The 554157-nt window shown below is 38.2% G+C and overlaps 1 protein-coding gene and 1 pseudogene across 1 annotated transcript; one reads left to right on the top strand and one right to left on the bottom strand.

Annotated features, from left to right (window-relative positions):
- Nucleotides 1–131587: 131587 nt before the first annotated feature.
- On the top strand, nucleotides 131588–518769 carry KCNH5 (potassium voltage-gated channel subfamily H member 5). Its single transcript, XM_069596769.1, has 11 exons — nucleotides 131588–132438; nucleotides 163855–163978; nucleotides 176619–176725; nucleotides 181547–181675; nucleotides 193839–193954; nucleotides 202948–203340; nucleotides 225970–226396; nucleotides 362826–363025; nucleotides 413380–413632; nucleotides 435603–435799; nucleotides 516818–518769. The coding sequence occupies exons 1-11, from the start codon at nucleotides 132366–132368 to the stop codon at nucleotides 517763–517765; spliced, it is 2967 nt and encodes a 988-aa protein (XP_069452870.1). The 5' UTR covers nucleotides 131588–132365; the 3' UTR covers nucleotides 517766–518769.
- LOC138443166 (obg-like ATPase 1 pseudogene) lies at nucleotides 241988–243657 on the bottom strand (annotated as a pseudogene).
- Nucleotides 518770–554157: the final 35388 nt, after the last annotated feature.

Genomic DNA, 554157 nt, shown 5'->3' with positions numbered 1-554157 from the left:
GTGAAATAAGTCAAAGAAAGACAAATATTTTGTGTTCACATATAGGTGGAATCTTCAAAAAATCAAATGAATGTATGTGTAGAACAGAAACTTTAATAAGTTTGTTTTCTGTTTTGTATCTTTGTTTGCAATATCATATGATATTTGTGTGGCTTACTTCACCTAGTGTGATAATCTCTAGGTCCATCCACGTTGCTACAAATGGTATTATCTCATTCTTTTATGGCTGAATAATAGTCTATTATACATTGACTCTTAAAGCTTCACTCTGGAAGTGACACTTCTGTTCATTCATTGGTCAAAGCAAGTCACATTCCCATGCATGTGGTTAGAAGTATGATTCTACCATGTGCCAAGAAGGTGAGAACTAAATATTGATGAACAGCCTGAAAAGTTGAGATAGTTTAAACAACCAGAGATAGGTTAGTTGAGGTTAAGTAAGAAGTGTGAAAGTTGAATTGTTTCATGTTTAGCACCAATCTGAAATATTTGAAGGCACCTACAACTGCATGTGATTTGTAATTTTATTTTCATTTAGTTTGTGTGAAACATCTGGAATATGTAATAACATAAATTACAACTGTAATAATACATTTACAAAATAATACATTACAAAATACAGTTGTGATAATAAAATTACAATTGGCTCAAGTGTGAAGGCAGCAGCCAAACAAAATCTGTGCAGGTAAAGGAGTGATTGATAGTGTCAAGAACTCCACCCTGAAGACGAGTAAGGTCACTTTGAGCACCATGTGATGATATGTCTGGCAGAACTTTGAGAAGGTTCTGCCTTTGACCTTGAACCTAAGATCAGCAGGAAATGTGGCATGGAGTAAATACTCAATTCAGATGTGGAGTTCTCAAACGTGACTGCCCAGTCTGTGTTCCTCCATTACAAATAAGCCCTGGGAAAAGAATGGGAAATCAAATTGGGTGAAATTTTGCTATATCTGTGTATAAACCTAAACAGTATGCCAGCAGACGCAGATATTTAAGTCCAAGCTAATTTCCACGTGGACTACAGTTTAACAGACATTTAAGAGAGCTGAAGCAACCAATTATGGGTCTTTTACCTTTAACTCAAAATCCAACCTGACGGATTGGATTACATGCAAAGATGGATCATGTCAATGTTGTATTTCTCAAGTTAAACTTGTTTCATTGCTATTTACTGTGCCTCAACCACATCCCCTCCCTGGCCAAAGTGAATATTTATAGGGGAAAATGTTTATGACATCCTAGTAAAAATGGTCAAAAAAGTTAGAATTTTATTAACCTGCTGATTATATGGATCATTTTGTCCACATAAGAATAAATCTTTTCAAACATTAAAAACTGATCTGAATCAGAATATTCAGTTCAGTTCAGTCGCTCAGTCGTGTCCAACTCTTTGTGATCCCATGAATTGTAGCATGCCAGGCCTCCCTGTCCATTACCAAGTCCCGGAGTTCACTCAAACTCATGAACATTGAGTCAGTGATGCCATCCAGCTATCTCATCCTCTGTCGTCCCCTTCTCCTCCTGCCCCCAATCCCTCCCAGCATTAGAATCAGAATATTAGAATCTTAAAAAAATAAATTATAAGTAAATAAAAAAGTAATAAAAGTAAATAAAAACATAAATTCAGTGTTGCTCTTGTAGGTCCATGAGTCAATACAATTGTGACTACTTGTCTAGATTGAGTGGTCAAGAATATACTTTAATTTCAAAAGTTTATAGGTATGAGTTTAGAAGAAGTTTGAAGACCATTTGCTAAAATATTTTTTACCAGATGCCTGTACTTTAGGATCTTGGGCCATGTCAACAACTGAGTGGTGGTTTTGTAGCCATTAATTATCTGGTTTACCTCAAGCACCAAGTTACACAAACTTAACAGTACATGGTGAAATCTTGCTGGGCGATATTTCCTGCTTTTTCCAAGAGACCTTAATTCCCTGACTTCCTCTTGTCCTGTTAGCTTTGGCTTCAGATGAGTTTTCCCGAATGCCGATAGAGTATTTTTGCATAAAATTCTGATTTCTCTGATTGATTCCAGTTTTAGTCTGACTTTAATAAAAGAGCCCAGACTTTTTCCCTTGCCTTTTTTTTTTTTTTCCTTTTTGTGCTTGAAACTAGAAATTATTCAGGGAAATAATGCAATTGGGTCAGATACTCTGGTTCTGGCCTAGCCTCTACATAGGAGACTGTTAAGACTCCAGGCCTAGGAAAGTGGGATATGTATGGTTCCCATGATTCTGGCAAGCCCAGCCCAGCCATGAGTCATTCCCATTCCAGAGAGCACCTGTGTGTGCCTACGTGCTATGTTGCTTCAGTCACATCCAACTCTTTGTGACCCCATGGATTGTAGTGACCCTGTGAACTGTAGTTTGTCAGGCTCCTCTGTCCATGGGGATTCTCCAGGCAAGAATACTATAGTGGGTTGCATATCCTTCTTCAGGGGATCTTCCCCATCGAGGAATCGAACCCACATCTCTTATGTCTCCTGCACTGGCAGGAGGATTCCTTACCCCTGGCATCACCTGGGAAGCCCCAGAGAAAGCCCTCTGTGGGGCTAATATGGAAGTCAGGCCTCCAGAGGTGGAGGGTATGGTGTGAGGTAGGAAGGCTGCATAGTTTTAGGGGCTCTGACCCAAATCCCCGACTGGGACCAAACCTCGAGGTGAATTGGAGAACTACTAAAAGTTAACAGGCTGTCCTGGGATAAGTATGGACTGGAACTGCTCCTCCCCAAGTCCAGTGCCACCAGGGACCCTTCTGGACTTGTGTTTTTCAATCTCTCAGGCTACCTGGCCTCTGGCCAGTGTCCATGTCATATCATATCATATATCATATCATAATCATATATCAGCCATGTCTTCTTGGATATGCTCTTTTTATAGTTCCAGAAATGGCTTTCATTTTTCTTGCCTGAAGGAATTTTCTTTCTTTCCCAAATCTCTTAATTCTGATAGAAATAGATTACTTGCAGATCTAAGACCGATGGCAACTTCTTTCTGTCTTAGGAAAGAAGAGGCCAATTTGACCAATAATAGTTGAGGTGTGTGCGTGTGTGTGTGTATGTATCTTCTGTGTTTCACTATTGCATACCTTAATTCTGAAAACAATGCCTTGTTCCAGAAAGAGTCCAGTATATGATCTAATGTTTCAGTCTCCCTCCATAGAAACTAAGAGGTTAGGGAACTTTGAAGTTTCCCCCATCCAGAAAATCTGGAGACAGAGAACAGTTTAGAAAGAAATTTTGCATTGATTCCTGATCTTACAGACTGGAAAGATATATTTTGGAAGGTGGAGAAATTTGAGATTGAAGTGGTATTAGGTTGTTCATCCGTCAAGGTCATGGAGTAGGAAATAGTTGCTGGAAATAGCCATCTTAGAGTCCAACAAATTTCCTTGATGATTATTTCAACAGGTTAGTGATATGGGCCCGAGAAGCCCAAGGTCATTGGATTGGTCATAGTTTGAGTGAACTAGCATCAGTGTCACTGCCATAGATTTAACTTCTGTGGGCTCTGGGCCTTGTCCTTTCTGTTGCCTTCTTTGCATGTGGGGTCTGTTGGGAGAATGAGAAAGATTGGTGTAGATTTTTTGTCTCTGTTAGAAAACTTGAAATTTGACCTCTGCTTAGGATGCATTATTGTTATATAAAAAATTAATGTACATGGATTGAGGACTTGAAGTTCCTGTCAACAATAACAGGTGATACGGGATATATACAAGACATAATATATACAAGATATATTATGTATGAGGAGGCATTTTGGTTGGGACTGGATTCAACACAAAAATGTGTCCTCCTGAGAGCCTGCAGGTTACCAGCCAACCCCTTGTAGTGAAACACGAAATGCAGAGGAAATGCAACTCTACTCTGTAGACTTAATGCATCTGTTTGTCTTTCTTTGAACACCCATGTACTAATTGATTTGTGTCAATTAGTGTGTCAGAAAATAAGAGACAAAAAGACTATTAAGCATGAGATGTGATCACAGCCTAAGTCTCAGATTCAGAGCTTGTGCATGACAGCGACTGAGAGGCAAGATCTGAAAACCACCTCCCAGTGGGATAAGTGGAAAGAGAGTTAGGGGAAAGAAAACACCTTCAAACAAGTCTATAAAACTTTCCAGGAGAGAGGAAAGAAGAGAAAGTCTTCTATGATTATAATGCTAGCAACCCTGGGCACAGTATGGATGGAGTCATTATGTAGATGGACACATGGTTTTCAGGTTGACTGCCCTAGAAAACCAGTCCCTTGACAGTAAGAGTTGTTAAGATGGAGAATTCTTGTGAAGTGAGAATTCCAGACAATTTTATGCAATTTTCTTTTTTTGTTGTTTTTCTCTTCACTCTTTATTGTGCTGATTTAGTAAAAGTACTGCTGGTATTTTAAAAATGTTAAATAGTGGTTTCTAGTGTGCATCTATTGTTTTTGACTATATTATACTTGGTAATTATTTTGTACTTTACCTCACTTTTTGGAAAACTAAAAGAATTATAATGAATTTTGTGAGATGCATATCTCCTTTGTCTGCTCTGGAAGGCTAAAAGTAACTCCTTTTTACTTTAATTTTGTATGATAAAATCATATTATTTTTACTGACGATAATGGGAAAATTGACAATGTATTCAATACTTAAAGTGGTTTTTGTAAATTTCAGGTGTACTTTTTAATCTATCTTTATTTCACTTTTCCATATCAAAGAAAGATAATCCTTTAAAAATGCCCACACTGATGATACATTCTTATCTATTCCAACACATAGCAAACTCTAAGTACCAAAAGATTTATTTCTGTTGGACTTTTATTTTTATTGTGTTTCAAAATCTTTCCAAATCTCAATCTCATTGAATCTGGAAGGAAATTTTTGTATTTATTAAATTCAACTTTTAAACAATAAAGGGATTTTCTTTACAACATGGCTCACAGGCTGCACCCTTTTTGTGACTATTATTGTTCACTCTATAAAACAGCTACAGCTATTATTTACTATTTTAATAATTAAGGTATGGTTGGCTCTGTAGTAGACATTTGTTGTTTTTTCCTATCTAAGATATCTTTCCTCATTTGATGATAGCAATTTTCTTTCTGCTCTTTTTTATCCTCTGTCCAAGTTGCTCATGTGGGGCTAACCCCATGTTCTACTGCAGGAGTGGGCATATGATCCAAGAATGGTGAATGAGAATTATCTTCAGAGCTTCAGCTGATTCTCTCTGGAAAGAGGTGCTCTTTTCCCTAAAACTTCTCTAAGAATCACATAAACTTGTTGTTGGGGCCATTATTTGCCACCAGGTGTAAAGATCCTGCCTGATGCAGATAATAATAAGGGCGATAAAGTAGTTTTTATTTTATAACTGTTAATCCTTCCCTAAAACTTATGAGGTGAACATTATTATTATCTCCATTTCTATGATTAAAGAACTGAGGCTAAGTGAAATCAGGTGATTTGTTAGTTTCAGACAACTAAGAAGTTGTGGATCCAGGATTCATTGGCAGCTTTCTTCTAGAGTTAAGACTTTAAACCATTATATTGATACTACAGAGAAACACAGCTGAAACAGAGAGAGAAAAACAGATTCCAGGTCACCCAGTTTGAGCCCTTGGATCCAGCTATTCTTAACACAGCTCTGGATTTCCCTATTGAATATGCCAATGCATTCCCATTTTGGTTGAAAATAACTTGGTATGTATTTCTAATATTTGCACATGAAGGAGCCCTGGTTAGTGCCTGAAAGATGGATGGGGAAGTCTTAGGTAAACTATGCTTTGCCATGTGGTATTTAAGACGATGCATAAAGAGAGGACGTGCTTAATAAGTCTATGCCTGCTTAACAAAGGTATGAAATTTTGGAGGAGCATTCCAGACACGTGATTATAACGAGCTGATTTTCTGTTGAAACTTATGCTTTTGTTTTTACATGGTACTATAGACTGAATGTTTGTGTCCCCTCAAGATTTATATGTGGAAATCTTATTCCCAATGTGATGAGGTTTGAAAGTAGGGTCTTGCAAGGTGGTTAGATCATGAGGATGAAGCCCTCATGATCTAGTGTCCGTATTAGTGCTCTTTTATAAGAGGCTCCCTTGCCTCTCCTACCACGTGAGGACACAGCAAGGAGACAGCTGTCTATGGACCAGGAAGTGGGCTCCCACTAGACACCAAACCTATTGGAACCTTGATCTTGGACTGCCTAGCCTTCAGAACTATGAGAAATAAATTTCTATTGTTTACAACAGTCTACTATTATGTTATAGCAGCCCAAACAGACTAAGACACATGGTTAAGAACTAGATATAAGTCACTTTAAGCCCCTATTTGGGTAGACTATAAAAAAATCCTCAATAAATAATTAATTTTTGCCTTTTAAATAAAAATAAACTAATCACATCTCTAGGACATAGTTATAAATATATAAAAAGATCTAGGGAACATAGTTAGACTCCAGGTAACTTAAGCTAAAAGCCATTTATAGTTATATAAAACTTATATGCAGAATACATCATGAGAAACGCTGGACTGGAAGAAACACAAGCTGGAATCAAGATTGCCGGGAGAAATATCAGTCACCTCAGATACGCACATGACACCACCCTTATGGCAGAAAGTGAAGAGGAACTAAAAAGCGTCTTGATGAAAGTGAAAGAGGAGAGTGAAAAAGTTGGCTTAAAGCTAAACATTCAGAAAACAAAGATCATGGCATCAGGTCCCATCACTTCATGGGAAATAGATGGGGAAACAGTGGAAACAGTGTCAGACTTTACCTTTTTTTTTGGGCTCCAAAATCACTGCAGATGGTGACTGCAGCCATGAAATTAAAAGACGCTTACTCCTTGGAAGAAAAGTTATGACCAACCTAGATAGTATATTCAAAAGCAGAGACATTACATTGCCGACTAAGGTCTGTCTAGTCAAGGCTATAGTTTTTCCAGTGGTCATGTATGGATGTGAGAGTTGGACTGTGAAGAAGGCAGAGTGCTGAAGAATTGATGCTTTTAAACTGTGGTGTTGGAGGAGACTCTTGAGAGTCCCTTGGACTGCAAGGAGATCCAACCAGTCCATTCTGAAGGAGATCAGTCCTGGGATTTCTTTGGAAGGAATGATGCTGAAGCTGAAACTCCAGTACTTTGGCCGCCTCATGCAAAGAGTTGACTCATTGGAAAAGACTCTGATGCTGGGAAGGATTGGGGGCAGGAGGAGAAGGGGACAACAGAGGATAAGATGGCTGGATGGCATCACGGACTCGATGAACGTGAGTCTGAGTGAACTCTGGGAGATGGTGATGGACAGGGAGGCCTGGCGTGCTGTGATTCATGGGGTCCCAAAGAGTCGGACACAACTGAGTGACTGAACTGAACTGAACTGAACTGAGATTTACTTGGAGAAGGCAATGGCACCCCACTCCAGTACTCTTGCCTGGAAAATCCCATGGATGGAGGAGCCTGGTAGGCTGCAGTCCATGGGGTCGCTAAGAATTGGGCATGACTGAGAGACCTCACTTTCACTTTTCACTTTCATGCATTGGAAAAGGAAATGGCAACCCACTCCAGTGTTCTTGCCTGGAGAATCCCAGGGACGGGGGAGCTTTGTGGGCTGCCATCTATGGGGTTGCACAGAGTTGGACACAACTGAAGTGACTTAGCAGCAGCAGCAGCAGCAGCAGCAACTGAGATTTACTATTACTGGGTTTGACTAATCCAGGATTAATGTTATCAGGAGGATCCATTCTTGGCCTCCTACTTCTGGGTTAGTTCCATCCTCAAGCTGTTGATGTACATGAAAGAGGAGAGTGAAAAATCTGGCTTAAAACTCAACACTCAAAAAAAGAAGATCGTGGCATCTGGGCCCATCACTTCATGGCAGATAGATGGGGAAACAATGGAAACATTGAGAGGCTTTAGTTTCTTGGGCTCCAAAATCACTGCAGATGGTGACTAGCCACGAAATTAAAAGACACTTGCTCCTTGGAAGTGAAGCTATGACAAACCTAGACAGCATATTCAAAAGCAGAGACATTACTTTGACAACAAGGGTCTGTCTAGTCAAAGCTATGGTTTTTCCAAGTAGTCATGTGCAGACGTGAGAGCTGGACTATAAAGAAAGCTGAGTGCTGAAGAACTGATGCTTTTGAACTGCAGTGTTAGAGGACTCTTGAGAGTCCCTTGGTCTGGAAAGAGATCCAACCAGTCAATCCTAAAGGAAATCAACCCTGAATATTCACTGGAAGGACTGATGCTGAAACTCCAACACTTTGGCTACCTGATGTGAAGAGCTGACTCATTAGTAAAGACTGTTGCTGGGAAAGATTGAAGGCAGAAGGAGAAGGGGATGACAGAGGATGAGATGCTTGGATGGCATCACTGACTCGATGGACATGAGTTTGAGCAAGGTCCAGGAGATGGTGAAGGACAGGGAAGCCTGGCGTGCTGTAGTCCGTGGGGACGCAAAGAGTCAGACATGACTGAGCAACTGAACAACAACAACAGGCTCTACCAAATGGCCCCTGGCATCTCTCTGCCACTCCACGGACACAATGGAGGTAAGTTTCACTTCCTCAGTCACCCAGCCTGTTAGGGAGCAGACTGTATCTCTTCGTATTTCCTCACAAGTTCCTCTCCGACTTGGGTTAAGTGAGATATGCTGATGGATTTAAGCCAATCAAGCTGCACAACTTGTGCCCATGGAATCACAGGTCTGAAAATGGAAAAGGGAAATGAGGGAGGAAACTCTAGATATTGATGTTAGGAAAAGAAGTGGAAAAAAAAAGTAATAATAATAATGAGTACAACTGGTGGTAGTAGTAATAATGATGATGATAATCATATGACCGTGTGTGTTAGCATATATTAACATATCTAACCCTTACCACAACTCTATGCTAAGGGTACCAAAACTTCTCACCTTACAGATAGTATTGCTAAAACACAGAGATTAAGTTCACGTTCCTAGGAAGTAGCAGAGCCAGGATTCCCACAAGCGCTTTGGCTACAGGATGCTCTTGCTTGTGTTAAGAATGAATGATTGAGTCATAGTGAGTGCCCTACATTCAGTTCTACCCATCAGTTATAATCTTTGGCCTTTTAAGAGCCCATAACCTGCAGTAACATTTAGTGCTGTGCTCTACAATCCATGCCTCATTTGCTCTGTTTGCAGGGATTATATAAACCACATGGGATAACCTATCAGTTACTGAACTCTGGTACTTCAGATCATTTTCTATATATTTATTTTTATTCTTACTGAAGATGTTGATAAAGCACTATATTTCTTAGTATATGATCTCTGCAGCTAATTCCAAGGATGCATCTTAAATACTCTTCTCTCTTGTTTGTTTTCATGGCTATCTATTGCATAATAAAAAGAGGATTGGAATGGTAATCTGCAACATTATTGCTTAGATGTGTGACTATAGCCACAATTTCTTGATTTGATATAGAACAGAAGTCATTGAACCTTTTGTTTGGCTTAATTTTTTTTTTTCCAGTAGGTAATTTGGGCACATAATAGGGAGTGTCTATTTCCTCCTGCTTTGGGTACAAAAACTTATTGTCAGGTGTATTGACTACCTTTGATACCACTTAAAAAAAATAAACAAAAACTAAATACAATTTTCCCCACTGTATTCCTTTCTTTGAAATGTATTTTGGATACAATATATGTTCCGAAAATTAAGCCATCATGTTCTCTATGCCATGAAAACATGACAGACACTGTTACCAGACCAAATCAATTGGATGAATAACAACATTGCAGGGGAATAACTATATCCATTTCTAAAGTTCTTTTTTCTTCAGTTAACATCTGTCTCATATAGTTATTCCTAGTATTTCTTAAACCACTGGAATCAGTACAATGCTTAAATCTTAAATTATTCTGGACTGAAGATCTTTTTAAAAAAATGTTGAAATTCCCTTTATGTCATTAGGGAAAGCTCCCTTCAAGTAAATGTGAACTTTCAAAATCTGGTTGAGGGGATGGGATTTGTGAAGCCTGATTAGGTAAACTTTCTGCGATTTTAGATGCAGGCCTGAGTATACTGAAAGAAGCAGATTCCATAAAATGAATTGACAGTTCAATTGGTTTGATATAACTTTACAGAAATTTAGACTTCCCACTGTTTTTCTTTAAGCCTTTTCTTAACCTCAGACATAATTCTACAATTGACGCTGGAATGACATAGCTCCTCTCACAGTTATGCTGGAAAAATCAAATGAGGAATTGGAGAAGAAGAGGGCTATTCTATGGGGCACTTGTTCTTGTTCAGTTGCACAGTTGTGTCTGACTCTTTGCGACATCATGGACTGCAGCATACCAGGCTTTCCTGTCCTTTACCACCTCCCGGAATTTGCTCAAACTCATGTCCATCAGAGAAGGTAGTGGCAACCCACTCCAGTACTCTTGTCTGGAAAGTCCCATGGGCGGAGGAGCCTGGTAGGCTGCAGTCCATGGGGTCGTTAAGAGACAGACACGACTGAGTGACTTCACTTTCGCTTTTCACTTTCATGCATTGGAGAAGGAAATGGCAACCCACTCCAGTGTTCTTGCCTGGAGAATCTCAGGGATGGAGGAGCCTGGTGGGCTTCTGTCTAGGGGTTGCACAGTCGGACATGACTGAAGCGACTTAGCAGCAGCAGCATGTCCGTTGAGTCAGTGATGCCATCCAACCATCTCATCCTGTCATCCCCTTCTCCTCCTGCCTTCAATCTTACCCAGCATCAGAGTCTTTTCTAGTGAGTTAGCTCTTTGCATCAGGTGGCCAAAGTATTGGAGTTTCAGCTTCAGCATCAGTCCTTCCAATAAAGATTCAGGACTGATATCCTTTAGGATTGACTCGTTGGATCTCCTTACTGTCCAAGGGATGCTCCAGAGTCTTCTCCAGGACTACAATTCAAAAACATCAATTCTTCAGGGCTCAGCCTTCTTTATGGTCCAACTCTTACAGCTATACATGACTACTGGAAAAACCATAACTTTGACTATATGGACCATTGTCAGCAAAGTAATGTCTCTGCTTTTTCATATGCTGTCTAGGTTGGTCATAGCTTTGCTTCCAAGGAGCAAGCATCTTGCCTGGAGAATCCTAGGGATGGAGGAGCCTGGTGGGCTGCCGTCTCTTGGCTTGCACAGAGTCGGACACGACTGAAGCTACTTAGCAGCAGCAGCCGCATGCACTTATTGTACTTTCTCATTATAGTTTCTCAACAACTCTGTGAGGCAGATAATACATTTTCAGAGAGGAAATAAAGACAGTAATTCACTCTGAGTGTGATTTGTGGCAGAGCCAACACTGAAATCCAGGCTTCCATGATTTCAAAATCTTTCAACTAATGTGAATTGTTAGAAGAGTGTAGGTACTGAAGGAGAAAGAAAAGATTACTGGCTCATGAGAACCAGTCCAGCATTGCTAGTGAAGCAAAGTAGGCAGACTCTCAGCTTATTACTGAGTCAGAGAAATAGGAAAGTAAAGATTAATTAAAAATACATGTAACTTAGAGCTATGAATCTCACTGAAGTAGGATTTGTCTAAGCTTTAACACAATTATTCTTTTCAATTTACCTTTTGATTATGATGTTATAAAAAGTAACATGTTACTAGGGCGGAAAAAAAAATTGGAGAAGGCAATGGCACCCTACTCTTGCCTGGAAAATCCCATGGATGGAGGAGCCTGGTAGGCTGAAGTCCATGGGGTTGCGAAGAGTCGGACACGACTGAGCGACTTCACTTTGACTTTTCACTTTCATGCATTGGAGAAGGAAATGGAAACCCATTCCAGTATTCTTGCCTAGAGAATCCCAGGGATGAGGGAGCCTGGTGGGCTGCTGTCTATGGGGTCGCACAGTCGGACACGACTGAAGCGACTTAGCAGCAGTAGCAGCAGCATCTTTTAATTTCATGGCTGCAGTTAATATCCACAGTGATTTTGGAGCCTAAGACTATAAACTCTATCACTGTTTCCATTGTTTCCCATCCTTTTGCCATGAAGTGCTGGGACCAGATGCCATGATCTTTGTTTTTTGAATGTTGAGTTTTAAGTCAGCTTTTTCACTCTCCTCTTTCACCTTCATCACGAGGCTCTTTAGTTCCTCTTTGCTTTCTGCCATAAGGGTAGTGTCATCTGCTTATCTGTGGTTATTGATATTTCTCCCAGCAATCGTGATTCCAGCTTGTGCTTCATCCAGCCTGGCCTTTCATATGATGTACACTACATGTAAGTTAAGTAAGCAATGAGACAATATACAGCCTTGACGTACTCCTTTCCCAATTTTGTACCAGTCCATTGTTCCGTGTATGGTTCTAACTGATGCTTCTTGACCTGCATACAGGTTTCTCAGGAAGCAGGTAAGGTGGTCTGATATTCCCACTTCTTTCAGAATTTCTCACAGTTTGTTGTGATCCACACCATCAAAGGCTTTAGCATAGTCAATGAAGCAGGTGTTTTTCTGGAATTTTCTTGCTTTTTCTGTGATCCAATGGATGTTGGCATTTGGTTTCTGGTTCCTCTGCCTTTTCTAAATCCAGCTCGTACATCTGGAAGTTCTGCGTTCATGTACTGTTGAAGCCTAGCTTGAAGGGTTTTGTGCATTACCTTGCTAGCATGTGAAATGAGTGCAATTGTGTGGTAGTTTGAACATTCTTTGGCATTACCCTTCTTTGGGATTGGAATGAAAACTGACCTTTTCCAGTCCTGTGGTCACTGCTAAGTTTTCCCAATTTGCTGGCATATTTACTGTAGCACTTTCACAGCATCATCTTGTAGGATTTGAAATAGCTCAGCTGAAATTCCATCACCTCCACTAGTTTGTTCGTAGTGATATTTCCTAAGGCGCACTTGACTTCACACTCCAGGATCTGGCTCTAAGTGAGTGATCACACCATTGTAAGTTATCTGGGTCATTAAGATCTTTTTTGTTCTTCTGTATATTCTTGCCAGCTCTTCTTAATCTCTTCTGCTTCTATTAGGTCCTTACTGTTTCTGTCCTTTATTGTGCCCATCTTTGCATGCAATGTTCTCTTGGTATCTCCAATTTTCTTGAAGAAATGTCTAGTCTTTCCCACTCTACTGTTTTCCTCTATTTCTTTGCATTGTTCACTTAAGAAGTCTTTCTTATCTCTCCTTGCTATTCTCTGGAACTCTGCATTTGCTCTTACACATTTCTGTGGCTTCTAACTGGGCATATTTTAAAAGGATCACCCTAGCTTCTGTGAGGAACATAGACTGGAAGTTACTGCAGGATGAAAGCAAGAAGATCAGTAGCAATAATCCAGTTGAAATATGTTGGTGGCTTGGGCCAGAGAGAAAATGAGAGAAGAGGTTGTGTTCTGGGTACAATAGTGATCTGAAGGATGGTATGCAGGCTGTGAGAGAACAAAATGAATCAAAGATGAACCCTGATGATTCTGGCCTGAGAAACCAGAAAGATAACACTTCCATTAACTGGGACTGCGAGTGGAGATTTAAGAGTAACTAAGGTCAAGACTTCAGCTTTGGAAATGGTGTATCTATTGGACAGAGACATATATGGTCCTGGATTTTAAGGGAGAACTGAGGCTTAGGGTGTAGATTTGCCTCCCTGGAGAAAGGAGAACCCTCTTGAGTTTAGAAGCACAAAGGAGATTTGAGGGGAGCAAGGAGAGCCCCTCAAGGAGGAACCTAAGAGCACATGGTGTCCAGGAGACCAAGTGAGGAAGGTGTTTCCCGAGGATGTAGTAATCGACAGTGCCAAATGCTGCTAACATTCAAGTAAGAGGAGGACTGACAACTGACTATGGGATTTTGCAATGTCAGTGTCCCTGGTAATCTTGACAAGAGTGATTTTGGTGATGTTTATGGGAACCTAAAACTGACTGGAGAGGTTTAAAAGATAGATCAGAGAAATTAAAGTTTCTTATTCTTTTTTAAAAACATATTTTATTTTATGTTTTTATTTGGCCACTCCGTGAAGCATGCCGGATCTAAGTTTCCATAACCAGGGACTGAACCAGTGTCTCTTGTGGGGGAAGTATGAAGTCTTAACCGCTGAACTACTAGGGAGGTCCCAGTTCTTACTCTTTTAAATAAAGGAATAACAGCATAGTTTTTTATGCCAGTGATAATGACCTAATAAATAGGAAAATAAAGATTCAGAAGACAGAGAATTGTTGGTGAGAGGAAAGGTGTTCACAAGCTTTTGCAATGAGGAAAGAGATAAAAGTATTTCTTCTTGATGATCTGATAATGACAGCTTTATCACTGAAATCTATTTTCAAGTGGTGTATCTCAGTGATATCAGAATCTCAAACAGCCTGATCCATTATTTGAAAGCCAACATTTCAAGATTTTAAATGTAAAATGGCAGGATTCATTACAAAGATTGACCTATAGTGAAGAAGTCTCCACTGCTGAGAACCTGTTTTGTTTTGTTTTTTTTCCCCTCCAGCCCATGATGATGTTCTTCACTGGGCCCAGATAAAAATGATTATGTATTATTTGCAAACCATATCTAAATGCTATACTAGAACATGAATAGATGCTGTTAGAATTGGATGCTGTCAGATTTGAAATTGGTTCAAATTGCTAACCTTTCTGCTCTTGTGTCTGATGTACTCCTTTACTTAGCATCTGACAGAACTTTGAAAGTGATCTTGAGCAAAAAATTATCATATAATTTTTGGATTCTCTGCTTAATTCAGTTTTAAGTGCTCTGACAGGTCCATCCTTGATTGCCATTCCTAATATCTACAATTGTGATTCAATTGTGATTTAGGATTGTACAGCTTATTAGAGATAAAGTAGAAGAAAATAAGTCACCTATATTGGATGGAAACTGATGAAAGTTGGCATGGAGCTGGATGACTTAGTAAAAACTGCAAACAATATTCTACTTCTCACTTACATGTAATTGTTATTTTAAAATTATATTTTTATTCTTTAATATTGGGATCAGTTTTGTCTTTTTTTTAACCTGAAATTTGTAGCACTGTGCCAACTGACTGCCCATCGTGTGGTCTTCAGCTGTCAAAATTTGGAGAATCACTAGGCTCGGTCATGTAGGGACATGTAGCCTTTGGAAATGTGTTCAGATTATAATCAAGGGCAGTGGAAAGCCACTGAAACACATTAAGCAAGGAAATAACATACTTTTATCATTGTTTCAAATACAGATCCTCTAGTAGTATTGATCAGAGAGGTACAACTGTGGAATTAGAGGCTGACAGGTGATGATTATTTGGATCAGAGTGGTGGCAAAGGAGACGGTAGTATTCAGCATTTACTGAGTAGTTACTATAATAATCCTATGAAATAGGGCTGCCCTGTGGTTTAGTGGCTAAGAATCTGCCTGCCAATGCAGGGAACAAAGATTTGACCTCTGGTCTGGGAAGATTCCACATGCCAGGAAGCAACTAAGCCTGTGCACCACAGCTACCGAGCACACACTTTATTGCCTGTGAGCCGCAACTGCTGAACCTGAGAGCTGCAACTACTGAAGCCTGCATGCCCTAGAGGCTTTGCAACAAGAGAAGCCATTGCAACGAGAAGCCTACACAGAGCAACTAGAGAGTGGACCCTGCTTGCTGCAACTGGCAGAAGGCAACGGCACCCCACTCCAGTACTCTTGCCCGGAAAATCCCATGGATGGAGGAGCCTGGGAGGCTGCAGTCCATGGGGTCGCTAAGAGTCGGACACGACTGTGCGACTTCACTATCACTTTTCACTTTCATGCACTGGAGAAGGAAATGGCAACCCACTCCAGTGTTCTTGCTTGGAGAATCCCAGGGACGGGGGAGCCTGGTGGGCTGCCGTCTCTGGGGTCGCACAGAGTCGGACACCACTGAAGTGACTTAGCAGCAGCAGCAGCAGCAGCTGCAACTAGAGAAAGCCTGTGCAGCAACAAGGACCCAGTACAGTCAAAAATAAAATAAATTTAGAAAGAAATAGATACTATTACTGATACCAATTTTACAGATAAAGAAACTGAGGCACAATGAAGCAAAGTAACATGTCTAGGGACACACAGCTGAGAGATTGGAGCTTGGATTTCAGTCCGAGTAATCTGATTCCATACTTCATGATCTTAATCACTAAATTATTTGTCTTTCTTAGATGGAGATGAGAAAAGTAGGTGAAGATATATTTAGAGATAGGATCAAGAGGATTTGGTAATGGTTAGGCTGTCATGGTGATACCATGGAGGTTGGTGGAGGTGACTCCAATATTTCTCCCCAAATCAACTAGAAGGATTCCATATTTATTGAAAGAGAGAAAGACTGGCGGATACACAGATTTAGAGTGCAGTGTGGCAGGTGCAGGATAAGATGTCTGTCAGGCATCCAGTGAAGAGATAGAGTAGGCTGTGGCCCATGTGGAGTTGCAGCTCAGGAGAGTCTGGGCTGGAAGTGATCTATTTATGAACTGACAGCTTATTGGAAACTATGGTTGTGTTGTGAATCAGCCCACAAACAATGTGGCATCTGACATGCAATGGGGGCCCAATGATGCTGAATGACTTTGTAGAGGAGCCATGGATAGTACGCGGTCTAGGTTTGTCAAGTTTTCCTTCTAAGGATCAAGCCTTTAATTTCACGGCTGCAGTCTCCATCTGCAGTGATTTGGAGCCCAAGAAAATAAAGTCTGTCACTGTTTCCATCTTTTCCCCTTCTATTTTCCATGAAATGATGGAACCAGATACCATGATCTTAGTTTTTTTAATGTTGAGTTTTAAGCCAGCTTTTTCACTCTCCTCCATGACAAACTTAGTATATTAAAAAGCAAAGACATCACTTTGCCAACAAAGGTATAGTCAAAGGTATGGTTTTCTAGCAGTCATGTACAGATGTGAAGATTGAGTGCCAAAGAATTGATGCTTTCAAATTGTGGTGCTGGAGAAGACTTTGGAGAGTCCCTCAGACTCCAAGAAGATCAAACCACTCACTCCTAACGGAAATAAACTCTGAATATTCATTGGAAGGACTGATGCTGAAACTAAAACTCCAATACTTTGGCCACCTGAAGTTAAGAGCCGACTTACTGGAAAAGACCCTGATCCTGGGAAAGACTGAGGACAGAAGGAGAAGGGGTGACAAGATGAGGTGGTTAGACAGCATCACCAACTCAATGTGCATGAGTTGGGAACAAACTCTGGGAGATAGTGAAGGACAGGGAAGCCTAGGGTGTGCCGTGCATGGGGTCACAAAGAGTCAGACATGACTTAGTGACTGAACAACAACATGTGTAGTACAGACTCCTGCTTTTCAAAGTTTATCTTTCTGGATGTTAGGTGGTTAACAATATCCACTTGAAACAATCTCAATCCTCAGACATTTCCAATGAAACTACCAGGGAAGAACAACACTCTGGGGACTTCCCTGGTGGTCCACTCATTAAGATTCTGCCCTTCCACTGCAGGGTACTTGGTTTCAATCCTTGGTTGGGGAATTAAGATCCCACATGCCAAGTGACATGCCCATGAAAAATAAAAACAAATGGAAAAACACTCTGGAAAAGTGTCTATTTTGAACATGTCCATGAACACTTAAAACTGGATGTTCAATGAGTAGCTCTAATGATCTGTATTCTTAGTTTGCTAAGAGATAAACATCTTTTTGTTGTTGTTGTTCTCAGTCAGTTCAGTTCTCAGTCATGTCTGACTCTTTGCGACCCCAGGTAGTGTTAGGACTCCCTAATATTATTAACCCAGATAGAGTGTATTCAGTTCAGTTCAGTTCAGTTGCTCAGTCGTGTCTGACTCTTTGAGACCCCATGAATTGCAGCAACCCAGGCCTCCCTGTCCATCACCATCTTCCGGAGTTCATTCAGACTCACCTCCATTGAGTCAGTGATGCCATCCAACCATCTCATCCTCTGTCGTCCCCTTCTCCTCCTGCCCCAATCCCTCCCAGCATCAGAGTCTTTTTCCAATGAGTCAACTGTTTGCATGAGGTGGCCAAAGTATTGGAGTTTCAGCTTTAGCATCAGTCCTTCCAAAGAACACCCAGGACTGATCTCCTTCAGAATGGGCTGTTTGGATCTCCTTGAAATCCAAGGGACTCTCAAGAGTCTTTTCCAACACCACAGTTCAAAAGCATCAATTCTTCCGCGCTCAGCTTTCTTCATAGTCCAACTCTCACATCCATACATGACCACTGGAAAAACCATAGCCTTGACTAGACAGACCTTTGTTGACAAAGTAATGTCTCTGCTTTTGAATATGCTATCTAGGTTGGTCATAACTTTTCTTCCAAGGAGTAAGCGTCTTTTAATTTCATGGCTGCAATCACCATCTGCAGTGATTTTGGAGCCCCCCAAAATAAAGTCTGACACTGTTTCCACTGTTTCCCATGAAGTGATGGGACCAGATACCATGATCTTTGTTTTCTGAATGTTGAGCTTTAAGCCAACATTTTCACTCTCCTCTTTCACTTTCATCATGAGGCTTTTTAGTTCCTCTTCACTTTCTGCCATAAGGGTGGTGTCATCTGCATATCTGAGGTTATTGATATTTCTCCCAGCAATCTTGATTCCAGCTTGTGTTTCTTCCAGCCCAGCATTTCTCATGATGTACTCTGCATAGAAGTTAAATAAGCAGGGTGACAATATACAGCCTTGACGTACTCCTTTTCTTATTTGGAACCAGGCTGTTGTTCCATGTCCAGTTCTAACTCTTGCTTCCTGACCTGCATATAGGTTTCTCAAGAGGCAGGTCAGGTGGTCTGGTATTCCCATCTCTTTCAGAATTTTCCACAGTTTATTGTGATCCACACAGTCAAAGGCTTTGGCATAGTCAATAAAGCAGAAATAGGTGTTTTTGTGGAACTCTCTTGCTTTTTCAATGATCCAGTGGATGTTGGCAATTTGATCTCTGGTTTCTCTGCCTTTTCTAAAACCCTCTTGAACATCTGGAAGTTCACGGTTCACGTATTTTTGAAGCCTGGCTTGGAGAATTTTGAGCATTACTTTATTAGCATGTGAGATGAGTGTAATTGTGTGGTAGTTTGATCATTCTTTGGCATTGCCTTTCTTTGGGATAGGAATGAAAACTGACCTTTTCCAGTCCTGTGACCACTCCTGAGTTTTCCAAATTTGCTGGCATATTGAGTGCAGCACTTTCACAGCATCACCTTCCAGGATTTGAAATAGCTCAACTGAAATTCCATCACCTCCACTAGCTTTGTTTGTAGTGATGCTTTCTAAGGCCCTTTTGACTTCATGTTCCAGGATGTCTGGCTCTAGGTGAGTGATAACACTATCGTGATTATCTTGGTCATGGAGATCTTTTTTTTTGTACAGTTCTTCTGTGTATTCTTGCCACCTCTTCTTAATATCTTCTGCTTCTGTTAGGTCCATACCATTTCTGTCCTTTATCGAGCCCATCTTTGTATGAAATGTTCCCTTAGTATCTCTAATATTCTTGAAGAGATCTCTAGTCTTTCCCATTTCTGTTCTTTTCCTCTATTTCTTTGCATTGATTGCTGAGGAAGGCTTCCTTATCTCTTTTTGCTATTCTTTGGAACTCTGCATTCAGATGCTTATATCTTTCCTTTTCTCTTTTGCTTTGCGCTTCTCCTCTTTTCACAGCTACTTGTAAGGCCTCCTCAGACAGCCATTTTGCTTTTTTGCATTTCTTTTCAATGGGGATGGTCTTGATCCCTGTCTCCTGAACAATGTCACGAACCTCCGTCCATAGTTCATCAGGCATTCTATCTATCAGATCTAGGCCCTTAAATCTATTTCTCACTTCCACTGTAAGGAAATTTGATAAGGAATTTGATTTAAGTCATACCTGAATGGTCTGGTGGTTTTCCCTACTTTCCCTTTCTTCAATTTGAGTCTGAATTTGGTAATAAGGAGTTCATGATCTGAGCCACAGTCAGCTTCCAGTCTTGTTTTTGCTGACTGTATAGAGCTTTTCCACCTTTGGCTGCAAAGAATATAATCAATCTGATTTCAGTGTTGACCATCTGGTGATGTCCATGTGTAGAGTCTTCTCTTGTGTTGTTGGACGAGGGTGTTTGCTATGACCAGTGCATTCTCTTGGCACCACTCTAAAAACAATAACTTTTCATGTCTTTCATGTCTTAATAACCTTGTGTTTTAAAAATAGGGTTAAATACTTTACAATTTAGAATAACTTTAAAGAAAAATTGAAAGAATTTTAGAAAGAACTTCCATGCATTGGTAATTCAGATTTACCAATTATTAACATTTTGTGACATTTGCTTTATTGTGTCATCCCCCTCTATGTTTATTTGGTGTTTCTTGCATCTTTTGAGAATATATTGCAGATTTTATATTTCTTTACTCCTAAATACTTAAATATTGTATTTCCTAAGAATAAGCTCGTTCTCATGCATGGCTCTAGTGCAATGGTTACATTCAGAAAATAACAGCCTCTTTATAACACCATTTCATAATTTGCAGCCTATATTCAAGTTTCTTCATAGCAATCCTTCCCCTCCCTACAACCCTTCAGTAGAGAATTCAATCTAGGATCATGTATTTCATTTAGTCATCATATCTCTTTAAATCCTCTACTTTGGGCAGTTCTTTATTCTTTATTTGTATTTTAAGATATAAGTTTTGAAGAATATAGATTGATATTTATAAAATGCTCCTCACTTCAGGTTCACCTGATGTTTTCTTAGGATCAGGCTCAGGTTATGCATTTTTTGGTAGGAATACTATATAAGTTAGGGTTTGCATTTAAAAACGTTTTTGTTGGAGTATAGTTGATTTACAATGTTGTGTTAATTTCAGGGGTACAGGGTACAGCAAAGTGAATCAGTTATATATATAAGTATATCAACTCTTAAAAATTCTTTTGCTGTATAGTCATTACAGAGTACTGAGTAGAGTTCCTTGCCCTATATTGTAGTTCCTTTTAGGTATTCATTTGGTATAAGTAGTGTGTATATATCAACCCCAATCTTCCAATTTATCCCCCCTCCTTACTCCCTGTTAATTATAAGTTTGTTTTCTACTCCTATAAGTCTTTCTGTTTTATGGATAAGCTCGTTAACGCAGTTAGAATTGTATTATTCCCAGTGCACCATGTCAGGAGGCAAATGATCCAGTTAACTTGATTACTGGTGATGTTAACTTTGGTCACTTCATTAAACTACACTTGCTGGACTCCTCAGAATAAAGTTACACTTTGTCCCTTTATAATATGAAGTAATTGTAAAGAGTTAAGTAAATCTGAGAGAATTAAAATTTAAGGTAATGCTTTTCCCTTCAAAGCTACAACTCAAAGCCTGATTTTTTAATTGCCAGATTCTTCGGAGAAAGATAAACTAGGAATCTAGAAGCAAGTTAACTGAACCTGGCATGGAACCCATATTAATTTGTTCAGCGTCTAAGCTGCATTTGTCTAAATCTCTCAGTCACACCATGGGGTTAAGCTGGAAGAGTGGTGGCACCAGATCAAATTCCTGATGTGGTTCCAGCCCATTCTGGAAGACAGAAGATAACATCTGGTCTCTATACCACCCCTGCTTTCCCTAATAACCAAATAGAGGCTGTCCAAAGAAAGGCTGTCTGAGTATTATTCAATATACATTCACACTACTTTATATACATTATCATTGCCTTATTTTCCCCCTTCATAAGGATTTTAACATTCCTAACTTCCCTGTTGGCTCAGCTGGTAAGAATCTGCCTGCAATGCGGGAGACCTGGGTTCAATCCCTAGTTGGTAAGATCCCCTGTAAAAGAGAAAGGCTGCCCACTCCAGTGTTCTGGCCTGGAGAATTCCATCGACTGTATAGTCCACGGGGTCACAAACAGTCAGAGATGACTGAGCAACTTTCACTTTCATGAATATCCTGGATTAGGCTATTGGCTTTTATACCTCGTGTCACATTTCCAACACTTATCAATCTTAGAATGACAAACAGACCTTAAAACTTTAAGAATCTAGTCATATATCTGTGAATAAACGTACAACAATGCTTGTTTTCATTTTATTCTTGCATTAAAGTCTTATTCTCTTAGACTTGTTATCATCAATTTTAATACAAATTCTGTAACAGCCATAAAACATGAAAAATAACATAAGGCTTTTGCATATTTTTATTTTATAAACTTCTAATGTGTCATCCAGTACAAATTTTGGCAGACTCACATAAAGTAGTACAGTTTTGTGATTTTTTTCAGACTCTGATAAACATTGGGCCACATTTTGTCTTGTTCTATACCTGCTCAAAGATTATAACAAGTTTACCAAAATTCCTGCTGTATAAGGACTGCTCTAAATGACAGAGATTTCAGAGAGAATTCTTTTTAAGCATGAATATTCAAATAAGGTACTTGTGCTTAATCCCCTCCCATAAAAATTGGCCTCCTTGTCCTGTATTTCTATCTGCTTAACTCTCAAATGAGTTCTACCAGGTTAAAAATAACTATAGAAAATGTATTCCATTCAATCATATTGTCTTCATGATTGACCCTCAATCATGGGTCACCCACAAGGCAATGAAATGGATTACAAGATAGACAAGTATATCTTATGCTCTTTAGTAGTGTATCACATCTGGTAATCAATTGCCTTATATAGTACTAATAAATTAGAAAATGTTTACCATCCATCACCTCACCTCATCTGGTCAAGTACTGAGACTGGATATTTCAAAAATATACATTGCTGACAATAGCAACTAATCCTTGCCCAATAATAGATTGAATACTTTGAGTGCTCTTAGAGTATCTTTCAACTAAAAACTACAGAAAAAGATTTTGTGGCCTTGAATACATTGCATTTTATAATAAATTATAAGATGTTTCCTTGCACAACATGGTCTTAGACTCTCTTCTAGTGTTCAGTTACAGCAAGACACTTTTCCTGTGGGGGAATACTGAAAGACACTAATAATTTTTATAATGTTCCTGGTATTTTCCTTTCATGGAAGGAATGCCAACCAATTTCAAATTGCCCTCAAGCATTATTAAAAGCTAAGGCACAGAGATTATATTAGGTAAAGACTAAGATACTGTAACAAGGAAACTGAATACTACTTCAGTTTAAAGAGTCATTGCTGTTCAGTTGCTCAGTCATGTCCAACTCTTTGTGACCCCATGGACTACAGCATGACAGGCTTCCCTGTCCTTCACCATCTCCCGGAGTTTGCTCAAACTCATGTCCATTGAGTCGATGATGCCATCCAACCATCTCATCCTTTGTTGTCCCCTTCTGTTCCTGCCCTCAATCTTTCCCAGCATCAGGGTCTTTTCCAATGAGCTGGCTTTTTGTATCAGGTGGCCAAAGTATTGGAGCTTCAGTTTCAGCATCGGTTCTTCCAATGAATATTCAAAGTTGATTTCCTTTGGGATTGACTGGTTTCATCTCCTTGCAGTCCAATGATTCTCAAGAGTCTTCTCCAACACCACAGTTTGAAAACATCAGTTCTTCAGTCTTCAGCCTTCTTTATGGTCCAACTCTCACAAGGCAAAATCATATATTTGACTATACGGACCTTTGTCAGCAAAGTAATGTCTCTGCTTTTCAACACACTGTCTAGGTTTGTCATAGCTTTTCTTCCAAGGAACAAGCATTTTTAATTTCATGGCTGCAGTCATTGTCTTCAGTGATTTTGGAGCCCAAGAAAATAAAGTCTCTCACTGTTTCCATTTTTTCCCCATTTATTTGCCATGAAGTGATGGGACCAGATGTCATGATCTTCGTTTAAAGAATATAGAAGCCTATTTCCCTTGTGCTATAGTCTAGGTGGATATTTCTGTTCCATGTAGCCATTCAGGGAACCAGTTTCCTTTCACCTTGTTTCTGCACTGTCTTCTCGGAGATTGTCTTTGTTCTTGCATGGCTGAAGCCAGGTTATGGGCACAGCCATTGTCCAGTCCTGCAGAAAGGGAAGAGAGTATGAAGAAGTGCATGTCCAATGTCTTAAGGTCCAGGCCAAGAAATGGTAAATGTGTATTCTGCTCACTTTGGTTAGCTACATAGTGACTAAATGTAAGGGAGGCTTGAAAATGAGGTCTAGCTGAGTGGTTGTGTACCAAGGAAAATTATATTACTATGAAAAAAGAGGTCGACATTTAATTCCATAGAGAGGTTGGATAACTTGCCTAAGGCTAAAAAGCTAATAAGTGAAACAGTAAGTGGGAAACAAACCCAGACACTGTTGTTCCTTAAATAATGCCCTTAAATATTATTTCAGTTTTCACTGCTGTGTAACAACCATCCCAAAATGTACCTATTTTTTATGATTCCGTGGATTGGCCGGGCAGTTCTTCTGTTGTCTGGCGTCACTCATATGGCTACCTTCAGACATCAGACTGGCTCAAGTCCAGGTTCAGTTGAAGTTGCAATTGGGACACTATGATTCTTTATCTTGTGGCTTCGCCATGTAATTAACTTAGGCTTCCTTAAGGCGTGTGAGACAGGATTCCAATAGGGAGTGTTCCAGTATCATAGAATTAGAAGGTACAAGGTCTCTGAAAGCCTGGTATTAGAAGGCACACATCTTCACTTCTACTGCAGTCTTTAGGTAAAATCAAGTCAGAGGGTCAGTGCAGATCTCACGGGAGGCTCCATAGCTTCATGAGAGTAGTATAAAACTCTAATTGCAAAAGGTGTATGAGATGGGACATGTGTTTGAGTAGATTCTGGGAGTTGGTGATGGACAGGGAGGCCTGGCATACTGCAGTCCATAAGGTCACAAAGAGTCAGACATGACTGAGTGACTGAACTGAACTGGACTGAACTGATGAGATGGGAGCTACTGTTGTGTCCATCTCTCTGAACAGTTTACCACGAATACTAGGCAATTCTATTTCTCAAAATCTAGGATTGGAAAGCATCTAGGGAAATTATAGTCTGAGACATCCTCTGATCCAGGTCTGAAATTTACATAGGCACTACATGGGATCTGTGGTCTTCTTATTTTTATTCTACCCTAAGGGAAGATCAGGACAGGGAGCGTGCAGGATTAGACTAAAAGACTAAGGAAAAATGTCTGGTTCTGAGTGGGTGATACATACCATTAGCTTCCTATGGTATAATGTGTTACATTTTGGGGTGTGTTCAATGAACTAGGAGGCTTAATGAGTGAGCATATGTTAGTTGTATTTACTTGAGGGCACTTGAGGTTGGGAATGACTTCCTCTGGAGTATAACCAAGAGGATATGTTCCCTGAATAAAAAGATCTGGATCTTTGGGGTTAGGATGCCTCTGAATTCAGAAGGAGAGTCTGTGAGAAACAGTGAGCTCAAGCTTTCCAGCACAAGGTAGAGGGGCCAGTATTGTTTCAAATTGGAGTCAAGGGTGTGGAAAACAGTCAGCAGTGGGAAGTAAACTTTACTGGGGATGACAGGCAGTGGGATTGATTGGGACTGGGAGCATGGAAGGGGAGGGGACTGAGAGGAGCTGAAATTTCAGGTGGTAACCTGAGATAAGATCGTCCTGAAATCTTCAAGGGCAGTGAGTGCATCCCATTTACTCTCACACCCTTAGCGTTGCATTTATGTTAGATATGCAGTAGATGCTCATAGATGTTTCTTGAGATAGAGTCCTTTTATACTACAGAGGAAGTGAGAAAATTCCTAACCAATAAAGTTGAGTAGTAGTGGGTGCTATTATAACTAAAGAGGCACGAGGTTAGTTGGCAGAAGATGATCAGTCTCTTCCAGTTTTGTGGGAAGGGGTGCTTAAAAAAACCATGGCTTGCTCTGCTATGGTCTCTGATCTGATGGGAAATAAAGTCTGTATTTACTTACCCATGGGTACTCGTAGGACAAATTCAACTCTCAGTAAAGACCAAACTCATAAAACAGTGGGAGCATTTTAAGGAGGTTTTACTATAGTGTACAGCTAAATTTTCAAATTTTGAAGGTGGATGATCCCTGTTGTGCTAAATTATTGATTTTCAACAACTTCAGTTCAACATTTTTATGTCTTTTTCAATATGATATAAAAAGAAAGACCTTTTCTTAACATCATTTCTATAGTTGCTTTCTGTCCTTAGTTTTAATCATGCAATCAAATCTAATTCTTAAATTTCTCATGTTTTTGGTCACTGAGGATTATCATTCTAAGCAAAGTAAAATCCCTATGAGTTTTAGTGAGCAGCACTGCTAGCAGCTGTTAGTTCAGTTCAGTTTAGTCATTCAGCTATGTCTGACTCTTTGCGACCTCATGGACTGCAGCACCCCAGGCTTGCCTGTCCATCACCAACTCCTGGAGCTTGCTCAAAGTCATGTCCATCAAGGTGGTGATGCCATCCAACAATCTCTTCCTTTGTTGTCCCCTTCTCCTCCTGCCTTCAATCTTTCCCAGCATCAGCAGCTGTGAGTTGTCACTTAACTACACTAGTCTAGTGGTTAAAGTTTGTTGATTACATCTAAAAGTTGTTGTTGTTGAGCTGAATTTAAACACATATGTGCTGTGCTATGCTTAGTTGCTCAGTTGTGTCCAACTCTTTAGACCCCATGGACTGTAGCTTGCCAGGCTCCTCTGTCCATAGGGATTCTCCAGGCAAGAATACCAGAGGGAGTTACCATGCCCTCCTCCAAGGGATCTTCCCAACCCAGGGTTCGAACTCAGGTCTCCCACACTGCAGGTGGATTCTTTACCATCTGAACCACCAGGGAAGCCCAAGAAAATGAGTGGGTAACCTATCTTTTCTTCAAGGGATCTTCTCAACCCAGGAATCAAACTGGATTCTCCTGCATAGCAGGTGATACTTTACTAGCTGAACTACCAGGGAAGCCCTTAAATGTATATACCCAAGAACAATGATACAGATCCTGAATTTTTGTATAAAATACCTTTGGAGTTTTTATACATTACATTGCAAAGGTATATATCAGAATCAGGGTTGAAACTTCTGGTTGTGATATAGAAGAATAGGAAAGCTATTTACTCCCTGATATGGTATAACAACAGTTCCATTACTTCAAGGCAGATAGATGAGGAAAGAGTAGAAATAGTGAGAGACTTTATTTTCTTGGGCTCAAAAATCACTGCAGGTGGTGACTGCAGCCATGAAATTAAGAGACACTTGCTCTTTGCAGGAAAATCTATGACAAACCTAGATATCATATTAAAAAGCAAAGACGTTACTTTACTAACAAAGGTCCATATAGTCAAAACAATGGTTTTTCCAGTAATCAGGTATGGATATGAGAGTTGCACCATAAAGAAAACTGAGTGCCGAAGAATTGATGCTTTTGAACTGTGGTGTTGGAGAAGACTCTTGAGAGTCTCTTGGACTGCAAGGAGATCCAACCAGTCAATCCTAAAGAAAATCAGTCCTGAATATTCTTTGGAAAGACTGATGCTGAAGCTGAAGCTCCAATACTTTGGACACCTGATGTGAAGAACTGACTCATTGGAAAAGACCCTGATGCTGGGAAAGATTGAGGGCAGGAGGAGAAGGGACAGCAGAGGATGAGATGGTAGGATGGCATCACCAACTCGATGGACATGAGTTTGAGCAAGTTCCTGGAGTTGGTGATTGACAGGGAGGCCTGGTGTGCTACAGTTCATGGGGCCACAGAGTTGGACATGACTGAGTAATTGAACTGAACTGATGGTACAACAACTAAAAAGCCAGATAAAATAAAAATTATTTTTTTATATGGGGCTAGTAGAGAAGGGTGAATGCAGGAACCTATGAAGAACTTAAATCTTAGTTGAAAGAGAGAAAGAAATAAAGAAAAGGAGAAAAAGAGAGGAAGAGAGGAAGGAGTTCTTTTTGGATGATCAGATACGTATGGCAGCTTTTATACCTTGGATCAAGTCGTCAGTCTCTGTTTGGGCAGATGGTGTTGCAAACCTGACATAGATTGAGAAATCTTGTAGGGATGAGAAGAAATCACTCAAGCCTTAGATGATTACATGGGCAGGTGGAATGAACTGGAATCTGGAAGAGGATTAGAGACCAAAGCAAATTGCTTGATCCCCACTATCCTTGAAGATTGTTGAGTAAGCTGCAATGGATGAAGAGCTAAAAAACAGAGGAAATATTGCTTCACATATTCCTGTGGGAGTGAATTCCAGGGTTCTACCACAATTAAATATAAAGATGAATAAAATAATATCTTTAATTGCAGTCTCCAAACACTTTTTAGCTTAAATTCTGGTTATCAGACTGTGAAGGTCTGAGATTTTGCTGTTGTTGTTTTGTTCAGTTGCTAAGTCATGTCTGACTCTTTTTGACCCCGTGCACTGCAGCACGCCTGGCTTCCCTGTCCTTAACCATCTCCCAGAGTTTGCTCTGATTCATGCCCATGTATTTGCAAGCTAACAAGTGAGCCTGCCGCAATTTCATGGATGTTGGTATAAGTCCCAGAACTCATGGGTCAGAGATAAAGGGTAGTTTCTTACTTGTAACTAGAGCAAGGTAATTTCTGAACTAAAAAATAGCAGTGTATGGGTTCAAACTAGACAGGACATTGACTGTTGATCAGTACACTTAAAACCATTCCAATAAAAATTACCCAAATGAAAGTGAAGAGGTTAGAAAAAGTTTCAGAAGAAGAGTAACCTGTAGAATAATTTCAAGCAGTCTACAATCATGACACATGTGGAATACAAGAGGAGGAAGAAGAGAGAGAAAATGGGGCAAAGAATTTTTCAAATATGATGAAAGTCATTATCTCATAGATGCATGAGGCTTGACAAACTCTAAAGAAAACCTTGGACAATCCAAGTCAAATTGCTAAAAATCAGTTAAAACAAGAGATAATCTTTAAAGCAACCAGACACAACAGCCAAATAGAGAAAAGCAACAAAGCCCAAATTGAATCTTAAAGGATTAACAGGGTTGATGTACTCCTAGCAAAACTGATGAAGATGGAAAAAAAACCTTACAAATTATTATTAGCAGGAGTGGAAGTTAAGACGTAACTACAAATCTCAGACACTGAAAGTATATAAGAATATTATAAATAACTGTCAAGATATTCAATAACTTAGTTGAAAGACACAACTTATAAAACTTGTATAAGAAATAGAAATTACTAATAGTCCTTAAAAAAAAAAGGACAAAATTGGAGAAATTACATTACCCAATTCCAAGATTAACTATGAAGATACAGCAATCAAGCTAGCATGATATTAAACTAAGGATAGAAAAATAGATCTATGGAATACAGTAGTTTAGAAATAGATCCACTCTCTTTTAATGGTCAATTAGTTTTCAGCAAAGACACTATAGCAATTCTAGGTAAAATGATGGTTTTTCAGCAGATGGTACTGAAAGAACGAGATAAGTGTATGAGAAAGATGAGTACCAATTCCTACTATATACCATACATAATATTGATTCAAAATGGGACAGTATTTTTCTGACTTTGGGGCATACAAAGATTTCTTAGTGAAGTGAAGTCGCTCAGTCATGTCCGACTTTTTGCGACCCTGTGGACTGTAGCCCACCAGGCTCCTGTGTCCATGGGATTCTCCAGGCAAGAATACTGGAATGGGTTGCCATTTCCTTCTCCAGGGGATCATCCCAACCCAGGGATCAAACCCAGGTCTCCTGCATTGCAGGCAGACGCTTTAACCTCTGAGCCACCAGGGAGGCCCATGGGATACAAAAAGCATTAGCTATAGAATAAAAAGATAAACTGGACTTCAGTTGAAAGCCTCAGTTTATCTATAGGCATCATTAAGGAAATGAACAGGTAAGTCACAGACTAGGAGACAGTAGCTATAATCTATGCATCTGGCAAAGAACTTACAACCAGTATATAACAAACACCTGCTATAGCGAAAAATGAAAACCCACACCATCCACATGAGAAAATGGGCAAAATAGCTGAACAGGCAGGCATTTTATTCAGAAGGTATAAAAATGAACAACAAATGCATGAAAGGTACTCAACATGATTTGTCATGAGGAGAGTGCAATTTAGAACCACACGGGTATGTCATGTCATGCTTGCCAGAATGTTCCAAGTTAAAAAGACTGACAACACCAACTGTCAGTGAGAATGTGAAACAGCAGAGCTTCCATGCTTTGCTAGTGTTAATGTAAAACAGCACAGCTATTTTGGAGAAACAGTTTGACGGTTTTTTGTATAAACTATATAATTACTGTATAGCCCAGTAATCCTATTCCTGGTTATTTCGCCAAGAAAAATGAAAATGGATATTAACAAAAATACTTATACAAGGATGTTTTTACCAGCTTTATTTCTAATACCCCAAACTGGGACTAAGGCACATATCTGCAAATAAAAGAATAGAAAAATATTCATGCAATGTAATACTGCACAGTATTGAGAATGAATAAATTATTGCTAAATGCAACAATATGGGCAGATCTTAGAAGTATAATGAATGAAAGCATGTAGCCAAAAAAAGAACATAGTACTATATTATTTCTTTTATATGAAGCTCCAGAACAGGGAGTTCCAATCTATAGTGATAGAAATCAGAATAATTATTGCCTCTGTGGAGACGCCTAGAAGGGTTTGCAAAGTAAACTTGCTGGAGTGATTTAAAAGCTATATATATTGGTTGGGGTTAAGTGAGCTTATATAATTGTCAAAATTCATCAAATTGTACACTGAAGATCTGTGTATTTCACTCTATGTACATGATGATACTATTAAATAAAAAGGAAAGAACCTTCCAGAATCATGGTAAGGAATTGAGTGCTGCAAAGAAAAATAAAACTCTCCTGTAGCCCATGTTCTATAAGGCAATAGATACAGTTTTCTGGTAATTCTTTTATTTAACAAAAAATGTGTTGAGTACCTCCTGTGTATGAGGCATGTTCTAGGAATTAGTGAACAGAGCAAAAAATAGCCTTGTTTTCATGTGCTTTGCATTTTGGGGGAAGAAAAGGATGGGACTGGGGAGAAGATGCACACTGTAAACAAACAGACACCTTAAAGGGGAAAATCATTTCAGACAGGCGCCATGAAAGAACTGTCTGGGAGAAGGGCTGGGGGCAATACTTTAGTCGAGGTAGTGAGGAAAGACTTCTTTGAGGAGGAAGAGGTGCCATTTGAGTTGATTCTTAAATGATAAGAAAAAGCCAGCCATGTGAAGATCTGTGGGAAGAGTATTTCCAGCAGAGGGGACAGTCAGTGTACAGGTCCTCTGGTGACGATAGTGTGGCACATTTGAAAGAACGGTGGAAGTTCTGTGTGACAAGAGCATGGGGATCATGGGGAGAGGGATAGATGGCAAAAGCTATCTTGGGCCTGCTATTTATGGCCATGTGGATTCTCATCGATTGTTTAGGATATAAATATTCCTGGCTAGTGTCCAAATCATTTAGTGGGTATAAAATTTGCATAAGAATGTGCTTCACAAAATGAAAATAACTAAATGCATTCTGGTTATTATTGCTATTATTTTAATGATTAAATATCTGTGATTTCATCAGTAAACCCTACTTGAAAAGCTCTGCTTTTTTATGGCTTAGCAATCTAAGTTATAGTGGAACAATTAGAAAATTACAAATAAAGCCAAAAGAACTAAAAAAAAAGAGCGCCATGGTTATCTTAGTTATATAATTTTGAACATAATCATGTATATTAATTAACCATGCTACATGGTTCTGAAAATTGATATCACTACTCTATTTCCATGTCACTTAATATGTATCACAATATTATTTCAAAGGCTACAGAGTGAACCACTGCACAAACATAATAATTCAATCCTGCAATCTTTTTTTTTTTTTCCAATCCTGTAACCTTGAATAATTAGGTTGTTTTCACCTCTTCATTTTTAAATGATTGTACATCATTGTGCTTCATCTCTAATTTTTTGGGGGATAGATTTTTGGAGTCGAAGTTCCTTTTGATCCATTCTAATCAACCTTCCCAATGTCTCTACCAATATAACGAATTGTTTCAGTGTAACTTTTTCCTTTATAAAAGTTACCTGGAAAAAATGACAGTCTTTCTTTTGTTTTGTAGGCACATTCTGAATCAGGAAATGTGCTGTTTTGGCTTTTTTCAGAAAATCAAGTCCAAGACAAAAGCTTTGTTTGAAAAAAAAAAAAAAAAGGAGAAAGGCTATGCTGCAGTGGAAAAGTGTGGTTCAGAGGTTGCCCCATTATGCTTCCTTCTTCCTGTTTAGCTGGTGTGTTACTGGAATCATTACGTGGTTGTGTTATGAGGGGAAAGAATGAGAAGGAGACAGTGGTGATAGGATGAAGCTACTAGGCGCAGACGCAGCCTAGGAACAGGGTGAGGGACACAGCATGAGCCTGCTGTTGTCGCAGGATAACGACCCCCAGACACATCCACCTCCCAATCTCCTGAACCTGTGTTATTACACATGGCAAAGGGAACTTTGCAGATGGAATTAAGTGATGAATCTTGAGTTAGGGAGATTATCCTGAATTATCCAGATGGGCTCAATGTAAGGGGTTCCCATAAGTGAAAGAGGGGGTAGAAGAATCATAGAGAAGGGGAAGTGACAACAGAAGTGGCGGTCAGGGTTAAAACTGCTGGCTGGAATAGGAGAGCCTCTAAAAGCCAGGAAAGGCCAGGAAGTCAGTCCCCTCGAGAACCTCTAAAAGGAACGAGGTCCTGCCACACCTTGATTTTAGCAGTTTAGCCACCAGGGTGATCCATTTTGGACTACTTACCTTCAGAACTTTAAAATAATAAATTTGTTTTAAGCCACTTAGTTTGTGGTAATTAGGTATAACAGCAGTAGGAAAGTAATTCAGGTACTGAATTTAATGGGGATGTTAGAAAGCTTTCTGATTTGAAAAAAATGTGACTATTTGTAAAATGAGTTTGATGTTTAGGTGGAGAGACAATGATGAAGGAAGGTAATGTGTGTGTGAAATTGCAGGGAGTGTGTAGACCTGACTAAGGTTGACTCCAAGATGAGGCCACGAGCGCATGCTAGTTTTTCTCAGCACTTGTAATTTTCCTTCATAGCACTGCTACTGCTACTGCTGCTAAGTCACTTCAGTCTTGTCCGACTCTGTGTGACCCATAGACAGCAGCCCACCAGGCTCCGCTGTCCTTGGGATTCTCCAGGCAAGAACACTGGAGTGGGTTGCCATTTCCTTCTCCAATGCAGGAAAGTGAAAAGTGAAAAGTGAAAGGGAAGTCGCTCAGTCGTGTCCGACTCTTCACGACCCCATGGACTGCAGCCTACCAGGCTCCTCCATCCATGGGATTTTCCAGGCAAGAGTACTGGAGTGGGGTGCCATCACCTTCTCCACGTAGCACTACTTGAAGTTAAACATATTCATATAAATAATATTAATATATTATCACTATATTTATACTTCATATAATTATTTATTTAATCTTTATTTTTCTTTTTGCCTTGTAAAATCTAGGAGGGCAGAGACTGTCTTCTGACATAGCCTTCTGAGAAGTGCTATAATAACTAATAAAGAAAAATTAGGCATGATAAAAGATTAAGGTGAATGAATAAATCGGGAGAAGAAATCAATAATGGGTAAATAGAAAATAATAGAAAACTCAATAGAAAGGAAGCCTGACATATAGGCGACATCTTGCAGATTAAGACTCCTTACATTGGCTGTAGTGAGTTTCAGGCAGCAGGACGTACTGTTCTCTTTTGCAGTTCTGCTGGCCTAGTGATTCATTAAGAGCAGGTGGGGGCTTTGGAACTAGACTTTTCAGTTCAGATCCATATAGCTCTGCAAACTGTCCCTTGTGTAGGTCTCTAACATACTCAAGTGTGATGTGTGTCAGATAAGCTAAACTAAAGTATAGCAAAATGGTCCATCGACCCATCCAGTTCAGTGGTTAGGAGCTCAAGTAATGGAGCTCTGTCTCAGCTCTGTCAATTACTATCTGGCCTTGGGCAAGTTATTTAAAAATCATTTATAACATAGAGACACTAGTAGGGTTGTTATAAGGATTAAATGTAAAACAATTTGAATAATTCCTGGCACATAGTTACTGATAAATATTATCTATTATTATTACTAGTTGGATAGTACCAATTTGGGTTTAGTAGAAAGACACAGAAACCAGGGCTGTGGCTAACAAGTGTGTGACTATGGTCAGATTTTACCTCTCTGGGTAGGGGAGGAAATTGTTCTAAACCAATGATCCTTGATCTTTAATGCACAAATGAGCTCCCCAAAGGTCTTTGGAAAATGCAGGTTCTGATTCAGGAGGTCTGGGGTGGAGGAGGAGATTCTGCACTTCTAACATACTCCCAGATGATGTTGGTGGTTTGAGGACCACACTTTGAGTATCAAAGAACTAGACAAGCTCTAAGGTCCAGCTTCAGAATTTCTACTATTTGTATTGTCATCCTTCTAGTTTCCCAGTCTATATAAATCTTTCAGTTTACGTCAACTTTTTCTTCCTTCTCATTATCTAAATCCAATCTTTATTTTTATTTACTTATTTATTACTGATTCTGTTTCCTTTTTGAAAATGTTTCTCCAGTGACCTCTGAACCTAAATAATGTATATAAAAACATATATCATGTGTGAGTGAATCTAGGGCGATCCTCTCCTCATTCCATGTACTAGGAGAAAAAAAAAAAGATAGGAAGGAAATATCCTAAATGGGCTGAGTGGATGATAGAAATAGTGTTCTCTCTAGGTGTGTATTTTTTACTTTCTTTTTCTATGGTTTCGTCAGTGACTATGTATCATTTGGAAAATGAAAACATTGTTTTCAAAAAGTTATCAGACCGGAGTTCTTCCAATTCAAAGGTATTCCTGGAACCCTTGGGGACTGTTGGCCTCCTTTCTCTCATAAGCATCTTTATAGGTTCCTCTCTTCATTCTTCACCTTCAGGCATCACTGACAAGAAAGTCCCATGCTCCAAAAAGATTTTTCATTTCATCTCCCCTGTGAACAGAAACTCATTTTTTTCCCCCCAGCTCCTGCCTGACTGATGTGATTATGCTCTTTCCTAAACCTTCACATGGTACAGAATGCTGGTCGCTACACAACTGGGCCTCACTTTCAATGTCTACCGAGGGCATAGGGCCAGAGGGCTGACATCATCCAGAATCTTGCCCCAACTCCTTTGGGGTCTGCTTTATATAAAAGGATGGAGGAGGTTGTGGAAGGATGAAGTCAGATGTTGCCCAGCTGCAGCTTATGCCAGAAACAACTCGGGATGCAGTTCTACAGCTGCAAACAAACTGAGCAGCCAGCCACGTCCACAGCCGCTGCATCTCCAAGGGGAAAAGAGACATACAGCCAGATGTTGCTTCTAGAAAAAAAAAAAAACAAAAACCTGCTGTGAGGATCTTGGCCTTGGAATGCTGCATCTGTCCAACTTATCTTCCACTTGGTCATAGATAATAAAAACTTGTTAGGCAGGCCGGGAAAAAAACAAAGAAGGAACATAACTGGTCTATGAAAAGAAAGTCATGAAACGCATGTTTTTGCCAAAGCATTTATTTTGGAGTTTCTCAGATTACTTAGCTTGAATTCATATTGAAATGTTCTTTCTGAGAGGAAATAAGTCTTTTGATCAGCTGCTGATGCACGTTCCTCTTGATTCCACTTTTTATGTTTGATGGGGTACGTGGACGAGGCTTGGTTATACCTTAGAGGAGAGAAGGAAAATCCTTTCCTTGCCCCTGATTCTAGACTTTTCCAGAACAGGCTTTCTCCTGCTGTTAAGCCATTGTATGATACTTTCCAGGTCATCTGGGTATGGTTGGACAGGTTGTTGACTGCCCAAGGATGGCTGATTGAGGAATAAGAAGGTGGCTAGAATCTAGCTGTGTTCCAGATACCAGACTGTGACCTGCACAAGTCTGTGCCCAACTGGGATGGGCATCTTTTTATAAAGAACGTAAAGATGTTCACTTGCTGAGAGCTGTGCTAACAGGTTTACCTTTGTGTGCACAGGATGCCTTTTTCTTATTAGCATAAAGTGTTATATAGGCTTATGGCCCAATCTAACTCTCAGACCTCCAAACTGGGACCACCATTCTTTCAGTTGCTGGGCCAGCAACACCCAAGTCTTCATTCTGACAACACGCAGAGAGCCTGTAGTCCTCTGTCCAGGGGTCAGAACATGAGTCTGGCTCTGAACTGTGTTTCTGTTCTGATTAGGGAAGTTTATCCCAAGACTCTGGCTTCCCATTTATATGTAAGAGATAGATTCTTGTCTTATTCTTTGAGCCAAATTGGTATCTCGGAAGAATTGATGCTTTTGAACTGTGGTGTTGGAGTAGACTCTTGAGAGTCCCTTGGACTGCAAGGAGATCTAATCAGTCCATTCTAAAGGAAATCGGTCCTGAATATTCATTGTAAGGACTGATGCTGAAGCTGAAATTCCAATACTTTGGCCACCTGATGTGAAGAACTGACTCTTTTGAACAGACCCTGATGCTGGGAAAGATTGAAGGCAGGAGGAGAAGGGGACGACAGAAGATAAGGTGGTTGGATGGCATCACTGACTCAATGGACATGAGTTTGAGTAAACTGTGGGGGTTGGTGATGGACAGGGAGGCCTGGTGTGTTGCAGTCCATGGGGTTGCAAAGAGTCGGACACGGCTGAGCAACTGAACTGAACTGAACTGATATCTCAGATACATGCCTCGTATTTTGGTCCCTTTAGAGTCAGGGACCTCTGTTGGTCTGGTAATTCCTCCTGCCAAGAATTCAAGCACTGCTCCTGCTCAGCCTGGCTGCTAAGTTTCCCCATGGCTCTTTCCAGCTGGGGTCTCAGAGTGTGACCTGCTCCAGGGTGAATTTCCCCTTACTGTTCCGCTTTCCTGTTGGGACACTCCTTCCAGTTTCAGGACGTTCCTGAAGATGAAGCTTGACTGACCACTTCCTTTCTCTGTTGCTGTGAATCCTTTGGAAACTGTGTGTTCTGTTTCTCAGCCTGCACTTGTCCTTGAAGCCTGGCTGTCCTCATTGGGTGGGTTGGGTTTTCTGTTCTTCGCTAGGGTGCCTCATGCTGCCTCAGGGAAGCGGGCAGAAACCTGGCCATCCTCTGAGTTGTGCGTGGCTCCAAGAAGGGTCAATTTTGTGTAACCAAATAATGCTTAACTATTATAATGAATACTCCTACCAAAAACTCTCCCTACCAGGTACACAGTGTCTGAAATTCTACCAAGGGCATTGTTCCCTCCAGGAGTCCTTTGCAGGGTAAGGAAGAGTGACCAGTCAATCATATAGTTAGTAATATCATGATCTTTCCTAACTATAGGAATTCAGAGTAGTATGTGGGCATAAGAGGTCTGGGGAGAATAGAGCAGAACAGACTTATACATGGAGTGAATAGAGTGAGACACTGGGACAAATTAACCATTTTTCTGCCTTTACCTGGTCCCAGTTCTGGGTGAGCTCTTCATAGGTGGAGCTAGTGGTAAAGAACCTGCCTGCCAATACAGGAAACACAAGGGTTTGATCTCTGGGTTGGGAAGATCCCCTGGAGTAGGGCATGGCAACCCACTCTAGTATTCCTGCCTGGAAAATCCCATAGACAGAGGAACATAGTAGGCTACAGTCCATGGGGTCGCAAAGGGTCAGACATGACTGATCGATCACATGTGAGTGTGAGTCCTAGGTAAGTAGTTCACATAACTTTAGGCTTTGATGTGGTTTGGTGTATCATGGAGGCTGAGAGCATGCTGGACAAAACCATTGTCTTTTGGAGTTAACAGAGAAAGAAACAGAAACCGGATTTGGTTATTATTTGGAAGCAGGCAGAAAAGCTGAGGAATAAACCATAAATGCACTAATTCAATAGGTTATCATGTAAAACTGGGACCAAAAAATGGCTAGTGTGGGAAATGTGTTAGAGACAGAGGTCAGGGAAAGGGTCCAGGATTACAGGTAAGTCAACCGGCAGTTAGTCCTCACGTCTCCAACATTAAGCTCTGAATGTAATGTACACACTCGACTATTACACAGACTGTTCCTGGCATAGGCTGGAGTGTCTCACTTCCTCCTTGTTAACAAGAGTACTATGCGCTGAGGGGAAGAGCTTATTATGTGGTTAATTGCTCAGATGGTAAAGAATCTGCCTGCAGTACAGGAGACCCGGGTTTGGTCCCTGGGTCAGAAAGATCCCCTGGAGAAGGGGATGGTTACCCACTCCAATATTCTTGCCTGGAGAATTCTGTGGACAGAGGAGCCTGGTGGGCTACATTTCATGGGGTGGCAAAGAGTCAAACACGACCGAGTGACTAACACTTTAGTTTCAATAGGTCACTAGGTGGGGGTTGAAGACTTTCCATGGATTTTTCTGAACCAGTAGGGTTTTGTCATGGAAATTAACCCACCTTGAGAGGTGGTGATCCAGGGGGTAAGAATATGGCTTTAGTGTCAGCCAGGACTGGGTTCTCTCTCTGCTGCTGCTGCTAAGAACACTGGAGTGGGTTGCCATTTCCTTCTCTGGGTTTTCTCTCTAGTCCTGCCTCAATTATATACTAGTCGTCTATGCTAGAGCCCTTAACCTAAACCTCCTTTCCTCATCTATAAACTGGGTGCTATAATAGTACCTATGTCATGAAGATGACATACTGTTATTATGTGGTATAATATTACAAAACTCCAAATAGCACACCCAGCAGAGGATGAGTGTGCATAGTGAATGGTGCCTCCGTGTTGGAGGAATTCCCTATTTTCCTACAACACAATCTGGTATGCCTGTCAGCAGAGCTTCTCAGATATACAAAGAGTTCTGAGCATTTTCATTTTTGAACCTTTTGATATATGAAAAGGTGAAATGCAAAAGCAGATATGTAGTTTACGTAACTATATCTAACAAATCAATGTCAGTAGCACATGCACGTACACACAAAAAGTATCATGCAACACGATTGTACTATTCATGGGATCCTGGTGCCCCACAGGGTGGTCTGGAAGGGGTCCAAGTTTGAAGTTGTGTGGGAAATGTCTTTCAGTTCGGTGTATGTCTTTCTGTAACTGAATGTTAATCAAAGATAAAGTGAGATAGTGAAGTCTAAATTTCAGTCTTAGGCTCATGGCCCTCCAAGCCCTTCACGTGATAAACTCCAGCAGTTAGAGAAATCTGAGCTGTACAGATGATGCTGTTTGCTTCTGCTGGTGAAAGTCAGAGTGTCTGCTGTTGTCTTAGAGCAACAAACAGACAAAGTGCAGGCTGAACTCGGCTTTATTTCAGGAAAATTGTGATGTGGAATGAGCACTGGACTGGGATGAGGAGCACTGCCTCAAGATTTGAATCCTTCCACCAGCATTAGGAGGACTTCCCTGGTGGCTCAGACGGTAAAGCGTCTGCCTCCAATGTGGGAGACCTGGGTTCGATCCCTGGGTCAGGAAGATCCCCTGGAGAAGGAAATGGCAATCCATTCCAGTACTATTGCCTGGAAAATCCCATGGACAGAGGAGCCTGGTAGGCTACAGTCCATGGGGTCGCAAAGAGTCGGACACGACTGTGCGACTTCACTCACTCACTCACTCACCAGCATTAGGAGATGCAAGGGAAGGTGCTTTCCTTCCTCAGGATTCGATACCATGTCATTTAAATGACGGGGCTGAGATTAGCTCTTCCCAAGGTCTTCACTCCTGTGATCCTGTTTGTGTGTGGAGTAAGCGCCTATGCATGGGCCTTGCTTTCTTAAAGGCTGAAATATCTAACAGAATAAAAGACTTGAGCTCACAATTTTCAGGCCAACTAAGTTAGTTATAGAAGGTAATAACCTGGTAGTTAGTAAGTCACTAAGTTACTTATAGGGGTTTTTCCTTGAAATAAAGTTATCGCTTATCTTTAGTCTACTACCGTCTTTACAAGATCTAAAACATCAGGGAAAGCAGTGAATATGGAGATGGAGTGAGTAACAGATCAATTCTGCAAAGACTTACGGTTAGAAAGGGATGAGCCTGGGATAAAAATCAGCAACAAAGTCTTTAGATACAACCCCATGACCCTGTTAAATGTTTTTCCATTCAGTCTTTACTTCTTTCATTTTCTCACTGTTTCCTTTTTAGCTTTATAATCTTCTCTAACTAATTTTGTCCATCCACTATTCCACTTTTATCTATTCATTTTTAAAATAAGTTTAAAGTGTTAATCATAATGACATTTATTTTGAAATGATCACCTTAATAAGTTTAGTTAAGATCCATTATCTCATAGAGTTATAATTTTTTTTTCTTATAATAAGAACACTGAGGATCCACTCCTTACATTTTAAAATCTATGTAAGATTTAAATTGGCAGATGCTAGAATAGTCTTAGACAAGAAGAAAATCCTGTCTATGAAATAATTATGACTTTTTATTTTTCCTCTCTGCAAACAGTGATTAATTGCAAAGTGGAAAATATTTTCCAGTAAATAACTCACATATTTGGACATGTTTGGATCAGGGGTGAGAAAATAAACATATAACTTTACTTGGAGAGAAAGTTAAAAACATTTATTTAAAGTCTTTTGTAAAAGTGATTAATTCATTAAAATTAAGAGAGATGTATTAAAGAAAAACTTTAGAAAGGAAAAGGATGAAAATTATATTGTGATTTTAAAAGTTTGAAAGAAAGAACATAGCAAAAAGGAATTGAATAGTTAATTTTTAATAAAACTTACTTGAATAAAAATGTATTTTGACTAGAGGAACATATTTCTCTATAAAATACTATTTACATAAGCTATTCAAGATAACAGTAAATTTACTATGATTCAGGTCAAGACAGATTCTGGGTGAGTTATTGGTATGCCAGTCATGGTTCTCAAATTTCACCCTTGAGAGTTTTCTCACTTTCAGTTCTAAAGATCTTTTGTCCTTCTGAGATCCCCAGTAAAAATTCAAATATTTCTGAAGGGTATGGTTGTGTTTTTGAGGGGAAGGGTGGTATCTGAGTATGGTACAGGGCCTGGAAGATGATTCATGGGGTGTCCTCCCCTTTATTTCATTCATGGAGTAAGAACTATATTACCAGTGCTGTGTGGAAGGCTCAAGGCTGAGAGGCAGAACAATAACTCATTAATTCAAATTCTGAGGGTTATCTTGATGAGAAGGGCAGGGAACTCATTCTTGCAAAGTGAATGCACAGATTCCAGGGAAAAGAATGACCCCCAAGTGCATGGAATACTTGACATCATCATTCATAGAGATTTCCTTTGTTCGTAACTGAATCCATCCTATTATTTAGAGAAGTCACCAAGTGAATCTGGGGAACTAAAAATTCAGTTCATGCCTTTAGCTAGGGGGTCACTTGGTATCTTTCTCCACCTAGTGGCCAATGGCTTCCAACCACAAAACTAAAAGACGATTGGTTATTTCGGCAATGAAACCAGCAAGGTTTTTCTTGTTTTGAGATACTAAGCTATCAAATCCTAGAATGAAGAAGATATTTAAGCATATGTTTGGAAAAGCCAGTGGGCGTATTAATAATGAGGTTCGCTTGCATAGCTTCCATTGTTCAACTGACATGCTTTGCATTCTAGTGTGGAAAGAGCAATCGGGAATGCTTGCTAATAAGCAATGCACACAAATAGAGTTAAAGCTTGAGGCCAATTTCATGATATCAAATGTTCACCTTATAAAGCTCACTCTTCAAGGACAGAAAAAGATAGATTCTAAGAAACTTAAATTATTAGTTTTATTTATTTATTTATTTTTTTAGTTTTAAGTGATTTTTGGATACTCAGTTTCAGTTATGCTCTGGGCACACTGCAGGTGTGCAGTAAAAATCTTTTGTATTGAATTGAATTTGATAGATCTGCTGTGTCTCAGTCTTTAAATTGCCCTGTTGTTTCTATTTTTTCCCAACTAAAAAATACTCCTTTAAAAACAAATATATACTTTAAACTATGTATGTAATGAGCATGTTTTGATTGTTTTCATGTTGATCTCTGCAGTATTTGACCCTGTTGGATACTCCCTCCTTCTGGAAACTTTCCTCTTTTTCTCTGCTCTGGTTTCCATGACACCAGCCTCTCCTGCTTTCCTCCTACCTCCCTGGCAGAGTTATTTTGTGTTTGCTTTCCAGTGTTGCCCTCTTTTCATAGTCTCTTAAATGCTACTATGGCTTAAGGTTCTATTCTTAGCCCTCTTTTCTCCACTCAGCTTGTCTTTGTCTATGATCAAGTATTAATATTTGAACTCTAATGTAGATGCTGGTGGTTCCAAAGTCTCCATCTCCTGCTCTCCTAAGTTCCAGACCAAATTCCTGTCTGTTAGTTATCTTTACCAGAGTACCCTGTAGGCACCTAAAACCCTGTGAAGTCCTAACTGAGCTCATTATTTTTGTGCCCTTCTGCTAGTTGCACTCTTGCTGGCATTTCCTATCTGGGTCTGTGTCATTGTTATTCAGTATTCAGGATCCAAAGGATGAATAGGGTTTGTCTTTCTATAGCACAAAGTTGATTCTGATTAAACAAAATTAATATTAAGAACTGTGATTTATTCAGGAGTTGCTGCTGCTGCTGCGTCACTTCAGTCGTGTCCAACTCTGTGTGACCCCATAGATGGCAGCCCACCAGCTCCCCTGTCCCTGGGATTCTCCAGGCAAGAACACTGGAGTGGGTTGCCATTTCCTTCTCCAATGCATGAAAGTGAAAAGTGAAAGTGAAGTTGCTCAGTCATGTCTGACCATCAGCGACCCCATGGTCTGCAGCCTACCAGGCTCCTCCGTCCATGGGATTTTCCAGGCAAGAGTGCTGGAGTGGGGTGCCATTGCCTTACTATTTTCCAAATGCTGTGCTTGATGTTTCATATATTGTGCTAGAGAGTTTCTGAACCTATTGCCATTGGTGTTTAGTGCAGCCAAGATAAAAAGTTCTGTGCTTGCTGATATCATGTCACCTCAAGGACATGCCTCAGCTGTCCTGCCTCTGGGCTTCCTCTGAAGCTGAGGAAGTCTGCTCAGTCAGAGAACAAGCCAGCCAGCTTGTGAGGGGGACGTTAAGCTACTGGGAGTGAACCACTACAAATGAGTAGGCGTTAGCAGACTAATGCCTCCAGCTTCCTGTCCTTTAAAGGTATAACTTTGAGGGTCATTCTATTAATATAAAGCTCTTCAGAAGTCTCCCTGCAGGACTGAGCCAAGTGACTTGGAGCAGTAACTAGTCCTAGCATGAACGCCTCTGAATGGACTTGGAGTTTCTCCCTCTGTTGTCTTACAATCCCTGCTCCCTCGGAGCACCTCCCAGACAGGCTACCTGAACCCAAACCCATTTCATTCTCAATTTTGAGAGGACCCAGTTTGAGACACACAATTTAATCCTCACTACAGACCTTCCTGTGAGCTGATACTAGTCTTAGCTCCATTTGATAGAAGAGGAAACTGAGGCACAGAGAAGGTTACTAAACTTGCCCAATATTACTCAAACTTCTAGTTGAAGAACTAAAATTTGAGCATAGGCAGACTCCAGAATCTTCTGCCAAATCAATGATCTGAGGGGCAAGTGAGAAAATAGCTGGGAAGGATACCTGATTGGCTCTGATCACTGGCCCTTCATTGTCAAGAGATTTTTTTTTTTTTCTCGGCTTTTTCCAGTTCGATGATGAAAATTCTCAGTAGATTTTTGGTTTGATGAAAAAAGGAAAGATTGACAATTTTAAATGTTTGTACATCTAAAAGAAAAAAAAGTAGACTTGTTTTTTTTTTTTAACAAATATAAAGGATATTGATGTTTTATAAGGGAAAATATGAATGATTTCTGGAACTTTTTGGCACTTTGGGTCAGGAAGATCCCCTGGAGGAGGGCATAGCAACCCGTTCCAGTATCATTATCTGGAGAATCCCATGAACAGAGGAGCCTGGGGAACTACAGACCATGGGGTGGCCAAGAGTTGGACAGGACTGAAGTGACTTAGAACACACATATGTACTTGAGGTTAATGCTTAGATGTTCTTGTGAATCTCTGTGCTTTAAAAACAGGTCTCTAAATGTTTCTATAAAATGAGTACTCAGCTTCATTGTTAAAAAAAAGTGAAAGTGAAGTCGCTCAGTCATGTCTGACTCTTCGCAACCCCATGGACTGTAGTCTGTCAGGCTCCTCTGTCCATGGGATTTTCCAGGCAAGAGCACTGGAGTGGGTTGCCATTGCCTTCTCTGTAAAAAAGTATTTTAAAATGTAGATAAAACACTGATAAAAATTTATAAACATTAATGGTTCCTTGTACGATCATACTGAATCAGACAAAGGAGAAATCGAAGAGGGAAATTCACCTTAACTCAGAGTAGGAGAAGGATTTTGAAACGTTTTTGAAATTGGAAGCAGAATGAGGAAAAGGAACCATTCTTTGCTCTAGGCGTTTTAGTTACATGATCTTTCATTTCAAAGCAACTCTGCAAATATTCTTGTCATTTTTCTTGTCTTGCAAATGAGGACTTAATTTTAGAGAATTTGATGAATTCTCTTTAAGTCACACAGGTATTAAGTGGGAAGCTGGGATTTAAGCATGGTTTGAGTGGCTCTCTGAACCACACTCTCATTACACTGCCTGGGAAATAGAATAAATGAACAAGATGCAAAGATTTTGCAGATGCAAATGTATAATGAGAAATCACTGTATGTAAGTCTTTCCAAATTACATGATAGGCCGCCTGAAGACAGATGATGTGTTATAGGATATGCATAAGTATATTTTGTCGTACCTTAAATTAAAGTAGACAGTGACCTCCTGTGGGATAGCTACTTCCAATTTCCTCTGACAATGTTTATAGAAACAATCAAGAATTTTATATATAATATAATCTCAAAAGTATTCTAATTTAGAAAACTGCCAAACTTGGCTAAATTACTACACCAAAAGGAGTTAACCTGCATTGCTTTTATGAGAAAACTGTCCAATGTGAGCTGTTATCTTTTATTTACTTATATGTTTATTTTTTAATTAAAATATATTTGGTTTACAATGCTGAATTCATTTCACTTGTATAGGATAGTGACTAAATATTTTTTATAGGTTACACTTCATTTAAAGTTATAAAATGTTGACTGCTTTCCCTGTGCTGTACAATGTACCCTTGTATCTCATTTATTTTATACATAGTCATTTGTACCTCTTAATTTCCTACCCCTATTTTACCCCTCCCTCATCTCTCTTCCCACTAGGTAAGAGAGATGGTAACCACTAGGTTGTTCTAGTGCGTCTGTGATCTATTTCTGTTTTGTTATATTAATTTATTTTATTTTATTTTTTTTAGATTATACATGTAAGTAATAATGTATAGTGTTTGGTCTTTTTCTGAAGTTTCACTAAGCATAATACCCTCCATGTCTATCCATGTTGTTGAAAAATTTTATTCTTATTTTTTATGGCTGAGTAATATTCTATTGAATATATATACCATATCTTTATCCATTCATCTGTTGATGGCAACATGCATTGCTTCCATATCTTGGCTTTTGTAAATAATGCTGCTGTGGGCATTGGGAGTACATCTATCTTTTCAAATTAGTTTTCATTATTTTTCTGGATACATACCCAGGAATGGAATTGTTGGGTCATATGGTAGTCCTATTTTCAATTTTTTGAGGAACCTCCCTACTGTTTTCCATAGTGGCTGCCTTAATTTACATTCCCACCAACACTGTGCAAGTTTCCCTTATATCCACATCCTCTCCAACATTCGTTATTTGTAGGCTTTTTGATGAAAGATAGCCATTATGGCAGATGTGAGGTGATATCTTCTTGTTTTGCTTTGCATTTCTCTAATAATTAGGGATGTTGAACATCTTTTCATGTGCCTTTTGGGCATCTGTATGTCTTCATTGGAAAAATGTCTATTAACGTCTTTGGCGCAAGTGGTAAAGATTCTGCCTGTCAGTGCAGGAGATGTAAGAGATACATGTCCGATCCCTGAGTCTGAAAGATCCCCTGAAGGAGGACATAGCGATCCACTCCAGTATTCTTCCTGGAGAATCCCTTGGATAGAGACGCCTGGCTATGGTCCGTAAGATCACAAAGACTCGGACATGACTGAAGGGACTTAGCATGCACACCCACTTAAAAAATGTATGAGTTGTTTATATATTTTGGATATTAACCCCTTGTTGGTCATATAATTTAAAAATATTTTTTCCTATTTGTAGCTTGTCTTTTCATTTTGTCAGTGGTTTCCCTCACTGTGCAAAAGCTTTTAAGCTGAATTAGGTATCATTTGTTTATTTTTGTTTTTTTCTTTTGTCTTACTAGACAGATCCTAAAAGATATTGCTATGACTTATGTCAGAGTGTATTCTGCTTATATTCTCTTTTAGGAGTTTTATGGTTCAAGGTCTTAAATTTAGGTCTTTAATCCATTTTGAGTTTTGTATATGGTGTGAGGAAATATTCTAGTCTCATTTTTTTGCATATAGCTGTTCAGTTTTCCTAGCACCACTTATTAAAAATACTGTTTTGTTTCCTTTATGTATTCTTGCCTCCTTTGTTGTGGATTAATTGACCATAGGCATGTGGGTTTATTTCTGGGCTGTTCTGTCTCGTTGATCTGTGTTTGTTTTGGTGCCAGTACAATGCTGTTTTGATGACTATAGCTTTGCAGGATAGCCTGAAGTCAGGATGCCTGATTCCTCTAGCTTTGTTCATTTTTCTCAAGATTGCTTTGACAATTTGCAGTCTTTTGTGGTCCCATATGAATTTTAGGATTATTTGTTCTAGGACATGTTCTAGTCCTGTGGAAAATGTCATGGGTATTTTGATAGGGATTGCATTAAATCTGTAGATTGCTTTGGGTACTATGGCCATTTAAGCAATATTAGTTCTTCCAGTCCACAAACACTGAATATCTTTCTATTTATTTGTATATTCTTTGATTTGAGATGTTATCTTTTATACTAGGAGTTGGCACATTGACCAAATCTGGCCTGACACCTGCTTTTAGTACATTCTATGGGCTGTTTTCACATTATTAAATGGTTTCAAAAATAAAAAGAAGAATAATGCTTCATGGCCATTTAAAAATAATGTAAAATTCAAAATTTCACGTGCATAAGTAAGGTTTTATTGGAACACAGTCATTCTCATGCATATGCATATTGTTTATAGCTGTTTTTGCAATCTTAATTAAGTAGTTGTGGTACCAGAGATCATATGGTTTGCAAAGCCTAGAATATTTACTCTGTTCTATACTATTTGGTGGTTGAAAGCAAGACTTGGAGCATTGGTTTCCTATGGCTTAATTTCCTAAAAATCATTAAAATATTCAATGCAAATATACTCTATGCCAAAATACTAGTGTATATGTACATTTTGTTTATACATACTATATTTTCTTATCCAATTTCATGATAACACTACCTGAAACTATGTCTTTCACAGCCAGCTCCAATAATAAGGAACAACAGGGAGTGAGGACTAAATCCATATGGGGACTGGGTCATTCTTTGGAAAGGCGTTTACCTTGTAGGAATCATAACAAAGATTATAATGGTGACCTAACACTTTAGAGTTTAGAAATCACCTTTACTTACCAATTCACATTTAATCTTGATATTTAACTCTGTGAGATCATATTATGATTAATTCTCTTTTGTTTACAGACAAAGATACTGAGGCTTTGTAGCATTAACTGACTTGTCCAAGATCCCCAAATCAGTAAGCATCAGAGCCTAGACTCAAACAGTAGCTATTTAATTTTCTTTTGTAGGGAGAGATTTTATTGTTAAAAGGAAACATTTATGTTTTTATATCTCTAACCAATAATAATGTTTGGTTATCAACAAAGTGATGGAAATTTACTTAAAAGAACAGTTTTTAGAATTCTGATTTTATTTTTGGACTGCTTTACTATATATGGTGTTTTTCTGAACAACATCCTTTTGTCATCATACTTGCCAATATCTATTTCATGCCAGTTAAATTTCCAGCAATGAGGTAGATTTCACAAGTAGTGATAAATGTGAATGCACACTAAATTATTTTTATTTATATGAAAAAATGTTCATTTGATTATAGAAAAATTCCCTTTTTAGTATTTCTCTGAATGAAAGCCAAATTTCAAATGAATAAGATATAATTAAAAGAATCAATGTCGCAAGGCATAAGAAGGAATGAACAGGGTTCTAACAAATGGTTTATTTGGATTTGTAGTTTACTAAAGATATTAATACAGAATAGTTTCAAGCATTATGTGAGGTATTGGTGAAAGGGAGGAAGTCTTGTGTCTTTAAGTTCAGGGTTTGTGGAGAAATTAGCATGTGAAGCAAAAATTACAATATAGCTCAGGTTGATACGTGCTATCTTGGAAGTCTTGGTAAAAGTGCTGTGGTTACTAAGTAATTTTGATTGTAAAATGAGAATATTGTCAAAGAATGGGTTGAAGAATTGAGTGAATAAATAGTTTAAAGTAAAAAATATAGAATAAGGGAAGTTTGGGTGATGGAAAGTGAATGACTGGGTGAGTGAGGTCGGGGTGAGGAGAAGTTATTAAGTTTGGCTTGGACATGCTGAACCATAAACAGTCTAGTAGGGGCTAGCAGAGGAAAACGGATGGTTGCAATATTTTGTGAAAAGGGCTGTCTTCAATAGCATGATGTCCCAAAGGAGGACAGAAGACAGGTCATAACTTTGACCAAGAGGAGAAGTCCAGAAGAACTTCCTGAAGAAAGGGAACTTCTAGCAATGGCACCCCACTCCAGTACTCTCGTCTGGAAAATCCCATGGATGGAGGAGCCTGGTAGGCTGCAGCCCATGGGGTCGCTAAGAGTCAGACACGACTGAGCGAGTTCACTTTCACTTTTCACTTTTATGCATTGGAGAAGGAAATGGCAACCCACTCCAGTGTTCTTGCCTGGAGAATCCCAGGGACGGGGGAGCCTGGTGGGCTGCTGTCTATGGGGCCGCACAGAGTCGGACACAACTGGAGCGCCTTAGCAGCAGCAGCAAACAGAGACTTAAGGAAAGAGCAAGAACTGTATGGATAACACTGGTGGACCAGAGCTATCATGTATGACTGTGTAGAGCTATCACGTAGACACTACAAAGGTACAGAGGATGGTCCAGAGGATGGTCCAGAGATCTGGTCACATAGACTTAGATGTGAATGGAGTTCTCCTGGAGTTGCTCAGTGCACAGCCTGTACAACCATATGTGGTGGACCTGTATGGGAATTGGGTGTTCTGAGTAGAAAGTAATGAAAGAGGGAGAGAGTTTTCAGGCAGAGGAGTCCAGCAGAGAGGATAAGGGTTCTGAGGCAGGAGGAAGCATGGAATGGTCAAGGAACCAAAAATGGACTTCAGTTTCTGTTGTGGAGTCAAGAACGGAATGGAGAGGAAAAGTTGTTACTGACCCTTTCAAGTCCATCCTCAGCAAGGATTCTCCTGCTTGGTGTCACTAGAGCCAACAGAATAGACCAAGTCCAGGTCAGAAGTGAAGGAAAACTCTTTTCTTTTGATCAAAGAATGGAGAGGTGCGAGCTCACGCTCTAGAGCACAAACTCCCCTACAGGCAGGCTGTGGGTGGGGCTGCCTCCTAAGGCTCTTGTCAGAGTGGGGAGGGGAGCAGAGTTTTCACGGGGCAGCCGCCGGTGTGCTGCTCAGGCTCCAGGTAGTGGTGTTGGATGCAATGTCTCTGCACACAGCCCGCTACCGCCATTTTGAATGGCTTGCCCCGCGGAGGCGTGGGCACAGCAGGTTTGCACCAGGAACTCTGGTCTGAAGGGCCAGGTAAGGCCTCAGTGTGGGCTCCTACAAGCAAGTGAAACAAGACAAGGCACCAAGGGAAATTAAAAAAACAGGTTAGATGTTATTTCTCAGAGTCTGTCTTTACTTTCTGGGAATTATTAATGGTCTTTGCCGGTGATAAATCCCTTTGCTGTCTTTTGTCCTGATCCTTGTTCTTGAGGGCACTAAGGGGTGTGGGTCTGTCTTCCTGATGAGTTTGGGTGTTGTCAGAACCCCACGTGGAGGAAAAGAGTTTCTCCCCAAATGCCTTTAGATGTGTGTGATGGTCACAGACCTCAGTACAGACTCTATCCCTAGGGACCACCATTGGTTAACCTTTGGGAGACAAAGGACACCAGACAATTTCAGATGCTTGGCACATGTATTAGCAAGAGAATAATAGACACAAGTCAAATTTTTCCTGAAAATAAAGGCATCTAGGTCTTTTGTCTGAAGGCACAATCGTGCCCTGCTGCTGAGGCTCACTGCCCTGGCCTGAATATCCCTGTTCACATTTTTAGTGTTTTTCAGAAGAGAAGCTTCAGGTCAGAGAGAGGGTCACAGCAGTAGTGTTGGGGTTGTTCATTGTGTAGATGGGACATGTCTCAACTATCTGACGGACTGTACTGTTAATGCCAGGAGTTACCATGACCTCAACTAACCAGTTAGGTGGGAGGATTTACTGTGCCACAGGCTTTTATGGTAACCACTGGGTTATCTAAGAGCAGAGTCTGAACTTGAATCAAACTTCCAGGAGATAGCCATTCCATTTCCTTAGAACTCACTATAGCCTGAACTGATGTGAAGTCCATTTAATGACCAGCTGACCAAACCGCTTAACTTTTCAGCTTCCTTTAGGACTGTAGTAGCTGCTACTTCCTATGGGCAAGGAGGCAATCCTATAGTGGTTTGATCTAATTGTTTAGAGAAATAGCAACCAACAGAGTAAGGAGTCCCAATTTTTTAGCTAATACCCTGAAGGTGATTCCCCTATTCTCTTGAATGTAAAGGTCACAGGTTTTAGCTAAATCTGGGAGGGCCAAGTCAGGGGCCTGAAGTAATTGCTTTTTCAATTCTTGAAAGGTCCCTTTACATTCTGAATTCCATCCAAAAGGATCATCACCTTTTTCCTTCAATTTTTCATTTAAAGGCCTAGCTATTAGACCATATTTGGGTATCAGATGCATCAAAATCTGATTATCCCAGGGAACCCCCAAGCGGTCTTCTAGTTTTAGGAGAGGTGAGATTGCAAAAACGGCTTCTTTCCTTTCCTGGGCTAGGGTTCTCTGACCTACTGTGAGAATGAAGCCTAGGTAGGTCACCTTAGCTTGTGATATTTGAGACTCTTTCTTGGGCTCCTTATATCCTTTATTGGCTAGATGATTCAGAGTATTAACAGTATTTTTGTCAGAGGCCCCGTTAGCAGAACTGGTGGTCAGAGTATTGTCCACATACTGGCAGAGGGTCCCCTCGTCCAGATGTAGATCTTTTAGGTGTTTAGCTAAAGTTTCCTCAAAAATGGTGGGGGAATTTTGAACATTTGGGACAAGACTGTCCAGCAAGATTGTTGTTTTTGTTGCATGTTTAGGTCCTGCAACTCAGAAGCAAACGTTTCTTGTGACTCTGAGGCTAATGAATACAGAAGAAGGCGTCTTTTAAATCTAACACAGAATACCACATCCTGGTGGTAGCAGAGTAACCAACATGGTATAGAGATTAGACACTACTGGATGTATATCCTCAGGGGCTTCACTGACTGCCCTGAGGTCCTGTATCATCCAGTATTTGCCACTGGGTTTTTTAACAGAAAGAATGGGGGTGTCACAGGCTGGTTGACCATGGTCAGTTAAACCTTGTGTAACAGAGGCAAGGCCAACAAATTGTTCTGATGGAGAGGGTACTGTTCCTTTTGGGCCATGTATGTTACATTTTGGATGGACTAGCACGAGACTGGCTCCCATAGCTTGTCTTATTTGTTTCTGACCCCAGGGAGGTTGACTCATTCTGTCTGCAGAGGCCTGTCCTCAGCCATTAAACATCATTTGGTGCCCCTTGTCTAAGGGGACACCAGTCTCCAATTTGTCTCTCATCAGGTGAACGATAGCCCTCAAGGTATGTAAGATAGCTCTTCCCAGCAGGCGTATTTGGCATTCGGAGACATACAGGAAGAAATGGGTAAGCATGTGTTAAACCAGTTTACATTTTGATGGCTCTATGAGTGCCTATTCTTGGGCCTTCCCTGATACCTCCATAATTTTACAACTCTGTGACTGAGTTTACCTGATTTGGTATTCAGAACCAAATAAATGGCATTAGCATCAACTAAGAATTCAATAGGCTTACCACCCTCCTGGCCCAATCCAGTGTCAATTGGGTCTCCTTAAGGGTCAATTGGAGTGCCAGCTTAGGAGGCCCTGGCCTCATCTTTCTTCCTCTGTTTGGACCATCTCCCTTTAAGGGTGGAAGCTGGGATCTGCCATTTCCATTCCCCTTTGGGGGCGATGAGGGCATTCTCCCTTCCAGTGGTCCCTCTTGTTTACATATGTGCATGCACTGACTATTCCTTGTCTCCTTGGCTTGCTATCCTTTGGTGGGGGCTGGGGGTGGCTCACCAGACTTGAGGGTTCTGTGGGCAGTTAGTCCAGATTCCCTGTGCCAACCAGTTGAGGATGGAGGGCAACAGCAAGTAGGTGGGCTTACCTCTGGGCCTTTTAATGCTCTGACTTTTCCTCCTCTATATCTCAATTATTAAACACCTGGTAAATAACCTCAACCAGGAGAGAGGTAGGGGTATATGGTCCTATTTCTGGCTTCTGAAGTTTACACCTTCAGAATATATTGGGGGCACTTCAGGAAATGAAATATAACCTCAGGATTGCATTCCTTTCCAGCGACTTAGGGTCAGTGGTGGTATAGATTCAGAGGCATCCCCTGAGTGTTGTAGAAATGCTGCAGGGTTTTCTGTTGGCTCCTGATTGACTTTATCTCTTTCCAATAGATAGATTTCTTTCCTGCTGCCTGGACTCCCTTTCAGTTCAGTTCAGTCGCTCAGTCATGTCCGGCTCTTTCTGACCCCATGAATCGCAGCACGCCAGGTCTCCCTGTCCATCACCATCTCCCGGAGTTCACTCAGACTCATGTCCATCGAGTCGGTGATACCATCCAGCCATCTCATCCTCTGTCGTCCCCTTTTCTTCCTGCCCCCAATCCCTCCCAGCGTCAAAGTCTTTTCCAATGAGTCAACTCTTTGCATGAGGTGGCCAAAGTACTGGAGTTTCAGCTTTAGCATCATTCCTTCCAAAGAACACCCAGGGCTGATCTCCTTCAGAAAGGACTGGTTAGATCTCCTTGCAGTCCAAGGGACTCTCAAGAGTCTCCTCCAACACCACAGTTCAAAAGCATCAATTCTTTGGTCCTCAGCTTTCTTCACAGTCCAACTCTCACATCCATACATGACTACTGGAAAAACCATAGCCTTGACCAGACGGACCTTTGTTGGCAAAGTAATGTCTCTGCTTTTCAATATGCTATCTAGGTTGATCATAACTTTTCTTCCAAGGAGTAAGCGTCTTTTAATTTCATGGCTGCAGTCACCATCTGCAGTGATTTTGGAGCCCAAAAGAATAAAGTCTGCCACTGTTTCCACTGTTTCCTCATCTATTTCCCATGAAGTGATGGGACTAGATGCCATGATCTTCGTTTTCTGAATGTTGAGCTTTAAGCCAACTTTTTCACTCTCCTCTTTGACTTTCATCAAGAGGCTTTTTAGTTCCTCTTCACTTTCTGCCATAAGGGTAGTGTCATCTGCATATCTGAGGTGATTGATATTTCTCCCGGCAATCTTGGCTCCCTTTAGGAGCATGTTTTTATACTGGGTCAGCCTCTGTGTTCTACCATCTTCTCCATGGTCTCAATGGTCCAAGTTGGGTTTGGTACCTGGGGCAACTTGTTTCCTCCCTCTGATAACAGCGTGACCTGCATTGTTTCTGTTCTCTTTGTTTTTTGTTTCATCTAGACGGGCCTTTCCTCCCTGTTAAGAGTAACTTGAGGAAACTCTGGATGTCAACCAGGTGAAGTCATTGGTCTGAAAGACCCCCTAGTCAGATTCAGGAACCCCTCTGGATTTTCCCTCAATCCTCAATTTTCCTCAAACCAGTTATACAGATCAGAAGTTATAAATGGGATGTGTCCCTGGATAAGCCCTCCTTCTTCATCAGTACCTGCCCAAAGGGAATGCTTTTCCTGGTGAGCTGTTGGACCGTGGTTGGTGATTAGTTCTGCTTTGTGTCATATCTGAACTGGATTCTGGGAGTGGGGGCTAGTATGGAGGGGGTCCAAATTGGGATGTATGAAGAAGGAGAATAGGGAGGGAGTGAAGAGTTGACCCTACTGGAAACAATTTGAGAAGAGCTGTTTAGAGGGTAGCACATCCTAGACTGAAAAATGAATGGGAAGTAGATATAATGGAGAGAACCAAGGTACATGTTGATGGAAGTGAACTAGAGAAAAAAGTTTGGTCAGGAGGGAAAAATATCTCTTTTGGGCTGGTCTGAGGAACTATCTATTGTTTAGCAGAGCAGGTTTATACCCCTGCTCTAATTACAAAATGCATTTCAAGTTCTAGATTGTTACCATTTGGGGTAAGTTTCATTTGGATGTTGGAAATTCAGTGTTTGTTTTTTGTACATTGTTGGTGTATTAAATACTTTGAAATATGTTCTCTTTGTTAAGAAATCTTCTAATAATGTTTATCCTATCAATCACAGTTTTGATTATTTAGTAAAAATTTAAGCATCACTAACTCCAGGCCCTCAGTCTTCTTCTTTAAATCTGCTTTATTATGGCCTGCTCAACTGGGTAGCATTTATGCCACAAGTTTTCAGAGGTAATCAGAACTGGCCTACAATGTGCCAGGATAATCAGGGAGGTACTTTTCGGGGTGAACATTTCTTTTCATTTCAGATAACACTGTCCAGGCAGCCATCTACAAAGTCTTGTTACAAAGCCTTTGTAAATGGCTGACTGTTGTGCTCGATGTAAATGTTGTTGACAATTTTCTACTGTATACATGGGTAAGTCTTTTATCTGGATTGAGTATGTAGTGTACTATAGGAAAAAAACAGAACAAGTTCAGCATTTTAGCAATTAAGAAAGAGAGAGGGAAAAATATCTATTCATCTATCTGTCTATCTAGTGTGGTCACCAAGGTGATAACAGATCCAGAAGCTCTGGATCAGCAGTAGGTTACTTTTGATACCTGCTGTGTGTTAGTTTCTGGAAGAATCAGAGTGTCATCTTTGGATGCACCAGACAGAAATGAGGAGTTCTTCTGCTTTAATGTCTTTCAACCTGCCCACCTCAAGTGTGGCATGCTTGAGGGGGAAGATTGTGCCTAGAAAGCTATAGGAAGCCCCAGAATTTGCTCAGAGAGTTATTTCTTCCTTTTGTTACTGAAGATCTGCCTCACTTCAGTTCCTGCCTTGGTTTCCTTTTCATTTGGCTCCCCTTTCTCATTCTGTTCCATTCAGACTGTTTATACTGTGTAACCAACTTGGAAACTCTATAGAATACATTATTTCAGGCTACAGCCCATACTACCTGCATTGCAAAAGGTCCCCACGGCACTGCGGGTGAGGCTCATGGTTCTTCTCACAAAAGAAAGTGATGAGTCACTGAAGTCACTTCTATATAGGTGTGCTTAGAGACTGATGGGAAAAACCCTGTAGGGAGGAGATGCTTTGTCTTCTTGATTATTGAATTCATTTCCAGAGCCTTCTAAAATCCTTATATTTTTCTCTTTAAAAAATTATATTGTTGACTCATATCAGTGGGGAAAAAAGCATACACAGAAAATGTATGCCTTTCCTCAAACTCTCTGTTCAATCTCTGTCTCTCTTTTTCTCATTTATCGACCTTATGTTATGTTATTGAAAACTAGCAGCACTTTTCCCATAAATAGTAGCTGACATCTTGTTTTTAGAAAATTGTTTTTGTTCTGCAAATTTTAACTGTTGATGCTAGAAGAAGAGAGATTTGTAAAATTAGAGCCTGTGATTCTATTAGTCTAGAAAGGTTTGTGTTAAAGTTTTAAAAATTATCTCAATAGTGTTAGAGAAATATCATATGATATCCCTTACATGAAGAATCTAAAAAAATATGATACAAATGAACTTACTTACAAAACAGAAACAGACCCACAGATGTCGAGAATGAACTTATGGTTACTAGAGGGGAAGGGGAGGCGGGGAAGGAATAGTTAGGGAGCTGGGCTGAACAGGTACATGCTGCTATGTTCAAAGTGAATAACCAACAGGGTCCTACTCTATATAGCACAGGAAACTCTACTCAATGTCATGTGGGAGTCTGGATGGAAGAGGAGTTTGGGGAAGAATGGATACATATTTAGGCTTGGCTGAGTTGCTCTGCTGTATACCTGAAACTATCACAACATTGTTAGTCAGATATGCGCCAATATAAAATAAAAAGTTAAATTATTTTATGTAGTCTTCTACAGTGACAATCAAAAAGAGATTCCTTTTGTGACTATTAAAATGTTTAATTATTAATGATCAATATTAGATATTTATAAAATGTGTCTTTGAAGAGGAATTAGCAAAACTCCCTCAAGTTAGGACTTGTTTCTCTTCTCACCTATTCATTCATTCTGCTTTGCACCTTTCCCTGCCACCCTCATGACATAGTAAAATGGCTGTATATATTGTTTAGTCCCTAAGTCGTGTCTGACTCTTTGTGACCCCACGGACTGCAGCATGCCAGGGTTCCCTTTCCTTCACTGTCTCCTGGAGTTTGCTCAAGCTCATGTTCATTGAGTTGGTGATGCCATCCAACCATTTCATCCTCTGTTGCTGTTGTTTCAGATATTTGTTGTATTGAGTTTCTGTTTTAACTCATTTATTTCTGCTTTTGCTTGTGTTATTCAGTGATAGGAATTGGCCCATGATATTCTGCTGTTGAACTCACGCATCACAGATATCAAAATCAGACAAGGTCACAAGATAGTGTAAGACAAAAAGACCACCCTGTAATCATGTGTGAGCAAAGGCAAAAGTAAATGCATGCGTGCTCAGTCATGTTCAACTCTTTGCGACCCCATGAACTGTAGCCCGCCAGGTTCTTTTGTCCATGGGATTCTCCAGGCAAGAATGCTTGAGTGGGTAGCCATTCCCTTCTTCAGGGGATCTTCCTGACCCAGGATCAAAGCTGGATCTCTTATATTTCCTGCATTGACATGCAGGTTCTTTACCACTAGTGCCACCTGGGAAGAACAGAGATACATAGATCTATCTATAATCTTGTAGTCCTGACTTTTAAAATGTGGTCCTTTTTGCCTCTTTCTATTTCACTTTGTATTTTGTTTGATTTTCTTTTTCTATCCTCTCTATCCTTACTGATGGTGTCTGTTCTTCCTTGTATTTTTTATTTTATTTTATAATTTAGCCTTTATTTCTGAAATGACTTTGTCATTTTTTCCTTTTTCTTTTCTGAGCACTGTCAGTTCATCTTGCCTGTTCTCTTGTTATCAACTATAACCTCCTCTTGTCTGATCACCTCTTCTTTGAGTTTTGGTATTTCTCCTTTACAGTTTCAGTTGGTACATAAAGGTTGAAAATTCTCAGCTGAAATGTTAAGTTGTGCTTTTGAACCTGTTTTGTGTCAATATTTTTCTGGTGTTTTCACTATCTGTAAGAAAGTTATCATGCTCTTTTTCATCTTTTTATATTTCCTTGTTGCTGTTACTCATATTTTAATGAGATGAGATTTTTTTGTGGTTAGCAGGAAGTTCCTGTGGAGGTGTAAGGCTAGGGTAGATTTCTAGGCTTCACAGCTCTCAAGAGCGCCCTCTCCTGCTATCCTAGCAAACGACTTAAAGCATGGATACAATTTGTGATTTCTTGGCAGTTCTTTTGTCTTTTGTATGCATTCCCAGGGGGAGATACACTCAAATGTTGTGTTTTAGAGTCACTTGAAATAATTCTCTATATATTCATACTATCAATTCTATTTTACAGAGCACTTTAAAAAATCTATTTTAAAAATGATGTAAGAGCATTTACATGGCTCCAAAATATAAACAATAAACAAGGTACATTCAGAGATGTAGCTTTCATCCTTGTTGCCTGCACTCTATTCTCTTCCTGCCTTATATGGAGCAGTTTATTCACTTTTGGTTTATTCCTCAATTGTTACTTTTTGATAAATATACATATTGGTATCTCCCTGTCTCCATTCTTAGATAAAAGTGTCATGTTGTAAATATTGTTCTGAGTTTCAATTTTTTACTTGGCAACCCTGGAGATCACATCATCACGCCACAACAGTATGTAAAGTTCTCCCTCCCTCCCCTTCCCTCCCCTTCTCTTCCTTTCTCCCTTGCTCTTCTTTTCCCCTTCCTTCCTACTTTTAAAATTAAGACATACAACATAAATACAGTAAAATGTACAAATCCTAAGGGTTCATTTCAGTGAATTTTTTTACGTGTATATGCCTGTGTAACTGCTATCAGATCAAGATAAAGACATTTATCACCACTCAAAAAGACTTTCTTTTTCTCTTCCATCTGTATTCCTCAAACAAAATCATTATTTTGATGCCTGTTTTCATGAGCTAGTTTTACCTATTATAGACATTCATATAAATGGCATCACACTGGTATATAGTCTTTGATGTCTGGCTTCTAACATAATGTCTGTGAAATTTATCCATTTTCTTGAGTATTTAGGAATTTGTTCTTTTCTAGCACTGTGCAATATTCAACTGAATGAGTATACCACAATTTATCCATTCCTTTTCTGATGGATTCTTTCTTATTTCTCATTTCTTGAGAATATTTTATTTTCATACACATGCCCAATTGTTTAAATGGCTGTGTCTTCTGCACTGAATTTCCTTAACATCTTTGTCAAAAGTCCATTGGCCTTGTTTCCATGAGCCTATTTCTGGAGCCTTTACTCTGCTATGCTCATCTGTGTCTGTTCTTTCACTAGTACGTTACTGTCTTGGATACTAGAGTTTCATATTTTCTTGAAATTAGGTAACAGGAATTCTCCAGTTTTTCTCTTCTTTAAAAAATTGTATTGACTGCTTTAGCCCTTTGTCTTTGACATAAATGTTAGAAATAGTTTGTTGTTCTCTACTAAAAATACTAGGATTTTCACTGAGATTTTGCTTTGTTTTTAGTAGCTGAATCATGTCCAAACCTTTTGTGACCCCATGGACTGTAACCCGCCAGGCTCCTCTATCCATGGGATTTCCCAGGCAAGAATACTGGAGTGGGTTGTCATTTCCTTCTTTAGGGGATCTTCTCGACTCAGGGATAGAATCTGTGTCTCCTGCGTTGGCAAGGTGAATTGTTTACCACTGAGCTACCAGGGAAGCCCTTCACTGAGATGATGTTGCGTCTAAAGATCAATTTGGGAAAAATTGATGACAGTCTTCTGATCAATGAAAAGTGTGTGTCTCATTAGTTTCAGTTCAGTTCAGTCACTCAGTCATGTTCGACTCTTTGCGACCCCATGAATTGCAGCATGCCAGGTCTCCCTGTCCATCACCAACTCCCGGAGTTCACTCAGACTCACGTCCATTGAGTCGGTGATGGCATCCAGCCATCTCATCCTCTTTCGTCCCCTAGTTTAGTTCAGCTTTATCCTAAGTGTGATTCCTTTGATCACTGTTGATACTTATTTTGTTAGATTTGCTCCTGAAGTGCTATTGTAAATAGTATGTTTCTTTAATTTCAGTTTCTAATTGTCAATTGTTTGAGTATGTTCAAATACAATTGATTTTTGTATCTTATGGTCTTGCTAAGTCCACTTATTGGTTCTAAGGGCTTTTTAAAAAAAATATAGATTTAGTGGAATGTTCTAATAGATGATCACATTGTTTGAGATTGGATGACAAACTCAATGGCTTTTCTTTCTTTCTTGCCTTACTGAATGTGCTAGAAATTACCTCTATTATGCTCAAACTCTTCAGTGTGAAGTTCAGGTATTAGTTAGTGACTTGAGGGGGATTTCTATACAGATCATGAGGTTGCTTTCCTGAGATTAACTTCAAGTGCCAGCTGCGTTGGCCACCTAAACCCCAAACTCTTTCTCCATAGACCATTTAGACCACCATATTTCTGTTAAGGGTTTACCTCTGTTTACAAGAAACTAGAAAGCAACCTCAAGGAAACAGACAGATGAATATGATAAACCTGTTCCTTTCTTCTCACATGTGCCAAAACTCCATTCCCTCCAATACACAAAGTTATTTAAAACTATTGCAATTTATTCAGTGGGTGATTAGTTTGGTTACCAGCTATCCTATTATGGTTGCTATTGAAAGCTTTTAAATATACCTTTAAGTGAAAGAAATAACAAAAAAAGAAGCTAACATAAAGGATTTGGTTGTACAAGTAATTTTCAGAATTTTAAAATATGAGTCAGGCTCATGTGTAGGTATTTAAAACTGTTATGCAAAACCAACCAGATTGAGGAGGAATTGCCTTGAGATTAATCACAGAAGGTATGCAGCACTGATATTGTTTGCTACCATCATACAATGGTTGGAATTTCTCAACTGGTGGCTCAGATGGTAAAGAATCTGCTCGCAAGGTGAGCGACCCAGATTCGATCCCTGGGTCAGGAAGATCCCCTGGAGAAGAGAATGGCAACTCACTCCAGTATTCTTGCCTACAGAATTCCTTGGACAGAGGAGCCTGGTGGGCTACCATCCATGGGGTTGCAACGAGTCGGACATGACTGAGTGACTAACACACATGCCCACCATTGTACAATAGTTAGAGTTTCTAAAATGGAACCCTAAAATATGAATATGCACACATGATTCTCCAAGCATCCTAGGTTTTCCCAGAATCTCTTGATAACGTGAGTGCCTAGTGTCGCTACCCTTATCTTTCCTCTGAGATTCCAGTCCAGGTAGTTTGAGTATCCCTATACTTTGCTTTCCCCAAGCAGTACTCAAAAAGTATCAGAAAGAGTCTGCCAAAATGTTACTGATTCCTGTCTCCATCTGATATTTCTATTGCCCTTTCCAATGTTTATATCCAACCTTGAGGCCATTTCTACTATTCCATAAAATGTTTTCATTTGTTACGTCTTCCTTCTAAACAAGCTCCCCTGAGTATGTGCCATACACGTTTAGTCCTTTCTGGTTTCTGTCACACCTTCCTCTGATCGCCTCTTAGAATGTACATTCTCAATTTGATTTCAGATGAATTTATACCTTTCCTTACCAAATTACAGTGTTCTTGTCTATGCTCTGGGCACTATGTACAGTGTTAGTTTTTGAAGAAAAGGACTTTGTCATCTATATATTTTGTGCCTACCTCAGATCTTAATAAAATCTGTTGATTTACAGCTGTTCTCTAAATGTGCTCCCTAGCTAAATTACAGCATCATATCACGTTGCCTTTCAGTTGCTATTTGTGTAGTTTTCCAAGGTTATTTTTTTCAGGTGTTACTGGTATTCAACCTAAAATTAGCTCCTTTAGTAAACAATTTGAAGCACAAAAGCTGTCCCAAGAACACCACAAATACTGTTGATATCCACTGCCCATTTAGGGCTATAGAACAGAATTTACCAACATTTCTCCATGACCCTTAACTGTAGGAATTTATAATTGCAAAAGTGAAAAAGAATATAAATAAAATTTCAGGGACACATAATGCCAAGCTGTTTTGGAAGCAGAATTAGTGCCACATTTATGTGTTGGAATTTGTTGTGGAAGAACTGAACACTTAGGTCATGTAGTGCCATGACTGAGGTGATGATGGCAGTCATTCTGTCATGTACAGCAGCCCTTATTAGTGATCCATTAATCTTCTGAATTTGGTCTTCTTGTGAACAGATTAATTTCAGTAGAATAGTGTGGATATTTTATAATGAGGCTCAATTTATTCTGGAAATGAAGACTATCAATGAATGTTTTTCTTTTTGTATTTCCTGATAGGACTTCAAATTGAAAGACAAAAATAAATGTTCAGAATAGCTAGAAGTTGGTCCTAGAAACTGAAAATGATCATGAGTTCTTACATTTCTGTTAACATTGTGGTCTATTCCTTATTCTCCCCACACTGAGGCTTCCTTTTGTTTTGTCAGAGATTAATGTTCCTTTCTTATTCACACAAAAGATTAAAGAGAATATATAAATATGAAACATGTTCTTTTCATTAATCAAAGTTTTAATTCATCTTCTTGATAAACATCAAAAGACATAAATTGCTGTGTTAGAATTATATAATACAATGAATATGAAATATATAGCTTTATTTTAAACATGAGAAGTATTTAACATATTTATTTATCCTCATTTTAGGTGAGTTGTGTGGTGGGTGATTCTTTCCCAACAAGAATCACCCTGTTTATTTTTTATTTTTTTCCTACATCAGCCTAACCTTTTCTTCTCTTGATGGAAATGACAAGGTTATTTGCTTGGAAGCAGTAGCTGTGTAGAGGGGGAAAAACTGTGTCCAGGTAAAGGAAAATGGAGTTAATTTATTGTGATATACAGTTAGAATTGTAGTGCTGTAAAAGGCATTAGAGATGATCTATTCATGATTCTTACAGATGATGAAAACTGCTATCTGGAGTAGAAGTGGATTTGCATGAGATAACATCACCAGTTGGCTAAGGAGGAATATAGCTAGGAAAAATGCTCTTTATCATATCATAATGGTCATTCAGTACTCACACTGCTCTTCATTGGTGAAGAGCTCCCCCAGCTTCAAAGGCTCATGGGAGGAAATCCTGCTTGGGATGTTTTGTGACCCAGAGAAAACAGGGCATTCATACTTCAAAGATCTTTAAGGTAAGGTCAAATAAATACCTCTAAAGGAGGCTCATTCTCATTCAGGGTATCTGCCAGCTCCCCTCCAGCTAACTATTCTCACACCTGGTGAGCCAGATTGCATCTGCTAAACCAGAACCACAGTTCAGGTGAGATTTGTCCAGAGGGAGAAGTAGAGATAAATGCTACGGCAACTCTGACGTTGCTGACTTTTGTGATTAGTGCCAGGTGTTTTGGCATTGTAGATAAAGGCAAAATGGTTAAAAGTTGGAATGTCTGGTATGTTGGAAATCTGGGAAAATTGCAAAAGTGCTACTAAACCAAGCCAAAAAATGGCTGAAAAGTATTTAAATAATACCAAAGAAATTTCCGCTTATTCCATCCTCCCTTCTTTTTGCTTCATGGTCCCCACTGGATGAGAGTCCACTTCATTTTCTACCATTATACAAACAAAAAAGAACTAAGATTTCATCTTGTTTTTACAAAAACGAAGCTGTGTTCTGCATACTAGATTTTTACCCCCCAGAATCTTTTTTGGATTGCGTTTCATAGCAGTGCCCAGCTACATAATATTCCAAGGTATGCATTATAACATTCCTGTGCTGAAGGATATATGTCACTTCTGATTTTTTTTTTTTATTTACAAGTCATACTGGAATAAATCTTTTATGCCCGTCTATGTGACATGTGTGAGCATTTCCTTTTGCTAAATCTGTGGAGGCTGATTTTCTTGGTCAATGCATTTAGGTATTAAAAAAGTTTCTAGATATTGTCAGTTCATTTGAGAATATGTAAGTGAAAACCAAGAAAAATAATTAGATTATATAAAATTTATAAATTTCTTAATACCAAAAGTCAACAGGGACAAAAAAAGCTAAAATACTTGGCTTCTTGTCCTTGGTATTCACTCAAAGTGGCTCTGAATCAGGGTTCCTCAAGATAGTACTCAGACTTGATGATTTGCTAGAAGGACTTGCAAGGATTCAGAAAAGCTGTTACATTCAGTTATTGTTTATCACAGTGAAAGGATATAGATTAAAACCAGCAAGGGTTAAAGGTGAATTGGTGAAGGCTTGGAGACTGTCTCCCAGAAGCTGACCAAGAGCCAGGTCCTCTCAAATCAGACTTTTCTTTAGAATGTGCTGGGGCTGGAACAATCAGCCTGAGTTAACCCCTTTCTGTAGAGGCTGCTTGAACTTTCTTGGAATGATTCTGTCAAGATAGGTCTTGATCTATTAGCAAGAAGGAGATATTAGGGCTACTTGGAGGATGCTTGATCATTTCTTTATTTTAGAACTGAGCAATTTTTACTAATAATGTGGAGCCACACTACACGTGGTAGTGGTAGTGTCAGTGTCTGATCAGAGCTGACATGACTTGATTTGAGTCCTAGTCTGAGCAAGTCCTGAATTTGAATCTGCAGAGACTCATTTACTCCCATAAAGATCAGGATTTATACATAGGAGCAAAGTAAGACCTTTTTAAGGATGGAAGGGCAATCATGTGAGCTTGAAACAAGATATACTTTTAGGGTATTGGTCCTTGGCCTGGTAAGGAAGGAGTGACATTAATAAATGCTTACTATCCAACACCAATTGATATCTATTCAAAACACACAAACATTTGCTATAAACTTACTGTATGCAGATACCATAATATTCAAGTGGAGACAGGACAGACAATTTTTCAAGGGGGTATGTGTTTAGCATTATAAAACTTTGCAACCCAGTATCAGTGACTCAGTTCTAAGGAGAGTGAAGTCCAGGACAAGAATATATTTCTTGGTCATATTGAGATAGCAGGCAGAGAATTCAGAAATTGTAAATCCTACTCTTAAAGGGGAAAGTGAGGATCTAACCATGAGATACTGGACCAGAAATTAGGAACTTAGATAATGAATAATAATAAGAAAAGGTAAGTATTCAGTCACAGAGAGCCTGGATCACAAATCAGGAAATCAATTACTGACAAACTGAAGTTTTCTGTTAGCCTGGAACCAGAAGTATAGCTCGAGACCAGACTCTTACAATCACTGTGTATTAGTAAGATTGGGTTCAGAGCCTAAGAGGGACTCATTGGGTCCATTTGTAGATTAGAGATATTCAGGGACCAGTTATGAAGGGCTTTATACCACTCTTGTGCCTGTGTATGATAACTTTGGTTTTGCTTTATTAAGAAGGAATGTGCTTTATTTACTAAGTGACAAAAAATTCAATGAAATAGGAAAATATAGATCCAGTTGATTTATGAGAGGAGAGGAGATGCATAATGTGAATTAAGTAGTGATAAGGCAAAAAATATGAAGGAAAGCATTTCTTCATGTGACAGTTTTAAGTGACTTATTACAGAGGTATAAGCTTTTCTCATTGGATAGCAGGTGACATCCATTCTGTTCTGGTCCTTTCTCAGGAAGAGCCATCCCTCCTGTTACGCATTCAGTTGTGTCTCTCCCCAAACCCTGAAAAAAGAAAAAAAAGATATGCTGGAACCCTAGTGTCTCAGAATGTGAACTTTTGGGAAATAGAGTCTTTAAAAAGGTAATCAAGTTAAAATGAAGTCATTAGGGTGGGCCTTAATCCAGTATGACTGGTATCCTTATAAGAAGGGGAAATTTAGATACAGAGTCAGTAACGCACAGAAGGAAGACGATGCAAAAACACGTGGGGAGAAGATGGCCATCTACAAGCCAATAACAGAGGCCTGGGACAGATCCTTCCCTTATGGCCCTTGGAAGGAACCAACTCTGCTGACCCCTTGATCTCAGACTTCTGGCTTCCACAGCTGTGAGATAACATAGAAATGTTGTCTCATAGTGTTGTCTGTTGTTTAAGCTACCCAGCCTATGGCACAGTCCTTGCAGCAGTCCTAACAAACTAGAGTACTTTCCGTATGGTATTTCTCATTCTGCACTCTAATTACAAGGGCATGGATGGTCCTTTCTACCTTTGCTCCTTATATTTTCTTATTAACCAGTTCCCCTTTAACAAATTATTTGAGTCGAAACAATAGGTCAATAAGATGTAATATTAAGTAAGTAATTGGATAGGTGGTAGGTAGAATATAGGAGGGCATGGTAATGCACTCCAGTATTCTTACCTGGAGAATCCCATGGACAGAGGAGCCTGGTGGGTTACAGTCCATGAGGTGGCAAAGAGCCAGACACGACTGAAGCGACTTAGCAAGCATGCACAGTTAAGAGTATGGCCTGGGTGTAGTGAAGAAGAAAAGCAGAGAATACAGTAAGTAGAACAAAGACCACTGTGAAAAGACAGAACCATTCAAGGCTATTCCGTTTTCAAGTAGGTTGCTGATTAGGATAATAAAACGTAGGAGAGAGAACTAATTTTGAAGTCTTTGTCCTGGGGTGGTTTTTTCCCTCCACTGAATAAATAACTAGAACAATTCTCCAGTATACATATTTATATTACTGATACGTCTTGACAGGTAGTGATTTTATTTGTGTTATTGTCAATCTGAAATGATAGTTTTGATCAATTTTAAAAATTTATAATAGTTTTTGCTCTGCATAGTTGATGTAAACATTTATGGTGGTTTGTTCTTTTTGTCAACATAAATGCCTCTGCTGCTTAAATCTTTGTAATTGGTATGTGTCTCTCACTTTTTTGTTTCTTTTCCATCTGATAAATATATCTTCATCTTATTTTTGTTACAAAGGGCTTCCAATTTGCTTCCTAATGTCTGGAAGGCATTCATGTGGTGTGGTAACTGCATGGTTGAGGTAGGATCTTATTGTGATTCCACTGCTTCTGACTCTATGAATCACTGTGGCAGGTAAAAAATCATAATTCCTGGCATTGACTTGATCCAGGGCTTTTCCTTTCTCTACCTCCCTCCAATGTCCTACACTGAGGTTCTTCTACCTCATGCTCCTCCCCCCACCTGCCTACTTAGCTGGTTCCTTGAACTTGTAGCCTCCCAGTGTGTGTAAAGTCAAAACAGTGTAGTACTGTCTGAACAATCTGAGGAGTGGTATTTCTGAATAAATTCCCACCACAGGAGAGGGACTTGCTCAGTTTTTCATTAGTGCAAACTCAGAATTTCTATCCTGAGGAAAACAAAGAGTATAATGGACATTGTTTTTGTCCTCTTGTATGTATTCGTCCTTCTTTTGGTATAAAATTCAGTTTTTTTTGAGAGATTGCTCTTTTTCTATTCTCCAGAGCTGACATGAGATGGGAATAAGGAAGCAACTGTTCCACTCGAGCACATTTTCCCAAAGTGATTCTGTCTCAGAAAATTGAATCATTTGAGAAAGTGGCCAAGGTGTAGCTTTGTATGTCCTCACTGGCCCTGTAGGTAGAAACTGACAATAACTGATGTAATTCCACTCAGTTCTTGTTGTCGGCTTAAAAAATAGTCACAACTGGAAAGCTGAGAGTTGTTTTATTTGGTGGGAATTTTTAGGATTTCAAGCCTGGGGGACAGCCTATCAAGTAACCCTGAGAGAACTGCTCTGAAAAGGTGAGGGGAGGAGCCAGGTTTTATAGAAGTTTAGTAACAAAGGGTAGGTAGTGAAAACATCAAAAGATTACTGTTAATTAAAGAAAACCAGATATCTCAAGTTAAGGAATTTAGTGCACAGTGTCCCAAAGAGTCAGAAGGGTCTGAAGCGATTTAGCACATGTATGGGAAGATGCAAGAGCCTCTGCTCACTGAAACCATTCCTTTCATATGCATCTCAGCTATCCTGGGGCCAGTGTCCTGAGCTTTTCATATACTGAGCTTCCTTGAAGGACTGATGCTGAAGCTGAAACTCCATACTTTGGCCACCTGATGCGAAGAACTGACTCACTGGAAAATACCCTGATGCTGGGAAAGATTGAAGGCAGGAGAAGGGGAGGACAGAGGATGATGAGATGGTTGGATTGCATCACCAATTCGATAGACATGAATTTGAGCAAGCTCTCGGAGTTGGTGATGGACAGGGAAGTCTGGAGTGCTGCAGTCCATCAGGTCTCAAAGAGCCAGACACGACTGAGCAACTGAACTGAGCTTCCTTGGGGCTCACTGTAGGGAGTGGCTACAGCCTGATGGCTGGCCCCTCAGGTATTGTTCTCCTTCCTGAGTGCCCTTAGGGCTCACATCAGAGGGCTGCAATAGCTGATGACTTGTTTACTGATATGACAGAAAACACTCCATTTCTCAAGGTATTTTCAAAGGGACTCCTTTTCTGGTTCTAGGGAGGAGGCAGGTGGCTCTGGAGTGGGGAAATCAGAGCGTTGCATGTTTCCTTGGTCACAGTGATTCTTTCAAAGATAGGATATGACCCAGGCAGAGCCAATGAGAGATAACTTTCCCAGACTGAGAAAGAGATAAATATTCTTTTTCTTTGCATTTGAGCGCAGGAGAATATGATCTTGGAGCTGGTGCAGGCCACCTTGTGGAACCTGAAATCCATTCAATACAGTCAATGTGAAAAAGCACAGAGTCAAAACATGAAGAGGAGCTGAGTCTTGATAATGTAGTTCAAGCTCCTAGATTGATCTCTGCCTGAATTGTTATGCTAATTTGTGTTGAATTTCTATTATTTGAAAACAGGCGGAGGGCGGTCCTAAGATGGAGGAGGAATAGGATGGGGAGACCACTTTCTCCCCCACAAATTCATCAAAAGAACATTTGAAAGCTGAGTATATTCCACAAAACAATTTCTGAATGCCGTCAGAGGACATCAGGCACCTAAAACAGCCCATTGTCTTTGAAAGGAGGTAGGAAAAAATATAAAAGACAAAAAAAGAGACAAAAGAGGTAGGGATGGAACTCCGTCCCAGGAAGGGAGTCTTAAAAAAGAGAGAAGTTTCCAAACACCAGGAAACACTCTCACTGCTGAGTCTGGCGAGCCTTGAACCACAGAGGGCAACATAACTGGGAGGAAAAATAAATAAATAATTAAAACCCACAGATTACGTGCCCAACGGTAACTCCCTCAGCGGAGAAGCAGTGCAGATGCCTGCATCTGCCACTAGCAAGTGGGGGCTGGGCATGGAGGCGTGGGCTGCATTGCTTAGAGTAAGGGCTGGGCCTGAATGCCCCGAGGGCAATCTGAGGGAACTAACTTGGGCTAGAAAACCAGACTGTGCGATAGCTATCACGCGAAAAGCCCTAACCTAAGACACCGTCAGGCCTGCTCACAGAACAAAGGACTGAGCAGAGCTAGCCAGCTGCAGACCATCCCCCTGCGGTGACAGGCAGCCAGAGCTGGAAGGGGGCAGTTGTGGCCCCAGAGAGGCATTATCTACCAAACTGCAAGCAGGCTTCATTGCTAACTAAGAATTGTTGGGATTCAGGATGGTCAACATGTGCCTGAGAAGGTGCACTGGTTGTACACCCAGAAAACTGAGTGGCAGGGATGGGGGAGGCAATAAGTCGAAGTGACCATGCTTGCCAAATACCTGATCACCTGAGCTGCTCAGACCTGGGAAGGGCACAAAACTCAGGCCCAACCGAGTCTGCGCCTCTGAGGATTACCTGAGTGCCTGAACCTGAGCGGCTTAGACCTGAGAGGTGCATGTAGCCCAGGGCTGGCCTCGGACAGTTTCCGGCGGAGCAACCTAGAGCCTAAGCAGTGTAGACAGGGAAAGCACACACACTGTGAGCAGGGACAAACCCAGTGTGGCCGAGACACTGCGAGCACATGCCAGTATTATTTGTTTGCAGCGTTCCTCCCTCCCCACAGCACGACTGAACAAGTAAGCCTTAAAAAGTGTCCACCACTGCCCCCTTGTGTCAGGGTGGAAGGTAGACACTGAAGAGACCAGCAAACAGAAGCAGCTAAAACAGAAGGAACCTCCTTGGAAGTGACAGGTACAATAGATTAAAACCCTGTAGTTAGTACCGACTACATAGGAAGGGGCCTATAGATCTTGAGAAATATAAGTTGGATCAAGGGACTATCCGAAAATGAACTGACCCCACATTGCCCACAACAACACCAAAGTCCTAGATATATTTTTACTATCATTCTTTATTTTTTTAATTAAAAAAATTTTAAGTTCTCTATTACTCCTTTAATTTTCATTTTTATAACCTACTATTACTTTGCAAAAGAAAAAGAGAGACCCTATTTTTAAAAGCTAACTTATATATATATATATTTTTTTATAATTTTTGTTACTTTTTTCTTTTCTTTAATATTGTATTTTTGAAAATCCAACCTCTAGATTTTTAATCTTTGCTTTTTGGTATTTGTTATCAATTTTGTACCTTTAAGAACCCAATCTTCAGTACCCATTTTTACTTGGGAGCGAGATTACTGGCTTGATTGCTCTCTCCCCCTTTGGACTCTCCTTTTTCTCCTCCAGGTCGCCTCTAGCTCCTCCCTCCCCCTTCTCTTCTCTACCCAACTCTGTGAATCTTTTTGTGTGTTTCAGATAGTGGAGAACACTTAGGGACCTGATTACTGGCTGGATCTGTCTCTCTCCTTTTGATTCCCCCCTTTATCCTCCTGGCCACCTCTGTCTCCTTCCTCCCTCTTCTCTTCTCTGTGTGACTCTGTGAACATCTCTGAGGGACCCAGACTGTGGAGAGCACATAGGGAATTGATTACTGGCTAGCTTGCCCTCTCCCCTTTTGATTCCCCCTCTTCTCAAAATTCAACATCCATTCATGATAAAAACTCTCCAGAAAGCAGGAAGAGAAGGAACATACCTCAACATAATAAAAGCTGTATATGACAAACCCACAGCAAACATCATCCTCAATGGTGAAAAATTGAAAGCATTTCCCCTAAAGTCAGGAACAAGACAAGGGTGCCCACTTTCACCACTACTATTCAACATAGTTTTGGCCACAGAAATCAGAGCAGAAAAAGAAATAAAAGAAATCCAAATTGGAAAAGAAGAAGTAAAACTCTCACTGTTTGCAGATGACATGATCCTCTACATAGAAAACCCTAAGGACTCCACCAGAAAATTGCTAGAGCTAATCAATGAATATAAAGTTGCAGGATATAAAATCAACACACAGAAATCCCTTGCATTCCTATACACTAATAATGAGAAAACAGAAAGAGAAATTAAGGAAACAATTCCATTCACCATTGCAACGAAAGTAATAAAATACTTAGGAATATATCTACCAAAAGAAACTAAAGACCTATATATAGAAAACTATAAAACACTGGTGAAAGAAATCAAAGAGGACACTAATAAACGGAAAAATATAGCGTGTTCATGGATTGGAAGAATCAATATAGTGAAAATGAGTATACTACCCAGAGCAATCTATAGATTCAATGCAATCCCTATCAAACTACCAAGGGTATTTTTCACAGAGCTAGAAGAAATAATTTCACAATTTGTATGGAAATACAAAAAACCTTGAATAGCTAAAGTAATCTTGAGAAAGAAGAATGGAACTGGAGGAATCAACCTGCCTGATTTCAGGCTCTACTACAAAGCCACAGTCATCAAGATAGTTTGGTACTGGCACAAAGAGAGAAATATAGATCAATGGAACAAAATAGAAAGCCCAGAGATAAATCCACACACCTATGGACACCTTATCTTTGACAAAGGAGGCAAGAATATACAATGGAGAAAAGAAAATCTCTTTAACAAGTGGTGCTGGGAAAACTGGTCAACCACTTATAAAAGACTGAAACTAGAACACTTTCTAACACCATACACAAAAATAAACTCAAAATGGATTAAAGATCTAAATGTAAGACCAGAAACTATAAAATTCCTGGAGGAGAACATAGGCAAAACACTTTCTGACATAAATCACAGCAAGATCCTCTCTGACCCACCTCCCAGAATATTGGAAATAAAACAAAAAATAAACAAATGGGACCTAATTAAAATTAAAAGCTTCTGCACAACAAATAAAACTATAATCCAGGTGAAAAGACAGCCTTCAGAATGGGAGAAACTAATAGCAAATGAAACAACTGACAAAGAATTAATCTCAAAAATATACAAGCAACACCTGCAGCTCAATTCCAGAAAAATAAATGACCCAATCAAAAAATGGGCCAAAGAACTAAATAGACATTTCTCCAAAGAAGACATACAGGTGGCTAACAAACACATGAAAAGATGCTCAACATCACTCATTATCAGAGAAATGCAAATTAAAATCACAATGAGGTACCATTTCATGCCAGTCAGAATGGCTGCTATCCAAAAGTCTACAAGCAATAAATGCTGGAGAGGGTATGGAGAAAATGGAACCCTCTTACACTGTTGGTGAGAATGCAAACTAGTACAGCCACTATGGAGAACAGTGTGGAGATCCCTTAAAAAACTGGAAATAGACCTGCCACATGACCCAGCAATCCCACTGCTGGGCATATACACCGAGGAAACCAGAATTGAAAGAGACACGTGTACCCCAATGTTCATCGCAGCACTGTTTATAATAGCCTGGACATGGAAGCAACCTAGATGTCCATCAGCAGACGAATGGATAAGAAAGCTGTGGTACATATACACAATGGAGTATTACTCAGCCACTAAAAAGAATACATTTGAATCAGTCCTAATGAGGTGGATGAAACTGGAGCCTATCATACAGAGTGAAGTATTCAGAAAGAAAAACACCAATACAGTATACTAACACATATATATGGAATTTAGAAAGATGGTAATGATAACCCTGTATGCAAGACAGCAAAAGAGACACAGATGCATAGAACAGTGTTTTGGACTCCGTGGGAGAGGGCGAGGGTGGGATGATTTGGGAGAATGGCATTGAAACATGTATAATATCATATGTGAAATGAATCGCCAGTCCAGGTTCAATGCATGATATAGGATGCTTGGGGCTGGTGTACTGGGATGACCCAGATGGATGGTATGGGGAGGGAGGTGGGAGGAGGGGTTCAGGATGGGGAACACGTGTACACCCGTGGTGGATTCATGTTGATGTATGGCAAAACCAATACAATATTGTAAAGTAAAAAAAGAAAAGAAAAGAAAAGAAAATAAGCACTGGCTGATATAGTGGCAGAGGGACAAAGTGTCTATCTACCTTCTTGTTACGTATGCTTCTGGTAGCAAAGGATGACCCATAGGTCACCAATTATTTTTCATTCCAACTTTAATGGCCTCACAGTTAGTTGAAATTCCTTTCAAATTCTTAGGATACATTAACAGTCAGCCCTAGTTTTCCTTTATGGTCCTTCTGCATGTCTAGTGGGAGGTTGAGTGAGAATTAATGAAGGACTCTTTCAGATGCAGTTTAAGCTGGAATGGTGATGCTGATGGCTAAACTTTATCATATTCTTGTTTGACAACCTTTCCTGGTCTTCTCATGTTGATCCCTTATTAATTAGAGTTTTTAAGTTTGGCTGCATGGAGGATAAAAATCAAAGCGAAAGTAGCTTGGATATAATCTAGTTATGTTTTCTGTTTTTCCTCACATAATGAAAAGCTGGAGGTAGGCAGGGTAGGGATGGCAATGTGATCAAGGATGTCATCAGGGATCTGACTTTTCTCTTTCTGCCAAATATCTCAAGCATGTTTTCTCAGCCTTCAGGTCTCAGGGCCTTGACACAGAATTCCAGATGGGGGAGAAAAAGACTGAGGAACAAACATCATGTGACAGCGTGAATTCTTTAATAAAGTCTTCTTGGAAGCCATGACTTACATTTACTTTCATTGGCTCAAACTGCCGCATGGCTGCAAAGGAGGCTGTTGCTGCTGCTGCTGCTGCTGCTGCTGCTGCTGCTAAGTCACTTCAGTCGAAAGTATAATTTATTAATTGGGCTCAGGGTGCTCCCAAGAATAGCAGTGTCCTTTTAGCAAAAAGGGAAGGGAGAATGGATATTTGACAGGCAGCTGACAGACTAATCTATAGGGAAAATAGGTATTGGGTGGATAGGTAAAAGCCTAATCTGTGATACTTTTAATGTAACAACCCTTTCTAACATACTCAGTGCTTTGTATTATATCTACTCCTATATTTATTTGGTTGTTACAAATATTCTCTGTAATTTTTTTTTAGCCTTGTATCTCTTTGCTACAGTGCTCTGTTCTCTGAAGTCTCTGAAGCTCACACAAGCTCACATGTTGGAGGATACTAGCAGGTTGCATGTTACTCTGTTCAGAATTGTATTTTATATATACAGGCTATGGCTGGACCAGTTGCATGTTGGAGCATCTGCTCTACTGTCCCCTGAGAGCTGATTGTTAAATTTTTTGGAATTTTGCAAGCTGGATGTTAAGCACTGTCAACATTAAATTATGTAAACTTACAATGAAATGAGTTATATTAAAAACAAAGGAAAAACTTGTTATTTCTTAATTATTTCACACTGTAATTATCCCTATGCTCTTGAGGTTATTTGTATTTATCTGTGTGATGAAAATTAGTTAATATTAGGCTACTGTGTATCTCTTCCCAAGTCTGCATTCATTGGCATCCTGTTGGTAGCTGGAGGGGTCCATGGTGAGAAAACTTACACGATGGAAATCAGCAAACACTAAAAACTAAGGTTTGAGCTATTATTTTGTTAATTGTCTATCTAGACCTAAGAAAGTAATGGAGGAAAAGCTAATAATGAAGATTAAATTTAAATATGTGATGTTTTTAGCTGTTTCATTGTGAGTAGCACAAAAGAAGAAAAAAATATTCTTCCAGTGTTAGAAAATTATCATCTGGTTCAGCAAAGAATGTGTTCATATAATCGGCAAACTGGTAAAGTTTCAACTTAAATATTTTAAATTCATCTTTCTGCCTAACAAAAACCAAAACATCAACCAAAATTTAAGTGAGAATTAAACTTAGAGAGCCAGTTGTTAAGCAGTTAACTAGCATACCATGCCTGGAGCCTAAAGGGGAAAGAAGTTATGTTTTTGACTTCTACAGTTATTTTATGTTGGAAAGTAACAGAGAACTTGCTGTACTTGACTTCTAGACTAGAATTAGTTTTTGTTGGAAAAAAACATCAGAGAACTTGCTTCACTTGCAGGTGTCAACACAGCTTGACTAGACTCTGACTCTAGCTTCTGCCTGCTGCTTATGCTGGAATAGAACCTGCCTTATACAAGGTTTGCTGACTTACTTTGATAATATTCTTTACTTTGTGTGTGGTTTGTTAAAATTAAGTTATGCTTATTTGAACAAAGGGCTAGTTTGGAGTTTACCTGTATCATTCATGAAGAATAGAGATCACTAAATGAATAGTCAGATAGGAAGAAGGAAGCAATAATTTTCAATTTGTGAATGGTTTTATTTGCTGATATTGCTAATTAACTAACCATTAAGGCCAATCTTGTGGACCTCTGCTTGGCTGGGTTGTATCAATCACTAGGTGTGTTCAACTCACTGAAAAGTATAATTGTATATCCTTAAAAATCATATATGATTAAGACTTTTCACTAATTCAGATTTTTCTTCAAGTAGACTAAAACAGGTATAATGGTATGGAGTTAGGCATGGTTCTCAAATATTATACAGTAACTTGTATATAAGCTTATTGGAATGCATTTCTCACTGTTATCAAAATTTTAGCATTTTTCATCCCTTGAAAATCATCACCCTCTAGTATCTTTGTGTAGTTGTGTGTGTGTGTGTGTGTGTGTGTACAAGCTCAAGGAGAGAAGTCTTGGATCTTCTTGTCCTCCATTCACTGGATCACTGCTCTTCTGCGTCTCATCTTCCCACCTACCACTTTTCACTCTACTGCTGGACATGGCTGTTGTTGTTAAGAGTGAAATCTAACAACAAACTGTCCACAGTACCTTTAAGGCAGTGTTGTTCCTGTCTCAAGGCCACTGTGGAGAGGGCTGTGGAGGAGGTAGAGATATCGAACATTTGGCAGGGCTCACTTCTCTTCATGCTCTTCCTCATTTTGTTTAAGGACTTCAATGTGCTAAGTTGTCTGAACAACAAGGATTATATCAAAGGAAGACATTTAAAACTTTCTTCAAAGTGCTACCTATCTCATGACTCAATAGAAATGTATCCAAGAGGTTAAACCATCATCAGCCACTTTGTGGGCAGTTGTCATTCTGCTGTAACATTTCCTAACTTTTTATTTATTTTTAAATGTAAAGAGCAAAACTATAACTTTAATTTTTTATAATTAACTTTTTAAAATTGGAGGATGATTGCTTAACAATACTGTGTTTGTTCCTGCCATACATCAACATGATTTAGCCATAGGTATATGTATGTCCCTCCCTCTTAAACCTCCCTCCCACCTCCCATCTTATCCCGCTCCTCTAGGTTGTTACAGGGCACTAGATTTGAGCCCCTTGCATCATACAGTGAATTTCTTCCTGCTATCTAAATGTGCATATGGTAATATATATGTTTCAGTGCTACTCTCTCAATGTGTCCCACCCTCTTGTAAATTTGTTTTTGTGTCCCCAGGTTTACCTTCTCTCCTAACTTCCTCAGGGTGAATCTCTGCTCATCCTTTGGAACCTTTTCCATAGGGTCAAGTATGACTTCAGGATCTCTCCTTTTAACCCAGTATTATGTTTGTCAGAGTCAGAGTAGTGTAGTGTAGAGATATGCCTTAGGGGCTCTAGGAAGACAGTGCAGGATGGCTTTGGAATGGAGCCTTCAGTCTGGAGCCTAGTCCTTTCCCCTAAATCTCTCTATTAAGATGAGTACAGATTTTATATTCCTTATACTCCTTGTTGAGTGATAAATGGTTCCCTCTCAAGTACACACATATCACATTACAACACACACATACTCCCTAAGGACACATAAATTCTCAGAAATTAGTTTAATATAGTATAAACTCAAGAGATGAAGAAATATTCTCTACTACATTATAATTTGTGAGGTCACTTATCTCAAAATATAATATTTCACACTTTTATGTACAGCATAATTCACTCATCTTCATTCATTTCTCTCCATTCCTTCCTAATTGTGCTCTTTCAGTTTCACTGAAGATTAAAAACCAACAAGTGGTGTGGTATATACATCTTAAAGGAAGCATTTAGTGACAAAAGCTGCAGCTTGTGAGATCTTCATTCAGCTTTCATATGGGCTGTCAGCTATTTCTTTAGATTCCGTCTGAGCTGGAGAAAGTTTCTTTCTCCATTTGCACCACTCTTCCCCGTCATGCAGTCTTCTACACATTCTTTGTGACCAAATATTGGAAGCTTTTCTCACCACCATAAACAATTGGTCACTCACTTCTCTTTGCTCCTATTTTACTTTATATGTATCTCTTCAACAGTCTTGGTTGCCTGGTAATTATTTCTTTATATAATGGTTTATATTATGTTGTCCAATATGGTAGTCACTAGTCACATGTGGCTATTTAAATTACTTAGAATTAAATAACATTAAATATTCATTTCATCAGTGGCATGAGTTACATTCCAAGTGTTCCATAGCCACATCTGGCTAATTGTCACTATTTTGGCAAAAGAAACTATAGAACATTTACATAATCACAGAAAGTTCCGCTGATCATGTCGGTCTGTACTTTAGACTATAAACTCTTATATTACTATTCTTTGTGATCCCTGCTCTTTGTATGGTGCTTGTAATCAATGCTCAGTAAGTGCTTGTTGAATAAAGTGAATGATGAAGAATTCCTTTATGTCACTTCTGAAGTCTAAGATTAGTTTTCTACAAATGTCTAACCTTTTATTTTTTAAATTGGACTGAAGGATCAAGAGTTTGTTTCTGGAGTCTTAAGAGTCCAGAAGAAGTCACCAAGAATGAGTAGGAGACTGCCTGATAGGGAAGACTGGTATTGATAGAAAAACTGAACTTTCTCTAAACTGGAGCAAATGTTAAGAAGTAGTTGATAACGCATCTGAAAGCTTAAAGTCCTCACAAGCTAGGGCTCTTGAGTGACTTTTGAACAGTGAGGACTTTGCCTCACAAATAAAGTGAGGAAGAGGTCTGAGGAAGATGCACAGAGATAGAACAAAAAAAAATCAGTTTCAAAGAAACTTGGAATGGTTTGTCCATGAGATGGTAACTAGTGTTGGGCTAGGCACTGTTTCACATACTTTGCATATATTACCTCACTTAATTTTCAGGGAATATTATTTATAGATGGGAAAGCAGAGACATATAGAGGTTCAATTGCTTGTTCAAGTAATTAAGGAAGTGACAGAGCCAAGATTCAAACTCAGGGAATCAGGCTTCAGAGTCTGGGCTCTATCAGTAAGACCCCCTCTCCCCATGAGTAGGCAAGTCTTGGAAATTAGGCTGGAGACAAGTGAAAGTGAGACTGTTAGTCACTCTGTCCTGTCTAGCTCTTTGCTATCCCATGGACTGTGGCCTCTGTCCATCAGGTTCTCTAGGCAAGAATACTGGGGTGGGTAGCCATTCCCTTCTCCAGGGGATCTTCCCAGCCCAGGGATCGAACCTGGTCTCCTGCACTGCAGGGAAATTCTTTACCATCTGAGCCACCAGGGAAGTCCAGGCTAGAGACAAAGTGAGGACTAAATCATGGTGGGGCTTTCAGGGCCCGCTGAGGTGTCAAACTTTCCACAGCTGGGGGAAAAAATTGTAAGAAAGAAAATAACTTTGGATGTTTATTTTAGAAATATCATTGTGGTTGAAAGAGGGAGGATTAGGCTATCAGGGGAAGATGTATTACCATGGGATTTATTACAAAAACCTGGCCAAGAAACGATGAGGGTAGAGGAGAGGGGGTAGGGTGTAAAGGAGTTGGTTTAAGAGAGATCTGATGTTTTTTCATTAATAAAAGGAGCTGAATGGAGGAAAAACACTCCCATGGTTAGCTGGATGTTGTCATCTACCTGTGATATTTGAAATTCTCCAGTTTTCTCGTGACTATTAGGGGATGGGCCTGCTCCTGCATGCTGGGCATGCAGAGCAGAGAGAAGAAAAGAACCTGGAGGCTTTAGGATGTTATTCTGAAGCTAAAATAATTGGTCAAAGCTGAGTCAAAACTGCCCTTTCCTTAGTTTTCTAGTTGTGTGACATAATGAAATTCTTAATATTGAGACCTCTGTTCGTTGGCTCCTCCATTACTTATAGCTAAAAGGATCATAATAGACTGAATTATTCTTCTGCCATAAAGGTGATGGTCCTCAGAACTCATTAATTATTTTATACATTTAATAAACATTAATTGAACTAACTGAACATGTATGTGCCAAGCATGGCCTAGGTGCTGAGTATGGAGTAGAGGAGATCACAGGTGTGGAGCTGATGAACTTGTAAAGACAGAAAGAAACTTAGTGTGTCTGGAGCCAAGTGCGTAAGGGGAAAGAATGTTGTGGGACGCAGTTAGAAAGATGGGTAGGAAGCAAATTATGCATGGTACTATAAACCAGGGTGAGGATTTTAAAAAATTTTATTCGAAAAGGATTAGAAGGCATTGAAGAATGTAAAATGGAGGAGACGTAATTAGATTTGAAGTTTTAAAACAACACGCTGGCTTGTGTAGAAGCACTGAGGAAAGTCTAGAGTAGAGGCAGAAAGGATAACTATTCAGGCTAGTCCACTGAGAGATGAAACTGGATTGAACCAGGGTGGTCGCCACAGAAATGGACATAAATATATGACTTCAAGTAATAATTTAGCGGTTGAGGGAAATGGCAACCCACTCCAGTATTCTTGCCTGGAGAATCCCAGGGGCGGGGGAGCCTGGTGGGCTGCCGTCTCTGGGGTTGCACAGAGTCGGACATGACTGAAGTGATTTGGCAGCAGCAGCAGCAGCAGAATCATTAGGACATGGCGATCATTTAGATCTAAGCAGAAACAGAGATCATCATTAAAATTGACTCCCAAGTTTCTGGCACTAGGTGAAGAAATGCCCAACTTTTTAGGTAAGGGACACTAGAGAAAGAGCAGTTTGAGGTAGCATAAGATACAAGAGTTCAGTTTGGGATATGTTAAATAACTGAGAGACATTTAAGTAGAAATTTTGAGAAGGAAGGTGGAGATGTAAGTCTGGATCTCCAAAAAGGAGTCTGACAACTAAACTCATGTGATTGCAAGGCATCTGCTTACAGGGTGTTTAGCCAGGAGATCTTTAAGAATGAAGAGGAGCAAAGTTAACAGGAAAGTGAGCTTATGCTCTCAGCCTCATTGTGGTTAACTTCTAATAATGTGAAGTAATCTGCATCTATATGTCATAGACATTCCCACTGATACAGCTCTCAAAAATATATCCCAGACTACTTCTTTCACTCATCTTCACAGCTATCACTATAGTATTTCAACTGGATCAATGCCACAGACTCCTAATATCTCTTGGTAGAGATGAACAAGTCAATTATATGTATAGTTTTAGGAGTCAGGAGAGAATCTGGGAATAGAGATTTGAATTCCGAGTCATTGGAGGGAGGAGTTAGTAGACAAGGGGTCAGGGTAGGGAGTGTTCCAAGAAGGAGGATAATGGGGAAAGTACAGAAGCATAAGGTAATATTAGCTGGGGGAACTGAAATTTAAAAATGAAAATTAACATAGAGAACCAATTAGTCATTGAAATAAACACTTATGGGGAAGATAAGTAATATGCTTAAGACTTACACAATTTGTTCTTTTAAAATAATATGTACTTAGTTGCTCAGTCGTGTCTGACTGCGACTCCGTGGACTGTAGCCTGCCAGGCTACTCTGTCCATGGGGATTCTCCAGGCAAGAATACTGGAATGGGTTGCCATGCCATCTTCCAGGGGATCTTCCCAACCCAGGGACTGAACCCACATCTCCCACATCACAGGCGGATTCTTTACCATCTGAACCACAAGGGAAGCCCTAAAATAATATGGTACATTTTTATTTGAGGATTCCTGTTGGCTCAGTAGTAAAGAATTTGCCTGATATTGCAGGACTTGCAAGTTTAATCCCTGGGTTGGGAAGATCCTGGAGAAGGAAGTGGCAACCCACTCCAATAGTCTTGCCTGGAAATCCCATAGACAGAAGAGCTTGGTGGGCTACAGTCCATGAGGTCTCAAAAAGAGTAGGACATGACTTAGCGGCTAAGCAACAACTTTGTTATTTAATCAATATAGCTTAAATATATATATGAGTTGGCACATAGTTCTGGATGGATGGAAGAGATAGGGCTGAGAAAGGGACAAGTATATGGCCAGTCTTGTATGCTACACAAGGTATTTAGATTTTGTGTTGTAACTCAGTTTGCTTGAACTGGTGTCAGAGGAGGCTTGGATGAAGATGGAAGAAAAACATTGGTTCAAATTCAGCAAATAATTATTGAGAACCTATTTTGTAGGCTTTGGGTGATAAAAAACAAGGCCTGACTTGGTTCTGACCTTTGAAATGATCATCTGGTAGGGAAACGAGACATGGAAACTAACAACTACAAGAGGTGGAATGTGGGGACTAAGGACTTTAAAGTCAGGAAATAAGGGAAATAAAGATGCTCCAGCGAAGGTGGGTGAAGAACGATGGGCAGAGACAAAGCTTCCATGCACATGCAAGTGCATTTGTTGTTTGTGCAAAAGAAAAAAGGACTGGGATTGTCATAGAGCATGTGGTGCAATCAGAAAGGGATGAAGATGGAATTTGTGAGTAAATGAAATTCGTTCAATGAAACCCAACAAATAAAGATCCAGATTTAAAACAGATAAATAAGAGGAAGTTTAACTGTGTCACCAAGTGATACTTGGTTTTAGGAAAGAATTCACTGTAGAATAAATTATCAGTGTTCTCTGGAAAGACGAGAGAATTTTATTAAAAAAATTTTTTTATACAACTTTCCAGCTCTACCTCAATGCAAGATCTGTCAGTTTCACTCACAGGCCTCTAGCATTTGTTTTCTTTCAAGGCATGTGACTCTACTGCTACATCTCATTGCCTGAACCTGTAAACTGTGCGTGTGTGCACGTTAAGTTGTTTCAGCCATGTCTGACTTTATGCGACCCCACCAGGCTAAACTGTATCAACCCCAAAACAACTAGGGGCACAATAAAGTAGAATAAAAATGTGGGTAATGAAAATAGACAGCCTGAGCAGGTAGTTTGGGTGGCTGCTCTGGGGGAGGCTGATCACTTTGCTTTCCCAGATAAGGTCATTGTGTAATGTTGGTCAAAATCTGCCAAGGGGAAGCAAACTACTTTTATCTGCACTACTGCTGGTTGGGAAACCATTAGGCTGATTTTAGTGTGTGTTTGTTTACTAATTCTCCATTAAATCTGGATAATACTATAAGCATAAAGCAGCAAGCTTAAAATTAGGAAAAAAAAAGGATTTTACTCTGAAATCATGGTAATACATGGTAAAGGAGAAGGGAAAGCAAAACTGTCAAAGCTAGACATTTTGCAAGAAAAAATTGGGAGCTTCATAAGGTAAAACAAAAGTTTTATTTTTATAGTCTGAGATCCAGAGCAAACAGGAAGAGAAAAAGAAAGCCAAGTAATCTTAATATTTATTTAATAACTAGTTCAGTATCTATTTACAAAATTGCTGAATTAAGACTTGCGTGCTGAAGGGGTGTGCTTTTTCAGAATACAGACCTCTGCTTCCCTTTGGTCCCTGTTCACTGTGAGCTTCCCAGGTCAGAGGTACACTGTATTATGCAGTTGCATGCCTGTGTGTGTATTTAAAGCTTTTGCTAAATTGGATTTTTTCCATACCAATCTTACAGGAGGATTTGTGGAATCCTTTCCAGATATAATATTGCATTATTGTAAAAGCTTTACTCCTCTTATCTGTGTGGGCAAAGGGTCAGAAAGGACTGCATATGAGGATTAAAATCAGCCTGTCCTGGAGTCAAATAAACCGGGATGGATTACACAAAACATTTTAACAAATGCTGGAGGTCCTGGCTTGCCTTTATTTTTTTCCTCTGAGATTTCAGAACATGTTCCAAGAACATCGTTTGGAGGAAAAGAGAAGTCAGATAAAAAATTTCAGCAGCCATGAAGGCTAAACTTATGCAAAACATTGATCTTGGTTTTCAGGAACCACTTAACTCCTTTTAAAAAATAGTAGAAATAGTCTTAGCTGTTTCTGCACTGGGGAGATGGGGCACTCCAAAGCTCTGCCCTGTGCTCTGCTCTCCCCACTCTCTGTCAAGGGAGCTTGTTGCTCTTTCCTGGTTCCCGTTGTAACCTACCAGTGAGGGTCTGAGCAGTTTCCAGCTGCATTTCTGAGCTCTCCTCACATCTGGGGCCATCCCACTGCCTTGGAAGTTCTGGAACACCTCTCCTTCCATGTGGCTAAAACATAGACCAGTCTCTTTGTAACTAAATTGGTATTGCTAAAGATTTTGTAGGAAAATATTAACTAAAGAGCATTTTAATAGCATGCTCTGGGATTAAATACTTTTTCTCTAAAGTGTTATAGTCTAAGCACTGTACTGGTCTGCCAGTGACCTTAGAGAATTAGTAAGATCACCTCTCACTACCCCATTTGAAGAGACAGATGTTTTCTGTGTAACTAAATTATTAGTAAGTTATAAGTAACTTCTTAATTAATATTAGTAAGAGCACTTAAAAAAAAACCCTGACTACAATGAAAAGCATCTGACGTTCAAAGTAGGTAGAATAATTTACATAGGTGAGAAAAACGAACCCCTATCTGAGAGCTGATGGGAGAGGGGGAGAGAAAAGAGAGGAAAATGGGCTTTTGTCTTGTTCTTCTGGACACATAAATGAGGGAACTCGGAGAAGCTGGTCTGTTATTGAGCAAAGCACATGAATGAACCTTAGAAAAGACGTGATGCCCAAGCCAAGCCACAGTGGGCAGAGCACCGAAGTGTTCTGCAAAGAGGATTCCCGAGAGAGGAGAGCTTGAGGAGCAGAGAAGCATGGAGTCTTTGGGGAATATCTAGTGTTCAAATTTCATTTGCCTTGCCATACACGGTGCTCAACCTTCATGCCTTGTGTTTTGGGTAGGAATCAAATACGGGTTGTGTTCTTTCTGTGACACAGAACTCAGAGGACAGAGAAAGTATGACTGTCTCTGTGTGTGCTAAATTACTTCAGTCCTGTCCGATTCTTTGTGACCCCATGGACTGTAGCCTACCAAGCTCCTCTGTCCATAGGATTTTCCAGGTGAGATACTAGAGTGGTTTGCCATTTTCTTCTCCAAAAGTATGACTAGAAAAGACAAAAGCATCCTTTTTTTTTTTTTAAACCATTTTTCTTTCCATCCTGCCTCACTCAGGGAGAATCCCTGGTGAGGAGGATGGGCAAGGTAGCCTGTTTCCACTGCCTAGGTATCGAGAATCACCTTCCTAACCTATAAAGGCATCTGAGTTACACCTGGCTGTAGATGCCAGCTTGTTTGGTATTTTCAAAGGGAATTCTAGAAATGGTAGTGAAGATCATACTTAAATATGGTTTTTGGAGCCACCCTGATCTGGATTTGAATCTTGGATTTGAACATATATAAAATATGTATGACTGGATAGATTGTAAGACTTTTAAATTTTAAGACTTTCATCATCTCTGAATTAGGGGCAATGAGCCTTGCCCCAAGATGTTGTACTGAATTATATAATATTTGTCAAGCAAGTGGCCCTGAGCCTGGTATGTGATAGGCATGCACTCCACAGCATCTTATATTAATGTCAGCAGATTAGGTTTTTATAGTGAAATGTAAGGATGCACCAAAGCTGAAGCAGGAGGGATCAAAGAGATGACTCACCGATTTCTCTTCTCTCCTCTCCTTTTTAATCTTCATTATCATCTGTTCTCCCTGCTCTGAACTGGTGGTGAAATGCTGTAAGAATTGAAGTCAGGAGGTAGTTCCAGGTGAGGAAGAAATTGCTGCTGCTGCTGCTGCTGCTGCTGCTAAGTTGCTTCAGTTGTGTCCTACTCTGTGCGACCCCATAGACAGCAGCCCACCAGGCTCCCCCGTCCCTGGGATTCTCCAGGCAAGAACACTGGAGTGGGTTGCCATTTCCTTTTCCAATGCATGAAAGTGAAAAGTGAAAGTGAAGTCACTCAGTTGTGTCCGACTCTTCGCGACCCCATGGACTGCAGCCTTCCAGGCTCCTCCATCCATGGGATTTTCCAGGCAAGAGTATTGGAGTGGGGTGCCATTGCCTTCTCCGGAGGGAAAAATTGCTAGCAGAGAGCAAAGCAGAAAGGAAATACAAAGATGAGTGTTTAGCAGAAAAGAATTTCCTTGGTCTTCTAGCCAAGGCAACACTTCCTGTGCTCACCTGGTTGACCGAGAGGGAGGCTGGCCTCTGCCAGACCCTATCTCAGTCCATCCACTTCCCTTTGTGACTTTGTCTTGGGCACTTCACTTTCCTCACGGGTGCTTCTCACAGTTGTCGCTACTGGGCTCTAGGGAGGAACGACTGTCCTGTCCTGTAGTTATTGGCTCCCTCCTGCAGCTGACTGATCACAGGTTGGTGCAACTCATTTGTTACGCAGAGCATGTCGGGAGGTCAAACAGCTCCCCATAGCCTGCTTTCTGTCCGTGGTGCGGTTCCCGGCCATCTTCTGTTCTGAGCAGCCACTTCCTGCACCTCTGGGTCCTAAATTCTGTCTTCACAGTGGTTTAGGTCTTCTGAGTTCTGTTAACTTCTTCGTGGTGTCTGAGCATCTCCAAAGCTCAGTTCAAGGATGAGAAGGCTCAGTTCTATGTGTGTCATCTCTTCCCACAGCTCCCTTTGGAAATGTTTTCTTTTGCATCTCTGATTCTGCTCAGATGTTACTCAGTGTATTAGAAACGTTAATTTTATAATAGGTCTTTTGAATCTGAATGAGTTGACTCAGTATTGTGGAACCTTGGTTACACAGATTAAGTAGGAAGGGAGGGTGCTATTGATTTCATATAAGGAGGAAATCTATTAGGTGCTCATTCTGTGTTTTGGAAAAGTTGTTAAATGCATGTTTTAAAAAGTACTTGCAAATTGACCCAAAATATAATTTGAGAAAATGGCAGAGGGTCAAGCTTATCACGAGGGACATCATCAGACTCATCAAGGTCTTTTTGTTTTAAGATCACAATAAAGTATTCTAGATTCAAAATGGAATAAGAGATATTAAGAGCCTTCATTGCAACATGCAAATAAGCTGTCTCAAGAGGTGAAGAATGTTGGCAATTTGGCTGGTTTTGTTTCCTTTCCTGAGGGAGGATTTGATCATCTGAAGGCACTGGGTGAAGGAAAATATTGTAACTGCAAATCATGTCTTTATGAGAAACAGTGAAAAAGCTATTCAAATTGGCTTACTTGCTACATCAGCTTCTTTGTGCTATGGAACTTCAAAATGTAATTACTAGACCAAGCAAAGACAATGAATTAAAAAAAAAAGACCATACAATCAAGAAAAATCACACTCCCCACTGCTTCCACACAATAAACCATCCTTTGGGCTTTCTAAAGCTTTATTAATATTACAGTAAATCAAATATCCTCAGAAAGTTATTATTTTCTCTTAATGAATAATAATAATTGTTCTGTGCTAGCTTACCCAAGGCCACTTTTCTCCAAAGAATTGATGATCTTTGTACTTCTGTTACACTTTTGTGTTTATGTTTGTGATTTTATTTTTATCCTAGGATATTTTAAAATGAGGTCATTACATACGTTGTATCTGTACCATTCAAGTGAATTTGTGAGACTAGAGAAAACAACATTAAATGTTACCTGGACCATTTACTAGCTGTGGTGTCTTGGTCAGGTTAATTAATCTCTCTTACTTCCATTTTTTCATGGATGATATGACACAACATATGGTATTTTTTGAAGACTTAAAAGAGACTATGAATCTGAATGTAGTTGTTAAACACAGTAAGCAACACTGTAGGTGCTAAAGTCGCTTCAGTCATGTTTGACTCTGCGACCCCATGCACCATAGCCCTCCAGGCTCCTCTGTCCATGCGATTCTCCGGGCAAGAATACTGGAGTGGGTTTCCATTTCCTTCTCCAGGGGATCTTCCTGACCCAGGAATTGAACCAGTGTCTCTTATGTCTTCTGCATTGGCAGGCAGGTTCCTTACCACTAGCACCCCCTGGGAAGCAAAATACTGTTATTAGTTGTTTTAATTATTTATAATAGTAACAATGTTAATTATAATAAAAATTACTAATTATTGAAAACGTGAGAAACAGGTTCCTTTCATATACTGAGTATTCTGATTTTTGGAGCATTTCTGCCTCAATTTGATGAAATCTTTGGATCAAAAGACACAGTGATAAAAGTCCTTATTTTTAGTTTGAGCTTCATTCATTTATTTTTATTTGACAGGTCTTAGTTGCAGCATGTGGGATCTTTTGTTGTGTTGTGTGGACTTCTCACTAGTTGTGGCATGTGGGCTCAGTAGTTGTGGTGCCCAGGCTTAGTTGCCCTGCAGCATGTGGAATCTTAGTTCCCCGACCAGGGATGGAAGCTGTGTGCTCTGCATTGGAAAGTGCATTCTTAACCACTGAACCACCAGGGAAGTTCCACTAGTTTGAACTTCTGTAGTTAACTTCCTTTTTATCTCTCAGGAGTATATACCACCAATGAATGGTCTCAGGGAAGAGAAATGTTGACCCTACCCCATATACTGCAAGAAGATCCAACTAGTCCATCCTAAAGGAGACCAGTCCTGGGTGTTCATTGGAAGGACTGATGTTGAGGCTGAAACTCCAATACTTTGGCCACCTCATGAGAAGGGTTGTCTCATTGGAAAAGACCCTGATGTTGGGAGGGATTGGGGGCAGGAGGAGAAGGGGACGACAGAGGATGAGATGGTTGGATGGCATCACTGACTCGATACACATGAGTTTGGGTAAACTCTGGGAGTTAGTGATGGACAGGGAGGCCTGGCATGTTACGATTCATGGGGTTGCAAAGAGTTGGACATGACTGAGTGACTGAACTGAACCCCATATACTCTATGCCCTCTCTCTGGTGTTTCCATTCTTCAGTGTGTACATTATCTGTGAAAACATCTTTTAAAAATAAGTGACCTTTATGCTATCAATTTGTTGCCTTTTATGAAAATTATCCAATTTATTTGACTTGATCTATCATTAAGACTCCTGCTGGGCTTAAGCCATTATGTCCACTGATAGATTTACAAACCAACATTTTACCATTATCTTCTGGACTCTGCATTCATGGTTTGTATGATTCAAGTGGTTCCCCATGTAGCATATTTGCCCTTATCTATGATCACTGTATAAAGAAAGTGCACCAAAGACTTAAGTCACTCATCTGCCTAGAAGGTTAAATTTGGTTTACTCCTTAAGTAATTTGTTTGGAGGACAAATGGCCTTTAAAAGATGCCTGTACCAGTACCAGTTACTTTGTTTTATTCAATTGACCTCACCCATTTTAGATAGTTCTCAAAAGGTTTTTCTATGAATTTTATTGCTACGATTTGTCTGTGAACCTCTAGGGCTTATAACAAGGCTCTTTTGAAATGATGGAGGCCCATTTGTCTGACCAGGTTTAAGTCACTCCAGGCCCAAGTGCACTAAGATTCACAGAGGCCTGAAGACACTACCTGGCCTAATAATTATATGATCCCCTAAAATATCATACTTAGCTGGAAAATGAAACTTGTTATGCTGTTTCATAGTTATCTTTTGTTTAATGTCATGACTTTGTAGAACATCTTCTTTCTTTTATCTTTCTGTAAAAATTATTTTACAGATAAATTCCATGTGTTCCTATTTGGATTTAAGAGGTTTTTATACTACCAGTTTCAAGTTGATGAAATTTCAAGTCTTTAAACCAATGCCTTAAAGCAAAATGTCTCAGAGATAAATTCCTAAGAAAAATACACTTCAAACTGAAAGTTATAATTCATTTTCATAAGAAGACAGCTAGGGGTATTTTGATTTTAGACCATTTTACTCTGAATTTCTAAATATTTCATATTGTTTTCCAGGTACTTGTATGTTTTGCTCTCCATATAATTGTAAGTAATTTTTGAAATATGAATTGGTGGCCTACCTTTGTGACCTAATGGTGCCTTCTGTTCTTTTTAGACAGAGACTTTCATTGAGTATTAGTGTCCGGGTGCTGTCCTGGGTGAATTACCTGAATTATTTTATTTAATCCATAGAGTGTGATTATGAGGAAATGTGTAATTGTCCTTATCAGTTCAGTTCAGTCTACTCAGTCATGTCTGACTCTTTGCGACCCCATGGATTGCAGCATGCCAGGCCTCCCTGTCCATCAACAACTCCCAGAGTTTACTCAGACTCATGACCACTGAGTCGGTGATGCCATCCAACCATCTCATCCTCTGTCGTCCCCTTCTCTTCCTGCCTTCAATCTTCCCCAGCATCAGGATCTTTTCAAATGAGTCAGCTCTTTGCATCAGGTGGCCAAAGTATTGGAGTTTCAGCTTCAACATCAGTCATTCCAATGAACATTCAGGACTGTCCTTATAAAAATGAAAAAAAATGAGAAGAGAGGTTTAGTAACTTGTTCTAGCATAATAGCAAACAAACTAGTATATGGCAGAACTTAGATTAGAAGTCAGACTCTGAAGTTTATGATCTTTATACTTTACCAGGTAGTGGTAAGAATGTTTTAAAGAAGGCATCCAAGCATAGTAAATTATCACAGTGTGCATGGATTTGATAGGTAGATGTATGTGTGTGTGTGTGTGTGTGTGCACGTGTGCATATTTTGTAATAGTCTACCAACTTGCAAATCAAGATTTGAAGTAGGTTGGAATCCCAGTGGATCTAGAGACCACAATTGCAGAGCCTAAACGTGGACCTGGTCTAGCATTTGCCTGACCTGCTTAGCATGGACATCACACACACACACACACACACACACACACACACACACACACACACATCACTTTGGAAGCAGAGATCTTGCCTTTGGGTGTTTTTCCCTGATGACCTCTAGTGCAAGGGTATCACTGCTAATGAATTGCAATGAATTTAGAAAACTGAAACTTAGAAAACTCTAAATTATTATAAAATTCAGTGCAACCTGCTGGTGGGACTTTGAATCACTATGAGATTAAAATTAATTTAATGAGCACGAGATGAAGCCAGAGGTCTGGGAATAGAGTTTTAGAAATTAGCACTCAGGACATAGTACTGGCAGTGATTCACACTTTCATCTCTCTTGGAAGAAATAGGACTCATGAATGCTGAACAATTGGAAGATGAGATCTTTTCATGATGACTCAGATTTTATACAGAAGATTTTAATTCCCCAGATGAATGGAGACTTGGGAAAATGTAGGCTTCTCTTATGACTCTACATTAGTAAAGTGGCATATAGAAAAAATTACCTGGACCATATGTGGCTCTACAAAATTATTAAAAAAATCTACATTTGCTTGAATATGGAGGAACTGATCATGTAAAGTATAACAATTTCCTATGCAGGGGAAATTATCTATGCATATATATAGATAGAGGGATATATCCATTGATCTATCCATGCATGCATACATACCATAGGAAAAACTAACAGTAGATTATGAGATTTAAGTTTTCTTCTATGGCCAATGGAACAAGTTCAGTAGTAAAATGGAATCAGCAATACTAATATCTGGATAAAAAATCCTTAATACGTTCAATGACTCCAGTCAAGAATTATCCTGGCTTCGTGTTGGTATCTTTTCATCAGCAGAAACAATGATGTTTATGTCTTCTCAACTCTCAGAGTCAGGAATCAGAAGTTCTACTTTAAGACCTTTACATTTTCCCACATGTAAAACAAAAGGGTGAATTGGGTGATCTCTAAGATTGCTGTGAGCAGCTTAGGACAAAGGGAAGGAACTAATTTTTAAGTCTGACCTAATGTTTGAATTCTGACTTCATTCCTTTCCAGTTATATAACTCCTCTCTGCCTTGAATTTTGTCTGTAAAGTGAGAATGTAATATTATTTCATATGGTTGATGGGAATATTAAATTAGAATAACAAAAATGGTTTGTTGACTTTAGAGAAGCAAGGGATTATTTGTTCTCTTTCTTTGACTATCGGGACTAATGAAAATACTAAAATTTAACTATTATTCTGGCTCTTTATTTTAATGGTTCAGATGAAACTGGTAAAAAGTATAATATTACATGGGCCAATAGACAACAACTGTATTGCAATAAGCTGTGGTTAAGAGAAATATCTTACAGGGCTGTTGTGGAAATTAAATTGAACTTTTTAAAATGACTTGTGGTTTCTTTCATTCAAAATATGTTTACTGAAACAATCTGTGTGCTGGCACTATGCTGGGTATACATGGGTGTGCAGAACCAGATGAGGTTGCGGCTCTCAGGAAGCTGAGCGTCTAGAGTGTGGAGACTATCATTGTTTCAAAGAAGCACACTGAAGAACCACTCTGTAGACTCTTCTCTTTAGAGAATAAACTTACCTGGGTTCCAAAGAGATACTGATTATGGTAGGCTTACGGTTACTTGGCAGTAAGTGAGAAATAGTGCAGGTAAAGTACTTTTTAAAAAAATTGAAATAAAATTGCATCTCAATGTTGTGTTAGTTTCTGCTGTACAACAACGTGAGTCAGCCATATGTATACATATATCCTTCCCCTTTGGAGCCTCCCTCCCACCCCCTGATTCTACCCATCTAGGTCATCACAGAGCACCCAGCTGAGCTCCCTCTGCTATACAGCAGCTTCCCACTAGCTATGTATTTTACACATGATAGCGTATACACGTCAGGGCTACTCTCAATTCATCCCACCCTCTCCTTCCCCTACTGTGTCCATAAGCCTGTTATTTATGTCTCCATCTCTATTCCTGCCCTGCAAATAGGCTCATCAGTACCATGTTTCTAGATTCCATATATATGAGTTAATATACAGTATTTGCTTTTCTTTTTCTGGCTTCACTTTGTATGACAGGCTCTAGGTTCATCACGACACTGACTCAATTTTGTTCCTTTTTGTGGCTGAGTAATATTCCATTATATTTCTATATATACATGTCTTCTTTATCCATTCATCTGTCGATGGACATCTAGGTTGCTTCCATGTCCTGACTATTATAAATAGTGCTGCAATGAACACTGGAGTACGTGTCCTTTTGAGTTATGCCTTTTGCCTGGGTATGTGCCCAGTAGTGGGATTGCTGGGTCATATGGTAATTTTAGGTTTAGTTTTTTTTAAAGGAACTTCCAGACTGTTCTCCACAGTGGCTGTATCAATTTACATTCCTGCAAACAGTATAAGCGGGTTCCCTTTTCTCTACACCCTTTATAGAGTTTATTATTTGTAGATTTTTGATGATGGCCATCTTGGCCAGTGTGAGGTGCACCTCATTGTGGTTTTGATTTGCGTTTATCTAATAATTAGTGATGCTGAGTCCTTTCACATGCCTTTTGGCCATCTGTATACCTTCTTTGGAGGGATATCTCTTTAGATCTTCTGTCCATTTTTTGATTGTATTGCTTGTGTTTTTTATATTGAGCTCCTTGAGCTGTATATATATCTTGGAGATTAACCTTTTATCTGTTGCTTCATTCGCAAATGTTCTCTCTCATTCTGAGGGTTGTCTTTTCATCTTGTTTATAGTTTTCTTTGCTGTGGAAAAGCTTTTACGCTTAATTAGGTGACAGTTGTTTATTGTTGTTATTCTAGGAGGTGGGTCAAAAAAGATCTTGCTGTGGTTTGTGTCAGAGTGTTGTTATTGGTGAAGTGCTTTTGATACAAGAAACTCACAGTCTTGCTCAATCCCGCTTATCATGAGGGTGTCTGTGAGCTGATAAAGGAAAGCAGCCAAGAACTGAGATCATGTTACAGACCAGGGGAGACTGTCTCTTCGTGCGCTGCCGTAGTCTCTGTGCTCACGGTGTCTTGTTTCTCTCTGTGGTTTCTTTTCTGCCTCTTATCTTTGGTTCTCTGTGATCTACCAAGGCTCTCACAAGATTTCATGACTGCGCCGGTTTCTGCTGTTTTGCAGCCTCATTATCTTAATAATGTCTAATTAAAATTTCTAAGGGAGGCAACTCGGATCATATCACCTTTTTTCTCCAAGTCACACCAAGTCCCCGCCCAGAGCAGAATGCTGCTTCTGATTCAGATCCATACTCATTATCCTGTCAGCTGTGGCCAGGGTTGATAGATAACTCACAGGAGAAGAGGTGAGTAGGGAGGTCCTGGGTTGTTTCATGGGGGTCATCAGAAATCTACATAAAACCTGGATGAATATATCCTCAGGCCATTGGTTTCATATACTCATCAAAACGCCTTCTGTTAACTCACATTTCTTCTCAGGTACCTGACCTTGGGAACATGGGGCTGTGAATAAGTCATGAGTGCAGTGGTGGCAGAAATGTCATGGTCATGCCATTGAAAATAAGTACATGGATATTTGGTCTGTAGATCTCTGATTGGGGAGCGACCATGCAGCTGACCAGCCTTAGGTGTAATGACAAAACTGAATGTGCAAAGTGGAGAACTACGCACTAGGATGGCGACCTCTTCAAGAATCAGATTTGGTTTTGGAGTATTTAATCTCACAGCATTTGAACATGACCACAGTCGTTAATTTCAAATTTGAGAATTAATTTGTTGGTGTATAATATTTGAAATTACCTCTTTATATAAGGGAAACAGAACAAACAGATATACAAAATACAGATAATAAAAAAGCTTTAATCCTTCTACTGAACAGTAACTGCTATTTATATTTTTATGTCAATACATCCTTCCCCCAAAGGGGAAAGAATGTGTACAAGATAAACATACTACTACATTTATAAAAATGGGATTATACTGTTTATATTTTTGTGGTTTGTCCACCTCACGATATTTCTGGAATTTATTTCCACTTCTGTAAATGGTCTTTTAGTATATTGTTAATGGCTAACGGCATCCTGCAGTATGAACAAAACATATACCTCCTAAATTGTTAGGAAATTAAATGTAGTTCTTGTTATTACAAACAATAATAGAATGAATTATTTTCCTTAAATATCTTCCAACTTCCATGAGAACTCCTTTAGGGTGACTAGTAGAATGGATGTTGCTGTGCCCAGATCCCCTGTACTGGACAAGTGCCTCCATCTCTTAGGGGCTATGTTTTGACTGCTAATGACTCACGGCTACTGGCTTTCACCAGATAGATGTCAGCTCTCAGCTAATGGGAACCTGCTGCTAGAAGGTTACAACCTCAACTGCTGGTGGCAGCTGCAAGCCAAAGCCTGACTAATATGAGGACAAGTAAGACTAGCCCTCTTAATTCAAATCGGACTAATTCTACAGGGGCAGTTTAGGCTCCAGAACTAAACTTGACCCATGCCTGACTCTTTCCTCTTCTAGAACTGCAGTCCTCACTCTCTTGAAGGTTTTCCTCAAGAGCAGTCCCTCAATATACAATATACATTACGAATCCCAGACTCGCTCTGCTGCTAGGGAAGATGATCTAAGATAATATGAATTTTGAGAAACAGAGCATGCATATAGGACCATTGAATTTTAAAATTATATCTTTCCTGAGAATAAAATTCATTTTATTGGTCCTTTTAAAGAAATCAGATCAAGGGTTCTAGAATATTCGTGGATAGGTGTGGCCATCACCACAGTTTTAGAACATTTCATCATCTCAAAAAGAAACAGTTTAGCCATCATCCCTCTCCCCAACCATCCTCCCCAACTCTAAGCAAGCACTAATCTACTTTCAGTTTCTACAGATTTGCCTAATTTGGATACGTCATATAAGTGGAATAATATGATTTGGGGTCTTTTGTGGCTGGCTTCTTTCACTTAGCATAATGTTTTCAAGATTCATCCATGTTCATATTAAAATTTTATCAATTGCCCTTGTCTTGATCTTAGAGAGAAAGCATTCAATATTTCACAATTATGTATCATGTTAGGAGTTTTTGGATGCCTGTCTCTTATCAGGTTAAAAAAGTTTCCTTTTGTTTTTAACTTGCTAGGCCTTATTATATATGGCTATTGAGTTTTGTTAAATGCATATTTTGCACCTATTTAAATGATCATGTGGTTTTCTTCCTTTATTTTTTTTAACATGATGAATTATACCAGTTGGTTTTGGAATGTTAAACTAAAGTTACATTTCTAGGGTAAACTCCACTTGACTGTGTGGTAATTTTACTGGATTTCATTTCCTAGAATTTTCTTAAGGAATTTTGCAACTTTGTTTCTGAAAGATGTCAGCCTTGATAAAGCTAAAAGAGACAAAGTTGAGGCTGTATTTTTAATTATAATGCCTACAATTAATGACTTGAAAAGCAGTGTTGAAAATTTTGACAATTTGTATGGATTTATACATATACAAATCCTCTATCTCAAATTGTCAAATAGATTAAGTTCACAAAGAATAAAACTAGAATTTGAGGCTTTTTAGCTTTCTTCTGTGTAGCAAATAATAATAATCTGCATCCAGATAACAGAGATTTCTTTTATTAATAAATTGTTCTAACTCTGCGCTTGTTGAATACTCTTAAATTACTTTGCAAAAGGATTATTTTCTTAAAATTATTAATAGTTATGGTTACATATTTTTAAATGTTGCGTGTAACTGTTTGTCTTTGGGTATTTATGACTTATCTTCTGTTTTGTCACTTGGATTTTGTCACAAGTCACCTGGATTTTGCCATTCCCAAACTCAAATCCCAAATTTGTAACAATGAAATTATTAAGATTACCTTTATGTCTAAATTATATTTGGGTTTCCTGGAATAGCCACCAGGAAACTCAAAGATTTCCTCCTCCTTCATCCTTACAAAAGACAGTATATAGGAATAATTATGCTTGCTGGGTACTATGTTTTAATTAATTCACAACTATTGTGAGGGTTCTTTACCAAACACAAGATAAAAGAACAATACATGAAATCAGCAAATCAAAAGAGAATTTTGGTCTTCTTAGGGTATTGATGTATAAATAAAATGTGTTAATATGAATAGTCTCAATTGTATCTTTTATATTAAAATAAGCATTATCATGTTCATGTACAAAGGCTGAGGATATCTCCAGGAAGGTTTTGTTTCTTGGTTTTAACAGTCTTGTCTGTCAGGGACAATTATAATACAGTTTATAGGATAAGTTAAAGGCCTAGAGATATGTCAGTTCTCTCAGTTTTCATGATGAAATTTTCTCCTGGAATAATCAGTGACTAAATTTTTTAATAAAATTGATTATGTGTTATAGCTCAGTAGAAGGTTTTATTCTCCTTCATTCTGATATTACTAGGTGTTGCAATAAATTAAACAGAGCATTTAGTTTTATCATTCATAGGGGTTTTGCTTCTTTTTTTCATTCCCCTAAAGTCCTCTGATTGTAAGATTAGTATCTGGAATGTGTCTTCTGAAAGCAACATTAAAAGAATCTGAGTAAAGGACTGCAACAGTCTCTCTCTCTCTTTCCATCCCTCCCTCCCCTCCTCTTGGGATGCTCACTCATGGAAAATTGCCAGGAACCCAGGCCATACAAAAGTGTTCTGGCCAACATTGCCAGCTAAGGTCTCAGCCCACAGCCAGCATTAGATATCAGTCAAGTAAGTGAGCAAGCTTTCAGGTGATTCCAATTCTATCCTTCAAGTCATTCCAGCTGGTGCCCAGTAAAGCAGGGATGAGCTGTCTTAACCAAGCTCCGCTCAGATTACAGATCCATGAGCAAATTAAATGTTGTTCTGAGCCTCTAAATTTTGTAATAATTTGTTATGCAGTTATAGTAACTGGAATTGATTTTTGTTCTGAAATGCAGTAAGTGGAACAGATAGTATAAATGAAAATATTTGTAGTTATCATTGCCCACACCACCACCAACAGGTGACTGAGTCAGGATTTCCATAACTATCTGGATTCAGAAGCAGGAAACAATGTATCCTTCCCAGATCATGGCACCAGACTCCCACATTCTAAGAGCGACTCATTGCCGGGAGCTTCCTGGCAGAATTTTTAGTTTTTTTATGCTCTTTGTTGTTGTTACACCTTTATTTAAAAGTATTAGTAGGTAGCCCTGTTCTTTAGTCACAGTAGTCCCAAATGCTTTATCCTTGACAATTATGAGATATGTGGCTAATTCTTCAAATACTGCAAAGCTGAGCAACTTATACCCAAAGAAAAGGAAAAGCCAATTGGTTATCTAAAGAGGATTGAAGTAGATTATGGGTTATATGAGTCTGCTTCAAGCTTTAATAATAATCTTTGTTGCTGGAAGCAGATGTCTACAAAAGTGATTTTGATGTATTGGAAAATTATTACTCAGGGTAACTACTACCATTGGAATAAATTTTTTTTATAATCTAGAAATATCTTAGTCAATCTGATAAATAAAAACATATCAGTATTTTTTAAAAATTTAAGGATAGTTGATTTACAGTATTATTTTGGTTTCAGGTGGATAACACAGTGATTCAGTATTTTATAGATTATACACCATATCAAGTTATTTTAATATATTGACTATTTTTCCTATGCTATACATCCTGTGACATTAATTTTACAACTGGAGTTTGTACCTCTGAATCCCCTTCACCTGTTTTGTGCCTGCTCCTCCTTTCTGGCAAACACTAGTTTGTTCTCTGTATCTGTAGGTTTGTTTCTCTCCTGTTACGTTGGCTCATTTGTTTTTGTGATTTTTTGATTCCACATATAAGTAAAAACATACAGTATTTGCCTTTTTCTGTATGACTTATTTCACTTAGCATAATACCCTGTACACCCTTCTGTGTCACTGCAAATGGCAAGATTTCATTCCTTTTAATAACTGTTTAATATACCTTTGCAATGTAAATGACCTAGTTTGGGCAAAACGTGTTTTAATACATATAAAAATCTTTATTGCACATCAGTCTATTTTGAAATTACCAAATACAAATGTATCGAAGTTTAAAAAAGAGCCATCTGGTGATTTAAAATAAACATCTAATCCTATATATTATGGAGAAAATGATAAGCTTTAAAATGAGAGCTGCATATAGAACAAGTATGCTATCATTTATATTTAATGACAAAAAGAATGTCTTTATCATAGGATGAATCACAAATAATGACAAAATTGTAAATTACTCATGTACACATTTTGTATACAATATATTCCTGCGAGAAATTGATTTGTTAATCAAATCAATTATAGTAATTATAGTATTTGTAGCTCTGTATGTCTCAATGTTTACAAATAATTTCCAATCTTGAGACTGTGTTGACATAGAAATATTTATAGTTTCTCTCTGTAGTGCAATTTTCAAGTTTCCTAAATTGACTTTTGCCCCCTATTTGAACTGCTAAAATCCTGCCCAACCTTTAAGGTCCTAGTTATTTTGCATCCAGTGTCAGGGGTCCCCAGGACCATACTACAATTTAGTGGTTCACTAGAAGGAATCATAGAATTCAGAAAAGTTGTTATATTCATGGTTGCAATTTGTTATATGAAAGATAGAGACTGAAATCAACAAGGTAACCAGTTGCCTAGGGCAGAATCCAGGTGCGACTAGGTACAAACTTCCTGTTGTCCTCTTCCAATGGAGCTGACAGTGCTTATTTCTTCCAGCAATGATATGACAGTGTGTACAGAATATTGTCAACCAGGAAATCTTCCCTGAGCCTAGGTCTGCAGAGATCTAATTGTAGGTGAGTGGCAAAAATACACAAAACTGTACAAAAAGAGCTTCATGACCCAGATAATCACGATGGTGTGATCACTCACCTAGAGCCAGACATCCTGGATTGTGAAGTCCAATGGGCCTTAGAAAGCATCACTATGAACAAAGCTAGTGGAGGTGATGGAATTCCAGTGGAGCTATTTCAGATCCTGAAAGATGATGCTGTGAAAGTGCTGCACTCAATATGCCAGCAAATTTGGAAAACTCAGCAATGGCCACAGGACTGGAAAAGGTCAGTTTTCATTCCAATCCCAAAGAAAGGCAATGCCGAAGAATGCTCAAACTACTACACAGTTGCACTCATCTCATGCTAGTAAAGTAATGCTCAAAATTCTCCAAGCCAGGCTTCAGCAATACATAAACCGTGAACTTCTAGATGTTCAAGCTGGTTTTAGAAAAGGCAGAGGAACCAGAGATCAAATTGCCAACATCCGCTGGATCACGGAAAAAGCAAGAGAGTTCCAGAAAAACATCTATTTCTGCTTTATTAACTATGCCAAAGCCTTTGACTGTGTGGATCACAATCAACTGTGAAAAATTCTGAAAGAGATGGGAATACCAGACCACCTGACCTGCCTCTTGAGAAACCTATATTCAGGTCAGGAAGCAACAGTTAGAACTGGATATGGAACAACAGACTGGTTCCAAATAGGAAAAGGAGTATGTCAAGGCTGTATATTGTCACCCTGCTTATTTAACATCTATGCAGAGTACATCATGAGAAACACTGGGCTGGAAGAAGCACAAGCTGGAATCAAGATTGCTGGGAGAAATATCAATAACCTCAGATATGCAGATGACACCACCCTTATGGCAGAAAGTGAGGAGGAACTAAAAAGCCTCTTGATGAAAGTGAAAGAGGAGAGTGAAAAAGTTGGCTTAAAGCTCAACATTCAGAAAATGAAGATCATGGCATCTGGTCCCATCACTTCATGGGCAATAGATGGGGAAACAGTGGAAACAGTAGCAGATTTTATTTTTGGGGGGCTCCAAAATCACTGCAGATGGTGACTGAAGCCATGAAATTAAAAGACGCTTACTCCTGGGAAGGAAAGTTATGACCAACCTAGATAGCATATTGAAAAGCAGAGACATGCCTTTGCCAACAAAGCTCCATCTAGTCAAGGCTATGGTTTTTCCAGTGGTCATGTATGGATGTGAGAGTTGGACTATGAAGAAAGCTGAGCGCCGAAGAATTGATGCTTTTGACCTGTGGTGTTGGAGAAGACTCCTGAGAGTCCCTTGGATTGCAAGGAGATCCAACCAGTCCATTCTAAAGGAGATCAGCCCTGGGATTTCTTTGGAAGGAATGATGCTGAAGCTGAAACTCCAGTACTTTGGCCACCTCATGCAAAGAATTGACTCCTTGGAAAAGACTCTGATGCTGGGAGGGATTGGGGGCAGGAGGAGAAGGGGATGACCAAGGATGAGATGGCTGGATGGCATCACTGACTCGATGGATGTGAGTCTGGGTGAACTTCGGGAATTGGTGATGGACAGGGAGGCCTGGCGTGCTGCGATTCATGGGGTCACAAAGAGTCGGACACGACTGAGCCCCTGAACTGAACTGAACGGAACTGTGCTCATTTACTTGTTTTCCACAGAGTTTAAGGCCTTCCGTGGAATGTGATAATTATTTTTATGTGTCAGCTTGACTAGCCCAAGGAATGCTGGGGTAACCAGAAAAACTCATTTCTAGATGTGACTAAAAGGGTATTTCCAGAAGAGGTTAGTATTTGATTCAGTAGCCTGATGAAGAGCACCCCCTCACCAGTGTGGGCAGACATCATCCAGTCTGTGGAGGGCCTGACTAGAAGAAGAACAAAAATACATGGAAGGGCAAATTCTCCTTGAGCTGGGATGTGCATTTTTTCATGCCTTTGGACATCAGAGGTCCTGGCTCTGGGGCCTCTGGACTCCAGGGCTTATATCAGTGGACCCTAGTTCTCAGGCGTCAGCCTTGGGCTGAATTGTATCATTGGCTTCATGGTTCTTCAGCTTACAGATGGCAGATTATACAGAGTATTCCATACTCACACGAGCCAATTTCTATAATACATCTCTTTATAGGTATAGATATAGATATCTATATTTATAAGCTTCCCTGGTGGCTCAGTGGCAAAGAATGTGCCTGCCAGTGCAGGAGACTGGCTTTGATCTCTGGGTTGGGAAGATCCCCTCGAGAAAGAAATGACAACCCACTACAGTATTCTTGCCTGGAAATCACATGGACCGAGGAACCTAGTGCGCTACAGTCCACGGGGTCATGAAAGAGTTGGATATGACTGAGTGACTAAACAACAGCAACAAATAGATATAGATTGTTCAGCCGCTCAGTCGTGTCCGACTCTTTGCGACCCCATGTACTGGGGCATGCCAGGCTTCCCTGTCCTTCACTATCTCCGAGTTTGCTCAAACTCATGTGCATTGAGTCTGTGATACTGTTCAACCATTTTGTCCTCTGTTGCCCCCTTCTCCTCCTGCCCTCAATCTTCCCCAGCATCAGGGTCTTTTCCAATGAGTCGGCTCTTCACATCAGGTGGCTAAAGTATTGGAGCTTCACCTTCAGCATCCATACATAACTACTGGAGAAACCATAGCTTTGACTAGATGGACCTTTGTCAGCAAAGTAACATCTCTGCTTTTTAATATGATGTCTAGGTTGGTCATAACTTTTCTCCCGAGGAGCAAGCATCTTTTAATTTCATGGCTGCACTCACTATCTGCAGTGATTTTGGAGCCCAAGAAAATAAAGTCTGTCACTATTTCCATTGTTTCCGCATCTGCTTGCCATGAAGTGATGGGACTGGATGCCATGAGCTTAGTTTTTTGAATGTTGAGTTTTAAGCCAGCTGTTTCACTCTCTTCTTTCACTTTCATCAAGAGGCTCTTTAGTTCCTCTTTGCTTTCTGCCATAAGGATGGTGTCATCTACATATCTGAGGTTGTTGATATTTCTTCTGGCAATCTTGATACATATAGGTATAAATAATCTCCTATTGGTACTGGTTTCTTTGAAGAATCCCAACTAATACATGGAGTAAGGGGTTCAGTTCAGTTTAGTTTAGTCGCTCAGTCATGTCTGACTCTTTGCGACCCCATGAATTGCAGCACACCAGGCCTCCCTGTCCATCACCAACTCCTGGAGTTCACCCAAACTCACGTCCATCGAGTCAGTGATGCCATCCAGCCATCTCATCCTCTGTCGTCCCCTTCTCCTCCTGCCCCCAATACCTCCCAGCATCAGAGTCTTTTCCAATGAGTCAACTCTTTGCATGAGGTGGCCAAAGTACTGGAGTTTCAGCTTTAGCATCAGTCCTTCCAAAGAACACCCAGGACGAATCTCCTTTAGAATGGACTGGTTGGATCTCCTTGCAGTCCAACTAATACATGGAGTAAGGGATTAACACAAATATATATATATATATATATATATATAGAATGGTATATTCATGCAACAGTGGTTATTTATAAAAATGTTATTTAATCCTCAGAAAACCCTTTGTAGTAAGCACTATTACCATTTTCACTTTACAGATAAAGGCTAAATCTGTGGCCACTTAGCCAGCAAGCAACAGAACTGGGACTCAAGCCTCATGATCTGGCTCCAAGGTTCATACTCTTACTTGCCTCAGAGACTTCCTATTCTGACTGCAATGCTATCATGCTGCCAGTGACTTTTAAAAGCCTGCCTTACCTATCTGAAATATTAAATGTTAGTTTTGACTTATTTCCTAAGCTATAATTTTCTTGTCTAACTACTCTCCAGGACTATATTGTCTTAGTTTAAAAACATGCATCAGTGACATTTATTAGTCAAGTAACTTAATTTCACTATCTCTGAGATTTAACATCCCACTGAAGTAAACACTGTTAACTGTTGGTGACTGAAATTACCATGTTATCTTTCAACAGTGGAGGCAGCAATCAGAGCAGAATAATAATTTTATTTTCTGTAAACCCAGCATTGTCACTAGCTGTATTAGGAAACTGAAGCACAGACTTAATCATTCTCAAGAAAAAGGAATTTAATATAAAAGATAGTGCAGAACACAAGAAGGTTCTTTCTACTCAGCAGCTGTTACACTATTATAATTTTTTAAAGCTTAGCCTACATGGGTGGATTAACACCTGACGCTTTCTACTTCAATTAAATAAAATGAGTTATTATCTTTCTACCTCATGCATCAGGAGGTAGACACTTTTATGGTTGACAGAAATCCTTACATTTGAAAGTTTCCAGTAATTGTGGAATATTCTTTGAAACTTCCAACTTCAACAATATTTCACAAAAGTGTGCCATTGGCTTTCCAGGTTTTAAAGCAAATAACACATATAATGTGATTACCTACCCTCTCTTCTCCTTGGCGAACATAAGTACCTTCTCTCTTCACTGGCAGTATGCTAGATAGATAGACCGTAGGGTAGAGACCATAGGGTAGAGAGCCTAGTGGTTTCTATTGCACCACGGTTTCTACTTAAATCATGGTTTCTTGCTCCTATCTCACTTGTCATACTGATTTCTCTTAAGAAACAAAAGCAAAAATAATATTACCGTTAAAAGTCAAATTTTGGTTCACCCCAGGCCCCAGAACTATTTAAAAAGAGGCTGCTGCTACTACTGCTAAGTCACTTCAGTCGTGTCTGACTCTGTGCAATCCCAGAGATGGCAGCCCACCAGGCTCTCCCGTCCTTGGGATTCTCCAGGCAAGAACGCTGGAGTGGGTTGCCATTTCCCTCTCCAATGCATGAAAGTGAAAAGTGAAAGTGAAGTCGCTCAGTCGTGTCGACTGCTCGCAACCCCATGGACTGCAGCCTACCAGGCTCCTCTGTCCATGGGATTTTCCAGGCAAGAGTGCTGGAGTGGGGTGCCATTGCCTTCTCCTAAAAAGAGGCAGGATATATATTAATATCAATATCTTCCCCACTTCTCTCCATTACGTAGCAGACCTCTCCAGTTTCATTTCGTATTTCTCTATTTCTCTGACCATACCCTGCCCCTGAGTCTTTTGGTAGAGCCAGTCTTTGGTGTCTGGAACACTCCAGGCTCTATTTCGCTCCTTCCCTCTTTCCTTCTCGCCTTTTCTTCTTCTCTACTTCCTTCCTCCCTCCCCCAGCCCCACCTTTCTTTCTCTCTCTCTTTCTTTTCAGTGCTGTGGCTTTTGCTTTGACATTTCTTTTTTCTCTTCTTTACTTATTCATTCTTTGAGTCCCAGGATCAACCTGCTTTATGAAACTTTTCTTTTATTCATGCACTCTAACTTCTATCCTACTTTGTTTATTGCTCTGTGAAAGCAGGTTTTTTTAAAAAATATTTATTTGGCTGCATCAGGTCTTAGTGCCGCTTGTAGGATCTTTTGTTGTGGCAGGCAGGCTCTAGAAGGCACAGGCTTAGCTGCCCTGTGCTATGTGGGATCTTAGTTCCTTGACCAGAGATCAAATCCACGTTCTCTGCATTGGAAAGCAGATTCTTAACCATTGGACCGTCAGAGAAGTCCCTGTAAAAGCAGTTTTTATGTATTGTGGTAATTCAGCTGCATGTATGTATTTTCCTTGGTGAGACTGTGCATCACTTGAAGGGAGAACCTTGTAAAAATTCTCCTTTGCATTCCCATCATTGTATGTCACAGTGACATGCAAAAATTATTTTTGTTTAATGTATAACTCAGAAGTGCAGTTTTAATCTTTAGACCTGGGCTGGAATCTCAGTTCTATGACGTACTTGTATGTAAACTTGGGCATACTCCATATCCTCTCCTTTTTATTAATTAAAATGAGGCCATTATAATCTTTCCCACAGGGTTATTGTGCAATTTAATGAGATTATGTACGTAAAGTTCCTAACAGAATTTAGCATGTATTTTTCTTCTAATAGATAGATAAAGTAGTTTCATCCCCAACATTTCCAAAATATGTGCTCAATTATGTCAAAACAATAAAATATAGCAACTGATGATTAAATGTGAAGAAAAAAGTTATGTTGGAATTGAATATTTGCTACTGGGAATTTATAAATTGAATTGTCTCCGTTCAGTTCAGTCGCTCAGTCATGTCTGACTCTTTGCGATCCCATGGACTGCAGCACACCAGGCCTCCCTGTTCATCACCAACTCCTGGAATTTACTCAAACTCATATTCATCAAGTCAGTCATGCCATCCAGCCATCTCATCCTCTGTTGTCCCCTTCTCCTCCCACCTTCAATCTTTTCCAGCATCAGGGTCTTTTCAAATGAGTCATTTCTTTGCATCAGGTGGCCAAAGTATTGGAGTTTCAGCTTCAATATCAGTCCTTCCAATGAATATTCAGAACCTATTTCCTTTAGGATGGACTGGATGGATCCCCTTGCAATCCAAGGGACTCTTGAGAGTCTTCTCTAGCACCACAGTTCAAAAGCATCAATTCTTTGGCATTCAGCTTTCTTTACAGTCCAACTCTCACATCCATACATAACTACTGGAAAAACCATAGCCTTGACTAGATGGACTTTTGTTGGCAAAGTAATGTCTCTGCTTTTTAATATGCTGTCTAGGTAGGTCATAAGCCTGAATCATCTATATGTTGTTGAAAATTGACCATCTAAAGTAGAGGTGGGAATTAGGACTATTGGGTAGATTTATCTTAATTTTATCTTGTGGAGGAAATTGGGAGCAATTTTTCCCTTTGTCTTTGTATGACAGATTACAATCTTGTCCATAGTGCGTGCATATAGAATATGCCTATGGCAATCTTTCCCCTTGCTAGGGCTAGATGCCTGGCTTATCACTTCTTTCATTCATTTTTTTCCACACTTAAATTAGAGATCTTTTGGTTACAAGTGACAAAAACCATCATTCAAAGGAGCTTAAACAATTAAGGGAATTATATGTCACCCTGATGTAATAATCAGATCTAGATGCCAAGGATGCATGTGAGGGTGTCAGCTGGAAGCTCCATTTGTTGACCCATTATAGTCTCAGGCTGTTCCTTTTAGGTACCAAAAATCACTGCTTTAATTCTAGGCTTCATAATCTACTGATTAGGGGAGATAGAGAAAGCTTCTTCTTCCCAGGAGTGTTCAGTAAAGTCTTTTCACATCTCTTTGGTTCTGACTAAGTAATGTGCTCATTTTTAAAACAGTAATGGTAGATAGGAAATGCTGACTGACTTAAGCAATATAGACTTCTTTCCCAGAGTTGGTCGTGCAGTCTACACCATATGACTGAAATTGCTACCAAAGGTACCTTGGGTACAATTGAGAAGGAAGAGGGGGCAATAGGGGAATACATTTCACAGAAGGAGCAAAGAAACATCCCCTACACATGTACTGATAATCTACTCTATACCCAGCACTGTGGTGGTAAATGCTGCTATTGTTTTTGGCATCCCCGCTTCCTTCCTATTTCACGGGTAGAATCTTGCACAAAAGAGAATGCAGAGGAGGTAGGAATGGAATGGTCTTTTTTTCAAGTGTTCTCAGTTGCGTATGTTGATAGCATTAACCTGGATATTGCTGAGAAGGTGTGACCTTGCTTGAAATTTAGTTGTCTTTCATTTGATTATTGTTACCATGGGCAGCTATAATATGTTTGGTGTTTGCTCAATTAAATCTCTTGGGAAGCCCTCTTTCCTCCAATGAAGAAGTGCTTTCTTTTCCTTTCATTTGAAATTATTTAAGCCAAATTGTATTTTGAGGATTCGTGAACAAAGTGAGTTGATTTTTTGAACATGGCATTGCTGTTGTTCAGTTGCTAAGTCGTGTCAAACTTTTTGTGACCCCAGGAAATGCAGCAGGCTAGGCTTTCCTGCCCTTTACTATCTCCTGAACTTTGCTTAAACTCATGTCCATTGAGTCAGTGACACCATCCAACCATCTCATCCTCTGTCACCCCTTTCTCCTCCTGCCCTCAGTCTTTCCCAGCATCAGGATCTTTTCCGACGAGTTGGTTCTTTGAATCAGGTGACCAAAGTATTGGCTCTTCAGCTTCAGCATCAGTCCTTCCAACCAATATTCAGGGTTGGTTTCCTTTAGGATTGAGAGGTTTGATGAACATGACATAATAGAAAAATATTTTTTTAAAATCTTAGAGGTGGTTCTAGCTTTTAAATTTCTGATTTTATTTCAGTTTGATTCTCCTCATTGCATGTAAAACAAAGTGAATTGAAGAGTTATTAACAGTTTATAAAAATCTATTGCATTAATAGGCACAATCTCACTCACTGGAAATTTTATTCTGAATACTCATATTCTAGGTTTCATAGGTTCCAGAATGAAAGTTTCTTTGTCAAATTTCTTTTTTTTTCCCTCAAAGTCAACTGCAGATGTCAGTATATAGTCTGTAGTATTTATTTACAGTTATTGTCTTTTACAGTAAAATATACATATTACAAAGAAATGCACAAATCTTAAGTGTATATTTATTGTCTCAACAAATGAACACCTCTGTGTGATGCAAACACCCATCAAGATATAGAAAATTATCACCATATCACACCCTTTCCCAGGCAACTCCCACTTTTGTCAGCTTTCTTTGTCTCGCTACATTTTGGTAAATTTTACTATATCTTAAACCTAAAACATAAAGGTGAATGTGTCATATATTAATAGTATCTAATCATTTTATAGGGCTTCCCTGGTGGCTCAGATGGTAAAGAATCTGCCTGCAATGTAGGAGACCTGGGTTTGATCCCTGGGTCGGGAAGATCCCCTGGAGAAGGGAATGGCAACCCATTCCAGTGTTCTTGCCTGAATTCCATGGACAGAGGAGCATGGAGGGCTATAGTCCAAGGGGTCACAGAGAGTCAGACATGACTAAGTGACTTACACACTTTCAATTATTTTATGAGAAGATGGAATAATTTTCTCTATCTGATTATTATTATTTTGTAAGATATTTCTGAGTATCTGGTCCAGATTTCACAAAGAAAATTTAAAAGACATCAGAGTGAATCACAAAATAAATAGCATTCTTACAAACTTCAGTTGAAGTTTTAACTTTGTGGATTCTTGTTATGGGCTGAATTGAATCTCCCCAAGTGAAAGTAGCTCAGTCATGTCCGACTCTTTGCAACCTCATTGACTATACAGTCCATGGAATTCTCCATGCCAGAATACTGGAGTGGGTAGCTGTTCCCTTCTCCAGGGGATCTTCCCAACCCAGGAATTGAACTGGGGTCTCCTGCATTGCAGGTAGATTCTTTACCAACTCATATGTTAAAGCCATAACATCCAATACCTCAGAATATGACTGCATTTAGATATAGGGTCTTTAAAAGGTGATAAAGTTAAAATGAGGTCCTAAACATGGGCCCTAATACAGTCTGACTTATAAGAAGAGGAAATCTAAACACACAGATTACCAGCACAAAGGGAAAACTATGTGAGGGCAGAGAGAGAAAGCGACCGCCTACAAGCCAAGGAGAAAGGCCTCAGTAGAAACCCAACCTGCCAACTGACGCCTCACTCTTGGACTTTCAGTCTCCAGAACTAAGAGCTAGTAAATTCCTGTTGTTTAAGCCATATTGTCTGTGGCATTTTGTTACCCTAGCAAAATAATACAATCTTCCATAACTGTGTATCTAAAGCCAGGTTGTTTCCTTGTGAGTTTATTGAGGTCACAAAATATGGTGGATAGGTCTATGCTTACTCAACATCTAACCAGAGTCTGGCTCAGAATAGGTGCCTGGGAAGTGTCTGTTGAATAAACGCAAACCATGTTTTGATCACGGCAGTGGCAGAGCAGCTGGCTGCCAGCCTGTCTCTCTCCAGTTTCCACCTAAGTTTCCAGACTGTTGTTTGTTTCATTTTCCCTAAATAAAAATGACGGTTTTTGTTCTTTGACTATAAAGATATAAAGCATACACGTATAGAAATGTGTATTCATTGTAAAGTATAACCTGGTAATGTATCAAAGTATGAAGAAGAAAGTAGAATGCACTCAGCATTTCAACACCCAAAGTAACTATTTAAATTTTGGAACATATATTTCTCAAGGCTTTGGGGCAGTTATATCCATATGGTTATTAATTTATTTCTAACAAATACATGACATGACTTATATACTCTTGTTTTTATAATATGCCTTTTCCGTATAACACAATTTGCATATCTTCCATATTAGAAAATAAATATAGATTTATGATAGTAATTTCAAGTGGCTGAATTATATTTCATTTAAGGAATGTGCAATAATTTATTTAGCCTCGTGCCTACTGATGGTAATTAGGTTTTTCTATTGTTTTCCTAATATGACTAGTGCTGTGAGGATTTAGTCTTTTTGTTGTGATTCTTGTCTTATTATACCTCTTTCTACTTCCAATTTCTTTATTTACTAAGATATGAAAGGTATAAAACAACATACTTTGTAACATATGTGTGCAATCATGGAACTGGTAATGTAGACACAGAGGTAATGTAGATACCTTAAGAGGAAATCCTTGTAGAATTCCCTTCTGGGATAGTTCCATCTGTTCCCAGAACTTCTCTGGTGGCTCAGCGGTAATGAATCCACCTGACAATGAAGGAGACGTGGGTTTGATCACGGGTCAGGAAGATCCCCTGGAGAAGGAAATGGCAACCCACTTCAGTATTCTTGGCTGGGAAATCCCATGGACAGAGGAGCCTGGTGAGCTACAGTCCATGGGGCCACAAAAGAATCAGATGTGACTTAATGATTAAACAACATCATCTGCTCCCAGGAGTCAAAACTTTTCCTGTGAGCTCCACCCTCAACTATCAAGTGCCTTCCTTGACATTTCCATTTTGGATATATCAGATTCAAGGTGTCCAAAATACATCTTCTGATTTATCTTCTGAAACATGTCTTTCGCTAACAGAGCTTTCCCATCTCAGCCAACAGTGCCATTGTTCACCCAGCTGCTGATGGCAGGAATAAATTTATCTGCCGGGAGCCAGCGTGAGGAACTCCGCCCATGGCAAAGGTCATGAGGAAGGAGGCTCGGCATAGGCAAAGGCAGTATCGAGCCTCAGGAAACCCCCTGTTCCTGAGCATCTACCCGCCAAACCAGAGTCTGTTTTATGCTCTCATCTACACCTCTGACTTTATGGGGGGGCTGTCCCCCATCACCATTTTTCTCAGAGAAGGAGTTAACTTGCAGCTCCAGTTAATAAAAATTCCTGGGCGTGACAAGAGTGTTTCAACCTACAAACTCCTCTGAAGTTTCTCTAGCCTGCCTGAGCGGGTTCGTCCGGCCACATGTGATTGTTTACAGCCTCCCAGCCGTGAGAGGCACGGATGCTTTAAACTTTCTATATACACAGACTCTCTTGAGAAGTTAGAAAATTATTAGTATAGTATAGTGGGTTGATTAGAAATTATATTGGTGAAGGGTTTTTCATTTATTGTGCCAATAATTACTGCTAATTCCCTGCCCTGGGTGTGACAAGGGTGTCTCAGGTCAAACCTCTCTGCTGACAGACTAGCTTGTGTGACAACCTCTCAACCATAAACAGCACAGAGAGTTTGGAGTATTTTGAAAGTCTTAATTAGCATAGGGCTTTTCTCATTGTTGAGTCAATGATTGCTGCCAGGCCTCCATATCCTTAGGCACCTGGGAATATATTAATCAATGTATTTGGAATATAGAAAAGGAAATATAGTAGTTTTTGATGTTAGCAATACTAGACTTTTTGAGTTAATGAATTTTTTCTTTTGTTATAGATCACTGTACTTTGTTATAAATCTCTGTGTCCTTGCTATGCAAAAATGTAACTTTATCACTATCTTAAGACTAAATAGATTTTAAGGGGAACATTGGTGAAGGGTTTTCATTTGTTGAGCCAATATTTGCTGCTTAATCTCCATATTCTCTGCCCTTATAATGAATATAACTAGCATATAGGAAAAATAAGTATTAACCTTTAAGATTAATCATGTTAAACCTTAGGCTAAGTACGTTCCTTTCTTGATTGTAACCCGCTACACCCTCACTCTATAGGAATGCAACTTTATCTGCTACCTTCAGAGGGTGGTGCCTGGTTTAAGAAAAAACACCCTTGGAAAAAATAAGTTTTTTGGTTATCAGAAAGAAAGGATCATAACATGTCAGCAGGCCTCATGGCCCTAAGATGATGTAAAACCCATAAGACCTTTGTATAATTTCATATGAAGCACCTGATTGTGACAAGGGTCAGGTCTGCTGACCCCCGCGTGACTCTGTATTCATCCCTATGTATAACAAAAAGTATATAAGCAAAACTGAAAAATAAAGAAATGGGATCAGTTTCTAGAAAGACTGATTCCCCTGTGTCATTTCTTTCTTGCTCCCCATTTTTCTGGCTGAATTCCCATCTGGTACGTGGGTACTCACCAAGCCTACTAATTCTGCCTGGGCTTCTAAGGTCAGACTGGGGAGGCCTCAGTGCCTCCTCTCTTTCGGGAGAACGGAAAGATGCCTGTGGCCTACGTAGGTGGTGATTGGTATTCCACGTAAACCAAGTTATTCAGCCTCCTTTTCTCCACTAATTTTCCTACTACACTATCTGTTTCTAATCTCTCTCTATATCTGTAATTAAATAAGTTTTTTCCTAGAACGCCTACTCCGTCTCCCCTTCGAATTACCCTGGATCCACTGCAGCTGGATCCCAACATTTATCCCTGACTTTTCCCTTGTCCTTTCTTCCCACACCTGTTTCATCAATGAGTCCTTGTTGATTTTGTCTCCTAGTTGTCTCTGCACCCTGTCCTCTTCTTCCTGTCTTCACTGTTCATTTTGTGGCAGGACACTCACCTCTTGCCTAGATGATGGTAACAGCCTTCTCGTTGGTCCCACACTCTCCTCTCCTGTTTCTTCCTGCTGCAGAGTGATCATGCTACACCCCACCTATAAGTTCCTTGATGCCTTCTCTTTGTACTTTGCAGGGAAAAGTTCTAACTCCTTACCTTGGTCTGCAAACTGAATGATATTGCATTTGTTACATCCAGCATCACTTTTCATTCCTCTCCCCTGCATTACCCCACATGAGCCTCACTTTCTTGTGGCTTCTTTAACATCCCACACTTAGCTGAACTTGCAGCCTGGTACGAGCACTTTCCCCTCTGCCTGGTCTGCTCTTCCTTCTACTCCACTTGGGCTATGTTCTCTCCTTCCCCTTAGTTTGCAGCTTAAATATGACCTTCCCAGAGAGACTTCCTATAAACATTTAATCTAAAGAATGTCCCTTTTCCCTTTACGTCTCTCTTTGAGCTCCATCTTTTGCTTTTTCCTTTCTTAGAACTTTTATGGTGTTTACGAATGTTTCACTTCTTTTTCGGTCTTCTTACTCAATTTCTCTCTCCTCTGCTAGAAGCCATGCTTGGATACCAGTGCTGAAGACCTTCAGCCTGCAGGCTTGACTCCACTCAGAGGCTGAGGCCATCTCAGGACCTAAGGAGGTATGTCCCTGTTGGTGTGATTTTGCTGCCAAAGTCCAAGATACAGTGACTGGGGTGCTAGGAGCTTGTGGTGTATAGCTGTAACTTTCATCCCATTCTCTTCCCCCAGGCAGCTGTTCCATATGATGGGGCTTCTACCCACAGTTTGAGTTTGAATTTCAGTTGCCAGCTAGGATTGACAGTTCTTAGTTTCAGACCACTACAATAAGTTGAATCTCACAATAAAGCCAGTGACAGGAATTTTTTGAACTCCCAAGGTATATAAAAGTTATGTTTATACTATACTGTAGTCTATTAAGTATGAAAAAGAAGTATGTATAAAAAGTATATACCTTTGTTAAAAATACTTCATTTCTTAAAATCTGAGTAATCATCTAGGCCTTCAGGGATTGTAATCTTTTTGCTGGTGGAGGGTTTTGTCTCAGTGTTGATGGCTGCTGACTGATCAGATTGCTAAAGGTTGGGGTGGTGGTGGCAATGTCTTGACATATGACAGTAATAAAATTTGCCGCATTGACTGTTTCTTCCTTTCATGAATGGTTTCTCTATAGCAGGCAGTACTATTTGATAGCACTTCATCCACAGCAGAACTTCTTTCAAAATTAGAGTCTGTCCTCTTAAACCCTGACACTGCTTTATTGTCAAAGTTTATGTAGTATTCTAAATACTTTGTGTTCATTTAAAAACGCTTCAGAGCATCTTCACCAAGAGTAGATTCCATTTCAAGAAATCACTTCCTTTGCTTATCCATAAAAAGTAACTCTTCATCTATTAAAGTTTTATAGTAAGATTGCTGCAAGTCAGTCATATCTTCAGACTTCATTTCTAATTCTAGTTCTCTTGATATATCTACCACATTTTCAGTTTTTTTTTTTTAAACTGTTGAAGTAATGAACCCTTCAAAGTCATCTGTGAGGGTTAGAATTAACTTCTTCCAGACTCGTGTTAATGTTGATATTTTGACCTCTTCCTACGAATCACAAATATTCCCGATTCCATCTAGAATGGTGAGTCATTTCCAGAAGGATTTCAATGTACTTTGCCCAGATCCATCAGAGAAATCGCCATATGTGGCAGTTTAGCTCAGTTCAGTTCAGTCGCTCAGTTGTGTCCAGCTCTTTGCAACCCCATGGACTGCAGCACGCCAGGCCTCCCGGTCCATCAACAATTCCTGGAGTTTACTCAAACTCATGTCCATTGAGTCGGTGATGCCATCCAACCATCTCATCCTGTTGTCCCCTTCTTCTCTCACCTTCAATCTTTCCCAGCATCAGGGTCTTTTCCAATGAGTCAGCTCTTGGCATCAGGTGGCCAAAGTGTTGAAGTTTCAGCTTCAGTATCAGTCCTTCCAATGAACATTCAGGACTGATTTCCTTTAGGATGTACTGGTTGGATCTCCTTGCAGTCCAAGGGACTCTCAAGAGTCTTCTCTAATGCCATAGTTCAAAAGCATCAATTCTTCAGTGCTCAGCTTTCTTTATAGCTCAACTCTCACATCCATACATGACTACTGGAAAAACCATAGCCTTGAGTAGATGGACCTTTGTTGGCAAAGTAATATCTCTGCTTTTTAATATGTTATCTAGGTTGGTCATAACTTTTCTTCCAAGGAGTAAGTGTCTTTTAATTTCATGGATGCAGTCACCATCTGCAGTGATTTTGGAGCCCAGAAAAAGAAAGTTTGCCACTGTTTCTACTGTTTCTCCATCTATTTGCCAGGAAGTGATGGGACTGGATGCCATGATCTTAGTTTTCTGAATATTGAGCTTTAAGCCAACTTTTTCACTCTCTTCTTTCACTTTCATCAAGAGGCTCTTTAGTTCTTCTTCACTTTCTGCCATAAGGGTGGTGTCATCTGCATATCTGAGGTTATTGATATTTCTCCCGGCAGTCTTGATTCCAGCTTGTGCTTCCTCCAGCCCAGCGTTTCTCATCATGTACTCTGCATATAAGTTAAATAAGCAGGGTGACAATATACGGCCTTCATGTACTCCTTTTCCTATTTGGAACCAGTCTGTTGTTCCATGTCCAGTTCTAACTGTTGCTTCCTGACCTGCATACAGGTTTCTCAAGAGGCAGGTCAGGTGGTCTGGTATTCCCATCTCTTTCAGAATTTTCCACAGTTTTTTGTGATCCAAACAGTCAAACGCTTTGGCATAGTCAATAAAGCAGAAATAGATGTCTTTCTGGAACTCTCTTGCTTTTTCCATGATCCAGCGGATGTTGGCAATTTGATCTCTGGTTCCTCTGCCTTTTCTAAAACCAGCTTGAACATCTGGAAGTTCACGGTTCATGTATTGTTGAAGCCTGGCTTGGAGAGTTTGGCAGTTAAAGCCTTACAAACTGTACTTCTTAAATGAGAAGTCTTGTAGGTCAAAACTACTCCCAAACCGTAAACTGCAGGATGAATTTGTGTTAGCAGGCATGAAAATAGCATTAGTTTTATTGTACACCTCCATCAGAGTTCTTGGGTGATCAAGTGTATTATCAATATTTTGAAAGGAATATTTTTTTTCTGAGCAGTAAGTCTTATAATTGGGCTTCATATAATCAGTAAACCATGTTATAAACAGTGTATGTTCTGTTATGTAGACTTTGTTGTTCTCTTTTACAGGCACAGGCAGAGTTGATTTCCGAGAATTCTTGGGTGCTGGATTTTCAGAATAGCAAATGAACCCTGGTTTCAACTTCAAGTCCCCAGCTGTATTAGCCCCTAACAAGACAGTCAGCTGTCTTATGAAGATTTGAAGCCAGGCATTAAGTTCTCCTCTCTATCTGTGAAAGTCCTTGATGGCATCTTCTTCCAGTAGAATGCTCTTTCATCTACATTGGAAATCTCTTGTTTAGTGTAGTGACCTTCATTAATTATTTTAGCAAGATCTTCAGGATAACTTTCTGTGGTTTCTACATCAGCTGTTCTAGTATGTACATTTATGTTATGGAGATGACTGCTTTCCTTAAACCTTATTGAATCAACCTCTTCTAGCCTCAAACTTTTCTGCTACAGCTTCCTCACCACTCTCAGCTTTTACAGAATTGAAGAGAGTTGGGGCCTTGCTCTGGGTTAGGCTTTGACTTATGGAAATGTTGTGGCTGGTTTGAGCCTCTGTTCAGATCACAAGAACCTTCTCCGTATTAGCAATAAGGCTTTTTCACTCTTATCATTTGTGTCTAGTAGAGTAGCACTTCTCATTTCATTTAAGAACTTTTCTTTGTATTCACTTCTTGACTAACTGGGACAAGAGGCCTAGTTTTTGACATGGTTTCCTCACTAAACTTAATCATGTCTAGCTTTTGATTTAAAGTGAGAGATGTGCAACTCTTCATTTGAACCCTTAGAGGCCATTATAGGGTTATTAGTTGGCCTTATTTAAATATTGTTGTTTAAAGAGGGGATAGAGAGGCTCAAGGAGAGGGAGAGAGATAGGGTAGTGTCTGTCAGTGGAGCAATCAGAACACACACATTTATCAATTAAGTTCACTGTTTCATGTGGGCATAGTTTGTGGCTTTCCAAAACAATGACAACAGTAACATCAAAGATCACTGATCACAGATCACCACAACAAATAGAATAATAATGAAAAAGTCTGAAATATTGCACAGATTACCAGAATGTGGCACACAGACATGATGTGAGCAAATGCTGTTAGAAAAATGATACTAGTAGATTTGCTCAATGCAGGATTGTCACAAACCTTCAATTTGTTTTTTTTTTTTTAAAGCAATATCTGTGAAGCACAATAAGGTAAGCCTGTATAGCCATACCAGGCTCTCTCCCTGGACCTGGACTTGTTCCCAGGTCCATCCCTAGCCATTGGCTAAGATCCTGCGTCTAAGATCCTGAATCAGATAGAATATTCTCTTCTGCTTGTCCTCCTACTCTTCCTGCCTGTTTCATGACCTGACTGAAAATATTGCCACTGTCTAGAGCTTTCACTCCCAGGTATGGATGACAGCCTACACTGGAATCAAGCTCATCACTGTCCCTTTGGATATTAGGATTTGCATTTGCTTGCTGTCCAGTTTCATTGGAGCCAAACTAGGAAGAGCAGTTTGGAACCAAAGAGTTCTAAACAGGAATTCTCTTTCTGACACTTTTTAGTTGTGTGATCTGAGACACGTGATTGACTTCTTTGAGCCTTAGTTTCCCCATCTTTCGTTTAAGGATATATAATACCTATCTTGAAGAGAGGGTTACTGATTTCCTATGACAAGTAGCTAAAGCAGAGCCTTGCATATAGCTGGCACTCAAGCCTCCCACCCTGCCTGCTCTAGCTCCTCTGTCCTAGCTCCTTTCTCCCATTCCCTCAGCCCATGACACAGATTCTGTCCTATGTCTGCAGAGTTGCGTCAGCTGTTTCAGGCTGTTTTTTCTCTCTTGATTTCAGCTGAGTTGACCGCTTTAACTTCCTGAGCTTATGTTTTCTTTTTGGCCCATATCCTTTAAACAAAAACTCTTTTTTAACTGCCTCTAGTTTACACATCTGAGCCACTTTGATCTATTTCTTTCTAGCATAAGAGCCATTTGTTCTCTTTTGGAAGTAAGTAAGATGCATTTTCAAAGAACACTGTAGTCATCTTCAGAGAAGACATTGGCCTGATCGCCACAAATATGAGGTATAGGGTGGATGACATTCATTATGTTCACATGCAAATGATGTTCTTACAATAGGGGGACATTTCTTGCGCATTTTTAAGGCTGTAACAGTGCTTTGAACTGCAAATAGGATGTAATGTGATGGCCCTTTGTGATAAGAGTATTTTTGCAATGATTTCCAAGTGCACAATTTATTACTTTTTTCAAGGTTACAATTAGAATTACATGACCATATGACTTTTCTGGAAGGCATAAAGCTTTTCTCTAGAGCCCGGCCCCCTCAGACACCTTAGCAGGAATAATTTGAAGAATGGCTGGGATCCCATATGTTTCTTCATTCCTCCTAGACAGCGCTGACATTTGGGGATTTATTCTTAGAGTTTGCCTCTTTGAACATGTTTGGTTCAATTAAGTCTACTAAAGCTGAGGTGGCATAAACTGTTTTTTAAAGAAGTGGTACCATATTCAGAACAGGATGTTTGAGACACAACAGATGGGCTTGTGAGCAAGCTAAATTGCCATTTATCAAATTTAGAGTAAACTTAAGTAGTTCCAGAGTACCTAACCCAGTTCCTTAAAAAGTAGAAGCTCAAGAAATGCTGGTTAGAAGAAAGAATGAATCATAAACTACTGATGGCTGGAAAACCTATTGACAACTTATTTAAATATGTTGCAGATTATTTAATCTTAGAATGTCAGATGTACTACTGCATGAATAAACTGTCACTAATCTTCTTTCCTGAGATTAAAAGGTCAGAGCTGCTTTACATGATAGTGAGTTACTATTTAAGGAAGACCTACTATAATGGGCATCTGCTGATTTTGTTTGTCCAGTATCTCTGTTCCTTTTGGAGAACTGTACCTGTCTCTGTAGCCAGTGAGATTATCAAATATGGTATTGCCTGGCACTTGCCCCATGCTATGTCAGTTCCTGTACTATGTACACTCGGAGAAGGCAATGGCACCCCACTCCAGTACTCTTGCCTGGAAAATCCCATGGATGGAGGAGCCTGGCAGGCTGCAGTCCATGGGGTCTCTAAGAGTCAGATACGACTGAGCGTCTTCACTTTCACTTTTCACTTTCATGCATTGGAGAAGGAAATGGCACCCCACTCCAGTATTCTTGCCTGGAGAATCCCAAGGATGGGGGAGCCTGGTGGGCTGCTGTCTATGGGGTCACACAGAGTCGGACACGACTGAAGCAACTTAGCAGCAGCAGCAGCAGCAGCAGCAGCAGAAGCAGCAGCAGTACACTTCGCAACCATTCTTGGTGCAAGCACAGACATGTAGATGAGTGACACAGTGGACAGATGCTTGGATAGTGAAAAGAGAGGTTTCTCTTTAAACTGGGACTACTAAACTAAACTCAGAATTGGTGAGTCTGGACATTAGCATACAGGTAAACGTGTAATGGCTATCTCTGGCTGACTTCCAAGAAATGCATATATACGCATATATTTAAATTTATTATAAAGTCCACTGATATAAGAGGTGTATAGCACAAATTTTAAGCAACAGTAAAATATTCAGTACTGTTTATTGTGAATTTCATATAGCCCATTGATTCTCACAGGATACTTTCACTGAGTTTTGCTTGACTCTTAAGTCTGTTGTCAACCTATGGTTGTCCTTGAGGATAATGTAGTTCCAACACAATCATTAGTTGGTATTTTATCTTAGTGACAGAAATGAAATGATGAAGATATGTGCTAGAATTTATATTCATGTTAATGATGTGAGTGACTTCTTTACTGAACTGGCTAATAGTTTTTGAATATTGGAAGAATTTTTGCTTATTAGTATTCATAATGTAACAGCTATAGATACAAACACTTAAATTTAATCTTCGTTATTCATAATCTGCATTTCCCCCATCATTTTCTGAAGTCTAGATAGTCAACAAACAGTAAATCAAACCCTGATTTGTAGCATTAGCTGAGATCCATGGCTGACTTCAAGGTTCCAATATGACATCACTGAATATGGGGTTTGGAAATTAATGTGCTGTAGCATGCCAATATAGTGGATTTTCACTATACAGATTTATCAGAAATCAATAGCCTTAACAGCAGAGATAATAGTAAAATGTAGTTACGCAATTAGAAAGCAAGGAGTTTTGAGTATTGATTGCCTTCTTTTTAAATATGTCATTTAATTGCAAACTACTATAATTTACTTTTTGTTAGTGATTAACCACTGACTCACTAGATCCCTGAAAATTTAAAAGTGGGCTCTCACAAGCCAGTAGAAGCTAGTTTCAACATATCACTGAACAAAAGGCTGTTGTGGTGTGGACAATTCCTTCACTAGATAGAGAGGGTCTGTCTGCAGAATACAGGTTCCTCAAGGGAAGCACTGTGGAGAGACCTACAGAAGGGATTCTGCCCAGGGATTCCCTCCATTTCCTTTTGTTTTCTAGCTAGATGGACCTGAATTTTTGTTGCTACCAAATATTCCTGAAATGTTGAGAGCTCTGAACTTCATCACTTCCATTTAAAATGGTCTTCATTTTACAGGTGAAGTTTTTTGGTTATTAAATGCTGTCTCATTTAATCTTCAGAACAATCTATCAGATATCTTGCCTGTTTTTCTTTGTTCTCATTTTTCTGATACGCCATGAGAAGGGAAGTGACATGGGCTTGGGTGAGATTCAAGTCCAGTTCTGTCTGACTGCAAAACAACTTCCTCAGCCTGCCTTCTCAGCAAATGTAGGGTTACTAAACAGCAAATAGATCAGTGTCTGTAAGATTACGAAGCTTCTGACCTAAAGAAAATAAAACATCTGTTCACTGACTTCTTCCACCACTCAGCCCCCTCCCCAGTCTGCCTTTTTGGCCTTTCCCGTATATTTCCCCATGTAATCCTCTTGTTCTCTCAAGCCTAGAGATGTTAACAGCTTGTGGGGTGGGAAGTGGTTCCTATTCACCAAAAGAAGTCAGTCTAACTTCATTTCACAGATAAGAAAACTACATTACCAAAACCTGAGCTGAACCCCAAGAACTGCAGGCAGCACTGGAGCCAGAGTCCCCACCCCACTTTCCAACTGGGGAACATTCCTGCTGGCTGACTGTTGGTAAAAGAAGAATTGAAAAATACCCACTGTGCCTCCATCAACAAGTTCTGCAAATGCCAGAAGGAAATTATGTTTTCATCATTATTAATGCCCTTTGACTATAGTTATCAAACTTCAGCATACATGGAAATTATCTTTCTAGTCACATCCACAAAATGTACCTGAATTTCAAAGTAATTATCCTGAGTGAAAGAAGACAAACAAAAAACAGAACAGTACCTATGGCATCATTTCGTTTAATACCATTCTAGAAAATGGAAACTATAGTGAAAGAAAGCAGATTGGTGGTTGCCTGCGGACCACGAAAGAGTCATGGATTATCAAGGGGCATCAGGAAACTTTTCAGGTTTGTGGTGATGGTTTCACAAAAGCTGGCTTAAAGCTCAGCTTCCAAAAACTAAGATCATGGCATCCGATCTCATCACTTCATGGCAAATAGATGGGGAAATGATGGAAACAGTGATAGATTTTATTTTCTTGGGCTCCAAAATCACTGTGGACAATGACTGCAGCCATGAAATTAAAAGACACTTGCTCCTTGGAGGGCTTCCCTTGTGGCTCAGCTGGTAAAGAATCTGCCTGCAATGAGAGACCTGGGTTCAATCCCTGGGTTGGGAAGATCCCCTGGAGACGGGAAAGGCTATTCTGGCCTGAAGAATTCCATGTACTCAGTCAGACGTGACTAAGTGAGTGAATAAGAAAATGTCAAAAGCCAATAAATTTAACTTTTTAAATATGTGTAGTTTATTGTATGTCAGTTATACCTCAATATAGCTTTTTGTTTTTGGAAATAAGTTGCTTTATACTTATTCCCTAGACCTTTTATGTGTATGTGTATCATTTCTTTCAGGCAGGTTTTTGCTTTGGTTTTAAATGATCTATTAACAACTGACAGTGAACATTTAATAGAAACATCAAAATCAATAGTTCTGTTCAGTTGCTCAGTCGTGTCCGACTCTTTGTGATCCCGTGAACCGCAGCTCACCAGGCCTCCCTGTCCATCAACAACTCCTGGAGTTTACTCAAATTCATGTCCATTGAGTCAGTGACGCCATCCAACCATCTCATCCTCTGTCAGTCCCTTCTTCTCTCGCCTTCAATCTTTCCCAGCATCAGGGTCTTTTCCAATGAGTCAGCTCTTTGCATCAAGTGGCCAAAGTATTGGAGTTTCAGCTTCAACATCAGTCCTTCCAATGAACATTCAGGACTGATTTCCTTTAGGATGGACTGGTTGGATCTCCTTGCAGTTCAAGGGACTCTCAAGAGTTTTCTCCAAAACCACAGTTTAAAAGCATCAATTCTTCAGTGCTCAGCTTTCTTTATGGTCCAACTCTCACATCCATACATGACTACTGGAAAAACCATAGCCTTGACTAGACAGACCTTTGTTGGCAAAGTAATGTTTTTGCTCTTTAATATGCTGTCTAAGTTGGTCATAAATATTATTATATGAAAAGGAAAAACAAAACCCCAATCTTGTAAATCACCACTGAGTCAAAATCTATAGTCTTTTATCATGTTCCTGATTACAAGTCAAGATGTATATTGTAGAAATCAATGAATATGTAATGCTTCACATTACATATGTTTTCCCATTGGCCTATATTTTTAAAGATCTTTTCCATATTTCTACATAGTCCTTGAATGTGTCAATTTCAATGGAATTTTGCTTATAATTAAATTCACATACTGTGATTTGCTTATTGATTTATTCATATCTAAATATTTGGGTCATTTAAGTTTATTAGCAATAACACATAGTTTAGTTTTAGCAATTTTCATAAATATATTTTCTCATTTGAGTTATACCCTTGGCCTATATTATTGATATTTCAATGTGACATAGAGGAAAGGATATTGAACACAGTATCCAAAGAATTGGGCTGAGCTTTGACTTGCCACATACTGGCTGAGGATCTTCTAAAAGTCACTTAATATATTTGGGGCATTTAGAAAATGTGAGCAATAGAAATAATTATACTTGTTCTATTAATCTCAAAAGATGTGGTTGAGAATCATGCAAAAATTTACAGTTGTGGTTATTATCCATTAATTCATTGGGCTATTTGTTCATTGGAATCTTTTATATATAGATTTGTATTCATTCCAAGCAGATTTTGAAAAAAAAAAAAAAGTTTCCCTGTCAAATTAATCATGAATGATTTGTCATTCTTTCAGATTCCTCTTCATCTCCGTTATGCTTTTTGTGTGTGTGCAGGTGATATGGTTTGATGTAATCAAACCTGCTTACCTTGTTATTTATAATCTCCTATGTTTCAGAAAATTTAGGAAATACTTAGAAACCTACTTTTAACAGTTTTAAAGTATTTAACTCAGTAGTATATTTGGAATTTATAGTGGCATGTGGTGTGAATTGTGAGTGGAAATTAAAATCTTTAATTCTATACTAAAATTTTTTCTCAATAGCATTGAATAATTAAGAAGTCAATTTGTGTTCTGCATGTTATAGATACTTAATGAGAGCTAAATAAATATATATATTGGTGATAGCAAGAGAATAACTGTAAATATAGAAGTTGAAGGAAAACCTTTACGTTTCAAAGTAAGATCTCTTCATATGCCGGAGTCTCTTATTTTGTTTCTCTAATCCTGGTCTTCCCCTTCCCCAAAGCATTAAAAAAATTAAAGTATAACTCACATACAACATTATATTAATTTTGGTATACAACATAGTGGTTAGGTATTTGCCTATAGTGTAAAATGGTCACCATAACAAGTCTAGTTAACATCTGTCCAAATGCATAGTCACAAAAAAAATTTTTGTGATGAGTCTCCAAAGCATCTTATGTATCCATTACATATAGATTCCTTCTCCTGAAAAACCATGTTACTTTTTTACTCAAAACATATCTTTTGTTGCCTACAGAATAAGCCAAAGTCCCTAATAATGAGTCCTTATCTGTGTCTCCAGTTCTGTCTCCTGTTTGTCTTTGTTAAATCTGAATTATTCACTTTTGGTCACATATCATAAACTTTCCTATTATTGTGAATTTCCCTTTCCTATTTCTCTCATGCAGAAAGATTTCCTCCTTCTTGCCACTGAGGGCACCCATCAGAGGGATAAATAGAAATTGAAATCCAGATCACAATAATTTCACCAATTGATGTCCTTGCCTTGAGCCTATGACTGTCCAAAGAGGATTTCTTAATTATCATGAAGATGCCAGACTGGTTAGTGGCAGCTCTAGTGAGAAGATAATTAGGATCTCAACTGTATTTATAACCTTTTTTTATAACAGTGAGGCAAATGCTACAGTAGAAAAAGCATATGGTGGCATTGGAAGAAGACACAGGAAGGGCTCTTCATTAAGTCTTGGACAGTCAAAGAAGGCCTTTTGGAGGAAAAGTTATCTAATCTAGGTTCAGAAGGAATATGCCTGGTGATATAGGACACAGGTAAAGGAAGAAAGGGCCTTCCCTGGTAGCTCAGTGGTACAGAATCTGCTTGCCAATGCTGGAGACACGAGTTTGATCCCTGGGTTGGGAAGAGCCCCTGGAGAAGGAAATGACAATCCACTTCAGTATTTTCGGTTGGAAAACCCCATGGACGGGGAGGCTGGTGGGCTACAGTTCATGGGGTTGCAAAAGAGCCAGACACGACTTAGCAACTAAACAATAACAAAGGAAGAAAGAGAGCATGGAACAAAAAGGAGTGTGGGGAGCAAGGAAGTAGGAGGAAGTGGGTTGCAAAGGGGAATGGTGAGCACTGACTCTGGGGTAAGTAAGCAGGAGTCTGATAGGAAAAGATTTAAAAAAGGCTAATTTAGGGCATTGGACTTTTAGCTGAGGACAAAGAACAATTCAGGAGTGTGATGTAAATAGATTTATGCTCTAAGAACTTTAGGGTAAAGAATGAATTGGGTGGAACTTGGGGATGGAGGCAGAGAGCAGTACAGCAGGGAGATAAATTTACATCACTGTTGCGGTAATCCAAGTGGATGATGAGACCCTGAAGTGTTTATCCTGATGGATACAGATTATGAATATGCTCTAGGTACATGAAATTAAGGTAACAAGAATTCTCAATGTTGATTGCATAGGAGGAGGTCTGACCTCCAGCAGTGCCAACAGTGATAGTAAGTGGCAACTTTTAAGAGACCTCTAGATGGTAGAATAAACAAGATTGGCTGTCAGAGCTAGGGATAGAGAAGAATGAAGCTTGAAGCTATTGACTTGACAACTGGGTGGATGGAGGTGATATACACTGGAGGGAGAGAATGACTGGGCAGGCTGCAAAATGATGCATCTGTTTTGGATATGTTGATTTTGGGGTCTCCATGGAATTGCTACATAAAGAGGGTCAGTCAGCACATGGGTAGGCATGTCTAGAGTTACAGGAAGAGATCTGTATTTTGGAATTCAGAAATTTGTAGATTTCAATATATTTTTATCTCCTATAAAGATTAGTGACAAAATTTCCTGTTATCAAACACATCAGTATCTATGAAGCAAAACATGTATATTCACAGCAAGTGGGATAACAAAAGAGTACAAATAGCTTCATGACAGTTCAGGTCAGACTTTTCTGGCAAATGAGTTTGTAACAAATTTATGAAAAAGAAGTTTAGGAGTTCAGAGTTTTACATTAAAAAATGGGGATACAAGACTGCCCACCTGCATTATCTCATTTAATTCTGTTTTTTTCTTGTTTAATGATTTTTCTCAGCCCTTTTTTTTTTTTGGCTGAGAAATCAATATTTTTATTATTTTTTAAATTTAATTTTTATTTTATATTGGACTATAGCTGATTTACAATGCTATGCTAGTTTCAGGTGTATAGCATAGTGATCCAGTTATATATTTACATCAGTTCAGTTCAGTTCAGTTCAGTCGCTCAGTTGTGTCTGACTCTTTGAGACCCCATGAATCGCAGCATGCCAGGCCTCCCTGTCCATCACCAACTCCTGGAGTTCACTCAGACTCATGTCCATCGAGTCAGCAATGCCATCCAGCCATCTCATCCTCTGTTGTCCCCTTCTCATCCAGATTCTCTTTCCATATAGGTTATTACAAAATAGTAAGTAGATTTCCCTGTGCTATACAGTAGGCCCCTGTTGACTGTCTATTCCTTAAAAAAAAAATTTTTTTTTTGGAGTATAGTTGATTTACAATGTTTTGTTAGTTTCAGATGCACAGCAAAGTGAATCAGTTGTACATATATATATATCCACTCTTTTTTAGATTCTTTTCTCATATAGGCAATTACAGAGTATTGACTCTATATCTCATTTAATTCTTCAATCAATTATATGAGATAGGGACTGTTATTAATCTCTTTTTACTAATAAAGAAACTCAAACACACATAGGTTAATTAAAATACTGAGGTCACACAATAATATTTAAAACCAGGCAGTCTAAGGCAGGAGAACGTTTTGAGCAGAGAGGAGTTGGAACAGGGTCAACCATCATAGGCAGGCAAAGTGAAATTAAGAATGAAATTGCCTCACTGGATTTGGCAATTAAGAAATATGAACAGAACAGTGAGTAAAGAAAGCATTCTTAAAGCATATTAGATGTTGAAGAGAGAGGAATGAGGCTGCTGCTGCTAAGTTGCTTCAGTCGTGTCCGACTCTGTGCAACCCCATAGACGGCAGCCCACCAGGCTCCCCTGTCCCTGGGATTCTCCAGGCAAGAACACTGGAGTGGGTTGCCATTTCCTTCTCCAATGCATGAAAGTGAAAAGTGAAAGTGAAGTTGCTCAGGCGTGTCCAACTTGGTGTGACCCCATAGACTGCAGCCTACCAGGCTCCTCTGTCCATGGGATTTTCCAGGCAAGAGCACTGGAGTGGGTTGCCATTGCCTTCTCCTAAGAGGAATGAGAGGGGAGCTAGTAAAGTGAAGTTCTTCAGGAGGCATGAGTGAATAGGATCCAGAGTGCTAGTGGAGAGATGGTAAGGGGAATTGCTTTCTGCTCACTATGAAGAAAGAAGATAAAGAAGAGAGCCAAAGCAGGAAATCTAAGGGTTGACAACATAACCTGTTCTCTGTGGCTCATCTTCTGAGACGGAGAGGTAAGAGGGTACATCTGAGGTGTGAAAAGAGAGAAGCAGCTTTGGAAAGCTACTGTAGAGAATGGAAGGGTCAGTTGACTAGGGATGTGTAGAAGGCATGCCTAGATGCCTAATATATTCAATGGAGAGGCAAATTGATTATGGAGACCTTGAGTTTCTGGTGCCTCAATCTTGGAGCTTTTGTGATTCTCTCCTGAGAAGCTCAGCAGCTACGAGTATAGAGAAACTTATAGTTGGATATATTAGCGTGGAGTCTTTGCTGGGTGGTTGTACCATAGGTCTGATCCTTGAGAGTTGAGGCTGCTGCTGCTAAGTTGCTTCAGTCATGTCTGACTCTGTGCGATCCCATAGACCGCAGCCCACCAGGCTCCGGCATCCCTGGGATTCTCCAGGCAAGAACACTGGAGTGGGTTGCCATTTCCTTTTCCAATGCATGAAAGTGAAAAGTGAAAGGGAAGTCGCTCAGTCCTGTCCAGCTCTTAGCGACCCCATGGACTGTAGCCTACCAGGCTCCTCTGTCCATGGGATTTTCCAGGCAAGAGTACTGGAGTGGGTTGCCATTGGAGGATCTTGGCACAATGTCTAAATCCCAGAGAGTCCCATAGAGTGCAGCATTGCTCTAAGACAATGGTTCTTTTTTATATGCAAATACTATGCATTTTATTTTATTAAAAACTATTATTGGCATGTTGTTGCTTTACAGTGTGTTAGTTTCTGCTGCAAAGTGAATGAGTTACAGCTACACAGTTATCCCCTCTTTTTTGGATTTCCTTCCCACTTAGGTCACAGAACATTGAATAGAGTTCCGTTTGCTACATGGTAGATTCTCAGCAGTTATTTTACACATAGTAGACTTAGCAGCAGCAGCAACAGCAGCAGCAGCAGCAGTGTATATATCGGAGAAGGCAATGGCATCCCACTCCAGTACTCTGGCCTGAAAAATCCCATGGATGGAGGAGCCTGGAAGGCTGAAGTCTATGGGGTCGCTGAGGGTCGGACACGACTGAGCGACTTCACTTTCACTTTTCACTTTCATGCATTGGAGAAGGAAATGGCAACCCACTCCAGTGTTCTTGCCTGGAGAATCCCAGAGACAGGGGAGCCTGGTGGGCTGCCGTCTACGGGGTTGCACAGAGTCGGACACGACTGAAGTGACTTAGCAGCAGCAGTGTATATATATACATATATATACACACATATGTATATCAGTCCCAGTCTCCCAGTTTATCTCCTGCCCCTCTGGTGTCCATACGTTTGTTCTCAACATTTGTATCTCTATTTCTGCTTAGTAAATAGGTTCATCATACCATTTTTCTAGATTCTATGTATGTGTTCATATGCAATATTTATCTCTTTCTGACATTTCATCCTGTGTGACAGTCTCCAGGTCCATCCACATTTCTTCAGATTGCACAGTTTTGTTCCTTTTTATGGTTGAAACCATAGTTGATTGTGTATGTACCACATCTTTATCCATTCCTCTGTTGATGGACATTTAAGATGCTACCACGTAGGACAATGGCTCTTAACTTTGCTGCATGTTGAGATCACCTCGGGAACTTAAAAAGCTACTGATGTATGAGTCTCACACTCAGAAATTCTGATGTACTCGGTGTGGGGTCTCTGGCCAGGACATTGGGATTTTTATAAGCTCCCCAGGTGATTCTAGTGTACAGTCAGGGAATTATTGTTCCCCTAATTTGCTGTAGCTAAAGCAAGTTCACAATCCATATCAGTTAGGGTAGATCAGGGTATGGGACAGTAAGGAACAGTGCCAGAACCTCAGTGTTTTGACAGAAGCTTATTTCCTGTTTATATAATGTCTATCACTGGTCTAAGTAATCCTTCCTGTAGCTGTTCTTGTGTTGCTTGGCATTCCACAGCCACTGAAGCAGAGGAAGAGGAGCGTCAAACACTGGGTTCTGACTCTTATCTGCTTTCACCAGGAAGTAATAAACATTGCCTCTATTCACAGTTCATTGACCAGAACTATTAATAGTTTATGGCCATAATTAATTTCAAGGAAGTGGAGAAGGTGCTTGGTTATTGGTGAGCATAAGTAGTGACCACCACGTGGAGCTATTATTGTAGATGAAAATAGAAAGGGATGAAAAGGCTTATTGACAAACACTTATATGGTCCTTGTTACATGCCAGCTATTATTTTAATAGCTATCAAATAGGATCTCATTTCATCCTCGTAACAGCTCTCTTAAGTAGAATTTCAAATTTCCATTTTTACAGCAGGGTCAATTGAAGCTAAATATTCTGCTTTCTCTTAGATTCTGGGGTGGGAGGGAGAAGGAGGAAGATTATAAGTTTAAGTGTGGGACTTTGTGCAAGCAAGGGAATCAGATAATAATTTGGATATTTTATTGCTAGAGCAGAGGTGGGGCTCTGGAGGAGGTGGAGAGTGAGATTTGGAAAGTGGATTGGGAAACCGGAAATGGTTTGAACTGATACTGCAGCTAATGTCACCAATCCTGGAGGCCAGGATGGAGAGCAACTTCTGGCTTTTTGTTTTCTTCTTCCCTCCTATTTCTCCATCAGAACCACCCATTTAGCATCTACAGGTTGCATCTTATACCTCTGCTCAGAAACAGAGAGCAGGGATGGAGAGAAAACCATCCCCAGAGAAATTAGTGGGTGAGCCATTTTCAAATAAAAGATCAAACAGTGTTAGACTAGACCTATTTTTAATGCATTTCTGAGAGTTTACACATAATTATAGCTACTGTCAAATAAACTATATTTTAAATCCTCAAAGGAGAGATAAAAGAATTCTTCAGCAAATCTATAGTAATTACAAACCATCGCTTCCTAATATATCATTTTCTAACTCTTCACTCTTGTACTGGTTGCTGTTAAACTGGAAGTTGCTCAGTCATGTCCAACTCTTTGTGACCTCATGGACTGTAGCCTACCAGGCTCCTCTGCCTATGGGGTTTTCCAGGCAAGAGTTCTGGAGTGGTTGCCATTTCCTTCTCCAGGGGATCTTCCCATCCCAGGGACCGAACCCAGGTCTCCCATGTTGTAGGCAGACGTACACCTGCAGCTCAGCTAGCTTTCCCTTCGTTTCATAGCTGTGACTTAGGAGTTGGTGAACACCTCTGGGTATTGGAACTCTTGGCTCTCACAGACAACACCACTCTAATTGCAATACCCCAAGACAGAAGGAAAGGACAATGATTCTGCTTTAAAAATGTAATCTTTGCAGTGAAAATGCCCTTTGTGTGACATTGAAAGCTTGCTGATTCCTGTCTGTCTCACCTGTATATCCTGTGGCTTGGTTACAACATATGGACTCTGTCTGAAAACCACTTTTAAGATGCTGTATTGGCACCTGCTGCAATCTGCCAGCACATTCCTTCGAGCCAGTCAGTCCATACGGTGCCAGTTCTGCTCTGTTTTCCTTAATTCTATGTTGATTAGGAGGGGTTTCTCTTCTCTGCAGTTGTGCAAAACCAGCGATGGCCGTAGAGATCATCAGATGTTGCTGATCACTACCACGCTATACCAACATTAGGTTGTTTTCTATTATCTACAAGGAGCTCTCAGGTTTAGAAGGCTTGATTCTAGTCACAGTGTAGCCTCTAAAGCACTGTGGCATCTTGGATTAGACACCGTATCTCTCCAGGCCTTGCTTTCCTCTTCTGTATATTGCAAATTTAAACTAGAGGATTAAGAAAAGTGTTTAAACCAAGGATTTGACACTTTTTAACAATCAATTTTTTTTTGCAATAATCAAAATAATTTCAAAGTTATAATGCTATGATATTATGAAGGACAAAGAAAAAAGGATGTCATTTTAATTAAATCTGAAGCTGGAAATAAATGGGGAAATTCTACCAGTAATTGTGTGACTATGTCTTAATGGAGTCCAAAAGAGTTTCCTCTTTGGGAAGTGTGAGCTAATACACCCACAGAGGAGTGATTAGGAACAGAGATATTTATACTAGATGGGAAATGCTGGCAAGCTGAGATTTTATATCAATACCCAGAGGCAAGATGTGGGCAGCTGATGATGTGCAAAAGAACATATAGATTTGGGATATTTCCTGTAAATGGTAATGATAGATTTATCATATGTTAGAAGTCTAGGATCGCAATCTATGAAACATATTGATATCATGCATGTATTTTATAGATATTTATATATTTTCTATTATATATATGAAATTAGCCTGCTTGTTCATTATCTCAGTACTAAGTCTGTGAATGGCTGATTAGTTGTGGTCTGTACAGTAGCCTAGTAGCCATAAGCAGAGGTCACAGAAAAATATCAGAAGAGGGGCAAAATCCAACTGTGTGTCTAAGCTCAGGTTTCCAGTTCCTCTTCTGCTTATACAGACTTCCCTGATGGCTCAGACAGCACAGAATCTGCCTGCGATGCAGGATACATGGGTTCGACCTTGGGGTTGGGAAGATCCCTTGGAGAAGGCAATGGATACCGACTTCAGTATTCTTGTCTGGAGAATTCCATGGAGCCTGGAGGGCTACAATCTATGGGGTCCCAAACAGTTGGACACAACTGAGAGATTTTGACTTTCATTTTCCTCTTAAATCACATACAATAAACTTCAGAAAGACAGCTGTAACCTCAGCCACCTCTCTGACTCCTGTCCTGGCAGGCTAATCACCAGGATCCAATCTGAACCTGAGCTCCTTGTTATTTCACTAAAGACACCCCAATGCATTTCTACTAAAAAACATGACAGAGGATGAGATGGCTGGATGGTATCACCGACTAGATGACTGTGAGTCTGAGTGAACTCTGGGAGTTGGTGATGGACAGGGAGGCCTGGCGTGCTGCGATCCATGGGGTCGCAAAGAGTCGGACACAACTGAGTGACTGAACTGAACTGATATATTTATAAGACATTCTAGTTATTGGGAAATAAACTGGCACCACCAAGAGTGCTTGGGGTAGAAATCAAGGCTGCCTGCCAGTGTACTAAGTTGCTTCAGTCATGTCCGACTCTTTGAGATCCTACGGACTGTAGCCCGCCAGGCTCCTCTGTCCATGGGACTCTTAAGGCAAGAATACTGGAGTAGGTTGCCACGCCTTCTTCTAGGGGATCTTCCTGACCCAGGGATAGAACCTGCGTCTCCTGTGGTTCCTGCATTGCAGGCGGATTCTTTACCATTGAGCCACCGGAGGAAGCCCAGAAAGCAAGGCTAGGCTAGTGTTATTCCAAGTCTCTTGATTTTGTGTGGAAAGAATCCTAGCAGAGCAAACTGCTTCTTACAGTACATCAACCTTCCGGGTTTGATCAGTCGCCCAATCTCTGGAGGAACAGGTGGAAATTTCAGAGGAGAGGGAGAAAATGACCCTAAACTAAAGCCTGGATATTGGCTGTGTATTTATGTGTCTCTTGGCTACAGGCTAGCTTCCCTCCGGGATCAGAGAGTAAAGCATCCTCCTGCATTGTATTTAATCCCTGGGTCAGGAGGCTCCCCTGGAGAAGGAAATGGCAACCCACTCTGGAACTCTTGCCTGGAAAATCCCATGGATGGAGGAGCTGGGTAGGTCACAGTCCATGGGGTTGCAAAGAGTCGGACACGACTGAGCAACTTCATTTCACTTACTTTGGCTACAGGCTATGGCCCTTACACATACTGCTCTGGAGAGGGGGACAGTAACTTGAGACAAGTGACTGGTAATCTAGGGGTCTCCAAAGGAAGACACCACCCCCGCTTCCCTATCCCCCTGCCCAGAGTAGGGGTGGAGCAGAGATTATTTCCTCTGACCCCTTCCAGGGAGAATCCTACTGCTTCTGAGCAGCCCAGTTTGACCGTTTCTAGCAAGGGTTATCTAGCACAGGTGCCAGCAAAGGGGACGCCCCCATCCAACTCTCCTTTAGCCTTCCTACTTTATGCTTTGCCTCGACACCAACCTCTGACCCGGCCTGAGCGCACTTTCTGTCCTCACTCCTCAACACCGTTTATGCAGTTGTCCTTTCTAGACAGGCCCGGGCGAAGCCTCCGGAGCGAAAGCCTTAGATCAGTTCTTTTTAAACTTGAGCAAGAATATTTATCCGGAGGGCTTCTTAAAGCATTGTTAGCCCCAGCTCCCAGAGTTCCTGGTTTCCGAGCTCTGGGGTAGAGCCGAATAATTTGCATTTTAAACAAGTTCTTAGGAGGTGCTTCCAGTCCGGGACCCCTTAGAACCGCGGCCTTAGATTAAAGGAGGTATCCTTGCTGTCATGAGCGCCCTCATTTCTTTCCCTCTGTTTCCCCAGTCCCTTCGCACTTAGGCTATTTTCCCTTGTCCGTCACAGACTCTGGCTTGTGGGCTCTGTTTTTAAGGATTCCCCTCCTGTCGCCCGTTCCGAGCTTTGTTGTAAACGGTTCCCGCTCGCAGGCTCCGGTCCTGGGCAGCTCCGCGCCCACCGCCTTCACTGTTTTTCCACCGCAAACGCTGCTCGCTGCACTCCTTCTCTAGGAGGGTGAATTGGTCACCCTCTTCCCCTACTCGTTTCATTAAGCGCAACCTTTCCTGCAACTTAGCGGCGGTGGGGCTTGCCGCTCGCCTCTGCGCTCCGCAGCCCTGGGAAGGATCCCAGTGCAGTCGCAGCGCCCCACCGCGCGCCAGACCCAGCCTGGGGTGCAGGGGCCATTTCCGGCCCCCGCCCTGCCCAGCTTTGCGCTCGGACCTTATCTGGCTCTGGCTCCAAGGCGTGGGCTAGGGCGGGTGCAGAGAGCTCCCCTGTTAAGCTTCGGACGCCCAAGCCCAGAGGGGGGCAGTAGCAGCGTCAGGTGGCTGCTCTGCGTCCCCGCCCGCCGCCCAGTCAGTCCCCTTTCCGCTCGCAGCCTGGGCTGGAGCGGGAGATGATCAACACCTCCGCCCCGGCAGCCGCGTTCCCGGGAGCAGTCAGGACTCGGGATCTTGGCTGGAGAAACCGAGATGTGACCCCCTGTGACTGCCCATTGCTCTCTTTGGCATCCTGCCTGCCTCTCCCCACTTTCTCGCCCTCTCCAGGGCCCCATTGGACAGCGAGCATTAGCCTCGATCTCCAGGGAGAGAAGAGCGGCCGCCGGGCGCACGGCCGGGCAGAAGTTGGGCTCAGCGGGGCAGCCCCGAACGAGCTGTGCCAGAGGGGTGGATGAGGGAAGGGAGAGAGGAAGGGGCAGCGAAGGGTCTAGAAGAGAGGGCTTTGAGCGGGCTTTTCCTGCTCCCTCAGCCCCGGTGGTCGGGGCAGGGGGAGAAATGCTGAGCCCGCGCCTAGGTGACCGCCGCCGCGACAACAGCCTCAGCGGCAGCTTCAGCATCAACAGCGGCGGGACAGCGACAGCGGGGGCGGCGCAGGCGCACTGTGCCCCGCGGAGCCTGCAGTTCCCGAGCCCCGTGCGCGGCACCGCCACAGTCTGGGCAGCGGCGGCCGGGGCAGTGCTACTACCATGAACTGCCTGGTCCTTCTCCCCAGAGCTGCTCATCCGGGTCGGGCTGGAGACGCAGTCAGGGGACCCCGCCGCCGCCGCCGCGACCCCTCTTCTTTCGGCTCGATCTTCTCTTCCACCTTTTCCTCTTCTTGCTCCACCTTCTCTTCCTGCAACCCCCCCTCCCCCGCCGCGGATCCTGGCCGCTGCTCTTTAGACCCAGGATGCCGGGGGGCAAGAGAGGGCTGGTGGCACCGCAGAACACGTTTCTGGAAAACATCGTCAGGCGCTCCAGTGGTAAGAAGAGTTACAGTCAGAACACCCCTCCACCTGCATCCTGCCCACCCACGCCCCCCATCCACCTCATCTCATCCCTCTCCCAAGGGGGGAAGGGGATACGGACGGCCCTTCCCAGTGGCTTCAGTTACCAGCTGGACCTGATGTGAGGTGGGGGTGGGAACGAGGAGGCAGAAGGAAAGTTTGTTGCAGCCCCTCCCCAGGACGTACTCACCCCCCTCCCACCTGTCCAGAGCCGGGAGCCGAGGAAGTCGAAGGGGAGCGGCGGGTAGGGAGGAGGTACAGCTGGAGAACAGAGTTGAGTTTGTTGAGGGATGTCTTTCTTGCTCATCTTTCCACCACATTTTTCTTTTTTAAATCAAGTAGACTGCAGAGACTGATCAAATTTTTAATCTCGGTGGAAGGGCTTCCCTTAAGTTGGGAATGGCTGTGAAAGTGGCTCCTTAAGATTTAAGTCTCTGGAATGGCTTTCAGGCCCAATGGGTACCGTTGAAAGGAGCCTAGTGTTTGGGAGTGTGCTTGGAGTTGAACCTAAGAAAGAGTCGGTTCTGGAAAAAGGGAAAGGCGATTATTTTGGTCAAATTTGAAGTTTCTTTTTCCTGAGGCATTGGTCTTTGTTGATCTATATATTTGATTTGACTTAAACAGGAGAAATGTAGAGGGGAAGCAATAGCTACTGTGCTTTTAAAATAACTAAAGAAACAATTTAAAAAATGCCGTCCTACTTTGCTACTGAGGCTAGGATTTTCTTGCATTAGAGTGACTTTAAATTTCTGTCCATTTGTGCATTCATTTCCTCTAAGATATCTGAATGGGGGGATGGTTATATATTTCACCTTTTAGGACCTTGTAAACTTTGCATTTTACTGAAATATATATCTTCTACTTGTTTTCAAATCTTTTATATAACTTTTAATTTTACAAGCAAGATGTGTAAAATATGCTTTAAAGTTGTTCCTTTTTTCCTTCAGAAGCCAGTTATTTTACTTTGAGATCCTTTGCTTGGAGAATTATGAGAAAGACATTTCTGCATATTAATTACAGCAGATCTTGGACTAAAGCAGTGGAAATGCTCTGTGCAGTTCCATAATCATTGTTTAATCATTCATTCATTCAATTAAACAATATTTATTTGGATGCCTTATACAAGAGACACTCTGTGGGGTCCTTTGGATAAAAAATGATTAAGACACTTCTGCTTTCAGAAAAGCAGAAAAAGCTCCCTGCTTAGTGGGCAAGACAGAGAGAGGCACAATTGTGCTTTTCCTGAATTGGTAGATTAGGTTGTGTTAATTCTTAGGATATAATCTCTCCTGAAACCAGGTTTGCAAATATTTCCCTTGATTTTGGGACTGTAATGTAAGCGTCCCAAGGTACTTTTCATCAATCTCTGACATGGTATTAGGCTTTAATTTGTGACTTTTGACTTTATTTCTTCCTATTTTATCGATGTCTGTTTCAAGTCTTGAACTGACTTTTTGGGGTTGGAAAAAATGGCCTGGTCTAGTTTTAAAAAATAACTATAATATTTTTAGCCATTCCAGTGTGATTTCAAATGTGTGTTTGATTTTTATGATAATATAAAATATGAACTCATTATGGTAGATGATTTATGTGTTTATACATTATTTCCTATATTAATATTGTATAGAAATCTGGAGTACAAAGGGATATTACTGTTAAAACAACCAGTTTGGGAAATTTAAAGTTTATTGGAATTAGCTATTTAAGATATAGCTTTTAAGATAGAGCCCCTTTTTTTCAGCTTTCTCATCCTCTTGGGTTATTTCAACTCCATGCAATTTGGTCTGCAAGAGGACTTTTAAGAGAAGGCCTTAAAAAAATCTGGAGGGTTCTCTATCGCTCTGCATGGTAACTAGAAAGTAGATGAGAATTGACTGAAGTTTACTCTTATAGCATCTTTGGATGAAACTTCTTATACAGACTGAAACTATGAGCCAGTTTGCAGAATATCTTTTATTTCTGATATACCATGAAATTATGACTTACTTTATGTGGCTTAGAAAGAGCTGCTTCTGTTGCCTCCATATTAAATCCACTATCCAAATTAATGAATGTTTTATCTTTTTTACACTTCATGTTATAATTGCTTCACTGGCTTAATGTTTCTTTCCATGGATAGCATGAAGTACAAATGAAAATTCATCTGTTTTCGCATTTTAAATATCACCTCTAATTGCTTGTGGCTAACTTACAATGCAGCTACTCAAAACCTCTCAGCTTTGTTTGAAATGTGTTAGGTATTTGAGGTAAGTATATGTCCTTGTGTATGTAATCAGTACTGAAATGTCTCAGTGCCACTTACACAGGAAGTACCTCAGAAACTGAGAATTACAGTGTTCAGTTTTGTGGGAATATCCCATAGTTGTTGTCACTTCTGTATGATTTGGCAGAGAAATCAAACAATTCATTCTGAGAAATTGTTTAATTGAGATTAACAGAAAATACCCATCACGGTTCTCACAGATGGATTGAGTTTGTCACAGTAAAGATTTCATTATTCAATAACTTAACAACATTGAAAGTGATGTATTGGCAGAGCTTTAGTGAAAAAAAAGGGAAGCAGTACTCCCAGTATATTTAAGAAAAAGAAAGATGGTTTGGGATTGACTGTTTACCTGTACTCCAAGAAATTCTTCTCTTTCTGATACAACCTCATTTTCTTCTTATGAAAAGATCAGATCTTTTAGTGAGAATCAGATGGAGTAGAAACATAGGTAGAGATGAACACAGATGAAATACAGACAGGTATCCACTCTGACACAAAGATAGATGCAGAGGAAATACATTCTTTCACACACTCAATGGGAAAAAGAGAGATGTAAAAAGTAGCAGAATACAGAGAGGGAGGGAACAGGAAGTAGGGGAGAGAGAAAAGGAGGGATACAAGCTTTTATTTATTAGGCTATCACTAATGAGCTGAAATCTCAGTCAATTAGAAATCCATCAGAATACTTCTTGATGAAGAACAAAAGAGCAAGAAGTGTGATATATTTGGGTATAGTGTTTAAACATGAGGATTTCCTAATAGAGTTCCAAACTCCTCAGTTGCAATTTTCCAGAATAACGGTGCTGTATTCTTTGCCCTAGAGTGGCACTATAGCCTATTTGCTCTTATTTTACGCTTCTTGAGATTGGATTTTTATTTTCCTTATTTAGTTGACTCAGTCTGTTATGGGAAAGCATTTCAAATTGTTATTGGTGATTCAAAGTCTATAAAATAAAATAATGAGGGCCATTGAGTAGGATAGATACAAACATACTATATAGCCAAATACCCAAATGGTAGAAGTAGGAAATTCCTCTTGTTAGTTTTAAGATAAAAGATAAGATCATTTTTAGACAAATTAAAGGAATTACAATCATTACATGTGATTCTAATAGGTAGAGAGTGCACATTATTTAAGAAGTTGTAAAGGTCAAGAGCATAAATGCAACAGCAAAATTTAGATACATTTTTGGCTAGTAAAATCAAGATATGTAGTTAGGAAGATCAAGTTTAGGAACTATGTGGCAAGTTCATTACAGGCATGCAATGTCTCATAGAAGGCTTCCATCCAAAGTGCTTACTGACTGAATCTGTGTCTGAAACAATGTTAGGTTAGCTTTCCTTATTTAAATTTCAGTATTTTTGCAAGCTCTTCATCCATATGTTTTGGGCTGTAGGGAGCAGTACACTTATGGGTAGAGGGTAGGTACCTGAAAGAAAGTAGCAGTTTTTTAAAGACTTTTAGGTGGAACTTTAGATTTAAACAAAACAAAATCTTTCCAAGGGCTTCAATGTGATTACTGCTTTGGGCAGTGCGTGTTTGTGTATATGTTGTCTTTGATTCCTTAGCAAATAGGCAGACATTATTAGTTTGAGTGACAGTAAGCTAGTTGCCATTTTAAAATTTTTAACTATAAAAATAATTTCTTTTAAATTAGAATATAGCTATTGTTCTTTAATATTTTAGACATTAGGAAAAAATAGAAGTGTTTTCTTTTTAGAGGAAAAAAAGGGGCTCAGGAAAGAAGAAAACAGAAAAAGCACTATTTTATGAACTGCTTACCCTTCAAGAGAAGCAACTCAGTATACTCAGTTTTCCATTTTACTCGAAATACCTCCCCAAGTACTTTCTTTGCTCTTACCAATAGGAAAATCTAAAATAATTTTTGTGCTATAGTTAATATTTGTAAAAACTGAGATCTTCAATGAGACCCTATAGGAGAGGAAGTGGAAAACTAGTGATTAAAACGTAAAGAATGACTCATAACTATCATCCAATTTAAAAAAATGATGAAGGACAAATTTTTTTTTGGTATAGTGTACTTGATATTTTTTCTTGAAAGATCTAAAACATTCTTCAGGGGATATTGATAAAGCCACTTAGAATTTCTGAAGCTTTGGTTTATCCAAGTCTTATGATGTATCAGTTCTACTTTTAAAATATCATAGAGGTTGAAATTACACTGACCACTTCCTAAATTATATTTATAAGTAAGCCAGAGGATTGCCCCATGCTTCAGAGTCCACATTGCCTTATATAACAGATGCAGTACTTTGTTGACTAGGGAGCTGCTTATCCCAGGACATCCTTGTGTTCACTAGAAATTGCTCTGTTTGTCTATCTTTTGCTTGATTCCAGAAGTAGTCCAGTTCAGTTCAGTCGCTCAGTTGCGTCCACCCCTTTGCGACCCCATGGACTTCAGAGGTAGAGTGTATAAGAAATCCACACGCTTGGCTGTCTGTCAACTGCCCTACTAAAAGAAACCTATAGCGCAGTATTTTATAGAGTAGAAGGGAGTAGCTCTGATTGTTTTGACAGTGACTGAGTAAATTTCTGTAAAGGAGTCTTTTAGTTTAGTCAATATTTATCTTTTGCTTTCATTGTTAATAACAGCTGCTTGCTAGCATGGAGGAACAATGCTTCTACATTCTCCAGCCTTTAGTCTAGGAAAAGGTTGCGCTGTTCTCCAGAGTACTGTAGTTAAGATTCACCACAAGAGGGCACTATAGGTTCTGCCACAGGTAAACTAATTTATATCTGTTTCTCTTTTCTGTCCTTTTCCTCATTTGGGGGTTAAAAATCAATGAAGTTAGTTGTCACTCTTGGCAGAAAATATCTAAAATAGAAGATCTTTAAGAAAGTGAAATGAAGAAAGGAATTGAAATCTTATATTAGTTGATGATAACCAACATTTTCTGACTGAATGTGATATTAGTAAAAACAGTTTATGGAAACAAATTCAAATTTTAGATTCGTATGACATTCACTTTAGCAGATGAACAAAATGTTATTGTAACCATCTCAGTGTGGTGATAATATATATAAAATATGAAGTTTTGCAGAATAATTATGTATAAATAATGTTCACATTAGAAGGATGAATACATATTTTCTGTTTCAACAAAAAATTTCCTCATCAGATGTCTTAATATAATTTTGATTAAGTTTGATCAAGTAGAATCAGTTCATGATAGTGCTTTGATTTTATTAAAAGATAGTTTACAAATTTACAGATACTTACCTAGGATGTTACATGATTATAGTAGTTCAATGTTATACAAACTTTAAAAATAAAATACAGAGCTAAAATATTCTTCAAAGTTTTCCAAACTTATTAAACTCTCAAAAAATATGATTGGAGGTATAGTACTTCTTTAAGAGGTTTTATTTCTTGTCTGTCATCAAGTTTGAATTTTGGTTTTAGGGATTTTTTTTTTCTTTTTGGTACAGTTAGAAACCATATTTTGAGAGATGCTCTGAGATGTCCCAAACAAAATCAAGCTTTAGTGGGAGAAATTAAAATGTGTCATAGAGTACTTTTATGAATAACATAGATACAGTGTGAAAGCAAATAAACCTGAATAACAAGTCACACACCAGTGGTAATTATTGTGGAAATTGAGGTCAAAGAAAATAGCCTTTATGTGTTGTAAGAAATGGACATTTGTAAAATATTTTTCTTTACTAACAGAATTTTAAAAACTCCAGTCTCATATTCTTGCCACGTACACAATAAAGCAAAATAGTAGCTGTGTGAAATGATGGACATGTTGATCAGCTTGATTGTATATGATATCAAACCATCAAGTTATATACTTTAAATATATACAATTTTTGTCAGTTATACCTTAGCAAGCCCGAAAAAACATCCTTAGTGTATTTCACTAAATACGCTAGCTTAATAATGTAGGATATAACTCCTTTTCATCATTGAAGAATGACTAAAAAGAGTCATTTGAATATTCTCATTTTATATCATGTAGATGTTTTAATATTGGAAAGACTTGGTCTTGAAAGATAGTTGATCAAATGAACACTGACAATATTGTCACATATTTCAGAGTGCATTTTAGACATTATTTTAATATTTGGTTGTTCATGAATATTATTACTAATGCAAAGAAGTATTTGTATACATTCTAGATAATGGTTTTTTGATATATTAAGCTTTCACATGGGAAAAGATAAAATTAAATAAAAAATGAAATAATTTATAGAGGAAGAGTGGTTGAAAAGCAATTTGAAATCTTATTGAAACGGATTTCTTTCTTTATTGGGTCTGGTTTCATCAGGGAAATATAAGTACTAAGTCCTATTGATTTCACAAGATATATGATTTTAGACCTGAGCTTAGGTGCACAATCAGCAGTTTCTAGAGATAATGACAAATAACTGGGAAGTCAGGGAAATGTTGGTATATGGACTAAGCTGCTTGAGGATATGGGTTATACCTTACACATACCTTTATGTCCTCCACTGTGAAGAGCACATAACACTATGTACTAGTTGAATAAATGTTTTTTTAATTTTGTCTCCAAAATTAACCAAGTCTAGAATCGATGTTTTTCTAAAACACTGCTGATTAAATCTATTAGGTAAGCCTGTATCAGTAATTGCATAGTTTAAAATATTTAGATAACCAATGTGTAGATCTGAACATGGAAATCACATTGAATGGGGAAAATCAGATGGGACTCGAGAGCGTGAGAGGTGAATGTGTGAGTGATCTCACATTCATCTTTTATTGCAACTGGATATACAGCTGAAATATTTCCTATCATTTTTTGTTCTGATTTCCAAGGCTTAAAATGTAGACTATTTTATATAGGAAATAACTTTATAAATTTGTTGATTCTAATTAATTCTTTTTGTAAAACAGTTTTACATTAGGCGTTATTGATGGTAAATTTTATCCTTGGGAATTGGTCTATATCAATTTATGTATCTTCTGAGTGAGTTCCGCCTTGAGAAGCAGCTGGCAGTCCTGTGCAGTAATCAGAAGAGGCAGGATAGATTTTGGCTTGTTAGAGCCTGCAGGGTCAGCCTCAGGTCGCCAAGTTTAACTGGAAAACAACTCACTTAGATTAAGAAAGAGCAAAAGTTCATCTTTATCCTCATCTTTTCTGTAAGCCTTTTCATGTCTCCTGGCATATTTTTAATTTGGGACAAATTATAGCGCAATGAGTTTATTTTCATAGTGTTGAGAGAATAGAGAAAATTTTCAATGAGGATTAAACAGTCTGGGAATAAACTCACCTAAAATAATTCCCATCCTTTTGCTTGACCTTCATACTGTTTCTAGTTATTCACTAATTCAATAATTTGACATAAGTTTGTTGCGTGCCCACCATGTACTAGACTCTGATCTAAGCCCTGGGGCTGCACATTGAACACAATGATAAAACAAATGTTTCCTCCCCGCCCCCTTTTTCTTTCTGTGATGGGCAGTGTACAGACTGGTTAGGCACCATGGGTTCTGGAGGCTTGCATTAAAGTCCTGGCTCTGATGCTTACTAGCTCTGTGACAAACTTGACTGTCCCTAGTTTTCTGCTCTGCAAAATGCAAGTATTAATAGTGCCTAGCTTACGGTGCTGAAGCGAGGATTAAATGAGAAGATATGTGCAAAGTGCTGAGAACAGAGCCTGGCACTTAACAAGTTCCAGGTCAGTATTAGTGTGGCTAGTTATTGTTGTTATTTAGATGTTTAACACTTTGAATGCACCATTTGTAGTTGATGCCTTTAATTCTTGGTCACCACTTCCTTTTGAACCTCCTTTCAGTGGATTTCTGACTAAACTGAAATGTTGAGACTTCTAGAAGGTTACAAGTGAGCATTCTTGTGAATCCAGAAACCTTTCATGTGTCCATATTTTTCTAGTTTTGCAGGATTTAAGACTCTGCTCCCCTATCCTCTCCTCACTTTTTGGCTTTCATGACTTTGTACTTTCTCTTGCCCTTTTCCCTTTCGTTTTCTATTCTCTTTCCACTCCCCTTCCCTCCCATCCCCTCCTTTCTCCCCTTCCAAAGGGGAGGTTCAACTCAGGTTCAACTTTCAACTGTCTTTCTTACATTTATACCCTTCTTTTCAGAGCAAGTTTGTCCTCTGTCATAATTTAAACTTTATCCTTTCTGTTCTCCAGTTCCATGTAACCAGTTGCCTATAAAATTTCTCCTGTGCTCCCCACAAGTTATCTAAAACTCACTGTGGTCACAGCATTGAATTTATCATTGTTTGTGGTGTCAAGCAGACTTACTTCCTTTGGTATTTCCCCATTTCTGTCAAAGGTGTCTTTAATATTTTAATTATTTAGTCTAGAAATTTTAGGGTCATTTTTGGCTTCCCATGCATTATAATACTAGTCTTACTTCATAACCAGATTAGTAATCTCTAGGGGTAAGAATTTTGCCATATATTCCTGCTGTATTCTTTATAAGTGCTGGGTGCAGAGCGAGTGGATTCATGATAGTTCAGTGTACTGACTCATCTCAGGGCATCAGATGTGTCCATAACTGGCATCACGTATGGCCAATGTGTACAAGTATGATGGACTAAAGTAGGAGTTACAGGTTGAAAGAAGAGTTGCATCATTAACTGGGCCCAGAAACGAAAGATCTCTGAGAGTGAGGAATGAAAGGTGTGATATGTTCTTCTTGTTCATTCCTAAGCAGCCTCTTTTTCTACTAGAGCAACCATAGTCAAGGTAACCGGTCATCTTTCTGGAACTCTATAGGGCAGAAAACAGTGCTCTCAACACACAAAAGGCATTTCCATCTTGTCTCGACACAGACTTCCGTCCTGACTCTAGCCATCGCTCTAGGTGACATCTAGGACTCTACAGAATTACAGTATTAATGATTACCTTGCAGGGTTGCTGGACAGATTCAGCAAACTCACAAATGTGATGGCTCTGGCACTGTGCCTCATCAAGGGCTTAAAAAATATTCACCTGTTCCTATTTTTCTCTAAAGTAGGGGTGATTTTTTCTTTTTTCTTTTTTTTTTAACCTGAAGAAAGGAAATATTAAATAGCTGAGACTTTCTGAAGTTTTATCCTGGTGGATCTTAGGGGCATATGCATTTGGCTTCACTTTACCAAGGGCGTACTTATTTGGAGAAAAAAACAAAACAAACACTGTTCTTCCCTACAATGACAACAACAAAAAACTACTACTTACAGTCAAAGAAGTATCAGTTCTTTTTGCCTCAGTAATTGGTAATGCTTGGATAAGCTCAAGAAGAAGGCAGAAATTTAGCTTCTTTTTATAACCGGCTCAGTTCAATCTGGCCGAAGGAGAGAACTTTGAATATGTGATCTGTATCTTTCCCTTGAACAATTAGCTCCTATTGCATAGATAGTAGAAATTAAAAAAATATATATATAGGACAAAGCTTTAGCAATTAATTGGATTATAAATGTATTTAGAAAAGCCTCGCTTCTATTTTTCTACCAGGTGTGGAGCTAGTCTTTTAATTGAAATTCTTCATTAGTTATCTTGCCATTAGTGTTTGATAGCCTTAAAAGGTAAACTCTAAAGGAAAGAGAATCCCTTTATAAGAGCTGCAGTTCATTTACAAAAATAAGGTTTGTTTATTTTCAAGATTGAAAATGATGCTTAAACATTAAATATGTAATACTTTGCCCCACTGATAAACATAACTTGACTGATTTAGCTTCTATCCAAGATTATGTAACTAGTGAATGTTTTACATCCTTGTGTATTTTAAGAAATATCATTGTAATAAAATTCAGTAAAAATTTGTTTTTAGCTACATGGGTGAAGATTTTCTGTTGTACTATGAGACTACAAATCACATAGGCCATCATTGCAGTTATCTTTTATTTTTAATGATGCTGACGAGTGTACTTTTAAGGAACATATCTTTTATGAGGAAAACGCCAGTTATTAAAAGTAGAAACCTTGAATTGTTGGACATTCTTTTCTGTGTGTGTGTATAGAAATATTTTCTATAACAAAATTGCTATTTTCCTACCATTAGAATTTCAGGAATATATGTTAAAATAGCTTGTGAATCCTGAATCACTTTGGCTGGATGGGAAAATGAATTTAATGCCATCAAAGAAACACAGAAACTTAAAAATGTACCTTTGATCTTGAAGGAGATGAAAAGTGGAGGCATATTTTTATCTTTAATGACAGCCGAACAAGTTTGAATAAATTAACAGATTTTTTTTTTGCATATTTCAAACTCCCACAGTGATGGTCTGCTTAATGTTGCCAATATTATTATGTAATAATTAGTCTCATTGTGAAAGGTACAAAGCGTATGTGTCTACACACACACACATACGCGCACACACATTTCTTTGATACAGAGCTGTAGGATAAACGTATATTTGTGAGGACTGAGACATACCAGTCTTATATTCTGTTGTTGACATAGCAGAAGTGGGTAACACACCTACCAGAAATCAACATTGTGGATGTGGGCATGACAGATAAATTATTTATGCTTTTGTTTAGCCATCTGTGCCAGGATTTTATTTAACCCAAATAAAATGTGCTATATGTGCCTCAGGGATTGTTCTGCTGTTTCTGTTCTCTGAAACTTAAATATATCTATAGATACCACTCACCCAGAAGACAAGTTTAAAAAGTAATATGTGCTACATGATTTAAATTCACAAGTTTCCAGAGTTCAGGGAAATCTGTGTTGGAACACCTAGTCTTTTTTTTTTTTTTTAATAGAACTGTTCATTCTTTAAAAAAAAACAACTTAGCACAATCCTTATCTATATTCTTGACAATGTCTATCATTGCTCTAATAATTATTTATTGACTGTATGACTTTAGGAATAAGAATTTTTCTATTTGATTTGATCATTCAACAAACTTTTGTGTGTATACGGTGGTGAACCAACAGACATGGTCTCTGCCCTCATGGAACTTGTAGTCTGGTGTGGAAACAGGCATTTCACCAACCCAAACCAAATATAAATTATAAATTGTGGTAAGCATTTTGAAGGAACAGGGGAAGGTACTGTGGTTAAGTGTATTAGAGACTAATTTTGACTGGGAGATGGTGTCTGGGAAGACATTCCTAAGAAAGTAGTGTTGAATTCAGACCTAAGCTGCTGCTGCTACTGCTGCTAAGTCGCTTCAGTTGTCTCCGACTCTGTGCGACCCCATAGACGGCAGCCGACTAGGGTCCTCTGTCCCTGGGATTCTCCAGGCAAGAACACTGGAGTGGGTTGCCATTTCCTTCTCCAATGCAGGAAAGTGAAAAGTGAAAGTGAAGTTGCACAGTCTTGCCTGACTCTTCGTGACCCCATGGACTGGCACCTACCAGGCTCCTCTGTCCATGGGATTTTCCAGGCAAGAGTACTGGAGTGGGATGCCATTGCCTTCTCCGTCAGACCTAAAGTAAGAGGTAAATAGATGATGAATGGACAGAAGAATATTTCAGACAGAGAAAACTTGTAAACAGTCCTAAGAGGAAAGAGAAAATGAGTGGCTGGGTTTGTGAAGCTTAGAAGCCAGTGTAGTTGTTCTCAGTGGACAAAAAAAGAGAAATGTGGAAAACCAGGGTGGAGAGACAGAACCCTGACTGTTCAGGGAAAGGCTTTGCTTTGTACTCCGAGTGCAGTGGACAGATCTGGCTACAGGGGTCACTTGCTGTATAATGGCAAGTTGGGTTGGAGGAAAGGACAGTGCTAGTAGGGGACTAGCCAGCAGACTCTTGTGATAGTCTGGGCAAGAAATGGTGGAGTATTTTGCCTGGGATGGTACCTGTAGAGTTTAAGAGAAGTGGTTGCTTCTTCTGGTAAAATTATTGGGGTTTAGTGTTGAAGTTTGAACCAGTCCATTATGTCCAGTTCTAACTGATGCTTCTTGTTCTGCATATAGGTTTCTCAGGAGGCAGATAAGGTGGTCTGACAGTCCAGTCTCTTCAAGAATATTCCATAGTTTGTTGTGATCCACATAGTCAAAGGTTTTTGCATAGTCAATGAAGCAGAAGTAGATATTTTTCTGGAATTCCCTATGATCCAGCGATTGTTGGCAGTTTGATCTCTGGTTCTCCTGCCTTTTCTAAATCCAGCTTGTACATCTTGAAGTTCTCAGTTCATGTACTGCTGAAGCCTAGCTTGAAGAATTTTGAGTATTACCTTGCTAGTATGTGAAATGAGCAGAATTCTATGGTAATTTGAACATTCTTTGGCATTGCCTTTCTTTGGGATTGGAATGAAAACTGACTTATTCCAGTCCTGTGTCCACTGCTGAGTTTTCCAAATTTGCTGGCATATTGACTGTGGCACTTTCACAGCATCATTTTTTTAGGATTTGAAATAGCTCAGCTGGGATTCCATCACCTCCACTAGCTTTGTTTGTAGCAATGCTTGCTAAGGCCCACTCAGCTTCACACTCCAGGATATCTGGCTCTATGTGAGTGACCGACTACACCATTGTGATTATCTGGGTGATTAAGACCTTTTTTGTACAGTTCTGTGTATTCTTTCTGTGCTGCCTTTTCTTAATCTCTTCTGCTTCTATTAGGTCTTTGCCATTTCTGTCCTTTATTATGCCCATCTTTGCATGAAATGTTCCCTTGATATCTACAATTTTCTCAAAGATATCTCTAGTCTTTCCTATTCTATTGTTTTCCTCTGTTTTGTTGCATTGTTCACTTAAGAAGGCTCTCTTATCTTTCCTTGCTTTCCTCTGGAATTCTGCATCCAGTTGGGTATATCTTTCCCTTTCTCCTTTGCCTTTCACTTCTCTTCTTTCCTGAGCTATTTGTAAGCCCTCCTCAACCACTTTGCCTTCTTGTATTTCTTTTTCTTGGGAATGGTTTTGGTCACCACTTCCTGTGCAGTGTTATGAATCTCCGTCCATAGTTCTTCAGGCATTCTGTCTACCAGATCTAATCCCTTGAATCTGTTCGTCACCTCCACTGTGTAATCACAAGGGATTTGATTTAGGTCATACCCAAATGGCTTTATTCAGTTTGAGCCTGAATTTTGCAAAAGGATGAATTGCAATAAGTGATGAATTGGATGGCATGAATGAAGAGGTGTGAAGCAAGGGGTTTTGGCTCAAGCACCTGGGAATAGATGGAGGTAGGGATGGAGATGGGGAAAACTGAGATGGAGAAAATTGGAAGATTACTACGTATAGTGTGAAGCTCTAGATATCACCTGCATTATTACTTTGCCTTCTAGCTCCCTTTTCATTCCTTGGAAGAAAATAATGCAGCCAAAAAGAGCTTTGCTCAGTGTGATTGTGTGCAGAAGTGATTTCTGTATTTTTCTTTCAGAGGTTCAGAAAAGAGTATCACAGGTCAGGTAATTAACCTGATCGGTCTGGTTGTTTTGTGGATTAGAAACATGTAGCTTCAGATTTTAATAGGAGGCCGGCTCATATGAGAGACAAAATTCTGAGGGGTATGTATGTATGTTTCTTAAGTGGGTTTTTTAAATTGAAGTAAGTATAGTTGATTTATAATGCTATATTAATTTCAGAAGTATAACATAATGATTTAAAATTTTTATAGATTATACTACATTTAAAGTTATGATGAAATATTGGCTATACTCTCTGTGCTTATAACTTGTAGCTTATTTATTTTATACAGTATCAATAGTTTGTAGGTCAGTCTCCTATCCCTATCTCATCCCTACTCCCTTCTCTAACCAAAATTCTAAATCGAATGTAACTTTATAATGAATATTTGACAGTCAGTAGCTCAGCTGGTAAAAAATCTGCCTGCAATGCAGGAGACCCAGTTCAATTCCTGGGGCAGGAAGATCTGCTGGAGAAGGGATAGGCTACTGACTCCAGTATTCTTGGGCTTCCTGGGTGGCTCGGATGGTAAAGAATCCGCCTGCAGTGCAGGAGACCTTTCAATTTCACTTTTCAGTGTTGAAATACCCTTTCAGTCCCTCTTAGAAAACAGTGATTGGTTCATGAATTTCATTTTGTTGCTTTCAAGCTTCAAATTTCCCTTCTTGGCCACTGATTTTTGGAATCTGAATTCTTTTGCTCTTTGAATCGGAGGATTGTGGAGGGTGGGGTAATACTTGGAGCTGTGAGAGTCTACACCCCAGTCCTTCCCTTCCAGTGCTCACTTTGTGGGTTTCACCTCCGTTGGAGGAGCTCTATGCCAGGGTTTTAGGGCTTTCAGAATAAGTGTGATGACTTCTAGGTGATGTGCTTCTCCAAGGTTAGGACTAAATGAATATAATCAGAAGGAGAATCTGGTTGACTTCCCTCAGAAGCAGCTCTAGATCTTGGAAGAAATATAAATTTGTGAGCAAGTTTTATTCAGTGCTTCTGGCTTCTTTTTGTGAAGACCCTTCCTTTCCTACCTCCACTGCCTGTCTTCTCTCTTCCTCAGGACTCTATAGAATTCCTTTGTGTCTTGTAAAAGCAGAAGTTAGTCTCTCCATTGTGTCTGACTCTGCAGTCAGACAGGCTCATGGACTGGGACCCACCAGTCTAGGCAAGAATACTGGAGTGGGTGACCATCCCCTTCTCCAGGGGATCTTCCTGACCCAGGGATCAAACCCTGGTCTCCTGCATTAAGGTAGCACTTGTTAAAATATCCAAAAATTTCTCTGTGCTTGTATGGTGAAATACTTCTCTCTAGGGTAATTTGCATAAAAATGATGAAAGGAAGAGAGAGAGGTCTAACCCCTCAACAGGTGTTCCATACTTGTTATTGTTTATGAAATTTCTGGATCAGAAAAGGGTGTAGTTTTCATTAAAAACAAAATAAATGGAACAAAACCTCAATAAGTATCTAATCATGCCAGACACAGCTAATGTTGCATCATTAGAGGAAAGACATCATTTTCCTAGAATTGCCGGATATAGCTAATGTTGCAGTAGAGGAAAGGCATAATTTTCCTAGGAAGGGGAGCATCTAATATGCTTTTATATTGTTTTCATTGACTGAATATAACCTTTCTTCTTCCAGAAACTTCTGTCAGCAAAATTATTGACCTCATGGTTTGTACACCATCTCCCTTAGGAATGGGATTAATGTGTAGTGGTGTTAAATTGAATGTAGTTATTTTCTTTGTTGTCTGAAGAAATAGCCCTGTAAAGAGGAAGGGCTTCCTTTATATTACATGAAAACAAAAGTTTAAACAGCAGTTCAGAAATATAATGGAGGAAGAGAAAGTCTTAGACAGTGAGACCTAATTCTATCTTTCTCCCCCACTAAATTCCCTTTACCTGTGTTTGCCAAATTTTCTAGCATCCCTGGCTGGCTTTCCTATCCTTAAAAGTAAGGAAAGGATGCACAAGATGAGTGTATTCATGAGCTTGGGGAATCACTTGATGACCTCACGAGAAAGCAGATTCTGATTCATTCGCTCTGTGTGGGTCCCAGATTCTGCATTGCTCATAAACTCCCAGGTGATACTGGTCCACGCTTTGAGTAGCAAGGTATGAGAGCAAAGTTCTCCAGACCTGACAGCATGAGGCTGATCTTTGTGGCTGTATTTTTGTGTGGCTGCTGCTAAGTCGCTTCAGTCGTGTCCGACTCTGTGCGACCCCATAGACGGCAGCCCACTAGGCTCCGCCATCCCTGGGATTCTTCAGGCAAGAACGCTGGAGCGGGTTGCCATTTCCTTCTCCAATGTATGAAAGGGAAAAGTGAAAGTGAAGCCGCTCAGTTGTGTCTGACTCTTTGCGACCTCATGGACTGCAGCCTACCAGGCTTCTCCATCCATGGGGTTTTCTAGGCCAAGAGTACTGGAGTGGGTGGCCACTGTATTTTTGTGTGGCTGCCAACATTTAGGGTTTATTGCAGTAGATCAGGGCTTCTCCACCCTGGCTACATGTTAGATCACTTGAGAAGATTTAAATATTGATACTTATGCCTGTTTCTCACTCCAGATCCATGAAATCACTCTTTTGAGAGGTGGGGCCCAGAACGAGTAACTCCTGTGATCCCCTTCAATTTTCCTCAATCTCCATCCCAATCAAATGAATAGTCAAATATGAGAAACACTCATAAAGATCCTGGTGGTCTTGTGATTTAGTTTTTGACCTTCCAACCCTTGAGGAAAAAGTGTTTCACTTCATGTCCATCTCTGGGAGGATATTGGATGGTCTTGAAGAAAATACAATGAAATGTTTTTGAGCTCCAGACTCTTGCAGAGATCCGTTTGAGAATCTGTTTTTGTGTGGGATTATTGCTTCTGAAATGTTTTACTGGACTACTGCCACCTGTGACAGAAAATTACCCAATTCTTAGATGCTTCAATAGGAACATGCTACTGCTGCTAAGTCGCTTCAGTCGTGTCCAACTCTGTGTGACCCCCATAGACGGCAGCCCACCAGGCTCCCCCATCCCTGGGATTCTCTAGGCAAGAATACTGGAGTGGGTTGCCATTTCCTTCTCCAATGCATGAAAGTAAAAAGTCAAAGTGAAGTTGCTCAGTCGTATCTGACTCTTAGCGACCCCATGAACCGCAGCCTACCAGGCTCCTCCATCCATGGGATTTTCCAGGCAAAAGTACTGGAGTGGGGTGCCGTTGCCTTCTCCAACAGGAAGAATACACAATAGGAACATATGTGTATTTAAAACATTGGGACATGATTGTTGCTAAATCACATGGCTTATAACCAACACAAATTTATTTCTCACTGTTCTGAGGTCTGCAAAGACATGGTCAGGGTGCCAGCATTGTCAGATTCTGTTGAGAATGCTTTTCCTGGTTGTAGACTGCTGACTCTCATCGTATCTTCCTCATATGATTGGAAGCCAAGCAGAGGGAGCAAGCTCCCTTTGTCATTATTAAAAGTGTCCTAATCCCAGTCATGACGGGCTCCATCCTCATGACCTCATTGAATCCTAAGCAAATCCCAAAGTCCCACCTCCTAATACCGTCACACGAGAAGTAAGGTTTCAATGTATCAGTTTTGGGAGAATGCATACTTTCATTTCATAATAATCAGGATTGTGATGGTAACTCAGAATTATGGGCAATTTCTTTAATGGCTTTGTGTTTCAAAACTTCTGAGGTGGTCTCTCTTTCGAGATTTGCAACTATCTCCTTTGCAAAAGACGTTATCCTTCAGTAACTAGATTGCTTTTCCCTGCCATGTTTTCAAGCCAAAGGGAATTAAAATTTTCTGGAAGCAATTTTAATTACTCTGATATCTTGTTCTTAATATTTGTTAATAATACCAGATTTCACATTTACTGCAATAATAATTTTCATGACTATAGGGAAATGGAGCAGTTGTGTGAATATTTCATATTACATACTGAGTTTCAACAAACAGATCAGTTTCCAAAAGAAGCTCCTGGACTATTTATTTAATACTTAGTAATTTCCATTTAATTTAGCCTTTAAAATAAAAATGTCTGTCTTTTTTTCCCACTTTCTCCTAATATTTTATTTTGTAGTTTAGCTCTTAGTATAATTTTATAGATTTTGGTTTGCAGGGTCAACATTTAAATTTTTATTTTTCCTAGGGTATTTGTTCATACACACACAGAGAGAGCTTACACAGAAAGCTCTGTGTATATAATACAGTTGTAAAAGAATCTTTTGTACACAATAAACAATAATAGTTTATAGTTTATAGGTAATTTTTACTCCAATGGTTAGCTTATAAAGATTTTGCTCACATTATTCTAATCTCCATAAACTACCCAGAGTGGTAGGCATTGCTATGAGGAAACCAATAACCTAACTAAAATTCCCCAGGTTTTTCACAGTAGCTCCCTTGGTTGCATTGAGACAATCCAAGTGTTGGCAGAAAATTTGTGGGAAGGGCTTCTAGTGATAATTAAAAAGACGATTTTTTAAGATTGGAGTATAGTTGCTTTACAATGTTGTGTTAGTTTCTGCTGTACAGCAAAGTGAATCAGCTATATGTATGCACACACCCTCTTTTTTAGATTTCCTTCCTATTTAGGTCACCACAGAGCTTTGAGTAGTTTGGTGATAATTTGTAATGAAAATTTACTGGTTGATGACTTGTTATATGAAGGAGCTAGCACTATGGTTAATTTTCTCAGTTCAGTTGCTCAGTCGTGTCCGACTTTGCAACCCCATGAACTGCAGCACGCCAGGCCTCCCTGTCCATCACCAACTCCCAGAGTCTACCCAAACCTGTGTCCATTGAGTTGGTGATGCCATCCAACTATCTCATCCTCTGTTGTCCCCTTCTCTGCCCGCCCTCAGTCTTTCCCAGCATCAGGGTCGTTTCAAATGAGTCAGCTCTTTGCATCAGGTGGCCAAAGTATTGGAGTTTCAGCTTCATCAGTCCTTCCAATGAACACCCAGGACTGATCTCCTTTAGGATGGACTGGTTGGGTCTCCTTGCAGTCCAAGGGACTCTCAAGAGTCTTTTCCAGCACCACAGTTCAAAAGCATCAATTCTTCAGCGCTCAGCTTTCTTCACAGTCCAACTCTCACATCCATCCAGGACCACTGGAAAAACCATGGCCTTGACTAGATAGACCTTTGTTGGTAAAGGAATGTCTCTGCTTTTCAATATGCTATCTAGGTTGGTCATAACTTTCCTTCCAAGGAGTGTCTTTGCATGAAATTTCATGGCTGCAATCACCATCTGCAGTGATTTTGGAGCCCCCCAAAATAAAGTCAGCCACTGTTTCCCCACCTATTTGCCATGAAGTGATGGGACCAGATGCCATGATCTTTGTTTTCTGAATGTTGAGCTTTAAGCCAACTTTTTCACTCTCCTCTTTCACTTTCATCAAGAAGCTCTTTAGTTCTTCACTTTCTGCCACAAGGGTGGTGTCATCTGCATATCTGAGGTTATTGATATTTCTCCCGGCAATCTTGATTCCAGCTTGTGCTTCCTCCAGCCCAGCATTTCTCATGATGTATTCTGCATATAAGTTAAATAAGCAGGGTGACAATATACAGCCTTGACATACTCCTTGTCCTATTTGGAACCAGTCTGTTTTCCCATGTCCAATTCTAACTTTTGCTTCCTGACCTGCATACAGGTTTCTCAAGAGGCAGGTCAGGTGGTCTGGTATTCCCATCTCTTTCATAATTTTCCACAGTTTATTGTGATCCACATAGCCAAAGGCTTTGGCATAGTCAATTCTCAGTTAGACTTTATAAAATATTCAGAAATGGTAGAAGCAGTTCTTAAGTTTGCCTTCCTAAACCCAGAACACATATTGCTAACATGTAATCATTAAGACTTTGAGGTAAGAGCTGGTGAGCACACAGTTTAGTTACTTTGCTCTCTGTTGGTCTAAATTAATGGAATCAAACTCCAAGCATAAAGATGAATGGAGAGCATATTTCTTTGACTATTTTTTTTAAACTTTAAACTCAGTACAAGCAAATATTCTAGTATGTACCTAGCAAATATCTGGATTATCCATATTCTATATTATTAGTTAAAATTAAGTATATTTATTTTAAAAGTAAGATTGAAGTCAGGCAATATTTCAACAACTCACTGTTTTAAAAAAATTATTTTTAATTGGAGGATAATTTACTTTACAATATTTTGTTGGCTTCTGCCGTACAACAACATGAATCAGCCATAAGTATACATATGGTCTCTCCCTCTTGAAGCCCCCTGTACCCCATCCCACCCATCTAGGTTATCACAGAGTACTGCTTTGAGCTCCCTGTGTTATACATCAGCTTTCCATTAGCTATCATTTCTACATATGATAATGTATATTTTTCAGTGCTACTCTCTTGATTCATCCCACCCTCTCCTTCCCCCATGGAGTCCAAAGTCTGTTCTCTATGTCTGCATCTCTATTCTTGTCCTGCAAATAGGTTCATCAGTACCATTTTTCTGGATTCCATAAATATGCATCAATATATGATATTTTAAGAAATTGTGGTACATATATGTACAGTGGAATATTACTCAGCCATGAAAAGGAATGTATTTGAGTCAGTTCTATTGAGGTAGAGTAAAACAGCTTGCTTTTGATTCCAACTTCTGTATTCTTTTCCCCAAACCACTCTGCCTTCAAGCTAATATAAGAATTAGTCTTCCTTGGTGTGAATTGTTTTAAGGCTTACCTTTCATTCCTAGTCATATTTCCCATAGAAAAGGTTTGCATTTGCAAATATCTCAGTCAAGAATTGGAATTTAAGGAGCTTTGTGCTTCCTGCTTCTGACCTCCTGGGGCACTGGGGCTTCGTGAGTCTCTCACTCATTACTGAATGGAGTTGTACATATGACATATGGTCCAAGACCTGGTACAGAGGAAGGGCTCTGCTCCTAGCTGCTTTTGTTATTAATTTTGTTATTACACAGTAATACTAGGATACAAGTGAAATAACAAACAACAGCAAATGGATCATGACAGCTGAGCCCTGCTGAGCTGGAGTCTTCCTTTTCCCATGTGGAACTGTTGAAAGTGGTATGTTGGGGCAGGCTAATATTTTTAATAACAGACTTAACTAGGGACAGTAAGAACTTCTGATCTAAATCTTTAAAAATGTCTTGAAAACAAGTCTATTTATGAGAGAGGCAGACGTGCAAGGCCTTTGGGAATAGTTTGAAGCAGGTTTTCAAAACCAGGAGATATGACTCTTCACAGGGCATAGATCGATTTAATGAGTCTTGACTGGCACACTAAAAGACTGAAATGGAACAGAAGTGGAGTACATCTTGTACAGAAAGCGTTTTCTGAGAAATATTTTCAGTTGTGCGTACATGTGTGCATGTGTGTAAACACACTGAGTCACTATGTAAAATTTATCTCTTACTATCAGCTTTAATTAAACAAAATTGAAAAACACTGATTTGGATAGTTTTGGGGGAAAGAAAGCCCTTTAATGTTTATAGTCCTTCTGTTTTAGAACTGTGGAATTCCCTTTCCTGGGATACTGGGCAATTCCTTTAATCAAAAAAGTAATCACTGTGTTGGGATTTTGTATGCACAGTAGGCATAAAATGTATAATTCTGAGGACTATATCATCCATATGAAAAGACAAAAATTACCACAGATGAAAGCATACATGAGGTATTTAGGGAGGTACTTCACACTAAATTTAATGATATTAATTATATAAAGAGATCCCTGTAAGAATCTATGAATGTGTCTGTTTATTGATATAGTCAGGGCTTCCCAGGTAGAGCAGTGGTAAAGATTTGCCTGCGGTGCAAGAGATGCAGGCTCAATCCCTGGGTCAAGCAGTTTCCCTGAAAAAGGGAATGGAAACCCACTCTACTATTCTTGCTGGGAAGTCCCATAGACAGAGGAGCCTGGCGGGTTACAATCCACAGGGTTGCAAAAGCATTAGACACAATCTAGCAACTAAAACAACAACAAAAACATTGATATAGTCACTCAATTAGCAAGCATATATTATATGCGAGGCACTGTGTTAGGTACTGGAGGGTCAAATAGGACCTTACAGCTCAATAGGAAGGTATGTGTTAATCATGTCATGTCATGACACAGATAGGGATGAAATTGCAACCTTGATAAGGGCTGTGATGGAGAGGCACATGAAATTGCAACCTTGATAAGGGCTGTGATGGAGAGGCACATTGTGTCTAACATTATTAGGGATGACCTGGTCCAAAGGTCAGGGAAAGGTTCGCTAGGGTCATGACAATTGAGTTAAGGTCTAAATAAATGTAGATGTCAACTAGATACAGGGGGAAAGAATGATGTTTAGACAGCGAGAATGTCAAGTTAAAAGGCCTCCTGTGATGGAAGAGGATGACGCTTACAAGAGAAAGGAAAAGTCACTGTGGCTGTCACGCTCAGGGCAAGGGGCAGAATGCTGAGAGCTGAGGCCTGACAGACTTTGAGGTCATAGACCATGGATACGTTGGAGGGTTCTGATAAGTTACTGATGGATGTTACAGCAGGAAGGGGACGTGATCTGGTTTGAATTTTGAAAAGACCTGCTTGGCTTCAGTGTGGATAATCACTGAAATAGTCCCCAGTGATTCCTTCATTGAGAGGGTCTGAGTAAACTGATTAGATAGATCTTGGCATGCTCTAGGGGAGAGATGATGGAAGCTTGGAATTGGAAGATGATGATGAGGATCTAGAGAAATGGTGAGATTTGAAAGAGTTTTAGGAGATAGAATTAATAAGATTTGGTAATACATTAGATATAAGGTAATCAGAAAGATCTTGAAAGATGGCTCCCAGATTTCTGCCTTACATAATTGCATTGTTATTGTTGTGCAGTTGCTGAGTCATATCCGACTCTTTGCGACCCCGTGGACTGCAGCATGCCAGCTTCCCTGTCCTTCACCAACCCCATGGAGTCTCCTCAAACTAACGTCCACTGAGTTGGTAATGCCATCCAACCATCTCATCCTCTGTCGCCCCCTTTTCCTCCTGCCCTCAATCTTTCCCAGCACTAGGGTCTTTTCCAATGAGTCAGCTCTTCACATCAGGTGGTCAGAGTATTGTAGATTCATAATTGCATAATTCCTCTAAAACAGGGAACACTGGGAGAATATCTGACCTGGGGGAATGACAGGTCATATACATGTTACTGAGGTATATTTAAGCTATCTAAGAGGAGAGGTCAACCTGGGTATAAAGATCTAGAGTTTCTAGAAGAGGTCTGGTCTGGTGATACAATACAGTTATAAGTTACTGAATCTATGGAGATAGATGAAAGCATAAGAGAAGCGGACATGAAGGAACTTGAATATGTACTCACTGGATAAGGAATGTTGAGCCTGCAAAGAAGAGGAGTGTATAGAGAAGCAGGGAAATGTTTTTTTATGAAAGCTAAGGATTGAAACATTTTTAAGGAGGGAGTGGTTACCAGTGCTTCTGAATTAAGTGAAAAGAGCAAAAAATGCCCTTTGGATTCAGTGCCATGAGAAGTAATGAAAGGTTCTTGTTGAATGAAAAGAAGCCAGGATTCTTGGCCCCTGAGGAGAAGAATTCAATCCGGGGCCAGAGATGAGGCTTGATCACTCAGAGCTTTTGTATAATAAAGTTTTATTAAAGTATAAAGGAGAAAGAGAAAGCTTCTGACATAGGCATCAGAAGAGGGCAGAAAGAGTACCCCCTGCTAGTCTTCAGCTGGATGTTATATAGTCACTGCTGCTGCTGCTGCTGGTAAGTTGCTTCAGTCGTGTCCGACTCTGTGCGACCCCATAGATGGCAGCCCACCAGACTCCCCCATCCCTGGAATTCTCCAGGCAAGAACCCTGGAGTGGGTTGCCATTGCCTTCTCTAGTGCATGAAAGTGAAAAGTGAAAGTGAAGTCGCTCAGTCGTGTTTGACTCTTACTGACCCCATGGACTGCAGCCCACCAGGCTCCTCCATCCTGGTAGTCTGTTAATGAAAGAAAGGAATGTCTTAAAACTCAGAATGGCACCAGGCCCCTCACCCATAAGATGCATTCTGGGATAATCTTGGCACCAAATGTTTCATCCTGGGCCATAAAATGATTAACTTGAATCTTGTAGAAGGACAGATTACCATACAAATAGTTTCATTTACATAGATTCAGTTCAGTTCACTTCAGTCACTCAGTCGCGTCTGACTCTTTGTGGTCCCATGAATCGCACCACGCCAGGCCTCCCTGTCCATCACCAACTCCTGGAGCTCACCCAAACTCACGTCCATTGAGTCTGTGATGCCATCCAGCCATCTCATCCTCTGTCATCCCCTTCTCCTCCTGCCCCCAATCCCTCCCAGCATCAGAGTCTTTTCCAATGAGTCAACTCTTCACATGAGGTGGCCAAAGTACTGGAGTTTCAGCTTTAGCATCATTCCTTCCAAAGAAATCCCAGGGCTGATCTCCTTCAGAATGGACTGGTTGGATCTCGGTGCAGTCCAAGGGACTCTCAAGAGTCTTCTCCAACACCACAGTTCAAAAGCATCAATTCTTCAGTGCTCAGCTTTCTTCACAGTCCAACTCTCACATCCATACATAACCACTGGAAAAACCATAGCCTTGACCAGATGGACCTTTGTTGGCAAAGTAATGTCTCTGCTTTTGAATATGCTATCTAGGTTGGTCATAACTTTCCTTCCAAGGAGTAAGCGTCTTTTAATTTCATGGCTGCAGTCACCATCTGCAGTGATTTTGGAGCCCCCAAAATAAAGTCTGACACTGTTTCCACTGTTTCCCCATCTATTTGCCATGAAGTGATGGGACCAGATGCCATGATCTTCGTTTTCTGAATGTTGAGCTTTAAGCCAACTTTTTTCACTCTTACATAGATTAGGGGAACGATATCTGAGTATAACACACTGGTTTGTCAAGTAAGTTCTGAGCCATGAAGTGGAACCGACTTGAAGACAGAGTTTGGGGTAAATGCATAGCACATTGGCATAGCTGAAGACAAACATTTCCATAAGAAAAATGCATTGGTTATCTCAAGGTTTGAGAATAGTTAACTTCAGGTGAAACCAGGTGTCATTATGGCAACACATTATTTAAAGAGAAACCTGCTTTTAACTTTGTATAGAGAAGGAAAAAAATCTCGCTAGTTTGTTTCCTCCTGCTGCTTAAGAGAGATAAAAATGTCTGACACTTGCAGGCTATTTCCTCCGTTTGGAGACCCCTGGCCTTCCTGCCTGTTATCCTCTCGGTAATTGGTGACCTCTGTAATTGGTGACCTAGGCTGTCTTTGAGTGGTGAGGACATAGCCAGATAGAAGTGAGTTGAGTGAATAGGAGCTGAGAAGAAAGAGCCCGTGAGAACAGACAACTTTTATGGAAAGTTTGTCCTGTGAAGGTTTGGGCACACATAGTGATAGCCAGAAAATGTGGGTTGACTGGTAACCACTAAATGTGCCATAGAGAATGGATGATTGAACTGGTTTTTAAACGTTTTGATAGGCAAAGGGATAGAGAAAGAGTATTTCATGAGGACAGAGGGCATCATGAATGATTATCTTTTGGTGACATAATGAAGAAAACTGACATAAAGTATGGACTTTTAGGAGTAATGAGAAATATGTTTGTACAGGTAGAGAGGCTGAAGCTTATTTCAGAGGATTTTGTAAGTCTGGAATAGGACCCAACGATATAACCAGTTGTGAGATCAAATCTGAATGAAGAGTAGTAGAAAGGAGGCAGGGTTCGAGAGGGACAAATGAATGTTAGTTTGAAAATCAGCCTGAACATCAGGATGAATTGAGACAGGGAAACCTTGTATAACAAGCTTAATGCACTGCCACAGCTGACCTAGTCGTGAAGTGGGGAGCATGTGAATTAGGGTAAGCTATCTAGGACTGGCCTGGGCTAAAAGGGGAAAGAGGTTAATTTTAGGTGATCATATTACAAATCTTTATAACTGATGCTATATATAAATGAAAATATATATTTATAGAAGAATTTATACTTTATGAAGCATGTATATAGAAATAAGCTTATTTAGTCTCTAATCACTATATGTATCAGAGAAAGGTAGTATTATCATTCTTATAGCTAGAGGACAGCTTACATGAAACTGGTATCCTAAAACTTGTGATCCTCTGGCCCTTTGTGCTCCTTGTGTTTTCTTTGAACTTTGAGGTCTACTTTATTTGAAGTGAAAGATACAGATCTTGGGTTCAATTGAATTAGTTTTGACAAATGTATGTATATACCTCAATAATTTATATCTCTATAAAGACAGAAAAGGACCTTCTCCAAGAAGTGCTTTTTGCATCTTTCCTGTCAGTCCCTCTTCCATCTGCCCCCTTCAGAAATTATTTCTCTGATCCATATCACTGTAGATTAACCTGACAATATTTAAACTTCATTTGAATGAAATCATGGTTTCTGACTTCTTTTAGTCATCATAATGTTTTCAGATGAATTTGCAGTGTTGCAATCTATCAGTATGGAGAGGGAGGGAAAACACGTGTGTGTGTGTGTATTAAGTCACTTCAGTTGTGTCCAACTCTCTGCAACCCCATGGACCATAGCCAGCCAGGTTCCTTTGTCCATAGGATCCTCCAGGCAAGAGTACTGGAGCCATGCTCTCCTCCAGGGGATCTTCCTGACCCAGGCATCAAACCCATGTTTCTTATTTCTCCTGCATTGGCAGGCGGGTTCTTTACCACTAGCTCCACATAATGTTTTTCAGATTAGTTGGTATTGTTGCAATCTATCAGTAATTTCATCACGAGAAATGCTGGGCTGGATGAAGCACAGGCTGGAATCAAGATTGCCAGGAGAAATATCAGTAACCTCAGATATGCAGATGACACCACCCTTATGGCAGAAAGTGAAGAAGAACTAAAGAGCCTCTTGATGAGAGTGAAAGAGGAGAGTGAAAAAGTTGGCTTAAAGCTCAACATTCAGAAAACGAAGATCATGGCATCCGGTCCCATCACTTCATGGCAAATAGGTGGGGAAACAGTGGGAAGAGTGGCTGACTTTATTTTGGGGGCTCCAAAATCACTGCAGATGGTGACTGCAGTCATGAAATTAAAAGATGCTTACTCCTTGGAAGGAAAGTTATGACTAACCTAGACAGCATATTAAAAAGCAGAGACATTACTTTGTCAACAAAGGTCTGTATAGACGAGGCTATGGTTTTTCCAGTAGTCATGTATGGATGTGAGAGTTGGACTGTGAATAAGGCTGAGCCCCGAAGAATTGATGCCTTTGAACTGTGGTGTTGGAGAAGACTCTTGAGAGTCCCTTGGACTGCAAGGAGATCCAACCAGTCCATCCTAAAGGTGATCAGTCCTGTGTGTTCATTGGAAGGACTGGTGGTTGAAGCTGAAACTCCAATACTCTGACTACCTGATGTGAAGAGCTGACTCATTTGAAAAGACCCTGATGCTGGGAATGATTGAGGGCAGGCAGAAAAGGGGACGACAGAGGATGAGATGGTTGGATTGCATCACCGACTCAATGGACATGAGTTTGGGTGGACTCAGGAGTTGTTGATGGACAGGGAGGCCTGGTGTGCTGCAGTCCATGGGGTTACAAAAAGTTGGACATGACTGAGTGACTAAAGTGAAGCATGATCAGTAATTCATTTCATTGTACAGCTGGGTAGTGTCTTGTAGGAATATACCATAATTTTTAATCCATTCTTTTGTTGATGGATGTTTGCATTGTTTTTGATTTTTGGCTATTATGAATAAATCTGATGTGAACAACTTTCAAGTCTTTTTGTTAACATATATTTTCATTTCACTTGAGTAAATGCTTCGTAGTGAAATTTCTGGGTCATAGTTGAATATTTAACTTTACTTGAAACTGTTTTCCAAAGTGATCATACAATTTTATATTCTCATTAGCATTTTATAAAGAATTTCAGTTTGTCCACATTTTTGTCAACATTTTGTATCATTAGCCTTTATAACCACTCTAGTGGTTGAGCAGAGATATATCATTGTGTTTTTAGTTTGTATTCCCCTAATGCATGATGATGGTGAACATCTTATTCTTGTGCTTATTGGCCATTGTATATCTTCTCCTGTGAAATGTCTGTTCAAGTCATTTGCTCATTTTGTTAATTGGGTCATTTGCCCTCTGGTAGGATTTTTGGGACCTGTTTTGGATACAGTTTTTTTCTTGGGTATCAGCATGTGAATATTTTCTCTCAATATGTCAATTTCCTTTTCATTTACTTGACAGTATCCTTGAATGAGCAGTTGATTTTAATTTTGATAATGTCTAATTTATTTATTCTGGTGGCTCAACAGTAAAGAATCTGCCTGCAATGTAGGAGATGTGGGTTTAACCCTTGGGTTGGGGAGATACTCTGGAGAATTAAATGGTAACCCATTCCAGTATTCTTGCTTGGGAAATCCCATGGAGAGAAGAGGCTGGTGGGCTTCAGTCCATGGGATCACAAAACAGTTGGGCATGACTTAGCCACTAAAAACAATTTATTTATCAACACTTTATTTTATGGTGATTAAGAGTCTTGAGCTTCCTAGGTTGTGCAAGTGGTAAAGAATCTGCTTGCCAGTGCAGGAGACTCAAGAGACACAGGTTTGATTCCTGGATTGGGAAGATCCCCTAGTATTCTTGCTCCGGTATTTTTGCCTGGAAAATTCCATGGACAGAGGAGCTTGGTGGGCTACAGTCCATGGGGTTGCAAAGAGTTGGATGTGACGGAGTGTGCACATTCACACACACACAGACACACACACACCCCCTGAAAGAGTCTTAGAAATTTCTGTCTTCTCAGAGCTGCAAAGATCTCCTATGTGTTCTTTTTAGTTTTCACTCTTGTATTTGGGTCTATGACCTGTTTTCTATTACTTTTGTGTGTGTGGCATGAGGTAGGGGTCATGGTTCAATTTTGCTTTTGTGGATAGCCAGTTGTTTTAGCACAGTTCATTGAAGTTGTTTTTATTAATGAAATTGCCTTGGCATCTGCTAAAAATCAGTCGACCATATCCATGTCTATTTCTGAATTCTTTAATCTGTTTCGTCAACCTATTTGTCCTCACTCCAATTTCATACTATATTAATTACCATAGCTGTATAGTTTTACAACTTGGTTCTTCTTTTTCAGAATTTATTTTGGGTTATTTCTTGTAATTTCTATTTTCATATTCTGTAATTATTTTGTCAGTTACTTCAAAAAAGCCTGTTGGTAATTTCATTGGAATTGTTTACATCTGTAGACTAATTTGAAGAGAATTGAAGTCTTCAAATATCTAGTCTTTCAGTTCTTTTACATGGCAGTCTATTTGTTGAAGCCATTTGAGAGCAGCTTTTTTTTAGTTTTAACTCTAGAGGTCTTGCATGTATCTTGTTAAATTTATTTCTAAGTACTTTATATTTTTTGATATAATTCTAAGTAAAATTACTTTTTATTTTCCAATTTAAGGTTAGTCAATGGAAATAAAATATACTTTTATATTGCCTTTATATATGGTAACCTTGCTAAATTCACTTAATAATTTTAGATATTCTTTTGAATATACCTTAGGATTTTCTATGTAAACAGTCATATCATCTGCAAATAGATAAAAATTGCATTTACCTTTTTCACATTTATATCTTTGGTATTTTTTCTTTTTCTTTCTTTTCTTTTTATCTCATTAGTTGGAAATCCAATAAAATATTGAGTATATATCATTGACTTTTTCCTAATTTGGGGGAAAAATGTTCAATATTTTAGCTTTAAAAATGATGTTAGCTATGGATTTTTTAGTAGGTCTCCTCTATCAGTTTGAAGAAGTTTTCTTTTATTCTTAGTTTGTTGAGATATTTTAATCATGAATAAGTATGAATTTTGTCAAATGCTTTTTTCTGCATTTATTGAAATATAATCGTGTGGCTTTTTTCTTTTATTTGGTTGATGGATTACCTTGATTGATTTTATAATGATACATCAAATTATGTTTATGAGATAAATCCCATTTGGTTATGATCTATTTTCTTTTTATGTACTGCTAGATTCTATTTGCCATTATTTCTTCTGGATTTTTACAAATACATTCATAACATCTATTGGTCAGTAATTCTTTCTTTAATAGTTCACTTTTCTTTGAATGTTTTTTATTTCACTTGTCAACATTCCAATGTTTGTTTATTTCCTCCTATTTAATTTTGGTTTAATAGTTATTATTTTTCTAGTTTTTTTCCATGTAAAAGTTTAGATCATTGATTTTAAACTTTTCATTACAAATAAACTTTTAAAATGAGAAATTTCTCCCTAAGCACTGCTTTAAATATATACCACAAACTTATTATCATCCAGTTAAAAGTAACTTCTGTATTTCTTTTAATTCTACTTTGACCCAGTGGTTTAGAAATGAATTGGATAACATCCAAATGCTTTAGATTTTTCTAGATAATTAAAAGATGACTTCTGATTAAATTACTTTGAGGTCAGAAAATATCAGTCAGTTCAGTTGCTCAGTCGTGTCTGACTCTTTGAGACCCCATGGAATGCAGAATGTCAGATTTCCCTATCATCAAACTTCCAGAGCTTGTTCAAACTCATGTCCAATAAGTCAGTGATGCCATCCAACCATCTCATCCTCTGTTGTTTCCTTTTCTCCTGCTTTCAGTCTTTCCCAGAATCAGGGTCTTTTCTAATGAATCAGTTCTTCACATAAGGTGGCCAGTGTATTGGAGTTTTAGCTTCAGCATCAGTCCTTCCAGGACTGATTTCCTTTAGGATCGACTGGTTTGATCTTGTAGCGTGTGGTTGAAAATAATGTCTTTGAATAATTTTATTTTAAAAAGAAGCTTTAAAAATTTTAAGTTAGACTTCTGTAAATCAAGGAAATCAGTCCTGAATATTCATTGGAAGGACTGATGCTGAAGCTGAAACTCCAATACTTTGGCCACCTGATGTGAAGGACTGATTCCTTGGAAAAGACCCTGATGCTGAGAAAGATTGAAGGCAGGAGAAGGAAACGACAGAGGATGAGATGGCTGGACGGCATCACTGACTCAATGGACATGAGTTTGAGTAAACTCTGGGAGCTGGGGATGGACAGGGAGTCCTGGCGTGCTGCAGTCCACGGGGTCGCAAAGAGCTGGACACGACTGAGCAACTGAACTGAACTGAACTGAAATCAAGGAAAGGAAAGGAAAGGTTAGTCATTCAAGTCATGTCTGATTCTTTGCAACCCCATGGACTGTAGCCCTCCAGGCTCTTCTGTTCATGGGATTCTCCAGGCAAGAATACTGGAGTGGATAGCCATTCCCTTCTCCAGGGGATCTTCCCGACCCAGGGATCAAACCCTGGTCTCCCACATTGGAGGCAGACTCCTTACCATCTGAGCCACCAGGGAAGCCCTTCTGTAAATCAAACTGATATACAAAGAATTTGTCCCATCATGTTAAAATTACATTAATACACTTTTTGGAGGAGTTATCCAAAGTTGCCTCTGCTTTTAAGTTTAATATTCTCAGTTTGTGAAGATGAGACTGTAGCCTTAGTCTTAATAAACTGTTTTTAGCTGTGATTGTTATAGTCATTAACATTTATTTAATATTAACCATACTTTATTTTCATAGCATAGTATTTACTTGAATGCAAGAGTATTGTAAACTAGCTTCTTTTCAATGGAGTTTTTAGTTCATATGCAAATCTCATACTTGTTGCAAATCTCACGTGTTGGTCATGCTATGCTAATAATAATTTCAAGGATATGTTTTACTGTTTGTGCTATAAAAACAACAGTTACATTTGTTTATTTTTATAAATTTATGTTTTTAATTACTTGTACATTGTTAAATGAAGCTAAAAAACTTCCCTTTTCTTCTTTCTTCTTTAGAATCGAGTTTCTTACTGGGAAATGCCCAGATTGTGGATTGGCCTGTAGTTTATAGTAATGACGGTTTTTGTAAACTCTCTGGGTATCATCGAGCTGACGTCATGCAGAAGAGTAGCACTTGCAGGTAGGTAAAAGAACAGCCCAAGAATGTTTTCTAAAGTTTAACTAAATGTTGAAGGTGATTAAAAGGCTTAAATTTAGATTCACTGTGATATCATGATTTGTGATAAGAAATACATATTTGGTCTTCCACCCAGTTCCTGGCACAGAGCTCCTCAATTCTTGGCTTTTCTTGTGATATGTTAATGAGGTAACTTTTGGAAAGCTCTTAGATAACCTAAGGATGGGGTTGACTGCCAGAGAAATCAACCATGTGATTAGAAGCACAACTTTTCCCCAGTCTCCCGGAGAGGGGCTGGAGGTTGAATCAGTACCAGTGGCAATGATTTAATCAGTTATGACAGGTATGAAGCTTCCATAAAAACTCAGAGGACAGGTTCAGAGACCTTCCAGTTTGGGCAACATGTAGAAGAGCCGAGAGTAGCGTATCTGGTAAGGGTGTGGAAGTCCTCTACCTTGCCTCTGCATCTGTTCCATGTGCCCGTTTCTGAGTTATATCCTTTTATGATAAACCAGAAGTCTGGTAAGTAAAATGTTTCTCTGAGCTCTGTGAGTTGCTCTAGCAAATTATTCAAACCAAAGGAAGAGGTCTTGGGAACCTCTGATTTATAACTGGTGCTGAAGTCTAAGGTTGGGAACCAGTCTGAATTAGGTGGATCAGAAGCACAGCCAACACCTAGGCTTGTGCTGATGCCTGAAGTAAGCGGGAGGGCAGTCATGTGGGACAGAACCCTCAGTGTTCAACCTGCAGAATCTGATGCTGCCTCTGGATAGATAGTCGGAATTGGAATTCCAATTCCCCTCTTCCCCAGATTGGAATTGAGAACCTATTGACTCACATAAAACCTATAGGGCAAAAATTATATTGGAATATTAAGGAGATTAAATTGTCATAAGAAATACATAGTTTAAGAGGCGCTGGTGAGAGCTTTTGCTAAGAGAAGTATTTTTGCATAGCTGTGAATTTAGCAATTCATTCAATAAATATTTTTTAATCACCCTCTAGGGGCCATGAACTATTCTATGTGCTAGATTATCAATGTTGTTGTTGTTCAGTTGCTCAGTCATGTCTGACTCTTTGTGACTCCATGGACTACAGCACGCCAGGCTTCCCTGTCCTTCACCATCTCTTGGAGCTTGCCGAAACTCATGTCCATTGAGTCGGTGATGCCATCCAACCATCTCTTCCTCTGTCGTCCCCTTCTCCTCCTGCCTTCAATCTTTCCCAGCATCAGGGTCTTTTCTAATGAGTCAGGTCTTTGCATAAGATGGCTAAAGTATTGGAGCTTCAGCATTAGTCCTTCCAATGAATATTCAGGGTTGATTTCTTTTAGGATTGACCGGTTTGATCTCCTTGCAGTCCAAGGCACTCTAAAGAGTCTTCTCCAATACCACAGGACTGGAGAAACAGACTTATGGAGGGCACAAACAAAACCTTCTGCTCATCAGGACCTACAAAAGACTGAACCAGATGTGCCTGTGTCCAGGAGTTTCTGGCAGAGGTGTGGGTTGACAGTGGCATGCTGCAGGGCCAGGGGCGCTGAATACAGCAGTCCTGGGAGCTGTGGCTTGATGGCATAGATCCTTTTGAAGGAGGTCACCTTACCAACATTGTAAAAGATGTTCAGTCATGTCTGACTCTTTGTGACTCCATGGACTGTATAGTCCATGGAATTCTCCAGGCCAGAATACTGGAGTGGGTAGCCTTTCTCTTCTGTGGGGGATCTTCCCAACCCAGAGATTAAACCCAGGTCTTCTGCATTGCAGGCAGATTCTTTACCAGCCGAGCCACCAGGGAAGCCCATTACTGCCATTACTCCTAGCTTCCTATCAGCAGACAATTGGATTAAAGATTTACTGAGCATGGCCCTGCCCACCAGAGCAAGACCCAGGTTTACTCACAGACAGAACCTCCCAATCAGGAAGCTTCCACAAGCCTCTTATCCTCATTCATCAGAGGGCAGACAGAATGAAACCACCATCACAGAAAACTAACCAAAACTGATCACGTGGGATCACAGCCTTGTCTAACTCAGTGAAACTATGAACCATGCCATGTAGGGCCATGTAAAATGGATGGGTCATGGTGGACAGTTCTGACAAAATGTGGTCCATTGGAGAAGGGAATGGCAAGCCACTTGAACATTCTTGCCTTGAGAACTCCATGAACTCTATGAAAAGGCAAAAATTAAAAGTGATCATTGGGGCAGCCTATATCAGAGACCCACTGATATAGGGTCATCAGCACTTTTTGAGTTGCTTAAACTGTCTTGAACAGAGTCAGCAACCATCAACCAAGTAGGACATGGTTTAAAACATTTAAAAAGATCAAAAGTTCTTTCATCTTGAATAAATCACACATACTTTTGTCATGGTGGTAGGTTGTACCACTGCTATTTTGTTTGACTTATGTAAAACAGAATCTGGCATTTATATTATTTATAACAATGCTTTTAAAATATTCCGTATCTGTGAGCTTAAAGAGAGTATTACCAAAAAAGATCATAAAAAAGAAAAGGAAGCTCTATGTAAGGAACCTATTTAGAACTGAAAACTTTTCACAATATTTCAGTAAGACCAGATGGGATGCTTTTTCCTTGAGTTAATTTTTCTTTAATGCTCCCACTTAACTAAGTACCAAAATCATGTTATTTTAGAACTGCAAGGTATATGAATTATTTTCTACTCCATATTCTTTATTTTTCAGAAGAAAAAACTTGAGGTAGAGTTAGGTTAAGGGATTTGCCCAGGGAAACAGTGATTGATTTTTTTTCTACCTATTTCTTTCTTTCTTTTTTTCCTACCCATTTATGCTGCAAAACATTATATGCATGTACAAATATATATATTCTACATCTTCATGAAGAGTAGGGATTTCATATGGAGTCTAAACCTGACTATTTATGGAAATCACTTACAGAGGTTTAGCAAAACATAGATTCTCAGACCTCACCTTAAGCCTATTGAATCAGGATCACCCCAGGTGGGTAGGTGGGAGCAGGAATCAGTACTTTTAACCAGCAGCTCAGATAGTTCTGATGCTTAGTGAGCTTTAAGAAACTATCTGTTCAAACATCCTCTTCTTCCACTTATCCTCTTCCAGTGATCCTCATTTTCTCTCTATTAAAGTCATTCTCACATTCAGCCTTCACTTTCAGGCGTGAAATTGGTAAGTGGGAACAGTGGGAAACGGTGGCCCCTCTTTGAAAGACTCTCTTTGTTAGCACTGTTGTTTCTTGTGCCTTTTGTCTGCTGGGTGGATATATTAGCTCTTGGCCTAGCACTCTCATTGAGGTGTGTGTTCTAAGTTCTGGGAGGCTAAGGTTTGTATGGACCATTTCTGCTCCCTTATGTCTCAGCAGGGTTTAGATTAAATGTTATTATATAGTTTTGAAATCACTGAATTCTAGTTAAATACGGACACAAATAATTTCATAGTGAGGGTAACCTTGTAAACAAATCAAAGAGTTTTACTGATTTTAATAATGACAAGTTTTAGACAGAATAAGAAACTACACATCAGTGAGTATTTGTCTTTCCCAATCATTCTCTCATTAGACCAGGTGTATAGAGTAAAAAATTAAATATATTCCTCTGTTCCAATATTATCATTGTGATTACTCCAGACAAAGTCTCTATTTTATTTGATTCATTTTATTTCTTTTCTCCTTCATTTCATCCTCCTTCATCTTCCATAGTTATTCATTTTAGTGTATTTATTTGATGTCTTTCTAACAATTCCATTTGTAAAATAAATATGTGTATTCTTATAATGATGTTGCTTTATGTGCATTTGTTTTTAAGGCCTGCCTAATTTATACCACGCAGTAAAATATACAATTTCTTGCTCTTTTCATTCACCATTACGTTCTTGAGTTTTTTTTGTTGCTATATCATAATCTGTTTCATCATGTCTGACCATTTTATAGTGTTCTCATAGCCTTCAGTTTCTATATCCACTTTACTAGTCTTGAATGCCAACTTCTGCCACTTTGCTACTCCAAAAACAAGGAGGTAAACATCCTTATAGCCATCTTCTTGTGGCCCCATGTGAGAAGTTGTCTGTCGCTATGCCCAGAAATAAGATTGCTGTACAGTGGAATATATGCAGAAATTGTAAATTAACTGCTGTCAGATTGCTGTCCAGAACGGCCCTCTGTTTTCACTCTCATCTGCCTTGAGGGAGGCTTATAGACTTCCCTGGTGGCTCAGATGGTAAAGCATCTGCCTACAATGTGGGAGACCCGGGTTCAATCCCTGGTTTGGGAGGATCTCCTGGAGAAGGAAGTGGCAATCCACTCCAGTATTCTTGCCTGGAAAATCCCATGGACAGAGGAACCTGGTAGGCTACAGTCTATGGGGTCGCAAAGAGTCAAACATGACTGAGCGACTTCACTTTCACATCCTTGTACTTTATCATAGCAGCTAAATTTCTATTTTAAAAAATCTGATGTGTGCCATGTACTGTCTCATTTTTATTTCAGCTAAAATTTCAAAAACTATTTTTTTATGAAATTTCTGGATTCCTAGGAATTTCAGATGTTCATGTTATTATTTAATAATTGCATTTCCAAGCTTTTGGACTGTTGCTCTATACTGAAGGACATAAAACACATTGTGTGTTAGAAAGAGATTGTATGTAGGTTTTAGGGGAGTGGCATTTAAAAACGTCTGATCTTATCTCAGACCCTTATAAAGCCCTGACATTAGAGACATACTGTCATAGTTCCAGGAAAAACCACATTAGCATTCTACTTTTGATTAAACTGAGACTTTTAAAAGCCTGTTCTGCCTTTTTAAAAATTATTTTTATTTATTTTTACTTTTTAAGATAGAAGGGTGGGAAGACCAATCATATAGGTAGGGAGGATAGGAGTAGACAGATGCATTTGAATACAATTCCGCCCCCCCCCCCCGAAGCCCATTAATAATTCTTAACCAAGCTATCAGATTAGACAATAAAGCAGAGATGTTAAATGACACTTTGTTTTCACAAGTAGTTTTATTAACACAGGGTTACCTCAGTCAACAAGAGAACATTCCATATGATGGATATCAGTCAATCCCTTTCCATCTGGCTGAGGGCTCTGCTTCACACTGAGAAAAGTACTGGAGGGCAGAGTGCCTCAGTGATCATGTCGCACTGCAAACATTGGAGATGTCTGATGCTAGTTCTAGTTTCCCTTAATTACATGTCATGGATTTACCTTTTATGACTCGATCTAAATCCTTTTAAGCTCATATAAATTAATGGGCTGTGAAACCTTTTATGATCCATTGTAGGAAATATGTAATGGTTTGATTCATTATGAAATTACTTCTTTCAGATTTTGAAAGCTGTTCCTATTTATTTCTAAATCCTTCTCCTCACTCTCTCTTAGGCTTCTTTTTGATCCTTTGACTATAGATTTCAGCCCATCCTGTGATTAACTTTCATGATGATTTTACTTTTGTGGCTGATTCTGAGGTGGAGACCACATATTTTTAAGTCAATCTGTGTGGTTTCTGTGATGAAGCATTTGCTAGGCTGTGAACTACAGCCTGTATGTAATATTATCCTTTACTTGTGGGGACTGAATGCATATTTAGTCCAAGAACATTGTTAACCCTTAGCAGATATTATAAAGTTAGCTTCTACTGTACAGTGAAGTGAATCAGTTCCTGCATTGCAGTGGATTCTTTACCAGGGCTACCAGGGAAGCCCTTATGTATACACATATCCCTTCTTTTGTGGATTTCCTTCTCATTTAGGTCACTACAGAGCACTGAGTAGAGTTCCCTGAGCTAGTCAGTAAGTTCACATTGTTGGCCATTAGCAGGTTAAGATAGACGGGCAGTGTTTATGATTAGCTTATATATTTTCTCAGGGTGAAGTTTCCTTTCTCCCATGGAAGTCTGTCAACGTGGTTGCCATCCTTCCTGTCTGGTATCATAATGAGGCTCGTTTGTGAGATTATGATGGCAGAAGAAGGGATCCAAAAATAAGTAAATCTTGCTATTAAGCAAAGCCACTCCCTAGAAGTTTCCAGGGTAGGATGTACGTGAAAGACACACTGCCAAATGCTCAGGCAAGCTAGATATGGCCCAAGCTAGTTCTTGCCTGGAGAATCCCAGGGACAGCGGAGCCTGGTGGGCTGCCGTCTATGGGGTCGCACACAGTTCGGACGCAACTGAAGCGACTTAGCAGCAGCAGCAGCAGCAGCAGCCTTCAGGAAATCTCCCAAGATGAGATCTTCCCACAAGTTAGTTGTGTGGCAAGATAAGTGGCCAGAGTATCCAGCAGCAGGCTGTGGGTGAGTTTATACCTCAATGTCATGGGCTCACAAAGAAAGAAGACACACAAAATGATGTGTGTATCTCTTTCAGACATAGTGACTCTGCCCAGTAGCAGGAATGAACCAGCTCTTGCCGTCAAATTGTAAAGGGTCAAGGGAGTAGGGTTGGGGCTGGAAGGGCCTTCTTCTAACTCCACCCATGAGAAACATTCCAGTAATAATTCACCAATTGTATAGTACATTATAATTTATAACTTCATGTACATTACCCTTTTTAATTCTCACTGTCTGAGTTATATTAACATTATCATCCCTGGTGGCTCAGAAGGTAAAGAATCTGCTTGCAGGCAAGGAGATCCCAGTTTGATTCCTGGATAGGGAAGATCCCCTGGAGAAGGGAATGTCTACCCACTCCAGCGTTCTTGCCTGGCAAATTCCATGGACAGGGGAGTTTGGTAGGCTACTGTCCATGGGGTCACAAAGAGTTGGACATGTCTGAGTGATTAACATTTTCACTTTTCACTGATGAAAGGACTAAGAGTCAGAGAAATTAAACAACTTGGCCATGGATTATACGGTTTATAAGTGATCCTGTAAGTGCAGTGGTCCTCTGTTATATCATGGCTGCTTCATATTATAGCAGGGATAGATTGCTTCTGTGCACCTAATTTTATTTGCTGTCCAATAAGACAACAATGCAGTTGTGGAAGTCATTTATCATTACTGAAGGGGAGTTTTGTAATCCAATACAGTAATTTGAAATTCTATAGTTTTTTAGTATTCTCATTATATATTCTGGGAGGATAGTCAATGAGATACATAAAAACTATATAAAATTATTTTATAGATATGTGCTTTCTAAAGTCTGATGATTATCATTTCTAAATCTTGTTTCCATTCAAATACCATTAACCATTCAAAGACTGCACTGAGCTTCAATCATCTGGAGTCAGGTTGCAGGAAACCTCCGTAAAGAAATTCAGCATTTACATAGAAGGAAAGCTGAGCAAGTAAGCAAATGTGCCACACCCATAGTACCCATAGTATATGCAGAAGCACTGGTTTAGTCATTTTGGTTTGGACAGTGTTGGGTGGAAATACTTTCAAAATTTGAATTACTTTCCAGAACACTTGCCTTCGAAGAATAGTTAATACATTTCAGACGTTATTTTGGGTCATTTTGAAATACCTTTTACTATTTAACTGCTGCATTTTACTACTTCAAATATGTGTTGTCACTGGAAATACATAGTTTAATAAGCTTGATGTAAAAATATGAGTGAAACAATATAAGATATAAAATATTATTTTTGAAAAATTATTCAGAGTATAATAATCTGGGATTTTTTTTCTTAAAATACCCCTATTTTTCTTAGAACAGGCTATTTTAGCATTGGGAGAGCTAAAGAGGAATGGGTTATAGAATTTTCAGAGTTTGAGAAACTGCTTGTTTTCACCTTCTCTTTAGAATTTTAGCTGAATCAAACTTGTATTGTATTCCTTCTTAAGTGTTACTGTTACATCAGTTTCCAAGATAGTTTCTTTAATTTTTTTTTGAGTTGTAATTTATCTTTAATCCTATTAGAGTTAATTTTTTATCAATTTTATTCTTGTTCCTTGTTATATTTTAGATTTCTTTTTCATGATTTTTTGTTGGCCAGTTGTGAATATTGTGTTTTGGTTTGTTGAACCATAGACTCTGACATTTAGTAATAGGAATAAAATGCTTTTTCTTTTCTTAAAGACCACACACATTTAGTAGTTTAATTACTGATATCATACTTTTTGCTTTTGTGTGTTTTAATATTGTCTCTTTAGTAGAGTCTTTAGATTAAAAATAGGAGGTGGCAATGGCACCCCACTCCAGTACTCTTGCCTGGAAAATCCCATGGGTGGAGGAGCCTGGTAGGCTGCAGTGCATGTGGTCGCTAAGATTCGGACACGACTGAGCGACTTCACTTTCACTTTTCACTTTCATGCATTGGAGAAGGAAATGGCAACCTACTCCAGTATTCTTGCCTGGAGAATCTCAGGGACGGGGAGCCTGATGGGCTGCCGTCTATGGGGTCGCACAGAGTCGGACACGACTAAGCGACTAAGTCGCTGAAGCGACTAAGCAGCCGCAGCAGCAGGGACTCAAAACCAGAGAAGGCAATGGCACCGCCCTCCAGTACTCTTGCCTGGAATCCCATGGACGGAGGAGCCTGGTGGGCTGCAATCCAAGGGGTTGCTAAGGGTCGGACACGACTGAGCGACTTCACTTTCACTTTAGATTAAAAATATCAGTCAATAAAATGTTTACCTATCTGTAAAAAAATATTAGCAGTATTAAACTAGTGTTTTGTTTTGGTGGAGGAAAGGAGGGTGACTTTGTTCACTAACTGACAAATTCTAATTTAATTTTGATGCCCTCAGAGATTTTCATAAAACTCACATGATGGTAAGCCAGGCTTTGACGGGAACAGTGGCTTTTCAGTGACCTCTGAAGCATCATGGGCTAGTCTGGCTGTAAGATTATGGAGTTAGAACCTGTCATCCTATTCTAAGATTTTCTTGCTTATTTTACTATTATAATGACAATTAACTATTCCTTTTTAATAAAAAATAAAAGTAATTGAAAATTCAGAATACAGATTGGAGAACATTTGGTTAGTGACGTCTATCAGTGGGCTTCCCTGATGGTTCAGACAGTAAAGAACCTGCCTGCAATGCAGGATTTGATCCTGGGGTCCAGAAGATCCCCTGGAGAAGTGAGTGGCTACCCACTCCAGTACTCTTGCCTGGAGAATTCCATGGACAGAGGAGCCTGGTGGGCTACGGTCCATGGGAGTCACAAAATGTCAGACACAACTGAGCTACTAACACTTTCATCTATCAGTACTTTCTTAGTTTCTAGAATTTTAGTTGCTCAGGTTGGTGTTACCATAAGATGGGTCATTACTCTGTAATTTTTAGTTGTGATCTGGTATCATTGTTGAATCCTGCTAGTCTTGCTGGTTCTTGCTAACAAACTATGCTTTTCATGTTGTAAACTTTCTAAATTGAGATATTCAGGAGCAGAGTTCCTATGAAGATAAAAAACCTTAACCTTTACACCTTTCTGTGAGTGTATGAATTTCAAGGCTCTGTATTTAATTTTGTTTTATAAATTTAGTATTCTGCTCCTTAAAGAGGGCCTCTCGAGCTGTATAAGCTTCCGGCCCCACCACACTTGGATTTACTGCTGGCTAATCAGTTGATGTCTTGGAAATTCTAAGAAAAGCAATGACAAATATATATTTGAGGCTTCAAAAACTGTCAAGTCACACATATTTTTCCTGGTGGAAGAAATTACCTGGACAATCATAGTAACTAGTAGAACTGGGTATTTGAAACCAGATGCACAGCTTATGATTGCAACAGCATCAAGAATAGTTTGAGAGTCTTGTACTCCTTTGACTGAGTTCTGTTCTGTAAAAACTTTTGGAAAAATTCTCTTAAAAAAATAGATAATTTCTTTTTTTTTTGCATGTAACAGAATTAAATTTTAAAATGACAGCAGAAGTCTATCTAGACAATTTCCAAATACCTGAACATTAATCAAATCATTTCTATAAAACCACGAGTCAAGAGAAATTCACAAAGCTTTTAAAAATATTCCTGTTAAATATAAATGAAAACATAATAGGTCAACATAGATGAGATACTGCTAATATATTGCCTAGAGGAAACTTAAGGGTTTAAATAATTATATTAGAAAAAAGAAAGATCTAAAATAATTTGTATTAATACCTAAAGAAATGAGGAAAAAGATAACTAAGACAAGGACAATAGAACATAAGTAAATAAGTCAACAGGAACTAGTAAGAAAAGTCAGTAAAATGAAAGGATTTTTCTAAAGATCAGAAAAATAAACTTCTGGCTGGATCAATAGAAAACAAAAGTGAAGACACAACTTATCAATAGCAGGAATGAAAGAGAGAGCTCCAGAATTTACAGAAATTAAGACAATCAAGTGATATCATGAACAAATCTGTGTCCATAAATTTGACAATTACATAAAATTCAAAAATTATTAGGAAGGCACAAATTATCAGAAATGATTCATCGCTAAATACAAGGTAATTAATATATTCTGTATTACATTGCATCATGGGAAATAGTAAATAGTTCAGATCTTCTTTGGCATTGATACCTATGCTGAGTGCCATACCCTTGAATTAATATTTTAAGACTGTATTTCCTTCTAACTTTCTTTTTTTTTTCTTTTTCTTTTCTTTTTTTTAAATTAAATTTTTATTTTTACTTTATTTTACTTTACAATACTGTATTGGTTTTGCCATACATTGACATGAATCCACCACGGGTGTACATGCGATCCCAAACATGAACCCCCCTCCCACCTCCCTCCTCGCAACATCCCTCTGGGTCATCCCCATGCACCAGCCCCAAGCATCCTGTATCCTGCATCGGACATAGACTGGTGATTCGATTCTTACATGATAGTATGCATTTTTCAATGCCATTCTCCCAAATCATCCCACCCTCTCCCTCTCCCCCTGAGTCCAAAAGTCCGCTATACACATCTGTGTCTTTTTTGCTGTCTTGCATACAGGGTCATCATTGCCATCTTTCTAAATTCCATATATATGTTTTAGTATACTGTATTGATGTTTTTCTTTCTGGCTTACTTCACTCTGTATAATCGGCTCCAGTTTCATCCACGTTTGGAAATGTTTATGAGATGTGGAAGTTTACTCTTGATCTCTGTTTTTATGTTCCTCTAGCGACTTCACTTTCACTTTTCACTTTCATGCATTGGAGAAGGAAATGGCAACCCATTCCAGTGTTCTTGCCTGGAGAATCCCAGGGACGGGGGAGCCTGGTGGGCTGCTGTCTATGGGGTCGCACAGAGTCGGACACGACTGAAGCGACTTAGCAGCAGCAGCAGCAGCAGCCATAGTAATAGCATGTGTCCCCTTCAGTTTCTCTCCTTTATCTTCCTTCCGTTAGGTCTACTTGTATGTATTTAAAAAAGATCCTCGTAAGTAACGAGAATGCCAATTCAGTAATGCATATAATACTGAATCTTCACATTTCATTGTAGTATGGGAATGTGAAAAAAACCACACAAGCTGAAAGCATGTAGTGTGACCTTAATACTCAATGAAAAAGTATGATTGTTCCGTGACCTTTAACAATGTGTGCCAAAGCATTAGAAAAAAATCTCTTTCTGTTGGTTTTAAGTGCAGGGAAATGAAAATAATAGTAACACTAATATTTATTTAGTACATTATTTAATGATCTATAACATTAGAAACATTGAGATTAAAGTGTTTTATTTCTTTGCAAAAACCTATCAAGTCATTTGAACAATTCTTGCATTCTTGTAATATATTTTATGATATGAAGAGAGCATTTTTTCTACCTCTTAGCAAACAGTATACTTCTTTTAAGTTTGAATCCTCTTCAACTCTATCCTTTTACTTTCAGTACTATGAATTACTTCCTAGTCCTCCTTTAATGTGAAGGCTTTTTTTTTTTTTTAAATGGTATTACATCTTCTGGGAAAAATTGGTCTTTTTTACAACAGTCCTTTTCCTGATTTATGTTGATGGGTTTGTCCTCACTAGGGTCCTCTGGCTGCATATTTCAAGTATCTCAAGTACAGCAGTGTCAACATCCCACCATTGTTTTAGAAGAAATAACTTCTTTTATGTTTAATTTGAATTTCACCTCCACCATGATCACTTTACATTTCTTGGGTGGGCTTTAATCTTTGATGGTGAATTCCTGCTTTTATTTATCCATTTTTGTAAAATGTCTCATGAGTGTACCCCTGAGAGACAAGGAGGCAACACAACTGCACACTTTGCTGTCTGTGCGTGAGCTGAGTAATGGATGCACTGAAATGCTGACAGGCTTTAAAACAAGTCGTGAAATTGATCACTGATTGGTATGGGTACTTGTTATTTATTCGTGACTTGTAGACTGATGATCTAGCAGCAAAGTTTATACTTTATGGTATCGATCATAGTTAATATACTATGAAAACCCAAATTTGGGAGACTGGTATTATTTAACAAAAGGATTGTTGAAGTAACTAAAATTGATGCATACTGGACTTGTGTAAAGTAAGGACTGTTTTTCTCTCTTACTCTTTCTCACTATATGTTCAAAATCACTTAAAAGGCTATCTTCTAGCAAGAGTTTAATAGTCATGATTAAAACATGGTTTAACTATTTTAGTTCATTTTGTGGGAGCAATTATTTTGTAACTAAATTGAATACTTAATAAAAAAAAAACCAAGTATATGATTTTATGTAGCATTTGAAAAGCAACCCCAAACTGAAATGGATTGTTTGGTGTTTATTTTTTTTTTCTTCCAGTTTTATGTATGGAGAATTGACTGACAAAAAAACCATTGAGAAAGTCAGGCAGACTTTTGACAACTACGAGTCAAACTGCTTTGAAGTTCTTTTGTACAAGAAAAACAGTAGGTATCTAAGTTATCAATAAGCTGCGTCAACTCCTTATTAATATTATATATTGGTAAGTGGTAGCTAAGCTATAGTGTAGAGAGAATATAAAAGATTTATTGCTTCTCTTGGCAGGAGGTATTTGTAAAAATTAGATAGCAAAATTAATAAATAATACTTATGAAAAACAGCCTTTTGAGGAATGAAAGAAAAATATAATGCGTTTTGAATGTGATTTCTTTTGTGTGTCAGATGGCAGGTTGTTTTGTGATTAATACCCATGGTACAGATCCTATAGTTATGTGAGAGCAGCCGAAAGTGACTGAGAAATTCATTCATTTCTTCCTATGGTTAAAGGGAAAGTGGATTGTTATCAGTGAGTATGTTATCTTTCAACATATACATAGATGGCATGTGAGTGTATGGTATCTACCTGAGGTGAATCTTTACCAATATGGCTGTTTGCTAGACCAGATTGCTTTGTTGGAGGACTGGTGAGAATAGTTGTTGCTTTCAGAAAGTACCATTCACATCTGGTATCTTTGTATTGATTGTATGTGCTGTTTAATGATGGGAGGTATGAGTGGTCAGTTGTCCATTATACAATCACGTAAGACCTCATGATATGGGTCTTGGGTAATTATGAGTGAATTTGATGAGACTCTCCAATAGAGTTTGGAGGAAATAAACAACAAACAAAAAACCAACTAATACACTCATCAACCAAGTCTCCTTTCTAATTTGTGTTCTGTGAATAGTCACTTACTTTATTTCTTTTTTGTTGCATTTCCAAACGGGCCTTTTTTTTTTTTTTTGAAAGAACAGTCACTGCATAAGATGAGTCAATTTATTTAGTGTTAATGGCTAAATGATAGCAAAGCCAATTATTATCTTTAGTGAAAATTGATGGTTACTAAATTCTTTCCCAGTTCAGGAAGCATTCTAGCTTCTACAGGAAATGCTTGTACCAAGTTTAGTGCTGGTTGGGTTTTGTGAAGCATAGTTTATCCTCTCCATTGTACCTTAAATGTTTATTCTCTGTTGAATGTTTAGGTTTTCTTTTTATTAATAGGCCATCATAGGGATAATGAAAACCATAGGCATTGCTTCACATTAGTAGTGAATTTCCCATTACCAGGTGCTACTGGCAATGGAAGAATTAGTTTCAGTGGTTTTACCTAAGGAATGTTCTATCATCTTATCTTTCCTTTTAGAATCAAGACTGAAAATATATTTCTCTTTGCCATGGTATCCAAATGTCTACTGGCTTGTCAACTAGAGAACAATCCATTCTGAATAATCAGCTCTGTCTTCTACAAGAGAAAAGCCAGTTTCTAGGTGCTTTCTGGGCTTTTCCACTAGATCCAAACACATACTGATATTTTGTAGCCAAAACTTGCATGCCAAAACTCCCTTTCTTTCTTTCTTTTATTTGCCTCACCACAAGGGAGGATCTTAATTCCCTCACCAGGGATTGACTCATGCCCCTGCAGTGGAAGTGTAGGGTCCTAACCACTGGACCACCAGGAAATGCCCCCTTTCATTTTTATACAGGGTTGTTACCCCTTGAATGACTTCAATATGTACTTCAAGTTTAGCAAATGATTTAATATTATTCCATATTACTAAGGTCATTTTAGGGGCTTCCTTGATAGCTCTGTTGATAAAGAGTCTGTGTGTAATGTAGGAGACCCTGATTTGATTCCTGGGTCAGGAAGATCCTCTGAACAAGAGATGGGCTACCCACTCCAGTATTCTTGGGCTTCCCTTGTGGCTCATCTGGTAAACAATTTGCCTGTAATGTGGGAGACCTGGGTTTGGTCTCTGGATTGGGAAGATGCCCTGGAGAAGGGAAAGGCTAACCCACTCCAGTATTCTGACTGGAGAGTTCCATGGACTGTAGAGTTGGACACGGCTGAGCGACTTTTACTTCACTGAGGTCATTTTTACCCTGATATTTGAACAGAATAACCTTTTTTTCTGATTTTAAAGCTTCAAAGCCAGATCCATAGTTTCTGATTTTCTCAAAAATACCTTGTGGAAATTTTGTTTTGTTTATATCCTTTAAATCATGTTAGCAATAACTTTAATATTTCATTTCTAAAAGTTTCCTATGAAGATGGTTTGGATGGTTTGCTTTATTTTAATAGCGTGTAATAATTGTCTGGCCCTTGTTCAGGCCTATCTGGTTCTTTTCAGATAACCTATATAAGCATAGTTGTCTGTTTGGAGTCAGTAGGAGTTATGGCACATAGTACTCTATATTAAAACTCCTGTCATTTCTGGATAGTATCTGCATTGAGTTTTTCCTTAATATGAAGAATAGATATTGTTCATGCACTATAATGGAGTTCTCCTATACTTAAAAGCAGCTTTAAAAAATCTTGTAAATAGTTAGCTAAAGGCTTCTGAACATCAACTGAAAAAAGTGTGCTCTTATTATGTTTTATAATGTTAGAGAAATTCACACATCTGTAGAGAACTGATTTGGGAATGCCAAAATCTTGGCCTGAATGCCAAGTCCTCCCAACACTTCCATTAAATAATTAGCTAAACACCATTTGCAAAAGGAGAGATTGAGATATCTGGTTTAATATGTATCATGATTGACATTTCAGTTTGCAACCTCAATTCTTTAGGTCCATTGCTCTGATTACAGTGGGTTGCTTACACTGTTGAGAAAAAAAGCAGTGTCTCTGGGAAGATGACCGAAAATGGATCTTTCTGTTTACACAAAGGCAGAACTGTGATAGCTAGGGCAACTCCAAATAATCAATGCCAGGGCATTGCCTTGAGTTTCCAGCAGCTACAGGTCTCTCTGCCTAACCCTCCCAGACTTTCCATCACCTTGAACTTTAAATCCAGAATATAGATATTCACCAGCCATGCAGCAAAAACTCAGCCTCCTTGGAGAAGTCTGAGCCTGTGACTAAACTTGAAAAAAGTATACTGTGATTTCTGAAAGCAATTTTAACAACAGCTCTGACTCAATGCCGAAATTTGAAAAGTTGCTGTTTTCCTTGGAAGGTCTGAGCTATAACATCATCTCTTTCTGTTTAGATTTCTAGCAGACCTTGGAAAACGACTTATTTTTAATGCCCCTTTCTCTCTGTTTATGACCTACTGCCTCAAGCTCACTGTGTTGGAACAGCCATAGGCCATGTATCTGCGAGCGTCTGGGTCTGGTGATTTGTCAAACTGTGCACATCACTCACAGTTCATGGACACACCGTGTAAAATAAGAAGCAGAAAACAAAGAACAAGCCTTTCTGCGATATGGTGGGGTTGTTTTTGAGGTCCCTGTCTCATCCTGTAATCATTTTGGAAAAGGCTATGTCCTTCTGTGGTCTCCCTGGGGTTGCAAAGGACCTGGTTGTCAGAACTGAATGTTTTTAAAAACCTCTTCTCTGGAATTCTTTGACTTCTAGCATCCAGTAGTCAAGTCACCTATTCTGTGTAAATGGCAAATTTCCCTTTATGGTGATATTATCAGTGGACAATTTTTGACCACGGATATGGAGATGCTTCTTATGGGTTTTCACTGAAAGTCACTAACAGGCTGTCGACTTTCCTCTAAAGATTAAATATTAACAGCTGCACATCTCACTCCCCAAATCCTAAACCTGACAAAAGACCATATGTCTTTAAAATAGACTATTCAGAGAGGCTTTACTGCACTGTGGCTTGGAAAGACTACAATGAAAAATGCATCATTTTCATTCTGGTGGAAAATTCCCTCAGTGTTTTATCATTTGGTGAGTAATTACTCCTTTGAAGGCATTTCTTGTGTCTTCAAATATTTATTATTTGACGTAATGCCAGTTTCTGATTTGTCCAAATCCTAAGGCTTGAATACTTTGAAACACTGTGTCTTCTGAAGTCTGCAGGAGCCATTGTTTGAAGATCATTGTGAGAGTCCAGGCTCATGCTTTGAGCAAGGGAGGTTGGAAGCAGTGTCTCATGAAGATGTCTGAGACTTTCAAGGCCTGGGGACATTTTTTTCTTTAACACTGCCTTAAAGTCTTCAGGTATAGCTTTGTGTACATCAGGCTTGTAGTGTTGTTGACATCCTATCTGTCTGATGTGGGGATGTGGTCAGAGCTGAAGTGTTTAAGTCTGTTTGATTGATGAGAGAACCTTGAGGTAGAAACAGCAATTCGAAAGTTCCTGCAAGAGAGATACTTATCAAAGCATCAGGTATTGATGTTGAAGTTGACCGGAAACACTTTTCGAAGTAACATGGAGAAGCACATAGGAATGCTCACACTTGGTGAGAATATGGAAGGGAGTTGATGAAAGCAGTGGTGGTGTAGAGACCCAGATCTAGCGGTGACACTGGAAGACAGTGAAAGTGTTAGTCCCTCAGTCATGTCCAGCTCCTTGTGACCCCAGAGGCTGTAGCTCACCAGGCGCCTCTGTCCATGGAAATTTCTAGGCAAGAATGCAGGAGTGGGTAGCCATTCCCTTCTCCAGAGGATCTTCCTGACCCAGGCCTCCCTCACTGCAGGCAGATTCTTTATCATCTGAGCCACCAGGAAGCCCCGTTAACAATACTTAAATAGCAAGACTGCCTTTATTCTACTGTATTATGAAATGATGCCCTGTGCTTTATTTTCAAATTTTGATATTTTGATTTGAAAAACATATTCATTAATTTTTGAGCGACTGGTAGTTGATATAAAATGAAAATTTTACTGATTCTTTTCAGTAATTAAAATGCTGTTGGTTTGGTGCTGGTTCCTGGCATAGCAGTTCGTGGCTGAAGGAGGAGGGAAAGCGGGAGACCAAATCGTTGTGATGTCTGCATCACACTCTGTTGTTCATTCTCTCTTTTCCAGGAACCCCTGTTTGGTTTTATATGCAAATTGCACCAATAAGAAATGAACATGAAAAGGTGGTTTTGTTCCTATGCACTTTCAAGGATATTACGTTGTTCAAACAGCCAATAGAGGATGATTCAACAAAAGGTAATTTTCAAAGGAATTACCATACTTAGGGATTGGCCTGTCATTTAAATATAGTATTATTATTTTAACAATATCCATGGGTTGAACTTTTAAAACAAAAGTTTACTATGTGGCCTTTCTTTGGCTTTATGTTTATTCTAGTAATTGTCCAGAATCAATTTTATTCAGTCATATTGTTTGAATGGAAATAGGACATTGAAATATTAGGTAGTTAACTTAAGAGAAATTGAGGTGAACTATAAGGAAGAGATTTCACAGAGCATTATAATTTTGAATCAATATGGGAATTTCAACAACTTCTATCATACTGATACTTAGAAACAAAAAGTGTAACAGCTTGTGGGGTTGTTTGGTGAAGTTCTACTGGAGCACAGTTGATTAGTTGATTGAATTTTGTTATATTAATTAGAGCATGAATAGTTTACTTTTTCAGGCAACTTTTCTTCCTTTATTTAGTTGTTGTAGATTCTCTTGGGTAGATGTTGTTTAATTATGTGAAGAACAATTTTGTCATCCAGAAAGTGGCTGGCAAAATGCAAACATTCTGATTGGAGTCTTATTGACTGTAATATTCAGAGAGACTACTATAGAAGACATTAGTGAGTGGTATGTGCTTCTATCCCCTTTTATATGTAATTTACTCTCATTTTATTCTTTCTAATTATTTTTAAATTAGAAACTGATATCATATAAATGAAGAATGTTAAATACCCTTAGAAGAAGTTTTTATGAAATGGTATTTTTAATTATCTCTTAGGAGACTAAAAATGGAATGTTTTCTTTACATTTAGCAAACATTGCATTTTTTTACCTCTTTAAAAAAAACTGGCACAGCAATTTTAATCTTTTCAACTGTAATCATAATCAGAGAAAAATTACATGTATGTATATATATATCTCTCATATATGTACACTCATGTATGTGTGTGTAGGCTCAGTTTCTGTTTAGAATCAAATTGCAAGAGGAAAATTTTATGAAGTGCATACCATTTGAAGTATGACAGAGAACAATTCATTGTGACTATTTCTGAAAATGTGTATGCAAAATCATCTCCTGGGAGTTCAAATAAAGTATTCACTTTTCGACTTGTACTACCTGTTGCTGATTTTACCACTATCTAGGAAGTTTAGGATATATTGTAATACTATTTTTAATAGAATAGTTTTCTAATAGTGTTTAGGTGTATTGACCCTTTGTTTTGAAATTCAAGGTGCTCCATCCAACAGCAGCAGAATGCATATTCTTCTCAAATTACATGGAACATTCACTAGATAGATCATATTCTGGCCATAAAACACACTTTTAAAAGCTTTAAAAGAGTATAAATCTTGCAAGGTATGTTCTCAGATCACAATGGAGTGAAGCCAGGAATCAATGAGAGGAAGACAGGTAGAAAATCCCCAAATATTTGGAAATTAACAGATTTCTAAATACCCCATGGGTCAAAGAAGAAGTCTTAAGATAAATTATACAAACATTTTGAACTAAATGAAGATTTAAATATAACATATAAAGTTTCTGAGATGTAAAAGCAGTGCTTAAAGGGAAATGTATATCATTAAATGCATATATTTGAAATGAAGAAAGATAGGAAACTAAATATCTAAGCTTTCACCTTAGGCAACTAGACAAAGAAGAATAATTTAAGCCAAAGAAAGCTGAAGACAAGAAGTAATAAACCTTAGAGTAGAAATCAATGAAATAGAAAAAAATTAGAGAGAATCACTGCAACCCAAAAGCTGATTCTTGGAAAAGAACGTTAAAGTTAGCAAACCTCTAGCCAGGATAACCAAGAAAAAGGGAGAAGGCATAAAGTACCTTTACCAGAAATTAAAGAAGGACCATCACTACATATCCCATGAGCATAAAAGCATGTAAAGAAATACTTTGAGTGACTTGATAACCACTGAATCGATAACTTAGTTAAAATGGACCAATTCCTTGAAAGACACAAACTGCCACAACTCATGATAGAAGGAATAGATAACCTGAATTGTCCTATATCTATTAAATAAGTTAATAATTAATAAAGTTCCAAAATAAGAAGTGCAGATAGTTTTATTGGTGAATTCACAATCTCTTCCAGAAAACAGTGGTAGAGAAAACTCTTCTTACTCATTCAATGAGGCCAGTTCCATCATATCCAAACCAGAAAAAGATATTACAGACCAACATTTCTTGTGAATGTAGATATAAAAGTCCTCAACAAAAATAGATTGCGAGGATGTGTTAAAAGAATTACACTTAATGACTAAGTGAGATTTATTCCACATGGAAAAATGTTTCAAAATTAGAAAACCTATCACTCTCATTCATAGTACTGATATTAGGTTAAAGAAGAAAATTGATTTGATCATATCAGTTGGCATAGAGAAAGTATTTTGCCGCACCCAAAAGTTGCTCATGATAAAAACTCACAGCAAAATAGGAATAGAGAACTTCCTTAACTTGACAAGAAACATTTATAAAAAACCTGCAGCTAACAGCTGTCTGTATCTTAAAGTGCCATATATATATTTTTAATTTTTATTTTATGGTAGAATAGAGTTGATTAACTATGTTGTGTTATTAATAGTTTCAGGTGTACAACAAAGTGATTCAATTATACATAAACATGTGTCTATTCTTTTTCAAATTCTTTTCCCATTTAATTTATTGCAAAGTATTGGGCAGAGTTCCCTATGCTATACAGTAGGTCCTTATTGGTTATCCATTTAAATATAGCAATGTGCACATGTCAATCTCCCTTACCCCCTGGTAACCGTAAGTTTGTTCTCTGTTAGTCTGTTTCTGTTTTGTATGTATCTGTTTGTATCATTTTTTAAACATTCTGCATATAAGTGATATCTTATGATATTTATCTTTCTCTGTCTGACTGACTTCACTTATTTTGATAATCTCCAGGTCCATCCATGTTGCTGCAGATGGCGTTATTTCAATCTTTTTAATGACTGAGTTATATTCCTATGTATATGTGTATATATATATATATATTTGTTTATTTATAGCACATCTTTATTCACTCATCTCTTGATGGACTTTTAGGTTGCTTTCATGTCCTGGCTGTTGTAAATGGTGCTGCAATGAACATCGCAGTGCACATACCCTTTCGAACCACGTTTTTCTTGTGATATATGCTCAGGCGTGGGATTGCTGGGTTATATGGTAGATCTATCTTTAGTTTTCTTAAGGAATCTCCATACTATTTTCCACAGTGGCTGCACCAATTTACATTCCCACTGACAGTATGGGAGAGTTGCCTTTTCTCCCTGCCCTTGCTTGTATTTATTGTTTGTAGACTTTGATGTCGCCAGGAGTCGTACACAACTGAGCGACTTCACTTTCACTTTTCACTTTCATGAATTGGGGAAGGAACTGGCAACCCACTCCAGTGTTCTTGCCTAGAGAATCCTAGGGATGGGGGAGCCTGGTGGGCTGCCATCTATGGGGTCACACAGAGTCGGACATGACTGAAGTGACTTAGCAGCAGCAGCAGACTTTGATGAAGGTCATTCTGACAAGTGTGAGGTGATATATCATTATAGTTTTGATTTGTTTTTCTCTTATAATAATCAGCGATGTTGAACATGTGCCTCTTGGCCATCTGTATGTCTTCTCTGGAGAAACATCTATTCTTGTCTTCTGCCTAGTTTTTTGATTTGATTGTTTGTTTTTTTAATATTGAGCTTCAGTGAATTGTTTGTAAATTTTGATAAAGTGCTATATTCTAAAATAAAACTTGTGACCCAGCATATCCTTCAGATGAATTTTTCTTGCATGAATAATACATGAGTGATTGCCAGACTGAGTGAAAAACTACAGACTTTTCCCCTCAAAAATATTTATACATTTTTAACTTTCATATTTAATGGTTATTGTTTTTCTCATTCATTTTAACTGACTTCATGGCACAGCTAAAGTTGGCCAAGAAAAGTACAGTGCTTTCTCATAGGTTTGACCTGCTGAACATTAATGGTGGTATCTGTTTATGGAAACTAAAAGTTGACAGCATTTTACAATGAGGTTGGGAGAAAGGGTGCTAATGTTGCAGACTGACCTTTATTTCTCAAGCTAATAGCTCTCCATTTATCTGCCTCTACCTCCATCTCTCTGCATCCTTTCATCAGACTCATGGAACTCTTTCTCTTTTGAATGGATTATTTTATTCTTACAAAAATGAACTCCATTTAAATAAACTCGAGACAACTCAAGACCACTTGAGTTTTGAGTAATCTGTTCAATAGACCTGTAAATTAAAATTTATAGGGAAAATCAACCTCATTGTGAACACCTTAGAGTAAAATATCTCTTTCCAAACCAGAATTTGTAGTGGAAGAGCTTATTTTAAATAGATTTTTTACTTTGAGACTCCTCCACACCTTTCAAATACATAACAGATTTCGAAAAAAGTATTGAACAATGTAACTGTGAATGGTGTATATGAGCTACTTTCTATTATTCATGTGAGTTGTAAATTTAATATGAAAAATTCAATAGAGCTAAAATATTTATGCCATTAAGCAATCATCCAACTATCCCTATGAAGCTAGCATATCAGAAAGTATATTTTGAAAACTTGGTGCAAAAATGCATCTTTCAACTTTTTAGTTTGAGCAAAGGGGAACCATAGAACTTTTGGGAAAGAGCAGATGAGATTTTGTGATAACACCAGAGTATCAGTATGGTTCGAGTATAGAACATTGAACATGGAGGCAGCAATCTTATGTTTTTATTGGAATATAAATGCTTTGCATTCTGTGTTAGTTCCTGCTGTACAATCAAGTGAATCAGTCATATACATACATCCCTTCCCTCTTGGAGCTCCCTCCCACAGCCTCCTCTCACCTCTCTAGATCATCACAGAACACCTTGCTGAACTTGTGCTTAGAGAAGCTTCTCACCAACTATCTATTTAACACACGGTGGTGTATATATGTTAATCCTAATCTCTCTCTCTTCACCCCACCCTACCCCACCCTGCACCATGCCCACATGTCCATTCTGTATGTCTGCATCTCTCTTCCTGCCTTGAAAACAGGTTCATCTGTGCCATTTTCTCTAGATTCTACATATATAGTAATCTTACTTTAGATTCTACCTTGGGCACCAGAGTTACTTAACATGAGCCTTTTTGTGACTCTTCTAGGAGCATTTGTTCTTTTTGTTTATTTTATTTATTTATTTTTCCCCAACCAAGCATGCTGACTGAGGACACAGTATGGTGCTGGCACTATTAACTAGGTCTTGGAGATACAAAGTTCCTTCCATCATATCCTAATGGGGAGAGGGGTGGTGTGAAAACGTTGATATATAATGGAAGCTTTCTTCTGATTACTCTTATTTTCTCAGTAAAAGAGGAAACATGGTTATCAACTGAGATTAAGGATGGTGAGGAGGTAAGGAGAGGTTGAAGGAGAGAGGAGGAGGAGATATGAAACAGTTGTGTAGAGAGTGGAGCAGTGAGTGGCTAAGGTTAAATTCAGCAGGTTTTCAGTGCAGCACTAAGGTCCACGTGAGACTTGTGGTCATACACTTCATTAGTATCTATGAGCATGATTATGTGTTTACTCCACCCTAGTATGGTCAAAGGTGTGTAGATGGTGAAGTAGGTGAGTTGGATCCAACCAGAATTGGGATTTGGTTAGGTGAGCAAGATGAAAAGAATCAGGGAGCTCAAGGATCAGGGAGAAGGGATCAGGAGCTGAGGATATTTGCAACAGAGTAGGTTGAAGGTGTTTGCAAAAATTTAAAGCAATACTTAGATAATAAAAGCTTGGCTGCAGATATAGAAAATAGTGTTTTAAATGCAGAACAAACAAGTGAATCCACACATAGGAAAGCCAGGATATAACTTTCTAAAACATTTCTAGAACAAGGCCATTTTACCTTTTTTTAATGTGGAAAAGGGGCAGTGATTGGAACGAAGGCCCATATCTTTTAAGAATGTGACAAAAGTGATTGGAATTGGTATCAGTCTCCTTCGGCTTATATTGGTGTTTTTACCAAGAAACTCGGACATATAGGTCAAAAACCTGAGTAAATTGGCTAACTGTGAATTGTACTTCTAAGTTGTATCTGGAATGGTGAGTAGAGTATAATGGCAGCCAACTAATTTGAGAGTAGCACTTCCTCATAATGAATCCTATGATCACCAAAACTTCATTCTAGATGAATTTCTGCCTTTAAAATGAATGGTCCCGAGTGATGTCAACTTATATATACATGATGGGTGGTAGCAGAAACTATTGAAGGGGAAGAAACCAGTCTTGATGAAGCAGTTAATATGTGTCAGGAGCTCTGTATTCTTTATAGCTCATTCCTATAATTCTGAAAATTAGTGTTATTATCTCCATTTTACTGCTGAAGATTCTGACGCTCAAAGTCTGACTGATTTTCAATCCAGTGTTCTCTCTATTGAACCATGCTGCCTTCTCCCTTTCCAGTGGATACTTATTGGGGTTTGGCCACCTTAAACCCCCTGCTTTCCTTTTTCCCTACAAAGATGAAGCACAGGTTGAGAACAGTCTGATTCTGACAGGACTGTACTGTTTTGAATCAACAGAATTTACTGATGATAATTCAAGAAGGGAAAAGTGTTTTTATCTCTTGTTTCTGATACTGAGGTCCTGGAACTGTTGCTCAGATTATTAGTCAGTGGTACCTGATACATCATTTATAATAATACAAAGGGGAAAAATGACAACCAAGAAATCCATTCTGTTGATTATCCATATGTGTTCTAAAAGCGATGGCTCAAATCTCTGCCCATTTGTATAGTACAGTATTTTCAAACAGATTCACAAACTGCCAAGACACTTAACAGTGTGAAATATCCTGTGCCAAATAGTTATGGCATCTTTGTGCCAATAATTGAGACAAAAAAAGTTCCTGTAGAATGAAAATAACAGTAAAAATAGCAGCCTTCCCCTTGTAGGAAGCCAATGGTTTTCTTTAGAGAGGAAACAACAGATGAAATATGAGTAATTATACCATGTAGTCTCTTTGGCCAAGAGTATAATTGTTTACCTAAGCTTTTTTCTTATAGATTAGAATCTTGTGTTGCAGTCTAGTAGATTGATTGAACTGCCTCTGTGACTTCCTTTTATTTTTAAGATTAGGCAGTCCATGACAAAGAGGTTAATTGCAACCCAATAGAGCTAAACTAATGTTTTATTAAGAAGGAGTTGGCATCCTAAGCTTTTAGGAGAACAAATGTTCTCATAATGCCATGAACAACTTATAGAGCAAGTATTAGGCTCTTCATATTCAGCTGTCTGTTCACATTACCCCATATCGACCACATCTAAGTAACATCAGCGAACTGTGCTGAATAATCAGTCACACCAGTTAGGTCTCAGTAAAGGTGAAATCAGTAAATGTATCGCTGGGGAAAGTTAGAACTGCTGATATGCCTTTTTTTCCCTCTGACCTAGACAGTGTGACTGCTTAACATTTTCAAAGTTTGACTGTTTAGTGGGGGCTGCTGACAGATCAAAGGAACTAATTCATCTAATCACACGGGCAATTCCAGATGTATCCAAGAGCACAAAGATATAGGGTATAAGGAAATTCACTGCGGCGTTGTTAGTGATAGTGAAAAATCTAGAAGCCATTTAACTGTTAGTAAGTAGAATATATACATGATCAGAAAAAAGAAAATACCTAATTCTCTGAGATAATAAAGGTACAGGCAAGAATCAGTTACCATGGTTGGGTGGAACTTGAGATGGAGGGAACAGAAGGAAAGTTGAAGGCTGTTGTGTTTCCTCTGTCTTCTGTTTTTTTAATAACATATTTGGTAAGGTAATCTGCTGAGAGTGAGGATAGAGGGACAGCATAAAGAAAACAATGCTCTTTAGAACTGAGGACTGCAAGAAAGCTCTCACCAGAGAGAAAAGATCACTGAGCAATTTAGGGAGTGCATCTTTGAGTGCTCCCTTTGATTTAAATGTGAATCAAAACACTCCTCGGCTTTGCATTGGTTTTCTAGCTCTGCGAGCATTTTGATATTGAAGCTCTTAAATGGTTAAATGATTAGACAACTGCCTTTGCTGTCTCTAGGAAGAATCCTTACCAAGTATTGATATTTCCTTCTAAACTTCTCTCAGTATGTCTGAGTCAGTTTGACAGTTGTCACCACCTTTTATTTTTTCTATTAGCAACTCCCCAGTTTTCATTTTGAGAGAAAAATTATAGTCCTCCACGCTTCCTCCTCAACCCTCTACCATACCCTTTCTAGCTTCTCCAACCCAAAGCCCTTCCTTCACAAGACAGAGTTGTATTAGTATCTGCTAAGAGCTGAACATAGAAAACCAGAAGATTTGCTTCTTTATTTTCTAATTTTAACTATTAATACATATGATCTGGGTGCCTTGTTAATTTCTATATATCTTTTAAACTAATGTTCTCATTCATTCAAAAATGTGTCTAGTGCCCACTATGTGCCAGTCATGGAACTAGACAACAGGGATAGAAAGAATAAAATCTGGCACCTAAAAGTCATATCATGCAGTAAACTCCCCTTTCATCTATGTTTAAGGGTTGTCTCACACAGAATAAAGTTTCAGGTTGAAGAATTAACGTTTTTCTTTCCGTTTCTTTCTACTGTTTACCATGAAGAAAAGTGTATGTGTTTTATTTTCACAGTTTTAACATTTTGTCTTCCTCCAGGACATTGAAATAAGGTAAAGGGATGAAATAGTTCGTGATTATGTTGACTTCATGTGTAAAATGAGATACACATACACAAGCACGTTTGTTTTATGTTTAAATGAGGAACTGCTGCTTCCTCATTAAGAAACGGTAGTGTGTCCTCACGATTCTTGAAATAGAAAGCCAGAGGATGATGATAAAGATTCATCATCATGTTTCTCCTTCCTCACACATTTGCTTCCCTGTACTATCCTAGGAAAAGAGTGAACACATGGTATTAGATGATTTGTATTCTTCCATGTGTTATTGAACTTATTCTTTTGATGTCTCCTTTAATTTTTTAAAAATACTTTCTGAACAAACCATTATCACACATAGGAAATAAAAATTATCTTCTCTTTTAATCTAATAATCAGATGTACTAATAGGTGCAGCCTTATTTATCTTAGAAATATGAACCTTAAGTTACTATAAGATTGACTTGCAGTAATTCTTGGCAGTCCAGTTGCTAGGACTCTGTGATTTCATTGTTGAGGGCCTGAGTTTGATCTCTCATCAGGGAACTAAGATCCTGCAAGACTTGTGGCTCAGCCAGAGAAAAAGAAAAGGAACTGAATCAATGTTGACTTGGAAGTTTCTAAAAATATTCACTGCGATTATAATACTCAGTTGCTGTAAAAAGAGAAATGATCAACAGGAAATATTTTAACACACCTGCTGCCAATATAGTCTCTGTCATCTGAGGACATCCTCATCATTTTAACCTAATAAATCGAAAACCAAACCAAAACCCAGTGATAATAATACATGACAATATTTCATATTAATGTTCAAGCAGCTTATTTTTAAAGTTACAAGTAACTTTTGATTAGTTAGTCAATTAAAGGTCTATTTTATGGCAAGCCTCTACCAAGTTCTGAGAATGGAGAGAGGAATGCAGTGTAATAGGAGTGACTGACATGCTTATCAGTGACTGCGTTAGTATTGCTAGTGCCATGTGAGGTATGTATCCTGTAGTGTGAATGCACAGAGGAGAGTACATCTCTAATGGGTGGATCCAAGAAGCTTCCAGTGGATCCCAGAATGCTTTGAGTTTGGAGGTACCAGTAAGCATTAGCCAGAATGATGGGAAGGGAAAAAGCATTTCAGGCAGGCAGCATGATTATAACGTGTGAAAGCATGAAAGCATTGAATGTCATAGGGTGAACAAAGAATTCCTAATGGACTTACTTTTGTTTTTCAATTTGTCGTTTTAATTTGGTAGTGATTTGAGTACAGAGTGTGTATGAGAAGTGAAACTAAAGGACACATATACCAAGGATATTCAGTGTTATCCTGATGACCTCTAGGGATCTCTTAAAGAATTAAAAATGGGAGAAGGGCATAGTAAAACTTGTGCTGTAGAAAGAACTCTGGCAGCAATGTGGAAAATATGTAGTCAGAGAACAGAATATAGACTATAGTTTTTAGGAGCTACTGTCCAACTCAGGTGAAAGATGATATATATGACATGACATATTAGCGATGGAGAAAGGAGATTAAATTTTAGGATATTTATGGAAGGAATTGGATGTGTGTGTGTGTGTGTGTGTGTGTGTGTGTGTGTGTGTGTGTGTGTGTGTGTGTGTGATGTGATAGTAAAGGAGGCTGGTGAATCTCAAATTTCTGATTCAGACAGCTGGAAATATTGTTGAGTCATTCACTAAGACCAAGAATCCATGAAAAAAGCGGAGTCGGAGATGTGGGGAGAAGGTGATGTTAAGATCAGTTTTGAACATGTCAAGAGTCATCTGAGTAAGAGGTGACCAATGGCCAATTAGACATAGGTCTAGTACTTGGAAGAAAAGTCTAAGTTGGTGATATAGATTGCTTGATAGTATTTTATGTTGATGTTTAGTTCTTAGAGTTGATGGCATATCTGGTGCTTCCTTGTTTTTCTAGCATATTGCCCAGGGCAAACTTTAGGGATGCATACAATTTCCAAAACCTAACATTCTAGTCACTAGGATGAGCAGTGTTAATGAAAAAGAATAAAGAATCTTCTATCAACCAGTACCAGTTTACTCTTTCCCCCAATCCAATAGTTGATATCACAGAGTGAGCTGAATTGATGGGACAATATAAAGCCTAAATGAAGCCAGAATTAGACTGAAGAATAGCAGTAAAGTATGATGTCATCTACCTTGTGTGGCTTGAAAGACATTTGGTTGTGTTTGCCCAGGATTTCTTCCTTCATTTTTTGTCACATTGTCTGAAATTTCATCAATTCCGTTAGAGTCATTCCACTGGACCATCATGAGTTTTCATTTTTAAGGAGTTGTTTGGTAAATACCCTAGTTAAAGGTAGTATTGTGGAAATTATCAAGTGATCTTAATGGAGTTTGTAATAGATTAGAGCTTTTTGGGATAGCTAGAGAAAGGCTAATTGAGATAGGAGCAGACTGTGGTTGGTTTTGTTCCACTTGGTCACATCTCATTGACGTTCCCTTAAAGTTAATTAGCTTAATAATGAAAAATTAATGATTTTAATAATGTAAATAATGGAAGAAAATTCTTTTTTTTTTAAATTAAATTCACATTCCTTCCCCTCAGAAGTTAAAGTTACTACACTTATAGAAAATGTTATTAAAGATTCTATATATTCCCAAAATAGTCCTTAAATACCAGTGAAATTGTTAGTAAGAGAGAAATAACATTTTACTATGTTACAAAGAAGATGGAGCTGTGTGATATGAACTACAGTATGTGAGATTTGTTGAAGTTGGACTTTATTCTCTTATGTATGCGTATCTTCACATAAGTACACAATGACTGTTTTTATTATGGTAATGCTACCTTCGATAATGAATATCCCCCAACTTAAGTAGTTTAACACAATAGAAGCCTATTTCTTGCTCATATAACAATCCAAGCAATTGATCCTTGGCATATGGCATTCTTCTATGCTCTGATTCAGTGGCTTTGCCATCCCCTGGGGCCTTATTGTCATTTTCATACAGCAAGCAGAAGAAGAGAGAAAGTATGGAGAAGTTTCATTTGCCTCTTAAGTTGTTGCATGCATGGAAGTGACACACATCACTTCTGCTCTCATTCCATTGCTGAGAACTAGAGACATGCCCTTACCTAGAGGCACAGAATGCTGGAAAACGCATTCCTGGCTGAGCAACTGTTTCCCAATAACAAACCTATACAATGCAAGGGAGAGGATAGAATTTTATGGACACCTAGCTGTTTGGACTATATGATATTAATAGATTTGCACAAAACACAAAGATCACACATAAAATTTACTTATTATTTTATAACTGCCCTTGAAGTATATGATGATGCCTGTGTAAAAATAAAATGTGTTAGGTTGATACTTTTCATTAGTTCTGCATTTTCATTAGTATGAAGTGCTAACTTTTCATTACTTATTCTATTTCTGAGATCCCTTGAATATGAGCAAGAATATTGACTTCTATATTCATTATGTGTGAAAAACTGAGACTTTCTTTCCTTATTTTTAAGGTTGGACAAAATTTGCCCGATTGACACGGGCTTTGACAAATAGCAGAAGTGTTTTGCAACAGCTCACGCCAATGAATAAAACAGAGGTGGTCCACAAACATTCAAGACTAGCTGAAGTAAGTGCAAGATTAACTTTACTTCTCAACATGCTGGTGGTGGTACATTTCCCCCGTCCAAATGTCTCAATATTGATATTTCTGTCTATTATTTTACAAATACTTATGTGTTAATTTTCCCTTGTAGAATTGTAGAAATTTCATAAATTTCTTTTTATGCTCTCCTACTTTGAAAATGGGAAGGTACTTTACAACATCCCAGGTGATGTCTGTAGAATATGAGGTTTTCTTTGAGCAAATGAGATAGCAAGTTCATTCATTCACTTGTGTGTGCAGCATAGACTTATTGAGGGTTTGCTCTATGCTTGGTACTATGCAAAGGATATAAAGATGAATAGGGCATGGACCCTGTCATCAAGGAGTTAAATATCCATCAGAGAAGAGGGGTGGTACCTGAATGAGATGATACTTGGGCTAAGTGAATTTTTTAAAAAAATTATAGTTGATTTTAAATGTTGTTATTAGTGTCTGGTATACAGCAAAGTGATTATCTCTCTATATATTTATAATATAGTATGTATTTTTCATTTTCTTTGAATTATAGGTTATTATAAGACATTGACTATATAGTAGTTATTATAAAATTTTAAATATGTGTTGTTTATCTATTTTATGCATAGTAGTTTGTATCTGCTAATTCTAAGCTCCTAATTTTTCACTCCCTCCTTCCCCTTTGGTTACTTTAAGTTTGTTTTCAAAGTCTGTGAGTCTGTTTCTAGTCTGTAAATAAGTTAATTGGTATCATATTTTATATTCTATATATCAGTGATATATGATATTTGTCTTTCTTTGTCTGACTGACTTCACGTAGTTTGATAATCTCCAGATCCATCCATGTTGCTGTAAATGGCATTATTTCATTCTTTGTAATGGATGAGTAATATTCCATTGTATATATGTACCACATCTATTTCTCTGTCCATGGACATAGAGATTACTTCCGTGTCTTGGCTATTATAAATAGTTCTGTTATACATATTAGGGTGCATGTATCTTTTCGAATTAGAGTTTTCTCCAGAATTATTGGGCTGAGTGAATCTTGAAGGAAAAATGTAGTGAAGAAGAGATGAAGGTCATTTATGCCAGAGAGGCCAGTATGTCCAAAGACTCAGCGATGAGATAGTATCGTGCCTTTGACTGTGAATTCAATGTGAATGAAGTCAGGTAGGAAAGGAAAGGTTAAGGTGGTATATAGTGAACAGAAGTGGTTGGTGTCCCATGTGCCAGGGAAATTATATGGTTGTATTTGTGCTTCACAAACCTCTCAAAGGGAGATTGGTCTCCATGGTATTTGTAATCCTGTTTTAACTGTACTAATTTGAAAACATTATTCTAAGAAGTTGATATCCATAGATGTCACCAGATTCCCAAGAGGCCCATGGCACAAAAATGGTCAAGAACCCTTGTGTGACCTAGTGGCTCTATGTTGAAATGGTAACTAGAGAAACAAGCTGAGAGGTTCTGGTAGTAATTCAGCTTGGACAACTATGACCTTAAGCAAGGGGGCCAGTAGCAGAAGAGGACAGATTGCAGATGTACTAAGATTAGAGTCAACACATTTGCTGATGTTTAGAAATGAATGTGAGAAAGGGGATGAGTCAAGGTCAACTCTATGTTTTTGGCTTGAACAGCTGGATGGACAGATAGTATTGTTGTTGTTCAGTTGTTGTGTCCAACTCTGCGATCCCATGGACTGCAGCATGCCAAGTTTTCCTGTCCTGAGTTTGCCCAAATTCATATCTATTAAGTCGGTGGTGGTATCTAACCATCTCATTCTCTGCCTCCCTCTTCTCCTTTTGCCTTCAGTCTTTCCCAGTATCAGGGTCTTCTCTGGTGAGAAGACCACATCAGTTCTTCACATCAGTTGGACAAAGTATTGGAGCTTCCTTCCAATGAATATTCAGGGTTGATTTCCTTGAGTATTGACTGGTTTGATCTCCTTACAGTACAAGCAACTCTCGAGTCTTCCAACACCACAGTTTGAAAGCATCAGTTCTTCAGTGCTCGGTCTTCTTTATGGTCCAGCTCTCACATCTGTATATGACTACTGGAAAAGCCATAATTTGACTCTAGGGACCTTTGTCAGCAAAGTGATGTCTTTCTGTTTTAATATTCTGTGTAGGTTTTTCAGAGTTCTTTTTCCAAGGAGCAAGGGTCTTTTAATTTCATGGCTACAATCATCGTCTGCAGGGGTTTTGAAAGTGAAAGTGAAAGTTGCTCAGTCATGACCGACTCTTTGTGACCACATGGATTATACAGTCCATGGATTTCTCCAGACTGGAATACTGGTGTGGGTAGCCTTTCCCTTCTCCAGGGGATCTTCCCAACCCAGGAATCAAACCGGGGTCTCCTGCATTACAGGTGGATTCTTGGAGATCCCCCAGATAAAATCTATCACTACTTTCATTTTTTCCCCTTGTATTTGCCATGAAGTGATGTGACTGGATGCCAAGATCTTAGTTTTTTGAATGTTGAATTTTAAGCCAGGTTTTTCACTCTCCTCTTTCACCCTCATCAAGATGCTCTTTAGGTCCTCTTTACTTTCTGCCATTAGGGTAGTATCATCTGCATATCTGGAGCTGTTGATATTTCTCCTGGCAATCTTGATTCCAGCTTATGATTCATCCAGCCCAGCATTTCACTGATGCACTCTGCATATAAGTTAAATAAGCAGGGTGACAACATACAGCCTTGTAGTACTCCTTTCCCAATTTTGAACCAGTCAGTTGTTTCATGTCTGGTTCTAACTGTTGCTTCTTGACTTGCATATAGGTTTATCAGGAGACAGGTCAGGTGGTCTGGTATTCCCATCTCTTTAAGAATTTCCCACATTTTGTTGTGAGCCACACAATCAAAGACTTTAGCATAGTCAATGAAGCAGAAGTAGATGTTTTTCTGGAATTCTCTTGCTTTTTCTATGATCCAGTGGATATTGGCAAAATATTTGATCTGTTTCCTCTGCCTTTTCTAAATCCAGCTGGTACATCTGGAAGTTCATGTATTGCTGAAGCCTAGCTTGAAGGATGTTGAGCATAATCTTACCAGCATGTGAAATAAGTGCACTTGTATGAAAGTTTGAACGTTCTTTGGCATTGCCCTTCTTTGGGATTAGAATGAAGACTGACCTTTTCAAGACCTGTGGCCACTGCTACATTTTCCAAATTTGCTAGCATATTGAGTGCAGCACTTTAACAGATGGTGGCTACTGTTGGTTAATAAAATCTCAGATAGAAGAGGAAGAAAAGAAGGTTTGGGAGCAATGATAGTAGATTTACTCTTGGGCATACTAAGTTTGAAGTTCCTGACAGGAAATTCAAGTGGAGATCTTTAAAAGGAAGTGGGATTTATGGGTCTGCCTCTCAAGGGGGTATCTATGTTTGAGTTGCAGGCCTTGGTATCATCCTCACAGATATGGCTGTTTAAGTCAGAGGACTGGGTGATGTTACCCATACAGAGTATACTGAAAAGGAATGAGGACAGAACTCCAAGGCAGCTAGAAATTTTGCTGTTGACATGTTTTACATAATCATCTTGTGTCTTACTGGTACAAAAGATGACAAAATAGTTAATCAAGTTACCAAAAACTGTGCTGAGCACTTACTGGGCACTCACAGAATATTCTGAGGTAACTAACCAAGGAAGAGAAAGATACAATTAAATATGTAAGTTCCTCAGTTTGTTTTGCTGATGAAAGATTAGCTGAATTTCTCCAGAGTAACTTTCTTAACTTGTTGCAGATACTAAATTTCATTTGGAGAAAGTTAGGGAACAAAGTATATTCTTCAAATTGGAGGGTTCTGTAGTTTTCCTTGGAACATAGCTAACAGGGCCATGTGTCTGATTTTCTGGTACCTTTGAGGAGAGAGTAATACTTTGATGTGTAGAAATGTTTTTAAAAACCCAAGTAAGACATTAACAAATCAAATGTTAAATGATAATAGTCATCATAATATTTTAAAAGATAATATACAGTTGACACAAGATTTAATGCACTCAGATACAACTTCCTTTTTCATATAATGTTTTTTACTAAGTGCTACTTGATTTTGAAGCTCCTTTCTCTTCTGCCTTCGGTTGTTCGTTTCTTTCTATAAATCAAGGTAAAATGTAGGAGCTTGTTTCTGTGACTACTGATTTTTTTTTGTCATGATTCTTTCTAGGTCTTAACTACACCCTATTTAGTTTTTCTTTTTTTGTTAATACAACTGGGCAAGAACATGAGGAAAGAGACTATAGAGAGGAAAAATTTCTACCTTAGCACCCCAAATCACTGAAGATGGTTTTTTCCTCTGCCTCAAATGGAGAGTTCCTATCCCCTGGACAGCTCATCACTTTTCATTTTTACTCTTGATGAATTTTCATTCCTGTTTCTTCCCATCTGATTTTTTTTCCTTTACTTTGCCTTTTGGTTATTGTTCATTTCTTTATCAGTCATCCCTAATTTATAAAGCTGATTCAGATACAAAACTGCTTTATGTCAGATCTTAGGCCTTGATTTCAGAGAACATGTGGAAATAACAAGGTTTTCTACAGAGATTTAGTGTATGTGTACTCTTAGGTTTTCAAAGACTGACTGAAAAGGGGCACCAAGTTAGCAGAAAGACAATTTTTCCAGTTGTAGTCAGAATCATGTAATTTGCTCAGCTTGAGTATTTGGATTTGCTGTTAAATTTCAGGCCCTTTCACTTTTTCCAACACATATACATTTTATCGTATTTCCACTAGGCCTCTTAAATTTAGAGCTGATCCCCAGTTTCAAGGATTCTGGTGTCTGTGTAGGCAATTCATCAGTTTTCAACATGCTCTGACATTCTACTGATTGAATTCAGCTTCCACTCACATCTGTGGTTCTGATTCCTTTAGAGTCAGTGTGCTCCCGATATTCAGAGAGAAAGAATGTGTCTGTATCAGTACAAAAATACATCAGGACATGTGATTTCATCCCCATCTATCCAAGGCTTACTGCTCCTGAAAGTACAAATGAAATAAAGTGAACAGTTGTTACTCACTGCTTTATAGAAAAGCCCCAGTGACGGCGCTGAGACTAAAGCAGTGCTCTACACAGGAGAAACATCAAAACTGAAGCACACGGTGTGTCCCATGCCTTGCTTTGTCGGTGTTGCCTTTCTTCTCCTACTCTTCCTGCTCCTCCTTTTTGTCTTGGAGCAGTTTTGGATTGCTTTAAAAATTCAAGTCACCATCTGAAGAACTGGGTTATAAATGTTTAAAGAAATAGAAGACAAGGTTTTTTTTTTTTAATTTTTATTTTTACTTTATTTTACTTTACAATACTGTATTGGTTTTGCCATATATTGACATGAATCCACCACGGGTGTACATGAGTTCCCAAACATGAACCCCCCTCCCACCTCCCACCCCATATCATCTCTCTGGATCATCCCCATGCACCAGCCCCAAGCATCCTGTATCTTGCATCAAACATAGACTGGTGATTTGTTTCTTACATGATAGTATACATGTTTCAATGCCATTCTCCCAAATCATCCCACCCTCTCCCTCTCCCAAAGAGTCCAAAAGTCCGCTCTACACATCTGTGTCTCTTTTGCTGTCTCACATACAGGGTCATCATTAACATCTTTCTAAATTCCATATATATGTGTTAGTATACTGTATTGGTGTTTTTCTTTCTGGCTTACTTCACTCTGTATAATCGGCTCCAGTTTCATCTATCTCATCAGAACTGATTCAAATGTATTCTTTTTAATGGCTGAATAATACTCCATTGTGTATATGTACCACAGCTTTCTTATCCATTCATCTGCTGATTGACATCTAGGTTGTTTCCATGTCCTGGCTATTATAAACAGTGCTGTGATGAACATTGGGGTACATGTGTCTCTTTCTATTTTGGTTTCCTCGGTGTGTATGCCCAGAAGTGGGATTGCTGGGTCATAAAGGCAGTTCTAGTTGCAATTTTTTAAGGAATCTCCACACTGTTCTCCATAGTGGCTGTACTAGTTTGCATTCCCACCAACAATGCAAGAGGGTTCCCTTTTCTCCACACCCTCTCCAGCATTTATTGCTTGCAGACTTTTGGATCGCAGCCATTCTGACTGGTGTGAAGTGGTACCTCACTGTGGTCTTGATTTGCATTTCTCTGATAATGAGTGATGTTGAGCATCTTTTCATGTGTTTGTTAGCCATCTGCATGTCTTCTTTGGAGAAATGTCTATTTAGTTCTTTGGCCCAGTTTTGATTGGGTCGTTTATTTTTCTGGAGTTGAGCTGCATAAATTGCTTGTATATTTTTGAGATTAGTTGTTTGTCAGTTGCTTCATTTGCTATTATTTTCTCCCATTTAGAAGGCTGTCTTTTCACCTTGCTTATATTTTCCTTTGTTGTGCAGAAGCAAGGGTTTTTATTTTGAACTATACGCTATCATCACCTGGAAAGATTTTGAAAGTACAGATTCTCTGAATTTAATTTAATACACAAAATGAATTCAATTATTTTCTGGCATGGGGTCTAAGCATGAGTATACTGTATTTTTAACAACTTCTCTAGATGATTTTAGTTTGTAGCCAGATTTGGGAAATTCTGAACTCAAGAGTGAGTTCATCTCTAGAGGAGACACCTTATATTATTCCAGGGTGCTGAGTGGGACCAATTTGTCTGTTAGCACAGAGTGTAGCACCAAGAACACTTTTAGGTGTCTGCTAGGATGCCTGAAATTCTACTAGCAGTTGAAGGAAAAAAATGAACTTTTAGGTAAAAAAATAAATAATTAAATATTCATCTCTATAATAATGCTAAAATAAAAATATAATTTTAAATAAAATATAAATATTAAACTATTTAATATTTTTATTAAAAAGTAATTTTAAATAAAATTTATACATTTATGTTGCATTTATATTTAAATAAATAAAAATATTAAATAAAGTATAATTTTTATTTTATTATTTTTAAGGAGGAAGGGGTCCAGGAAGGCAAAAGTACCAAGTGCCCATAAAGGTCCTAATGCAACCTGGCACTGAGTTTATTTTCTAAGTGTGTTTCTTTGTGCTCAAACTACAGAGTGTGTAAATACAGATGGTATAATACCAAGATTGAGTATGAAGGAAATTTTTATGTTTAACACAGTGGTGTTGGAATGAACAGATCTGTGGTTGAAAGGTAAAGGAGAAGCCATGATTCTGTAGGAGTCTTTATATGTAATTCTGTATCTCACCATGAAACTTAATCTACCTGTAGGATAATTTGATGCTAAGTAATTTAAGATCTCATGGACAAAGCATTACTGGGGTACTGATAATCAGCATAAATATGTAAAAATCTTTATAAATAATTCTTATAACTCCCAAGCTTAAAACATTAATTATAATATACACCTAAAGAGAATATCAGTGATTTTTTCACATTTCAAAATAGCAATGATTATATTATATGCTTAGTTTTCAGTTGTGTAAGTTCTACATATGAGAGACTTCAGGATAAGTCTCAAATTTCAGAAAATGCTAGTTTACTTATTTTGCTTTGTTGCATATAAATTACAGGCTAACAGGTATTTTTGTTTACATCTATTTGTGCATTGACATAAATTTAGTGCATTTTTGATTTTATAATTTGAACTTGTTGACTCCTACTTTCTGGGTCCCGTTAGTTTTAGGGACAGTGAATAATTGAATGTATAAGATGGTAAAGCTGCTGAAAGTATTTTTCATCAATGTCCCACTTACAAACTCCTTAATACACAGGTTTACTCAGTTATAGCTTCATTGGTGGCATAAAGCAGAGGTCTTCAACCTGCTTTTTCAACTCCTTCTCACAATTTCCATGTTCCAGGTTCTGGAAGGAAGTGCTGAGTCCTGTGTTTGTTACCTTTTCCCAGGGTTGCCCAGACCTCTGCTCTTGCACTGTCATCTGCTTTTTCTCATTGTCTCTTTAATGAGACCTAATCAGAATAAGTCAATGTTCATATAACCTTGTATGGAAAATTGTCAATTTGTCAAAAAGGTATGGAGAAACAAACCTGAGTATTTAGAATTTTTTTCTAAAGGAAATTTGCATCTGGGCAGGAAATCCAATATTCTTTAAATCTGATTGAAAGGGAAACAGGGGAAAGCAGGCTATAACATTTATAGCTCTGATACTGCTGTGCCCGTCATTAGGGCCCTGGTTGAGTCCCATGCAACAGCAAGATCACCAATCGTGGGGCCCTGAGGTTCAGCAAAGCCTTTAGAATCAAAGTTATGCTCCTTCAAATTCCAAATATGTAAAGAATGGGTAATGGTGGGCCATGCAAATAACACCTGGACAGTCTGTGAGATGTGTGATTCTAGGCACTTTTGCCCAGTGAATGTGCAGAAGGCACTTCCAGTAGTGGATGTCCAGCAGTGCTGTGGATCAGTGTTGGTGTTGGAGGAGGTCATCAAGAGGATGGGACTGCCAGGTGATCCTTGAGCTGGACCCAGGCAACTGGAAGCTCCTCACCCCCTCCCTAGTCCTTGAAATGTACTTTCTGCCCACCATTCACATTGTGGGAGCCATTTTCAAGGATACAACCTTGAGAGAGCTAGCTGTGGCTGAGAACATCTGGACTGTATATGTGACTGAAGCCAGTTAAACCTCTGTGTAAACTTTTAAGATTGGGTGGGTGGGTTCTGAGACCTCTGGTTTTGTGGCTACCCGATAAAACCTTGTAAGTTCCCTTGCCTATGAAAACTGCCACCTGCCAATCTGGCGAAGTCTGCCTTTCTTTGATCTCTTTCTGCCCTCCGTGTGTGGGCACCAGTTTCTGAATGAGTTGGCCACGGGAGAGGAAGTCAGAGGGAATGGCAGACAGATCAACTTCGATAGAGTGATTGGACTTGCAGTGACTTTGAACGAACCTTGATACAACTCAGGAGAAGAGATATAATTACAGAGCATGGCTGGCTTTGAAACCAGTGGTTTGCCTGCCAGAAAATTTGAATTCATTACTAACTTTGCAGAGATGTCGGGTCACTTATAAATACATTTTGTCTCTTTTAGGTTCTTCAGCTGGGATCAGATATCCTTCCTCAGTATAAGCAAGAAGCGCCAAAGACGCCACCACACATTATTTTACACTATTGTGCTTTTAAAACAACTTGGGATTGGGTGATTTTAATTCTTACCTTCTACACCGCCATTATGGTTCCTTACAACGTCTCCTTCAAAACGAAGCAGAACAACATAGCCTGGCTGGTGCTGGACAGTGTGGTGGACGTTATTTTTCTGGTTGACATTGTTTTAAATTTTCACACAACCTTTGTGGGACCTGGTGGAGAGGTTATTTCTGACCCCAAGTTGATAAGGATGAATTATCTGAAAACTTGGTTTGTGATCGATCTGTTGTCTTGTTTACCTTATGACATCATCAATGCCTTTGAAAATGTGGATGAGGTAAGTTTCTTGTTTTTTGTGTTTTTAGTACTTTAATCACATTTTGAGAAAATTAGGGTAAAAGGAGTTTATAAACAACCTAAACTTCTTTATAGTCACCACTTTCAACCTTCATCCTACTAAATACCTGCCATAAATGATCATATTTTATTGCTTTATAATTTTTATTCACTCTTTAAAAAATTTCTGGTTGAAAATACTAGGAAATGGCTATGGTTGGGATTGTATTTGAAAGAGGAGAAGAAAAGCCACAGCCTTTGAAGTCAAATACGGCTTATGAACTGGACAGTTGATTGAAAGATAATGAAATAGATGTATTTTTTTTGGGAAAACAGCAGCATTTTATTTATTTATTTATTTTATTTTTTTAAATTTATTTTTATTTTTATTTATTATTATTATTTTTTTTAATTTTAAAATCTTTAATTCTTACATGCGTTCCCAAACATTTTAAAAGTCTGTGAACCCACAGATGTTTTGACTCCTCCCCTCCAGGTACATATGGTAGCAGTGCTTGTGTTAACAAAAAGATCCAGAAAACTTTTATGGTAGAGAAATTCTTGAAATTTCACCTTTTTGGTTTCTTTTTCTTTCTTTCTTTTTTTTTTCTTTATCATTTTTGCTTTAAGTTTTGCCTAATCATTTGTGGTTAGAGACTGTATTAGATGACTTCTGATATCTGGTCTAATTCAAGATTTTGTTTATTCAGTGTCATCTACACAACTAGAAATATTAAAACATATATAGTGTCTTAAGGACCATTTCATCCAAGGCGTCTTAGTTTCTAACTTAGTTGTGGATGATTTTCAACTTGCTATACCAAGGATGTATATAAATGAATCAGTATAGAATGTATCTGTTTTTAAAATGTGTTCATAATAATTACAAACTTAATTTCCTTAAAGATTCTACTCTGTCCTCATAGACTGTTCGGATAGAAAATTCTCCGCTACATTGTTGTCATTCTGTGTGTGTTGGGAGGTAGAGTGCAGCTTTTCTTCAGGATCTTTTCTCATAAAGATTTCTGCATTGAATCAAATTTAATGATACTAAAAAATATTTTCAGAAAGTTTAGTATAGACGTGTTTTGATGCTATACATATAATTGTTAATTTAAAAATTCAAGGAAAAAAGAATCATAGTAATTTGTTTCTAATTTTAAATTCCACCTACATCAGCTTTTAAGGTATATTTCTTATTTCCCTTCTGGAAGGATTGATAGGGGTTAATTTTGAAAATGCTAATCTTATGATAAGATAATAGTATTTATATATTCACTTACTAAATAGATTAATATATTAAGATCAATGCATTAGGATTTCTATTATTTAGAACATTGGCATAAAGACTTTAATACAAATAATCAAAAGATTAGTTTAGTTCACAGAAAAGAAAGTAAATTAGATTGTATAATAATAAATGCATCTAGTGTACTATATAAATATATGACTATATCTCAGACTTATTAAGGAAAATGCAAAGTAAACTTATAGACTATACTCACATGCCATCAGTTATCACACACACTGGGTTGGAGAATATGGTGTCTGAGAATGTGTACTGCTCAGACCTCCCTTCATGGAAACCTGCTGCATGAAGCACAGTTAGGGGCTTCCTGGAAGTGGCTTCTGGTTTGGAAAAGACATTCTTTAGCATTCCTTTCAAACTCAGCATTCAGTGATATCACACTGTCACCCTCGTAGCTTGAAACTGGCCACAGTGGGAGTATTTACACGTTTAAAATGGCAAATGCTATGGATAAAGGCTTAAAAAAAAAACTTTCTGAAGCATTAGTTGTTAACCATTTACCAATATACCACTGAATACAGTTGACTGACAATTGCTGTGGCTTTCTGATCTGCTGCAGGTCACAATTCAAAGCTGTTTCCCCAAGGCTGCACTCAACCAATGACTAAGAATAGTGGTAATATTATGATTGGGCTTATCAGGTGGCTCAGTGGTAAAGAATCCACCTGCCAAGCAGGAGACGTGAGTTTGATCCCTGGGTTGGGAAGATTCCCTGGAGAAGGAAGTGGCAATCCACTCCAGTATTATTGCCTGGAAAATCCCATGAACAGAAGAGCCTGGCTACAGTCTGTGGAGTCGCAAAGAGTCAGACACGACTTAGCGACTAAACCACCACCACCAATATTATAATTAGCCTACTCCTGCTCAATGAAGAACTACTCTGCTGAGCAGCTTTTGCCCTGAAACTCCCCATTTACCTGTGCTGTGGTTGAGGCTCTTTCTACACAATCCTTCCTTCCATCTTCATAGGTTTCAGACATGCATTGTGGTCTGAAGACGCCTCCCTCCTTTCTCCTTCATAGGCATTTATCTCAGTGAAAGTCTTGCATATCTAACCCTGACTTGGCATCACTCAGGAAGGGACTTGAATTGATACAATGATGGTATGAAGTCTCTTATACATTGCTCAAGGGAATACTGGTAAAACTTACATGAAGAATGATTGGCAATATCTAATTTTTTAAAAGAGAAGATCCTAGAGACAACCACTTTCAGACTGTCTAGGGGATTCTTTTAGTATTTGCTTCCATCACCAAACAGCAAGACTGTATACTTACTCCTTTTGGTTTTTCAGTTTTGGGACTTGTCTTTGACTTCTTATTATCAAATTGGAGGTTTCAGCCTCTTTCTCCCTGCCCTCACGGTATCCATGCACTGATTTCCATCGCCTCATTCTCACAATATAGATATATCATCCTTTTGGTTCCATAAATAGTGTTTATATCATTATGTCTACAAATATGCTATTTATGACTGAAAGTGAAAGTAAAAGTTGCTCAGTTGTGTTTGACTCTTTGTGACCCCATGGACTATACAGTCCATGGAATTCTCCAGGCCAGAATACTGGAGTGGGTAGCCTTTCCCTTCTCCAGAGGATCTTTCCAACCCAGGGACTGAACCCACATCTCCCTCATTGCAGGCAGATTCTTTACCAGCTGAGCCACAAGGGAAGCTCATTTATAAATGAACCTTCAACATACTGTGATTACTTTTCCTCTTCTGTACTTTCCATTTTCCTGAGAGTTGATAATTGTCTGGTCTTATCATTTGCTTTGTTTTACTCATCACTCACTCAACCACTAAACTCTTTGCCAATTGTCTAAAGCTCCCTTCCTTGCATCGATGCAAGCAATATCCTGTCAACATCATTTTCTGAAACAGATCTCTCTTCATCCTACTCTCCCACCTGATGGACAGTTTGACTATCTGTAATATTCTAGGCCATTGATAATTTCTCTGCAGATTTTGAAGGGCATGGTTCCATTACAGTGTACCTTCTAATAATTCTCGTAAGAAACTTTGAGGCATTGTGACCTATTTTCTCTTTCTGGAAATTTGATATATCTTCTCTGTTTAGGATTCTGAATCTTTCCAGTACTATGCTTTATTGTGAGTCCATTTTCATCTGTTTTGCTGGGCAGTGTCTGGGTAGTCTTTTTCAATCTGGAAAAGCATGTCTTCTGTTTTAATTTTTTTTCTTATGATTTTTCACCATCTCCTTTCCCGTGCTTCTCTTTTCTCTCTCGTTGAAATTCCTTTTATTCTAACACCTACTAGACTTTTCTAATTCCTTTTCCCCTCTTTCCTTATTTTCCAATCCTCTATCTTTTTGCTATACTTTCTGGAAAGTTTTCTCAACATTATTTTCCAACTTTTCTTGTAATTAATAATGCCTTTATTTACCCCTTAAAGTTTGTTTGGCTTGATACTAAGAGCTAAACTAGCATTTGTATATTACTTGATATATGTATTTCTAGCGTTTAACTTTTCATCATTCTAGATAATTATACTTTAATTGTATCTTTTGTAAATAGTCTTATACATTCTGAGAGTTTCTCTAACTGGAAAGTTTAGTCTGTTTATATTTATTGTAATTAATTACTTTTTGCTTTAGGTAGAGCATCTTATTTTCCACTCTAAAGTGTGTTTTATTCACTTTTCTCTCTCTTTTTTACTTTCTTCTTCTTCTTTTCTGCCATCTTTGGATTAACTGAATTTTAAAAATCTTCTGGATTCCCTCTAATGGATTGGAAGTTTTTATATTAATTGATTGCTCTTAATATTTTTATCTTCAGTATTTGACTTATAAGTATCTTTGCCCTTCTAAATAAATCAAGGGCCTCTGTTTGCCTTCTCATTTTTGAAACTAGTGTTGTCTTACATTTTGGTTCCACAGTTTTTTCAAGTTTCTCTTTCAATTATTGAGTGGCTTCTTTAGCCACTTGTTTATTGTGAGCCTTTGGGATGGTGACTATAGATTTCAGTTTCCGTATCTGTAGAAAAAAGGGAAGGGATGCTTGACATTTTTACTTCACAAGATGTTTTTAAAGAGTTGATGGAAAAATAGATATGAATGATTTTTGTTTGTAGAATTGTGCATGTTTGAGGGGACATTATTGTTTCACTTGTGTGTGTCTATTTCCTCAGCTTGGCGACAAGCCCTGTGATGGTTAGGAATGAGTTCCATGTCCTTGGCAGTTCTTCACTGCTTACTGCATATTGGTGACTCACCAACCTGAAGCAATAAAGTGTTAGTAAGGTTTTAGTAGACTGTACAAGGACATAAGACAAAATAGAACTCAAAAATGAGGAATTGAGCTACTGGTAGCTTGGGAATAGGAGAATATGAGTCTGAAGATCACAGCTTACTTCTTTAACATGATACAGTACAAAATAATTTAGGATGTAATGACATTTTCATATTCAAGAGTGTCTCAGATGACATGCTTTCTGAAGACAACTTGATTTACTAGGAATTGACAAACTGGATATGCCATTCTTTAAGAGAACTATGAGGCTGGGAAGATAGAGTCCATTGAAGGGAAGAATTCTGTTTGAAAAGAAATAATGTCAATTTCCTAGATAATATAATGGGAGTAAAAGACATTATCACAGGAATCTAAGGAATAAAAACAAACTCCTTTGTAGTATTTGAACACAGCTCTGGGAGGTCCAGGGAGCTTGATTTCTGGGAGGTTAGGGGGAACTGAATTATAAGACATCATAGAAATATGGGGCAGCTGCAGGTGACAAACAGCTTGGTAGAATAAATGCAATTAGGAAACATGATACTTGGGGAATTCAGGGGACAATGAATGGTATTAGTGGTAAACACAATAAACCAGGTAGAACAAATTGAAATTGGAAAAGTGATCACTAATGCACTGTTTCAGGAGACAAAATGATTGAGCCAGAAACTGATAGGTGGAAGTATTACAGATATTTTTAATTTCCAGAAAAGTTTAGGAAAATCATTTTCTAAATTATAATTTTTCTTGATTTATGCTTGTCAAACGGGCACATTCAGTTCAGTTCAGTTCAGTCGCTCAGTCATGTCCGACTCTTTGTGACCCCATGAACCACAGCATGCCAGGCCTCCCTGTCCATCACCAACTCCTGGAGTCCACCCAAGTCCATGTCCATCGAGTTGGTGATGCCATCCAACCATCTCATCCTCTGTTGTCCCCTTCTCCTCTTTCCCTCAATCTTTCCCAGCATCAGGGTCTTTTCAAATGAGTCAGCTCTTCTCATCAGGTGGCCAAAGTATTGGAGTTTCAGCTTCAACGTCAGTCCTTCCAATGAAAAATGGGCACATACATCATTTCATTTTAGCATATCTGTTTATATGGCAAATTTTTATCTCTTATCTAGGTATCATCAAAAAATTGGAAATCAAAGCTAATTGTATTCATATATTTATTTTGTCACTTTTGAGAAAGTTCAGACCCTCCATTAAGGATGTATTAGAAATTGCTATTTATTATAATTTGATCATCATTACTTTTTCATTAAAACCTTTAGATAATTAAAAATAATGTTTGGGTGGTATAGGAGAGGATTTCATAGTATTTGTTTTTAGTTTTACTAGTTTTAATCTTATTAAATCCGTGGAAACATTGGCAAGTCACCTTATAATTATTGGTTTTTCTTATTAGTGTGATAATAAGACTTTTTTAAAAGAGCTGTTTTAGGTTGACAGCAAAATTGAGAAGAAGCTACAGAGACTTCCTATAATAGAGGCTGCCCCGACATGCGTAACCTCCCCCGTTATCAACACCTCCCACCAGAATGAAACTACCTTGACACATCAGGTTGTTCAAAGTCCATAGTTTACAGTAGGGTTCACTCATGGTGCTGTTGTGCATTTTATGGATTTTGACAAATGGATAAGGGCATATTGCAGTATCATGCAGAGTAGTGTCACTGTCCTAAAGCTCTGTGCTCTGCTTCTTCAGCCCTTCTTCCTTCCTAACCTCTAGCAACCACTGATCCTTTTACTATCTCTATAGTTTTGCATTTTCCAGAATGTCATATAGTTGGAATCCTCAGTAGAAAGCCTTTTCAGATTGACTTCTCTCACTTAATATTTAAGTTTCTTCCATGTTTTTTCATGGCTGATAGCTAATTTGAGTGCTGAATAATATTCCATTGTCTGGACATATCAAGTTTATTTTTCCATTCATCTACTACTGAAGGATATTTTGATTGCTCCCCAATTTGAGTAATTATGAATAAAGCTGCTATAAACTTTTGAGTGTAGGTTTTTGTGTAGGCAAAACCTTTGGGGTAAGTTATCAGATCGTTTGGGTGAATATCAAACAGCACGGTTGCTGGATCATGTAAAATATGTTTAGTTTTGTTATAAACTGCCACACTATCTTTCAAAGTGGTTTTCACCATTTTGCATTTCTACCAACAATGAATGACTGTTCCTATTGACTCACATTCTCACCAATTTTTGCCATTATTAATGTTTTTGATTTTAGCCATTCCAGGACTTGTGATATCTTGTTTTAATTTGAAAATTTCTAATGATATATGAGGGGACTTTCCAGTTGGTCCTAGTGGTAAAGAACCTGTCTGCCAGAGCAGGAGATGTAAGAGACATGGATTCGATCCCTGAGGCAAGAAGATCTCCTGAAGGAGGGCATGGCAACCCATTCCAGGATGCTTGCCTGGAGAATCCCATGGACAGAGGAGTCTGCTTGGGCTGTGGTCCATGGGGTCACAAAGAGTCAGACATGAATGAAGTGACTTAGCATGCACACACAGTGATATATGAACATATTTTCATATGCTTATTTGCCATCTGAGTATTTCCTTTTGTCAAGTGTCTGTTCAGATCTTTTGCTCATTTTTAATGGGGTTGTTAATTTTATTATTGTTGAGTTTTAAGAGTTCTTTGCATATTTTGGGTAATACTCCTTTATTATTTGCACATGTCTTTTGCAAATATTTTCCTCTAATCTGTGGCTTGTCTTCTCATTCTTTTGACAGTGTCTTTCACAGAGCAACATTTTTAATTTTAGTGAATTCAAGTTTATTATTTCTCTCATGGATTGTACCTTTGGTGGTATATCTGAAAAATGATTACTCAAGATCACCTAGATTTTCTCCCATGTTATCTTCTTAGAGCTTTACAGTTTGTGTTTTATGTTTATGTCTATGATCTGTTTTATTTTTTGAAGGGTATAAGGTCTGTGACTAGATTCTTTTTTTTTTCCATTGGGTGTCCATGTGTTCTGTCAAGATTTATTGAAAAATGATCTTTTCTTTATTGTATTTCCTTTGCTCCTTTGTCAAAGGTAAGTTGACTATATTTATGGGGTTCTGTTTCTAGGCTCTCTATTCTGTACCATTGATCCATTTGTTTATTTTTTTTCCCACCACTACGACATTGTCTTGGTTACTACAGCTTTATAGCAAGTATTGAAGTTGAGTGTCTGTCCTCTGACTTTGTTCTCCTTCAGTACCGTGTTGGCTATTTTTCACATTTTTTATTCTTCCATATAATCTTTACAATGTTTATTGATATATACAAAACAATTTAATGGAATTCTGATTGAGATTACATTGTAGCTTTAGATCAAGTCTAGAATAACTGACATCTTCACAATATTGAATGTTTCTGTCCATAAACAAGGCTTATTGCTCCATTTATTTAGTTCTTTGATTTCTTTCATCAGTTTCATAGGTTTCCTAGTATACAGCCTGTACATATTTTGTTAGACTTATACCTAAGTTTCTTATGCTAATGTAAATGGTATCGTGTTTAAAATTTTAAATACCACTTGTTCATTGTTGGTATACAGGAAAGTGATTGGCTTTTTTATATTGACCATATATCTTGCAAACTTCCTTTAATTGCTAATTAGTTCCAGACTCCTCCTTCCTCCCACCACCCCCAGGTCAGTTTGTTTGGATTTTCTGTGTCTGACTATTATGTCATCTCTAAAGAAAGATATTTTTTTCCCTTCCTAATCTGTATACCTGTTATTTCCTTTTTTTTAATGATATGATATAATCTATAAGGTTTTGTATATGTTCTTTTTCAAGTTGAGAAATTCTTCTCTGTAGCTAGCTTTTTGAGACTTTTTTTTATCATGAGTGCTGCATTTTGTCAAATGCCTTTTCTGCATCTATTGATATAAACATATGACTTTTTCTTCTTTAGTCTGTGATGTTATTGATTACCTTAATTGATTTTTGATTGTTGAACCAGCCATGCATACCTAAGATAAATCTTTCTTGGCCATACTGTATGATTATTTCTATATATTGTTGGATTTGATTTGCTAGTGTTTTGTTGAGATTTCTGCATCTATGTATTAGAGATATTCATTTGTAGTGTTCTTTTCAGATACTGTGTTTGTGTATTTGAGTATTGGTATTTGAGTAAAGCTGGCCTCTTAAACCTGGGTTAGAAAGTATTGTTTCTGCTTCTTTTCTGGAAGAGACTGTAGAGAACTGGTATAATTTTCTACTTAAATATTTGGTAGAATTCACTCATGAGTTAATCTGGCTATGGGGCTATGTTTTTTGGAAGATTATTAATTATTGACTCAATTTGTTTAATAGATATAGTTCTCGTCAAATAATTATTTTTCTGTGTATATTTGAGTTTTGGTAGATTGTGTCTTTCAAGGAATTGATCCATTTCATTTTGATTATCAAATTTATGGGCACAGAGTTGTTCATATTGTTCTATTATTGTTATAGTTGTTATTATTGCAATTGTTATACTTTAATTGTCTATAGTGTCTGTAGTGATGTCCTATCTTTCATTTCTCATGTTAGTAATTATGTCCTCTTTTTTTCTTGGTTAGTGTGGCTAGAGGTTTTATAATTTTACTGATGCTTTCAAAGAAAAAGCTTTTAAAATTTTGTTGATCTTCTCTACTGATTTCCTGTTTTTTATTTCATGGATTTTTGCTGTAATTTTAATATTTTTTTTCTTATTATTATTTTGGATTTAATTTGCTTTTCTTTTTCTAGTTTGCTAAGCTTAGAAATTTAGGTTATTGATTTTACTTCTTTATTACTTTTTAATATATGCATTCTGAGCTGTAAATTTTCCTCTTGAGTACTGCTTTGCTACATCCCACAAATTTTGGTAAGTTGTATTTTGAGTTTCATTTAATTCAAAGAACAATACATTTTTCTTGATATTTCTTCTCTGATCCATATTTTATTTATAAATGTGTTGTTTAATTTCTACATAGCTTTGTATTTTCCAGTTACATTTGTTATTGATTTCCAGTTTAATTTCACTGTGATCCAAAAGCAGCTGTTGTATGATTTCTGTTGTATTAATTTTGTTAAGGTGTGTTTTATAGCCCAGGATATGGTCTATATTGGTAAATGTTTCACATCAGCTTGTTTTTTTTTTTTTTTTTTGCTGTTATTGTATAAAGTAGTCAAGGATGTCAATAATGGACTGTTGATTGATGGTGCCATTGCCTTCCACTGTATCCTTACTGGTTTCTTGCCTGTTAGATCTGACCGTCTCTGACAGAGGGATGTTGAAGTCTGTAAAGATAGTAGTGGATTCATCTCATTTGTACTTGAAGTTCTATTAGTTTTTGTTAGGTTCATGCATACAAGAATTGTTATACCTTCTTGGAGAATTTATCCCTTTATCATTTATATAGCATTCCTCTTTATCACTGAAATTTACTTAACTCTGAAAAGTATAAGATGTTTCTGGATGTGCTGATTTTTATCACATGTATTGTCTGTGATGAAATATATTATTTCTGGGAGAATGTTACCTTCTCCATGGGATTTTCTCTATTGAAGTTTTTTTTTCTTTTTAGTTTCTTAGTAGCTTGCTTTAAAAACTTTAGCTGCAATTTTAAGTCCTAGTTACTTACCAGGTCTTTACTTAAGAAAGCCCGCTAGTAATCCTAGAGCTTCTAATAACAATAAAAACATTTATATTTTTATTGAGGATTGGATTAGTGGTTTACTAACACTCATCTTTCATCTGTATGCTCAGGGGAAGGTTTACGGGTGACTCTAGTTTTTATGCTTCAATTTTACGTCAAGTTAAGAGATCAAATACAACAAAGATCTTTAGAAAACTGAGGGTTAGGCCCCGTGCTCATTTCTGGTGGAATAAAAAATAGACGTTATGCTTCTTCAGTGCAAAGATTTTATCTTCCTAATATCTTGGATTTGAAGTTCCTGGATCATAGTTGTCACACTATATATATTTCTATTGAAGTGAATAAGACATAAACCATTTCTTGTTAGTAATGAAAAAGACAGAGACAAGGGCAATCTTTGTGACACAACCTTATCTGTGACCCCAAATCCTCCACTCAGAAAATCTAGCATTATCCTTTGGCTACTCTGCTCAACTCTCCATTCATAAGTTTCTTTTCATGAATTTTCATATAAATAATCTTCCAGTCAGATGTCCTACCCTACCAACTTTCGATACATGTTTAGGAGTTACCAAAGGGTTTAGATCCCCAAGCTGGGATCTCTCACTACAAGTACAAAGCATTGTGGACAAACAATACAAAGATGTACAAGGCTTAGTCACTGAACTCAAATGTACCTACCATCTAGCTTGAGAGTAAATCTTTCGCACAAACTATTTAAAAGTGTGAATAAAAGAGAAGTCAGTGTGAAAGAGGAGATGGGGAAAGGATTTGGGAAATGGATGAGAATCAGCCACAGATTTCAAATTGGAGCAGAGTGGCAGTAGGTTGGACTTTTAAATTCTTTTTCAAGTGGGATTGGTGGCACAGAATGTTATCAAGTTTGGGTAATAAGAAGGTTTAAAGATAGATATCCTTCTTATATTTGAAAAAAACTGGTGATGTTCCAGGAATATATTCTTTTGCATTAATTTTCTACAGAGACAAAACAATCTGTTTAACTGAGTAAATTAGCTTTGGGAGGATAGAAAGTTATAAGCGAAGAGGACAGCAGTGAGATTCCTTTATTAGATTTTGTTGCTTACATAAATAGAAATTTTTATGTGTACTGATCTTCATTCGTGGTAAATCCTTCCTATTGTTAAGCATTAGGAAATGACTGATATAAAGGCAAAGAAGGGTGAAATATATTATAATATGTATACTATAACTCAAAAATTTTGCCTTAATTAACCATGGATACTTGCTTAGAAATTGCTCTTTACTATTTGTAAAATAATTATCACTATGCTGAGAATTCATCATTTCCTCATTCTTCTTTGAAGGAAGTTCTAAACTTCCATTCCTACTCCATTTAGTCTTTTTATTACTTTAATTTATACTGTGATTTTATCTCTGCTTTCACATAACACATGCTGACTCACAGGAAACATGGTTACCTTTATATAGAAATTTTTTATCCTTAAGAAATTCGTTTAATATACCTTGTGGATAAAGGGTTAAAAAACCATTTTTCCTGCATGACAGCTTTACCTTTGGTCAGCTGTCTTCCATTCTTCCTCTGGGAACTGACAAAGGAAATATGCTATCTGTGTTTCTAGGCAATATTACTTAGATTTAAAGTAATATTATATATATATATAATGGGTAAATTTCATCTGAACTGCAAAGAACTTTTAATGAGCTATAAATAACTTGACAAGGACACCATAGCTTAAGGGTTCCCTGACTGATACAATTCTGAGCCTATCTCTTATGGAACTCTGAAAGTTATACCTGTATTGTCATTATAGGTATTAAGTTAGGTAGGGCATGAAGCATCAAAAGCTAGAACTACAAACACAATTCATCGATAAGACAAAGATGAGTTGTGTTTATTGCTTACCATTTGATGGGAGAACACTATCTCGCAAAGATTTGGTAGCATCTCAGACATTTGATAGTATCTTCTGAGAAAATGAGAGAATTTATTGGGAACTGGAAGTTTGATTTAAGGTGGATCTTGGGCTTCCCTGGTGGCTCAGAGGTTAAAGCGTCTGCCTCCAATGCGGGAGACCCGGGTTCGATCCCTGGGTCGGGAAGATCCCCTGGAGAAGGAAATGGTAACCCACTCCAGTATTCTTGCCTGGAGAATCCCATGGACAGAGGAGCCTGGCAGGCTACAGTCCACGGGGTCGCAAAGAGTCGGACACGACTAAGTGACTTCACTTCACTTCACTTCACTTTTCAAATCAGGAAAGGTTTAGGAGGGTAGGCTTTGTTAGAATTGGGTAAGGTTTAAGAATCATGATACCATAGTCCAGGATTGGTGGAAACAGTAAGGTGATGATTTTGAGGCAAAAAGTTCAAAGAATCTTAGGGCTTAAAGTGTTGCTGCTTTCTTCTGAAGAGTTAATGGGTCTTTGGGTAGTTCCTATAGTGCATAATAAAACTATTTGCCTGGCAGAAATCCTGAAGAATATGATCATGCTAAGGAAGACATGAATAGTACCAAGTCATGTCAATATAGATGGCTAATTATGGTTTCAATTCTCTGTGTCCAAGCTAAGTATGGGGCTAGACAATTTCAGTTATTAAGATTTTCAGAGTAGGATGGATTCAGTACCGGCCAGTTGAGTCTTATTTGCTCACTTCTGATTTGTCCCCTGGTGGGAAGTTCACAAGGAACATAGCTCTGAGGACTGCAATAAAGACTGCTCTGAAGTCAGATCCTGTGGAAGAAGATGCCTTGTGTTCCTCTACTCATAAGCAGTGATTTCTGCCCTATATAATTTTTTTCTTAATATATACATTTTATTGAAGTAAAGTTGATTTACAAATTTCAGGTGCACAGCAAGGAGATTCAGTTATACATATACACATATGTTATTTTTCAGATTATTTCCATTATAGGTTATTATAAAATATTGACTATAAGTCCATGTGCTATACAGTAAAACTTTGTTGCTTCTTACATATCTATTGTTTAAATTAGAAATCTAACATTCTGTTCATGCTAAGTCAAATAAGTGGAATCAAAATGTCATAAGTTTTTTAGTGAGGCAAAAATTCATAAGTTTTCTAAAATATATATAGTATACATACTATTTATATATATGTATACAAAAGCTTTTCTACTACGCTTGATAAAGCCTTGCAAAAGAACATAAAAATATAGATGGAACAATTGGAAAATATAAACTAAATGAAATGGGAGCACTGAATATGAAATAGAAAAAGTGAAACAAGCTAGGTAAAGGTAGAAGATCATCATATAGTCCAGTTGTTTTTAAACATGGCTGCTCATTAGAAACATATCTGGAACTTTGGAGAAAAAAAGTAATAACTGAGCTTTGAATTTTTCAAAAAAAATTCCAAGATAATCCTGATATGCATCTGGATTTTAAAAAGTGATTATAGATTTTCCCATTAAATGGTAGTTTTGGTGATATAGAATTCTATTTTTTTCTGTTGAATTTATCATGATAAATTCTTACAAGGCAAGATAGTGACATATTTCTCAACACAAAAGGTAAACTGCTGCTGCTGCTGCTGCTAAGTCACTTCAGTCATGTCCGACTCTGTGCGACCCCATAGACGGCAGCCTACCAGGCTCCTCCATCCCTGGGATTCTCCAGGCAAGAACACTGGAGTGGGTTGCCATTTCTTATCTACCAACTGTATATTAAAGTTTATTTTATACATTCATATCTTATCTATTTAGGAGACTGTCTTGTTAAAATGAGACTTCTTTATCAGTTCAGTTCAGTCACTCAGTCGTGTCCGACTCTTTGTGACCCCATGGACTGCAGCACACCAGGCCTCCCTGTCTATCACCAACTCCTGGAGTTTAATCAAACTCATGTCCGTTGAGTCGGTGATGCCATCCAACCATCTCAACCTCTGTTGTCCCCTTCTCCTCCCACCTTCAGTCTTTCCCAGCATCAGGATCTTTCCCAGTGAATCAGTTCTTCGCCTGAGGTGGCCAAGGTACTGGAGTTTCAGCTTCAGCATCAGTCCTTCCAAAGAATATTCAGGACTGATTTCCTTTAGGATGGACTGTTTGGATCTCCTTGCAGTCCAAGGGACTCTCAAGAGTCTTCTCCAACACCACAGTTTAAAAGCATCAATTCTTCAGCACTCAACTTTCTTTATAGTCCAACTCTCACATCCATACATGGCTACTGGAAAAACCATAGCCTTGAGTAGATGGACCTTTGTTGGCAAAGTAATATCTCTGCTTTTTAATATGCTGTCTAGGTTAGTCATAACTTTTCTTCCAAGGAGCAAGCGTGTTTTGATTTCATGGCTGCAGTCACCATCTGCAGGGATTTTGAAGACCCCAAAAATAAAGTCTGTCACTGTTTCTACTGTTTCCCCATCTATGTGCCATGAAGTGATGGGACCAGATGCCAAGTATGTATTTATTTTGCCCCCATTTTATGTCATACAAGTATGAAATAATGTGCTCATAAATACATATGCTTTCCTCACATTTGTGTCAGTTAGCTTTTTTTCCCTGCATGACAAACTACTCCAAAACTTTATGGATAATTCTATCACCATTTATTTAACTTATTTGTCTGTGTTCTGAGTAATTCTGCTGGCTTTGGCTAGGTTTGGCTCATTTCTACTACGTTCGCCCATGCATCCATGGTAGATTGCTGAGATGGCTGGTGGCTAGCTGATCTGGGATGGCTCATGGATAACTTAAAGGACTGTTGTTGTGACCTCTCATCCTCCTCAAAACTAGTTGCCATTCTTCATATGACAACTTAGAGTGGCCGTAGGTTCTAAGACCATGATTAGAGGTTATGCTTCTTGAGGTCTAGGCTTGGAACTGGCACAAATGTCACTTACACTATATTCTGTTGGCCAAAGTAGATTATAAAGCCAGTCTAGACTCAAGTCAAGATATGGAAATAGAGTCTATCTTTTGTTGGGAGAAGTTGCAAAGCCATGTGGCTAAAGGGTATAGATACAGGGAAGGAAATGACTGCAGCTGCTTTTTTCAAACAATTTGCTACACATCCTATATGAGAGAATGTTAGATGTAGGTGGAAAACCAAGCAACTGAATATTATAACGCTGTATTCCTGTTCTTGCAGCCCCACTTAATTGTTGTATGTCCTTGGATAAGTTATTTGATTACTCCTTTTCTGTTTATGAAACAATGGGGAAAGAAGGTAGGAAAGAATACTAGCTGAGTTATCTATTATCCTTGGCTTGATTGAGAGAATTGAGTTGTATTTTAAATGGATTTATCATTGCAAGACATTATTTTTATGCTAATGACACCCCATGTACTTTTAATGTGGGAATCCACAAAAATACCTTGAAGAGTAAATAACACTGAGATATCTCCAGGATATTGTTCTCTGTGCTCTCATGGCTTAAGGAGCTTGTCAAGTAGGGAAATTGGCTAGAAGGGAAGGCTGATGACTGAAAGTTCTCCATTAGCCCTGCTGTGTTCTATTATGCATTTGATGTGTTTGATATTCTCTTCCACCAGTGGAACCCCAGGGATTTGTGAGCTAAGAGCTCAGAGGTTGGGATAGAGGCAGAATGCCACTGGAGTACAGATGAGGGCACAGAAAAAATTGGAAAGCATGCAGTGAAATTAAGCAGAAAATGAATGAGCAGACAAAACTGGTTGAAAGTACAGAATCAAGAGCTTGTTATAAATAGGTGGTAGTACAGAAGGAAGTAATTTTATTTTGGACAATCAAAGTATCCAGTATTACCACATGGGTTAAATTAAAATTCCTAACAGTGGATTAAGTATAATTTGAGACCCAATCTAAAGTTATGAGGGTGAGTTATAAAATAAGTGAAATCTTATTTTGGATTGAGTTGAGTATGACGCCTCTTCTCCTCTCTCCAAATCATATGATGCAGAGGAAATCATTAATCCAGATTATGTACTGTGGTGAAATGTTAACCCTAATGATACAACAGTAACTAATGGATTTTTCTTAACACTTTTCCCCTGATATTTAAATATACTATACTTTAAAAATTCCATCAATCTTACAATCATAAGTAGAGTTCGAGGGATTTTCACAAAGCAAACACACCTAGTAATTCCTAGTAATGCCATATTAGGAAACAGAATATTGCCAGAGCCTATTCAGGCCTTACATAGTCACAATCCCTCCCCAAACAAAGAAAGCCATTTTGACTTTTAATGACTTCTAATCCCTAAGAGTAGTTCCATTTGTTTATAAACTTTTATAAATGGGATCATGCAGTATATACTCTTTTGTTCAATATGACACTTTTTAGATTTATTCTTGTTATTTCATATACTTCCAGTTTGTTCTTATTTATTTCTGGATAGTATTTCATCAAGTAAATATGCAATGACTTTTAAAATCATTTCTACCAGAGATGAACATTTGGAATGTTTCAAGTTTTAAGTATTTTATCAAGTTTTAAAAGAAAGTCATTTAACTTTGAATTTTGATTATAGTGATTGCAGTAAATTTTTTTGGATGCAAAACAATGGAGAATGATATAGTTGGAAAATAAACCTTTCCAAATAAAGCAAACTTCCTTATATCTGTAATACTTATTTTGAATAACAGTTTCTGGTTTCATAAGTAGATGAAAGGGATACTGTGGACAAATTAAAAGGTGAAATTTTGGGGTTGTTTTTGAGAGCAAAAAGTTTGGTTTGACTGGAACATTATTGTTCAGCAAAGTCATGGTTGGAAATGACCCAGCTGTTTAGAGATGGACTTGTAGACCTTGAAGGCCAGTAGAAGAGACTGTGTTTAATGTCTATGATGATCTCCTGGAGGATACACTTGATATTCTTCTAGGAAGATTATTATTGCAATGATTATTGTGATTGAGGACAGGAAGACTGTGCTGCCAATGGCTATCATGGGAAATGCATGTAGAATCTGAAGACTAGGTCTGAGTTATGCTTCCATTCCTTGCTAGCTGTATGACTTTTGACAGGTTGTTTAACCTGTCTGAGCTTCAATGTCCTCCTATGAACAATGGATATAGGAGTCCTGATATTGTGAGGATGAAATGAGTTGGTCTATGTTAGAGAACTATAGATTGTCCAGGGTTCTAGGGCCTTCACAGACTCCTAAGGGGGTCACTGCTGTGCCTGGGTGGGAATAAGAGGAAAGCAAGCTATTTACTCTTCTTGATTCAGTCTTCTAGAGAATGCTTGTGTTTTAGCCAATACTGTGGGTACTAATGTGATTAGTTAAATAATATGTTATGCTCTAGATACAGTGATGTTTAGAATGAGGTCAGATAGTGAAGTGGTTAGGAACAAGGAGTGTGGATGAGACTATCTATAATTGAATCCGGCTCCTCCTCTTACCAGTTACATAAACTTAGCCAAATTACTGTACTTAATTTTTCTAGGCTATGTTTTAGTAGTGATACCTATCATATAGGATTGTTAACTATGCCGCCTCCCTGCCCCGTGACACATTCAATTCATCACACTCACAAATACTTGTGTTGTAAAAAGTTTTTCATACATTACTGAATATACTGATTGCTTAACATATTACTGTGTGCCAAGCTTTGCAATACAATATGCCAACAAATTTGGAAAACTCAGCAGTGGCCACAGGACTGGAAAAGGTGAGCTTTCATTCCAAAACCAAAGAAAGGCCATGCAAGAGAGTGTTGAAACGAGTGCACAATTGCCCTCATTTCACATGCTAGCAAGGTCATGCTCAAAATCCTCCAAGCTAGGCTTCAACAGTACATGAACCAACAACTTCCAGATGTACAAGCTGGCAAGCTGGGTTTAATTGAAAAAAGGCAGAGGAACCAGAAATCAAATTGCCAAAATCCATTGGATCATAGAAAAAGCAAGAGATTCCAGAAAAACATCTACTTCTGCCTCATTGACTATGCTAAAGGCTTTGACTGTGTGGATCACAGCAAACTGTGGAATATTCTTAAAGAGATGGGAATAAACTGCATAAACTGACCACCTTACCTGCCTCCTGAGAAACCTGTATGAAGGTCAAAAAGCAAAACTTAGAGCTGGACATGGAACAACAGACTGGTTCAAAATTGGGAAAGGAATGCTTCAAGGCTGAAGATTGTCTTGCTGCCTATTTTACTTATATGCAGAGTACATCATGTGAAATGCCAGGCTGACTGAATCATAAGCTGGGATCAAGATTGCCAGGAGAAATATCAGTAACCTCAGATATGCAGATGATGCCACTCTTAGGTCAGAAAGTGAAGAGAAACTAAAGAGCCTCTTGATGAAAGTGAAAGAGGAGAGTGAAAAAGCTGACTTAAAACTCAACATTCAAAAAAAGAAGATCATGGCATCTGGTCCCATCACTTCATGAAATATAGATGGGGAAACAATGGAAACAGTAAATGACTTTGTTTGCTTGGGCTCCAAAATCACTGTGGATGGTGACTGCAGCCATGAAATTAAAATATGCTTGCTCCTTGAAAGAAAAGCTATGGCAAACCTAGACAGTGTATTAAAAAGCAGAGACATTACTTTGCTGACAAAGGTCCATACAGTCAAAGCTATGGTTTTTCCTGTAGTCCTGTGCAGATGTAAGAATTGGACCATAATGAAGGCTGAGTACCTAAGAACTGACGCTTTTGAACTGTGGTGTTAGAGAAGACTCTTGAGAATTCCTTGGACTGCAAGGAGATCAAACCAGTCAATCATAAAGGAAATCAGTCCTGAATATTCATTGGAAGGACTGATGCTGAAGCTGAAGTTCCCTTACTTTGGCCACCTGATGTGAAGAGCTGACTCATTGGAAAAGACCCTGATGCTGGGAAAGATTGAGGGCAGGAAAGAAAAGGGGACAACAGAGGTTGAGATGGTTGGATGGCATCAATGGCTCAATGGTCATGAGTTTGAGCAAGCTCTGGAAGATGGTGAAGGACAGGGAAGCCTGGTGTGCTACAGTCCATGGGGTTGCAAATAGTTGGACATGACTGAGCAGCTGAATAATATCAACAACAAGCTTTGTGATTGATACTAGGTATGTTCTTCAAGTGATTTAGCATTTCCTGGCATGTTGTGCACACAGAGACTTGTAATAAAGTACTATTGTGATTATTATTGTAATATAGATGAGCAAAGAGTATATAATAACACAAAGGAAGAATAGCTAACTTTCACAGCGAGTATGACCATGTAGATGATAGGTTGGGGAGGAAGATGTCAGAGAAATGCATATGGAGGAGAGAGTCTTTGTCATAAACTCTAAGTAAGGCCCTGACTATCAAGAGAGTGGGAGGGAAGGGTGCTTTAAGCAGAGGGAACAACTTATGATGTGGCATGAAGCAGCATGGGCACTCTGGGAGCTTTACATAGCTGAGCACAGTGTGAGCCTAGATACCTTGGGGAGGAATTGCTGGGGAGATGCTGACCAGATAGACAGATGCAAGTTCCTGAAGAATTTTTCATATCAGAGTAAGAAGTAAGGTGTAAACACTTAATCCTTTATGTAATGAGCCACCAAAGATTTTAGGTCAGAGAGGGACATGATTTTATATATATATATATATATATATGAATATATATATATATGTTATATAAAATGATACCAGGCTAGCCTATCCAGGGTGATCAGATAAGTAAAGGGGGTGAGAATGGAGGTGGGGTGGCTGATGGAGAGCCTATTCCTGTCACACAGGGAGGAATCTATGAATCCATGACCAAGACATGACCTTGGGAATAGGAAAGAAGGGACATTTTTTGAGAGATTTATTGAGGTTTATTTTGAGCAGTTTGAATGCTGAGATCCTCCAAACTTGATAACTGTCTGGGTGTGGCAGGAAAGGGGGTGGGCTTCATAGTGATGTTGTTCACAAGAGAAGTAGATGAAGAACTGATTCAGAGAAATGAGATTCCCTTTGGGAAGTTTACCTGTTGAACACCTATGGAATACCTAAATGGAAATGTGCAGCAGGCATTTGGCTTCTGTATCAGGAATTTAGGGAAAGAGTTTTGTGCTAAGAAGTAAACCTGTGAATCCTTCATGTATTGAAGTCATTTGAAACATGGATAGGCAGTAAATCAGCCAGGAGAGATTGAGGGTAATTGTATTGAGAATCCTAATGCATAATAGAAGCAGGGATAAGGCTAGCCCCAGAAAATGATTTTGCAAGAGATGTCAGCTGGGGAGCTGACTAAGATCTAGGAGGAAGTGGTATCATAGAACCCTTTACAGTTCTTACCAGATATTTTGTAATATTGAAATGATATTGAACATGGCTACAGAAAATGGTGCTTTTTGATTATTTGGCGTCTAGAGCAGGTGGTCCTCAGGGTGGATCACCTTCTCTTGTAGAGATCTGGCCACATCAGTGGTCAAGAGAGTATGTTCTTCCATCATTTGGCCTTAATTCTAGTAGGTCCTGATTCCTTACAGTCTAGCTGAAGGTTATGGCTATTTTTTAGTTTGATTTGGGGATAAAGATTCTGTGTCTCTTTCCTTTGTTTTTAGAAAAAAAAATTATAGTAGAAATAAACTTTCTCTGTAGTATTTAAATAGAAGTACCACGGTTCTTTAAAAAATTGGAGCCAAGTGGAAGAAAACATCTACAGCACTGTACTTATTTTTAAATTTAACCCTGTTTGAGTTCACGCATTTTGACTATAGGTTTCTTTAGAGCAGAAGCCAGGCATATTTGTCTTAATGTCCCCAGGGCCCAACTCATATCCTGACATATAGAAATGCTTGATAAATACTTATTTTGGTCTTCTTGTTCATAATTACATAGTTCCTTTGATTTGAGAGCTTCCAGACTCTCTTGAATCTTCTTACCTCTCAACATCTCATGTCACTGAATGATGCCATTCATCATCTGAATTTTATTAATGCTACCCTTTTGAAGTGTTTGAAGTTCAATATCTCCCCTCCCCCAAGTGTTCAAGTGAAATAAGAATTGACTTAAGGCCGTGTATATGCCACAGCTTTGCGGGTAGGAATCTAAATAGAGCCAGGCCTAAGGATATTGAGCTTGAGACTGAAAACTGAGACAGGATGCTCCTGTTCCTCTTTTGCTTCCTCTAGGTCTCCTGTTTCTACTTCTCTCTGTTTTCACTCTCTCTATTTCACATTTTTCTTTTTTAAAATTTCAAACATATACCATCATATAGAGTATGACAAAATGCATTCTTAACCTTTTTCACTGCAACTGTACAACGCTATAGTTAGAGTCTCATTAATATTGCATCTGTTCTACTTTACCAGATAGTTCTTCTATGTTGGTCAGAATTAAGCTCAGATTAGGGAAAGAATCTACCCAATTCAGGAGACCTGGGTTTGATCCCTGGGTTGGGAAGATCCTCTGGAAAAGGGAATGGCTATCCATTCCAGTGTTCTTACCTGGAGAATTCCATGGACAGAGGAGCCTGGTGGGTTACAGTCCATGAAGTCACAAAGAGTTGGACATAACTGAGCAGCTGACACTTTCACTTCACTTTCAGATTACGTTAGATTCCTTGTCTCCCCTCTGGGAGACAGAATTAGCAGTAGGGAAGTCATGGACTCTGTGAGACTTGAGGTGATGATCAGATGAGAGAGTCCTGGGTCACTGCTTTGTCTTCCTCTTCTGCATCAGGAATGACATTAACCTGTCTGAGTGGCTTATTGCATGCTTTGCAAAAAAAGTAACTTGGGAACTTCATGGACTGAATAAAGTCTATGGTGTGTTAAATAAAGTCTATGCTGTGTTTCCATTTGGATAATGCTCTATTTGGTATTTTGAGCTTCTCAACAAAATATGAATCTTCTGGCTGCTATTCCCTTATAGTATTCTTTTCTATGACTATTGCTAGAGGATGATAGGATTTCATAGGTATCCCATTCTAGGTTCAAGTCTTCACTTTTTCACAGCTCTACAAATTTAGTGATTTTCATAACTGGCAGGAGGTGGTAGAAGCAGCAGTGACATTTGCTCATTCTCTTAATATAATATATGCAAAAATATTTCCTGTTTGCTTGACAGTAAAACTAGGATTCCTTTTTTCAGAAGTTTTGCTGTTCATAATGTTTATAAAGTAAGAGATAAAATAAAATCTTTTAGAGTAGAGGAAACATTTTACAAGAAGAAGAAATGAAAGGTCTGAATTTATCACCCGATTTCTGTACTCTGTGTGTTGCATCTGAGCTATTTTCTTCTTTGGTTTTTCTCTGTGCTATTTATACTCCCCTTATGAGAATAAACTGGGTCTTACCTAATGAAACTTTTTTGTAAGTCCAATTATTCACAAATATCTTATTTCCTTGTGGGAAGGAATCTGCACATAAAAACTTTCTTTATCTTTTAAACATTTTTGTTGGCTTAAAGTCAGAGCTGTATTATGTATGTGTATGTTCTTAGTATATAAACTGTGCTTGAGTTCATTAAGGTGAGCCATTGTTTGTTTTCACCAGCCTTTGCTTTTCTGAAAATGTTATATCATTTCTTTTCTTTTATTCAGGGAATCAGCAGTCTCTTCAGTTCTTTAAAAGTGGTGCGTCTCTTGAGACTGGGCCGTGTTGCCAGGAAATTGGACCATTACCTGGAGTATGGAGCAGCCGTCCTTGTGCTCCTGGTTTGTGTGTTCGGACTAGTTGCTCACTGGCTGGCCTGCATATGGTACAGCATTGGGGACTACGAGGTCATCGATGAAGTCACGAACACCATCCAGATAGACAGTTGGCTCTACCAGCTGGCCTTGAGCATTGGGACTCCGTATCGATACAATACCAGTGCAGGGATATGGGAAGGAGGACCCAGCAAGGATTCCCTGTATGTGTCCTCTCTCTACTTTACCATGACAAGCCTTACAACCATAGGATTTGGAAACATAGCTCCTACCACGGACGTGGAGAAGATGTTTTCAGTGGCCATGATGATGGTTGGCTGTAAGTATCTTTTCTGTTTTTTTAAAAAAGTATTATTGTTGGCAGCTCTTCAGCTCCAATCTTGGATAGGAGTAAAATGAAACTACTTTGTCTTCAGAGGGATGTTCAGTCCATTTCATTTACCTTGCTTTAATTTTTATTCAGCCTTAGAAAATAGAAATGCAAACTGATATATTTTACTCTTTGGAATGTATTAGCACACGAAAAACAGTATGAATGGAGTGATAAAAAGATCAGAATGGTATTTCTTTGATTTAATTCTGTTTATAGCATTGTTCCCAGCAGAGCTATTTCCAAAGAAAGAGCAACATCAAGAAAGACGGTGTCTGGCATATTCCATAGGTTTTGTTGGCAATGCACTAAATTATGAAAAGTAGACAGGATGTGATGTGAGATAGCCTGTTTATAAAATGTTTTAGTTAATAGTCTATGTAGGCTTTTACAATTTAGACTAGTAAAAGTGTTTATAAATCTAGTCTCCATTACAGAATTCTAGGTGGAATATATGCCAGGTTGAGAGAATGAAGGGATTAGTAATTGTCAGAGCATTCAGCAATGATGAATGTGTCTAGGATGAGGCATGCAGACCTGAGTACCAAACGACTTGATGATGTTCTTGGGAGTAGGATGCTTCTCTACAGGAGTGAAAGACCAGGTATTCTATCACCACCATCAGACTGAGATTGGACAATACAGGAGATCAGAACATTAAGGAAATGTATACAAAAGAAGCTGTTGAAAAAGGAGATTTTTAGGGAGACTTCACCACCATATACACCATGTGTCACATTGACTTGGATGATTTATCCAAGCCTAGTTCTGAGACCTGGAATAACCTTAGGACTGAAGTTATGATTAGTGTTGCTATGTAGCCTCTGGGTCATGTTAATTGTTTTTGGTCTAAGCCATCCTTTTTGAGATTCCATGTTATGCAATTTTATATTTTGACATTAATGGGAAAAATGTTAGAGTCTAGGAATGTCATTTGACTTGTGGAAGGTCAGTATATTGGGTCTAAACAAGGTATTTTGCAGAGTTCAGAATGTCTGCAAGTTACTGGACACTGATGTTAACAGTGTTTAGTTTTCCATACTCTTTTAATTGGGTACAGAAACAAGAACACACAGATTCTCTTTGCTGCTTAAAAGTGCGAGAGGTAGAGTGTCAATTCCAAGTGATGTTTGCTCCACAGGCTTTTAGGAGGAAAGTGTTCTCACAACAAGATCTTGATGATCTCTTAATTAAACTGCTGCCTACATACTGAAAGTGATAAGATGTATTGGCAGAAGAGGTGCTTTATAAATTCAGAGACAACATTTTGTCAGATATAGTATTTATTATTATACTACTTTTTAATATTTATATAATGCGTTTTGCCTTATAGTTGAGCATGGTTAAGTAAAAAAAAATCATTTTGAAGTAATTATAGACTACTGAAATTTGCAAAGATAGTCCAGTGGAAGGGGAGGATAAGACAAATTGGGAGAGTAGGAATGACACTTGTACATTATTGTGTGTTAAAAAGGCAGATAGTGGGAACCTGCTGTATAGACCAGGGATCTGAGTTTGGTGCTCTGTGATATCCTAGAGAAATGGGATGTAGGGGTAGGGAGGTGGGAAGGAGGCTCAAGAGGGAGGGGATATGTGTATACATATAGCTGGTTCTGGTTGTATAACAGAAACAGCACAACATTGTAAAGAAATTTAACTCAAAAAAAAAAAAAGAAAGAATAGTGAGGACTTTGTGCTCTTCCCTTAGTTTCCTACAATAGTTATATCTTATAGGGCTCTAGTACAACATCAACATTGGCTGTGATACAGTGTGTGGATAGCTCTGTGTTGTATTATCACATTTGTGGATTCCTGTAACCACTGCTGAAATCAACACAGAATTATTCTGTTACCTCAAAGATCTCCTTCATGTCATACTCACCCCTTCCCCAAGCCTCCCTAACCCTGGCAACTACTGAACTGTTCTTTATCTATATAATTTTGTGATTTTGAAAATGTTACATAAATGGAATCATGCAAAATGTGGTTTTCTGAAATTGGTCTTTTCCACTCAGTCTCTTGAAATCTAAGTGGTTGAGTGTGTTAATAGTTTGTTCCTTCTTATTCCTGAATAGTATTTCATGGTTTGGGTATACTGCTGCTTAATCATTCATCCACTGAAGGACATTTTGATAATTTCCAGTTTTTGATTATTATAATAAATAAATTCACTAAATTCATTGCTAAAGGGCTTTTGTGAAAAGAACATTTTCAAAGTTTAGTTCTGAAGCAGTTGTGGAGAATAGCATACCTTGTTTGTGTATAGTTTTTTGTTTGGACATAACTTTTCAGTTCTCTGGGATAAATATCCAGAAAAGAAATTTCTTGGACAAATAGTGTTCTATTTTTATAAAAGAACTTGTCAAACTATTTTTCAGAGTGGGCATATTAGCATAGTTAATTTTTCAACAAGACAATAACAGAAAAATAAAATCTATGTAGAGCTGAAGGACACCATTATTCACTTTGTTTCTCAGACCCCCAAACCTGGGAATTATCTTAGATTCATGTTTTTCTTATGTATTACATCTATTCATAACAACTCTTGTTGACTTTACCATTAAAGTGTATTTGATTATTTCTCCCCACTTCTGTAGCTTACCATCCAAGATAAACTAATAATCTCCTATATGTTGCTTCTATTTTGACCCTTGACTCATAATCTCTGCTCAGAAAGTAAGAACACATTGTTCCTGTGTTCAGAGTCTTCCAGTGTTTTACATTGCATGTCAAATAAAATCCTGATCTCCCACCCCTTCAATCAAAGCTTTAATGGTCTGGCCCTCACCTGCCTCACTCACCTCACTTCTTACCATTCCCACTCTTGCTTATCCTACTCAATCCATGCCAACCATATTGCTGTACACATCAGAAAATAGTACCATCTCAGGTTCCTTGTACTGCTTCCCCCACTGCTTATAAACCCTTCCCCTGGCTTATGCCTCAGTTCAGGCAGGTCTCCAATCAAACCACCTCTCCAGAAATTCTCAGTGCTACCCACTGCAATGCCAATCACTCTTGTTCTCTTCCCTTTAATCTTTTCTTTATTGTACCTACAAGGCCTGAAACCATTTTTACTCTGTTTTCCTTTTCTTCAGAATGTAAGCTCCATGACAGTATGGCCTTTGTCTGCTTTTTTTTTTTTTTTTTGGTCTCTATATACTCAACTTCTAAACAGTTCATAATGCTGTGCCCAATCAAAATGTGTTGTATGGTGAATGAAGTTGAAGATGTCCCTGATGATCGTAATGAAAATTTCCAGTCCTTGATTGTACCCCATTTGGATCTCTGATGAACACACATGCCAGAGGAAAGCACACTTTGAATTGCAGCCGTGATTCCTTTGTGAAAGCCTGGTGAGCTCGCCTGCGTTGTCTGCCCGTGGTAGTGCAGCAGCTACTTCAGCGGATTGTTGCTGTTGTCGTTTCGTTGTTAAGTCCTATCCGACTCTTTTGCGACCTCGTGGACTGTCGCCTGCCAGGCTCTTCTGTCCATGGGGTGTCCCAGCCTGAAGTTTCTCATGTGGCCTGATAATGAGTTCTGAGAGGCGAGGCAGTAGAGTCACCAACAACCATTTCTCTCACTGTAGTTTTTGTTTTTTACCAGAGATAGTACACGCGCGCGCGCGCGCGCGTGTGTGTGTGTGTGTGTGTGTGTGTGTGTGATGGACAAGGGGAGGAAGGAGATAAAAAACAGGTTTGTGCTTTCAGTTGTGCTAGGATTCCAGTCAGTCTGTGCTGCTGCTTGAAACTACCACCTCTAGACATTTTCACATAGATTCATTTGAGTTTTCAAAACGTCATTTAGTTCGCTGTTGGCCTCCTTCTTCCCTGCTTCATGTATAGCCAATTATATTGCTATATCAACATTTCTTTCTCCTGTCTCCTTCTCTTCAGTTCCTGTCTTGATTTCAAGACGATCTGGGCAAAAAGTGGATCCTTTCCCTTCTTGAGTTTCTGCTATATCTCCTTTCAAACCTGAATAAACCAATTTCTGATATCTTTTGAATTTGGTTTTCTTTTTATGCCTCTGAAAAAATCCATCTTCTGTAGCCGGAGTGTTCCAAGGAGATGCCTTTTAATTTCCTTCTTAGTCCTTGGGTCCTTGGAAATTTCATGGAATGCTTCCTTTGAAGCAACCCAAGAAGATGATTGAAAACTGTTAAGTGCCATGAAGTGTTACAGAAACTTCCCATAATTCCAAATCTTATTAGACACATGTGTACAAAATATCAGCCAAATGTGGCTGTTGCAGCTATTTGTGTTCTTAATATAATTTTTTTCCAATATAATTATTTTCCTGTGACAGCACCAAGGAAAACAGAGGAAACCTAGTAAGTGTTTTTAGAACCTAAGAAGTGTTATCAGCCTCAGACTTATCCAGAGATAGTGCGCATGTGTGTGTGTGTGTGTGTGTGTGTGTGTGTGTGTGTGTGTGTGTGTGATGGACAAGGGGAGGAAGGAGATAAAAAACAGGTCTGTGCTTTCAGTTGTGCTAGGATTCCAGTCAATCTGTGCTGGCTGCTTGAGAAGCACCACCTGTAACCTTATAACTCAATAACTGAGAAAGACGTTTTTCAGAAGGTTGATGGAGATACCAACTGCCTATTTTCTGTTGAGAAAGTAATCACTGCTTGTAAATGATAGATTCTTTTTTTCTGGAGAAAGCCACCTGAAACTTTCATGCCTTCCAGCAAAGTTTAAAAATTTAAATGGCAGCAATTCCAGTTCTTAGAGCCTTTCAGAACCTTCTTCTTTTTTTTTTTCCTTCTTCTTTCTTTAACGGCCTGTCTTCTCAGACTCCTCAGTTCTTTCTCCCTGATGCTGAATTGTGTGAACTCTGTCCTGGACCACACTCTCAAGATTCTCCTTGTTGATATCACAGTTTTTGACCATGGCCTCCCTTCAACCCCAGGCACCTTCTGTTTCCTCTTGATACCTTCTGCGTCAGCAGTGTCCCAGGGTATTTCTCTTTTCTGCTACCTAGGGATTTCTTAGGCTTAAATTTAGTGTGCTTACATTTGCTTCTGCTAATATTCCAGATCTGGAAGGGTTGTTTCTTACATAGGTCCATTATCATGTGTTCTTTTTCTCAGATTTATCTTTTCTTCTATGCTCTATGCCTTGAGTGCACCCGCTTGGTTCTGGAAGCAGCCATTACTACCCCAGTACAGTCAGCCCCTCCTCATTCCTCTGTCTAATCATGAATGAACCTAACTACTCTGCTAATAGTCACTAATCACCACTAAAGGGCTTTTGTGAAAAAGAGAATTTTCAAAGTTTAGTTCTGCAGTAGTTGTGAAGAGTAGCATACCTTTTCTTTTTTAGATCAAGATGTGGGTAATGTCTGTCAGTTTGCTCAGTAAATACTTAATGATGCCTTCCTAAAATGCTTTCTATTCCATTTCATTCATACAATCTTATTATTGAGCCCCTAATAACTTTCTTTTTTCGGGAGATTAGCAGACTAATTTTGCTTTTCTATTCAGAAAACACCTTCATACGCTGATGACTTGTTTTGATTGCTATTAAACAAAGGAATATGAGTTACAAAATTTTCTGATATAGTTATCCTTTTTGCATTAATATTTTTATGAATCCTCTTTTAAAGATGTGTTAGGTAGTTAGAATAGAAAAAAGGAGTCCAAAATGATGGTGGCTAAAAGAAAGAAGGGAAAAGTCCGTGAAAATAGAAAAAAGGAAGGTCTGAGGACCAGAGTGAGGACCTCAGGTAAAACAAACAGCCCTCCTGGCAACCCAGTTTACATAGGGCAGGCTCAGGGGAAGGAGAAAAACATAAAAAGAGGAGCCAAAATTGAGCCGGGGCTTCTCTTCTCTTTGCATCTTTTGGGTCAGCCCACCCACATGCCTCAAGGATGTGTTTTCCTTTGCTTGCCGAATAAAACTGAGCTGTAACATGGAGCTGTAACACTGGTTTGTCTGTCGCTTCAAATTTTTGCTGTGGCGAGACAGAACCGAGGAAATTACACACTCCTCCTGACAGAAGTATCAAGAAAACAATTCCTTAGCTCTTGCTTCATTACTAAATAATCACATAAATTGCATTTTAGCTTATTCTAACCATTGTAAAAAACTATACACTTGTGTTTTTCATTACAGCTTTATAAAAAAAGAAACATAAAATAAGAATGTTTTATATAACTTTCGCCATAAATTATGTTCAACCAAAATTTTCTTTTCATTTGCTTTGTTTTGTTTTAATATATTATAAAATATTATACATGTTAGTAAACATGTTAACAGCCTATTTCAAAGGTCTATAAATACTTGGGTATTTATTTTATTTAAAAACAGTTTTCACGTTTTCCATTGTTGCCTGCTTAGTTGCCAATTGAAGCAGCCTGACTCATGGAGTCTATAATGATCAGAATCTGTCCTGGTAGGATACCATACAAAGTAAGTCTTTAAAAGTAAAACAAAGCAAAACAAAGACTACAAATGTGAAAACTGCCTGGGTTTAACTGGAAGAGAGGAAACCCAGTCATAACGATGCTACTGTAATTTTTCAATGGTCTGTAATTGATGATAGCTCCAACAGTCTAAGAACTTTCTATAATTGACTGGTATGGTTTATAATGCATCATGCAAATGGTTTAACACATTTAGAAGACTAGCAGGACCATCTGCCAGTGAGATATGTATGACAGGAAATTCAGATCTCCACGAGGGTAGTTAAGAGAGACCTGGGAGCAGTTAGTTACACACTGGTCACTCAACATCATGCAGAAGAGACAGATGCCACACATATTCTCTAGTACGTGGGCTTATTTAGCACACTCAGTGGAGTTTAGATAAAAGCCAATCTGAGAGTGTGGTGTTGTACTTACCCTGCTCCACAGGAAACAGAAATAAATGCAAGATGGTGAGACTCAGAGAGTGTAAAAATATATTAACAGAATAAGCTGGAGCAAAGGTCTATGTGACCTTGGATGGCTTTGGGTCTCTTTGGATTTTAATTTTTTCAAGTGCAGAATGCAGAAATTGAAATAAATAACTTTTAAGGTCTCTTTCAGTACTGACATTTGATATATCTGAGGTTTGGTTAGTATAGTTATGACCCTGTACTTAGACTTGGACTGGTTATTGGAGATGAGGTTAATATGGAAAAAGAAGAGGTGTCACTTAAAAGTTTAGGACTTTTCATGTACAGTGCATACTTTGTTTTATAGAGAGTATGATATGTCTTGTACAGAATATATTCAGTAATGAGTTGAGAGGGAAGACTGCCAAGGGATATTATGGAGAAAAGAAATTAAGCTTTTGGAAATAACAGCATTTTACCCTATAGAAGGTAGGCAGCTTGGAAGACTGAAAGATGTTTGCCTCAGGGTAAAGGAATGGACCCAGGGAGAATGCCCAGTGGGGACTCAGGGATATTTGGTCTGAATATCTAGGCAGGGTTAAAAGTTGTTAACCTTTTAAAAGGGTTAAGAGTTGTTATACTTCTCCAAAAAATTAAAAAAATTTGTCTATAAATCTTAACATGAGACTTTAGATGACACAGATATAATAATAAGTTATATGTTAAATTTTTTTTCTTTACTATTGTGGTATAGTTAGGACATAGAGTGTGGACATGCTGATTTTCATTTCTGGTTTTAGTTTAGCCAGATGGAGAGAGCTTTAAGCTTAATGTTTATTTTGGAAACTGGGTCAGTTCTTTCTATCTGCTTTACCCTTGCTTGTAAAAATACTTTTTTCTTCCCTTTTCTTTAATGAGCTTAATATCCCATGAAGAAACATATTTTGTGGAGCCCAAAGTTCAGGGTTCAGTTCAGTTCAGTCGCTCAGTCGTGTCTGACACTTTGTGACCCCATGAATCGCAGCACGCCAGGCCTCCCTGTCCATCACCAACTCCCAGTTATGGGCACCTTTTTTATGGTTTATTAGTTTCAGATGTACAGTCCAGTAGTTTGAAAACTGTTTGAAAATTGTCCTGTTTGGCATGTGTTTAGTACAAAGTATTGTGCCTAGTTGATGAAAGTGAAATTATTTGTTGCTCAGTTATGTCTGACTCTTTGCAACACTGTAGACCATAGCTGACCAGGCTCCTCTGTCCTTGGAATTCTCCAGGCAGGAGTACTGGGGTGGATAGCAATTCCTTTCTCCAGAGGATCTTCCATCCCAGGTATTACATCCAGGTCTCCTGCATTGCAGTCAGATTCTTTACTGTCTGAGTCAATAGGGAAGCCCTAGTTGGTAGATGCGGAGAAGGCAATGGCACCCCACTCCAGTACTCTTGCCTGGAAAATCCCATGGATGGAGGAGCCTGGTAGGCTGCAGTCCATGGGGTCGCTAGGAGTCGGACACGACTGAGCGACTTCACTTTCACTTTTCACTTTCATGCATTGGAGAAGAAAATGGCAACCCACTCCAGTGTTCTTGCCTGGAGAATCCCAGGGACGGGGGAGCCTGGTGGGCTGCCGTCTGTGGGGTCACACAGAGTCAGACACGACTGAAGTGACTTGGCAGCAGCAGCAGTTGGTAGATGTGCTCATTGAACATATGTTGAAAAAAATTAATAAAAAAATGTTCACCTAGTTTAGCTTGAGGAATCCAGGAAGGTTTCTAGGAGGAATTGACTCTTGAGCTCAGGATGCAAAAGCAAGTAGGTAAATGAGGCAAGACTAAGGTACTTTCCAGGGAAAGGGAACTTATGTGAAAAAACACAGGAATGAACTGAGTTGATCTATCTGCTGTTCTCTGCGTATTTCACTTTAGCTTGAATGGAAAGTAGGAGGAAGGTGAGGAAGAACGGTACCAAGATGCCAAAGGCCTTGTATAGTTTGAGAAGGATTTTGTCATTTTTGCTGATGGTTATAAGATAAATAAGGATTTTATTGTTCAGTGTGGAAGATAGATTGAAGGAGATGCAGGCTGTGGGCAAAGAAACCAGTTAGGGTGCTCTTGGAGTAATCCAGGAAGACATAAACTGAGTTGGTAGAGATAGGATGGATGATACAGCTTAGAACTGGCAAAATCTTCTATTTTTTTATAAAGGGCCAGATAATTGTCTTAGGCTTCACAGGCTAATGTCTCTTTTGAAACTACTCATCTTTGCTGTTGTAGTGCTAAAGCAGCCATAGAAAGCATACAAACAAACGAGCCTGCTACATTCTAATAAAACTTTAAACAGATATAGATGGCCAGAGTTGGCACATGGCCCATAGTTGCCCATGGTCTAGCATAGGCAGTTTGGCTTATAAAAAGACCTTGAACTTTGGAATCAGACAAATCTAGGTTCATTTTTTATCTTTTATTAAGAAATTGCATTAACTATCTAAACTGTCATCTATAAAATGGAGATAATAGGCCCTACATACAGAGTCATTTGAAATGCTAAATAAGGGATTGTATGTAAAATTCCTGGCATGCTGCAGTCCATGGCGTTGCAAAGAGTCCACATGACTGAGCGACTGAACTGAACTGATGTACAGTTCCTGAAACATTTAAGTTGTTTTGGTGAATGAATGAATGAGTGAGAGTAGAAAGAAGAGTTCAAAAGGACTTGTAGATTTCTGGCTAATTCCGATAAGAGAATGACAAAGCTCTTTCTAAGGTGGGAAAGAAGGGGCAGGTAATACTGGGACAAGAGGGCAGTTCATTTTGGAGATGCTGAGTGTGAGGGATTTGCAGGTCATTTGTTAGAAATGTCCACTAGGTTAGAAGTGATAAAATTTAGAAGTGTGGCTTTGGATTCCACTTTCAATTTCAAGAAAATACATATTTGGTTATTATATATGCATGGGATTTCCTTTCATGTTACAAAGTAGAAGATAAAAAAATGATTTTGAGAGAAGCTTTTAATGAAAGTCTGCTTTCTAAGAACAGGTATGTTAGTCAGGGGAGGATTGTATTTTATATTTAGTTGGAGGATATTTGTTTTATAATGTTGAGTTGGTTTCTGCCATACAACAACTTGAATCAGTCATATCCCCTCCTTCTGGAGCTGTTCTCCCCTTTCCCAGTCAGGGGAGAATTTTATTTACTGATGACAATAAGATACTTTGGGACCTTTAAATAAATTTAGTTTTGATTTCCATGATTGTGTATATTGCCTGGGGCAGGGTGTTGCTTTAAAGGGAAAGTGGTGCTCTGCTATAGAGAAACATTGAGGACTTAATGATCCTTACATATGTAGTATCAAGGGTCAATGAACATATGATTTAAATTTTGATGGAGATAAAATAGTTAGATTTTTTCCCCCTATGTATTGAAAGACTAACAAATTCAAAGATGACTATATTTAGAACATGTTAAGATAAAAGTCATCCACAAAGACCTTTGTTGTTGTTCAGTCACCAAGTCATGTGTGAATCTTTGCCACCCCATTGACTGCAGCATGCCAGGCTTCTCTGTCCATCACCAACACCTGGAGAGTGCTCAAACTCATGTCCATTGAGTTGGTGATGCCATCCAACCATCTCATCCTCTGGTGTCCCCTTCTCCTCCTGCCTTCAATTTTTCCCAGCATCAGGGTCTTTTCCAATGAGTCAGTAATTCGTATCAGGTGGCCAAATTATTGGAGCTTCACCTTCAGCAATGGTCTTTCTAATGAATATTCAAGACTGATTTCCTTTATGATTGATTGCTTTGATCTCCTTGAAGTCCAAGGACTCTCAAAGGTCTTCTTCTACACCATAGTTCAAAAGCATCAGTTCTTTGGTGTTCAGCTTTCATTATGGTCCAACTCTCACATCCATACGTGACTACTGGAAAAACCATATCTTTGACTAGATGGACCTTTGTCAGCAAAGTAATGTATCTGCTTTTAATATTCTGTCTAGGTTTATCATAGCTTTTCTTCCAAGGAGCAAGCATCTTTTAAGTTCATGGCTGGTCACCATCTGCAGTGATTTTGCAGTCCAAGAAAATAAAGTCTGTTATTGTTTCCATTGTTTCCCCATCTATCTGCCATGAAGTAATGGGACTGGATGCCATGATCTTAGGTTTTTGAATGCTGAATTTTAAGCCAGCTTTTTCACTCTCCTCTTTCACTTTTATCAAGAGGCTCTTTAGTTTCTGTAAGCTTTTAGTTCCTCTTCGCAGATGGTGTCATCTGCATATTTGAGGTTATTGATTTTTCTCCCAGCAATCTTGATTCCAGCTTGTGCTTCATCCAGCCTGGCATTTTGCATAATTTGCTCTGTATATAAGTTAAATAAGCATGGTGACAATATACAGCCTTGATGTACTCCTTCCCAATTTGCAACCAGTCTATTGTTCCATGACCAGTTCTTACTGTTGCTTCTTGTCCTGCATACAGATTTCTCAGGAGGCAGGTCAGGTGGTCTGGTATTCCCATCTCTTGAAGAATTTTCCACAGTTTGTTGTGATCTACACAGTCAAAGGATTTGGTGTAGTCAATAAAGCAACAGTAATGTTTTTCTGGAACTTTCTTGCTTTTTCTATGATTCAACTGATGTTGAATTTGAACTCTGGTTCCTCTGCATTATCTTAATCCAGCTTGAACATCCGGAAGTTCACAGTTCATGTACTATTGAAGCCTGGCTTGGAGAATTTTGAGCATTCCTTTGCTAGTGTGTGAGATAAGTGCAATTGTGTGGTAGTTTGAGCATTCTTTGGTATTACCTTTCTTTGGGATTGGAATGAAAACTGACCTTTTCCAGTCCTGTGGCCACTGCTGAGTTTTCCAAATTTGCTGGCATATTGAGTGTAGCACTTTCATAGCATCATCTTTCACAATTTGAAATAGCTCCACTGGAATTCCATCACCTCCACTAGCTTTGTTCATAGTGATGCTTCCTAAGGCCCACTTGACTTCACATTCCAGGATGTCTGGCTCTAGGTGAGTGATCATACCATCATGGTTATCTAGGTCATGAAGATCTTTTTTGTATAGTTCTCCTGTGCATTCTTGCCACATCTTAATATCTTCTGCTTCTGTTAGGCCCATACAGTTTCTGGCCTTTATTGTTCCCATCTTTGCATGGAATATTCCTTTGTATCTCTAATTTTCTTGAGGAGATGTCTAGTCTTTCCCATTCTATTGTTTTCCTCTATTTCTTTGCATTGATCACTGAGGAGACTTTCTTATCTCTCCTTGATATTCTTTGGAACGCTGCATTCAGACGGGTATATCTTTCCTTTTTTCATTTGCCTTTAGCTTCTCTTCTTTTCATAGCTATTTGTAAGCCCTCCTCAGACAACTGTTTGCCTTTTTACTTTTCTTTCTCTTGGGGATGGTGTCTCAAGAGCCTTTTCCATCATCACAGTTCGAAAGCATCTATTCTTTGGTGCTCTGCCTTCTTTATGGTCCAGCTCTAACAACCATACATGATTACTGGATAGACCATATCCTTGACTCTACAGATCTTTGTTGGGAAAGAAATGTGTTTGCTTTTTAACACACTGACTATGTTTGTCAAAGACCTTTAGGCATGGATTTAAGTATTGCTTTGGAATGCTCCAAGAGACTTTTCTTTGGGACACTTTCTAATCCAGTTAGTTCCCAAGTGACTGCTTCTTACCTATATATTTGTTGTTGCTGTTGTTAATTTTTACAAAAATTGTGATGACTGAGGTAGGCCTCCCTTGGAGTTCAACTGCTAGAATTAAAAAATTCTCTTTGACGCTAGCTCTGGAACTACGCTTTTAGCTCCTATCTTCTTTCAAGTTGAATTTATGTTTAACAACCCCCAAAACTCTTAATCTGTGGAAGTCTAAATTGGGAACCTTACAGGTTTAAAATGAATTAAAGGAAGGAAGCTTAAGCTCATGCTTCTGGTTAGACTTTAGCAAAGATGACAGATCTAGTGTTAACTGTTTCAATGAGACTTTGGGGTGGAAGCTAAGACATCAGGAACTTTTCCTATACTACACTGCTTATGTGTTTGTAAAATTCCTTGGAAAAGGCTTCAAAAGACCTTCATAGTAGGTGAGTTTCCCCAGCTCCCTTCCCAGGGGAGGCCCAGTCTGGAGAACAACATCACTTCTCTGTGCCTCTCCCACTATTACACACACAGGCACTCTAGATTCCATTGTACCTAAATAATTCCCAACCTGGATTTGTCTGTCTCTTTTGCTCCTCTTCCAGGATTGCTGAGTACTGGCTGGAATAAACCACACATCCCTGTGAACAGGCACCACTAAAATGCATGGTTCACAGCCTTAGGAATCCTTACTTATTTCAGGTCATCTCCTGCTCATGTTTGCAGAGTAGCTATTCTTATGCAACTTGCAATATGTTTTCTTCCCACTTCTTTAAACCTATGACCAGTGTTTTTCATCTCAACCGTTGGCCCTCCTTTTATTTCTTTGAAAAAGAAAGGACAGTTATAGCAGACATACATTCTTTTCATTCCTGACCCCTTTCTGACAAAGGCAGGCTAGAGGAGGGTAAGGGGTGAGAGATGAGGTGAGTAAAACACACAGTTACTACAGGCCAATGTAGTAGCTTTTCTTCTGACTTAGATGGTGTTACTTTTGAAAGTTTGGGGCCAAAGAATGGCATGATTTGTCTTATAATTAATGAAGATAAATTTGGCTGCTGCATGGAAAATGGACTGTAAGGGACAAGGATGGAAGTGGGCAGACAGGTTAATAGTTAAGGTGAGAGAAGATGGTCATGGTGGTTAGATTCTGGACAGTTGGTTAGTGCCAGCAAAATGTGAGGGTTTGAGAGAAAGTTAAGGTGAGGATTCACTTTTAGCCTTTTGGTGTTAGAGACTATGAAGCTAAGTTGTGCATGGTCATTTGTCGTGTCTAGTGGGCAGTATTCAGTATGAACCTAGAGTTCTGTGAAGTGGTCTAGGATATGGACATAGATTTATTTTGTCTCTTGGTGTTTTCTTTCCTCCAGTTTTTTTCCCTTCTTTTTTCCTGTGTTGTCCATCTATCTTTCTACTGGCCCCTATAAACATGCTCAGTTTAGTTCAGTCACTCAGTCATGTCCGACTCTTTGCGACCCCATGAATTGCAGCACGCCAGGCCTCCCTGTCCATCAGCAACTCCTGGAGTTGACTCAGATTCATGCCCATCGAGTCAGTGATGCCATCCAGCCATCTTATCCTCTGTCGTCCCCTTCTCCTTGGGCCCCCAATCCCTCCCATCATCAGAGTCTTTTCCAATGAGTCAACTCTTCGCATGAGGTGGCCAAAGTACTGGAGTTTCAGCTTTAGTATCATTTCTTCCAAAGAAATGCCAGGGCTGATCTCCTTTAGAATGGACTGGTTGGATCTCCTTGCAGTCCAAGGGACTCTCAAGAGTCTTCTCTAACACCGTAGTTCAAAAGCATCAATTCTTCGGTGCTCAGCCTTCTTCACAGTCCAACTCTCACATCCATATATGACCACAGGAAAAACCATAGCCTTGACTAGACGGACCTTAGTTGGCAAAGTAATGTCTCTGCTTTTCAATATGCTATCTAGGTTGGTCATAACTTTTCTTCCAAGGAGTAAGCATTTTTTAATTTCATGGCTGCAGTCACCATCTGCAGTGATTTTGGAGCCCCCAAAAATAAAGTCTGACGCTGTTTCCACTGTTTCCCCATCTATTTCCCATGAAGTGATGGGACCAGATCCCATGATCTTCGTTTTCTGAATGTTGAGCTTTAAAGCCAACTTTTTCACTCTCCTCTTTCACTTTCATCAAGAGGTTTTTCAGATCCTCTTCACTTTCTTCTATAAGGGTGGTGTCATCTGCATATCTGAGGTGATTGATATTTCTCCTGGCAATCTTGATTCCAGCTTGTGCTTCTTCCAGCCCAGCATTTCTCATGATGTACTCTGCATATATGTTAAATAAGCAGGGTGACAATATACAGCCTTGACATACTCCTTTTCCTATTTGGAACCAGTCTGTTGTTCCATGACTTCCCTGGTGGCTCAGATGGTAAAGCGTCTGTCTACAGTGCGGGAGACCCGGGTTTGATCCCTGGGTTGGGAAGATCCTCTGGAGAAGGAAATGGCAATCCACTCCAGTACTGTTGCCTGGAAAATCCCATGGATAGAGGAGCTTGGTAGGCTACAGTCCATGGGGTCGCAAAGAGTCGGACATGACTGAGCGACTTCACTTTCACTTTGTTGTTCCATATCCAGTTCTAACTGTTGCTTCCTATGTTGCTGCATACAGACTTCTCAAGAGGCAAGTCAAGTGGTCTGGTACTCCCATCTCTTGAAGAATTTTCCACAGTTTATTGTGATCCACACAGTCAAAGCTTTGGCATAGTCAATAAAGCAGAAATAGATGTTTTTCTGGAACTCTCTTGCTTTTTCCATGATCCAGCGGAAGTTGGCAATTTGATCTCTGGTTCCTCTGCCTTTTCTAAAAACAGTTTGACCATCTGGAAGTTCATGGTTCATGTATTGCTGAAGCCTGGCTTGGAGAATTTTGAGCGTTACTTTACTAGCGCGTGAGATGAGTGCAATTGTGCAGTAGTTTGAGCATTCTTTGGCATTGCCTTTCTTTGGGATTGGAATGTAAAAACATACACATATGTAAATAAAACACGTGACTTTGCACTCTCTTTAACTATTGACAATCTACCAGTTCTACCCCCTTTTTTTTTTTTTGGTTTTGTCAAATGTTTTATTGAGTGTAGACATCTGGAGTACTGTAAAACATGCATTATCTGTAGATTCAAAAAGGAGCAAGCCACATTGTCCTCACTGTCAAATGTGTCAGGCTTGGCATACATGATTGAGATTAATGAAGTATCATGAGAGTAATATGGTTCCTGAAAAGCTTCTACAATTTGGAGTAGGGTCTTAATCACGTGAAAAGCAAAGCTGTTCACATTTGGTGAACTTGCATCTCATTGGAGGTACACAGTATTTTAATTTTAAAACAAATAAAAATAATTGTTTGTAGAAGATTCCCATCACCCCAACTTTACCTGCCCTTTCAGTTTTCAGAAATTTTAATTAAAAAAAAAAAGTATATGCCTTTTGGGAGTTGTACATTTATCTGAGCAATAATTAAAATTTATTTCTTCTTCGGTTGCTGAGGTGTATTAAATTTGAAAAAGATAATATCTCCATCTTCAACAATATAATTTCTGCCTTGTTGTCTGTACTTTCCAGCAGCCTTGACTGCATTTTCAGAACCTTCCTCTTTAAAATCTTCGTATTTCATTACTTCAGCCATAATGAATCCTTTTTCAAAATCTGTGTGAATCTTTCCTGCAGCTTGAGGAGCCTTCATCCCTTTCCTGATGGTCCATGCACGCAGTTCATCTGGGCCTGCAGTGAAAAAGTATTCTAGTTGGAGTGCTGCAAACCCAGCCTTAATGATCTTTGGCAAAGCGCTTTGTGTCATGTTCGCTTCCAGATACTTCTGTCTCTCCTCAGCACTCAATTCTTGCAACCTGAGCTCCAAGGCCCCACTAAAAGGGATGACCAAGGCACCTGGGTCATACTTGTCCACCCACTCTTTAATTTTTATCAACCATTTGTTTTTCTTTCTAATGTAGTCTTTTTCGGAAAGATTAACCAAGTAGACCATTGGCTTTGAAGTCAGAAATAAGTGTTTATTCAATACTTCAATCTCTTTGTCATTCCAATCATGATAGAATCGAACAGGTTTCTTCTGATCTATAACCCAGGATTTGACTTTGCACATTATGTCATATTCAGGTTTTAGTTTTTTATCTCCACCTCTCACAGCCACTTTCTCTAGTTTATCTATAATGGGCCCAATCATTTCCTCATCTTTAAGCTGAAGCTCTTCATGTATTATTTCTATATCTCGAACAGGATCTACACTTCCTTCAACATGTGTGATATCATCATCTTCAAAAGCACGTGTTAAATGAAAGATTCCATCAAAGGCACTAATATGAGATAAAAAGGCATTCCCCAGGCCTTGCCCATTGTGAGCTCCTTTCACAAGGCCAGCAATATCCAACACATTTAGAAAAGCAGGAATTTTGCTTGCTGGTTTGTGGTACTGGCAAAGAAAGTCAAATCTTTCATCAGGCACAGGTACTCTGCTCTCATTCGGATCAATAGTGCAAAATGGGAAGTTTTCTGCTGAAGCTTGACTATTGGTTAATACATTGAAGAAGGTAGATTTCCCAACATTTGGTAATCCAACAATACCAATTTTCAAGGAGGTTCCAAATCTTCCAATGATTGGGGGTGGTTTAATTCCATCACCTCCCTTTTTGGGGGGCATCGTGCTTGGGGCGCGCGATGACACGGGGTCCCAGCAGCAGCGGGAGATGGGTCCTACTGGCAACGGGAGGCGGGGAGCCAGTTCTACCCTTAAGCAGGCTTCCTAAAGCATGTGCCTTTCCTATTGTAGCTCTACTTTCTACCTATTGACAGTGTACTTCTCCTATACCACCTCTCAAAGTACATTTGCTAATTTCACAAACACCTTTTCATCCATATAGTAGTACCTTCCTTGGTTTTGTCAACCTGAAAAACAAGAATCCAGTTCAAGAGGCAAAATGTTTTTTGGGGATCAAAGAATTACAGTTGAAGGTACACAGATATAGGTAGAAGCCCAAATAGTCTTCTGATCAATGGAGAGGAGATCAGGGTTTTTTTTCTCAGGAGAAAGAGGAAGATGAAGTAAGTTGTTTTTCTTAGAAGTGTTCATTGATATAAGATGATATAAAGCTAGATTTGTACTTCGGTTGGTTAGGTGACATGGTCACTAGGTAAAAGCTCATTTATCAATCATTTCAACAGAAAGAATATTCTGGTTTATTTTGCAGCCTTCTTAAAATGGTGGCAGAGTGGTGCAGTTCATAAGTATAGAAAATGTGATGTGCAAGGATGTTTCCCTGGAATGGTTTCTCTGGCTCTGTTTTAAATGTGTCTACTAATGTCATCTTTCGCAGCTTCTTTGATGTTTATTTCTCCCTGGTACCCTCCCACTGCTCTGGGTATTTCTTCTCTGTTTGCTTTGTTGGATCGTTGTACTCTGTCTGTCTCTTAAATATTGAACACCGTGATACTGGCAACAATTTATTGAAAGATCAAAGGCAGCTCTCCTGATAGGCTGAGCAGTGTCTCCTTACAAGGAGTGATTTAAGGGAGTCAGCCAACTTTAAGATCTATTCCTGAGTGTTTTGCCTGATGATCTTTTCTTTACATGTCCTTCCCTGCAGAAGGCCCCTGTGAAACTGCCATTTTGTTCTCTGAAAGGTGTAAGTCTAGCCTCTATCACCATGTCTGCTCAGACTGAATTTCAAAGTAGTTCACTGTCACAATGAAGAGAAAAGAGATGCTGAGATTTCAGAGGAGGGTGAAGAAAACATTTGGAACATGGGGTGCTGTTTGGCAGGCAGGCATGGAAAGGAGCTAAGGTGATGATGCCAAGAGTGAAGAGACTCTTCGAGAAGGACATTTTTTTTTCTTCCTAGCTCTAAGTTGGGAAAATAATCAAGGATTGATGATTCACGCCCCTTTTCTCTGGTTTCCTGCCATGAGAACTTTCTTCCAAAGTCTGCCTAAAGTATCCCTGTCCTCTATTTATATCTCATTATCCTTTTATTGTGGTCTGTAATTATACTCTTTCCTTCTTTATATACTTATTGCTTGTCTCTCCAACTGAAATGGGAGCCGAGAAGATTGGAATCTTGTCTGTCCGATTCAACTCTCTCTCCCTGGTATAATAGGAACATAGTAGGTGTTCAATAAATTCTTTAGAAATGAATGGATTTTGATATTCCATGTGTGAAAATTTTAAATTCAGAGCAAAGCAAAACTGCACTGGTTCTCCATACCTGAGTTTTTAGTGGTGGGTTTAAATAGATATTAAAACTTAGATACATGAATAAATGTGGAAGATTCAGTTTTCTGTAGCTGAGCTCGCTGAGTTGGTGACCTCCCTACTCCTGCCACCCTGACTCTTTTCTACCCTTGAAAGTCCCCTTTAATGTTGCATCTGTCCTGTGGTTGTTCCTATCCCCATGTGTCTGTCAAGTCCCAGAATTCTGGATGGGAGACAGGATACACTTCTCTGTTCTTTTCACATTTCCCTTTAAACCTATTTTAGGTTTCTTTTTTCACCTATATTTCTTTCTATTCTGCCCACCTGTATGTTCACTGCTCCTTCCTTTGACCCCATGTTTTCTGGAAAAAGAACTAAGGTTTAACCTTAAAAACAGAGCACAATAAGAATAACAACAACAGAAAAAGCCATTTGCTGTCTCAGGGGCCTGGCACTCGCAAAGAAAATCTATGCTTTCATGATGACTGTTTTGGCTATGGGCTTAAAAAATGTCTAATTTGAAACTCAAAGCTATGCTGTTTTCTTTGTTCTTAGCTGCCTTTGCACTTCCTTTGAAAAGTGACTGCTACCATTTCATTGGGAGGACAGCAGAGGGGCCATTAGGAAGAACAAAGAATCAGAGGGACGAAAATGCTGTGTGTGCGTGAATGTGTGTGTGTGCGCACAGGCACACACAATCTCACAAGTTCCTCATCCTCAATCATAACTAACTGCTAAGTCAGTTAATACTTGTTCTTCCAGCTTTAAAAAGTTTTCTTTGTTGTTCTCCTATTTCGTTTGTCCTTGTAGGATCATGGTTTAAAAATCTATTTACTGTTATTTTGTGGAATTTTGGGAAGTAGCAGAGGCGCATAAATGTAAAGAATCATTTTGACCATATTGGCTGGGCCTTTGTGTCTTTTTGCATGCTTCTGTCAGTTACACTGGTTCTTGCTTCTCTTTCCTCTGTTTATTCTCCAGATTTGTACAGCCGTTGATCTAAAATTTTGCATTAGTATTTGCCACTTGTCTCAGTCTCCTAAGTAGGTAGGGAATACACATCCTTACTAAACCCATCAGAAGTCCATGGATATAATATGTGTCTCCTTAACCTGCAAGTCCACTCCAGGGTCTGCTTGACTTTGCAGCTGTGCCGTATGGTCCCTGATCTTTGGCGTTCCTGTGCTGTTATGACTGTCTCCGCTCAGTCATTCTCTTTTGTGTTCTTTTCCCCTGTATGCATTGGCACCAAGCTTTCTCTCATACTACATCAGTCTTCAAGCCCATCTCCAGCAGAGTATCTTTTCCCAATCCCTTAAATATATAGAATGACACTGTAAAAATGATTAAAAACTGTCATTAGCTAGATTGATTTGGGTGGATGAAGTCTAACCTTTTCCTGTAGGTTTATACATTAGAGTTAAAGGGAGGCATCAAATTTACCAGTATGATGAATGAAGCCAGACCAGAATATATTCAATTTCTTAGCGTCAGGATTCTCTTACATTCTTAGGACTAGTCATGGTCAGCAATAAAAGAGTGAAAGGAAAAACCACCCTCAGTATGAGGGGCTAAATTTAAGCCAGTCAGGGCTATATTCCTCTTCTATCAGCCTTTAATAAATAGCATGAAATAGACTATAGTGAATATAGCACAGTGATGTTTGGATTTTTTGAGAAACCTGTTATAGGTGTTTCTCAGTTTGTGTTTTCTCTGAAATTCTGTCAGCTGGAATACTTCACTGAGGCAGTCAGTGTTGGATGGGAACATATGTGCCTTTGATGAAAGCCGCTTTGCAGGGAAAATCACTGGTCTTCCTGTGAAGCTCTGTCTTGTGAACATTGTTATACAAGCGCTACCTTTAAGGTCTTGAGCTTGAGTGTGAAGTCCTAAATAGGTTTATAGAGTACAGGCTTACCAGCTGAGCAGTAGTAAAAATGAAATGTTTTCCTATTGTGATATGTGGAGCTTTTCTGTTGTCTGATAGAACTTTACATAGAGAAATTTACATCAAGAGAAGGCTAGCTAATAAAAATCATCATGGTTACTGGTAAAGCCTTAAGGATTTTATGAAAAGGTTGTATCCTTATTGTAAATCAAGTGGCCAGAATTTCTGGAATAGAGAATGGAGGGGATGGTTGTAGGGTGAGGTTAGAAAGTTAGTGGGACCTGATCTTTCAACCCAAGAAGCAGGTAGCGTGGACAGAATAGTTTCTCTCTGAAATACATGTGTTGAAGCCCTCACCTCCATGTGACTGTACTAGAGGTAAGGCCCTTAAGGAGATGATTAAGGTTAAATTAGGTTAAATGAAGTCATAGCATGAAGCCCTGATCTGGTGGAACTGGTGCCCTTCTAGGAAGAGAAAAGGACAACAGGGCTTTCTCTCTCCCGTGTGAGGACACAGCAAGAAGGTGACCTGTTGGAAGCTGGGAAGAAAGCTCTCATCAGAACCCCATGCTGGAGCCTTACTACCAACCTCCAGAACTATGAGAAAATAAGTTTTTGTTGTTTGAAACACACAGTGTGTGGTAAAGGTTATGGCAACTCAGACAGACTAAAATAGTGGGACTCTGTTTTTTTGTTACTACTTATTCTTGGCATTTTTTTCAAACATTAGTTCTTTGCGGACTTTAGATTTCCTAACAATCTGGTTAACTGTCTGCCCAGCAATAACTCCCAATTTAGGCTTTGAAATGCTGGCAGTTCCTTTAACTGCATCCAACATAGTACTTTGTGCTGAAGAGCATCTGAAAGTTTCGTACATTTATCAGAGCAGCTACGAAGATGCACGTCCAGCTTGTCAGGCTCCTTTGCACTGAATTACTTTAATTTCCTAAAATTAAAGGTTGAGTTGCTGATGCAAGCCTATGTTTCTTTTTTCCTTTGCATCCTTTTCTTTCCTCTTGCCCCCTTATTTTCCTTCTGTACTAATCACTTGTAATATTTTCTGCCTGAAACATTTTGAAATGTTTACTGTATGGTATTCCAGGATTTATGAAACATTCATCTGTCCTTGATCAATATGTAGTCTCTGTAATTTTTAAAGCCTTTGCAATCTGGAATGGCAAGAACTTCTTTTTATATGTTCCTCTGGTTTATGTATTAGCAACAACAAAAAAAACAGTACCTGTGAGGTCTTTTCTGTAATTCTTCCAGATTTTATTTTTCTTAATATGGGCATTTCTTTCTTCTTTAATATTTTGTCAGAAAACACTAAAACATTAAACTATTATATGCAGTCTCTGGAAATCTATAATTGGAAATCTAACTTCAGATTCCAGAGTTATGTTTACAAGAGTTGATTATAAGCTGTGTTGTGGATATGTGATACAGACTATGGACCATCTCTGTAATATAGGCACAAAAGAGCATGGCTACTCACTAGGAATTTAACGGTTTAAAGATACCAGGTAGATACCAGGGGCAATGGAGAGGTTGGTTAATTCTTTATCTTCTACCTGTGAAATGCAGAATGAATATGTAATGTTTAAGCTTCCCTAGTGGCTCAGACTGTAAAGAATCTGTCTGCTATCTGGGAGACCCAGGTTTGATCCCTGGGCTGGGAAGATCCCCTGGAGAAGGGAATGGCACCCCACTCTAGTATTCTTGCATGGAAAATCCCATCGGCAGAGAGCCTGGCGGGCTATAGTCCATGGGGTTACAAAGAGTTGGATATGACTAAACACACACACACATATGCATATCCTGTGTAACATTATGTATCTTAATTCATTATGGTACCCAAGGGAAAAACAAAACAGTGTACTTGTGGAGAATTTTCAAAGAAGAGGAAACATTTAGATGAATAGTTAAATATGCAAACTACAGTTACACAAAAGAAAGCCATATGGTTTAATGTCGTACATTAATTTGTTTTAAACCTTTTGTGGTTTATTTTCAATTTAAAATGAATATGTGCCTTAATTAGTTTTGAAGTGGGATAGGAAAACATATGTTTTTTAGTTAAACACAGAGTAATTTATGCGGTATTCTCTCTCTTATTCTTGGTGCTAGGTCTAAATTCCAGTTGACAAAAATAAGTGTGGTTCAGAGACCCAGTTTCAGCCCATCTTTATTATGTTAGTATATGTCTTTTTTCTTCTTGTTATACTTTGCTTAACTAAAAAGAAAGAATTTCTAGGTCTTCATTTGACTATTAATCAAGCACTTATGTAAGAAATTTCATATTTATATATATATCTACTATTTAATACGAATTTGTATGCTCCAGTGCCTTAATTTCTTATGTCTTTGCCTGACTATCTTTTTATCCATCTATTAGCATGCATCCTAAGTTGATTCTAAGCTGTGTTGTGGCTTCAGTTATGTCTGACTCTGTAACCCTATGGACTGTAACCTGCCAGGCTCCTCTGTCCATGGGATTCTCCAGGCAAGAATACTGGAGTGAGTTGCCATGCCCTCCTCCAGGGGATCTTCTTGACCCACATCTCTTATGTCTCCTGCGTTGGCAGGTGGGTACTTCACCACTAGCACTACCTGGGAAGCCCATCTATCTATCTAATAGAGATATTTATAGCTATAGATATCTAGGCCCAAGGATACAAAATGAGGTACAGTCATTTTCCTGCTCTCCAGACCACAGAGATATTAAAGAAAAACTGCCTTATAAAGTTGAATATGGAAGAAATAAAATTTAGAAACCTGAATGCACTCATGTAAGGTAGAACCCAGAATATATGTCCTCTACATCATTATCTCTTGGAATAAACCAGAAAAAGAGTCTGGTTATAGATATAATCATAGAGTCCTATGTATGTCATAGAGTTGTTATGAGGTCAGATGAAATAATGCATCATGAGCACGTTTTGTTTTAAAATTTTAAGCACAAAAATTATTGTTGATATTCTCAAAATACTCAAAATCCAGCCCCTGTGTGTCTGTTCCTGTCAAAATGAGGCAAATCAAGATGTATTTTATTCATCATATCTGAGCCCAGAAGGCTGAGAGGTGGAAGAATCAGTTCTTGCCCATCCTGAAATCAGGTCACAACCAGCCTGGTGGGTACTGAGAGGCAAGTGGGTCCTGATTCACTGGAGGCCTCAGGGAACAGCCAGTGAGATGTGTACATACCTGCTTACTTGTGGTTCTATGGTGCAATTCTTTCCCCCGGTGGTGTGTGTGGCTTTAGAGAGTTATTTCTAGTCATAAAAATTCATGTGTCTTCATGGAGATTTCCTGGGATATTGATGACCCAAAACTTGGTCAGAACAGATGGAGTTGTCTCTAAACCTTTCTCCACCACATTCAATTTCTGGGTATAATACATAGCCATTTTCTTCTTCTTACTAATGGTCTATGACATATTCGTTAGGATTTGAGATTCTATCTACAAAGTCATGAAACACAAATCATACTTTTTTGTGTTTCGAAGAACAAGCTTAATTTTTCTTCCATTTATTCAGAGAAGTGATAGGTTTTTAAGATTCTGTTTTGATTTGCTTTGGATTAATAAGGAGTTTTTTGTAGCAAGAAAGTGAAAACAGAGCCCTATGTCCTTGCAGACGTGTTTAATTATGGAACATGCCGAGCCGCATTTGACCATTTTTTTTGTTGTTTCTAAACTAATGTCAAGCTCTCTAGTCTGCTACGAAATGTGTTTTTCACCTCTACAACAAAGGATAAAAATAAAATAAATGGTGTGGAAAGCACCTTGAGATACCTAAATGATAGCCACACATTAATAGAATTAATAGACATTAATAGAATGACAAATTAATTGTGCTGCTTTTAAGTGATAACACTGAACAATTAATGTACTTAACTGCTTTACTGAAATGGGAAGCTCTTTTGTAGTTTGCAGGATTTCTTTTATGTAATGAGAATGTTCACAAGTTTATAAATGAATGCATGACCTCTGTTTTAGGGGAGTCTTGGTAATGTGTTTATGTTTTTTAAATTTTCAGACAGCATTTTTCTTTCTTATTGTATACATTCAGAACTAAGTTCCCTAATGAGATAAATTACTATAAATTGTTAATGAGGGAACGGGAAGAGAAATTATTTTTCAGAAATTAATAGCTTTGAATAATTTATTGGTGTTTTAGATTTCATGTTTAATGAATTTTATTTTCAAGACTGTAATTTTTATTTCTTGACAAAATAACCTAAATAAATTTATTGTGAGGAATTTTTAAAAAACTACAACAACACTGAGTCCAGTGGTTTTTAAATTGTATTGGAGGGTTGAAGATTTCTTAGGGTCACCCTGGAATTGGAAGAGGGGTAAGAGAGGTGAACTGGCAGGGTACCACACTGTGTAACCCATGAGAGTTTTACATCTCATTGTAATCTGACACTTAGAATGCTCTGTACATCAGAATAAATGGATGAACAAATTAACCCCCACTCTTCCAACCCTGCTTTAGCTTGAGAGGCTCAGTTTTTCTCATTTTCTTCATTGCACTCAGAGTAAGCTTTCCAGATTTCACTAGAGGAGTTCCAGAGTTGATGTAAAACATTCTCTGGGGTGTCCTGCCCTATTGCTGCTCCTCATACACAGGAGTATCCTGGCTCCTCTTCCAATCATCTGCCTCTTCTTCCACATTTTTCTCCACCATTGTTCCTAGACCTCCAGCTCTACTGTACCATTTGCCCCAGTGGGAGATGGTGTCCTAAAGTGCTGGTCAAGCATCAGTCTCCATTTCCCCATTGAACTGGCACAGTGATCAGAGACACTGCCAACCCAATATGGAGATGGGCAAGCTCCCTGAAAGCTGTCATGCACTGTGTAAATGCAAGGTATTAGTAATAGTTTTTTTATAGGACTTTATTGATTTGTCAGAGTAACTAATATCATTTTGCCAAGACTGGACACCCTCAGATACCCTAGGACCTTGGCAGTCTGATCTGCCTTCCTAAGCCTTCATTGACCTCTCTTTCTACCTTTGGTTTGGTGATATTATATGTAAATTTAATCACGTTCAAAAGACTGTTTGCCCCTTGGTATTCTGAGACAGAGAAAATGATTCATCCTCTCACAGTGTCTTTGGGTGACGCATTGTGAGCAGGTAGATGATAACAACAGTAAATATTTCATATACTTCCATGACAGGAAAGAATGATTCTTTAGAGGATCTCATTTTATAGTGAATAGCTGACAATTCTTTTTAGGATGTCAAGTATGAATCTAAGTGCTTTACATAATTTGACTCATTTCATCCCTATAATAATCTTCTGAGTTAAGTGATATTATTGCCCATGTTTCACAGAGGAGAGAAATTGAGCGTAGACAGGTTGAGTCACTTGTTGAAAGCTGACCAGCTCGTAAGTTATGGAACTTGGTTAAGTTTCACTCTAGTCTAGGATGTGAGATGCTTCCAGTTTAATCATCTCAGCAATACTGTAATTTCCTTTTATGTTTTTTAAAAAATCCCTGTGGATCCCAGAATGCTTTTCTAACCTTATAAAGCTTCCAGGAAAAAAAACAAAAACCAAAACCTAGAGAAGTTATGTTGTTATTAAAACATTATTTCTAGGGAATTAGCTATAATATTTGTTTGCTAATAAGATAAAAATAATTTCATTTTGTTCTGAATATAAAAGTAATGTACACTTTTGAAGAAAATTGAAACCATACAGAAAATATAAATGTGAGATCATAATCATCTGAAGTCCCACTACCTAGACGTATTTGGGTGAATACACTTTCTGAAATTTCTCCCTGTACATGTGAAAGTGAAGTTAATGTGAAGTCGCTCAGTCACGTCTGACTCTTTGTGACCCCATGGACGGTAGCCTACCAGGCTCCTCAGTCCATAGAATTTTCCAGGCAAGAGTACTGGAGTGCGTTGCCATTTCCTTCTCCAGGGGAACTTCCTGACCCAAGGACTGAACCCAGGTCTCCTGCATCGCAAGCAGACACTTTACCATCTGAGCCACCAGGGAAATTCAGTTCAGTTCAGTCGCTCAATCTTGTCCGACTCTTTGCGACCCCATGAATCACAGCACGCCAGGCCTTCCTGTCCATCACCATCTCTCGGAGTTCACTCAGACTCACGTCCATCAAGTCCGTGATGCCATCCAGCCATCTCATCCTGGGTCGTCCCCTTCTCCTCCTGCCCCCAATCCCTCCCAGCATCAAAGTCTTTTCCAATGAGTCAACTCTTCGCATGAGGTGGCCAAAGTACTGGAGCTTCAGCTTTAGCATCATTCCTTCCAAAGAAATCCCAGGGCTGATCTCCTTCAGAATGGACTGGTTGGATCTCCTTGCAGTCCAAGGGACTCTCAAGAGTCTTCTCCAACACCACAGTTCAAAAGCATCAATTCTTTGGCGCTCAGCCTTCTTCACAGTCCAACTTTCACATCCATACATGACCACAGGAAAAACCATAGCCTTGACTAGACGGACCTTAGTTGGCAAAGTAATGTCTCTGCTTTTGAATATGCTATCTAGGTTGGTCATAGCTTTTCTTCCAAGGAGTAAGCGTCTTTTACATTCATGGCTGCAGTCACCATCTGCAGTGATTTTGGAGCCCCCCAAAATAAAGTCTGACACTGTTTCCACTGTTTCCCTATCTATTTCCCATATAGCTTTTTATTAAGTAGCACAAAAGTATACATATTGTTCTGTAACCTATTCCTGTGCTCACAGTGTATTAGGGATGTCTTTTCTGTGGCCATGACAATAAGTATATACCATGTTTTAGAATGCTTATATCGTACTGCTTTATATGGACTTCCCTTGTGGCTCAGCTGGTAAAAAATCTGCCTGCAGTGCGAGAGACCCCTGGGTTGGGAAGATCCCCTGGAGAAGGGAAAGGCTACCCACTCCAATATTCTGGCCTGGAGAATTTCATGGACTGTATAGTTCATGGAGTCGCAAAAAGTCAGACACGACTGAGTGACTTTCACCTTATATGGCTTTAACATAATATATTTAAGCAGTCCCATATTGAAGAACAGTCACTTCCAATATATACGTTATAAACAATATTATAGTAAACATGATTTCCACAGATCTTTTGTTATGTGGACAAGTGCTTTTTTGGAAGCAAATTCCAGAAGGTGGGATTGATGGCACAAAGGGCATTCTTATTTTTATTTGGCTATATAGTGTCAAACCAGAAAGGCTATAACTACAATCTACAAATATATATTGAGTATTCTCATTTCTTTTACTTCTTTCCAATGTTGATTTTGTCAGTTTTAAAATAGCTTTGCCTGTTTGAGAGTTGAAAAAATTTTGTTTTTATTTATGATACTTCAGTGATGAGTAGGTTTGAATATATGTGTTATGCTTATCGACCATTTATACCTGTATATGTGTATATTTTGCAAGTTATGCCCCTATTAATGTTATCTATCCATTGTTTTTGTTCATGTGTAGTTTCTTTTTACTAATTTTTTTATATATGAAAGATAATTGTTTATTCAGTGTGTTACAAATAATCTTTTTCAGTTTGGGAGTTACTTCTTTAGCCTCATTTAATAGTTTATGATTTGTCTATTTATTATTTGCATTAAAAATTTTAAAATTTATGTGCTCAAACACACTTTTAATGGATTCTTCTGGATTTTTAGGCATTCTTAATAAAGCCTCCTTTACCCCAAAATTTAGAAGGGACTTCCTCTGACAGGACACAAAACCAAGCTATGTAACTGTCATTTATTAGTCAATCTCTTTTAAGTTTACTAGGCTTTCACAAACACTTTTTCATTTATTCCAGTTCCTAATATTTTTATTTTTTAATTTAATTTATTTTATTTTTTTTAATTTAAAAAAATCTTTAATTCTTACATGCATTCCCAAACATGACCCCCCCTCCCACCTCCCTCCCCACAACATCTCTCTGGGTCATCCCCGTGCACCAGCCTCAAGCATGCTGCCCCCTACGTCAGACATAGACTGGCGATTCAATTCTTACATGATAGTCTACATGTTAGAATTCCCATTCTCCCAAATCATCCCACCCTCTCCCTCTCCCTCTGAGTCCAAAAGTCCATTATACACATCTTTGTCTTTTTTCCTATCTTGCATACAGGGTCGTCATTGCCATCTTCCTAAATTCCATATATATGTGTTAGTATACTGTATTGGTGTTTTTCTTTCTGGCTTACTTCACTCTGTATAATTGGCTCCAGTTTCATCCATCTCATCAGAACTGAATCAAATGAATTCTTTTTAATGGCTGAGTAATACTCCATTGTGTATATGTACCACAGCTTTCTTATCCATTCATCTGCTGATGGACATCTAGTTTGTTTCCATGTCCTGGCTATTATAAACAGTGCTGCGATGAACATTGGGGTACATGTGTCTCTTTCAATTCTGGTTTCCTCGGTGTGTATGCCCAGCAGTGGGATTGCTGGGTCATAAGGTAGTTCTATTTGCAATTTTTTAAGGAATCTCCACACTGTTTCCAGTTCCTAATATAATGTTACTTTTTAAAAAAAAATTTTTATTTTAACTTTATTTTACTTTACAGTACTGTATTGGTTTTGCCATACATTGACATGAATCCACCACGGGTGTACATGAGTTCCCAAACGTGAACCCCTCTCCCACCTCCCACCCCATATCATCTCTTTGGATCATCCCCGTGCACCAGCCCCAAGCATCCTGTATCCTGCATCGAACATAGACTGGAGATTCGTTTCTTACATGATAGTATACATGTTTCAATGCCATTCTCCCAAATCATCCCACCTCTCCCTCCCTCAGAGTCCAAAAGTCCACTCTACACATCATTTCTCAAATGAGGGAAATCAGAAGAAGGGCATAAATCACTTACCTCAAATCACATCTAGTAAGGATTAGAATGATTAGACTGATGCCAAAACAGTGGAAACAGTGTCAGACTTTATTTATTTTTTTGGGCTCCAAAATCACTGCAGATGGTGATTATAGCCATGAAATTAAAAGACACTTACTCCTTGGAAGGAAAGTTATGACCAACCTAGATAGCATATTGAAAAGCAGAGACATTACTTTGCCAACAAAGGTCCGTCTAGTCAAGGCTATAGTTTTTCCAGTGGTCATGTATGTGAGAGTTGGACTGTGAAGAAAAGTCATGTTGATGTATGGGAAAGCCAATACAATATTGTAAAGTAATTAACCTCCAATTAAAATAAATCAATTTATATTAAAAAAAAAGAAAGCTGAGCACTGAAGAATTGATGCTTTTGAACTGTGGTGTTGGAGAAGACTCTTGAGAGTCCTTTGGACTGCAAAGAGATCCAACCATTCCATTCTAAAGATCAGTCTTGGGTGTTCTTTGGAAGGACTGATGCTAAAGCTGAAACTCCAATACTTTGGCCACCTCATGTGAAGAGTTGACTCATTGGAAAAGACTCTGATGCTGGGAAAGATTGGGGGCAGGAGGAGAAGGGGACGACAGAGGATGAGATGGCTGGATGGCATCACCGACTTGATGAACATGAGTTTGAGTGAACTCCGGGAGTTGTTGATGGACAGGGAGGCCTGGCATGCTGCAGTTCATGGGGTTGCAAAGAGTTGGACACGACTGAGTGACTGAACTGAACTGAACTGAACGCCACACTCTCAGCCATGGCCCTTCACTATGCCCTCTTACACAGATAAGAAAGCAGCGGAATAAAAAGGTTAAATGTCCAGCCTCCTGCTGAAAAATGTTTCCCTCTTTTGATAGAAAGATTAGGAATTGAATCCTTAACTGTTAATATGATGCTTCTTCTAGTAATCGGATTCCATTTGAGTCTTTTGAAAGGAATTTCAGTGGAAAAGCAATTAGACATTAAAAGAAAAGAGCCATAGGAATGTTAAGATGAAGAATAATGTGGGGTATACTTTGGATTTTAAGAATTAAGAGGATGATGTCCAAGTAGTTAAGTTAATTTGTAAAAATGGGTCAATTAGAGAGCCCCACGTTGGAATGCTCGGTCCATTTTCAGGCAGGCGTATTGAGCAAACTCTTCCCTCGTCTCATTTCCAGTAAATAGGCAGAGCAAGTATTAAGCAGGATTTTACATGTACAATTAGAAAAGATTTTATCCCTGGTATTATACTGGATTTTGCAGCAGATAAATTTCTCATTCACAGAACATTTTCAGTCTTCCAGTCAAAATTCACCATTTAAGAGGTGTATAGATTTCAGTTGATAGTATATCATTAACTACCAGTACATGTATGAATGCACTGATATTTTCAGCAAGCACTGTATTTAAGACAATGCAAAAAGTAAACATTGTTTTTTTGCCCTTTTGTCCCCCAAGAATACATTTAAATAGGCAGTAGTAAGTGAATAATTTCTGTTCTTGCAATGAGATAAACAGAGCTCAGTCTCATAAAAAATGTTAGGACATTTAATGCAGAACAAAAGAAGTTATATGACAATGTAAAGCCGTATAATAGAAGTAAAGCAGATCTTATGCTGATTATAGCAAAATAAAATATAACCTCCTTCATGGTAGTTAAACATATTTTAAACTATAGGGTAGGCTCCAGTTTTTATGCTAGTCTATATCCCTATTTTATTGGTATGAACCCTCAAAACCCAATTTCTCAGATTTCTAGAAAATGAACCACATTACCTCCCATATAAATTGCGTCTCAGTCTTTCAGGATCCTGCTCAGTGATTAAGTGGATAGAAAGTTGCCTCCCTGTACAATGTGGGCTCTGTTATTTTTACCTTCATCTGGACCTCTTCTCTTTCAGCTGAATTGTCAGTTACTTGTTGGGATTGAGAGCCTGAAAGGATGAGAAAATGTTTTCTGAGGCTCAGCGTGTATTTGCACCTGTACCGCCTTGTGAGCATATTAGTGTGAGCTTCTGCTGAGTTGTGCTTCTCGCCTATCTAATCAAACCTTTCAGTTCCAGAGCATCTCTGTGTTCTCAAATCCTATTAGTTGTGTTTTCTGGCCTGGAGGTTTTCAGAACAGAATCCAGAGTTTATATAGCAACAGGGAAAGATTTTTTCTCATCAGAAAAACAGAAAAGGCACTTCAGTGGTACAAGAAACTTAATTGTTTCAGTGTTTTAATAAAAAGGCTTCATTGAATCCGGGGCTTTCCCCTGAAGTTAATTACTTCTCACATCAGGGTTGTTCTTTCTAATATAATAAAACTGTAACCTTAAGAAGAAGCCTATTTTTTTAACATGTTTAAAAATAGCATTAAAATTTGGATGCTTAAGAAATGTACTGACCTTCTTTTTAGCTATGTCTTCCTTTCAGTAGTGATCCCCCAATCAGTTGATTACTCCAGGCACGGTTGTGGTAGAGAATGTATACATCAGCCACACACGGACTCAAATCCTGGCTTTGGGCCAAGAATGGCTTTGGGCAAGTTGCTTGTTTCTAAACCACAATTTCCTCATTTGTCAAGTGGGCATTATAATGTCTTTCTCTTATTGAAGTTGCATTTTAAGATTAAGTGAGATAATATACATAAAATGCTTTCATAGCACCTGATGTCAAATAAGTGTTCAATAAAAAAAGATTTAGTGCTACGATTAGGTATGATTGTTACCAAAATGGTGGTACTTCCATAAAGAGCATTATTTAGAAAATGACTTTTGGAATAATATTTTCCCCATTTACATATACTTTCACTTCAACATCAGTTGAGGATCTGCTATGTTTCTAACACTGGGATATAGATAGAATAGTACATGACTCTTGGAAACTTAGGCGCTTATGAGATAATTCCATGTTTACTTTTACTGACTTCACTTGTTTAAATCAGTTCAGTTCAGTCTCTCAATCATGTCCAACTCTTTGTGACCCCATGGACTGCAACACGCCAGGCCTCCCTGTCCATCACCAGCTCCTGGAACTTGCTCAAACTCATGTCCGTCGAGCTAGAGATGCCATCCAACCATCTCATCCTCTGTCATCCGCTTCTCCTCCTGCCTTCAATCTTTTCTAGCATCAGGGTCTTTTCTAATGAGTCAGCTGTTTGCATCATGTGGTCTAAGTATTGGAGCTTCAGCCATCAGTCTTGAATATTCAAGATTGATTTCCTTTAGGATTGACTGTTTTGATCTCCTTGCAGGCCAAGGAACTCTCAAGAATCTTCTCCAGCATCACAGTTTAAAAGCATCAATTCTTCAGTCCTCAGGTTTCTTTACACTTGTTTAAATATCATGTGTAAATTTTTATGGGATTTGTAACCCTTAAAAAGTCTACTGGGAAAGAATAAAAGCCTATATCCCCAAGAGTTCCATTTCTTGCTTTGGTGTTTCTTCTTTAGATTTCTTCTATAAATGACAGTAGTTCTGGAACTTTACAAGCCTTAAATATTCTATTAAATGAAGTGTACACCAGAGCACATAGTCCCCACTCTCAAGAAATAGGGTGAGAGTTAGAAGAATATGCATATTTATATAGTGGGTTGATTGCATTAATTCAATGCAGAAAAATGACAAAAGCACAATTAGTTATATCCAAATAACTCTTGTGTGGGTACCTCACAAGAGTTTTGGCCAGTTATAAAGTTACAGAGTCAATTAGATAAAACAATTGTTATTCTTCATAGAGTGCTTAATTGAAGCAAGGAGATCTCTAGACGAGACCTGCGGTATACTGATTGGATTCTATAAACATTTATTAAATGTTTGTTCTGTGCCAGGAACTGACTCAGCTCTGAAAATTCAAAGGTGAATAAGACAAAGAACCTGTTCTCAAAGTATATAAAATCCAATATCTAGTGGGAATTTCCCTGATAATTTATCCTTAAGAATTCACTTCCTAAACCCTAAAGACTCCACCAGAAAATTACTAGAGCTCATCAATGAATATAGTAAAGTTGCAGGATATAAAATCAACACACAGAAATCCCTTGCATTCCTATACACGAATAATGAGAAAGTAGAAAAAGAAATTAAGGAAACAATTCCATTTACCATTGCAACGAAAAGAATAAAATACTTAGGAATATATCTTCCTAAAGAAACTAAAGACCTATATATAGAAAACTATAAAACACTGATGAAAGAAATCAAAGAGGACACTAATAGATGGAGAAATATACCATGTTCATGGATCGGAAGAATCAATATAGTGAAAATGAGTATACTACCCAAAGCAATTTACAAATTCAATGCAATCCCTGTCAAGCTACCAGCTACATTTTTCACAGAACTAGAACAAATAATTTCAAGATTTGTATGGAAATACAAAAAATCTCGAATAGCCAAAGCAATCTTGAGAAAGAAGAATGGAACTGGAGGAATCAACTTGCCTGACTTCAGGCTCTACTACAAAGCCACAGTCATCAAGACAGTATGGTACTGGCACAAAGACAGACATATAGATCAATGGAACAAAATAGAAAGCCCAGAAATAAATCCACACACATATGGACACCTTATCTTTGACAAAGGAGGCAAGAATATACAATGGAGTAAAGACAATCTCTTTAACAAGTGGTGCTGGGAAAACTGGTCAACCACTTGTAAAAGAATGAAACTAGATCACTTTCTAACACCGTACACAAAAATAAACTCAAAATGGATTAAAGATCTAAATGTAAGATCAGAAACTATAAAACTCCTAGAGGAGAATATAGGCAAAACACTCTCAGAAATAAATCACAGCAGGATCCTCTATGATCCACCTCCCAGAATTCTGGAAATAAAAGCAAAAATAAACAAATGGGATCTAATTAAAATTAAAAGCTTCTGCACAACAAAGGAAACTATAAGCAAGGTGAAAAGACAGCCTTCTGAATGGGAGAAAATAATAGCAAATGAAGCAACTGACAAACAACTAATCTCAAAAATATACAAGCAACTTATGCAGCTCAACTCCAGAAAAATAAACGACCCAATCAAAAAATGGGCCAAAGAACTAAATAGACATTTCTCCAAAGAAGACATATGGATGGCTAACAAACACATGAAAAGATGCTCAACATCACTCATTATTAGAGAAATGCAAATCAAAACCACAATGAGGTACCACTTCACACCAGTCAGAATGGCTGCGATCCAAAAATCTGCAAGCAATAAATGCTGGAGAGGGTGTGGAGAAAAGGGAACCCTCCTACACTGTTGGTGGGAATGCAAACTAGTACAGCCACTATGGAGAACAGTGTGGAGATTCCTTAAAAAATTGCAAATAGAACTCCCTTATGACCCAGCAATCCCACTTCTGGGCATACACACCGAGGAAACCAGAATTGAAAGAGACACATGTACCCCAATGTTCATCGCAGCACTGTTTATAATAGCCAGGACATGGAAACAACCTAGATGTCCATCAGCAGATGAATGGATAAGAAAGCTGTGGTACATATACACAATGGAGTATTACTCAGCCATTAAAAAGAATTCATTTGAATCAGTTCTGATGAGATGGATGAAACTGGAGCCAATTATACAGAGTGAAGTAAGCCAGAAAGAAAAACACCAATACAGTATACTAACACATATATATGGAATTTAGGAAGATGGCAATGACGACCCTGTATGCAAGACAGGAAAAAAGACACAGATGTGTATAATGGACTTTTGGACTCAGAGGGAGAGGGAGAGGGTGGGATGATTTGGGAGAATGGGAATTCTAACATGTATACTATCATGTAAGAATTGAATCGCCAGTCCATGTCTGACGTAGGGTGCAGCATGCTTGGGGCTGGTGCATGGGGATGACCCAGAGAGATGTTGTGGGGAGGGAGGTGGGAGGGGGGGTCATGTTTGGGAACGCATGTAAGAATTAAAGATTTTAAAACTAAAAAAATAAATAAATTAAAAAAATGCAAACTAAAAAAAAAAAAAAAAGAATTCACTTCCTGTCTTTTTTCACTGCTCAAATGGCAAGATATGCACATTTAAAACTTGAATATTCTCATAAGTATTTTATCAAAGTATTCATTCTTTGTAGCATCTCACATGGCAGTATTGCGTACAGTTGCCAGATTATGAAGGTCATGTGTGTACTTCCACAAATAAATACTACTGTATTTAGAAACATTGTATTAATACAGTGACAGGGGATTCCTTAAAAAGTTAGGGAAGGGTACATTAAGAAAATATCAAAGCAACTAGTTCCATGATAATTTCTAATAAATATTTTTTCCCAATGGAATCATACTTTGTACTGAAGCTGAAAAATGACACAAATCAAGAAAGGTCAGGTTAAAAACATGTCATTTATTTCTAGATTGTCAAATTTAAAACTGTCATATTATTAATTTCAGGTCATTTTCTAGACTAGTACCTACAGACTGGAATAAGAATAGAAGATATCATTTTTCTAAAGAAGAATTAAGGTAGCTAGTAATATGTGAAAGTGAAAAGTGAAAGTGAAGTCGCTCAGTTGTGTCCGACTCTTTGCTACCCCACAGATGGTAGCCTACCAGGCTCCTCTGTCCATGGGATTTTCCAGGCAAGAGTACTGGAGTGGGTTGCCATTTCCTTCTCCAGTAATATGTAGGCTGCTCTTATTATGACAGATGGGTTATCCTTCTACTTGACTTTCTTAAGGATGGTGGTTCTAGGAAATTGACTATTAATTTGTAATGTTGTTCCCATTCATAGCTTACTTTTTGAAAATCAGAACTGCTGATAATGGATAGGGGTTTTGACCTGTTCCTTCTCCTTCCTGTTTCTGATATGTTTGTAGTGAAGTGAACTGAAGTGAAGTCGCTTAGTTGTCTCTGACTCTTTGCGACCCCATGGACTGTAGCCTACCAGGCTCCTTCATCCATGGAATTTTCCAGGCAAGAGTACTGGAGTGCGTTGCCATTTCCTTCTCCAGGGGATCTTCCTGACCCAGGGATCGAACCTGGGTCTCCCGCATTGCAGGCAGACACTTGTTTACTGAGTACTTAATGAACACCAGACAGTGTACTCCTGGGGAAAATGATGAGGCATGCGTAAAACTGATGTTATATTTGAGGTCAAAGTAGTAGGTGTAATAATGTAAGTAATAATAATGTAGTAATAATTCTGTACTTCCTGATTGTGTCACTTTGGATCACTTATTGGTCTTTATGAGGTTTGTTTTTCATCTTAAGTTAAATGTGATACCTATCTTATGGGTCATTGTGAGGGTCGGAGACATATGTTCATTTGTTCATTAACCAAGTATTTATTGCACACTAATTTTCAGATGGTGCTAGTGATAAAGAATCTGCCTGCCAATGTAGGAGATATAAGAGACATGTTTTTTTAAAATTAATTAATTTAGTTTAATTGGTGGCTAATTACTTTACAATATTGTAGTGGTTTTTGCCATACGTTGACATGAATCAGCTATGGTTGTACATGTGTCCCCCATCCTGAACCCCCCTCCCATATCCCTCCCCATCCCATCCCTCAGGGTTGTCCCAGTGCACCAACTTTGAGTGCTCTGTTTAAGGCATTGAACTTACTGGTGATCTATTTCACATATGGTAATTTACATGTTTCAATGCTATTTCAATGCTATTCTCTCAAATCATCCCACCTTCACCTTCTCCCACAGAGTCCAAAAGTCTGTGTGTCTCTTTTGCTGTCTTGCATATAGGGTCATTGTTACTGTCTTTCTAAATTCCATATATATGTGTTAATATACTGTACTGGTGTTTTTCTTTCTGACTCACTTCACTCTGTATAATAGGCTCCAGTTTCATCCACCTCATTAGAACTGATTCAAATGCATTCTTTTTAACAGTTGAATAATATTCCATTGTGCATATGTATCACAGCTTTCTTATCCATTTGTCTGCCAGTGGACATCTAGGTTGCTTCCATGTCAAAGCTATTGTAAACAGTGCTGTGATGAACATTAGGGTACACGTGTCTCTTTCAATTCTGGTTTCCTCAGTGTGTATGCCTAGCAGTGGGATTACTGGGTCATATGGCAGTTCTATTTCCAGTTTTTTAAGGAATCTCCACACTGTTCTCCATAGTGGCTGTACTAGTGGCTGCATTCCCACCAACAGTGTAAAAGGGTTCCCTTTTCTGCACACCCTCTCCAGCATTTATTGCTTGTAGACTTTTGGATAGCAGCCATTCTGACCGGCGTGAAATGGTACCTCATGGTTGTTTTGATTTGCATTTCTCTGATAATGAGTGATGCTGAGCATCGTTTCATATATTTGTTAGCCATCTGTATGTCCTCTTTGGAGAAATGTCTGTTTAGTTATTTGGTCCATTTTTTGATTGGGTTGCTTATTTTTCTGGTATTGAGCTGCATAAGCTGCTTGTATATTTTAGAGATTAATTCTTTGTCAATTGCTTCATTTGCTACTATTTTCTCCCATTCTGAAGGCTGTCTTTTCACCTTACTCATAGTTTCCTTTGCTGTGCAAAAGCTTTTAAGTTTAATTAGGTCCCATTTGTTTATTTTTGCTTTCATTTCCATTACTCTGGGAGGTGGGTCATAGAGGATACTGCTGTGATTTATGTCAGAGAGTGTTTTTTCCTGTTTTCCTCCAGGAGTTTTATAGTTTCTTGTCTTACATTTAGATCTTTAATCAATTTTGAGTTTATTTTTGTTTATGGAAAGTGTTCTAGTTTCAGTCTTTTATAGGTGGTTGACCAGTTTTCCCAGCACCCCTTGTTAAAGAGATTATCTTTTCTCCATTGTATATTCTTGCCTCCTTTGTCAAAGATAAGGTGTCCATAGGTGCATGGATTTATCTCTGGGCTTTTTATTTTGTTCCATTGATCTATGTTTTTGTCTTTGTGCTGGTACCATACTGTCTTAATGACTGTAACTTTGTAGTATAGCCTGAAGTCAGGCAGACTGATTCCTCCAGTTCTATTCTTATTTCTCAAGATTGCTTTGGATATTCAAAGGTTTTTTTTTTTTTTGGTATTTCCATACAAATTTTGAAATTATTTGTTCTAGTTCTGTGAAAAATATGGTCGGTAGCTTGATTGGGATTGCACTGAATCTATAGATTACTTTGGACAGTATACTCATTTTCACTACATTGATTCTTCTGATTCATGAATCTGGTATATTTCTCCATCTATTTGTGTCATCTTTGATTTCTTTCATCAGTGTTTTATAGTTTTCTATATATAGGTCTTTTGTTTCTTTAGGTAGATTTATTCCTATTTTATTTTTTTCATCACAATGGTGAATGGAATTGTTTCCTTAATTTCTCTTCCTTTTTTCTCATTGTTAGTGTATAGGAATGCAAGGGATTTATTAATTTTATATCCTGCAACTTTACTATATTCATTGATTAGCTCTAGTAATTTTCTGGTGGTGTCTTTAGGGTTTTCTATGTAGAGGATCATGTCATTTGCAAACAGTGAGAGTTTTACTTCTTATTTTCCAATCTGGATTCCTTTTATTTCTTTTTCTGCTCTGATTGCTGTGGCCAAAACTATGTTGAATGGTAGTGGTGAGAGTGGGCATCTTTGTCTTGTTCCTGACTTTAGGGTAAATGCTTTCAGTTTTTCACCATTGAGGATAATGTTTATTGTGGGTTTATCATATATGGCTTTTATTATGTTGAGGTATGTTCCTTCTATGCCTGCTTTCTGGAGGGTTTTATCATAAATAGATGCTGAATTTTGTTAAAGGCTTTCTCTGCATCTGTTGAGATAATAATATGGTTTTTATCTTTCAATTTGTTAATGTGGTATATCACATTGATTGATTTGTGAATATTGAAGAATCCTTGCATCCCTGGGATAAAGCCCACTTAGTCATGATGTATAATCTTTTTAATATGCTGTTGGATTCTGTTTGCTAGAATTTTGTTGAGGATTTTTGCATCTATGTTTATCAGTGATATTGGCCTATAGTTTTCTTTTTTTGTGGCATCTTTTTTGCTTTTGGTATTAGGGTGATGGTGGCCTCATAGAATGAGTTTGCCAGTTTACCTTCCTCTGCAATTTTCTGGAAGAGTAGGATAGGTGTTATCTCTTCTCTGAATATTTGGATAGAATTCACCTTTGAAGCCATCTGGTCCTGGGCTTTTGTTTGTTGGGAGATTTTTTATTACAGTTTCGATTTCTGTGCTTGTGATGGGTATGTTAAGATTTTCTATTTCTTCCTGGTTCAGTTTTGGAAGGTTATACTTTTCTAAGAATTCATCCATTTCTTCCAAGTTGTCCATTTTATTGTCATATAGTTGCTGATAATAGAAGAGACATGGGTTTTATCCCTGGGTTGGGAAGACCCCCTGCAGGAGAGCGTGGCAACCCACTCCAATATTCTTGCTAGAGAATCCTATGGACAGAAGAGCCTGGGGACTATGGTCCATAGAATCACAAAGAATTGGAAATGACTGAAGTGACTTAGCACACACACACATGTATCAGATACTGTTGTGGGCTTTTGGAATATAAGAGTGAGCTAAACAAAGATTCCTACTCTCATGGAGCCAACATTCTAAAGGGGGAAGAAAGGCAATAAATAATGGACACAGTAAATAAGAGAATTGATAGTATATTAAATGCCAGGCTGGATGAGTCACAAGCTGGAATCAAGATAGGCAGGAGAAACATCAACCACCTCAGATATGTGGATGATACTGCTCCAGTGGCAGAAAGTGAAGAGGAACTAAAAAGGCTCTTCATAAGGGCAAAGGAGGAGAGTGAAAAAGCTGGCTTAAAACTAAGTATTAAAAAAAACAAGATTATGGCATCTGGCCCCATAACTTCATGGAAAATATAAGGGAAAAGGTAGACATAATGACATATTTCCTCTTCTTGGGCTCTAAAATCACTGTGGATGGTGACTGCAGCCGTGAACTTAGAAGGTGATTGCTTCTTGACAGGAAAGCAATGGTAAATCTAGACAGTGTGTTGAAAAACAGAGACATACTCTGTCAACAAAGGTCCACATAAGTCAAGGCTCTGGTCTTCCCAGAGGTCACGTGAGGTTGTGAGAGCGGGACTGTAAAGAAGGCAGAGCACCAAAGATTTGATGCCTTTGAACTGTGGTGCTGGAGAAGACTCCTGAAAGTCCCTTGGACAACAAGGAGATCAAACCAGTCCATTTTAAAGGAATTCAATCCTGAATACTAGTTAGAAGGACTGATGCTAACACTGAAACTCCAGTATTTTGTTCACCCAATGCTAATGGCTGACTCATTGGAAAAGTCCCTGATGCTGGAAAGAATTGAGCGCAGGAGAAGAGGGCATCAAAAGATGAGATGGCTGGATGGCCATGCAATTGACATGAACTTGGGCAAACTTTGGGAGATGGAGTGGTGAGAGACAGGGAGGCCTGGCGTGCTACAGTCTATGGGGTTGCAAAGAGTCAGACATGACTGGGTGACTGAACACCAACAAGCAGGTAATAATCACTAGGCAGACAAAGGATAAGTAGAGCAGAAACTGGGTGTTTGGGAGATTGGGGGCAGGGACAGCATCAGGTATGTTCACTAAGATGGTGATGTTCAAGGAAAGGTGTGAAGGTGATGAAGTTACCTGTGCATTTCTTGTGAGAGCACCTTTGAGATGGAAGCAACGGCAGATGGAAAGCCCTTTGGTGGGATTGTGGCTGCTGTGTTAATATCTAAGGAATAATGAAGAGGAAGCCAATGTGACTATAGCAATGTAAATGGCATAAAGGGAAACTACTTATATGCAATCTGCCCCACATTGTGTCTGACAAATAACAGTCACTCTTCAATTATATTACTGCAGCAGGAGCCTATGATCTGAGGTAGGCATTGAACTGGTTTTGTGGAATCAGTGATATTTAAGATGTAAATTAAGGCACAGATAGAATATAGACAGGGCATGCAAATTGTTCTGAATTTTGTTATTTAGTCCTCGCAGCAAAAATGAGCTTAAGACTTTACCCCAAACTGTTTTATCATCCCAGCAACATGATCTAAACCAAGTCTCTGGTTTTCATTGCCAAAGGTTGGGCATTCTGCTATTTTTTTTTCCCACTGATACTCTGCATGTCCCTTACATATCTTCAAAGAAACATGTACATGTAATATGTGTAAATGTACACATAACATGTTTTATGTACATGCGGATTACATGTGGGGCTTCCCTGGTGGCTCAGTGATAAAGAATACACCTGCCAATTCAGGAGACTCGGGTTAGATCCTTGGGTTGAGAAGATCCCCTGGAGAAGGAAATGGCATCCCAATCTAATATTTTTGCCTGGGAAATCCCATGAACAGAGGAGCCTGGCGGGTTACAGTCCATGAGGTTGCAAGAGAGTTGGACAGGACTTAGTGACTAAACAACAACAAAGATTACATATAAATGTGAGAAGACAGAAATGAGATTGTTTTCTTTTCTTGAAATGGAAAATTCCCAGAAAAGGAATAATTCTGGTTACTTGTAAAGCTACATTGTAACCACCCTGTTAAAATGAGGTTTCATCTAAAATCATGATTCTAATGTTGTTTTCAACTGTGTCTCTGTTAGAGGCTAGTTTTATTTATCTTATTCATGAAGTTCTGGATAGCTCATAGCTGAGAGTTGCATGGTGATACAGATCCCTATGCCAATCTTTACTTCTTTCCCCTCATTGTATCTCTTCCAATTTAAAGGAGTGATTTGAGGGCCTACAGAAAATATAATCATGAGTGAGACTATTCTAGACCACATTAGATCAATATAAATGATGACTCACAATGAGTAACTCAATTGAGATGGTGATTAATGATTTCTATATTTTAGAGAAGGAATATGGTTAACATCTGAGAGCTCTTTATATATCATTAGAAAATTTAATTTTTATAATAACCCCTAATATATTTTTCTATTTTAAGAAAATAAATTAGTGCTCATCTACTCCTAAAAATCCATCCATTTTCACTCTGCTTATTTCCATTACCAGAATTTCTGTGAATGTGTTTTTTTAGTCAGACGTGAGGATGAAGTGAGAATTAATTCCTGATTTTTATGCAAGGGTGAGGGATTTTAGTTGGGAAGGTTTGAGGCTAAAATTATTGCTTCTCTCTCCATGACTCAAGGAGCTTAACATAAGACGAAAGCCAAGAGCAATTTTTTTTTCTTAAGCCTCAGGGAAATATTACTGCTCTATGGTTACTTGAAAGATGAATAAAATTCTTTGACAAACTACGTTATTTTGGGTGATGATTATGAATCTAAGAAATCAAAGCTTTTTCCAGTATGCATTAAAAACCATTTTGCCTTAGATTTTATAGCGTTCATGCTCTTTAACTTCTCCTGAGTGCTGCAATTTTCTAGGTGGTTATACAAATTGAATTCAGAGAGTCTCTGTAAATTAGACAAACCATTGCTGTATTACCTATTGAATCAGTTGCCCACCAGTCCATGCCATGTACAGAAGTTTCAAATTTATTTCAACGTGCGGTCTGTCCTTGATTTATGTCATTGATCTTTCATGGCTTATTTTATATCCTAAGCCACAAAGATGCAGTTGATTTATCCTGTGGCTTCATTTGTCTTGACAAATAACTGCTGTAATCCCTCCTCACTTACATTTTTACTCCTTGGAAAGAGTTTTTTAACTAAGTAACAATTTAGAAGTCATTTTTCAAATAGGTGTTATTAAAAAATATAAATATATTTGGTAGGTAATTCTCCACAGTTTGAGGGAAGAAAAACTTAACTATTTTTGTTCTCTGTAGCAATTTATAATCCCAGCAGGGGTTTAGATTTAAGTAGATAGATGTATCAAACCGTGAAACTGAAAGGGAAACATACCTGGCTTCTATGTCTAAAAAACAAAACAAAAAACAGTTGAAGCTTTCTAGTCCCTTTTAATTTCACACTGAAAATGGCTTTATATGAGTGGTAAATACAAGATTTAATTGTGTTGTATTTGTGGATGGAAGATTGCTTTTCTAGCTAATTATTAAAATAAATCAATATATAAGAGAAACTAAAAGATAATAGACCAAGGTAAGAGAATAGAACACCAGATTCCGATGTAATTCAGCAAACATTCTAAGTACTAAAAAAAAAAGATTTGATTGTTGCCATTCCTCAGTTTTCAATTATTAGTATAAAATTATGAAATAATTCTTAATACTTAATTTACAAGCTGTTATTATATTAAAGTCATCTTAATATACTTTATTATTCTCTTAAAAGTAGCATTTCATTTGATTCTCACAGTGGTAAGAGTTAGGCAGACTTAGGTATGAATAACCTTTAGTCATATATATTTTTTCAGTATATTTTTCTCCCTACCTTCACTGAGATATTGTTGAGATATAATATTGTGTAAATTTAAGGCGTATAATGTGATGAATTGAAATAGGTATATATTGTGAAATAAACAGAAGAGTATGTAAAGCACTTTATATTTCCTGAATTTTTAAAAAGTATTTAAAAGCCTTTGCCCACTAACCTGAAATGATGATTCCTCTTACATACAAAATTTTCACATATAATGGTCCCACTTATTTATCTTCTATTTTATTGATCAATTTGTCAATTTCTGACCACCAAGCTTTGGCTATTCCTGACCATTGTCTCTTCTATATGCATTTCAGAATTATCTTGTCAAGTTCCATAACAACATTCTATTTGACTCTTGATTAAGATTATAATAAATTTATAGGTTAAATTGGAATAATTAACATATTTATAGCATCAACATTCCCTTCCATGCACATGATATAGCTCAATTAATTCAGGTATTATATGTCCTTCACACAATATTTTTTGAACACATACTACTTTTAGGGTACTGTTATAGGTATTGGGGATATAAAATGCCCCTACCTCCAGATGTTTAAGCTGGTTTTAGAAAAGGCAGAGGAACCAGAGATCAAATTGCCAACATCCACTGGATCATGGAAAAAGCAAGAGAGTTCCAGAAAAACATCTATTTCTGCTTTATTGACTATGCCAAAGCCTTTGACTGTGTGGATCACAATAAACTGTGGAAAATTCTGAAAGAGATGGGAATACCACACCACCTAACCTGCCTCTTGAGAAACCTGTATTCAGGTCAGGAAGCAACAGTTAGAACTGGACATGGAACAACAGACTGGTTCCAAGTAGGAATAGGAGTACGTCAAGGCTGTATATTGTCACCTTGCTTATTTAACGTATATGCAGAGTACATCATGAGAAACGCTGGGCTGGATGAAGCACAAGCTGGAATCAAGATTGTTGGGAGAAATATCAATAATCTCAGATATGCAGATGACACCACCCTTATGGCAGAAAGTGAAGAAGAACTAAAGAGCCTCTTGGTGAAAGTGAAAGAGGAGAGTGAAAAAGTTGGCTTAAAGCTCAACATTCAGAAAACGAAGATCATGGTGTCTGCTTTCCCATCACTTCATGGCAAATAGATGGCAAAACAATGGAAATTATGACAGACTTTATTTTCTTGGTCTCAAAAATCACTGCAGGTGGGCTGCATCCTTGAAATTAAAAGATGCTTGCTCCCTGGAAGAAAAGTTATGACCAACCTAGATAGCATATTAAAAAGCAGAGACATTACTTTGCTGACGAAGGTCCGTCTAGACAAAGCTATCATTTTTCCAGTCGTCGTGTATGGATGTGAAAGTTGGACCATAAAGAAAACTGAGCGCTGAAGAACTGATGCTTTCTTTTGAACCAGCCTATTGTTCTATGTCTAGTTCTAACTGTTGCTTCTTGATCTGCATACACGTTTCTCAGGAGTCAGGTCAGGTGGTCTGATATTCTCATTTCTTTAAGAGTTTTCCACAGTTTGTCATGATCCGCATTGTAAAGGCTTTAGGGTAGTCAGTGAAGTAGGAGTAGATGTTTTTATCCCTAGCAATCACTAATCTTTTTTCCTTTCCTAAGAATTTTTATATCAAAATATTTTTTTTTTTGCTCAGCATAATTTCCCAAAGATTCATCAAAATTGTTGTGCCTTTCCAAAAAAGCATCTCTTTTTATTCCTGGACAATATTCCATGGAATATATAGATATCTGGCTGTTACAAATGAAATTGCCATGAGCTTTTGTTGACAAGTTTTTGTGTGAATATACATTTTCCTTTTTCTGGGATAAATGCTCAATAGTGCAATTGTTTGGTCTTGTGATAATTGTGTGTTTAGTTTTATAAGAAACTGCCAAACTGTCTTTTGAACTACTACCATTTTAACTTTCCATTACTACTACTACTACTAAGTCGCTTCAGTTGTGTCCAACTCTGTGCAACCCCATAGACAGCAGCCCACCAGGCTCCCCCATCTCTGGGATTCTCCAGGCAAGAACACTGGAGTGGGTTGCCATTTCATGAATGATGCAGTTTCCCCTTTCCAGCCTTTGATGCTTTAATTGTTTCTTATTTTATCCATTCTGATAGGTGTGTGATGATATATTGGTTTTAATTTTTGTTTTCCTAGTGACTAATGACTTTGAACAACTTTTTATATGCTTATTTGCCATCTCTCTGTTTATTTGCAAGCAACTTATTTCAAAAGTTGATAATTTTGTTCTTGATTTAATTAAACTTTTACCTTTGTATTTCCTTTGAGTTTACTTTGTTTTTATCTTTAATTGAAAATGTACATCTTTTGTTTGTGTTTTTATTTTCTTTTAAGCATATCTAATTCTGAAAACTTCCTTGGAGAATCTCTCTGGATATACACCACTGGTTTTGATATGTAATGCTCTCATTATTGTTAAATCTTCTAGTGTCAATTTGCCTTTAAATTTATTTCTTAATACACGAGTTATTTTAAATTACTTTATCTCCAAGTTAAAATTTTTGCTTTGTTTTTTGATGTCTCTTTTAGTTGTAATTTTCTTTTATTCTGCCCATTGATTGTGACTATTATGAAATAAGTTCTTTTGAAGTATGATGTATTCTAATAGCTTTTGAGACTGTCTCTTGCATGTTTGAAAATGATGCATATCTCTGTGGTGTGTGTGTGTGTGTGTGTGTGTGTATATACAACTTATTAATACTAATCAAATCTATATTCTGTTTAAAAATCTTGATTTGTTAGGTATATTGAAATCCCAATATGTGTGTAGATTTATCAGTTTCTTTTAATTTTATTGTATTTTTTGAAATATTATGTATCTTGCTTCTTCACTTTTCTTTAATTAATTTTAAATACTCCTTTTAGTTCCTGTTCTTCTTGCTTTTCATATTGCTAGATTCCCCTCCCTCTTCCTTCTTCCTCTGCTTCCTTTTCACCATTGCAAGCTTTCTGATTTTTATTAACATTTTAGGTATATCATTTTTCCCCTCTAATTTCTACACTTGTGTGAAATTTTGCTTTAGCTATATTTCCATTTAACAGCATTGATGAAAACTTGTAGTTTAAAAATTATGTTTAATATAGTTCTGTTTAGTTTGAATTATGCAAAATTGATATCACTTTATGTTTCTCATACTTCTCACACTTTCCCCACATTTTTTCCAGCCTTTTGCTGAATTGACTATCTTGTTGTGTTTGCTGTTGTAGTTGCTTTTAAAATTTATGTCCCCTTTCATTATTTGAAAATTTATCTGATTGGCATTCTAAATTTTTAATGCACATACTTGGTTTCTTTTTAAAGTAAATTTGTTGAAATACATTGACATGTAATAATATCATGTTTGGGAACGCATGTAAGAATTAAAGATTTTAAAATTTAAAAAATAAAAAGAAAAAATTAAAAAAACACAATAAACTAGGTATATTTAAAATATAAAATTTTATGTTTTGAAATATATTTCCAATACATATGATTCATATATAATTATATATTTAAAACACAATTATTTGACTAACAAAAATATACTTTTATATATGACATATAACCAATTTAGAGCCCTACTAAGTATACATTTATTTTTAACATATAATATATTTAAGTATGCAGCTTCCCTGGTGGTTCAGCAGTAAAGAATCTGCCTGCTAATGCAGGAAATGCAGGTTTGATCTCTGGGTCAGGAGTATCCCTTGGAGTAGGAAATGGCAACCCACTCCAGTATTCTTGCCTGGAAAATCCCATGAATAGAGGAGTTTTGCAGGCTGCAGTCCATGGAGTTGCACAACTTAGAAACTAAACAACTGCAGCAATGATTTTTTAGATAAAAATATATATTTTCTTTCATGTTTAAGTTCAAGTGTTAGTTGCTCAGTTGTGTCTGACTGGGGTGACTATGTGGACTGTAGCCTGCCATGCCGTTTCATACTTGGGATTCTTTAGGCATGAATAGAGGAGTGGGTAGCCAATTCCTTCTCTAGAATATCTACCCAACTCAGGGATCAAACCCCAGTCTCCTGTATTGCAGGCAGATTCTTTACCATCTGAGCCACTGGGAAGCCATATGTATACAGTGCCAGGTGGCACTAATGGTAAAGAACCTGACTGCCAGTGCAGGAGATGCAAGAGATGTCAATTTGATCCCTGGGTCAAGAAGATCCCCTAGAAGAGCAAACAGCAACCCACTCCAGTATTCTTGCCTGGAGAATCTCATGGACAGAGGAGCCTGGTGGGCTGTAGTCCACAGGATTGCACAAAGTGGGACATGACTGAAGGGACTTATATACATATATATTTATATACATGTATTTATTAAATATATATACATATATATTTAGCAGAGCTCAGAATTAATTATATGTTTCTCTGCCTTATTCAAGAAAAGACCTATAGTATTCTTCTAATTTTCTCCTCTTCTTCCCTATCCCCTGTCAACCACCGTGTTGACATTATCTAGAATTTGTTCCAAACTATTGCAGTTATTTCAAATGGTTGTTGCTATTATTAGCAATTTCTCCTTATTTACCACTGTTGAGTTCTAGTCCATTCCTCTGGATGTTCCAATTTCATTTCTTTCTTTGTTTAGATGCTGTTTCCTATCTTGGATGGATTCCTGAAAGTTTCCCTGAATATGGGGTTTGCTTAGGTTTCCTCATCTAAGTTACAACAGGCTATTTTGTAATAGGAATTTGGGATAGGAAGGAGAGACCATGGCGTGAACTAAGGCTGCCATCTTGACCAACAATTCAGGAGGCACTTTTGGTGTGAATAGGAAGTAGACTTGTGAACGGAGGCAGGCAGGTGTTTGGAAGTCAGACTCGTCTGTTGTATGTCTGCTCATCTCTGCTCTCCTGACTACGTAAAGAGTAGTCAACCCAACTGAGCTTTAGTTTCCTGACCTGTAAAATGGACATCATAGCAGTCTTGTAAAGATGAAGTGAGTTGAAGAGTGATAAATAAGTTTGTATCACCACATATTCAGTGTTTAATAAATATTGATTTCTTTTTAGGTTAAATAAAATGAAATATGATACTTTTATACAAACTAAGTCGTAAACATGTGGAATCTATCATTCCTAAGAGATTGTTTAGTTTACACTGATAACTATTTGATAATCATTTAGAGAATGACTTTGTGGATATATTGATCAAGGATATACCCTTGGGATGTCTGGGAATGTATCCCCGATATTTTGAAGACAGTGTTGCAGGAGATGACTCTGTCTTTCACAATGCTTGTATGTGGATCTAGCCACAGAAGGGCACTGACCATCAGATGATCTCTTATTTGTGATGCTGCTACATAAGGGAGGTGTCCAGAGTAAGGTCCAGATGCTGCTCTGCTTTGGACTATCACTTGCCATTCCAGCAGACGGCTCCCTGGAGCTTGAGAACTGCTTCCTGCATTACAGAAAACATATGAATAAGCGTGAAATGACAAAAAGATGTAACTTCATATTGAGATCTGACTTACTTTTAATTTCTGATACTTGTTACTCAGACTTCTTGTTCAGCTACCAATTCTCAGATTCTACATTCTGTAGGCATTCCTGGATTGAAGCTACTTTCCTGCTTGTCCCAGACACTGATTTCCTTGGATTCTAGGCCCTTTGGTATATACTAACCTTGGCAGTTGCCCTCTACTTCAAGACTTGCATGAGACTATCAATAAGACCGTTGTGTGGGAGAGAATATGAACGCATGAGAAACTAGGAAGCAGTGTGGTACCGTGAAGACAAATCATGGTAGACTTATTTCATTTTCTTCTCTGATAGAGTGACAGTCCTCATAAACAAGGGGGAGCAATGGACAAGATCTATGTTGCTTCCCTGTAATTACTCCTGAAACACTCCAGGTATGACAGGCCATATTTTATGTTTCCATACAGTTGAGAAACAGGATCTTTGTCACCAAGCCTGATTAATCTGTCCAGTTTTTCTGAGAGTCTACATCTGAGCCAATATGCTGAATAAGTTGTGCTAAACAAAAATCAGGGCAACAGAGCTAAATAAAGAATTACACTAACTCTGTCCATCTAGAAAAGACCATGAGAGGCTTCCTACATGTGGAAGGTTATAGTTAGAATAGCAGGAAGAGGTTGCGATTGTAACATTAAGAAAATACGCTGGGGCTTGAAGATGCAAGGTGTATTTGAACAAAGAATCCAGGAAGAACTGAGAGTGTGTTGTAAATTTTTCAGTGAAGTATACAACTTTTGTTTTTTTGAGACATTTTAGGTAAATTGTCTGAGAATGCTTTGGTGTGGACTGGCTTTGGATCCCTTCTTCTATCCAGTGCAGTATTTTTACATATGTACTTTCATGGGGAAATTGGAATGATAAAGAATATAGATGTCACCATAAGATGAGACAAGAAAAAAAAGTGTTTTGTTATTAAGGAAAAGGAAAACAGATTCTCTAATTTGTATCCTACTTGGGGTGCACGAGGAACATGACTTTAAATGTGAAGGGTGGTCTATTCAATTTTTCTTTATGGATTTCACAGTTTCAATGGGAAAGCAAAGGGTAAAAGCCTGACTGAGTTCTGTTTATTGTTTAACAGAGAGATGAATGGGTTTTATATTTTCAGTATTCAACCTTTTTTTTTTAAGGGAAGATGGATTATTCTCATTTTTAGTGGAAACTGTGAACAGTGTTGATTCAACTGAAATATATAGATTTTTGTAAAAGATAGGAAAGTGGTTTTGTTACAGAATGAGCTTTGATGTTCCTCTACCTCTCAGCTCGATCAGTGTTTCATTAGAGAAGTCTTCTCTGACCTCTGGACAATGCTGGCTCAGCCTTTCATATATTCACAGCACTGAGTATATGTAGGAGTCTGTGTGTGACACACGTCTGCGTACAGAGGTCCTATTTGTGACTTTTTAATTTAATATTCCACAGTAGATAGACTGTAAGTGCCTCTGAACATAGGAAATGTGCAAGTTCTGGCTCACTATTTTCTAATTGAAGCCTAGTATCTGACACCTAGTAGATTCTCAATAAATGAATGAGATAGTGAACAAGTGGATATAGTCTAGATACTAAAATAATTTGAAAAAGAAAAAAAAATTATGAGGATGAATAAAAATGTGGTCATTGCCCATGTAAGGAGTTTTCACTTAAAAAGTTTTATAGTAAGTGTGTTACCTTTTGAGTAAGGAAGCAAATTTCCAAACATGGAAGAGACAGAGTGGTGGGTAAGAGGCCATGCTGTCACGTGCTGGATGGGTGGCAGATGGAGGTGAAGTGGACCTTATTCCAGCCTCTGTCTCGACCCAATATTGACAAACTGTTTCTCTTTGATCATGCAATTGAAAGCCCCATTAAAAGCACTCTGCAGGTCCTTTTGATATAGCAAGTGTGAGTGATCAAAGCCAGAAGAGAACTAAACCCCCTTGGCTCATCCTGGAAGGCTGGTTTGTTCACTCCCCTCCACTAACAGTTGGTTCATGGAACAGAAAGGTGGTTCATTTACTGGAGAGAAGGAAAGGTAATAGGGGTTTTCACAGCAGCTGAGCACATTCAGCAGAGTAATTTTCTAACTTTTGGCAACTTCATGAATTCATGGCTTCCTGTTTGTTGGGAAAGTCCAGGACTCGTATCTTACATTTGTCATTTTGTTTTCTCCTAAAGTTAAAGAGAAGAAAGGAAAAGAGATCTTAGCAAGAAAGGGGAAAATAAGATGGAAAAAATCCAAACTTTCATCTTATAGTACCTATGAAATCAAGTCTAGAACGATGGTGGTTTTCAGGGCAGACATGCATGATTCCAGCCTCCTACAGCCTTTTTCCTGTGACTCATTATTTTCTATATTCACTAATAACTTTTGGTATTAAGGTCATAATGCAAATTTTGTCAAGTATTTTCCCTTTCCTTTGAAACAAAGAGTCTTGATTGTCATTCACAGGATCTGATGAACTGGTGAGGTTTTGAGATTTGGAGATAAGGGGGAAAGTTGTGGTTATTTATTTGGAGTTCATTAGAAGGAGATATTTTCTAAGTCTAGTATGGGTTCAATTCCATCTGAACCCAGGTAACTGGCTTGGTGATTTTTCAATGACTTCTTAATCTCTTTGATTTTGTGAACACTCTAAAGAAATAAACTGACACTCAGAAGTGCATCTAGATCAGTGGTGGGTAAATTATGAATTTTATAATGAATGTCCTTTACATTATACTCTAAGTATGTTTCATTTCCTTTTTTAAAAAAATTTTAATTTTTTGGCTGTGCTGGGTCTTCATTGTTGAGTGGGTTTTTATCTAGTTGTGGAGAGTGAGGGCTACTCTTTAGTTGTGTTGCGCGGGATTGTCATTGTGGTACGCAGGCTTGTCATTGTTGTACACGGGCTTGTCATTGTGGTGGCTTCTCTTGTTGTGGAGCCCAAGCTCTAAGCACTTGCAGCCTTGAATAGTTGTGGCTCCTGAGCTCTAGAGCACAGGCTCAATAGTTGTGGTAAATGGGCTCAGTTGTTCCTAGGCATGTGGGATCTTCCCAGACCAGGAATAGAACCCATGTCTCCTGCATTGGCAGGCAGATTCTTTACCACTGAGCCACCAGGGAAGCCCCGCATTTCCTTTTAAAGCTTCCTTTTATCTCAAAAGCAGAACTTGAACATGTGAACTAATAATTATCACTGGCGGGTTAGCAGAAGTCAAACCTCATCAAATTTCAGATGAAAGACCTCAGTTTGGCTTGTTGTTGGGAGCAAAATGAGCTGACAAATACATCCCAAGTTGGAATTCAGGACTTTTGTCAAAGTCTGGGCTAGAGATTACCACTTAAGCCTCAGTTTAAGATGATTATTATATTATAATGATTAAGATGATATATGTGTAAAAATATAAGAAATGATAAACATGTCTAAAAGAAAACTGTTTTTCTACCTTTGATGAGGGCTTAATTTCTGTAGAGTGTGTATGTGTGTATATGTGCTTGTGTGTGTCAGTATGACAAGTTTTCTAGATCAGAGAAGGTGTAGTTTATGAGGAAACCTTTGAGGACTATTGGATTAGTGTGTAGGTGGGATTTTGCTAAAGATGAAAGGATCTCTGTGATTGGATGGGAGAAATCAAACATAACACATTCTCCATTATAATTAACTAGGCAACTGCTAACTAGGTTTCCTCCTCTTTTCCTTCTATAATGGTAGCATAAAAGTGGGAGAATGTGCTTGAGTTCAGTGTGGTGGAGAACCTTCACAGTGTGGAATAACAGAGTCTTGCCAATGAAGGAAAAACATGTCTATGATTAAGAGAAAATATTCTGATAATCTCATTCTTGATATTTAGAGATTGCTTAGATGAAAATTATTTATATGCCAATGTAGAAACAATTACTTTTTCAAATGTTATTAATGAAGATGGTGTGCATTTCTGAGGGAGTTGCATCTGTAACAAATTCATCAGGGTGTATTCTTAAGGTATTTTTATAGGAATGCCACCATTTTGAGACATTAGAAAACACTTAATTGCACATAAATGTTACAATTCCTTAAGAAAGTGGTGTAAGAATGGTATTTTTCATTCAAGAAAAAAAGACTGTGGTCACCTCACAATATTTTCTGAAAAGTAAACAAGCATGATTTGCAGTATAATGAACTTTTTAATATATAGAGTCTGATCAACTTTTTAATATTAAACTATTATAATAGCATTAGTAATCATGCAATTTATATAACTTGACAGCCCTAAGAAGGGGACTAATCATCCATCTATCTATCCATTTATTATTTTTCTAGCTGTTTCCTCAGGCCGTGTGAATGTTGCAGTCCAGTCCATCTTTGTCATTGTGAAGCCATCTTTTATTTGTTTATCACTGAAACCCTGGCACTTTCCCTGTCATGTCTAGATGACTTTTTCTGTGTCCACAGGCACTCAGAGTTCTTCATGGGCTAGTGGAGTGTTAGAACTGAAGGGGACCGAAATGCGTTGTCAATGAGACTGAGGTCTAGAGATCAAAGTAATAAAATTGATGATATCCAAACAATTTTTATATTCATTTTAACTGTCTGCATTTCCAGCCCATCTTTCCCTTTAATCTCAGAAAAATAAATGGTTCCTCCTTATTTATTCAGGAACAGACTCAGTTGGTTCCCATTCCTTCTCTCTCAGGGATAATCCTAATTTCTATATTAAACACTTGACATAGTCTCATCCTGAGAAGATTTTTAGCTAAATGGAAACCGATAATGGATTGAGAATTGGTAGTATAGGAGTATATATATGTGTGTGTGTGTGTGTGTGTGTGTGTGCAGTGGTGATGGTGGTGGTGGTTTGAGGATTCCATCTTTTGACAGGAACATTTGGGTGGAGCGAAGAGGAAGAAGGGAGCTCTTATTTTTCCACTTGTAAAACATTAACTGAAGGACTATAGTATTCTGTTCAACTATTTATTATGCCCTAATAATGAGACTGACAGTTTTTAATTTTCATAACTTATGAAAAATCATATAACTTTCATAAATGCATTTGTAACAGTCTTATGAAATAGATATTATTATCCACACCTTTTTCAGATAAGAAAATTGTAGCAAGGAAAAATTAAGTGATTTGTGTTAAGTCCTACTGCTAACTGGTGGCAGTGCTGGGGTTTAAGCCATGTCTCTCTGACTACAGAGTTGGACTCTCTTAAGAAATAGACTATACTGCTTTGATCAGACCCAGCCTAGGCTGGTTTTAGAGAGGTAATTAAGTCATAGTTTCCAAGAATGAGGAGATAAATATGCAAGTCAGAAAACAAGTGTGAAACCACATACCCATTGATTAGCAAGATTCAGTTATGCAAAATGAGTAAGTTCTATAGATCTGTCGTACAACATTGTGCCTACAGATGACAATAATTGTGTTGTACACTTGAAAAGCTATTAAGGGTAGACCTCATATTAAATATTCTTACCATAGTAAAATTTAAAAATTATATATGGATTATAAAGTACACATCTGTTTACATGTACTTTTAAGAAGTGTTATGGATTTTAATGAGGGAAGAGATAAGTACATTATTAAGATTTTTTGTTGTGTGATATATCATACATCTAAAGAATATTTATTAAATATATATAGGGTATCAAAGCAGAAAATGTAATTAGCATGCAGTTTAAAGAAAAAAAAAGAAATCTCTACCAATCCTTCAGACTCCCTCTGCCCTAGAAGCCACTATCCTGGTTTTGTTTTCATACAAGAATGTCCACACACAATGTATTGTTTAGTCTTGCCTGTTTTTTGGCATTTAGTATAAATGGATTCCTATGCTATGTATGACTTGATTATTTGCCTCAACACTATGTGTTTTAGATTCGTCATCATGATATGTGACATTGTAGTTCATTTTTTCCCCCACTGCTAGGTATTCCATTGTAAGAGTGCTGCAGTTCCTTTCTTAACCGGTGCAGCGTGTGGTAGATAACATGATTATCTCTAGTTCTATTTTTTTTGTATACATGATGCTTATATAAACATTTTTGCACACATCTCTCAGTGCACATGTGTACTAAATATTTATACACCTGGGAGTGGAATTGCCATGTACGTGGTCAATTTTATAAGATGATGTTAAATTTTACTCCATTACTACCAAATTGCTGGGAATGAAGTAGTTGTATTTTCAGATTACAATTCTCTGATTATTAATAAGAATTTTATAAAAGAGAAGAATAAATTCAGATGTCTCCTACTATAATAGACCTTTTCAAGTCTTCTGTTCATTTTCTTTGACATGTCTTTTTAATTGGTTCATAAGAGTTCTTTTCATATTCTGAATATATCCTTTATTGGTTACCTGTATATATATTGCAAATCTTCTCAAAGTATGTCATATATCTTTTCATTTTCATTAGATATCTTCTTATGAATAGATCTTCATTTAGTGTGGTAAAGTCAGTTGTTCATGGTTTATGCTTTTGCCATCTTTTTGAGGTTTTAGAATTATTCTCCTATGTTTCCTTCTGCGTATTTAAATTTTTTTCTCAGTTCAGTTCAGTCACTCAGTTGTGTCTGACTCTTTGTGACCCCATGAATCGCAACACGCCAGGCCCCCCTGTCCATCACCATCTCCCGGAGTTCACTCAGACTCATATCCATCGAGTCAGTGATGCCATCCAGCCATCTCATCCTCTGTCGTCCCCTTCTCCTGCTGCCCCCAATCCCTCCCAGCATCAGAGTCTTTTCCAATAAGTCAACTCTTCACATGAGGTGGCCAAAGTACTGGAGTTTCAGCTTTAGCATCATTCCTTCCAAAGAAATCCCAGGGCTGATCTCCTTTAGAATGAACTGGTTGGACCTCCTTGCAGTCCAAGGGACTCTCAAGAGTCTTCTCCAACACCACAGTTCAAAAGCATCAATTCTTCGGCGCTCAGCCTTCTTCACAGTCCAACTCTCACATCCATACATGACCACAGGAAGAACCATAGCCTTGACTAGACGGACCTTAGTCGGCAAAGTAATGTCTCTGCTTTTGAATATGCTATCTAGGTTGGTCATAACTTTCTGTCCAAGGAGTAAGTGTCTTTTACATTCATGGCTGCAGTCACCATCTGCAGTGATTTTGGAGCCCCTCAAAATAAAGTCTGACACTGTTTCCACTGTTTCCCCATCTATTTCCCATGAAGTGATGGGACCGGATGCCATGATCTTCGTTTTCTGAATGTTGAGCTTAGGCCAACTTTTTCACTCTCCTCTTTCACTTTCATCAAGAGGCTTTTTAGTTCCTCTTCACTTCCTGCCATAAGGGTGGTGTCATCTGCATATCTGAGGTTATTGATATTTCTCCCAGCAGTCTTGATTCCAGCTTGTGTTTCTTCCAGTCCAGCGTTTCTCATGATGTACTCTGCATATATGTTAAATAGGCAGGGTGACAATATACAGCCTTGACGTACTCCTTTTCCTATTTGGAACCAGTCTGTTTTTCCATGTCCAGTTCTAACTGCTGCTTCCTGACCTGCATACAGATTTCTCAAGAGGCAGGTCAGGTGGTCTGGTATTCCCATCTATCTCAGAATTTTCCACAGTTTATTGTGATCCACACAGTCAAAGGCTTTGGCATAGCCAATAAAGCAGAAATAGATGTTTTTCTGGAACTCTCTTGCTTTTTCCATGATCTAGTGGATGTTGGCAATTTGATCTCTGGTTTCTCTGCCTTTTCTAAAACCAGCTTGAACATCTGGAAGTTCACGGTTCATGTATTGCTGAAGCCTGGCTTGGAGAATTTTGAGCATTACTTTACTAGTGTGTGAGATGAGTGCAATTGTGTGGTAGTTTGAGCATTCTTTGGCATTGCCTTTCTTTGGGATTGGAATGAAAACTGACCTTTTCCAGTCCTGTGGCCACTGCTGAGTTTTCCAAATTTGCTGGCACATTGAGTGCGGCACTTTCACAGCATCATCTTTCAGGATTTGAAATAGCTCAAATGGAATTCCATCACCTCCACTAGCTTTGTTCATAGTGATACTTTCCAAGGCCCACTTGACTTCACATTCCAGGATGTCTGGCTCTAGATTAGTGATCACACCATCATGATTACCTGGGTCATGAAGAGCTTTTTTGTACAGTTCTGTGTATTCTTGCCACCTCTTCTTAATATCTTCTGCTTCTGTTAGGTCCAGACCATTTCTGTCCTTTATCGAGCCCATCTTTGCATGAAATGTTCCCTTGGTATCTCTGATTTTCTTGAGATCTCTAGTCTTTCCCGTTCTGTTGTTTTCCTCTATTTCTTTGCATTGATCACTGAAGAAGGCTTTCTTATCTCTTCTTGCTGTCCTCTGGAACTCTGCATTCAGATGCTTAAATTCTGGAGAAGTCTGCAACTTATTTTTATTAGGATATTTCTTTTCACTTTACTTCATGTGGATAGTCAATGATTCTAGCACCATTTACTGAGTTGTTCACCTCCCACTGCCCCAACCATCTGTACCGCCACTTGTTTCATATATCAGGCTTTCATATATGCATGGCATTGTTGGGAGTTATCTATCTTTCCATATAATTTAGTGTTATAAACCACAGTGTCAAGTGTGTATATATCTTTACCATATGCCAGACACTGTTCTAAGCTAACACACAATTTTTATAAGGAAGGTACCCTTAATATCCTTATTTTATAGATGTAGCAATCATAGTACGAAGGTTAAGTATCCAAGGTCGCATCCAAAAAGTAGCAGACCCCAGGTTCCAGCACAAGCAGTCTGGCTCTTTACACTATGCTGCCTCTCCAATATTTACTTGTTGCCTTTTAGTATTAGAGATTTGTGATTCATATTAGTATTAAGTATGGCAGATCTTCCAGTCTGGTGCTGCTCATGTCAGAGTGTTATGACCTTTCTTGGTATTTTTCTCTTTCATATAAGTTTTAGACTCACCAAGCAAATTTATACCCCTCCCCCACAGCAATATCTACAAATTATTAACAAATTTGATTAATAAATTTGATACATTGAAATGTAGAAAAATTGGTGGACAACTGGCATCTCATGATATTGAGCATGGCTTATCTTTCCATGTATTTATAGTTTTCTCAATAAAAGTTTTACCTGTCTATTGTTATTTCTAAAAACATGTATAAAATATGATATATTATACGTTAACTTATTTACTTAGTTTGTAAGCTTCAGAAGGACAGAAATTTTTGTCTTTTATTTACTTATTTTTAAATTATAAAGTTCCAGTACATGAACTAGTGTATGATACTTAATGGTCATTTTATAGATACTTCTTGAATTAATAAATTCGAGTAATATAGCCTGGTAGGCTGCAGTCCATGGGGTCACTAAGAGTCGGACACGACTGAGCGACTTCACTTTCACTTTTCACTTTCATGCATTGGAGAAGGAAATGCAACCCACTCCAGTGTTCTTGCCTGGAGAATCCCAGGGACGGCGGAGCCTGGTGGGCTGCCGTCTATGGGGTCGCGCAGAGTCGGACACGACTGAAGCGACTTAGCAGCAGCAGCAGCAGCAGCAGCAACAGTAGTATACTTTAAAATTGTGTCCTCTAACCATTTATAGATGTTGAATAGGAAAGCCCTTAATCTTTCTTAATTGAACTTATAGCCAATTATAATGACCAACTTTTATCATTTCTAAATATTTGTCTGAAGGTTCTTTTGTGATTTGTATGTTATTAAATACAACATAATTTTCCTTTTAATCCTAAGACTTCATTTTCTCTTCTTATTGGAACCAGCTAGAATCTGTAGTGCAGTAATGAGAAATATTCTATCTTGTTCTTGCTTCCAAAAGAAATACTTCTCTATTTTACCATCAAATATTATGTTTGCTCTAGGGTTTTTAAAATAACCTTTGTCATGTTAAAGAGGGGTCCTTTTACTCTAGTCTGCTTATAATTTTGTAACAAATATTCAAATATTATCAAACAATTCTCTGTATTTATTGAGATTATTTGTTTTTTTCCTCTTTTAATCTGTTAACATAGTGAATTTTGAGCAATGTAATTTGTAATGATGATTCAATATTATATTCTAGGAATGAACATGTTTATTCATTATGCATAATTATCCTATAGATGCATAACTTTTTAATAGATTATGGAGTTATTTTTGCTGATGTTTTATTGAGAATTTTACATTTATATTCATAAGTGAGTGGCAGTAGTTTTTTTAACATACTGCTTTTGTCTAATTAAAAAAATATATTTTTATCTGGTTGTGCTGGGTCTTAGTTGTGGCATGCAGGATCTTTTAAGTGGCATGTAGAATCTAATTCCCTGACCAGAGATAACCCAGGCCCTCTGCATTTGGAGCACAGAGTCAAACACTGGACCACCTGGGAAGTCCTGTGCCTAATTTTTTTATTAAAGGAAACTAGCCTCAGAAAAGACTAGGACTTTTCCTAACTTTTCCAGATTCTGAAGGAGCTAATGATAGACAGTTGTTGATGTTCAGTGACTAAGTTTTGTCTGACTCTTTGCAACCCCATAAACTGCAGCACTGCCAGGCTTCCCTATCCTTCACTATCTCCCAGAGTTTGTTCAAACTCATGTCCATCGAGTCGGTGATGCCAACCAGTCATCTCATCCTCTGTTGTCCCCTTCTCTTCCTGCCTTCAATCATTCCCAACATCAGGGTCTTTTCTAATGACTCAGCTCTTTGCATCAGATGGCCAAAGTATTGGAGCTTCAGTTTCAGCATCAGTCCTTCCAATGAGTATTCAGGACTGATTTCCTTTAGGATGAACTGGTTGGATTTCCTTGCAGTCCAAGGGACTCTCAAAAGTCTTCTCCAACACCACAGCGCAAAAGCATCAGTTCTTCAGTGCTCAGCTTTCTTTATAGCCCAACTCTCACATCCATCCATGACTACTGGAAAAACAATAGCTTTGACTAGATGGACCTTTGTCGGCAAAGTAACGTCTCTGCTTTTTAATATGCTATCTAGGTTGGTCATAGCTTTTCTTCCAAGGAGCAAGAGTTTTAAAATTTCATGGCTGCAGTCACCGTCCACAGTGATTTTGGAGCCCAAGAAAATAAAATATGTCACTGTTTCCACTTTTTCCACATCTATTCACCGTGAAGTGATGGGATTGGTTACGATGATTTTAGTTTTTTGAATGTTCGACTGACTTAATCTGTTTCTTTAATGTTTCATAGAATGTTTCTGAAAAACCATCTACACTTGTTGATACTTTTTGTTCTGATATTAATTCTAATTCAATTTTTTCAAGGTTTATAGTACTATTTATAATATTTATAATTTCAAAGAAGATTTTCTCTTTTTTTGAGCTACTTTGCTATATTGAAAATGAAAGTGAAAGTCGCTCAGTTGTGTCCAACTTTTTGCAACCCCACGACTATACAGCCCAGGGAATTCTCCAGGCCAGAATACTGGAGTGGATAGCCTTTGCCTTCTCTAGGGGATCTTCCCAACCCAGGGATCAAACCCAGGTCTCCCGCATTGCAGGCAGATTCTTTACCGGCTGAGCCACAAGGGAAGCCCAAGAATACTGGCGTGGGTAGGCTGTCCCTTCTCCAGTGGATCTTCTCAATCCAGGAATCGAACTAGGGTCTCCTGCATTGCAGGCGTATTCTTTACCAACTGAGCTATGAGGGAAGCCCTTTGCTGTATTAAGTTCTGCTAAATTACATTTTGTAGTAAATTTTCAAATTTATTATCACACAGTTTTCAACCCTGACAAAAAGTTGTTAATATCTGCTGTACCATCATTTATGTTTATTTTTAATTTTTTTTCATTTCTTTTTTCCTTGACACTAGGATGTTAGGTACTTTCATTCTTTTTTTTTCTCCAAAGAACCAACTTTTGGTTTGTTTATTGTCTTTATCCAATTTTTGCTTTCATTTTTGTTAGTTTTTGTACTTAGCTTTTTCATTTATTAAATTTCATTTTATTTTTTTTAAACTTCTTCATTCGTATACTGAGCTCATTTTCAGCTTTTCATTTCTGTGTTGTAAGTATTCAATACTTACTTTCTCTAAGCTTTATCTTATAATTTTCATAAGCACCTGTTATAAGCATTATTTTATATAACACTTAGAAGAATACAATGATAGCATAATAGCTTTTCACAATTTCTAATTTTTATTTATACTTGTTGAAAGATTCTTTAAATGTTTTAAAATATAAGCTTTCATACATATGAAAGAAAATATAAAACTAAACTGGTTAAGATATTTAATAAACTTCTTCACATCCAGATCCAGGTCTTCTGAATCACTTGTTGATTCAGAGTCATGGACTCTTATTTTTGTTTGCATTATGTCATCCTCTGTGCTATTAAGAGCTTTTATTAAAGAGTGCTTTACCATTTTCCCTGGAATTCTCTTCCAAAATGTGAGTTTTGATGCTGGTGCTCTTTTGATCTTCCCAGAAGTATGTCTCTGGATCATTTTTGGTCAGCAAATAGGATTTGTATTTCTTCCTCATATGGTTCTAAGTATTGTGTACACTGAAGTATGGAGGGTACAATTTTCTTGTTAAGTCACCAGGAATAACAGTTAAATGCAGTTAATGCAATTATGTCATCTGGTCAAGTAAAATTGAAAGTCATCATTGATTATAAGATACAATTTCTGAAATATTAAAATATGAAAAATGTGGATTACATACATGATATGTATATGCCTTATATTACATACGAGATAGTGCTCAGCTCTAAGTATTTTCTAATTTCTATTTTAGAAATTAGATGTCTTCTTTGTTCTTTGACCAATAGGTTATGTAAAAGCCTATTTTAACATTTCCAAATTCATGAATATTTTATTTTCTGTATTGGCTGATTATTTGTGCTTTTAGTAAGAAATATATTCTGCATTGTATTAGTGTTTTTGAAATTTGTCAAGACTTGTTGATGACCTTGATATAGTCAATTAAACATCCTTGTATGTTTGAGAAGAATGAAGTTCTCCAGCTTTTGTTGGTTTTGAATTGTGTTATTCAATATCTTTACTGGTTTTTTTTGTCTGCTTGATAAATCAATTGTTTGGTAAATCAGATGTTTAATAACTCCAATTATCTCTGTAAATTTTTCAAAATCTCTTCATATATTGGCAGTTTGCTTTATATATTTTGAAGCTATGTTACAAGGTGTATACCATTTAAAATTATGTCTTCCTAGGTGATTGAAATTTTGATCAATATGTGGTTGCTCTACATATCACTATTATGCATCTCATGTCTATTGTGTATTCATTATATGTCTAGCAATAATTTACAATATCTCTAGCAATAATTTTAAATAATTAGATCTCTAGCATTATTTGCATTTATCTCTAACAATGATATTTAGATGGATGACTATTTTATCTGTTATTAATACCATAATTATTTCAATTATGCTTTATCTGGCATATAAATTTAGCCTTTATGTTCAGCCTTTCAATGTTCCTCTTTTCTTTTGAATCTTTTATAAACATTCATGTTGTATTTTTAAAAAGTTCACCTTAACAATCTGGCTTTTAATCAAAGATTTTTGTTTACTTGCATTAGTTTTAATTACCAATATTGTAAAATTTATATATATAATCTTACTTTGATTTTTCAATTTTTAATTTTTCTATTTCTTTTCCTTCTTTTCTATTTTTTTTTTTGATTGAGTTTTTCCCTGTGTACTGTTTTGGAAGTTATACTTTCCATGTCTATTCTTTTAGTGATTTCTCTAGATATCTTAATGAGTATGTGTAATGTGTAACAAAGTATACTGTTAATGAGTATCTTTACCTTCTTTTAGTGAAATATATGGGATTTAAAATCAGCTTCACTCATTCCTTTCTGAGCTTTTTACGATTATTCTAGTTTTTTATTCCATCTATTTTTTAATGCCAGAAATTAGGTATCATAGTTACTAAAATATACAAAATATGACCAATTTTCTCTTGATTTCTAAAATGTAACCTTAGAATTTAATCTTTATTTTATTATATGATAGATTATATTCTCCATTCTATGTCTCTAATATATCCTATATTCCTTAAGACCAGGTATCTGATTTTATTTTTTATTAAATCACAGTGCTTGAGACAATGCCATGTACTTCAGTTCAGTTCAGTCGCTCAGTCATGTCTGACTCTTTGCTACCCCATGAATCGCAGCACGCCAGGCCTCCCTGTCCATCAACAACTCCCGGAGTTCACACAGACTCACGTCCATTGGCTCAGTGATGCCATCCGACGTCTCATCCTCTGTTATCCCCTTCTCCTCCTGCCCCCAATCCCTCCCAGCATCAGAGTCTTTTCCAATGAGTCAACTCTTTGCGTGAGGTGGCCAAAGTACTGGAGCTTCAGCTTTAGCATCATTCCTTCCAAAGAAATCCCAGGGCTGATCTCCTTCAGAATGGACTGGTTGAATCTCCTTGCAGTCCAAAGGACTCTTAAGAGTCTTCTCCAACACTACGGTTCAACAGCATCAATTCTTTGGCGCTCAGCTTTCTTCACAGTCCAACTCTCACAACCATACATGACCACAGGAAAAACTATAGCCTTGACTAGACGGACCTTTGTTGGCAAAGTAATGTCTCTGCTTTTCAATATGCTATCTAGGTTGGTCATAACTGTGCTTCCTAGAAGTAAGCGTCTTTTACTTTCATGGCTGCAGTCACCATCTGCAGTGATTTTGGAGCCCAAAAATTAAGTCTGACACTGGTTCCACTGTTTCCCCATCTATTTCCCATGAAGTGATGGGACCGGATGCCATGATCTTCATTTTCTGAATGTTGAGCTTTAAGCCAACTTTTTCACTCTCCTCTTTCACTTTCATCAAGAGGCTTTTTAGTTCCTCTTCACTTTCTGCCATAAGGGTGGTGTCATCTGCATATCTGAGGTTATTGATATTTCTCCCAGCAATCTTGATTCCAGCTTGTGCTTCATCCAGCCCAGCATTTCTCATGATGTATTCTGCATATACGTTAAATAGGCAGGGTGACAATATACAGCCTTGATGTACTCCTTTTCCTATTTGGAACCAGTCTGTTGTTCCATGTGCAGTTCTAACTGTTGCTTCCTGACCTGCATATAGGTTTCTCAAGAGGCAGGTTAGGTGACTGGTATTCCCATCTCTTTCAGAATTTTCCACAGTTTATTGTGATCCACACAGTCAAAGGCTTTGGCATAGTCAATAAAGCAGAAATAGATGTTTTTCTGGAACTCTCTTGCTTTTTCGATGATCCAGCAGATGTTGGAAATTTGATCTCTGGTTCCTCTGCCTTTTCTGAAACCACCTTGAACATCAGGAAGTTCACAGTTCACATATCGCTGAAGCCTGGCTTGGAGAATTTTGAGCATTACTTTACTAGCGTGTGAGATGAGTGCAATTGTGTGATAGTTTGAGCATTCTTTGGCATTGCCTTTCTTTGGAATTGGAATGAACACTGACCTTTTCCAGTCCTATGGCCACTGCTGAGTTTTCCCAGTTTGCTGGCATATTTAGTGCAGCACTTTCACAGCATCATCTTTCAGGATTTGAAATAGCTCCACTGGAATTGCATCACCTCCACTAGCTTTGTTCATAGTGATGCTTCCTAAGGCCCACTTGACTTCACATTCCAGGATGTCTGGCTCTAGGTGAGTGATCACACCGTTGTGATTATCTGGGTTGTGAAGATCTTTGTTGTACAGTTCTTCTGTGTATTCTTTCCACCTTTTCTTAATATCTTCTGCTTCTGTTAGGTCCATACCATTTCTGTCCTTTATCGAGCCCATCTTTGCAAGAAATATTCCCTTGATATCTCTAATTTTCTTGAAGAGATCTCTAGTCTTTCCCGTTCTGTTGTTTTCCTCTATTTCTTTGCATCGATCGCTAAAGAAGGCTTTCTTATCTCTTCTTGCTGTTCTTTGGAACTTTGCATTCAATGCTTATATCTTTCCTTTTATCCTTTGCTTTTTGCCTCTCTTCTTTTCACAGCTATTTGTAAGACCTCCTCAGACAGCCATCTTGCTTTTTTGCATTTCTTTTCCGTGGGGATGATCTTGATCCCTGTCTCCTGTACAGTGTCACGAAACTCAGTCCATAGTTCATCAGGCAATCTATCTATCAGGTCTCGTCCCTTAAATGTATTTCTCACTTCCAGTGTATAATCATAAGGGATTTGATTTAGGTCATACCTGAATGGCCTAGTGGTTTTCCCTACTTGCTTCAATTTAAGTCTGACAGAATGTGGCCAACTGGAGAAGGGAATGGCAAACCACTTCAGTATTCTTGCCTTGAGAACCCCATGAACAGTATGAAAAGGCAAAATGATAGGATACTGAAAGAGGAACTCCCCAGTAGGGAGTAGTGCCCCAGTAGTCAGTAGGTGCCCAATATGCTACTGGAGATCAGTGGAAAAATAACTCCAGAAAGAATAAAGGGATGGAGCCAAAGCAAAAACAATACCCAGTCGTGGATGTGACTGGTGATAGAAGCAAGGTCTGATGCTATAAAGAGCAATATTGCATAGGAACCTGAAATGTCAAGTCCATGAATCAAGGCAAATTGGAAGTGGTCAAACAGGTGATGGCAAGAGTGAACGTCGACATTCTAGGAAACAGCGAACTAAAATGGACTGGAATGGGTGAATTTAACTCAGATGACCGTTTTCTCTACTACTGCAGGCAGGAATCCCTTAAAAGAAATGGAGTAGCCATCATGGTCAACAAAAGAGTCCAAAATGCAGTACTTGGGTGCAATCTCATAAATGACAGAATGATCTCTGTTCGTTTCCAAGGCAAACCATTCAATATCACAGTAATCCAAGTCTATGTCCCAACCAGTAATGCTGAAGAAGCTGAAGTTGAAGTTGTAGGTCTTCTATAAAGACCTAAAAGACCTTTTAGAACTAACACCCAAAAAAGATATCCTTTTCATTAAAGGGGACTGGAATGCAAAAGGAGGAAGTCATGAAACATCTGAAGCAACAGGCAGATTTGGCCTTGGAATATGGAATGAAGCAGGGCAAAGACTAATAGAGTTTTGCCAAGAAAATGCACTGGTCATAGCAAACACCCTCTTCCAACAACACAAGAGAAGACTCTACACATGGACATCACCAGATGGTCAACACTGAAATCAGATTGATTATATTCTTTGCAGCCAAAGATGGAGAAGCTCTATACAGTCAACAAAAACAAGATCAGGAGCTGCCTGTGGCTCAGATCATGAACTCCTTATTGCCAAATTCAGACTTAAATTGAAGAAAGTAGGGAAAGCCATGTACTTAGTAGGTAGTTAATAATTTACTGGCTCATTGACTTAGCTTTCAATTATACTCATGAGTTTTCATTAACTGAGAAACAACATTCAAGTTAAAAGATTTAGAGAATTTTTTTTTCTGCTATGGTTAGTATTGTTTTTTCATGCTCCATTTCCATGGGACTGATTCAACTGGATGTTTCAGTTACCAGGTCAAGTTGGTACTGAAAGTATTGGGCAGAGATAGAGATAAAAAGAAACAATGGGGAATGCACAAAATATTTTTGCATTTTGTGACTATGTGAAAAGCAGTAAAACTCATATGGTTCCATTTTTTCATTTGCTGCTCTTCTTCCTAACTATATGCTTTTCTTTCAAATTATTGACCTCTATGAGTTCTCTTAAAGTTCCTATGCTGTAGATGAGAAAGTGATAACATTTTATTCCTTGGTCTCCTGCTGCATCAAACAAAGCCATGATAGACCCAAGACAAATGTAAATCTCTTTTCTTCTTATCCATAATGTTCTTTTTTTTTTAAAATATTCTATCATCTTTCAGATAAAAATCCTTTTTCTTCATTATGTGATAAACACCCTTGTTAATTTTTTAGCCTTATCTTTTCTACTTGGTTCATCTAGAAAAACATTTCTTTCCCACTAATAGAAATACTTTTCTTGCCTTACAATATCTGATTCAAGAATAGCTTAAAAATAAACCTGAATTTCACTTAAGATAATGTAATAAAGGACTCCAGATCAGACATATGTTACTCATTATTTATAACCTCTGGCTAAAAGTCATGCTAATCAGGAGTTATTGCTGTTTATTTCTCAGACTGCTTGCTCAGAATACTTATTCATTGTCTTTAGTCATTTTCAGTTTGCTTGTGATGTCAGTAAAGTGTAAGTAGAATTTGAAACACCAGTTGAAAGTAGGGAACAGGGTATCATCACCATAACGCACGTTAGTGATCAAAATTTATTAGTTCTAACCACTGCCTCAAAGTGACTTTTGTCACCTTATTCAGTTGCTGCAGAGTAACTTGGAATTAGTTGTTGTTGTTGAGTTGCTAAGTTGTGTCCTACTCTTTGAGACCCCCATGGACTGCAGCATGCCGGGCTTTTCTGCCCTTCACCGTCTCCCAGAGTTTGCAGATGGAGTCATGTCCATTGAGTTGGTGATGCCCTTAGTAGCTTCAATAGTTGTTAATTTTTTTTTTCCTAAAGAGAGGCCAGGTGCTCTTTACATGTATTCCTCATATGTGACCATGTGATATTATCTATATGATCTTAAATTTTAAATCTTTTATTGATATTATTTGTTGCTGTTTTTTTGTTGTTTAGTTGCTAAGTCATGTCTGATTCTTTGCCACCCCATGGACTGTAGTCCACCAGCTCCTTTGTCTGTGGCATTTCCCAGGCAAGAACGCTGGAATGGGTTGCCATTTCCATCTCCTGGGAATCTTCCCAATCTAGGGAATGAATCTGCGTTCCCCTCTGTTGTTAGGTGGATACTTTGCAGCTGAACACCAGGGAAGCCCAAAGTTACTGGAACTGAAATGGATTAAAAGAGGGCTTCTTAAGGACTCATGAAGATCTTTGTTTAAAACAAAACAATAAAATCTTTGAATTCTGATCAAAATGCCTATAAAAGAAACAAGAATTCATTTCATAGTCTTTAAGTCAAAAAAGCAGTTTCTTATGTAAATTCTATTGATGACTGTGCAACATATACTATATTGATCATAAAAGTGAACTCTGAATGTACCTGAAAAAGATTTTTGAAATGTATGGATCAGTCTGCTTTTTATTTTTCCTTTAGTGATGCTCCCCACAGTAAGAGGAAGGTAGAAGGAAGATTCCCTCACAATGCCCAATATTCACTGGCAATGCAAGATAAAGAATTGAAGTAATTTACCAGTAGCAGGCCTCCATCTTGACCTCTCCTTACCTGGAAAAAAAATATTTGTATCAGTTACCTACTATTTGCTGACAAAAGTAAATCAAAATGTTCTATTGTATTGCTGTAGAGGCCCTTTGCAGTAAAAACAGAATGTAATTCTGGTTGATTCATAGTTTATAATTGCAGTGACCTGTTGACATTTCAAATGAAAAAGAAGGATGTGCTTGGTGCCACTAATGACCATGACCTCTGCCCTTCCCCTCATAGTTCTGGAGAATTGCCATCAGGGAGAGCAACATCTTGAGACTGTTTTGTAGGTTCCCTGTTTCTGGATATGCCTACGGACTGTTGGATTGAATACACTGTTGGATTGAATTCTATCATTTCTTCCTACTGGCATAACTTGTGATGTGAAAACAATTTCTTCTTTCTATGCCCCACCCTTCACCATCTTTTTCCCTACTAGGAGAGTGAATTAAGTCTTTACTCAAATGGAGTAAGCGTTATACCTGCTACAGGAATTCATAGAAAGGAGAACCTGATGTAGGCTATTCATGTATGCTACAAAGAGCTGTTCGTCAGTAATGCTGATGGATCTTTTTAAGACATCTCTTTGGAGCATAAGTTCCATCAGTAGATTTTTGTGAGAAAAAGACATGAGTCTTCTGGTTGTCTGAAATTTTAGGGTATTCTTGTCATATCTCTGAACTCAGAAGTCTGTGATCATAAGTGGAACATTTCAATTTGTCCTTTGCTTCCATCCTGACTCAAAAAAAAAAATTTGCTTTATTCACATCATTATGTTGAATGAGCTAATGTTGACTAATGAGTTCCTTCATCTCTACTGGTAATACAAAGATTAAATTTGTGGGTGCTAGGTTATCAGAATCTTTGTATAATTTCCTAGGAGACTGAAATAAATAAAACAACAAATGACATTTATAATTAACATTAGCACTCTAAAATATCCCAAACAGAAAGTAGGAAAGAACCTTGTTATCTCACATTTCCAAAGATTAAAACGCTTATTTAAGAATTAACTGAACACACGGGAATTACATGTTATTTGTAATTTTGTTAACTGAGTCTAAAACTATGTAAAGTCAAGTTTCCTTCCATTGTTATGAATGGTATGAATTTAAGGTATTTTGCTCTGTTTCTCAGTTACCAATTAGAGTATATTATAAGCTTGGTCATCTATAGATTCCTAGCTGTAGAAGATGAGGAGAATGCATTCATTCAGAATTAAAGAAATTAAATTGAGAGTTATCTTTTGAAATATCTGAAAAGTTTATTGAGCCTTGGTGAGTTTAATTTCAGCACATTTAATGAAAATCAAAGGTGGATCCGTTTAGTTAAGGCCATTAGGCGGAGGAACCTGTTCTCTGCAGAGGCGTAAGAGTGGGGAATGACTTACAATGAACTTTTGGCTTATAATTTAGCAAATAGTCAGACAAAAATTATCTAGAGTTGGCTGGATGTTAACCAATGTTAGACAGCTTTTGTCATGATATAGGGGAAATCATTAGTAACCTTGATTTTTAGGTATTCTGAGGAGTGCGGTTTGAACATTCAGTTTAAATATACTGATAAAAGTAAAGATAGAAAAATTTGCTGGAGTAAGTAACAAGCTGATTTAGTGTCATCGCTACTTGATATGGAGGAAATTTATGAGGTAGTTGAACACAAATGCATTTGCAAACACACAAGAGAACAATAAAGTGGCTTATACCCCTAAGTTGATGACAGCATTTCTTACTTACCGACCTGAATGCTTCCTTTCCCACTCCCACACCTCCTGAGATACAGATTCCTTCTCTTTGATACTTACATTCTGTGTGCGTGCATGTTTTGTGGTGTGTGTGTGTGTGTGTGTGTGTGTATGTGTGTTTCTGAGTACAGAGTTATAGAATTAGGGGCATAATATTTAGTTTCAAGTCTTGGTGACTCATGTTGATTTGATGATTTGATGCCCATTTAATCCATGACATTTTTATAACCTTCAGCTTCTAAGTTTTCCACTTAACCTTCTAATGCCTTTTTGAACAACTATCTTCAATACTTGTGGGTAACTAGCTTATCTCCTCGGAGAAGGCAATGGCACCGCACTCCAGTACTCTTGCCTGGAAAATCCCATGGATGGAGGAGTCTGGTGGGCTGCAGTCCATGGGGTCGCTAAGAGTCAGACACGACTGAGCGACTTGTCTTTCACTTTTCACTTTCATGCACTGGAGAAGGAAATGGCAACCCACTCCAGTGTTCTTGCCTGGAGAATCCCAGGGACGGGGGAGCCTGGTGGGCTGCTGTCTATGGGGTCGCACAGAGTCGGACGTGACTGAAGCAGCTTAGTAGCAGCAGCAGCAGCTTATCTCCTATGTAGTTATATACTCAACTGAAATACACAGGCACATATGCATGCAAAGTTGCTTCAGTTGTGTCTGACTGTGACCGTATGGACTGTACCTCACCAGGCTCCTCTGTCCATGGGATTCTCCAGGCAAGAACACTAGAGTGGGTTGCCATGCCTTCCTCCAGGGGATCTTCCTGACTCAGGGATTGAACTCACATCTCTTATTTCTCCTGCACTGGCAGGTGGGTTCTTTACCACTACCATCACCTGGGAAGCCCCAAATAATAGGAACTATGCAGGATAATTTATTACCATACAGAATTGTTACTGTGCAGGATTTGGTACTTAATGAGCCAATTTTGTCTCATATCCAAAACACTGTGGTATGGAAATAGCCTGAATGTCAGTATCTGTCCTGGCTTCTCACCTTGGGAAGATTTGATTCTCAAGACTCAAAGCAACGGGAACTGCGCCTGCATAAAAACCCAGCCCTGCGCTGTTACTTACTGTGATCATGGGCTGCTCTGTAGACTACTGTATCATCTTTCCCCCAGATTCTGGGTATCTGACTCTTGGTTCTTGCCTCTCTTTACTTCCTGTCACTTGGTTGTGCTATTCCTGATATACTGTTCCCCTATGATTGAGTTTCCTTGGTGCAATCTCTGTCTTCCCTGACTGGGTCCACATGTGATGTTCTGCTAGAATGAAAGCTCCACAGGGGAGGGTATTTCTCTATTTCGTTCAATGCTATGTCTTCAGTGTCTATGTCAGTGCTTGGCAGGGGACAGACTTTCAATTAATAAGCACATGTTGATTGAAATTTACTTTCTGTTGTCTGTATCATTTTGTTTTCCTCAATTCTCTCACCTTTGAATTGCCATGAGTAATCTTTTTCATGGTGACTGCAGCCATGAAATTAAAAGACGCTTACTCCTTGGAAGAAAAGTTATGACCAACCTAGGTAGTATATTCAAAAGGAGAGACATTACTTTGCCGACTAAGGTCTGTCTAGTCAAGGCTATGGTTTTTCCTGTGGTCATGTATGGCTGTGAGAGTTGAACTGTGAAGAAGGCTGAGCGCCGAAGAATTGATGCTTTTGAAGTGTGGTGTTGGAGAAGACTCTTGAGAGTCCCTTGGACTGCAAGGAGATCCAACCAGTCCATTCTGAAGGAGATCAGCCCTGGGATTTCTTTGAGAGGAATGATGCTAAAGCTGAAGCTCCAGTACTTTGGCCACCTCATGCAAAGAGTTGACTCATTGGAAAAGACTCTGATGCTGGGAGGGATTGGGGGCAGGAGGAGAAGGGGATGACCGAGGATGAGATGGCCAGATGGCATCATGGACTCGATGGATGTGAGTCTGAGTGAACTCTGGGAGATGGTGATGGACAGGGAGGCCTGGCGTGCTGCGATTCCTGGGGTCACAAAGAGTCAGACACGACTGAGCAACTGAACTGAACTGAACTTGCATTATTTATGGGGTAATAGAGGAACTTGGACAAAATCCCCTCTTTCTTACAGCTCATGTACATCTACTAGCCAACTCCTAGCCCATGGCCATACACTGCATGATATAAAGGAAGATGTTAATATGGTAATGTGTTATCACCCATTAGACTGTGTTGCAACTGGGACCTAAGGATAAATTAGAGTCTCCAAGAGACTCTGGCCTCTCCCAAATTAGATGTTTTTATGACTAAGAACTTCTTTAGTTCAGTTCAGTTCAGTTGCTTGGTTGTGTCCAACTCTTTGAGACCTCATGGCCTGCAGCATACCAGGCCTCCCTGTCCATCACCAACTCCCGGGGCATACTCAAACTCATGTCGATCAGGTCGGTGATGCCAATCTCATCCTCTGTCATCCCCTTTTCCTGCCTTCAATCTTTCCCAGCATCAGGGTCTTTTCCAGAGAGTCAGTTCTTTGTATCAGGTACCAAAGTATTGCAGATGCAGCTTCAGCATCAGTCCTTCCAATGAATATTTAGGACTGATTTCCTTTAGGATGGACTGGTTGGATCTCCTTGCAGTCCAAGGGACTCTCAAGAGTCTTCTCCAACACCACAGTTCAAAAACATCAATTCTTCAGTGCTCAGCTTTCTTTTTTTTTAAAATTTTACCTTATTTTACTTTACAATACTGTATTGGTTTTGCCATACATTGACATGAATCCACCACGGGTGTATACAAGCTCCCAATCCTGAATCCCCCTCCCACCTCCCACCCCATGTCATCTCTCTGAATCATCCCCATGCACCAGCCCCAAGCATCCTGTATCCTGTATCGAACATAGACTGGCACTTCATTTCTTACATGACAGTATACATGTTTCAATGCCATTCTCCCAAATCATCCCACTCTCTCCCTCTCCCTCTGAGTCCAAAAGTCCATTCTATACATCTGTGTCTCTTTTGCTGTCTCGCATACAGGGTCATCATTACCATCTTTCTAAATTCCGTATATATGTGTCAGTATACTGTATTGGTGTTTTTCTTTCTGGCTTACTTCACTTTGTATAATCGGCTCCAGTTTCATCCATCTCATTAGAACTGATTCAAATGTATTCTTTTTAATGGCTGAGTAATTCTCCACTGTGTATATGTACCACAGCTTTCTTATCCATTCATCTGCTGATGGACATCTAGGTTGTTTCCATGTCCTGGCTATTATAAACAGTGCTGCGATGAACATTGGGGTACCTGTGTCTCTTTCAATTCTGGTTTCCTCAGTATGTATGCCTAGCAGTGGGATTGCTGGGTCATAAGGCAGTTCTATTTGCAATTTTTTAAGGAATCGCCACACTGTTCTCCATAGTGGCTGTACTAGTTTGCATTCCCACCAACAGTGTAAGAGGGTTCCCTTTTCTTCACATCCTCCCCAGCATTTATTGCTTATAGACTTTTGGATCGCAGCCATTCTGACTGGTGTGAAATGGCACTTCATTGTGGTTTGCTTTGCATTTCTCTGATAATGAGTGATGTTGAGCATCTTTTCATGTGTTTGTTAGCCATCTGTATGTCTTCTTTGAAGAGATGCCTATTTAGTTCTTTGGCTCATTTTTTGATTGGGTCATTTATTTTTCTGGAGTTGAGCTGCATAAGTTGCTTGTATATTTTTGAGATTAGTTGTTTGTCAGTTGCTTCATTTGCTATTGTTTTCTCCCATTCAGAAGGCTGTCTTTTCACCTTGCTTATATTTTCCTTTGTTGTGCAGAAGCTTTTAATTTTAATTAGATCCCATTTGTTTATTTTTGCTTTTTTTTAATATCTGGGATCAGCTTTATTTTTTTTGTTTTGTTTTTGTTTTTGTTTTTTTAAATTTTAATATCTTTATTTCCAGTATTCTGGGAGGTGGATCATGGAGGATCCTGCTGTGATTTATGTCTGACAGTGTTTTGCCTATGTTCTCCTCTAGGAGTTTTATAGTTTCTGGTCTTACGTTTAGATCTTTAATCCATTTTGAGCTTATTTTTGTGTGTGGTGTTAGAAAGTGATCTCGTTTCATTCTTTTACAAGCGGTTGACCATTTTTCCCAGCACCACTTGTTAAAGAGATTGTCTTTACTCCATTGTATATTCTTGCCTCTTTTGTCGAAGATAAGGTGTCCATAGGTGTGTGGATTTATCTCTGGGCTTTCTATTTTGTTCCATTGATCTATATTTCTGTCTTTGACTACTGGAAAAACCATAGCTTTGACTAGATGGACCTTTGTTTGTAAAATAATGTCTTTGCTTTTTAATATGCTGTTTAGGATGTTCATAACTTTTCTTCCAAGGAGCAAGCATCTTTTAATTTCATGGCTGCCGTCAGCATCTGCAGTGATTTTGGAGCCCCTAAAATAAAGTCTGTCACTCTTTCCATTGTTTCTCCATCTATTTGCTATGAAGTAATGGGACCAGATGCCATCGTCTTAGTTTTCTGAATGCTGAGTGTTAAGCCAACTTTTTCACTTTCCTGAAGAGGCTCTTTGTTCTTCTTGGCTTGGATAATTTTGAGCATTACTTTCTAGCATGTGAGATGAGTGCAATTGTGCAGTAGTTTGAACATTCTTTGGGAATGGAATGAAAACTGACCTTTTCCAGTCCTATAGCCACTCTGAGTTTTCCAAATTTGCTGGCATATTGAGTGCAGCACTTTCACAGAATCATCTTTTAGGATTTGAAGTAGCTCAGCTGGAATTCCATCACCTCCACTAGCTTTGTTCATAGTGATGCTTCCTAAGGCCCACTTGTCTTTACATTCCAGGATGTCTGGCTCTAGATGAGTGATCACACCATCATGATTATCTGGGTCATGAAGATCTTTTTTTTTGTATAGTTCTTCTTTGTATTCTTGCCACCTCTTCTTAGTATCTTCTGCTTCTTTTAGGTCCATACCATTTATTTCCCTTTTCCCTTGGTAGCTCTAATTTTCTTGAGGAAATCTCTAGTCTTTCCCATTCTATTATTTTCCTCTCTTCTTTGCATTGATCACCAAGGAAGGCTTTCATATCTCTCCTTATATCTTTGGAGATCTGCGTTCAAATGGATATAACTTTTCCTTTTTCTCCTTTGCCTTTAGCTTCTCTTCTTTTCTCAGCTATTTGTAAGGCCTCCTCAGCCATCTTGCCTTTTTGCATTTCTTTTTCTCAGGGATGGTCTTGATCCCTGCCTCATGTACAATGTCACGAACCTCTGTCCACAGTTCTTCAGGCATTCTATCAGGTCCAGTCCCTTAAATCTATTTATCACTTCCACTGTATAATCATAAGGGGTTTTATTTAGGTCATACCTGAATAGTTCAGTGGTTTTCCCCACTTTCTTCAATTTAAGTCTGAATTTGGCAATAAGGAGCTCACGATCGGAGCCATAGTCAGCTCCCTGTCTTATTTTCACTGACTGTACAGAGCTTCTCAATCTTTGGCTGCATAGAATATAATCAATCTTATTTCAGTATTGACCATCTGGTGATGTCTGTGTGGAGAGTCTTCCCTTGTGTTGTTGGAAGAGGGTGTTTGCTATGACCAGTGCGTTCTGTTGGCAAAATTATGTTAGTCTCTGCCCTGCTTTGTTTTGTACTCCAAGGCCAAATTTGCCTGTTATTCAGGTAGCTCTTGACTTCCTACTTTTGCATTCCAATCCCCTATAATGAAAAGGACATCTTTTTTGGGTGTTAGTTCTGAAAGGTCTTGTGTTGTGTAAGTCTTCATAGAACCAGTCAACGTCAGCTTCTCCAGCATTACTGGTTGAGTCATAGACTTGGATCACCGTGATATTGAATGGTTTGCCTTGGAAACGAACAGAGAGCATTCTGTCATTTTTGAGACTGCATCCAAGTACTGCATTTCGGACTCTTTTGTTGACTGTAATGGCTACTCCATTTCTTCTAAGGGATTCTTGCCACAGTAGTAGATATAATGGTCATCTGAGTTCAGTTCACCCATTCCAGTCCATTTTAGTTCACTGATTCATAAAATGTCAATGTTCATTCTTGCCATCTCCTGTTTGACCACTTCCAATTTGCTTTGATTCATGGACCTAACCATTCCAGGTTCCTATGCAATATTGCTCTTTACCAGACTTTACTTCATCACCAGTCAAATTCACAACTGGGTGTCGTTTTTGCTTTGACTCCATCTCTTCATTATTTCTGGAGTTATTTCTCTACTGACCTCCAGTAGCATATTGGGCACCTACTGTCTTGGGGCATTCATCTTTCCATGTCCTATCTTTTTGCCTTTTAATACTGTTCATGGGTTTCTCAAGGCAAGAGTACTGAAGTGGTTTGCCATTCTATTCTCCAATGGACCATGTTTTGTTAGAGCTCTCCACTATAACCCATCTGTCTTGGGTGGCCCTACAGGGCATGGCTCATCGTTTCCTTGAGTTAGACAAGGCTGTGGTCCATGTGATCAGTTTAAATTCTTAAGCTTTATCAAAGAGCAATTTAAGGAAATTCTTAGATAAGTGGACTTATTTTTGTACGCTATCTATTTGGTTGGGGTCAGTGATCTTTTCTGTGGTATGAAAAGTAAACATTGCAAACAAGGACACAGATCCAAATGGATTATGTGGATAGGCAACAGGCATTCTGCAATCTTAGAAAGTCTACAAGTGATAATATCATTGTGTAGGTCAAGATGTACACTGACACTTGCTTTTAATATCTAGTGTCTCTATTTCTGCCACTGTGAATTTAATGTAGTTATATGAGGAGAATTATAGGAATGTATATTGAATTATTTTCCCACTTAAAACCACAGAAATATAGACCTTCGAGCTGAAAGCCACCTTAAGAAATCATTTATTTTAGATGCCTGCTTACAGGCAGGTTAGGTGTAATTTGAATTTCACACAAGCATACATCTGAGACCCAAATAGGTTGAATGATTTTCCTGCCAAGGGTGACATAGCAAAGCTTTGAAATAAAATAAATCTCACTTATTGGTTATAGTCCAAAAGGTAATATATGTTCTCATAATTTCTGCTTAAATTTTCCTTTCATAGAAAGCTTCTGAAATAATTTGCAATGTTATAAGTGCATCTTACTACAACATGTACAGGACTTTTGAGTCTTTGTAGTTTTAGCTAAATAGGATTAGAGGGTAAAATAAAAGGTTTTTTCCTATTTTTTCATGGCAGAGGTTTTGTGCTCTTGGTAAGACAAAGCACAATGCATCTAGTAAAATACAGAAGATTCAAGGTTATCTGCAGAACCTCAAACTCTTGCTTGAGAATGTTCATGCCAACATTTTTCATCATTCTTAGGTAAAGGAAATGTAAAATGCTCTTAGAAACACATGCATTAAAATTAGTAGAAAGGTTTAATAAAATTTCATAGATAAGTGAGTCTAAAAGCCATCTCACCTGCAACTTCCTATTTTAAAGAGGAAGAATTGGGTCCTAAAAAGTGATGAGACTATATGTTTGACCACAATTAAAGAAAAAGCTTTGGAGTTCCAAGAGTTTCATGCTGGTCTCTCAAAGGCAAAGCTGATGGTAGAATACACTGGTTCTGACCCCAGTGCCAAGGCTTTTTTCTGTTTTAATGAAGTCAGTTCCCTTCTAGGATCTTCAAACTTTATATCATGCTCAGTGTTATTTTATCTGATGTGTTCAGTACCAAGCTTTATGTTGAAAGCTTACTTCCATAGTTCTTTTTTGTTTTTTTAATATATCCAAATGATTTTTGAAGCGTTGATAAGAGGCAATTTTGTCTTGCCTTTTTCTCATACTCTGTGTTTTGTCTTCTTACGTTTGGAAATATTCGCCACAGAACTTTATTTTATTTTTTTTTGTGTGCTGTTTTTTTTTATTGTGTTTTCAATGGAGAAATACATCATCTGTTTACAAAATAGCTCTTGAAAAATACAAGGAGTACAGATACTATAAAACAAAGCAAACTCCAGTCATGAGACACTACGTACATCATGCGAAAGCAACAGTCTGATCTCCAGGTTATGAAAACTAGAATTAAAAAGTCACTACACAGAAAAGGTCCAAGTTCCCAGCTTGGCAAAACTTGGGTGCAGTTACATGAAACGTTTAATAAACTGAATTCTTTTTCCCCAATGTGTAAACAAAATGACAAGACTAAATCTGTGCCTGGCAATTTCGATCTAACTCTGAAGCTACACAAAACACACAGACACCTTGTAGACTTCACCTGTTAGTCTGATCATCTTATCTTCTTAGGTGGTGGGAGGAAGGGCAAGTGACTGTGCAGAGCAAAGATGTGGGAAGTAGAAATACTGTATACTAGACATTACAAAGTATGGTGAAAAGAAAGCCTCAATTAATGCATAGCCTAAGGGGGAAAAGACTAGACTCCAACTTTGGAAAATTAATTTAGAGGGAACGGGGAAGAGTTTAAGTAATTGCAGTTTAGCATGAAAAATGCACATGTGACAGAATGGAGCACAATGGAGGATTCATAAAACATGCTCACCAGAAAAATGTTAGGTTTACTTTGTCCAGATTAAGAAAGAATAAGTTTATCAACATCTGGCTTCCTCATATATTTGTAAAGATGAATGCTCTGCTGCTTAATTATGAGGAATTATTTACTGATAGGATAAAACAAAATGGAAAAAGGAGTAGAGAACTGACTAGATGTCAAGTGCTTGCTAGAAATGATTTTTAAATGTTTCTACACGTAAAATTTACTGACAAGTTTTGGTCAACCATTTAAAAATAAAAATTAGTTTAAAATTCTTGGAGAAAATGTGTTCAAATATTGAATTGTATGGGCCATACAGTGCTAACCAGAAGTCTTGGGCAGATTATCTAAATAGTGCTGTGTTGCTCTTGCCTCAACTGAGAACTGATTTGGCTTGTACTCCTTTCCTTCTGTTGCCAGAAAGACCACACAAGCAGAGTAGAATTGTTATGAAGTCTACCTGGAGTCCAGGTTTAGTATGTGGAAATAATTAGACCCATATTTTGTCAGATTTCTTCAATGATAATAGTAAAATAGCCATCTCATTGAACTAAGATAGCATAATAACAGTTTATATCAGGAGAAATAGGAGCAAAAGGACTAATTATTTATTCTTCCTTAGAATTCCCTTTCTGTTATTGTCAGAGATGGAGGATTAGGTAATGCCAAATGTGGCATTTCCTTAGGTTTAGAAGTATTATTTTAAACCCCTGAGAAGTATAGCTTCCCATATCTTCACACTACCAGTTCTAAGTTCAGTTCGGTTCAGTCACTCAGTTGTGTCCAACTTTTGGCGACCCCATGGACTACAGCACGCCAGGCCTCTCTGTCCATCACCAACTTCCAGAGTCTATTCAAACTCATAGCCATCATGTTGGTGATGCCATCCAACCATCTCAGCCTCTGTTGTCCCCTTCTATTCCTGCCTTCAACCTTTCCAAGCATCAAGGTCTTTACCAGTGAGTTGGTTCTTTGCATCAGGTGGCCAAAGTATTGGAGTTTCAACTTCAGCATCACTCCTTCCAATGAATATTCAGGACTGATTTCCTTTATGATTGACTGGTATGATTTCCTTGCAGTCCAAGGGACTCTCAAGAGTCTTCTCCAATACCACAGTTTAAAAGCATAAGTTCTCTTCCTAAAACACATATATATGGAATTTAGGAAGATGGCAATGATGACCCTGTATGCAAGACAGGGAAAGAGACACAGATGTGTATAATGGACTTTTGGACTCAGAGGGAGAGGGAGAGGGTGGGATGATTTGGGAGAATGACATTCTAACATGTATACTATCATGTGAATTGAATCGCCAGTCTATGTCTGACGCAGGATGCAGCATGCTTGGGGCTGGTGCATGGGGATGACCCAGAAAGATGTTCTGGGGAGGGAGGTGGGAGGGGGGTTCATGTTTGGGAATGCATGTAAGAATTAAAGATTTTAAAATTTAAAAAATAAAAAACTAAAAATTAAAAAAAAAATAAATAAAAGCATAAGTTCTTCAGTGCTCATCTTTTCTTTACAGTCAGTCCAACTCTCACATCCATACATGACTACTGGAAAAACCATAGCTTTGACTAAATGGACCTTTGTTGGCAAAGTAATGTCTCTGATTTTTAATATGTTGTCTAGGTTGGTCATAGCTTTTCTTCCAAGGGGCAAGCATCTTTGAATTTCATGGCTCCAGTCACCATCTGCAGTGTTTTTTGAGGCCCCCAAAATATAGTCTGTCACTGTTTCTATTATTTCCCCATCTATTTGCCATGAAGTGATGGTACTGGATGCCATGGTCTTAGTTTTCTGAATGTTGAGTTTTAAGCCAACTTCTTCACTCTCCTCTTTCACTTTCATCATGAAGCTCTTTAGTTCTTCTTCACGTTTTGCCATAAGGGTGTCATCTGCACATCTGTGGTTATTGATATTTCTCCCAGCAATCTTGATTCCAGATTGTGCTTCATCCAGCCCAGCTTTTCTCATGATGTACTCTGCATATAAGTTAAATAAGCAGGGTGACAATATACAGCCTTGACGTACCCCTTTTCCTATTTGGAACCAGTCTGTTGTTCCATGTCCAGTTCTAACTGTTGCTTCTTGACCTGCATACAGATTCTCAGGAGGCAGATCAGGTGGTCTGGTATTCCCATCTCTTTCAGAATTTTCCACAGTATATTGTGATCCACACAGTCAAAGGCTTTGGCATAGTCAATAAAGCAGAAATAGATGTTTTTCTGGAACTCTCTTGCTTTTTCCATGATCTAGCGGATGTTGGCAATTTGATCTCTGGTTCTTGTGCCTTTTCTAAATCTAGCTTGAACATCTGGAAGTTCATGGTTCATGCACTGTTGAAGCCTGGCTTGGAGAATTTTGTGCATTACTTTGTTGGTGTGTGAGATGAGTGCAATTTTGCAGTAGTTTGAACATTGTTTGGCATTGCCTTTCTTAGGGATTGGAATGAAAGCTGATCTTTTCAGTGCTAAGGCTGCTGCTGAGTTTTCCAGGTTTGCTGGCATATCGAGTGTAGCACTTTCACAGAATCATCTTTAAGGATTTCAAATAGCTCAACTGGAATTCGATCGCCTCCACTAGCTTTGTTCATAGTAATACTTCTTAAGGCTCACTTGACTTTGCATTCCAAGATATCTTGCTCTAGGTAAGTGATCACACAATCATGGTTATCTGGGTTAATGATCTTTTTTGTATAGTTCTTGTATTTTTGCCACCTTTTCTTAATATCTTCTAATTCTGTTAGGTCCATACCATACCAGATCTACTCATATCTAAATGTTCTGTTATTGAGTAGTCTCATTTAACAGTCTTAGCTGTTCCTGCATTCAGTTCAGTTCAGTTGCTCAGTCGTGTCTGACTCTTTGTGACTCCATGAACCACAGCATGCCAGGCTTCCCTGTCCCTCACTTCCAGTTCTGGCCTTAAGTCCTCACAATTTTTTTTTTTTTAATGCAAAGATATAGTAATTTACCCATTTTATGTTTTTTTCAAAATGCTTCATAAACTTTACAAGCCTATTCCATTAGCCAAGTGTTTGGAAGCAAATACATTTTCAACCAGCTGTGTATATTATTTTAATGCTCATGTTGAGAGGAACCATATTTTTCCCTGAAAAGCATGATTGAAGAAGCCAGTTTTTCAAAGAGCTCATGATCAGTTTCTTTCAAGGTTCAACTCAAGTTTGACAACTTGAAGAATTTCATGGAGCAAATGGCAAACTATTCTTTTTAAAATTTCAAGTGTTATTATAATCATTGTGAGTTTCCAAACATACTCTCACTCCACTCCCAGTTAAAGCCATGGGAAGCCTTGCTGTGCCACAGCTTTTGTGCAGCATAACCATGAAGGATAACGTGGTCATGTTCTTGAAAACCTGTATCCAGCAGGATCCTGTTTTATTTTTTTTTGTTAGTTTTTCATGCAGACCACATGACATACTACAAAAATAAAAGCACAGATTTTACATGCAACAAGTATAGTTTTTGACAAAATTGCTTCATGCTTGGATGTTAATTTTGGTTTGGTGGGTTCCATAGGAAACCAGCTTATAATTATAGACGTCTTGGCATGTCTGTACCAGAGTTGTTGCAGCCTAAGGATGTTCAGAAGAGAGATATTCTTGTGTGTGTATGTGTGTGTGTTTATGTTTTCTCTGCAGGTGCTTAATTTTCAAGGAGATAAATGTTCAGCTTGAGCAAACATGGCTAATAATTGTGAGATGTTTATCTGCGAACAGTCAAGTGTTGGCAGCACAGAATCCAAAGCAGAAATTATTACATTAGAGAAGTGCTGTGGGATTTAGGGCTTCATTTTCCCTTTTCTTCTAACAGTCTTTCTTTGGAACTTCAACATTTTATTTATTTTTATAAAAATATATGATATATATTCTCTATCTAACTTTGTATTTAATTATTTCTCCCTTCTACTCTGTGATGATAAGTAATAACTCTGAAACACAAAGGGATAGTTTGACAGTGATCTTCACCATTCTGTCAACAAACTTTATACTCGTAATATTTTAAAGTATTTACTTGTTTAACTACTTGCTACTTCCACTGGAATCTAACACTCCCTAAAGCACAGGCCATGTAATTTTGTCATTGTCTCCTGTCAGAAGTATTTTTAACTATGATTTTTAAATTATTATTTGTGAGCCTGGCCAATGATAGAAACTGATAATCTTAGTTATAAATCTATCTTCTCATCGCAGTCTGGGAAAATACTTTTCCCTTATATAGTCTCCTGTAACATTATATGCTTACTATATTCTTGAAATTCAGGATATAATAATAATTATAACTAACATAATTGTCTTAGAACTTAAAATAACTTTCTTTTTTTGTAGACTTTTAAATATTATTCTTATTATTTTTACTTTACAATACTGTATTAGTTTTGCTATACATAATCCAAGGGAAAAACATGAAAATAAAGTACACAGTGATGGCCCTATTTGTCTAGTACCATATGGGTAGGTATTAGTTTCAGTTGTGGATTGTTTGATTTTATGTATTATATATATTTAGTCTGATGGCATTTCAAGAATCTTTTCCTAAGCACCAAGGTCAAACATGGAAATATAATTGCTATCATTATCCAATTCATTCTTCAAGAACTAGTCTTTACATTTTATTCCTTAAAGTACAATACTTGTTTTTTTAAAAAAAATTTTTTATTTTTACTTTATTTTATTTTACAATACTGTATTGGTTTTGCCATACAGTGACATGAATCCACCACGGGTGTACATGAGTTCCCAAACATGAACCCCCCTCCCACCTCCCACCCCATATCATCTCTCTGGATCATCCCCGTGCACCAGCCCCAAGCATCCTGTATCCTGCATCAAACATAGACTGGCAATTCGTTTCTTACATGATAGTATACATGTTTCAATGCCATTCTCCCAAATCATCCTACCCTCTCCCACAGTCATCAAGACAGTATGGTACTGGCACAAAGACAGAAATATAGATCAATGGAACAAAATAGAAAGCCCAGAGATAAATCTACACACATATGGACACCTTATCTTTGACAAAGGAGGCAAGAATATACAATGGAGTAAAGACAATCTCTTTAACAAGTGGTGCTGGGAAAACTGGTCAACCACTTGTAAAAGAATGAAACTAGATCACTTTCTAACACCACACACAAAAATAAACTCAAAATGGATTAAAGATCTAAATGTAAGACCAGAAACGATAAAACTCCTAGAGGAGAATATAGGCAAAACACTGTCAGACATAAATCACAGCAGGATCCTCTATGATCCACCTCCCAGAATTCTGGAAATAAAAGCAAGAATAAACAAATGGGATCTAATTAAAATTAAAAGCTTCTGCACAACAAAGGAAAATATAAGCAAGGTGAAAAGACAGCCTTCTGAATGGGAGAAAATAATAGCAAATGAAGCAACTGACAAACAACTAATCTCAAAAATATACAAGCAACTTATGCAGCTCAATTCCAGAAAAATAAACGACCCAATCAAAAACTGAGCCAAAGAACTAAATAGACATTTCTCCAAAGAAGACATACGGATGGCTAACAAACACATGAAAAGATGCTCAACATCACTCATTATTAGAGAAATGCAAATCAAGACCACAGTGAGGTACCACTTCACACCAGTCAGAATGGCTGCGATCCAAAAGTCTACAAGCAATAAATGCTGGGGAGGATGTGAAGAAAAGGGAATACTCTTGCACTGTTGGTGGGAATGCAAACTAGTATAGCCACTATGGAGAACAATGTGGAGATTCCTCAAAAAATTGCAAATAGAACTGCCTTATGACCCAGCAATCCCACTGCTGGGCATACACACCGAGGAAACCAGAATTGAAAGAGACACATGTACCCCAATGTTCATCGCAGCACTGTTTATAATAGCCAGGACATGGAAACAACCTAGATGTCCATCAGCAGATGAATGGATAAGAAAGCTGTGGTACATATACACAATGGAGTATTACTCAGCCATTAAAAAGAATACATTTGAATCAGTTCTGATGAGATGGATGAAACTGGAGCCGATTATATAGAGTGAAGTAAGCCAGAAAGAAAAACACCAATACAGTATACTAACACATATATATGGAATTTAGAAAGATGGCAATGACGACCCTGTATGCAAGACAGCAAAAAAGACACAGATGTGTAGAGCGGACTTTTGGACAATACTTGTTTTTTAAGGATTTGCGATCATCTTTGTTTTATTTTATTTTTTTGTATACTGGCATCCTACAAAGCTGTAAAAATAATTCATAAATTGATTACGTGTCTTTTTCAATTTTTTTTTTTTATAAAATCATATAGTTTGTTTCAAAATGTACTCACTTCATACTGGAATTGATATAATTGTGTGTTATAGAATTCAGATGAAACTTTTCTGGGTGTGAACTTGTAATAATTCAAGCTTAGAATTTTAATGTTTATGTCATCAATGTTTTTCACTTACTAGCTTATTATTTAGTTTTCTGTTCTTTTGTGTTTGTCATTTGTGTTTTTTTTTTTTTTTTTATTTTTTTATTTTTTAAATTTTAAAATATTTAATTCTTACATGCATTCCCAAACATGAACCCCCCTCCCACCTCCCTCCCCATAACATCTTTCTGGGTCATCCCCATGCACCAGCCCCAAGCATGCTGCATCCTGCGTCAAACATAGACTGGCGATTCAATTCACATGATAGTATACATGTTAGAATGCCATTCTGTCATTTGTGTTTTAAAAACATCTGGCATATTCATGGCATATTTATATTCTCTACATATATGTACCTTAAAGCTGAATAAATGGTAAGCCTAGAGTAATAATTTTCACTTCTAAGTCAGTAGTTTGGAATGCAAATTACAGACTCAGGGAAACCAGATTTTTAAGTGTATAAATATAATAGATTCTGAATGTTATTAGTATTATAGATATATTATAAGTTAAATGGGATTTTGTGAGCTATTGTCCAGTTTTATTATAATTTCAATTAGAAAAAAATTTTAATTCTAAAACAGAACTTTATAAAATGCCCTTTCTTCAGTATTGGTGACTCTCCAAGTGGCAAAAAGGACCGTGGTTATCAGGTAGATTCTCTAGGGATAATACTTGTTAAATGTCTGTGTCTGGGTAAGAGAAGGCAGATGGCAATGGGTATATCCAGATATTCTACTTGGGAGCAAAGGACATTATCCTCCATGGCTTAAAGATTCTTCGTGCTCACTCCACCACATTTGCTCTTTACATCCATTTTTAAGTTATTGTAATTATTATTGCTGTAATACATATCTATGGTAGAAAAAGAACAGCAGAGTGTAAAATGAAATGTGAATGTTTCCCTCCGTCCTTCCAGTCAACGAATGCAATTAGTGTGATTAATAGCTTTCTTGTGCATTTAATAGAGTTTTTATGTACCTACAGGTAGATTTCATTAGCTTATCTCAATCTCAGTTTTTCTCTTTGAATACACCATTTACAAGTCTGATCTTAATGAACCAGGCATCTCAAAGTATACTAGAATTTTGATGTTTTAAAATTTACATTCCATATGTCAAAGACCTTCCCTGGTGGCTCAGTAAAGAGTTCGCCTACCAAGCAGGAGATATGGGCTCTATCCCTGGGTCAAGAAGATCCCCTGGAGAAGGAAATGGTAACTCACTTCAGTATTCTTAGCTGGAAAATCCCATGCACAGAGGAACCTGGTGGGCTACAGTCCGTAGGGTCACAAAGAGTCAGACACAACTGAGCAACTCAGTATGCATACACACATTTGTCAAAAGCTCAAAAATAGCAAAAGTAAAGTCAGGGAATTACTGAAGTAGTAATTAGTAAAATTTTGTTTTGTTTTATTATTTTATTCATAATATTGTACACATGCCAAAGAGACAATTTGCAAACTAGGAGCACTCAAACCAAAATGTAGGAGGCTTGGGGATATATGGTTATCAAGCAGATTATATAAGAAAGCAGTCACTGTTTAGTATTCCAATGATTAGTTATAATATTAGAATTGTCTTAAATGATAGGGAATTGGCTGGTGGTCACCTCCTATCAACCTTGGGAAACTGTTTACTTATGATTTCCAAAGGCATAAGCAAGGCTAAGTTAGTCTTGCAAAAAAAGAGAAAATAAGTTAAATTAAGCTTTGCTTGTTTAATTAAACTGGTGTTGTGTGCTTAGGGAGTTATTCAAGTCTGGTCCCTATTGGTGATTTTAAAAATCCCACCCTCTTTTGGTCATTCTCTCAGGAGGCTGAGAGTAAGACCAACCAGTGTAGCCTTACTCTCAGTTACCACTGTGGATGTAGTCAGACCCAAGAATCACACAGTTGTTTTTCCATTAGGTTGAGTCATTAGGCCAGAGGCTGTCTAGTCACCATCTTCATCATTTATGTGTTTTTTGTTGATTTGATCCAGTTGTCTGATTGTAATAGATACCATTTCACGTGTGAGTGGCTGGAGACAGGCTTTTAAATCTTTGAGCAAACACAACACACTAAAAAGGTTAATATGATGACTAAAAGGAGAACAGTAACCAAGAATAAAAAAATTTCCTGGAGCAGAGATTCCCAGGAGCCAAGATTTAACCAATTTAATAACTTAAATGGGTTATAACTCCTTAAAGTTATTTACGTGGGCACAGCCTGATGTATTGGCAGTTACATGTACTCATGATTACTTAGGACAGGATGAATGTGAAGATAACTTTATTTCAGGAGGTGGTGATGCAGATAAGCTTCCACCTCAATTAGGCTTCTGTATGATATGAGCAATCAGATAATTTAATGAGATGTGTTTCTGTGGTAACAAAAGAAAAACAAAGCTTAGTAGTTTGAACAAATCATAAATTTAGCTTCAGAGTTTGAAGAGAAGTTAGCTTAAAAAATTTCTGGATTGAAGTTCTAAGCATCTCCAGATGGTGGAATAAAGATGACAGTTTCTGTCTGATGAATTTTTCTGGTTTGCAGTTTGAATATCTTTGATGATGTCATCACGTGTCTACAGAGCTTACTTGAGTGGCCCATACAGCAATAGGGATAAAGCTTGTTCATAAGTAACCTGTTGTGTTTTTGTTTTTCTGAAGTTTCCAAGTAGATAAAACATCAAAGACAGGATTAGAATTTGATAACGGATACACTATAGTTTTTAATTAAAACACAGTTTTTGATATTAATTCCATTTTTATCAAATAATACTTATAATGAAACTGATTTGTTTATGAAATAAGCCTACTGTTATTGAACTGACTTGATTATATACCTAAGTGGATTCAGAACAGTAATTCTATGCATGTTCTCAAATACGACATTTCAAAGTTTTGATAATATACAAGAGGTTTTATTGACTCTATCAAGTCAATTTTGGCTCTTTAAAATTGCTTGGTAATAGGGAAGCTCAGATTACACCTTCAGCATTACTTTAGGTTAAGAAAGTCATTGAGGACTTGTCCAAAAGAGTTTTTTAAATAGGAGAATAGATTCTTATTGAATTCAAGTAAATATCTATATTGTCATGAACAATAAGAATATTTAATAAGTTTCAGAATTCTAGAAGTGTCAGGTAAAGAAAAAAAGATAAATGTTTCAATCTTTGTTGCAAAGGCATACTTTACCAAATTGTTGTAAGCCATAGAAAACTTAAAAAGCCAGAGAAAAAGAGGTTATTTAAATCTGGAAAATAAAACATTAAATTAGCTAACAATGTGTTAAATGAAGTCACAAAAATTATAATCATTTTTATCTGTTCATTTAGTCTTATGTAATTAATTCTTATTTTCCTTGACCCTGAGTTAGTGGCTTTATGAATCAGTTTTTCATTAAAGACTCTTTCCCTATGGATCTCTTTGAAGATGAAGCATTTTTGTAGGAATACTTTTGCAAATGCTTCAAAAGAAAACAATAACTGTGAGTGTCAACAGAACTAAGAATAGCCATGGTTAAAGACCTAGTAAGAGCTCGTGATAATGCAATTATCAAGGACATTTGGTTACTTTTGTGATATAAGAATATTTCAAGATAAAGTTTAAATTTCAAGATGGAATTATGATATAACATTATATAAAAACATCTCAGATTCTAAGAATTTGACTCGGGTTTGATCCCTGGGTTGGGAAGATTCCTTGGAGAAGGAAATGGCAATCCACTCCAGTACTATTGCCTGGAAAATCCCATGGACAGAGGAGCCTGGTAGGCTACAGTCCATGGGGTCGCAAAGAGTCAGACACTGCTGAGTGACTTCACGTTCACGTCTGAATTTATTTATAAGGTAGTGATGGAGAAACAGACATAGAGAATAGACTTATGGACATGGGGAGAGGGGAGGAGAGGGTGAGATGTATGGAAAGAGTAACAAGGAAACTTACATTACCATATGTAAAATAGATAGCCAACAGGAATTTGCTGTATGGATCAGGAAACTAAAATAGGGGCTCTTTATTAGTCTAGAGGGGTGGGATGGGGAGGGAGACAGGAGTGAGGTTCAAAAAGGAGGGGATATGTGTATACCTATGGCTGATTCATTTTGAGGTTTGACAGAAAACAACAAAATTCTGTAAAGCAATTATCCTTCAAGTCAAAAAAAAAGTTACATAGTTCTGAAAAAAACTTAGTTCCCTTAATATTGAAAACACCATTTTTTCCTAAGTAGCCAAAGTCCTGACATAGACAAGGTGAAGCATAGGAAATTTTTTCCATGAGATACAGAATTTTCTGTTTCCTAGGCAGATTACATTAAATATAAAGAAAGCTTTGTTTATAATTTCTTATTAAGAGCAGATCAATAATTTAAAATATCTGGGATTTAACAGAGAAAATAAAATTCTTATTTTGCTCCAGTATACTTTTAATATTAAAACTTTTAAAAATTGAATATAGCTCATTTACAGTATTATATTAGTTTCAGGTATACAACATAGTGATTCAACATTTTTGTACTTTTTATTAATTTAAAGTTATTAAAAACAATGGCTACATTTCCCTATACTATACAATATATCTTTCTTCCTTATTTATTTTATACAGAGTTCAATTCAGTTTAGTTGCTCAATGTGTCCGACTCTTTGTAACCCCATGGACTGCAGAACGCCTGGCCTCCCTGTTCATCACCAACTGCAGTGATTTTGGAGCCCCCAAAAATAAAGTCTGCCACTGTTTCCACTGTTTCTCCATCTATTTGCCATGAAGTTATGGGACCGGAAGCCTTGATCTTCGTTTTCTGAATGTTGAGCTTTAAGCCAACTTTTTCACTCTCTTCTTTCACTTTCATCAAGAGGCTCTTTAATTCTTCTTCACTTTCTGTGGTGTCATCTGCATATATTAGGTTAATGATATTTTTCCCGGCAATCTTGATTCCAGCTTGTGCTTCATGCAGCCCAGCATTTCTCATGATGTACTCTGCATAGAAATTAAATAAGCAGAGTGACAATATATAGCCTTGATATACTCCTTTTCCTATTTGGGACCAGTCTGTAATGTCCAGTTCTAACTGTTGGTTCCTGACCTGCATACAGATTTCTCAAGAGGCAGGTCAGGTGGGCAGGTATTCCCATCTATCTCAGAATTTTCCACAGTTTATTGTGATCCACACAGTCAAAGGCTTTGGCATAGTCAATAAAGCAGAAATAGATGTTTTTATGGGACTCTGTTGCTTTTTTTGATGATCCAGAAGATACTGGCAATTTGATCTCTGGTTCCTCTGCCTTTTCTAAAACTAGCTTGTACATCTGGAAGTTCACAGTTCACGTATTGCTGAAGCATGGCTTGGAGAATTTTGAGCATTCCTTTGCTACTGTGTGAGATGAGTGCAATTGTGCAGTAGTTGGAACATTCTTTGGCATTGCCTTTCTTAGGGATTGGAATGAAAACTAACCTTTTCTTATCCTGAGGCCACTGCTGAATTTTCCAGATTTGCTGGCATATTGAGTGCAACACTTTCATAGCATCATCTTTTAAGATTTGAAATAGCTCAACTGAAATTCCATTACCTCCACTGCTGCTGCTGAGTCGCTTCAGTCTTGTCCGACTCTGTGCGATCCCAGAGATGGCAGCCCACCAGGCTCCCCTGTCCCTGGGATTCTCCAGGCAAGAACACTGGAGTGGGTTGCCATTTCCTTTTCCAAAGTATGAAGGTGAAAATTGAAAGTGAAATCGCTCAGTCATGTCTGACTCTTAGCGACCCCATGGACTAGCTTTGTTCATAGTGATGCTTCCTAAGGCCTACTTGACTTCACATTCCGGGATGTCTGGCTCTAGGTGAGTGATCACACCATCATGAATATCTGGGTTGTGATGATCATTTTTGTACAGTTCTTTTGTGTATTCTTGCCACCTCTTCTTAATATCTTCTGCTTCTTTTATGTCCATATCATTTCTGTCCTTTATTGAGCCCATCTGTGCATGAAATGTTCCCTTGGTATCTCTAGTTTTCTTGAAGAGATCTCTAGTCTTTCCCATTCTATTGCTTTCCTCTGTTTTTTTGCACTGATCACCGAGGAAGGCTTTCTTATCTCTCCTTGCTATTCTTTGGAACTCTGCATTCAAATGAGTATATCTTTCCTTTCCTCCTTTGCTTTTTGCTTCTCTTCTTTTCAAAGCTATTTGTAAGGTGTCCTCAGACAGCCATTTTGCTTTTTTTCATTTCTTTTTCTTGGGGGTGGGCTTGATCCCTGTCTCTTGTACAATGTCATGAACCTCCATCCATAGTTCATCAGGCACTCTGTCAGATTTAGTCCCTTAAATCTATTTCTCACTTCCACTGTATAATCATAAGGAGTTTGACTTAGGTCATACCTGAATGGTCTGGTGGTTTTCCCTACCTTTGTCAGTTTAAGTCTCAATTTGGCAATAAGGAGTTCATGATCTGAGCCACCATCAGCTCCCGGTCTTGTTTTTGCTGACTGTATAGATCTTCTCCATTTTTGGCTGCAAAGAATATAATCAGTCTGATTTTGGTGTTGGCCATCTGGTGATGTCCATGTGTAGAGTTTTCTCTTGTGTTTTTGGAAGAGGGTGTTTGCTATGACTAGTGTGTTCTCTAACTAAACTATTAGTTAATTTCAGGCTAACTCTATTTTCCTTTGCCCTGCTTCATTCCATACTCCAAGGCCAAATTTGCCTGTTGCTCCATGTGTTTCTTGACTTCCTACTTTTGCATTCCAGTCCCCTATAATGAAAAGGACATCTTTTTTGGGTGTTAGTTCTAAATGGTCTTGTAGGTCTTCATAGAACGGTTCCAACTTCAGCTTCTTCAGCATTACTGGTTGTGGCATAGACTTGGATTCCTATGATATTGAATGGTTTGCCTTGGAAATGAACAGAGATCATTCTGTCATTTTTGAGATTGTATCCGAGTTCTGCATTTTTGAATCTTTTGTTTTACAGAGTTAGTTTTGTCTTTTAGTTGCATACCCCTATACCACCCCATCCTATATTTCTCTTTTTAAATTTAAATTCATTTCACTTTTAGCTTGACCACGCATAAGATTTCATTTCTCAAGATTCCTATTCCACAAACCTTCTGTCACTTTCTATATTCATTTAGGTTTATTCTTTTTCCTTTCTTATTCTGGAATAATTAGTTTAATTTAGGACAAAATATTTTCTTTTTTGCCTTAATAAAAACAAAGAAACAAATAAACCCCACACCCTTGTCCTTCATACCTTTTCTTATCAAAATAACACATTCTATTTTTTCTTACCTACTTTTTATATAATGCATTTTCTTTTCTTTTTTACTTTTCTTTGCTTTCCAGTGAAAACAAGGAAGGAGGGAATTTTGAACAATCATTATTATCCTTTATTAGATTAGCAAATTCTAAATATGTATTTATAAAAGCATTTTTCAAAGACATGCTTTTATAGTATAATTTTCTAATGTGACAGGAGACTTATGTATTAATAGACTCAGATAGCCTTCATCTCTCTATAAAAATTAAGAGGCCAAGGTGGATAAATTTATCCTGACTAATTAATGTTTCAGTATTTTTCTTATTTGAAATTATTTAGATGTTCAATGAATATATATTATTTAGTTTAATTTAGCATAAACTTTTATCTAATTTCCACTTACATAAGTTACTTTTTTAAACAATTATGCTTGGATCAGAGATTAAACAGCTATCATCTTATTTTTGTAGTGGACAAATTTGAAGAAATGCCTTCTTTCATTAAGCCAACAAACATAAACTAGCTTTCATTCATGAAAAATTTCCCCAGATCATGTGAACTTGAAAGAAATTTGTGTTATTTTCTCTATTTCTGAGAGTTTTAGGAATGCCAAATTTATATAAAATTTTTTCTTTAAGCCAATTAAGTGGAGCTCTTTAGAAATTAATTTTGACAATATCATCCTAAGGTAGAATAATATCACATATCTAAAACATGGACATAGACAAACATAAATAGACATATAGATGCAAGGAGGAATCCTGTAGCTCTTGTTATAAAAATTCTAGCCATGTTGTAGATATAAAACTCAAATTATACGTGGATCCAAATTATATTTCTTGCAGACTCACTAAAGTTAATTTTACCTGCTCAGATAGCCAGAATTTTTCACTAAAGATTTTTATTTGCATACTGAGCTATTTTTGGAGTCATTTTGTCTTTTACAAGCTTCTGTATGTACATGCTCGTTTGTGTCTGACTCTTTGAGACCCCATGGACTGTAGTCCACTGGGCTCTGTCCATGGAATTTTCTGGGCAAGAATACTGGAGTGAGTGGCCAGTTCCTTTTGCAGGGGATCTTCCGAACCCTGGGGTTGAACCCATGTATTTCAGGTTTCCTACACTGGTGGGCCGGTGCTTTATGACTCTGCCTCTAGGGAAGCTCTGAGAGTTTTGGAATCCTCTCTTTTAAGGGTGTTCTTTAAGGTGGTTTTACCTAAGATAAAGGTTCCTAAACAGCTACTACAGTTCCTGAAAGGTCACTTGTTTCACCAAAGGCACAAGAGCTTTGCCCATAGACCAGGTGGAACCCAATTTTGTCTTTAGATTTTCTAAGATGTCTAACTGTGAGGGGTGTTTTCTCCCCGCCCCCCCCCCCCCCCCACCAACAGCAGTTCCAAAACACAGGGAATCACATATTTTCTCCCTTTTTGAACAGATTAGGATAACTTACCAAGAAACAAAATACAGGTGTATATAATATAATCTAAGCATTCAAAACAAAATGAGAGCAGAGAGCTCACATCCAAGAGACTTACTCTCAAATTCTGGGGTCACTGAGAAAGCTGTGAACTCAGTGAGCCCTGTGGATATCAGGACCTGCTCCAGAGTCATTGAGAGTCTTCTTTAGATCCCAATTCTGATGCCATAAAATGTCAAAAGTTTAAAAATAACAGAGGTAAAACCAATGAATTTACCAAATAGTAATTAGTGAAAATTTATTCTGCATAAACCAAAAGGACAGCTTGCAAACCAGAAACACTCAAACCAAAACATGGAAGAAGGCTCAGGGGTATATGGTTATAAAACAGTTTATAAAGTAAGAAAATAGTCATTGTTTAATTCTTCACAGTGCGTGGTTATAATACCAGTTTTCTTAAATGATGGGAAATTTTTTTGCAGTTACCTCTTATCAACTTTGGGAAGCAGTTTAGGTTAGCTTATGATTTCCAGAGCTATAAGCAAGAAATGACCCAGGCTACGTTCAGTTCAGTTCAGTTCAGTTCAGTCGCTCAGTCCATTTTAAAGGAGATCAGTCTTGGGTGTTCTTTGAAAGGACTGATGCTAAAGCTGAAACTCCAATACTTTGGCCACCTCATGCGAAGAGTTGACTCACTGGAAAAGACTCTGATGCTGGGAGGGATTGGGGGCAGGAGAAGGGGACAACAAAGGATGAGATGGCTGGATGGCATCACCGACTCAATGGACATGATTTTGGGTGAACTCTGGGAGTTGATGATGGACAGGGAGGCCTGGCGTGCTGCAATTCATGGGGTCGTATAGAGTCGGACACAACTGAGGGATGTTAGGCTTGCAAAATAAGCTAAATTCAGCTTTGCTTGTTTGCCTGGTTTTGTCACATCGGGGAATGTTTCAAGGCTGTCTTCAGTTGTTTTTTTATTTTAACATGAAGCAGCAGAGTTAACAGCAGAGTTGTCCTGAAGTTAGAAGCAGTCTCTAGTTAATCATGATACTCCATACTGAGAAAAACTTATGCTCTTTTCAGGTGAAATCATTACATTTCATGGAGTACCTAAGGAACTAACTCATTTATGAGCTTTCTAAACTGGGCAGCTAAATTTTCCTCGATATTGCATCGAGTGAATCGAGTGAAATTGCTCAGTCGTGTCTGACTCTTTGCGACCCCATGGACTGTAGCCTACCAGGCTCCTCTGTCCATGGGATTTTCCAGGCGATAGTCCTGGAGTGAATTGCCATTTCCTTCTTTGCATGGGTAATTTATTTCTATTGAACTTGGAGATAGATCTAATTCTTACTCACAAAGTTGTCCTGATTGGATCAAATAGTTATATGGATAAAAGGATGTGGGAGAAGAACCATACTTCAGAGAGCAGAAAGCAAGCATCTGCTGTTTATCTCCCAGATTAATGAGTGCAGCTCTATTTGTAGAGTGAGTACTAATTAACTCATTAAACAGTTCCCACTGTGATTCCTCAGTGTAATTTCAGGCTAATCTGATGTCAGAGACTTAAAACCTAACTGCAGAAGCTTGTCATTGTAAACTATTGATAAAACTTTCAGGCATATTAGAAAAATTTCTTAGGCCATATAGTAGAGAGGAAGTAATAGAAAGTTACAAACTCATATTGTCCAGAAAGTACTTAAATGTTTTCTTTAGCTTAGTTTCCTAAATACTGATTCATTTGACCAATATGAGGCGGAAGTTGCGTATTTTATTAATAAAAGCCTTGATTGGTTGTAAATTTGCATTTGTGTCTAATCCTGAAGCCTTAAATGCCTCTCAGTTAAAATCCACCCAAGAAGCATCTTCAGCATGTATTTTAATAGTAAAACAGATTTATTGAGCTTCATGAGGAAAGAAAAGGCAAGAAAATGAACATTCGAAGCTGAGTTTTGAAGTGACTGTTGAGTGAGTGAGAACAGTGGCACTATTACTCCAGGGCACATACTACACTATAAATTACAACCACAAAGGCACGCGGCCCTGCTCTATAGTCTAGGGCTATATTGTTAACGCTGTCAAGTTATTAGTGTTACATATGAAGCATGAGTCTGATTGCTGAGTGTGTGGTACATTGCTTGTTGTTGGATCACAGCAAACTGCAGAAAATTCTTAAAGAGATGGTAACACCATACCACCTTACCTGCCTCCTGAGAAATCTGGATGCAGGTCAAGAAGCAACAATTAGAACCAGACATGGAACAACCAACTGGTTCCAATTGAGAAAGGAGATGTCAAGGCTGTATATTTTCACCTTGCTTATTTAACTTCTATGCAGAGTACATCATGAGAAATGCTGGGCTGGATGGAACACAAGCTGAAATCAAGATTGCTGGGAGAAAAATCAATAACCTCAGATATGCAGATGACACCACCCTTAAGGCAGAAAAGTGAAGGAGAACTAAAGAGCCTCTTGATGAAAGTGAAAGATGAGGGTGAAAAAGCTGGCTTAAAACTCAACATTTAAAAAACTAAGATCATGGCATCCAGTCCCATCACTTCATGGCAAATAGATGGGGAAACAATGGAAACAGTGATAGACTTTATTTTAGGGGGCTCCAAAATCACTGCAGATGGTGACTGAAGCCATGAAATTCAAAGATGTTTGCTCCTTGGAAGAAAAGGACCAACCTAGACAGCATATTAAAAAGCAGAGACATTACTTTGCACACAAATATCCATCTAGTCAAAGCTATGTTTTTTCCAGTAGTCATGTATGGATGTGAGAGTTGGACCATAAAGAAGGCTGAGTCCCGAAGAATTGATGCTTTTGAACCGTGGTGTTGGAGAAGACTCTTGAGAGTCCCTTGGACTGCAAGGAGATCAAACCAGTCAATCCTAAAGGAAATCAGTCCTGAATATTCATTGGAAGGACTGATGCTGAAGCTGAAACTCCAGTAATTTGGCCACCTGATGCAAAGAGCTGAGTCATTAGAAAAAGACCCTGATACTGGGAAAGATTGAGGGCAGGAGGAGAAGGAGACTACAGAGGATGAGATGGTTGGATGACATCACTGACTCGATGGACATGAGTTTGAGAAAGCTCCTGAAGTTGTTGATGGATAGGGAAGCCTGGAGTGCTGCAGTCCATGTGGTCTCAGAGTCGAATATGACTGAGCGACTGAATGGAGCTAACTGAGCACATTGCTTATGAGACCTGGCTAAAGACCCATGGTGTTGCATACCATTGAACATAGAAATAACAGCATGAAGCTCAATACTGATTGTGTAGCTCACATTCACTCCCCTTAGAAGCAATGATTATTTTCCTGAAGACTTTTAACAAAGTCTTTCAGATTCCTCCTAAGCTGACTAGGCTGGAAAATAAGATTGAAGAGTTTTCAGTGGATTCCAGAATGTCCTTAAAAGATGATTAAATGTCTAAAATAAAAGGTTTTTGAGGGTGGTAAAAATATAGTGAACCATCAGAGTTATTTTAGAAGAATATATCTGATCAGGAGGCAGGATTTTGAAAGAAGCCTGAAATTAATTTGAACCCAGCCTTCACTGCTCACTAACAATGTAACTTTGAGAAGTTATTTAATCTATTGAATATCCTTCTTCTTCATCTAGATCTGTAAAATATGGAAATTTATATCAACTTCACAGAGTATTGTGATACAAAGTGCTTCTTAAATGGCACTATTACTAGCAATATATACAGTGATAATGAGATATTTTCCATTTGTTACAGCACAGGGCGTTTCAGAGAATTCAGAAGTGAGACATTCTTGTCATGAGAATTTATCAACTGTGGAACTAATGCAATCTTCCATGGACATCTTTAGACAAGTGATATGTATTTAGTTTCTTTTGTTCTTGTGTACCTCACTGTTGCTTATTTCAGAATATAAGCTCTTGGAAGCTAAGCACCATTTCAGTGTACCACTGATCACCTATACTGCCAAATATGGGACTTCTTATACTTGTGCATGTTCAGTTGTGTCCAATTCTTTGAGACCCTATGGAGTGTAGCCCACCAGACTCCTATGTTCATGGGATTTTTCAGGAAAGAATATTGGAGTGGGCTGTCATTTCCTCCTCTGGGGTATCTTCCCGACCCAGGGATCAAACTCACGTCTCCTGCATCTCCTATATTGGCAGGTATATGCTTTACCACTAAGCCACCTGGGAAACCCATTCAGTTCAGTTCAGTCACTCAGTTGTGTCCAACTTTTTGCGACCCCATGGACTGCAGCATGCCAGGCTTCCCTGTCCATCACCAACTCCTGGAGTTTACTCAAACTCATGTCCATTGAGTCAGTGATGCCATCCAACCATCTCATCCTGTGTTGTCCCCTTCTCCTGCCGCCTTCAATCTTTCCCAGCATCAGGGTATTTTCAAATGAGTCAGTTCTTCACATTAGGTGGAAACCCGTTAGGCAACACAAATATCCCCTAATGTATATGAATTTTACTGATGCCTTAATGGTGTTTTTATGCAGTGTCAAGTCAATGGTTGAAAAGTGACAAATTTACATATGTCAATATTTCTCAATTTGCACCCCTTTTCCTTCCCCCACTGTGTCCACAAGTCCATTCTCTACATCTGCACCCTGTTCAGTTCAGCTCAGTTCAGTTGCTCAGTCGTGTCCGACTCTTTGCAACCCCATGAACTGCAGCACTCCAGGCCTCCCTGTCGCCAGGCCTGTCCATCACCAGCTCTCAGAGTTTACCCAAACTCATGTCCATCGAGTCGGTGATGCCATCTAACCATCTCATCCTCTGTTGTCACCTTCTCCTCCTGCTTTCAATCTTTCCCAACATCAGGGTCTTTTCTAATGAGTCAGCTCTTTGCATCAGGTAGCCATAATATTCGAGTTTCAGCTTCAACATCAGTCCTTCCAATGAACACCCAGGACTGATTTCCTTTAGGATGGACTGGTTAGATCTCCTTGCAGTCCAAGGGACTCTCAAGAGTCTTCTCCAATACCATAGTTCAAAAGCATCAGTTCTTCAGCTCTCAGCTTTCTTTATAGTCCACCTCTCACATCCATACATGACTACTGGAAAAACCATAGCCTTGACTAGACAGACCTTTGTTGGCAAAGTAATGTCTCTGCTTTTTAATATGCTGTCTAGGTTGGTTATAACTTTCCTTCCAAGGAGTAAGCACCTTTTAATTTCATGGCTGCAATTATCATCTGCAGCGATTTTGGTCAAATTCAGACTTAAATTGAAGAAAGTGGGGAAAACCACTAGACCATTCAGGTATGACCTAAATCAAATCCCTTATGATTATACAGTAGAAGTGAGAAATAGATTTAAGGGACTAGATCTGACAGACAGAGTGCCTGATGAACTATAGATGGAGTTTCATGACATTGTACAGGAGACAGGGATCAAGACCATCCCCAAGAAAAAGAAATCTAAAAAAGCAAAATGGCTGTCTGAGGAGGCCTTACAAATAGCTATGAAAAGAAGAGAGGTGAAAAGCAAAGGAGAAAATGAAAGATATACCCATGTGAATGCAGAGTTCCAAGGAATAGCAAGGAGAGATAAGAAAGCCTTCCTCAGAGATCAATGTAAAGAAATAGAGGAAAACAATAGAATAAGAAAGCCTAGAGATCGCTTCAAGAAAATTAGAGATACCAAAGGAACATTTCATGCAAAGATGTACTCAATAAAGGACAGAAATGGTATGGACCTAACAGAAGCAGAAGACATTAAGAAGAGGTGGCAAGAATACACAGAAGACCTATACAGAAAAGATCTTCACAGCCCAGATAATCACGATGGTGTGATCACTCACACCAGACATCCTGAAATGTGAAGTCAAGTGGGCCTTAGGAGATATCTACAGACAAAGTTAGTGGAGATAATGGAATTCCAGTTGAGCTATTTCAAATCCTAAAAGATGATGCTGTGAAAATGCTGCACTCAATATGTCAGCAAATTTGGAAAACTCAGCAGTGGCCGCAGGACTGGAAAGGCCAGTTTTCATCCCAATCACAAAGAAAGGCAATGCCAAAGAATGCTCAAACTACTGCACAATTGCACTCATCTCACAAATGAGTAGAGCAATGCTCAAAATTCTCCAAGCCAGGCTTCAGCAATATGTGAACCGTGAACTTCCAGACGTTCAAGCTGGTTTTAGAAAAAGCAGAGGAACCAGAGATCAAATTGCCAACATTGGCTGGATCATCGAAAAAGCAAGAGAGTTCCAGAGGAACCTCTGTTTCTGCACCTCTGTTCCTGCCCTGTAAATAGATTCATCAGTGCCATTTTTCTATAATCCATATATATACATTAATATGTGATATTTGTTCTTCTCTTTCTGATTTAATTCACTCTGTATGGTAATTTACACAGGGAGCTCAACTTGGTGCTCTGTGATGACCAAGAGGGACAGAAGGAGAGTAGGCTTAAGAGGGTGAGGGTATATATATACATATGGCCGATTCACGATCGTGTACAGCAGAAACTAACACTACAGTGTAAAGCAATTTTGTTCCAATAAGAAGTTGATAAAGTTCAATAAACTCAGCTCTTATAAAGTGGCTGCTGAACTGAATTGAACATAGTCACACAGTCTGACTTTGCGATTCCATGGATTGTAGTCCACTAGGCTCCTCTGTCCAGGGAATTCTGCAACCAAGAGTACTGAACTGGGTAGCCATTCCCTTCTCCAGGGGATCTTCCCAACCCAGGGGTGGAACCCAGGTCTCCTGCATTGCAGGCAGATTCTTTACCAACTGAGCTATTACAGTTTGTAGCAATTTTTGCCACTCCATGTCAATTAAAGGAAGGACTGAGCCATATATTAGTGGCTGGCTGGCTCTGTATGTGGAACCTTAGTTAGTTCCAAGTTCAACATGGCAACAAACATATCCAGAACTTATTTTCCATCTTTTTCTATAAATAAATCTAGGTTTCTCAGATATTTTAAAATGGACAAATAGCACACCAAATCCGTAATGGCTGTTTCTTATTTAAAAAGAGAGGAAATAAATGAAAGTTGTGCACAGTGATAAAATTGCCATTAATGTTAATGAAATTCTTCAGAATCTTCTCTTTCTGTCTGCGTATAGCCCAGTTTCTTTTATCTCTTGCCCTTGTTCCCCAGAACATCTATACATCATTGTTTTAATATCAGCCTAAAAACTTGCAATTGCGTGTAGTTCTGGATCATAGTTGGTACTAAATACTTTTTTTTTTTTTTTGAGTGAGAATCTCCTTTTGGTTGTAGAATGCAACAGTATCCTAACAGGTGTGCCAAATGAGATCAAGCAGTTTCTCATTATACCAGCATTGAAAACCAGATTCTGCTTTCTAGTTTTTTACATTCTGAAAAGATTTTTTATATCCTGATAATTAACAGTATGCAAATAGAATGTAAATCTCAAGTCAAATTGGCAAAATTGCAATAAATTTTAATGCCTGATACTGGGTAGAGAGAGAATGAGACAGCTGTATCACACTATAGATGGGAATATAAATTGCTACAAGTTTCTTGGATAGTAGGAAATATGTTTCAAGGAACTTAAAATGTGCTTAAATTACCAGAAATGTGATTGAAGGTAAAAGTTTACCTTTACATTGAAAATAAACTAAATGTTCAATAATAATGAACTTGTTAAAGAAATGCTTTCATTCATTTAGTAAATATTTTGTCTATATTCACTATATGCCACACACTGTTCTAGTCTCTGGGGGTATTGCTGGGGACAGATGACATGTACGTGATTTGATACTACACATAGATTAAAATATTAAGAGTTTAATCACATGGATTACATGATGTTGCTGGTTGTATGGTAAAAATGAGACTGCCAAACTTGTTTTTTCCCAGTTGTTGTACCACTTTGCATTTCCATTGGCTTTGTATGAGAGTTTTGGTTATTCTATGTCCTTTTCAACATATTGTGTAATTAGTCTTTATAACTTTACCCATTCTGGTGGGTGTGTAGTAATACCTCATTGTGATGAATTTGTATCGGCCTATCTGTTAAAGGTTCTGAGAATTCGTTTTGTTCTTATTAACCATTCATTTAGTTTCAGTTCACCCATTTCTCTTAACCCCCATCCCCACCTCTAGCAACTACCAGTCTGCTCTCTCTATGAACTTGTTTTTTTGTTTATTTTCTTAGATTCCACATATAAGAGAGATTACATGTTATTTGTCTTTCTCTGTGTGACTTATTTTCTTAGCAAAATGTCCTCCAGTCCATTCATGTTGTCATAAATGGCAAGATTTGATTCTTTCTTATGATTGAATAATATTCCAGTGTATACACATATTTTCTTAACAATTCATCCATTGATAGGCACTTAGGTTATGTCCATGTCTTGGCTCTTTTAACAATGCTGCAGTGAACATGGGGGTGTATATAACTTTTCAAGTTAATGTTTTATTTTCTTTGGGTGATTATTTAGGAATAAATTTACTGATCATAAATTTATATTTTTAATTATTTGATGAACCTCCATACTGTTTTCTACATGACTGAGCCATTTTGCACTCTCACTAATAGTGTACAGGGTTCCCTTTTCTCCATGTCCTCGCCAACACTTGTAATTTACTGTCTTTTTGATAATGCCCAATCTAAAAGGTGTGAGGTGATATTTCATTGTGGTTTAATTTGTATTTCCCTGATGATTACTGATGTTGAGAAATTTCTTACATGTATCTGTGGACCATCCGTATTTCTTCTTTGGGACAATGTCTATTCAGATCTTTTGCCCATTTAAAAAATTGTATTGTTTGTTTTTTAGTATTGAGTTGTATGGGATCTTCATATATTTGGGGTATTAGTCCCTTATCAGATTGATGTGCAAATATTTTCTCCCATTTAGTGTGTTGCCTTTTCATTTTGCTGAGGGTTTCTCTTGATGTACATAAGCTTTTTAGTTTGATATAGTCCCACTTATTTATTCTTTCTTTTGGTGTCAGAATAAAAAAAAAAACATCATTGCTAAGATCTATATCAAAGGGCTTACCAACTATGTTTTTTCCTAGGTGTTTTATGGTTTCAGCTCTTACATTCAAGCCTTTAATCCATTTCAAGCTCATTTCTGTATATGGTCTAGAATAGTGTTGAAGATTCTTTCTTTTTACATGTGACCATCTAGTTTTCCCAACACAGTTTATTGAAAAGACTGTCTTTTCCTCATTTTATCTTCTTGGGTACTTTGTCGAATTAACTGACCATATATGCATGAGTTTATTTCTTGGGCTCTGTTCTATTCCCATGGCTCTGTCTGCTTTAATACCAATACCATTCTGTTGTAGTCGTTATAGTTTTATAATATAGCTTGAAATCAGAGATCATGATTATTATTCATTACTATATATATTTTTTTTAATGAAAGTTTTATAGGCTGAATTGTGCCCCCTAAATTCATAAGTTGTTTAATACCTCAGAATGTGGCCTTATTTGAATATAGATTCTTTAAAGAGGTGATTAAGTTGAAGTAAGGTAATTATGGTAGGCTCTAATTCATTATGACTTATATCCTTGTAAGAATAGAAAATTTGAACAGAGACACACACAGAAGGAAGATTATTGAAGACACAGGGATAACATGATGTGTAGACCAAGGAGAAAGGACTGCTAATAAATACCTTGATCTTAGAATTCTAGCTTCCAGACTTGTGAGAAAATAAATTTCTGATTATTTTAAAGTCATTCAGTTTTTGGTACTTCCTTATGGGCACCTTTTGGTACACCTTATGGGCACTAGTACAAAGGGGCTTTGAACTTTTTGGCCATTTTTGTTAAGATACTGATTTAAAACATATTCTTTATATGTTTTGAATATACATATATCCACATATACTTGTATATATGTATTGGGAACATTTGCTCCCTGTTTGTAATGTGAATTTTTATTTTGTAATGAAAATACTTTGGAGTGCAGAAGGTTTTAATTCGTAAGAAGTGCAGTCTATCAATTTTGAAAATATTTAGTGCTTTTGGTGTTCTGTAGAAATACTGTTTTTACCTTAAAGTCAGTAAGATTTTGTCTGATGTTTACTTTTAGTAATTTTGTGGCTCTGGTTTTAACTTTAAGTCTATGATTATACTTTGAATTTTAAAAAATATGTGATGTATGGTAAGAGTCAAGATTTTGTGTGTGTGTGTAAAGATGCTATTTTTCCACCTCTTTTTACTGTGGACTGCTGTCTTTTCTCTGTTTAATTACCTGAACAAACATAAACTAACTTTCTGGACTCTATTTTGTTCCATTAATCTATATAACTTACCCATATGGCAATACAATGTTATCTTGATAAAGATCACTATATAGTATGTAATATATAGTATGTTTGTAGAATTTTATCGTTCTGTACATACATTTAAACTTATTTTAAGTATTTTACACTATTTGATATTGATTTTTAAGTATTATTGCTTTATAAATTTAATTATTATGTTATTTATTGGTAGTATATAGAAATAAAATTAGATTTTTGTTTATTCTTTTTGTGTCTTGCACATGAGTATGTTCACACTTTTTTGTTCTAATAGCCTTTGGTAGATTTCTTGGGATTTTCTATTTGTATGATCATGTTATTTGCAAATCAGCTATCCTCCACCTTTCCAACTACTGTGTCTTTTCCTTTTCCTGCCTTATTCCACTGGTTAAGATTTCAACATAATATAAAATACAAGTGTTGAGCATCAATATGCTTTACTTCCCATCTTAGAGGAAGATCTTAAATCTTTTAGTTTTAAATATATCACTTTGTTTTTGTAAATTACTTGTATTCCTTTGAAGTATTCCCACCAAATTCTACTTTTCTGAGCATTTTCATCAGTAATGGCTATTAAATTTTATAAAGTGCTTTCTTGGAATCTATTGAGATGATTGTATGATTTTGCTGCTTTAGTCTGTTATTATGGTGAATTAGGTTAATTAATTTTCCAAATGTTATATCAACATTGCCTTTCTAGGATAAATCATACTTGGTTGTGATACTTATCTTTTAAAAATATTGCTGAATTAAATTTGTAAATATTTTACTGAGTACTTTTGTATTAACATTTATGAGTTATTGGTTTGTAGTATTCTGTAGTGCATGCTTGATAAGTCACAAGTTCAGTTCAGTTCAGTTGCTCAGTCATGTCCGACTCTTTGCGACCCCATAAATCGCAGCATGCCAGGCCTCCCTGTCCATCACCATCTCCCGGAGTTCACTCAGACTCACGTCCATCGAGTCCGTGATGCCATCCAGCCACCTCATCCTCTGTTGTCCCCTTCTCCTCCTGCCCCCAATCCCTCCCAGCATCAGAGTCTTTTCCAATGAGTCAACTACCATCCCATATTCCCCCAAGTCTGAAGGTATCCAACAAGGTACTAGGGAAGAGCAGAGAATTATCCATAGCCCCAGAATGAATGAAGCGGATGGGCCAAAGTGGATACAACACTCAGTTGTTGGTGTGCCTGGTGATGAAAGTAAAATCTGATGCTGCAAAGAACAGTACTATATGGGAACCTGGAATGTCATGCCCATGAATCAAGGAAAATTGAATGTGTCAAGCAGGAGATGCTAAGAATAAACATCGACATCCTAGGAATCAATGAACTAAAATGAATGGGAATGGGCGAATTTAATTCAGATGACCATTCTACTACTACCACCATTCTGTGGACAAGAATCCTATAGAGGAAATGGAATAACCCTCATAATCAACAAAAAGAGTCTGAAATACAATACATGGGTGCAACCTCAAAAATGACAATATGATTGCAGTTTGTTTCCAAGGCAAGTCATTTAACATCACAGTACTCCAAGTCTATGCCCGTACAACTGATGCCAAAGAAGATGAAGTTGATCAGTTCTATGAAGATCAAGGAGACCTCCTAGAACTAGCGCCTAAAAACAGATGTTGTATTCATCATTGGGAATTAGAATGCAAAGTAGGACGTCAGGATATACCTGGAGTAAAGCCCAAATTTGGCCTTGGAGAACAAAATGAAGTGGGGCAAAGGCTAACTGAATTCTGCCAAGAGAATGCACTAGTGATAGCAAATACTCTTTTTCAACAACACAAGAGATGACTTTACATCAGTTCAGTTCAGTCGCTCAGTTGTGTCCGACTCTTTGGGACCCCATGAATCGCAGCACGCCAGGCCTCCCTGTCCATCATCAACTCCTGGAGTTCACTCAAACTCATGTCCATTGAGTCGGTGATGCCATCCAGCCATCTCATCCTCTATCGTCCCCTTTTCCGCATGCCCCCAATCCCTCCCTGCATCAGAGTCTTTTCCAATGAGTCAACTCTTTGCATGAGGTGGCCAAAGTACTGGAGTTTCAGCTTCAGCATCATTCCTTCCAAAGAACACCCAGGACTGATCTTTAGAATGGAGTGGTTGGATCTCCTTGCAGTCCAAGGGACTCTCAGGAGTCTTCTCCAACACCACAGTTCAAAAGCATCAATTCTTTGGCACTCAGCTTACTTCACAGTCCAACTTTCACATCCATACATGACTACTGGAAAAACCATAGTCTTGACTAGATGGACCTTTGTTGGCAAAGTAATGTCTCTGCTTTTTCATATGCTATCTAGGTTGGTCATAACTTTCTTTCCAAGAAGTAAGCGTCTTTTAATTTCATGGCTGCAATCACCATCTGCAGTGATTTTGGACATGAACATCATCAAATGATCAATACTGAAATCAAATCGATTACATTCTTTGTAGCCTAAGAATTGTATACATTCAACAAAAACAAGACCTGGAACTGACTGGCTCATATCATAAGCTTCTTGTAACTAAATTCAGGCTTAAACTAAAGAAAATTGGAAAAAACACTAGGCCAGCCAGGTATGACAAATCCTGTATGAATTTGCAGTAGAAGTAAAGAATAGAGTCAAAGGACTAGATTTAGATAACAGTGTGCCCAAAGAACTATGGACAAAGGTCCATAATATTGTATAGGAGGTGGCGAACAAAACCGTCCCAGAGAAAAAGAAAAGCAAGAAAGTGAAGTGGTTATCTGAGGAGGCTTTATGAATAGTGGAAGAAAGAAGAGAAGTGAAAAGCAAGGGAGAGAGGCTAAGATACAACCAATTAAATGCAGAGTTTAAAAGAATATCTAGAAAACACAAGAAGGCTTTCTTCAATGAACAGTGTTTAATAATAGAGGAAAACAGCAACAGCGGAAAGACTAAAGATCTCTTCAGGAAAATTAAAAACATAAAGGGAGATTTCCACCCAATGATGAGCACGATATAGGATAAAAATGATAGAGACCTCAGAGATGCTGAAGAGGTCAAGAAGAGATGGAAGGAATACATGAAAGAATGTATAAAAAAGATTTTTATGAACCAGATTATTATGATGGTGTGGTTAATCCCCCAGAGCCAGACATTCTGGGATGGGAAGTAAAGTGAGTGTGAAAGTGAAAGTCGCTCAGTCTGTGTCTGACTCTTTGCAACCCCATGGACTGTCCATGGAATTCTCCAGGCCAGAGTACTGGAATGGGTAGCCTTTCCTTTCTCCAGAAAATCTTCCCAACTCAGGGATCGAACCCAGGTCTCCCACACTGCAGGTGGATTCTTTACCAACTGAGCCACAAGAGAAGCCCAAGAACATTGGAGTGGGTAGCCTATCCCTTCTCCAGGAGATCTTCCTGACCCAGGAATCGAATCAGGGTCTCCTGCATTGCAGACAGATTCTTTACCAACTGAGCTATCAGGGAAGTCCTAAGTCAAGTGGGCCTTAATAAGCACTACTGTTGATAGAGCTAGTGAACTATTCACATTCCTAAAGGAGGAGGCCAACAAGGTTTCACATTCATTATGTCAGCATATCTGGAAGACTCAGCACTGGCCACAGGACTAGAAAAGTAAATCCTCATCCCAATCCCAAGAAGGGTAGTACTAAATAATGTGCTAACCATTGGACAATTGCACTCATCTCCCATGCTAGTAAGGTCATGCCTAAAATCGTGCATGCTAGGCTTCAGCATTATATGAACTAAGAACTTGCAGATGTCCAAGCTGGGTTTAAAAGGAAGAGGAATGAGAGATCAAATTGCTGACATTTGTTGGATTATAGAAAAGACAAGGGAATTTCAGAAAAACATCTGTATCTGTTTCACTAAGTACACTAAAGTCTTTGTGTTCAGTTCAGTTCAGTCACTCAGTCGTATCTCACTCTTTGTGACTCCATGGACTGCAGCATGCCAGGCTTCCCTGTCCATCACCAACTCCTGAAGCTTACTCAAACTCATCTCATTGAGTTGGTGATGCCATCTAACCATTTCATCCTCTATCGTCCCCTGCTCCACCTGCCTTCAATCATTCCCAGCATCAGGGTCTTTTCAAATGAGTTAGTTCTTTGCATCAGATGGCCAAATATTGGAGTTTCAAGCTTCAGCATCTGTCCTTCCAATGAATATTCAGGACTGATTTCCTTTAGGATGGACTGGTTGGATCCCCTTGCAGTCCAAGGGACTCTCAAGAGTCTTCTCCAACACTACAGTTCAAAAGAATCAATTCTTCGGTGCTTATCTTTCTTTATAGTCCAACTCCCACAACCATACATGACTACTGGAAAAACCATAGCATTGACTAGATGGACCTTTGTTGGCAAAGTAATGTCTCTGATTTTTAATATGCTATCTAGGTTGGTCATAACTTTTCTTCCAAGGAGCAAATATCTTTTAATTTCATGGCTGCAATCACCATCTGCAGTGACATTGGAGCAAAAAAAAAAAGTCTGTCACTGTTTCCATTGTTCCCCTATTTGCCATGAAGTGATGGGATCAGATGCCATGATCTTCGTTTTCTGAATGTTGAGCTTTAAGCCAACTTTTTCACTCTCCTCTTTCACTTTCATCAAGAGGCTCTTTAGTTCTTCTTCACTTTCTGCCATAAAGGTGGTGTCATTTGCATATCTGAGGTTATTGATATTTCTCCCTGCAATCTTGATTCCAGCTTGTGCATCTTCCAGCCCAGCGTTTCTCATGATGTACTCTGCATAGAAGTTAAATAAGCATGGTGACAATATATAGCCTTGACGTACTCCTTTCCTGATTTGGAACCAGTCTGTTGTTCCATGTCCAGTTCTAACTGTTGCTTCCTAACCTGCATACAGATTTCTCAAGAGGCAGGTCAGGTGGTCTGGTATTTCCAACTCTTTCAGAATTTTCTATAGTTTTTTGTGATCCACACAGTCAAAGGCTTTGGCATAGTCCATAAAGCAGAAATAGATGTTTTTCTGGAACTCTGTTCCTTTTTCGATGATCCAGCGGATGTTGTAAATTTGATCTCTGATTCCTCTGCCTTTTCGAAAATCAGCTTGAGCATCTGGAAGTTCATGGGTCACATATTGCTGAAGTCTGGCTTGGAGAGTTTTGAACATTTCTTTGTTAGTGTGTGAGATGAGTGCAATTGTGCGGTAGTTTGAGCATTCTTTGGCGTTGCCTTTCTTAGGGATTGGAATGAAAATTGACCTTTTCCAGTCTGTGGCCACTGCTGAGTTTTCCAAATTTGCTGGCGTATTGAATATAGCACTTTCATAGCATCATCTTTTAGGATTTGAAATAGCTCAACTGGAATTCCATCACCTCCACCAGCTTTGTAGCTATGCTTCCTAAGGCCCACCTGACTTCGCATTCCAGGATGTCTGGCTCTAGATGAGTGATCACACCATCGTGAGTATCTGGGTCAAGAAGATCTTTTTTTTTTTTTTTCATACAGTTCTTCTGTGTATTCTTGCCACCTCTTCTAAATATCTTCTGCTTCTGTTAGGTCCGTACCATTTATGTCCTTTATTGAGCCTATCTTTGCATGAAATGTTCCCTTGGTATCTCTAATTTTCTTGAGGAGATCTCTAGTCTTTCCCATTCTATTATTATCCAGTCCCGTTACTGCATGGCAAATAGAAGGGGGAAAGGTCGAAGTAATGACAGATTTCCTCCTCTTGGGCTCCAAAATCACTGCAGACTGTGACTGCAGTCATGAAATCAGAAGACGATTGCTTCTTGGTAGTAAAGTGATGACAAACCTAGACAGTGTGTTTAAAAGCAGAGACGTTACTCTGCTGACAATGGTCCATATAGTGAAGGCTTGTGGGCTGCCATCTATGGGGTCACACAGAGTCGGACACGACTGAAGCGACTTAGCAGCAGCAGCAGCATGGTCCTTCCAGTGGTCACATACTGGGAGCTTTCTCATGATAAGAACCCAGTGGTTGTGAGAGCTGGGCTGTAAAGAACGCAGAATGCCAAAGAATTGATGCCTTTGAACTGAGGTGCTGGAGAAGACTCCTGAAAGTCCCTTGGACAGCAAGGAGATGTAATCAGTCAATCTTAAGGGAGATCAACCCTAAATATTCACTAGAAGTTCTGAAGCTGAAGCTGCAGTATTTTGGTCATTTGATGTGAACAGATGACTCATTGGAAAAGTTCCTGATGTTGGGAAAGATCAAGGGCAGAAGGGGGAAAGGGCATCAGAAGATGAGATGACTGTACTGCATCACTGATGCAATGAACATGAACTTGGGCAAACTCTGGGAGATGATGAGGGACAGGGCGGCCTGGCGTGCTGCAGTCCATGGGGTCGCAAAGAGTTGGACACAACTGGGTGACTGAACAACAACAACAATGAAATATCCTTTATTCTTTTACTAGTTTGACCCTACTCCCAAGACATGACTCTTCTGCGCTCTCTAGTGATTGTCCTATATATTCAATAAGGTCTCTTCATTCTGGGTTTTTGGAAGTAAGCCAATGATAGCATTTTATGATATCTGGATTCAGCATACATATTCAACAGCTATTTTTATTTGGTCTAAGGAGTTTTTCTTTGTCCATATACAGCATAATATTCAGATAAAAACTCAAAATGGCGGGTATATGTATATTTCTGGAGCTTTTTCCTTTGCTTAGCATATTCATTTCTCATATTTAATCACAAAAATCTTAGTTTGTTAGCCTTCCCAAAATTCTGATCTCAGTCTCATCAGCTCAGCCTGATCACCCTCATCAACTTGAAATCCATTTTCTCTTCATTCTCTTCCACCCAATTCTTTTGTCTCCAAAAAGATATTCAAGGTAGTTGTTTGGCTCATCTTATTTACTTCCTGTCCCTCAGTGTAATAGTTATGTCCTTTTCCTTCCCAACTTTTAAACTAGTTATTAGATGTTTTTTGTTTATTTTTGTTCTCTCATTATCTACAATGAGAAGATATGTCTGTATCAATTACTTTATCATGGTTGGAAGAAATTCAGGTTTCATTTTTAGGAAATCACTTAATTTTCCCTAAAACATATCTACCATAATTTCACCTTGTTCAGAGATGAACTTAATGGGAAACAAGAAAAATTACAAAAAATAAATCTTTCTAGTCTAAATTAGCCTTATTAGCTTTTCATCAGGCAATACTTTTAAAAGCAGACTTGATACCTTGCCATCTTGTTTATTTGCTTTGTAGAATTTTTAAAACAATAGGTTACTATTTAAGACTAATAAAGAAAAAATCCAAAATACATTTAAGATAGCAAGAAAATCTTAGAATTTGGGATTTTGCTGATCACCTGCACTCAAGTTCTTGTCATGAAAATGCTTAAGAAGTATTTTTCTGGCTTCCAAAATCTTTATGTATGTCAATATGATATTAATGTCAGATTTCAAGTTTCTCATTTAACAACATACAAAGAGCTGAGTTTTGGACTCAGTGGGAGAATGAGAGGGTGGGATGATTTGAGAGAATAGCATTGAAACATGTACATTACCATATGTAAAATAGATAAGCACAGCAAGTTCAGTGCATGAAACAGGGCACCCAAAACCAGTCCTCTGGAACAACCCAGAGGGATAGGGTGGGGAGGGAGGTGAGAGGAGAGAGGAGGGTTCAGGAGGGGTGACACGGGCACATCTGTGGCTGAGTCATGTTGACGTATGGCAAAAATCATCACAATATTGTAAAGTAATTATCCTCCAGTTAAAATAAGTGAATATTTAAAAAATTTTGCTATTTCTTATTTTAGAACTTAGCTCACTTTTCCTGAGTGTTTGCATGTGGCAACCTCTGTACAGACCATTTTATACACATGATGTCATTCAATTTGCTCCCCAAACCATATGGAAAAGGCAAGGTATACTATTATTGTTATTTTTTATCTGAGGAAACAGTTTAGAAAAATTGAATAAATTTAACAAGATTAGAGGGCTTCCCTGGTGGCTCAGAGGTTAAAGTGTCTGCTTGCAATGTAGGAGACCTGGGTTTGATCCCTGGGTCGGGAAGATCCCCTGGAGGAGGAAATGGCAACCCACTCCAGTACTCTTGCCTGGAGAATCCCATGGATGGAGGAGCCTGGTGGGCTACAGTCCACAGGGTTGCAAAGAGTCAGACACAACTGAGCGACTTCACTTTCACTTTCAACAAGATTAGAAACTAGTCTGTAGTAATTTTGGGACTTGCACCCATATTCACCTGATTCAAAAATCCCATACTCTTAATCTTGCCAGCCATTTAAAATGAAAGAAGCACATTTATACACAACATTTTTATAACTTTTTATTATGAGCTACTTTGTGAAGTTCAGGTCTTCTGTGGTAACAAACACACAAGCAGAGTCTCCAGAAAAAAACCTCATGTCTTCAGAAATGGAGTACAGGAGATAAGCTTTAGTCTATACTCTGTTCCTTCTTCTATGGAAGGATATTTTTAGTTTAATTATGTTTATAATTTAGTTTAATTACTTTTTCCAGGAGTCATGTACGAATGTGACAATTTAACCATAAAGAAGAATGAGTGCCAAAGAGTTGATGCTTTTGAACTGTGGCGCTGGAGAAGACTCTTCAGAGTCTCTTGAACAGCAAGGAGATCAAACCAGTCAATCCTAAAGGAAATCAACCCTGAATATTCTTTGGGAGAACTGATGCTGAAGCTGAAGCTCCAATACTTTGATCACATAATGTAAAGAGCTGACTTCTTGGAAAAGAGCCTGATATTGGAAAAAATTGAAGGCAGAAGGAAAAGAGGGCAAGGGAGGATGAGATAGTTGGATGGCATCACCGACTCAATGGTCATGAATTTGAGCAAGCTCCAGGAGATAGTGAAGGACAGGGAAGCCTGGCGTGCTGCATTCCATGGTGTCTCAAACAGTCAGACATGACTTAGGAACTGAACAACTAGAATATTATTATAAATTGTTTTCATCATTAGCTTCAGGAGTTTCAGGTTTCCTGTTTGCTTAAGAGTTAATAGGTATTAGCCCCTTAAAATACCCTCTTATGTTAGAATTCTGGGTTTAAAATAAAAAATGGAGAGCTCAAAATGCATCAGCCCTTGGAGCTGAGCTGTCAGCTGACATCCACAGAGAGAGAAATCACTTTGCATCTGTCAGAAGCAGACTGGTGACAGTCACTCATGTGCTTTGCAAAGTCTATGGGCTGTTCTCATCTCCAGCTACTTCTATATCCTGCCATCTGATCATTTAACTGGGAGAAAATATTGAGTAGGATTTTTGGATTTATGATAAATAGGTAAAAAATTGTAGCATTTTCTTCTACTCCAAATCTCAAAAAAGAAAATATTAGTGTTCACTTCTTTAAGTGCCTCCAGACAATAGTTAAAGAAATTCAAAATATCGGGACATTAGACAATCATTCTCCCCAAATACACAGTCTATGATTTAACCAGTTGGACAACTCATGTTTATCAAGGGCCCAAGGGTATATAGCATACAATAAGTGCTTGAATATCTGATTTGTATATAGCTTTTATTATCAGATAATTCTACAGATTTGCCTAATGACTTTAACAATTACAAAAGGCATTTGTTTCATTCAGAAAGAGCCAAGTTATACGCCTTTAGACTGGTAGCAACATAGAGAACTCTGTGATCCACATCCACCCTGTGGTTGTGAACTATAAATGAAAATTGGTTATTATTAAGCAACTGTATTTTCATATTCTTCTCTCCCCTCAGTTCAGTTCAGTCACTCAGTTGTGACTGACTCTGCAACCCTGTGAATCACAGCATGCCAGGCCTCCCTGTCCATCACCAAGTCCCGGAGTTCACTCAAACTCATGTCCATTAAGTCAGTGATGCCATCTAGCCATCTCATCCTCTGTCGTCCCCTTCTCCTCCTGCCCCCAATCCCTCCCAGCATCAGGATCTTTTCCAATGAGTCAACTCTTCGCATGAGGTGGCCAAAGTAGTGGAGTTTCAGTTTCAGCATCAGTCCTTCCAATGAACACCCAGGACTGATCTCCTTTAGGATGGACTGGTTGGACCTCCTTGCAGTCCAAGGGGCTCTCAAGAGTCTTCTCCAACACCACAGTTCAAAAGCATCAATTCTTTGGCCCTCAGCTTTCTTCACAGTCCAACTTTCACATCTGTACATGACCACTGGAAAAACCATAGCCTTGACTAGAGGGAGCTTTGTTGGCAAAGTAATATCTCTGCTTTTTAATATGCTATCTTAGTCGGTCATAACTTTCCTTCCAAGGAGTAAGCATCCTTTAATTTCATGGCTGCAATCACCATCTGCAGTGATTTTGGAGCCCCCCGAAATAAAGTCTGACACTGTTTCCACTGTTTGCCCATCTGTTTCCCATGAAGTGATGGGACCAGAGGCCATTATCTTAGTTTTCTGAATGTTGATCTTTAAGACAACTTTTTCACTCTCCTCTTTCACTTTCATCAAGACTTTCTGCCATAAGGGTGGTGTCATCTGCATATCTGAGGTTATTGATATTTCTCTGGGAAATCTTGATTCCAGCTTGTGCTTCTTCCAGCCCAGTGTTTCTCATGATGTACTCTGCATATAAGTTAAAGAAGCAGGGTGACAATATACAGCCTTGACGTACTCCTTTTCCTATTTGGAACCAGTTTGTTGTTCCATGTCCAGTTCTAACTGTTGCTTCCTGACCTGCATATAGGTTTCTCAAGAAGCATTCAGGTGGTGTGGTATTCCCATCTCTTTCAGAATTTTCCACAGTTTCTTGTGATCCACACAGTCAAAAGCTTTGGCATAGTCAATAAAGCAGAAATATATATATTTTCTGGAACTCTCTTGCTTTTTCGATGATCCATTGGATGTTGGCAATTTGATCCCTTGTTCCTCTGCCTTTTCTAAAACGAGCTTGAACACCTGGAAGTTCGTGGTTCACGTATTGCTAAAGCCTGGCTTGGAGAATTTTGAGTGTTACTTTAGTAGCATGTGAGATGAGTGTAATTGTGAGGTACTTTGAGCATTCTTAGGCATTGCCTTTCTTTGGGGTTGGAATGAAAACTGGCCTTTTCCAGTCCTGTGGCCACTGCTGAGTTTTCCAAATTTGTTGGCATATTGAATGTAGCACTTTCACAGCATCATATTCCAGGATTTAAAATAGCTCATCTGGAATTCCATCACCTCCACTAGCTTTGTTTGTAGTGATGCTTTCTAAGGCCCATCTGACTTCACATTCCAGGATGTCTGGCTCTAGGTGAGTGATCACACCATCGTGATTATCTTGGTCATGAAGCTCTTTTTTTGTACAGTTCTTCTGTATATTCTTGCCACCTCTTCTTAACATCTGCTTCCATTAGGTCCATACCATTTCTGTCCTTTATTGAGCCCATCTTTGCATGAAATATTCCCTTGGTATCTCTAATTTTCTTGAAGAGATCTCTAGTCTTTCTCATTCTGTTGTTTTCCTCTATTTCTTTTCATTGATTGCTGAAGAAGGCTTTCTTATCGCTCATTGCTATTTTTTGGAACTTTGCATTCAGATGCTTATATCTTTCCTTTTCTCCTTTGCTTTTCACTTCTCTTCTTTTCACAGCTATTTGTAAGGCCTCCTCAGACAGCCATTTTGCTTTTTTATTTTTCTTTTCCATGGAGATGGTCTTGATCCCCGTCTGCTGTACAATGTCACGAACCTCCGTCCATAGTTCATCAGGCACTCTGTCTATCAGATCTAGTCCCTTAAATGTATTTCTCACTTCCACTGTATAATCATAAGGGATTTGATTTAGGTCATACCTGAATGGTCTAGTGGTTTTCCCCACTGTCTTCAATTTCAGTCTGAATTTGGCAATAAGGAGTTCATGATCTGAGCCACAGTCAGCTCCTGGTGTTGTTTTTGTTGACTGTAGAACTTCTCCATCTTTGGCTGCAAAGAATATAATCAATCTGATTTTGGTGTTGACCATCTGGTGATGTCCATATGTAGAGTCTTCTCTTGTGTTGTTGAAAGAGGGTGTTTGCTATATCCAGTGTGTTATGTTGGCAAAACTCTTATTAGTGTTTTCCCTGCTTCATTCAATATTCCAAGGCCAAATTTGCCTGTTACTCCAGGTGTTTCTTGACTTCCTACTTTTGCATTCGAGTCCCTTATAATGAAAAGGAAATCTTTTTTGGGTGTTAGTTCTAAAAGGTCTTGCAGGTCTTCATAGAACTGTTCAACCTCAGCTTCTTCAGTGTTACTGGTTGGAGCATAGGCTTGGATTACGTGATATTGAATGGTTTGCCTTGGAAATGAACAGAGATCATTCTGTCATTTTTGAGATTGCATCCAAGTACTGCATTTTGGACTCTTTTGTTGACCATGATGTCTACTCCATTTCTTCTAAGGTATTCCTGCCCACAGTAGTAGATATAATGGTCATCTGAGTTAAATTCACACATTCCAGTCTATTTTAATTCGCTTATTCCTAGAATGTCAACATTCACTCTTGCCATCACCTGTTTGGCCACTTCCAATTTGCCTTGATTCATGGACCTGCCATTCCAGGTTCCTACGCAATATTGCTGTTTACAGCATCAGACCTTGCTTCTATCACCAGTCACATCCACAACTTGGTATTGTTTTTGCTTGGACTCCAACCCTTCATTCTTTCTGGAGTTATTTCTCCACTGATCTCCAGTAGCATATTGGGCACCTGCCCACCTGGGGAGTTCCCCTTTCAGTATCCTATCATTTTGCCTTTTCATACTGTTCAAGGGGTTCTCAAGGGAAGAATACTGAAGTGGTTTGGCATTCCCTTCTCCAGTGGACCACATTCTGTCAGACCTCTGCACCCTGACCCTCCCATCTTGGGTGGCCCCACAGGCATGGCTTAGTTTCACTGCGTTAGACAAGGCTGTGGTCCATGTGATCAGATTGGCTAGTTTTCTGTGAGTATGGTTTCAGTGTTTCTGCCCTCTGAAAAGCTTTTCTCCCCAGAAAAGCTTAATATTATCCAATTCTTACAACTGAAACATGATCTTTGGCAAGGCTGTCCGTCCGGGGGCTGAGAGGTGATGAGTGCTTAACCACAACAGTGGTAGTATGGGTGGGGAGAAGAGGCAGATTTCTTATCTGTAGATGAGGCTTAATGCCCAGGCCCATGTTTGTTAGAAGGATTAAATGGGATTGTGAAGGCACATGTGAACTGTGACAGCCAGGGAGTCTTAGGTAGCATCTTTCTTCTTCAGAATGGTAATGGCAGCCATCAGCCTCATTCACTGACCTTTCCATAAGTGTTCCGTTGTAACCCACTGTCAGGCTAGGTACCACCTGATGGGAGCCCTGAAGATCTTTTTCATCACACGTTTATTATAGTTGACATTTCTGCCACAGTGATGTGCCCAGTAAAATGAACTTGGTATGGCTTTATTCCATACATGTCAGACTTTGGCAGTAATGATTTATTGAAAAAGTGAACATTTCATACCTAGTGTTATTAGAAAAAAATGAAACCTCGTCATATGGGAGATAAAGAAGTTTAGTAATGTATCATGCTGTTTTTTGGATACACAGTGTTTCACGGGCTACACCATCTTGAAAATTAGAAAGATGAAGATAATTTTATATTATCAAGAATTAAAACCTTTGAAATAATTTAAATCAATGCCATTTTTATAGACCTAACAGATTTGTGTTGACTGCATTCATTATAAGCAGTTAACTGTTACTCTTTGCTGCTGCTAAGTCACTTCAGTCGTGTCCGACTCTGTGCGATCCCATAGATGGCAGCCCACCAGGCTCCCCTGTCCCTGGGATTCTCCAGGCAAGAACACTGGAGTGGGTTACTCTTTAGCCAGCTCCTAATAAAAAGACAGAGGTTACAAAATTTCTGTAGATGGAATGCTCAAAGTTTCTAGGAATGATAGTTCCCAGGAATCATAAGTGAATAATATATTCTGCTTTTTAAGTTTCTAGCTGATGGATTTTTTCATGCTTTTATATATTATTCCATGAATTTGTTCTTTTAATTTGATGATGATATGACTGTCTTACACATTACAATCTCTTGGTGATTACTCACCGAGAAATCCAATCCTGTCTAAATATAGGATGGTATATTATCATTAAAATAAGTCAGGGAAGTACCTTATCATATATAAAATACATACTTACAGTGCTTGCTTAACATCAGTTAATTTGTTGTTGCAATCAGTGTACAAGATTCTCCTGGGAAATGTGCAATTCATGGAATATATATTTTCTTATGCCTAATCAATTTACACTTATGTGGAGATTCTAAAGATATACAACTGAAGCGACTTACAAGAAAAAAAAAAAGAACTTAGAAGATACAGATCAACATAAAGGAAAAAACAGACTAATTAAAAAAACAGACTGGACTGTGTCAAGTTATGGCCAACCTTTCTCAGGTTCTCCAAGACGGCAAGAACATAACTGTGTTAGAGTCCACTGACTTAAGTTCAGTTGCTCTGCATTGCTGAATCTTCTTCAGGTCTTTTGGTTTATCTTCTAGATCCTCATCATTTTAGCTCCACAGAGATGGTATCCAAGCTGGTAGCTTGTTTGCCTGTTGTAATCTTTTTCCCGCTCTAGTAAGCTTGTCTGAAATGATAAAAATATGCCTTTTTTCAATTTGCCTTTTATCCATTATTCATCAAACATTGATTCAAGAGTCAATTAAGGAATGCCACTTTAGAGACTCACATAGCGTAGTGTCAGAGGACTGCAGGAAGTCTATGCCTAAAACTTCAACAAGCCTTGGCTAGAGAAAGTAAGGAGCCTAGTCAGCTCACATATACTGTTCTTCACCTTGCTCTCTGCCACTTGCCTAGGTTATTTTTTGACCAAATTTGAGTTTGACTTCATCACCTGGCACTTTTACTCTTGCTTTTCCTACAGATTGGTGTTACCTTTCATAACTAGTTCCTTCTCTCCATCAATCTGTGACATGGGTTGATGTAGCACACCAGTTTTTAGATTTGCTAGAATGGGTCCCTCAGTTCCTCGCATGCATGAGCATCCTGGGATTGTGGCAACAGTTTCTCCTGTGCTCCAATGCCTGCATCTGCTTCTTCCTGTCTACTGCAATGATTGTGAAATGGTTTGCATGGAGATCTGCAAAATGTTACAAGGTTTTTAATGAAGAAAAAGGGTTCTAAGAACAAACTAGTATGAAGAAGGGTGTCTTTACTGCAAGGCTTCTTGACGCTTTTGATATGCTAATATGCATTGTGATATGCTAATGTGAATTGGGATTCTAAGAGGGAGAACTAATATAAAACTTATTTGATCCAGAAACTTTTTTTTAAAGACAAACATCTGTCACCATCACAGGAAATTATAGTGTTCCAAAGAATAAATTTTGCAAATTTTGGACTGCATGTCGAATCTAATTTCTTATACCGTGAACAAGTCATCATTCCTTCTCTAGAAAATATTGTTTTCGTATCACTCATATTAAAAAATTTTCATTGTTCATTTTAAACTTCCATGGTCAGTTATATTAGTCTGTATACAGTCTCAGCAAAAAAAAGCAGCATAGTGGTTTTAGCTTCTAGAGCCTTGGTTTTATGCTTCATGCCCATTCCAAGGAATGTAAAGAGCAGTTTGGGGAAGAGTAGTATTCTCGGCTAGGAGGAAATGACATGATTCCTTTTAGGCATTGCATCAGGCAGTTTGATAAGATACAGCTTTCCAAATAAGGTGATTGTGTAGCCTCTTAATGTCATGAGATGATAGAGCATGTAATCAGGGAAGACATATGAGTTCAGATGTTAGTTGAGATCCCATGAATGAACAGAAGTTCTTAGAGTGAGCTGTGATGCAAATGATCATTACAAGCCCACAGACCTTGTCTCTTGTAGTAAAAGAAGGGGCCATAGAGAAAGGAATTGGAATAAAGATGCAGTCACCCATGGTGTGTCTGGTTTACCTGGGATACCTCTCCTTACCCTTGTTGTCCCAGCATAACTAATAAGATTGCCCTCTTTCACTCTCAAGAAAGTGTTGGTTTGATTGATTAATTCTATAGACAGTTAAGATAAGGGAGAAGATAAGAATCAATGTGTCCTAAATGTGAAGGAAATAAACATTACTTAAAAGGAAAAGAATAATGAAAGTTGTTAAGGGCAATGTTAAGTCAGTGATGATGAGGCGGACCTAAGATTTTAATGTAGAATAGTTTCAGTAGGAAAGTAAGTTACCTGTTCAGTTTTGACCTTATTGACCCTTCAGGACATTTTGCCAACTGTATTATTATTAAATGATCAGGCCTCTTATTGTTGTGATATTTCGTCAGATTTCTGATACATTGTTTGGAAGATTTTTAAGAAATAAGAGAAAATTAATAATCATTCTTGAGCATAGACTTTTACAACTAAATAGCGTTAAGAACTAGTCAAAATATAAAATTATATATATGAAACTGTGCATCTCTTTATCTTCCATAGCAGTTAGTATTACATTTACACACAGTAAGCACTTAATAAATGTGTACTTGACATGTTAATGTATAATCTAATTACTGGCTAATACCAAAAAGACATAAATATAATTATAAAATAGCTAAAACACCTTTTTAGAAGTTTTGACAGTGGGCAAACAATTTAAATGAATTTAAAATTGGACAGACTGTTCAAACTACTGAACAATTGTACTCATCTCACACACTAGCAAAGGAATGCTCAAAATTCTTCAAGTCAGGCTTTAACAGTAAGTGAACCATGAACTTCCAGATGTTCAAGCTGGATTTAGAAAAGGCAGAACCAGAGATCAAATTGCCAACATTTGCTGGATCATTGATAAAGCAAGAGAGTTCCAGAAAATATCTAACTACTGCTTTATTGACTACACCAAAGCCTTTGACTTTGTGGTTCACAAAAAAAAAAAAAAAAAAAAAAAAACCGTGGAAAATTCTTCAAAAGATGGGAATACCAGGTCACCTGACCTGCCTTCTGAGAAATATGTATGTAGGTCAAGAAGCAACTGTTAGAACTGTACATGGAACAACAGACTGGTTCCAAATTGGAAAAAAGGTACGTCAAGGCTGTATATTGTCACCCTGCTTATTTAACTTGTATGCAGAGTACATCATGAGAAATGCTGGGCTGGATGAAGCACAAGCTGGAATCAAGATTTCCGGGAGAAATATCAATAACCTCAGATATGTAGATGATACCACCCTTATGGCAGAAAGTCTTGATGAAAGTGAAAGAGGAGAGTGAAAAAGTTGGCTTAAAACTCAACATTCAGAAAACTAAGATCATGGCATTGGGCCTCAACAGTTCATGGCAAATAGATGGGGAGACAATAGAAACAGTGACAGGCTTTATCTTCTTGGGCTCCAAAATCACTGCAGATGTGACTGAAGCCATGAAATTAAAGGACGCTTGCTCCTTGGAAGGAAAGTTATGACCAACCTAGACAGCATATTAAAAAGCAGAGACATTACTTTGCCAACAAAGGTCCATCTAGTTAAAGCTATGGTTTTTCCAGTAGTCATGTATGGATGTAAGAGTTGGACTATAAAGAAAGCTGAGTGCTAAAGAATTGATGCTTTTGAATTATAGTTGGAGAAGACTCTTGAGAGTCCCTTGTACTGCAAGGAGATCCAACCAGTCATTCCTAAAGGAAATCAGTCCTGAATATTCATTGGAAGGACTGATTTTGAAGCTGAAATTCCAGTACTTTGGCCACTTGATGCAAAGAACTGACTCATTTGAAAAGACCCTGATGCTTGGAAAGATTGAAGACAGGAGGAGCAGGGGATAACAAAGGATGAGATGGTTGGATGGCACCACCAGCTCAATGGATATGAGTTTGAGTAAGCCCCGGGAGTTGGTGATGGACAGGGAAGCCTGGAGTGCTGCAGTCCATGGGGGTCGCAAAGAGTAAGACATGACTGAGCGACTGAACTGACTGATACAATTTAATGTCTTGCACAGAGACACAAACTAGTTTTACCATTTCACCATAAGGTACAGAGTGTAGGCTAACTGTTTTAATATTTTCATATTAGTTGACTACTTCTATCAGTAACCCACTTAAAATATTTTAATTGGAGGATAATTACTTTACAGTATTGTGATGTTTTTTGCAATTCATCACAATGAATCAGCTACAGGTACACATGTGTCCCCCATTCTGAACCCCTGTCCCACCTCTCTCCCCACTCCACCCCTCTAGTTTGTCCCAGAGCGATGACTTTGGATGCCCTGCTTCATTCATTGAACTTGCACTGGTCATCTATTTTACGTATGGTAATATACATGTTTCAATGCTGTTCTCTCATATTGTCCCATCCTTGCCTTCTCCCACATAGTCCAAAAGTCTGTTCTTTACATATGTTTCTCTTTCGCTGCCCTGCATATAGGATTGTCATTACCGTCTAGTTATTCTTAGGGATTATGAAGGAAATTGATACTACTGGCTCTACATTAAAGAGCTTAGAGTATAAATTTATTTAAGGATTATATTGCCTACCCTTTTATGAATTGTTTGCTATGCATTACATGAAATTTTGTTAGGCGTTAAGATTATCCATATACCATACAGGCAGTTGGAGAGACTGCTGTTGTTGTGTGCAGGGAAATGAGTGCAGATAGGGAAATGATAAATTAGCTTATGGAAGAAATATCAATACAAAGTGCTGAGTCTGGTAGGTAGAAACTTTCCCCCATTGAATAGATCCCATAGATTCTTTCAGAGTGCCCTTACCTTAAAGGCTGTGTGTATACATGAAGTATTTTTTATGGAGAAAATAAGATCACAACATTTTAGTGTTTTAGGAAATTTTGCCAAATAGCCGTGTGCCAACTGTATTCCAGCAGAGACTGGAGACTGAACAGCAAGGAAGCTGTGGTGGTAACCTATCCATAGGTTGAAAGAACAGATTCTAGGCTCTTAACTGAAAGGAGGCTATCAGTCTGAAACATTCTGAAGGCAGAATGAAAACTCTTGGTAATTAATTTTATAAAGGGGTCACACAGAGATTGGAGGCAACAACAGACCTGAGATCAATGGTGCTGTTGCTCATCTCAGGTTTCCTGATGATCTTTTCTGTATGTGTCACCTGGGGATTGACCTGAATGTTCTCTAAAGAGATTTATAGCTTCTACCTTTCTAAGGAATACAAATAAATTATTCTCTTTTAAAAAAATTTGGTATTTCTTTTTGTTTATTGCAAATATTGCATAACGCTGAAGTTTAAAGAACAGCAAAATCATTATAAATCATATTTGCCAAATATATGTATGAATTAATAAATGTGGCTTTTATAATTAAAAATATGCTGTTAATCTTTTCAGATTTCTCCTAAGAGATCCCCTTCATCATCTTAATGGTCACCTAGTTTGCAATTGTGTTGTTTTGCCATCATTTGTATTACCCAGTCTTTATTGTTGAATATTTTACTCTTTCTGCATATTAAAAAGAACACTTCAGTTATCATTTTTGTGCACTTATTTTATAATGTCATGGTGTAACTTCCAAGAAATGGGATAATTGGTCCAAACAGTGTACCCATTAAGACTTCAGCTGAGACCATTGAATAACTTGCCATTCTTGCTTTCTTGCGGTCTGCTAGTACATTCTAGGTTTCTTCAGGAATCATGATCTTAAGACAACATTCTAAAATATGCAAGTCCCCTTACTGACTGACTCTGGAAATTGCATAATATCATCACCGCCATATTCTATTGGAAGTCATAAACCAGCCCATATGAAAGGAAGCATATTCCACCTTTTGGTGGGGAAAGCAATAAAGTCTTACTGCAAAATGATGTACATACCAAGATAGGAAAAATGTATGGTCAGATTTTGAAATCTACCACAAAGGAACTTAATGACAAAGATTTGGAAGCAAGAGTAAACTGTTTGGAGGCTCACCAAGAAGATAGGTTATGACACTGTTTTTCAGAATATATGAGAAACTTTTGTCTGTCCCACAGATACCATTCTTAGTAGCCTCAACAGTTTATTTAGGTTGTTGGCAGTGCCATTTCACTCTGAGTCTTGGATCAATAATACTCATGTTTTGGCAAAGATGTATTTTAATATTATTTCAAGTTTTATATTTAATGCTTCCATGTTAATGTAAGTATAATAGTAACACCCACTTTATATAGAAAGAATAAGTGATCTAATGTTACATCCCTCTATTGTATCTTTTTACATTCTGGTGCTGAAGATTAGAGAAATGGCTTGCAGGTATAATTAATGAAAATTACATTTAAAATGTCTATTTAGTACAAAATAAACAGAGGAGAGTTGTAAATAAATTTATTTTTTCACCATAGTGGATCCATTCTGTATTCACCATATTTTTTCTTTTACTTTTTTCTTTTCTGTAGCTGATAAAACTAGACGTACAACTTGGTACAGTGAGTTGATGTTTGTTTTATAATTTGAAGAGAAAAGGAAAATCTCTGCATCAAATCATTGAACTACTTCAAGACTATCTGATCTCACCATTGTAGTTGGATTATTTTGTGTTTTAAAGTTTTTTAAATAAAAAGGTATAAGAATATATATGAATACCCTGAAAATTATAACTAATAAATGAATTCAGTCAAGTTGCAGGACATAGGATTAATATGCAGAAGTCTGTTATCTTTCTTTATACCAATAATGACCTATAAGAAAGAGAAAATTATTCTATTTAAGATCCTATCAAAAAGAGTAAAATACCTAGAAATAAAATTAACCAAGGTGGTAAAAGAACTGAACTCTGAAAACAACAAAACACTTATGAAAGAAACTAAAGATGATAGAAGTAAATTTAAAGATAGCCCATTCTCTTGGATTGGAAGAATTAATATTGTTAAAATGGTCATTCTACCCAAAGCAATCTACAGATTTAATATAATCCCTATCAAAATACCTATGAAAAATTTAACAGAACTGGAATGAATAGTCCTAAAATTAATATGGAACCACAGAAGATTCTTAATGGACAAAGCTATAAGTATCAGATTGTTTTCAAACTATATTGTGGCCTCCCTGTAATATAGGCTCTTTGTTTTCAGATGGTGTTACAGAGATATAATAATCAAGACAGTATGATTCTGCCACAAAACAGACACATAGATCAACAGAATAAATAGAGAGCTTAGAAATTAACCCACACACATATGGTCAATTAATCTTAGACAAAGGAGACAAGAATATACAATGCAGAAAAGACTCTCTTCAGGAGGTGGTGCCAGGAAAACATGACAGTTGAAAGAATCAGATAAGAACATTTCTTCATGCTATATACAAAAATAAATTCAAAATGGACTAAAGACCTAAATGTAAGACTAGAAACCACAAAACTCCTAGAAGAAAACAGGCAGAACACTTCTGGACATAATATTTTTTTTTTTGGATCTGTCTTCTAATGTAAAGGAAACAAAAGCAAAGCTAAACAAACAGATCCTAATTAACCTTAAAAGCTTTTACACAGCAAAACAAACCATTGACAAAATGAAACAACACACTCAATGGGAGAAAGTATTTACAAATTATATGGCTGGAAAGAAGTTAATATCCAAAATATATAAATAGCTCACATTGTAGTGAGCAGTGGAAGTCACTCAGCCATGTCCAAGTCTTTGCATCCCCATGGACTATACAGTTCATGGAATTCTCCAGGCCAGAATACTGGAGTGTGTAGCCTTTTCCTTCTCCAGAAAATCTTCCTAACCCAGGAATCGAACTCAGGTCTCCTGCATTGCAGGTGGATTCTTTACCAGCTGAGTCACAAGGGAAGTCCAAGAATACTGGAGTGGGTAGCCTATCCATTTTCCAGTGGATCTTCTTGACCCAGGAATCGAACCGAGGTCTCCTGCATTACAGGCAGATTCTTTACCAGCTGAGACATCAGGGAAGCCTGCATATCTGAGAGTATTATGTAAATGAATTACACTTCAATAAAAAATAGTAAGCATTGCCATGTAATTATTGGAGGCTTCTCAGGTGGCTCTAGTGATAAAGAAACTGCTTGCCAATGCAGGAGATGTAAGAGACACTGGTTTGATCCCTGGGTTGAGAAGATCCCTGGAGGAGAGCAAGGCAACCCATTCCCACATTCTTGCCTGGAGAATTCCATGGAAGAGGAGCCTGGAGGGCTACAGTCCATGGGGTTGCAAAGAGTCAGACACAACTGAAGTGACTTACCAGGCACACATGTAATTATTGAAACTAGTTTGATATAGTCAGTTTTTATGATGATCATGGTATCAGCTGAAAGCTATTGAAATCTTTCCAATATCTTGCTATAATTTGATAAAGTTAAAAAATATTTTCTTCTCGATGTCAACTTATCTTACTAGTTGAGCATTAATTCTAATAATAATTCAGTCAATTCATTGTATTACCTGGAATTCCTCCTTCAAAATGCCAACATCCCTAAGAGGGATAGTGTAACAAATAGTTTTCAATATTTAACACTTAACATCAAGTAATTAATGAAATTAATTTCTAACAAGATAGTTGGCATGGTTCGGGTACTAGGTGAAATGGGACATGGATTAAATGAATACTGGGAAAGAGAAAATATCTGGTTCATAACTGATGCCTGGAGGGTGCTTGCTTTTATGGGTCATTGCAAAAGAGTATCCAAGGAAACCTGAAGCCGTTATGAGACAGCTGGAAAGAAATAAAAGTTCCAAATTGGAGGCCTGATTATCAGCTTCATTTGTTCAGCCACTTGGAGTGATTTCAAGTGTTTTAACAGGCTATGTGATACATATACAATCATATTTTAGTGGAACATTTTCATTCCATGTCTTAAATTTCATTTATTAAAGGTAGACTTTAGTAAATAGAAATAGAAATGGTTGAACCAATTATGTGGCCTTAATGGTTAACAAAATGCATTCTTATAGAAGTATTTTATTATTTTTTTTCTGTAGTGATTTATTTTTTTAACTTTTTTTTTCCTTTATTTTAATTTACAATACTGTATTGGTTTTGAAGGCTAATTACTTTACAATATTGTATTGGTTTTGCCACACATCAACATGAATCCACCACAGGTACACACGTGTTCCCCATCCTGAACCCCCCTCCCACCTCTCTTCCTGTACCATCCCTCTGGGTCATCCCAGTGCACCAGCCCCAAGCATCTTGTATCCTGCATCAAACCTAGACTGGCAGTTTGTCTTATATGATATTATATATGTTTCAATGCCATTCTCCCAAATCATCCCACCCTCTCCCTCTCCCACAGAGTCCAAAAGACAATTCTATACATCTGTGTCTCTTTTGCTGTCTTGCATACAGGGTTATTATTATCATCTTTCTAAATTCCATATATATGTGTCAGTATACTGTATTGGTGTTTTTCTTTCTGGCTTACTTCATTCTGTATAATCGGCTCTAGTTTCATCCACCTCATTAGAACTGATTCAAATGTATTCTTTTTAATGGCTGAGTAATACTCCATTGTGTATATGTACCACAGCTTTCTTATCCATTCATCTGCTGATGGACATCTAGGTTGCTTCCATGTCCTGGCTATTATAAACAATGCTGCGATGAACATTGGGGTACACGTGTCTCTTTCAATTCTGGTTTCTTCAGTGTGTATGCCCAGCAGTGGGATTGCTGGGTCATAAGGCAGTTCTACTTCCAGTTTTTAAAGGAATCTCCACACTGTTCTCCATAGTGGCTGTACTAGTTTGCATTCCCACCAACAGTGCAAGAGGGTTCCCTTTTCTCCCCACCCTCTCCAGCATTTATTGTTTGTAGAGTTTTAGATTGCAGCCATTCTGACTGGCATGAAATGGTACCTCATTGTGGTTTTGATTTGCATTTCTCTGATAATGAGTGATGTTGAAACACATCTTTTCATGTGTTTGTTAGCCATCTGTATGTCTTCTTTGGAGAAATGTCTATTTAGTTCTTTGGCCCATTTTTTGATTGGGTCATTTATTTTTCTGGAATTGAGCTGCATAAGTTGCTTGTATATTTTTGAGATTAGTTGTTTGTCAGTTGCTTCATTTGCTATTATTTTCTCCCATTCAGAAGGCTGTCTTTTCACCTTGCTTATATCTTCCTTTGTTGTGCAGAAGCTTTTAATTTTAATTAGGTCCCATTTGTTTATTTTTGGTTTTATTTCCAATATTCTGGGAGGTGGGTCATAAAAGATCCTGCTGTGATTTATGACAGAGAGTGTTTTGCCTATGTTCTCCTCTAGGAGTTTTATAGTTTCTGGCCTTATGTTTAGATCTTTAATCTATGCATTTATTTTTGTGTATGGTGTTAGAAAGTGTTCTAGTTTCATTCTTTTACAAGTGGTTAACTAGTTTTCCCAGCACTGCTTGTTAAAGAGATTCTCTTTTCTCCATTGTATATTCTTGCCTCCTTTGTCAAAGATAAGGTGTCCATAGGTGTGTGGAAAAAGTTCATAGCAATACAGGCATACCTCAAGAAATAAGAAAAAAGTCAAATAAATAACCTAACTCTGCACCTAAGGCAACTAGAAAAGGAAGAAATGAAGAACCCCTGGGTTAGTAGAAGGAAATAAATCTTAAAAATTAGAGCAGAAATAAATGCAAAAGAAACAAAAGAGACCATAGCAACAATCAACAAAGCCAAAAGCTGGTTCTTTGAAAGGATAAATAAAATTGACAAACCATTAGCCAGACTCATCAAGAAACAAAGGGAGAAAAATCAAATTAATAAAATTAGAAATGAAAATGGAGAGATCACAACAGACAACACAGAAATACAAAGGATCATGAGACTACTGTCAGCAATTATATGCCAATAAAATGGACAACGTGGAAGAAATGAACAAATTCTTAGAAAAGTGCAACTTTCTAAAACTGAACCAGGAAGAAATAGAAAATCTTAACAGACCCATCACAAGCATGGAAATTGAAACTATAATCAGAAATCTTCCAGCAAACAAAAGCCCAGGTCCAGAGGGCTTCACAGCTGAATTCTACCAAAAATTTAGAGAAGAGCTAACACCTATCCTACTTGAACTCTTCCAGAAAATTGCAGAGGAAGGTAAACTTCCAAACTCATTCTATGAGGCCACCATCACCCTAATACCAAAACCTGACAAAGATGCCACAAAAAAAGAAAACTACAGGCCAATATCACTGATGAACATAGATGCAAAAATCCTTATATAAGTATTTTAAACTACATAGTTTAAGGCTAATGATTACTTGCCAAGATTTATAAAAGAGATAACTAGGAAAAATAAATGTTTGATGTCAACATGAATGGGCACAAAAAGTCTAGAAAATATAAATTGTTATAAGAAGGTGAATGGCTGCAGCGTGACCTAAGGAGCAAACAAAATGAAGTGACTGAGAACATAATTTATTCAGAGAACTGGATATCATCATCTGATCTGTTATTCTGTGCAACTTATAAGAGTGTAGGTAAAGTTACAATTAATTAGCTCAATACAGATTCTGTTTGACGCTGCCAGTTGTTTAACCATGAGAAATAAACTATACTTAATTTATATAGTTGGTATTGGTATAAGTTCATTTGTGAATTTTTGTAAACTATGAAAAGGATATGATGATCACTAGTTTTCTTTCAAAGGCTATGATTTTGGAGAATTAAGGATTAACACTTTTCCTTTGGAAGTAGTAAGTACTACTTGAGAACAGAGATTATGTTTTATTGTTAGTGACTATTGCAGTGGAGGCATATAATAGATGTTCAATGAATATCCATGGAATTAAGCAATGCATGAATGAAATCTGGGATTAAGTTATATGACATTATTCAATCATTTAAACTTTGTTTATTTTTGAAAGCATTCATTCATGACTTCAATGTTTATATTATAAAAATAATGGATATTTTTGAGTATTAAGATATATTCAATAAAGTATATTAAAATTTATTTTTCCTAAATATGCTATTAGACTGATGTATATCATAAGGAACTCACTACTCTCCTCTCTCAGGTTTACTAATCAGTTGAGAATCAACTATTCATAAAACTGTTTATTAGAACATTAGAGTTACATAAATAATCAAAATTAGTGGCTTAAGACAAGAATAGCCATTTATTTCACTCACGAATCTATAATTCATGCAGGGCTAGGAAGGCATGACTTATTTCTGGCACATATGTTATTGCTGGGTTTGCTTGAGTGGGTCTGAAAAATTCACTTCTTAGTTGGCTCAGCCACATACATGGCTAGTAAGCTGATGTTGTCAAGCTATGTGCTGCATACGGAATCATAGATTGATAGGACATTTTCCTTCCCATCTTAACTATCATTATTAAATATCAGTATAAATAGAAGGGGAAGTGATGGTTGAACCATCCACCCTGCCTTAAGTGTTATCAGAAATGTCTTCTTATATCCATAGTTAAAATTGTTAAGCCTAAGGCCATTGTTTAGCTGGGAGCTCAGCCAAGACTCTTGGCCAGGGGCCTTGATTTCTCTCCATGTGGACCTTTCCAGAGGAATATTCAGACTCCTTCACAACACAGAAACTATATTCTAGTTATTTTAGTGGGTATTTTAGTAGTGAGGAATGAGAAATTTCTAGTTTCATAAGGCATGGGCCCAGATATTGGCATGTGATTATAGTTACCATAATCCGTTAGTGAAATAGTTAATAGAGTACGCCTAGATTCAAGGGAAAGGAAAAAAGACTATGGCTATCTATGGGAAGAGTGTCAGACAATTATAGCCATCTTTAATCTAATATAATTGTCTTTAAAATAATCCCCTTACGGTGAATAAGAAAACTATAGGGCTTTTAGGTATGATATTTACAGTATATATGTCACAATAAACTGTGGAAAATTCTGAAAGAGAGGGGAATACCAGACCACCTGACCTGCCTCTTGAGAAACCTGTATGCAGATCAAGAAGCAACAGTTAGAACTGGACATGGAACAACAGACTGGTTCCAAATAGGAAAAGGAGTACATCAAGGCTGTATACTGTCACCCTGCTTATTTGACTTATATGCAGAGTACATCATGAGAAACACTGGGCTGGAAGAAGCATAAGCTGGAATCAAGATTGCTGGGAGAAATATCAATAACCCCAGATATGCAGATGATACCATTTTTATAGCAAAAAGTGAAGAGGAACTAAAAAGCCTCTTGATGAAAATAAAAGAGGAGAGTGAAAGTTGGCTTAAAGCTCAACATTCAGAAAACGAAGATCATGGCACCTGGTCCCATCACTTCATGGCAAATAGATGGGGAAACAGTGGAAACAGTGTCAGACTTTATTTTGGGGGGCTCCATAATCACTGCAGATGGTGACTGCAGCCATGAAATTAAAAGACACTTACTCCTTGGGAGAAAAGTTATGACCAACCTAGATAGCATATTCAAAAGCAGAGACATTTCTTTGCCACAAAGGTCCGTCTAGTCAAGGCTATGGTTTTTCCAGTGGTCATATATGGATGTGAGAGTTGGACTATGAAGAAAGCTGAGCACCGAAGAATTGATGCTTTTGAACTGCGGTGTTGGAGAAGACTCTTGAGAGTCCCTTGGACTGCACCGAGATCCAACCAGTCCATTCTGAAGGAGATCAGCCCTGGGATTTCTTTGAAAGGAATGATGGTAAAGGTGAAACTCCAGTACTTTGGCCACCTCATGCAAAGAGTTGACTCATTGGAAAAGACTCTGATGCTGGGAGGGATTGGGGGCAGGAGGAGAAGGGGACGACCGAGGATGAGATGGCTGGATGGCATCACGGACTTGATGGACATGAGTCTGAGTGAACTCCGGGAGTTGGTGATGGACAGGGAGGCCTGGCGTGCTGCGATTCATGGAGTCGCAAAGAGTCGGGCACGAGTGAGTGACTGAACCGAACTGAACTGATGTCAGAATTACCAAGTCTTTAAATATGATGTGAAAGTGAAAGTCACTTAGTCGCGTCCAACTCTTTGTGATCCCATGGACTATACAGTCCATGGAATTCTCCAGGCCAGAATGCTGGAGTGGGTAGCCTTTCCCTACTGCAGAGGATCTTCCCAATCGAGGGACTGAACCCAGGTCTTCCATATTGGAGGTGCATTCTTTACCAGCTGAGCCAGGAGGGAAGCACTTAAATATGATAAGCTAGTAAAACTGGGCTTGTCTTAAATTGTATCAAGCTTAAAAGGCTACAGGAGAGCATATAAAAAGAGGCTTAACAAATTTTAACTGGTCAATCAAATTATTAGTAGTAAAGTAGGAAAATTACCTCTATGGCATCCCATTCAAAGAAAGTGAAAATGAAAGTGAAATCGCTGTCGTGTCCGACTCTTTGCGATGCCATGGACTGTAGCCCACCAGTCTCATCCATCCATGGGATTTTTCAGGTAAGAGTACTGGAGTGGGCTGCTTTTTCCTTCTGCAGGGGATCTTCCCGACCCAGTGATCGAACCTGGGTCTCCCGGATTGTAGGCAGACACTTTACCATCTGAGCCACCAGGGAAGTTCCAAAATATATTTCTTTGATCCCCTTTTTTTTGGGGGGGGTGGACAAGAATACTGGAGTAGGTTGCCATTTCCTTCTACAGGAGACTTTCCTGACCCAGGGATTGAAGCCGGGTCTCCCGCATTGTAGGCCAATGCTTTATCACCTGAGCCTTCAGGAAGTAAAATAGGAAAATTACCTCTATGGCATCCCATTCAAAGTATAAAGTTATATAATAGTCCCCTACAAACCTTGCCGGGTCAAGCAAGAGCATTCGTGTTTGATGAATGATAATAGGACTTCCCAATTCATTTACTATCTTAATATGGCCAGGACATGTATCACCTTAGTTTCTTGATACTTTATTTTCTCACGTGCATTAAGAATGTGTACTTCTTCTGTGTTTTTGTGTCACCAGTAGTGAAACTTTGATTTGAAAAGAAGAATGTTTCTGAAAAAATTTTTTCCTAGGTTTTTGGTGTGTCAGTTTACTGAAGAAAAATACTTAAATACCTATAATGTTCCAGGAACTGATCTTTGTTCTGGAAATTCAGCAGTGAGCAAAAAAGAAAGAAGGGCCAGGCTAGTATTTACGGATTTTGCGTCTCTAATTGGGAAGGTAGATATCAACAGATAAATATGTCATATAAATTAAAGTAGTGATGAATAAGTTTAGGAACAAAGACATTAAAGGGGGTGGAGACTGATGCTGAAGGAAGGGGATGTTTTTTCTGCTGAATGAAAGTCAATTGTTTGGAAGCTATTTCCATGATGATGATGCTGATATATACATAACATTTCATGGATGCTTACTCCGTATTGGACTCTTTTAAAACTATTTTATATGAGTTATCTTAGTTAGCACAACTCCTTTGTAAGGAGTCTAGAGTAACTGTAAAGTTGAAAGAGAGGAAATAGAATACTCAAGAGTTCTAGTAACTGGTCCAAAGACACTTAGCTAGTCAGTGGGAAAGCATGTACTCTTAAAGGAGACAAGAATGCTGGTAGAGGTGGTGAGAGAAATTGAATTGAGGCTCTATTTTGAAGGTAGAGCCGATAAGAATTGATAATGGAGTAGATTAGATGAATCAAGGAGTGAATTGAAGAAAGACTCTGTAGCTTTAATCTGAGGAAATAGGTGTGGCTTTGCAATTTAATGAGATGAAAAATGCACTTGGTTGTTGAAGAGAAGGTAGTGGTAAATGAATTCTCTTGTGAACATGTTAGATTTGAATGGCATTAGACATTCAAGGATATCTGTGCATCTGTAGTTCAAGAGAGGTTATTACTTTAGGAGTTAGCAGCCTAGAGCTAGTTTCTATTGAGATCGATTTCTTTCATTGTTGGGTGTCATGTTCCATGGTCACTTTCCTTAAGGATGTACTCTTTTATCCTGTGAACAGAAACTGTGGTGGGAAGCGGTATTGTTCTTGCCATGGAATGTCATACTTGCTGTCACCATAGTTTATGGAATGTGCACTAGTCTTAAATGTTGAAAATATTTTTTTAGAAGAAGTGATTTCTCTTTTTAAAAATATACATATATTACTTGGATTTGTATAGATGATAAAACTTATATAATGTTGTATACCCCCAAAATGACTGAATGCAAAATACTAGTTAAATATAATGTCTGTTTGTTTTTGTTGTTCAGTCACTAAGTCATGTCCGACTCTTTGTGACCCCATGGACTGTAGCCCTCCAATTCTGTCCATGGGATTCTCTAGGCAAGAATATTGGAGTGGATTGCTATTTCCTCCTCTAGGTGATCTTCTCGACCCAGGAATTGAACCTGTATCTCTTACATCTCTTGCATTGGTGGGCAGATTCTTATAGTTCTGTAGGATGTCATAATTGAGAGAGCTGCATATGGGTATATGTGAGCTTTCTGCTGATTTTTGTAACATTTCAAAGTAAAAAATTTATACATAATTATGTATGTATTATGTATATATAATTATGTACATATTATATGTATCACAAATATGTATGTATGTACAAATATACATATGTATTTATACATATAAATTACATATATTATATATACATATATGCATGCACATAATTATATGTATATAGTTGAATGTCTTACCTTAAATTATGACCTTGATTAATCTTACTCAGTATAGGATACCACACTCACATGAAAGCTGGAGGCAGAAGATATCTTTGTAATATACCCAGCTTAATGGGATGTTGATTATATCCTTCATTTATTCATGCTGAAAACTATAAATACCTTGACAGTTTTATTCATATTTCAGTGCTTAAGCTATTCATATGACTAGAATGTGTGCATATTTAATGTACCCCAAAAGATGAAATGTGTGGTAATTTGTTTAACTAAAAGGCAGTAGTAAGACACTTTGGCAAATAGAGCATATTACAAGCATTTTAGGGAGCCAAACAAGTTGAACATGTCAAAATAATAGTTCTGTAATATTCACTGACATCTTAAAATAGCTGGAGGCTATTCAAAAGCATGACTGTAGCATTATTTAATTAACCTGTAAAAAGCTCATTATTTAAAAAACAAATTCTCTTCATGTCACTTTCTTGGAAATTCAAAATTCCATGTTTGTTATATGATTCTTCTACCATTAGTTTGTTCACATTATTTCTGTGCTTATCTTTCTTAATACCAACAGTGAGGAATAGAGTTTTAAGTCTGTGATTACCTCTACTTTTTTGTTGTTTTTAAATATAAATATTCAATGATTTAAAGATCTTGTTGAGAAGTGTCAGCATTATATTCTTCCTACTTAGTTTTAGCAAAATATTGTCTATCTTAAAAATTGTTCTGTGCTGACACCAACATCCCAAAATAATAGCAACCCCCCCCTCATAAAAACAGACCAAAAAAAAACCCTTAAAAGTGATTTAAAAAAGAACCTGAGCAACTGCTTGTAAAATCATAGCTTCTTATTGTGAAATTTTAATTTGTTATGCTCAAAGAGCCACTGTTCTTAAAGAAAACAAGTGATTTTCTGAAAATAGATTGAGGATCTTAAGTTGGTTCACTGGTTTGATATAATACTCTTTCCATCAAGTGGAATTTGATTGATGAAACTGTGAAATGAAACAGTTCATACATTTTGTTCAGAGGAATTATTTTTTCAAATGCTTAGAGGAACAAGAATGGAAGTGATTATCACCTGATATTCTACTTATTTGTGAAATGCTTTTGCAATAAGTATGGTTATTAAACATAGTGTTTACTGAATATTAAAGGGAATAAAATAGTGCCTTCTTTTCAAAAGAGGGCTGTTAAGGGATAAAACTAAAGGGACAGGATAGGTTAGGAGTGGTGTGTGATTGAAGATGTATTTATTTGGCTCTGAACTCCACTGCTTTTGAAAGTTTTTTCAAGATCGGGTCAACATTAGTAACCTGATAGATCTGGAGAAAGAGGAGTTGGTACATTATTGGTTGATGGAGGAAGTAGTAATCAGGGGCATTAGAACACCTTATACTTTTCTTTAGCTACTGTAGATAGATAACAGTGGTTTGCAGGTTACAAGTTATTCTTAAAATAATGAAGTAAAAAAAAACCCTTACAGTACTGGATTACTGACATAAATTTAATAAGTAGAAATTATAGGCACTCCAAAAGTTTTATTGTAGCTGTTAATTCCAATTCTGTTTCTTCCTAGAATCTTCTAGAAATGAAACACCTTGATTTGCCTTCTCATCCTATATTTTTGATATTCTGTCAAAAATATTGATAAGCAGGGAAATATTCCATAAGCTGGAAGAAGCATGCAATGAGAATGAGCATATATTTCTAAACTGAATCATCAATTCCTCAAAATTTTAAATTGATTAAGCTTCATTCAGGGAGACAGGGCTGGAGGATAATTTTAGTGATAAGGCTAGGAGGCAAATCATAAACTTGGATCATCTAATTCTTCATGAAATCTATCAATCACCTTCATGTTTTACCAAATTGACTAGCTGGTGGTCACTCATAAAATCATGTTTATCATACTAAAGATAAGATTTACTGAGTGAACACCAAATTGTAGGCACTCTTCTCAGGGAGTTATCATGCATAATCCTGAAAAGTTTACTAAGGTATCTTTGTCAGATAATTTATTGATCTGGACAGTATTCATAACATTTATTTTCACTTGGGATATTTGTTTTATTTTCATCATTTCTTCTCTTTCAGCTCTTCTTTATGCAACTATTTTTGGAAATGTTACCACAATTTTCCAGCAAATGTATGCCAACACCAACCGATACCATGAGATGCTAAATAATGTACGGGACTTTCTGAAACTCTATCAGGTCCCCAAAGGCCTTAGTGAACGAGTCATGGATTATATTGTCTCAACATGGTCCATGTCGAAAGGCATTGACACAGAAAAGGTATGGATTATTATAACTGTTTTTGTTACTTATTTTATGTTTCAATAGGATCTTCAGATGCATGTAACTTTGTCACTCACATATTACTTGTATATTATTGTTATTCTGTTTTTCACAAGCAAATATCAGTCAGTCATATTACTTAGCACTTAGAAGGTAGAAAGCAGTCAACCATTAATCATCAATTAGTACTAGTAGTCATCACACTTAATTTAGGGATTGTGGTTCCTGAAAACAACTGATTACTTCATTTGCCTAAAACACTCTCATTACACTCAGAATAATTTTCCAAATTCCTCAAAAATGCTAACAGTGTTGCCATTTCTCCTGCTAGATTTTATTCCTGATTTCGCTTTTGACACTTCGCTCATTTAGAATTTAGAAATGTCCTTGATTATAACTAAAAGGTTATGTGTCTTCTATTTTACCCTCTACTTAAATTCCTCTTCTCTCACTTTTATGTTTTATAATGCAACTTAAAATTCTTTGTTTTTCCCATTTCTTTACAAAACTTATGAAATGAATACCACCTCTAGAATCCACCTGACATTGCTAAATTCTTTCTTGTCTTTTCATGGAATCTCTAAATTTTTACGATCTAACTTATACCAGGGTGAAAGAAGAAATCAAAGTCCTCTCATGATAAATAAAGTCAAATTAAAAAGTCCTAACTTCCTATACCCAGCTGATTCACATCAAACGTAGAGAATGACAAGTAGGGCTTGCATATAAGAATTTTAGAGAAAACTGATCTTGAACTATTTCACTTTATAAGCATTGATGAAGGCTTTATTTTTTGGTACTGATTTTTGACATATGGTAATCAGTACATTTGGTAATCAGCACATTTTTGACATATGGTAATCAGCACATAACTTGGCCAACAAAAGTCCATATAGTCAAAGCTATAGTTTTACCAGTAGTCATATATGGATGTGAGAGTTGGACCATAAAGAAGGCTGAGCGCTGAAGAATTGATGCTTTTGAACTATGGTATTAGAGAAGACTCTTGCGAGTCCCTTGGACTACAAGGAGATCCAACCAGTCCATCCTGAAGGAGATCAGTCCCGGATATTCATTGGAAAGACTAATGCTGAAGCTGAAGCTCCAATACTTTGGCCAGCTGATGCGAAGAACTGACTCATTAGAAAAGACTCTGATGCTGGGAAAGATTGAAGGCAGGAAGAGAAGGGGATGACAGAGGACGAGATGGTTGGATGTCATCACTGACTCAATGGACATGAATTTGAGCAAGCTCCAGGAGATGGTGAAGGACAGAGAGGCCTGGCATGATGCAGGCCATGGGGTCACAAAGAGTTGGACATGACTGAGCGAATGAAAAACAACAACAAATCATTTCCCACATTTTGTGTTTTTAATCATAGGAGGTTGACATAGAATTTCTTTCAGACCGTCTCAACAAGCAACCTTTCAGTGTCATGGTGAAAGAACCAATGAACAAAGTAGATTTTTAGTTAGGGGAATTTCATGAAGCAAGTAGGAAGTTTTAAGCCAGAACAGCTGTTGTTAGGGGCAGAACGGCTGAGGGGAGTTGAAGGGAATGGACTTGAAAAGTAAGAGTTGAAGGACTGAAGCCTGCAGAGAGTGCAAGTGAGATTCTGGAGGATAGCTGTGTGGAAGAATTATGAAAGAGGGAATTATTTGCTCATTCTTCCACAGTTTGCAAGATGCAATTAAATGGTCCCTTAATGTGGACTATGTGACCACAGAGGGGAAAGGACAAATTGCACATCTGTGGAATTTGATTAATGTGTGCCTGAACTGATATAAGGTTATTAGTGAGGGAATCAAAGAAGGAAAAAGGCTTCCTCAGAGGTGCATGTGGGAATCAGTGTTTAAATTGCCAAATGCAGGATATTCTTTGAGGTCCACACTCAGTGAAACTGAGCTCAGAGGCAACCATCTACCTTGTCAATCAGTGTCTTGGTCAGAAGCTTTTTTTTTCCAGAAAATTCAGTGGGGTCTAATGGTAGCTGACAGAAAACATCAGTAAAATGTTGGAATGATAGCTCTTTACATAAACCCAGAGCCTATGCCACAGATCTGGTACAGATCTGATCTTCTAGTTCCTTTTTCTCTCTGAATTCCCAGATGCTGGGAATAATGGAATCAACAGATTCTCACAAGCTTTCCCTCTAGTACCTACTCACCTGTCTGCTTCATGATACAGTTAGGGTATAATGCACTGGAATTGGGTGTGTAAAGAAGTGCATCCACAATGTAGTTTCAGTATGGACATTTTTTTTGTTGTTTGCTATTCACTATTTGTGGTCACAGGAATATACTACTGATTGGTAGAATATTGATGGAAAATGGAGTGTTAGGGAAAAAAGATGAAGGGAATATTAAAATTGAAATAAAATTTTTATTCACATGAAAATATTTTTAAAGAAATAAGTAAAAATATTAAAATAAATTCAGTTCAGTGCAGTTCAGTTGCTCAGTTGTGTCCGAATCTTTGCGACCCCATGAACCGCAGCATGCCAGGCCTCCCTGTCCATCACCAACTCCCAGAGTCCACCCAAACCCATGTCCATCGTGTTGGTGATGCCATCCAACCATCTCATCCTCTGTCATCTCCTTCTTGTCCCACCTTCAATCTTTCTTAGCATCAGGGTCTTTTCAAATGAGTCAGCTCTCTGCATCAGGTGGCCAAAGTATTGGAGTTTCAGCTTCAACATCAGTCCTGCCAATGAACACCCAGGACTAATCTCCTTTAAGATGGACTGGTTGGATCTCCTTGCAGTCCAAGGGACTCTCAAGAGTCTTCTCCAACACTACAGTTGAAAAGCATCAATACTTCTGTGCTCAGCTTTCTTTATAGTCCAACTCTCACATCCATACATGACCACAGAAAAAACCATAGCCTTGACTAGACGGACCTTTGTTGGCAAAGTAATGTCTCTGCTTTTTAATATGCTGTCTAAGTTGGTCATAACTTTCCTTCCAAGGAGTAAGTGTCTTTTAATTTCATGGCTGCAGTCACCATCTGCAGTGATTTTGAAGCCCAGAAAAGTAAAGTCAGCCACAGTTTCTACTGTATCTCTATCTATTTGCCATGAAGTGATAGGAATGGATGCCATGATCTTAGTTTTCTGAATGTTGAGCTTCAAGCCAACTTTTTCACTGTCCTCTTTCACTTTCATCAAGAGGCTCTTTAGTTCTTCTTCACTTTCTGCCATAAGGGTGGTGTCATCTGCATATCTGAGGTTATTGATATTTCTCCCGGCAATCTTGATTCCAGCTTGTGCTTCCTCCAGCCCAGCGTTTCTCATGATGTACTCTGCATATAAGTTAAAAAGGCAGGGTGACAATATACAACCTTGACGTACTCCTTTTCCTATTTGGAACCAGTCTGTTGTTCCATGTCCAGTTCTAACTGTTGCTTCCTGACCTGTGTACAGGTTTCTCAAGAGGCATTCAGTTGGTCTGGTATTCCCATCTCTTTCAGAATTTTTCACAGTTTATTGTGATCCACACAGTCAAAGGCTTTGGCATAGTCAATAATGCAGAAATATATATTTTTCTGGAACTCTCTTCCTTTTTCAATGATCCAGCAGATGTTGGCAATTTGATCTCTGGTTCCTCTGCCTTTTCTAAAACCAGCTTGAACATCTGGAAGTTCACGGTTCATGTATTGCTAAAGCCTGGCTTGGAGAATTTTGAGCATTACTTTACTAGCATGTGAGATGAGTGCAATTATGCAGTAGTTTGAGCATTCTTTGGCATTGCCTTTCTTTGGGATTGGAATACAAACTGACCTTTTCCAGTCCTGTGGCCACTGCTGAGTTTTCCAAACTTGCTGGCATATTGAGTGCAGCACTTTCACAACATCATTTTTTAGAATTTGAAATAGCTCAACTGGAATTCCATCGCCTCCACTAGCTTTGTTCGTGGTGATGCTTCCTAAGGCCCACCTGACTTCACATTCCAGGATGTCCAGCTCTAGATGAGTGTGATACCTTCGTGATTATCTGGGTCATGAAGATCTTTTTTGTACAGTTCTTCTGTGTATTCTTGCTGGCTCTTCTTAATATCTTCTGCTTCTGTTAGGTCCATACCATTTCTTTCCTTTATTGTGCCCATCTTTGCATGAAATATTTCCTTGGTATCTCTAATTTTCTTGAAGAGGTCTCTTGTCTTTCCCATTCTGTTGTTTTCCTCTATTTCTTTGCATTGATCACTGAGGAAGGCTTTCTTATTTCTCCTTGCTATTCTTTGGAACTCTGCATTCAAATGGGAATATCTTTCCTTTTCTCCTTTGCTTTTAACTTCTCTTCTTTTCACAGCTATTTGTAAGGCTTCCTCAGACAGCCATTTTGCTTTTTTGCATTTCTTTTTCTTGGGGACGGTCTTGATTCCTGTCTCCTGTACAATGTCATGAATCTCCATCCATAGTTTCAGGCACTCTGTCTATCAGATCTAGTCCCTTAAATCTATTTCTCACTTCCACTGTATAGTCATAAGGGATTTGACTTAGGTCATACCTGAATGGTCTAGTGGTTTTCCCCACTTTCTTCAATTTCAGTCTGAATTTGGCAATAAGGAGTTCATGATCTGAGCCACAGTCAGCTCCTGGTGTTGTTTTTGTTGACTGTATAGAGCTTCTCCATCTTTGGCTGCAAAGAATATAATCAATCTGATTTTGGTGTTGACCATCTGGTGATGTCCATGTGTAGAGTCTTCTCCTGTATTGTTGGAAGAGGATATTTGCTATGACCAATGCGTTCTCTTGGCAGAACCCTGTTAACCTTTGTCCTGCTTCATTCTGTACTCCAAGGCCAAATTTGCCTGTTACTCCAGGTGTTTCTTGACTTTGTACTTTTGCCTTAATATGTAAAGTGACTTACAGAGCAATAGAAAAAATTAGAATATAATTTTATATAAGTTATATATATTTTATATATTTTTATAATAAGTTTAATCTTATTATCCCCATATATTTTTTTGTTTGCAGGATAACTTATAGAAGCCAAAAATACAAAAATTACTAATAAACATACAAAATGTCTTCCTTTCACTTGTAATGAATAAATACCTAAGGAACAAGAGACTGTTAAAGATAATTCCCAATATTAACATAGACTGTAGTGACTGATACTATTATGTTATTCTGGTCTATATGTAGTTTAGTAGGGCACTTCTTTTGAAAGCAGTTTGACCAAGAAAATATACAAAATTTGGAAATATCTAGACCTCAGTCACTATGCCTCTACCCTCTTCTGTCTAGAATCTCTCCTTTAGTGATATCATACAATCTGATGACTATAATAATATATGCTAACACCACCCTAGTGTACCTAATCATCCTGGACCTATTCTCTGATCCACAGATTCCCCTATTCGACTGCCTACTCATATCCAATGAAGTTGTCCAGAACTGAACTCCTAATCATCTCCCATAAACCAACTCCACTGACATTCTTCCCCAGTGCAATTCATAGAAACTCCACTCCTCAGCTGTTTAGGACAAACCTCCTACATTGAAACTTCCACCAAAATCCTGTTGGCTCCATCTCTATTTCTCACCACCTCCATTGCTATTACTTGGCTAAAGTCACTCTCTTTTGTCCTGTGTATGTTATTTTGTAGCCAAGTGATTGATCTGTTCATCCTCCCCTGTCCCTTTATAAATTATTTTCAAAATGGCAACCAGTAAGCTTATTTGGCTTTCATAATAAAGCTTTCTATCTTTTCTGTTCCTCTCTTGTCTCTCTTTTCATCTTATTTATCTAATCCATCCATCCTTCCATTCATCCATTGTATATCTATCTGTTATATAATTCATCTTTACTTTTGATAATAGAAATGACATTGGTTGAGCCTGTTAAAATAGGATAGAAGAAAGAAAATGAAAGTTTGATGACAGTAATCACATAAATCTTATAGTTGTAGAAATAATCTTAGAAATATGGATTTACTTGAAGATAGCTTTAGTAAACAGCACCTGGTTTTTAAGAGTTATGCTGTTTGACACTGGGCTTCTCTGGTGGCTCAGATCTTAAAAAAATCTGTCTGTAATGCAGGAGACCCAGGTTTGACCTCTGGGTCAGGAAGATCCCCTAGAGAAGGGAATGGCTACTACCCACTTCAGTATTATTTTCTGGAATAAAACTAATGTGTGAAAAAAAATCTTTGTTCTAATGCTTCTCTTGTTAGTTTTAAAACAGCTATATATATTTTTTCAGCTGCTGGTATTATAGAATTTAATGATGCATTGCAGCTAATTAGAGAAAACCTTCACCCCAATTACTGAGATTTCATTCTACTGCTTCCACATATTTAGTTTATAGATTTTTTTGAATTTAGCTTTAAACCCACAAGCAAATTAATCACTGTGATTTAATTCAGTCTTAACTTGTCTTTTGTGAATAATGCTTTCTCTAATATAAGTTGTGGCATTAAGATTAGTACTGATGTGAAGTTGTAGCATTTTTATCCTGAAAGTTTGCCTTAGGACATTTAAAAATATAGAACAGTATCTAGATTAATTTTATTTGGTTGAAAGTATTTTATTGACTACTAATTACTATAGTTGCTTCAGTTTTTTAAAATTCAATAGCCAAAATCCATCCTCTGGCCTTTTGCTACTTGATAACATTCTGTGCCCTTAAAAGACAAGAGAAATGGGTGGAAGGAGAGGATTTAAAAAGGAAAGAGCAAATTATGGGGAGGAAACAGAAATGATGATCGTTAAACCTAAAAAAAATCTATCCCACGGTTTGAGGTAACTTTTCTGAGAAATAATTTAAATGACGTAAATGCCTAGAGAGTTTATTTTCAGCCTTAGGACTATATGAAAAACTATACAACATGTATTATGCGGGGACCACATATTTCTCATAATACTGGATTTATTTTCTGCTTGTTTTGTAGAATATAGTTTAAAACCTTACTGTTTTTTATTTTCCACTGTCTTAACACATATTTTTCTAATATATTCTTTGACAGATCTCAATAAGAAAAAAGTTCTTTGGTCTTCATTTCTTGTTTCGTGTGTTTTGTAATAAGCATAAAGTATCAGTAGGCAGATCCCATTATATGAAAAGTTCTGGCAGAATTATGCAAAACATTCAAGCAGATTTATGCCTTTAGAATATAAAGAGATTGATTTTGAGTTTGTTAAAATCTTGGATTATTTTTAAAGCATATCTTTCACCAAAGCACTTTACTTCTTCCAAATATAGTAGGCAATATATATTTTTTTCTACAAATTAACTTTCTTTTAATTTTTTTACTTTTATACATGTTTTTCAATTTAGAAAAGCCTGTCTAAATATTTCTTTGTATTTCTAAATGTGAAAAACAGGGATGACATTCTTATGTATTCATGGTGTCATTATCTTGGCTCAATATTTAAATTATCTAAGTACTTTGAGAAGTTTCTATAGCTGAACCCGAGTGAAGGCACTGGCTTTCTAAGAGCCTCACCTGGTTAAAGATGCCATGTAAGCCTACACATGTGAAGATAGTTAAACAAAACTGAATTGATCTTAAAGATGAGTTAATAGGACTTTTGCATTTGGGTCAAGGGAGGTAATAATCATCCCAATATAGTCCACGCTATTCATATTATAGGCAAAATATTATGTTTAGCTGGATATTTTAAAGAAATGTTATCAAATGACAGTACGCATATGAGAGATAATCATGATAACATAAATTTCTGGGAATCTTGTTATAAGATGAATAGTTAAAGAAATATGAACACTTAGTTTGGCTAATTAGAGATTTTGGAAAGAGGTATGATGGGAAACCTTAGATATTGGAAGTATTTAAAGATGAGTGCTCTGTCTGCATCAGGCAGAAATTAACTCCCTGCCAGTAAAGGATATAGACAGAACAGGGTGCAAAGTGAATTTTGAGGTCCCAACACTAAAATTACATGCTAATTGTATCTAAATGACTTGAGTACTATTAAACATCATAGCCGTTTTACAATTCAAAAACATATATTCAAGAAATCCTTTATTGAATATTATATAATAAAATATAATAATGATTCAATACTTATTTCTCAACAATTTTTATTAGTACATCTAATGGCTGTAGTTTACACATGAAACTAACTGGTTTTTTCCAATGTGGCGTAACAAACACCATCTTAAAAATAATCTGAGGATTCAGAATCTCTGATGTGGCTAAGCCAGGCCAGGCCCATGGGACAACTAGCATTTTTTTTCATATGGTTTTTAAATAAACTGCTTGTTGAGCAAAAGAGACTTTGGGTGGTTTATTATTTTAGGAAACTATTCTTCAGCCTGTTGTGTGAAAGTAACATGCTCCAAATATCTGAAAACTATGACTTTTCTATCTATACCTTAACATGGCAAGGAAACTTAATTATTATCATGTCTGCATGTGCTTCTCAGTTGTTACCTTCTGAAAAATTACAGGGTAGGCATTCACACTTTCCTAGCTGACCTGAAGGCATTATCTGAAAAGGTAGACTTTATCTAAAACCTCAATTATATTTTTCCTTTAATGAATCAGAAATTAACCAAAATACCATTCAAGGGTTTATTAGAAACATTGTAAGTAGATAGGAATTTTAAGTAATATTTTCTGTGATAGTAATTTGAAACGTCAAGTTATATTGGATGTGTCATGGCTTTTGAAATATTTTAAGAGTGCTCCAGTGCCAGCTTTATTTTACTGTTAGCTAGTATAATTAGTAGTAAATTTTGTGTGTGTCAGGGAGTAGGCGGTATTATTTTCCTCCAAATGGTAGGGAGACATTGTATAACAGGTTAAAACCAGAGTGGCTCAAATCATTCTCTAAGAATAATGTTAAGTGCACTTTTTTTTGTATCGTGTTGAAATTACCGTAGTGCATTAGAGAGGGCTAGTTTGTATTTCATTCTCTCAACATTCTTGTCATAGCCTCTGAGGAAGGGACTAAGGAATCATTTGATAGCTATAGTCCAGGAGTGAGAAGGAGTTGTTCATATAAGACCACTGATGATTTGCTCAGTAGCCTGGATTCATCCTGATATGAGAATTGCTTTCAATGCTTTTATGAAACTCACACCCACAATAGAGATTACTGTCACTTAGTTGGTTAGAGTATGAAAAGTGTGCACATAGGGCTTGCATAAGATAAGCAGTAATACACGATATCAAATAATTTCATTTATTGTGGTTACTTTTGATTTCTTCCTTTACCAATCATAAACTATAAGAATTAGGTTATGCATGGCACCATTTTTAATCATGGTCTTTGCTTGTAATTCACTGCATACTGTTGTCTTTATTATTTATTTATTTATTTATTTATTTTTAAAATTTTTACTTTATTTTACTTTACAATTCCCTATTGGTTTTGCCATACATTGACATGAATCCACCACGGATGTACAACATTCCCAAACATGAACCCCCTCCCACCTCCCTCCCCATAACATCTCTCTGGGTCATCCCCTTGCACCAGCCCCAAGCATGCTGTATCCTGCATTGGACATAGACTGGTGATTCGATTCTTACATGATATTATACATGTTTCAATCCCAATCTCCCAAATCATCTCACCCTCTCTCTCTCTCTTGAGTCCAAAAGTCCGCTATACACATCTGTGTCTTTTTTGCTGTCTTGCATACAGGGTCATCATTGCCATCTTTCTAAATTTCATATATATGTGTTAGTATACTGTATTGGTGTTTTTCTTTCTGGCTTACTTCACTCTGTATAATCGGCTCCAGTTTCATCCATCTCATCAGAACTGATTCAAGTGTATTCTTTTTAACGTACTGTTGTCTTTAAATATAGATGAAACTAGAACCTCAGTTGGAGGACAATTTGGATGAATAAAATATTTATATATACAAACACCATGAATGAAAATAAATATATTTTGGACTTTGGTGGAAAAAAATCCGTGAATGTTGTAAGTAGTGTTACAATATGAGTAGGTGTTTGTAAACAACTTATTATTTTGTACTAAGCCACCTTGATTGCTCTGTTCTTAAACTCTCTAAACTTACTACAGCCAATCTGTAGAAATGGCCATCAAAATACTTATTTTATGAATGATATTATACTGTTTCCTACAATTTTTGCAGTGTATGAGATAAAGGTAGGATTGTTTAAATGGTTGGATTTTATAAAATAAGCTTTAAAAAAAAACTTCCACTTGTGTTATTTCTGTTGTTGTTGATACTGTTGTTCAATCACTCAGTCATGTCCAGCTATCTGTGACACCATGGACTGCAGCATGCCAGGCTGCCCTGTCTTTCACCATTCACTGAGCTTGCTCAAATTCATGTCAACTGAGTTGGGGATGCCATCCAACCATCTCATCCTCTGTCATCCCCTTCTCCTTTTGCCTTCAATCTTTCTTAGCAACAGGCTCTTTTCTACTGAGTTGGCTCTTTGCATCAGGTGGCCAAAGTATTGGAGCTTCAGCTTCAGCATCAGTCCTTCCAATGAATATTCATGGTTGATTTCCTTTAGGATGGACTGGGTTTATTTTGTTGAAGTTCAAGGGACTCTCCAGAGTCTTCTCCAACACTACAGTTCAAAAGCATCAATTCTTCAGGCTTCTTTATGGTCCATCTCTCACATCCATCCATGACCACTGGAAAAACCATATCTTTGACTGTATTGACCTTTATTGAAAAAGTAGTCTTTGCTTTTTAATACACTGTCTAGGTTTGTCAGACCCTTTCTTCCAAGGAGTAAGTGTCTTTTAATTTCATGGCTGCAGTCACCATCCACAGTGCTCTTGGAGCCCAAGAAAATAGTCTGTCACTGTTTTCATCATTTCCCCGTCTGTTTGCCATGAAGTGATGGGACTGGATTCCATGAGCTTCATTTTCTGGATGTTGAATTTAAAGCCAGACTTTTGACTTTCCACTTTCACCTTCATCAAGGGGCTTTTTACTTCTTCTTTGCTCTCTGCAATTAGGGTGATGTCATCTACATATCTGATGTTATTGACATTTCTCCTAGCAATCTTGATTGTAGCTTGTGCTTCATCCAGCTTGGCATTTTACATGATGTGCTCTGCGTATAAGTTAAATAAACAGAGTGACAGTATAGAGCCTTGATGTATTCCTTTTCCAGTTTGGAACCAGTCCATCTTTCCATGTCTGGTTGTAACTGTTGCTTCTTGACCTACATACAGGTTTCTCAGGAGGCAGGTAAGGTTGTCTGGTATTCTCATCTCTTTAAGAATTTTGAGTGCAGCACTTTAAGAGCATGATCTTTTAAGATTTGAAATAACTCAGCTGGAATTCCACCACCTCTACTTGCTTTGTGATGCTTTTTAAGGCCCACTTGACTTCACACTCCAGGATGTCTGTTTTATTTTTTATTTTTATTTCAGGACCTGTGACTTTCTACACTTCATCCACTTTCCCATCTCTTTCCTGATTTTTATGATAATGACTAAAAAATGCCTATTTTTTAGCTTAGGATGATAGTTTTTTATTTGGTCATTCATTGTCTATGAAGTATAAAAAGCTACGTTTAACTTCTTTATTAGTAGTGCCAGATAACCATGATCAGCCCTGTCTGGCACAGCCGAAGGCAGCAAGAGAGTGGAGAAAATAGAGTAAATACATAACAAGAGAATGAATATTTGTTATTTAAGAAAGAAATTCCTCTAGTTGTTCACTGACAATTGCCTGAGATGCTGCTTCATTCCCTCCTCTGTGGATGTTCCTGGAGTTAAGGAGAGAGACATATTGCCATGCAATGTAGCATCTTTCTTTAAATTTTCCTTCCTTTGGGTATTGATCTGTTTTGAGACCTTTCAACATTCTCTTGTTTTCCTATATTAACATACTATCTTATTTCTTTATATCTCAAACTTCCTTGTGGAAGTTTTCATTTCCCTGATTTCTGCTGGGCTATCTCCAAGACATCAATTAAGGAAGCATCAATGCTATGGTAGAATTTACAAAAAGGAAAATGGCTATCTTTTAAAATTTACATCCACATCAAAGGGAAACATGATTTTACATTCTCCAAGATAGATTATATGATAGTTCACAAAAGTTTCAGTAAATTTAAGAGGATTGAAATCATATTAAGCATCTTTCCTGACCATAATACTTTGAGACTAGAAATCAACTACAAGATAAAATTGCAAAAAATACACAAACACAGGAAGTCTAAACAGTATGCTGCTAAACAAGTGAATCACGTAATCTTTTATTTCAAAGAAGAAATAAAAAAGATACCTTCAGACAAATTAAATGAGTACACAGCAAACAACCTAACCTTATACCAGTAAAAGAAGAAAAAACAAACCCCAAAGTTAGTAGAAGAAAAGAAGTCATAAAGATTAGAGCAGTAAAAATTAAATAGAGACTGAAAAAAATTTTTTTAGTAAATGAAAAGCTGGTTTTTTGAAAAGGTAGGCAAAACTGATAAACCTTTAGCCAGTCATAACAAGAAACCAAGTAAGAGGTACTGAAACAATAAAGTCAGTAACAAAAAGGAAGTTACACCCAACATCACAGAAATGTAAAGGATCATATGAGGTTACTACAAATAATTATGTGCCAATAAAGTGGACATCTTACAGGAAATGGACAATTTCCTATAAATGTACAATCTTCCAAGACTGAACCAGGAAGAACTAGAACATATGAACAGGCAAATTTCCAGTAATGAAACTGAGTCATTAATAAAAAAATTCTCAGCAAACAAAATTCCAGGACTAAGTGACTTCACTGCTCAATTACACCAAATATTTAGAGAATGTTCAGGTGTTAATCTATCCTTCTCAAACTATTTCAGAAATTTGCAGAGGAAAGAATGCTTTCAAATTCATTCTATGAATGAATTCAATGAATTCATCCTATGAATCAAATTCAACCCTAAACCAATTTCAACAGTATATAAAAAGGATCATATACCACAATCAAGTGAGATTTATCCTATAGAGGCCAGGTTGGTTCAGCATTCACAGATCAAATGATGTGATCTATCACATTAAAAAATTAAAGAATTAAAAGTCATATGATGATAATCTCTATAGATGTAGAAAAAGCTTGTGAATTCAACAAAATTCAGCATGCATTTATGAAAAAACTCCAAAAAGTTGGTACAGAAGGAACAAACCTCACATATTAAGGGCCATTATGATAAGCTCAAAGCTAACATCATACTGAATGGTAAAAAGCTGAAAACATTTACACTAAAATCAGGACTAAGACAAGGGTGCTCACTTTCTCCACTTTTATTCAACATACTATTGGAAATTCTGGCCACAGTCGCCAGGCAAGAAAAATAAATTATAGGTATACAAATCGGAAAAGAGGTAAAATTGTCACTATTTGCAGATGACATGATACTATACTTAAAAAATCCTAAAGATACCTGCAAAAAAAATACTACACCTCATCAATGAATTTGGTAAAGTTGCAGAATACAAAACTGATATACAAATATCTGTTACATTTCTATTCACTAACAACAAACTTGGATAGCAAGGTGATCAAACCAGTCAATCCTAAAGGAAATCAGCCCTGAATATTCATTGGAAGGACTGATGCTAAAGCTGAAGCCGAAGCTCTATTACTTTGGCCACCTGATGCAAAGAACTGACTTATTGGAAAAGACCCTGATGCTGGGAAAGATTGAAGGTGGGAGGAGAAGGGGACAACAGAGAATGAGATGGTTGGATGGCATCCCTGACTCAGGGGACATGAGTTTGAGCAATCTTTGGAAAATGGTGAAGAACAGGGAAGTGTGGCATGCTGCAGTCCACGAGGTCACAAAGACTTGGACACAACTGGGTGACTGCACAACAACAACAACAACAACAACAACAACAAACTATCCGAAAGAGAAAATAAGAAAACAATCCTATCAAAAAGGACAAACTACCTAGGAATAAATCTAACTAAGGAGATGAAAGATTTGTACTTGGAAAATTTTAAGATACTGATGAAAGAAATTGAAGATGATTCAAACAGATGGAAATATATACTATGTTCATGAATTGGAAGAATTAATGTTGCTAATATGATCATTTCATCCAAAGCAATATACAGATTCAGTGCAGCTCCTATCAAAATACCAAGGTTTTCTTTTTCACAGAACTAGACCAAATAATCTCAAAAATTGGTATGAAAACACAGAAGACCCAGTAGACAAAATAATTTTGAGAAAGGAGAACAGAGCTGGAAGTATCACACTCCTTGAGTTCAGACTATACTACAGAGCTACAGTAATCAAAATAGTATTGTATTGGCACAAAAACAGACACAGAAATCAATTGAATGGAATAGAGAGCTTAGAAATAAACCCACACACCTATAATAGGTTGATCTACAAGAAAGGAGGCAAGAATACACATGGATGATCTAGAGGGGTGGAGTTGGGGGGTGGGAGGGAGGCACAGATATATATATATATATATATATATATATATATATATCTGGCTGATTCACAATATTGTACACCAGAAACCAATACAGCATTATAAAGTAATTATATTCCAATAAAAATAAAGTGAATTCAAAAGCAGTAAAAAACATAAAAATAATATATGATGGGGAAAAGACAGTCTTCAATAAGTGATGCTGGGAAACTGGTCAGTCACATGTAAAAGAATGAAATCAGAACATTTCCTCAACCATATAAAAAAATACTTGAAACGGTTTAAAGATCTATAAGACTGGAAACCATAAAACTCCTAGAAGAAAACATAGGTAGAAAACTCTTTGATATAAGTTGTAGTAATATTCTTATTGGATCTGTCTCCTGAGGCAAATGAAACAAGCAAATATTAATAAATGAGGCCTCAGTTCAGTTTAGTTCAGTCACTCAGTTGTGTCCGACTCCCTGCGATCCCATGAATTGCAGCACGCCAGGCCTCCCTGTCCATCACCAACTCCCGGAGTTCACCCAGTCTCACGTCCATCGAGTCAGTGATGCCATCCAGCCATCTCATTCTCTGTCGTCTCCTTCTCCTCCTGCCCCCAATCCCTCCCAAAATCAGAGTCTTTTCCAATGAGTCAATTCTTTGCATGAGGTGGCCAAAGTATTGGAGTTTCAGCTTTAGCATCAGTCCTTCCAAAGAAATCCCAGGACTGATCTCCTTCAGAATGGACTGGTTGGATCTCCTTGTAGTCCAAGGGACTCTCAAGAGTCTTCTCCAACACCACAGTTCCAAAACATCAATTATTTGGCGCTCAGCTTTCTTCACAGTCCAACTCTCACATCCATACATGACCACTGGAAAAACCATAGCTTTGTCTAGACAGACCTTTGTTGACAAAGTAATGTCTCTGTTTCTTGAATATGCTGTCTAGGTTGGTCATAATTTTCCTTCCAAGGAGTAAGCGTCTTTTAATTTCATGGCTGCAGTCACCATCTGCAGTGATTTTGGAGCCCAAAAGTAAAGTCAGCCACTGTTTCTACTGTTTCTCCATCTATTTGCCATGAAGTGATGGGACTGGATCACTTCATGGTAAATGAACTGAACTGAACTGACTAATGGGACTGGATGTCATGATCTTAGTTTTCTGAATGTTGAGCTTTAAGCCAACTTTTTCACTCTCCTCTTTCACTTTCATCAAGAGGCTTTTTAGTTCCTCTTCACTTTCTGCCATAACGGTGGTGTCATCTGCATATCTGAGGTTATTGATATTTCTCCTGGCAATCCTGATTCCAGCTTCTGCTTCTTCCAGCCCAGTGTTTCTCATGATGTATTCTGCATATAAGTTAAATAAGCAGGGTGACAATATACAGCCTTGATGTACTGCTTTTCCTATTTGGAACTAGTCTGTTGTTCCATGTCCAGTTCTAACTGTTGCTACCTGACCTGCATATAGGTTTCTCAAGAGGCAGGTCAGGTGGTAATTAAACCTAAAAATTTTTACATGCAAAAGGAAAACATTAATAAAATGAAGAAATAATCTACTGAATGGAAATATTTGTAAATTATATGGCTGTTAAAAAATACTCCAAATATATTAATAGCTTATATAGTTTAATATAAAAATATAAAACAGCTTGATTAAAAGGTATATGAAAATCTGAATATACGTTTTTCCAGAGAAGACGTGTATGTGACCAGCAGGCACATGCAAAGATGCTCAACATTGCTAATCATTAGAGAAATGCAATTCAAAAGAGCAATGAGATATCACCTCATACCCATCAGAATGGCCATTATCAAAAAGACCAGAAGTAACAAATGTTAGCAAGATTGTAGAGAAAAGTGAACCCTTGTAGACTGTTGGTGGGAATGTAGATTGATACAGACACTATAAAAAACAGTTTGGAGGTTCCTCAACAAACTAAACATAGAACTGTTATTAATATACAATTTAGCAATTGTTCTCCAGGGTACATATCCATAGAAAAGAAAAACACTTAATTTGTAAAGATACATGTGTGTCAGTGTTTATAGCAGCACTGTGTACTGCAGCCAAGGTATGGAAGTAATCTAAATGTTCATTGACATGTGAATGAATAAATTGACATGCCATACACATACACAAACACATACACACACAATGGAATACTACTCACCCATAAAAAGATTGAAATTTTACCATTTGCAGCAACATGGGAGTACCTGGAGGATATTGCACTTAGTGAAGTAAGTCAGATAGAGAGAGACAAGTACTGTATGTTTTCACTTTATATATGCAGCCTAAAAAATAAAGCAAATGAATATAATAAACAGACTCACAAAGAGGAAACTACTCTTACTGGTGGGGAGAGGGAAGGCTGGAGGGGAAACATAGTGATAGAAGATTAAGAGGTATAAAATAAATGCATAAAACAAATAACCTACAAGGATGTATTATACAGCACTGGGAATATAGTCAGTGTTTTATAATAACTTTAAATTGAGTATAATCTATAAACATTTTGAATCACGATGTTATGCACCTGAAAAAATTATGATAGTGTAAATCAAGTTGATAGAAAGAAAGAAAAGGAAAACATAGTTTTGTAGGATATTGTTGTAATTGCTATGGAGTAGTAAAGAAAAACAGAGAAGGCAATGGCACCCCACTCTAGTACTCTTGCCTGGAAAATCCCATGGACAGAGGAGCCTGGTAGGCTGCAGTCCATGGGGTCACTAAGAGTCAGACACGACTGAGCGACTTCACTTTCCCTTTTCACTTTTATGCCTTGGAGAAAGAAATGGCAACCCACTCCAGTATTCTTGCCTGGAGAATCCCAGGGACAGGGGAGCCTGGTGGGCTGCCGTCTGTGGGGTCGCACAGAGTCAGACATGAGTGAAGCGACTTAGCACCAGCAGCAGCAGCAGCAGCAGTAAAGAAAATAAACATAGTTTCTGCTTTTGTGTTGCTCTGAGTTTATTGTGAGAGGAAAGGCTTGAATAACCACAGAGATAAGTGTGTGAGTCCAAATTGTGAGGACACTTGAAATACAATACAGGGAGCTATAGAATATTTAAAAATAAAAGGAGGGAGAGTAAATCTACTTTAGATTGGAAGATGTGGGTTAAAGAAGGCAACAGAGAAAGAAATAAAATTTGGACATAAAAGTTTGTTATAAAAGGAAACTTCATGAATTTTATAACAAAACTCAAATTAGCTATGTGTTTATCTTCAACTGATCGGTCAGAAAATGGGGAAAAAAAGAAGAAAAAGCAAAGATCTATTTAGTCCATTAGTTACTCAAATTAATAATTAACTTTACCTAGATTATACGTTCTGCTAAGTTGCTTCAGTCGTGTCCGACTCTGTGCGACCCCATAGACGGCAGCCCACCCGGCTCTCCAGTCCCTGGGATTCTCCAGGCAAGAACACTGGAATGGGTTGCCATTTCCTTCTCCAACGCATGAAAATGAAAGTGAAGTCGTGTCCGACTCCTAGCGATCCCGTGGACTGCAGCCTGCCGGGCTCCTCCATCCATGGGACCTTCCCGGCAAGAGTACTGGAGTGGGTTGCCATTGCCTTCTTTGTCCAGTTGCCAACTCAAATTCTATGTGCTATCACATAGTTTGAACTGAACATTCATATTGGCTAAAAATCTTATTCTAAAAGCAGTAACAATACATATGGGAACATATTGACTTCCTTGGTACCCCAATTTTGATTAAACTAATTAGCATATATTTGTTTATAAATAGGCCTGCTGCTTTTGTAGACAAATATTAGAGAATACATTCATGACTAGAGTAGACTTTAAATATTCTGTTATCATCTTTTCTACCATGGGTGGATAAATGTTAGAAAAAAATATTTTTCTAACCATTTTTCCCCAAATGTTTATTTAATAGAGATACATGACTGTTATAAAGAATAAAAAAATGAGAGATAGAATAAACTATTATAAATCACCCATAATCCTACCACTCACAGGAATATAGCTTGCCACATTTATGCTGTGTGATTTTGTGAAATGCTTTATATTATATGCTACCCACTCCAGTATTCTTGAGCTTCCCTTGTGGCTCAGCTGGTAAAGAATCCATCTGCAATGTGGGAGACCTGGGTTTGAAACCTGGGTTGGGAAGATCCCCTGGAGAAGGTAAAGGCTACCCACTCCAGTATTCTGGCCTGGAGAATTCCATGGATTGTATAGTCCATAGGGTCGCAAAGAATTGGACAAAACTGAGCGACTTTCACTTTCACTTATATGCTACCTACCCATTTGTAGTCTGTTTAAAGAATATATCATAGTTTATCAATGTCCTAGTATTGGGTATTTAAGATGGCTTAGAATTGTATTAAGGTAAACACTGAGCATGGAACTTGTCAGTCAAAGGGTATTCACATTTTAAAGTTTATATTATTTTTATTGTTCATTTCTTCTAAAAGATCAAATGAGCTGTAACCAACATAAGTTTATATGTGTCCTTTTTCAGAATAGCATTGTTAAGAGCAGGTAGTGATCTTCTTTTAATCTTCATGAATTTAATAGTTTTATTATGTGAATTTTTATTCTTTCCAACACATAAATGCCATAATCATTCCCATTTGTTAATATGGACACTATGCTGTAAGAGAGTAAATGACTGCCTTGAAAGTGAAAGTGAAAGTCACTCAGTCGTGTCCGACTCTCTGTGACTCTATGGACTACACAGCCCATGGAATTCTCCAGGCCAGAATACTGGGTAGCCTTTCCCTTCTCTAGGGGATTTTCCCAACCCAGGAATCGAACCCAGGTCTCCTGCATAGCAGGAGGTAAAGACCAGCTGTGCTTTAGATCACACATATCGAAACTTGGATGTGGACCAGATCTGTATTACAGGTGCTATGCTTTTAGCCACTGTATCCCTTGTTGCATATTGTTATCTAGTAGACAAGTATCTCCTTCAGTTCAGTTCAGTTCATTTCAGTCGCTCAGTTGTGTCCGACTCTTTGCGACTCCATGAATCGCAGCACACCAGGCCTCCCTGTCCATCACCATCTCCCAGAATTCAATCAGACTCACGTCCATCGAGTCAGTGATGCCATCCAGCCATCTCATCCTGGGTCGTCCCCTTCTCCTCCTGCCCCCAATCCCTCCCAGCATCAAAGTCTTTTCCAATGAGTCAACTCTTCGCATGAGGTGGCCAAAGTACTGGAGTTTCAGCTTTAGCATCATTCCTTCCAAAGAAATCCCACTGTCATTGCTGCCTAGATTAATTCTTTCTTAAATGCATTGTTGTGTGAGATCCAGGAAACTGCCTGTCCAGACAGTGCTAATTTTATGTTACTTTAACATGAACCATTACTCTTTCTCACACTCAAGGATTTCTAGAAAGACTCATTTGATTTGTAAGAGTGGATTTTAGCCTTTTCAGAACAGCTGATGTTTCTGTGGATTTCCAAAGCGTTGTACTCCAGTATTCAATTCCTGGTGTTTTGTGCCAGTCAGTTTTTAATTATCACAAATAAATTATTCTGCTTTGCTAAGATTCCAGTTCTTTTTCACCATCTTTTTTTTTTTAAATGACATAGTTAGGACAGGATCAATTTCAGTAGGGAAAGTGACAAGAAATGAAGCTGTAGACTTGAATGCTAGTGGCTGGCTCTTGGCAAAGAAAAATTGGAAAGCTGGAAAACAAGCTGAAAAACGACATCACTTATGATTTCTCTATTAAAAATTAATAGAACTAATCACATTCAGAGAAATCATTGATCAATGATGAAAACAATACTATGAATGCCATTTTAATCAATTTGTCTACTGTATGCTTTTTAAACATATAATGCTGAAGGGGAAAAAAAAGTACCATGGAAAGTTTTCTTAAGATGTCGCCTGGAAATTCATCTGGAACCTCTTATTTGGTATGGGATCAAGCAAGAATGTAATACTGAAACTCACCACATTAAAATTTATGATGCCCTTCAAAAAAAAAAAAACAAAAAAACAAACAAACAAACAAAGAAATCCCAGGGCTGATCTCCTTCAGAATGGACTGGTTGGATCTCCTTGCAGTCCAAGGGACTCTCAAGAGTCTTCTCCAACACTACAGTTCAAAAGCATCAATTCTTCAGTGCTCAGCTTTCTTCACAGTCCAACTCTCACATGCATACATGACCACAGGAAAAACCATAGCCTTGACTAGATGGACCTTAGTCGGCAAAGTAATGTCTCTGCTTTTGAATATACTGTCTAGGTTGGTCATAACTTTTCTTCTAAGGAGTAAGCGTCTTTTAATTTCATGGCTGCAGTCACCATCTGCAGTGATTTTGGAGCTCAAAAAATAAAGTCTGACACTGTTTCCACTGTTTCCCCATCTATTTCCCATGAAGTGATGGGACCGGATTCCATGACCTTCGTTTTCTGAATGTTGAGCTTTAAGCCAACTTCTTCACTCTCCTCTTTCACTTTCGTCAAGAGGCTTTTTAGTTCCTCTTCACTTTCTACCATAAGGGTGGTGTCATCTGCATATCTGAGGTTATTGAGATTTCACATCTTATTTGTTCCTATTTTTTCACGTTTACATTTCCAAGCAGTGTTTCCCAATCCTTTCTACTTATCATCTTCCTGTATCCCCACAGATAAATCCCAGTAGCTTTTAATTGGAGTTGCATTGTCAGAATCTCAGAGTTAAAACATACCACAGAGGCCATCTGAAAACTTGTACAGGTTTTCAGATGAGATGTGGTGAGCTCATGAGAAGCAATTAAAGATATTGGAAATAGGTCTTCTACTGCAGAGTTAGAGGTTCCGCTCTTAGAAGATCAAAACTCTATAGTTTGGGTGCAAACTGGAGGTAGTGTAGGTGAGTATGAGGAACAAAATGCTAGATCAGCAGTAGGGAGACTTGCGTTCTAGTCAGCTGGCCTTCCAGTCAACTTGTCATTTTCCAGTGAATGACCAATCACTTAAACTCATTTGGTCTCAGAATATATATTCTTTCATGATCTTTAAATTGTTTTTAAGTTTAGGTAATATTTGGTATTCAGTATAAGTCAGATATACAACATAGTGATTCACTATTTTTAAAGGTTATACTTCATTTATAATATTTTAAATATTGGCTAAATTCCCTGTCTGTACAATACATGCTTGCAGCTTATTTATTTTATATGTAGTATTATATGTTTGATTATTTTATACATAGTAGTTTGTACCTCTTGATCCTTTTCCCCTCTCTTTCCTCTTCCCCTCTTCCATCTTTCCATTGGTAACCACTAGTTTACTCTCTACATCTGTGGGTTTGTTTCTTTAATGTTACATTCACTGGTTTTATTTTTTTTGGATTCCATATATTTGCAACAACACATGGATACACTTGAAGGGTATTACACTTAGTGATCTTTCCATTTCCAAAATTAAATTTTGGAAAGATTTTTTGAGAAATGTTAGTAGTTTCTTTTTATCAAGAAAAATCAGAAAATAGGGTCTCAATTAATAGTTTAATATTGTAATCCTTGTATCTAACTTTAGCTTGACAGTAAATGAGAAATTAATGGAAAGCAAAAGCAGTTTTCTGAGGGAAAACCAGTTACTATAAAAGGAGAAACAAGCCAGCCTAGTCAGTGAGTTATGAGTTACACCCATTGTTTCCACTAAGATCCCTCTTGTTTAATGGCACAATTTAAATGCAAGAACCTTCAAGAGAACTATGCCCAGTTAATCTGACAGTTATTACTTGACTTCAGAGTACCTTGAAAAGTAGTTAAATCAATGGCTGCATAATTTTAGCATTTTTAAATGCTTGATATACTTCAATAAATCACAGTATGATTAGAAGTAAGTTATTTATTCAGCCATTCTCAAGACCGTTGAGAACCATCCTTCCATATGGTAAGGAAGGAAGCAAATGAAACTAAAACCTCAAACTCAAAATCCTCTTTACTGTTCATGGTAACAATTCATTATCATTTAAATGTTCTATTAGAGGGATTTTGATTTAATAATGGCTTATTAACCATACAAATATTGTATGGTTAGAGGAAAAATGGAAAATTCTTTTTAAATGGAGGTGAAATTCTGAGAAGTTTAATTAAGAATGCATAAATATTTAGAAACATATTGATGTGTAGGTTAGTGTTTATCAATACATTAAAGATTTGTTTCCTGTTCCAGTATTTAATAATAAATGTTGATTAAACCTCTATTTATATTAAAGACATTGTTCTAGTCTCTGGAATTGCAATGGTGAGTGGGAGAGTGCATGTTCTACAGGACTCCAAGTCTAACAGACTGATCAAGTCAATTTCACTCTTTGACCTACTGATAATCTTTTATAATTACACCAAGTGGCACTTGGCCCCCAGGTCTGCAGAACCTGGAAGAATGTATAGACCAAGAATTGAAGGGTAACAGAACACACATTTAGTGAATATGATGGTGAGTCAGAATTTGATTCTGTTTCTTAGGGTTCTAATTCCCAATTTCATGCTCTTTACCCTGCACCACTCAATCTAAACCTATTGTGTTCCAGCAGGCAATGGAGATGAAACTGAGCAAGATAGGTAAGGTCTTTGCCTTGAAAAACCTACAGTCTAGTGGAGGGGACAGAAAAATAATTGAGTGAATTATTAATATTTTCTAATCCCTATTAAAAATCTAAATAATTTTGAAGTGTTAGCATTCAGTGTGAAAGAAGAAATTAAAAAAAAATCTCTGGTATTCTTTCTTAACATAGAGAAGGCTGATTCTGCTTGCATTGAGAATGGTGAGTAAATGTGCTACTCCTAAATCTACTGTGCTCTGTGATTTAGCGGAATCTTTGTGAAGAGGAACTAAAAAGCCTCTTGGTGAAAGTGAAAGAGGAGAGTGAAAAAGTTGGCTTAAAGCTCAACATTCAGAAAACAAAGATCATGGCATCTGGTCTTATCACTTCACGGGAAATAGACGGGGAAACAGTGGAAACAGTGTCAGACTTTATTTTTGGGGGCTCCAAAATCCCTGCAAATGGTGATTGCAGCCATGAAATTAAAAGACACTTAGTGCTTGGAAGGAAAGTTATGACCAACCTAGACAACATATTAAAAAGCAGAGACATTACTTTGCCAACAAAGGTCCATCTCTTCAAGGTTATGGTTTTTCCAGTGGTCGGGTATAGATGTGAGAGTTGGACTGTAAAGAAAGCTGAGCGCCGAAGAGCTGATGCTTTTGAGCTGTGGTGTTGGAGAAGACTCTTGAGAGTCCCTTGGACTGCAAGGAGATCCAAGCAGTCCATCCTAAAGGAGATCAGTCCTGGGTGTTCTTTGGTAGGACTGATGTTGAAGCTGAAACTCCAATACTTTGGCTACCTCATGCGAAGAGTTGACTGGAAAAGACCCTGATGCTGGAAGGGATTGGGGGCAGGAGGAGAAGGAGATAACAGAGGATGAGATGGCTGGATGGCATCACCGACTCGATGGACATGAGTTTGGGTGAACTCCGGGAGTTGGTGATGGACAGGAAGGCCTGGCGTGCTGCGGCATGGGGTCGCAAAGAGTCGGACAGGACTGAGTGACTGAACTCAGCTGAACTATGAACATTTTGTGCTTTCTGTGCGTAGTTGCTCAGTCATGTCCAACTGTTTGCAACCCCATGGACTGTAGCCTGCCAGGCACCTTTGTCCGTGGGGATTCTTCAGGCAAGAATACTGTAGTGGGTTTTCATGCCCTCCTCCAGGGGATCTTCCCAACCCAGTAATCTTTCCAACCCAGGTCTTCTGCCCTGAAAGTGGGTTCTTTACCATCTGAGCCACATATGTAAATGTTACAATGAGGTGATTTTCAACTGCTACCTTGTAAATACCCTGAAGCAAACTAATCGCATTATTGTGACAAGTATTGTTTTTAATTATCAATAGGAGATATGTAATTTTATTAGACTAAATTGATATAATTACAACAAAGAAGAGTGAAAATTTGAATTTTAGTGAGCTTATGCTGCCTAAAATTGGGATAAATGTTAGATTAATACTGAGACACAGGTTCAATCCCTGGGTCAGGAAGATCCTCTGGAGAAGGAAATGGCAGCCTACTCCAGTATTCTTGCCTGGGAAATCCCATGGACAGAGGAGCCTGGCAGGCTACAGTCCATGGGGCCACAAAGATCCAAACACAACTTAGCAACCAAAGAGCAGCAGTGGCAGAGGCAGCAGGGTTTTCAATACTGAAAAAAAAGAGTTCTTGTATTCTTATTTGTATCGGGGTTAAGAAAAGCTGCTTTCATTTTTGCAGATGTTTAGTATGTACTCTTTGGAAAAAACATGCAAAGTTTATTTTCTTAAATTCCTCTAAGAACTTCAGTTCCCTTAAAAACTTTTTAATGAACAGATTTCAGAAAGCCGTAAGGTCTTATTTAAGCTAAGAAACGTACAGTACCACAATAAGAAAGTACAGAATGAATGTATTCGTAGTGGTACTGCCATCGAACTTGTTACTTATGTAGAACACATAGTAAAAAAGACCTGATTCTGTAATCAAAATTTAGTAGAGTACTAGAGCTAGTATATTTGATAATAGATTTATCTTTAATTGGTTTTAAGAAAGTTCATGTAGTAAAATCTCCCTATAAATTCACAAAGGAAGAATTTCATTTATCTGACATTTTGAGGGCTATTGTAAAAGGTTCAAAAGTAAGACAAAAAGATATTCATAAAACGAACCAAAACAAACAAGCAAATGAACCAAAAAACCCAGTCTAATTTTTCCTTGTTGATAGCTTAGTTTTAAAGTATATTATAGAAGATTCAGAAGATCTGATAGAAAACCCCAAGTCTTAATTATATGACATTTACTTTCTAACTAATAAAACATGTGACCTGATATCACTTAATCTTAATACGCTTTTGTTTGCTATTGGCAATGATACATAAAAATGTCAGTGTGAAAGCGTGAGTTATTTCACAGGAGTGTATTTTCCAGATAACTTCATACCTTCCTGCACAATTATTTAAACAGGAATTTGAGAAAAGTCTTTCAAATGATACTACATGTTTTCTTTATAGTGTATATTATATATTACATAAATTAAGAAAATATTTTCATCACCAGGAGCACTATACCTCCTCATGAATTTGGACACGTACTCGAACTCCAAATTTAACCCCTTAATTCCAAATTCCATAATAGGGTTAGGCAGTTTTGTTACTATAATCTTAAGGGTAACCTTTTAAAATAGTGTATCAAATGTATCCTTCTTTGTTCACATATGCATACATTTTCCCACAAAATTAGACTTCTCATAAAATTAAAACCAATAGAAAACAAGACAATATAAGCCATGTACAAACACTTGCACATACATTTATAAGGAAAGGATTACACACAATATAGGTGTCCAACCACCTGCAGTCTAATTTTTATTGAACTTGCTCTTATTGAGATTTTGTTTTTCTGGAAAGCTGAATTAAAAAAGAGAAATAATGTCTATTAAAGGAAGAAAACATATTTACCTAAACACTGCTGCCATTAGACCCAAAGAGGACTTTGTTATGCAAATCTTTTGTTTGCAAACAATAGAGTATATTGATTAAGATAGGAATCAGCAAAGTTTTTATATAAAGGACAGGAAAGTACAAAGTTTAGAGTTTGTGAGCCATGTGGGCTTTGTCTCAACTACTAAACTTTGCAATTGTAGCGTGGAAAGAGCCACAGACAAAATGTAAATAATGAACATTGCTGTTTCCCAATAAAAGCTTATTTATAGTCACATTAATTTGAATTTCATATATTTTTACATGTCAAAACATTACTTTCCTTTTTTTCACTGATCACTTAAAAATGTAAAAACCATTCTTAGCTCACTGGCCATCCAATCACACGTAGCAGTCCACTTTTGGCCCTCAGGTCTTCTTGGGTGACCTCTGCTTAAGATTACTACATCTCTAGTCAGATTGCAGATTTCTATCCTATTTAAAATTACAACATCTCTACCCTTAGAGTCTTTAGGTCCCTTCTATTATTTAATTTTCTTCAAAGAACTTATCACAACCTTAAATACTGTATATATAGTTCATTTCTTTCTTTGTTGCGTCACTATTAGAATAAACATTTCACACAGGCAAGGAGTTTTGTGTCTTATGTTCATTGCTAAATAATTAGCACCTAGAATAGTGATTGGTATGTGTTATATGATCAGTACTTATTTTATCAATAGGTATAGTTCTGATGTTTATAGGACATATAAATTTGGAAGCCATTAATATATAAAATGCCATAAGCATTTATCTGTGATAACTCAAAATGCCACTGTAGCTAGGAAAGAGAAAAGAGAATAAGATCAAGCTTTGAGAGGCTCCTACATTTAGGTGAAAAAATGAGAAAAGGCCTGAAAGAACATTGAAAAGTGGTTAGTGATATTAGATCAAAAGCAGAAATATTTGATTTCATGGAAGTCAAAAGAGAAAATGGACAACTATCTTGAAATCTTCTAAAATATAAATGAAACGTGAAACATTCTGCTTGGATTTTTCAACATAGAACATGTTGGTGGACTTGATATAATAGAAGCAGATTTTTTAGAGTAGTGGAGACAGATGCAACATTGAAGTGAGGAGCAGTAATGTGTAGTAATTAGGACTGTGATTTTGGCATAGGGATGATCAAATTAACATCTGGTAATGGTGTGTGTGCATGCTAAGTTGCTTCAGTTGTGTTCGGCTAGGTCCTCTGTCCATGGAGATTCTCCTGGCAAGAATACTGGAGTGGGTTGCAAGTCCTACTCCCGGGGATCTTCCCGACCCAGGAATCAAACCCATTTCTCAGTCTTCTGCGTTGGCAGGTGGATTCTTTACCACTAGCGCCACAATGGCACAAGTTAATAAATCTAAAAAATAGTCCCAAACATATGAGGAGATATATATGACAGAGATCAACCAACGTATTAATACATGAACGAGAAAGGCAAGGCCATAAAAGTTATTGGGCTTAATGGGGAAAACAAAGTTTAGTTTGACCTTTTTCCCACAGTTTCATATGAAACCACAAAGCACCTCAAATAGCCAAAGCAATCTTGAGAAAGAACAGAACTTGGAAACATCACACTTAACTGATAACAAAATACTTAAAATATCTGCAGTCATTAAAATATGTGGTACATGCATAAAGACAGACATATAGACCAAGGAACACAATACAGAGCCCAGAATTAAATTGGCACATAGATAGTCAACTGATCTTTGATAAGGGTGCTAAAAATTCACGATGGGGAAAAGGTAGTCTTTTCAATAATTGGCATTTGGAAAATGGACATTTGCATGCGAAAGAATGAAATTGGGTTCTTACCTGAAAAAGTGAAGTTGCTCAGTCGTGTACAACTCTTTGTGACCCCATGGACTGTAGCCTACCAGATTCCTCGGTCCATGGGATTTTTCAGGCAACAATACTAGAGTGGGTTACCATTTCCTTCTCCAGGGGATTTTCCCAACCCAGGGATTGAACCCTGATCTTGGATCTAACCCGGGTCTCCCCCATTGCAGGCAGATGCTTTACCCTCTAAGCCACCAGGGAAGCCCCCAAAATCAACAAAAATCAACTCAAAATGAATTAAGAAATTGCTATGACCAATGTCAAGAAGCATTCCCCTGTGTTTCCTTCCAAGAAATTTAGAGTTTTGGGTCTTATATTTAAATTTTTGCAGTGACTTTTTTGGATATAACCAATAGGACAGGCAACAAAAGCAAAAAATAGACAAATGAGACTCTACCAAATGAAAAAGCCTCTGCATAGCAAAGGAAGAAAATAACAGGTGAAAAGACAACTTATAGAATGGGAAAAAATATTTGCAAACCCTATATCTGATGAGAGATTAATATCCAAAATATATAAGGAACTCAAAAAACTTAATAGTGACAAAACCAAATAACCCAATTAAAAAATAGGCGAAAGTCATGAATAGACATTTCTCCATAAAAGACATACAAATAGCCAACAGATAAAAGAAAATGCTATGTTATAGAAAGAGCAAAGGGACTTTAAGTCACCCAGACCATGAATTTATTATCAACCTTGTAAAATGGAAATAAGATCTGCTTTGTATCATTTTCATATGGATTAAAATAGTGGTGTCATTTTCTATTTCTTTCAAAGTGCAAACCAACTAAATCTAAGAAAACAATATTGAAATCCCTTTCAAGATATATTTGAACCTTAGAAGGGGGATATTTTGTTTCCTACTTACTAGATACTGTGATTTCAAAAATAGGCTGAAGGCTGCTGACTATTCAGGGCAAGATAACTTCTGAGTCACTTAGGTCTTTGGACTTTCCCAGAATGTTACTGATAATTCATTGATAACATACATTAGTTTTAGTTATTGTTCTTGTTAAACTATCTTAATCAGAAAACTAGAAACTTCTGAAGGTAATGGCTGTGTATATATTTTTGTCTATATCTGAAAGACAAACCATTCATTCTAGAATTCATAGGTGACCATCAACCTAATGAGCAAATGAAATAGCAAACTGATAGAATTGTGAATTTAGGGAAGGAGTTATTCCCTTTACTTCTTTGATACTGCTTTCTCAGTTTATTAGATTAGTTACAATTCGCAAAGCTAATATCATTAAAGGATTCACTAAATGAAAACAAAATAATTGCATAAAGATTTTGTTCAGATATAAAACATCACTAAATCCAAATAAATTCTTTGTCTCAGTGAGATTTTCAGTACAGTTTTGAAGGGTCTTGGCGTTTAAGAAGATGAAACTGGAATATTTTATAGAGAGCTCTGTTATAAATTGCAAAATTACAGCTTGATTTCCCATAGCAAAGTGTTTTTTGGCTAAAGCCTTTGGCTTTGTGCTAGAGACTAATGGCTCAGGTCAGAGGTTTGGCATTGGGTTTACCCTGAGGCAGGGGGACAAACTGTAGTTGTCTCTGATGAGATTAAGCTGATCTTCCAGCCAAGCTGGCTCATGTCAATCCAGAGCATACAGACAGTTCTCCTACTGAGGGGCATTCTCAAGTATTTTTGGCTTCATGAAAAGTAATGCTTAATAAAAGTGTATTAATGTCACCAAATGCAATACTCTGTTATTAGCTGATGTTCTAGAGACAATTTTTTTTAAATTTAAATTTGTTTATTTTAATTGGAGGCTAATTACTTTACAATATTGTATTGGTTTTGTCATATATCAACATGAATCCGCCCCAGGTGTACATGTGTTCCCCATCCTGAACCCCCCTCCCACCTCCTTCCCTGTACCATCCCTCTGGTTCATCCCAGTGCACCAGCCCCAAGCATCCTGTATCCTGCATTGAACCTGGACTGGCGATTTGTTTTCTTATATGATATTATACATGTTTCATGTTTGAAGGGATAGTTTTCTCTTCCTGGACAGGGAGAGAAAAAACTTTTAGCTTTTGTTAATATAAAACTCTTAACTTTCTTAAAAAAATTATTTTGAGATAATTGTAGATCACACGCAGTTGTAAGAAATAACAGAGAGAATCTACCTTTCACCCAGTTTACCATATAAACAAGAAGTTGACATTGATATGAATCATCAACTTTATTGAAATTTCACCAGTTTACACACACTAATTTCTGTGTATGTGTATGCATGAGTGTGTGTTTTTGTGCTTGGTTCTACAACAAACAATTTTATCACAAGCATAAATTCATGCAACCACCGCCACAGTCTAGGTACAGGGCAGTTCCACCACTGGGCTCACCTTTCACTGCCATAGTCACCTCCCTCCCCTGCACCTTCCTAAATCCTGGCAACCACTAATCTGTTTTCCAGCACTTTAATATTGTCATTTCAAGAATGCTGTATAAATAGAACCATGCAAACTTCTAAGGTTAGCTTCTTTCATTATGCATAATTCCCTTGAGATCTATCTAAATTCCTGCATGTATTGCTAGTTTTGTTCCTTTTTATTACTGAATGGATGCTATGGCATAGATTCACTACAGTAACAGTAAACAGTTACTGTAACAGTTTGTTCAACTGTTCACCCACTGAAGAAAATTTACACTGTTTCCATTTGGAGCTGTTACAAATAGAACCATAAACGTTTGTGGGCAGGTTTTTGAGTGGACATTAATTTTCATTTTTCTGAGATAAATGCCCAGAGAGTAATTGTTAGGTCATATGTTAAGCACATTTTTGGTTTGTATGAAAGTGCCAGAGTAGATATACAATTATGTATACTCACCAGCATTATATGGATAAACTAATTTCTTTGCATCTTCTCATCATTTGGGGTCGTCAGATTTCTTATATTAGGTGTACAATGATCCCACATCATGGGTTTCATTTCTATTTTCATGATGGCTGATCATGGTGAACATACTTTCAAGTGCTTAGTTTTTATCTGTATAGTCTCTTTAGTAAAACATCTTTCATGTCTTTTCTTCTAAATGGATTTTTTTAAACATTAAGTTTTGATACTTTTCATATATTTTAGATATTTGTCTCTTGTTAGATATGTGCAACTATTTTTTTTCCAGTTTGTAGTTGGCTTTTTCATTCTCTTCAAGTTTTATAGTCTTGCATTTTAAATTTAAGTTCATGATGCATTTTGAGTTAACTTTTGTGTAAATGTAATGTTTAGGTCGAAGTTGGCTTTTCCCCCCAATGTATGTCCAATTTTTCCAGCACTTTTTTCCAGCAATTTTTCCAACAAATGGTGAAAAGACTATATTTGCTAGTATCATGCCGTCTTCATTGATGCAGCGAAAGAATATGCTGTAACACTGGATAGAGTGATTTCTACTACCTTGTTCCTTTTTCAATGCTCTTAGCTATTCTACATATTACACTCTTCTGTTTACATTTAAGAATAAGCTTGTCTATGTCTACCAAGAAACTTTGCTGGAATTTTGATAGGAATTGCATTAAAGTTATAGATAAATTTGGGGAGAATTACCCAATTAATTACTATCAATATGTTTAGTCTTCCAATTCACTAATATTGTATATTTCTCCATTACTTTAGATGTTCCTTGACTTTTTTCATCAACATCTTGTAATTTTCAGAATATAGACCTGTCCATATTTTGATATATTTGCTATTTTATAGATTATAGATGATACTATGATTTAAGTTTTCATTTCCACATGTTCATCATTATGTTTTAGTTTCTTGACTGTTTCTTTGACTCTGCTCTCATCTATTGCTTTTCCTCATAGTCAGCATGCACTGCCTGCAAAATTTCTAATTATTTGCTGTCTTTGATTTGCCATGGGCAGAAACTTGATCATGTTTGCAGGATCTGGGACTCTGGTAGAGTTCCTTAAAGAATCAAGTGACATCATCTGTGAAATGGAGATGAACAATAGTGGTACCTACTTCATGGGGTGCCTATGAAAACTAAATCATAATATACAAAAATCTTGTATTCAATATGGAATAAATATTCCATATATTGAATGGTTAGAAAAAGAATCGTTGAATTAAATATATGGTTAAAAAAAGAATCAAGTGACCTCTGAGGCAGATATCATATGCTTGCAAGTCTTCTTCTTTTCATGGGCAGTTATGCTTACTCTGATGGCACCCCACTCCAGTACTCTTGCCTGGAAAATCCCATGGACAGAGGAGCCTGGTAGACTGCAGTCCATGGGGTCACTAAGAGTCGGACACGACTGAGCGACTTCACTTTCACTTTTCACTTTCATGCCTTGGAGAAGGAAATGGCAACCCACTCCAGTATTCTTGCCTGGAGAATCCCAGGGACAGAGGAGCCTGGTGGGCTGCCGTCTGTGGGGTCGCACAGAGTTGGACACGACTAAAGCGACTTAGCAGCAGCAGCAGCGTATTTTGTGTTCATGGCTGTTTACTGGATGATGAAAATTGCAAGTTTGATTACTGACATGTCTGGTTTCTCAGCAATGAAGACAATGGTGACAAATATCAATGAAAGTAATACATAAATCAAAATTCATTTTGGGTTAGTTTCCCCAAAATCCTTTTAATAATGTCAACATAACATGCTATATATAAAAGATGATAATTTGGTTTCTGGAATATGGTAGACCAGTGAGCTTTGACAGAATATCTTAAACTTACAAAAAGCATATGTAAATAAGAAAAGTTTATTTTTGGTCCTAAAACATTAGAACAGTTTAGTTACCATGACAACATGCATACTATTCAATTCAGTTCAGTTCGTTTGCTCAGTCATGTCCGACTCTTTGAGACCCCATGAACTGCAGCGCGCCAGGCGCCCCTGTCCATCACCAACTTCCAGAGTAAACCCAAACCCATGTCCATTGAGTCGGTGATGCCATCCAACCATCTCATCCTCTGTCATCCCCTCCTCCTCCCACCCTCAATCTTTCCAGCATCAGGGTCTTTTCAAATGAGTCAGCTCTTCGCATCAGGTGGCCAAAGTATTGGAGTTTCAGCTTCAACATCAGTTCTACAAATGAACACCCAGGACTGATCTCCTTTAGGATGGACTGGTTGGATCTCCTTACAGTCCAAGGGAATCTCAAGAGTCTTCTCCAACACCACAGTTCAAAAGCATCAGTTCTTCAGCACTCAGCTTTCTTTATAGTCCAACTCACATCCATACAGGACCACTGGAAAAACCATAACTTTGACTAGATGGACCTTTGTTGGCAAAGTAATGTCTCTGCTTTTTAATATGCTGTCTAGGTTGGTCATAACTTTCCTTCCAAAGAGCAAGTGTCTTTTAATTTCATGGCTGCAATCACCGTCTGCATTGATTTTGGAGCTCAAAAAATAAAGTCAGCCACAGTTGCCCCTGTTTCCCCAACTATCTGCCATGAAGTGATGGGACTGGATGCCATGATCTTCGTTTTCTAAATGTTGAGCTTTAACCAACTTTTTCACTCTCCTCTTTCACTTTCATCAAGAGGCTTTTTAGTTCTTCTTCACTTTGTGCCATAAGGGGTGGTGTCATCTGCACGTCTGAGGTTTTTGATATTTCTCTCAGCAATCTTGATTCCAGCTTGTGCTTCTTCCAGCCCAGCGTTTCTCATGATGTACTCTGCATATAAGTTAAATAAGCAGGGTGACAATATGCAGCCTTGACGTACTCCTTTTCCTATTTGGAACCAGTCTGTCTGTTGTTCCATGTCCAGTTCTAACTGTTGCTTCCTGACCTGCATAAGGATTTCTCAAGAGGCAGGTCAGGTGGTCTGGTATTCCCATCTCTTTCAGAATTTTCCACAGTTTATTGTGATCCACACAGTCAAAGGCTTTGGCATATTCAATAAAGCAGAAATAGATGGTTTCCTGGAACTCTCTTGCTTTTTTGATGATCCAGCAGATGTTGGCCATTTGATCTCTGGTTTCTCAGCCTTTGCTAAAACCAGCTTGAACATCAGGAAGTTCACGGTTAACATATTGCTGAAGCCTAGCTTGGAGAATTTTGAGCATTACTTTAAGAGTGTGTGAGATGAGTGTAATTGTGTAGTAGTTTGAGCATTCTTTGGCATTGCCTTTCTTAGGGATTGGGAAGAAAACTGACCTTTTCCAGTCCTGTGGCCACTGCTCAGTTTTCCAAATTTGTTGACATATTGAGTGCAGCACTATCACAGCATCATCTTTTAGGATTTGAAATAGCTCAACTGGAATTTCATCACCTCCACTAGTTTTGTTTATAGTGATGCCTAAGGCCCACTTGACTTAACATTCCAGGATGTCTGGCTCTAGCTGAGTGATCACTCCATGTGATTGTCTGGGTCATGAAGATCTTTTTTGTATAGTTCTTCTGTATATTCTTGCCACCTCTTAATATCTTCTGCTTCTGTTAGGTCCCTACACTTCTGTCCTTTATTTAGCCCATCTTTTCATGAAATGTTCCCTTGGTATCTCTAATTTTCTTGAAGAGATCTCTAGTATTTCCCATTCTGTTGTTTTCCTCTATTTCTTTGCATTGATCACTGAGGAAGGCTTTCTAATCTCTCCTTGCTATTCTTCGGAACTCTGCATTCAAATGGGTATATCTTTCCTTTTCTCCTTTGCTTTTCACTTCCCTTCTTTTCACATCTATTTTTAAGGCCTCCCCAGACAGCCATTTTGCTTTTTTGTATTTCTTTTCCATGTGGATGGTCTTGATCCCTGTCTCCTGTACAATGTCATGAACCTCCGTCCATAGTTCCTCAGGCACTCTGTCAGATCTAGTCCATTAAATCTATTTCTCACTTCCGCTGTATAGTCATAAGGGATTTGACTTAGGTCATACCTGAATGGTCTAGTGGTTTTCTTTACTTTCTTCAATTTCAGTCTGAATTTGGTAATAAGGAGTTCATGATCTGAGCCACAGTCATCTGCCAGTCCTGTTTTTGCTGACTGTGTAGAGCTTCTCCATCTTTGGCTGCAAAGAATATAATCAATCTGATTTTGGTGTTGACCATCTGGTGATGTCATGTGAGTCTTGTGTTTTTGGAAGAGGGTGTTTGTTATGACCAGTGCGTTCTCTTGGCAGAACTTTATTTGCTTTTGCCCTACTTCATTCTGTACTCCAAGACCAAATTTGTCTGTTACTCCAGGTGTTTCTTGACTTCCTACTTTTGCATTCCAGTCCCTTATAATGAAAAGGACATATTTTTCAGGTGTTAGGTCTAGAAGGTCTTGTAGGTCTTCATAGAACCATTCAACTTCAGCTTCTTTAGCATTACTGGTCAGGTCATAGACTTGGGTTACCATGATATTGAATGGTTTGACTTGGAAATGAACAAAGATCATTCTGTCGTTTTTGAGATTGCATCCAAGTATTGCATTTTGGACTCTTTTGTTGACTATGATGGCTATTCCATTTCTTCTAAGGGATTCCTGCCCACAGTAGTAGATATAATTGTCCTCTGAGTTAAGTTCACCCATTCCAGTCCATCTTAGTTCGCTGATTCCTAGAATGTCGATTTTTTTCTCTTGCCATCTCCGGTTTGACCACTTCCAATTTGCCTTGATTCATGGACCTAACATTCCAGGGTCCTTTGCAATATTGCTCTTTACAGTGTCAAACCTTGTTTCTATCACCATACTATTAAGTAGACATTGAAATAACTAGTAGTATTTACCATTATGTTTTCAAGTCTTATGAACAGCACTGATACAAACTTAAGATGGTAGACACTGCATTTAGTAATAGAAATTCATTATGATGTACCAATAATATAAGAAAAGTTATTTCAGTTATGTAAAGTGAAAAAGAGGTTTCACACTCATAAGATTGATTAATTATAAAATAGCCAACTCTCACTTTGGTTTGGCCTACGTGGACCAGCTCACTTTCCCTCAAACATTCCTTAATAATACCCTCCTCTGAGCTGCTGCCAATTATTTCCTCTAAAGCTGGCTTCTTTTTTTGCAACTTGCTTACCTTTCCCTGTAACTTTGACTGACTAGTGAGTGTGTTTTACTTTCCTGGTGTGATAGGCAAGCAACTCACATGCAGAAACTGTAACTATTAATGCCATCTCCTATATGTTTTACATATAAAAGACATTCTATAGCAACACTATATAATTATTTAATGAAATTAGTCATGTCTCCTGTTCTACTCCATATGTGGTACATCTTAATTCTATCCCAATTTGCCTAATGCTGATATTTTTAGTGGTTGCAAACTGGTGATAGTAATGATTATAGTGTTTTATCTGACACACCCATATACACGCACACATAATGCATACAAATCATAGGCATAGGGATCAATATGTTTTTATATATGTATATACTATAGAACTGCTACTTAGATCAAGATAAAAACATCTTTATCACTCAGAGAGATGCATCTCATGCTATGCCCAGGTAAAAGGAATGGTCACCCACTCCAGTATTTTTCCCTGGAGAATTTCATGGACTGAGCCTGGAGAGCTACAGTCCATATAGTTGCAAATGTCGGACACAACGGAGGGAGGGACTAACACTTTCACTTTCATATGCATATTTCACTTTCCCCACTCCAAAGTAAACAGTTTCAAAAATTGAGATATAATTCACATATAAATTTCACCATTTAAAAATGTACAATTCAGTAGTTTTTAGTAGATTAACAATGTTGTGTATCCATCACCACCCTCCAGAACATTTTCGTCACCTGGAAAATAAACTTCAGCCACATCAGCGATAACTTTCTATTATGCCTTCCCCCAAGTCCTTGGAAAGAGCTAATCTACTCTCTGTCTCTATGGATTTGCAGTTCTGGACATTTCTTATAAGTTAATCATATTCACATGATATGTGGTCTTTTGTGACTGGTTTATTTCATTTAGCATGTCTTCCAGTTTTATCCATGTTACAACATGTATCGGTACTTTTACTTCTTTTTAATGAGTAAATAATATTCTCTTGCATGAATTTACTACATTTTGATTATTCATTTATCCATTAATGGACATTTGAGTTGTTTGTTGTAACCACTGTTTTGATGCTGAACTTCATATAAGTGGAATCATACAGTATATATGTAGTATTTAATTATATGGATATATCAAAGGTGCCATCTTCATTCTGTGGCTAATGAACATGAGGGTTGCTTCTAAGTTGGGGCTGTTATGTATAAACATGAAATTTCTTTTAGTGAACATATTTGCAGACTTCTGTAGTGTATATGCATAGGAATTAAATTGATGAGTTGTAGTATTGGTAGGAGTTTGGTTTTATTAAGAAGTTGTCAGAGAGTCTTGAAAGTGATAGCATTATTTGCCATTCCCACTAGAATACCTGGTAGACTGGTTGCTCCATATGTCTTCCATGTTCTTGGTATATTCTTGGTATATTGGCAGCCTTTTACATTTAAGCCATTGCAGTCTGTGTGTGTATATATTGACATGTTAATTGTGGTTTTAATTTGCATTTCCCCATATTTAATTAGTTTGAAAACCTTTAAAAATCACATTGTTTAGATAATCTCTTTTGTAGTTGCCCAACTTGTAAGTTTCTTTCTTTTTTGTAAATTAGATTCTCTGCCTATTTCCTATTGAGTTGAAGAATTTTTTCATTTTATCTTGGATATGTCTCCTTTGAAAGATACACGTGTGACAAATAGCTTCTTTCAATCTAAGGCTTATATTTCATTTTCTTAACTTTTAAAATTGTACTATACAAGTTTTTTACAGTTGGTTTTTAATGTAGTCTGTATGTTATTTCTTATAGCTTACTTATGCATGAAATACTGCCATAGAAAATTTAGGAGGAATACTTGAGCATGTAAATATTCAAGTAACTATACTTTTTTTGTCTGTTCTAGTGGTCGCAGAGAGGTAAATTCCTGAGACATAAGGAAGCTCTGTCTGGTATTGCTATCCCATTTCAATTATAAATAATAACAAAGCAGGCTTTATTCACTAAGAACATATTGATCAATGTCCAGTCTGATAAATGTCAGCATATTGGGAGAGTGAATGGAAGAGCTTGGTGTTCTTTGAAAGATTTCTGGTTTTATAGTACCTAGTCATTTTACACATTTATACATTACTATTTATTATTTATCTAAGTGTTAGAGTTATAAAATAATGTTTCATTCTAGAAATAATTGTCACCATAAGTATATATAAAGCCATATCAAATACCCTCTACCTATATCAGATTTTCTAAGGACAGCATTTTTAGAAGTAAAATTAATTAATGAAGTATTATATTTTTGTTGTTCAATTCAGTTCAGTTGCTCAGTCGTGTCTCACTCTTTGTGACCCCATGGACTGCAGCATGCCAGGCCTCCCTGTCTATCACCAACTCCTGGAGCCTATTCATGTCCATTGAGTCGGTGGTGCCATCCAGCCATCTCATCCTCTGTCATCCCCTGCTCCTCCTGCCTTCAATCTTTCCCAGCATCAGAGTCTTTTCAGATGGGTCAGCTGTTTGCATCAGGTGGCCAAAGTATTGGAGTTTTAGCTTCAACATCAGTCCTTCCAATGAACACTCAGGACTGATCTCCTTTAGGATGGACTGTTGTTATTGATTTGCAAAGTCATGTCTGACTCTTTGCAACCTCATGGACTGTAGCACTTCAGGCTTCCCTGACCTTCACTATCTCCTGGAGTTTGCTCAAATTCATGTCCATTGAATCAGTGATGCTGCTTAACCATCTCATCCTCTGCCACCCACTTCTGTTGCCTTCAATATTTCCTAGCATCAGGGTCTTTTGCAATAAGTTGGCTGTTCACATTAGATGGCCAGAATTTTGGAGTTTCAGTTTCAGCATCAGTCCTTCCAATGAATATTCAGGGTTGATTTCCTTTAGGATTGACTGGTTTGATCTTGCAGTCCTTGAGGAAAGTATATATATATACATATATATATATATGTATATATATATATGTGTGTGTGTGTGTGTGTGTGTGTGTGTGTGTATGTGTGCATGTGTGTGTGGCACAGTGGTAAAGAATCTCCCTATCAATGCAGGAGATGAGGGTTCAATCCCTGGATCTGAAAGATCCCCTGGAGTAGGAAATGGCAACTCATTCCAGTACTCTCGCCTGGACAATTCCAATGATAGAGGAGCCTGGCAGGCTACAGTCCATGGGGTCACAGAGAGCTGGACACAACTTAGCGACTGATGTTTTATATATATATATATATATATATATATATATATATATATATATATAATCTGTGTGTGTGTGTCTTTATGTATATATATATTCAGTTTTGTCATACAGTCAGGTAACTCATTTCCACCTACAACATATGAGAGGAACTCCTTCTTTTAAAGACACCAGGAACATCATTTGCCATGGGTGACTTTTACAAATATTATGGCCAGATTGTTTCTAGTCTACTGGATAATTAATCAAATTACTTCTAAAATATAATTTTAGAAAATATTTTCACATATGGAAAAGTATTCTTTTTAGTTGTATTCAGTTCAGTTCAGTTCAGTCACTCAGTCATGTCTGACTCTTTGCAACCCCATGAATTGCAGCACACCAGGCCTCCCTGTCCATCACTAACTCCTGGAGCCTACCAAAACTCATGTCCATTGAGTCAGTGATGCCATCCAATCATCGCATCCTCTGTCATCCTCTTCTCTTCTTGCCCTCAATCTTTGCCAGCATCAGGGTCTTTTCAAATGAGTCAGGTTTTCGCATCAAGTGGCCCAAGTATTGGAGTTTCAGCATCAACATCAGTCCTTCCAGTGAACACCCAAGACTGATCTCCTTTAGGAAGGACTGGTTGGATCTCCTTGGGACTCTCAAGAGTTTTCTCTAACGCCACAGTTCAAAAGCATCAATTCTTTGGCACTCAGCTTTCTTCACAGTCCAACTCTCACATCCATACATGACTACTGGAAAAACCATAGTCTTGACTAGATGGACCTTTGTTGGCAAAGTAATGTCTCTGCTTTTTCATGTGCTGTCTAGGTTGGTCATAACTTTCTTGCCAAGGAGTAAGCGTCTTTTAATTTCTTGGCTGCAATCACCATCTGCAGGAATTTTGGAGCCCATAAAAATAGTCAGCCACTATTTCCACTGTTTCCCTGTCTGTTTGCCATGGAGTGATGGGACCGGATGCCATGATCTCAGTTTTCTGAATGTTGAGCTTTAAGCCAACTTTTTCACTCTTCTCTTTCACTTACATCAAGAGGCTCTTTAGTTCTTCTTCACTTTCTGTCATAAGGGTGGTGTCATCTGCATATCTGAGGTTATTGAGATTTCTCCTGGCAATCTTGATTCCAGCTTGTGCTTCCTCCAGCCCAGCGTTTCTCATGGTGTACTCTGTATATAAGTTAAATAAGTAGGATGAAAATATACAGCCTTGACACACTCCTTTCCCTATGCATGTATAAAAGTACAGAGATGAGATAGAGAACAAGAGAAACTCTAAATTTCATCAGAGCCCTACATTTGAAAAGTTAATAGTCCCAAACAGTAGCTTTCACAAGTTAAAACTTGATAACAATTGCTATTTGGTTTTTTTTCACTGCTCATTTTGCTAGAAAACGAAGACCACGAAAAGCTTGGTGGGAGTGGCTTTCTGTATTTTTAAACAGAAACTTATGTCTCCCTTTTGTATATGAAGTCTAGTCACAGAAAATTTATATGTAAATTGAAACCTATGAATTTTAACTTATAATCATTCAATGGTTATAGCAGTCTCTATTGCTAAAAATGTCCTTTTACTTTTATTTATTTATTTATTTTTATGGATTTAATTTTATTAAACATAAAAGGAGAACTAAACAATGGAGAAACAAGTCTGCTGGATTTACAATACGAGAACATGGCTAAATGTATCATCCCAAACACCTTACAGAATTTTTAAGAGCAAATGTTTTGGATGAATTTAATTTTTAAACTATAATTTTACTTGTAAAGTTGGAAAGTAAAAAACAATGACATAAAAATCAAATTTGATACAGTGGTGAAATAAAATATATTCTATTTCAGTCAGATAAATATCTTTATTTACCAGGGGAAATGTTTTCTTTTTCTCTCCAGTTAGGATTCAATAAGGGAAATATTTTTAAAATAATATTTTATGATTATTTTATAATATCATTATTGTTAATATTTTTTATTTTTTTATTTTTTATTTTTACTTTATTTTACTTTGGTTTTATTACATTTCTCTGAGTTAATTCTGTAGGGGTTTTGATACCCTAGGAATTGGCAGACTAACATCCAGTCAGTTGCTCTCCTTTGGTCTACATGGCTGCCTGGCTATACGCAAAAGAAAAAAAATATAATAATAAGGTTAACTTTCTTTTTTTCCCATAAAGTGAATGAGAATTGAATTCCTGCAGAGAACACTGCCTTAGCACTGCTTGAGCTTCTCATTCCCAGGAAGGATAGTAAAAATGTTTTAGGTGCAAATGTCATTTGCTTGACATTTTGAACTAATTTTCACTAACAATACTAATTCAGTTGGACTGGTGAACAGGGATTAATTAGCAGGCCATAACTTAATTGCAACAAAGGGAGCAGGAATTTTGAAGAATGTGAATGACGACTTCAGTGCCTATCAAAATGTCATCAATGTATTTATTCCATTGTTTTAAAAAAGAAAACTGGGAGATGATCATTTTCAGTAATCAACTATTATTAAAAAACTTGCACTATATTATTCCTGATACAAGATTTTATAGATAAACAGTAAAATATTTTAAAGAAGTAAGAGATGTCAAGAGGGAGCTTGTTTAGTTCACTACCTTCAGGCACTTAAAATATGATTTTACTTATTATCCCCCTTTTCATATTAAAGATTTGTTGAAAATGAGTTAGAAGTGGTCTATCTGTGATCACTGAATTCAGGAGCAGTGGTAGGAGATACCTCCACTAAAACTGAAGCTCTCCAGCCCCTGTCTCATTACACTATGCAGTTCTTTTGTTTCAGATGAAATTGTCATTTGTTTCTCTTTCAAATGCAAGCAAGAGATTTTAGAGACAGAGTCTAAAATTGTGTAAGATACTCTCATATACTACCAGTTAAGTGTAATTTGGTACAAATTTTCCAGGAAACAATTTGGAAAGAGCCTTAAAAATGTTTTTATACTTTACTTAGTAATTTTACTTCTAAAATTGCTGTCCTTAAGACAATCTGATATAAAGTGTTGATGGCTAGAAAAAAAAGGCACAGGGTATTTGTTCTAACTTGTTTTATGAAAGGGAAGACTGAAAATCTCAACATCCTATTATAATGCAATGGTTAAGTGAATTTTGTTATAATTATATTAGGAATTTTTTGCAGTGATTCAAATTATGTTTTTGAATCAGTATTTCATGGCATGGGAAATAATTATGACATGACATTGAGTGATTATAGCTTGAAATAAAACTTTAGAGACTCAAGTTTTATAAAAATACTCTACATGAATATATGTGTACTCTGTTATGTCCAACTCTTTGTGACCGACTGCATAGACTGCAGCCCACCAGGTTTGTTTGTCCATGGGATTCCCCAGGCAAGAATATTGGAGCGGGTTGCCATGTCTTCTTCCAGGGCATCTTCTAGCCCAGGGATGGAATATCTCCTACACTGGCAGGTGCATTCTTTTCAACTAGTTCCACGTGGATCTCCTACATTGCAGGCAGATTCTTTACCATCTGAGACACCATGGAAGCCCCTGTATGTGTATAAGTATGTATAAATAATGAAAAAATTCTGTGTTCTTCTTTATAGTTTTTTGACTTCCCATGTTTTGTATGATGAGTATTAAAATACATTTTAAAGTATAGTCAAAGAATGATTAGAGAGAATCAACCATTTTCCTTTGACTCTAGTCAATCATTTCCTCAGAGAATCTTGATTTAACTTCTTGGTTTCTAGTGAAAATATTTAGGTCTCTCTTCTGCTAAGCTGCTTCCAAACACTAATACTGTTTAAAGGATGAAATTGTTGGGGGAGGGGACCTACCTAAATGACATTTATCAAAGTTTCTCTTTATGATATAATCTGGGCCTCCTGGTGGCTCAGATGGTAAAGAATCTGCCAGAAAGCAGGAGACTGGGTTCAATACTTGGGTCAGGAAGATCCTCTGGAGAAGAAAATAACTATCAATGCCAGTATTCTTACCTGGAGAATTCCATGGGTAGAGGAGACTGGTGGGCTACAGTCCATAGAGTTGCAGAGTCAGACAGGGACACAACTGAGTGACTAATCCTTTCACTTTCATACTAATACCTAGTTCAGATTCTTTCGATATATAGGCTAAAACTTATATATGGAATAAGATGCCTTCCCTCTGGCAAATGATAATGAAATAAACTAATAATTTTTCAGTGAATCCTCATGTCTTTATCAACATATTTTGTATGCAATACAAATGGAGCTAAAATAAAATGTTTAGTTAGAAACGGAAACAAATTTGCAAAGAATCGAGGCTGTTCAGTGATGGTGGTGGTGGCATTACTGATTTCCTAATAAACTAGTTTGATTAATTGGACTTTGATTTTCAGAAATCAGCAGTTATACTTTTGTAATACACTAAGAACCAGAGAACATCAGAAAGTGCCAGATGTTGTATTTTAATACTGGTTGAGCTTTGCTTGGGAGCATTAGCTTAAGAGCTGGAACTCAAGAGTTTTAGGCTTTGCTAATTTATTGAGAGGCCTTGAGCACATCAGATACCCTTCTGTAAAATGGGGCACTGGACTGGGAACAGTGATTTTTCAAACTGTTCCTGACTGGAGGCTCCAGGGAGATAGGCACCATGAGAGTTTTATCTCTCAGATCTAGAGGGCCTGTATAGTAGCCTGCATGTGGCTAGTACATAACCAGAGCTTAGTGCCGTGAGTTAAATGAATGAATGTGTCCTCTGGAGCCCTGCCTGGAGTCAGCTTTTCTATCAGATTTTCAGCCAGCATAAAGCTGCATGTATCTGCTTTATCTATCAGGTAGACATAAGGTAAGACTGCATTAAAAACATAAAGGATAATTCTACTGCTGTAAATAAAAGTTTAAAAGCTTTAAGATAAAGTCTTTTCAATTCTATGATAATTTAATGTTACTATTGTGCTATTATTTAAAAATGCAGATCACAATACCTGTGACTCTCATTTTTCCCTTCTGTACGATTTAAAAATCTATGATAGAGCTGTGTATAAATTGTATTTGTGAAACAGCAAGGGATGATATGTGTTTTGATGGGTGGATTGGAGGTGACAAGGCAGAGAAGGAGATGATGGGGTATGCCAATCAAAGGAACAGCATGTACCCAGGGAAACAATCACAAGTGAGCATGGCAACTTTGAAAATGAGAGTGAAAGTCGCTCAGTCATGTCTGAGTCTGTGACCCCATGGACTGTAAAGTCCATGGAATTCTCCAGGCCAGAATACTGGAGTGGGTAGCCTTTCGCTTCTCCAGGGGATCTTCCCAACCCAGGGATTGAACCCAGGTCTCCTGCATTGCAGGATGATTCTTTACCAGCTGAGCTACAAGGCAAGCCCAACTTTAGACAGGCAAGAAATATGAGACTTGGGTGCAAGGTTGAAGGAAGATAGTAAGAAATGTGGCTGGAAGAGGCTCCCACTATAAAAAGCCTTGTATGCTTGCTTAGGACTTGAGCTGTATCAGGTAGGGAAGCAAGTCTTTAGAGTTTTAAGAAAGTGAGATATTTGTGTTTTACTATGAGTAAAACACATATGAGTCTCAGTGTTGAGATTAGCTCTTTGGAGTCTGAGGGTTATCTGTTAAGATACCTCTTGATCTTGAGTTTAATGAAACTGGTATCATAAACACTCCAAAATGTTATCTTTTTTTCAGAAAAATGGCATACTTTCTCTTTTTTCACACTTGGTTGGCAGAATTCTAAAAATGATTCCTTATATATATCAATCCTAATATGTCAATCCTAGAGTAAATAAGTCCTAAATATTCATTGAAAAGACTAATGATGAAGCTGAAGCTCCAGTACTTTGGCCACCTGATGTGAAGAAATGACTCATTGAAAAAGACCCTGATGCTGGGAAAGATTGAAGGAGGAGAGGGTACAACAGAGGATGAGATGGTTGGATGGCATCACCGACTCAATGGACATGAGTTTGAGCAAGCTCTGAGAGTTGGTGATGAACAGGGAAACCTGGCATGCTGCAATCCAAGGGGTTGCAAAGAGTTGGACATGACTGAGTGACTGAACTGAGCTCAACTTGCAGAATTCTAAAATAGATCCCGTATATATAGCCAGAGCTCTTCCAAAGACAAAGCATACTGTCTTAATTAAGAATAAACATTGATTTATTACTACCTGGACATGAAGACAGAGAAAAAAAAAATGGCAACCCGCTCCAGTATTCTTGCCTAGAGAATTCTGTGGACAGAGGAGCCTGGTGGGCTGCAGTCTATGGGGCTGCACAGAGTCGGACACAACTGAATTAACTTAGCAGCAGCAGCAGGACATGAAGAGGGGATAGAAAAATCAACCCTGGCGTCAAATAAAAGAAGTTACTATTAATTAGATATAGTCTACTGAAATGTAGCTTCATTTGTTTGTGACTATAAGAGTACATCATGTGACATGCTAGGCTGGATGAAGCAAAAGCTAGAATCAAGATTGTCAGGAGAAATATCAATAACCTCAGATATGCAGATGACACCACCCTTATGGAAAAAAGTGAAGAGGAACAAAAGAGCTTCTTGAAAATGAAAGAGAAGAGTGAAAAAGCGGGCTTAAAACTCAAATTTCAAAAGCTGAGATAATGGCATCCAGTCCCATCAGTTCAGTTCAGTCACTCAGTCATGTCCAACTCTATGCAACCCCATGGACTGAAGCATGCCAGGCTTCCCTGTCCATCACCAACTCCCAGAGCTTACTCAAACTCACATCCATTGAGTCGGTGGTACCATCCAACCATCTAATCCTCTGTTGTCCCCTGCTCCTCCTGCCTACAATCTTTCCCAGCATCAGGGTCTTTTCCTATGAATCAGTTCTTCGCATCAGGTGGCCAAAGTATTGGAGTTTCAGCTTCAGCATCAGTCCTTCCAGTGAATATTCAGGACTGATATCCTTTAGGATGGACTGGTTGGATCTCCTTTCTGTCCAAGGGACTCTAAAGAGTCTTCTCCAACAACACAGTTCAAAAGTATAAATTCTTCAGCTTTCTTTATAGTCCAGCTCACATGCATACATGACTACTGGAAAAACTATATCTTTGACTAGATGGACCTTTGTTGGCAAAGTAATGTCTCTGCTTTTTAATATGCCGTCTAGGTTGGTTATAACTTTTCTCCCAAGGAGCCAGCGTCTTTTAATTTTATGGCTGCAATCACCATCTGCAGTGATTTTGGAGCCCTCAAATATAAAGTCTGTCACTGTTTCCTTTGTTTCTCCATCTATTTGCTATGAACTGTTGGGACCCAATGACATAATCTTACTTTTCTGAATTTTGAGTTTTAAGCCAACTGTTTTACTCTGCTCTTTCACTTTCATCAAATACTCTTTAGTTCTTCTTCACTTTCTGCCGTAAGTGTGGTGTCATCTGCCTATATGAGGTTATTGATATTTCTCCCAGCAGTCTTGATTCATTTATGCTTCATCCAGTCCAGCATTCCTCATAATGTACTCTGCATATGAGTTAAATAAGCAGGGTGATATATACAGCCTTGACATACTCCTTTCCTGATTTGGAACCAGTCTGTTGCTTCATGTCCCATTCTAACAGTTGCTTCATGACCTGCATATAGATTCTCAGGAGGTAGGTCAGGTGGTCTGGTATTCCGATCTCTTTAAGAATTTTCCACAGTTTGTTGTGATCCAGTCCCATCACTTCATGGCAAATAGGTGGAAAATCAATGGAAACAGTGACAGATTTTATTTTTGAGGGCTCCAAAATCACTGCAGATGTTGACTGCACCCATTAAATTAAAAGACGCTTGCTCCTTGGAAGAAAAGCTATGACCAACCTAGACAGCATATTAAAATGCATAGACATTATTTTATCATCAAAGGTCTGTGTAGTCAAAGCTATGGTTTTTCCAGTAGTAATGTGTGGATGTGAGAGTTGAACCTCTCACATAAAGAAAGCTGAGCACCGAAGAATTGATGCTTTTGAACTGTGGTGTTGGAGAAGTCTCTTGAGAGTCCCTTGGGCTGCAAGGGGATCCAACCAGTCAATCGTAAAGGAATTCAGTCCTGAATATTCATTGGAAGGACTGATGATGAAGCTGAAGCCCCAGTACTTTGGCCACCTAATGCAAAGAACTGGCTCCATAGAAAAGACTCTGATGCTGGGAAAGATTGAAGGCAGAAAGAGAAGGGGACTACAGAGGATGAGATGTTTGGATGATATCACCAACTCGATGGACATGTGTTTGAGCAAGCTCTGGGAGTTGGTGGCTGAGTGACTGAAGTGAACTGATAAGATACTCAGTTGGGAGCTATCTGACAAGAGATTAGATATGACGTTCAAAGCAGAGTACATTGAAATTGGGAATAATGGACCAGGTGTGACAGTTATCTTGAAAGTTTTATTTTATAACTTAAAACTAAATTTTGCCTTGCATAAGACACTTATTGGGCTTTCCAGTTGGCAATAGTGGTAAAGAACCTGCCTGCCAATGCAAGAGACATAAGAGAGGCAGTTTCGATCCCTGAATCAGGAAGCTTCCTGGAGGTGGGTATGACAACCCACTCCCGTATTCTTGCATGGAGAATCCCATGGACAGAGGAGCCTGGAGGGCTACTGTCTATAGAGTCGCAAACAATTGGATACCACTGCAGTGACTTAGCACACACGCATTCAGGCAAGACAATTATTAGCTTCCCAGGTGGTGCAGCTGTAAAGAATCTGCTCGCTGATGCAGGAGACACAAGAGATGAGGGTTCAATCCCTATGTCAAGAAAATCCCCTAGAAGAGGAAATGGCAACCCCTCCAGTATTCTTGCCTGGAAAATTCTATGGATAGAGGAGCCTGGTGGGCCACAGTCCATGGGATCACAGAGAGTTGGACATGACTGAGCACAAGCATCAGCACAAAGATACTTATTAGGGCTTTCATTTACAGAAAAAAAAATTTTTTATGCTCATATCTCGATGACAGACACACCGTGATAGAGCACATGCTATATATAAGGGATCGGGGTAGAGCTTGCCAGTAGGTGTGACTTTGGTCTATTTAACACTTAGTTTTAATTTGTCACTTTATGACATTTGGACTTTATTATATACTGTGAATCAAAATAATAAAAAAGTCAATGTCTTAAGGAAAGTGAAGAAAAGAAAGATGCATTTAAAATGTAATAAAAGTCCTCTTTTGATATGCTACTAAACAGAGAATATTGCTAATACTGAGAGATTTCATTTTCAGCATGAATATTAAAAGAAATAATTTAAAGGATGTAAAATGACTATCACCAAAATGAATCTAAAACAATGAAAATTTTGTAAGGTAACAAAAATAGAAATAGGTTGATCTGTTTGACCATTAAGCTATTCAGTATAATATTTATACATGTATGTATATATTTTAAAATTGCTTTTATGGTTTTTGCTCCCCTAGCACCAATTCTGTTTTCAAATTGAGGAAAATATTAACCTTAGATAAAAGTTGAAATATATTCAGGCTCATGCAGAAATACTTTCTTAATTCTGCCTAGAACTTCATCAGTCAAGAAACAGAATTCAGGCAGGAGTGGAGAATGGAAAAAAAAAGCAAACGGCTTTTAAAGAGAGCTAAAAAAAAGCATTACATTTTGTTGGAATACTCAAATGTTCAGTAGGGAAAATAAAGCCTAGCCTTTCTTTAACATTTACCAAGTGAAAGACTAAACTGGGCTAAACTCAAATCCTTTCATTTAATCCCTACAATGAACCTATGAAATAAACACTGTCATCCCATTTCACAGATGAGATTCAGAGTGATAAATAAGTTGCCTTAGGTTACAAAGGTAAGTGGTAGATCTGTACCCAGAACTATGCCTCCTGAGGCTGATCTTTCAGGATACCTCTAGGCACTCTTCCAAGTCGCCATGGCCATTCCCTTATCATACTTTTCTCATGGTATTATAATTGTCTTTTTACCTCCCACCTCCCCCCGCTTCATCGTTAGCTCTGCCAAGGCAAAGACAGCATATTACCCTTCTAGTTCCAGGAATTTAATGCGTGGCATGCCTCACGGTAGAAGCTCAGTAAGTGCCCATTGAAAGACTAATATTTTCAGGAGTCACTGAAAACTAATATAGTAAAGAAAATATTGTATTGTTATGGAAACTAGTGATCTGGAAAGTGCCAATTGCTTCTATAGTTCTGTTAGGTGTTCCTTTTTTCAAAGATGAACTCTTTCAGGAAAATAGGAAAGCTGATCACTATTGCATATAGGAGTTCAGAAGAGTAAGAAAAAATCCGCAAAGATCCTGAAGTGATGTGACGTGGTATCACAGTATTAGGAAAGGTTGAGGGGATGGATATTGAAAGCATAATTTAATTAAGGGTCTTTACATTTACGACAGCTCATCTTCTATGCACAGAAGCAACCTGCTTTTCATGGATAGTGAACTCCAAGTGAAAGGAATATTCCAGGCCTTAGGTCATTTTTTAAAGGTTAAAATGCAATTAGCATAGGAAATAAAACTATTTTATATGAAAACATTATTTGGTATAATTTAATGAGGACAAATCAACTTAGACTTCAGCTCAAGGGATTCAAATTCTATCAAAGAAAAACATATCTGATTATTAGGAAGAGTTTACCAAGGGAGTTGGGAGGGGATTCTGAGTTTGCACATGCACCTTTCACAGGGACTGTCCTGACTTCTATAATCTTATCTTGCTCGATGATGCTCTGATGATAATGTGATTATATGTCCATTTTAATCTGGGTCTTTAATTGCCTTGTCTAAAAGCTACAGGGAATAACACTTCTGTACCTCCGTCTCTGTAAGCATGTTTCTGCCATTTGTCCCCCCTTCTAAATGGTGCTTGGAGCTTGAATTCTGCTGTTGCTCTCAGGAGTCTTTAGGAGTCAAAGACCTGAATGAGCAAGGGCTACCATACCGCCTGCAGTGCCCGCCTCTGCCAGCATGGACACTGCCAGTTTTTAAGCCTTACAGAAGGCTGATGAATACGGTTTTGCTCCCTGAACATAAATTTATTAGTAAAATAAAAATATTTCAGAGTGAAGAAAATATATGGAGAGTGGAGTTGTTATCAGCCATGTCAAGTTGCATGACATATTGCAATGATGCTTTTGTTGATTTTGTTGTCTTGCAATTGGTTAATATGAATCCACTTCCAATGTGTAGTAAGGTCCGCTATCCTGAATTTTGAGGTAGTTATGAAAATAATTATAAAGTAGCAACTAGACTGAAATGAATGTTAATGACCCATTTTATTTATTTGATGACATTGTAATACATTGTTTTCTGAGACTCTTCCCGGCCATCTTAAGACTGTCTTCGCTCCGTGATTGAGATCCATACCCACTCAGAGATTCACTACATGGTGCTGTGTTGTAATAGCCCATATGCTCATCAGCTCATCTCACTGGATTATTAGATCTTTCGGAGCAGAGCTGTGTCTCGTTACCTTTTTCCTCAATACAGCATTTTGCAGACTGTGCTATAGTCAATAAGTATTTGTCAGATTCCTTTTTGTTGGAAATAGTCTTTCTCTCTTTTTTTTTCTTACTTATTCATCTCTCACTTTCTTCAGGTCCTCTCCATCTGTCCCAAGGACATGAGAGCCGATATCTGTGTTCATCTAAACCGGAAGGTTTTTAATGAACATCCTGCTTTTCGATTGGCCAGCGATGGGTGTCTGCGAGCCTTGGCAGTAGAATTCCAAACTATTCACTGTGCTCCTGGGGACCTCATTTACCATGCTGGAGAAAGTGTGGATGCCCTCTGCTTTGTGGTGTCAGGATCCTTGGAAGTCATCCAGGATGATGAGGTGGTGGCTATTTTAGGTACTGTGAACTTTCCTAATGTAGTAGCAAACGTGTAACAGTTTTAGAGGTTTTACTTCTCAGGTTTCTTAAGAGAAATTTCCTTTGCTGGGTGACTTTGGAAATTGGGTCACTAATGAGATGATGAATCTCAGTGAAAACTAGTAATACCATTTCAGCAAAGAACATTAGTATTGGTCATAGCTTAATGGGCTGCACGAGGGTTTGATTAAACATTCTTTGGCAACAGTGCGACAATGCCTTTTAGACGAGAGGTGATCACAGCCTAGGGTGACTGAACTTCCATGTTGGTAAGTGTGAAAATGGCTTGTGAAATGATTGTCAGGTTAGTAACCTACAGTATTTGTCTCAGAGGGACAACAGAACCTTTGCAGATCAACACTTCCCTTTAGAGATGTATAAACTGAGGCTTTATACATCCAACAACAGCCAACCAGTTCAGTGGCTGGTTCAGCTAGTTACCTGAGAACTAGTACTTGAGTACAGATCATCTTTCCCCAAATCTTTCTGCTTGCTCGCAGTGGACCTAAGTAATGAGCGGAAAGTAATGAGGAGGTATTTGAATTTGACCTGTCATATTGAAATGATCACAATGCAAGTAAACTTAGGTTTTTAAAGCTGGTTCTACCCATCTATATTTATGAGTGAGGAAAATTATTCAGCTAGTAATAAATTTGTTCTAAAATTCAGAGACCTGATATAGTTGTGCTGATGAAAAAAGGCACTGACAGTACATATGAGTGAAAAAAGATTTTTAAAAATTGCATGTTTGGGGACATTTTATATTTTATCTTGGTAAAAATTGCTAAATGATATTTTAGATCATTTTCTGCTCAAATATCTGCAGCGTGAAGTCCACATAGATAAAAAAGGAAGCAATAATGAGGCCAGAGGAGAATAATTTCTTGTGTTTCTTCAAGTAAAATAAGTTAGAATCGTAGGATGTCAGCTCTCTTTTGATCACATTTTTCATGGCTTCTGCCTCATGAAAAACGAGCTCAATTTTTAAACTATTGGATTTTTTAGCTACTGAGGTCAACCTACCATAGCTTGAATGCTACTTATTCTCATAAGTAAAAGATTGATGTATTTTAGAAACTGCAAAAGCAAAATCCAGCCCCAAAATGAAGGATTGATTCAAAAAGCACAATTACCTGAAAGGGACAGAACTGAGAAACAATGATTCTTCCTAAGAAAATAGGTTCAATAAATTTGTAAGGGTTACAAAAATTAGTTCAAGGATGCAAATGACTGAATACTATTGTTTGTAAAACTTTCTTTAACTGTTGAGAAATAATATTACATTTATGCATAAATTTCTTTTAGAAGCTATTTTTATTTATTTTTTTGTTTGGTTGGAAAAATGCATGCAGCTCTTAGAATCAGCACTCTAGGTGTGTTTAATATTGCTTAGTGTGTGTTCTGCTTTGTTTCTTGGAGCATAAAGGAGTTATATAATACTTCATGAAAAGTGTACTTTTCACCAAAACAATCCTTTGTGGTAAAATGTAGCAGATACACACTACAACAATTCTTGTTTGCTTAAAGAAGATGATAAAACACAAGCCCGAAACAGGTGTATTTTTTCCTACATGTTCATGTCAATGATGGGTGGGATAGCAGACGTCAAATATAATAAAGCGAGTACTGTTGTGATCAATTTCCTAGACTGTGCACTCATTGTCATTTGTTTTGTCCCATTTTCTTCATTGCGGCTTCACCTTGCTAGTTTCTTTTCTAAAAAGATGGATTGAGAAAGCCCGGAGTGCAGTGCCTCTGGGCCAGGTCTGCTAAGCTGGAATCATTTGCTCAGTGAAACAGACAAAATGCATTTTCTTTTCATTTTAAAATAAAATGGTAGCTAGTTTTGCCCAATGACACAGTAAAAATGAACACAGGGCCTCTGGGTATTCGTCCAGTCTCATCATATATCTGTCATATTTTATTTCTTTGAATGAATGCTTTTTGTTTATCCTCTTCAAAAATCTGAACATTTCAGAGACTTTTCATCTCTTGGTTTAATGAGTTAAATTACATGCATACCTCTTTGGCAATCTTTCTTTGCTTTATTCTGTGGGTCTCTCACAAAGATTTGCTCAGCCAAAAGGCAATCAAAAAGTTTCCATTTAAAAAAAACAATTTGCCCTGAAAGTGAACTTCCAAGGAAGAGATAAGTGCGGGGGCGGGTGTGTGGGAAGGCATGACGCTGGAGAGGCTCAAAGGGTCGCCTAGGTGCCCTAGTGCTGGCCAAAGTCACATCCTCATGGTGTCTGTGATTTGGATCATCAATGACAAAATGGTTGTGGAGGAAAAGCTTTGAGAACTCTGCCTTGGTGTTGCACCTTCCACCAATCTGGCTTTATAGGAAGGCAGTCTGAGGAGATTGTGCAGAAGGAGTGTGAACTCATAGTGACTTTCTGCAGGAGACAGTGTGTGATGTCACATGTGAGAGATGTTTGCACCATATGCCCCAGGGAGTGTGTCTGCCATGGTCCAGATATGCTCTTGTGTTCATATGGCTTATAGGTTCCATCTATGAGCCTGCTGAAGCTTGTGTCTGTTGCCACCTGTGCTTCATTTAAGGGGCATGGAACCTGCCAGAAGGGTCTTTCTTAATGAACCAGCTTCTTGACTTGTAGATTGTCTCACCAGCTCTGTTGTGTGACTTCACAGTGTGGTTTCCACTGGGGATGCATGCTTTCAGACTTTTCTAAGCCAGCAATACTTTCTTTTATAATTAAAAAGGATTTTTATGTTTTATTTAACACTTAAGATGTTTAAGTGGGTCAGACAGAAACAGCATCCCCTCCCCCATCTGCATATACCTCAGAAAAATGGATTTGTCTAAGTAGATCTGATAGGAGAAATAAGTAGGCCTTGCTCTTTCTTACCCTGATTTATTTGCCAGTTGAAAAGTAGAGGTGAGGTCATTTTAAAATTAATTAAAATCTCTGAATCCAAAAACCAGATGCAGTTCATTCCCTTGGATCTTTGCCTCTCAACGGTCTCTTGGTAGCTCCATAATTCTTCAGTGTGTCAAAAGTGTTAAGGTGTTTAATGAATAAGTTCTGAAGCAGAACTAATTAATGGAAAGATAAAAATATAGTCAATAAATACCTTCTTTTTTAACATGGAGAGATGGCTTCAAGATGTTTTCTAAATAGGGCACATGAAGATAATTGCAGTTCATGTCTTTTTCTAAACTGAAAGAATTTCAGTTCTTACACCTCCACTTTTTTTCTTCTTTGACCTTCCCACTTTTTATAAAACACAAAGAATTCCAAATTAAGTTCATGATGCATACATAATATTGTATGTGCTTTAATATCTTCTTGCATTTTTGTTTTTGCCCTATAATTACTTAATGTGAACAGATTTATTGGTATGCCTAAAATAGCCAGATTACTTTTAAGTGTCTGACAAAGTATACTGTACCTTATAGAGACTATACGAATGGCATTTCCCCACTAACTTTAGACCCATCTTCTAAAATAGTTGACTTACTACATTCACATTCTGACTTTTCTCTTTTCACTGATTATTAGAATCATTAATCTAAGGCAATCTATATCTAAGTCTGTTAACTGTAACTTTAAGTTCGCAAGAGAACCATGCTTCTTTATGTAGAGTTTGAACAGAGGCTTAAATGCTGTTTTTAAGTTGGAGGGAGAAGGCATAAGAGAAGAAGAAAGAGGCAGAATTTAATGAACTTAATAATATAAAATGGCTTCCCAGGTGGCACAGTGATAAAGAATCTGCCTCCAGTACAGGAGACATAAGTTCAATCCCTGGGTGAAGAAGATCCCCTGGAGTAGTAAATGGCAACCTGACTGAAGTATCCTTGCCTGGAAAACTCCATGGACTTAGGAGCCTGCTGGTCTATAGTCCATGGAGTCCATAGAGAGTTGGGCAAGACTGAGCGCACACATACAACCCAACACAGTAATATGAAAAGTGTAATTTCTATTACCTGGGTAAAGATTCCATTTTAATTAGAGTTATAATTTAGAGTCAGTTCATCTGTTATAAATATTTTCAGTTATCAAAGAAAACATAAATTCTTCAAAGAATTTGAAAATTTCTCTTAAAGAAAAATCTACTTCTTATTTTTATCACCCCCCCCAAACAGAAACCTGAGATGTGATGACTAATATTCTTCTATTTTGAGAATCTGTGAAAATGTTACTTTAGTGTGTGGCAAAGATTTCTTCCCATATACTTGTTGAAAGTCAAGTGTTTCACACTTAAATTCTTTAGAGGGCTTTTCCCAAGCTCCAGAAAATTATTCTCTTTTGTATCCACATTTCTTTGTTTTGAAATGCTGTACTATGAACCAGGTAAGTTTGCTGTACATATTGTGATGATGATGAACTTAGTTAATTTAGACATTTTTATGAAAGTAAACCAGTTATTTGCTTTAAAAAACTCATGCCTGTCTTCTTTTAAACTTTCTAAGTAGTGAGTAAAACATTGTTTGTCTATAGCTTATATTGTACACTTTAGAGTTCCTCAGTATGTAGATTTTAAGGTAAAATATAGTCTTTATTATCTGATAATTTTAGACTTAGGGGGTTCCCTGCTGCCTCAGTAGTTAAAAAAAAAAAAAAAGGAAAAAAGTCCTCCTGCCAGTGCTGGGTACCTGGGTTTGATCTCTGGGTTGGGAAGACATCTAAGAGAAGGAAATGGCAACTCACTCCAATATTCTTGCCTAAGAAATCCCATGAACAGAGGAACCTGGTGGGCTACAGTCCATGGGGTCACCAAGAGTTGGACATGGCTTAGTGACTAAACAACAACGCAGTGTTTAGACTTAACTTCACACCCTTTCCCTACCATCCTTCAAAATTGACCTTGTTCATTCATTTTCTTGGTGTCTCTTTAACCTATACTTAATTTCCTTTCTATGGAGGGCCACCCAAGATGGACGGGTCATGGTGGAGGGTTCTGACAAAATGAGGTCCCCTGGAGAAGGGAATGGCAAACCACTTCAGTATTCTTGCCTTGAGAACCCCATGAACAGTGTGAAAAGGCAAAAAGATAGGACACTGAAAGATGAACTCCCCAGGTCGGTAGGTGCCCAATATGTTATTGGAGATCAGTGGAGAAATAACTGCAGAAAGAATGAAGAGATGGAGCCAAAGCAAAAACAACAACAACCAGGTGTGGTTGTGACTGGTGATGGAAGCAAGGTCTGATGCTGTAAAGAGCAATATTGCACAGGAACCTGGAATGTTAGGTCCATGAATCAAGGCAAATTGGAAGCGGTCAAACGAGATGGCAAGAGTGAATGTCAACATTTTAGGAATCAGTGAATTAAAATGAACTGGAATGGGTAAATTTAACTCAGATGACCATTATATCTACTACTGTGGGCAAGAATCCCTTAGAAGAAATGGAGTAGCCGTCATAGTGAACAAAAAGTCTATAAATGCAGTACTTGGGTGCAATCTCAAAAATGACAGAATGATCTCTGTTAGTTTCCAAGGCAAACCGTTCAATATCACAGTAATCCAAGTCTATGACCCAACTAGTAATGCTGAAGAAGCTGAAGCTGAATGGTTCTATGAAGACCTACAAGACTTTCTAGAACTAACACCCAAAAAAGATATCCTTTTCATTATAGGGGACTAGAATGCAAAAGTAGGAAGTCAAGAAACACCTGGCCTAACAGGCAAATTTGAACTTTGAGTACAGAATGAAGCAGGGCAAAGGCTAATAGAGTTTTGCCAAGAGAACACACTGGTAATAGCAAACACCCTCTTCCAACAACACAAGAGAAGGCTCTACACATGAACATCACCAGATGGTCAACACTGAAATCAGATTAATTATATTCTTCGCAGCCAAAGATGGAGAAGCTCTATACAGTCAAGAAAAACAAGACCAGGAGCAGACTGTGGCTCAGATCATGAACTCCTTATTGCCAAATTCAGACTTAAATTGAAGAAAGTATGGAACACCACCAGACCATTCAAGTATGACCTAAATTAAATCCCTAACAATTATACAATGGAAGTGAGAAATAGATTTAAGGGACTAGATCTGATATACAGAGTGCCTGATGAACTATGGGCAGAGGCTTGTGACATTGTACAGGAGACAGGGATCAAGACCATCCCCAAAGAAATGCAAAAAAGCAAAATGGCAGTGTGAGGAGGCCTTATAAATAGCTGTGAAAAGAAGGGAAGTAAAAAGCAAAGGAAGAGAGGAAAGATATACCCATTTGAATGCAGAGTTCCAAAGAATAGCAAGGAGAGATAAGAAAGCCTTCCTCAGTGATCAGTGTAAAGAAATAGAGGAAAACAATAGAATGGGGAAGACTAGAGATCTCTTCAAGAAAATTAGAGATACCAAGGAAGCATTTCATGTAAAGATAGGCTCAATAAAGGACAGAAATGGTCTGGACCTAACAGAAGCAGAAGATATTAAGAAGAGCTGGCAAGAATACACAGAACTGTACAAAAAAGATCTTCATGACCCAGATAATCACGATGGTGTGATCACTCACCTAGAGCCAGATATCCTGGAATGTGAAGTTAAGTAGGCCTTAGAAAGCATCACTTTGAACAAAGCTAGTGGAAGTGATGGAATTCCAGTTGAGCTATTTCAAATCCTAAAAGATGATGCTGTGAAAGTGCTACACACAATATGTCAGCAAATTTGGACAATTCAGCAGTGGCCACAGGACTGAAAAAGGTCAGTTTTCATTCCAATTCCATAGAAAGACAATGCCAAATAATGCTCAAACTACCACACAATTGCACTCATCTCACATGCTGGTAAAGGAATGCTCAAAATTCTCTAAGCCAGGCTTCAACAATATGTGACCCATGAACTTCCATGTGTACAAGCTGGTTTTAGAAAAGGCAGAGGAACCAGAGATCAAATTGCCAACATCTGCTGGATCATCAAAAAAAGCATGAGAGATCAGAAAAACATCTATTTCTGCTTTATTGACTATGCCAAAGCCTTTGACTGTGTGGATCACAACAAACTGTGGAAAATTCTGAACGAGATGGGAATACCAGACCACCTGACCTGCCTTTGAGAAACCTATATGCAGGTCAGGAAGCAACAGTTAAAACTGGACATGGAACAACAGACTGGTTCCAAATAAGAAAAGGAGTACCTCAAGACTGTATACTGTCACCGTGCTTATTTGACTTATATGCAGAGTACATCATGAGAAATGCTGGGCTGGAGAAAGCACAAGCTGGAATCAAGATTGCTGGGAGAAATATCAATAACCTCAGATATGCAGATGACACCACCCTTATGGCAGGAAGTGAAGAGGAACTAAAAAGCTTCTAATGAAAGTGAAAGAAGAGAGTGAAAAAATTGCCTTAAAACTGGATGTTCAGAAATCTAAGATCATGGCATCTTGTTCCATCACTTCATGGCAAATAGATGGAGAAACAGTGGAAACAGTGGCAGACTTTATTTTTTGGACTCCAAAATCACTGCATCTGGTGACTGCAGTCATGAAATTAAAAGATGCTTACTCCTTGGGAGAAAAGTTATGCCCAACCTAGACAGCATCTTAAAAAGCAGAGATGTTACTTTGCCAACAAAGGTCGGTTTTTGCAGTAGTCATGTATGGATGTGAGATTTGGACTAAGAAAGAATTGATGCTTTTGAACTGTGGTGTTGGAGAAGACTCTTGAGAGTCTCTTGGACTGCAAGGAGATCCAACCAGTCCATGCTAAAGGAAATCAGTCCTGGGTGGTCATTGGAAGGACTGATGTTGAAGCTGAAAGTCCACTACTTTGGCCACCTGTTGGGAAGAGGTGACTCATTTGAAAAGACCCTGATGCTGGAAAAGATTGATTGCAGGAGGAGAATGGGATGACAGAGGATGAGATGGTTGGATGGCATCACTGACTCAATGGACTTGAATTTGAGTAAACTTTGGGAGTTGGTGATGGACAGGGAGGCCTGGTGTGCTGCAGTCCCTGCGTTCGCAAAAAGTCAGACATGACTGAGCAACTGAACTGAACTGCACTGCTCTTGGAAGAAAAGCTGTGACTAACCTCAAGAGCAGATTACAAAGTAGACACATTACTTTGCCAACAAAGGTCCATCTAGTCAAAGCTATGGGTTTTCCAGTAGTCATGTATGGATGTGAGAGCTGGACTGTAAAGAAAGCTGTCACTGAAGAATTGATGCTTTTGAACTGTGGTGTTTGGAAAAGACTCTTGAGGGTTCTTTAGACTGCAAATTCAAAGCAGTCAATCTTAAAAGGAAATCAGTCCTGAATATTCATTGGAAAGACTGATGTTGAAGCTGAAGCTCCAATACTTTGGCCGCCTGATACGAAGAACTGACTCATTTGAAAAGACCCTGACACTGGGAAAGACTGAAGGCAGGAGGAGTAGGGGACATCAGAGGATGAGAAGGTTGTATGACATCACTGATTCAATGGGCATGAGTTTGATTCAGCTCCAGGAGTTGGTGATGGACAGGGAAGCCTGGCTTGCTGCAATCCATGGGGTTGCAGATTCACACATGACTGAGCGACTGAACTGAACTGAATGTCCTTTCCCATGACCACTGCTCTTAAAATTTTGGTTCTGGGTCATGGCTACCATCTGCAAGGCCTATCTACTTGCTGTCTGTTGTCAACTTGAACCTCCAATTCGATGTTATGCTGCCATCAGAATAATTTTTCTAAAATATAGAATATCTTTTTAGTCTCTTAGTTAGGATTGGCTTTTTAGCCCCTTCAGGATAAAAACATGACTTTTAGCCTGGACTGTGAGGCCTTTTAGGTTCAGGTCTGCCCTGCTTTCCAGCCTGATTTGTGCCATTCCCTATTCCTGCTCTCTTTTCACCATATTGAATTACAGAAAATTTTCTGAGCACCAAGTTCTCTCTTCCTGGCAAGCTATTGCATACACTGCTTCTTTGATTAAAACATCTTTTCTCCTCTTTTTGTCTGACTCTTGCTTCTTCATCTTCTTTTACCCTGTCCCTTTTTACCCTGGTCTGAACTAAGTACCTCTAATCTGGGCTTCCATTACATGCCTACACAGGGTTCTTCATCTGTCTTTTACTTTTATTCTTCTACTGTGTTGTGAGTACTTGAAAGGTATTACTCATTTTTGTCTCTCTGTCATCTGTGATAAGGTGAAGTTGCTCAGTCTTGTCTGACTTTTCGCAACCCTATGGACTGTAGCATACCAGGCTCCTCCATCCATGAAATTTTCCAGGCAAGAGTTCTGGAGTGGGTTGCCATTTCCTTCTCCAGGGGATCTTCCTGACCCAGGGATAGAACCCAGGTCTCCTGCATTGCAGGTAGACGCTTTACCATCTGAGCCACCAGGGAATCTGTGATAAGGACCTCTTTAATAGGTTCTCAGTAAAGGTTAAGAGAAGGCAATGGCAACCCACTCCAGTACTCTTGGAAAATCCCATGGATGGAGAAGCCTGGTGGGCTGCAGTCCATGGGTTCGCTGAGCCAGACATGACTGAGCGACTTCACTTTCCCTTTTCACTTTCACGCACTGGAGAAGGAAATGGCAACCCACTCCAGTGTTCTTTCCTGGAGAATCCCAGGGATGGGGGAGCCTGGTGGGCTGCCATCTCTGGGGTCGCACAGAGTCAGACACGACTGAAGTGACTTAGCAGCAGCAGCAGCAGCAGTCAGGGTTCAATGAGCCAAATTATTCAGCACTTTGTTTTGCCAATAAGTTGTTTTTACAGCTGTTTTAGTTCTTGTGTTGTATTCTGTTGCCATTTTCTTTGTTTTATCTTAAGATACTGACTACCCTCTGTTTCTCTTTCATCTATGTGGTTTTTGTAAAATGTGTTTCTCTAGGATCCTAGCTTTAGCATAGATCTAATACAAACAGAGAAAACACTTTCCTACTGTTAGCTGGGCAATTTGAACATGGAGAATAAGAAGGGATAAATGCTAAATATCTCAGGCCACTAAAAACTCTTTACGAAAACACCGTTTCTTTGTTCTCCATTAGCAACTCCCAGTATTGAGAAAGAATTGAACTTACATTCTGGTTGTTTGCCATGGTAGAAAATTTTTTTTCTTTGGAAGGGAATTTGGCTTTAATTCATGAAATTGCCATTACTTTTACCATCAACTGGAATGGATAGATCTACAAATTATTATTTATTGGAATATCAATGCTTTAGGGTTAAAAGGGACTTATAGAAAGAAACATCTTATCTCTAGTTAGTAATTGAGCATGCCCATGCTTAAGTACAATTTAAACTCCTAGATATGTTTGGATTTTAAGATTTCCTATCACAACTTTTAAAGTATATTTTTGAGAAATATAGTCTAGACCCCTAGACTCCTTTGAAAATCTGGTTTAAATACTAATAGTTGTTAAATATTCACTATCTTATAGATATTATTACATCAAATTCTCTAATTTATCTGTGAAAAAGTGTTTAGTATAGTCATCTTGTTAGTTGCTCAGTTGTGTCTGATTCTTTGTGACCCCCATACACATAGCCCACCAGGCACTTCTGTCCATGAAATTCTCCAGGGAAGAATATTGGAGTAAGTTGCCATTCCCTTCTCCAAGGAGCCTTCCTGACCCAGGTATCAAACCAAGGTCACCTCCTGCATTGCAGGCAGATTCTTTACCATCTGAGCCCTCGGGAATTCATCTTACAGATGAAGAAGCCAGTGCTCTGCAGTGTCAGTGAGTCACCCTAGGTCACACCTAGAAAATGAATGGTGGGTGTAGGATTTGAACCCAGATTTGTCTGACTCCATGTCCATTCTCTTAACTATCACATTTCAAATGTGATGCTTTCTTTATCAGGAATTTTAAAATAGAATTTGAAATTTTGGTTTAATCTTGACAAAAATTAGAGTGCTGAATATTAACTTCACCGCTTTGTTCCCTTTTACTAAAAATATTTCTTTTCTGGGACTTCTCTCAAGGTCCAGTGGTTAAGATTCTGCTCTTCCATTCAGGGGCCATGGGTTTGATCCATTGTTGAGGAACTAAGATCCCACATGCCACACAGCCAAAAATAAGCTTTTCTTCTAACAATGCTATTAAATACCGTACCAGTAATTAACACAAAATCGTAAATTAACTATTTACAATTAAATAAATTGATTAATAAATTAAATAAATTAAATTTATTAATAATTTAATTTATAAATTAAATAAATCAATTGTTTAATTGTGAATCAATGAAAAATGAATCATATCTTAAAAAAAGTACCATAAAAAGTAAAGTATAAAAGGGCTTCCCTGGTGGCTCAGAGGGTAAAGCATCTGCCTGCAATGCAGGAGACCTGGGTTCTATCCCTGGGTCAGGAAGATCCCCTGTAGAAGGAGATGGCAACCCACTCCAGTATTCTTGCCTGGAGAATCCCATGGACGGAGGAACCTGGTAGGCTATATATAGTCCATGGTGTCACAAAGAGTCTGACACAACTGAGTGACTCCACTTTACAGTTTTTTTTTTTTTTTTTTTTTTTACCCAAGTGTAAGATGGTTAATCAGCTACTAAATGTCTACAGATATGGCCCTGCTCCAAGTGACTAGTTTACCCCATAAAGGTGTGTAGGTCTGGGGAGAACTGACATGAGCCCTCAGAACATAAGATGAGGATATTAAGTTCTGTCTTTCATGTGGGTATTGGAAAATTTCAGAGTCCATCTAGTTGGTAGGTATGAATGTGGTGGATGCATCACGATTGCAAGAATGCCTACAAATCTTTTCAGTTTCTTCCATGAAGACGTGGAGTCTATTTTTCCACTCCTTGAGTTTGTACTGGTCTTGTGACTTGTCTCAGTTCCTATGCTTAAACCTCCAATCTTCCCTTAAGTGCTAACAGTTCCTGGATAGAGTTGGAAGGCTTGTCTTGCTTTTCTCATTGCTCTTCTGTTTTTCTGAAGTCATGGCATCCATGTTTAGAAAGCTTCATCTTTATTTTTCTAGATTTCTTATACCTACCTACATACCAGTGTCTTGCTCCCACTATGCTTCTCTACTCTGCCTTCCCTTAGTCAAGCCCATTATTTCATATTTTCTCAAAAAGTATCAAGTGTGCTTTAGCCTTTAAGAAATTGAAAGTTTAACTAATTACAAGTTTAATAAGTTGGTTTTGTTTTGTCACTGAGAAGGTCAAAGCTAGTAAATTGTAGGTGTTGGTTGACTTGCTCTGTGAATGCCATTGAGAAGTCAGTCTTCTTTTGGTATATGGAGGTGGAGGTGTTACTGAGTAGGTGCACATCAAAACTACTAGAATTTTTTAATTTGTAAACTAAAAAACAGGTTCATAAAGTATAACAATATAAACATATAACCTAATGAAGCTCTGTAGTTCAAAGATCCTGTGACTGTCTCACAGGTCAAGCGAAAGACCTTGTACAATCTCCATCCACCTGGGAGAAGTTACACCTTGTGATCCATTCTAAACACCAAGTTTAATTCACCTGCTTCTGAATTTGATCTATCATTTAAATCTACAAGTTCCTCCTTTACCCCTTTCTTTTCTTTATAATTATTTGCTGAAGACCCTGAGCCCTTTGTCCTGCAGAGTTCCCAGTCTGGACTCTGCTGATTGCATCCTGACTGTCATTTAGCAGGTTTCTCCATCCTCTCTATTTCCTGTCAACTAGCGGCTGGATCCAGAGCCCTGATCAGACTCAGGTTCAATCCCTTTGCAAGATTATAAGTGGGTCTGTGTTCCTTCATCAGATGACACGTATTTTTGTCTTTAGCTGTATTTTTGTTTTGTTAGCAACTGTCACGGAGGAGCCTGGAAGGCTGCAGTCCATGGGGTCGCTGTGGGTTGGACACGACTGAGCGACTTCACTTTCACTTTTCACTTTGATGCAGTAGAGAAGGAAATGGCAACCCACTCCAGTGTTCTTGCCTGGAGAATCCCAGGGATGGGGGAGCTGGTGGGCTGCCGTCCATGGGGTTGCACAGAGTCGGACATGACTGAAATGACTTAGCAGCAGCAGCAGCAACTGTCACTACTCAATACCTAGCTCCATTAACTCATTGGGAGTTGCAAAAGGGAATTATTCTAGTTTATATTTTTGTTTTTGATTGGAATGCTTTTATAGAGAGTTACCTCTCAACTACTATTTGGTTACCCAGTATGCAGTTCACAGGAGAAGGAAATGGCAACCCACTCCAGTATTCTTGCCTGGAGAATCCTAGGGACAGAGGAGGCTGGTGTGCTGCCGTTTATGGCAGAGTCAGACACGACTGAAGCGACTTAGCAGCCGCATGCAGTTCACATAGGAGTGACTGTGCATATACTTAATACTTTTCCATTATTTACCAGCTTTTAAGATAGCCAGTTGGTTTCTTGTCCTTTAAGGGTACCTAGATAGTTCCTTAAAAATATCTTTATGGACTAATGAATTTAAACAAATGAATTTTAGTGCATTACAATTTTGACCACTGTTGAAATGCCAGTGTCCTGTCTTTGCCAAGTTAGAGCCCCTTCAAGTTGGCTCCTATGTCTTTTTGATACAGTAGTCTTTGATGACTTCATTGCTATGCAGTATGAGCAGATCCTCATCCTGTATAAATCTGCCTCACACCTGATGCATTTCTCCAAGAAGCTTGAAATCATTTTTTGTAAAATTTATTTCACAGTTTTGGTCCTACAGATATTCACAGCTACTAAGTCAGTCATTGTTTCTTGGTCCATTTAATAAATAAAATGAGGAGAAAGACGTATCTGTGTCTGTGTCTCTGTATATATGTGTATATACACCCATATATATAGATAGATAAATAAAAATAAAATTTCTAACGAGTTAATACAGATTATATTTAGCTAAAATTCAGTATAGTAGGGCTTTATTTATTCACTTCTGTATTACATCTTCAACTACTTCTTCCATATTAAGAATGCTGGGGATGATCAAATTAAAGTATTGCATAAATGCTCAGTTGCTTTATGTGACATTACAAATATAGCAACCTCAGAATAACAATACTAATACCATTACCACCAGTATAATTACTGAAAATACATATAAAGATTTTTGCATATGCTTGTTTTCCCATTCTTCCCCATCCGTGATTATTTTTAGCAGCTGTACTAGCTCTATATTTTCAGAGCCTATAGCATAGCATACTGTACCCTTTCCCTTTAACCTTTGTTTAGTCTTAATTCTGCAAGTAACTATATAGTTAGGGCTACCACTAGTCTGTATCAGTGTCTCTCTAGGTAATTTAGTTGTCTAAAGGATATTCACTAATCTTGGGAAAAATCAATGGGAGCAAAATCCCTGAGCTCTTGAAAATCAGTTTTGCTTGGTATGGAATTCTTGGTTCATATTTCTTCCTAGACTATTTTAAATATGTTACTCCCTCGATCTCACTCGAATCAATAGACAAATCATGGAGCTTTTGTTTTCTACTATCATGCCCTTTGTATCTTTCTTTCCTCTTTAATCTTGTCACTGTCTTAACTTGTGATGAGTGGTTGTGAGGCAAGGTGAAGTCACATGTCTGTAATCTCTGAAATATCATATGGTTGTCTCTCAGTGATGTAACAGTACTTCCTTTGACACTCTTCATACCATCACTAAAGCACCGAATAGGCCATGACTGTCTTTACTTGAAACAGTTCTGGTGGTTCTGTCTTTCGAACAGGATGAAGCAAACTGTTGCACAGCACTAAAGTTTCTCCCTCTTGGATGCTCTTTTTTTCCTCTAGACGTGGCCTTCTCTCTACATCCCATAGGGTTCTAGTATTGGGGTAACCCTGCTCATCATGCCCTGGGAAAATCATGTTCATGCTGCTCTTGTACAAAAAAAATACTGCTCTTCTCTCAAAGACTCCACTTTGGTTAAACTCACACACTATTTTACTTGTGAGGTCTTAACGAAACTCCCTTGAATTACAAATAAACATTTTCTCTTATGTACTTTGTCATTCCTGATCCTACAGTACTTATAATTTTTGGACATGTCTCTTGTATTATATACTTAAAAATTCTTGAGAGCAGGATTTCTATTTTCTGCATGTCTTTTCCCCCACAGTATAAAACGCATTTTCTAGCTTAAGTGTAGTGCTAGAGTTAGGGTTAGGATGCTGGCTGCATTCATTGAGTGGGGTGAAGTGGACAGCCATCATTTCTCCCATTTGACAGGTGTGAAAGTAGTATGAAATTATAATAAGTCTCAACTCTGAATGCTTTTTTTGAAAGAGAAAATAGAATTTTAAGACTCAACTACTTTTTAATTTAGTCTCTTTCTTAGACTTTAAAAAAAATAATATGCTACTAACTTTCTTGATTTGGACACATGTTCGGATTTCTGTATATAACCAATTTGTTCTTAATACTAATAGTGCCAAATTCAGGATTTTCAGCCTGCTTATTACCACATCTTCTACCTTCACAAAGGTAGCTGCCATTGTCCTTCACGTATTCATCAGAATACTTTGTTTTTATACATCCACTTAATGAGAACTATTTGGCTCAATCTTTGTGCATGTCAATAAAAATTCGTAAGCTAAATCAGTAATTTTTTAGGTAGATAAGAATTATTTGCTTCTCTCAAGGTGTCAGATTTGCATCTGTTATAATTTTTCAACAAGATGACTTTGAAGATCAATCACTAAAGACTGGCAGGCATCAGTTCTAAATGTTTCAAAAACTCTATTCTAACACACCTATATAATCTCTAAGTTTTAGTGCTCATCATGTTCTTTTCCTTCAAAATATTACTTTATGACATTTGCTGTTTATAAAGTCAAAGTCAATTTAAAATCACACAATTTAAGAACTCTTAGTTTTGTTAATTTATAAATGAATTTTTGTGCATATGAATTCACAATAAAGTTCATGAGCCGACTACAACAATCTGTTATAGTGAAGGGCTGACTAATAAAAGTAAATAGGTGAATTAAGTCCATTCTATAGAAGAATTGTTAAATAGAGCTATCACTGTATCACATATAGTCACAGAAAACTACCTAAGTAGCCTCAAGCACTCTATTTTTAGGAATTCATTGGCTATAGTGGATCGCTGTACTCATTGATGAATAACTGAGGTAATTTTTATGAATTCATTTTATCTATATCATCAACTCATCAAATGATGTGTTTCACATTAAAATAAAAACACTGTAAAATCAGCACATCAGGGGACTGGCATACTATGATCTGTATTACTCCTTTAATTATGTTGTAACTATTTGTCTCTATTTTGTCTTAAATTTTCCAGCTTTCTGCTGTATAAATTGTTAACATTTTCTTCTATTTTACAATCCAGTTTCCTGTGGTTTGGAAGTGAAATGATTCATAAGACTTGATGCAAAGAACTGAGAAAATATAAATAGACCAAACAACAACTTTCATGTAGAGTGTGAGCTTTTCTACTAATTTTAGCACTTTGGGAGAAGGTTAGTTTTCTCAAACTCTAACATGTTTATAGATGAAACTATTTGCACCCAGAGGGAGCTGACCTAAAAACTAATATCAAATATTCTATAGTTAAGAGGATGAACAGGATTTCCCAGTTCTAAAAGTGTACAAAGCCTTTGTGATGAAAAAAAGGGTGTTTTTCTATTCGACAGTCCATACATAACCCTGTGTCTTCACTGCTGTGATTCCTGCATGTTACTCAGCATAAATGTGCATAATATTTCCTGAGGAACATTAGTCAGGTTGTAAATTTGTTAGTTGAGTTATGTGACAACCATCTTCCCACAAGTGCCTTAAAAGTTGTGAATTAAGTGACTGTTAGGTGATATGGAAAACTGGATAAAGAAAAATAGTTTGATTAATGTCTGATTGATATATTGTATCCTAATGGAAATTCTGTATTATAAAACAATCAGTATTGCTTATATGTAACACGAGTTCTCATGTTTGGAGCAGGATAATCCATATTTATCAATTTTGCTATGCTTCTCTAGACATTTTTTAGGGAGAGGAGCAGAGGCTAATTTTACTGTGGTTGAGTCAGTTAACTTCCCGTGTTACTTTTCAGCCTCATAGACTTTTTATTTCCCCATGATACTAAAAAAGATAAAGAATTTAAATTTTAAAATGTTGATAGAAATATGGTGAGAATTTTAATTTCATCGATTTAGGTAAAATAAAACATATAACAGAATTTGAATGCCTCCACAATTTAAAATGATCTATAGTGGCAAAGGGAAATTTATGTATGTATTGAGTATCTTTTATCTATTGATGGTACACTTATTTATTAATGGATATTTATTTACTGTTCTGCAGATATGTGTACCTACTTTATTAATTCAGTCCCACTAAAAACTATAAGGAAAAACATCTGTGAACATAATTTGTTATTTTTATATAAAAAATTCATTAGAAAAAATTTAGAAAACAAGAAGTAGAGAGAAGGAAAACAATAAACACATCACTTGAAGCCAATTTCTGAAATAGTTATATGCATTTTCTTTTGTCTTATGTCCCTTTTGATTTTTAACACAATTTATTATCAATTGATAAATAATAGTAACCTATAATATACCCTATAGACTAACATAGAATAATAAAACATAATAATTTTGTGTCCATCAAGATTACTCTTCTATAAGAAATTAAGGAATAGTAGATGTTTTATTGGAGGATAATTGCTTTACAGTGTTTTGTTGTTTTCTGCTGTGTAACATCAAGAATCAGTCATAACTCTATATTTATATCTCCTCCCTCTTGAAACTCCCTCCCACCCCACCCCTCTTCTCCTCTCTAAGTCATCACAGAGTGCCAGGCTAGACTCCCTCTGTTACACAGCAGCTTCCCACTAGCTAGCTATTTTCACACATGGTAGTATGTATATGTCAATGCTACTTTCTCAATTCATTCTACCCTTTCCTTCCCCCTCTGTGTCCACAAGTCTGTCCTCTATATCTGTTTCTCTGTTCCTTCTTCCCTGCAAATAGTTTCATGAGTACTAATTTTCTACATTCCATATATATGCTTTAATATATTCTATTTATTTTTATCTTTCTGTCTTATTTTACTCTGTATAACAGGATCTAGGTTTATCCACCTCACTACAACTGACTAAAATTTGTTCCTTTTTATGGCTGAGTAATATTCCATTGTATATATGTACCATACTTCTTTTATTCATTCATCTGTTGATAGACATCTAGGTTGCTTTTATGTCCTGATTATTGTAAGCAGTGCTGCAATGAACATTGTGGTACATGTGTCTTTTTGAATTGCTGTTTTTCTCAGCATATACACCCAGCATATATCTCAGCAGTTGGGATGCCTGGGTCATATGGTAGTTTTAGTCCTAGTCTTTTGAGGAATCTCCATTCTGTTCTCCAGAACGGCTTTATTTACATTCCGCTAACAGTGCAAGAGGCTTTCCTTTCCTCCACGTCCTCTTTAGAATTTATTGTTTGTAGATTTTCTTGATGATGGCCATTATGACTGGCATGATGTGTATCTCACTGTAGTTTTGATTTACATTTCTCTAATAATGACTTTGGCCATTTGATGCAAAGAGCTGACTCATTTGAAAAGACCCTGATGCTGGGAAAGATTGAGGGCAGGAGGAGAAGGGACAACAGAGGATGAGATGGCTGGATTGGATCACTGACTCAATGGACATGGGTTTGGGTGGACTCAGAGTTGGTGATGGACAGGGAGGCCTGGTGTGCTACAGTTCATGGGGTCACAGAGTCAGACACGACTGAGTGACTGAACTGAACTGAATAATGAGTGATGTTGAGATCTTTTCATGTTTTTATTGGCCATCTGTATGTCTTCTTTGGAGAAGTGTCGAGATAGACTTTTAATAGAAAATTCTATTAAATTTTCAGTTTCATTTTTGTGTACTTTACTATAGCTGTAACCGTAATTGTATCTTTATTTTTTGCTTAACATTATGCGATCTACATTTTTGCATGGAATTTCTGAAACTAGTTTGAATTCTCATGAATTAATATATACATAGCTATAGATTTCTGTTGTATTTGGATTTTTTAATTTATTTATTTTTGCCAATCTGAGGTTATAGTTAATAGCACTTCAGTGAATATTATATGCGTTTGTTTTAAATCTTTTGATTGAGTCCCAGAAGCAAAATTACTGAGTCAAAGACACTAATAATTATTGTTGTTGCTATACATGAAAATCAAATAGTTGAAAAGTAATGAGTATTTATAAATAGGTCAGAGCTTGTAATATAAGTGATAGCTTGAGAAAACGTTTCAGAAATGATTCAGAAAGAAATGTAACCATTTGTCTCTCTTCAATGTAAAACCCAGTATAGAAAGAGTAACAATGGCAATAGTGGGAAAGGAATCACAATAGTGGCTCAAAGCAGCCCTTTAAAAGTCCTGTTATTTCCATAACACCGGGGACTATAATAATATAATAGTTGATTTCTTCTGGTTAAAAAATAGCACATGTAAATTAAAAGATGTAGTAAAACTGATCCATTATCTTGATGTGAAGAACAAACTCTTTTCCTGATGCTGGAAAAGATCGAGGGCAAGATGAAATGGGAGCCACAGAGAATGAGATGGTTGGATGACATCACTGACTCGATGGACATTAGTCTGAGTAAACTTAGGCAAATAGTAAAGGACAGGGAAGCCTGGCGTGCTGCAGCTCATGGGGTCACAAAGAGTGTGACACAACTTTGCGGCTGAACAACAACAATTATCCTTTTACAAGAAAACCTACTATTTGATACATTTGCTTTGTGTGTGTTTCTGGGAAGAAGAGGGTGCCTAACCAGTCCATTCTGAAGGAGATCAGCCCTGGATTTCCTTGGAAGGAATGATGCTGAAGCTGAAACTCCAGTACTTTGGCCATGTCATGCGAAGAGTTGACTCATTGGAAAAGACTTTGATGCTGGGAGGGACTGGGGGCAGGAGGAGAAGGGGCCGACAGGGGATGAGATGGCTGGATGGCATCACTGACACAATGGACGTGAATCTGAGTGAACTCCGGGAGTTGGTCATGGAGAGGGAGGCCTGGCGTGCTGCGATTCATGGGGTTGCAAAGGGTCGGACACGACTGGCTGACTGAACTGAACTGAACTGAACATGAGGTTATACTATATGTATGATTTAATATTCTGCTTTTATTATTTCACATAATGTGAACATTTCTCTGTCATTTTTATGAGACTGTCACACTGACTCCTGTGCTGAGGCAAATTTGCTGTCACTTTAAAAAATTATGATGTTTAGTGGCTGCATGATATTCCATCAGTTATTTATTTATTTTTACTCACATTTATATTGTTTCTACTCTTTCTGGCAATTATAAATATCACTTCAGTGAACTCGGTACTTCAGATAATGCAATTGAAATAAATACCTGTAATTGGAATTGCCAGTTTAAAGAAAATGGAGCTCTAAAATTCATCTGTGTTGAGGGGAGGTAGGGTTTATCTTTTAAATTTCTATGGTTAAAGTCTCCCTGGATTGTTTTGATGCTGTATCAGCCCAGACATCTTATTTGGCTCTCAGGTCCCTAATCCTTCCTTGAACAAATATGTGACTGTCATACAGTTAAGCTGTTCATCAGCAGCTTAAAAGGTCATCATCACTAACTAAAAAGGAAATGTTGGGAGAATCTGGAACCAAATGAGATTGCTCAATATTTATTAAGTATCTATCATGGTTGTTTTATGATGATCATTTGATCACATAGTGGTTTTAACTACCCCCTCAGTGATATATGTGTTTTCTCTCTCCATCCCAGAGTGGCTCTTGGTTCTATAAGGATTTCCAAACTTTCTGTGTGGGGTAGGCAAAGAATCCATAATCTCACTTAACCTCAGCCTCTCTTTCTGTCTCTTTTTCTCTCTCTCTCTTTTTCTCTCATTTATCTGGTTGCATGCTATCTTTTCTCTGTTGGTCTGATGCCTGACGTGTTATAAGGCATCTTTCTTCTTCCTTAGTTCCTGTCAGTTCTGACTTTAATCTTCATGATGAGAGCGTTTTAATCTTCACTTTAATCTTCACTTATCTCTGTGGTTAGAGTACATAAAAAATAAATCTTTGAAAGAGTGACTGTAGAAAGATATTTTTTTCCCTCCTGGATATATTCCCCATCTTTTTCACTTTAAAACCTTCTCTTTCCTGCAGAAGAATGGAGAACACAGTTGATGGCCCTTCACAAGCCAGGGGCACGTATGGAAGTGCCTCAGCAGAAAAACCTTTTAGCACTTACTCTGAAGCTTCCTCATTTCCCTGTGTTTGGGCAACTAAGTACTCTTGACTCAGGATGGTGAACTGTTGATTTAAGCTCACCAGTGGGTGTTGCTCTGAAGTAAATAGTTGATTTCTGTGTTCTATTATTTTAACATCCACATTTGACTACAGTACAGCACTCTTTATGGAACTGTTTATGGCATAGCAAATCTGGGCCTCTGTGTTTTACCCAGCTTAATTTATTTGGTTCTGTAATTGTGAACTAGAGCTCTCTCCAGGGGCTCTGAAGCTGTGCATGAGGTTTAGTTCTGTGAAGAGGGAAAGGCATCCTTGGAGAATCAGTTTTGGTGAGCTTTTGTTTGCCTCCAGCACAAGCCCTAGGTGCTGAATAATTTATGTTTAATATATGTCGATTCAGTTCCAGATTTATAAAGCTATAACAGGAGGTTCTTGCATATTGCATTTTACTGTCATTTCTACCAGAAGGAGCAGAAGAAAAGATGAAACTGAGAAGTCACCTTTGCTCCTTTTAGTCAGAATGGGAAAAGTTAAGGTGGCAGAAGGTAATAAAACTATTTCTTAAAATGAGGTTCTTGGCTTCTCTGTTGGATTTCGTTTATTCATGTCACTCTAGATTTCCATCAAAGACTGAATTTAGGATGATGTTACTTTACATATTATATGAAAGTGTTGTGCATTGTTATATGTGCATATGTGGTGTTGCATACTTAGACTTTAAATTATGTTCAATGATCAGTAACATATGAAATTGAATTCGAAAAAAGAACATGACTAGGATAAAAAAAAATAGTGTAGATACTTGAATGTATGAATCTTAACTATTTTCCAGGGAAAGGAGATGTGTTTGGAGACATCTTCTGGAAGGAAACTACCCTTGCTCACGCATGTGCCAATGTCCGAGCGCTGACATACTGTGACCTCCACATCATCAAGCGAGAAGCCTTGCTTAAAGTCCTGGACTTTTATACAGCTTTTGCAAACTCGTTCTCAAGGAATCTCACTCTTACTTGCAATCTAAGAAAACGGGTAAGTCGTCTGGATCCATTTCCACTTACTAGCCTCTAGCGGGTTAATACGTTATATTCTATTAGTTAAAGAGTGGTATAGTGATTTTATTTTGTAGTAGTACATTCCCATCAATATAAAGTGACATAATTTTCCCCCTTTCTTTTTATTTTGCTTACTTTTTAAAGGAGTGATAAAAACCCTGAATACATGGATAAAGGTTTGAATATCTATTATTTAAATGTAAAATGAAAAATGGACCTGAGGAGGAACAAACTGTTCTATAATATAATTAGTTAATTCCTGGGGTTTATAATACTGCTGTAAAATTAATATCAGTGTCTCTTACTTTATTATGTGAGTCTTTTAAAGCTTCTAAGTTTAATCAAACTGGTTGCCTACTTTATATTCCTAACTCTCTTTACGCCCTCCCTCTCATTTAATAATCAATTCATAAAGCTCATTTCCCATTAATTCTTTCAAAGTACACTATCTCAAAAAATAACAAGCCATACTGACATATCCTACAAATAGATACAGGAATCCTTTACTTTGTGTGGCTGCTGCAAATTTAATCTTCTTGCTGTTTTCTTTTTTATTGATGAGTGTGGCACAAATTTAATTTGCATAAAGAATTCTTCTAGCTCTGATTTATAGGTCATTGGACATTGGTGAGGGCTCTTTTATTGCCAAGACTGAAATAGACGTTTGGATAACTGCACTTAAGGAATTTCATCTAAGATGATTGCCTGTCTGCAGTGAAGTATTATGAAATAACAAGCCTTCCCTTTCACCAACCCCTTAAATAGAACCTTCCTGCTAGTTAACATAGAGAAAAAAAATCAATCCAAGTGGCAAATTAACATCTATACTGCATCAACATAGAAATGAGCATAAGCAAATCAATACAATTCTCTACTCAGGGTTCTAAGAGGGGATAAGACTGCAGGAGTCCTATTCATACTAGTGTCACAACACTTGATTTATATTTGAAAAGCGGTTTCAGTTTATATTTTGTTAACAAATAGTTATTGAGCATCCACAACCTGAAAGACAAAATGTAAAGAGCTATAGAGAACATGAGGCCTGAATAACACAGTCTTTATGCTCAAGGAGCTGACAGGCGAGTGTGAATGTTATGTGAAATGCAAATATGTGAAACATCTCTTTGTACAAGTAATTGGGATTTAAAGTAATGATAAACCTGGGAGACTGGTGCCAAATATGAACTAAACAGAGCACCTGCTCCTTCATTGGGGAGATCGGAGTCCTGTCTGTTATTACACAGAAATATGTCTCTTCACTCTGTGCTCTACCTTTTCCAGTGACAAATTCCTCTTCTACAAGGCTGCCTGGTGGATATTTGAAACTCATATCTAATTAAATCTTCCCAATATACATTTTGCCAGTTTTGAAATCTTCCCACATGCTACAAACTTACCATAACCTGGATCTGTCCTTACAGTCCTCAGGGCAGATATTATTTGTCACTGCCCTCTTCTAAGTATTGTTGTTTATACATTATCTCATCTTATGTTTATAATATTCTTGTGGGGAAAAAGGGCAGTTGTTTTCCCTTCAAAACACATGGGAGGGATTAGTATTAAATAACCAAGTGATATACTTGCAATGTAAATGATTGCATCCCTCAAAGAGGGGTAATAAAGACAAAATAAACTTTAGTTCTTCAAAATGTGTTCATCACAAAACTCTATCATCTTTTTTTCTCTTTCAAACATCTGAGCACATGCATATCACATGTGTCTGGGCACACGCGCACACACACACACACACACACACACACACACACTGGTTATGAGAGCCAAGTGTGTGTAGCAGCATGTCTGTCTCTGACAGGCATAGAAGTAGAGCAGAAAACTTGTGCTATTTTTTAATGGGACCCAGGAATTGTACACCTGCCTCTGTAGGTGCCAGTGTGTGAGTTAAATCAAATGACTTCTTCCCTTAATAACCTGTTCCTTGTTATAATATGTGTCAGGATTTTTGTTTGCTTGTTTTCAAAAAATATTCCCTGACCTTCTGTAATTGATGAATGGTGTCAATAACTTGAATATCAGGTCAGGTGTATTTCTCATCAGTGTCACTTTGTTCTCAGATAAAAGTATTTTCATAAATAAGAGAAACTGAGACAGTATCTTCCTATGATTCATGAGAAGAGCTACCATTTTGAAAGTCTATTTTATATCCATGTACTTCAACATATTGTACATATAATTAATCAAATTTAATATCAACAACCCGCAAATGAGGCATTTCATTGATGAGGAGGTTGAGATTCTGAGAGTGAGATAGCTGGATGCCAAATAAATGACGGGTCACAGCCTAGATTTGAATCCATCTCTGCCTGTTCTAAAGCCCATATTCTTTAGTTTATACGGTGTTGATTTTGTTTTTCGAATAGCTGACTCTTCCCCCCACAACAATATCCCACAGACACACTTCCACTAATAGTTTCCCCACTGAACTATTAACAAAAAATATTTTGTTCTTATTGCTACCATTTTAAGCATTCTTGAAGTGAATATTCCTTGTGAATTACAGAGTCAAGTATGTCTTTAGCATACCATTGATGTCTTCTAGCTATCATAACCATTAATTAAAAGTGTGCTCCTACTAAGTTGGGGAAGCATATTTGGGACCCAGGTTTTCAGCCTTCATAGATTTATAGCTCTGGCCACATAAGCACTTAAGGTGTCTCAGTGGGGAGTTTTCTATAGTGCGTAGTTCTCAGTGGCTGTAGTAGGAGGAACGTGATAGCATAAGCTGCTTGCTTTCATATCCATTAAAGAGAAACAAGATGCTTGTTATGCAAATATAGCTCCCACTAAACATCATTAGGTCCCTCAATATAAAATTTCTAGAATTGTAACTGGTATTTTCATCCAAAAACTAGAGAAGGAGTTGGCAAACTTTTCTGGCAAGGACAAGATATTTGAGGACCTTATAGTTCCTGTCTCAACTATTCAACCCTCCTACTGTAGCATGATATTAGCTGTCTTAACTTGGGTTGTCATTACAAAACACCATAGATTGGGTGGTTTCACCAATGGGAATTTACTTCTCACAGTTCTGGAGGTTAACTCTAAGATCAAGGTGCTAGTCAATTCGGGTCCCCAATAAGGACTCTTATTTCTGGTTTGGCGACATCTGATTCTTTCTGTGCCTTCATGTGGTGGACAGAGTTTGGAAGCAATTTCTCTAGTATCTCTTCTTGTGAAACTAAAAGTGTCAGTCACTCAGTTGTGTCCAGCTCTTTGCCCCCCATGGACTGGAGCCCACCAGGCTCCCCCGTCCCTGGGATTCTCCAGGCAAGAATGCTGGAGTAGGTAGCCATTCCCTTCTCCAGGGGTCTTCTTGACCCAGGGATCGAACCTAGGTCTCCTGCACTTCAAGCACTGCAAGCAGATTCTTTACTGTCTGAGCCACCTGGAAGCCCAGTTATAAAGGCACTAAATTTTATCATGAGGACCCTCATGCTGCTGCTGCTGCTGCTGCTGCTAAGTCACTTCAGTCGTGTCCGACTCTGTGTGACCCCATAGATGGCAGCCCACCAGGCTCCCCCGTCCCTGGGATTCTCCAGGCAAGAACACTGGAGTGGGTTGCCATTTCCTTCTCCAATGCATGAAAGTGAAAAGGGAAAGTGAAGTCGCTCAGTTGTGTCCGACTCTTAGCGACCCCATGGACCGCAGCCTACCAGGCTCCTCTTTCCGTGGGATTTTCCAGGCAATAGTACTGGAGTGGGGTGCCAGAGGACCCTCATGGCCTCATCTAATCCTAATTATTTCCCAGAAACTCTTCAAATATCATCATATTCAGGGGATTGGCACTTCACCATATTAATATCAGGAGGACCCAATACAGTCCATAGCAACCAAAGATAGTATGCAAATAAATGAGGTTAGTTGTGCTTCAGTGAAAATTTCTTTATAAATACAGGCGGCTTCTGGTGGGCCTTAGTGTCTCAATAGCTGAGTGGAAGCCTCCAAGTCAGATGGGAATGGCAGGTTTGCAAATAGAGTTCTCCCTTTATTAGAAAACAAATCTCTGCTAAGTACCACCCACATAGAGGGTTATCATGACATGGAAAATGCCATATATAAGAAGTTCAGTTCAGTTCAGTTCAGTTGCTAGGGCATGTCTGACTCTTTGAAAGCCCATGAATCGCAGCACGCCAGGCCTCCCTGTCCATCACCAACTCCCAGAGTTCACTCAGACTCACGTCCATCGAGTCAGTGATGCCATCCAGCTATCTCATCCTCTGTCGTCCCCTTCTCCTCCTGCCTCCAATCCCTCCCAGCATCAGAGTCTTTTCCAATGAGTCAACTCTTCACATGAGGTGGCCAAAGTACTGGAGTTTCAGCTTCAGCATTATTCCTTCCAAAGAAATCCCAGGGCTGATCTCCTTTAGAATGGACTGGTTGGATCTCCTTGCACTCCAAGGGACTCAAGAGTCTTCTCCAACACCATAGTTCAAAAGCATCAATTCTTCGGCACTCAGCTTTCTTCACAGTCCAACTCTCACATCCATACATGACCATTGGAAAAACTATAGCCTTGACTAGTCGGACCTTTGTTGGCAAACTAATGTCTCTGCTTTTCAATATGCTATCTATGTTGGTCATAACTTTCCTTCCAAGGAGTAAGCGTTTTTTAATTTCATGGCTGCAGTCACCATCTGCAGTGATCTTGGAGACCAAAAAAATAAGGTCTGACAATGTTTCTACTGTTTCCCCATCTATTTCTCATGAAGTGATGGGACCAGATGCCATGATCTTTGTTTTCTGAATGTTGAGCTTTAAGCCAACTTTTTCACTCTCCTTTTTCACTTTCATCAAGAGGCTCTTTAGTTCTTCTTCACTTTCTGCCATAAGGGTGGTGTCATCTGCATATCTGAGGTGATTGATATTTCTCCCGGCAATCTTGATTCCACCTTGTGGTTCTTCCAGCATTTCTCCTGATGTACTCTGCATAGAAGTTAAATAAGCAGGGTGACAATATACAGCTTTGGCGTACTCCTTTCCCTCTTTGGAACCAGTCTGTTGTTCCATGTCCAGTTCTAACTGTTACTTCCTGACCTGCATATAGGTTTCTCAAGAGGCAGATCAGGTGGTCTGGTATTCCCATCCGTTGAAGAATTCTCCACAGTTTATTGTGATCCACACAGTCAAAGGCTTTGGCATAATCAATAAGGCAGAAATAGATGTTTTTCTGGAACTCTCTTGCTTTTTCCATGATCCAGCAGATGTTGGCAATTTGATCTCTGGTTCCTCTGCCTTTTCTAAAACCAGTTTGAACATCTGGAAGTTCATGATTCATGTATTGCTGAAGCCTGGTTTGGAGAATTTTGAGCATTACTTTACTAGCATGTGAGATGAGTGCAATTGTGTGGTAGTTTGAGCATTCTTTGGCATTGCCTTTCTTTGGGATTGGAATGAAAACTGACCTTTTCCAGTTGTGTGGCCACTGCTGAGTTTTCCAAACTTGCTGGCATATTGAGTGCAGCACTTTCACAGCATCATCTTTCAAGATTTGAAATAGCTCCACTGGAATTCCATCACCTCCACTAGCTTTGTTCGTAGAGATGTTTTCTAAGGCCCACTTGACTTCACATTCCAGGATATCTGGCTCTAGGTGAGTGATCACACCATCATGATTATCTGGGTCATGAAGATCTTTTTTGCACAGTTCTTCCATGTATTCTTCCCACCTCTTCTTAATATCTTCTGCTTCTGTTAGGTCCAGACCATTTCTGTCCTTTATCGAGCCCATCTTTGCATGAAATGTTCCCTTGGTATCTCTAATTTTCTTGAGGAGATCTCTAGTCTTTCCCATTCTGTTGTTTTCCTTTATTTCTTTGCATTGATCACTGAGGAAGGCTTTCTTATCTCTTCTTGCTATTCTTTGGGACTCTGCATTCAGATGCTTATATCTTTCCTTTTCTCCTTTGCTTTTTACTTCTCTTCTTTTCACAGCTATTTGTAAGGCCTCCTCAGACAGCCATTTTGCTTTTTTGCATTTCTTTTCCATGGGGATGGTCTTGATCCCTGTCTCCTGTACAATGTCACGAATCTCCATCCATAGTTCATCAGGCACTCTATCTATCAGATCTAGTCCCTTAAATCTATTTCTCACTTCCACTGTATAATCATAAGGGATTTGATTTAGGGCATACCTGAATGGTCTAGTGGTTTTCCTTACTTTCTTCAGTTTCAGTCTGAATTTGGTAATAAGGAGTTCATGATCTGAGCCACAGTCAGCTCCTGGTCTTGTTTTTGCTGACTGTATAGAGCTTCTCCATCTTTGGCTGCAAAGAATATAATCAATCTGATTTCGGTGTTGACCATCTGGTGATGTCCTTGTGTAGAGTCTTATCTTGTGTTGTTAGAAGTGGGTGTTTGCTATGACCAGTGCATTTTCATGGCAAAACTGTATTAGTCTTTTCCCTGCTTCTTTCCATATTCCAAGGCCAAATTTGCCTGTTACTCCAGGTGTTTCTTGACTCCCTACTTTTGCATTCCAGTCCCCTATAATGAAAAGGACATCTTTTTTGGGTGTTAGTTTTATATGTCTTGTAGGTCTTCATCAGTTCTGTTCAGTTCAGTCACTCAGTCATGTCCGACTCTTTGTGACCCCATGAATCGCAGCACACCAGGCCTCCCTGTCCATGACCAACTCCCGGAGTTCACTCAGGCTCACGTCCATCGAGTCAGTGATGCCATCCAGCCATCTCATCCTCTGCCGGCCCCTTCTCCTCCTGCCCCCAATCCCTCCCAGCATGAAAGTCTTTTCCAATAAGTCAACTCTTCACATGAGGTGGCCAAAGTACTGGAGTTTCAGCTTTAGTGTCATTCCTTCCAAAGAAATCCCAGGGCTGATCTCCTTCAGAATGGACTGGTTGGATCTCCTTGCAGTCCAAGGGACTCTCAAGAGTCTTCTCCAACACCATAGTTCAAAAGCATCAATTCTTTGGCGCTCAGGATGTCTTCATAGAACCGTTCAACTTCAGCTTCTTCAGCATTACTGGTTGGGGCATACACTTGCATTACTGTGATGTTGAATGGTTTGCCTTGGAAACGAAGTGAGATCATTCTGTCGTTTTTGAGATTGCATCCAAGTACTGCATTTCAGACTCTTTCGCTGACCATGATGGCTGCTCCATTTCTTCTAAGGGATTCCTGCCTGCAGTAGTAGATATAATGGTGATCTGAGTTAAATTCACCCATTCCAGTCCATTGTAGTTCACTGATTCCTAGAATGTTGACGTTCACTCTTGCCATCTCCTGTTTGACCACTTCCAATTTGCCTTGATTCATGGACCTGACATTCCAGGTTCCTATGCAATATTGCTCTTTACAGCATTGGACCTTGCTTCTATCACCAGTCATATCCACAACTGGGTATTGTTTTTGCTTTGGCTCCATCCCTTCATTCTTTCTGGAGTTATTTCTCCACTGATCTCCAGTAGCATATTGGGCACCTACTGACCTGGGGAGTTCCTCTTTCAGTATCCTATCATTTTGCATTTTCATACTGTTAATGGAGTTCTCAAGGCAAGAATACTGCAGAGGTTTGCCATTCTCTTCTCCAGTGGACCACATTCTGTCAGACCTCTCCACCATGCCCCACAGGGCATGCCTTAGTTTCACTGAGTTAGACAAGGCTGTGGTCCTAGTGTGATTAGATTGACTAGTTTTCTGTGATTATGGTTTCAGTGTGTCTGCCCTCTGATGCCCTCTTGCAACACCTACCGTCTTACTTGGGTTTCTCTTACCTTGGACCTGGGGTATCTCTTCACGGCTGCTCCAGCAAAGCGCAGCCACTGCTCCTTACCTTGGACGAGGGATATCTCGTCACCGCCGCCCCTCTGGACCTTGTATGTGGAATAGCTCCTCTAGGCGCTCTGGTGCCCGCACAGCCATATAAGAGGTGGATGCAGATGAAAACAAAATCCAAACAAACAAAGCAAAAAAAGAGGTGGCTGTAGGAGTCAGGTAGACAACACACATGAGTTAAAACTATGTGTCTGTGAAAACCAGAGAACTCATTCCAAATGTGGAAGGGAAGCTGCTACTTATTTTGATTGTATTTGCCTTGGAATCCCAGTGAAACAAAACAGGTCTACCTGCCCTTGGTCAACAATTTGTGAACTGAATGGAATGATTTCATGAACCCTGATCTTATGATACTAGAAACCTGATTTTTTTACCTGGATCTTGTAAATTTGGATGAGAAAAATTATTACATTATTAATTTCTAAGTGGAATTTAGCTTTTCTCTCAATTATGAATGTTGATACCAAACTATGGTTTTATTAGTGGTACCAAAAGAGATTATGTTTTCATAGCACATTATTTTTGTTGAAGACATCCTGAAATGTTTATGCTAATCAGTGCTTCATAATTATGATAGTTATTAGACCTGCTGCTAGATGTGTTATTGTGTTAATAAAAAAGCACATAGATTATTGTTTTCTAAATTGCTTTTAATATTTTGATAATTGAATTTCATTATATTTCCTTTGCAACACTATGTATTTTGTTTTGTTTTGTTCTTTTAAGAGTTGTTAAAGCAACTCTTCTGGAATGAGGCCTATTTCACAGGCTTTACCAGACTTCTGGAGATTAAGACAGCACCCCCACTCCACTCCCCTCCCCACCCCCAATATGAGAGTCAGAAACTGGGCTAAGTTGAGCAAAAGAACTGATTGGTATATAGTTTTCAGTAATAATAAGGCAATTCTATAGTTTCCAATAAATTTAAACATATTCAGAAAAGGCATAGGAAAGCAGCAGAGGAAGGTTGCCATACTTTCTGACTTTATTCATAGATTATTTCCTTTACCAATCTAAGATACCATTTCCTGAAATGACTAAATTCTTTTATTAATTTGAGGACTGGCACTCAGTTATAGGCCCAGAAGGCACACAGCAAAACCAGTGAAGGTGATATCTAAGTTTTAAAGAATTCTAATCAGACTTTAAAAGTAACCATCAGGGAGGAGGGTTCAGGATGGGGAACACGTGTACAACCATGGCAGATTCATGTTGACCTATGGCAAAACCAATACAATATTGTAAAGTAATTCGCTTCCAATTAAAATAAATAAGTTTATATTAAAAAAATAAAATAAAAGTAACCATCATACTTCTGCTCATTCTGCCTCCTGTTATACACTGATATTTACTGTTTGTGTATAGAGTTAACCCAGCAGGCATGACTGCTAGACTTCGAAAGTCCTGTTTCTAAAGTGGGCCCTTGGCTGGCATTTGAGAACTTGAATTTTAAGATGGTTTCTAATACTTTGACAGGTAAGAGTAGCTCACTATGCCTACTGTTTGTTCAAACAATATGGTTCATGCTGGACATCTGCTTTCCTTCAAGGAGTGTGGAATTTTAGTATGTGCCAGACAGAGGATACCTATTGGCTAAACTCCAGTAAAATCCCTGGACACTGAGTCCATAATGAGCATCCCTGGTGGCAACACTTCACAAGTGTTGTCACAACTCATTGCTGGCGGAATTAGAGAGAGGACCCTTAGAGGCTTGTTCATGGAGGGGAGCCCATTGGATATTGATAAAAAATGATGCCAAACAGATGCTTGCCTGTTAGTTGTAGTTGCAAAGAAATGCCTCCATGTTGCCTCAGAGACTCCTCTTGCTTCTGGTTGATACTGCTTTTTACCATACATTTCTGTACCTTTAGTTCAAGACAGGGTAATCTGAAACACCTCAGTGATATTTTTTTAACCCTTGTATTAGTCTGCTCAGAAAGCCATAACGAAATAACACAGACTGGGTGGTTAAACAGAAATTTATTTTCTCACAAGATCTGGAGGCTACAAGTCCAAGATCAAGGTGCTGGCAGGGTTGGTGTCTGGTGGGAACTCTCTTGGGTCACAGATGGCTCCCCTCTTGCTGTGTCCTCACATGGCTGGCCAGTACTCTATGTTTGAGTGTGGGGAAAGAGACAGTGGACTCTCTGATGTCTCTTTTTATAAAAATTATAGACACAGACATAAAGGAAACATATGGACACCCTGTGGAGTGGTGAAGTGGTGGGTGTTGGGATGGAATGAGAAATTGGGATTGATGTATACACACTGCTGTGTATTGCATATGGGCTTCCCTGGTGGCTCAGCTGGTAAAGACTCCACCTGCAATACGATCCCTGGCTTGGGAAGATCCCCTGGAGAAGGGAAAGGCTACCCACTTCAGTATTCTGGCCTAGAGAATTCCATGGACTGTATAGTCCATGGGGTCGCAAAGAGTTGGACATGACTGAACAACTTCCACTTTATACAGTGTATCTATATGCATGATGTATGAAGCAGAAAATATTGTTTGATTTCGTTTATATGAGGTACCTAGTATCGTCAAGTTCATAGAGTTAGAAAGTACATTTTTAGATGCCAGGGGTTGATGGGAAAAGGGGAAGTGTGATGGAGAGGGTGAGTGGGGAGTTAGTGTTTAATGGGGACAGAGTTCTAGTTTAGGAAGGGGAAAAATTCAGAAGATTGATGATGGGAAGGGTTCCACAATAATGTGAATGTACTTAGTGCCACTGAACTGTACAGTTAAATATGGTTCAGTTCAGTTCAGTCACTCAGTTGTGTCTGACTCTTTGCGACCCCGTAAATTGCAGCACGCCAGGCCTTCCTGTCCATCACCATCTCCTGGAGTTCACTCGGACTCACGTCCATCGAGTCCGTGATGCCATCCAGCCATCTCATCCTGGGTCGTCCCCTTCTCCTCCTGCCCCCAATCCCTCCCAGCATCAGAGACTTTTCCAATGAGTCAACTCTTGACATGAGGTGTCCAAAGTACTGGAGCTTCAGCTTTAGCATCATTCCTTCCAAAGAAATCCCAGGGCTGATCTCCTTCAGAATGGACTGATTGGATCTCCTTGCAGTCCAAGGGACTCTCAAGAGTCTTCTCCAACACCACAGTTCAAACGCATCAAATCTTCAGCGCTCAGCCTTCTTCACAGGCCAACTCTCACATCCATACATGACCACAGGAAAAACCATAGGCTTGACTAGACACACCTTAGTCGTCAAAGTAATGTCTCTGCTTTTGAATATACTATCTAGGTTGGTCATAACTTTTTTTCCAAGGAGTAAGCGTCTTTTAATTTCATGTCTGCAATCACCATCTTCAGTGATTTTGGAGACCAAAAAAATAAAGTCTGACAATGTTTCTACTGTTTCCCCATGTATTTCCCATGAAGTGATGGAACCAGATGCCATGATCTTCGTTTTCTGAATGTTGAGCTTTAAGCCAACTTTTTCACTCTCCTCTTTCACTTTCATCAAGAGGCTCTTTAGCTCCTCTTCACTTTCTGCCATAAGGGTGGTGTCATCTGCATATCTGAGGTGATTGATATTTCTCCGGGCAATCTTGATTCCAGGTTGTGCTTCTTTCAGTCCAGCGTTTCTCATGATGTACTCTGCATATAAGTTAAATAAGCAGGGTGACAATATGCAGCCTTGACGTACTCCTTTTCCTATTTGGAACCAGTCTGTTGTTCCATGTCCAGTTCTAACTGTTACTTCCTGATCTGCATACAGATTTCTCAAGAGGCAGGTTAGGTGGTCTGGTATTCCCATCTCTTTCAGAATTTTCCACAGTTTATTGTGATCCACACAGTCAAAGGCTTTGGCATAGTCAATAAAGCAGAAATAGATGTTTTTCTGGAACTCTCTTGCTTTTTTGATGATCCAGCAGATGTTGGCAATTTGATCTCTGGTTCCTCTGCCTTTTCTAAAACCAGCTTGAACATCAGGGAGTTCACGGTAAATGTATTGCTGAAGCCTAGCTTGGAGAATTTTGAGCATTACTTTACTAGCATGTGAGATGAGTGCAATTGTGTGGTAGTTTGAGCATTCTTTGGCATTGCCTTTCTTTGGGATTGGAATGAAAACTGACCTTTTCCAGTCCTGTGGCCACTGCTAGTTTTCCAAATTTGCTGGCATATTGAGTGCAGCACTTTCACAGCATCATCTTTCAGGATTTGAAACAGCTCAACTGGAATTCCATCACCTCCACTAACTTTGTTCGTAGTGATGCTTTCTAAGGCCCATTTGACTTCACTTTCCAAGATGTCTGGCTCTATATTAGTGAGCACATCATCATGATTATCTGGGTCTTATATAGTTAAAATAGTATATTTTATACTATGTAACTTTTACCACAATAAAAAAAGCAAAAAGAAAATTCCCCAGAGCAGTGGCCTACTCTTATGACCTCTTTTAACCTTTATTGCTTCCTTAGAGATCCCACCTTTAAGTATAGTCACATTAGGTGTTAGGGTTTCAATATGTGAATTGGGAAGGCAGGTAAGAAAAATTCAGTCCATAACAATCCTATTTTTTTTAATTAAATGTGAAGGAGTAATTTTTAGAAATATTCTAAAATCAAAAGTTACAGCTGAAATAGGTCTGTATTGCTGGGGATGTTCAGCAGTATCAATATTCAGCATTGTTTTGTTTTTTTTTTTTCCCCTCCTGGGAAGTGCATAATTATCGATACCTGATAAATGTTCTTGCACTTTGAATACAGGAATATGAGAAAGGATTCTCATTTAAATTTAGAAAAATTTCCAAGAATGATCAACACAAATGCTCAGTTGGAAAAACAGAAATAGAGGTACAGGTACATGTAGTGTTCTTTTCCCCATAAAGCCAGAATCCTCCACAGATGGCATTGTTTTTAAGTAGAGGGCAGTTGAAGCCAACTGGCAATTTCATGGATAAGCACAGTATCAATTCTGTATTTTAATGTGTCAGTGCTAAGAAATAGTGGTTTAGACTCACTCTTGCATTATCATAGCATTCTTAAAATGGGAAATCCAGTGGCACAGAATGCCCTATTTTCTGTGAGCAATGAAGCATCTGTACAGCAGTTACCTTTTGTGGATGGAAAACATTCTGAAATTGGACATCAAACAAGTCTAAAGTATTTTATTGGTGTACATGTGTTGTGGCCCCCACTTATTTTAATAGTCAAGACTGGCATCTTTGAAGAAATAGTTTAGAAATGTGATAATGGAAATTGCAGCTTCACTACCTTCTTGCCCCCTTCCTGCCCATATCTGCTAGATAAAATATGGGAGCACATTCATTTCACAAATCCATATTTCTTAATCCCATGAAAAAGACATTAAGAAAACATTGTCCACAGTTGAAGCAAAAGATATATAAAACTCTGAAGTATTCTATATAGTACCTATGTTTACTTCTCTCACAGCATTGATTGTGATATTTTGGTTTCCTATCTACATTTTTGTTTTTTCAACAGAAAAACGAGCTTCCTAAAGAAGATATTTTCTGTAATCTCTTTATTGCCAGTGACCAGAATAGTACCTGTAGTGCTTGCTAATTGAAGGAGTGAAATATGAATCAGTCATGCTGCCCAGCACAGAATAATCTTGGTCATTCTGAGAAACAAATGATACCCTTGACAACTTTGGCAAAGAGCCTTATGAAATAGGATTATGAAAATGACTGTTACTAATTAGTGTTAAATCACAATTACAGTTAACTTCCAGCTGCAGTTTCTAACCATTTATGTCTGTAGATTCTGTATAATGCTAGTGTTCTCAGGATAGTAAAGCAATTTTATCACCACTGTTGAATGAATTAAGATCACCTGATGCCAGGGGCTATGTTTACCAGGACAGTGCCTTAATCTCATTCTAAATAACTTCCAAGAGCAAACATTTTTTTTTTTTTAATTTTGCAGTTTCCTTTGAAGAATCTGCACACCACACTTGAATCTGAGTAGAGTGTTGTTATAACTCTCATGACCTCAATTGAATATCAGGATTGCAAATTCACTGTGAACTACTGGCCCTGCTTGCAATTGCTCTGCTTACACGCTATGGTTTGTAGAACTTTCACCTCTAAACTGATGTAGTTTGCACACCACAGGCGTTATCTCATTTTAGCTTCAAATCAACACTATAGGGAAGTGAACAAAGAGAGATGAGATGACTTGCTTGGGGCCACAGAGCTGATAGCGGTCCTGAGGCCCCAGCCTTGGTTTCCCAACTCCAAGATAGCTCTCATTTCACTAATGTTGGTAAAAAGGATCTGACTTTCAGCAATTCCAGACGTTTGTCATGCGCATCTAGATGAAGCAGAAACCTAATTATGTAGTCCTCTGAGCCTTTAAGCTGCTTCTATTTAGAGCTCTATGTTGGTCTGCTTCCAGACTGAAAAGAAACTTTCCCCACATTTAGTCACCAGGACATAGGTTCACAGATACGTTGCTCTTCAGTAATGCCTCCAAAGCATTAGCTAAGGACAGAGTTTCCCAAGTTTCAGAGGGGGGCTAGATTGAATAATTTATCAACATACTTGCCAGTAGATTATGCGATCCTTTGACCACCTTTTGCAACACTGGAATTTATTCTGATTGCAAGACAGTGTGTATTTTAGTAGTAAACAAGAACGAAATGAATAAACTTGTTGTAGACAGAAGAGTATTTAACTAACATAATAAAAGAAGGTAGATGTTTTATAAGTTATTTTTCTTGGGAATTCTCAAAGTAGCCAACAATCACTTGAAACAATCATTTGTTTTATTTTAGAGCTGAATTCTGCCTTACAGTAGTGCCTTTCTAGAAGCATCATAACTGGATGCCAGATTGTTCATTTCCAATATGTCTACCATTCTTAATTCTCAGAAATTAATATTTGACAAGGGACCACAGAAAGCCTGGTGCTATATCATGCCATCTTCATTTAAAGAAAAATACTCCTTTTGAATGTAAAAGCAAAGGCTTTTATTAGTATTAAGGCTGAAATATACATATTTTTTATTCCCTAATGCCTTTTGGTATTTATTTAAATTTGGTATGCATGCAATTTCTCCTATTGTATTTTCTTTTTCTTTCTCTCTTATGGAAAAAGAAGTCAATGTATGTGGTTGAATGTAAAATACCAAATCTGGATCTATTTATGGATCTGCATTTTAATGAATTTTTAGGCAGAGTTCTTTTGTGGGAATTCCTTCCTCCTCAATCCCCAAGACAACACCTGAACTTGATGATATAGCTTTTATTGTAGAGATTTCTTCCTTCACTTTTCAAGTAAAACCTATTGACTCAGCCTTTTCTGTACCTGAGGAGATAGAGAGCTCAAAAGTCATGGATTCAAAAGCCTTTCACACTGATTTCGAGAAGTAGGTTTGTAATATTTTGAGAAGGGTCTGGTTATTCAGAGAGGAGTTTCAAGATGTTTATTGAGAATTCAGACTTTTTCCAAGAAAGTAAAACAAATATTATAATAAAACATTACAATTTTTATAAAACAAAGAAGAATTTTAAAGCATTGTATACATTTTGCAAATGAGAAAACAGAGAGCTGTTCTGTGGTTAGATTTACTTTTTAACAGTTGATTGTTTTGACCAGAATAGAATCTGCCGTCTTGGAATGTCCATTTTTTTCCTCAGCTCGGAGATGCATGTCACAGATTTTGACATTCCAATCAAGTTATCTTTTCCCAAAGGAATCCAATCAAGTCATTCTACTAAATAGCCAGAGACACTCAGATGACCCGGAGAGGCTAGGTTCTCCTGGAAAAAATCCTTCATTTTCTGCCTCTTTCTGAATCAGGTTATACTTGATTCACCCAACATTTGGAGAAGCTGACGTTTAATTTTACAGAGGTTAATTCTGTGTCCACAGTTAGGGAGTGACGTCATCTGTAGAAGTTCAGCAGAGGTGCTGTCCCTTAGGAAGTTCACAGTATGGAATGGAAACAGAGTAAAAACTGTAACTGCTAAATCTGCATGTAAAATGCACTCAGTTTTCCCTGCAGGCAGCAGAGAGAGGTGGTATGGGGCATTGGACTTTGTCCAGGAATTTGCTTCCTTCCTTCAGCAGATGCCTTAGCAACTACCTTGGATATGGCTGTGGACTGCATCATAATTCCAGCATGTAAAATGGGTGATATGTAACACAGGTCCTTTGAAAGCAGTTTACTGTGACGAGAAGATGCGTTGTGCCCCTTCTGAGTAAGAAAATAGTGTTCCCTAATGCTTGGAAATTCAGACACCAGGATGTAGAATGACCTACTTAGCCATTGTAGGGCATGCTATTACATGGGGAAGGGTCTGTTATGTGAGCAAAAAGTGAGCATGAAACATCAGATCCAGCCTGCTGGATTTATGACTCCATAAAAATGAGGCTGTCTGTGGGTTTGCTAATAGCAACATTTTCACACCTGGCAATCAGTAACAAGTGGCTTGTTACTGAAATCACACACTAGGAGGACTTTATCTGTAGGCTCTTTGGAATGGGTATGGATTGAGAGCAAAGAAAACTACCTGACAAGGCTTGAGCACCTTCATTCTAATGCAGCTGACTTTTCCAAAGAGCTTGCAAAAAGAGGACTTAATGTGGACCTTTGCTCTGATGAGAAAACTATGAAAGTAGATTTGAATTTGGTAGTTTTGCCAAACTGCAAAATCTCTATTTTATGTTCCTAGGCCATTCTACTTGGCATACTCCTTTTAGATGGATGTTTTAATTATGAACCAGAAATTCTATGGAGGTTGGCAACAGTAATGAAGCTCAAACAATGCAGAGGGAGAGACTTTAAAAATGCAGAACATCAATCAGAGCAAGTCTGTCAACAGAAAAGACTTGCAACAAATGCAATTATACAAAAGTGTATCTGATGATTGAAGGGTAAGCTGACTTTATATAACAAGATATAAGAGATTTAGATCTCCAGCTTTTGAACTTTTATAAAGCAAACACATCACTCTTTTTCTGAAAGCAAGGCACCTCTGCATTTCCCATGGTCAAATATCCAAATAGTTGAAACCAATAGATAATTGTTGCCATAAAGCTTTAAATCATTCAGGCATTTTCTCATTTTGTCCAAATCCTCTTTGGAAAAATATGTCCAAATTGGAAAACTGATACTTTTAGTGTAGATTTCAGACAGTGGAAGTATTCAACACTCAGATGTGTTCTACTTTGTCAAAAATTACTGCAGCTGATTAATTTCTATGAAAGGATATCAGAAATGCAGTTAATACCACCAAAATAAAATCAAGCTGGTGGACTTCCCTGGTGATCCAGTGGTTAAGACTCCGTGCTTCCACTACAGCGGGCTTAGGTTCAATCCCTAGGGAAGTTCTGCATGCCACACTATGTGGCCAAAAAGAAAAAAGAAAAGAATGACCAGGGTTACAATAAAGGCAAAGTATAACAATTTATACAGCTAAGAAGTAGTTCTTTTAAATATAGAACAAAGGCAAAAGTATTCCTTTATTGAATGATAACAGACTTTTTTTCTCAAAACTAAAAATTTGAGATCACATCTTTAAAATATGGGACAATGAAATCATCAAGATTTAGACAAATACAGGAGAGCTTGGGAAAAGAATATATTACAAGGAAAAAGATATGTGCCACTTGAATTGCAGTTTTATGAAAGCAATCAATCACCTATCCTATGACTTCCGCTGCCTTCTCCAGGATCAGCTTTGCCCCCACCTTCTCCACGGGCCTTCCCACCTACTCCAGCTCCACAGGACCTCTTCCTTCTCTTTACTGTTGTACCACCCACCACTGTGTCATTTATTCAGTGTTTACTGTATGCTGTTTTGGAGGGCTGTATGTATTGAACAGATGCCCTGTCCCCATACATTGACTGTCAAGCTCTTGAAAACAGAGAAATGTCTATTATCCCCTACATCCGACTGTTCTTTGTGCTCCAGCACTCCCCTGACATTCGTTGATCGAATGAGTAGTGCTATTGCAGAGTTCATTACTTTGAAGCACTGTGTGCTGCTTCCCTTTCTGGCAGCAGAGCTCGATACCCATGGGGGAGTAAGTACTGAGAGTAAAGTAGCAGGAAAAGAGATATCCAATTTCATATTTTTAAAAATTCTGATAACTACTGGGATCATTTTGAATATATCTTTAATAGGAATTTGCAAAGATTACATTTTTGAGAATTTAAAAACATTCCTTGGAAAATTAAAGCTAAAAAATGTAGACTTGCTGTGGGGTAACTCTGAGCAGATATATTTTAACTGATTAAAACCTGTCCAAAAATATTAAGGGAAAATGGTAATACTGGGGACTCTCCAAGAGGTATCTGAATTCTTTTTTTGCCAGTAGTAGGCGCTGAATTTATGATGAACCTTTAGTTGTTGTTTTGGTGAAAAGAGAAAAAGGGAAAATGTGTCTCAAACACGTGGCTCCTTCTTTCCTAACAAACTCGGGGGGAGGGGAAAGTGGACCGCAGCTTCCATCCGATTCAGAACTAAAAACAGTTTTGTTTACACCCATAGTCAAAGGACATCTATGCTCTTTAATAGGGTATGTTCCAGGATCTGTCTTTGTGAGAACTTGAGAGCCAGCTTTGGGTTCAAGAGTGTGATCTTGGTCTACTTAGTGTGTCTGTTTGTACATCTATGAAATGAGATAACAGTAAATAAATATGCAAGAGGTGCCTCTTAAGTCCCAGATACTTTTGTAAATCAGGAATATTAGCAGTGAATAAAATGAATAGTTTCCTGTCCTCATGCGGCTTAGAGTCTTGTACCCTCCTCATAGGGTTTTTGCAAATGTTAAATGCATAGAGACTATCCCATGAGGGTCTTAGTGGAGATTAGTGGTATTGATGGGGGTGATGGTGGTGATGAAGATGTTGATAAGGATACATTTCATAAATGTCTGTGCCAGACTGGTATGCAAGACCCTCTTAAAATTCTAATGGGAAGAAAAGGTCAACCTTTAGTCTCAGTATTACTGTATTATCTCAACTTCACGTATTCAGCATGCATAACCTCCATTAGGGTTAAAATCGCAGCTGTGGTCCCTAACATTTGAGGAAATGATTTTGCTAATGATACACGTTAAGAGAACAGGCAGGGGTTATGATGTCAAGCATAGCTCCTGGCCCTTTTAACCCATGAATTGCATTTCTCTAATGTAGGTTAATGAACACACTTCCATCCTCTGTATTTTTTCGTGTGTGTGAAGATTAATATTACCAATTTAACTTGATCTAAAATGTGTACTTTAGCTAACAGTTCTAAACTCATGCTGAATTTTATCTATAAAATTTGATTGTCTGAGCACTCTGCAATCTATTGAAATACTGTCCTATTAACTATGACCCTGTGGATTTAGAAATAGTTATTACATAAATGTGTTTCACTAATCGGAAACACGGGAGGCACTGGGAAAAATAGAAAAAAACTTTTCTAATCTGTGCTTAGTATTAACCTCGTAGTTCTATAAACCAAGAGCTAAGTTTACTCTTATTTAGAACCTCGAGCTAAATTTGAATTGCAGATTCAAATTTGAACTTCTTTTAGAAGAGGCAACTACATTTTTGTTTCCATAAGAATTTTAGCTTTACCTGCCCTTAACATTCTGGCATCTTTGAAGGACTTGATTAAAAAAAAAATTATTTACATCCATTCATCTGCTTGTGAAAAAACATAATAGAGAGCCCTCTGGTATGGGAAGAATGAGATATATTGCTTTAACAAGCTCATTCCACCAGTCAAATTTGTCAAAGTAAAGGTGAATTAATATCTTTCTTTTTTTAATATTCTCTGCAAGAAAAAGTTGCTCATTTTATTCATGTTTGACATTTCATTGTAAAGGTAAAATTCATTTTTAATGAAAAACATCCCGCAGGGTTATTAATTAAAAGAAATGCAGGAAGAGAGAACTGTCATTTAAAAAGAGCAACTCATGAATTAGAGAAAGTCCCTCATCAAAAATACAGCTCAGGGAAGTTCTCTCTCCAGGATAGGTGGCAGACCGGGCCATTGAAGTGAACTTCACCTATACCCTGGATGGTACCTGTGTCATCTGGGCATGAGGTACTTTACGTCAAAGCCATGGTAATTTAAAGAAGTAACTCCTTGAGCTTAGTACTTAGTACTCTTATTATACTTCTTACATTTAGTCCATTTTTCTCACAGAATTGTAAACTACTTGAGGTCAAAGATTGTGAATAGTGTAATCATAGCATCTACTAGCATTTTATATGTGTTGTTCAAATAATGTTTGACAAATGAGTGAATCAATATTTGGAGTGCATCCTATTTGCAAGAGGATTGAACATAGCTATCATGTACACAGATTTATATTCCCCGATCAAATTGCCAACATCTGCTGGGTCATCGAAAAAGCAAGAGAGTTCCAGAAAAACATCTATTTCTGCTTTATTGACTATGCCAAAGCCATTGACTGTGTGGATCACAATAAACTGTGGAAAATTCTGAAAGAAATGGAAATACCAGACCACCTAACCTGCCTCTTGAGAAACCTGTATGCAGGTCAAGAAGCAACAGTTAGAACTGGACATGGAACAACAGACTGGTTCCAAATAGGAAAAAGAATACGTCAAGGCTGTATATTGTCACCCTGCTTATTTAACTTCTATGCAGAGTACATCATGAGAAACACTGGGCTGGATGAAGCACAAGCTGGAATCAAGATTGCTGGGAGAAATATCAATCACCTCAGATATGCAGATGACACCACCCTTATGGCAGAAAGTGAAGAGTAACTAAAGAGCCTCTTGATGAAAGTGAAAGAGGAGAGTGAAAAAGTTGGCTTAAAGCTCAACATTCAGAAAACGAAGATCATGGCGTCTGGTCCTATCACTTTATGGGCAATAGATGGGGAAACAGTGGAAACAGTGTCAGACTTCATTTTGGGGGGCTCCAAAATCACTGCAGATGGTGACTGCAGCCATGAAATTAAAAGATGCTTACTCCTTGGAAGAAAAGTTATGACCAACCTAGACAGCATATGAAGAAGCAGAGGCATTACTTTGCCAACAAAGGTCCGTCTAGTCAAAACTATGGTTTTTCCAGTGGTCCTGTATGAATGTGAGAGTTGGACTATAAAGAAAGCTGAATGCCAAAGAATTGATGCTTTTGAACTGTTGTGTTGGAGAAGACTCTTGAGAGTCCCTTGGACTGCAAGGAGATCCAACCAGTCCATCCTAAAGGAGATGAGTCCTGAGTGTTCATTGGGAGGACTGATGTTTAAGCTGAAGCTCCAATCCTTTGTCCACTTGATGCAAAGAGCTGACTCATTTGAAAAGACCCTGATGCTGGGAAAGATTTAGGGCAGGAAGAGAAGGGGATGCAAGAGGATGAGATGGATGAATGGCATCACCGACTCAATGGACATGGGTTTCGGTGGACTCCGGGAGTTGGTGATGGACAGGGAGCCCTGGCGTGCTGCAGTTCTTGGGGTCGCAAAGTGTTGGACACAACTGAGCAACTGAACTGAACTGAACATAACAATATCTCTAAGAAAAGTTTAAAGAGGTTAGATTATTTTAAGAATTGTTTGAAGAGGAGCTTATGTCATAAAAATCTGCAGTAGAGACAGGTTGTAAAAAAAATTATAATTTTTCCCTTTAATGCATTCATATCTCCCTACTACCTTCTAAAACTTCTAGTTTTGCCTCTATCCTTCCTACCCAAGCTTTATTCTCCATGTAGCTTTTTGGAACTTAGAAACACCCAGTCTTCTGTTGACTATAGCATCTTTTGGAGTATTGTAGAGGTCTGATGGATCTAAGATATAAAAACTCTTTGTCTAACTCATATTTGCAACCAATCAAGTTATTAAATTATAACTATTACTACTGATAAAGCAGATTGGAGGTTGTTGCTTTAGAGCTTTATCAAGTGGACTTTCTAGTACATTAGCCCTGAATCAGGAAGATTCACTCCAAGTGATTCACATGCCCAGCATGGGTGGAAAGCCATTGCTAAAGTGGCAATTGCCTACCCAGGGTTGTGACTGCCTTTGTGATCCCTTGTTCCCTACTGAAAAGAGATGGAGAAGATGAAGTCTTTAAATTCTGAGTGAAGACTCTTATGACACTAAGGGTAACCAGGGAAATGGCTGCTTTGTAAGGGAATTGTGGATGGTTTCAAGTGTGCAGTATTTCCTTCCCAGAGATTTCTGGCACTTTAGGTCTACACTAGGACATCTGGTGCACATGAGAAGCAGGGCACTGACTAGTATCCAGTCTGTCTGTCTTGTTTAGGGCTTCTGTGATTAATGCCTTCCCCCTGGCCAATCCTCAGTCCCCTGCAGTCCTTATCTTAAATATCTCTCTGGCCACTGGCTCTAATGAAAGACCCTCTTCCAATGATTGCTTAAATAAAAATGGGTAAAATACATGTGATTGGTTCTCCAAAAGTTTTAAACTATATGTGCTGTGTGCTTAGTCACTCAGTCATGTCCAACTCTTGTGGCCCTATGGACTATAGCCTGCCAGGCTCCTCCTCTGTCATGGAATTTCCCAGGCAAGAATACTGGAGTGGGTTCCCACTTCATACTCCAGGGAATCTTTGACCAGGGGATCTACTCCAACCCAGGAACTGAATCCACATCTCTTGTATCTCCTCCATTGGCAGGCAGATTATTTACCACGAGTGCCACCTGGGAAGCCCATTTTAAATTATATATCATATAGATCTTTTAAATCATCCTCATTTAGAGAGTTGATCAACTTGGTGCTTTAGAACATTCCCTATGATGTTAAATATTCTGAGGAAATACTGCTTTTGTTTGAAAGACTCAGTACTGATTTTAGGTTAAAATTGCCTTGTCTAAGATGACAACCACTCGTAGCATGAGGACAGCTTGTCATTCTTTACAAGTAACATGACTGCTGCTCCGTCTTGGACAACGCAGGTCTTAAGGTGGGGGGATCAGTGATTCTTTAAGACTTTCTACATTATGAGTATGATCTTCATAGACAAACTGAGTAACCAGCTACTGAATTGATTTGCCATGCAAGATCACTTTTGTACATTAAAAGCCTGACAATTTGACTTTCACTCTTGCTGTCAATTTATGTAATATAAGTGTCTTATAGGAAAGCAAGTGGTAAAGAACTCTGCTAAACTCCAGGTCAAAACAAAATGTAGAGGAGAAGACTAAACTGTGTAAGCCTGTTGATATTAATATGTCCTTGGATGGACATACCCTTTACATTCTTCCTGGTTACTTATCTCAGTTCCTTCCTTCTCCATTCATTGCACCTGAGAGTCTTTTAGATTTGAAATCAGATTTTGAATTAGGCATTCTGAAAGCTGTAATATTTTACTTGAATTTTTTTTTTCAAAATTCTGATTCTTTTTCCTTATATCTATATGTGGATATAGATAGATATAAATAGACATAGATTTTTTTTTTTTACTTGGTTTGATGTCAAAAAGTCCATTTGGCTATGTTCTGAGAGTATTTGTGGTAATATGAAAAAGAAATTATTGACTAAGAATAAGAGAATCTATATTTAAACCAAGGTAACATTTCTTATTTACTTTTTATGTTTAGTGGCCATCTTAACCTGTTGTGCCTCAATCTGGTCATCTTTAAAACTGAAATAGTTGTAATATCTGACACATTTGTAGCTCTTGAAGTTTAGGAATCTATTTAAAATGCAATATTTTATGTATCCTTCAGGGATCATATCTCCATTTAATAAATGAGAAAACCAGGGCCTATAAAAGCAACATAACTTACCAAGACCTCTCAATATTAAATGGCGAATAACAGTTCTGGAACCAAAACCCGTCTTCAGAAAGTCTACTAATTTTTCCCTTATATGAATATGTTCTACAAAACTCAGGGAATTATTAAGAGAAGTTAAGTGAGGTAGAACAAAAAGGGTTTTAAAAAATCAATAGCTATACAAGGGTATATTAATATTTAATAAAGCAAGATTGTTTTTTACTAATGAAACCCTTGAGATTCTTACTTTTCTCTTTAGTTCCTTGAGATTAGAAGAATTCAAAGCTCATATGAAATAAAGAAGTTAATATGGAGGTAAACATTTGGATAGCAATTTTTAAAATTAATTAATTTATCTTACTTGGAGGTTAATTACTTTACAATATTGTGGTGGTTTTTGCCACATGTTGACATGAATCAGCCATGGGTGTACATGTGTCTCACCATCCTGAAACCCCCTCCCATCTCCCTCCCTACCCCATCCCTCTGGGTTGTCCCAGAACATCAGCTTTGAGTGCCCTGCTTCATGCATCAAAAATGCACTGGTCATCTATTTTACATATGGTAATATACATGCTGCTGCTGCTGCTGCTAAGTCACTTCAGTCGTGTCCGACTCTGTGTGACCCCATAGACAGCAGCCTACCAGGCTTCTCCGTCCCTGGGATTCTCCAGGCAAGAATGCTGGAGTGGGTTGCCATTTCCTTCTCCAATGCATGAAAGTGAAAAGTGAAAGTGAAGTTGCTCAGTTGTGTCTGACTCTTAGCGACCCGATGGGCTGCAGCCTACCAGGCTCCTCCATCCATGGGATTTTCCAGGCAAGAGTACTGGAGTGGGGTGCCATTGCCTTCTCTGGGTAATATACATGTTTCAGTGCTATTCTCTCATATTGTCCCATCCTCGCCTTCTCCTACATAGTCCAAAAGTCTGTTCTTTACATCTGTGTCTCTTTTGCTCTCTTGCTTATAGGGTTGTCATTACTGTCTTTCTAAATTCCATATGTATGTGTTAATATACTGTATTGGTATTTCTCTTTCTGGCTTACTTCACTCTGTATAATAGGGTCCAGTTTCATCTACCTTATTAGAACTGACTCAAATGCATTCTTTTTTTTATAGCTGAGTAATATTCCATTGTGAATATGTACCACAACTTTCTTATCCATTCAATCTGCTGGTGGATATCTAGATTGCTTCTATGTTCTAGCTATTGTAAACAGTGCTGCAAAGAACACTGGGGTACATGTGTCTCTTTCAATTCTGGTTTCCTCACTGTGTATGCCCAGCAGTGGGATTGCTGGGTCATATGGCAGTTCTATTCCCAGTTTTTTAAGGAATCTCCACACTGTTCTCCATAGTGATTGTACCAGTTTGCATTCCCACCAACAGTGTAAGAGGGTTCCCTTTTCTCCATTCTCTCTCCAACATTTATTGTTTGTAGACTTTTTGATGGCAGCCATTCTATCTGGAGTGAGATGATATTTAATTGTGGTTTTGATTTGCATTTCTGCAATAATGAGTGATGTTGGGCATCTTTTCATGTATTTGTTAGCCATCTGTATATCTCCTTTGGAGAAATGTCTGTGTAGTTCTTTGGCTCATTTTTTATTTGGGACATTTATTTTTCTGGTATTGAGCTGCATGAGCTGCTTGTATATTTTAGAGATTAATTCTTTGTCAGTTGCTTCATTTGCTATTATTTTCCCTCATTCTGAAGACTGACTTTTCACCTTGCTTTCAGTTTCCTTTGTTGTGAAAAATCTTTTAAGTTTAATTAGGTCCCATTTGTTTATTTTTATTTCCATTCTCTGGGAGGTGGATCATAGAGGATCTTACTGTGATTTATGTCAGAGCGTATTCTGCCTGTGTTTTCTTCTAAGAGTTTTATAATTTCTGGTCTTACATTTAGATCCTTTATCCATTTTGAATTTAGTTTTGTTTATGGTATTAGAAAGTGTTCTAGTTTCATTTACAGGTGGTTGACCAGTTTTCCCAGCACCACTTGTTAAAGAGATTGTCTTTTCTCCATTGTATATTTTTGCCACCTTTGTCAAAGACAAGGTGTCCATAGGTGCGTGGATTATCTCTGGGCTTTCTATTTTGTCCCACTGATCTATATTTCTGTCTTTGTGCCAGTACCATACTGTCTTAATGACTGTAGCTTTGTAGTTGGATAGCAGTTTTTAAACTTGATTTTTAGTCTTTGGACTTAATTATTTTTAAAGAATTTGTTTCTTACAAAGAATATGTATCTTTGTAGTTGATTTAAAATATTATGTTAGTTTCTGTTGTACAGAAAAGTGAATCATATATATATATGTATGTATATATATATATATATATATATATATATATATATATAAAATATCTACTGTTTTCTAGACTCTTTTCCTGTGTAGGCCATTACAGAGTATTGAGAAGAGTTCCCTATGCTATATAGTAGGTTCTTTATGCTGACTGTGTAGAGCTTCTCCATCTGTGACTGCAAAGAATGTAATCAATCTGATTTTGGTATTGACCATCTGGTGATGTCCATGTGTAAAGTCTTCTCTTGTGTTGTTAGAAGAGGGTGTTTGCTATGACCAGTGCGTTCTCTTGGCAAAACTCTGCTAGCCTTTGCCCCGCTTCATTTTGTACTCCAAGGCCAAATTTGCCTGTTACTCCAAGTATCTCTTGACTTTCTACTTTTGCATTGCAGTCCCCTATGATGAAAAGGACATCTTGTTTGGGTGTTAGCTCTAGAAGGTATTGTAGGTCTTCATGGAACCAGTCAACTTCAGCTTCTTTGGCATTAGTGGGGCATAGACTTGGATTACTGTGATAGTGAATGGTTTGCCTTGGAAACTAACAGAGATCATTCTGCCATTTTTGAGACTGCACCCAAGTACTGCACTTTCAGACTCTTTTGATGACTATGAGGTCTACTCCATTTCTTCTAAAGGATTCTTACCCACAGTAGTAGATATAATGGTCATCTGAATTAAATTCACCCATTCCAGTCCATTTTAGTTCACTGATTCCTAAAATATCAGTGTTGACTCTTGACATCTCCTGTTTGACCACTTCCAATTTACTTTGATTCATGGACCTAACATTACAGGTTCCTATGCAATATTGTTCTTTACAGCATCAGACTTTACTTTCACCACCAGACACATCTCCAGCTGGGTGTTTTTTCTGCTTTACTCAGCCTCTTCATTCCTTCTGGAGCTATTTCTCATCTCTTCTCCTGTAGCATATTGGGCACCTACCGACCTGGGGAGTTCATTGTCCTATATTTTTGCCTTTTCATACTGTTCATGGGGTTCTCAAGGCAAGAATGCTGAAGTGGTTTACCATTCCCTTCTCCAGTAGACCACGTTTTGTCAGAACTCTCCACCATGACCCATCCATCTTGGATGACCCTACATGGCATGGTTCATGGTTTCACTGAGTTAGATAAGGCTGTGTTCCATGTGAATGGGATTAGTTCCCTCATAAAAGGGGCCTTAGAGAGTAACGTTGACATATATACACTACCATATGTAAAACAGATAGCTAGTGGGAAGCTGCTGTATAGCACAGGCAGCTCAGCTCACTGTTCTGTGAAGATCTAGAGGTGTGGAATGGGGGGATGCTGGGAGGCTCAAGAGTGGGGGATAGATGTAAACATATAGTTGATTCACATTGTTGTACAGCAGAAACTAACACAATGTTGTGAAACAATTATACTCCAATTAAAAAAATTTAAAAGTTAAAAAAAGAAAAACAAACACAAACTTGGTAGAGTTTGCAAATAATAATAATAGAGTGTTGCAAATAATAAATGTTCAATTAGTTATAAAAAATAAAAAACAATAAGAGATGCAAGAAACTCCCTCACCCCATTCTACCATGTGAAGACATAGAGAGAAGAGACCATCTATGAAACAGAAAAGAGGTACTAGACACAAAAGCTACTAGCATCTCCATATTGCACCCCTCTGCCTCCAGAACTGTGAGATCTATGTAAGCCATTTGGTTTATGTCATTTTTGTTACAACAGCCCAAACAGACTAAGACAGAGATCCACAAATATGTAGTTCAACAAATATGTGTTGAATGACTACTGTGTGACAAAAAGTTGAAGGGAATGAAAAATAATAATGAAGTAAAAAACCTCTTTTGAGTGTCAATTTTATTCTGGGAACTGATTTGGTTAATTTAATTAACCAAGTTGGAGATGGAGTCCAGTGGAAAAATCCAAATATTTACTCCTCTGAAATAAATGTAGGCAAGATACATTTGGGTGGTGGAGGACCATCCCGGCCTTAGCAGTGAGGCCAAGTTGGAGGTTTGTGTGTAAAGGCAAGTTTGTCTTTTGATGCAGATTTCTGACTCTTGCCTTTACAGAGGAAGCTGGGATCTTGGAGTGCTTTAATGCAGCGGAGTTCCGCTCAGGCTGCACTCAGAATCACTATCGTTCTGGGGAGCTTTGAATAAAAGTGTGATGCTGGGTCTTACCCCTAGAGATTCCAATTTAAATTGGTTTGGGACAGCACATAGATATCTTTCTCTTTTAATTTTATTTTTTATGTTCCCTAAGTGATTATAATGTGCAGCCAGAGTTGAAAACCATGTTTTAGGTCAGTGATTTTAAAACCGTGCATAAGAATCACTTGGGGGATATTGGCTAAAATTTAGATTCCTTGGGGCCTGTCCTAAAAGATTTTGATTTAGTTCATCTGAAGTAGGACCCAGGAATCTACCCTAAATGCTTATAAATTGGATGCTTCTTGGAAAACACTTTGAGAAATACCACTTTTGAGCTTCAAGTGTTTGCAGTCTCGTTGGTTGTTTTGTGGAAACCAGACTAGATCTTTTAATTCACTAAAATGAGTATCTAAAAAATCAGCTTTTTCAGATAGCTAAGGGAGAAGAGTATAGTTATGTCTTCCTTAATTTTTAAAAAATTTCTGGCTCTTCCCACTCATCTATAAAATTAGGTGTTTGTTGTACAAGAGTGTCTCCCCTTTTGGACTTAGACTCAGTCTACAAAATCTTTTAAGATTTTCTGCTTTGGATTATTATTACAATGTAATTGAATTATTTTATTCACTTTATTTGGGCTTCCCAGGTGGAGCCAGAGGTTAAGAATCCATCTGCCAATGCAGGAGACACGGGAGATCTTCCCTGGGTCAGGAAGATCCCCTGGAGTAGGAAATGGCAACACACTCTAGTATTCTTGCTGAGAAAATTCCATGGACAGAGGAGCCTGTTGGGCTATAAACTATGGGACCACAAAGAGTCGGACATGACTGAGCAACTGAGCATACACACACACACATTTACTTTATTTAGTATTTTTACATATTAAAATATAATTGTGTTAGCTTATTTTAAAGTCTGATAGTAAAACCTACAAAAAATTGAAGATCTTTCAGAAATCTAAAATAAGTTGAGGGACTTCCCTGGTGGTCTAGTGGTTGACTCTGCATATATACTGCAGCGGGTACAGGTTCCATTCCTGATTGGGAAACTAAGATAACCACTTAGTTATACTGTGTGGCAAAAAAAATTAAAAAATAAAATAATAAAATAAAATAATTTTGCTGTAAAAAAGTAAGTTGAATCACATATTATAAGGTACCTCATACTCTCTTTTTGTGACATTAGCAAACTGAAGTTTCTAAATATTTTGTATGCTTTTCATGCCACTTGTTTACAGATATGATTACATGTAATCCTACCAGGCCTTTGAGGAAAATATTGTGGTTCCATTGTGTAATCCAGAAAACTGAGATCCACAGAAGACCAAAGAGTGTAAACCTGGTCTTTTCTTATAGTTAAAAATAAATCACAGATGATTTTTGTAAAATTAACAATTTGTAATACTTCTTACTAATTCTATTCTTTTTTGCTAGAACACAAGTGTAGAGGCTATTTTTAAAATTAAAGCAGAAAATGAAACTTTATTGCTATGTATTGCCAGGGAAGAATATTAGATAGATAATAGAATTTTTAGAAAATAATACTAACTTCTATTAGCTAAAAGTTTCTTTATCATATTCCATTTCTCTCTCTCTGGCAATACATTTTAAAAAGTCATTCTAAGTAAGTTGCAAATATCACTCATGTGGATGAATTCTCTCCAAGCCTTATACTATTATGGATCAGGGGAGGGGACTCAGAGATTCTACAAGATATTGGAAGAGATGACAGAGTTTTTACAATCTGAAATCTGGATAACTCAATCAGTTTTAACTGAAAGTTGGCTTGGCATATTCGGTTCGTTAAAAGAATGAGCCATGATATGCTACTATGCTAGTAGTTCACTATCTACAGGCAATCTGTAGTACAGAGTTAGAAGATCATTCTATCTGCAGTATCATGAGCTATCCTTAATGCTTTTCTCCCATCTTAATCTAGTCTATTGACAGAACAGGTCCTTGTATTGTCAATCATCCTCTCATCTGAAAATATAATATAGTCTTTTTTCCCTACATCTGAAGCATTAAGTACCTTACAAAAGTTCTGAAGAATAGGTCCAAGCCACTTCATCTGAAAGCATACTTGTTTTGCTGGGACCATTCCATTATAAGTCTTCTTCACATAGTGATCTACAGAGTTTAAGATTATAATGCTTGCCCTTAGAATGGGAGGAGGATGTCTTTTATATTTATAAGCATTTTCCTTTTTTTTTCACACTCAGTGAAATCAAGGCATACGTTTAAGTGACTTCTACTTAAGAATAAGACATGTCTGGAAACTAGCAGATTACGTCTAGTTAAGTAAGTAATGGAAGCCAGAAATAAGACTATTAAAGGTTGCCCATGAGTTCTTTGTTTTAAATTGCAGCATAGAGCTCATCAGTCAGTATTGCTCTAAAGAGACAGGGAGAAGGCTTTATATGTTGGTGGCTACTAATTTCATTCTTACTAAGAATTATCCAAAAATGATTTCTTGACATTAAACAATCAGCTGTGAATGTACAGTTGATTAAACTTCATTTCTACCACAGTATTAAATATCTTTTATGTATAGCTTGTCAAAATAGCAAGGTGAGCTTACTAAAATAAAAGAAGAAAACCAGAATGAGGTTAGAGCCTAGGAATGTTTTCTTTTTGGGATTATATCTCTTAAAAGTCACATTCTTTGAACTAACTTCACAGAATAGTAAGACTTTTTCAGAACGAGATGAAAGCAAGGAGAAATTTTGGGTGTAATGTTGGGAAAATCAGCAGGAGAGCAACATAGTGTAGGGAGCTGATGAGCAAGAGGAGAGAAATAGATGAAAAAGTAGATGAAATGAGGCTACCTTTGTCTGAACACCTAGGCAAGAGATATGAAGATCATTATTATAATTGCATTTATAAGATCAGATAAGACAAATACACACATATACAAAGAGAAAGGTTGAACAATAGACAAATGTGAAGAATGACAAGAAGTGTGTCTTTCTGTAGTCAAATATATCCTCACAAATGTCCGTATACATACCTGCTGTATACTGTGGCCACATTTTGGTTTGAAAGACATACATTGATGTTTTAGTCCATGTAATGATTCTATTACAAACTGACTCCTACTTGATTTTCTTTCTTCTATTAGTTAACCAGACTTATTTAAATGTGTGATTATAGGAATGGAAAGCAGCTTAGCTATTTATATGGTCTGTTTGTCAGAGAAAGGATTTTTAGCAGTGCTGATTCAGACTTTAAAACATTCCTATCCCACACCACCAAAAACACCATCTTACTTTGCTAAAAGGTTCACATTTGATTATATTTTATGTTTATGGCCTATCTATAAAGCACCATTAAATGCTATTGTAAATTAAAGATAATGTGCTATTGGCAATCCTTGAGCTATGCAGCAAACTTTCCCTTCAATTCTTCAAACTTCTTGCAGGTTTATATAACAAAGAATAACACTCAAATCCCATGCCCTGAGTCTATAGGAACATAAATCTTTGTCCACTTAAAATGTTCGTGCAGAACTTTCTCATAGAATTTCAATCTGCACAATGGTGCCATGATTAAAGTTGGTGGTCCTTGGGATTTATAGTTTCAATGGGTCATAGAACTCCCTATGCTCCTTAACAGGTTTCTCTGTTAAGATGGTAAATATTGGTATTTAGTAAACAATATCTGGGGCTTTCCAGGTGGTGCTAGCAGTAAAGATCCCACTTGCCAGTGCAGGAGACTTGGGTTCAATCCCAGGTCTGGAAGATCCCCTGGAGAGGAATATGATAACCCATTCCAGTATTCTTGGCTGGAGAATCCCCATGAACAGAGGAGCCTGGCACGCTACAGTCCATGGGGTCTCAAAGAGTCTGACATGACTGGAGCAACTTAGCATGCTAACAATATCTTAGATGTCCTTCAGCACACTGATGCATAAGGTTTTGTTTTTCAAATGAGGTGTTACCTTAGCACTGCCTCAGAACTCCCTCTCTAAGAACTCTTAAATTTACACCGACACAGAAAAGGAAACAAAAAATCCTCAAAGAGCCATGCCATTTGGACTAAAGTTTATAAACCTTTGTTCAAATCAAACTTCAAAGAAATCTATGAAATTTTTGAAATAACATGTAAAATGTTTCATGTCTTGGGCAATATATATTCTTGAGGGATATTTTATAAGCCTTATTATATTCACAAAGAAGCACATGACCTCACAAGAGATTGAACGCTTCTTTCAATTTAGTTAATAAGACATGCTGTATACCACTGCCTTTGACTCTGGAACCATACTATAATTTTTACTGGACAGAAAGTTTACTGCTGCCATTATTAATTTCCACAGATCAAGGATGACCCCTAAATATCCACATTACCATTAAAATCTACTTACAGACGAAGTTACCACAAGTCTGTCTAAATTCTTCCTGAAGTCGGTACTGCTCCTGATCAAGCTACTCCCACTGCCTGGCATGCCCTACATCCTCCCTACTTCTCTTTCTGTTAAGTCCTTTAAGACTCAGCTAAAATAGTACCATCTCTAAAATCTCTTTGAGAACACTTCAGTCACTTTCCATCTCTCGTAATGTGCTTTGTATGTGTGTATGAGAGAGTTCCTTCTATTAAAGGCCTTTTAGAGTTTGATTTGTATTGAGGTTTATATGGCTGTATATTCCTAAGTAGATTGCAAAGTGCTATAAGAGTGAGACTATGTTTTATTCATCATTGCTCCCTCCATCAGTCACTGCCTGACCCTCAATAGATACTTAAAAAATGATTTCTGTTTAACTTTGGGTGAATGTTAGGTTTATACCAGATATCCTAAATGCAATTTTAGGATTTGATAGGAAGATGAGCACTATACATTATCCATAGAATACTTACTTGGCAGTAATATATTAGCATATGTAAATCATAGTGGGTAAGGTAAATTAAAGAAATCACAGTATGATATTTTAAAGTGTTTTCTCTTCCCTTTTTTATGGAGTGATAACGCTTTCAGGCAATAGTGCCGAGTCTCATTCACTCACAATGAATTCTTCATGTTTCAAGAAAGTGTAAATGTCCTGGGTTCTTATGTTCAATAACTCTTAGTAAGTAGTAGTTGTTAATAATGAATATTGCATTTCTCAGCTCCTACTTTAAAAAATCTTTAAGTCATGCTTGGCAGGGATTTATTTTCTTTTTTCTTTTTTAGAACCTATTTTCAGTAAGTCTGACTTCTCCACAATTAAGAATGCCATTTTTTATTACTTATCTCTGAATGTAGAGAATCACTTTCACTCTATAAAACTCTGAATAGAATTATTTTAATAATAGCTCATATTTATATAGCATGGTATAAATTACATATGGACTTTTATATGCATCATCCAAGTTGATCCTCAAAACAACACTGTGAAGTAGATAGAGTGGATTTTGTTCTCATTTTCACAGATGAATAAACAGACTCAGAGATGACCCACACCAGTCCACTTACCCTCAGTAAGCGATTCCATGGGTATAGAACCCAGGAATTCTAACTCCTGTGGCAGTCAGTATCATTCTACTTTGTGCTACCTCTAAGGAATTAGAAATCTATTTATTCACTCAACAGGTACACTTTATACATTGTGCCAGATGCTGTGTGCTCTAAGCACTCAGTGTACATCAGTGGACAAAAAAACAAATATCAAATCTTTTTTAAAGATTAAATTCAGGCTGGAAAAACAACAAATTCAATAAAGGAAATATATAATTTATTATATAGTAATAAATAATGTGGAGGGAAATGAAGCAAGGAAAGGGATTGGTGCATTTTCAGAGGGTTGCAACTGTACATAGGATAATTATACCTTGTGAAAAAGTGACTCTTGAGGCAAGACCTAAAAAAGTTGGAGAGAGTCTTATGCTATCGAGGGGCTTTATGCAGAGGAAATAGCAAGTGCAGAGGGCTGAAATAAGATTTTTCGTAGCATGTCTGAGGGACAGAAGTGGGGCCAATGAGGCTGGACTGTGACAAGCCAAAGAGAGGCTAGTGAGAGATAAGATCAAAAGGTACAGAGTCTAGGAGCTACTATAAGAGCTTTGATTTCTACTCTGAATAAGATGGGAAACCATGGGAGAATTTGGAGTAGAAGGCTAGTAAGGCATGGTGGCATACATGCTTTAAAGATTCACTTTTGCTTCCTTCTTATTCGCTAAGAATATGTTATGGGGTAGAGAAGAAGGGAGATGTAGAAATGCAAAGTGAGAGACCAGTGAGGAGGCTATTGCACCTACTCAAGTGTTGGGGCTGCATTAGTTTGCTAAAGATGCCTTCATAAAGCACCAAAATCTGGGCGGCTTAGAACAAAATTTATTGTCTTACAGTTCTGGAGTCCCCAAGTCTGAAATCAAGGTGTCAGCAGAGCTATACTCTGTCTGATGCCTCTAGGGGAGAATCCTTGCTTGCCTTTTTTAGCTTCTGTTGAATCCTTGGCATTTCTTGGCTTGTAAGTATATCACTTCAGTCATGTGGCTGTCTTCTTCCTATGTCATCACATCTTTCCACTGTATATGTCTGTCTCTGAGTTTCCTCTTTTTATGAAAACACCAGTCATATTGGTTTAGGGTTAATCCTAGAGACTTTATTTTAACTTGATTACCTCTGTAAAGGCTGTTTCCAAATGAAGCCACATTCTGAAGTACTAGAGGTAAAAGCTTCAATAGATCTTTCCTGAGGGACACAATTCAGCCTGTAGTAGTGGCTTAGACCAGAATGGTATTGGTATTAGTGGAAATAGTAAGCATCAATATTTACAGACTAATTGAAGTATATATTTTCAATTATTATAGATATATACTTCAAGAGTATATAACAAATGCATATTTCTTTAGGTGATGCAAGAGGAAAAGCATCTGAGGAACATCAGACATCAAATACCTCTCTTCAGTTCAAGGAGTCTCTAGGTAGCTCACATCGTCCTAAGTTGTCTTGCCTCACTGTGTTCCACTGTTTGCTTTGCCCTGTAACTGGGATAATTACCATTCCTGAGGCCACCCAAGGGAATTCCTAACTGCAGCTGCAGCTCCAGCATTCTTGTTACCTCTTTATGTCACCAAAATTGATATCAACTCTCCCTGTTGAACCTAAAAGTCTGCATGCTACAAAGCTGTCCTCCTACTTTCCAAACTGAACATCATTAAGCTTTGTTTCCTGCAATATCTCTAACAGGGTCTCAGGTACAGTGATTATATATAATCACTATATATATATAATCAGTGAGAACATTTTGACACGACACCTTCCTTGGTCTTGAGACGTAAAAATCCAGCCTGATCTGCACCAACTACTTGGTTGCACTTGTCTTAATTTCAAGTGAATACATAATGTAGAAACTTATACTGGTATATGGCTGCTGTATATAATAAATCAATTCATGACTTTGAAAAACTTTCCTATAATATATCAGAATACTAGGTTTTTCTTGGCTATCCAAAATGTTTCAATATCCAAAATGTTTCCATATTCATTTTCTAAGTAGTGACACTGATGTTAAGTAGTAATAAGAAGCTTGCAATTACTACTAATTACAGTATTCTTGCCTGGAAAATTCCATGGACAGAGGAAACTTGTGGGCTACAGTCCATGGGGACGCAAAGAGTCAGTAGCAACTGAGCACATCAGCACAGCACTCAATATTGCTGTAAAGAGCAATATTGCATAGGAACCTGGAATGTTAGGTCCATGAATCAAGGCAAATTGGAAGTGGGCAAACAGGAGATGGCAAGAGTGAACATTGACATTTAGGAATCAGTGAACTAAAACGGGCTGGAATGGGTGAATTGAACTCAGATGACCATTATATCTACTACTGTGGGCAAGACTCCCTTAGAAGAAATGGAATAGCCATCATAGTCAATAAAAGAGTCCAAAATGCACTACTTGGGTGCAATCTCCAAAACAACAGATGACCTCTACTCTTTTCCAATGTAAACCATTTGGTATCACAGTAATCCAAGTCTATGCCCTGACCAGTAATGCTGAAGAAGCTGAAGTTGAAGGGTTCTATGAAGACAAGATCTACAAGATTTTCTAGAACAAACACCCAAAAAGAGATGTCCTTTTCATTATAGGGGACTGGAATGCAGAAGTAGGAAATCAAGAAACACCTGGCTGCTGCTGCTGCTAAGTCACTTCAGTCGTGTCCGATCTGTGTGACCCCATAGATGACAGCCTACCAGGCTACCCTGCCCCTGGGATTCTCCAGGCAAGAACACTAGAGTGGGTTGCCATTTCCTTCTCCAATGCATGAAAGTGAAAAGTGAAAGTGAAGTCGCTCAGTCGTGTCTGACTTTTCGCGGCCCCATGGACTGCAGCCTACCAGGCTCCTCCGTCCATGGGATTTTCCAGGCAAGAGTACTGGGGTGGGGGGCCATTGCCTTCTCCAATCTGGAGTAACAGGCAAATTCTGCTTTGGAGTACAAAACAAAGCAGGTCAGAGGCTAACAGAGTTTTGCCAAGAGAACACACTGGTCATAGCAAACACCCTCTTCCAGCAACACAAGAGAACACTCTGCACATGGATATCACCAGATGGTCAACACCAAAATAAAATTGATTATATTCTTTGCAGTCAGAGATGGAGAAGTTCTTTATAGTTAGCTCAAACAAGACTGGTTGCTGTCTGTGGCCCAGACTGGCTCAGATCATGAACTCCTTCTTGCCAAACTCAGACTTAAATTGAAGAAAATAGGGAAAACCACCAGACCATTCAGGTAAGACCTGAATCAAATCCCTTACAATTATACAGAGGAAGTGAGAAATAGATTCAAGGGATTAGATCTTATAGAGTACCTGAAGAACTATGGATGGAGGTTCATGATATTGGTACAGTGATCAAGACTATCCCCAAGAAAAAGAAATACAAAAAGGCAAAATGGTTGTTTGAGGAGGTCTGAAGGAAATGGCAACACACGCCAGTATTCTTGCCTAGAGAATCCCATGGATGGAGGAGCTTGGTGGGCTATAGTCCACGGGTTGCAAAGCATCGGACACGACTGAGCAACTTCACTTTCACTTTCTACAAATAGCTGAGAAAAGAAGAGAAGCTAAAGGCAAAAGAGAAAAGGAAATATATACCCATCCAAGTGCAGAGTTCTAAAGAATAGCAAGGAGAGACAAGAAAGCCTTCCTCAGTGATCAGTGCAAAGAAATAGAGGAAAACAAGACAATGGGAAAGACTAAAGATCTCTTCAAGAAAGTTAGAGATACCAAGGGAACATTTCATGCAAAGATGGGCTCAATAAAGGACAGAGATAGTATAGACCTAACAGAAGCAGAAGGTATTAAGAAGAGGTGGCAAGAATACACAGAAGAACTCTACAAGAAAGATCTTCATGGCCCAGATAACTATGATGGTGTGATCACTCACCTAGAGCCAGATATCCTGGAATGTGAAGTCAAGTGGGCCTTAGGAAGCATCACTATGAACAAAGCTAGTGGAGGTGATGGAATTCCAGTTGAGTTATTCCAAATCTTGAAAGGTGATGCTGTGAAAATGCTGCACTAAATATGCCAGCACACAGAAAGGCCTCCCCAAACACAGCAACCTAAACACGATGAAAAGGCAGAGAAATATTCAGCAGCAGGTAAAGGAACAGGATAAAAGCCCAGCAAACCAAACAAAAGAGGAGGAGATAGGGAGTCTAACTGAAAATGAATTCAGAATAATGATAGTAAAAATGACCCAAAATTTGGAAAACAAAATGGAGTTAAAGATAAATAGTCTGGAGACAAGGATTGAGAAGATGCAAGAAAAGTTTTACAAGGACCTAGAAGAGATAAACAAGAATTAATCAATAATGAATAATGCAATAGCTGTGATCCAAAGCACTCTGGAGGGAACCAATAGTAGAATAACTGAGGCAGAAGATAGGATAAGTGAGGTGGAAGATAGAATGGTGGAAGTAAATGAAGCAGACAGGAAAAAAGAAAAAACAAAAGAAATGAGGACAACCTCAGAGACCTCTGGGACAATGTCAAACACCCCAACATTCGAATCATAGGAGTCACTGAAGAAAAAGACAAAAAGAAAGGCCACAAGAAAATACTTGAGGAGATAATAATTGAAAACTTCCCTAAAATGGGGAAGGAAATAGCCACCCAAGTCCAAGAAACCCAGAGAGTCCCAAACAAGATAAACCCAAGGTGAAACATCCCTAGACACATATTAATCAAATTAATGAAGATCAAACACAAAGAACAAATATTAAAAGCATCAAGGAAAAAACAATTAACCCACAAGGGGATCTCCATAAGGATAACAGCTGACCTTTCAATAGAAACTCTTCAAGTCAGAAGGGAATGGCAGGACATACTTAAAGTGATGAAAGAGAAAAACCTACAACCCAGATTACTGTACACAGCAAGGATCTCATGTAGATATGAAGGAGAAATAAAAAGCTTTACAGACAAGCAAAAGCTCAGAGAATTCAGCACCACCAAACCAGCTCCCTGAAAAATGCTAAAGGATCTTCTCTAGACAGAAAACACAGAAAGGGTTTATAAACTCAAACCCAAAACAAACTAAATGGCAATGGGATCATACTTATCAATAATTACCTTAAATGTAAATGGGTTGAATGCCCCAACCAAAAGACAAAGACTGGCTAAATGGATACAAAACCAAGACCCCTATATATGCTGTCTAAGAGAGACCCACCTCAAACCTAGGGACACATACAGACTGAAAGTGAAGGGCTGGAAAAAGATATTTCACCAAATGGAGACCAAAAGCAGGAGTAGCAATACTCATATCAGATAAAATAGATTTTGAAATAAAGGCTGTGAAAAGAGACAAAGAAGGACACTACATAAAGATCTAAGGATCAATCCAAGAAGAAGATATAACAATTATAAATATATATGCACACAACATAGGAGCACCACAATATGTAAGGCAAATGCTAACAAATATGAAAGGGAAAATTAACAGTAACACAATAATAGTGGGAGACTTTAATACCCCACTCACACCTATGGATAGATCAACTAAACAGAAAATTAGCAAGGAAACACAAACTTTAAATGATACAATAGACCAGTTAGACGTAATTGATATCTAATTAGGACATTACACCCCAAAACAATGAATTTCACCTTTTTCTCAAGTGCACGTGGAATCTTCTCCAGGATAGATCACATTCTGGGCCAAAAAGCTAGCCTAGGTAAATTCAAAAAAATTGAAATCATCTCAAGCATCTTTTCTGATCACAATGTGGTAAGATTAGATGTTAACTACCTCTTGAGAAATCTGTATGCAGGTCAGGAAGCAACAGTTAGAACTGGACATGGAACAACAGACTGGTTCCAAATAGGAAAAGGAGTACGTCAAGGCTCTATATTGTCACCCTGCTTATTTAACTTCTATGCCGAGTACATCATGAGAAACGCTGGACTGGAAGAAACACAAGCTGGAATCAAGATTGCCGGGAGAAATATCAATCACCTCAGATATGCGGATGACACCACCCTTATGGCAGAAAGTGAAGAGGAACTAAAAAGCCTCTTGATGAAAGTGAAAGAGGAGAGTGGAAAAAGTTGGCTTAAAGCTCAACATTCAGAAAACGAAGATCATGGCATCCGGTCCCATCACTTCATGGGAAATAGATGGGGAAACAGTGGAAACAGTGTCAGACTTTATTTTTGGGGGCTCCAAAATCACTGCAGATGGTGACTGCAGCCATGAAATTAAAAGACGCTTACTCCTTGGAAGAAAAGTTATGACCAACCTAGATAGCATATTGAAAAGCAGAGACAATATTTTGCCAACAAAGGTCCATCTAGTCAAGGCTATGGTTTTTCCTGTGGTCATGTATGGATGTGAGAGTTGGACTGTGAAGAAAGCTGAGTGCCGAAGAATTGATGCTTTTGAACTGTGGTATTGGAGAAGGCTCTTGAGAGTCCCTTGGACTTCAAGGAGATCCAACCAGTCCATTCTGAAAGAGATCAGCCCTGGGTGTTCTTTGGAAGGAATGATGGTAAAGGTGAAACTCCAGTACTTTGGCCACCTCATGTGAAGAGTTGACTCATTGGAAAAGACTCTGATGCTGGGAGGGATTGGGGGCAGGAGGAGAAGGGGATGACAGAGGATGAGATGGCTGGATGGCATCACTGACTCAATGGACGTGAACCTGAGTGAACCCTGGGAGTTGGTGAAGGACAGGGAGGCCTGGCATGCTGCCATTCATGGGGTCGCAAAGAGTCGGACACGACTGAGTGACTGAACTGACTGAACTGAACTGACAGGAGAAAAAACTATGAAAAATACAAACATATGGAGGATAAACAACACAATTCTGAATAACCAATAAATCACAGAAGAAATAAAAAAAGAAATCAAAATATGCATAGAAATGAGTGAAAATGAAAACACAACAACCCAAAACCTATGGGATTCAGTAAAAGCAATCCTAAGTGGAAGGTTCATAGCCATACAAGCCTACCTCAAGAAACAGGAGAGGAATCAAATAAATAACCTAACTCTACACCTAAAGCAACTAGAAAAGGAAGAAATGAAGAACCCCAGGGTTAGTAGAAAGAAAGAAATCACAAAAATTAGGGCAGAAATAAATGCAAAAGAAACAAAAGAGACCATAGCAAAAATCAACAAAGCTAAAAGTTTGTTCTTTGAGAAGATAAATAAAATAGACAAACCATTAGCCAGACTCATCAAGAAACAAAGGGAGAAGAATCAAATCAAGAAAATTAGAAATGAAAATGGAGAAATCACAACAGACAACACAGAAATACAAAGGGTCATAAGAGACTACTATCAGCAACTATATGCCAATAAAATGGAAGCAATGGACAAATTCTTAGAAAAGTTTAACTTTCCTAAACTGAACCAGGAAGAAATAGAAAATCTTAACAGACCCACCACAAGCACAGAAATCGAAAACTGTAATCAGAAATCTTCCAACAAAAAAAAAGCCGGGGACCGGATGGCTTCACAAGTGAATTCTACCAAAAATTTAGAGAAGAGCTAACACCCACATCTATCCTACTCAAACACTTCCAGAAAATTGCAGAGGAAGATAAACTTCCAAACTCACTCTGTGAGGCCACCATCATCCTAATACCAAAAGCAAACAAAGATGCCACAAAAAAGAAAACTACAGGCCAATATCACTGATGAACATAGATGCAAAAATCCTCAACAAAATTCTAGAAAACAGAATCCAACAACATATTAAAAAGATCATACATCATGACCAAGTGAGCTTTATCCCAGGGATGCAAAGAAACTTCAATATTCTCAAATCAATCAATGTGATACACCACATTAACAAATTAAAAGGAAAAAACCCATATGATTATCTCAATAGATGCAGAGAAAGCCTTTGACAAAATTCAACATCCATTTATGATAAAAACCCTCCAGAATGCAGGAATAGAAGGAACACACCTCAACATAATAAAAGCCATATATGATAAATCCACAGCAAACATTATCCTCAATGGTGAAAAATTGAAAGCATTTCCCCTAAAGTCAGGAACAAGAGAAGGATGCCCACTCTCACTACTACTATTCAACATAGTTTTGGAAGTTTTGGCCACAGCAATGAGAGCAGAAAAAGAAATAAAAGGAATCCAGATTGGAAAAGATGAAGTAAAACTTTAACTGTTTGCAGATGACATGATCCTCTACATAGAAAACCCTAAAGACTCCACCAGAAAATTACTAGAGCTAATTAATTAATACAGTAAACTTGCAGGATATAAAATTAACACACAGAAATCCCTTGCATTCCTATACACTAACAATGAAGAAACAGAAGGAGAAATTAACGAAACAGTTCCATTCACCATTGCAACAAAGAGAATAAAATACTTAGGGATAAATCTACCTAAAGAAACAAAAGACCTATATATAGAAAACTATAAAACACTAATGAAGGAAATCCAAGATGACACAAATAGATGGAGAAATATACCATGTTCATGGATCAGAAGAATGAATATAGTGAAAATGAGTATACTACCCAAAGCAATCTATATATTCAATGCAATCCCTATCAAGCTATCAATGGTATTTTTCAGAGAATTAGAACAAATAATTTCACAATTTGTATGGAAATACAAAAAACCTCGAATAGCCAAAGCAATCTTGAGAAAGAAGAATGGAACTGGAGGAATCAACCTACCTGACTTCAGGCTATACTACATAGCAACAGTCATCAAGACAGTATAGTACTGGCATGAAGACAGAAACATAGATCAATGGAACAAAATAGAAAGCCCAGGGATAAATCCATGCACTTATGGACACCTTATCTTGGACGGAGGAGGCAAGAATATACAATGGAGAAAAGACAATCTCTTTAACAAGTAGTGCTGGGAAAACTGGTCAACCACTTGTAAAAGAATGAACATAGAACACTTTCTAACACCATACACAAAAATAAACTCAAAATGGATTAAAGATCTAAATATAAGACCAGATACCATAAAACTCTTAGAGTAAAACACTGGCAAAACACTCTCTGACATAAATCGCAGCCGTATCCTCTATGACCCACCTCCCAGAGTAATGGAAATAGAAGCATAAATAAATAAGACCTATTTAAACTTAAAAGCTTTTGCACAACGAAGGAAACTATAAGCAAGGTGAGAAGACAGCCTTCAGAATGGGAGGAAATAACAGCAAATGAAGCAATTGAGAAAGAATTAATCTCAAAAATATACAAGCTGCTCCTGCAGCTCAGTTCCAGAAAAATAAGCGACCCAATCAAAAAATGGGCCAAATAACTAAACAGACATTTTTCCAAAGAGGACATACAGATGGCTAACAAACACATGAAAAGATGGTCAACATAATGTATTATTGGAGAAATGCAAATGAAAACCACAATGAGGTACCATCTCACACCGGTCAGAATGACTGCTATCAAAATGTCTACAAACAATAAATGCTGGAGAGTGTGCAGAGAAAAAGGAACCCTCTTACACTGTTGGTGGGAATGCAAACTAGTACATTCACTATGGAGAACAGTGTGGAGATCCCTTAGAAAGCTGCAAATAGAACTTCCATACAACCCAGCAATCTACTGCTGGATATACACACTAAGGAAATCAGAATTGAAAGAGACACATGTACCCCAATGTTTATTGTGGCACTGTTTACAGTGGCCAGGATATGGAAGCAACCTAGATGTCCATTGGCAGACAAATGGATAAGAAAGCTGTGGTACATATACACAATGGAATATTACTCAGCTATTAAAAAGAGTACATTTGAATCAGTTCTAATGAGGTGGATGAAACTGGAGCCGATTATACAGAGTGAAGTAAGCCAGAAAGAAAAACATCATGCACCACTTGTTAAAGAGATTGTCTTTACTCCATTGTATATTCTTGCCTCCTTTGTCAAAGATAAGGTGTCCATATGTGTGTGGATTTATCTCTGGGCTTTCTATTTTGTTCCATTGATCTATATGTCTGTCTTTGTGCCAGTACCATACTGTCTTGATGACTGTGGCTTTGTAGTAGAGCCTGAAGTCAGGCAAGTTGATTCCTCCAGTTCCATTCTTCTTTCTCAAGATTGCTTTGGCTATTCGAGGTTTTTTGTATTTCCATACAAATCTTGAAATTATTTGTTCTAGTTCTGTGAAAAATACCACTGGTAGCTTGATAGGGATTGCATTGAATCTGTAGATTGCTTTGGGTAGTATACTCATTTTCACTATGTTGATTCTTCCGATCCATGAACATGGTATGGGGCTGGTGCACGGGGATGATCCAGAGAGATGATATGGGGTGGGAGGTGGGAGGGGGGTTCATGTTTGGGAACTCATGTATACCCGTAGTGGATTTATGTCAATGTATGGCAAAACCAATACAGTATTGTAAAGTAAAATAAAGTAAAAATAAAAATTCAAAAAAAAGAAAGAAAAACATCAATACAGTATACTAACATACATATATGGAATTTAGGAAGATGGTAACGATGACCCTATATGCGAGACAGCAAAAGAGACACAGATATAAAGAACAGACTGTTGGACTATGTGGGAGTAGGCAAGGGTGGGATGATTTGAGAGAATAGCATTGAAACATGTATATTAACATATGTGAAATAGATCGCCAGTCCGGGTTTGATGCATGAGGCAGCGTACTCAGGGCTGGAGCACTGGAATGACCCCGAGAGATGGAATGGGGAGGGAGGTGGAAGGGAGGGTCAGGATGGGGAACACATGTACACCCATGGCTGATTCATATGAATGTATGGCAAAACCACCACAATATTGTAAAGCAATTAGCCTCCAATTAAAATTAAATAAATAAAAAATTTAAAAAAAAGACGTGGAGGCATAAAATAGTAGGATTTGAAGTGGGAACTATAAGCAGTTTGGTATTAATAACACGGAAAGCACAAAGCATGATAATCCCAACTGCTGAGACTGAGGATACAAGTAAGGTTTAACATGGAAGAAAACACTTGTTTGCCTTGAAAGAGCTCAAGCTAGTCATTTAAGGGTCCTATATAGTGGAGTGGCCTGGTCAGATGTTTCACTCCAGAATTTCTCTCTGGTAGAAGCATAACAGTAATTTCCAGTGAATTGTGAGAAAGCTGATATGGTAAGGAGTGGGGAAGAGAGATGATACTAGAATGACTCAGACCTCTGGTTGAATGAATGGAGCCATTAGCCTAGAGGAAAAGAGAAGTTCTGAGGCATGTAGTGTAAAGACAGTGATTGTAATATTGGACATGGTGCACTTAAAATATCGTTAGAATGTATAGTACTTGTGTCTAAGTGAATGGCTGAATTTGGACTGTTTTGGAAATGCTTAATGTCTTGAGGGTGAAGGGCTTAACTTAGGAAAATCATATAATGTTAAAAGGAAACTAGGTAAAGGACTGAACCATGAGGAACACCAATATTGGAAGGGATAATAGTAAGAGGAACTCAGGAATGAGATATAGAGAGACAGCAAAAAGCATTTGATGAGTCTAAGTATAAGGGAGTTAATTTCCTAGAAGAATGAAGTGGTCAACAGTATAAAATGGAGAAAAAAATGTCAAGTAAAATATAACTGAAAGGATGACCACTGGATTTGTCTATGTAGAGACCAGCAATAGTGACCAGAGAGAAAGAAAATACATTCAGTGTAGGGATGATGGGACAAAAGCTAAGTTGTACAGGTTGATAACTGAATAGGATGTGTGTGAGTAGTATATCAAGAGCCTCTTGATGAAGGTAAAAGAGGAGAGTAGAAAAACTGGTTTAAAACTCAGCATTCAAAAAACTAAGATCATGGCATCCATTCCCATCACTTCATGACAAATAGATGGGGAAACAATAGAAAAAGTGACAGACTTTATTCTCTTATGCTCCAAAATCACTGCAGATGGTGACTGAAGCCATGCAGAAATTAAAAGACCCTTGCTCCTTGGACAAAAATTTATGCTAGACCTAGACAGTGTATTAAAAAGCAGACATTATTTTTCCAACAAAGTTATGGGTAATCAAAGCTATGGTTTTTCCAATAGTAATGTATGGATATGAGAGTTGGATCATAAAGAAGGTTTAGCACCAAAGAATTGATGCTTTTGAACTGTGGTGTTGGAGAAGACTCTTGAGAGTCCCTTGGACTGCAAGGAGATCCAACCAGTCAATCCTCAAGGAAATCAACCCTAACTATTCACTGGAAGGACTGATGCTGAAGCTGCAATACTTTGGCCACCTGATGCAAAGAACTGACTCATTAGAAAATACCCTGATGCTGGGAAAGATCGAAGGCAGGAGGAGAAGGGGACAACAGAGGATGAGACAGTTGGATGGTATCACTGACTCAATGGGTATGAGTTTGAGCAAACTCTGAGAGACGGTGAAGGACAAGGAAGCCGGGTATGCTGCAGTTCATGGGGTCGCAAAGAGTCAGACATGTCTGAGCAACTGAACAACAACAAGAAGTAGTATCAGTATAAACTGTTCTTTCAAGGAAATTATATCAAGTGGAACCTAGAAGGAGAAAAATCACAGACTCTTATTGGGTAATTTGAGATGAGGTAAATAAAAGACTTACATATAAAATGTGGGGAGCTCTTATGGTTTCTCCACATAAAGGACACTGCTCCCCATGGAGAAGTTACAGCACACAGTTACTGTCTATTGACCTAAATGAGGTAGGAGAAAGGAGGGAGAGAGGGATAAGAAGAAAAAGAGAGAGAGACAGCTTGTATCAAGAAAGTTGCCTGATAGAATCTGTGACATTTAAATTAGGAATTAAGCCAGACCATGGAGACACTCCAGGAGGAGCTGGGATAAGAAAGTCCAATCCTCAGTCTCCTTACTTCCTTAAACTCTTCCTTCTAGTGCTTCCCATTGGCCAAACCTAACCGGAAGCAAGGCAGAAAGTAGGTCCATTGATACCTACAGGCCAACATCCAGTGCACAGAGCAAGGTCAAGAAGGGTGACGAGTGGATCTGGAGGGGCCCATGGAATATATTCAGTATAAAATTAGTTTGAGCAGAGCAGTAAGAAGATACAATATTAGTTAAAGTGGCTACAGAGTCCAAGGAAGGGGTTGAGTTTTATTAAGTGTTTTCCCACTTTACGAGCATCAGTTCAGTTCAGTTCAGTCACTCAGTTGTGTCCAACTCTTTGCGACCCCATGAATCACAGCACACCAGGCCTGCCTGTCCATCACCAACTCCCGGAGTTCACTCAGATTCACATCCATCGAGTCAGTGATGCCATCCAGCCACCTCATCCTCTGTCGTCCCCTTCTCCTCCTGCCCCCAATCCCTCCCAGCATCAAAGTCTTTTCCAATGAGTCAACTCTTCACATGAGATGGCCAAAATTTAGCATCATTCCTTCCAAAGAAATCCCAGGGCTGATCTCCTTCAGAATGGACTGGCTGGATCTCCTTGCAGTCCAAGGGACTCTCAAGAGTCTTCTCCAACACCCACAGTTCAAAAGCATCAATTTTTCGGCGCTCAGCCTTCTTCACAGTCCAACTCTCACATCCATACATGACCACAGGAAAAACCAAAGCCTTGACTAGACGGACCTTAGACAGCAAAGTAATGTCTCTGCTTTTGAATATGCTATCTAGGTTGGTCATAACTTTTCTTCCAAGCATGCAGAGAGCTAAAAGCTGAGGTTAAAAACTCAATAGAAAAGTTCATTCTATTGGAGTATTTAAGGGTAAATGATAGAGACAAGTCCTGGAGAATTCAGGTGATAAAGAGTCAAAGTGAAGGGGAGTCTTTAAACAGAAGGAAGAACATCTTATTTTCTCAGTTTGGCAAGAACAAGAGGAAGAAGCACAGTTGTACTGAAACTATAGGTAGTAAAGGGGAGAGGTAAGAAATTGAAAGAATTCTCCATAGAAAGGATATGATCATCTGTTGAGCATATGTGCATGCAAAGTCACTTAATTTGTGTCCAACTCTGTGACCTTGTGAACTGGTCCTTGCCAGTCTCTTCTGTCTTTGGAATTTTCCAGGCAACAATACAAGAGGGGATTGCTGTGCCTTCCTCCAGGGAATCTTTCTGACCCAGTGATTGAACCCAGATCTCTTGAGGGTGGAATATCTGGGTGGATTGGAGGAGAACTATATATCTTTTAAACTGACACTGTGGGGAGCAGAAGCAGGAAGTGATCAAGACCTCATGTGCCCATTGAAAGCCTGGTTAATGTTGGAGATCCTGAGCTCTCACATGTGCCCTATATGTGTGACTGAGGGATTGTTCTCTACACAGCCTGATGATGTAATGCAAGGCCAGTTAAAGAGATGCTTCAGGATACAGGTTTTATCACATTAGTTTGGTAGCAGAGTAAGACCAAAGGAAATGAGGCCATTGGTGATATTCCCTAAATATCCATCTCACAAAACTGTAATAATTTTATTTTCTCCATCTTCTTTTGGGTGCTATTTTAAAAGTATACTGGCAACATATATACTTAAATCCATGCTAATGGTGGCATTCTTGGAAATATTTCATAAACTTTAGATAAAATATCTACAAGTATCATAGCTATCATTTTCATTCTTAGTGCAACACATTTTTTTCTGAAGGTTAAAGCAAATGTCACATAGTGTAGGTTCAAATTTTAGTAAACAATTGAATAATATTTATATCTCTTCATTGCCTGTGTAAACCATGAATGGTATTTGTTAATACCATGCAGCTTATAACTAACAAATTAATATTGTATCTCAAAATAGAGAACTACATTGAATTATTGTAGTATTTTCTTTTCTTTTTCCTATCAATATGTCAATATGATTGAATGTCATTTCTGCTTTGGCCCAACCTCTACATTCTTTCTGGAGCTATTTCTCTACTGTCCCCCAAGAGCATATTGGATACCTATTAACCTGAAGGGCTCATCTTTGGTGTCATATCTTTTTGCATTTTCATACTGTTCATAGGGTTCTTGAGGCAAGAATACTGGAATGGTTTGCCATTCCCTTCTCTAGTGGACCATGTTTTGTAGGAACTCTTCACCATGACCTGTCCATGTTGAGTAGGCCTACACAGCATTGATCATAGCTTCAATGAGTTACACAGGGCTGTGATTCATGTGATCATTTTGGTTAGTTTCCTGTGATTGTGGTTTTCATTCTGGAGGCTATGGGATTGTAGTTGTTTCTTCTACTGTCTGCCCTCTTAATGACCCAGACAACCATGATGGTGTGGTCACTCACCTAGGGCCAGACACCCTGGAGTGTGAGGTCAAGTGGGCCTTAGGAAGCATCACTACAATCAAAGCTAGTGGAGGTGATGGAATTCTGGTTGAGCTATTTCAAATCCTGAGGATGATGCTATTTAAGTGCTGCACTCAGTTCAGTTCAGTTCAGTTGCTCAGTCATGTCTGACTCTTTGTGACCCCATGGACATCCAGCCATCTCATCCTCTGTTGTCCCCTTCTCCTCCTGCCTTCAATCTTTCCCAGCATCAGGGTCTTTTCTAATGAGTCAGTTCTTCACATCAGGTAGCCAAAGTATTGGAGTTTGAGCTTCAGCATCAGCCCTTCCAGTGAATATTCAGGACTGATTTCCTTTAGGATGGACTGGTTGGATCTCCTTGCATTCCAAGGGACTTTCAACAGTCTTTCCAACATCATAGTTCAAAAACATCAGTTCTTTAGGGTTCAGCTTTCTTTATGGTGCAAGTCTCACATATATGCATGACTATGCAGATGACACCACCCTTATGGCAGAAAGTGAAGAGGAACTAAAATGCCCCTCAATGAAAGTGAAAGAGGAGAGTGAAAAAGTTGGCTTAAAGCTCAACATTCAGAAAACGAAGATCATGGCATCTGGTCCCATCACTTCATGGCAAATAGATGGGGAAACAGTAGAAACAGTGTCAGACTTTATTTTGGGGGGCTCCAAAATCACTGCAGATGGTGACTGCAGCCATGAAATTAAAAGACACTTACTCCTTGGAAGGAAAGTTATGACCAACCTAGATAGCATATTCAAAAGCAGAGACATTTCTTTGCCAACAAAGGTCCGTCTAGTCAAGGCTATGGTTTTTCCAATGGTCATGTATGGATGTGAGAGTTAGACTGTGAAGAAAGCTGAGAGCTGAAGAATTGATGCTTTTTTTTTTTTTTAGTTTTTTATTTTTTAAATTTTAAAATCTTTAATTCTTACATGCGTTCCCAAACATGAACCCCCCTCCCACCTCCCTCCCCATAACATCTCTCTGGGTCATCCCCATGCACCAGCCCCAAGCATGCTGCATCCTGCATCAGACATAGACTGGCGATTCAATTCTTACATGATAGTATACATGTTAGAATGTCATTCTCCCAAATCATCCCACCCTCTCCCTCTCCAGAAAGAAAAACACCAATACAGTATACTAACACATATATATGGAATTTAGGAAGATGGCAATGACCACCCTGTATGCAAGACAGGGAAAGAGACACAGATGTGTATAACGGACTTTTGGACTCAGAGAATTGATGCTTTTGAAGTGTGGTGTTGGAGAAGACTCTTGAGAGTCCCTTGGACTGCAAGGAGATCCAACCAGTCCATTTTAAAGGAGATCAATCCTGGGTGTTCTTTGGAAGGACTGATGCTAAAGCTGAAACTCCAGTACTTTGGCCACCTCATGTGAAGAGTTGACTCATTGGAAAAGACTCTGATGCTGGGAAGGATTGGGGGCAGGAAGAGCAGGGGATGACAAAGGATGAGATGGCTGGATGGCATCACCGACTCGATGGACATGAGTCTGAGTGAACTCCGGGAGTTGGTGATGGACAGGCAGGCCTGGTGTGCTGCAATTTATGGGGTCACAAAGAGTCGGACATGACTGAGTGAACTGAACTGAACTAGAAAAATTACAGCTTTGACTAGACAGACCATTGTTAGCAGAGTAATGTCTTTGCTTTTTAATATGCTGTCTAGGTTGGTTATGGGCTTCCTAAATGCTAAGTTAGTAAAGAATCCACTGGCAATGCAGGAGACCCTGGTTCAATTCCTGGGTTGGGAAGATCCGCTGGAGAATGGATAGGCTACCCACTCCAGTAAAGTCTATGGGGTTGCGAAGAGCTGGACATGACTGAGTTACTTTCACTTTCACTTTCAGGTTGGTTATAGCTTTTCTTCCAAGGAGCAAGCATCTTTTAATCACTCAGTATGCCAGTAAATTTGGAAAACTCAGCAGTGGCTACAGGACTGGAAACGGTCAATTTTCATTACAACCCCAAAGAAGGGCAATGCCAAAGAATATTCAAACTACCATACAATTGCACTCATTTCACATGCCAACAAAGTAATGCTTAAAATCCTTCAAGCTAGGCTTCAGCAGTACCTGAACTGAAAACTCCCAGATGCACAAGCTAGACTTAGAAAAGGCAGAGGAACCAGAGATCAAATTGCCAACATCTGTTGGATCATAGAAAAGGCAAGGAAGTTCCAGAAAAACATCTACTTCTACTTCACTGACTATGCTAAAGCCGTTGACTGTGTATCACAACAAGCTGTGGAAAATTCTTTAAGAGATGGAAATACCAGACCACCTTACCTGCCTCCTGAGAAACCTGTATGCAGGTCAAGAAGCGACAGTTAGAACTGGACATGAAACAACATACTGGTTCCAAATTGGCAAAGGAGTATGTCTAGGTTGTATATTGTCACCCTACTTATTTAAATTTTATGCAGAGTACATCATGCAAAATACCAGACTGGATTAATCACATGTTGGAATCAAGTTTGCTGGGAGAAATATCAGCAACCTCACATATGCAGATGATACCACTCTAATGGCAGAAAGCAAAGAGGAACTAAAGATCCTCTTGATGCAGATGAAAAGGGAGAGTGAAAAAACTTGCTTAAAATCAACATTCAAAAAACTAAGATCATGGCATTTGGTCCCATTTCTTCATGACAAATAGGAGGGTAAAAAGTGGAAACAGTGACAGATTTTACTTTCTTGGGCTCCAAAATCACTGCAGATGGTGACGGCAGCCATGAAATTAAAAGACACTTGCTCCTTGGAAGAAAGCTATGAAAAACATAGACAATGTATCAGAAAGCAGATACATCACTTTGCCAAAAAAGGTCCATCTAGTCAAAACTATTGTTTTTCTAGTAGTCATGTATGGATGTGAGAGTTGGACTATAAAGAAGGCTGATGACCAAAGAATTGATGCTTTCAGATCGTGGTGCTGGAGAAGACTTCAGAGTCCCTAGGACAAAACCAGTCAATCATAAAGGATTTCAAACCTGAATATTCATTGCAGGACTGATGCTGAATCTGAGGCTTCAATACTCTGGCCTCCAAGAACAGACTCATTGGAGAAGACTCTGAAGCTGGGAATGATTGAGAGCAAGAGAAGAAGGAAGTGACTGAGGATGAGATGGTTGGAATGCATTGCTGACTCAATGGATATAAGTTTGAGCAATCTCTGGGAGATAGGGAAGGACTGAGAAACCTGGCATGCTGCAGTTTATGAAGTCACAAAGAGTAGGACACAGCTTAGTGTCCAAACAACAACAATTAATATGATTAGTATTTTAAAATGATCAGTTGTTACAATTTCAAAATTCCTAAATCATTAATTTTTGCCAGTAAAATCAATGGGAAAATGGTATTGTTAGAAAAGAGTGGCACATGCTTCAGCTATACACATCCCAAATCTATACTTATTGTTTGGAATATGATTAAATAACATGCAATTTGATATTGTGCCTTTGTAGTTTTATTCTGCCAACTTTAAATATGCATTCTTGTGTCAGGGATGAAATCTGCCTATCAGTAAAGACAGATTTTAATAATGTCTTCCTGACAAAAATAAAGATTTCTGAGAGTCTGTTTCCTGATTCATTTAACAAATAAACTTTCCATGTGTTGTTCTTGATTAGATATGGAAAGAGGTTTCTTAATTCTGTTAATATTAAACAAAGTGAAATAACTTGGAGACATTTCTTTCCACGCAGTGAAGAGTAACCAAAGGAAAATAAAGAGGAGTGATGTGTCAGATAAATTGATTTACTATGCCATTGATTGTAGCACTTGATTCACAGTGAACATTTTTGCCGTAAAGTTATTTATTTTGCTGTCTTGCAACTTATTTTCTCCATAACTATCAAAGAAGGTAAGATAATCTTATCAACAGGAATCATTAATTCTAAAGCAATGCTTGAGATTAAATAGCTAGAGTCTATCAGCTATTTTATTTGGGCTTTTAAAAAATAAGGATCAGAAGATAATACTTGACCCATATATTTCTTGTCCTTGATGTAGTCCATTAAGTTCCAAAGGATCATTTTTTATTTCAAACTATAAAAGGAAATTCCTGAGATAAATTTGCATGCTTGTATTTTGCTTTGCATGCAAAATGTAGATTATTTTAAACATACTCTTTGACTTCAACAAAATATTTATGACAACATTTAAATCAAATTGAAAATTCACAGAAAGTCTATTAGTTTCTTTGTAAAGGAAATTCTAGCATCAAAATACCAATAATCTCCCAAATTTCAGTATTTTCATAAAATTTTAATTGTTGTTTATGTAAAAATCCAAAGAAAATGTTTGCTGTGTAGTCTCCAATAGAGTGATTCAGGGACCCAGAATTTTCCATCTTTTTACTCCATCATTCCCTAGATGCATTGGCCTTTCACTTCCAACTGACAAGAGTGGATCCTGTATGGAAGTTACTCTAGATTAGGCATGGGCATGACACCACATAATTTCTGGACATGTTTCCATAGCTAGAGCTGTTATGTGGCAACTTCTAAGTGAGGCAAGAAAATGTCATCCAGCCTTGTGCAAGGGGGAAAAAATGTTTAGTGATAAATTAGTAATCTGCAATGGATATTGACTATATGCATTACAGAAAACAGAGTAGACAATAGCAAGTCTCATCTAAGCACTGTATCCAGTTCAATGTCTGGAATCTCCGAACAGTGTGCCACCCTCTTTCTCTCATTTGAATATGAAGAATTTGTTTTGAGCCATGTTGAGATTTACGTGCCTATTGGCTATCTAAGGGCAGATATTGGGTCAGTAGCTATATATATGTGGTGTCCTTATGTTCTGCTTTGCCCAGGACAGTCCTGATTTATGCTTACCTTGGAATAATTGTGAATAGGAACTTCTCTATCTAAAATATATTCATTTTAGATGATATGTGAATATTCAAGCTTGAAGTTTAGATTATGACTACAGAAATTTTTTGGTTATTCTTTGGGATATGTCTGTTATTTAAAATGGTAGACCCTTAGGCACTCTGATATTTAGAAATCAGGAAGAAGATGAGGATCCAGAAAAGGAAACTAAGGCCAGTGACTAGGAAGTGAAGTAGGAGAATGTGGAGGTCACATGATTTGGAGAAAAGGTAGAAATGATGACTGTTTTCATGGAATTCACTTCTTCAGTGGATCTTTCCAACCCAGGAATTGAACTGGGGTCTCCTGCATTGCAGGCGGATTCTTTACCAACTGAGCTATCAGAGAAGCCCTATAGAACTCACAGTCTTCTGAAAAAGAGTGAAAAATTAAAAAGTAAGTTTAAATTACATTTTTAGATTAACCTTCTATCTTTTAGTCCCAAGAAACTTTGATTCCAAGTCAAAGTTTGACTAAGTTTCTTTTTACACACCATGATCTTCGTCTTCTGCATGTTCTACCAGATGAGTCTTTCTGCCTACAATTCCTTCCATTCTACTCATGATTAAAGATCCTGCTCAAAAGTTTAGGAAAATTTCCCAGTCCCCATCCAAGGCAACATTAGTGACTTCACACAATTAACTATCATTAGTTATTCCTTCCTCCCAAGATCCAACCTAAGCAAGCTTATTTTAATCATCGTTATATTATCAGCTCCTACAAACCTATCACGCACATAATAAGGGTCCTATAAATTTGTGATAAATTATACTAAGTTATCCTATTGCATTTTAGTAGCATGCTAATGAGAGGATCTACTCCTGTCTACTACAATGATAATTGTAGGGGAAAGGATAAACCCATTTATTACTTAAGTAAACTATTAATTGATAAATAACTTACATATAGGTATATGTATAAACCAAAATATTCAGTTCAGTTCAGTCACTCAGTTGTGTCTAATTCTTTGTGACCCCATGGACTGCAGCACACAAGGCTTCCCTGTCCATCACTAACTTCTAGAGCTTGCGGAAACTCATGTCCATCAAGTTGGTGATGCCATCCAACCATCTCATCCTCTATTGTCCCCTTTCCTCCTGCCTTCAATCTTTCCCAGCATCAGGGTCTTTTCTGGTGAATCAGTTCTTTGCATCAGGTGGCCAAAGTATTGGAGCTTCAGCTTCAGCAGCAGTTCTTCTAGTGAATATTTAGGACTGATTTCTACAGCCAAAGAGATTTTTACAAACTGAGCACACACATACAATCACCATCTAGCTTGAAAAGCCAAATAATTCATTATCACTTTAATTAATTGCTTAATTAAATTGAATGAAGCATTCTTTAAATTCTATAGTGCTTTACAGTTTTTAAAAGTTGAACATGCATGATTTCATATAATCCCATTATAATCCATTCTTTCCCTTAACCCTGTAAGGCACCTTCCCCTTCCTTCTCCCCACTGGTAACCATTAGTTTGTCCTCTAAGTCTGTGGGTTTGCTTTTGTTGTGTTTATTTATTATTTATTAGTTTGCTGTACTGTTTTAGATTCCACATAAAAGTGATATCGTGCAGAATTTGTTTTTCTACGTCTGATTTATTTCACTTATCGTAATGCCCTTCAGGTCCTTTTATGTTGTTATAAATGATAAAATTTCATGTTTCTTTTTAATGGCTGAGTGGTATTCTGCTAGGGATCCCCAGGTGACTCAGTGTTAAAGAATCCACCTGCCAATGCAGGATACACAAGAGATAAGGTTTGATCTCTGGGTCAGAAAGATCCCCTGGAAGAGGAAGTGGCAACCTACTCCAGTATTCTTGTGTGGAAAATCCCATGGACACAGGAGCCTGGAGAGCTACAGTCCATGGGATTGCAAAGAGTCAGATACGACTGAGAATGCATGCATGATATTCCATTTTTGTATACACACACGTACATATCAGTCAGTCAGTTCAGTTGCTCAGTTGTGTCCAACTCTTTGTGACCCCATGAATTGGAGCACACCAGGCCTCCCTGTCCATTATCAACTCCCGGAGTTCACCCAAACTCACATGCATCGAGTCAGTGATGCCATCCAGCTATCTCATCCTCTGTCGTCCCCTTCTCCTCCTGCCCTCAATCTTTCCCAGCATCAGGTTTTTTTTTCAAATGAGTCAGCTCTTCACATCAGGTGGCCAAAGTACTGGAGCTTCAGCTTCAACATCAGTCCTTCCAATGAACACCCAGGACTGATTTCCTTTAGCACGGGACTGGTTGGATCTCCTTGCAGTCCAAGGGACTCTCAAGAGTCTTCTCCAACACCACAGTTCAAAAGCATCAATTCTTCGGCACTCAGATTTCTTTATAGTCCAGCTCTCACATCCGTACATGACTACTGGAAAAATGAAAGAATCTCTTGATGATAGTGAAAGAGGAGAGTGAAAAAGTTGGCTTAAAGCTCAACATTCAGAAAACTAAGAACATGGCATCCGGTCCCATCACTTCATGGCAAATAGATGGGGAAACAATGGAAACAGTGGCAGACTTTATTTTTCTGGGCTCCAAAATCACTGCAGATGGTGATTGCAACCATGGAATTAAAAGACGCTTACTCCCTGGAAAGAAAGTTATGACATGTACATATATGTATGTGTAAAATATATATATATATATATGTACATATATATATATATATATATGCATGTACTACACCATTTTCTATCCGTTTAGTCTCTTGATGGACACTTACATTGTTTCCATGTTTTGGCATTTGTAAATAATGCTGCTATGAACATTGGGGAACATCTGTCTTTTTGAATTAGTGTTTTTGGGTTTTTATTGGATATATATCCAGTACTGGAATTGTTGGGTCATATTTAGTTCTATTTAGTTTTTGAGAAACCCCCATGCTGTTTTCCATAGTTTTTGTTCAGTTGCTCAGTCATGTCTGAATCTTTGAGATCCCATGGACTGCAGTATGCCAGAGTTCCTGCCCTTCACTATCTCCTGGAGTTTGCTCAAACTCATGTTCATTGAATTGGTGTTGCTAACCGTCTCATCTTCTGTTGCCCTCTTCTCCTCCTGCCCTCAATCTTTCCCAGCATCAGGATCTTTTCTGAGTTGGCTTTTCACATCGTGTGGCCAAAGTATTGGAGCTTCAGCATCAGTCCTTCTAATGAATATTCAGGACTGATTTCCTTTATAATTGACTGATCTCCTTGCTGTCCATGGGTCTTGGTACTCAGTTTTCTTTATTGTCCAACTCTCGTATCCATACACGATTAGTGGAAAAACCATAGCTTTGACTCTACAGGCCTCTGTCAGCAAAGTAATGTCTGCTTTTTAATATGCTATCTAGGTTTGACATAGCTTTTCTTCCAAGGAGCAAGTGTCTTTTAATTTCATGGCTGCAGTCACCATTTGCAGTGAATTTGGAGTCCAAGAAAATAAAATCTATCCTTTTTTCTACTGGATGCACCAATTTGCATTCCTACCAACAATATACAAAAGGTCCCCTTTTTTCATATCCTCTCCAATATTTGTATTTGTGGTCTTTTTAATGACAGTCATTCTGACAGGTATGAGGTGATATTTCATTGTTGTATTGATTTGTATTTCTCTGATAATTAGTGATATTGAACATCTTTTCACGTGATGCCTCTTGTATGTGTTGGAAAAATATCTACTTAAGTTTTCTGCCTGTTTTTAATCCTTTTCTATTGACTTTTATGAGCTATTTATATATGTTGGAAATTAACCTTTTACTGGTCATATTATTTGCAAATATCTTCTCCCATTTAGTTGGTTATATTTTTGTTTTGATGATGATTTCATTTGCTGGGAAAAAGTTTTTAGTTTAATTAGGTTCCATTTATTTATTTTTGCCTTTCTTTCTTTTGCTTTCAAAGATAGAGCCAAAAAATATTGCTACAATTTATGTCCAAAAGTTCTGCCTATGTTTTTCTCTAGGAATTTTATAGTGGCAATCTTAATCCATTTCGGTTTTTAACTCATTTTGAGTTTATTTTTGTGTACAATGTTACAGGCGGCTCTACCATTCTCCTTTTACATGTAGCTATCCAGTTTTTCCAGCACTATTTACTGAGGAGAATGTTTTTCTTCATTATTTGTTCTTATTTCATTTGTCATATATTAATTGACAATAAGTGTGTGAGTTTGTTTCTGGGATCTCTATTCTGCTTCATTGATCTATGTGTGTTTTTGTGTTAGTACCATACTTTTTTGATGACTGAAATTTTGTAATTGAGTCTGAAGTTAGGGAGCTTGATGCCTCCAACTTTGCTCTTTCTTAAGACTGCTTTGGCCATTCAGGATCTTTTGTGTTTCCATACAGTTTTTAAAATTATTTGTTCTAGCTCTGTCTGTGAAAAATGCCATTGGTACTTTGATAGGGATATCACTGAATCTATTGATTGCCTCTGGTAGTATTGTCATTTTAACAATAAGAGGGATTCTGATGCAGTAATGTGTTATATCCTTCCATCAGTTTGTGTCGACTTCAGTTTCTTTCATCACTGTCTTACAGTTTTCTGACTACAGGTCTTACCGTCTTAGATAGGTTTTTTCCTAGGTATTTTATTATTGTGGATGCAGTGGTAAATGGAATCATTTCCTTAATTTCTTTTCTTGATAGTTTGATATTAATACATAGAAATGCATCAGGTTTCTGTATATAAATTTTGTATTTTTAAACTTTACCAGATTCATTGATGAGCTCTAGTAGTTTTCTGGTAGCATCTTTAGGATTTTTTATATATAGCATCATGTCATCTGCAAACAGGGACAGTTTTACTTCTTCCCTTCCAGTTTGTATTACTTTTGTTTCTTTTTCTTTTCTGATTGCTGTGGCTAGGACTTACAAAATTATGTTGAATAAAAGTGATGAACATGTACATCTTTGTCGTATTGCTGATCTTAGAGAAAATGCTTTCAACTTTTTACTATTGAGTATGATGTTGACTGTTAGTTTGTTATATGGCCTTTATTATGTTGAGGTATGCTCCTTCTATGCCTATTTTCTGAAGAGTTTTTAATTATAAACTTATGTTGAATTTTATCAGCAGCTTTATATGCCTCTGTTGAGATGATCATATGGTTTTCATTCTTCATTTTGTTGATGTGGTGTATTACATTGACTATTTGCATATATTGAAAAATCCTTGCACTTCTGGGATAAATCACACATGCGCATTGGGTACAATCCTTTTAATATATTGTTAGATTCAGTTTCCTAATATTTTCTTGAGGATTTTTACAACTATGTTCATCGGTGATATTGGCTTGTAATTTTCTTCCTTTTTGTAATATCTGTGTCTGTTTTTGGTATCAGGGTGATACTGGCCTCACAGAATGAGTTCAGAAGTGTTCCTACCTTGTAAATTTTGGGGGGAACAATTTCAGAAGGATAAGTGTTAACTCTTCTCTAAATATTTGATAGAATTTACCTACGAAACCATCTGGTTCTGGACTTTTGCTTGTTGGGACTTTTTAAATTACTGGTTCAATTTTAGTACTGGTACTTATGTATTCATATTTTCTATTTCTTCCTGGATCGGTCTTAAGAGATTGTACCTTTTTAAGAATTTGTCCTGGGAGGTTGTACCTTTTAAAGAATTTGTCCATTTTTTTTTTGATTGTCCATGTTATTGGCATGTAATTCTTCATTGCAGTCTCTTATGATCCTTTTTAAGGTGTTCATGGTTGTAACATTTCAAATTAAATCTCAAGTGTGAGTCGCTCAGCATAACACTTTGTGACTGCACCCCGCCAGGCTCCCCTGTCCATGGAATTCTCCAGGCAAGAATACTAGACTGGGTTGCTATTCCTTTCTCCAGGGGATCTTCCCAATACAGGGGTCAAACCCAGCTTGTCTGCATTGCAGACAGATTATGGTCAAGAGTTAACTACTGTTCTGACTTCTGACTTTTGTTTAGTTCCACCTCTTTGATTTTTAGAGTTATATGAATAGAAATACATATTTCATACCCATTTTATCTGGCTTATTTCACTCAATATTGTTTTGTTGGAATTGTTCATGTTGCCTATAGTTGTTCACTAATAGCCACTGTGGTTTTCTACTAAATAAATATACTTCAACTTGTCTGTTCTACTCCTGATGAACATTTGAGTTTCCAGTTTGGATTATTAGAAACTATATTGCTACAGACATCTTGTTTATGCCTCTTTATTTACATTTGTATACATTTTTTGAGAGGAGATATACACCTAGAAGTGAAATTTCTTAGAGTATGTTTATCTTTAGCTTTAGTAGATACTCATCAAACAAATTTTACAAGTGGTTGTATGAATTTATACACCCAAAAGCAGTTTATGAGCATTCAGTTTTTCTACATCCCTACCAATATTTGTTATTTTTTCTCATTTGAACCATTCTGGTGAGGGTGTAAGGGAAACACGTTGTGGTTTTAAATTGCACTGCCTTGATTCCTATTTAAGATGAGTACTGTTCCATATAATTAGTAGTAATTTATATATAGCTTTTTCTTGGTAAAATGTTCATTTTTCTATTGAGGTTATCTGTCTTTATTCTTAATGACTTGTAACAATTCTTCATAAATGTTGCGTGTGAGTCCTCTATAGGGTATAGGTATTGAATTTCACTCTGATTGTCTTTTGATTCCCTTCATGGTGTCTCTCAAAGAACAGAGAGCTTTAATTTTAATGTAGTTAGTTTCATTTATTCTTTTCCTCCTTTTTGATTCCCACTTTCTGCTTGCTGTTTAAGGGATCTTTTCTTATCTCAAGGTACTGAAGATTTTCTCCTATATTTTCTTTTAAGAGCATTATAGGTATGGCTCTCCTCATTTGGATCTGCAATCTATCTCATTTATTTTTTGTGTTATAATGTGAGATAAAGGCAAGGTATTTCAGGTATTCCATTTATCATATACCTGTATTGAAGAGATTATTTTCCCCTATTTACTATACTATTACTTTAATCATAATTTAGTGTCCAAATACATATGGGTCTATTTCTGGACAGTCTATTCTCTTCATTTGTTTACTTGTCTATCAATGTGCTACTATAGAGTGAATTATTATGTTCCCTCAAAATCTATGTCTTGAAATTTACTCCCTAATGTGATGGTATTTTGAAGACAGGCCTTTGGAAAATAAGTAAGTCATTTGGTGGAGCCATAAATGGGATTAGAATCCTTATTAAAGAGGCCCCAGAGAATTTTCCTCTCCTTTCAGTGAAAGATGAACCAGGGCTTCCCTGGTGGCTCAGAGGGTAAAGAATCTGCCTACAATGCAGGAGACCTGGGTTCCATCCCTGGGTCAGGAAGATCCCCTGGAGAAGGGGATGGCTACTCACTCCAGTATTCTTGCCTGGAGAATCCCATGGATGGAGGAGCCTTGTGGGTTACAGCCCATGGGGTCTCAAAAATTCAAACATGATTGAGTGACTAAACACACAAGCAATAAATGCTGGAAAGGGTGTGGAGAAAAGGGAATCCTCTTACACTGTTGGTGGGAATGCAAACTAGTACAGCCACTATGGAGAATAGTGTGGAGATTCCTTAAAAAACTGGAAATAGAGCTGCCTTATGACCCAGCAATCCCACTGCTGGGCATACACACTGAGGAAACCAGAATTGAAAGAGACACGTGTACCCCAATGTTCATTGCAGCATTGTTTATAATAGCCAGGACATGGAAGCAACCTAGATGTCCATCAGCAGATTAATGGATAAGAAAGCTGTGGTGCATATTCACAATGGAATATTACTCAGCCATTAAAAAGAATACATTTGAATCAGTTCTAATGAGGTGGATGAAACTGGAGCGATTATACAGAGTAAAGTAAGCCAGAAAGAAAAATACCAATATAGCATACTAACACATATATATGGAATTTAGAAAGATGGTAACGATAACCCTGTATGTGAGACAGCAAAAGAGACACAGATGTATAGAACAGACTTTTGGACTCTGTGGGAGAGGGAGAGGGTGGGATGATTTGGGAGAATGGCATTGAAACATGTATAATATCATGTAAGAAACAAATCGCCAGTCTAGGTTCGATGCAGGATACAGGATGCTTGGGGCTGGTACACTGGGATGACCCAGAGAGATGGTATGGGGAGGCAGGTGGGAGGGGGGTTCAGGATTAGGAACTCATGTACACCCATGGCGGATTCATGTTAATGTATGGCAAAACCAATACAGTACTGTAAAGTAAAATAAAGTAAAAAGAAAAAAAAAAAAAACAACAAGAAATGGGCCTCAGTTCAGTTCAGTTCAGTCACTCAGTCGCGTCCACCTCTTTGTGACTCCATGAATCGCAGCACGCCAGGCCTCCCTGTCCATCACCAACTCCCGGAGTTCACTCAGATTCACGTCCATCGAGTCCGTGATGCCATCCAGCCATATCATCCTCTGTTGTTTCCTTCTCCTCCTGCCCCCAATGCCTCCCAGCATCAAAGTCTTTTCCAATGAGTCAACTCCTCGCATGAGGTGGCCAAAGTACTGGAGTTTCAGCTTTAGCCTCACTCCTTCCAAAGAAATTCCTGAGCTGATCTCCTTCAGAATGGACTGGTTGGATCTCCTTGCAGTCCAAGGGACTCTCAAGAGACTTCGCCAACACCACAGTTCAAAAGCATCAATTATTCAGTGCTCACCCTTCTTCACAGTCCAACTCTCACATCCATACGTGACCACTGGAAAAACCATAGCCTTGACTAGACAGACCTTAGCCGGCAAAGTAATGTCTCTGCTTTTGAATATACTATCTAGGTTGTTCATAACTTTTCTTTCAAGGAGTAAGCGTCTTTTAATATCATGGCCGCAGTCACCATCTGCGGTGATTTTGGAGCCCCCAAAAATAAAGTCTGACACTGTTTCCACTGTTTCCCCATCTATTTCCCATGAAGTGATGGGACCAGATGCCATGATCTTCGTTTTCTGAATGTTGAGCTTTAAGCCAACTTTTTCCACTCTCCTCTTTCACTTTCATCAAGTGGCTTTTGAGTTCCTCTTCACTTTCTGCCATAAGGATGGTGTCATCTGCATATCTGAGATTATTGGTATTTCTCCCGGCAATCTTGATTCCAGCTTGTGCTTCTTCCAGTCCAGCGTTTCTCACGATGTACTCTGCATATAAGTTAAATAAGCAGGTTGACAATATACAGCCTTGACATACTCCTTTTCCTATTTGGAACCAGTCTGTTGTCCCATGTCCAGTTCTAACTGTTGCTTCCTAACTTGCATACAGATTTCTCAAGAGGCAGGTTAGGTGGTCTGGTATTCCCATCTCTCAGAATTTTCTACAGTTTCTTGTGATCCACACAGTCAAAGGCTTTGGCATAGTCAATAAAGCAGAAATAGATGTTTTTCTGGAACTCTCTTGCTTTTTTGATGATCCAGCGGATGTTGGCAATTTGATCTCTGGTTCCTCTGCCTTTTCTAAAACCAGCTTGAACATCAGGGAGTTCACGGTAAACGTATTGCTGAAGCCTAGCTTGGAGAATTTTGAGCATTACTTTACTAGCATGTGAGATGAGTGAAATTGTCTGGTAGTTTGAGCATTCTTTGGCATTGCCTTTCTTTGGGTTTGGAATGAAAACTGACCTTTTCCAGTTGTGTGACCACTGCTGAGTTTTCCAAATTTGCTGGCATATTGATTGCAGCACTTTGACAACACCATCTTTCAGGATTTGAAATAACTCTACTGGAATTCCATCACCTCCACTAGCTTTGTTTGTAGTGATGCTTTCTAAGGCCCACTTGACTTCACATTCCACGATGCCTGGCTCTAGGTGACTGATCACACCATCGTGATTATCAGGGTTGTGAAGATCCTTTTTGTACAGTTTTTCTGTGTATTCTTGCCTCACCAGATACCAAATCTACCAACGTCTTGATCTTGGATTTCCCAACTTCTCGAACTGTGAGAAATAAATTTCTGATATTTATAAGTCAGCCATGAAATTCATGCAGCCATGAAATTAAAAGACACTTACTCCTTGGAAGAAAAGTTATGACCAACCTAGACAGCATATTAAAAAGCAGAGAGAATACTTTGCCAACAAAGGTCCTTCTGGTCAAGGCTATGGTTTGTCCAGTAGTCATGTATGGATGTGAGAGTTGGACTATAAAGAAAGCTGAGCACTGAAGAATGGATGCTTTTGACCTGTGGTGTTGGAGAAGTCTCTTGAGAGTCCCTTGGACTGCAAGGAGATCCAACCAGTCCATGCTAAAGGAAATCAGTCCTGAATATTCTTTGGAAGGACTGATGTTGAAGTTGAAACTTCAATACTTTGGCCACCTGATGTGAAGAACTGACTCATATGAAAAGACGCTGATGCTGGGAAAGATTGAGGGCAGGCAGAGAAGGGGACGAGACAGAGGATGAGGTGGTTGGATGGCATCTCTGACTCAATGGACATGAGTTTGAGTAAACTTCAGGAGTTGGCGATGGACAGGGTGGCCTGGCATGCTGCAGTCCATGGTGTCACAAAGAGACATGACTGAGTGAGTGACTGAACTGAACTGAACTGATAAATCACCCAGTCTATAATATTCTGTTGTGGCAGCCTGACAAGACTAAGACATATGTTAACCAAAGTATCTTAATTACTATAGTTTCTAATAGGAAAATATAGGCAGTATGTCTTCTAGCATTTTTCCTATCAATTGGGTGTGATCTGGCTATTGTATACATTTTACATATCCGTATACATTATAAAACTGCCTTGTTAATTCTTCAAAAGATCCTCCTAGGATTTTGATTTGCATTATAATAAATCTATGAATAAATTAGGGGAGAGCTTCTTCCATCTTCACTATAGTCAGTGTTCCAAACCATATACATGGCCTATCTCTGCATTTATTTATCATTTATTTTTATATTCTCTGTGCAAAATTTTCCTGGATCCCAGCTGACCCTCAAAAACATAAACTCTCATACTCCCTCTCCTTCCCTGCTTATGTCCACAATCAACTATGATCTCTCATATTCTCCCTTTTATCCCATGTGATTCTCAACTAAAAATAATTAGCTTGCTCCTCAGAGATTATCTTTCATTCAGATCCAAAATTCTCTGAATTATCAGATGAGCTATATAGTTTGTGCTTTCTAAGAAAACAGGGCAAATAGTCTTCTCAAGTTACATATTATTTTACCTGTGTTATTAGGAGACAATACCTGCTATCACAGTAATGTATGGAATATGATGCCCTTCCACATAAGGAGAACACAACTAGCTAACAATAAATAATAGCTAATAATAAATAGAAAATGATACTGGCAGATCTATCTTGACTGTAAGCATATTTGTAAACATATTTCCAAACAGAATAAATCACAGATAAATGTTTTAATGAATGAATAGTAATTTAGTACCAATATATGAATATATAAGTGAGGTTATCATAGATTATATTGCCATCTAATACTCACATATGATTTTTCAAAATTTGCACCCCAGAGCCTAGATATCTTTAACCGGACCTGACAATGATGAGAGGTCAAACTTTACTTCCAGGAGCCTCTGTTGGCTATGCAGTGTGTGTCTGCACAGGCATGTTGGTGGGAAACTGAACTGACACTTCTCAATCACTCAGTCAATCACAGCTCTGTTCTTTTAAAACTATAGTTTCCAACTCCTGACAACGGCAGCACTAAAGAAACAGCCACAGAGCTTCTCACTCTTCTTTGACTAGAATAACTAATTACAGCGTAGCACTGTGGGAACAAAGTTATTAGCTAATACCCAGCTCTAGACACTGCAATTCAATTACTGGCCCACACTCTTTAGAAGCACAACCTTGGTAATTAGCAGCAAACTTTCATCTTATCTTAGCACAGCATGTGAGCAGTTGCCTGTGGAGGAAGCAAAATCAAAACAAAAATAAAAGCAGCACATGTATGTATCCTAGCTCTGTAATTGTTACCGAGGGTCATAGGAGCCTCAGCAGAGCCAGGGTTTGATGAAAAGAATTTTGACATTTGGAAAATTAGGCAAGGGGGCAATCTTCTAGCAAGAAAAAGTTATGTTAGGAATAATTTAAAGAGAGTAAAATAGATTGTCTGACTTATTTCATATATCTGAAGATAGTTAAAGCTGAAAAGAACTGAATCTAGCCTTGTCGTAAGTGAAGTGAAAGCCGGTAGTCATGTCCGACTTTTTGTGACCCCATGGATGACACAGTCCACGTGATTCTCCAGGTCAGAACACTGGAGTGGGTAGCCTTTCCCTTCTCCAGGGGATCTTCCCAGCCCAGGGATGGAACCCAGTCCTCCTGTACTGCAGGCGGATTCTCTACAAGTTGAGCTGCCAGGGAAGCCCAAGAGATAAGTATTTAAGTAAAGAAACTAAAGTCCCAAAAGATTATGGGACTTGTACACAAGGTCACATAGCTAATTAGATCTCTGGGTAGGACTAGAATTCCAGTCTCCAAATGACCCATCATTGTTCTTTCCACTGGATCCTCTAAACATCAAGTCACTTGCAAAAGGTGTTTTTAAGTTGGAAGGGGGCACTTATCACCAATTCTGTTTCTGCTAGCCTTTTACTAGAATGTTATGTATTGAAAGTATTATACAAGTTATTCAAATGGAATAGAGATGTTCCAAAGAGGCAGGGAAAAATTACTTGCACATTTAATTTAGCTTTTATGGAAAGTTCAATAATCCAAGTGGTGAATGAAAGAGGAGTGATTTCTACACAAGAACTTGGTTATTTTGCAGTCAACAAATACAGACACCATTTTGAATTCAGCTGGGTCAACATATGCTATATTTATACCACTCATTAGATTCAACATTGGAGAAGGCAGTGGCACCCCACTCCAGTACTCTTGCCTGGAAAATCCCATGAGGAGGAGCCTGGTAGGCTGCAGTCCATGGGGTCATGAAGAGTCAGACTTGACTGAGCGACTTCACTTTCACTTTTCACTTTTATACACTGGAGAAGGAAATGGCAAACCACTCCAGTGTTCTTGCCTGGAGAATCCTAGGGACAGGAGAGCCTGGTGGGCTGCCGTCTCTGGGGTTGCCCAGAGTCGGACACAACTGAAGCGACTTAGCAGCAGATTCAACATAAGCAATTGATGTCTGTTTGACATAGAATAGCTAAATCAGCCTGATAAAATAGAGAATTATTTACCTGTATAAATAGATATTTAAGTACATCTGATATTTAGAAAGACTGAGTGGCTTGGTCAACTGTCTACAGGTAGTCAGAGATAGTATCCAAACCCTAGTCTCCTGACTCTCAGAGACATCTTTTTTTTAAAAAAAAAAAAGGATGCACCATTTTAATCTACAAACAAGAGAGTGGACTTAGTTCTGAATCTAACTGAATGGTTGCCTATCCATCCAAGTGCCCATTCACTTGATTCCTCTTGAGTTTCAGCTATCAAATTCCACAAAATAAAGAAATATCCAAGAATTATTTCATGTAAATTTGATTCCAAATGTAAAAGATTGAAACAATAAGATAGCATCTAGACTAGATATACATAGCTAAATCTTTCTAGAAGATAACACTCCAACAGATAATTATTTACCTATCAATCTATATTTCCCAGCAGCAAAGAATTTGTGTGTGATAGTAACTAAAAGCTGCAACATTCTTTTAGCATCAGGGGCAGAAATGAACACATATTTATATATACTAGAGTGGGTTTTTCAGACAAAACCATAGAAATTTTCTTTCATTAAGAAAATATTTTTTTTGAGGTATTGTAACTGCCTTACTTCAATAGTGGTTCTCCCTGAGGCACAGCAATTATCTTACAAGGCAAATGCTGAAGCCACATATTAGATGTGTTCCTGGGAACAAAGAAATAGTATCAAATGAGATCTGATAGAGTAATATAGCTGAAAGTTCATTGTAAACTATAAAACAAAATTATACATAGCATTAGGAGTGTCAGCGTGGAATAGTGGAAGGAACACTGGAGTTGGCAGTAGAAAATAGATTTCAGTCCGGGCTTGGCCATTTGCTAGCTAAATGAATTCAGGCAACTCATATAACTTCTCTGACCTTCATCTGTCAAATAGGGATAATAATAATTGCCCTGCCTGACTTGTAGAGTTTGGAGAAGGGGAATGAGGCAACATATGCTAAAGTGTGTTATAAAATGTATCACATTTGACAAATGTTAAGCAGTGTTATTTTCTGCTTGCATACTGAAAAGTCCTATTACATATTCATATGTCTGTATCTCCTTCTGTGTGTTAAACTTTCAGCCCAGTCATGACTTTGGTGTATGCCATTACTAAAGTGATTTAACCTCATTTATCATTTAATTTCCTTCTCCCTAGGCCTTTAAGCCTTTCGGTCCTTTGCATCTCTCCTAAACTTAGATCAGGCATTCTTAAATCAGAGAAATCTAGTTTTTGAGTTCAACAGAACCAGGTTGGAAACCTAGTTTTGTCTCTCATTAGTTGTGTAGACTTGGGGAAGATTTTAAAAATCTCTCTAAGCCTCAGTGTTTTAGTCTATAAAATGGATTATTGTTCAATTTAGAGGAGTAAATAATCCATGGGAAATACTTAGTACAATTCCCCCAATCTGGTATTTTTATTGCAGCAATTCCAAGATGAAGCCATGTGGACACAATTGCTACTGTGACAGAATAACTAGGTTATCAAAAACATTGTGATCTAATGGTCCATTTATGGATTTAAGCCAATACTAGTGGCTTTCGTCTTACATTGCATAGCAAGCAACATGTAATGGTGATTTTTTTAAATCAATTTTGTTCCTTTAAACTTGAGTGTGCTAAAAATTCTATAAGAACTTAAAAGTAAAATAACTTTATTCTTCTGAATCTTCTTCTAAATATCTAAATGCTTACAAATAGTTGCAGTTGAAAATTATAGTTCTTTAAGAAGGATCCTTTTTTTAATAATATATGTATGTTGTGTTCAGATTCTGGGAAAATAAATGTTCTCTAATTTTTGTTTAGCACTGCCTTAACAATTATTTCCTTTTATGACTTGTTCCCAAATATTAATTTCATTTTTGTTTTTATTGATATGTCAAGTATGGAGCCCCTGGTGGCTCAGACAGTAAAGAGTCTACCTGCAGGGTGGGAGAGCTGGATTCAGTCCCTGTGTAGGGAAGATCCTCTGGAGAAGGAAATGGCAACCTACTCCAGTATTCTTGCCTGGAGAATCCCATGGCCATGGGCTCGCAAAGAGTTGGGCATGACTGAGTGACTTCACTTTCTTTTTCTTTCAAGTATGTAAATAACAGTTTTCTGCTCAGTACTCTTGAAACTGTGATGTTGAATTCAAATTTGAATCTCCCATATATCTGTTGCCAGTAAAACTGTGTGAGTGTTTGTTTAATTATTACCCTTCCATTGTTCTTGTCTTATGTAATTTATTTTCCTTCTTGGTTAATGATCAGTGTTTTAGTTTGTCTTGATCAGTAGTTATGGACATAGTCTTAATTTCATGTCTATTTATTGATGAATTTATATATTTTTTTGTGCAAGAGGACTTTTTAGAATTGAAGGTAATTTTAAAAAAAGTTTATGATTCTATATTTAGATATTATTTGAATTCTTAATTGTTGGAAAAAATATAAAAATTTACCAGCTTTATTTAAACCATACAGTACACTGTGTTAAACATATTCTCATATTTGTGTCACTGGAAATAAATTGTTGGCTATCAGCTTAAGTTGATACCAAGAGTGAGACTCTGCCAACATTAATTCTAAAATATGAGACAGTAACTTAACAGGAGTAGAAATAAGTAAGAAAATTGATATTTGAGACATGAAAAGATGGAAACCAATATTTTACAGTGATGGAACATGTGGTATAGTGGCCACCTGAGATTGTGTTCCAATGCACTAGTTCTTTTGGGAAAGTTTGGAAAGCAGAATACTAGTAGTGAGTAGGGGTTGTGACTGGTTACATTTAGCAAGGCATGAGAAGAAAGAAGTGATCACAGGTAAGAATTGGATAGCCTGTAAGCAGATATGGAAAGGATTTAGAACACGAAAATGTAAAAATAAGACAGAAAAGTTTTTGTACAAAAATGGCTTTTTGGTACAAAAAAAAATCCATTTAGATGGTTTCATGGCTTCCCTGGTGGCTCAACTGATAAGGAATCCACTTGTAATGTAGGAGACCTGGGTTCGGTACCTGGATTAAGAAGATCCCGTGGAGAAAGGAATGGCCACCCACTCCAGTATTTTGGCCTGGAGAATGCCGTGCACTGTATAGTCCATGGGGTTGCAAAGAGTCGGACACGGCTGAGTGACTTTCACATGGCCAAGACCAGATAAGAGAGCTGTGACATCCCATCAAGCCTGATGCTTTCAATGTAGTTTCCATCATGGAGAAAGAGACAGAGGCAGAGACTGAGAGTAACAGAGGCTGGTGCCAAGAAAGTAAAGGATTAAACCAGACTTGAGAACTGTATCTAGGAAATACCTTTTTGTGAGGTTGCAGGAATATGGAATCGACTATAAACAGATCAGAAGCTAATTTTTTTAAAGATAATTATATGGCCAAAGAAACCATCAGTTCAGTTCAGTTCAGTCACTCATTTGTGTCTGACTCTTTGCGACCCCATGAACTGCAGCATGCCAGGCCTCCCTGCCCATCACCAACTCATGGAGTTTACCCAAACTCATGTCCATTGAGTCGGTGATGCCATCCAACCATCTCATCCTCTGTCGTCCCCTTCTCCTCCTGCCTTCACTCTTAAGCTTGGCCTTAAAAAATCATTTTTTTTTGTTTTTAATGTGATCTCAAAGCCAAACCTCAGGCCCCTAATCTGCAGGCGGGAAGAAGCTGAGGAAGCTCTACAATCTTGAAATAGGATAAAATTTCCAATCCTGATAATAGGTTTGAACTGTACAGGGAAATGGACAAAAATGAGCATCCAAAGAAAAGGAATCATGAGCCACAGAGAACAGTGGATGATAGAACTTATCCCAAAGAGCAGACTGAGAAACTAATAAAGGACTTTACCCCACTACCGGGGAAGAGGGGCATCACAGTGCCTGCCTGGCAGATCTCATCATTGCTGTGGACCAGTGATGGCTGAGCCTCTCAGCCGTGATTCCCTACAGCCTTTAATGGGAGTGCTAAGTCAATTATACTGCTTTTGTTCCACTTTTATACATTGTGCACATGTTTATATATGCATGTATGTATATATGCATCTGTGTGTGTGTGTGTGTGTGTGTGTGTGTGTGTGTATTGGGGGACAGATAGCTTGTCTTTCTAGTTTACAGGACACCATGTCAGGTTTCACCATCAGAAAATGGTACTGCTATTTATACTTTTGTGTAGCCTAGAGAGAGACTTTAAATTTTTCTTTTATATTTCTAAGATTGTTTATCCAGTACATCTGCAAACTCCATTAGTCTTACTGGCAAAATAAATTCAGAATTTGGCCACTTGTCACTACCTGCATTTCTCTCTCTCTTGTCTTAGTCAAACATGATGTCCCAGCAGAGTTACCCAAAAAGCTTCCTAACTGCTATCTTCTTGTCCTTCTGATTATATAATTTATTTTTCCCACAACAGCCTGAGCTGTCCTTTCAGAGTGGAAGTGAGACCCTCTGCTCCAAAGTCTCCCATGGCGTCTGCTCACATTTAAAAACCGAAGTCCGTGGCCTCCTCTCCAACCTCCTTGGCAGTAATTCTCCCCATGGTTACTAAATGGCAGCTGCTCTGTCTTCCTCACTGTTCGTCAAACATGCAGACGCTCTCAGCTCGGGTTCCCCGTGTCCCCATGGCCGTCTGCATGGCCAGCTTCTTCATTCCATGACTGTCTTTGCTCCAATATCACTTCCCAATAGAGATCCAACCACTTTGCCTTCTCTAGGTCCTGATTCTCGTTCTTTTTCTTCGTAGCCCACATCACCTGACATTCTATGGAATAGTTAAGAGGTTTTGTTTTGTTTTGATATATACATAACTCTTAAACAGGGCTTGACATGGTAAGTGTTTAACAAATACAGTGTGAATGATTATCTTATTTGCTTCTGTATCCCACCATTCATGTGTCATAAAATAAATGCCCTGAGGATGCAGAATAGGACAGGACCAGTTCTGCCCAGGGGCAGTGAGTGAAAGTCTCCCAGCATGGTGGCTTCCTGGATGCCCAGCCTTAAGAATTTGCTCTCAGGCGAAGAGCTCTGATCTTGGTTGAATACTCTGTTGCTGCTATCTTGAAAGTCTTCATCATTTTGAACAAGGAGACCTGCTTTTTTTTTAGTGATATAATTCATGCACCATACAATTCACCATTTTAAAGGAGACAGTTCAGTGATTTTTAGTACATTCACAAAATTGTGCAACCATCCCCACTATCTAACTCCAGAATATTTTCATTGCCCTCACAAGAAATCTCACCCTTGCTAGTATTCATTCCCCATTTCCCATATCCCCTAAACTTTGGAAAACATTACTTCCTGACTAAATTTGCCTATACTAAACATTTTATATAAGTGAAATCATACAATCCATGACACTGTGTATCAGGCTTCTTGCACTTGGGGTAATATTTTCAAGGTGTTAAATGGATCAGTACTTTGTTTCCTTTTATGGCTAAGTAGTAGTTTTTGTATGAGTATACCACATTTTGTTTGCTGATTCATTCATTATTAGATGTTTGGATTGTTTCTACTTTTTGGCTATCATGAATAATGCCACTATGAACATTCATGTACAAGTTTTTGCATCACTACATTTTTATTTTTCTTGAATATATACCTACTAGTGGAATTGCTTGGGAGAAGGCAATGGCACCCCACTCCAGTACTTTTGCCTGGAAAATCCCATGGATGGAGGAGCCTGATGGACTACAGTCCATGGGGTCGCTAAGAGTCGGACACGACTGAGCGGCTTCACGTTCACTTTTCACTTTCATGCATTGGAGAAGGAAATGGCAACCCACTCCAGTGTTCTTGCCTGGAGAATCCCAGGGACTGGGGAGCCTGATGGGCTGCCATCTCTGGGGTCGCACAGAGTCAGACACGACTGAAGCGACTTAGCAGCAGCAGCAGCAGCAGTGGAATTGCTGGGTTGTATGGCTACTCTGTGTCACATTTTTGAGAAACTGACAAGCTGTTTTCCACAGAGGCGTTTTTATGTTTGCACCAGCAGTGTACGAGGGTTACAGTTACTCTGCATCCTCCCAACACTTGGTATTTTCTGCTATTAATAATACTTATTATCTTTTTATTATAGCCATCCTAGAGGATGTGAAATTGTGGTTTTGGCTTGCATTTCCCTTATGACTAATGATGCTGAGTGCCTTTTCATGCGCCAGTTGATAATTTGTGTAGCATCTTTGGGTAAATATCTTTTCTAATTCTTTGAGTATTTTTGTCTATTTTTATTGAAGTACAGTTGATTTACAGTGCTGTATTAGTTTCAAGTGTAAAGCAAAGTGACTTTCATTATTAATTGATCCCTCCCCCTTACTGATTCTCTTCTGGTAAGCATAAGTTCGTTTTCTATTTCTATTGGCCTATTTCTCTTTTGTATATAAGTTCATTTGTGAAAGCTTTTTCAGATTTCATATATAAGTGTTATTATATTTGTCTTTCTCTCTGAGTTACTTAGCATGATAATCTCTAGGTCCATCCATATTGCTGCAAATGGTATTATTTCATTCTTTTTTATGATTAAGTTTTAAAGTTTAGTGAAGTCCAAATTATTTAATATTTTTGATGGCTTGAGATTTAGGTGTCTGAGAAAGCTTTGCCTAATTCAAGGTCACTACAATTTATGCCTTGGGTTCTTTCTAGGAATTTTATGGTTTTAGCTCTTACATTTAAGTCTTTGATACATTTTAGTCTTTGATACATTTTGTAGTTGAATTTTCTGTATGGTATGAGACTGGCATCTCTGTCTATCTATCTATATATTTTTCTTTTTTGTGAACATGCAGTTGCTCCAGCACCATTTGTTGAAAAGGTTAATCTTTCCTAATTGAATCCTCTTGGCATTCTTGTCAAAAAGCAATTGACCATAAATGCATAGGTTTATTTTTAGACTCTTAGTCTATTCCGTTGATGTATATGTCTGTCCTTATGCCAGTACCACATTGTCTTGATTACTAAAGCTTTGGAATAAAATTTTAAACTGGAAAGTATGAATCCGCCAACTACATTCTTATATTTTGATGTTTTTAGATATTCTGGGTCCCTCGCATTTCCACCTATATTTTAGGGTCAGCTTGTCAGTTCCTGAAAAATAAAGTTTTTATTTTAATTCCTAATTAATTTAGGAATAAAATCTGCAGATGAATTTGGGGGATAAGGTCATGCTAACAATATTTAGTCTTTCAATTTATAAACATGAATATCTATTGATTTGGATCTTTAGCTTATTTGAACAATGTTTTATAGTTTTTGTGTTTAAGTCCTGTGTTTCTTTTGTTAAAATTTTTCCTAAGTATTCTATTTTCTTTGATGCTGTCTTCTGACATTATTTTCTTAGTTTTATTTTTAGATTATTCATTACTAGTATAGAAATACAACTAACATTTTATTGATTTTGTATCCTACATTTTTGCTGAAGTCCTTTTAGCTCTACTAGATTTTTTGGCTGTATGTTTGTGTGTGTGTGTGCGTGCATGCATAATTGTATGTGGATTCCTTAGGATTTTCTGTGTACCTAATCATGTCAACTCCAAATAGAGATGGTTTTAATTCTTCTTCACTCTGGATGTCTTTTATTTCATTTTCTTGACAATTTCCCTGACTATTCGCTTTAGCACAGTGATGAATAGGATTGACAAGATGGTACGTAGCTGTCTCTTTCCTGAACTCTTGAAAGAGCTTTCAGTATTTTACCATTAAGTATGATATTAGAGGCCCTGAGTTTTTGTGTTGTATTTGGCCCTACATATTGTATAGCCAGGCTTCCCTGTTGGCTCAGATGGTAAAGAATATGCCTGTAATGCAGGAGACCTGGGTTCAATCCCTGGGTTGATCCCCTGGAGGAGGCCATGGAAACTCACTCCAGTATACTTGCCTGGAGAATCCACATGGACAGAGGAGCCTGGTGGGCTACATTCGATGGGGTCACAGAGTTGGACATGACTGAGCAACTTAAAAAAAAAAAAAAAGCACATTAAGCACATTGTTTAGCTGGTCCTGCCTCATAAAGAAGAGCAGAGTGAGTTGAGGATTAAAGGATAAGTAGGAGCTCCCCAGAAGGTGAGGAGGAGGAGAGAGAACACTATGTGCAGTGTTAGACTCTAGATCTCAAATTGATTCAGTAGCTGGTGTGTGAAGGTCAAGTGAGAGTGAAGGAAAACAGAAGTTGGAAAGGAAGGTTAACTAACCACTGTAGGCTTGCTGACTGCATTAAAGAGCTTTGATTTTACTCTGTGATTTTTGTCTGTGGGACACTATCATATTTGATGTATAATAGAAAAGAATGGAATAAAGGGAAATAAAGTTAGAAACTGAGACAGGGAAGACAAATCATGGATTATTGCAATATTTGAGACTGAATCTAAACTTTGCCAGTTTTACCTTGGACTAGCTATATTCTTGGTTTTGAAGACTTTGGCTTCCTTGTTTTATTTTTTTTTAATGAAAAAACTTTAGTAATAGAAATGCATGATTTTAACAGTTAATTCTAGAATGTCCTGCTGCTGCTGCTGCTGCTGCTGCTGCTAAGTTGCTTCAGTCGTGTCCGACTCTGTGTGACCCCATAGATGGCAGCCCACCAGGCTCCCTGGTCCCTGGGATTCTCCAGGCAAGAACACTGGAGTCGGTTGCCATTTCCTTCTCCAATGCATGAAAGTGAAAAGTGAAAGTGAAGTCGCTCAGGTGTGTCCGACCAACTTTAGCGACCCCATGGACTGCAGCCCACCAGGGTCCTCCATCTATGGGGTTTTCCAGGCAAGAGTACTGGAGTGGGGTGCCATTGCCTTCTCCGAGAATGTCCTGCATTTGCATCATATGAACCACACCTATTTGTATTTCCCAACACATTAACAAAATCAAACAGTTTTCTTTTTCTCTCATTTCCTTACTTTTTCCTTTCTACTCACCTCCTTTCCTTCCTTTTTCTTTGTATTAATCACTTAATTAATTAATTCCTCAAAGCTCATTTAGGACCTAAGAGGCTGAACTAGATCTGTAACACATTCTTTGCCCTGGAAGAGCCTATGAATGGTTGAATGAAGCAAGGGAGCCATATTTCAAATCAGAGTATGGTGTATCATTGTTATCCTTCAGTCACACATGGTCACCTCCTACAGCTCTGTCACTGCGGCCTTTGTTAAAAAAAGTTGGTAGCATCTGATATATACACAATAGTGATTGCTAAGTACTTCTTTGTTGTATTAGTTCAGGTTGGAATGGTTGAAAAGACTAGAGTTAGGATTAGTGACTAACTTTATAGAAACAGTAAAAGGAACCAAAGCACCAAAACAACTAAGTCCTTAAAGAGAGTCAGATAATCTGGAGCTAGTGTTTGATTGTATAAATAGCTATAAATTCCTAGTCAATTCTGTAGATTCACAGATCTGGGAAGTGATGAGCCATTTCAGAGAGTATAGCACTATCCTCCAAATTACATAATACTAAATGCATGTCATTAAATAAATGATTCTAACCCTTTTTTTCCCCTTGCTTTTATTGGATTTCAAAGTTCAGTACACATTCAAATTATTCAATTTTGATATCCCTTTTATTATCAAATGTCCTACTTTTGAAATGGAAAGCTCAGTTGGCCATGTTCCCTGTCAAGTTTAAGAAGCTTTTATCATTTAAATAAATTAAACCTTCCAGCATGGGCTCCACAGAACATAATGAAGCAAGGAGAAGAAAAGCTTAAATGAAATAAACCCCTTTACTCATAGAAACAGTACAGACTATTGTGCATTCTACCAATAAATGTGTGGCTCTGATCATATTCTGATTTGTGATTTTCTAATTCTGTCCTTAATTTTTTAGTGTTTATTAGCAATTTGACTTGCCATTCAGCAAAAGATAGACACGGTGCAAGAGGTTGTAGGAACCTCTTGCTAAAGGTTCCTAAAGAAAAAAGTAAATATTGCATTTTTAAAAGCTGATTTATTTTAATCCAAATTGTTTCTTTACATGATTTAATTCTTATATAGGTTGATCTCCTCTGAACTTCACTCAGATCCTTTAATTATTTTTTAAAATAATGTTTTGGGGGATTTTATTTTTAATCTTTGTTTTCTAAGGAAAAATAATCATAATTTTATGTTATCCTTTGGCAGAATTAATGTATATAGCTTATGTATTGAATTAATAGGAAATTTTTTACTTTCTGTATGACACATTGCCTATGTAAGAATCAACCGGATAATGAAAACTCTTATTATTATTATTTGAAGATTCTTTCAATGCCAAAAAGTAGCCTGCAGATTATTTTAATCTAAAATAAAAACACACTATTTTTTGAAGGTTTAGCTAACTATCAATCTTTCTCTTCCTTATGAATTTAAACCATTTTATTCTACATGATTAAAACATTAAAGGTAAGAAGCTCTAGAAGGAAAGATTCAGCATGGACTGAGATAATTTATATGAGAATGTTCATGCTTATAATGGTAATGTAGAATAATTTTCATCCTTTTTTATGACAAAATGTCTCCTTTGTAATAAAAACATGTTGTTATACAAAGTTGGGGTTTAGAGTCATAAAATTATCTTCAAACTATGAGCATTTATTATATTTAATGTTACTACATTTAATGTTTTTGAAATATGGTGACTTTATTTTCTTATTTGTTATATAACACATTTTTTATAAGTGATAGCAAAGTCTATCAGGCTTTGCACATAAGACATAGGCCAACTGGTTGTGACACCTCTGTAATTTTTTTTTTTTTATTTCAGGGCCTATATTCTCGTACCTCGCATTAGGACAGTTTTGCTTTGTCATCAGCTAGAAAATACATTCTAATGGATGTTATTCTATTCTTATAGTTCAAGGATTCTTCCTCAAGTTCTTTAAAGATTAATCTGTGGGTCAAAAATTTGAACTTGATTCTACTCAGCAAGTGTTTGTCAACTCTGCTTATTCAACAAGCACAGAGCTTCAACTGTTTATTAAATTTCTCCACTTTGAGGGATGGTTCATCATGACAAATGCTCTGTGAAGGGTTACCTTTTGGATGTTAAACTGCTGTATCACTCCCTACTTCATCCACTCACCTGTCTGGGTTTTCACAGGTCCAGGAGGTGGTGTCAAAGTTATCCTGAAGAACTGCATTAGACTGTAATGGTTAACTGTTTGGAATCTGACCCCATGGATTTGTATCCTGGCCACTTACTAGCTGTGTGACCTACTGCAAACCATTCAAACTTTTTGTGCTTCAGTCTTCTTTTCTGTAACATGAGAATAATAGGACCTATCTCATAGAGAAGTAATGACAGTTAAATGAGATAATACGCTTGTAAAAGTAACCTCTTTTTTTTTATAAGTATTTTTACAAGTATTTTTGGATAAGTCATAATTTCTGTTCTACAGTCAAAATAGATAAATTTAGTCTCATTCAGGAAACTCCATTCAATTTAAAAGTTGTTTTTGTTTTTTTTTTAAGTGAGCTCTGACTTACAAGTCTGTTTATGCTAAATAGTTGATTAAATCCAAGTATGAATTCTTCGGATTCTGTTTTTCATATACAAAACCTCATTCTTTCTTTTTCTCATTTGCTTTTACATCTTTTTGGTGACAAAATATGCCAACCCAGTTCTATTTCATTTGTCCCTTGATGCAAAGTGGCAGCCTGGCCCTGTCACAGAACTCCCCTTGTACTCAGGAGTATGGCATTAGGAGTCTTTGTTCTCCACTTAATGGTAGCAGTGTCAAAGTGTTGTTTTTTGGTTGATGGAGAGGGCCTGGCTGGTAAGGGAAACTGAAGAAAGAAGGCTTTTTTTTTTAAACTGATGTTTTACTTGGGCATATTACGTCCTTAAATCACAAAGCATCCCAAATTTGGTAAGCACACAATAATTAGAAGCAATTATTAGCCATTGTATTGAAAATTTAAAGCATAAAGTTATGGTCTAAGATGCCCACAGATTCTCAGTCTCCACTAACTCCGAATCTTTCATCTGTGAACCTCACATGGCAGTATAAATTTATCCCGTTCAGATAAATAATGTATGATTTTTTAGTGTCCTAAATATTGCATGGATGTCTTATATTTTATCTGACATCCCTGTGCACTAAGCACTTGCCTTCCTCCACTGTTCATTTGACATAGATGCATTTCCCCACCCCCAAAATGTGAAGGGTAACCTCAGTTACCACCCCTCACCAAGGCTGTGTCTTTTCAAGGCTAACTAACTACATTTAAAAACAAACAAGGCTGGATTCCAGCGGGAAGAAGGATGTGACCCACCATTTCCATTAGTCCCTTTATGTCAGTTCATAGAATCAAAGTAACTGCATTTACAGCGAAAGGGAATGATCCAGGAATAGAGTATCTTCATTTCCATGTTTGGATTTGTCTGGTCTCAAAAAGTGTTAATATCTTGAAGTTTAGCACAAGCCTTATTTACCTAGGAAGCATGAGAAACATGTCAACCCTTTGAAAGACTTCTTATTAAACTGCTGGAGCTTTGATGTCAGACTAAAGAGATTAGAATTACATTTTTTCAAAAAGATCCATTTCATGTACTAGTAGAGAAGGGAAAATATGCTGGTCTTTATAGTCAGTTACTGAATTTAGAGAATATATATTTTAAAATATAAATTATTACTTCTTGATAAGCTATATTTAGTGCATCAATATCAATTTAGAAAATGTGCTTTTATAGGGAAAATTGCTTCTCCCTGACTTCTCTGTTTATAGTGATCATTACTAGTATTGGTTCTAGCATGAGATCAGTGACTATACAGAGACAGAGGTGATGAAAATGGTTTCAAACAGAAAGTGTTTTATGAGAGTTCAAGGGAGATAATCAACATATTTTGAGAGTCTATTACATGAGAGAGACTATATACTTCACATGTATTTCTAATCCAACCAACAGCTTAATAAGAGAGGGTGATGGAGGCAAGTAATTTTGCTAGCATCATAGAATTATCTGATTCTGAAAGCACATTAATATAACTCCCTTGTGAATATTCCTTATAACCCTCATCTGTAGTTATTTTGTTCTTTAGAAGACTGAGTAAAAAAATCTCGCACTTTCCAAATTCACCTCTGACTCTGATAATATAAATGGTAATAATTTCTTACATAGTCAGTCTTTTATATTTTTCTTGATGGAGTTGTAACTTCTTCACAGTATTATTTTCAAAATCCATTTTTAATAAAATCTATGCTTACTTATCAGAGAAGGCAATAGCAACCCACTCCAGTACTCTTGCCTGGAAAATCCCATGGATGGAGGAGCCTGGTAGGCTGCAGTCCATGCGGTTGCTGAGAGTCAGACAAAACTGAGCGACTTCACTTTCACTTTTCACTTTCATGCATTGGAGAAGGAAATGGCAACCTACTCCAGTGTTCTTGCCTGGAGAATCCCAGGGACGGGGGAGCCTGGTGGGCTGCCGTCTCTGGGGTCGCACAGAGTCGGACACGACTGAAGCGACTTAGCAACAGCATGCTTACTTATTTGTGAGTGCTCATCTAATCCTGCATGTACTATGTATTTAACTTTGCATTTGAATTTTTTAAATATTGGAATTTGAAGAGTCCAGCCTCCTACTCAGTGAAAGTATTACATGGACAACATTCTTATTTCTGTTCAAATATTTCAGTGGTGTGAGTTTCATGAGTTTTTGAGGCAGTGTAATCCGTTAATGCATAGTAGTTTGAAATGAAGTTTGTATACTGACCTGGGGTATTTACCTTCCCGAAGCTTCTATATAGAAATCCTTGTTCTGGCCTCAGAGCCACATATATAAATTTAATCCCTCCTTCTACCCAACTCACAGTGCTGTCGGTAGACTGCCTAACTTTTCAGTATTTTTATAGCTTAGAACTCTTATTATTTGACCTCTAAACAGAGGGTGACATTTAGAATGGGTTTGTAAAGTAATATGATCTAAAAGAAAAAAGAAAAACTTACAGAAAATAGTGATATATTGCAAAGAGATAAATGTGTTTTCTTGCACATGCATGTATACATATATGCATATACATATGTACTAACAGGTTAGTAGATGTTTACATTTATGTATTTGTATATTTTCTGTGAAATGAGAATGTGAACAAGAAAGTAAATAGCTCTATTTAGTTGTTTCTTTACTACATTCCCCCTCTGATATGCAAGGAAGTGGGACAAAATGAGCTTAGCAAGCTTAGTCAGTGCTTCTATGTCTGATTTCAAGTGTATTGTACCTGTTAACTGGCACTGGACTATTTTTCCCTTCAGAAGTGGTCTTGCTTGCCCTCTCTGCAAGCGTTTCCTTTGGAAAACAGAATACACCTGGTATCTTGTCACACAAGTATAAAGTCATCTTTTTTTATAGTCAAGTTTTTAATCTTTCTGCCCCTCCACAGATCATTTTCCGCAAAATCAGTGATGTGAAGAAAGAAGAGGAGGAGCGCCTCAGGCAAAAGAATGAGGTCACCCTCAGCATCCCGGTGGACCATCCGGTAAGAAAGCTCTTCCAGAAATTCAAGCAGCAGAAGGAGCTGCGGAATCAGGGGTCAACGCAGAGCGACCCCGAGCGGAACCAGCTGCAGGTAGAAAGCCGCTCCTTACAGAATGGAGCGCCCATCACCGGCACCAGCGTGGTCACCGTGTCACAGATCACGCCCATTCAGACGTCTCTGGCCTACATGAAAACCAGCGAGTCCCTCAAGCAAAACAACCGCGATGCCATGGAGCTCAAGCCCAGTGGTGGCGCTGACCCCAAATGCCTCAAAGTCAACAGCCCCATAAGAATGAAGAATGGAAATGGGAAAGGGTGGCTGCGACTCAAGAATAATATGGGAGCCCATGAGGAGAAGAAGGAAGACTGGAATAACGTCACTAAAGCTGAGTCGATGGGGCTATTGTCCGAGGACCCCAAGGGCAGTGACTCAGAGAACAGTGTGACCAAAAACCCATTAAGGAAAACAGATTCCTGTGACAGTGGGATTACAAAAAGTGACCTTCGTTTGGATAAGGCTGGGGAGGCACGAAGTCCATTAGAGCACAGCCCCATCCAGGCTGATGCCAAACACCCCTTTTATCCCATCCCGGAGCAGGCCTTACAGACCACACTGCAGGAAGTCAAACATGAACTCAAAGAGGACATTCAGCTGCTAAGCTGCAGAATGACTGCCTTGGAGAAGCAGGTGGCAGAAATCTTAAAAATACTCTCAGAGAAAAGCGCACCCCCAATCTCTTCTCCAAAATCCCAAATGCCTCTCCAAGTACCTCCTCAAATACCCTGTCAGGATATTTTTAGTGTTTCAAGGCCTGAGTCACCTGAATCTGACAAAGATGAAATCCACTTTTAATATATATATAGGTATATATTTGTTAATATATTAAAAACAGTATATACATCTATATACATATGTGTATATATGCAGTATATACGTATATATATATATTTTCACTTGCTTTCAATATGATGAATACAATATGGATTTTGATGTGTAAATATTGCATGTCCAGCTGGATTCTGGCCTGCCAAAGAAGATAATTATTAAAACCATAGATATTGCTTGTATATTATGCAGTTGACTGCATGCACAATTGACATTTATTTATAATCTCTATTCTGTAATTTTTAAAGTATGATTTTTGTTAACCAAGGCAGTGTAATAGTTGAAGAATCAGGGTCCAACCTGCCAATGTTGCCATGACAAATCTGATCTCAGGCTGAGTATACTGATCTGTCATTTCCTCACTTTTCTGTTAAGTTAAAATTATAAATTAATGCCAAGGAATCATTCAACCTTTTAAACTATTAGTGCCATTTTATGATTTCATTCCATAGGATATTTTTCTGTAATATAGTGTTAGGTTATTTTCCACAACAGGCAGTATTTGCTCCATTGAAATAACTGTTTTGTTGCCTCAGTCAGACATCGACGTGGGATATGGAACTTATTACTCTGGGGTTTGTGCATGAATTGCATTTTTGCTCAACTGTACCTTTCCTTGTTTAACATTCACTTAGATAGTAATCATTAACTCTTATGTAAGGATATCCCTACTCCCTTCATCTTGGATAACAGCCACCATCTTATAAGCTCATGTTTTTCAACCCCATAAATACTGAACTATTAATATAGTGTATATTATTATAGAAATACTGCACCACAGGGTAAAAGGGTCTTTTTAACAATTTATGTTAGAGATGTTGATTTTCCAAAGGTGATGAATGTTCTAAATTTGTTTTTTTTTTAACTTGCTCAAAGATGAACTTGAAAGGTTCTTAGCAAAAGAAAACCAAGCAAACAATATTTAACATATACAAAATTTAACTAGAATGACATAAAACAAAAAAGAATATAAAAAAGATAAGTTTTGTAGCATATTTGTGACTTAGAAAGAATGAAACACAGGTACAGAACTGTTCACACCCGATTCTTAGTGCTTGTAGAGGTACTACGTGAAATGTGGTTAGGAAAAAAAAACCAAAACACTAAAAAGTAGATGTTAAGTTGTTCAACTCAGACAACTGCTTTTCTATAATATTATTCTAGTTACAATTTTCTAAAGCTTTTTTTGCACACAGTTCTACTGCTGGACTTCTGCTGAGTTGATACAATAGACTACTAAGGCTCAGGCAGATCTGCTTATGAAAGGAGGATACTAAAGACCAAATTTCAAAGTCTTTGGGGCCACAAATCCTCTTCTTAGAAAGTGCCTATTATCAACTAAAAAAAAGTTACAAAAGATCATGTATAGCTACACTCTCAAATGCTATGTATTGAGAATAAAATGCACATTCATTTGTAAGAACTTAGGAAAGTTTATTTCTTTTGACTAAAGTTTATTTTGTGAAGTTGATCAGAGAGGCATACTTTTAAATTGGTGCATGAATGACGTTTAATAGTGGAAGCTGGGCAGTTAATGTTTGCATTGAGTTGAAAATATATAACAGTAATTTGTATATTATTGGACCATCTGTACATATATATTAACATACACGAGGTGATAGCAAAATCAAAAGAGATATTTTGATGTATTGTACCCATTTTTATGAGCTTTTTAAACTATCTCCCAGGATCCCCAAACAAAAACAACAGAACTAAAAGACAAGTTACAACCATCCGCCTGGAGAAGTATAAAGCAAAGTGATTTGTAAACACAGTTGATATTTTAGAATTTCTACTAGAGCTTCTTCACATGCCCACAAGATGTGCCTCTTTAATCCAGGAATTTCAGGACAGATGTTATGTGCCATGGGTTCCATTTTCCTATTTTTGTGCCCATAACTTCCGTTACTCAGAATGGAAGTTTTCAGGGTAGCACGTCTTCATGCTATGCTACAATAACTACCTACCATAGGCACAGGACAATGAAGTAATCATGGTGTAAGAAGTCAACGTTGAAAGTGGGACTCCACTGCTTTCATGATGAGGATGGTACTTTTCCTTGACCTCTGATATTTATTGAATTTCAGGGTATTTTCTATTTAACCATGTCTGAGACAAACTTGCCTAAGCTTTCAAAAGTGAGTGGTAAAAAATAATCTGAGTACAGAAATGGTTAGTTTAACTTTAGCCACGTGCTTCAGAAATAATGGTTGGTGTAAAAGTATGAGTAACTGAAACATCAGAGTGGTTTGTAGTTGCCTTTGCTTATTAGCATTGCTAATATTTACTGTGTTCTAACATTGACTTCATCTAATTGACCTACAGTATTGATGTTCATGTATTGGGAAAAGAAATATATGGCTTAAAACTACTTTAGTACAAAGGAGGGAAGAGTATAAGTTGCTTATTTATGGTGCAGTTATCACAGTATTCTTTCCAGCCACCCCTGTTCCTGTGTGCATGACGTGATGTGGCGCTGAATACACTCTGCTGTTTTCGGCAGAAATGCATGTGTTCAGCAAACATTGTATATAGAGTAATCTTATAGGTTCCCAGATTCCACAACTCTTTCCAGTCAGACTTACTCAGACTTGGGTAAAGGGTGATCGCTTACTTTAATATGTCCAATAATGATACAATCATGTTCTGTGTTGCCTCAACCAGCACATAGACAGTAGGTTCTCTTTTAGGGGACCAGAGGACTGCATGTTTTATTCTTATGCTGTATAGATGCTCTTGGTGCATCCAAAATAAATTTTTTTATTATCTCTTTCTGAACAATGTAATAATAGGAGTAAATAGATATATATTTAAAATTGGAACATTTTCCAAAGCAACTTACACATCTTCAATATTCTTCTATGATAATGTATAAGATCAGATGCTGTACCCGGGACAGGTGGTTGCAACATGATAGCAGAAGTCAAACAAAAAAAAATATGAGCTGCATATCAGGATGACAAGTTTTATCAGTCTATATTAGGATATTATTGCACTACATTGATCTAGTAAATAGAGGAGCTTATGATAAAGGCAGATAGGAACACAAAAGGCAGATGACAATTTCAAAACAGTTCATATACCACATTGACATAAATAGTCTTTAGAATGGCCTAGGCATAGATGTTGAATAGAGACACAGACTTCATTGTTAAAATGGAATTTTTTTTTGTTATGACACAGGTTTCATCTTACATTAAGTATAGCAGTACAAATGTCCATTCTAATTCTCTGGCTTTGATCTATGGGGTCGCAAAGAGTTGGACATGACTTACCAACTGAACAACAACAGCAACACAAATGTCCTAAATATTCAGTTAAAAAAAATTATGTAGATCAGAGCAAGAGATTTAGAAAGTTTGAAGTTTAAAATTATTCCTAAGAACAAATATATATTCCTAGAGTACCCAGCACTTTAATAGGAATATTAATTATGACCACTAACTAAAGTGCATTTTGAAAGCTAATCTTATTGGAGCCTAAATGAAAATCTCAGTTTTCTGTCCTTAACTTTGAGGAGATTTGGTTCTATTTTAAATAATTAAATTCTTTTAGAAAGCTTTATTTTTAAATTAGTCTTCAGAGCAATGATTGTTTATGAAGTATGCAGTGGCTGATACTAGTGAAATTATTTGTCGTATCCCTAATAAATTCAACTATCTTGTAAAATTTTTATCTTTTAATTAATTTTATGTCTCCTTTCCAAAATTTCATGTAGGTAATCAGAAAATTTGTCTAGAATGTACATACCATACATGGATAACTTTAAAATATGAATATTTGTAATCATGTGTTGTGTTTCATACTTTATGTATAAGAGTATTTCTCTTGTGGTCTAAATGGAAAGGGAGAGAAGAAAGAACAACTTTTTGGAAAACTAGAATTCAATCCTAGGATGACTATCTGAGCTCTGTCTTGGATTCAGAATCTGTGTCTTTGCCATAATCACAGTAACTATGGGCAGGTTAGCTGTTTTTTAGTATATCTGGGCTTCAGTTTCCCAATCAGTAATTCATAAGATAAGAACTGTCCTCTTCTTACATCAAGATAATGTTAGGTCAGTGGAAAATCATCTTCCTCTTTGATGAAAATAACATTAAAGACAAATTATCATTTTGTTTTGGTTTTTCTTTCATAGAAGACCAGCCAAGATGTATTTTCTAAATATTCTAGGTTTTAGAGAAGACTTCTCTGGTCAGACGGTGGTGGCGAAAGACATAAGTAGCTAAATAATTATTGGTCACTGACGTGTGAACATAAGATTTAAAAATTATCTGGGGATATAGAGCTACTAATCAAACATGAAAAGAATGAAGAACTTTTCGAAAAGAGAAATAAGAGAAAAAGTCATATATAAATATTATGATTTTTCTTATTCTATTTAATCATAAAGCTCAGCAGAAATTCTCAATTTTGTGAGAAAATGTAAACAAATTGAGTATTCAAGGTATATTTCATCTTCAACCTTTTGTATGAAAATAATCACTCAAGATAGTGTCTCCATGTAGGTAGATGCTCTTATACCAAAATTTTTAACTATGAAAGAATCCTTTCCAATGACCAGTTTTTCACTGTGTAACTTGAACTGGAAAAAGAACAGTTTTAAAAAAGGAAAACCATTTTAATTACATTAGAGAACTACTCATGTTGTATCCTAATGAGAGTGTTTTAATTTTTAAAAGTTATAATTTATAATTAGTGATGTCGATAACTCAAAGCAGCTACTTACAGTATGTAAAAATTTATTTTCAAAAATGAGATTCATTTTCTTAATGATTGTTCATTCTGCAAAGACAGTCTTGCAAGCTAAGAGATACACTCAAACCTGCTGTATTACATTTGCTATGACCCTTTGAGCAAAGAAAACAGCAAAAGCATGTAGAAACAAAGGGGAAGTTTTAATGTACTACAAGAGGTATTTAGATCTCTTACTGGATTTTCTAATCTTTCCATCAAATCAGCATTTTAAAATTGCTATTAAAAATTAGGAATTAGGTGTTATTTTGAAAACAGACACAATATCTCAAGTTAAAGGAAGAATAGTTATAAATGTTTGAAACTTTCAAGGAGTATTAGAGAAAGTTTAAAGGGATAGATAGATAGATCATCATTGACCATGACTTTTTACTATGCATTGTAATCCTTGTGAGTTATTTGCTAGGTGGTCAGTAACATATTTTTATCTACTGTGATGGGCCTGTGGCATTCCAACTCACAGTCTTATTACATATGTATTTGCATATGTGAATAAATGGTTTCAATCAGCTTGCTCTCAGTGTAAACTGGTACTTCCTAAATGTTAGCAACTTCAGTAATAAAGACTCTTCCAAGTATGGCATGACATTTATTATTTTTTAGAGGGTTGATATATATTAATTTGACATTATAGGAAAATTCTTCTCATCTTGATCTGAGAAAACATACCAAGAAGTTATACATGGGGACTACAGGATCAGAAGAAAAACAGAGTAAGGTTTTAAGTAGGATAGTCATGCCAGACTGCATGATTTCACAGGAGTCCAAATCAGGATTTGCATTTTCACATTTGGAACAAATCTACAAAGAATGTAGATTGCAGTTTAGTGCATGGAGATGTGAGCATGGTCTTTGGCAAAGCTCACAGGTACAATCAGATCAACTTTGGTGAGTTTATGTAGAATTTTTTTCTTTTTTTTTTTTTGACTTCCCATAGTTTTAATGGTGTACATTGATTTACATTACTTTTATTGACTGCTCTGTGTAAATATGTGCAGCCTTCTGAATGAGAAGGGGTAGCTAAGTCTGAATCTTTCATTAATCATCATGTATATGTGGCTGGGGAGTGGATGAGGAAGCTTGTCAGGATAGCATAGCTATTGAGATTTTAACACAGGCAGGCAGACCCTGGAGAGAACACTTTATTTTACAAACTACTGTCATTGCAAGGGCTATCTAGTCCAACCACAAATTTCAAATATTTCAAGACACATGCTTTAAAAGTTTCCTAAAATTAAAATAATTTTTAAAACTTCATTCTATGATATAAATGTAGTTTTTTAGAATTCCATAGTAGATTAGAATAAATGACAGAGATTGAAGTCATAACTGTTGCAAGCACAGAGTGCCTCATCCTAGTAATGAACTTTTCCTTTATTTCTCCCCACAATTGACAGGTATCAGTAGAGGTAAGTTGCCAAATGTGGTTATAAGTAAGAAGCAAGTTGTGGTCACTAGTATTAATATTTCCTTTTCCAACTTTATTTTAACATAAAGAGGTAATATATGATATTCAAGAAAAACAAGACATTCAATTTTTTTGCCTATAATCTCTCTTACTTTTTATTATTGGTATTTGCATGAGACTATAGAATATTTTATTTTTAAAATTTATTTTGACCCACTGAGTTCTAAGTAGATTATGCATATCTTTTCTTTTTTTAATTATACCACTGTTGGCTTCTTGGCCAAACCACTACTAAATGCATTATCCAAATGAACTATTTCAGCTTAGAATAGCAATTTGTATTATTTCCAAATTTAATTAACTTTTTGTATGTATATTTAATTCAGAGTTTTTTTTTTAATTAATTAATTTTTTTTTTAACTTTACAATGTTATATTGGTTTTGCCATACATCAACATGAATCCACCACAGGTGTACACATGTTCCCAATCCTGAACACCCCTCCCACCTCCCTCTCCACACCATCCCTCTGGGTCATCCCAGTGTACCAGCCCCACGCATCCTGTATCCTACATCGAACCTTTAGAAAGATGGTAACGATAACCCTGTATGCAAGACAACAAAAGAGACACAGACGTACTTCAGAGAGTTTAAATAGTTTTCTCTAATGGAAAAAATGTTAATTTTCTTAATGTGATTTATTTATTCTATCCTTTGAAATGTTTTTAAGCTAATGTTTTGGTATAAGGAGGAAAAGCAAGGTAGTACATTATACTCTGGGACCCTCGGCCCAAACCATCTTGTTTTCACTTTGATGATAATACAGTGAGAGGTAACCATAGAAAAGATCAGTCTACCTTTTTCATAACAACTGGGGAGGACCCCGATGACACTGCAGAAAGCTTTTATAGTTGGTTCACTTTCATCCCTGGCTTTTACGTTATCACTGTGTTACTATAGAAATAAGGTCATGACTTGTGCTACATCTAAATATATTTGTTCAAGGAATAGCTGACCTAAAAGTGCAACTGGGCCGAGTTATAATTGAGGAAAATAAAAAAGAGGAGTGGGAATAACAGTTGCTTCCTCTTAATGTGTTTTCCTCTGTGTGATGCTTTTAGATGTTTATTTATTTATAGATGATTTATGTTGTCAAAAAAAGATCGTTGAACCTTTAATGAAACACAGGATGTGATGTGAAAGTTTGTCAAGTGCCATAGCTTTAATACATATATAAATGAGTGCTCCCCCATCAATTGCGTTTAGAACCTTTAGCTCTAACCGAGAAGCCGAGGCCCATAAGTACCTAGCTGGTTGGGTTCTATCTTCATGGAGTAAAACCAAGCGGATCTGATCACTCTCTCATTCATGCATATGTACTGGCTATTGAATGATGAGCCCAATCAAGCTTAAAATATCTACACTGATGCCTAAATAAATCATACTGAGTATTCATAGTAACCAAATTAAGTCATTCACTACCAAATAATTTATCTTCCTCTGCTAAATCCTCTTCAGTGACATGAAATTTAACCTCTTCCTTCCACAGTCAGGCTCTCTATTGGGAAACTGGAGTTTGTGATTAGGGCAACATAAAGATTACTTAGGTCACAGAGATGTTTGTATCATGAATCCCTCATTTGCTCTTCGGCTTTTTCCAACCAAAGCATGATGGGAAAGATTCTAGATGAGACCATGATTGAGGTAAAAAGGAAGAACAGCTAGCAAACTATGCAAAGTCATGATTGAGATTCATTTTTAATTTCATCGCAAAGACATTTCGATAGACCTGGGTATTTAATAACAATATATCATAGTCATGCATTGCCAGTTTATTAAAAAAAAGCCCAATGTGCTTTCATTTAAAATAAAGATTATTTTAAATATTCCATATTTATAAAAATAGTGGCAAAGATTGGTTTTTGATCTCTTCAGAAATGTTTTCATGTTATGATTCTCAGTGTTCTTTTTCAAAGAGGGTTAAAATGTCTTGATGTCTTGTCCCATCCGTCTTATTGGCAGCACTGCCATCTTCCACTGAGCAGCCATCTTCTTCCTTAGATTCTATTCACAGTTAAAGTCAGCTCAAACATGAACTTGATGTTAAGAACAATGTGATTATTACTGTACTGAAACTGGAAGCCAATTTAGATCTATTTCTACCCTAAATGTCCATTGTAGTTTATGGGAAAAGCAATGATTCCTAGAAGTGCTTGGTACTCAGACAGAACAAAGTAAAATGTGCATATTTATGATAAATCAGAGACTATAGATTTCTTTCTATTCTATGCTCTAGTGACTTTGTTTACATTAGTTGCAGTGTTTTGTATATTATACTGCAGATTCCTGACTAAAACACTGATGTTACTATGGAAATTCACTTTTGCAAATTTGTAAATGTTTTTGCCACTGCAACCATACTAATGGGAATTTGGGATATTAAAAATGTCTGTATCTATAAAGGTTAATTCACTGGAAACAACTGATGTATGTATTGGCCAAGGAAATAATGCAAAAACTTCTTGTGATGTTTTTAATACCTATGCTAAGCAGTACTAGTTTGTTCTGTTCAAAATTAATTCATGTTTAATAGATCATTTTTTCTACTTAAAGGTATTGCAGTGTGTAATGCAGACATTTTGTATGTACTATTGACTTATAACTGATTGCTGAGAGAATGTGTGAAAATGTTTTGAATGCTTGTAATCAAAATTTAATTATTTCTGGGAAGTTTATGGTGATTATCACTTTACTTAAGGTTTGTTCTCAAGAAAAAAATTATTTTTAAAAAGTGAATTGGCAGGTGGAAGTTTCTAACCCAAAAGAATTCTGGGTTTCAGCACAATAAACTGTATTTCATCAGGGAGGATTAACTTTCATTTTTCCCCACTTTATTTAAATGTGAATATTTTTTCATGATACAGAATAAAATGTGCATTTTATGGAACTTGTTTGAATTGAGTCTTTGTTGAAAATTATTGTCTTGAATTTAGTTTAGTAAATGAAAAGTTTCACATTACAAACATATGAAGCAGTGGGTTCTAAGAAAAATCTTTTGATATTAATATATTAGCTTAAAATGTTATTTTAAACTTTTATAATACCTTTCCTCTGATAAATTGTAGTAATGGGAGAAGTAATAAAATTAGAGTCATATCTGAAACTGAATTTTAAACCCCATTGGTAAGTGTTTTTGAATTAGAAGATATATCTTTTTTATGAAAGATAGAAAATAAAATCTAGATAGAATATTGGAAAATTTTTTATTTTTAAGAGATTTCTTAATATTTCTTCATTCTATCAATATATAAAAATGTTATTATTTACCTAACATTATAGGTTTATCCCAGTCTATGAAGCATAAGGGTAGAATGTATAATACACAGAAAAATAGAGTACTTTCATTTTGGGGAAACATTCATAAATGGTTCTGCCACTAGCCCTTGAAGCATTAAAAGGTAAGGGTTGAATATATAATAAAGATTGTTATTTGAGAATGCAACATTTTTTTTTCTAACTGAAGAAATCCAGTTTTAAGAGGTGGCATTTTTTAAGGTCACTGAATGTTGTTGTTCAGTTGCTAAGCTGTCTGTGACTCTTCGTGACCCCATGAGCTGTAGCACCCCAGGCTTCCCTGTCCTCCCCTATCTCCTGGAGTTTGCTCAAAGTAATGTCCATTGAGTTGGTGATGCTATCTAACCATCTCATTCTCTGCTGCCCTCTTCTCCTTTTGCCTTACATCTTTCCCAGCATCAGGATCTTTTCCTATGAGTCAACTGTTTGCATCAGATGGCCAAAGTATTGGAGCCTCAGCTTCAGCATCAGTCCTTCCAAAGAATATTCAGAGTTGATTTCTGTTAGGATTGGCTGGTTTGATTTCCTTACAATCCAAAACTTCTTAAGAATCTTCTCTGGCACTGCAATTTAAAAGCATCAGGTTTTTGGTGCTCAGAATTCTTAATGCTCCAGCTCTCATATCCATACACAACTACTGGCAAAACCATGGCTTTGACTATACAGAACTTTGTCGACAAAGTGATGTCTCTGCTGCTTAATTCCTTGTCTAGGTCTGTGATAGCTTTCCTCTTAAGGAGCAAGCATCTTTTAATTTCATGGTTGCAGTCACCATTCACAGTGATTTTGGAGCCCAGAAAATAAAATCTGTCACTGTTTCCACTGTTTACCCATCTATTTGCCATGAAGTGATGGGACCAGATGCCATGATCTTTATTTTTTGAATGTTGAACTTAAAGCCAGCCTTTTCACTCTCCTCTTTCACCTTCATCAAGAGGCTCTTTAGTTTGTCTTCACCTTCTGCCATTAGAGCGCATATATACATATACGAGTTTGTTGATATTTCTTCCAGCAATCTTGATTCCAGCTTGTGGGTCATCGAGTCTGGCATTTCACATGATGTATTGTCACCCTGTTTATTTAACTTATATGCAGAGCACCTCATGAGAAATGTCAGGCCGAATGAGTTACAGACTGGAATCAAGATTGCTGGGAGAAATGTCAACAACCTCAGACATGTAGATGATACCACCCTCTGGCAGAAAGTGAAGAGAAACTAAAGAGACTTTTTATGAGGGTTGGAGAAGGAAATGGCAACCCACTCCAGTACTCTTGCCTGGAAAATCCCATGGACAGAGGAACCTGTTGGGCTACAGTCCATGGGGTTGCGCAGAGTCGGACACGACTGAATGACTTCACTTTCACTTATGAGGGTGAAGGAGAGTGAAAAAGCCAGCTTAAAATTAAATGTTAAAAAACCAAGATCATGGCATCCAGTCCTATCATTTCATGGCAAATAGAAAGGAAAAAAGGTGAAAGTAGTGACTGATTTCCTCTTCTAGGGCTCTAAAATCACTTTGGATGGTGACTGCACCCATGAAATTAAAAGACAGTTGCTTCTTGGCGGGAAAGCTATGACGAAACTAGAGTGTGTTAAAAGCAAGGCCTTCACTTTGCAGCCAAAGTATCCTCTATTCAAGGCTATGGTCTTTCCGATAGTCATGTACGGATGTGAGAGCTGGACAATAAAGAAGGCAGAGCACCAAAGAGTTGGTGCTTTCGAACTCTGGTGCTGGAGAAGACTCTTAGAGAGTCCTTTGGGATGCAAGGAGATCAAACCAGTCAATCTTAAAGGAAATCAACCTTGAGTACTCTTTGGAAGGACGGATGCTGAATCTGAAGCTCCAGTACTTTGGCCACTGGATGCAAAGAGCTGACTCATTGGAAAAGACCCTGAAGCTGGGAAAGTTTGAAAGCAGAAGGATAAGAGGGTGACAGAGGATGAGATTGTTGGATTGCATCACCAATTCAATGGACATGAACTTGGGCAAACTCCAGGAGATGGCAAGAAAGAGAGAAGTGAAGTGCTACAGTCCATGGTGTTGCAAAGAGTTGGACACTTCTTGGCAACTGAGCAGCAGCAACAATCTGCATAGATGTTAAATAAGCAAGGTGACAATATACAGCCTTGACATACTCATTCCATATCTGGTTCTAAATGTTGCTTCTTGACCTGCATACAAGTTTCTCAGGAGACAGGTAAGGTCGTCTGTTATTTCCATCTCTTTAAGAATTTCCCACAGTCTGTTGTGGTCCACACAGCCCAAGGCCTTAGCATAGTCAATGAAGCAGAAATAGATGTTTTTCTGGAATTGACTTGCTTTCTCTATAATCCAATGAATGTTGGCAATTTGATTTCTGGTTCCTCTGCCTTTGCTGAACCTAGCTTGTGCATCTGGAAGGTCTCAGTTCATATACTGCTGAAGCCTAGTTTGAAAGATTTGAAGCATTACCTTGCTGCCATGTGAAATGAGTACAATTGAGTGGTAATTTGACCATTCTTTGGCATTGCCCTTCTTTGGGATTGGAATGAAAACTGACCTTTTCTTGCCCTGTGACCACTTCTGAGTTTTCCAAATTTGCTGACATATTGAGTACATCACTTTAACAGCATTATCTTTCGTGATTTTAAATAGCTCAGTGTGAATTCCATTACCTCCACAATGCTTCCTAAGGGCCACCTGATTTCATACTCCAGAATGTCTGGCTGTAGGTGAGTGACCACACCATCCTGGTTATCTGGGCATTAAGAACTTTTTTGTGTAGTTCTTCTGTGTATTCTTGTCACTTCTTGTTAATCTCTTCTGCTTCTGTTCCTTACCATTTCTGTCCTTCGTCATGCCCATCCTTGTGTGTAATGTTCTCTTGATATCTTTAATTTCCTTGAAGAGATCTTTCCCATTCTATTGTTTTCCTCTATTTTTTTTGTATTGTTCACTTATGACATTAATAGCATCACTGAATAGTTATTGATATCTATTTCTTTTCTTTGAAATGTAACATTTTGATTAAGAGAACTAAATAGAGCTTTCTCTTTGGTATGGATACATTAGGGTATATTTATAAAGGGCAGAGGTTCTAGAGGAGTCAGCTCTCGTATGGAAGCCAAGGATATGATGATCACACAAAACTAAATGAATATCAAAGTTGCTGCATACTTTCTGCTCAAAATATCAGTAATTAATGCTTCCCCCACTCTTTACCCCTTTTTTCCCCTCTTTCCTTACACACACACAGTCAGCAATATATTACAGTTTCTCCATACAAATTTGGTGGTAATACTGTAACAGACAAAGACATCAATTTTTAAAATGTGATAAAACATATTATGGATTTATATAAGATTAAGAGGAGGATAGAACATAAATTTCTCTCATGAGACATTTTCTCCTGAGTGTGTGTGATGAAAAACAAAGCTTGTATGAACCTTTAGATTCTCAATCTTATTTTAGCATGCTTCTACTCCCAACCAACAAGGAAGTTTTTGCTTGCTATAACATTGCTGAAAACAAGTCATATCCATTTGTTTAATCTAGGTAAACAAGCATAAGTTAACTGGATTAAATAAAAATGTGCCCAATGTGAGCAAACCAGAACTGACATTTTACAGCTGGAATGGATGTTGGAAATGAATCAGCACCACACTCACTTCAAGAAATGAAGATACCAATAATTGGAGAGGGTAAGTGATTCTCCAAAGTTATATGTTATATTAATTGTGATTACATAGGAGCTGGGATTGAAATTCAGCTATCTTGATTTCAGGTCCAACGCCTGTTCCACTATATCACATGGCTGTGTTCATTTTCCACAATGAACACTTGCTCACTCTCTCTGTCTCCCACACACACATTTCAGCTAATGCTACTAAAAACGTTGCTAGCGTCATCTCTGAGTGTTGTTGAAATAACAGTTGTCTGACTATGCTATTTAATTAGCCCTTTATTTCAATTTTATTAAATGGTATCTCACAAAAGATGTAATGTACTCTCCCTCTGTATTATTATTTAGTGTCCTACAATCATAATACTCTCTTTATTCCTACAAATTTTAGAGTCAGAACTAAATAGATCAAGTTTGTTGTATCTGGTTAATGATGTAAGCTGGGAAAGAGTTCAAGAAGATGCAAAAACTTGGCTGGTTGCTGAGCAAACCAGATCACTGTGTGAGGAGCAAAAGCTAGAACTTCTGGGCCTTTTGTCTCCTGCAGTCCATGTGGGTACATCAAACATTACTTTCCACTGTGCCTGATTCTACTCTCTCCTGGTACCCAAACTTAAGTCTTTAAATGTGTGTATGTATGTATATGTGTGTGTTTAGGGAAGGTATCTTCTTTGAGTCTTAAAGCTCACTGAGACTGTTTCAATAGAAAGGGAAAGTATATGTCTATGTTACAGTTTATAAATAAAAGTGTTCAATATGGTCAGTGGCTGGTAGAGGAGTGCTGGCATCTTGTCATCTGGAATCATTCAACTCATCAACAAACATTGCTTCTGTGCATATTATGATGACCATATTGATCAAATACAGCTACACCCAAGGTATGGACCTTAGGGTTGGCTGTCTTCCAGAGCTGTGAATGTTCTGTTCTAACACCCACAGCGAGATTCTGTTGAAATGCTTATGCTAATGACTTTTGAGCTATTTAATTTACTGATTGGCAGGAGTGCCAAGAATGATTCCTGGGTTTAGAGAAAGGGAAGAATTTCAGCTTTCTCATGTTGTTGTTGTTGTTCAGTTGCTAAGTCTTGTCTAACTCTTTGCGACCCCATGGGCTAGAAGGCTTTCCTGTCCTTCACTGTCTCCTAGAGCTTGCTCAAACTCATGCCCATTGAGTCAGTAATGGTGTCTAACCATCTCATCTCTTTTCTCATACCTTCTTTAAATTTCTGCCCTCTCCACCATTCCTCTAACTCTGAACAATTTGGGCAAAGAGAGAAGAGAGCAGATTTTTAGAATCCTGTTTCTTTCACTGTTGCCCATGCACACTAGCTGCTGTTCCCCGTAGTTTTCCACTGGGCTCTAAGCAGGGGGAGGAGAAGAAACACTCTGCAGGTGACCTTGAGCTGATGTCTTTGGGACTCCCTGCCTGCCTCAGGAAAGAAAAAGGGAGAACTGAAGCAAGATATCTAGCAATCACCATTAAACCCTCTTAATGACAGGGTCTGACAGGATGGAGTACAAGGAGGAGAGCTGCTTTTCAGCGCACCAGCAGTACATAAGACACTTCTGTGCTGTGGGGCTGCCAGGAGCCTCTCACCTAGTCCTCTCATCTACTAGTGGGTACTTTATTTTTTGTGCAGGCTGGAGTAGGTAGGCATAACCAAATGAGATAATAGTGAAAGTACTTTGAAAATGTTAATGAGTTATGCAAATCTGTGCATGTGTGTGTGTGTGTGTGTGTGTGTGTGTGTGTGTGCTCAGTCGTGTTCGATTCTTTGCAACTCCATGGACTGTAACCTACCAGTTTCTTTTGTCCATGGAATTTTCCAGGTAAGAATACTGGAGTGGGTTGCCAGTTACTATGCCAGGGTATCTTCCCCACCAGGGATCAAGCCCGTTTCTCTTGAATCTCTTGCATTGGTAGATGAATTCTTTACCACTGTACCACCTGGGAAGCTGATACAAAACTTGAGGTTCTTTCTATTTACTATTAATTTTTCCAGTACTCAAGGGTAGATTCTAGAATTTATTTGAGGACTCATAAATATCAGTAACACACATGACACCCAATTTCTACTGATGTTCCAGATTTTCTAACCTTCTTTATAGAGAAAATCAGACAAGATCAAAGTTTGTTCAAGCATGGTTAGCAGCTAGAGTGCTTTTACTTCCCTATCAACCATAAAGGCAAACACATACCCCACACACCCTCTCCTGTCCTACCTCCCACTTCAGGAAATAAAATATATATTTTTTAAAACCTCATTAACTTATGGGCTGTATAATAGTCCTAATTTAATTAATCTGAAATTCTCAAGAAACAGTACCATTCAACATTTTTACTTTCAATAAGAGTATCTTATGAAATCTCTGGTACACCAACTGGAAATTAAGTACTGTTTCAGCATCCTTTCTGATTTATGATTCAGAGCTATAAGATAAATTCCCAAAGTTGATGGTAAAGCAGTAGAGAGGCCCCTAAATGTTGAGTAAGTTTAGGACTCTCAGCCAACTTCTCTACCTACAAGTGAGCATGGCAATTTAGTGCTTATACTGAACATGACACGGGGACCAAAATTCAATACCAACAACTATATCCTCCTTTATAAGCCTCCCTTGCACGCCCTGACAGGATATCTACGGCTTATACAGAACTACATCTTTTGTGCTTTTGCCCCTATTTTTACTGTTTTACTAGAATTGATTTTCTTGTAAATCCAAGATTCTTAATATTTTGTATGCTGTATATAGATGGGTGGATGGATAGATAGATAAATAGAATTGTCTATCATTTGTTCCATAGAGTCCTAATTACTTTCATATGTAATGCCCTCAGTGACCCCATTAGAGACTCAAGACCACAGGTTCTGGGTGACTAGGAGCCTTTTCTAAGCTCATACACTAGAAAGTATCAGAGAAAGTTTTTAAAGCCAGAGCTCTGACACCAAGTTTATATTTGCCTCAAAGTGTTTCTTAGATTTGCATTAGATACCTGGTTTTTACATAAGCACTTGAACAAATAAAATAAATGTTAATGTTACTTGGTGGGGGACTCTTTATTGTTTCATGATTCTCACAGAAAGTTATCATCTGATCTCGGAATTTCAAGCTTCCCAGGTGGCTCCGTGGTAAAGAATCTGCCTGCCAATGTGGGAGATACAGAAGACGTGGGTTTAATCCCTGGGTTGGGAAGAACCCCTGGAGTAAGAAAGGGTAACCCACTGCAGGATTTTTGCCTGGAAAATGCCATGGACAATGGAGCCTGGCAGGCTAGAGTCCATGGGGGTTGCAAAACAGTAAGGCACAACAGAGCTCACACACGTGACCAGATTTCAGGGTTTGCCCTTGTGTTGTTTCTAGGGTATGAGACAGTGTAAAGGTTCACCATCACGTGTGGGCTGCATGTGCACAGGTGTGAAATACTGCAACCCATGGCATCACCTTAGTTTCTCCTTTGCACGGTGATCTGTGTGGAAAAGCCCCACAGGAGCACTGAGATCAATGCAGAATTATCTGAGGGTGTAGACCTGAAGCTATTTAAAGAAAAAAAAAAAATCTGTGTTTCCTTCTTCCTCTATAGCTTCCCTCAGTGCTCAAGTATGCTCTGTACACAGGGCAGGTCTTGAAAGGATGCTGGAAATATCACAGGTCTATTATTTTTAGATTCACTTCAGTTTGAAAAGGTTTAACACAGCTAACTCATACAGGAAAATACACCTATCACATGGTCTTCTCTTTGCATTCAGGATGAGCAAGGCATCATACATCACTTCCACCTGTCAGAGGTAACCATGAACAGCCCCATTTAACATGAAAAGCTCCCCACCTGGCTAATTCTCTATCAGCCAGAACAGCTGTATTCCTCTCAGTCCTCAACGAAACAGGTTTCACTTCCCTGCCAGCCTGAGTTTTTCAAACAAGCCAATCACAGCCTCAGATGGGAACCAAGGGCCGCTCCCACACTCTTGTTACTTCAAAGCCTTCCCCTCACAGTCCTTGCTTGTTCTGCTCTCAAATGCAACCCCAGTTCAGCCCTTCACGGAACAGAGTTTCATTCTCCCTCAGACTGTGAGTATATGTGACTCTAACTGCTATTTCACCTTTCCAGTGTTTGGTGTTGTGTGTTTAACCATCTTGCGCCATTTGGAATGGTGGATTTATCCATAACCAACAAAGTGAAGAGGTTGCAGTTAGAACAGAGTGTTAATTCAGTTTACTGAAGAGAATTTTAATGTCTGTCAACAAACACTGCTTTTCAAAAATAAGCACATTGTGTCTCCCCTCATTTTAATTAATCAAGTGACCATCTGTATATACAGTGGGGCTTTTTAGTCAAATGTGGTGATAAACTTTGGTTGGGTATAGATTTTTGATTTTGTCTTTTGACTCGTTGCTAATATTTCATAATAAAGACAATTTATTTAGCATAATGGAGATCAGCCATAGTAGTAAAAATCAGTCTCTTTTTATGTAGTTTGAAAGTTTAAAACAGACTCATTCACCTCACTCACTATTCCTGATGATGCCGTTTGCTGATGCAATAAAACATAACTAATGATAGTTTCCTTCTTGCAAATGTCTAAATTTTCCAAGATACTCACTTTGCATTGTTTCGGTATCAACAGATTTAAAGTTTATCTGGGTAATTTGATGGCGAGAGACATTATATTTTTTTCCAAAGTCATATGCAATCTTTTGACTAAAGAATTTGGACTTATTATTTAGACCATTGGTTTTTAGCTATGGATAATTTTGCTCCTGGGGGAATTTGTCAGTTTCTGTGACATTTTGTTTGTCTAATTGGGGCAGAAATACTATGGGTGTTTACTGGATAGAGACCAAGGAGGCTGCAGTGCATTCTGCATTGTATAGAACAGCTTGCCATAATAACAAATTACTCAGCCTAATATATCCATAATTATGAGCTTGAGTTGTGATACTGCAATTTATAAGAAAATATATATTTGGTCCTTGTCCCTGTTTTTGGAAGAAGTGAAGTCGCTCAGTCGTGTCCGACTCTTTGTGACCCCATGGACTGTAACCTATCAGGCTCCTCTGTCCATGGGATTTTCCAGGCAATAGTACTGGAGTGGATTGCCATTTCCTTCTCCAGGGGATCTTCCTGACCCAGCGATCGAACCCGGGTCTCCCGCATTATAGACAGACGCTTAACCGTCTGAGCCACCAGGAACAGAGGTCCTAAAACTCTTAGAATTTCCTACTTAAGAGGGACGGAGATGTCTTTTGTTAAAGAGGTGACTTTCAGATTGCATCTAAGATGGGTTCTGTTTGCCAGAGGAACCAATGATGTGATCAGAGGGTTGGAATCTTTTAGTCCCACCCCAGTGACTTCTGAGGAGGGGAGTGAGTTGGAAATTGAATTCAATCACCAATGGCCAAAGATTTAATCAGTTCTGCCTAGGTAATGAGGCTAGCATTACCTGAACCCAGAAGGATTAGGTTCAGAGAGCAGCTTGGTATTCCTGTAGAAATTTGAGGAGAGTGGCATGCCTGGAAAGAGTACAGAAGCTTTGTGTTCTTTCTACATAACTTGCCCTCTGCTTCCATGTGGCTGATTCAGAGTTAATAGCTTTTTGTAATTAGCCAGAAATCTAGCAAGTAAAATGTTTTGCTGAGATCTGTGAGCCTCTCTAACAGATTAAACTCAAGGAGGTGGTCATGGTAATTTTGCCTTAGTTATATCTGGTCAGTCAGAAGTACAAGTTACAACCTGGACCAGCAATTGGCAGCTGAAGTGGAGGCAGACTTGAGGGACTGTGCCCTTAACCAATGGAATCTGATGCTGTCTCTGGGTGGATAGTGTTGAAATTGAGTTGAATTATAGGGCCCCTAGGCTTCCCAGGAGTCTCTAGTGGTAAAGAACACTCCTGCCAATGCAGGAGACGTAAGAGATATGGGTTTGATCTATGGGTCGGGAAGATCCCCTGGAGGAGGGCATGGAAACCAATGCCCAGTATTGGTTGCCTGGAGAATCCCATGAACAGAGAAGCGTATAGTCCATGGGAGTCACAAAGAGTTGGGTACGACTGAAGCAACTATGCATGTAAGCATGTATGGGGAACCCAGCTGGTGTCGTAGAATTGTTGCATGTGTGGAAGACCCACTCCTACTCCAAAGACACACCCACTCACATTATAATTGATCTCATTGAGAAACTTTTTATTTAGACCATGACTATAGGGTGTATTGCTTGCTCTTTTCAAATTACAAAAAAAAAAAAACCCCAAAACCCAAAACTATAATATCATGTGACTGCTTTGACCCACAAAACAGCCCCAAACTGTCCAAAACACATAAAAACTGGGGGCTATGTTGTAATCTATCGAAAATTTTCAACTGTTTTAGTCTGTATATAGTCTCTATACACAAAAATTTCTTCCTACCTGTCTGAACAAAGCAGAATTAATTCTATATTCTGCCATGATAGAATGGCAGATCTCAGTCTAATTCTGTAAATTTCAGCTCAAATATCTTTTACAGAACATTTGTATCTTTTTCATTTAATATTTAAGTTTTTCATATATTTATATATGCTTCTTTCACTTGAAATTTGTGGATGGAAAAATATTTGAATTCCTAACTTTCATTTTTAGAGGAACTCACTGAACAATTAAATGATTCTTTGAAGTATCTCTCAAATTACAAATTAGCCTTTTTAAAAAAGCAGTACCCAGTACATTATAGCTTAAACTGCAGAAGAATAAATGTTGGCAATAATATATTTTCTGGGCTCATTATGAACAATTTAAAGAAATGCAACCTGGCTTAATTTTGTTAGGATTTCTTCCCTTCCTCACCTTCTTTGCCTTCTAAGTTGTAATAGTTCTGATGGACTCATTAAACAATCTTTGGAAGGAAAGTCTGGGCTTAGAGGCAGAGATGTGAGCTTGCCTGTGCCTGTCAGCGAGAAAACACATTGAGAGCCCTGCACAAGTTCTTGTTCCTGTTACTGGTATTACAACTTCAGAGTAAATGTGATGGCTTCTACCTGAGCCCATGCGTATATCACATTCATGTGAGTGGAAGAAGTTTGGGAGGCAATACATAATCTTAGCATATAGCCTCATTCTCATTTCTTTTTGAATATCATGATTCCTAGAAATAGTTATTGTCTCCAGCAAATATGCCTTCCTTTGTATCCAAAGTATACGAAGTCGTACAAGTGAATTTTTTCTGCTATTAGAGATTCGTTACCAAGTGAAGATCTATTGGAGAAACTTTCTTTGGAGAAGGTTTATTGTCTCTTTACAGACAACTTTTTTGAAGTTGTCTTGCTCTTCATCCTGTTCGTGACGCCAATTGTCTTGCTGTATCTCAGTGTGTGCGCTGTTCACTGGACCCAGGGTAGGCAAGGTGCGAGCTAAGAGGCTGGAAGGGGACTAAGGGATCCGTAGGAACTGCAGACATGTTTATTCTCTCCCGGCTGACGCAGCAGGCATAGCATAACCTAACACACATAATTTCTCTCCTGACTGGCATAGCAGCCATAACAGTATTGCTCCCAGCTGAAGCAGCAGCCATAGCAGTAGAAACACCATATTCTCTCCTCTAGCCACTGACCCAGGAGACACAACTGTGACACCGCAGTGAATGCCCCACTTTCTAGGTGGAGCTTGCATATCCCTACAGCACAAAGTGACACGTGACCAAGTGAGTCCCTCATGACACACGTGCACAGTGCTATAAATGCGCTCAGCTGCTACATAATCATTATTTACAGCGCACGGGGCAAGAGAGCCTATACACGCCATCTTGGCTAATTTGCTCTCCCCCCATGGAAGTGTACTTTAAAAAGAACAAAATTCACTTGTTATTATAAGTGTCGGAGAAGGCAATGGCACCCCACTCCAGTATTCTTGCCTGGAAAATCCCATGGGTGGAGGAGCCTGGTAGGCTGCAGTCATGGGGTCGCAAAGAGTCGGACACGACTGAAGTGACTTAGCAGCAGCAGTATTATAAATGTACAATTCAATGACTTTTAGTAAATTTTTATAGTTGTCTAATCATCATAATTCAGATCTAAAACATTTCCATTATCCAAAAATTTCTTTGTTAAATTCTTTATTTGGTAGAAAAGTCACCTAGTTTGTTTTATCCACTAGATTCTTTAGCAGCCTGCAGTTTTTGCTGATTTTTTTTTTAGTTAAAAAAGACTCTTCTAGCTCTGAAATCAAGTAGATATGGCTAATAACAATGCTATGTATTGATATTCTCTTTAGAAAAATCTTACTTTAGTTCTCAAGCTTAGGAAATGTAGGGATATAGAACATACCAATACACTCATGTTGGTTTGTATTGCAAACTCATTCTTGGAAAATTATGAAGAAAAGACTTTTTTCTTTTGACTTGTTAGCCTTGATTTGTTCTTCCAGAATAACCTAATGAGAAAGGACTTGGAATATGCTGAGCAGAACAGACTTGCTCACAGTTAGAATTCAGTATTGCTCCAAACCAAGTTTTGGCTCAGTTTTTTCTGCCACGTCTCAACAGTGAAACTTTGAAAGAAGATGCCTATTGAAAACTGTTTCACAATCCTGGGACCTCAGACTGTGCTGCTTCTAAATGTACTTGTCCTGCAGTATATTTAGTATAGCTTATAAGTTCAAACTAGGCTTCCACTAATTTATAAAAATAAATCCCATTTCCATTGGACTGATGCTGTGACCTGATTCCATGAGGACTAAGACCACATCTCCTGGACACCATTTTTAGCTCAGAGCCTGGAAAATGGCCATGAATCTAGAATATATTCAATAGTTATTTGTTGACTAAACAAGCATTGAATGTTACCTTAACATTGTCAAATGTTAACACTGAAATGTTGAGGGAATATCCAAATACCTCATGGCTCCCTCCCAGAGAGACTGTCTTCTGCCTCAGTGTTTTCAGTTTTGTTTAAATTTATTCCTTTGGGTGCAGTACAATTAAAATGAAGAAACAGAAGTTATATGTTCTGATAAAATGCTAACAACCTTATAGAATATATGGAATTACCAATGCATAACTGTGACATTTTAATTTTCCTTTAATTCTGAAGAGGTATTTTATTTTACAAACACGTGTTAGATTTTTACTATATAGAACTTCTATGCCTAGAAACAGAGTTACGGAGGTAAATCAGAGAGAAAGAACTTGCTTTCAAATGAGCTTAGGATTGGGATAGGAGGCACAAGGGTTAGTCATTCAGTCATGTCCAGCTCTTTGTGACCACGTTCTCTTCTGTCCATGGAATTCTCCTGGCAAGAGTATTGGAGTGGGTTGCCATTCTCTTCCCAGGGGATCTTCCCGACCCAAGGATCAAACCATTGCAGGCAAATTCTTTATCACTGAGCCACCTAGGAAGCCCCATAGGAGGCACAGAGATAAACAAATATCAAGAGACTTAGCACAGGTGGAAGGAATAGGAAAGGAAACCGAGAAAATGATGATTGTGGAAAGAATCACTCTGAAACTTCCAAATGGTAACATAAGTGATAAGATCTACCCTAGTTTTCACTCTGAGGGATGTACAGCTGTGAAATGAAAAGCAGATGGCCAGAAGGCACTACTCCTGAGTCCCAGAGGTGTACATAATGCTCAAAGAGTGAGCCCTGCTCCAGTTCAAGGGAGCTGAAAGTTGTTAGAATAAACTAGACCGTCTTCCAGACCTGTCATGCTAAGTTACCTGAGCACAGTAGTGAGTGAAGTTGCCCGAGTCGTGTCCAACTCTTTGCGATCCCATGGGCTGTAGCCTACTAGGCTCCTTAGTCCATGGAATTTTCCAGGCAAGAGTACTGGAGTGGGTTGCCAGTTCCTTCTCAAGGGGATCTCCCAACCCAGGGATTGAACCCAGGTGTCCCACATTGCAGGCAGACACTTTACCTTCTGAGCTACCAGGGAAGCCCTTTCTGAGCATAGATGTATTATTTTACCATATTACCTATGTTTCTCCCAGAGTCTGTTAAGAGTTAAAATTTGAAGTTTATAGAAACCAGATTATTTTATTGGATAGAAATTAGATTGAAAATGCATGTCCCATAGATATAAAGATGTACTGTTTTATTTTCTGGTTTGGAAGAGTGTTATACTATTCAAGTTTTGAGTAAGACACTTTGAATAAGTTTTGAATAAGACAAGTTTTGCAGAAGACACCTCCTCATCTTTACTGTCTGTGAAGGAATAAAATTCACCATCATTTAGTACTGCCTTGCTAAAAAGGCTAGTGACACTTTTTTCAGTTCAAATTCCACATTAAATTCTTAACAATACATTCCAGCACTAATTTTTTTTTTTGAGATTTGAAAGTCATAATTTACTTAGCATGAGAAATCATAAAATTCAGAGCTTAAAAATGCTGACCAACACCATAAATATCAGAAAGTCTAGAAAAATTATATTTTATTAGCTGTCTGATATATGACTAAAATATCTTTTGTTACCTTTTTTGAGCTACATGTTCAAAAAATCTACTCAGATTACGTCTCCAAATGTCACCAATTTAATAATAGCTCTGCAGAGAGGAGACAAGTGAGTCTTATTTGTAGCATGTTTGTTCCATGTTTTTTTCTTATTGACAGTTTAAAAATTTTCCAGTTTCATGACTTGTTATTGGAAATGTCATGTAAATGTTTACAGTTGTTGTCAATTTGGGGGGAAACCTCCAACAAATTTCTTTCCTATATGATTTCAAGACTCCAGAGCCTATCGAGTTTTTTTCAGTGGTAACTAATCTTAAACACTCTTTGAATTGAGAAATAATCATTGATTGATTAATCAGTTGGTCATCCATGTCCTTTTTATAGAGGCATATTATGTGTTGTATATTATCCTCATAGGTGTCAGTTTGTCAGTGAAGAATGTAAATCTTTCTGTAACACAGTCATAAGGTTAACTCCTCTTCACTGACTGGATTATTAAACAATCCCAGAATCTAGTCATTATTATTCTATTGGAAAGTTAACTCTTCTACTTTCTGAATTACTTCTTTTAATATGATGAAACATTTTTTGGTAATAGTTCTATCTTTGATGTCAGAATAATTTTCATTTATTTCGTTAGTTTTCTTTTTTCAGTGACTTTTTCCCTGAAATTTCTCTCAGTTCTTGAATAAATGTATTTAAAGATGACAAATGAATGTCACCTTCACATGGGCCAATATTGGGAGTCTATGGCTCTCTTATTTACTTTATTGAAATGCTCCAAAATCTTTCCAAATTGAATTAAAATGACATACTGAGCTTTATGAACTTTTAAGTGAACACCCTTCTTCTTATTTGTATTTGAATTTCTCTTGTTGCCAGTGAATTTAATGTTCCTGCTTTGTCAGGAAAAAATTTGGAGACAAAGCGAGAGGTTAAAAGTGGATTTATTTAGAGAGAAACACTTTCCACAGGCAGTGTGGGCCATTATATGACGTGGTTAATTTTTACAGGGTGAGTAATTTCATAGGCTAATAAGTGTGTATTAGTCAATCAGTGCTGTCCAATTCTTTGTCAGCCCATGGACTGTCGCCCACCAGGCTCCTCTGTCCATGGAATTCTTCAGGCAAGAATACTGGAGTGGGTTGCCATTCCTAACTCCAGGGGATCTTCCTGACCCAGGGATCAAACCCAGGTCTCCTGCATTGCAGACAGATTCATTATCATCTAAGCAACCAGGAAAGCCCAATGAGTAGGAGGATTATTCCAATTATTTTGGGGAAGGGGTGGAGATTTCCAGGAACTGGGCCACTGCCCACTTTTTGGCATTTTATGGTTACCCTCAGAACTGTCATGGTGCTGGTGGGTGTATCATTTACTGCTAATGTATTACAATGAGTGTATGATAAGGCTCAAGGTCTATTAGAGGTTGACTTGTCTGCCATGTTGCTTCTAACCAGTTTTTATCATGTCCTATGGCTCTGTCATTTTTTAAAGGTTGTGCCCTGCCCCATTGCCTCTTGTTTCTTGTTCCCTTCAAAGATTTTACTCCCATATTTTTATGAGAAGCAGAAGGCCCATGGTTCGTCTCCTGTAACTGCTTCAAGGCTGAGTAGGGCCATTGACCCTGCCTGTCAGGGAGTTAAAATCTCTGGCTGCCTGAACTGTGGGCCCAGTGGCAGGACAGCTCCTTGTTTTAAGTTGGTATCAGCTGGAATCCTTGCATAGCCAGCATCTTGATGTGGAACTGTTGTAACTGTTTCCTTAACCTTCCTATGGATCTCCTTGATAAAAGAAGCACTTTTTGTAACAGCATCAGAGTACAAAAATGTAAATGACAAAAGACTGTCACATCAACGGTCACCTCATCTGTGGTTTCTCCCTTGCGATGATGACTGTTTTCTTGGGAGCCTTAGGAAGTTCCAGGTCCTGTCAGTCACTGCCATGACTGGCATGGGGGAATTTCCTTGTTCCCTTTAGACCTGAGGGAATCCCCTCTGTCCGTGGCCCATATATTTTCAGACTGAGCACAGTGTTTGGTCATAGGCTGGGGCCTATTTCCTGAGCATTCCTTACTTCAGTGTTCAAGACGCCCCAAACTGAAATTTTCTCCTTTTCTTGGGAGAGGTCTTCTGGGAGTACTTTTGATGTGACCAAGAGGTGGGTTGGAGAAGGAAATGGCAACCCACACCAGATCTCTTGCCTGGAAAATCCCATGGATGGAGGAACGTGGTAGGCTACAGTCCATGGTGTTGCAAAGAGTAGGACATTGACTGAGCGACTTCACTCTCACTTTTCAGAGGTGGGTTAGGTCTTGTCAGGACAGTTGTCAAAAGCCTGGCTTGCCATCATCTCTTCCTTAAGTCAGGCTATTCACTGTTTTTACCCTCAGCCTGGTCTCTATTGTTAAAAACACTGAAGACTGCATCAATAAAAAGGCTGAGAGAAGTTTAGGGCACCACGGCAAACTTCTGGCCTCAAATTCTTTGGTGAACCAGTTAGAGTCCTCCAAGAATCTGCCTAAGTGATGTGACTTTGGTTAAGGTCAGGCAAGGAAAAAGGGGTATGGACTCTGATAAATCTCTGAGGCCATCTATTATAATTCCTGATGGGGGCAAAGAGACTCTGCTTGCATTTTTGGGTACAGAAGGGTAAAGAGGCTTATAGGGTAGGGGAGAGGCTGAACAGGATGGAAGAGTGTGGGGCCTGGGTCTTCTGTATGGGGCGCCTGTTCTCCCAGGGCTGCCGCTTGAGAGGGCTTCTATGTAGCCTGAATGGGTCCCAGCTGGCAAAGTTACCTAAAATACGATTTTCATAGTTCCAGGTTTTCTCTTGGGGCCATAAAAGCCTGTATGTAAGGAACTTCTGTCCATTTCCCCTGCCCTTTGCAAAAGATGTCTGACTGTAGAATGATATTGTAGTTGAGGCTTCCAATTTCTTACCAGGCCTCATTGTCCTCAAGTTTATATTGGGATTCAGCCTTATTACAAAAGAAAATGAGCCTTTTCATTTTAAAAAGTCTGGAGGAAACTTGTTCTAATGACTCAAAATTCGCCTGAGGAGTGACTCTTGAGAATGGAATAGGTTGTTCCCCATTATTCCTTCAGGGAGAGGATGTTCTTACACCAGAGAGGAACATTTGCATTCGGAGGTCCTGTGGGGACTCTCTAAATCAGGACTGGATCCAGGCATCCCCATCCACCTAATCCTGTTCACTTTATCCACACCCCTGTGGCAGTCCTGTTGGTCCCAATGTCCTGGGACCTGTGTCCTATCCTAGCATCCATGGTACCAAGGATGACTGGCCTTCCTGAGGCTTCTCTATAGATTCTGTAGATATGTTTCCCTGGTATAGGCATCCTCATGGTTCTAGGACCTGTTTAAGTTCCAGCTTTTTTCTCTACAAAGGTGATAAGTTCTGGAAATCAGTCACTGGCCATTAAGGGAGATGGTTTGTGAAATGCATCCTGCCCTGCCCTAACAGGGTGGGATAGGGGTGGGGTCGGGGTGAACCCTGGAGGGGGCCAGACAAACACCAGGATGTGGGCAGTGAATGATAATCTTACTGCCATGAGTCCCAAACATCCCAACCATGTGGTGCAGGACCGTCCCCCATCTCCTAATACGTGGGGGTACACACTCCAAAATCACTGCAGATGGCGATTGCAGTCATGAAATTAAAAGACACTCCTTGGAAGGAAAGTTATGACCAACCTAGACAGCATATTAAAAAGCAGAGACATTACTTTGTCAACAAAAGTCTGTCTAGTCAAGGCTATGTTTTTTCCAGTGGTCGTGTAGGATGTGAAAGTTGGATTATAAAGAAAGCTGAGTGCTGAAGAATTGGTGCTTTTGAACTATGGTGTTGGAGAAGACTCTTGAGAGTCCCTTAGACTGAAGGGAAATTCAGTCAGTCCATCCTAAAGGAGATCAGTCCTGGGTGTTCATTGGAAGGACTGATGTTGAAGCTGAAACTCCAATACTTTGGCCCACCTGATGCGAAGAGCTGACTCATTTGAAAAGACCCTGATGCTGGGAAAGATTGAGGGCAGGAGGAGAAGGGGACAACAGAGGATGAGATGGTTGGATGGAATCACCGACTCAATGGACATGGGTTTGGGTGGACTCCAGGAGTTGGTGATGAATAGGGAGGCCTGGTGACCTATGGTTCATGGGGTAACAAAGAGTCAGACATGACTGAGGACTGAAGAGAGTGAGTGAGTGAGTGACACGCACAGACCACCTACTGTGTGAGGGAGCTCCCAAAGGTATCACAGCCACTATAATCTTGGCGCAAACTCTAACTAAGGCTGTATTTCGTATTTTTACACAATTGGGCTTACTAGGAAGGGAGGCGGTGAGGAGATACCCCTCATCCAAGGTAAGGAGCAGCAGCTGCGCTTTGCTGGAACAGCCATGAAGAGAAACCCCACGCCCAAGGTAAGAGAAACCCAAGTAAGATGGTAGGTGTTACAAGAGGGCATCAGAGGGCAGACACACAGAAACCATACTCACAGAAAACTAGTTAATCTAATCACACTAGGACCACAGCCTTGTCTAACTCAATGAAACGAAGCCATGCCTGTGGGGCAACCCAACATGGGCAGGTCTTGGTGGAGAGGTCTGACAGAATGTGGTCCACTGGAGAAGGGAATGGCAAACCACTTCAGTATTCTTGCCTTGAGAACCCCATGAACAGTATGAAAAGGCAAAATGATAGGATACTTAAAGAGGAACTCCCCAGGTCAGTAGGTGCCCAATATGCTACTGGAGATCAGTGGAGAAATAACTCCAGAAAGAATGAAGGGATGGAGCCAAAGCAAAAACAATACCCAGCTATGGATGTGACTGGTGATAGAAGCAAGGTCCAATGCTGTAAAGAGCAATATTGCATAGGAACCTGGACTGTCAGGTCCATGAATCAAGGCAAATTGGAAGTGGTCAAACAGGAGATGGCAAGAGTGAATGTAGACATTCTAGGAATCAACAAATTAAAATGGACTGGAATGGGTGAATTTAACTCAGATGACCATTATATCTACTGCTGTGGGCAGGAATCCCTCAGAAGAAATGGAGTAGCCATCATGGTCAACAAAAGAGTCTGAAATGCAGTACTTGGATGCAGTCTCAAAAATGACAGAATGATCTCTGTTCATCTCCAAGGCAAACCACTCAATATCACGGTAATCCAAGTCTATGCCCCAACCAGTAATGCTGAAGAAGCTGAAGTTGAACGGTTCTATGAAGACCTACAAGACCTTTTAGAACTAACACCTAAAACCTGGGAAAACCAGACCACCTGACCTGTCCCTTGAGAAACCTGTATGCAGGTCAGGAAGCAACAGTTAGAACTGGACATGGAACAACAGACTGGTTCCAAATAGGAAAAGGAGTACGTCAAGGCTGTATATTGTCACCCTGCTTATTTAACTTATATGCAGAGTACATCATGAGAAACGCTGGGGTGGAAGAAGCACAAGCTGGAATCAAGATTGCCGGGAGAAATATCAATAACCTCAGATATGCAGATGACACCACCCTTATGGCAGAAAGTGAAGAGGAACTAAAAAGCCTCTTAATGAAAGTGAAAAAGTTGGCTTAAAGCTCAACATTCAGAAAACGAAGATCATGGCATCTGGTCCCATCACTGCATGACAAACAGATGGGCAAACAGTGGAAACAGTGTCAGACATTATTTTTTGGGGCTCCAAAATCACTGCAGATGGTGACTGCAGCCATGAAATTAAAAGACGCTTACTCCTTGGCAGAAAAGTTATGATCAACCTAGATAGCATATTGAAAAGTAGAGACATTACTTTGCCGACTAAGGTCTGTCTAGTCAAGGCTATGGTTTTTCCAGTAGTCTTGTATGGATGTGAGAGTTGGACTGTAAAGAAGGCTGAGCACTGAAGAATTGATGCTTTTGAACTGTGGTGTTGGAGAAGACTCTTGAGAGTCCCTTGGATTGCAAGGACATCCAAACAGTCCATTCTGAAGGAGATCAACCCTGGGATTTCTTTGGAAGGAATGATGCTAAAGCTGAAACTCCAATACTTTGGCCACCTCATGCGAAGAGTTGACTCTTTGGAAAAGACTCTGATGCTGGGAGGGATTGGGGGCAGGGGGAGAAGGGGATGACAGAGGATGATATGGCTGGATGGCATCACTGACTCAATGGACGTGAGTCTGAGTAAACTCCGGGAGTTGCTGATGGAGAGGGAGGCCTGGCGTGCTGCGATTCATGGGGTCGCAAAGAGTCGGACACAACTGAGTGACTGAACTGAACTGAACAGTTAATGTAATGTGGATAAGGCAAACCCAGAGGGTGAAGTGCCTATGGGTTGTGTCCCTAGCTGCCTGTGAGGACGGCCGGAAACTTTTCCTGACATACTCTGAACATATGTAATAGTGAGTAACAGAAGACCTAGTGGCAAGTTTGGAAAATGCTTGGCATAGTTCTTTTGCTCCATTTTCAGCAGAGTAAAGCATGAGATTAGAGTGCAAAGCAAGAGTGAGGTAAGGGAGAGAGTAGGAAAGTAGTCTGGGAAGTATGGACAATACCCCCTAAGCAAAGGGAAAGCGAGAGGCTGAGACGTACCCAATTCTCCTGGCTGGTTTCCCAATATGCTGCTGGTGAATTTAAAGTTCTTGATTCTTCATGAAAGAATTCAGATATGAACAGATAGGTAAGAAGTGGAATTCTTTAGTGAGAAACACAGTCCACAGGCAGAGTATGGGCCATCTCTGAAGGCTAGAATCCAGCATTGACATTTTAAATTAAATTTATAATTTTGAAATACTTACAGATTCATGAGCAGTCATAAGGTAGTTTGGAGAGGTCCTGTGTACCCACTTGTATGAGGAATTTGACATTGGCACTAAGTGTTTTTATAGTTCTAAGTCTTTTCCCGCATAGGTAGTATGGTGGGGTAACCACGATGGCAATCAAAGCACAGAACTGTTCTACCACTGTTCCTGGTGAATTTCAGGTCTTTTCTTGTTTTGAAAGAACTCAGAGATGAAGCAGAGAGGTTAAGAAAGTAAAAGTTTATTTAAGCAAGGATATACTCTCAGAGGGAGAGCAGACAGATAGATGAAGTTATGCTGCTGCCCTGGGTTACTTTGGCAAGCCAGTTAAAAGGGGCACACAAACGAAGGGGTGGAATAGTCACTGGGGAAGGTGAAGTTTGAGGGTCATTTTCCTTGATTTTAATCCCAGCTCCATTTTGCCCAGGGAAGAAGAGCTTTTTGTCCTTATTTAGCTAAGATCAGAAGTGTCACAGCGATGGTGCATGAATTCTTCTTACCCGTAAGGATAATCTTCGATGTAATGAGAGCACAATGAGCAAAGGGTTATGTTTGGAGGCAGGAGATTCCTGCCTTTCCTTCCCTTTCTTCATCTGCTACCTGGACTCTTATCTTTTTGCCTTTTCATATTGGCCACCTGATGTGGAGAGACGACTCACTGGAAAAGATCTTGATCGTGGAAAAGATGATACTGGAATGAGTTGCCATTTCCTTCTCCAGGGGATCTTCCCAACCCAGGGATTGAACCTAGGTCTCCCACATTGGAGGCAGATGCTTTAACCTCTGAGCCACCAGGGAGCCAAGGCAGGAGGAGAAGGGGCCAACAGAGGACGAGATTGTTGGATGGCATCACTGACTCAATGGACATGAGCTTGAGCAAGATCTGGGAGATGGTGAAGGACAGGGAAGCCTGGTGTACTGCAGTCCACGGGGTCGCAAAGAGTCAGACCGGACTGAGCTACTGAACAACGGACGCTTATCCCCCTGAATGTGTGGTTTCCTGTCAGTCTGAAGCTTCTTGCTTTGCTTTGTCTGCCTATGGAACCCTGCTGTTAACAAGATGTCTGATTTCCTGCCGTCTGGCCCCTGCCCATATTTCTCTGCTCCTACCTAGCTATCTGCCTGCTGTAACAGTTTCACAAAGATCTCTCTTGTTCTATTGCCTGTTAGTCACAACCTCCACTCTCCCATCTCATTTTCATCTACAACCCTGGCAACCACTAATTTGTTCTCTACCTTTATAATTTTATCATTTCCAAATATTTTGTGAGTAAAGTCACACAGTATGAGATCTTATGAGACTGACATTTTCATTTAGCACATAACCTTGAAGTCTAACCAATCCATTGTGTATATTAATAGTTGATTCCTTTTAACTTTGGCAGAGTGTTCCACAATATGAGTGCATCGTGTTTGTTTCACCATTGAGGGTCATTTTCACTGTTTCCATTTTTAGCCTATTACAAACAGTGCTGCAGTGATCAACTGTGTAGAGGCTTTCTTGAGAACATTAGTTTCTTTCTTTTTTTTTTTTAGCTTTTTTATTTTTTTTTAATTTAATTTTTAGTTTTTTATTTTTTAAATTTTAAAATCTTTAATTCTTACATGCATTCCCAAACATGAACCCCCCTCCCACCTCCCTCCCCAGAACATCTTTCTGGGTCATCCCCATGCACCAGCCCCAAGCATGCTGCATCCTGCGTCAGACATAGACTGGCGATTCAATTCACATGATAGTATACATGTTAGAATGTCATTCTCCCAAATCATCCCACCCTCTCCCTCTCCCTCATTTGTCCGAGATAAACGTCTCAGAGTGCAAATTATTGGGTCATGTGATAAGTGTATGTTTAGTATTGTTGATTGGAAAAAATACACGTGCCTAAAAGTTGAGAGTAGGTTTATTTGATGGGAATCGTGAGGACTTCAAGCTTGGGAGAGAGCATCTCAGGTGACCCTGAGAGAACTGTTTCTGAGGAAGTGGGGAACGGAGGAGCCAGCCTACCTAGAAGTTTTCCAAAAGAGGCAGGTAATCTGAATATTAAAAGATTACTGTTAATTAAGGAAAACCAGATCTCTTGCATTAAAGGATTAGCACTCTTTTATGTATGGGGAGATGTAAGCCTCCAGGCTTACTGAAATCATTTTTGCATATGCATCTCAGCTATCTGGGGCCAAATTATGCTTTTTGATTGTTTTCATCCTCAATTTGGCTGCAGTCCATGGGGTCACAAAGAATCAGACACATCTGAGTGAGCAACAACATCATTAATTCCTCATTTACCATAAGAGGTGGTGGATGTGGCAGATGGCTGTCTCTTGTACTTTCTCGCTTCTCTGAGCTCCTCAGCTCAGGAGTTGAGGAAGTGGCTGATGACTGCTAGATGACAACCTGGGCTCAGAAATTTGCATCTGGGAGGCTAGAATTCCTGATGACTGTGACATAGCTGTGACATAGCTGTGACATGGTATTTTGGTGTTGTTCAGTCACTAAGTCATGTTTACTGGTATCAGTTCAGTTCAGAAGCTCAGTTGTGTCCGACTCTTTGTGACCCCATGAATCGCTGCACGCCAGGCCTCCCTGTCCATCACCAACTCCCGGAGTTCACTCAGATTCATGTCCATCGAGTCAGTGATGCCATCCAGCCATCTCATCCTCTGTCATCCCCTTCTCCTCCTGCCCCCAATCCCTCCCAGCATCAGAGTCTTTTCCAATGAGTCAACTCTTTGCATGAGGTGGCCAAAGTACTGGAGTTTCAGCTTTAGCATCATTTCTTCCAAAGAAATCCCAGGGTTGATCTCCTTCAGAATGGACTGGTTGGATGTCCTTGCAGTCCAAGGGATTCTCAAGAGTCTTCTCCAACACCACAGTTCAAAAGCATTAAGAAGAGTTGGTATTAATTCTTTGAAGCATTAATTCTTCGGCGCTCAGCCTTCTTCACAGTCCAATTCTCGCATCCATACGTGACCACAGGAAAAACCATAGCCTTTACTAGATGGACCTTAGTCTGCAAAGTAATGTCTCTGCTTTTGAATATACTATCTAGGTTGGTTATAACTTTTCTTCCAAGGAGTAAGCGTCTTTTAATTTCATGGCTGTAGTCACCATCTGCAGTGATTTCGGAGCCCCCCCAAAATAAAGTCTGACACTGTTTCCACTGTTTGCCCATCTATTTCCCATGAAGTGATGGGACCGGATGCCATGATCTTTGTTTTCTGAATGTTGAGCTTTAAGCCAACTTTTTCACTCTCCTCTTTCATTTTCATCAAGAGGCTTTTTAGTTCCTCTTCACTTTCTGCCATAAGGGTGGTGTCATCTGCGTATCTGAGGTTATTGATATTTCTCCCAGCAATCTTGATTCAAGCTTGTGTTTCTCCCAGTCCAGTGTTTCTCATGATGTACTCTGCATAGAAGTTAAATAAGCAGGGTGACAATATACAGCCTTGACGTACTCCTTTTCCTATTTGGAACCAGTCTGTTGTCCCATGTCCAGTTCTAACTGTTGCTTCCTGACCTGCATACAGATTTCTCAAGAGGCAGGTCAGGTGGTCTGGTATTCCCATCTCTTTCAGAATTTTCCACAGTTTATTGTGATCCACACAGTCAAAGGCTTTGGCATAGTTAATAAAGCAGAAATAGCTGTTTTTCTGGAACTCTCTTGCTTTTTCCATGATGCAGCGGATGTTGGCAATTTGATCTCTGGTTCCTCTACCTTTTCTAAAACCAGCTTGAACCAGTGTCTTGACATTCTTACCAGAATTTGGTACTGTAACTATTTTTCATTTGTTTTTGTGGTTCAGTCGCTCAATTTGTGAACCCATTGACTGAAGCATGCCAGGCTTCCCTGTCCTTCACCATCACCCAGAGTTTGCTCAAACTCATGTCCATTGAGTTGATGATGCCATTCAGCCATTTCATCCTCTGTTACCCCATTCACCTCCTACCCTCAATCTTTCCCGGCATCAGGGTGTTTTTCAATGAGTCAACTTCACATAAGGTGGCCAAAGTATTGAAGCTTCAGCTTCAGCATCAGTCCTTCCAATGAATACTCAAGATTGATTTCCTTTAGGATTGACTGGTTTGATTTCCTTGTAGACCAAGGGACTCTCAAGAGTCTTTCCGACTCCACAGTTGAAAAACATCAATTCTTTGGTGCTCAGCCTTCATTATGGTCCAACTCTCACATCCATACATGACTACTGGTAAAGCCATAGCTTTGGCTATATGGACCTTTGTTGGTAAAGTAATGTCTCTGCTGTCTAGGTTTGTCATAGCTTTTCTTTCAAGGAGCAAGCATCTTTTAATTTCATGGCTGTAGTCATCATTTGGAGTGATTTTGGAGCCCAAGAAAAAAAAAAGTCAGTCACTGTTTCCATTATTTTCCCATCTATTTGCCATGAAGTGATGGGACCAGATGCCATGATCTTCATTTTTTGAATGTTGAGTTTTAAGCCAGCTTTTTCACTTGCCTCTTTGACCTTCATCAAGAGGCTCTTTAGTTCTTCTTTGCTTTCTGCCATTAGTGTACTGTCATCTGCATATCTGAGGTCACTGATATTTATCCCAGTAATCTTGATTCCAGCTTGTGTTTTTTCACTTGAGTTGCTCTAATAGGTGTATAATGATTTCTTATGGTGGCTTTACGTTGCATTTCCCTAATGGCTAGTGATGTTGAACTTTTCATGTGCTTATTTGCCATTGGTATTTCCTTTTCAGGGAAGTGTCTCTTCATGTATCTTCTATTTTCTTAATTGAATTTTTTAATGTTGAGTTCTGTGAATTAGTTATATGTTCTAAATGTGAGTCTTTTGTTGGATGTGTGGTTTGCAAATACTTTCTCCCACTCTAAAGCATATCTTTTCATCCTTTTTAACAGGGTTTCTTGATAAAGTCAAAGTAGTTAACTGTAATTAACTTCAATTTGTAGATTGTTTTTAATAGATAATACTTTTCAAACTATACCTAAGAGCTCTTCACGGTGTTCTGGGTCACTTTCTTCTATGCTGTCTTCTGAAAGTTTTAGATTTTTATGTTTCACATTAATCTATGGTTTGTTTTAGAATTAGTGTTTGTAAAAGATGTGAAATTCATGCCTTTTTTGTTTACAGATGCTCAATTATTTTAGAACCATTTGTGAAAAAGTTTATTCTTCTGTTGAATTGTATTTTCACCTTCGTAAACAATCATTTGGCCTTACTAATCTGTTCTGTTTATTTATGTGTCTGCTACTCTACCAGGACTGCATGATCTTGCTCTCTGGAGCTATAGAATAAGAACTAAAATTACGTTAAGTAATTTGTCCCAATATATTTTCTCTCTTCAAAATTATTCTCAACTATTTTAGTTTCTTTGTCTTCCATATAAATTGTAGAATAATCTTGTCTATATCTATAGAAAATTTCATTGAGATTTGATAGAAATTGCATTAAACCTGTATATAAATTTGGGGAGAATTAATATCTTCACTGTCTTCAGTCTCCCAGTCTGATTATAGAGTATTTCTCAATTTATTTAGAGATATTTTGAATATCTTTATCATTTTGTGGTTTTTAGGATATACGTCCCATACAAGTTTTATTGGATTTACATGTAAATATTTGTGTGTGAGTGATTGTAGGTGGTATTGTATTCTTAATTTGGTTTCTACAAGCTTACTCCCATTGTATAGTAACATAATTTATTTTTGTATGTTTATCTTGTATTCTGTGACCTTGCTAAACTTACTCATTAGTTCTGGAAGTATTTTTCTAATGTCCTTGGGATTTTCTATGTAGACACAGAATCTATAAGTTGAGACAGTTTTACTTCTTCCTTTTTGATCAGTCCACCCTTTGTTCCTTTTCTTGCCTTATTACGCTGGCTAAAACAGTTGATGAAACACACACACACACACACACACACACACATTAGGTGGCTAAGACCTTCTTCAGGGAGCAATGAGAAGTTAAACTTG

The sequence above is a fragment of the Ovis canadensis genome, chromosome 7 (assembly GCF_042477335.2).
Source record: "Ovis canadensis isolate MfBH-ARS-UI-01 breed Bighorn chromosome 7, ARS-UI_OviCan_v2, whole genome shotgun sequence".
Lineage (NCBI taxonomy): Eukaryota > Metazoa > Chordata > Mammalia > Artiodactyla > Bovidae > Ovis > Ovis canadensis.
The sequence above is the reverse complement of the archived record's forward strand: the minus strand, read 5'-3'. Positions and strand labels throughout refer to the sequence as shown.

Coding starts and splice junctions, on each gene's coding strand:
- KCNH5 (XM_069596769.1), top strand. CDS start 132,366: ATGCCGGGGGGCAAGAGAGGGCTGGTGGCACCGCAGAACACGTTTCTG. Junction 203,341..225,969: donor CCTTTGAAAATGTGGATGAG/GTAAGTTTCTTG, acceptor TCTTTTATTCAG/GGAATCAGCAGTCTCTTCAG. Junction 363,026..413,379: donor AAGGCATTGACACAGAAAAG/GTATGGATTATT, acceptor CACTTTCTTCAG/GTCCTCTCCATCTGTCCCAA.